The sequence below is a fragment of the Pelodiscus sinensis genome, chromosome 14, assembly GCF_052426305.1.
Source record: "Pelodiscus sinensis isolate ZL-2025 chromosome 14, ASM5242630v1, whole genome shotgun sequence".
In the NCBI taxonomy this organism is placed as follows: Eukaryota; Metazoa; Chordata; order Testudines; family Trionychidae; genus Pelodiscus; species Pelodiscus sinensis.
Genome location: NC_143065.1, coordinates 39,293,193 through 39,840,986, shown reverse-complemented (window position 1 = coordinate 39,840,986; position 547,794 = coordinate 39,293,193). Strand labels below are relative to the sequence as shown.

The following is a 547,794-nucleotide window of genomic DNA, read 5'->3' as shown; positions in this document are numbered from 1 at the left end:
AAAATGAAGCGGCGATTTAAATAATCGCCGCTTCATTTAAATTTACATGGCTGCCGCGCTGAGCCGACAAACAGCTGGTCAGCTGTTTGTCGGCTCAGTGCGATAGTCTGGACGCTCCCCTGCCGACATCAAAGGTATTTGTTGACCACCCAGGTAAACCTCCTGGGATGAGGTGTACGTGGGTGGTCGACAAATACCTTTGATGTCGACACCCGCGCGTCCTGACTATCGCGCTGAGCCGACAAACAGCTGATCAGCTGTTTGTCGGCTCAGCGCGGCAGCCATGTAAATTTAAATGAAGCGGCGATTATTTAAATCACCGCTTCATTTTACTATGTCGGGTAGCCTAATCTACATGCCTCTGTCGCCAGAGGCATGTAGTCTAAACGTACCCTCAGAGATGTGAAAAAAACAAACACTCCTCTGAGCAACAGAAGTTACGTCGACTTAAAGCGCTGTCTGCACCGCCATGAGTTGGCTACGGCGGGAGTTGTTCTGCTTCTCCCTCTCATCGAGGCGTGGACTAATCATTTTGTCTGGAAAGCGCTCTCCTGTTGGCAAAATGCATCTTCACCAAAGACAGCGGCGCTGATTTAGTGCGGCCATGAAGACAAGCAGCTTGTCTGTTTTGATGTGGTATGTCGGTGGTTCGGTGGCTTACGTCTCAGGGGTAGCTGTGTTAGTCTGCATCTGCAAAAACAATGAGGAGTCCTGTGACACCTTAAGGACTAACGGATTGATTTGGGCATAAGCTTTCGTGGGCAAAGAACACTTATGCCCAAATATATCTGTTAGTCTTTAAGGTGCCACAGGACTCCTCTTTGTTTTAAGTGTTACACATCTCAGTGATACTGTCAGGCAAAAGCTGACTCCTGACAGCGCCCTCATAATTTCCCACAACTGTGACAATGTAAATCACAAAAAGAGCTTAAAAATAAACACTGGGATTTTCTGTCAAAAAAATAAAGAGATAAAAATCAGATTAAGTCAGGCATACCCACACGCTTTCTCTTTGACATCTGAGTCTGCCCACAGAGCCCAGAATAGGTACTCCATTGAGCTAAATGGGCTACTAACCTGTGTACATCAGTGTTTGCAGGACCTGGGAATCCATCAGCACCTGCCTGAGTGCTGTGTTTCATGCCTAGCATCTAAAAAGATTCTTCTTGGAAGAACAAGGCTGTTATTAACCGGGTTGCCAACTGAACAAAACTGAACACAGTTTCCCCGCCCCTTCTCTGAGGCCCCGCCTCTTCTCTGAGGCCCCAGCACCCTCATTCCATCTCCCCTGCCTCTGCTCACTGTCCGCCTCCTTCTCTCTCTTGCTCATCTTCCCTGGGCTGGGGAGAGTCCCTTTTCGACTGGGTGTTCGGTGGAAAACCAGACACCTGGCAATAGTGGATCTCCTGGTAATTGCCCTGTTCTCAGGGGGAAGGGGAAGAGGCAACTGCCCCGGGGCCTGTCAATTCAGAGGGGCTTAGGGCACTCAGCCTCCAATCCTGGGCCCTTTAAATCACTGCCCGAGCATTGTGCCATGCGCTCTATGCAGCTCTGAGGGCTGGGAGGGGACTGTGCTCTGGGTAGCATGGAGGGCTGGCTGACTAGCCCCGCCCCCTCCACCTGAGGCTCCACCCCTGCCGGCAGCACAAAATTTGCCCCCCCCCTCCCAATCTTGCCCAGTGGCCCACGGAAGCTGTTGGCTTCCCTGCCTGTTCTGTACGCTCCTTCTGAAGCTCCGGTGTTGGCCACTGCCAGAGACAGGATGCTGGGGCAGGAGGACCCTGTTCTGACCCACTAGGGCCACACTTATGTTCTTACACTTCTCACCACGCCAGCCTGGATGTGCACAGCGAGGCCATTGCTGAGTCAGGTGCATTTCGTTAACACTCACTGACCAGACAGGCCCAGCTGCAGCAGGAGGGGGAAGGCTGAGTTTAAGGCTAGCCTGCTTCACGTGTGGGGGATGGTTTTGCGGTTGCTGAGGAAACTGAAGAAAGAACAGGGCGAGCGGTGCACTGTGTGGGGGTGAGGCGGGAGGGGGAAGTTGTGTGAGGACACTGTGGATTTATACCGCTGTAGATAAGAATTTGGCCTGGTGAATGTCCTTATAGCTCGGAAATGCTACACTTGTTTTCCCAAAGGCTGAGTGATAGCAGGAGGGGCTGGCTAAGCGGTGAAGTCAAAGTCCTTCTCAGCTAGGGTTGCCAGATGCTTGAAACAAAAATAGCGACTCTCCCCCCCCCCCCAAATAAAACACAGGGAAAAAATTCTGTTGAAGGGGGAAAAAAGGGGGGAGACCAAAATTGTTGGGGGGGAAGGACTCCAAGGACTTATTAAACCCCCCCCCCAAAAAAAAATTAAAATAAAACAGCATGTCCCCTTTAAGAGTGAGTGCAGGGATAGGAACAGGGAAGTCGTTGAGCACTAAGACCCAGGGAAAAGCATTGCTTCCCCTAAGTCTTTTGGCCTGCAGCCATTTTGTGCCAGCAGCCTTGGGGAACCAGGTAAGCATGGGGGTTGGAGGCGTTGAGGGGCTTGAGGGGCCGGGCAAGGCTGGGCACTGAGTGTTTGTAGGGTTGCCGGGTGCCCGGCATTTTCATCTCCTGGCTGGGGAAAAATTCAGAAAATACCGGACATTGTAGGTGTCTGGTATTCTCTGAATTTTTTTACCAGACAGGAGGTGAAAATACTGGACTCTCTGGGTGAATACTGGACACCTGGCAACCCCACTCCCAGCTGCTGATGGCCCAGAGAATTCAGCCAGGAGCTGTCTGGGTGGGAGTATGGTAAGAAATGGGCTCCTCCCATAAGGTAATCTGCCCTTGCCCATCCAAGCTCAGCAGAGTAGAGGCATTCAGAGAACTGAGATGAAAGACAGAAGCCCCACTGAAATCAATAGAAGCTTGACGTGGACTTCGTGGCGGGCAGGTTTCTGTCCCTGCCCCAGAAGCCTTACAGTCCAACTCATATTGCTTATGTGGTGAGAAGTAAAAAATAAGCCGGAGATGGAAGGAATATGGGGAGGAAGGGAAGAGGAGACCAGAGGAAAGTGACCAGTGCTCAGGAGAGTTCACTGGTTACAAGCAGACAGGCTTCTTAGGGAATTTTGGCACCTAGCAGCCAGCGATTTCCCTGGGAGGTAGGTGCCAAGCCCAGAGGGTGTGGAAGTTAGTGCGACTCCCGGATCAGCAACACATGTTGTCTCCCTTCTCATTCCCTGCGCTAGGCTCAGCACGAGACCCATGGATTTCCCCCAGTATCCGTGTGGGGAACAGTCTGTCGTCCAAACCAGAACACCAGCCCAACCCAGAGTCCCCTCTGCTTATTCCTCCCGTTGTGTGTCCTGGCTCAGAGTGGCTTTGTCTTTTACTTTGCTTTTCCATTTTAACCCAAACAGGAGGGAGCCAGGCAGCACCAGGGCTAAGACCAGCGAAGAGAAAAGAGCCAGAAGTGGGGTAAGTGAGAAGAGAATCAGGTCCAATGGTCCTACTTGTATGAGCGAGACTAGTCACAAGGGCCAGGGGTTGCAGGATTGGGCCCTTACTGCTATGCCTTGTCCGCAGGATTGAGTGTAGGACAACGGCGGTTCCTGTTGCACCCTGAGAAGACTTTGGTAAATGTGGCGTGTGATACGCAGCCTTTGCTTGCCATCCAATTGGCAGTGTACCAGCCAGCGTATAGGAAATGCTGCTCCTGGTACTGGAGTCATGTATCAAGCTGATAAGGTGTCACTGTTGCTAAAGTAAAACCTAAAACCATTATTGGCGTGGGACATTCGCACGCGATGCTGAACCGTGAGATTGTATTGAAGCGAAACACATGGTAACAAGGCTACGCAGGGCAGCCACTCCTTGCGGCACTAATAAGCACCCCCAGAAACGGGTGAAACAATGCTGCCTGTAGATTGAAGCAGAATCTAGCTAAACACTCCCAATGCTTGTCCTAAAGATCGTAATGTGTTTTACAGCAAAGGAAACTCTCAGGATCGCTGATCAAACGGGGAGAAGTGGCAGAATAACTTGTTTTCGGGACAAAAACTAGCAGAATGACATGACGAGGCTGCGTACAACTTCCTCCTGTGTGAGGCTTTAGATTTAGTTTTCAGTGACGATCCAATGGCATCTATGATTGTGGCAGGAGTCACCAGATGGTGCTGTTGACGGGTTGTTTTATTTGGTCTGCAAGCAGTGAGTAGTCTCTGGAGAAGTGCTGCTGGGTGGGTTTGTGAGGCTTGTCTTTGTGGGAGCTCTGACAAGCACTAGGGGAGCTGACTTTCTGCCATCGTCTCTCTAGGGCAGTGGATCCCAACCTTTTCGAGGATATGGACCCCGTTTCAATCGATTCAAATTTTACAGACCCCCCCCACAAGATAGCTGAGCCTGCAGCCTGCATGTCCCTCAGCCTGCACTGCTTCTGGAGCCATGGGAAGCAACATGGGTTGAAAGACGTAAGCAGCTCTGCCTGGGACCCCCTACAGTGCTGCTGCAGGCCCTCAGGGGTCCGCGGACCACAGGGTGGGAGCCACTGTTCTAGAGTAACTTTTGGGGCAGAGTTGCTCCCTGGGAACAGAGCATTATTTGGCTGACACTTCTGACCAAGGCTCCCTCTAAGCTGCACGATAGCCCAGCCCTGCAGCTTCTTAATGAGCCTGGCTGAGGGCTGCTGTGCATGGAGCTGCCTAACTGGGGGAAGGGCACTTCTCCCTCAGCTACAGCAGCAGCTCCCTATTGAGCACAGAGCGTCCATGAGAGCCCAGTGGAGAGACTCACTGCTCTGTCTCATGGGCGGGGCTCATTAAGCAGCTGCGGGGCCGGGCTGCCGTGCAGCTCACAGGGAATCTTGCTTCTGACAGAGCTTTGCCCACATGCCATTTGTGATCACCTGCGTTCCAGGACTGGCCTCCATCATATAAATGCAGCATCTTGCATTAAGATGGTTCCCTGGCTTCATGGCACCATTTCCTTCTCCAGTAGGAAAGCAACCTGCAGGGCCCTGATGTGTGCTACCCCCCAGCTGTATTGATGGTTGCCCTTTGCATGGGAGCTGTGGTGTGCATGGGGCAATGGTAGCAACGAGGAGATTCTCTCTTGCGCTGTAATCGCGATGGACTGCGGGAGTAAAGTGGCTGCAAAGCAAATGGAAGGCTGGGTAGGTGCTGAGCTGACCAAGGCTGTTCTAAAACCCCTGGCCTCCAGACAGGCAGGAGGAATCACGACTGAAGGGCTTCTGTGTCAGGATCATTTCTCACTGTCTGCATGACCAGTAGGGGCTGTGGCAACCAGGGTGCAAATTAGGGCAACGCAAGGATCAGCGACACCTGTCTCCCTTCTCAGTCCCTGCATCAGCATGAGACACGTGGGTGTCCCCCAGCGTCCCTGTCGTGAACAGTCTGTCGTCCAAACCAGCAAGTCAGAATCCCAGGCAGTGAGGGGTTGGGGACTGGACTGACTAGAGATTGAACTATAGGGTGCTGCATATGAATCATCCATATGGGGGGAAGAGTCAGCCACTCTGCAGCTGCTTTCTTTCCTTCCCTGAGCGAGTGCAGACCTCTCCACAGGGTATGTGGGAGGGGAGCGGGACAGGGTGGGGGCACGATTCTCCTTCTCCATCTCTATGGAGCTTTCCCGCGTGCGTCCCAATGACTGACCTGCTCAGGCCCTGGTGAGCTATACACCCAGACGTGGGACAGCCTGCAGAGTTAGTGACCTTCCAACACTTTGCTTTGAAATTTGCCTGAGATCCCGACGCGCTTGCAATAACAGACCCTGTTGGGAGACAGCTGGGCCCCCACCTGTGTGTCGCCCCCTTTATTGTTCCTAGGTCTTCACTCTCGCTCCCCTGGATAGTGATAGAAATGTAGCCGTGTTAGTCTGGGGTAGTTGAAGCAAAATGCAGGACAATGTAGCACTTTAAAGACTAACAAGATGGTTTATTAGATGATGAGCTTTCGTGGGCCAGACCCACTTCCTCAGATCAAATAGTGGAAGAAAGTAGTCACAACCATATATACCAAAGGATACAATTAAAAAAATGAACAAATATGAAAAGGACAAATCACATTGCAGAACAGAAGGGGGATGGGGGGGGGGGGGCGTGGGAAGGGGGAGGAAGGAAGGTAAGTGTCTGTGAATTGCTGATATTAAAGGTAGGGAGAGTGGGATGTTTAACTCACAAACATCCCACTCTCCCTACCTTTAATATCAGCAATTCACAGACACTTACCTTCCTTCCTCCCCCTTCCCACGCCCCCCCCCCCCCCCCCGCATTCCCCTTCTGTTCTGCAATGTGATTTGTCCTTTTCATATTTGTTCATTTTTTTAATTGTATCCTTTGGTATATATGGTTGTGACTACTTTCTTCCCCTGGATAGAATGAGAAAAGGTAGGGCAGAATGAGCCCTTTCCTGTGGCCCTCTGGTGGATCTGCACCGTAACTGCAGTCCTCTCCAGTCTTGCTTGTCTGCCATGTGGAAGGCAAAGGTCTGGGGTAGACAGGATGAAAGCCTTGTGCTCCGAACGAAGTATTCACAGATCATTCCCTGAGCTCCAACCTGGGGCATGTGCTAGGTTTCCTGCAGCAGCACCATGAGAGCCAACAGAGGCTGGAGATCTTCTCCCATATTGATTACTGATGTCCTGTGCAAACAGTGGCCTCTTTCTTTTAACTGTGGAGTGGAGCCTCATGTTTGTACAGAGCTCCAGGGGAATACAAATGCTGTCCAGGCAGCTCTGGGATTACTGTAATGCACTGGTATAAACTCCTTCACTAGCCCCAGGGGAGTCTTCCCCAAGCCCTTTCCTGGCAATGCTCTAGCCTGCTGGAAGATATAAAACCAGCTTTGGCTTCTATTAGCTCAAGCTGTAGAGGCTCCTACACTAAGCTCCAGAGGTGCTAAGTTCAAATCCACCTACAGGCGCCATCTGGGACTTGCAGTGCAGTGCAACTTGTCTGACTGCTTGTTGGATTTCAACACAGGAGGCTGGACTTGATGACCTCCTGAGGTCTCGTCCAGTTCTAAGATAGAGCAGTGTTTCTCAACCTTTTTTTTATAAAGTCCCCCCAGTACCTACAGTTTTCAGACACACAATTTTTTTCTACCGTAGCAACACATTTGTTTAAACAACTTAATTGTAGCCAGGCGGGTGATTAAATATTTGGGTGTAAAAAGTACAAAAATAATAACACTCTGTAAAACTTAGAACAAAAATTCAGTTTTCTCCAAATTTCAGTTGTGCTGACGTACCGCCCCAGACTTCTCTCGAGTACCCCTAAGGGTTCTCGTACCACTGGTTGGGAATCACTGCTCTAGAGGGCTGGCTGTGCAATTGGGTCTCTGCCTTGTCCCACATTATTACTTATGGGCCTAATCCTGCAAGGAGTGAAGGGCCTCCTCTGGTCTGGCACTGAGCCCCCTCAGCTCTCACGGCATTTATTAAAACGGAAAGTGTTTAGAACTGAGTCCTGTGCTGCTGAACCTGGGAAATGGTAACAGACCTGACTGGGTGGATGACTTCTCCCTGCAAATTCCAGTGCCCACTGAAGTCAATGGGAAACTGCCCACGGACTTAACTGAGCCGTGGATCTTGTTAGAGAAGAAACAGGTGACCCAGGAGCGGATGGAGTAAAAGGGACAGTTTTATCGCCTATGCACGTTTACCTCGGACAGTCAACACAATGTCCGAGGGCAACAACCTGGCAGTCGTCAGAATCTTTGATCTATTTTAGTATGTTAATTCACATGACTATCACTACTTTTCCTAAAGCCTTATTTAGTAATGTTAACTCCCATTCAATGAATATTAATAAGCAAATAATTAATACAATTATACCTGCCCCTACTTACTATTTACAGAATTTCTAATTAAATCAACACTGTTATACTACAAACTAACAAATCACAGAGATTACAAGGAAGTTGACCCTAAAGATGTTATGCAGATCCAATGAGGATAAGTAAGAGTCACAACAAGGTAGAGAAGCCCCATACTTATCTGGTTTCCTAGGCTACAGAACGGAGAGAGAGAGAGCAAGGTTATATATATCAAAACATAATACTGGTCTCAACCAGACCTTATCGTCCCAAACTACAAAACAAAAGGAAAAAACATGTCCATGGGTAATGTGGCTGAATCAAGCTTGGTGGCTTAACCACCAAGGCAAAAAGGCCATTCCAAACCTATTGATTTTTACACCCCCCAAAAGATCTGGCATCTGTTTCCAAACAGAGCCCAAAAGTCTGGTGTTTGACTGTCAGATGTCTGCGTTCCTAAGCTCTGAGTGAAACTCTGACACAGAATGGCTCTGTTGTTTCCAGGGGCTGCTGCCACTTGTCAACATTTGACCTCCCTGACCCTGAAGAGAGAGCAAAAATGTTGGTCCTCTCAATAAACCCTCTGCTTCTAAAATACCAGCAAGGCTGGGATTCAGGATGCTCCTTGGGCGTGCACGGTTGGAAGTATAAAGAAGATAATGCATGTTCCCATTTCTCGTAACGTTATGATTTTCAGATGAGGCTGGTAACCAGAAGGCTGTTCTTTACCTGGTCTCTGTCCTGAGGAGGATTTAGGAGCTGGCACTGTGGATCAATATCAGTAGCTCCATGCAAATGGCCTCCTTTGGCTTTGGGGTACTGAATGACAGTGGAATGATTGCGCCCTGGGGCCACCCCAGAAGGGGCGGGGGCTCAGGCAGAAGGGGTGGAGCCAGGACACTTCCCGTGCTCCCCTGCCCACAGACACTAGAGTGACACGCCAGCTGTTAAAGACACTGTTAAAAACAGTTGGCGGTTCCCTCTGGTGCTGCACAGCCCTGGCAGGGGGAGGAGATGTCACGGGCTCCCCCATCCCTAGGTCTTGATTGGCCTGGGGGCGGAGGAGTAGCAGGATGGCCATGGTCTGGATCAACTGGTTTGGCTCGCTGGATGTGGCCCACAGAGGCTCTCTTGCCCACCCCTCTCTTAAAGGATCAAAGTGGCAGCAGGCCTGGGAGTAGCTTTCCCTATGAGCTGGGAGGGGACATTCCCCTGTATTGCAAATCCAGAAAAGAGACACTGGGATTTTGTTTTTATTAGTTGCTTTACAGGAGCTTCTAGAGGCATCCACCAAGATCGGGCTCCCATTGTGCTAAATGCTGGATTGACATAGTCAAACGGTCCCTGTTCCAAAGAGCTCACAGTCCTACTTAGACAAGGCTGGCCAAGGGTGGGAGAAAAACATTTCCCCATCATATAGATCAGTGATTCTCAACCAGGGATATATGCACTCGTGTGGATACACAAAGATCTTTCGGGGGTATATCAACATATCTAGATAGTGCCTAGTATTACAACAAGCTACATGAAAAGCACTACCAAAGTCATTACAAACTAAAATGTCTACTACACTGAGATGTAAGTACAATATTTATATTCCTGTTTATTTCTTTTATAATTATATAGTAAAAATGAGAACATCAGCAGTGTTTTAGTACTAGTGTGCTGTGACACTCTTTTTTGGGGGGGGGGAGTGTATTTTTATGACTGATTTTATAAGCAAGTGATTATTAATTGAGGTGAAACTTGGAGGTACATAAGACAAATCCAACTCCTTAAAGTGGAATAAGTAGACAAGAAGGATGGAGAGCCATTGATACAGATTAGGGATCTGAAAGTGTAAATGGTTAACGGATAAGCGGGAGTGACAGCCAGCTCCCCGGGAGCGGGGGATGCAGGTGGGAGCTGGTGCACACCAGGAGCCAACTTCAAAGTCGACTTCTGGCGAACACTGGCCCTCAGGGAGCCAGCTGCTGTCCCACGCTGCTGCCTCTGATACAGAGACAACAGCACAGGGCAGCAGCTATCTCCCTGGGTGCCAGGGCATGCCAGGAGCCAGCTTAAAAGCTAGCTCCGAGAGTGCACTGGCTGCTGCCCCACACTGCAGGTGCAGACAACCTTATGACCGCTGAGATTTTCAGGAGCTCCACATTTACCCAGCTACCCACTTTTTAACATCCTGAAAACAGATGATAAATAGAGGTTAGATTTCAAGACTGATCTATTGAAATTAACCAGGCTTTGCTTGTCTTATAAGAGACCTTTTTCTTTTTGCATACTCAATGCTAGAAGGGAGAACTAACCAAGTAAAACTTAGCTGTAAATCTCCTTAGTGCACTGCACGACAGCGAGTTTCTAGCACACTCTGTGTTCATTTCGCAATTCTGCAGTGCAGTGTTGAGGGGGAATACCATTTTACTGTAAAATAAGTTATAACTGTTCAGGAGTAGAGCGACTTTAAGGACCACTGTGACCAGAAAGGCAGCCGCTGGCAAGATCTAGTAGCTTCTGTGTAAGGCTTTTAGTGGTCTCCAACCTTTTGGGGCTGCCGGGTGCCCGGGGGCGGGGTTGCACATGAGCTGCGCACCCGGGATGGCACCGCGCATGCGCCGCGTGCCCAGGGTGGGGGCCGTACATGCGCCTGGGGCCCAGGGCACAAGAATGGCTCCGGCTGGCCCTGGTCACTAGGCGGGCGCACATAAATGACCTGGCGGGCGCCATGGTGCCCATGGGCACCGCGTTGGGGACCACTGGCTTATTCAGACAAAATATGCCTAACGAAGGGGCTGTGTGCGGATTCAAGGTTCTGGTGCCTAGCAAATAGGGTGTTAGACTGGGCTGTAGAGACCTGCCTGTTTTTCCCAGCTCTGCTGCTGGCCCGCTGGGTGATATTAAGCCAGGAACTGCCCCTCTGTAGAATGGACATCATGGCTCTGCCTTCCTTTGTACAGAGCTTGGAGAGCCACTGGTGAACCGCGCTTTACAAAAGTGAGGTGCTATTACGATTTATTATAAACTTCCAGCGTGAGAGAAAGTCAATGGGATTTCTCATATGCTTCAAGTTTGGGAAATGATTTTGTCGTCTCACCGCCTCAGTCTTGCTCTCCTTACCTCCGGTGAGTCCCATTGCTTTCGTTAGCCTGGCGTTCGGCGTGCGTTTCGGTATCTTGAACTGAGGCATGGGCCCTTTCTCCGATAAAACTTCAGTGGTACTTGTAAGGACGGGCAGATAGGTCCTTAGCCCTACAATAGAGTGCTGGATTTCACTCCGTTCATGATCAAATTGCATAATCACAGTTCCCCCTCCCCCATTTCCTAAGGGCGCACACACTCAGGGTTGTCTGTCTTCTAAAATATTGATGCGACCGATCTGAAACTGCGCTCAGTGTTTGGTAGCGAATTCCTGAGGGAATAAAAGGATTTTCCTACCACACCAGGCTGATGGCCTATGTAAATCCAGCATTCTGCCTCCAACAACAGCCGGATCCAGATGCTTCAGAAAAAGATGTAACAGGCACTGAACCAATTAAATCCACAGGAGGGGCTAACAGACTCTCTAGGCTCCTGGGCAAGATGGGGGGGGGGGAGCTCTGAGCCCCCAAAGGGACGTGGCCTACGATGGAAGTGGTGGGGCTAGGGTTAGTCTGCCCCACGCATCCCTCAGCATTGCTTGGAGCATGCTGCACAGGGCTCTGTCAGCAATTGAAGGGCAGTGGTAGAGGTCAGGAGCCCCACCCCTTTTTGAATTGCCAGGCCCTGGGGCTGTTGTCCTCTTGGCCCCCTGTTTCAGTGGGGCTGGTACATAGGGAAGGGTTTTCTGTTGAAGTCAAGTGTTATCTCCTAGAAACTCTTCATACTTTCTAACTTTTATCTCAGCTATTATAATGTTCTGTATGATGCAATGTGGATAGTCTTACTCGTAGAATTGTGTAATATTTTGTAGAATCCCACTAAGCTCCTTGCTTCAATATCTTGTTGCAGTGAGTTCCACAGGACACGTTTTGTTGACTTTTAATGTCCTCCCGCCTCATTGTATTATGAGAGGATGCTGTCACAAAGTGTGGGGGAGTCCCCAGGCCCTGCATCCCCATCCGCAGCCTGAGGTGACTCTCCTCCAGCAGGTAGAACAGAAGCAAAAAACAGGACTATGTAGCACTTTAAAGACTAACAAGATGGTTTATTAGATGATGAGCTTTCGTGGGCCAGACCCACTTCCTCAGATCAAATAGTGGAAGAAAATTGTCACAACCATATATACCAAAGCAGACAATCAAAAAAAATGAACACATATGAAAAGGACAAATCAAATTTCAGAACAGAAGGGGGATGAGGAGGGGAGGTAAATGTCTGTGAGCTAATGATATTAGAGGTGATAATTGGGGAAGCTAACTTTGTAATGGGTGAGATAAGTAATGTCTTTGTTTAGACCTAGGCGTAAAGTGTTGAATTTAAGCATGAATGACAGTTCAGAGGATTCTCTTTCAAGTCTGGTGTTAAAAGGTCTTTGAAGGAGGATGCAGGTAATCAAGTCGTTGAGACAATGCCCTTTCTGGTTGAAATGGCAAGAAACTGTTTTTTCTTTGTGATCCTGTCTAATAACTGTTTTGTGGGCATTGATTCTTTGGCGAAGTGTCAGAGACATTTGTCCAATGTACATAGCAGATGGACACTTTCGGCACATGACAGCATAAATTATATTTCTGGATGCGCAGGAATATGTGTTCTTGATCTTATAACTCACTTGGTTAGGTCCAATAATGGTATCAGCAGAGTGAGTATGTGGACAAAGCTGGCAACGGGTTTTGTTGCAAGGGAAGGTACCAGGGTTGGTATTAGTGTGGTATGTCCTATGGCTGTTGGTAAGAATCATCTTGAGGTTAGGTGGTTGTCTATAGGAGACTATGGGTCTGTCTCCCAGAGCCTCTTGGAGTTTAGTATCCTGTTCCAGTATAGGCTGTAGTTTATTGATAATGTGTTGGACAGGTTTAAGTTGGGGGCTGTAGGTGATGACAAGTGGTGTTCTATTGTTGATTTTCTTGGGTCTGTTTTGAAGTAGATGGTTTCTAGGTATTACAGGATACTAAACTCCGAGAGGCTCTGGGAGACAGACCTATAGTCTCTAAGACCCCTCTCTCATCTAAAACCAGCCTTAGTCCCCAGCCTGGGGTCAGCCCCGCCTGCCCTTTGTCTCCCTTCCTGGGCAGGAGTTATCATCTCCTATGTCCAGCCATCAGGTGTGAAAGGCCCCCCTCCTCCTCCAGACAGTGCTGCAGTGCCCAGAACAGCAGGAATCACACACAGCACAACAAAGCAATACAATCCTTGCTACGTCACAGAGGCAAACAAGAGCACCTGATTTGCCTTCTCTTTATGCCATGGCAGTATTTTAGATACCTCCATTAGGTTCCCTGTTTGGGGCTGTTTCTTGTTACTTTAAAGTGCTGCATAGTTCTTTCTTTTGTTTCAGCAAGATCAGACTAACACGGCTGCATCTCTATTACTATTCTCTCCCCTTAGATTTTCTAAGTGTCTAATCAATTTCTACATAAGAACATAAGAACGGACGTACTGGGTCAGACCAAAGGTCCATCTAGCCCAGTAGCCTGTCTGCCGACAGTGGCCAGCACCAGGTGCCCCAGAGAGGGTGGACTGAAGACAATGATCAAGCGATTTGTCTCCTGCCATCCCTCTCCAGCCTCTGACAAAGAGAGGCCAAGGACACCATTTTATCCCCTGGCTAATAGCCTTTTGTGGACCTAACAGTCTTTTTTGGACCTTCTCTGGGCAACTTCTGTTTCTGCTCTATCCCTTTTGATAGGGGCTAACTGGGTGTGTATAGAGCAGGGTTTCCCAACCTATGGATCACAACCCAAATAAGGGTTGCCATTACATTTCAAAAGGGTCATCCAGTATCTGCCCAGGTGGCCCTCTTAAGGAGCCATTCACACATTTGAAAAGGTCCCTGGCTGTTCTGTCCAGGTCCTCAGCTGGCTTAGTCTGAAGGAGCCATTTGCCTGAAGTGGTAGTCAGCTTAATTGGTTTAACATCCTCCAGGCAGTTTAACCAATCAGTCGAATTGAATGCCATGTCAGTGACTCAGAGCAGACAAGGGAAATATCCCTGGACTTTGGCGGAAATAAATTAGAACCCTGGGAATGCAGAGAAGCAGCAGCACCCAGCTCAGGTAGGTGGGGGCAGAGAGCCAGATTTCCAGCCACCGTGGTCCAGGTTCCCCAAGGCTGGCGTTGGCCAGCCAGGACCATTGCAACCACGGGGAAGGGGAGTCCCCCGCTGCCCCGAGCGAGGTTCCTGAGGCTAGGGTAAAGTCCTGGCTGGCTTGCAGCTGCAGGAGTGGGGGTGGCTGGGACTGTGTTCGGGAGCCTGGCGGAGAAAGGGTGGGACTGTACTGGGATGGGGGGACGGCGGCTCCCGGGGAGAGGCTGGGACTACGTTGAGGGTGGAGGGGAATTAGGTTGCAGTGAGAGGGCTGGAAGGTGCCTCTTTCTAATGCCTCCCCCAGCCCCAAAGTGTGCTTCCAGCCCCTGACTGTGACTCTCAGGCCCCTGAGCGAGTGTGCCCCCCAGTCCCGTGCCTGTGAAATTCCCAGCCCCTCCAGCCTCTGAGTGTGGGGTTTAAGCCAGGGGGTGGGGGAGCGTTTTGGGGATGAGTGTCTTTCCCCCACCACAACTCAAATAAATGTCGTGTTATTTTATTATTAATGTATTTTCAGTTTTTCTATGAAATAACTACTATGAATTTATAAACAGGAGGGGGCACAATTTTATATTCTTGCCTCAAGCGCAAAATTAGCTAGTTACGGCAATGCTTCCCCCCCCTTCCTCTCTCTGTTTTTGAATTGCCCTGGGTCACCAAGTCTTCCTGAATTGTCAAAATGGGTCCCCAGCTGGAAAAGGTTGGGAACCGCTGGTCTGGAGTGTCTAAAGTGACCACAGGGGGGTGCCAATGCTATTTTCTGAAGTTGTGCTATTTATCTGTCGCTCCTTTAATGAGCAGGAGCTGACTGGTGGCACTTTTCCCCATGGCTGCTGCTGAGTGCAGGGCAGGTGGGGCTGCACAGACCCCTGAAGAGCCAGCCAGCAGCCAGTGCAAGGGCTCCCCACACGCTCTGGCTCCTGCCTGTTCCCCCTCATGCTGCTGCCTCTGATACAGAGGCAGCAGCGCGGGGGGTGGGAGGAGAGGTGGCTTCACAGGAGCTGATATGCGTGGGTAGTCAGTTTCAAAGATACAATACAGAGGCAGCTGGCGGGGCGGTGGGGGGGGGGGGAGGGAGTTGTTGCATGTAACCGTTAGGATTAACGGATGAGCTGTGGGCTCATTGGTTAATTGTGTAAACAGCTACACGTGCACATCCCTAATGCAAATACTACACAATTCCAATTCAGTGTAACTAGCTTGGAGGTGGTACTGCTGAAAAGAATCTGGGATCACAAGCTGACCATGAGCCCACACATGTGAGGCAGCTGCTCTGAGGTGTAAGAACAGGAGCCTTATGTCAGACCCTGGAGGTAACCGCCCTACTCGGCGCTAGTGAGGCTTCCGTCGGAGTGGGGTGTCACATTCTGACCACTCCCAGAGTAAGCTGGGGCCCCCACGCTGGGTGAATCCTGAGCTCATCCGCGGGGCTGCCCTGTTGCTGAAACGCTTACCAGTGGTGTTCCCGGCAAGCTGTGCGACTGCTCAGGCACGATTCCAGTGCCACCCAGCTGATGAGCAGAGCCCGCGTGATCCTGTCCGAAGAGAGCTCCTGAGCTCGCAACCCTTTGTGCCTGTGATGTCCACATGGGGGAGTGACCGCGCAGCATTTTCCTATAATCTTCTTTTCACACCCTGGTACTTTGAACTGCAGGGCTGTGTAGACAAGCCCTTAGATCATGGGCTTCTAACCAAAGAGCCAAACTCAGAACAAGGGGGCAATAAAGAGCCACTATCAGAATGCCCATTTGCATGACTGAAAACATGTAACTGAATTTTATTGATAGTTGACGTGATGGTTAATAATGGCATCAGTGACACATGGTGCTCACAGGCTTTAGTTCATGGGATTTCTGCTGCTGCTGGGGTTGAGTTTGTGGATGTGGGGTGCAAGAGTCAGGGTTGGGGGGCATGAGGGGCTCAGGGCGGGTGTGTGGGGTGCAGGAATCAGAGCACGGTGCTGGAGGTAGGCAGCAGAGAGAGTGTGGGGCTCTGGGGCTGGATGACCTTACCTGGCCGGGGCTGGGCTGCTGCACCCGGGCAGCAGTGGCTAGACGATGGGCTGGGCCACGATCTCCGCATCTGGATCGTGGCCTCTCCTCCTACTTGTGCCGCAGCAGGAGGGGGCCACCAGCAGCCCTTCCTGCAGCCAGATGGAGGCCAGACCGCGGAGCCTGCCACAGGGTTGGGACCAGGGACAGGACACTGAGGCCAGATGGGGGCTGGGCCCTGATTGAGGCCTTGTTGGTCAGGCTGCCACGGCTGGAGCCCAAGCAGGGCCTCTGTGGCCAGGCTGTTGCAGCAGCTGTGGGGCTACCATGGCTGAGCCACAGGGTCCGCCCAGGAGCACAGCGGCTGGGGACAGACCTTGGCAGTCAGATGGGTGCTGGAGCCAGGCCACTGTGGCCAGAAGGAGCCATCTGCCCCCGCCAGCTCCTCTCACTATCCCACCTTGGAACGTGCATATGTCCCCTAGGGTACGTCTACACTGCATCCCTAGTTCGAACTAGGGATGCAAATGGAGACAACCGAAGTAGTTAATGAAGCGGGGATTTAAATATCCCGCACTCCATTAACATGATCTCGCCGGCGCGCTAGTTCGAATCACAGCTGATTCGAACCAGGAAGTGCGCTCCTCATTTTTTGAGGAGTAACATTAGTTCGGACTAAGGGCTTTAGTCCGAACTAACGCGTCCCGGCGCGCACTTCCTGGTTCGAATCAGCTGTGATTCGAACTAGCGCGCCGGCGAGATCATGTTAATGGAGCGCGGGATATTTAAATCCCCGCTTCATTAACTACTTCAGTTGTCTCCATTTGCATCCCTAGTTCGAACTAGGGATGCAGTGTAGACGTACCCCTACAGAGTGCCATCACCTGGCCCTTTAGACAAGCAGAGTGCCCCAGCCGGCTCTTGCCTCAGCACAGCTGGTTCTTACCAGGGTGCACCATCTTCCTGTCTCTGCTGGTATCGGGTGCAATAGACAAAACCAGCCCAGCTTGCCGGTTGCTGATCCCTGTCTTAGATTGTAAATTCTTCAGGGCAGAAACTGTCCCTTACTCTGCATACGTACGGTGTCTGGCACACTGATACCCCATCTCAGCTGGAGCTCTAGGCATATCCCATAATAAACATGAATAAGTGATTTGACATCATCCAATCAAAGTGGGGTTACCCCTTGTCCGGTGTTTGACCAGCCTTGCTGTGTTTTTTTTATGGCTATGCCAGTTGCCAGAAAAAGATCTGCCATTTTTATGGAGGTTTAAAGATTTGCATGACTATCACAATGCATGGGGACAGCTGACGTTAAAAGTTTGTGTCCAGCTAAAGATGCTGCAATGTTTATATTAAGTGATAAAGGATCAAACAGTGGAAAATACAGCAGCTGTCTGTCCCTACTACCCCATGCAAGCGCACCATGCATGTGAGAGAGAAGGCTTGAGTCATGGAAGAGTGAGGGAGGTGCAATGTTATCAATCTTATCTCTGTGTTCTCTCTCCTGATACTAGAAGTCACTGTTGAATGGGGGGTTGTGGAATTGACTTGTGGTTGGTTGTGGGGGTTGTCTGCCTGTGTGTGTCTTTTTTGCATTGCAAAGGTGGTAACCCTAGGTGGAAGGTTCTGCAGAAGTGCCAAGTTCATGTGTTGCTATAAATATCTATGCTGAAGTACTTGAATCTGCACTTGAAAGGGAATCCTCTGAACTGGCATTCATGCTAAAATTTGACACTCTCCGCAGGGCGCTGAACAAAGACCGCAACTACCTTACCCATTACAAAGATAGCTTCCCCAATTATCACCTCTAATACCATTAACTCACAGACATCTCCCCTTCCCCACCTCTAATATCATTAACTCACAGGCATGTACCTTCCTTTCCCCCCCCCCCTGCATCCCCCCTCTGTTCTGAAATGTGATTTGTCCTTTTCATATGTGTTCATTTTTTTAAATTGTATCCTTTGGTATATATGGTTGTGACTATTTTCTTCCACTATTTGATCTGAGGAAGTGGGTCTGGCCCACGAAAGCTCATCACCTAATAAACCATCTTGTTAGTCTTTAAAGTGCTACATAGTCCTGTATTTTGTTTCAGCTACACCAGACTAACACTATCACTATGCTGAAGTACTTCATTCTGGAATTTGAAATGTAAGTCAGTAAAGATGGCTCACCCCACACTTGTCTGCTGCTTACTCCTTACCTATGGATTGAAATAGACCACAGATGCTGTAAGAATTTGCAGCCATTCCAGGCTTCTGATGTTCCTGGATAGCAAGTGAAGTCAGCAAAAAATGATGCAGTTAATTTCTTTTGACCTCACTGAATAAGGTGAGGGAAACTCTAACAGTTCTCTACTGATACTAAAGTTTACTACTACAGGTTGAACCTCTCTAGTCCAGAACCCTTGAGACCTGACCAGTTCTGAACCAAAGAATTTTCTGGATGATAGGAGGTCAATATTGTCTAGCAGTATTACCGACACTTTCACTGCTTACTAGTCTGTTAGAGGACATTTAAGGGTAAATAGAGCTAAAGAACAGCACAGAACACTGAGAGCCAGGACTGGTGGCTGGAAACAAACTTTATGGGAAACTTGGCCACACCCATGAAAATCATTCCAGACTACGGATGTTTCCAGACTAGAGAGTTTCAACCTGTAGTAGTTACTACTTGCATAGCAATCAGTGTGCCCTTTAGTAAAAGGCTGGTTCTTACTGTGCTTGCTCCCTGTCCTGCTCTCACCATGGGATAATGGATTGGACAGTAATGCAGAATGTGAGCTGATAAACCAATCCCCTTTGCAGTAGACGTTTGACATTGACTTGGTGAGATGGATAGTCCTTTGGCTCATTGCATGCACCCTACTTACTTGAAGGGTAATTGTAGCCAATCCTATCAGGCGATATTTATTGTCTTGCATTTAAAAAAACTGGCTGCAAGTGACTTAAGAACATAACAGTAGAAAAGATCTCCTGGGTCATCAAGGCAAGTGTGTCACACAACCCCTTTAATCCACTTATTAAACTCCGTCCTAAAACTTGTTGAATTCTTTGTCCCCACTATTATTCCTGAGCCCCAATCCTCTGATAGCTAGAAACCTCATTCCCACCTAAACATATTCATTGACTGTTTGTTGTCATTTATTCTTGTGCCCATGCATCTTAGGGATGGCACCGGACACTTAACTTGCACACACAGTCAATGAGACTGCAGATGCCCATTTGCTATTAACAGAATTGCCAGCCACTCGTATTACAAGGTGATGAGTCAAGTCCCAAATATTGAGAGTGGCCTAAGAACCATGACTAGTTAACAACCAATAATAGTACGTTTGGGTTGGCTGATTACCTTCTGATATAATTGTATGTGCAAGTGACTTGAAAATAGCCAGTTACCAACATGCATGTGTAATAATGGACACAAGTTAGCTGTGCAGTTGCATTGTGCGTCTGCATTTGCTCACCTAAAAAATTTAGAAATTTTGTCTTAAATTGTACTCAGCCTGTGAATGAAAAATTAGAGTGAACAGCTGTTTTGCAACATTCAGGAAACTCTGGGAGGAAGGGGGGAGGGGAAGGGGCATACTTGGGGGAGGAGATGGGGAAGTGGGGGTTTGGGGAAATGGTTGGGATGGGATGGAACGGAACAGGGCTTGGGGGAAAAGGGTGGTGTGTAAGGGGCTGAGCCAAGGTGAGGTTGAACACTCCTCAGCTAGCAGGGAAGTCAGTGCCAATGGCTGAGAGATTATTGTGGGTGAACTATATGGGCACTGAGCTTTCAGGATTTAAGCCAGGTAAGATAAGGCTCATGGTCCGCCAAGCCGTTTCATCCAGCCCACGCCCCCCCCCACCTCCAGACCAATCGAGATCTGGGGTGGGGAGAGCACACAGTCTCCTCCCCCCTGCCTGCTGGGGGGCGTGGCACCGGAGGGATCCACCAGTTGTTCAAAACGGCTGGCGGTTCTCTCTAGGCATTGCGTGCTCCAGCAGGTTGGAGGTGGGAGACTTTGCATACTCCCCTGCCTCCAGGCCAATTGGGGCCTAGGGGTGGGGGAGCACATGAAGTTTCCACCCCCCACCAGGGGCACATGGCACCAGAGGGAACCGCTGGTTCTCTGAGCTCCACATGCCCCGGCAAGGCACAGGGGGGAGAGACCTTCCGTGCTCCTCTGCCCCACAGAGGAACACTCAGTCACCTCCCACTCCCTGCATGAGGCCTCGCCCCTTCTGGGACCAGCCCGTAACCACTATCAACGTTGGTGAAGTGGCCCCCCCTACAAAAATTATTGCTCGCCCCGATCTAAGCCCATCACTTTAGGTCACATCAGGCCAGAAGGGTACATTGCCTTCACCAGGTGTTTGTGCAGACAAGCCAAGGGCCGGATGTAACCCAGCTCACAGAATGGTTTCTGGAGAAGTTGATTGTGTGTCAGAATTGCAGGGTTAGGATGGGATACAAGTTTGGTTGGAATCTGGAAAACGGAAAACCCTGAAGGGCATTACAGCAATACACACAAACATCAGCTTTTAGCTGCTAACAGTCACTCATCTTGGGACTTCAGAAAGCTGGAAAGTTACAGGAATCTACAAACAGGCTCAGAGCTCATCCAGAAACCTCCTCAAAGAATTCATTCATCTGTTCACCTCCGTCTCTCCCAAAACAACAACTTGTGAAAGGGACACAGGTAGCTTGAAAGCTTTGCCAGTCGTAATTCCAGCCTAGTTTTGAAGTCAAATGTTTAGATAAGCGGAGACTGTCTGATGGCTGGATTAAACACACTCTTCAGTTCTTCATCAGAATCCATTTGCATAAGTAACTCAGTAACATGTTGTTTGTTTCCCCAGACTTTATTATGCCCATGTAGCTTTTCCAACAGCTTGGAGTGCTCTCATTCTTATTACAAGCAGAAATAAGTCTTCTGAGGCTTTTAGGGGCAACTCAGGTATAGATCAGCAACTTATTGTATCTTGGCAAGTTAAACCTATGTGTTCCATGTGTGCATCTGGCACATCAGCTGATCTGTGCATTCCATGTGTGCATCTGGCACATCAGCTGGACCTACCTACATACAGGACGACAACTGTCTCTACAAATGGATAAACTTAAAAAACAACAAATAGTCTGGTTGCACTTTAAAGACTAACAAAACATGTAGATGCTATCATGCGCTTTCATGGGCACAGCCAACTTCTTCAGATGACCAGAGTGTTGGATTTCCAGAACTAAAATAAATAGTGGGGGGGGGGGGGGGAGGAGAGAGGGGGAACAAGAAGAGGCAGTGGGTATAAAAATATCAAGGGGAAAGCTGAACTGGAATGTAACAGGAAAAACAAATAGTCTATAAGCACCTCAAGACTGGATAGTCAAAAGAGGCAGATAAAAACCATTAGTAGGCAATTGGAGAAGAAAAGTACCAACTATCGATCCTCTATAGTCAAGCCCTTAGATAAAACTACATCTGCTCCAATTCCATTGACAGAGACCAAAAATTTCAAGATCTCTACCAAGCATTCGTAAAACTCAGTTACCCACCGGGAGAAGTAAAAGAACTGATTGAAAGGGCCAGACGAATACCCAGAAACCAGCTACTTCTAGATAGGCCCAAGAAAATCAACAATAGAACACCACTTGTCATCACCTACAGACCCCAACTCAACCCCCTCCAATGCATTATCAATAACCTACAGCCTATACTGGAACATGATGTTACACTCCGAGAGGCTCTGGGTGACAGACATGTACTCTCCTATAGACAGCCACCTAACCTCAGGAAGATTCTCACTACCAACCACAGGGCATACCACATTAAAACTAACCCTGGAACTTTCCCTTGCAACAAACCCTGTTGCCAGCTTTGTCCACATATTTACTCTGGAGACACCATCACTGGATCTAACCATGTCACTTATACGATCAAGGGCACATACTCCTGTTTGTTCAGCAATGTGATATATGCCATCATGTGCCAGCAATGCCCCTCTGTGATGTATATTGGACAGACTGGTCAGTCACTTTGCCAAAGAATCAATGCTCACAGATCAGACATCAGAAATGTCCATACACACAAACCTGTCAGCCGGCATTTCAATCAAATTGGCCATTCCCTTAAAGGACTGACAACATGCTTCTTGCAACAAAGAGACTATAACACCAAATTACAGAGGGAGACCTCAGAACTTTTATTAATGCTAAAATTCGACACATTGCGAATAGGCCTTAATCAAGATGATTATATAATTATCTTATATATTACAAAGACAACCTCCCTACCATGTAGATGGTATCATGAGCTAGACTAACTCTGCTATCCCCACCTTTTGATATTCGTAGTGACCCCAGATTAGCCACTTAATTGACTCTTACAGTAAGCAATTTCCTCTTTCCTAGTCACCCTTGCTCCCACCTTCTGTTCTATGTAGCTGATTTGTCAGTTTGTAATTTTTTTTACTTTTTTCATTGTATCCCTCTGTTATATAATGGTCACACCAATTCGCTTTCAGAATATGGTCTGAGGAAGTGGGTCTGGCCCACGAAAGCTCATCACCTAATAAACCATCTTGTTAGTCTTTAAAGTGCTACATAGTTCTGTCTTTTGTTTCAGCTAAACCAGACTAACACAGCTGCATCTCTATCTCTGTTACCAGATACTATACAGACAAAGAACCATTGGCACCTTCATTGCTTTGGGACGGGGGAGGGGGGTGAGGAAGAAGAAGAGCATCTAAGCTTGGTTTCTACTTTGGAGTCTGTGGCTGTATCTCTCAGCCTGGCAAGGCTCAGATGTGGCAGACAGTATGGGCTCGTCTACACTGGCCCCTTTTCCAGAAGGGGCATGTAAATTTCACCAGTCGTCGTAGGGAAATGCGCGGGGGATTTAAATATCCCCCGCGGCATTTAAATAAAAATGTCCGCCGCTTTTTTCCGGCTTTTAAAAAAGCCGGAAAAGAGCATCTACACTGGCCCCGATCCTCCGGAAAAAGTGCCCTATTCAAAGTAGGAATAAGAGCCTCCGGAAAAGGGCGCTTTTTCCGGAGGATCGGGGCCAGTGTAGACGCTCTTTTCCGGCTTTTTTAAAAGCCGGAAAAAAGCGGCGGACATTTTTATTTAAATGCCGCGGGGGATATTTAAATCCCCCGTGCATTTCCCTACGACGACTGGTGAAATTTACATGCCCCTTCCGGAAAAGGGGCCAGTGTAGACGTAGCCCCTGTGACAAAGATCCAAGCTGATGGGCACGCATTGCCCCAAAATGTCAAATCCCTGATCATTGTAAATGATTCTGAGAGTCCTGACTTTTCATGTAAATTGTCAACAACAAAATCAATGGGGACAGGAGATTATTATGGCGCATGGGTCAAGTTGGGACTTGATTCTAGAATGAAGATCATCTCAGAGGCAGGCTTATACCCCAGCATTTTAAAACATCACAGATGTAGCTGCTGTGTAATAGAAATGTAATGGGTAGTTTCTGTGTCATTGCCCTTTGCTTAGGTAGGATCAGAATGATTCAACTGTGTGTCATTGTCCCTATACTGCTGACAACGAAAGGGGACCCCATCTGCAAAGCACACGCCCCTTTCTCTCAAACAAGTCTCTGCTGGCCCTACATAATTCCAAGTGCCTGACCTGTGTAGCCTTGTCACTGTCCCGAAGTCTTCGGTGGCTATATATCTGTTTACTTTATTGTCCATGTTAGTAGATCGGATATACTGGGTGCTTTATGTCTGGCTATTTTGCATGGATTACATGAGTCCATGCGATATTGAGGCATGTGGTTAGCAGAGTAATATTGAAGGGACAGGCACTTCCCAGCACGGCTTTTCATTTTGCTGGGGCTTCCTCTTTTTGCACATTTTCTGGCAGAGGCTGGTTGGTATGCCACAAAGTGCAGCCACATCTCACTAAAATGCTCAATGGCTTAGAAGGCCGAGTGGAGGAGATCTGCAGCATTAGCCTCACACGTGTGACTTTTGCCATCCAGCTCCTTAGAAAACCAATTGCTAATGCACATGCAGCTGGACCCAGAGGGAGTCCAGTAAGGAAGAGCAGCTGCTCTGTGGCATGCACCTTCCATTGTCCTCACCCAGTATTGGCGTAGGCCCTTGATTATGCTAGGAAATAGCACTGCTGCTGCAGTCAGGCTGGCTGACCTGGTGTTGGCTCCAGGGTGAGCAGCAAGGATGTACAAGGGCAAGCCACGTTCAGCACAGGTTCCACCGAACTGATGCTGAAACCTGAGCTGTCCCCTAGTGTAGACAGGACTACATGACATCTCATGGTCAGTGATTTAAGGCTGCGTGGGAACAGGGTTGCATGGAGGTCAGTAGAAACTCTCGGAGGGCTCTCCTGCTAACGGGTCACTTGGAAGCAAACAAAACTGGGTGTTTTGAATGCGGATTGCGTGTGTTCTGTATGAATAGCCCAATGTTCTTTCTTTCCTGGGAGATACCACAGGCCAGGGTCTGGTATCACATGTACCAGTGTAAATCCAGCATCATTCCAATGGCTGAAATGGCTCCACTCCAGATGTATCCAGTGTCTCTGAGATCAAAACCAGCTTCTCTTGTTATAAATAAATAAGGGATCATTTGGAGTCTGCATCTCACAGTCCTGGGGGAATTCTGCAATTTTACAATGGCTCCAAATGCAACCACTGCAGAATTCCCCCAGGACTAACCTCAAAACAGGGCTCTAGTCAACCTACTGTAGGATTCACATTTGGACAGGATGGTTTCTTCAATCAAAACCTACCTTCTCATTCCATGTGGTTTTCTACAAAAGATAGGGGCTCCTGAGAAGCCACAAAGTGCTTGAAGGTTCAGCATTAGGTAGGAAAGCTACAGCTGTCTAAAAGCTTGTCTCTTGAGTAAATACAGTTTTAAGCGGTTTAGCTAGTAGAGGTTGAGATACATGGCTCAAACCACCTCCTTGATTTTCAGTGCTCACATGGTGGGAGGGAAAATTTGCAACAAAAGGTTTAAAAATCCATGTGTTTCTGCTCTCTTAAGAGGCAGCTTTCTTCTTAGCGTGACTTCTTTGGAGAAGATCCAGAGAAGAGCACCAAAAATGATTAGACATCTAGAAAACATGACCTATATGGGAAGGCTGAAAGAGCTTGTTTAGTTTAGAAAAGAGAAGACTGAGAGGGGACATGATAGCAGCTTTCAAGTACCTAAAAGGGTATTACAAGGAGAAGGGAGAAAAATTGTTCTCTTTGGCCTCTGAGGATAGGCCAAGAAGCAATGGGCTTATATTGCAACAAGCGAGGTTTAGGTTGGACATTAGGAAAAACTTCCTAACTGTCAGGGTGGTTAAATACTGGACTAGATTGCCTAGGGAGGTTGTGGAATCTCCATCATTGGAGATTTTTAAGAGCAGGTTAAATAGACATATATCAGAGATGATCTAGCTGGTGCTTGGTCCTGCCATGAGGGCAGGGGACTGGATTTGATGACCTCTCAAGGTCTCTTCCAGTTCTAGTGTTCTATAATTCACCTTCCTTTTGCACAGAACATGTTCAAGTACCAAGCTGGGGAGAGGAATGACGTTAAAGGAAGAAGGCCAGGGACAAAATAGAGAAGGAAATGAAGGCCCGGAGGAAAAGCTGAAGCTTAACCCATTCAGGCTAATGCTCTAATAAAGCGAATGAACACTAATAGATGTTACCAATAGCAAATAGGGCTGAGCCTAGACTAAAACCTCTGGCACAACCTAGAACTTAGGAGACTTTCCATTGGGGGGTTCAAACTAAGAAACAGCCTGAGCCAGTGGATCTAAAATCATGGGTTCAGGACCTTTGGATGATCTTTGCTGTGATTCCCCTCTCACTTTTAGTCTGTTACCTTTGCACCAGTCATGCAATGAATACCAAACTCTGCGTCTCAGATCTGTTGCTGGTGGATAATCCTCGTGCCCCGAGCTTGGAGCCATCAGCTGATGCCCACAGAAATCAGGATAGAATCTTCTTGCCATGTGGACCACGACATAATCAGCTTTTGGTAACTCTCCTCTAGTGTTTCAAGCATCGCTCTCTGCTGCGGGCAAACTGCTCCAATGAGCCACCTTCTGTCATAATGGTAAATTCAATATATGAACTATGTTGTATTTTGGGGGGGGGCACGTAGGGATGCCAACGCTCATGATAGCAACAGGAGTCTTCTGGAATCAGGCTTAACCTCCCCAAGGCTACTGCAGCCAATCTGGGAGATTTTTCAGCCACAGTCCATCGGTGCTGGGGCGCTAAAGCAGGCTCTCTATAGCCCTTGGAGGAGGAGGAGATCTCTGTTTGGTGGTGTCACCCCTAATGCTGATTCCGCAGCTAACACTGGCTGGGAGCTGCAAGCGCAAAGACATCTGCCTCCACTCCTCTTCCCCTGCTAGGGGCTGCAGGGACATGCCAGCTGCTTCTGGGAGCAACACGGGGCCAGTGCAGGTAGGCAGCCTGCCTTAGCTCTGCTGCACTGTTGCCTGAGGTAAGTGCCACCTGGCCAGGGTCCACATCCCTCACCCTCTTCTGGACCTCAACTCTCTGCCCCTGTCCTGAACCACCTCCTCCCAGACCTCACACTCCTCCTGCCCCCCAACCTCCTGCCGTAGGCTCAGCCCGGATTTCCTCCCACACTTCAAACCCCATAGCCCCAGGCCAGAGCCCACACTCATGCGTTGCCCCATCCCAGTGAAAGTGAGGGGGGGGGCAGGAATGAGCAGGGGTGGGGCCTCAGAGAAGGGGCGTGGCCTTGGAAGGGAATGGAGGAGGGGGGCATGGGTGTTTAGATTCATGTGATAAGGCAGTGGGCAACCTTAGGAGCCTGTGGGGGCGGCATGCTCAGGTCCTGAGGATGGAGGAGGGGATTAAGTCAGCACGTGACAGCCACCAGTACAGGGCCACGGCTGGGGCGGGGCTAAAGGGTGAAGTTGCTGGTAATTTTAAAGGGTCCAGGGCTCCTGGCCACCACCGCTACCATGGCAACAGCAGCAGCCAGAGCCCCGGGCCCTTGAAATCACTGCCAGAGCCCAGCGAGGTGCTGTCTAGTGCTGCGGGCTGGCTGGGGAGGCTAGCCCCTCACCCCGCCCCTTCTGCCCAAGGCCCCGCCCCTTTGGGGGGAGTCCAAAGTTGAGCCTCCCACACACACATTGCCCCGGACCTAGAGAAGCCTGTCACCAGCCCTAGTCCATGTAGAGGAGCCTGGGCCCTACAGAAATGGGCGTACAGAATACAGCATTAAAGGCAGGTCACCATCCAGTGTGGCTTTTAGAGTGGCAGAGGGATTCGGGTTACAGGAGATCGCCCTGTTCAGTTAGCTGATTCATGATATACCTTGACTTGAGCAAAGCTTTGGCTTTGTTTCCCACAGAATTCTTGCCAGCAAGTTAAGGAAGTTTGGGTTGGATACATGGACTGTAAGGTGGATGGAAAGCTGGCTAGATCGTCAGGCTTGATGAGTAATGATCAACAGTTTGAAGTCTGGTTGGTGGTCGGTATCAAGCGGAGTTCCCCAGGGTTCGGTTTTAGGGATGATTCTGTTCAACATCTTTATTAATGACCTGGATGAGGATTAGATTATACCCACAGCAAGTTTGTGGATGACACTAAGCTAGGGGGAGAAGTAGATATGTCGGAGGGTAGGGATAGGGTCCAGAGTGACCTAGACAAATTGGAGGTTTGGGCCAAAAGAAATCTGATGAGGTTCAACAAGGACAAGTGCAGGGTCCTGCATTTGGGACAGAAGAATCCCAAGCATTGTTACAGGCTGGGAACCGACAGGCTATGCAGAAGTTTGGCAGAAAAAGACCTGGGGATTACAGTGGATGAGAAGCTGGAGATGAGTCAACAGTGTGCCCTTGTAGACAAGAGGGCTAATTTCATATTGGGATGCATTAGCAGGAGCATTGCCAGCAGGTCTAGGGAAGTGATCATTCCCCTTTATATGGTACTGGTGGGGCCATATCTGGAGTATTGCGTTCAGTTCTGGACCTCCCATTACAGAAAGGATGTGGAGAGAGTCCAACATATAGCAACAACAGTAATCAGAGGGCTGCTTTTACATGACTTACGAGGAGAGGCTGAGAGATTTGGTCTTATTGAGTCTACAGAACAGAAGAGTGAGGGGGGATTTGATAGCAGCCTTAACTACCTGAAGGGAGACTCCAAAGAGGATGGAGAGAGGTTGTTCTCAGTGGTGACAGATGGCAGAAAGAGTAGCAATGGTCTCAAGTTGCAATGGGGGAGATTTAAGTTGGATATTAGGAAAAACTATTTCACTACGCAGGTGGAGAAGCACTGGGCTGGGATCCCTAGGGCAGTGGTGGAATCTCCATCCCTAGAGGTTTTTAAGTCCCAGCTTGACAAAGCCCTGGCTGGGATGATTTAGTTGGGACTGGTCCTGCTTTGGGCAGGGGGCTGGACTCAATGACCTTCCAGTCCTAGGATTCTATGATTCTGTCTTTTACTTCCCCATATAGGGCCTGATCCTATTGGGGACCATATGAAAATTCATCTTGCCTATCTTCAGTTGGAGCAGGACTGGGCCCTTCATTTTATGGCCCCAGTTTCCCTCTCAAATGCACAAGAGGGTGGGTCTGATGCTGAGTTAGATCTCTGCTGACAAAGATTTCCTCTGTGTGTGCTAATTGCTCCTCGCTCCCCCCTCCTTCCCCTCCGCGCTCTGCAGCAAGGTTTCTCCACAGAACAGCATCTGTGGCTGCCCCATAAATAAAGTTGTCTAAACACGCATGCAATAGGAAAGTAGATGCCGTTCAGTCCTTCGCCACTATAATTGTCAATTCACACCCAATTAATCTTGTTCGGGGGGGGGGGGGGGGGGTTGTAATTTATGGCAGCTTGTAGCAGAAATCCCTACTGCAGATAAAGGCAAGGCCTTGCAGCTGGTGTGAAGTCTCCCCTGAAGCAAGGAAATCTTGGCTTGGCAGGAATCCAAAATACTAGCGCTGCAGATTATGAGATGTCCTTTCTGCTGAGTGGCCCAGCCTAGCCTGCTTACTTCGCTCCTGCTGTGCTACTCGCCTGACTGCCTCAGCTTGTAGCTAGTGTCAGTGGCTCTGAGCGAACGGGCTGGTTTAAAAACACAAGCGCTGCTCGCTTGTATGGGAGCATCTTATTCTGAAACCAGAACGGCCAGCAAAAATGGAACCATGCCCAGACCTAATCTGTCACGAGGGCATGGAGTTAAGCTCTGAAGCAGGCCCACATGGCAGTGAACCAAGCCGCTCGGAAGTGATCTCGAGGTCCTCGGGAGATGAATTTTTACACAGTCTCCAATAGGAACAAGGCTGTGGTTCTACAACAGCTCTGTAGGGCTGACGTTGCATGGACTGTGTTAATTCCATCATGTAAAAGTGATAAGGGTTTTCAAAAATAGCTGAAGCATTTGAGAGCCTAAATCTCACTGAAAATGAATGGAACGCAGGTGCCTAAGCTATTTCTGAAAACATGCCTCGAGCGACTAGGGTTAAGTGTGGTGACAAGGGTTAACCATGCCCCCGCTGGCACAGTAATCATGACAGTCCAAGTCTTCCATGTGTGTTTTACAGCAGGAGTCTCGAACTCCTGACCTGTGGGTCATCCCCAGAGAGAGTGATTGTGAAATCTCTCTGTTACCAGCCACCAAACCCAGACCCTTCCTGCCATTGCTCCGCCCTCTCCCCCCATCGCACCCTCATTCCCAAGAGCACGGCTTTGGACATCACCGAGGGGGGAGCCTCGCACCATGCAGTAGTATCAGTCGGGCCCCTCTGGCTTCTCGCAATAACAGGAGCTGTGGGAGAGGTGGAGGAAGTTTGACATCCCTGTTTCATGCTGTTGTCGACATGCATGAGTTAACATGTTTTCTAACACAATGTAATATTCTATTGTAGAAAGATAATCATGAGCCCAGCCCTCAGGAATGCATGAAAACAACAAATCAAAAATTGCCCAGTAAAATCCGTCCCAGAGGAACTCTAGTATACTAACTGGTGTGAGGGAAAACCAGTAGTCCTGTTACAACCTTCTGTGGCCAGCTATCTGCACAAGGTGATTGAAATCCATCAAATTGTTTGGTCTGTTGACCTCACGCATAAAGACCACCCAGCCCAGAGTCTCAGCTTCAGTGAGAACCAGCTAACCAAAGCAGCCCTAGTCCCATACTGAACCACATTCTTTAGTAGCCAGACAACTTGTGGAACTCCTTGCCAGAGGATGCTGTGAAGGCCAAGACTTCAACTGGGTTCAGAAAAGAACTAGATATATTCATGGAGGATAGGTCCATCAATGGCTATTAGCCAGGATGAGCAGGGATGATGTCCTTAACCTCTGTTTGCCAGAAGCTGGGAATGAGCGACAAGGGATGGATCACTTGATGATTCCCTGTTCTGTTCATGCCTTCTGGGGCACCTGGCATTGGCCATTATTGGAAGACAGGATACTGGGCTAGATGGACCTTTGATCTGACCCAGTATGTCCATTCCTATGTTCTTATGTTAGCTAAATCCGACACTTTTAAAAATGCTGACAACTCATAAGTTCAATGCACTTAAACCAATATCAGTAATTTTAAGGAAAGTGTCTCAAACCGTGTGAAAAAATATAGACCAAAGATCTCTCAGAGATATGGTGACAAAGTAAACTGCTAAGGCATGCCCTGGTGAGGCTCTGCTTCCTAAAGTCACTGGTTCAGTCACTTAGGGTGCGTCTCCACACCACTCTAAACTTGAAATAAGATACGCAAATTATGGTTGAATTTCGAAATGGGCTATTTCAATAATATTGCACATCTACACAGCGCCAAATTTCAAAATAACACGTTGTTTCAGCACATCCCTTACCCTCACGGAACAAGGGTTACTGGGATGCCGAAATATCACTCCCGTTATTTCAAAAAATATTTTGAAATATTGGGCGGCTTGTGAAGACGCTGGGTAGCTATTCCTCTGGTATCCTGAAATAGCCGTGCAGTGTAGACGTATCCTTAGTTCAGCTGAGTTTGTATCTGATTATCTGAGAGGGAGGAGTGTGGTTTAATGGTGTAATCATAATACCAAACTCAGGAGCTCCATAAATTCTTCATCCCGTCAGACATTCACTGCCTTGGCCGACACATGTACTTCATATAAAAAAGGGGTGATACTCTACACCTGCATGGTTGAGAGACTTGATTGGCTAATACAACTTGTAAAGACTTATCTTTTCAGGACAACATACAAATAAGATGCACATTTATGGCAATTTAAGCCTAATGTTAGTCATTGAAAAAAGACAGGATCCATCGAAGCTCTTGTTAATTTCTGTAATGGGCGAGAGTTGATGCTACATTTTGCAGAAAAAATAATTAAACTGTATCTTAGCATTTAATAGACTCTAAGTTAAATAAGATGAAAGAAGATGCATGGGTTCTAGCAAATCATTCTCTTTTAGCCCACGGATGGTTTAATGAGGAGCAATACCCTGTGTCAGAAGGAGGCTTAAGCGCAACACTGGAAGTGTTTCTTTTGACTCTGTTTTTCGGTCTGTCACATCTGTCTTTGTCTGTGGCCATGTTCACAGAAATGATTCTGTTCCAGGGCTAATGAGTAATTCCATGCTCTTGGGCTCAGAGAGGGGGGATGGAACACACAGCATCTGGAATTGTATGGTCTGCAAGGAACTTTACTGGTACAAAATTTCATGTTTTCATTGTGGCCCAGCAGGTTTTTAAGATTGCTGCTAAATTCTGTGGCCTTTGGGACAGAAATGACCCCTTTCAGAGAAGCAGAAATCCAGTGGGAATACTGGGTTTTGGCACAGCAAGTGCAGATGGAAAATAATTACGCCTCCACCGGTGGTTTGAATTTATTTGGGTGTGAATCTTGCTCAGTTCATGAAGGAAAAAGCACTTGAATCCAGAAAGTACTCAGAAGGTACTGACCTGATTTGTGCAAACTGAGATGATTTGAGTTTTAGTAAGTCTCAGCAGATTGGGGGTTTTTTTTAAGTCAACTTTTCTCCAAGCTGTGAGAGATTATTTCTGCCTGATAATTCTGTACAGAGCACCGGATACAGAAGACAGATGTCATATGTTTATCAAATGTTTCCACCACACAGACACGCTGGTTTCCCTGCCGTGGCTGGCTTGCAGATCTTGGGCCTCAAGGCAGGGTTTGCACTGCATACAGAGCAATGTATTTATAGTGTATGCAATCATTTATAGATCTCTCTCTTTCACACACACACACTTCTCCTACTGCTAGCATCCATGCATGAAGTCACATACATGCACACACTCTGCATGTACACACACACAGGTTTTCCTAGTGCTAGCATCCATATGTGAAGTCTCTCTCTCTCACACACACACATACACATACACATACACACTGGAGATCCATGCAGTTTGTCACTGCACTTTCCCTTTTTTTAACATGATCACAGTTTGCCTCCTTAGACACCTCTGTATCACTCTTTACTGCCATATTCCTTGTCCTTTCTGCTGTCTGCCTGGTACTTAGTCTGGTGGGATGGTATTTCTATTTATCAGAACTAACAGGATTTTCCTGTTTAAGGAGAAATTGGGAGTTTTCCCCCTCCCCTGTCTTGGAGAGACAGATTAGAAAGGAAATTCTTTTTATACCCAAGTGCGGAGGAAGTACACTAAATCTTTACAGCTGCCCTTGAAGCATGAACTTAATAGTTCTCTTTCAGTCACTTCACAATTGCTGCAATAAATTGCGGTTGAGTGGTGGGAGCACAGGCCAGGGAGCCAGGAGCTGCTGCGTACTCAGCCAGCACACTCACTCCTTCTGCCTTGGACAAGTCACTAACCACCTGAGGCATTGGGCACTGGGAGATTCACGGCAGTCACTGGTTTGCTAGAGTGCGGCAGTTCTGGAAATCTGGCTCCAATGTCTCTGGGCTTCAATTCTGTCCAATGAGAGAAATATTTTCTGCCTTTCCAGAGTGGCATGGGGTACACATCAGAGCAGAGAATGTATTTTATATGTTTGTACAGGGGCTGGCACAGCCTGGAGCGAGTGTAATACAACTTGATAAAGTCCTGCAAAGTATTCAAGGTTATAGTCATCCCCCCTCCTTCCCAGTCAGTAGCATGTGCACTGCAGTGTCACACAGCTCTGGAAGGGGGCAGACAGATGTCAAGGCCCAGGAAGGGGGAGGAGCCCAGGAGAACGAATCCTTGTGTTAATTTGTGCAATCTGTGCCTAAACCAGAGGATTCCTTAGGATAGGGAGGCTGAGTGAAAGCTGGACTCCCTTTGGCACTGAGTGTTTATCCTTAATGGTGCTGGGGCTTGGCTTCATGCCATCACTGCTTGAGTGGTCCCAAACACTGCCCCTCTCAGTTGGCAGGTAGGAAGGAGGATGGCACAGCTGGACTGCAGTGCAGGAGATCTGAAGTGTACCTCACACCACTATGGAAAAGCGGGCAGTGGAGCCCAGTGGCTGGGACTAAGGGCTAGGAGTTGACTTCCTCTGGTCCAGCAAACTCCCTGGTTTGGGACCACTCAGGTTCCAAGGGTGCTGGTACAGGGAAGTCCAGCATGTATTTCTGAACTAGCCTGAAGCAGGAAGAAGTAGACAGTTCCTGGGGCAGCTGAACCTTGTGGGGTGGCAGCCCCGGCGTCAGCAATTCAATGAAACCTCTGGACTGCAAACTGCCTCGTGGGCCTGTCTGTGCCTCCCTGCTCCCCCACGCCTCTCCCTGCTGAGCCATGCTGGTATCTTCTCATGAGTGAAGGGAAGGTTCCCTCGCTTGTGGCAGCAACCCCCCAAACAAGAACGCAAAGGCAGGCTTTGCAACAGAGGGGGCCGTGTGAGCATCAGTCAGATGTGAAAATATTTCGCACCCGAGCAGCCTGCAGAAAGCCTTGTTTTGATTCAGAAACCACAAAGCTCTGGGCTAAAACAGCCCACACCCCAGCTACCTGCTCGTTCTCTGGGGAAACTTGCCCATTGATCCAAGGTCTTGGTGACCAGTGCTTGGCAGAGTTTATTTTGATTTCCAGTCACCCGGGTGCAGTCCTTCTACGCTGCTCTACTTCCCCCTGCACAGGACGGTGATGGTTGGCCCAGCACTATGTGGCCTTTTGGAGGTTATGATGACACGCTGGAGCCAAATGTGTACAGTGCTGCTCTGCACTAGAAGAAGGAAGTGTGGTTGAAGCAGACCAGGGCTCCTCCAGCCTCTGAGCATCAAGCATCAGCTGACTTGCTCCTATCAGCTGTTAGCAGATACTACAACCAGGGCCCCTGAGAGGCCAGCATCCTAATAGGCAGCCGCCGCCAGTTGGTTTCATCACGACAATGTAGTTCTCCTTAAAAGGGAAAGCTCTGTGATCTTGTTTGCTTCACTGCCTGCTGGGTGGAGATGACTGCAGTACTAATCTGAAGCATGCAACTTAGTCTCAGGGTACTCTAGCTGTGCCAGGTTTATCAGGACCATGCAATTTCACACTGTCTCTGCAGCATAATAAATGGTTCAGTTCCACCTCCCCCACTTCTTGTTAGTCGTTGAAGCGAGCAGGAAAAAAAACCAAAGGTATTGTAGCATCCCGAGTGCCTCTGAGCAGTAACAATTTGAGGGGATATCTGGGTGACGAGCACTGCAGTGACATTTGTTGCAACTGTATTGCTGTAGAGCTGTTAATGACAGTGAAGGAAGGGGTTTTCCCAGCTCTGTTGTAAGCACACCCCCACTAGAGGCAGTACCTAGGCCAACAGAAGAATTCTGAGCTGATGTAAGAGTCACACTATAGGGTGTGAAATCTGTCACGGGCCTGAATGATGCAGCTAGTTAGGTCTTGTCTACACTGGCGCATTAAACAGTGAAAGTATTTACACTACAATGCAACTTTTGTTGGAAAAAGCACCCAGTTTTGGCAACAAAAAACTTCCACCCCTGCAAGAGACTTTTGTCTTTTCCACTCCCTTTATTGTTCACAAAGAGCCAGTGTGGACTCTGTTGTCTGTTTCATCGAGAGAACTGGCATCCACCAGTAGCCCACAATGCCTGCCCTGATGGCTGGGATCAGTGTTTTGTGATCTCTGCTGCTCTGCAGGCATGTGGCCCTCCCATTTCAAAGCTCCAAGAAGTATCTGACAGATGAGTGAGGTGCTCCGATTGGTGAACAAACAAAGAGCAAATCATTGGAATGCTCCTGTTCTGCCCTGCTAGGAACACAGCAGCAGGCAGACTGCAGCTACAGCGGGAGGGCTGGAGAGACGGCTGTGCTGTTTTGACATTCCTCATCACGAGCTCTGAGGGAAGCCCAAGAAGTGCAGGGATCCGCTCTGCCTTCCCACAACACTGCGCTGTGGGATGCTCACCCACAGTGCTTTGCTCTGTCGACAGGGTGCTACCAGTGTGGCCATGTAGTATTGACAATGGGAGGTAGAAAAACTGGTTTGACTAGTTTTCACTTTTGGAGACTTCTGCATGTCGACAGCACTTCTATCGCCAAACCTTCCCAGTGTAGACATAGCCTAAAGTTTTAGGTGTAGCCCAGGCTTGAGGCCCTGCCCTTGTGTTTTCAGCCCTCCAAGTCTGTGTGGAACTTGTAGGCATTAATGGGGCTCTGTGTGGGTACCGGGTCTCTCCATCTGGAGGTCACTGCAAGATTGGGGGCCCCAGTGGCAATACAAGATGTGAGAGCTGCTGGAAGAAGCTGCCTGGGTATCATGAGAGCTCCAGGGTAATGGTGGGGAATAGCTGCCTCTTGTGCTCCTGCTGCCCGCCAATTGGGAGATTTAAGGGCCTGTGGCGGGGAATGGGAGAATCCTGGCTGGAGGGCTGGGAATGCCTTCTCAAATCCGATGGAGCAGCCCAGCCAAAGGCCTCATCTCAGCTGGCTGAGCCGTCTCCGCAGTTCAGCAGAGTTGTTGTAATGTGACTGAGCAGGATCATACAACACTTCAGGAAACCCCTCTACTATTGTTGTGCTAAAAATGGTGATTTGGTGGTGAGATCAATGATTTTTGGGAACGGGGGGCACTACACTAGTACAATGAATAGTAAATGTCCAGAAAGTGCTTTGAGATCCTGATGTGGAAGATGCTATAGGAGCGCAGCATCGTTCTTATGATGAGAGTCATTGGTAGGGACTGAGTTTTAACTTTCTGTTTTCCAACCCTGGTCATTTTGATTCACTTGCTTTATTTTTAAGTAAACCATTTAAAAGTTATCTCCTTTCTTTGCAGCTTCCAAATTCTGGGGTGCATTCCAACATGTAAACCTCTGGGAGGTGAGGTCATAATTATTTGAATCCAGATGAGATGAACAGGAAAGAGGACAACTGGCAGCTGCAGAAGAAAAAAATGTATTTATATCAGCGGGTACTTTCTCTACACAAAGCTGAGGGTATGTCTACACTGCAGAGTTTTTCCGGGATATCAGAGGTATCTGGAAAAACTCTGCTGCATCCAGGGAATGCGTGTGCTCTTCTGAAATTTTTTTTCCAGAAGAGCAGACGTGCTTTTTTGGCATCCCTGTAAACCTCATTTTACGAGGAAAAAGGGATGTTCCAAAAAAGTTTTTTTTCCCCAAAATTTGGCCCAGTGTAGACAGGCCAAATGTTAGAAAAGCCTCTTCTGAAAAAAAGAAGCAAAAAAAGCTACGCAAATTGCGGTTTGCAATTTCCGTAGCTTTTTTCAGAAGAGCAGTGCATTGTAGACATAGCCTGAGTGTATATCTGTCTGTCCTTCTCTCTGTGTGTTGTTCCCTGAAAGAGGTTGTAGTGTATAGGCACACGAGATGGCATAGGACATTGATATGCTTCTTGGGAGTGGGTAGTTTGGGAGGGAGTCTGGTGGAGAGAATAGGAGGCAGTGGACATTAATATAGAGGCTTTTCCAAGCAGAAGAAAAGGGGTGATCTTGGGACTCCGAGAGGTGGGAAAGGAAAGACTCTGGTCTGAGCTGAGGAAGCGGGAGGTGCAGGAGATGGGGGCAGGAGGCAATGGTTAGGGAGGAATTTCTACAGTGTGGAGGTGCTCTGTGTTGTAACTGTCTCCCTGCAGCTCCAGATGCAATGCAGGCCTCTGAATTCCCCGTGCGAGAGAAAACAAGGTTAAATATTTTAAAACTGATGACTGTTGGGTGGGGTTGTGTAGCCAGGCTGCTGGGACCCAGCCAACATCTTATGGAACCATAGAAGATTCCCACTGTTGGCCTTGTAAACACTAGCAAGACAGGCAAGCATGACCAGAGAGAACCATAAAACGGACAGCAGGTGATTTCAGGGCTAATCCTGGGCTAGTTCCATTTTGCAGAATTGGGTCCTAAGGGCAGGAGGGTGGGTGGGAAACCAACTGCTTAAAAATACTTTAGATGCTCCTCGGAGAGCAAGAATGCTCTTGCCAAACACAAAACCATTAACGGTCAGCAGCTGTCACGAGAATAATGCAATTTGCATAGCCATGAGGTAAAGCACTGAGGGGAAATCGTGACTAAGTTTCCAGGAACAAATCAAAACTTGGCTTTCCAAAGTGTGTGGGCTTGCATAGCAGAATGAAACAGGGTTCTTCTGTCTCCAAATAGTGTGGACATGTTCTGTGCCTTTAGTTAATAACTTGGATCCTTCTGTTGCCGGCACACAGTGCCCGAGGGGGGCAACACTTCTTTGAACTGAAAGGAAAAATCTTGGAGCACTTTGTAGTTTATGGTTTAGTTTTACAGTAAAATGAGGGTAATTAACCGTTGGATCAGATCAGCCAGGGATGTAGCAAATTCTCCATCACTTGGAGCTTGGAAGTCTTCCTGAAAGATATGCTCTAGTTCCTCCACAAATTGTTGGACTTGGTAGGAATCATTGGGTGAAGCCCAGGGCCTGTTTATATGCAGGAAGTCAGATTAGGTGATCATAATGGTCCCTTCTGACTAGAGCTGTGCGAAAAACTGACTTTTTTTCCAGTTCACTGGCTGAATTGAAAAAAAAATAGTTTCAGGTTGACCCAGGCCAGCTGAAGGGGAGTGGAGGAGCAAAGGGGGCAGTTGCTCAGGGGTCTGGCTATTCTAAAGGCCCCAGGCCCTTTATAATGGCTGCTGGAGCCCCTCCAGCTGCCTCTGAGGGCTGGTGGGGGAAGGTCTACCGTGTGGTCCAGGTGGTGCTGAAGGCTGGCTGCTCTAGCCCTTCCCTTCCACCCCAGGCCCAGCCCCCCTCCCACACACTTTGCCTAGGGGCCTAGAAATCCCGTTGCCGCCCCTGGGTTGACCCCAAATGCACACTTTTCAAATTCGGCAGTGACCTCAAAAAAGTTGAGAAAATTGTTTCAGGTCTAACAATAGTTTGTTTAATCTGAAACACTATAATTTTTTTTTTTTTTTTTTTTTTTTTTTTTTTTTTTAGTTTAACTGGCTTAAGGCAAAATTTGACAGGCAATTCTGAATAAAAATCAAAACATTTCATTTTGAAATTGTCAGAACAAAACATTTTGTTATTCATCAAAAATAAATGTGTTATTGCAGGAAATATTTCTGCATTCAAATCTGTGTTTCTTTGGAGAGGGGAAAGGTTTTGTCTGAAACATTTTGTTCAGATCTACTTTGCACCGTAAATCTACACCATTGGAAGGAAGGAACAGCAATAGAGGAAATATTTCATATTTCAATTCTACATCTGGTCTAAATGTGTATTTAAAATAATTAAGACATGCTCCACGTACTTCATTCAATCTACATATTTAATTTTACCAACATCAATTTTATATATAAATCTGTGATGCAGTTAAAGGCCACTTATTAAAGAAGGAAGTGATTAAATCTTGTTTAAAGTAAGTTGTATATCAAAGGTTGATCGGCTTTATTTTATCAGTACTCCAAAAACAGTGCTTTTATAAGGTTGCGAGGTATTGACCCCGACAGCCCGGTATTTTCACCTCCTGTCTGGTAAAAACATTCAGAAAATACTGGACACCTAAAATGTACAGTATTTTCTGATTTTTTTTCCCTGCCAGGAGGTGAAAATACCAGACACCTGGCAATCCTACATACACTTGGTAACCGGGCCCAGCCCTCCCCCCCTCCCTCCACCCCATCCCACCCCCCGGGGACCCTGGACCCCCTCCCGCTTACCTGGTTCTGCAGGGAAGCTGCCTTCTGGTTCCAATCAAGAAAACAAGATGCCCACCAGCAAAAAGCATAAAGACTTTTCTTAAAGAAGGCGCCATGATGTTATAATGCTGTTTTATTTTTTTTGCTTAACTCTTGGGGTCCTTTTTTTTTTCCCCTCAACAACTTTGGTCTCCCCCCTTTTTTTCCTCAGCAGAATTTTTTCCCCAGTGTTTTTTTTTGGGGGCGGTGGGGGTGGGAGAAGCGGTGTTTGGTATTTTTGGTTAAACCATCTGGCAACCCTAGTGCTTAAGAAAACTGGTGTGTGGACAGCTGCCAATAAAAAGTGACCTGCAGGTGGGTGCCTCATAAATAATCCTTCATCCCTATCCTGAATCATAGAAGCTGTTATAGTCACTCTTATAACTGAATAAAATGCTTGGTGAATAAGTGACTTTCCCAAAGAAATCCAGATAATTGGTGGTAGTCTCGGGTATAGAAAAACAAAGCTCTGGTGTCTGCTGCTACTAAGGATGTTAAAAAGTGGTTAATTAGGTAACTGTGCAACCGTGAAAAATCTTAGCAGTAGTACCGTTATGCGCTGTGGGCTCTGCAGTATGAATACTGCCAGCAGCCAATGCATGCCAGAAGCCTGATTTTAAGCCACCAGCCCCACTCCCAGGGAGCCACCCTGTGCTGTGTGCTCTGATACAGATAGCAGCGCTAGGTGACAGCTGGCTCCCCGAGAGTGGAGTTGGAAGCTGACTTGTAACTGTTATGGTAAGCGATAAACTCATGCTTATCTATTAACCATTACTTTTACATCCCAAGCTGCAACCACTAGGAAGCACTGCCCTTAAATCAGACACTTGATGTGAACGACTATTTGATAAGCAAATGCATATTGGATAGTCAACACAGTAGTCAACTAGTCATTCCCCCTACCCCCGCTGTCTCTATCAGAAAGAGGCAGCAAGTGGGGGAAAGAGGAGAGGGTGCTTCAAAGTGGCAGCGCCGCGTGGAGGCTGAGGACAGACCCCAAGCTCCACGTGGTGCTGCTGCTTTGAAACACCGTGTGCAGCCTGGGGCCAGCTGGGGAGTCCCCAATCTGCACGCAGTGTTTCAAAGCGGCAGCGCTGCATGGAGCCCAGGATAAGCTAAGGATTCCCCCACTGACCCTAGGCTCCGTGTGGCACTGCCACTTTGAAGTGCCGCATGGAGCCTGATGCTGGGCTCCCCATGGCATTTCAAATAGGCAGTGCCGCACGGAGCCTAGGGTCAGCAGGGGAGTCCCCAGCTGATCCCAGGCTCTACCTGGTACTGCTGCTTTGAAACGCCATAGGGAGCACAGGGCCAGTAGGGGACTGTCCCCCTGGCCCTGGGCTCCCTGCTGTGCTTTCACCTTTGAAGTGTAGCAGCAGCCCTAGGGTTGTTGCTACACTTCAAAGGCGGAGGCGCCCTCATCGACTAATCAAATAGTCGATGCAAATTGCATCGACATTTGATTAGTCAATTAATCGTAATTTAACATCCCTATTTAGGACCTGCTCCTGCTCCCATAATTCAACACTGACAATCTCAGTGTCATGACATGACTGATGCACCGGTGCAGGAGAGGAAGAGGTGTGAGATCCCCCACAAGCTCCGTGTTTTGTGGTGAGGGAGGGAAAGCTGCTGCTACAGGGGTGCGACTGCCCCTCCAGCACAGCTGTTCTTTGGTTACTCCATGATCTAGACCAGAGACTAGGCTGGACAGAGTCTGCGCAACCATCTTTGGCTGTGACGGAACTTATCCGAGCAACGATTTAGTGCTTCCTCCCAATTCCAGCTCTTTGGTTCTTGTTCCCAACAAACTTCTGAAGCGGAGCGTGCTTAAAGGAGACTTTTATTGCCAAATCTCAAAGCTCTTTACAAGCAAAAGACAGCTTTGCCTTTCCACCTACCATGACAGCTGATTTTCAGATACATTCACTGCTGCTTGCAAGCACATTTACTTCCTTCCTGTCTGAAGCATGCCGCTCTGGCAGGCCTCGTACAAATCTGAAATTGAGTCATGCCCCATCTCGACATGCCCACAGAGTCTTCAGACATGAGAAAGCAAGCTTAGTGTAGCTGGGGAACTGGCTTTTACCTACCAATGGTGGTAGGTAAAAAGGCAGGAACTGTCCTGCAAGATCAACGTAATGCGCCTTCAACTCAGACCTGATTTTGAAAATGGCTAGTACTTGCTGTTTAAGAGGAAAGTGCAAGAAACACAGAAGATAGCTATGGAACAACCTGCCCTCCTTCATTAGGCAGATATTGGCTTTTGCCCTGAATAAGAACAACATGGGTGAAAACTTCAGAATTAAATGTTTGAAACAAGATAGATAGCTTTGTTTAGATTATAAAAGCCCAACTGAGAAATTCCAGGTGGAGTAATCACTTTCAAATGTTAACTGCTAAACCTATTGGGGAAAAAAATGCAAAGGGCTATTTTTTCTGAATTAACATAATATTTTCAGCCATAGAGACACTGGGGGTATGTCTAGACTGCATCCATCTGTCGGCAGAGAGATGCAGATTAGGCAGGTCGACATTGCAAATGAGGCAGAGATTTAAATATCCCGTGCCTAATTTGCATAAAAATGGCCACTGCGTTTTGCCAACTCAGCATTTTGTCGGCAAAAAGCAGCAGTCTAGAGGGGGATCTGTTGAGAAAGAAAGCCTTTTTCGACAGATCCCTTACGCCTCCTGCTGACAGAGGGATGCAGTCTAGACATACCCTGAGAGTTAAAAAGAGAGTTCTCTTAAGTTATACTTAATTACAAGACAGTACATAAAAGTAAGTGACATTAGTGCATACAATATTTAGCCTTGGCTTGTAAAAAGATTTTGCTCTCTCATCTCCTGATTCTGGTATCTGCAGCTAAGATTCCTACTGGGGTTTCAGTAAAATGTCAGACAGCTCATTAAAATATTCAGTATAATTAAAAAAATACAGTAAATATAAACACCCCCTATAGATTTTTGCTGTAATAGATATTGGGGATAGATATCAGCACTACAGTAGGCAGATAGTTAATCAGTGGCACACTGTGATGACAAAATACTTTTAAGATCAAAAGCATCCATGTATCTCAGATATGAGTCTGAGATGGAGTCAGACCTTCCCTGGTGTTCAAGGGTATTCAGATGCAGGGGTTTGGTTTGATCCTAATAGGACAGCTTCAGCACTGGACTCTGAATCTGCATCCAAACTCTTGTCCACAGAGTTCTGGTCTGGGCACATCCTATTACATATGCATCTTCGTTAGCCATCCCTTTATTCTTTGTTGTACAATTTTATTTCACAAGTGTCCCCTGCTCCTTGAAGGCTGATGTCTCAAGACATTCTGTACACACCAGGTTTGTACAGTGCATGTTCACATCGCACAGTGTTCAGTAAACAAAAGTGCACATGCAAAAAAATACATATTTGATAGTTGGTAGGCACTGAATAGACTAGGTCTGTATTGTTAGCCCTTGTCTTATAAGTACACATCATAGAAAAACAAGATACCTCAGTTCACATTGATCTACAGCAGTAAATTAGGCAGAACCAGAGTTCATCCCGACCTGCATCAAGGGGACTTGATAGACTTATCTATTTGGAAATCTGGTACCTAAAACCCAGGATGTTTTGGCACCTGAAAGTCAAGCAAATCCTACTATGCAGAAACTTCATGGCTGTGTCTAGACTGGCAAGTTTTTCTGCAAAATCATCTGCTTTTGCGGAAAAACTTGCCAGCTGTCTACGCTGGCCGTTTGAATTTCCGCAAGAACACTGACGATCTCATGTAAGATTGTCAGTGTTCTTGCAGAAATACTGTGCTGCTCCCGTTCGGGCAAAAGCCCTCTTGCACAAATCATTTGCACAAGAGGGCCAGTGTAGACAGCATAGTACTGTTTTCCGCAAAAAAGCCCCGATCGCGAAAATGGCGATCGGGGCTTTTTTGCGGAAAACCGCGTCTAGATTGGTCACAGACGCTTTTCCGCAAAAAGTGCTTTTGTGGAAAAGCATCCTGCCAATTTAGATGTGCTTTTCCAAAAATGCTTTTAATGGAAAACTTTTCCGTTAAAAGCATTTTCGGAAAATCATGCCAGTGTAGATGTAGCCCATGGGTGATGGAATAATGAGAGACTTCCAATATAACTCCAGATCTGCACTACAGGAACAGGTTGATCTAAACTATGCAATTTGTGTTACATTAGTAGTGTAACTCAGATCGATGGAGCTTAGATCTACTTACCGCAGAGTCTACTCCGAGCTGGTTAGACAGAAAAAAAACCTGCTGTCAACTCCGCTTACTCTTTTCATTCTGGTGGTGTACCAGAATCAATGGGAGAGCGATCGGTGGTCAATTTATCGTGTCTATACCAGACACGATAAATTGACCTCTATGGAATCAATCACTGCCCCATCATTCCGGCCCATAGTGAAGACATGCTGGGTTTGAAAAGGAGGCAGCTAAAGCAAGGTTTGGAAGCACGTGATTTGGAAGTGTCTGGCTGAGTGACTACCTGTCTCTTATTTGGGATATTTTCCCATTCTTCAGTTCCTGAAATGCCTTAGGTTAGGACTGGGCCATAGAAGGCAAGGAGCACTCATCAGCTGAACTAGGAAGGAGGGGAAAAAGACAATAGTTTGAGTTTTACTTTGCTGCTGTTATGGTAGATGTACGTCGCTTGGGATACCAGAGCCACAGTCATCTAAAGGAGAAGGAACCTGAGATAAAGATGGTGGAGACCATCCATTGTCCTGGCTTTGTATTTGTCAAGGATAGATGGCACATACTATTGGGCAGTATAGATATTTTAGCAATGGAAACTGCCAAGTCAAACTCTCCCTTCTGGCTCAGAAATTCACCCTATTCTGCTAGGTCTCAGCTATTCAGCTGCATCCCCTGGAGTTCAGCATACAAAGATCCAGTCCTTCCTTGGCTGCTGATGCCTAGATAAAGCCAAGAGATTGGGTGGCCCTTGGAATCCCTGGGCAGTTGATGTGGGGGCCACTGAGAATGAATGTGTTAGGGCAAAACTCTGAAAGGAGGAATCAAAGGTGGTACCTGCACCCTGTTATGGCCTGGTGTGGTAACAGAGCATCACTGAACTTGGACTGGCACGGAGGTGACCTAGTTACATCCACGTGTTGTCTGCGGGTACAAAGGGTGCTTAGGCTTTTTTTGTCACCAGGACTACTCCCATTTATCACATTTCTCTCTCACTGGATGCTTAGGCAGATGCAACTGCTTTTAACAGGTGGACCAAGAATCAGGGGAATTTTGCCATTGATTTCCATGGGAACCAGCGTGGGCCTTTATGTAGTAAAACCTTCTTCTTTCAGAGTGTTGAATTCAACCCACCTCCCCCCCCGGTGATTAAAATGCGAAATGCATTTCCTGCAACCCATTTAAATATTTGTTCACAGAGGGGCCATTCCTGCCAAGCAAACAGCTCTCAGAATAGACAGAGCATGGCAGGCAAAAACCTGTTAAAACGATATTAGATGACCCATCAAAATCAGCTGCAATAATGCATGTTGTTAGTCAACAGTCCAAGACAAGACGGCTTGGCTCACAGCAGGGGGAGACTCTACTTTCGAGCCAACCCCTCCTTTGACTCTCCAAGCAGCTGACTGTTTACTTCTACAGGAAACTCTAGTAACCAGGTCAATGTGTTGCTTAAAAATGAAGATTTTGGGCTGCTTCCACCAGGAGTAGGGATTTCACATGCAGCAGCCCTGTCTAGGAAAGTGAGCACAGGGTTAGGCGAAGGATCGTTAAATTCTATCCCTGGTTCTGAAATGGACTCTTTCTGTGGGCAAGCCACATCACTGCCTCAGTTTCCCCTCTGGTAAAATAACACCTGCTTGGCAGTGGTCGTTTAAGCCTTAATTAATACTCGAACAGTGCTTAGAACATGGAGGGATTGTTGTGTTTAAGTCTGGTCTAGAGCTGAAAACAATTACTTGCCATCACCAGGGAGCCAGTTTTGTGTGGATTTCGGTGTGTTTAAGAAGTTTCTTTCAAGACTGTTAACCAGGCCTGCCAACTGGGAGGAGGGGGAAATGGGGCAATTGCCCCACGGCTCAGTGAATCTAAAGGGCCCAGGGATCCCGGCCAGCGCTGCTGCTACTGCACCATTCAGGAGGAGCTGGGGAGCTGGCTGACCCAGCCCTCCCCTTCCTGGAGCAAGGAGCTGAGCTCCATCCTGGCAGCTCCCCTTCTGTTAACCATTTGTTTCAGAGTGTGACTGGGCCAAGACCGCAAAACTTGTCAGCAAGTGAATAGAGCAAAATCTATATACATTGTGGCCAAATTCCCCAGGGGAACGGTTTCATCAGCAAAACTCTCTGGGTGCCAGTGCAAACTGGGTAATTGCATGTCCTACATGCTAATTTATACATGCACACATTAAGGATGTAATAGTGTAGTCGATTAACTGATTAGCAAAAGGTTATCAGTTAATGCTATAGATTACTCGCATTTCTCCTCCCCCCAGCCTCATCAGTAAATTTTTTAGCAAGCTGGCCAACAGCCCGGCTCAGTCCCAGCTTGTGCCAGGTCCGGGATCTGGCCCTGCTGCGGCTCTGCATTTAAAGCGTATTAGGAGCCGGACGGGCAGGCAGCCCAGCTCAGTTCTGGCTTGCGCCGGTTCTGGAAGCTCAGACCCCTCTGGACAGGGGTTGCTGCCACCCTGTGCTGCTGCCGCTGGTCCATGAGGGGAGCTGGCTTTTAAACTGGCTATCGGTCCCACCCCCAGGGACTATAGAATAGTCAAGTAACCGATAAGAATTCATTAGATTAGATTAATCGACTATTGAATTAACTGATATTTAACATCCCTAGCACGCATGAATTTTTGCTGGAATATCCATTGCCCTCCTTTGAAAAACTGACCTTTTGTCTGATTACCAGTGTTGTGAGTTTTTTTTCCCTCTTTTAGGGCCAGATCCAGAGCCCATTGGTGTTTTTCCACTGACATCAATGTGCGCTCGATCAAGACCTTAAAGAATATTCACATTTTCGCAACTGATGTTCAATGCCCTCTAACTTCCTATTGTGATCAGGGATGGGAATATGGCATGAAGACACAACAAACAAAAAAACAAAACAAAACAAAAAATACACCCTACAGCTGAAATGCCCTGCTCTTCCTAGGTAGCATGTGCATTGCAAAACGTAACCTTACTTAACACTGGCCTAGCAATGGTGTAAATTGTAAATAGCAAATGTTTAGCTTGATTGTAAGAAATGTGTCTTCTAAAGTACATCTCAGGGAGCACTTCTCCTATAAAGAGTCACTAGATCCTTCTGCTTTCCTTTCTGTTTCTCTCTCGGTTCCTTATTCAGTTCTTTAATTTCCTGTAAGACTTGTGTTGCTTGCCGAAGCTGTTCTACTGCTTCATTGAGTATGGTCTTTGCATCTACTGGGGGACCATTCCCCTTCTGGGCTTGTTCTAACTCTCCACCTAAAACCTTTTGCAGAAGTTTCTCTGTCTTCTCCCTTTCGCAGGCCACTTTCGCCTCCATTTTAGCCAGGCAGGATTGGGGCGGCTTGTGGAAGCCTGGAACCTGAAGTGCTTTTTGTGCATTTTTCGATTCATCCAGCAGGTCTCCGAGAGAGGCACAGCGAGTTCTGAGAGGTAAGGAATTTACTATGGACGGTGATAAAAGTGTTTTCTCTTTACTAGGAACCTTTGTACTTTCTTGCTTCGCCTCTGTCTCTAAGGAAGTCTTTGTTTGTCCCTGTATTGTTTGTGGCTCCTTTTGCTTGTCAGCAGCTCTCTCACTTCCTTCTTCAACCTCTACATTTTGGGAAGCAGATTCTGTCGTTTCCCCATCTTCCATTCCAGCCCCAGGGAGGTCTGAATCACTGGGCTCCTCGCCTTCCGAACTCTTCGCCTCTGGACTGCCTGGGGTGGAATTCAAACCTGCTGTCAATTTTTCTGATAAAATCTTAGGTGGAATTGGAGGTTTCTCAGTAGCTATTGCGACCACATCCGTGAGGTTTTCTTTACTGTCATCCCTGGAAGGTTTCAATTCTTTTGTGCTTTCGGAGTGAGGGGTTGATTCCTCCCAGCTGACCCCTTTCAGCTTGTCTGATAAGATTTTAGGAGGTGGAATCGGAGCCTTTGCCGTGCTGCTATTGCTGACCTCCATGAGGTTCTCTTTATTGTCCTCAGCGGATGCTTTGTATTCTTCACCATCCTCACCCTGACTGACTGACCCCTTGTCCTCTGATGGCGTGTGCTCGTCCAGCTTCTTAGCTGGAGGCAACAAAGGCTTTTTAAGCTCTTGATCAGCAACGTTTTCCTCAGCATGCTGCTTCTCTGACAAGCCGCTAGGTTTTGTGGGCGGCATCGGTGGCTTTGGCGTTTCCTTCGGAGGCGGGATGTTCTCATTATCACTGACAGTCATGGTGAAGTCTGGAGGGCCATTATCCACTACGTCCAGATCCAGCCTCAAGATTCCATCGGAGGTAGATTTGGCAACCTAAGAAAAGTAATGTGAAAAAGACTGCTTCAGAATACGTCCCATTGTCAGTCCCCGGAACTGCCCCGGCCTGAAAACCAGTCTTGACAAATCGTTTAAATCGAGAAGTGGATAGAGGGGAGAAGCGGAGGGCTAGTCTACACTACTGTGCTACAGCGCTGCAGCTGTAGCGCCTCTGGTGGCGATGAGCTATGATGATGGGAGAGCACTCTCTCACTGGTATAATTACTCCACCTCAGTGAGAGGTGAAAGCTATGTCAGCAGCAGGGGAGCTGACAACCACGCCGGGCTGCTGGACAACAGGAGGGGGGCTGGCTCTGTGCTCCCCGAAGGGCAGGGCTATGGGTGGAAAGGGCGGGGCCAGAAGCAGCCAGCATGGAGTGTGTCATGTCACGTCATGTCAGCAAGGTGGCTTTTTCACACCCCTGAGCGATGTAATTACATCAATTTAAGGGGTAGCGTAGACAAGCCCTGAGTCCAGCATCTTGACTGCAAATCTTTCGTCCCACATGAAGGACAGTATGGACAAGTTCGTGCTCCTCAGGGCAGCTTTTACACATGAGACTGAACACGTCCGGTTTTTTCTCTCCTCTGCATCCCCACTTCTAACTCAGCTTAACACCTTGCAGGGCTTTATACTAGCCTACAATTCAGTACAAATGTACTTGTCACTGAGGGTATGTCTACACTTGCACCCTCTTTCGAGAAAGGGATGCAAAGGAAGACATTCAAAATTGCAAATGAAGCTGGGATTTAAATATCCTGTGCTTCATTTGCATACTCGCGTTATGGCGCTATTTGGAAATAGAGCTATTTCGAAATAAAAGACGCTGTTAAGACGCGGTTTTCGAGAGAAAACCCTTCTCTCAAAATAACCCTTATTCCTCAGACAATGAGGTTTACGAATTATTTTGAGAAGGGTTTTCTCTCAAAATAACCGTGTCTTAACAGGGTCTGTTATTTCGAAATAGCACAGGATATTTAAATCCCAGCTTCATTTGCAATTTTGAATGTCTTCATTTGCATCCCTCTCTCAAAAGAGGGTGCAAGTGTAGACATAGCCTGAGTTATTTTCTCTCCAGTAGTAGAGCGACAGTCAGGAAAGCATCAAAGACAATAACCACAAGAGTTCAAGAACTGGTCCAAAGCTGTCATGCGATCAATCTATCAAAAAGTCCTTCCTTTAGAAGTTATAATCACTGAGCTTTACAGTTCTGATGTGAATGGTTTTTGAACTGATAAATTCAAAGTTGAGACCAGATGGGTGAGTTCATATCTTTTACTGGACCAACTTCCGTTGGAGAGAAAGAGAGACAAGCTTTCGAGCTTGCTACACAGAGCTCCTCTATGTAAACAATCTTAGGGTTTGTCTCCACTATGCTGGGGAGCAATGCTGTAGCGATCGATTCACCAGCCGTCTATTCATCATGTCTGCTTAGACACAATAAATTGATCTCCAAGCATTCTCCCATCGACACAGGTACTTCATCAGGATGAGAAGAGTAGCCAGCATTGATGGGAGAGCAGCCTCCACTGACCTTACCACACACACGATGCCGCGGTAAGTATGTCACAGCATACGAGAAGTGATGTAGATTAGATCGATGGAAGGAGTTAGTATAGACAAGGCCTTACTATTAATGGGCCACTTCACCTGGAATGGTCCCTAAGAGCATGTGCTAACTACTTATGTGAAACAATCCACTCCACCTTGTATATAGCTGTGACACTCTGGCTACATCTACACTGGCATGATTTTCCGGAAATGCTTTTAACGGAAAAGTTTTCCGTTAAAAGCATTTTCGGAAAAGAGCATCTAGATTGGCACGGATGCTTTTCCGCAAAAGCACTTTTTGCGGAAAAGCGTCCATGCCAATCTAGATGCGCTTTTGCACAAAAAAGCCCCGATCGCCATTTTAGCCATCGGGGCTTTTTTGCACAAAACAGTACTGTGCTGTCTACACTGGCCCTCTTGCGCAAATGATTTGCGCAAGAGGGCTTTTGCCTGAATGGGAGCAGCACAGTATTTCCGCAAGAACACTGACAATCTTACATGAGCTCGTCAGTGTTCTTACGGAAATTCAAGCGGCCAATGTAGACAGCTGGCAAGTTTTTCCACAAAAGCAGCTGCTTTTGCGGAAAAACTTGCCAGTCTAGACACAGCCTCTAAGTATCTTTCCGAGACCCAAAGAAGATCTCTGTGTAGCACAAACACTTGTCTGTCTCACCATCAGAAGTTTGTCCAATAAAATTACCTCCCTCACTTTGTCTCTAACATCCCGGGAACTGACATGGCTAGAACACTGCATATAAACTAGAGCTATGGAGACGGATCATCTTGTTCTGTCATGTCCTAGGAACAGCTGTTGAGGTACCCCGGAATATTTTATTCCCTTCAAGTTGCAGCCCGTCCACACACACATATAAGGATAGGCATGCCTATTTCTGCCCTCCTTCCCTAACTTTTTGCATTTCCTTAGACTGATAAAACATACAGTCTGTTAGTTCATCTATTGTATCCTTCAGTCAAAGGTGCTAATGTAACGTCCCTTACTTTTGGCAGCTTCCTTCACCCTCCTCATGTCATTTGTCTTAGCTGGGTTGTGCCTCCGCTAGCAAGTCCTTCACACCACAAGCTCCAAACAAAACTGCTCAGCTGCAGTGGCTGGCTTAGAAGGAATGGCCACTCAAAACTGCATTATTTTTATACTGAAGCCCACACTTTCCTTGGGCATTGTCTACACTAAGCATCTTGTAATGGCTGAGTCGCGACAGCTGTGTTGCTAAAAGTTGGGCAGGGGAGCTGCTGTGCCTCAGCAAAGCACTTCCACCCCCCAATGAGCGGTGCTAGCTCTGACAGACTCGTGTCTCTCGTCATCAACACTTTTGTCTTTCAGGGAGGTGTCGTTTTAAATCCTCTGAACAGCAAAAGTTTTGTTGTTCAGCTGCCAGTGTAGACACAGTTTCTTTCCATCCCAGAAGGAGCAATGAGGAGAGAGTCTCTCTGTGAGGGAGCCCTTGGGACAGACAATGTCTGAATGCCTTCAGGCTCAGGTTAGGTCTAGACTGCAACGTTTTTGCGGAAAAAGCTCTGCAAAGTGCGCTCTGCATTTTGCATAACTTTTTCTGCTTTTTTTCCAGAAAAGCCTCCTCTTTCGGAGGAGCCCTTATGCCTCGTGAAAGGAGGTATACAGGGCTCCCTGAAAGAGCACATTTGCTCTTCCGTGGAAAAAAAGCGGAAGAGCAAACGCGTTCCTTGGACACGGTGGGGTTTTTGTGGGAAACCTCTGGTATCCCGCAAAAATCCCATAGTCTAGACGTAGCCTGACACTCCCTCCATGCAAGGAGGCTGGCCTCCCTCCCACTTGAGTTCTTTCAAAAGACCTCTCTACCCCGGGCAAATTTCACTCATGCCGCCAGACCCTCACTTCTCAGTATGTGCCCCAGGTCTCCTGTGTGAAACTAGCCCAAGAGATCTCCCTTCCTATTCCCTTCAGCGCTGTGTGGCCAGCCACTGTTCAGCAGTGCTGAAGCGCTCTGGCCTTCATTCAGCACCAACACCCGTTCCCATGACGTCTCAGACAAAATGGCTCTTTTCAGGCTTCTGGTTCAGCCTCATGACCTTACATTTCTGGGGAGTGAAATGTGTCAACACTTCCTTCGCCAGCTAATTCACCAGGAATGTGATTGCCCAGCATGACTGCATGTGATTTCTCTTTCACGCAGCACCTATACATCTGCCCCTAATACTGATCCGTGTGGCATGTACCCGGGGTCTCTGTCCAAAATTACATCCACTCAGGTGTACCCTCTGCCTCCGATGCCCCCAGCAGACCTTCATTACGCTCTAAATATTGTCCCCTTCAAGAGGAGGACACTAGCAAAAACAAGAGCTCCGATTTCAGGCACAGCTCACAAGGCATAAGGGGAATACTAGTGGATACAATTCCCAGAAATCTCCGGTGATCTTTGAGGGGGAGGGAGGGAATTTCTGGCTCTCCAGTGATTTCTGTGTATTTGACATAAAAACAGGCATAGTGGATCAGACCAAAGGTCCATCTACTCTAGTGTCTTGTCTTCCAAGAGTGGCCAATGCCAGATGCCCCCTGAGAGAAAGAACTGAACAGGGAATCATCAAGTGATCCCTCCCCTGTCACCTATTCCCAGTTTCTGGCAAACAGAGGCTAGGGACGCTATTCCTGCTAATAGCCATTGATGGACCTATCCTCCATGAATTTATCTAGCTCTTTCTTGAACCCTGTTGGCCTTCACCATATCCTCTGGCAAGGAGTTCCATAGGTTAACTGTGTGTTGCATGAAGAAGTACTTCCTTTTGTTTGTTTTAAACCTGCTACCTATTAATTTAATTTGGTGACACCTAGTTCTTATTTTATGGGAACAAGTAAATAACTTTTCCTTAATCACTTTCTCCATACCAGTCATGATTATATAGATCTCTATTATATCCCCTCCTTGGTCTCCTCTTTTCTCTTATTAAAGATTATCCAGTGGATGCTGCAGGATTTCTGTGCATGAAAGTAAAAAGCACTGAAGCATTTTGTCTGCACTAAGATCATTGAGAGCTGTGCAGAAGGTCAGAGTCAGCAAGTTATGATATTTGCAGAAAGAGGTTTAGCCTTAAACCCATTCATTAAAATATCAATACTTCTTCAGTGCAGAAGTTCCCTGAGAATTCATAGGATCCTAATATTTTATTAGCAGTTCTTATATGAGAGAACTTTGGGCACATATGTTTGTTTTACATGCTAGCTACAGAAAAGCCACTGAGAATTGAGAATAGGCAGGTTGTTCTATAAAACCATCATAGAAAAAAAAACAGTTATAACCAATGTTCCCTCTATCTTTTCCATCCATGGGCGGGTTTTTACCATCCTTGTGCAAAATAATTTTTTCTGTGTGCACTGAGGCATGTGCAAATGTGCACCACTGGTAAAAACAAAACCTAGCTGTGGCACTCTGCTAATCAGCTGGGTGGCATCGGAATCTCTCCCAAGCAGCTGCACAAGCACTCAGCTTACAGGGAACTCTGGGTATAACCCATGCTCAGCACTTCGTTATTTGCTTTGTTTTTAATTAAGCAGTAATGGCACTGGCAAAACAAGGAAGCAGCTCAAGAACTACCGAAAGGCTCAACAACTATATCACAATATGTTAGAACATAAGAATGGCCGTACTGGGTCAGACCAAAGGTCCATCTAGCCTAGTAGCCTGTCTGCTGACAGTGGCCAGCACCAGGTGCCCCAGAGGGGGTGGACCGAAGACAATGATCAAGCGATTTGTCTCCTGCCATCCTTCTCCAGCTTCTGACAAACAGAGGCCAGTGACACCATTTCTATACCCTGGCTAATAGCCTTTTATGGACCTAACCTTCATGAAATTATCTAGCTTCTCTTTAAACTCTGTTATAGTCCTAGCCTTCACAGCCTCCTCTGGCAAGGAGTTCCACAAGTTGACTATGTTGCAGCAACTACTGATCTATAGGAGGCTTAATCTCAAATAGCTACTGTCCACCTTCCCCCAGATTAATAACCTGCTTTCCCTTACTCCTGTTACGAGCTGGTTCTACCTGTGAGTGGTCACATAGCGGCTTGTGTTTCGCATGGAATCAGCATGACGTCACAGCTAGGAATTGCTCTCACTAATGCCTGCCGGGGACCCTGACCAGAGGGAGATTGCATACACCTATGTGTGATTTCAGCATGCAGCCCCAGGGGTGCACTCTTACCTCTTTCAGATGAATCCTCGTAGGCGGTCTGCGCCCATGACCCAATCTGACTCTGTCTCGAGTCACATGTTCCAGCGATAGGCTCTCATCTACCTTCACCTTTAAATGGAGGGATCATGGGGGGAGAAAAAGGAGAACATCACTGACTTATCAATACATGCCTAAAACCATCCCCTGGAAAGAGATGTGAGTCTTTCTCCGACATTTCTGCCAAGATGGCTTTTCAAGGTGTCACCCTTACAATCAGATCCTAGACTTGAAACCAAAGCTCTAATGCTTGTTTTCCGTGGGGCTTTGCTCACCAGCACCATTACATTGCCTTCAAATGTGCAATGCCTTTCAGAAGCACCAACAGTATAGCTCAATGCTGCAGCCTCATTGATAGCCGTGCGTATCTGACGCTTGAGCACCGAAAGAGTTGCTGAGTTGTCACATTTACTTACAGAATCCAAGTTAAAATCCGTTGCCTCGCTCATGGCAAATGAGAGCCAATGCTAAGCCCCTTTACTACTCTGGCTCTTCTATGTAAGCCGGAAGGTTACGCAGTGCTTTCTTAGGCGGACATTAGTGGAATAGGCTCCTTCACCCTCTTCGCGCATTTGCAATCTGCAGGATTTGCTCTTGGAAAATTAAAAGGTGGGGGAAGACTTAAAATGCCATCCTCCATTCCTTACTGCAGGCTGCCAGCCACGTGAACTTGCACAGTGACAAAACATCACTCTGCGTGGCTACATCATCTATAGAGTGTTTTCAAAGCAAATCCAGTTGTGATTTGGCCGAGCTGCACTCAGAACCATAGCCAGGGGCCCTGGGAATGCAGCGCTAGCTCTGTCTTTTCAGCTTGGTTTGCAGCCTGCACGTTCATGTTGGCTCTATATGAAGATGGAACTGACTTCAACTACTGGGCGCTGCGCTATTTCTGCAAGCCCACAAGTGAAATGGAGAGAGTCTGGCTTAGCCATGAAGCTTTCTGAAGTTTGCCAATCCCTAGGTACCTACAGGGCAGGAAAAGGAGGGCACAAGAGACTTTTTGTTGTTCTACACCCAGGCAGGGCTGGGAATGTGGCCAGATGCAGTGTAACAAATGTAAGAGGTGAAGGCACGTTAATAATCCTGACCTGACGGTGAACTGTATCAGCAGGGCTTGTTAACAGACCTTTCCTTGTACAGCTCGAATGCTCTCAGGAGCTGAACAGAAGGTGCGAGCGATGACCTGAATTAATTGCAACAGTGGCTGAATTGACACATTCACTTATGGAATCCGATTTAAAATCTGTTGCCTCGCACATGGCAAATGAGAGCCAATGCTAAGCCCCTTTACTACTCTGGCTCTATGCCTAGCACTCCTGACACCCCTTTCACCTACCGCGTGAAGGGGGCATGCTGAGGTGCTGCTGCAGCTTACCACGTTCTAGTGATCTCAGCTGGCCTAAACTGATATCGTTCGGTGTCCCTGGGGCTGCTGTAAACTACGTTGGAGCCAACGCGTCACAGAGCTGACCCCTCAGGGATGGGGCCATGAATGTCTCCTTTGCATCCCCCCTTGTACCAGCTGCACTCAGCGTGCATTGGTAGAGCCCTGCAAATCCACGGATATCCACTTTCTACCCACAGGGATCTGCATCTGTGGATGCGAATATCTGCGGCTCACTTTTGTGGATATGGATGTAGGTGCGGATACAAATTTTGTATTTAGAACCTTGCAAATCTGCAGATATCCACGTTATACCGGCTCACTTTTGTGGATATGGATGTAGGTGCGGATACAAATTTTGTATTTAGAACCTTGCAAATCTGCAGATATCCACGTTATACCGGCATCCACAGAGGTGGCTGCAGTTATCCGTGGTTCATTTTTGCAGATACAGATGTAGATACAAAATGTTGTATCCACAGAGGGCTCTATTAATTGGCCACAGTGAGGGATTAGTTCTCCAGGGTCTGAAGGCACATGGGGCAGCACCAAATAGGGGCTTTGGAAATGCCAATGAAGTGAATGCATCACTTTCCGTTCACCCGTCCCAGCTCCCCAGAGAAAACAGAGTGCTCTGGAGTAGAAAGACTGACCAGGCCCGTGGGTTCAATTTTCCTAAATGAATAAAGATTGGGGAGATTTGAAAAAGCAAAATCCTCACTTGATAAAGGCATTCTTATCCCTTGCCTTTCTTTCAAAGATTGTTACACAAGCGCTCTAGTTTCCACTTCCCTAATGGCTGGCCTGTCTTTCACTAATCAGATTGTGTGGGTTTCTTAGTTTCCAAGTCACTCCCACTCCTTTTTCTTCATGTCCCATGCCATTGGTGATGGCTTCTTCTCCTTAGCTTGGTGGAGTTTATGCACTTCCTTCCTACTACTGAAGTAACGCATAGCAGATACTGCCCTTTCTGGTGAGGGACTGAGGTTAGCTCCACGTCGAACCCGGTGCTGGGCGGTTTCAGTCCTTGCTTTGTCGAAAGTCTGGGTTTGGACGCCGTTTCAGAGCGCATGTGGAGTGTGTGGGAGGCGGCTCCCCTGAAGCCTCTTTGGTGCGGCATCAGGTCGTGCTCACAGGCCGTGTGTGAACTTTCCACTAGATGTCTCTCTGGGCAGCCTGAAAAGCTGGTGGACTGTGTCCCCTCACATGAGTGTCCGGATTGGAAGTCACATGACTGTGTGGTGCAGAGAGCCAGGGGGCGAAGGGGAGGAAAAGCCCTTCCATGGGGCAGAGTGGCCACTCAGCACACTCAGAGCCGCAGCAGCGCCAGAGCCCAAGTTCCTCCCACAGGGATGGATAGAAATACCAGTGGGTTAATTTAGGGCCTGACCCAAAGCCTTCTCAGGTCGCTAGAACATCCCCCATTGACTTCAATGGGCTCTGGATCAGGCTCTTAGTTGCTCTGTAGCTCAGGCCAATCCCAGGATGTCAGACAATTTCTTCTACTCCCCTCTTTTGTCCTTGAGAAGCCCAGCATTATAGGCAGGGGGAAAATGGCGTATATGGGAAATGCAGGACTTTGTGGGTGCTGGAGTCATCATCCTAGAGAGTATTCCATAAAATGCTGCTGAAACATACAAGTCCCACATTCTGAGCTACGCTAATGCCACTGGGTTTTGCCCACAAAAGCTCAAGATTATTTTTTGCTGGTCTCTGAAGGTATGTCTAGACTACATGGCTCTGTCGCCAGTGGGATGACCACGGGGAGGTCGACAAATGCCTTTGATGTCGACCGCGGAGCGTCCAGACGACAGCGCTGTGCCGCCAAACAGCTGATCGGCACAGCGCAGCAACCATTTTAATGTAAATGAAGCGGCGGTTATTTAAATCTTCGCTTCATTTGGGTCTGTCTAGTAAACTAATCTACATGGCTCTGGCGACAGAGCCATGTAGTCTAGACGTACCCTGAGGCGCCACAGGACTTCTCGTTTTTATTCAGAGGCACGTTAGTAGAGAGCAGCATTGCTATTCCCCCTCAAGAGGCAAACTCTGGTGGAGGCCAATGAGACTCTAACTTGGGAGTCACACACGCCACCTCTGGGCCCTTCTGCATGCACATGATACCAAATCACAGTCTTTCCCATTTCACAACATAACATACCCCTATCACTCTCCATACACAGCCCCAGAGGAGAAAAGCAACTGGCAGCAGGACCCGAGAAGGTGTGAACCAGCAGCTTCTTTAACTTCTTAGATGTTCTGGCTCCATAATGCAAGCTGCTGTGACTAAGGGTATGTCTACACTGCACGCTTATTTCAGAATAAGCTATTCCGGAAGATATATTCTACACTACAGGGAAGCCTCAAAATTAGTCCAAGGCAGGCTCCCTTAATGTGGACGTGCTACCTCGAGTTAGAGCCCCAGGAATCATTGGGGAGAAATTACTCAGAATGGCCATGGGATAGGAGCTATTTCGAAATAGCACCAGTGGAGCATCCACACTACAGCTATTTCAAAATAGCTATTTCGGAAGAGAAGTTATTCCTCATGGAATGAGGTTTACAGAAGTCGGAATAAGCCGTCCGTTATTTCGATGTGATTTCAAAATAACGGAATTGCTGTGTAGATGCTCACATTGTTATTTCGGAATAAAGCTAGTTATTCCGAAATAACAGTGCAGTGTAGACACACCCTTAGCCTTGCATCATAAGTGGTGTAACTGCTTTTCTGTAGCCATGTTGGAAAGCCTGTGCTAGGCCTGAACCAAAGCCGCCTTCTGCAGCCAGACTGAAGAGCAGCAGCCATTAGCTGTAAGGCCTGGAGAGACATACTCACATCCATCTAAACAGTATTAAAAAGTGTCACACCAGGCTGTGAGGAGGGGGCTTTGTCCTGATAGCTCCCCTACTGTCACCAGATAAAGAAACAGATCTCAAGATGGGTAAATAAAACTGAAGTCACACCATTCTGCCTGGCAAGAAACTGCATATCAATAGAGAATGTTATGGAATCCTCATCCTATGATCATTGTCATTACACTTTCCTATTGTTCGACTGTGTGATCTCTGTCTGGTTTGTAACTGTTTCTGTCTGCTTTATCATTAATTTTGCTAGGTGTAAATCAATTAAGGTGGTGGGGTAGGATTAGTTAGGTAATTCTGTTATGATTGGTTAGTAAAATTATACTAAAATAATTGGTTAAGGTATAACTAAGCAAGACTCAGGTTTCATTATATAAACTGGGGTCCAAGAAAGAGACAGGGAGGAAGAAGATCGGAAGTAACAGAAGCAGAAGGAAAGAAGCAAAAGGCTGGAAGACCAGGAACACCAAGACCTGGAAAGGAAGAACTTACTTCTGAGAGACAGCCTAAGACCAGAGAGACTGATATTGCCTGGCCAACAGGGGAAGTCTGCCTGTAGCAGGATTGGTGAGCATGACACTGTGTGCTTAGCATGTGTATTCTGCTTATTTGGGAATTGTCAGTAAATAGAGGATAAGGATATTACTGTGCCAGCTCTTTCAGTGGCTAAAGATCCTGCTAAACCCGCAGGAAGATGCACCCTGAGCCTTAGGAATTCGGTGAGGATGGGTGTTTAAATTAACAGGGTCGCACCTTGAGCCCTAGGAACTGGGTAAAGATGTGTATCCCTACACTGCGGAAGGGATAGAGAAATCTGTGCGGGTAACAGGTGTGTAACTCACTCCTCCTTACACCACCTCTGAATCTGGCCACAAGAGTTTTCTTTTTTTGCTTTGACCTTTGTGTAGTATTTACGTCGGTCGGTAGGTAGGTAGATGGGTAGGAGGGAAGGAAGGAAGGAAAACACATTACACACAGCCACCAGATCAAGAGTATTGCTATAATATGAACCTCCCAACAGCAGTACTGGACTCCAGGTGCACACCTTGGACCTGGACCTGGAATGCTCTCAAAGCCTGGGGGTGTGGGAAGCAGGGGATCTCAGTGTCACTCTAGGTGGTAGTAAACAAGGACTGACATACAAACGCATACAACTTGAAACCCACTTTTCTTACCTCATCAAGTATCTTATTTTTGCCTCTGCCGATCCCTTCATTCAGGGCTTTCATCCATGACTCTTTCTCTTCCAAACTCTGAGCCAGAAATTTGATATCATGGACCTGCAAGGGTAGAGAGATGCTTTCATCTTAGTGTTGCTTGCCAAGGACAGACAAGTAGCCTATACGTCATTAGCGTTCTAAACTTCATCTCTAGCTGAGCCCATGTTTAAACTAGACATTCCTTTGCCCTTTGGCTCTGCACTTCACTCCCCAGCTGCAATGAACCAAGCTTTGTTATGCGAGACAGTTTGTTGCTATAGTTTTTATTTTTGCAACCAGCAATTCAATTAATAAAGCAAGTGACAGTTTCTTCCTCTCACAATGAATGATGAAAAGTTTCTGGAGCAACAGATGCCTCTTTACTTTGGGAATGGATGGACTGCGCGTAAGGGACTTGCCCAAATGACCAACCCATGTGGTGGTGTTTTCAGGTGCAATAAGATGCTGTATCTCCAATTTCCCCCAGTGCTGCAGGCAGAAATCATTGTGAAATCTGTGAGGAACAAACTCTGCCTGCTCTTGTATGTTGCAGTTGCATAGGACTGGGGCAGGGTTGTGGGACTGTGCACAGGGATATGCATGCTTTGGCTTTCCAGTGGACAGACAGGCCTACAGGGCGGTGGGGAGTTCTCCAGAGGCACAGGATATGACGGTTCAAAAGGATAAAATGGTAGAGCCACATGGATCCACCTGCCATAATTTTCCCTCCTTCTCACTGTGACAGAGAAGGGGCTCAGAAGCCCTGAAACCGTAGTACCAGGTATAGATATGATGCACTGCTATGGCCAGAGAAAGGCTGTGCTGAAGCCTAGAGGAGTGGAGGAGAGCCACACACAGACTCTCTTTCGACTGTGCCTCTCTCCGACTGTGCATGAGGCCCAAGGACTCCCATGATGCAGCTGTTCTGCTTACCACAAGCTGAGGCTATGATGCCTCATGGGAGATGTAGTTGGAGCTGGGAGCCCAGTCTATAGAGAAGAATGAGTGCACAAGGCACATAAACTACAACTCCCATGTTGGACCATGGCCGCATTTGAATATTTCACTTTTTGATTTCCTCAGAAAATTTTAATTAAAACTTGTAATTGAAATTGCCTGCAGTGAGGGTGCCAGTTTCCCATCCAGCTCTGACTTTTCCTAGGAATTCCCGGTGTTCTGCCTTGACAAACCCCCGACAGCACTTCTTGAAGGAAATCATAGGCGGGATGTAATGTCTCTAGTGAACGGATAAGCAACGGTCTGAACTCTGTGCTTAACTGGATAGACTCCTGATAACGTCCATGCCAGAAAGATCAGTATTTTGTGATCTCTGCATGAGAAATATCTTTCCTCATTAAACATTATGATGAGTATGAACCCGATGGGGACAATTCTTGGCAACAGCTAAAAGTATATGGCATGGAAATTCTCCTAAGGCCTGCTCTAAAACAGTGCATTTGTTCAAAAATTGGCCTTTGCCATTGGCATATGAAACATCCTCTCATGCATCCAGATGTTGGAATGTAACTAAAATGATGACACAGTTGTCTGTTTGTGGAGGAATTACTCAGGTTTCCCAATTGGGCTACAATGAAATGACCTAATGGACATTCTCCACTGTGGGGTTTTTATTTCTGTTAGGAGCAATGGGGGGAAGATAAGCAAGGAAAAAATTAGGCTACGTATCTGAAAAAGCTTCCTGACAGAGATCCCGTTAGCTTATGAAATAAGTTTCCTCAAGCATACAGAGAGGGAAACTGAGGCAAAGAGAGCTTAAGTGACTTCATCTAACACAGCAGAGCTGGGAACAGACCCTAAGCGCCCTGACTTCATAGCTCCCTGTTGCAAAGCCTAGAGGTGCAAAGTTTCTCAAAGGACAGGTTACCAGAGTTTTAATCAGGGCAACCCCCGGTATTTTTCCCTAGCCTCGTTCTTGGCAATGGTTGAACTGTTTTGGCTGAAAAATGATAAAATCATAGGACAGGAAGGGACCTCGAGAACTGGGTTCCCTCTAAGCTGCACAGCAGAATAGTTTCACAGGTGATTAATCAGCACCGCCCAGTCAGCCTGCTCCCTGCAGAGCTTAGGAGGGAACACTGCTGGAGAAGCCATCAAGTCCAGTCCCCTGCCTTCATGGTAGGACCAAGCACCATCAAGATCATCCCTGACAGGTGTTTGCCTAACTCAATCCTTTAAAATTTCCAATGACGGAGATACCACAACTCCCTCTGGGCAATTTATTCCAGAGTTTAACCACCCTGACAGGTAGGAAGTTTTCCTAATGTTGAACCTAAACCTCCCTTGCTGCAATTTAAGCATGCCTAAAGCAAATTCAGCCTAAAGCTGATACTGGCCTGGAAAGCTTGAAGTGGTGTGTGTGACTCCAAGTTAGAGTCTCTAAATCCCCCCAGAGTTTGCCTTTTGGAGTGGGATAACAATGCTGCATCTTTCCCTCTCTAATAATGTGAAGAAGTGTTAGGCGTCCTTAATGCACAGGGTTACTGATTCCACCTATGCTTACAGAGGCACCTAAAAGGGGGTTGATGTTCTGACTACCCACCACCTGCACAGAGGTTAAAAGGAAAGATGGGTTCTTGGCATCCTCTGAAAATCAGATCCTTTTTATTTAGGTAACTATCAAACAGGCAAACTCTCTCCAGGCTAGGGGTAGACAATAAGCAGCCGATGAACCACAGTATGGTTCGCCAGGGTTAGCTCGTGGTGGGATGCCAGCATTTTATTTACCTGTGCATCTGCAGGAACAGGGTTAAAACAAACAAACAAACAAACAAACAAACAAAAGGAAGTTTTCTTCACATAACGCAAAGTCAACCTGTGGAACTCCTTGCCAGAGGATGTTGTGAAGACCAAGACTTTAAAAAGGGTTCAAAAAAGAACTAGATAAATTCATGCAGGATAGGTCCATCAATACTTATTAGCCAGGATGGGTAGGAATGGTGTTCTCAGCCTCTGTTTGTCAGAGGCTGGAAATGGATGACAGGAGAGGGATCACTTGTTGATGACCTGTTCTTTTTGCTCCGTCTAGGGCATCTGGCATTGGCCACTGTCGGAAGACAGGACACTGGGCTAAACGGACCTTTGGTCTGACTCAGTGTGGCTGTTCTTAGATCCTGTTAGATGTGGCTCACTGTTCATGGCCAATGAGAGCTGCGGAAAATGGTGTCACAGTCCATGCTGTTTCCTGAAGCCCCCTTTGGTTGTGAATGGCAATCCGTGGCCAATGGGAGCTGTACCTGCGGATGCACAGGTAAATAAAGGGGCGAACCCTGGTGAACCGTCACTGGCTTATTACCCAGCCTTGTTCTAGGCAGATCACCAGGGCTGAAATATTCATTGTCATAAAAAAGGCTGAGAGGCCGTCAAGCGAGTCCTCCTCCTTCCCTCTCCTGAGCTTTAGCTACTTGGCCATCACCCCTTCCTCTCTGTAGCAGCCCTTCATTATGAGGGATGGGATGTCACCAGCCTTGGTTTCTAATTCGCCCCCCCCCCCTTTAAAAGTTTGTACATCATTAACCAAAGCCACGAAGATGAACGTAACCAGCCCAAGCCCCGTAACTTCCACCTAGCAAACAGGGAATTACTCCTTCCCAGAATGCCCTGCGTCCCACCTGCAAACCATTGCAAAAGATGCGGTGATGAGGTTGAGCTGCTCCCGCATAGCTCGACTGAGAGGTAAAGGCCCGAGCTTTTTACAAACAGCTCTCTGTCCGGGAGGCCCAGAGGTCAGGCTAACCAGGGAACCTCACGGAGCACAAGTCTCCAAAACGCAGTGCCAGGCAGGTTTTGTTTCAGCCCAAAAGGGCCTATTTTTGTGCATGCTTAAAAGCCTCTTTGTTTGGAAACAGTTTTGCTCTTAAGCTCCGCGATTAGAAAAGCCTGAGAGAAAGATTTCCTTGTGCACAGCTCAGCTGTTGGGCTGCCTGGCGAAGGCCTGGCAGCTTACCCCGGGAGCACAGAGAACTCTGGACACGCTCTTCAGGGAAAGGATCCCCTGCTTTCAAGCTTCCCTCTCTACTGCCGCTTGATGGGCCTCGTTTCTGGGTCTCTGACAAAGCCCCATGGCTCCGAGAGTGAGCGTGACGAAGTGTTGGTGTCAGTCTGTGATTGTGTGGCAGGGCTGAGAGAAGGATCAGTGGACTGTGCATTGCTAAGGAGAAGTGGAGGTGGCTCTCTGGTATGTAACTGTGGGTTGCACCATTTAATGCTGACTCAAAGTCACAGGTACCTACAGCAATTCTAGTCCCCTCCCCTCCACCCTGTCGCAGGTGGGTTGGGCGATTACGAAAGGATGCCCATGAGGCTCCAGTAAGAGACTGGGAGGGAGGAGACCTGTGTTTTCTCCCTAGGTCTGCCAGAGACTTGCTGTGTAATATGGGACAAGTCGTGCTTTGTGCTAGGGGTCCTTAATTTGTAAAATGGGGGTCGTACTGTCAGAGCCAGCTTTGTACTCCTGTGGGTAGCACACTGGACTGGGTCAGACAGGGTCCTGCCGCAGTCTTGTTCAGAGGAGGGCAGATTAGATAACTACAACAGACCCTTTTGGCCTTAAAACCCATGTGGTCACAGGGGGTATGTCTAGACTACAGGCTTTTGTCGACAGAAATTTGTCGACAGATACCGCCGACAAAGCTTCTGTCGACAAAGAGTGTCTAGACTGCATCCAGTTCTGTCGAGAAAGCAGGCCGCTTTGTCGACATGACAGTGTAGACGCAAAGGACAGTGTAGCTGCAATAACACCTTCTGTCAACAGAACTCTGTCGACAAAAGGCATTATTCCTCATAGAATGAGGTTTACAGCCGTTGACAAAACTGCTGAGTTCTGTCAATGTTGTCAACAGAACTCAGCAGCAGTGTAGACGCAAGTATAGTTTTGTCGACAAAAGTCTGTAGTCTAGACACACCCAGGGGGATTAAGGCTAAATTCATGAACTGGTGACCAGAGACCCACATAAAAAGTCTTGGCCCCATCTGAACCCTATTCTGGGAAGTTGAGTGATGTACAGGCCTTGGACTGGCCCTCTACATGCAGTAAATTTCACCCTAATATCTGTAAAGCATTTTGAGATCCTTGCATAAAAGTAGCAAGTATTTTAAAGAATTTGCAATAATTCTGCTCATCCCAAAATACCATGAATCCTCACTACTAACACAGATGATACTTCTTATGGCCCTTGGTCTCTTCGTCAGGTCATAGGCCTTCTTGTAGAAGCACATGGATTTGGAAGGCAGAGTTTCAGCCATTTATACTAGCCTTCCATCCACTCATAAGTCGATGCCTGGACCAACCTTCCTTACTTAACACAAACAGCCATGTGCGGGGAACTGACTCTTTTCTCACCAGATAACACAGGTACCTTATGCCCCGAGTAGCTGAAGGTTATCTATTGGCTTTAACAGGCACAATGCTGCGTAGGTGTTACGTATTTTCACAGGCACTGTGGACTTAATGGTCCCCGCACAAGTAAAGTCTCCCTGGTAACTCTTTATGATGAGTGCATCAGAAGCTGTTCAACAACCAGCAGGGCCAATGGACAATCAAGAGTGCTTAAGGATGGTAAGACCATTATGGAGAAACTAAATGACCATTCTCTGCATTGGTCTTCATGGCTGAGGACATGCAGGAGATTCCCAAACCTAAGCCATTCTTTTTAGGCGACAAATCTGAGGAACTTTCCCAGATTGAAGTGTCAATAGAGAAGGTTTTGGAACAAACTGAAACCAAACAGGAATAAATATCACCTGGGCCGTGAGCAGGGTTCTGTGAAATTACAGAACGGCTAGCTGTAGCCTATAATCATGTAAATCAGCTTCGGTATCAAATGACGGGAGGTAGCTAATGTGATGCCAATTTTTTAAAAAGGGCTCCACAGGTGATCCTGGCAATTACAGGCCTGTAAACCTGACGTTAGTACCGGGAAAACTGATAGAAATTATAGTAAAGAACATAACTGTCAGACACAAAAATGAACATAATTTGTGGGGGAAGAGTGGACATTGTTTTTGTAAAGGGAAATCTTGCCTCACTAATCTACTAGAATTCTTAGAGGGGGCGGTCAACACGCCTGAGGACAAAGGGGATCCAGTGGCTCTCGTGTACTTAGATTTTCAGAAAGCCTTTGATTAGGTCCCTCACCAAAGGCTCTAAATCGGGGTGGACAATAATTATTGAGGGGTGGGGGAGTTATTTGAAGAATTTGGTAAGTGGTCACGGGCCACACTCTTCTACGATAATGAAGGTGGTTCAGGGTCTGTGATGGAGGTAGGCTGCAGAAGAGAGTTTGGAGCAGAGAAGTGGGGTACAGGAGGGAGCACTGGCGAAGGAAATGATTCTGGCCTGGGGAGGTGTGTAGGAAGAGATGCAGGGTCAGGGAGGGAGCTATGACCAGGGGCAGGAGTGCATGATGGAGGGTTTGGGTTGTGATCAAGGGCACTGACATTGGGAGAGGGAGAGGGTGGGCTGCCAGGTGCAGGCTCTGGCTGGGAGATGCTTACATGAGCAGCTCCCGGCCAGCAGCTCAGCAGGACCCTCAGGCAGGCTCCCTGCCTGCTGTGCCCCCCCACCACTCGAAGCAGCCAGCTGCTGTGTCCATGTGCATCTCTGTGCCACATGACCCTGGGAAGGGGGGGTGGGAGACGTCACACACTTCCTTTCTGGCCAATGGGAGCTGCGAGATTGTGCTGGGGGTGGGAGCAGTGCAACTAAACGAAACGACTAAGAATGGGGGATGAGGTCTATAAAATCATGACAGGTGTGGAGAAAAAAAATAACGAAGTGCTATTTACCTCTCCTCATAACACAAGAATTAGGGGTCATCAAAGGAAATGAATAGGCAGCAGGTTTAAAACCAACAAAAGGAAGTATTTTTTTCTCTCCGCACAACACACAGTTAACCCATGGAACTCCTTGCCAGAGGATGCTGTGAAGGTCAAGACTTTAACAGGGTTCAAAAAAGAACTAGATAAATTCATGGAGGTTAGGTTCATCAATGACTATTAGCCAGAATGGGAAGGACTGGTTTCCCTAGCCTCTGTTTGTCAGAAGCTGGGAATGGGTGACAGGGGAGGGAATCACTTGATGATTCCCTATTTGGTTCATTCTCTCTGGTGCACCTGGCATTGGCCACTGCTGGAACACTAGACACTTGGCTAGATGGACCTTTAGTTTGACCCACTGTGGCTGTTCTTATGAAGATGGTTATCACCTTCTGGCTCTGTACCTAAGCATTCTTAGCACAGGGAAGCGGAGTTCCTGACACCTCTGTTTTAAATCAAAGTTAAAGGCTGACTACCTCCGGCAGAAGGAAGAGGATGGGCTGCCTGGGATATGTTTTCTTGATGAAAATCCACACACCCTGTGGCTCTGCAGAGATCAGAGGCTGGAGTGTTAAGCTGCGTTGCATTTGTCAAAGACATGCCCTTTGAGAGAGACATAAAGACCAGCCATTTTTGATGAGAAAAGCACTTTGCAATGCCTGCATTTTGAAAATAGGGTAAGAGGAGAAACAAGAGTCATCCTGGGAGATTTAGAGCCTAAGTCTGACCCCAAAAATGGGTCTATAATCTAGTCTTGCTCCTGGCACCAGACTTTAAAGTGGAACCTAGGAACAGCAAACAGAGTTGCTTCTCTGCGTGTTTGCAGGTCAAGGGATAGTTGTTCCCAGTCTGAATATGAAAGACGTGCAGAGAATGACACTGAGCAGGCACAGGCCACCTGGGAAGAGGTTTATCATGGAGAGGTGCAGCTCCTAGCCTGGCTGCCTGCTCAAAACAAGGGATGTTAGATATCGGGTAACTGAATCGTCGAGTAACCGCATGAATTCTAATTGGTTACTCAACTATTTCTATAGCCCCCAGGGGCGGGGCCGGCAGCCAGTGCACGCCGGCCCCATTCCCAGGGAGCCCCCTGGCACCCGACACGTCTGCCTCTGTATCGGAGACAGCAGCGTGGGGTGCCAGGAAGGAGCTGGTTCACAAAGGGAGCCAGTTTAAAAACCAGCTCCCTGTGCAGACTGGCTGCCTGCCGCCCCATGCTGCTGCCTCTGATACAGAGGCAGCAGCACGGGTGGCAACAGCCCCTGTCCGTGGGAGGGTCTGAACTCCCCGCGGACAGAGGCTGCTCTGCATCCCACGGAGCTGTCTCTGTCCGCAGTGAGCCTGGTTCCTCCGTGGACAGAGGCTGCTCTGGCAGCAGCCCTAAATGGATGGAGCCTGGGCTGTATTGGAGCCTGGTAGTGTTGGAAATAGAGAGACATAACCTGAAACAGTAGCTGCATCTTTGTAGTTGCCTTTCTTTCTGCATTTGTCGCTCCTCCCCCGAGGGGTAGGCTTTAACAACCACTGAACGTTAAACGGATGCAAGTTACTGTACTCTGCCTTGCAGAGTCCCTTTCTGAGTGACCTACACCAGACAAATTTTACACCAGAACATTTGGCCCAGAGACTTCCAAGGTTACTGTCCTCAACTACAGGCTCAGCTCTGTTTGACTTTCCTAATTTAACTGATGAGGCTGGGTTGACTCATTTGGCGATGTCTAAACAGAACAAATTCTTCACATGCTTCCAACTTTCTCTCTCCTGGACACAAGTCTTCAGCAAACTGCTGGACTCACTTCTCTTTAATTGTACTTTGTTTCAGTTCCATATAAGTAAGTAAACCAACAACAGAGCAAGACGAGAGTAAAGGCTGCATGAAAATGTGTATGCTCAAACATTCTCCCAGAATAACACAGCCTCAGTCCTGGAGACCAGGATAAATAAAAGTTATTTTTGTAAGAGGCCTATCTCTAGCAAGGCAATGGGCAGGAACTGTAAGTGTGTGTCTAAAATCAGGACAAATTGGATAGTTGTTGGGTTTTTTTTCCAATTGACAGATACTCAATAGATCCATGATAAATGTTTACAGCATGCACTGTACTTTAACATGCTATGGATGGTCTGTAAAGCGAATTGAGCATCTCGGGTAGTATTCCGGTATTTGCTATTTGCAGATACCATGGCAAGGATGTTCAATTATGGGTCTCTTATCATTCAACACAAAAATCCATATTTATAACTCTAAATAAAAGGGTCCTGTTATTTCTTTTCAGTAGGGCCAAGAGCCCACAGATCCCATAAACTGAGCACCCTGTCAAACTTTTTACACTCATTTAGACTACAATCAGAGAACGTGGCAAAGAAAAATGAGCTAGACCTGAAGAGTGCCGAGATCTAGATTGTGTGTGTGTGTGTGTGTGTGTGTGTGTTTGTTTTTCATGTGCTGCACATACGGGGGATGGCAGCAAGGTTTCCAAATGGAAAATATTTCATCGATAAATATCGCCCCCATCTGCAATTTCAAAACAGAAAGCCAACAGTTGTGTACGTTGGCCTGCTCGAAGAAGCCCATTCTGACATCTGTGAAAGTATATTGTGTGTCAACACCCTCCCTATGTTCCCAGCCAAAGAAGGGGAAACTGCTGCCAACAGTGAACTTTTCATTTATCAAAACAGCATTATTAACAAGTGGTCTCTCTCTGCGTCTCCATTTAACGAGGGGCCTGGGATTACACAGGGCAGAGAAATGGGGCGGGGATGTGTGTAAGTAACCTTCAGTGGTGGAAATCATGACCCTTATGGTAAGGTATGAAATATCTGGGGTTACATCTTGCACCCATATGCATGCACATAGTGCCACTGAAATGTACACAGCTCCTGGAATGAGTAAATTGAGCAGGATTTGACCCTTTACTGTCTAAATAATGTGCACTAGCTTCCTACTCGGACTTTCATTTCTAGGCAGACTTATCTCCATTCCCTGCCGTTGGGATTTTTGGCTTAAAAATGAATGGCCCAAAATACCTAATGGGACCAGGCAACTGGAGTTGTGGTGCTTGGTGCTTAGCAGATGGTGCACAGCCCCTCATGGAGGCAGGGTCTTAGGACCTTAAATATTAGATTAAGCTGCTATTCATTTTATTCATTGCAAGAAACCCCACAACTAAGAGAGGAAGGCAGCTCTGGTGTGGCTCTCAGGAGCTCAGCTCTGTCATGGAGTTCCTGTGTCACGGGTGAATCGCTATCTCCACTTCCCATCTGCAAAATGAATACAGCGATACTTCCTTTTGTCTGGTCTGGAGGCAGGCTCTTAGCCGGAAGGCCTGTCTCTAGTCTATGTTTGTAGAGGATTTAGCGCTGCTAGGCCTTGAACTCAGCTGAGATTTCTCAGCACTGCTGCATTAAGAAATACTGAGCGTGTGCAGAAAACCTTACAATCGGTTCCAGGAGCTAACCCCGCTGCGGCTCTGCCTTTTAAATATATAAGTGCAAATATATAAGTGCAAAGTACTTCTCTGAGGTAGTGATAGAAATGTTGCCGTGTTAGTCTGGGGTAGTTGAAGCAAAATGCAGGACAATGTAGCACTTTAAAGACTAACAAGATGGTTTATTAGATGATGAGCTTTCGTGGGCCAGACCCACTTCCTCAGATCAAATAGTGGAAGAAAGTAGTCACAACCATATATACCAAAGGATACAATTAAAAAAAATTAACAAATATGAAAAGGACAAATCACATTGCAGAACAGAAGGGGGATGCGGGGGGGGTGGGAAGGGGAGGAAGGAAGGTAAGTGTCTGTGAATTGCTGATATTAAAGGTAGGGAGAGTGGGATGTTTGTGAGTTAATGGTATTACAGGTGATAATTAGTCTCTGAGGTAGACACTAATGCAAATGCACAACTACACAAAGGGGAATAAGTGGTCAGCGGGTAGTATTGGTGAAAAGATTATAGTGGATCCCAAACTGAATATGTGTTGTTAATGCAATGAACTTGCAAAAAAGGCTAAGATCTTTCTGGGGCATATTAACAGGAGTGTCGTACATCAGACATAGGAGGTAATCCCCCACTCAGCAGTGAATAAACTGGAGGGAGTCCAGATGAGCACAACAAAGGTTTAAAACCACCTGGGATATAAGGAAAGATGAAGACTGAGGGGGCAATCTGATAACATTCAACTATGTTAATGGCTGTTATAAAGAGGACCATGGTCAATTGTTCTCCAAATCCACTGACGGCAGGACAAAAAGTAACAGGCTTAATCTACAGCCAGAGAGATTTAGATTAGCTATTAGGAAAAACTATAAGGACAGCTAACCTGGAAGAGCCTTGTAAGGAAGGCTGTGGAATTCCCATCACTGGAGGTGTCTAAGAACCATGTCAGAGATGGTGTAGGTGTATTGGTCCTACCTCAGTGCAGGGGTGGGCACTGAAAGCCTCTGAAAGCCCCTTCAACTCTACATTTCTATGATAGCAAAGTTCTGTCCCATAAAGATATCTCACTGTGCCGCCTGTGGCTAGGGAAGAATGGTAAACCCCTAAGCAGAACTGTAAAACAATCCCTATTCATACATCCAACTGTGACGTGCCAAGAATTTTGCTGAATGAAACCCTGGGGACAAAATGGCTAGCTGTGATGTTTATGACAGGAGAACATCAAAATGGGAGGCACAATCCTGCTCTCCCTATGCACAACAGTCTTACGTGGGAAGCAGTGAGGCTTGGGTGGGCGAGCGAGGCAAGCAGGGAGACCGCACATTAATAAAGGCATTTTGACTCCTACTCTGATATTAGGGCTTGGGTAGAACCAGATCATGACACAGGAACTCCAGCTTGTGGAGTGTGGGGGATTTGCCAAAATCACACTAGCTTCAAAGGAGATCAGTATCATTGCTCCCATTTTACACAGGGGGAAACAGAGGCACGAAGAGCTGAAATTTCTTGCCCCACATCAAACAGAGGTCAATGGCAGAGCCAGAAATAGAATCTAGATAACTGGAGTCCCTGTCCAATCTCTGGCCACTCAGCCATTTTGTTTCCTGTGTATATAAAACTAGACTGGAAGATTTACCCGACGTGGCTCAGGTCCTTAACTCAATTTATTTTTGTTTTTCGGAAAATAAAATGGGGGGGCTAGGCCGGAGGGGTTCAGGATGCAAGCAGCCTAGGGGAGAGAGGACCACCTCAGCCCTCTCTCAGTGCAGCAGCTTGAGGCCAGGTGAGAAGCACCTCAATGGCTGCTGCAGGTACAGCTGGGGGAGGGGTGCATGTCCTCCGGATGAGGCAGGTCCAGGTTCATCTGCCCCCAGCACGCCCCAGCCAGAGTGAGGAATGCAACAGCCTGTGCTGTCCCCTGGGGAAACAGCCAGAAATGTTCCTGTAAGAATCGGAGTGGGGAGCAGCTTCAGCCCCCTCTTCCCTCCCTATAGGGCGCCGGGGGGGGGGGGGGTGGGAAGGGAGGCTCAGGGCTGGGGCAGTCCTGGATGGAGGAGGCACCCCTTCCCAGCCAGTCCCTTTCACTTGCACGGTGAATCCATCTATTTTCTGTATAGTTTTATGAGAAGCAATCTCATTCCAGGTACATCCCGTTTTCCTGGCACAACCAAACCCAGCCCTTGGTTTACGTTATAATAAGAGGAAGCTGCATACTGAATTTGGTGGTCCTACCTCTTACTGTTTAGGAGTTCTCGAACAGACAGACACCCAGACAAACTCTCTCAAATATGTGAATTATTTTAAGGACACTCTTTTGAGTCCTGGTTCTTGGCACTGTTATTTCAGTGAAGGAAAAAAATTGCTCCAACCCAGAGCCCCAATTCAGGAAAACACATAAGCACATGCCTAACTCTCACTGACTTCAATGGGATTCAAGCGCAGGTTTAGATTAAGTGCTGTCCTAAATCAGGGCTCCAGGGAGAACAGATGGATGCAGAAGGAAGCGGGTTTTTTCATTCTCCACTGATGAAACAGTAGCTGCGACAGAAGAACAGAAGTCTCTACAGCTGAAAAATTCATGAGGAAACACTTCTCCAGCGGGAAAGTAGCAGTGAAGACAGAATTCCCCCACCTTGCCTCACTTCCACCTTGCCTCACTTCCCTTGCCTCACTTCCCTGTAATTAGGGCATTCCCTCCTCCGCACCTCTTGTAAAGAACTCACAGGCACGTTATACTTGATTGTTCCTTTGCTGCTCAGAACGTTCCTGCTCTTTGGGGGATAAACCTTAGAGCCTACCACTCCAAAAGCATAGGTTGGTATTTCATTCGAGGGAAAATCTCCCTTGTTTGTTAGCAATCTAGGATCTATGAGACACAGGAGAGCCCAGGTGGAGGGGCAAAACAGGGCAGGGATTGTAGATACACATTAGCAAGTTCATTACTGTAAATCACTGTAACACCAGAATGAGGATTTTGGTGTCCTTAGGTGTGCGCATACACATCGATACTTTCATAGGCAGTGGCGTTTAAGGGAAAGAGGATAATCCTACCTTCTTACCCGGCGATCGAATTAAAATGAAACGGTTTTTCCTTTTCAAGAGTGCACGCAGATCCTGGCACCTGTCATAGCTCTCCAGTTCCACTGTTTCTAAACACTTCTGTTCTTCCTGCAGATCACGGGGGGAGAGAGGGGGCGAGGGAGAGAAGAGGGGAAGGAAACATTTATCTGTAACGTTATACCTCTAAATCAAATGCATACCAATAATGTCTGCATTTTCATCCCACCTTTAAGTGATCCCAGTGTTGGTTCTCCTTTAAAACAATCCATGTGCAATTATAGTTACATGGGGAGCCAGCCTCCAGAGATCAGACAACACCTCATGGAAGAAAATCCGCTGCCCTGTAGGCTACAGGTCAATCAGTAAAGGCGCTAACTCAGGGGAGTCTTGCTGCTCTGAGCAGACATGACAAAACTTTGCATTTCACTAATGCTTTCTATTGGGATCTCAAAGCACTTCATAAGCCTTAACTTAACCTCACAGTCCTCTAGTGAGTTAGGGAAATGTTATCCCTGTTCTACCCATGGGGAAACTGAGGCACAGACCATGACTACTCATGATCACACAGAGACGGAGTTTGGCAGAACAGGGACAAGAACCTAGATCTCCAGGATCTCTTGTGCTACGAGCTCATTTCACTCTTCCTCTCGATAAGACCAAAGTCAGTGGTGGCCGTAGCCTATTTTTAACTTCCACGTTTAAGCACATTTTTTCCTGTCTGCACGTTTGGTCTGTCAAAAACGGAATCATTTTCTTACAAACAAAGCAGCACTATCGATGCCAGTGCCTCGTTAGGGGCCTATCTATCCCCAGGGTAATGCAACTGAAGTCAGTGATTATTTCAAGCAGATGAACTTGACCCATTCTTCCTAATGGCATAGCTAAAATTTCATGCACACAGTGCCACAGTTCAACCTAGTCACATAGAAACAGCATCGTTTTCAACTGGTCCATTTGGTAGGGAATGCAGCATCACATAGAGGGGATATTATTATTGCTTATACCACAGTGTCATACAGGGACCCAAATGCCTGTTTGGAGGAAGGGATCCCTTCTCTGAAGAGTTCACAGTTAGCTCAGGGTTCATATATATTGATCTTTTCTCACATTACTGTTGCAAATCCTGATGGTACAGAAGTGGAAAACAGGGTAGCAAACCAGGACAGCCACAGGAGGGAGAGAAGCAACACAGAGGTCTCTTGGCCCTGGTCTACACTAGGAAGTTATTTCGAAATAACTCTCCTTATTTTGAAATAACAAACGGAACAGCTACACTACGAAGCCCGTTATTTTGAAAGGGGGCTGGTTATTTCGAAATAACAACTCCTGCTTTCCTTGGGGAATAAGCTTATTTCAAAATAGTTATTTCAGGAGCTATTATTTCAAAATAATTTCCTAGTGTAGACATGCCCTCAGATGCGAACCAAGCGGTCTTCTACTTGGACATGGGCTTTGGCCATCAACTTCCATGAACTTTACAGAAGGTGGGGATCCGGATCTCGACATTGTGGCTCAGGCCTGTCTCTCACTGGTAGGATTGCCAGGTGTCCGGTATTGAACCAGACAGTTCTGTACTTTCACCTCCTGTCTGGTAAAAAAATTCAGAAAATACCAGACACCTAAAATGTCCGGTACTTTCTCATTTCTTCCCAGCCAGGAGGTGAAAATCCCAGGCTGTCTGACTCAATACGGAGGCAGGATGGCAACCCTAGTGCTTACTGGGTTCCGCAGGGGAGCTGTCTAGCTCAGCGCAGGGAGGCAAGATGGCAGGTGGCCGCTGGCAGCCTGTTAAAAAGCCTCACACGTAGTTTTTAAAGGAGCCATGGTGCTTTTTTTGGCTCAACAAACTTTTTTTCTTGGCACGGTTTATTTTGGTTGTTGTGCTTTTTATTTTGGTTGAAGTGCTTTCTATTGGGATCTCAAAGCCTTACTCCACAAGCCTTAACTTAGCCTCACAGCCCTCCAGTGAGTTAGGGAAATGTTATCCCTGTTCTACCCAGGGAGAAACTGAGGCACAGACCACAACTATTCACGATCACAAAGAGACGGAGTTTGGCAGAACAGGGACAAGAACCTAGACCTTGGTATTTTTTCTGAAACCATCTGGCAACCCTAGTCACTGGCCCAAACTAAAACTCCACTAAAACTCACAAATTGCGAGGTTCAGTCTCAGCTCTGCGCTTTATGGCTCAGACCTGCCTCTTCCTCTGGATAGCTAACGCCAGGGGAAAAGTGCAGAGGAGGAGAGGTGGGTGTGGGCTACATGCCCTAGCCAGGAAGCTGCTGAACTCTTAGAAGCAGGGAATAGTCACAAGGAAGTGGGCTGAAGGGAATTTCCTTGGTTTACCATCTGACATTTAAGTCTCTAGGTCAGCTCCGGCAGTGTTGCAATTTCTTTCATTGCTTTGGATTTGCCAGCGAGGCCCTAGCTGAGCTGCAGTGCTGGGGACGAGCAACGCGAAGGGGCCAGGACCTAGTTCAGGTTTGGATTTTTAAAATTCAAGTAACATTTTTCCCTTTTTTGAACAGAGGAGAAGAGTGCAAGGGGAGAACGGGGAGCGCATGCCTCTGGGTCTGGTGTGCAGCGCGACCCTGCTCCCGCTCACACTGAAACCAACTCACTCCAAATGTGCAGGGTCAAGTCAGTGCTTAATTTGTTATGAAAGAGGTGCTGAGGATCCAGCAATTTTTTGTACATTCACAACTAGTGCAGCAAGCCCAGTGGTGGCAGGGCCCTGAACGGCCAGGCCCAGAGGTACCAGGGCCCTGAACGGCCAGGCCCAGAGGTGCCGGGGCCCTGAACGGCCAGGCCCAGAGGTGCCGGGGCCCTGAATGGCCAGGCCCAGAGGTGCCAGGGCTCAGCCCTGGCACTCAGTAGAAGCACTCGTGCAAGCCCTGCTGTCTGTGTGGCAGGCGGCATGCACTCTGACGGGGCTCGTGCTGCCTTTCCTTGCCGTATAATTACAAATGTGTACGGGATGGAAATAGAATGTTTCAGAAACCCTATAAGCCAGGAAATGCCCGAGGAGAATGAGGTCACACACATGTGCCTTTATGCTGGGTGATCCCAGCTCGGTTGTTAGGGGACAGCTGCCCACATCATAAAATTGCCACCCAGTCAGTCGCCTCTGTGGTGGGTGAAGACCGGGGTGGATTGGCAGAGCTTTGCAGGGAGGTTTGCTCAAAGAGCCTGTTGGCAATAGGTCTGGGTCTACTGCATGCCAGCCGCTGTGTTCCTGGCATGTCTCTCAGGCCCACGTAAAACTCCTCAAAACTTCCATCCTTCTTTCCTGACTCAAGCGTTTGACAGGCACCCTTCCCCAGACCCCAGAGAAGCCCTTCTCCTTTTTAAAAATGGTTTGTGATGATGAGGATCTGGGGGAGGTGAAGGGAGGGAGTGGAAGGACATGGTAGGTGAGGGACCAGATGCTCACTCTCCTTAAAGCTCTGGAAATATGCTGCTCACTGCAGCATTTAACCCTCACTATTTCCAGCCAGGGAATATGTGGCAATACATCTGCCTCCAGTGCAGTACTGTTGAGATTCACAGAGGACTGCAGGAGGGTTGACTCCCTGTGTACAAGCCCTGTCCTACGACACAGTCCTGATTTCTAGGCCACGCCCTCATGGCGGAGAGGGGATTTCAGAAACTGGCGTTTCCCCAGTAAATTATTATAACGAAAGTTGTATCTTCAGCAATAACTTTAGCTCTGAGTTCTGCAGGCCTGCTCTTATACACAGGACTCGCCAGTCAGTCCCCGCACCTGCTTGGGTTCTGGTCTTCTCTTGTGTCACAGGGAGTTACAATAATCATTTAGATTGTGCTAAGATACAAAGGTTTAATTCAGCAGCTGCCTAAGTGGGCCATCAAGGGTTTCACTTTATATTGTAGCACAGCTGTTTCGGGGGGAGGAGGGGTGAAGAGTCCCATGACATTTCAAATACTCTTCAGTTATCGGTCCAGGAGCATTACACAGAACTGTGGAGAGGTGACAGCAAGATTGTGACTTTTATTCGGTCCTCTTTCTATGTTTTTCTTGACATCTCGTTAAATCACTTTTCTCTGGCTAGGGTTGGGGTATTAATAAAACACCTCAGGCCTGGTTTACACTACAGTGGAAGGTTGAAATAAGATATGTAACTCCAGCTTTGTTAATTACATTTCCGCACCATCCACACACTGGGAGGCTGACGGGAGCAAAACACTTCCATCGGCTTCCCTTACTCCCCACAAAAGGAAGAGTACCGGATACTGGCTGGAGCTGCCCTTAGCGTCTGATGTCCAGGTCCATACTTGATCCACTAAAATCGAATGCCAGAAGATCGATCTTTGGAGTGTTGATCTTCCACATGGAGTAGACATGCCCTTAAAGCCCTGATGCACGAAAGCTAGTATGCATGTGTGTATCTTAAAGCATGAAAACAGACTCATTGATCAGTCAGGTACAGCCTCTTCCCAACTTACAAACCGGTTACGGACCAAACAATTGGTCATAACTCGGTTCGTTCATAAGTTGGACCCCATTGAGTTACACGCGATTGTGCTGTTCGTAAGAGCGGATAATCGGGTACTGCCATTTACGACAGCTTTGGTCGCAGCTGCGAACGGTCATAAGTCGACCGTTCGCAACTCGGGGACCGGCTGTACTAGACTACTGACTGTTTAAGCATGCATGTATCTTTAAGTGCTTTGCTAGATTGGGGCCTTAAATAGAAAACTAGGACCCTTTTGTACATATTAATCTACGTATTCAAAGCACTGTACATGAAAAAATAATGTGGGTACAGCTGGTTGGAAAACTGATGGCTCCTCCCAAAAAAAACCTTTTGAATGTTTGTTGAAAAAACAAAAACTGAAATTGTGTTTAGTTTGGCTGTTGAGAAACCATAACAGTTTGGTTTTATGATATTCCAACATAATAATCAAAACGTTTCTACAAAAGTTGTCCCTTTGCATAACAATTTTCATGAAGCTGACAATGCCATTTCTCCGTTTAAAAATAAATAAATAAAAATAAAGGTGTAGATTGTAAAATCTTGACCAGCGCCAGGTGTGGCTATGCACTAAGTATATGGATATATTGGCTGTAATAATAATTTCCATTTCTGAGGATCTCCAATTAATTTAATTAACTAAGCCTTGAATAGGGAATGCATTACCTCCACTTTACAAGAGGAGAAAATTCAGGCAGAGAAGGTAAGCATTTTACTAAGGTCACACAGAGAGTCTACTGCAGAACCAGAGAGAGAATCCAGGTGACCTGAACTCCAATCCTATTCCTTCCACCCTGGATTACGTTCCATGATACCTTAAATTATATGCATTTAATAACATAACTAACCAACTTTTAAAATGAGTTCCCTTACTTTGGACCAAAAAGGATCAGAGGTAATTTCAAGAGTGAATGATTCTGTCTAATTAGTACTGGGACTGTACCAATGTTGATGTTTAACCTCCTTCTGGGCAGGAGTCCTTGCTCTTCAGATATTCTGCGTAATTCTCTGAGTTTTCATTTTCATTCAGGGGAGGATAAACAGTTCTCTTGAAGCCAGGCAGAACCATTATCTCATAACAACTCTATTCTATTCTCTATAGGCTTTTATACCGTGTTTATCACTGTAGCATGTGAGTGCTATATATGTGTATATATTAGTAGGGCTCGCCAAGTGGCAGCGAACCCCGTTCGCCAGCCGTGCGGTTCTGCGCTGGCTCTTCCGGGTTGTAATCTACTCGCCACGTGTGAGTAGATTACATTATCTGTCAAGCCCTGTATATTAGTATAAGTATGTGTGCAGCCAAAGTTACAGTTGTTGGGTGTGCACCCTACATACTATAAATGCATTTCAGGTACTGCAGGGTAGCATCTCCATCCCTAGAGATTTTTAAGTCCCAGCTTGATAAAGCCCTGGCTGGGATGATTTAGTTGGGGTTGGTCCAGCTTTGGGTAGGGGGCTGGACTTGATGACCTCCTGAGGTCTCTTCCAACCCTATGGGTACGTCTAGACGATGGAGCCATGTAGATTTGTTTGTTCGGCAAAAGGAAATGAAGCCGCGATTTAAATAATCATGGCTTTATTTAAATTTAAATGGCTGCCCCGCTCTGCCGATCAGCTGTTTGTCGGCAGATTGGGGCAGTCTGGACGCTCCCCTGTCGACATGAAAGCCCTTTATCGACCTCCCTGGTAAACCTCATCCTACGAGGCATAACAGGGAGGTCAATAAAGGGCTTTCAGGTCGGTGTGGGAACGTCCAGACTAGCACGCTGAGCCGACAAACAGCTGATCAGCTGTTTGTCGGCTCAGCGCGGCAGCCATTTAAATTTAAATGAAGCCACGATTATTTAAATCGCAGCTTCATTTCCCTCTGCCAATCAGCCTAATCTACATGGCTCCATCAATGGAGCCATGTAGTTTAGACACACCCTATGAGTCTATGATTCTATGATTCTTTAGTTCCTGTAAGGATTAGGCTCTGTGGTAAAGTAGGTGAAGCCAAAATGGAGTATAGGAAATACACCAAACTTCTTACCACATCAACTGAAGGGAATTTGAAGCGTATTAAAAGTTCCAAAGATTTTCACCAACCATCTGCTCAGTGTAATACGATAGCCAATTACAGTTTGCTTTGGATAGACCACTGCCCTTTAAAACAACCCTAAAGCCTGGCTAAGAGATAATGAACATGTGGACTGGCAAGTCCTGACTGCCAAAAATCTTGATCTAAGACGATTTATAGACGATAACCACAAATTATGCTAACACAGTATTTGTGCCAGTCTTATGCTATATTTTGCCAATGATACAATCTGATGTGGCTAGATTTTAAGCTGCTCTTAGCCTTGCCTCCAACTGTGTATGCACTAACTTTGTACACAAGAATGTTTCCATGTTCAGCTTGCAAACTTTGGCACTTGGAAAAACGAGTGTGACATTCAGACCTACAGAGGTAGCAAGAGTTAGGGCCCAGCATTAGAAAACCTAGCCCGCTGCTGACATCTCTTCCTGCAGGGCAAGAGAGGGGTGGGAGGCTGGTAGTAGGATATGGTGCTTTTTGTCTCGTGGACACTAGTTCAAGTCCAGTGAACTGGTGGGACCTAGTCCACTGCTTTATAGATAGCCATGCCCATCCTAAAACCGTGTCCTTGTCAGCAGTCTGAGCAGAGAGGCCTTGGAAGCTGACCTCCCTTCGGGTCAGGCTGGGGACACATCAGGAAGGAATTGTGTGCTTTTGTTGCACAGGCCTGTGAGGAGAAGCCCTCAACTCCGAAGGCCATTAACGCCACCTTTCAAAAGCACAAACAATTCCATTTAGAACAGAGCCAGGGACGCTGCATTCCTCTCTAAGCCTGCAGAGAGGGCTATTGGAAAGGGATGTAGGTCGTCACTGTGGTTCAGGTTGGGCACTAGGAAGCAGAAGAGGCATGTTTAGTTCCCCCAGTGCTGCAGCATTCTTGTGTGACCCTGAGCAAATCATTTCATTTCTCTGGGACTCGGTTCCCTCTCTCAAAAACGGAGAAAATACCACTTCCCTATTTCACAGGGTCACTGTGGAGACCACACATAGGGAGGGCTTCAGAGATAGGGACCATTTTATAAGTGCCTCGCTAAAAATATCCATTTCCTTCAGTACCCCAGCAGTAAATCTGCACAAGCATATGCAGTCTTATTACCCTACCAGAACTTCGCAGCGATTTCCACTATATGTCATTTTAATAGCCTATACCATGACCCAGTATTTACAATAGTGGGACAAGCCAGCTAACCAGCTTACACATGCAATTTATTACAGGATGTTAACACAACCGGCACACTACCAGAAAATAGTGTGCCTGGTTGTTATAAATGTCATTTTCCCTGTGGAGAAAATAAAATACCTCTTTAAATGACTGGGGTTTTTCCTTCCCCTGCATGTCTGTGGAGATTAATCTTACTTCAAAATGCCTCATTCCCTACCGTGAAGATAACCTCAATATATCTAGTTTCTAAAGGTAGCCCCCTTTAAAAGCCTCTGTTTTCCTTATAGCCCTGAATTGGCACGGTTCTGAGCATCTAAAACTTCATCTGGGGTCAACAGGAGTCCGGGGTACTTTGCAACTCTCAGAAGAGGCTCAGCAATTTGTAGAATTGGTCCCATGTCTTGCCACGTGGCTGTAGGCCTAGGGGCTCCCCTCTATACTCAAGCTAATAAACGTATGCCTAACTTCCTAGCTGTCGTCAAGCATTTTATTTTGACTCCTAATTTAAATGCTCAGAAAAGGACATCATGGTGCTGGCAGTTTCAGAGCTACCTGGTAGTTTCCCATCCAGTTGGATTTCCAATGGAAAATGCCCTTTTTGCAAAATCAAAATTCCCCATGAGAAAATTTCGATGTTGCAGAATAATTTTTCTGTTTTCCATCAGGCTCCCCAGCCAAAATGGTGGCTCCCACTCCTCAGCTGCCCTCCTGGAAGGCTCCTGGCAATTTCCCTTTTGGCCCATAAAGAGAGGGCGGGAAGTTGCCAAGAGTCTTCCGGGAGGATGCAGCTAAGCTTGAGAAGAGGCAGAGAATGGAGGTCCTCCGCCTCCAGCCAGCCAAAAAATTCAGATTTGGTTCTCTCAAAAAGGATGTTTTTCAATAAATCCCTTCCTGTAAATATTTTCACATTTTGGAATGTGTCTCCCACCCACCCCGTTTGGGATGAACAGTCTTTTAAAGACATGTCATTTTTTACAGGAGGGGATTTGCATTTCTTGGCCAGGTCTACCCAGGACAAATGGCCTCTAAGGGACAGTGGCGACTAGAGATGTAAAAGACTAGTCGACTATCTGACAAGCAGAAGTGATGTGACTAGTTGCTCCCCCCACCTCCTGCTCAGAGAGAGGCAGCAAGGGGTGGAGAGCAGGAGTCGGTGCTGGGGGGAGCTGGTGGTTCCCCCCAGCACCATCTCTGTGGGGGGCAGGGGAGGTAGAGGCCCAGTGGACGTGGCGGGAGCGGGACTGACGCGGTCCCCGCTTGCGCTGCTTCTGCTGCGATTCTACCTGTGAAATATACAATACCCCCAAATGGGCTCCCTGCCGCACCTCAGCCTTTGAAATGTACAAGAGCCCTACTGGGGTTCTTGTACATTTCAAAAGGAAGCCCCATGCTGACTGCTCTTGCTACATTTCAAAGGCAGAGGCACCCTTATAGACTAATCGAATAGTCGATGGAAATCCCATCAACTATTTGATTAGTCAATTAATCTAAATGTAACATCCCTAGTGATGGCTACTGAAGGCCGCGCCCAGTGGCATTTGACTTGACTGTTTTGTGTTAACCCTTTTCCATCAGGTAACACTGAGGGGGAGGGAAGAGAGAGAACCAAAAGTATGTGTCAGGGTTGCTCTTCCTCAAATCAGCACAATAATGCAACTAGTGAAGTATTTCCCCATTCTGGGGCCCTTGACACAACACATGCAGACTTTGTAGATTCTGTGTTATTATTTTCTTATACTTCTGGACTATCATGGATACAGTCTTGTTGAAGCCCTGCGGGAAAAGACCCTATATTTTCATACATTTATAATCCTCTCTGAATGCAGAGGCAAGGCAGGTTTCATTTGGCTCTTAACTTCTCAGTTGATTGAAAACAATAATAAAATTGAGCCTCGACTGATCACTTTTCACATGCCAGTAATCCCAGGGAAGGGCACAGAAGGGCTCCCAGAAGTAAGGCTGAAGGATCAGTCCTACTCCAGTGCAATTCATTCCTGCTTTGGATCAAATAGAAGGGAAAAGCCAAGTAAAATCTGCCTTGTGCCCGCATTTAAGGATCACTGCAAACACTCACAAAAACACTCCACACCCATGAATGGGTAAGTGAAACCCTGAGGAGCTGGAAACATTGCAGGCCAGATATCAGAAGGCTGCCAAACAGCTGCAAGGCTGTGTCATTCACTTAAGTAGCAGGTGGCAAGTCAGACGGCTGCAATCCAGTTTTATAATTTAAACAGAAAAAAAAAAATCGCTGTCCCACCATCCTGTCCCCTTGCTCCTAAATTGATAAGCTGCTCCGTTTCTTAAAGAACCTATTTTTTTTCCAAATTTGGCAACAGCTTTAGCCGTTTCCTGTCACGGGTGCAAATATTTATAGTATACTCTTAAACTCACCAGCTGTCTCCTCTCTATTACTTTTAACCTTTCAGGGTTTTTCTTGAGAAACTAAATGGAACTGAATGAATTGGAGGAAAGAGACAAACTTCCTGTGTCACCTACAGGCCTGATCCCATGCCACACCATGCAGGGTAGGGCCCTGGTTCAGGAAAGCCTCAGGAGACCATACCTCATCTTCAAACACCAGCAGCTGCGTTTTACATATCAGGATGTACCGATCTTTCCATAATCCCAAGAGCCCTCCGCTGCTTTTCTTTACCCAGCCGGCTTTGTCTGCGGTCGGAGCGCGTTTTGGTTTCTCCGTGACCTCCTCTTTCACACCCTGCAGAGACACCACGGAAAGCAAAGGGAAGGAAGATTAGTGTCGGTTGCACTTCCCACACCCCGTCAGAAGCGACGGATTCCCAAGGGCCTGCGGAGGAGAAGTGCGGGGCTGCCCGCCTCTCGCCCTGAGGCCACTGGCAGGACGTAGGGCCCAGGCCCACGTGAGCTCTTACAATCCCTTTGTTTGAGTTTGGCCAGTCACATGTGTCTCTTACTGGGATTCCCAATCTGGCCAGACACATCGTCTCCTCACCCTTTGCCAATTCTGAAGAAAAAAACTGGGGTCACTCTTCCCCCTCGCAGGGAAAGCCTCTGCACGGGAAAGGACAACTCAGCCAGGGTCCTCTCATGCAGCACCCCGCCAGGGAGGGGCTCGGCAGAATGCACTTCAGAACCAGGCCTGAGGAGTGCTTGCCGTGTTTTGGCCTAGTGGTGTAGCCGCGCCGCTGGGGTTTCCTTACTGCTGCACTCCTGGGCCCCCTTTTAGAGCCCCACGATCGCTGGGGCATCCTGCACCACAGCGTTTGAAAAACATCACCCCCGTCTCGAGTGCGACGGGCGTGCGACTCAGCTCTGCTCCTAAGCCGCTCTGGGAAACCTGGAAAACCTCCTGGGCGTACGCCTGCTCCCACTGACGTCAGCGCCACAACTCCCAGGATCCAGGTCACCGCTACCCCGAGGAAGAGTCTGCCAGGCCCAGTGTTATTCCCACTTGGGCCATTTCTTCGACACACGTGATGCTGTCACCTCTGGGCTGTAAGCCACAGACTCCTGCGCCCCTCTGTAATGCTGGGCAGAGTGTTCTGTGTTATCCACGCTAGGCTGAATTGCACCGAATGACGGGAGGGTAGCAGGGCCTACGGGTTCAGTTCTCTGCACTCTCTTGTCCCTCACACCGACTCAGTCCCTGCATTCACACCAACTTCTGCAGGGTGCTGGTTTTAACTTGAGTGGAAAGGGCTAGCAGGCAAAGGAGGAAGTTTAAAGCAACAGTTCCTTTTCTTTGGGACGTTTATAGCTGTTGCAAGCCAAGTCTTCTGTCTCCCTCCCCCACCCCGTCTTCATCTAACTGTCAACCCTGGCCTCTCCTACAGCCTCTTCTCCCCTTCGCCACCGCTTCCAGACCTCCAGTGCATTGCTGGAGCGGCTTCAAGGACCTGGATCATCCTGAGGGCACCCTCTGCACATGAATCTCCCCCGCCCACAGGGAAAAGGAGGAAGGCCAGTTATCTCCATGGCATCATGGAAGTCCTCCGTGGGGCTGCCCGTTGTCTCTGTGACAGTCCCCAGCAGAATATGCTGCAAAGACAACACAGCATCATAGGGAAGCTGGTGTCAGGCAAATCTCCTTGTCAGTCAGAGTCCTGGCATTGAAACTGTGGAAAGCAGGGGGGGCGGGGTTAAGTCCATGCAAAGGAGCTCAGAGGCGTAGCCATGTTAGTCTGTAACTGAAACAAAATTAAAAACAAGGAATGGTCCTGCCACACCTAAGAAACTAACCAAAAATGCCGATGATATTATGAGCTTTCGTGGGCACAACCCACTTCCTCAGAGGAACGGAGCAAGGGGTCCAGAGGTACAAATAAATAGCAGAAAAACAGGGGAGATGGGGAGGGAAAGGGGAAAAAAACAACAAAACCTTGTCAATTAAAGTGTCCGTGCTAAACGAGACCAATAGGGTGGTCTGTGAGTGCTCGATACTTAGCTTTTGATGTCATTTGGGAGTTGACTATAAGGGCCCGTCCAGTTAACAGCCCATCCTCAGCAAAGGAGCTGAGACTATAGCAGAGGAAAATCAGTGACCAATGTTGGCTGTGCAGCCCTGCTTTGTTTCAGTAACGTGGCACAAACTGGGTGAACCAATCAGTTTCCGTTCTCTAGTCCCTGCTGCTACATTCATCTTCTGGTTTTTGCTCCTTCCCCAGGTTGGTTTTGGTTTCCATCCTCATGATCCACTGGCTAGACAGGCAGATGCTACGGTAGGCGAGTGCAGGCGGCTCCCAGACAGCTGCTGGCTGCAGGGGTTTATCAGACATAGAACTGCTCTGCTCCAGGGCCTGCCTCTGATCTCCCACGCACAAGAGTGGCTTTCCACTGGTCACAGGGAAGTTACTCCTGATTCCCATTGCAGGGCTTGAGAGCAGAATCAGGACCGTGGCTTTGAACCCAGCCTCTTGCCCAAGAGTTCATACACAGGTTGCAGCACAATAGCCCACCCAGAACTACCCCTGCTTTGTCTCAAGTGGAGTTTTTGAGGGTCATAGGCAGTGTTCCCTCTAAGGTGCCAGGCAGCACAGCTTCACAGTCAGCCCCGCCCCATCAGAGGCTCAGGGCTCCATGCAAGGAGTTGGCTGACTGGGCAGGGCTGATTAATCATCTGTGAAGCTGCGCAGTTTAGAGGGAACTAGAGGGAACACTGGTTTTAGGATCGTCTCAAAAAAATCTCGGGCTGGGGGGGACAGGTCCCACAGCCATCGGCTCGCTGCAGGCACATTGAGGAGAATCCCAATAGGGGAGCTACAAGGAACACACATTTTGTATTATCGATCCCCATCGTTTTCCAGCTTCACTCACAGTGGCAGGACAGACGACGCTCATGATTTAAAAAATAAGGTGAAACGTATCCGATGCCAATCATCTTTTCAGATGGAAGAAAGAAACAAAGAAGCTGTGGTCAGCAAATTCCCCTTAAATACAAAACACATCCAGCACAAGCTCTTTTCAAACATCAGGACATGCACTTCAAGAATGAGTGCAACAGAAGATGAGGCTTCCACACAAACAGAATCCATCCTTCCCCAATGCTCTTCACTGTTTCTTAGAATCACAGAACACTAGAACTGGAAGGGACCTCAAGAGGTCATCAAGTCCAGCCCCCTGCCCTCATGGCAGGACCAAGCACCAGCTAGACATCTACCAGGGATGATCTAACCAACCTGTTCTTAAATATCTCCAGTGCTGGAGATTCCACAACTTATGCAGGCAATTTATTTCAGTGTTTAACCACCCCGACAGTTAGGAAGTTTTTCCTAATGTCCAACCTAAACCTCCGTTGCTGCAATTTAAGCCCATTGCTTCTTGGCCTATCATCAGAGGTCAAGGAGAACAATTTTTCTCCCTTCTCCTTGTAACACCCTTTTAGGTATTTGAAAACTGATCATGTCCCCTCACAGTCTTTTCTTTTCCAAAGTAAACAAAGCCCAATTCTTTCAGTCTTGCCTCATAGGTCATTTTTTTTCTAGACCTTTAATCATTTTTGTTGTTCTTCTCTGGACCCTCTCCAATTTCTCCACATCTTTCTTGAAATGTGGTGCCCGGACACAATATTCCAATGAAGGCCTAATCCGTGCAGAGTAGAGCGGAAGAACGACTTCTCGTGTTTTGCTCACAACCCTCCCGTTAATGCCTCCCAGAATCATGTTTGCTTTTTTTTGCAACAATGTCTATGTCAATCATCTATGCCGCTTTTGGAGTGCTGATGCTTTTATAACGCTCTTCTTCAGGAATAGGCAGAGAGACTCCCTCACTCTACCTCCAGCTGAGCCAACTCCCCTGTAAACGGTGCTTCACCAAACTCGTGACAGCTCCAGCAGGCTGACCCCGAACTCTCCAGGTCTATTTCAAAGAATGACACTTTAAACACAGGCTCAGTTACATCCAAACTCTATTGAGACATGAGGCTTGTTCTGGCTTAGGTAAATCATGAGAAGCTTTGTGCTGTACGTAGTATGTAATATGAAGGCAGAATCCCAAACCTTCCCAAGATGGTCCTGATTAGTTACTGATTGCAACTCTGCTTGTAGGAAAGAAGTTCATCAAAGAAACTGTCACTTGGCCACCAGTTGTTGTTTTTTTTTCCAAACGAGGACATTCAATGGGCAGTGACAGGCATCAAAAGCAGGCATCCCTATGGCCAGAACGGATTAAAGATAGAGCTAGCGCAGGAGGAGTTCCAAAAACTGAGTATGAAGCTCACTGTCAGATAGGGTGAGCCTGGATAACAACGCTGTTTCCATGCATCCAACTCACAACAAACACACCCTTGGATTGTACTGCCATTTGTTTGAATTGGATCTGCAGGGAAGGCAGCCAGGCCAATAAAGAGAGGCAGAGAAAGTGACTGAGTTCTGTATATACAGCCTTATATAATGCCCAGTGAAGTGACTGGAAAGGCTCCTATTCATGTTAATGAGCTTTTGGAGCAGACCAAGATTAAAAAATTATGTATCTCGGCATACATTTATAGAGCGATTTACCTGTGATGGTTGGGTCACTAGGTAGGTGCCATCTCGATCACACTAAATAGCGACAGAAAATGCTGCAGTGCAGGGTAGCACCTCATGCAAAGCTTTTCATGGAAATGAGGCAGTATAGTAGCTCTTGTTTGTTTTACCTAACTTTTTCATTGCCAGGAAGTTGTGATCTGCCACTTCAGCAAACACCAGCTAGTGCACAAATATAGACATGCTGGTTTCCTGAATGAGCTGCCTTTTGATGTCATTCATAGCTCCTTGGGGCCTATTTCCAATCCCACTGACAGCAGTTGTACACGGGGGTAATTCTGCTGGGTTCACTGGAGCGGCTCTGGATTTATATGGGGGAGGAGGGAATCTGTCAGGCCCAAGAGCTTAAATTTACAAAAATCTGAATAGTTCTAAAAGCTTTTTGCATGAGAATATTACAGCAGGCACCATCTCCACTTAACCCATCAGATGGCAGAAATAATGTCAGGAAATACTGATCAGGATGTACATGCCAGACCTCTGATTTAGCTCTGCAGAGTGAAAACTCCCTCTTTCCTGTTGTTTCTGTGGTTTTAAATAAAAGTAGTCAATGTAAAAACATACACTATTAGCTTATACGCCTAGAAACCAGCCAGCCCTGTTACCCCTTATGTTTTAGTTCATTTTCATGATCAAGAGATCTCTTATATCAGTGGTTCTCCAAGGCTACGGCTACACCGTAGCCTTCTTCTGGAAAAGCTTATGCAAATGAAGCACGGTGTGCAATATCGCCACATTCCATTTGCATAATTAATTAGCAGCCGCTTTTGCACAAGAGGCTTTTGTGCACAAAGGAGCTGTGTAGACGGCTCCTTTTTGCGCAAAAAAACCCCTCCTGCGCAAGAGCCGGTCTTCCTCATTTTTTCAGGAAGACCGGCTCTTGCGCACGAGGGGTTTTTTTGTACAAAAAGGAGCCGTCTGCACAGCTCCTTTTTGTGCAAAAGCGTCTTGCGCAAGAGCGGCTGCTAATTAATGATGCAAATGAAGCGCGGTGATATTCCCCGCCGTGCTTCATTTGCATAAGCTTTTCTGGAAGAAGACTACAGTGTAGCTGTAGCCAAAGTGTGGTCTATGGCTGCCTCTTAGGTGGTCCGCAGCTCGAGCTCAACCTCCTTCCCCATCTCCCCACCTCCCTGCTGTGTGGGGGAGGAGACAGAGCCGAGCTCCCCCCACCTCGCTGAGGTAACAGCAGCGATGACGAGCTAGCTGGAGGCTCAGCGGTGCCCAGCAGGGAAGCAGCAGCAGCTTGCACGCCGCACCGCTGCCACGAGCTCTCTAGCGCCACCACAGCCTGGCATCCACCCCCACCCGCAGGGAGCTGGCTCCTCTTGACGGGAGATCGGCCTCCGTCTCCCTGTGCCGTGCCTTGGCATTGCCTGCGGGCTCTGCTGCCTCCAGGTATTGTAATTCCTCATTTAACACGATAGATGCGTTTCTGAAAATGACCGTGCTAAGCGAAAACGTGCTATGCAGGGTCAATTTTCCCATTAAAAATAATGGAAAAGGTGGGGGTTGAGTTTCAGGTGGTGGTGGCAAAGTCAATTTTTTGTTGGTGCTGGGTGGTCAACGTCAACATTAGATCTCTAACAAGACACGTTGCCGTGGTTTGTTAAAGCACAAAGACAAACACGTGAGCGAGCGGAGGAGCGCTGTGACCATGTGTGTTCATCCGCTCACGCGTATGACCACTGTTTTCGCCAACTTATACTGCCGCGTGAAGTAGTCCGCCGCTTGATTATTTTCGTGTTATTTCGGGGACAGTCGCATTATTCGAAAAACGTTCCCCCCCCCAAAATCATGCTATTGCGAAAACGTGTTAAGCAGGCACGTGTTAAACGAGTAATTACTGTACTGCGGGGGGAGGGGCTGTGCCAGCCACTGGAGAAGCCCTGAAGTGGCAGGGCTGGCACTGTTGCACTGCAGGGCTGGAGAAGCATCCAGAGGTCCCAAGGGGGAAAGGCCTTGGGGCTCCTGCTCATCCTGCCTTCCACTCGGCAGTGCAGGCCACTGCATTTCCGAGGCGGGGAGGGCTGCTCTGTAGGGAGGGGGCTGCTTGTCTCCGGTGTAGGTCGGGGCGGGAGGGTGGGGGGGAGTACAGCCAGAGGGAGCAGGACTATGAGGGGACTCTGTCCCCCATCTTCACCCCTCACCGAAGAGCTGGTATGAACCGAGAAACACTTCTGCATTGCACTGTGCCCAGTGCACCCCATGCCCTGGCTTGCTCTGTACCACCGTGAAAAACTTTATCTGGAATCTCAGGATTTCCTGTGCTGACAAGGTACCATGTAGGTGGCCATAAAAACAAAGCCAGCACAGAGGACAACAGAGGAGCCCCCCCCCCAGCACTGAAAAGGGTAGAAATTTTACCCTTTATGTAGAAAACCATAATTTTGGTTTTCCGTTTAGAAACAACTGCCTGTAGGATTGTGCTGCTTCTGGTAGCAATATATTATAGGAGCAGTTCCTGCTACTGGTAGCACAGTCTTAAAGGAAGCAACTCTCTGCAAACCACCGGCCAATGGGGACAGGGGCACAAAGCCAGATAAGCATCCTCCCCTTGTGCTCAGACCCCCTCACTGCAATTCCCCTCACTCTCCCTGCTCCTCCTGCCAAGACTCCACATCCCCAGCTTGCTCCTACACCCTCCCTTCTGGCCACACTCTGCACCCTCCCTCCTGAAAATCTCAGCGGTTACATCGTTAAATACGCTTTATACTGCAGAGCCTGCAGCGAAACCGCCCCTGACGGTTAATCGGTTAAACTCTAACATCCCTAGTGCAAAGCTATCTTGGCGCTGAGACGACACTGTAAGAGCCATAGCGTTGCAGACCGTACTCTTTCTTGGTTTATATTTAGGACCAGTCCTGATCCTACGTGCTCCCTGTGGATCCTCGGTGATATTCACTGTACAGCTTTACTATTTCAGGACAGGGAGGTAATATGAGAGAAGACGACTCCTATAAGGACCCCTCTGTGGAGCTTCCCCTCCAGTCGCGCAGGGGATAGAATAAGACAATTATGGTTCTGCCTCTACATTGCAGAGCGTCCAGGATCTACATATTGCCCAGGGGATCTGCAGGAGTCATCCTGGCGTCTGGCTGTTGGCACCACAACCTCCCGCTGCTTGGCCACATGGAACAGTGGAACCAGGACACTAGACCTACCCCCTTAAAGAAGGATTCCCCAGTGCTAGCAGCATCTGGGGCAGATGCAATAAGGCTTGGGGCTGTGAGACTGTTTCTGTCTAATCCCCAGCGAATGACGGGAGGGGATGATGTGGTGCCCACCAACCCTGGGCCAGCTTTGCACCCTGCCAGCCAGATCCTGACCCTACAGAGCAGGCTCCCAGAAAAAGGTGGTGGAACGGGGCTGTGCAGCCTGCCATCCCCAGGTCTCCTTCCAAGCAGGCAGGGAGACCCATCCTTCCTTGCTAATATGGAGGGACATTATCTAGGCCTGAACTTGCCACCAAGCCCCTTGGCCTCTCCTAAAACTTAAACACAGGGGCTGCGTCTAGACTGGCAAGTTTTTCCGCAAAAGCAGCTGCTTTTGTAGAAAAACTTGCCAGCTGTCTACACTGGCCGCTTGAATTTCCGCAAGAACACTGACTTCCTACTGTCTGAAATCAGTGCTTCTTGCGGAAATGCTACGCTGCTCCCATTTGGGCAAAAGTTCTTTTGCGCAAAAGGGCCGGGGTAGACAGCTCAGATTTGTTTTGAGCAAAAAAAAAGCCCCGATTGCGAAAATGGCGATTGGGGCTTTTTTGCGCAAAAGCGCATCTAGATTGGCATGGACGCTTTTCCGCAAAAAGTGCTTTTGCAGAAAAGCATCCATGCCAATCTAGATGCTCTTTTCCGCAAATGCTTTTAACGGAAAACTTTTCCATTAAAAGCATTTGTGGAAAATCATTCCAGTCTAGACGCAGTGGTGCACAGGGAAGTCAAGCTGGCTAAATAAGGCCTTTCATTAGCCTCATCCTAGCCCCCCAAGTGTCAATGGCAAGTCTCAGTGAGGGAGCAGGGCCGGTGTCCTCTGGAAATCCCCAGCCCACCAATGGATCCTTTGGAGCCATCACAAACTGGCAGAATTTAGATCAGCCTTAGAGCAGGGTTTGATCGTCTTTGTGTCACTTCTTAGTCTCCCATCCTTCAGGACGGCATTGAGAGAACCTTGACCAGACCCAAGGAACGGCTCCTCAAGTGACAGATGGCAGAACAAGGAACAATGGTCTCAAGTTGTGGTGGGTGAGGTCCAGGCTGGATATTAGGAAAAACTATTTCACTAGGAGGGTGGTGAAGCACTGGAATGCATTACCTAGGGAAGTAGTGGAGTCTCCATCCCTAGAGGTGTTTAAGTCTCGGCTTGACAAAGCCCTGGCCGGGTTGATTTAGTTGGGATTGGTCCTGCCTAGAGCAGGGGGCTGGACTTGATGATCTTCTGAGGGCTCTTCCAGCTCTTTGGTTCTATGGTCTAAGAGTTCTGTCTGCACCAGAAATATAGACTCACACCCATTGGGCGTGATCCTTTGCTAGCGTAAACCAGGTTATTCAAGCCCAGGATCTGGCTTCTAGTCTTACCCTGTCTGAAGAGAGAGGTGAAAATGAGTAAAGGAAACACGCTATAGTACAGGTATGAAAGTCAATATAACTAAACGTTCCTGTTTGTTGCAGTGAAATAGGGGAAGGGTCTGTTCAGAAACAGTGGCTGACATTTTTGTGGCAATGAAGTTGGTCCTTGCCAGAAGAGATAACATTAGAATATAACGTTCATGGGATCTTCGTCAAAGCAAGGGACTGCAGGATAGGACCCTCAGGCCTGGTACGCAGCTCTCAGGCCTGGTACGCAGCTCTCGGATAGGAGCATAAGAAACATAGACAGTAAAATACAAGTTATAAAAATACCAGAGCAAGATAAATCTTGCTCTCACTGGGCTCAACTGACTCCTGTTTTACTCCAGGGTTATGTTGGTATTTATCTGCTGAAGGAAAGATACGTTGCGTCCTTTCCAAGAGATTTCTGTGCTAGGTACTCCTCTCGCAAATCCGGAGAAACGCCATTGTAGGGATGTCAGTGGTTAACCAGTTAACTGGTAAGCATCACTTTTACCAGGTGATGCTTACCTGTGACCAGTTAACCAGTGGCCTATCTGGCTGAAGCGGCCACCCTCATGTAAGCAATTCACTGGTTAAATGTAACATTTAACTGGTTAATTGATTAAACAGGATTTTGCATCCCTACTCCGTTGACATCTGTCAAGATTTGATAGTGTAAGACGGGGTGGGGAACCTCAGGCCTGAGGTCCAGATGTGGCCCCCGGCTTGCCTGGATCCGGCACTCGAGGCTCAGGAGACCCCAACATTGGAGAGCCTGTGCTGGCACTCCAATCCCCCACTGTCCCACCTCAGGGCTGGATCACACAAAATCTACTAGGCTGGGCCCCCTGGGCTCTGATGTGGGAGGGGAATGTGGGCAGTGTGTCTCCTTCTCAGACAGGGGCCACAACAGTGAGTTTTTTTTGGGGGGGTTACTTCTCACTTGTGTGCGCCCCCTGCCCCTGACTGATATTTCTGTGGATCAGTGGCCTCCGGCCCAAAAAAGGCTCCACGCCCAGTGTAAGACAAGAATCTGGCAATTCTGTCACTAATTTAAATCAAGAGAATCAACCCTAGGAGCTGGACATATGCTCAGCATTACACTACTACAATTTACATTATAGCCACTTTACCAGCGAAACACGAGTTTCATGTATGCAGCTTGGTCACACTTAGCAAGGATGTAAACTTCAGATGCTTTTTATTTTTTTTAGACATTAAGCAACCAGCCCTCCCCTCCCCCGAGCCTCCTCTCCCAGTATTTTTGGGCTCACAAAACCGCAAGTTTCATTACTTCTGAGAAAGAAGTGTTTAAGTCGCTATGGTGGTTTATGAACTAACTATACATACAGTAATTGAAGTTCCCTGATCAGTTTCACAAACCTCATTTGAAGCACATAGATAGCAACTGTAACTAAATATGACTAATCAAAAGTATTCCTGTAACATAACAAGAACTAGTCCCTTCTCCTTCTGATGAATACCCAAGTGCAGAAACTCTCAACCTTTCCAGATTGCCGTACCCCTTTCAAGACTCTGATCTGTCTTGCGTACCCCCACCGGCACTCACTGAAAACCTGCTTGCTGACAAAAATCAAACACTGCAGACCGAACTGTTCTAATTTAGTGCTTTGTCAAAGCTATAGTGTCAAAACAGGTAACTAGACAATTGACTCTAATCTTTGCCACCTACAGTCGATCGTGCTCATGAAACTAGTTTGACAATTACCAGTGGGTGTCTTTGAAAAAGTGGTCTGTGATCATTTACCATTAATAAAAAGGGAAGAGCGAGTAGAATGGCAAATGTAAGTCACGAGGATACAGAAGGGACAGCCTGGGCAGCAGGAGTGAAAGCCGTCCTCCCAGCACCTTACCAATATGCCTCACTCCCGAAACAGGGTGACCCATTCCCAGTCCGATTCAGTACCCCAGCCCATTCAGGCCTCCCACAGCTAAGTAGGTTGCCAGCTGGAAGGAAGCTTTTGTAAGGTGGAATCATTTCATGTAGGCCAGTGGACAACAACTTGCCGTCACTACCCACTTGGGCTGTCTTATTGCCAGTTTTCAGACACCCTGGGCTTTGCCAGTTTTGTAGCTTGAAATTAACGGGCAGAGGGAGGCACAACTTGAATGTTTAACATCAAAGGCCCAATTCCAAAGTCCTCAAGCAGAGTGAACCCCCAATCCAGGTAGCAACAGAAACTTTGCTGGACCAAGGGCAGCAGCCTCCCATTTGGGAAAAGAGGAAGTAATGCTGTGGCCAGTTGATTTAACAGAAGCCATGCTTTTTCTTTAAGTTGCTTGCAAGTCGGCAGTGTTAGAATAGCTCTGGCAGAGATGGATTACCACGCAATAGGCCAAAGGTGCATGAACACATTTAATGTTGATAAATGTAAAGTAATGCACATTGGAAAAAATATCCCAACTATACATACAACATGATGGGGCCTAATTTGGCTACAGCTACTCAAGAGAGAGATCTTGCAGTCATTGTGGAAAACATCCACTCAGTGTGCAGCAGCAGTCAAAAAAGCAAATAGAATGTTAGGAATCATTAAAAAAGGGATAGAGAACAAGACAGAGAATATCTCATTGCCTCTATATAAAACCATGCCTCTATATAAAACCATGGTGTGCCCACATCTTGAATATTGCGTACAGATGTGGCCACCTCATTTCAAAAAAGATATATTGGCATTGGAAAAGGTTCAGAAAAGGGCAACAATAATGATTAGGGGTTTGGAACGGGTCCCATATGAAGAGAGATTAAAAAACCTTGGACTTTTCAGGATATCTAGAAAACAGGAGACTAGGGGAGGATATGATAGAGGTCTAAAAATCATGACTGGTATGGAAAAAGTGAATAAGGAAAAGTTATTTACTTATTCCCACAATATGAGAACTAGGGATCACCAAATGAAATTAATAGGCAGCAGGTTTAAAACAAACAAAAGGAATTTTTTCTTCACTCAGTGCTCAGTCAACTTGTGGAACTCCTTGCCAGAGGATGTGGTGAAGATTATGACTTTAACAGGGTTCAAAAAAGAGCTAGCTAGATTAATGGAGGTTAGGTCCATCAATGGCTATTAGCCAGGATGGGTAGGAACTGGGTCTCTAGCCTCTGTTTGTCTGGAAATGGATGATAGGAAAGGGATCATGTGATGATTACCTGTTGTGTTCCCTCTCTCTGGGGCATCTGGTATTGACCACTGCTGGCAGACAGTATACTGGGTTAGATGGACCTTTGGTCTGACCAAGTATGGCCGTTCTTATGTTCTAATGTTCTTAACACCGACAGTGCATAGAAAGAGAAACAACTGTCACACCCATTTCCCCCAATCCAATCCCTTCCCAAGCAGAACCTCCCAGAGCCTGAGATGGAAGAAGATAAGAAGCCCCCATGAAGTCTGCAAGACACTTTGTCCCTGGCAGGGGCTCAGGCGTTATGACGATGGGCACCAGTACAAAATCCTTAAACAATAAGAATTGGGCAGCAAGATGGCATAAATAAGGGTTCATTTTAAGCAGCTGGGTTTCTCCATACCCCTACTTAGACTATGGGTAGAAAATGGGTATAGACCGGTGTCATCTAAACACTGTGGACAATTTCAGTAGCTGACCGCAAAGAGTTACAAAGGGGTCTCCCTAAACTGGGTGACTGTCAAGAAAATAGCAGATGAAATTCAACGTTGGTAAGTGAAACGTGACACAAGTTGGAAAACATAATTCCAACGATCTGTGCAAAATGATGGCGGCTCACATAGCTGTTATCGCTCAAGGAAAAGATCTTGGAGTCATCATGGAAAGGTCTTTGAAAACATCTGTTCAATGTGCAGCAGCAGTCCCCAAAAGCTAGCCAAATATTAGGAATCATAAGGGGCACATAATAGGATAGAAAATATCAGTGCTGCTGAATAAATCCATGGTATGCCCACACTTTGAATACTGCATGCAGTTCTGGTCTTCTACATACATCCATATATTATATTAGGAATGTTAAAAAGCAGTTAAGTAGGTAACTGTGTAACCATTAAACATCGTAGAGGTTACATGGCTACGTGATGTGGGCTCTGCAGTACTGTAATTCCTCATTTAACACGTGCCTGCTTAACACTTTTTCGCAATAGCACGATTTTTTTTTTTAGGGAACGTTTTTTGAATTACACGACTGTCCCTGGAATAACACGATTTCCCCAGCCGACCTGTTGCCGGCGGCTGCGCGGGGCTTCCCCCGCCTCCCTGGAAAGTAAGTGGCAGAGGGTTCACCATTCGCTGTGCCATTCCCCGGCGACCCCCCTCGCCGGACGCAGTGCGGGTCTGCAGACCCGTCACAGGGGCATACTCCCAACCCAATCCCCCTCCCCTCTCCTCCCTTCCCTTCCCCAGAGACAAACATCACCCCTCCCTGCTGTAACCCAGTCCACTTTCTCCCCCAACTTTATGTCCCGGTCTCAACAGACACCACCACTTGAAATGCAACCCCCACCTTTTCCATTATTTTCAATGGGAAAATAGACCCGGCATAACACGTTTTCACTTAACACGATCATTTTCTGAAACATATCGATAGTGTTAAATGAGGAATTACTGTATAAAGCTTATATGTAGAGCCTGCAGCGTAGCCAGCTCCCCAGACACAGGTCCAGCAGCCAGCTCCCAGCCCTACTCCCAGGGAGCTGGCTGCAATGCTGTGCAGGGTGGTAGTTGGCTTCTTGGGAGCCAGCTTTTAAGCCAGGAGCTGCCCTGCACTGCAGGCTCTGATACAGAGCCAGCAGCACAGGGTGGGAGCCGGCTCCCTGGGAGCTGGTGTGTAGCCGTTACGGTAACCGATAAACTCGTGCTTATTGTTTAACTGTTTAAATGCTGTTTAAATGGTTACAATGATACACCCCCCCCCCTCACACACACACATATATAAAATAAAAAAAGTGCAGACAAGGGCAACAAAAATGATTAGGGGCATGGAACAGCTTCCACACAAGGACACATTAAAAAGACTGGAAGGATGCAGCTTAGAAAAAAAGATGATGAAGAGAGGATTCAACAGAAGTCTATACAATCATGACTGGTCTGGAGAAAGCGAATAAGGAAGTGTTATTTACCCTTTCAAATAACACAAGAACCAGAGGCACCCAATGAAATTAATAGGCAGCAGTTTTAAACAAACAAAAGGAAGCATTTCTTCACCCAACACACCGTCAAGCCGTCAAACTTGTGGCCAGGGCACGGAGTGAAGGCCAAAAGTATAACTGGGTTCAGAAAAAGAAATTAGATAAGTTCCTGAAACAAAGCTCCATCAGTGGCTAGTAGCCAAGATGGTCAGGGATGCAACCCCAGGCTGTACATGTCCCTAAGCCACTGGCTGCTAGAGGCTGGAACTGCTCCACAGAGGATGGATCACTCCATAAATTGCCTTGGTCTGTTCATTCCCTCTGGTACATCTGGCATTGGCCACCGACAGGATACTAGGCTAGATGGACACTGATCTGACCCAGCATGGCTGCTCTTCATTTAAAAGCCAGAAGGAAAACTGTGTGCACTGAATTACTGCTCTTCTGTAACTTGTTGGCGGAGAAACCCAAAGTCAGCAAGACTCTTACTTAAAAAACAGAGACTTTTATACTGTCTATTCAGGTAGCCATTTGTGCTGCCCTCCTCACAGCAGTGCGAACCTCTTGCACCTGCTACCCTACGGATACAGCCGAAGCAGCAACATACCCTAAGTGTTGGGCTTGTCTGGGTGGGGCGGCCATTCTCAGGTCTGTTACATGTGATAACAGGCGCTGTTGGGCGGCTGCCATGCCTGGCGCCCTGTGGGGTTTCCTCTTTAGCGTTCACCCTGGCCTTGGCAGGGAGCTCTGGGGGTACACGCAGAGGGGGCCAGCATCTTCCAGCGCCAGCCAGGAGGCACCGTGCCCGGCAAGGTGCCTTTTTGGACCAGGGTCTGGGGACGGGCACAGTCCAAGCAGAGAGAGCAGCTGTCGCTGAAGCCAGTTCTCCCTGACCCCTTATTCCCAAGCCCACCCCCCAATCCGCTCGCCCTCCACTTTCCGGGCCCACTGCCACAGCCCTGCCAGAAAAACAAGACAGGGAAAGAAAAAGCCTCCAGGCCAGGCCTGGCCCTTCTCCGAGCTGCCTCTGTTCGGCCCCGCGGGTTCCAGCCGCCCGCCGGGGAGAGGCCAAGGGGCAGGGACTAGCCTCCCCCTCCATCCATCGCGCTCCTCGACGCGCCCGGGCCAACTTCCCGGGGCGGCACAAGGGGGCTCAACAGTTGGTGCCGCCCCAGCGAGGGAGGGGACCGGGCGCATCTCCCCCTCTTCCCGGGGGGGTCTCTGCCCCGCTCCCCCGGGCTGCGGCTCTGCAGGGCTCCCCCCAGCCCGACCTGCCCTCTGCAAAGTGGGGCTCTGCGGGCGGATCCCGCCCCTAGTGCCTCACCTCTTCCATGGTCGGAGCCCGCTGGCGTCCCCGGCTCACGGGCTCGCCCCCGGCAGGCGCCCCGCGGCTGCTGCAGACTCCGGCTCCGGGCGCGCCAGCATGCCGGGCCGGGGGGGCGGCGAGGGTCCGGATCCGCCTGGCCGGGGAGCGGGACGCGCCGCCAGCCCGGCTCCAGCGCCTGCCCCCTGCGTGCTCCGCCGAGCGCCGCTTCGCAGCAACTTGGCCGCGCGGGTTTCCGGTGGCTCCGGCTGCTGCGACCCGGGCACCCTCCTCCCGGGGGCTCCGCCGCCTCCAGCCCGCCCCACCCAGCTGCTTCCCCTGCCTGCGCGGGGCGGGCCTCCCCGGGGGCAGGGCGGGGCCCCTGCGCGCCTCTCTGCCTAGGGGTCAAGGCTAGCCGCCCCCCAGCCCTGGGAATCAGAGGCTCCTACCACGGGCGGGGACCTCGGGGTCATGGAAGGACCGCGCACCAGCTCGATCCCTGTCCGACCTGCTCTGAAATATCCCCAGCGATGGAGATTCCATAACCCCCCAGGCAACTTATTCCAGTGCTTAACCCCTTCCCCGACAGGCAGGAAGTTTTTCCTAATGTCCAACCTAAACCTCCCTTGCTGCAGTTTAAGCCTGTTGCTTCTTGTTCTATCCTCACAGGTCAAGGAGAACAATTTCTCTTCCTCCTCCTTGTAACTGGTGCTTGGGCTAAGATCCCAAAGCCCCCCTTTCCCCCCCCCCTCCCTGTGGCAACTCTTTGGGGGCAGAGACCCGTGTGCCCTGTAAGCTGAGCCCTTAGGCAGCACTCCCCCACAGCCCACAGAGTGGGCAGCAGGTGGTGGTGCACATCCACACATGCTTTGGTGCACATAACAATGTTTATTCTGCACGTGGATGGAAAAAATTAGAGGGAACCCAGGCTGCGACTGGCTGTATGTGAGAGTGTGTGTGTGTGTGCACATGTTGCACCTAACCTTGAAGGGAGCTGGTTCCTGATTGCCTCTCCTAAGAGTTGCCCCAGTGCACCCAATAATTGTCATTGTCACTCTCTTTTCTCCAGCCCCACCCTATGGGCCTCCCAGAGCCAGCCAGTAGAACTGGGAAAAGGATCCGAGCCATCTTTGCAAAATGAGGTCAGACCGGGCGTGGGCATTCCTTACCCCAGAGGAAACGGTTTGAGTAGGAGACACCCCTCTCTCCTAAAGAATTGGCTAACAAAATGTTTTGTGCTAAAGGGTGCCAAGTGAGGATCCGATCTGGGTTAATGCTACTAGGAGATACTGTAATACGACAAATAATAAATACAAGATCTGGCATCCCACTGCAAGGCCAGGGCATCCACAATCAAATGGATCAGCAAAAGGTAGGGTTGAAATAGTTGCCTATTCTCAGGGAAGTTCTAGATAACGGGGAAGAGGCGGATCTTGCTTTGTGACGCTTCAGAGCTGCATCATTGGGGCTGGTATAGTTTCAGGGAAGGAGAAAAGCAGATCCTGCTATTTTGAAGGCAAAGAGCAAAGCAAAAGTGGATGCAGGCCTTTGTTTCCAGCAAGGAGAACAAAAGGATCGGCCGTATTGCAGGGTAACTCCATGACTCATATCAGAGAAGATAACAAATGTGGGGAGGAAAGTACACAAGGGAATGACATCAGTTGGTCCATTCCATTGCTGGAAACAATGAGAGAAAACAGGGCACAGGTTCTACTAACCAGAGATGATTTCAGCCTCCATCCTTATGCAGAGGTATGAGTTAATGGAGCACCAGTCACTAGAGGAAACAGACTGGGGAGAAGGTGAGATGGAAAGGCCTAATGCCATCAAGCAATGTGAGCCATGAAACAGCCAGCAGCTCAGGAGAAATTCTGTTGCATGTCCACAGAGACATGCAGGCAGTTGTTAACTGATTGGTTACAAATAATTTTATTTTTATTTTCACCAGAGAAATGGTGCTGAGCACCTTTCAGGTCCAGACACAGCACTTGGAAAGAGCAGATGTCACCAAACACAGGAGCTGAGGCACCCTTATTGGGCTGAGCCCTTGGAGTTGAGCTGGGCAGACAGTACAGCTCCTGGGCTTTCTGACTGCTTCGATAAAACAACCCACTGAACCGATGCAGGAGTGACTTTATCGTATAATGGGGTGACTTGCTGGAGTTTGGGATGTAGGTCATCCCCTGGAAAAGTTGGCCCCTCTTTCCAGCAACCCCCAAGATACAAAGACAGTAACCCCTAAATAACAGTTTGGCTCATTGTTGTGTGAATGGAGTGATGGTGAAAAATGCTGGGCTGACGGACGTGGAAAATAAAACCCTTTTTAACCCATAGCATGAGCAATGCCAATATGAGCTCCTTTGTAAACCCCAGCTGAGGGCCTGGTGGTATTCCTGATGGTCCAGCACTTCAGTCACCAGCCCGCAACCCATCCATGGCTTCTGTGATGAGACCAGGCGCCAGTTTCCAGGGGAGCTTTTGTGGTGTGAACATGTTTGCTGGGATCGGTGCTGAAATGATCATTGATTTCCTGGTACGTTGCTCACCACATGCCCTCTTAGGTGTTTCACCCTGTTTGCAGATGGACTTCTTCTTTCGGCCGGCTGGTATAGAGCAGCAACTACAATTTCACCTGACGTTGATCGAGTCCAATGGCTCCCCCTGAAGTGGCAGAATTCATTGCAGTGATGCCTCCTTCAAACTTATAAATTGGGCAGCGGCTGGTGTGATTTATTTGATGGCCCGTCGGGGGAGTCACACTTGTACCCCAGGGAGTGCTTCATATTCCGTTGGTGCATTCGATGTCTGCATCTACCATGGTTGGTTCGGATTCAGTTCAGAGTTGACCAAGATGTCCAGGGAAAATCGAACCCCCTGCATGGGATCTGGCACAAGGTACTAATTTTTTAACTCTTGTTTAGCCCAGACTTGATTGCACAAGGCTAAACAAATGTTCCCAGAAAGCCTCGCAGGATTTAAGATGTTGGGGGTAGTGTTGTCCAAGTCTTGGTGGACAGGAAGATGGAATGTCACAGCAGATCAGTGGATTGGTAGGGGAACAATGGTAGAAGCGGTTGCCATGGTGCTTAAGTCAATTTAAGGGCTCCAATGAGTCTTTGCAGCAATGGGGAGTCCCACTCCAAAGCCTGAGAAGCCCACAAATGAAACAGGAGGCTATAGGCTGTTTGCTCTACTAAGCGCAACCTATACGTTTCTTGACCATATCATCCTCCAAAGAATACGCCCTGTTACTGTACTGAGCCAGTTTTCCCTGTCAGACAGGCAGACTTCTGGCCAAAACATACTTGTTGCAGCCGAGTTCTGGCACTCACAATTTACACTGAGGGTGGCAATCAGAAAAAACTAAAACCCCACACAATATTTATCACCTTGTTATCGGTGTATGGATAAAGGGCACGATGCTGAAACTTGCAAAATTATATTCTGCTACCAGACACTTTGCCTGCTGTGGACCATGACCAGTAACAGATGCCTACAGGTAACCTAGTTAATAAGACCCAACCTACCTTGTACCATATACCATAGGCCACCACAAGGCTCTGTACTTGCACCAACTCCTTTCAGTCTCCTATGTCTATAGTTTAGAAATGTGCGTCTGTTTGTTTGTCCATCTGCGAGTCCGTTTGTTCTAGAACTCCTCCTAAGTGATAAGAGCTAGGACCCCCACATATGTATGCAGCTTCATCTTATCATCACTTAAAGCAAGGTCAGGGGTTGGGATGGACCTGGAGTTCGGTTGTTTCTCATACAATGGAAAGGGTGGGGTCTGGGAGCAGGAAGAGTTATACTGTGGCATGACCACAGTGGGGCAGCAGGTGCCCCAGTGGAAGCCACTGGCTGGCAGCACTGAAAACCGTAGCCTGCCCCTGGGAGCAGTTGCTGGCCCCTGCATGTCCCGGCCTCCTGTCTGGTCCCGGGGAGCACTGGTGGGAGGCCTGCATGGCCCCCCACCACCCTTGGGTGCCCCAGGGAGCTGCTGCCATCAGCCCAGCGTGCTGCCACTGCCGCAGCAGCATGGCCCTGGGGCCCCTGGGCAGTCGCCGTCACCCTTGCCACTGCAAGTGGTCCCAGTGAGCCCCCCCACGACCTCCCAGCCCTGAGCCCCTCACTTCTTGTCCTGAATCCTATACTGCTATCCCTTGCCCAGAGCTCCCCATATCTCACACCCTGCCCTGAGCTCCCACACCTTCTAGCCCTCTTCCCTAGTCCCCCAACCCCTGCCCTGATTCCTGCACCCACACTCCCAGCCCAGAATCCCCAACTCCTGCCCTGACTCCTTCTCCCCCTCCCCTTGCCCTCCATCCCCTCACACCTCCAAGCCCCCGTCCTGACTCCTACACCTTCCACACCATGCCCTGACACCTGCATCCTCCCCCAAAAAGCGTTAAGGGGCCAGGTACAGCTGCTGGTATTTACATAAGTGACATGCTTCTAACTAAATCACTTACATTGAGATATGTGTTAATCTTGCCATGACAATCCAAGCACCTAACTTTCACGACATTGAACAAGCATTAGCTGAGGACCGTCAGATTATGGAACACTACTTCTGGAAATGGAAGCCCAAACCAAACCCTGGAAAAACAAAGGGATGCACCATTTCCTCTTGCTATTAGGAGACCCAAAAATACCCTGAATGTAGTTTTCTGGGATTAAAAGGTGCAACATGATAATGCCCCACCATGCAGCAGAGTGAAAGTTGACTGGACCTTCACCTTCCATGATCATCTTGAGAAGGTGGCTGCAAAGAAAATGGACTCTGTGAGGTATGGTTTGCAGGGACTTGGTCAGGGCTCCAGAGGGAGTTACTGTCAGAGACAGGTGAGAAATGAGGAAATCCTGCATCCTATTTATACTCAGACCACAAAGCCACATTTTTCTCCCTGTACAGGGGGTCCCCACTATAAGTCACTCCGGTATTCATCCATTCCACACTAAAGTCGTTGACATTTGTAGGAGCTGATGCGTTGTAAGTCCTCTCATTCCCCACTATAAGTCGTGCAAAACGCTCCCCCCAATTTACTTAAATGGGAGTTATCTGCGGGGAAAAAATTCCCCACTTTAAGCTGTTTTGCTATAAGTCCACGTTTTTTGGAATGTATCTTGGACTTATAGTGAGGACCCCCTGGAGTAGGGAAACCCCTGTTAATACTCCATTAACACATCTTAGCTCCAGTGCCAAGCACAGAGGAACTGGTATATGAAAATTGGGACTGATCATTTCAAGACAAGCCCAGCTAGATCCTTTAAACAATTGATCTTTCTCCCTTTCCTATTTTTGCACCAATTTTTTATGGTCCAGTGACACTAGGGTCCAAAATTCTATGTTTAATTCAGGAGAGTTCGTTTTGCTTCACTCCTGTGTATGCTTTTCCCTACGCGTAACTGCAGAAGGTGCAGGAAGGACGTTTACTCTGTGGATTTCAAATCTGTGGAATAAAAGAAAAATACTCAGAAAAATGACATTGAAGTTGGACAGATTGACAAGATTTCCTCAAGACTGGGGAAATCCCTTTTGCTTTTTGGAGACCATCCTGACTTCCGTGTGACACGAGGGCTGATTTTAATATAAGCTCTTGGCGGTTTTAGTTTCTTGAAGTATTTCAGATAAAAACCTTCTCACGCAGCTTGTCATCTTTCATCAGCTCGGTCCCTCATTCTTGTCCCAAGCAACTTCTTGCTCCCAGAGGCACTGGCCCTGCTGGTGGTCTGTAGGCCATTCTTCCCTGTCCTTGGAATTCTTGCTCCAGCTGATCCAGTGCTGGTTGGGGCACTAGGTATAGTCATGATATGAGCTTCCTCAGCAAGCTACTGTATTGTCCACCTTCAAATTCAGGGGTGGTGGGTGAACCCCTCTTTGGGGAGGCCAGCCACTGGCCCCGCCCTCACCCAAAGCACCCCTCTCCCCCTGGCTGAGCCCTGCGCATCCCACCCCTGCTACATGGCCAGAGGCGCTCTGGCCAGCCCAAGCCAGCTGACTCAGCAATCCCAGTCCTCTGGCTGGCCCGAGTACCAGCCCAAAGCTCTTGCTGGAGCTGACCCCCTGCCAACTTCAGGAGAGGGGGAGCGTGGGCGGGGCCTCAGAGCAGAGCATGGGCAGGACAGACTAGGTGAGGGGAGACTTAACCTCCCTAGCCTTCAATACTCACCACCCTGTTCAAATTGCTTCTTAAAACTCTCCTTTTCCATGATGTCTACATAACTCTTGACAGTGGTTAGGCAGCTAGTGTGCTCAGACCTCTGCCTCGCCTGCTAACCAAGATTGTCTCCTTGTTGCCTTACATTTCCCCATCTGCCTACCTGGATCTACTTGTCTCTTGTCTGACCCTTAGACTGGAAGCTCCTTGGGCAGGGGCCATCTTTTTATTATGTGTGTGCAGCACCTAGCACAGTGGAGTTCTGGTCCATGACTGGACCTGCTGTGCTACAATACAAATACAGGTTGACACTCTGTAATCCAGACTTCCCTAGTCCAGCAACACCCCTGGTCTGGCATCATTGGGGTGACCCCATTGAGCCAGGAGCACTGCCAGACTAGGGCAGGTGCAGTGTGGAGTCCCCAGCTGCAGCAGGGCTGCTAGGGAGAGTATAGGGACATCCCCCCCCTCAGGGGGCCGCAGAGCCGTGGAATTCTGGATGGCAGCAAAGCCATGGAGGAACTTGGTGGGGGAAGCAGAGTCCATCCCCCCACAGGGAGACCAGAGCCCTAAGTGGTAGCGGGGTGGCTGGAAGGAAATGTGGAGACCCCGTTGCATTGACCTCCCCTTGTCCAGCAAACTCCTTGGTCCAGGACCAGTCAGATTCCGAGGATGCCGAACCAGGAAGGTTCAACCTGTAATGAGTAAGCAGTGTTGTAATGGAAGGTGGCTTCCAATTTTTACAACTTAGCAGATGGGCGAGTTTCTGGCCACTCAGTTTCTCTGTCATATAAACTATTTTATGGACTATTTCTTATGCTTTCCTTTCAATGCTCTCAGTGAAACAGTGCAAAGACAACGTTGTGTTGCCACTGCAGACACTACTACAATGAAATCCTTGGAAGATGCATTCGCTTGGTGTGACCATTCCAGAGCTTAAGATTTTTCAGACGCCCTTCACAACATGCACGCCTCAAAGATGGGGCCAGGAAACTATGGATGGCCATTGTAACTCCTCATTCCTCTAACCACATACAGGTTAATTCAGCGTTGCGTAATCTCAGATTGGAGCTGGCTCAGGACCTGTGGACTGTTCTGTTTGTTGAATCTTCTTAACCATGACAATAAAGTTAGAACAATCCCAACTCACCTCCAGTTTTCTTTCTTTTGGGGATGATGAAAGGCCAATAAGCGGTGAATGCACAAAATGCTGAGCAGCCAGTTTGCTCAGATAAAGCAAGAAGGCATCTATCATACAATTAATTATTTTAAAATAATCTCTATTTACCCACCCTGCTATTGTGCCAATCAAACAATCAATCAATCCCACCAAATACCATATCATGAAGAGTGGAGTCTTTTACACTGCTGCTTAACTGATAAGGTATAAAGGCTCACTGACCTTAAAGATAGAGGGTTGGCGATAACAATGGCTTTCCTGGGAAATGATTATCAGTGAAAAAGTGCAGCGTACTTTTAGCACGCTGTCAGTGGATGCGTGCAACTGCTGAGACTTGCACATGAGCTATTTCAGTGCGTGGGTTCCCCCGTTGCATATATTCCCGTATGCGAGACATACTCTATGTTGCAAAGGCTACGTTATTATTTATGGAGCACCACCCCTGCTGCAAACATCTGAAGTCACAGCCCCCAGAAGTTTGTAGACAGGCACAGACTAAGCCAAGGAGACAGCACTTTGGATGTCCATACGAGTGGGGGGGGGGGATGGTAGACGTTTAGCAGTGGCTATTTTTTTATAGACTTTTTGGAAGAACGATAGTTTGAAGGCATATTTGATGTGGTCACATGAAGATGGAGACTGTCCCAAGCGTAAGATATGGCATTGCTTGCACTGCAAACCTGTGGGAGGAAAGATCTATGTATATTTGGTCATAATTGTGCATAGGCCCCAGTGTTTAATAGTTTGCAAGAAAATTGAGAGGGGGTGTGACAATAATAATACATATGTCTTTAAAGGCCGTTATAAATATTAATTACTCCCTGCAACATCCTGAGACAGCCAGGAGCTCCTAGGCCAGACTTTTAGACAGGCAGGGAAGTGCTCTCTGCCCTTTATATTTCCAGACTCTTGTCCTATTCATTGATATACATGATGGAAATGTTTCTTCAATAAACTGAAATGCAGTTACAAGGGAGGCTAATGTGTCTGTGCTGGGTGGGAGGGGGAGGAAGGTGAGTCACAAAACCAAGGAAGTTACTTTGCAAGGGAAATGGCCCTGTGCTGATTTAACCCCTTCTGTGCCAAAGCACTGCCGGTGTATTTGGTGCCTAGCAAAGTCCAGTCTGGTGCAGTGCTGAGCACTCTCCACTGTCATTACCTGCTGCTGTGCATCCTGCAGGTGACAGCACCTTTCAGAATTGGGCCACGTGTGAGTGGCCCCAAGACAACGAATGAATGAAGATGGATCCTGGTGAGAATTAATGAACAACACTTGTTCCAGGGGATGCCTCGGACATCTCCCACATGGGTTTAACCAGAGCATGTTAATTAATGACACGGCTCTCTAAGGGTGCATCTCCGCTGCACTCGGAGCTCGAAATAGGCTACGCAATTTGAGCTATGCAGACTGCGTAGATTATTTCGAAATTTGGGACTGTCTACACAGCACTTATTTCAAAATAAAGTGCTATTCCGAAACGTCCCTTGCTCCTCGTGGAATGAGATTGACAGGGACGGCAGAATAGTGAACCCCTTTTATTTCAAAATTACGGGCGCACTCAAAAGAGGCGGAATAGGTATTTTGGGATACCGCCAGGAACATGAGTGTGGAACTGGGAGCACAGATGCACAGAGAAGTGGTTTCTGGTCAGTTTATCATTCCAACTATATTACTTCACATGTACAAGATAACCCACACTATGTGAATGGCCAAATACTGCTCCGCAAGACAGTGGTGACCGTCTGCATCATCCGCAGAGCTGCAGACAGGAACTTTCTCGGGACGGACGGGGCCCTCGGCTTTACTATGAAACTGGTGCCCCTGTGTGCCATGGCAACCCAAGGAGGGGGATGTGACAGTTTTTTAGAGATGTGATTTCATCATCTTCAGCAGCACACTAATGCAATATATCAACGCACATTTTTAAACTCGGCTCCTGTAAACTAACACAGTAAATTGAGAACCGGACAGTATCTACTTAGAGTTGGCAAATGCCTGTTAAGTGGCTTCATTACCACTGGAACGGCTCTTTCCCAGGTCCGGTGTGCTGCTAATCGCTCTGTCAGGCTTTGTCACTTGCAAGTTAACAAGATCCTCTCCGGAGGAAGAAGACCCGCATACAAGGGATAGGAAGAGGCAGATGGGTGGACATTAAGACCCAGCGGTGCCCCACATTTTCAGATGCCCTACGCAGCCGCATAGTCTTGCATAGGAGTAAGGATGGCCCTGGCTGCAGATATGGCAGGCTTGATTGTAGAACGTTACATCTTCATCTGAGCTGCCTAGATGCCATAATCCATTCAGGTTGCCCTGTACCCCCTATGAAAGCAGGTGGAGGTACAAGCTGATCCATTCTACACAAATTAGAGGCATCGTTTGACCTGCTGGCAAGGTAAGAGGAAGGTTATAGTTCAGGCAGTTGGCTGCTGGCTGTTCCTTAGGCTAAGTCAGGGGTGGGGAACCTAAGGCTCAGTGGCCAGATGAAGTCCCCAGCTTGCCTGGATCTGGCCCCTGAGGTTTGGGGCTCCCCCCTAGTATTGGGGAGCCCATTCCAGTGAATGGGGTTGGGTTTTTTTGTGTGTCTTTCCCACTCGTGTGCAGCCCCTGACTGATTTTTCTGCGGGTCAGTGACTTCTGAACCCAAAAAAGGTTCCCCGCTCTTGGGCTAAGTGTTTGACCTTGGACAAGTAACCCAGAGGTTTATATTTGTATCGTCTGCAAAGCAGTGTCTCTCCTTTGCATACATTCCTAACTTTGATGCCAGAAGATCCTGGTCTGACCTGCTGCATAACACTGGTCACTCGCAAAACTTCCCGGTAGCTCTCCTCTGAGCTTCTTGGCCAGGCCCGCTCTCTAGAGAAAAACAATTGTCTTTATTCTTGGCATTGCCACAGCAGCTGGGCACTGAGCATATGGGAGAGTCTGGGCCCCATCCCCGGGAAATGACAGCCCAAAATGACAGAGAAAAGGGGAGGAGAGTTGGGCATATGGTCTGAGATGCCAGGTTGGATGGAGAAGGGGAAGCCAGGCAGTGCTGAGAGAGGCAGAGAACCAGGAGAGGACAATATCACAAAAGGCTCATAGGAAGCTGAGAAGAGAATGTGCCGGTTGGCAGCGTCAAAACCTAGCAGGGAGGGAGCGAAGGATGAGGACTGGGTAGGAGGCGCAGCATGTACACAGCATATACGGAATGTGTCTGAAGAGCGGGTATATGCGGTTTCCTTCTTATTGTGCAATTGCAGGTTCTCCAAGCCGTAGCAAAAGGAGGGAGCTGTTTTGCAATGTTCCCAGTCATAATGCCATTGGAAGGCAGTTCTGGCTGGCACTGCAAGAAGAAAATCCTCACTTAAAGTGCAATTTGGCATAAGCGACACTGCCCAGCTCGGATAGTATGACTCTGCCACTGAGATACTATTACAGCAGGTACGTATGTTTCTGTTCACTGTGAAGCCTCCTTCCCTTTGTCTTCACACCAGCCTGTCCACCCTCCAGCTCTCTATGCCCGGGGCAAATTCCACTCTCAGTTACACCAGTGCAGCTTCAGTGAAGTCAATAGTGTTGCACCTGTGTAAACTGGAGGAGGGTTTGGCCCACAGCATACAATGCTTAACAAATGGAAACTTTCTTGCTTTTCTACAGGCAGGAATCTCACTGATTTCAGTGGGCATGGGAGGGATGTGGAGGCTGAATAATCTGTGTCAGTGGTCCTCTGCCTTTCCAGATTACTACACCCCTTGCCCAATTTGTCTTGCTTGCCCCAAGATTCATGTTGCCTTAAAACTACTTGCTTATCAAATCAGACACAAAATTACCAAAGTATCACAGCCACACTTACTGAAAAAGTGCTGATGATCTATCTATCTATCTATCTATCTATCTATCTATCTATCTATCTATCTATCTATCTATCTATCTATCTATCTATCTATCTATCTATCTTAGGGTGTGTCTACACTGCACCCTTGGCTTGAAATAAGCTACGCAATTTGAGCAATGCAAATTGAGTAGCTTATTTCAATTCAATTTCAAAATAGCTTATCTCGCAATTTGGCGCTGTCTACACAGTGCCAAATTTCAAACTAAACCACTATTCCAAAAGGTCCCTTAATCCTTGTGGAATGAGGTTTACAAGGACATCAAATTAGCGAGTCTGTTCTATTTCGAAATAACGAGCTTGCTTAAAAGATCTGGAATAGCTATTTCAGGATACTGGAAGTATCCTGAAATAGCGCCGCCGTGTAGACGTACCCTTAGAGAGTTTGTACATGTCTATCTGCCATTAGTCAGTCTGTCTGTCTGTCCATGAGTCTGTTTGAGCAAGAATTCCTTCAAAACGTAAGAGCTAAGGCCACTAAGTTTGGTATACAGCTTCCTCTTATCCTAACTTAAAGCAAGGTCAGGGTTTGGTTGTGCCAGGAAAATAGGATGTGCCTGGAATGGAACTGTTTTCCCTAACACAGAAAGAGAGGGGTCTGAGAGTAGGGACACAATGACCATAGGTGGCAGCGAGCACAAGGGACAGTCATACTGCAGAGTGACCACAGGGGGTGGCTGCACCAGTAAGAGAGTGGCCAGCTACTAGCAGGTAAGTGGCCCCTCTCCCCAAAACCTCATGCCAAACCCCCCCCTCCCCCGGTCATAGTGCCAGATGGAGGAGGGGTGGGGGAATACCACTGCCCAGTGACCCTGCCATTGCGGCTCCCCTGGGAAGGAGGGCTGCACTACCCTCACAGCCATCGGCAGCTCCAGTAAGCACCCCCACTTCCCAGCCCCCTCCCTGAGCCCCCCTTCCTGCCCTGATTACTTCCTGTGCCTCCACCCCCTGCTCTGAGCTCCCACCCCTGCCCTGGCTCCTCCACCTCACCCCGTCCTGAGTCCTCCCATGACCAAACCCCTACCCCAGCTCCTGCACCCCCACTCCCTGCCCTAAGCCTCCCCACACCTCCGAGCCCCTTGCCCTGACCCTTACATCCCCAGCCCCTGCCTCCACCTTCTACCCCTGCCCTGAGCCATGCACAAATCCAACCCCTTCCCTGACTCCTCACACCCCACCGCTTGCCCTGAGTTCCCTACCCCTCCCTGACTCCTGCTCCCCACACCCTGCCCTCAGCCCCCCAACTCCTGCCCCAACTCCTTCACCCATCACCCTCTTCCCTGAGCCCTCCAATTCTCCTAGTCCTCTGCCCTGACTCCTGCACCCCACCCCTTGCCCTAAGCTCCCCACTCCACCCCCTCCCTCCTCTATACAATCGTTTAAATACAGCAGGTATATTTTCCTTTTGATTTCCCCCCAAAACCCACATTTACTACAGTTAAGGACCCGAGGAACGCTGGGTACATCTGCTAGTATAATTATAAAATCAATCAAATGGGATGCAAATATTGTTCTTATATTTCAGTATATAGGATATTGAGCGGTATAAATAAGTCATGGTCCATATGAAATGTTAGATTGTACTGACTTTGCTAGTGCTTTTTATGTAGCCTTTTGTAAAATAGGCAAATATCCAGAAGAGTTGATGGTTCCTGTGGAATATCTCTGCGTACCCCCACCTGGTCCATATGGTAATTGGGCTGGAAGTGTTGATCATAAATATTTTGGCTAAACTGACCATTTAAATTGTCCCAACCCATATTTTATACTGCCATTTAGCCTAATACACTGGGAACCGTGTAAGTAATAAACGGAATAAACTGATACTGGAGTGTAAATCAATACACTTGAGTTTTTCTCTTTTCTAATTTTCTAATACTCTCTTGCAATTCCGTTTTCATTTATTCTGTCACTCAGTGTCTGAGGTGCAAATTCAAGTCGTCGTTCATTGGAATTCAAGTCGTCAAAGGGAATTTTCCTGCTTCAGCCTCGTTTCTAATCTAAAATAAAGCTCCAGCCTCAATGTAGCCATGAAAACAACACGTCTGTCACTCAGAGGGACCTGCACAAATCCCTAAAATGTCAGATCAGCGAAATACTTGTTTAAAGTATGAAGATCATGGAACCCTTAACATGGTGATGGTGTTGTCCAGTGGTGAGGGTATAGAACTGGATGATTACTGTTGTTTCTGACCTGCTTCAGGGTCCCCATATATACACCCTTGTAGTCAAGGCTGGTAACAGATTTTGCTGGGCCCCGAGCAAGTTGGGGGATCTTAGATCCAAGCCCCCTTCTCCGTGAAAGGGGCAGGGCCTGAGGTGGGAGAGGCGGGGCTGAGATTAGCCTCCCCAGCCCAGCCGCCTAGACCATCCTGCACAGGGCTCCGGCTGCTGCTGTTGCCGTGGTAGCGGCAGTGGTGGCCTGGAGCCCTTGGCCCTTCTACATCACGAGGCCCTGGGGCAACTACTCCTTTTACCTTGTAGGTCAGTGGCCCTGCTTGTAGTAGAAGGTCCTGGCTATTACATCATAGAATCATAGAGGTGGAAGAGACCTCAGGAGGTCATCAAGTCCAGCCCCCTGCCCAAGGCAGGACCTATCCCAAATACACATGCTACTGTCCGCGTCAGATTTCCTTTGAAATCTGATTCAGAGCGCCCATTCTTGCTGTTTTCACAAGCGAGGACATCAGTGTGATAGGCCCATCCGCAAGCACCATCTGATCCTGTGTGTGCTGCAGTATACAGCCACCTCTTGGTTTTTTACAAATGTGTTGAGTAGGTGATCTAAAAAGCCTAGTCCTCGCAGGTTTACTGGAAATACATGAGGCATCAGGCAGGCAAGAGATGCAGGAAAGAGATCTTTACCCGAGCACGAATAGAGGTTGGTTTCATATGCTGAGAAGGCTGCCTCTGTCCAATCTCTGATGCAAAAAGACACCCTTCTAGGGGAGAGGGGCCCAGTCCTGCTCCCAGAGAAGTTAATCGCCAACTCCCATTGTCACCAAGAGGAACAGGAAAGGACCTACTGGGGCAAACTCAATTCCGAGTTAATGAATTTCCTATGTCTCCGACGCTGTTTCAAATGTACAATGTTATTTTAACTGAGTTTTTCTATCTTTGAAAGTCAGTACGTCCTCTCTCCATATCCTTCCTCGGCACGGCGGTTTATTTTTCCTTGATCCATGACTCCTAGGTTTCCTCCCTCTGCTGTATTTCTCCCTCCCCTAAAACCTTTATCACGCCAGCCCTGTGCCAGAGCAGCCAGCCCTGTGCGTGCCTTAGCCCCACCTATGCTAAGCACTGTAGAGCCCTTGTTTCTGAGCAGCGCGCCTGGGAGCACAGGCCGGGTCCCATCGTAAATACAAACCCTCAAAGTCCTTGTCTTTGTAACACTTTCGCCCCATTACAGGGTAGCTTCTCCAAACAGGAGCACCAGCCATTGGCCTTTGAACCACCATGCCCCATCCTTGGAGAAGGTCTAGAAAACACCCTGCCTAAAACACTGGCCGCATCTCCATCTGTCCCCAGAGCATCTGCAGTGGGGAAAGTCAGGGAAAGACCCCTATTCAAATGGGGGGGAGTGCACTTTGGACTCCACAGATGCCGGATGAATCCCTTTGGTATCTGTACCACTTGCTTGTCCTAAACCCCAACATTAGGCCAGTCGGTCAGGGAGCAACCACCCAAAGGTGTAATTTCACACCCAATTAGATCCCTGGATGGATGAGCATGGGCGGTGACCACCCTGTGCTTACAGGTGCGAAGCATGTTTTCTTTTCACAGGGTCCTAATTCCCTGGGGAACTGGGAGCTGAAATTATCGCTGCACGGGGGATAGCTTGGCCAACACACCAGGGATCTCCAGAGCTGAAAGCAGGAATGCCTGTAGATGGAGTAAAAGAGCCAACACACTGCAGGCGGGGCTGTAACAGCGCCTCCCCTCTGCAGGTCCGCACAGAAGGGGCTTCGAAACTCACTCAGCCGTTGGGGCTCTCTCTAAAAGCAAAAACGCTCCTCTCTGTTTAGGCAGCTAACCAACAGCTTTATTAATGAATAAAGCACACAGCCTGAGCCAGATGTGGTCCCAGCAAAGCCAGGCCCAGTAAGGCTGCTTAATACAATCAATCCCAGTATCTTTATACCCTTAACCAAACAGTCCAACGTCAGGGCATCCAATTACAGAAATCCTCAATTAAACTTGGAATAACAAAGCTTTATCAGCAAGATGGCGGACAGGTACGAGGGAGTACATCTCCTGTCCCAGCCAGCCCAATTAACACATTCCAATAGCCCATCCTGCAGGCCTCTTCTCACAGGGTGACAGAAAGTTCACTCTGGTCTCCGTGCTTGAGAGAAAAGCTGAAATGGTTTCTGTTATACAAGATGGTTTCTAGCTAAATATGAAATGGTTTCTACAGTTTCGAGCAAAGACCCTGCGGTTGCCTTGGCGATGGGCAGGGCTACCTTCCCGTGGTGGTACACGCTGTTCTATCCAGGCTTCCCTGGCCGGAGCTGGAGCAAACCCTCTGGAAATCTGAAACTCGGCACCAGTTCTTAACTGAGTGTGAGATTAAAGCTAACGCCGGGCGGAACAGGCTCTGCGGGTGTCTTGGGCGTTCCAAGCCAAGGTGGGATTGCCAAAGGCGCCTACGGGAGCTGTCCAGCTGCTTGGCAAAGTCCAGGCCTGGGACCTGATCCGGTGACCTCAGCCGGAAACTTTCTCTTGACCACAGCTAGCACCAGAATAGGCCGCAGAGAGCCCAGCGCAGCCTCTCTGACCGGCCCCAGGGCTGCGTAGGGACAGCTGGCGTGAGGCTCCCAGCAGCCTCCCCCTTGAAACCAGCCCAGCTAAGCTGCAGCCCTAGCTCCGCAGCATGGCCCCTAGGGAGTCATTTCTATTTTCTGTTCCTGTGTTTTCTGTCTGAAGGCGCGGCTGCCCGTCGAGCACTGGACAGCAGAAATCACACAGGATGTGGAGTGTGACAGAGACGCGTGCTGCTGCTGGGCTGGTCATTTTTATAGCGCCGGGCTTTGTGTGGGTTTCAGCTGCACCCTTAACAATGCTGTCTGATCCAAATGCAACACTTCCCTCTCCAGCTGTGCCTCTCCCCCTGCGCAGCACGTAGACTTTGTTCATATTTATTACAAACCACCACCTGCAACTTTCCCTGGTGGGGAGGGGCGTGGAGAAAAGGCCTTTACTGGTGCAATGCTGATCACTTTGCCTTTTTGCAGCTATGGGAGCCTCTCCTACCTTAGTTTAGGTCACGGTATACTAGTCTCAGTGGGGGGTGGGGAACATTTTTCACAGGGGGGGCACTTCCCAAATTTTGGTATGTGGTCATAGGCCGGCTCTGGGCCCCCCAGAAAGGGCGTGGCCTCAGGCAGAAGAGGTGGCGCTGGGGGCTCCAGAGAGAAAGTGTGTGAGTGTGAAAGAGAGGCACTCTGTGTATGAGAGCTGGACTTTGTGACACAGATTGAGTATGTGCGGCACAGAGAGTGGGCGAGTGTGTGTGGCAGTGTGTATGTGTAGCCCACACACTTATTTTGCTGTCCCATACAGTGGCACTTAGACCACAACAGATAAGAACAAGAGACCTCTACAATAGAGGCTAAGTACCCACTGACTATTAGCTCTAGCAGTAGAGGTTCCTACAGTAAGCTCCAGAGGGCCTAGGTTCAAATCTGTCTGGTAGCAGTTATCTGTGTGACAGTGACACAGAGCATGTGTGCTTGGTACATTTCTGACAGAAGCCATGCTCTGCCCCTTTAAGGGAAATCTGTCCTGGTCTGTTGTGTCCCCCTACCCCTGCTCTGCACTTCACTGAGTCACTTAACATCTATGCTTTAGATTGGGGCAGCTCTGCTGCGTGTCTCCCTTTCCCCCACCTCTGCTCTGCAGAGATGGGGCAGAGAGACATCCTGACGTTAGCCCTTGTGTTGCCTCTGCACGGCTGGCAGGAGAATCCTGGGATGAGCAAGGTGGGCGGAGGGGAAACACAGGCTGCCGGCTGTACGTTTGCTTGCTCTGCTAATCAGCTGGGGAGGCCAGAGAGAAATGCTTGGCGAGCTAGATCTATCCCTGGCATAGGTTGTTATCTTTGCTGATTATGTGACTAAGAAAGCCTCCAGTCAAGACCCCATTGTAGAAGACAGTGTTTCAACACATGGAAATGCAGCCCCAGCTAAGAATGTAAGATGCCAGCGGACAGAGGAGAGAATTAGCACAGGGCTGTTTTTCAATTTCATTTAAAATCATTTACCAAGGTCTGTGATGCTGCTCCCACACCTCAGAGGGAATTAGTGTTGCTAGCAGTTAAAACAGAAGAGGAGTATGCTGGATTCCCTGGCTCTATTGCCAACTCAACTATTGGCAAACACGCATGCAGTTCATCCTGATTGAGCCTCCACTTTTAAAGCCAATGGTCCCAGTTGTTGGGAGTGAACCTGCAACCTTTAGGGCTAAAGTCGTGAGCCTTTTTCACATGAGCGAAAAGCCAACTTCCTCATTGCAAAGGTTGTAGAGCAAACTTCATCTCCTTTCTCAGCCGTCTCAGTGCCTCATACACTTCACAGCTCCCAAGCCCTCTGCACTTCTTCATCTAAACCTGTCAAATTTGTACATTCCTTCATTGTATATTCCTAATTTCATATTTCTTCATTAGTAGGCCTTCAGAGTCTGACTTTAGTTTCTGCAATTGGGCTTTTCTCGGCATTTTTTACTAGCTTGTATTTCTCAGAACTTTCCACTCTTGTGACTTTCTTCCATCACTTAAACCTTTCCTTCTCCTTCTTTGCTGGACCACCACCACCTCTCCTGGCCAAGACATTTCTCTCCTTTCGTTTGGCCACTTTGTGCTCTTTCTGTACTACGTTTGGCTGAAAAGCCTCTGCACGAGGGAAGCTATCCCATGGTAAAATCACGCCTTATTCCAAAGTGAAGCCAAAGCCCCACAGGTTCTGAGAATCAAAGGGTCTTGTCTGTGCAAGAGCTCCCGGGAAAGGGACACAAACAGGTGCAGTTGTATACAAACACCCTTCTCTCCAGCACAGCTAGTTGTGTGGCAGGATCACGGGGGATCTTGCTCCTGTTTCTAGCAGGACTAGAGGGCAGGTGAACAGTGTTATGGAGAGAAGGAGATCTGTGCTCATTTGGGGCCACCATGGACATCGGTGGCAGGAAGCCTGGGACCTAGGATGGTTGAGAAAATGTACAAATGTGCCAAGGTTTATCCACTCCCTTGTCACGGTGAAAGGAGGCATCGTTCCCCTTCCAGCCATGTACCCCGAGAGGAAATTTGTCTGGGTGACTGTGCTGTGGGTATGCCTATATTTGTGCCTGAACTTTAAAGTATATTCTCTAACATGTTTGGAAAATGTCTATGAAGGGTTTAGATCCAGCAGGGCAGGATGATGGGGGAGGAGGTCTGGGCACCTGAGCTCTGCAGTCAACAATTTCCCTGACATGCTGTGTGGGCTTGGACAAGTCACTTCATCTCTCTGCATCTGAGTTTCCCCATCGGCAACATGGGAGAATGATATTTATTTGCTCATTGCAAAGTGCTGTGTGAGCATTACTGTAGGGATGCACATTTCCATGTGCAGTGTAGCACTTGATTTTTTGCCAAAAAAAGTCACCTATTGACTCGCTTTCTTTCTCTTACCCCTCCCCCATTTTCGTATAGAGTGGATCTTGTGATCGCTTCCTCAGAATCCCACGCAATCTGGATACTACCAAAATGGCAGGTGAGTTGAGCAAGAGCATGTCCCAAAGCCAGGAATCCACGGTTCAGGTTTCATTTACAGGGTTGGTAAATGAATTATAGAATTGTAGGACTGGAAGGGACTTCAAGAGGTCATCTAGTCCAGCCCCTGGCACTCAAGGCAGGACTAAGTATTATAACCCATCCCTGACAAGCAGGACCGGCCTTAGGCCGATTTGTCCAATTCCCCCGCGCCTAAAGGAAGTGTGCCGGGCGTGCTGCGGGAGGGGGCGTCAGCCCTGGAGGAGGAGTGTGGTGGCTGCCTGCGCCACAGGAGGTGTGAGTTGTGTGTGGGGTTTTTTTTCTGGGCCCCCCTATTGAAACTATTGTGTGAATTTTTTTTTTTTTTTTTGCTCCACCAAAATTGCTGTGGGGTCCCGTTGAAATTGTTTGAATTGGGCCCCACATTTCCTAAAGCCGGCCCTGCTGACAGGTGTTGGTCTGACCCACTGTCGAATACCCTCCAACAAGGGAGATTGCACAACATCCCTAGGCAATTTGTTCCAGAGCTTTTCTACCCTGATAGTTGTGCAGTTGCTCCTAATGCCCAACCTAAACCACCCTTGCTGCAACTTAAGCCCATTGCTTCTTGTCCTATTATCAGACGTTACGGAGAACATGTTGTCTCCTACCTCCTAGTCACAATTCTTTATATCCTTGAAAACTGGTTAGCGTGTCTCCCCCTCAGTCTTCTCTTTTTCAGACCAAACAAACCCAGTTTTTTCAATGTTCCCTCATGGGCCATATTTTCTAGACCTTTAATCATTTTTGTTGCTCTTCTCTGGACTTTCTCTAATTTGCCCACATTTTTCCTGAAGTGTGGTGCTCAGAACTAGACCTAAAACTCCAGCTTAGGCCTCATCAGCATGGAGTAGAATAGAAGCATTGCTTCTTGTGTCTGGCTTACAACACTCCTGCTGAGACGTCCCAGAATGATGGTTACTTTTTTTTGCAAGTGTTACACTATTGACTCATATTTACCTTGTGATTCACTCTGACCCCCGGAACCCTTTCCACAATGCTCCTTCTTAGGCACTCATTTCCCATTTTGTATGTGTGCAAGTTACTGGTCCTTCCTTAAATGGAGTACCTTGCATTTGTCCGTATTGGATTTCATCCTGTTTACTTCAGACCACGTCTCCAGTTTGTCCAGTTTATTAATAATAAATAAATAATCCCACAATGTCTGCAGGGGGAGGGGTTTCCTAGTACTCAGAGCAATGAAGGCTTTACCCAAATTTCATGGGGGAGAGACTAACAAAGAGAAAAGTTAAGGTGACTTTGGCTAACCACAGCTACGAGTGTCAGGTTTGAACGCCGCTCCTGTCTCTGTACAATCCAGTGCCTGCCAAATTTACAGGAGATCATAGAAAAGCACTCACACGAAAGCTCTTTCTGTATCAAAACCACTTTCACATGAGCTGCTCAAAGCGTGTCCATGGCGGTGAACATTATTACAAGCGTTTAATTTAGGAAATGCAGCCTCCAAAAAAAAAAAAAATTAGCAAAGGAAGTGAGTGTCTTGCAATTTGACAATGCATAGAGTTTGTGGTTATTTTTTCTCAATCTGCAGTGTGTGCAATCCAAGCGTCGAGGTCCCAGCTCTCCGTCTCAGATATTTAATTTTAGCCTGAAAGTATGGGTAGGTTCTTGAAAGATATTTGTGAAGAAACTTCTTAACAGGGTGTTGGCGAGCTGAAATCTAGTAAAATGAAGCAGAGGATGTGCCCTGTGACTTTTTAAACACGACCGACACGGAGGAGCTTGGTCTCCAAGCTACCAGGATGCTCCGTTGAGGTTATAGAATGTCAGGAGGTTACATGACGTAAGGGGAATGAGGGTGCTTTTCCGCTGGGCAGGTCAGTGGCTGTGGTTTGATTTGCACGGAATGTCCATCGTGAGCTGGCAAGGCCAATGAGCCTCAATGTGTTTTGCAGGAGTGAATTTCCCGGAAAGGTTGCATAACATTGTTTTGCCCTGGTGTTTTAAATTGAAGCTAGCTTGCCTGATGGCACGTGCCCACATGCAGTACTTCACTGGACACGTGCCTACAGCTCAGAGAACTGGGTTTTATTTCCAGTTCTGGTACTTACTCACTTCCCACCTAAGGGCTACTTCTCACTCTTCATCCATCTTGTCTAAACTCTTTGGGATAGAGCCTTGAGCTTGGCTGGGGCCTCTAGGTGCTCCTCATAGGTGCCAGGTTTGCATAATTTTGGTGGTGTCCAGAATGGGTCTAAGCAGCGTCAGCTCATCCATAGGATGGATGGGGCAGCTGTCCTGGGCCCTGTGTTTTGGAGGGCCCCATGCTCCAGGGGAACATGGGGTGCAGGTTGGCTTGAGGGGCTTGCAGGGGTTCCTGGTCCCTGCCTCCCCTGCTTTGCTCTGGTCCACTCCACCCCACTAGCTCGCAGCATCACAAGGGGAAGTGGCAGAAGTCAGAAAGAGGAGGGCAGGGGCTTGGGAGAAGGGGAGGAATGGAGGGTGGGAAGGGGATGGAGGAGGGGCAGGAAGAGTCAGGGTTGGGGTGGGGCAAAGCCAGAGTGGGGGCAGGGTGGAGTGGGCGGGCTAGGACTAGGTTGCTCGGTGCTGGTGGTGTCATGTCCCCTGCTAACCCCGCAGGCTGCCGTAGACCCTGCATCCCCTGAAGCACGGGTTCTCCAAAGTGCAAGGCCTAGGGTGGTTGCCCAGGTCCATTCTACAGATGGGACAGCACTGGAAATACGGGCCCAAGCACTGGGTGAGCTGGGCCACATTCCTGAATAATGGAGCGCACAGTTTCCTGCATTCCTCACTGTGGCTGGGGAGCGCAGGGGGCAGACGAACCTGGACCTGCCCCAGCTGGGGGACATGCACCCCTCCCCCAGGTGTGCCCGCTGAAGCTGCAGTAGCCATGGAGAGGCGCTTCTCACCTGGCCCAAGTTGCTGCGGTGAGAGAGGTCTGGGGCTGTCCTCTCTCCCCAGGGCAGCCTGCATCCCGAACTGCTCCTCTTCCCCCCTCGCCCCCCAGAGCAACAATTTACATGACACCTGGACATTTTCATTTCATTTTCCAAAAAGCAAAAATTAATTGCGCTAGGGACCCGAGCAACCCGGCGAGAACCTCCTAGCACCTCATAACAGAACGGCAGCCTGGCTGGATTTACTAACTGTGGCAGCTTGAGAGCTTTGTACAAGCTGCTCATTAATGGCTTATCAATACTCGTGTCTGGTTTCCCTTACTGTGCCGAAAACCTTCCTGCGCTTGGATCGGAATGCATCCTGGATGCAATGAACCTGCTGCCGGTGGCTTGCCATAGTGCACAAGCACTAAATGGAACCCCAGCCAGGCACACGCTGCTCTTGACAGTCTTACCGACTGCACTGTGAAAGTACAGGCACAGGAGGGAAAGTATTTTTGCATAACGTTTTAATGCCCGTCCTTGGTGAAGGTGATCAGTCAAGAGAGCCAAAGCCTGAAATCCCACAAGGGTTTGCACAGCAGGAATGAGTAACCCGAGGAAGCCAGAATGCCAGACAGGGGAGTGTGTGGGAGACACCCACATTGCGGGTTTGATTCTGACCTCCCTCCAGAGTCACTGCCTAGATCAATAGGCCAGAGCCTTGCTTTCGTCTAAATCAGCCCGAAAGCTGGCTTACCCTGTAGGTGAAAGGCATCCCCTTCTTAGAGGATGCGCCTCCTGGCACAGAGCTGCTGTAGTGACTCCTACAACACCCACCTGGTCCCCAGCCCGGCAGCATGGCTGTGGGAAAAGTGGATCCAGGCACCCCAAAGATCACTGGCTGCCAGAGCAGCCCTTAGGCGCGTTAGTCGGCTGGACAAAGGGCCTGGCTCAACCCTCTCCCAGGCATAAGATCAGAGCAGCACAAAGGTGCAATTGTTGCTCTTCCTGAGCGGTGCTGATCAGAGCCTGGATGCAGCCCCAAGGCCAGGGCCAGTGGAACTGAGACAATCGTGGGGTGTGATTTCTGACCCTTCGGATCACATTAACACCCCTTTAACTCGGACGTGACACCTTCCACTGCAGAGGATAACTCCTGAGCAGTTTACCACACCCCCTCCCCACACACCTCCTCACCTCCAACCCCGCACAGTATCGGCTTGCTGGAAACAGTGACTGGAGGAAAACAAATGCATCTGACTTTCAACTTGAGCAGACTTAATGATAGACACCCTGGCCCTGCACAGGTCAAAGGGCTCCCTTGTGTGTCCGTGACCCTCAGGTCCACAAGTGAGGTTACCTCAGCTGTTACAATGTAACCAGAGCGCTGGCTGAACCAAGGCACCCCGCCCCTTGTTGGTGCTACCCTTACAGGAGGAACAAACTAATTCTGGCCACAGTGTGAATGCAGCTTCACACATCAGCTTCCTCCGCAGCTTGGTGAGAGGGGATGGCAGTCCCCTTTGTGACGATCGATCGATCGTTGATACACAATTCACTTCTGCCAGCCCACTGCACAAATGGAGCACCCTCAGACTCTTTGGAGTAGCATCCGCTCGTCTTTCCATATCGTTGTTATAGGGGGCCCGTCACTGTGGCATCTGAGCACATCCCAAGCCATTCCTGAGTATGTCACCACGGTCGCATCATGCATGCGACACGTCTTGCCATGGCTTCTTCCGTGTGCTCAGCCGCAGCTCTCAGCCCTGTCCAGTGACACTGTGGACACAGCCAGTTCACCGGGAGGAGGTGTCACTCTGGTTTGTGGATCTGAAGCTTTAGAAGGAGAGGACCCCTCCTGCTTCCTTCAGGGCCAGCTACTTGATTGCATTTCCATTCAGATGCAGAACACCACCAAGGAAATCACCCTTTCTAAGTGCATTGGCTCTTTGTTAATCTGATATAGCAATGCTCACTGCACGTTATACAGTCACGTGACTGCGTAAGAACATAGAACAGCCATCCTTGGTCAGACCAAAAGTCCATTTAGCCCAGTATTCTGTCTACTAATAGTGGCCAATGCAAGATGCCCCAGAGGGAGTGAACGCAACAGGTACTCATCAAGTGATCCCTCTCCTATCATCCATTTCCAGACAAACAGAGGCTAAGGGACATCATTCCTACCCATCCTGGCAAATAAGCATTGATGGACCTAACCTCCATGAATTAATCTAGCTCTTTTTTGAACTCTGCTAAAATCCTAATCTTCACAACATCCTCTGGCAAGGAGTTCCACAGGTTGACTGCACTGCATGAAGACAAACTTCCTTATGTTTGTTTTAAACCTGCTATCTATTCATTTCATTTGGTGACCCCTAGTTCTTATGTGACCCCCAAGGAGATTACGTAGATTCCTGGGGCTCTGTTTGCTGGCACTCAGGGAGAGGCACACTATCCCTGGTAGGGAACGGGAGCCAAGGCAAACTCAGAGTCTTCCCAGCAACAAATAGGGAATGAGATGCCCCTCCCAGGGAGTTCAGGAAAGGGGAGAAGCCGTTGTTTTTTGTGAGTCAGTCTGGAGCCAGCCAGGGCAAGGGCAGGACTGGCTGTGTGGGGAACTGGTAAGCCCCAAGGGTATGTCTAGACTACATGCCTCTGTCGCCAGAGGCATGTAAATTAGACTACCCGACATAGTCAATGAAGCCGGGATTTAAATATCCCCCGCCTCATTCAAATAAAAATGGCCACCGCACTGTGCCGGCTCAGCTGATCGTCGGCACAGCACGGCAGTCAAGACGCAAATGGGTCGACAGGGAACGCCTTTGTCGACCACTCCATTATGCCTCATGAAACAAGGTTGACAGGAGCGGTCGACAAAGACGTTCCCTGTCGACCGATCCGCATCTTGACTGGCGCGCTGTGCTGACGATCAGCTGAGCTGGCACAGCACGGCGGCCATTTTTATTTGAATGAGGCGGGGGATATTTAAATCCCTGCTTCATTGACTATGTCGGGTAGTCTAATTTACATCCCTCTGGCGACAGAGGCATGTAGTCTAGACATACCCCAGGTCTGCATGTAGGGTCCCCCCTGAGAACTGGCCTCTAGGGAGCTGAAAGCAAGATCCCTCAGCTGCGTTTTCCTTCTCCACTGATGATTCCCAGTTTGTAGAGTTTGCTGGGAGACTTCCCCAGCCAGGCTGAGTTAGCCCTCCAGGTCCCTAGGTGAGACCAGTCACCGCATGGTCAGCTCTGTTCTGCCTGCTAGGTATGGGCTGCTGCCGGCTGTGTGTGTCTGGATGCTGGGCTAGGAGACTACAGTTTGGATTTTAGGTCAGTTGTGTAATCTGCACCTTGAGCCCTGCACCCCTTTGTGGTGAGGGGAAATCCTGGGACCGAAGCAGCCTGATTCCTGCCTGAATAGGATCCTTACTAGCAGAGACCAGCCCCTCTGCAGTAACTGAGGAGTCCAGAGTCATCTCTGAACCAGAGGATCATTCATGGAGTTTGTGAGTGCACCATCTCTTAGTCAGTCAGTCAGGGAATTTGTTTTGGGGACCCCCTACTCCCTGAACTGTGTCCTCAAGCCAGGGAGAAAGGGTTTGGGGATTTTATAATCTGCTGCATATTAAACCTGCGGAGGGATTTACCACCTTCTCCCGCTCGTGAGTCCTTTGGGCTGTACTGAACCCAGCCAGCCACACTGCTAAACCACTGCAGAGAAGAATTTTGTGGTCATAGGTCATCAAGGGCCCCAAGAAAGTACGTGTACCAAAGGGACACTCATTTTACATTTGCCACATCAAGTCATGTGACTGGGAAAAGTCACAGGTATTAGCAGTGTGGGCACTGGTGAACTTAAAAATAGTGTTTTACTCTATGTTATAATTGTTTCCTGTTTAATATAATTATTGTGTTAAACATATTGTATGTCTGTATTATCTTTTTGAAGTCTCCAACTATGTGGCAAGTAAGAGGGGATTACCCTGTGGTTAGAATTTTCCTCCCACACTGCCCTGGTGACCCTGCCAGGAAGGTGTGAAGGGGGTGGAGGCAGGGCCGGATTAAGGGGGGGGGGGGCGAGCCGGACAGCTGCCCAGGGCGCCAACTGATGGAGGGCACCTGATGGCAGCTGTAAGGGACGTGTGGCATCCCTTATAGCTGCCATCAGGCGCCGTGTGCCCGGCTCCTGCAGTGCCGGCCTCCCCCATCTCTGTGGTGCCGGCCAGCAGCACCCTTCCCCCCATGACTGCAGGGCCCTGCATGGCCAGGCGCGGCCTGCCCTGGCCTGCGCGCCAGCAGCGGTGACCAGGCTGGGCAGCGCATGCGCCGTGCGCCCCGGGAGCGAGCCCATGCACCCTAGGGGGGTGGGCCCGTGCCCCAGGGGTGGGCCTGTGCATGCACTGTGCGCCCAGGGGCAGTGCCTGGGCCTGGGGCACCAAAATGGCTCAGGCCGGCCCTAGGTGGAGGCACCACCAAATAAATTCATAGGAAAAAATAAAGAAGATACACCGTGCTGAGTGGGTGGCGGGATCCAGAAGAACCCAGACCTATCAACCGAAACAGTAGGCAGATTGGCATTAAAGAAGGTAATCTGGTGGAGAGGGGCGCTCCCCTTATATTGTGGGAACAAGTAAATAACTTTTCCTTATTCACTTTTTCCCCACTAGTCGTCATTTTATAGACCTCTATCATATCCTCCTTTAGCTCCCCTTTTCTAAGCTGAAAAGTCCCAGTCTTTCTCATCTCTCTTCAATCAAAGGAGTTCACATTACAAAAGGAGTTAAAATGTAGCTGATGGGGGAATTTTTGGTGGAGAGCTCTAGGGATCTAGAGATCCAGATGGGCCAGTGGGGGAGATGGTGGACAGCTCACACAAACTCTCACTATCTTTGGAAATTCGATGTCTGCTTTGTGCTTTCTTTTCCCTGAGCGTAGCAATGATTGTACCTCCGCTTGGCAAACCTGACCAGACTCTAAACATTTTAGCTTTTTTTTTAATGCTCCTAAATTTGATCCCTTCTGTACTCAGCCTGTTGCTGTTTCTGTTCTAGTCGGAGACCTAAGGGCTGGCTGTTAGATACAGAAATGCTCCGAAATTGTGTCCTCTAGCTAGGTAATAGTTCCCTAATGATTCTGTGTCCGCTACCAAGTGCAAATAAAACTCTCCATCCCCGAGTGCCATATAAAAGCCTACAGATGAGATGTACTTTCCTGGTCTTATTAACCTAATTGAATAATGGAAATTCACAGTCCCCTGGAATAGATTGAGTTATCTATCCAATTGTCTGTATATCTGTTCTCCATTTACTCTCTGTCTGGACATCATCCTGGGTGTGCCTTTGGAACAGTCTCATTAGTCTGTCTAGGCGAGGCCCTAGCTGAAAACATTGAGCTAAATCCAATGCAGTGGATCTGATCCTTACTTTCCTTTTCCTTTTCCTTTTCTTCTCTCCCCGCCTCCCGGCAACAGCCGTGGGCGCTGGGACGTGGCTGCTTTCAGTCCAGTTCTCTGGAAGCTAAGGGAGTGTGGGGAAAGTGCTTGCATGCTGTGCATGCCTCTCAGGCCTGGCTGGTGTGTGAGGCATACACGGGATTCAAGCACTTACCCTTCACTCCCTTAAGGTATGTCTACACTACCCCGCTAGTTCGAACTAGCGGGGTAATGTAGGCATACCGCAATTGCAAATGAAGCCCGGGATTTGAATTTCCCGGGCTTCATTTGCATAAGCGGGGCACCGCCATTTTTAAATCCCCGCTCGTTCGAACCCCGTGCCGCACGGCTACACGCGGCACGAACTAGGTAGTTCGAACTAGGCTTCCTAGTTCGAACTACCGTTACTCCTCATTCCACGAGGCATCCCGCTTATGCAAATGAAGCCCGGGAAATTCAAATCCCGGGCTTCATTTGCAAGTGCGGTATGCCTACATTACCCCGCTAGTTCGAACTAGCGGGGTAGTGTAGACATACCCTTAGAGTATGTCTAAATTACATGGCTCCGTCGATGGAGCCATGTAGATTAGTTTACATGAAAAAGGGAAATGAAGCCACGATTTAAATAATCACGGCTTCATTTAAATCAAAATGGCCGCCGCCTTGTGCCGATCAGCTGCTTGTCGGCTCAGTGTGGTAGTCTAGACAGGGATCTGCTGACCCCAGAATCCTTCGTCGGCAGATCCTGAGGCGTTAAGGATCTGCCGATGAAGGGTTCTGGGGTCAGCAGATCCCCGTCTAGACTACCATGCTGAGCTGACAGTCAGCTGATCGGCACAGCTCGGTGGCCATTTTGATTTAAATGAAGCCGTGATTATTTAAATTGCGGCTTCATTTCGCTTTTCCATGTAAACGAATCTACATGGCTCCGTCAACGGAGCCATGTAGTTTAGACGTACCCTTAGAGTCTGGGGAATGGGATCAAAAGCAAGCCATGACCCAGCGTGCACGGCTGTTGCCCCTGCCCCCTGCGCTCCCGAAGTTCCATCCTTGCCCCCTACCCTCCCAAAATTCCACCCTTGAGAAGCTGGCAGCTCCAGAGCTCCCTTTGGTCACGAGAGCCCCCTTGCTCAGTGGACAGACAGGTGACGGAGGGGACAGGAGCTAAGGAAGCAGTGCGGGCAAACAGCAGCCAATGGGACCTGAGAAGCTCCGTGCTCTGAAGTCTGCATATCCCTCAGCCCATCCTGAAGTTGACAAGCTGTGACTGTCCCCTGGAGCCAGCTTATATACAGGTCAGTCACTTTTTTTTTTATTACCATTTTTTTCTCTTTTTTTGAATATGTCACCCCACTCTAACCATTCAAAAGCTATTAGACTGGTGGGAAAGTTTTAGTTGGGCTGCTAACAAAAATGGATTGTTGGATCCAAAAAAATGTTATGAAATAAAAATATATAGCACCTCAAAGTTATTACATTTCAATGTGGACATGCTGTATTATCTCTCAATGTTACTATATTTGCTTAGATAACATGAGCTATTCTATATTTCAAATGATTGTCAAGCAATAGAATGTTTGAAAACAGCTACCTTGTTTGGAGGTTTGTAAAAATGTAATAGATTGAAAAGCGGTCCGTATGCTTGAAAAGGTTGGGAACCACTGCATTATATCTACTGGATTCCCTTGTCCACATGCTTCTTGATCCCCACTAAGTATTCTAGTAGACTGGTGAGGCATGATTTCCCTTTACAAAAACCTTGTTCACTCCTCCCTAACAAATTATGTTCATCTTTGTTTGTGGAAATTCTGTTATTTACTACTATTTCCACTACTTTTCCTGGTCTTCAAGTCAGGCTTATGGGTGTGTAATTGCTGGGATATTATTTGATGCTCTTTTAAAAATTAGTTGCCACATTTGCTGTCCTTTAGTCATTTGGTACCTAAGCTGATATCAGATATAGGTTACAAACTACAGCTACTGGTTCTGTAATTTCACTTTTGAGTTTCTTTAGAATCCTGCTCACCAGCTGGTCTTCATGACTTATTCCTGTTTAGTTTATCAGTTTGTTCCAAAACCTCTAATGACACCTCAGACTGGGACAGTTCCTCAGATTTGTCACCAAAAAAGAGTGGCTCAGGTTTGGGGATTTCCCAGACATCCTCAGCCATGAAGACAAATGCAAAGGATTCATTTAGTTTCCTCACAATGCCCTCATTGTTCCTGAGAGCTCCTTTAGCATCTCAATTGTCCAGTGGGCCCACTTCCTTCTTAAGATGTACTTAATTTTTTTTTTTTTGCTATTACTTTTTGAGTCTTTGGCTAGCTGTTCTTCAAATTTTTTTTGGCCTTCCTAATTATACTTTTAGATTTCATTTGCCAGAGTGTAGGCTCCTTTCTATTTACCTCACTTGGGCTATGTCTAGACTGCAAGCCTCTTTCGAAAGAGAGCATCTAGACTGCACGTTGAACTTTCGAAAAAGCGGCTTGCTTTTTCGAAAGAAAGCATCCAGTGAATCTGGATGCTCTCTTTCGAAGAAGCCCTATTTATATTGAAGAACATCTTCTTTCGAAAGAGGAACTTTTGAAAGAAGGCGTTCTTCCTCGTGAAATGAGGTTTACCACCATCGAAAGAAAAGCTGCGTTCTTTCGATTTAATTTCGAAAGAACGTGGCTTGAGTCTGGACGCAGAGGAAGTTTTTTCGGAAAAAGGCTACTTTTCCCGAAAAAACCCCTGAGTCTGGACACAGCCTTGGGTTTAATGTCCACTTTTTAAAGGATACCTTTTTGCTTTTCAGTGCTTCTCTTTGTTGTTTAGCCACCATGGTGCTTTTTTGGTTTTCTTACTATGTTTTTTAATTTGATGTGCCCATTTAAGTGAAGCTTCTATTATGGTGTCTTTAAAAAGTTTCCCTGTAGCTTGTAGGAATTTCATTTTTGGCACTTGTACCTTTTAATTTCTGTTTAGCTAATATCCTCATTTTTGTGTAGTTCTCTTTTCTGAAATTAAATGCTACAGTGTTGGGCTGCTGTGGTGTTTTTTCTGCCACAAGGCTGTTATATTTAATTATATTACAGTCACTATTAGGAAGCAGTCAAGCTATGTTCACCTCTTGGATCAGACCCTGTACTCCACCTCTGACTTTATCGAAAATTGCCTTTCCTTTTCTGGGTTTCAGAACCAGCTGCTCCAAGAAGCAGTCATTTAAGGTGTTAAGAATTTTTATCTCTGCATCCTATCCTGAGGTGAATAGTTGAAATCCTCTATTGTTACTGAGTTTGTTGTTGTTGTTTGGTTGGTTTTTTTAATTTATAGCCTTTCGAATCTCCCTGAACATTTCATAGTCACTATGACTATCCAGGTCAGGTGGTTGGTAATATATTCCTACCATTATAACCTTACTATTAGAGCATGGTATTATTATCTGTAGAGATTCTGTGGTACAGTTTGGTTCATTTAAGATTTTTACCTCATTTGATTCTGTGCTTTCTTTCACATGTAGTGTCACTGCCCCACCTACACAACATGTTCTGTCCTTTTGATGTATTTTGTACCCACTATATTTTATACTGTGTGTGACGGGGTGGCAGGGGCTCGTGCACAGAGTCCCGCCTCCCGCACTATCACGGCACTCTGTGTTGGCGCCGGGGTGCGTGCACGGCTGTGCAGGGAATGCTCGGCGTCCGCGTCTCACGCCTGCGCAGTGGCACTCGGCGCCTCTGAGCCAGCTGGCAGTACCACACATGTGCTGGCGTCCCTTAGCAAGGGCGCTGGCTTTGAAAAGGGAAGAAGCCCTTCAAGAGGGTGGCACGCTGTCAGCCGACGGTCAGGGCAGTGTGTAGTGTGTGTGTGTATACTATACACCCGAGACTTCAACTGCTGAGACCGGGGTCCCTTGCAGTGGGCAACCTGGAAGAGGTTGATGGGCGCCCCAATAAGTGTACAGGAAGAGCTTATTACACTTCAGATTTTAGCTGCTAGAATCTGTGATTCCTTCACAGCGGGCAGCCTCGGAGAGGCTGAGAAGTGCCCCAACGGATTTTGCCACCTGGGTGTGACACAAATCCAAACGCCCAAGCTCTTCCTATACTGTCCCCAATGACCGGCTGAAGTTCTTTTTAAATTGTGCCTGGTTCTGTTACAGCAACTGAAGGAGTCAGGTTAAAACTTAAACAGTTACAGGTTTATTGAGGAAGCTTATAAATCATATGGTTACAATGGCTATTGCTCTATTTCTTAACTACTAGCAAAATATAGATCTTAAAAATGGTTACAAAGAAGATAAAGATAGAAAAATAGAAATAATGGTACCAAGTAACAGCTTACTCTTTCTATGTGTACAATTAAGACACATCCAGGTACAATTGTACACATCCAGGTACAATTTTTACCCCCTTCTGTGCCTCTCGACTCCAGCATGTCAGGCCAGGGCCGGTCCCTCAATTCCTAGGAAAGATGAAAATACGAGGTGGGCGTCCCCATAGAACCTCGGGAGGTCAAACACCTAACCCAGTGGTCCCCAACCTTTTCAGGTTGGCGGGCGCCGGCCATGCGCCCGGGGCTGGCACCTGCCAGCCCAGATTGCTCCGCGGGCGCATGTAAAGAGCCCGGCGGGCGCCACGGCGCCCGTGGGCACCGGGTTGGGGACCACGGACCTAACCCGACCAGCAGGTAGCAGGTAGAATGACACTCAAAAGAGAGTGTGCTGCTGTACCACCTTTATACTCATGGGGTCACGTATTTCTCTTTCTTATCTGTCATGCCAAATGGGGCTGGTCTGTCTTTTGTGAGACCAGTTCTTACAAGGGAGTTGTGAACTTAATTTACACTTGTAAGAGAGATAACTAAATTGGAATTACTGGGGATTCTTTTCTCAGTGGGAAATTCCTCTCCCAGGGACTGTGTGTGTGTTTGAATCAACATGGGTGCCAGCCGGGGCAGTTCTCGCAGCCTCGAGGCCAGCTTATTGACTTAATCGCTCTCTCTCCACATATCTGTTTTCAGCTCCTCAGGATCAGATGAGCCAGCATAGACTATGCTGATATTATTGCTCCTTCTCTGTCCTGTATGCTTCAGGAACCTCAGAGAGGCAAATAAGATGGATGAGATGGGGGAGGCGGTCTGTCTGGCTACACGCGCTGGGAAGGGTGACTGCACCCAATGGGAGGGCATGGAGCAAGCCTGCCAGCGGGCGAGATGTTGCCAACGGAGGCTAAGTGGAACCATGAGGGTGAGTGGCTCTTGGGAGCACCGCAGGAGGGGAGGAAGCAGCCTGGGACAGGGCGGAGCCGGAGCCCGTGGGCCGGTGAGTTGTGACTGGACAGGTAGTTGGCATTCCTGTTCTTAGGGTCCTGGGCTTAGACCTGAAGAGAGGGTGGGCTCAGGTCTCCCTACCCTCCCTGCGTGCAAAAGTCAGGAGACAGTTGAGAACCTCGTGGGAAACTTGTGAGAAACTGCGTAGGACAGGTTTTCTGTCGGGGGCGGGCCAGGTGGTGACCGTTTCTTCCCACCCCGGCGAGAATCCATAACACTTTTTCGTTGCTTATCCTCATTCCATCAAGCTTCTGTGAAGCCTGTTATGTCAAATATCCTCATTTAATATGAGGCACTTTAATTCACCATTTCATTCCATTTCATTATTTTGACTTCTAGCACTGGTATAGAAGCACTTTTAAAACTTGTCACTTTTTAGCTGTCTGTCATTACATGATGCAGTTGAATTGGACTCTTTTTCATTTGACTGTTTCTGATCAGATCCTGCATATATTTTATCATTTTCTATCTTCTCCTCCTCACTAGGACATGGAAAATCTCCATTAATTAATCCCCCCCCCCAAAGGATGTCTCTGTCTGAACCACATACTCTTCCACCCCAGTTGGGTTTCCCCCAGCTCTTCATTTAAAAAGTCAATTAAAGGGGCACATTTAAATGTATAAAAAATTGTTAAAATAGCTATGTAACAAATAGAGATTTTTCCCCCCCACAGATTAAAATAATAATAATGTTGCAATGTAAAAAATCCTCAAAAAAGCAATTCCCCTGACATTACTGAAATCCAGCTATTGGAGAAACTGAAAGTGAAAACTGGTTATAAACAAAAGTAAAAACAGTATTGTTTGCTTTTCATTCTCCTAGTTGAGTAAAATGCTGTGAAAGTAAAGCATAAACATAAATTGTGGCACTCAAACTGGATTTTTAAAATTACTTGACTTTCGATAATCCTAGGGTGTGTCTAGACTACATGCCTCCTTCGACGGAGGCATGTAGATTAGCCAGATCGGAAGAGGGAAATGAAGCCGCGATTATAATCGCGGCTTCATTTAAATTTAAATGGCTGCCCCGATCTGCCGATCAGCTGTTTGTCGGCAGATCGGGGGAGTCTGGACGCGATGCCCCGACAAAGAAGCCTTTCTTCATCGACACAGGTAAACCTGGTTTCACGAGGCTTACCTGTGTCGATGAAGAAAGGCTTCTTTGTCGGGGCATCGCGTCCAGACTCCCCCGATCTGCCGACAAACAGCTGATCGGCAGATCGGGGCAGCCATTTAAATTTAAATGAAGCCGCGATTATTTTAATCGCGGCTTCATTTCCCTCTTCCGATCTGGCTAATCTACATGCCTCCGTCGAAGGAGGCATGTAGTCTAGACACACCCCTAGAGTGCTCTTCATAACAAGTTGTAAGCACACAACTTTCTTTACTTATACGATTTATGCTGTCAGTGTGCTTTAAATAAATTTCAAGTCACTCTTTCAAATTTGGCTAAAATATATGACATCTTTATGTTGCTTATAGACCCAGATAGGAAGGGAATTTTCAAATAGGAGACTCTAAATATTTACACTTATGGCAGTTGGTCTGATTTCAGTAACGATTCATGAAGTGGGTTAGGATAAAGTGGATTAAAGATGGATTTATAGTAAGTGCTGAAAAATAAACTCTTTCACATGAAGGATTTATCTTGTTTGCCCACTCTTATCTGCAAATAATTTTTTAAAAGTATTGCATGTGGTTTGTAACAATTAAAAGAAAGTTTTGTGAGTAAAAATGGCTCTACCTTCTGTATGGATGTGACACAAAAGTATTTTAAAACTTAAAATAAATCTTCTCTAGGCTTATGCATGTGATTGGGTGTTTCCCCTTCACTCACAGAAGCAAAATTCCATCACAAAATCTTGCGTCAGGACCCAGAAAATAATGAAATTGGCTTAAATATTATTAAATTTAAATAAACTGGTAAGTTCTTTTTATTTGCCATCTTGTTTCTGCACTCAAGGCCACATTTTCAAGCTTTTCTCAGCAACCATCAGGGCTAAAAACTTTGGGGGAGGAGGAGGAAGGAGAGCAAGCAAGGAGCCTCAAATTATCACAGGACTCCTGGAGTTGGGACTTTAAGAAAAAACACCAAATGTCATTAGACTCATAATTAAATTGCAAACATGGGCAACACTGCTCGGGGCCTGATCCCGCAGAGAGTTGCACATTTGGAGAGGGCTGCTATCGACATCTATTTCACATTCAGCACCCTTCTGAAAATGCTCTGGTGACCAGTCTCAGCTGGGGGGTGAGCAAACGAAGGCCTTGAAGCAATCTGCATGATACACAACGTCCTGCTTTCCTGACTCTGAGCAAGTCACAGCGAAAGGCCCTGCAACAGCTAGTGCCCCGTGGCGGAAGGCATCTGGATATTAACCCTTTGCATGCTGCAGGAGTATTTACCACACCCTTTAAATCATCTGATGCTGTAGTGTAGGTGACTCTTTCAGTGTTCATTTCCTGTTTCCTCTGCTGCATGCTGGCTGCCTTATAAAAAAAGGTTAACAGATGCTATAATTATAAACCTCGGGTCACATTCTGTGTTGACTTTTTTGCAGCCCCCGCTGAAGTCTATAGGGCTCACAAGGAGAGAAAGAGAATCAGAACACGACTGGACCCTTCATCTCATTTTCAGAGTTGTATCCTCTCACAGTGTGTTCCTGAGAAATCACACCCTGTGGACTGAGCTGAAACAGGACAGGTCATTTAAAAAAAACCCATCCAGCTTGTCTTTGCTATGCTGAAAGATCAGCTGGGGGGAACCCTCTTATCTTCAGTGTTGCTGGAAGCTGCAGGTCTGCCTACTAGGCAAACAGCCCCAGAATATCAGAGGGTAGGTGTGTGGCCCAAAGACTTTTTCCTTCAGGGGATGGTTGGCATAAAGAACCTGCTGTGATGGATTTTTAGAGTATTGGTAATGTGATAGGGACAATGTTCCCCATTTTTTAAATCTGGGGTGGAATAAATTTTGTTGTGTGCACTGAGGATGTGCACCACTAGTAGAAACACACTCTGCCGGCCATGGGCACTCTGCTCATCCACTGGGCAGCACATGGGCAGCTGCTCATGTACTCTGCTTACAGGGAACACTGGATAGGGGCTTTTCATGTCTCTAGGCCATAGCTCACTTTCTGCACTGCTTGGCAAAGACCAAGCGACACCGCTATTTCATGTTAGATGGGTGGGTGATCTCAGTCTGTGTCCTGCTGGTCATGTGCCCATTCCAGTTGGCAGTAGAGTAGCAGTCCCTGCAGAGATGCTCAAGCTTGACTGGACAATGGGAACCGCCTTCTCATCCTTAGTCCACCTGCTGTTTCCAGGTCAGAGATTGCAGCCAACTGGCAGGGCAGCGTTAGGGAGCGAACCGGCAGCTGCTCTGCAGAGGAACATCCGTCTCCAGGGCCATATGCCTTTCACCAGCCCTAACTGAGGCAAAGCAAATGGACCCGCTGGGTGTATATGAGGTACACAGGCCAGCATACAAGCAGCCCAATATCCCGAAGAGCTGAGCACCCACAACTACCACCGAGGCCAGCGGGAGCTGCAGGTGCTCAGTGCAATCAGGTTGCTGTTCGTGGGCATTTTATTCTCTTTAGGTGAGCCAGGGCAGAGGGCTGGAGCAAGATGAGGAGGCTCTGAAAGCCTTGGGTCTGGCAGGGGAGGGTTTCCCCAGTGTGGGCACTGAGAAGGAGGGGTGTCAGGCTGCCTTTTGAGGAGTCCCTTGGAAACTTCCAGGGGCAGGAGGGCTCCAGAGAGGTTGCTAGGGGCCTAGAGGCCTGTCTACATTAGCCAGCCCCCGTTGTAGGCTGGCACTGGCTAGTAAGAAGGAGCAGAAGTTACTGCACCTGGGATTAATTATTGCCCCTCCTGCTGCCACAATTGGGTTTAAAAGAGGGCACATGGAGGCCAGGGTAGGGTGAGGCTTGACAAATTAGAACTGGCTGACAGCAGACTAGAGGAGTGAGGCCAGGCGAGGGCTGCATGGGTGAGCCAGGCTTGTGATGGGATGTGGGTGGGTCTCATGGGTGGGGAAGAAATGAGCAAAGAGAGCTGTGGCCTACTGGAAAGGGTGGGTGGTTAGACTGGGTTTGGGTTGGAGAGTCCTGAGGTGAGGGACTCTACAGCTAGGGCAGAAAGGAGTGTGTGTGTATGGGTGGGGTGGGGTGACTTAGAAGTGATGCCCCTGGAGAGGGGAATAGAAAATTACAGTAACTTGAAATGTCTGACTTGAGGGATGCAAAGCTGGCTTTCCCTGTCAGTGTTTTGTGCACAGTTGTCCATGCATATGTATATGTTATATCCAGATATGGAACTTCCATGTGGGCAGTGGGAAAGGTGGGGATCTTCTTGGAACTGGACTCAGGGGAAACTGAGGCAGGTGTACCTCTCCTGCTGTAGCAGGAAGCCTTTGGTGGGGTTGCCTTATGATGCCCTCTAACAGGCTGGGCTGTAAACTCTATGCTGCACCTGGGAGTGAGCCTCCTGCTAGCCTGGAGAGATGAACTTGAGCTCATGGGGCCATCCTGGTTCCTGGGGAGGTTTGGACCAGGGGGCTGGGTGGGCTTGAGAGCCCACAGGAGATGTTTATTCTGCACACACAGCTTCGTGCAGGTTAACTAGAGTTAAAGTAGCAATGACATCAGGGTGACTTGACTTTTAACCTGAGTCAGGAGCTTGACTTCAGACACAGCCTCCCCTACAAGCTTTCACTGAGCTGCTAATCCACGCGACCAGCTGAGTTGCAGTGTCTTCCCTGCCACTGAGCTTGGTTAGCTGACCTGAGTTAATAACCACTTTTTTTTTTTAGTTTAGACTAAGAAATGCAACCGAGTAAGAACCGGCAGGTGTCTCCATGAGACTGCAAAGTGCAGTATGCTCTTGGTCAAAGCCATCCAGAAATGGCCCCCCTCCTGACAGTGCCAGAGAGAAAATGTAGCCACAGTGCCTAGGGATGCAAAGCTCTGGTTTTCCTTTGTCTGCATTGCAACTGGAGTTGGCATCTGGGTCCATTGGCTTTATGACTCTTGCAAAGCCACCAAGTCCTGGACCTCAACGGGTGGAATTGAACCTGGGACCTTAGGGGCTAAAGCCAGAAGCTTTTACTGCATGAGCTAAAAGCCCACAGCCTCTCATCCAAGACTGCAGAACAGAATTCACTCTCTCTTCCCAGTGCCTCTGAGTTATACCTGGAACCCTGAGTGAGTAATCCATGTTGTAGTGTAACCCACGCACCTATTGGGTGTGGCTCACTCTCCCGTGGAGTAGCCACCAGCGAGAGAGATCCTGATCCTGTTCTCTGGATGGATTTGTGGTTCATCAGTATTTCTCAAATCTGCTGTCTGTAGATTGTTCACAAACTGTCAGCTGCTCTGTTCCTTATTTGGTGTGTTTAGCCATGTGATGGTATTTTCTCCTTGATTGGATGACTGAAAATGTCTTAAACAGGAGAGAAACAAAAAGCAAATACAAGACAAATGCATTTGTCAATTTTCTGATGGAAAAAACATTCTGATGCCCTATGACTCTCCTACCCATACCCAATGTTAAACTGTTTGGATTTATATTTCTTCTTAGAAATCCACTGTGGGTTTCTCAATATTCCCTTATAAATAATGACCCACGCAACACAGCAAACAAGTGGGGTGCTTTAATTCATTAAAAGCTGATCCAGGCTTGTCAGGGGTTTTGCCCACTCAACTAATAGCCAGAAATGTACAGCAAATACTATCTTCCAAGCTTCCCTCTGAATCCCCTCCCATTGGCCGCTGTCAAAGACAAGATATTGAACTAGTTGAACCATCAGTCTGACTCAGTAGGGCCCTTCTTAGTTCTGCTCTTCTCAGCTTGGTGTCTTGTTTTTTTTTTTTTTTTTTTTTTTTTTTTTTTCTGTAGTGTCAGCAATCCTGTCTGCAAGAATTTCTCTTCCTTCCTTTACCGCCTCCCCCAGGCTGGAGCTGTGACATAACATTTAAATCATAAAAGTGTCCTGCATTGGTGTTCTGAAAGTCCTTTTCAATCTCAACCCAGTGACTCTCTGTACAGCAATTTGAACAGGCAGCACACAAGTTCTACTGCATGTAGCATGCATGCCATGTGCAGCACCTATATTTATGTGAGGGTAATGTTGAGAGTACTGTGCCCAACCTTATAACTCCAGGGCTGTTGATAAAAGAGAAGCTGCAACTAAAGCTGAACTGACATCAGTTTCTTAGATCTGGATCACCCACCCATGAAGTTTACATGTACAATCACTCAGTGAGTTTGCATTTGACTTTTGTGCCATCACGTTCCTTGAACAGCATGCCTACATGCTGGCGATGAGCCTCCCCAGTGTTACTTTGTTGGACACGGTTTCGCTACATTGCAGGAGCTGAGGAAAAACGGAAGGAAATGAATTATATCGATAGAATTTTAGAACTGGAAGGAATGTTGAGAAGCCATCACTTCCAGTCCTATCTAGATCATCCCTGATAGATGTTTGGAGATTAAGAGCAGGTTAGACAATGATGAAGAGTCCACAACTGCCTTATCCTCCAAAGCACTTGAAACCCCATGCAGTTTGGTATAATCTGCAAACTTAGAAATGTACCCTCTATGCCAGGGGTGTCCAAACTTTTTTCAAAGAGGGCCAGATTTGATGAAGTGAACATGCGTGAGGGCTGACCATTTTGCCTGACATACTTTGAACCATTAAAATTAAATGCAAATTAACTATTTTATGCAAAGTTTATTGCAAACGGCATACTTTTCATTTCGTCACATGGATGACAAATCTAAACAGGTGTTAAATCACTCTGCCTTTCATATCTGAAGGCCAGATGGAAAAAAAAATCCAAGAAGCTGAAATATGTCAGGAACATTGTAAAGTACATTACATATTATTGGCAATAAAGGTTGTCTGTCAACTTTTAAGTTCAAAAAATATGAACAGGAACAAAACACCAAGTATACATGTTGTGTCCAAATATATTTATAACTGATTTAGACCAACTGACATTAACTGAGATTTTACAATGTATTCATCTCAATACATATGGATTCGTTGGGGGCCATAAAAGATAGATATTGCCAAATTACCTGTGGGGCCGTATTAAACCAGAACACGGGCCGCAATTGGCCCACAGGCCGGACTTTGGACATGCCTGCTCTATGCCATTATCTAAATTCCTAATGAAACTGAACAGACCTAGAACTGATCTCTGTGGAAACCTACTCGTTATGTCTATTCTTTGGGAACAGTTATCCAACCAGTTATATACCGACCTTATAGTAGCTCCATCTAGATTGTATTTCCCTAGTTTGTTAATGAGAAAGTCATGCAAGACTGCATCAAAAGATGTACTAAAGACTGGATATAACATATCTACCGTTTTCCCCTTAAACGCAAGGCTTATCTATGCTGACTGTTACTTATCACCTTATCTTCTAGATGTTTCCAAAATGAATTGCTTAATTATTTGCTCCATTTTCTTTCCTGGTACAGCAGTTAATCGGATTGGTCTGTAATTCCCTGGCTTGTCCTTATTTCCTTTTTATCGATGGGCACTGTATTTGCCCTTTTCTAGTCTTCTGGAATCTCTCCTGTCTTCCATGATCTTTCAAAGATACTAGCTAATGGCTCAGATATCTCCTCACTCAGCTCCTTGATTATTTTAGGATGCATTTCATCAGACCCTGGCGACTTAAAGACATCTAATATGCCTAAGTAACTCTTAGTTTCCTCCCCCCCCCCAATTTTAGCTTCTGAGCCTACCCCTGTTTTGCCCACATTCACTGTTAGGAATCCAATCACCACCAAACTCCTGGTGAAAACTGAAACAAAGACGTCCTTAAGCTCTTCTCCCCTGCTGAAGCTCCGAGCACATAAAAAGGTCAGGAGAGGCACTGATGCAATCTCCAGGAAAGAGTTTCTTTGCTTTTTAATGCTGGATGGGACCATGCTGCATTTCAGTCATGCGCAGACGTGATCCTGGAAGGTGCTGAGAATCCCAGACTCAGTGGCTGTTACGTGCTCACCATCTCCCAGGAGACATTCAGCCCCTGGCAGAATAGGGCCTGTAGTGAGCTGTAGCCAGGCAACAAACTGTGCCTGCGGAGGCTGTGTTGGTGTCAGTACCAAAGGAGGGGCTGGCCAGGGCTGCAACCACTCTTAGTCCATGTCTCCTCTCTTCCTAGTGCACTCAGCCTGGCGCTCGGTGGAGCCATGCTGCTCAAGCAGCAAGGCTTGTGGGCCTGCTGGAAATCAGGCGCAGCAAGGGTGCTAATCAACCTGGCAGTGTAGCCAGGCAGCCTGGGATCCCGAGAAGGAAAATCACTTGTTTATGGGGAGTGGGTTTGTCTGAGACCTGGAACCAGAGCTTTGTGGAGTGCATGAGAGTTTGGTAATATGGATAAAAGCCCTCACAGCCTAAAAAGAGAATGAAATCCAACTCTTGCTTGTGACTCAGGTCGTATCTGAATGCCTCAAAATGCAGAGTCGGAAGTTAGCTCAGTACGCTCCTCACATGGCTCTCTTTCCAAATGTAACTACATATGGATTATAGCGACACGGGACACTTAAATTAACACTGCAGTGGCTCCGAATAGTCCACTGAAATAATCTTTCATTGACATTTTACATGTCTGCGGTGCTGTCTGTAGAAAGGTTATAACTCCTACGGCGAGACACTTCCATTAACATTGTCATGGCTCAGCAGGCTTAGGTTTATCCCCGGTGTAATTCTTAATTTAATCTTCCGCTCACATTGCATGTGGGCCTGATAAGATGCTCGTTAGACCACAGTCATTCAGGCATTGTCTAAGATTTCAATTGGCATTGTACTGGACCCATGGGCATTGTGTTAAACCAGACGTGAGGTCCGTGAAGTAGGTGTAGGTCTGAAATCTCCCTCAGCTGAAATCTCCCTCAGCTGAACAAAAATGCCTGAGCTCCTAAATTTCTCCAGAGGGAAAACAAGCCTTCTGACTGCTCATTGTCTACGCAATAAATCAAGAACACGATAAGTCGGATCAGCCTAGCCTGGCCAAACTGACAGCTTAATGGAAACTGATGTTTGGGAGCATTTTAAATAACAGAACTGAGTCATAGTTGATAAACACACGACTGGAACTTGAGCTGCAACTATAGATTCATAGGTTTTGATTTGTTGTTTAATGCTAGAGGGGCCTGTTTTGCTCATCTGTCCTCCTGCATAACACAAGCCAGAGATGTGCGCTGAGTACTTCCTACACCTGGAACCTTAACTTTGGTTTAAGCTGCACCAATCACTTGGGGCACGTCTACACAGCAGGGCTAACCTCGAAATAAGCGACACAACTTGAGCTACGCTAATTGCATAGCTCAAGTGGACATAGCTTATTTCGACTCTTGGCACTGTCTACACAGCAGTGATTTTTTTTTAAATAGAGCACTCTTCCCCCACACTTTGTACAGTGAGGTTTACAGGAGTAAGAAGCCTGTTATCTTGAATTTATTGCAAAATAAGGGGCTTGTTGTGTAGAGGTGCACGACGTTATTTTGGAATAACACTGCTGTGTAGATATGTCTAAGGCTATTCAGGGTTGACTTGAAGACTCCAAGTGGCAGCCAACCCAGCACATCCACAGTTAAATTGTTCTAATGTTTCATCACTCTCAGGCTGTGTCTAGACTGGCAAGTTTTTCTGCAAAATCATCTGATTTTGCGGAAAAACTTGCCAGCTGTCTACACTGGCCGTTTGAATTTCCGCAAGAACACTGACGATCTCATGTAAGATCGTCAGTGTTCTTGCGGAAATACTGTGCTGCTCCTGTTCAGGCAAAAGCCCTCTTGAGCAAATCATTTGCACAAGAGGGCCAGTGTAAACAGCACAGTACTGTTTTCCGCAAAAAAGCCCTGATCGCGAAAATGGCAATCGGGGCTTTTTTTGCGGAAAACCGCGTCTAGATTGGCCACGGATGCTTTTCCGCAAAAAGTGCTTTTTGCAAAAAAGCATCCTGCCAATCTAGACGTGCTTTTCTGAAAATGCTTTTAACGGGAAAGTTTTCCGTTAAAAGCATTTTTGGAAAATCATGCCAGTGTAGACGTAGCCTCACTGTTCAGCATTTGTTTCTTATTTCTAACAGGAATTTGTCTTGCTTCAGCTTCCAATCTAAGCAGTCATGCCCCGGATTATGGCTCCATTTGGGTCAGGTCGGGCAAGCTACTTTCTCCTTCTGCATCTCTCCATCAGACACACAGGGCAAGCAATACTCTGAGACCAGGGCTTCAACACTGCCCGCCTATGCTATACTGAATCTGATTTGTCCTCCTCTGCCCTGATCAGTCAGACCTCCTTTGTGTAGTGCCATTAAAATGTAGATGGGAGGAGTCAAGCTAAACACAATAGACCTATGCAAATGAACCAACTACTCCGTGTTGCTGAAGCATTAGACACCAGACCATATTACAAGTTATGTGCTATATGCGTAATGGGGTGGACAAGACCTTTGTCTTGTGTGAGGTGGGGAAACCCCATCATTGTGATTTCCTCCGTGATCCCCTGATGGGAAGCCCAGTTGAGGTAACTTTTGGCACAAAGAAATGGGAATTAAATCTGAAGTGGTATTGGCCCAAGTTTTCTCAATGGCCCCTTGAGGCGGGGAAAGAACCAGGATTCCTATGTGCATACAAGGTTTTTCCAGTGTACCTGAGCCTTAGACCCATGAGGCATGCACTGGGGATGGTAGCTGGCTGGGAACCATGCCAGGGACACCTGTGAGGCTGTATGTAGGGCGTCTGTTTTTATTTTGGTTATGTCTGGGAGGGGAAAAAATAGCTGTAAAACCAGAAACCCTGGAGAGGTTATTTTCTGCAGCACTTGGTTTCTGCTGAGTTTCTGCCCAGCTGCATGAATCATGGCTGTGCTACAGTGTTTTTCCTTGTGTTTTAATTAACGCGGTAGGTGTTAGTGCTGTTATTGCTATGTGGCATTTGATTGTAGTCATTCAGCCAGAGGAACACATTGGGCGGCGGATCGACGTTCGCATCGGGGCTCTCTTGGCATTCAGAGAACCTGTGGCTTGGGGAGGGAGTTTTGAGGAAACAACTATTGTTATGAGGAAGGCTGGCGTGGGAAAAGCTGATTTCCTGTATTCTTTATTTGGAGCAATTATTATCGCTGTATGCGAGAGATCTGGCTGGGTGACAAGAGCTCATGTTTCTGGCTGTCGCTGAGAGCCATCGATGCAGAAGAGGTTGGACTCAATTGGGGCTTCCTAATTATCTTCCAAAATTCCCAAAACGGCTCAGAAATAGCAATGCTTTTCCTCAGCATGTTCTGTGTCTGCCTCCTGCACTTCAGCTGAGAGAAGCGGGCCCAGCACTTGAGGGTAAAGGCCAGACGAAGCAACCTTCAGCATTAGACGTTCTCCTTCCCATTTGAGGTTAATTCACCCGCAGAGTTGAATGCAGCGCAACCCCAGGGGAGCGAGAGAGGAACAGGTATGTTCTTAGGAGGGGAAGCAGTAAGCGTGAGCAAGGGACCGGAGATTCAGACAGAGCCATCTGTCACTACTGCAATGTGCAAAACAGCCCCCAAAACTGAGAGGCCGTAGCCACCAAGTGCAGACCTGAGCCTCCCCCAAGCTTGACACTGACTGGAACTGGGAGCTTTGCCTTAGTGGGGTGAGGGGCAAAGGAGGCATCTGCCCCATGGCCAATGACTCAAAGCAGGCGTAGGCTGCTACTGCCTCAGCCCCGCCCCTTCTGGGAGCTGCCCTTCCCTGCACCTTGCCCAGGGCCCCAGCAAGTCTGTCGGCTTTCTTGCCCTCTGGCCTTCAGTTTCTGGGCATGTGGATACACAGCTGAGGTTAATCATTGGAGCCCACCACTTGAGGGCCTATGCATCGTGATCAGTGGAACGGAACGGGGGGGGGGGGGGGCATGGGCATGTACCTACTACTTGTAAAGAGGGAAGATGCATCAGGCCCAGTGGAACCAGAGTCGGAGGGGCCATGGTTCCTGGTGGGTGGGGGAGGCTATTTATTGAGAAGTACAACAGGGACTGTTGGGTGGGGAGGGCAGGTCCGCCTCCTTGGCCACAGTGCCCACTTGTCCCACTTCACCTGCATTTAGCGTCTCTCTGCTAATAAGCCAGTCTCGGCATAGCCTCTAACGAATCCTGGGCCGGATCCCCATGCCTACACTATCCCCTCTGCCCCACTCCGGCGTTATCCAGCGCCTGTTCGTGGAGGATCAAGCTGGCTGTTCTCAGGAGTAGTGCTCTTTGGCACGATGTGCTTGTGGCTTTGGCGACTTGTTGCCTGGATAGAAAAAATGCTGATGAAAACTGGACCCGAAGTGGTGAACAAGGATACAGAGGCATCTGGACTTGTCACACCCAGCTGTGTCTGGGCTCAGCTGCCTTGAAGATCCTGACTCTGCCCTCACACTGTCCTCCGTGCCCATGACGGCATCAGGGGGAAACATCTGAGATGTTTTCCTCTCTCAAAGTCCCTTCCTACGCCGTTCCCTGAAGCCCTACTTTGGACACATCTGGGGGCCTTCAACTCTTGCTGCACCAGTTCTGATAGCCAAGCCTTGGTCACCAGCCCTGTATCCAATGGGCAGGGTGGCTTTGAAATTAGAGGCGCTTCTGTGGCAACAGACTGCATTTTCTTTTTTGAAGTTGACTGCCTTAGAAAGCAGAGAACTGAGCCGGACTGCTGCTCGGGCGTATCATCAATATACTGAGAATCCAGGCTCCTGGAAACAATGGAGTCATGGAAACCGAGACACTGTGATCTTTCCATCACAGCATCCTACCTCTTCAACACTTGTGTTGTGCACATTCCTCCCCCACCACCCTGGGTACTGCTTGTCAGAGTTACAGGCCCACCACTAAGCTGAGAAGTTCTCACTTGCACACCTTGTAAAACGTCCCTGTGGCTTACAGATGGGAGGTACAGCACTAAAGGCAAACAGAACTGGACATGGCCACAAAACCACCAGCAATAGTCCCCAAGGTGAAGGCCTGATTCTCAGCCACTTACCTTGGTAGAACGCCATTGATTACCAGGGAGTTGCTCCTGACTTCCATCCTGAGATCAGAAGCAGCCCCTGTTATAGGGGGCAGAGAATGTGCCACCACTACAGGGTTGCTGCATTCACAGGGCATGTCTACACTAGGAAACTATTTCGAAATAACTAAAATCAATTTTATTTTAAAACTCCCAGAATAACACAATCGAACTAGCGTGTCCTTAGTACAGGGAAGCCTCGAAATTAGGCAGAGGCAGTCTTCCTTAATGTGGACACACTCCCTCAACTTAGAGCCCCATGAAGCACTGGGGAATAATTAGTTCAAACAACTATTTTGGAATTAGCGTTACTCCTCGCGGAAAGCAGGAGTACAGATTTTGAAATAAGCGGCCCAGTATTTTGAAATAGTGTGGTCGCTCTACTTGTTAATGCGACCTAAGAGGGGGTATTTTAAATAAAGCCCCTATGTAGACCAGGGCATAGACTTGAAGGCCAGACTGGACCGTTGTGACCATCTAATCTGACCTCCTGTTCTAGGCTGGAGAACACCCCCTGAATACCTGTATCAGCATTTCTCAAATTGGGGTCCACAAACCCTGGGGTCTGTGAGGGTACTACAAGGATTCAGTAGCCCCACTGACCACCGTCTCCCTCCCCCCTGCACACCGGACCCACTGTTCTGTGACATGCATGAAGTGCTATGGGGGGAAGAGCAGAGATGGGGTGTGTGTGAGGGTGGGGCAGAAAGAGGTTTGGGGCAGAGGTGGGGTTTTGGGGGGAGGGTGAAGTGAGGACTGGAGCTGAACAGTGGGTGGGTCTTGGCACTATGAACATTTTTAAATCCAAATGGGGGTCATTGGGTTGCTACAAGCTGAGACCCACTGAATTATATAATGATTCTAACGCTCCCTGCTTGCCCAAACAGCAGCGCCCTGTGAAGGTTATTGCTGGGACCTAATACAAAGGGCCCTGAGTAAGGCTAGGAGATAAACCACTCCCAAGGCATCCCTCAAAAGCTGCTTTTGTCTCCTCCTTTTCCGCACGGGGCCCCTCAGGTTGGCTTTGTTGTTTATACACAAAGGCTGTGTCTAGACTGGCCAGTTTTTCCGGAAAATCAACTGCTTTTCCGGAAAAACTTGCCAACAGTCTACACTGGCCGCTTGAATTTCCACAAAAGCACTGACTTCCTACTGTCTGAAATCAGTGCTTCTTGCGGAAATACTATGCTGCTCCCGTTCAGGCAAAAGCCCCTTTTGCGCAAAGCTTTTGAGCAAAAGGGCCAGTGTAGACAGCTCAGATTTGTTTTCCGCAAAAAAGCCCCGATCGTGAAACTGGCGATCGCGGCTTTTTTGCGGAAAAGCGCATCTAGATTGGCACGGACACTTTTCCGCAAAAAGTGCTTTTGCAGAAAAGCGTCCATGCCAATCTAGACGCTCTTTTCCGAAAATGCTTTTAACAGAAAACTTTTCCGTTAAAAGCATTTCCGGAAAATCATGCCAGTCTAGACGTAGCCTAAGTGCTGAGGGACCACACTGTGGAGAGAGACAGCTGCTGCCCCTTGCGTTCATTAGTCACTAGAGTCTCAAACACTCTTCAGGCTCCCCCACTGGAAGGGTCGGGCTGTTTGCTCCGGGGTGGCAGGCATGCGAAGTGGATAGCAATCAGCTCAGCTGTTTCTCTTGGCGCTCTGCACTGAGCATGTGGGCCGGGAATATCCAGGAAGGGCTAATCTGCTCTTTTAATCTACCAGCTGAATTCCTGGCCCACTGGGAAGTGGGCAAAACTGTTGTCTTTGCTGGCTTTTATGGCAATGCTGGAGGTGTTATCCTGGCACAGCTGAATTCATTAACCCTGGCTCTGTTGCCCTCGGGATGGGCTCTTCTTTGATGTACCAGGCATTGCTCTGTGCCACAAAGGTATTTCCAATCGTCTGGGATTTGCAACCATAATGCTCAGATTTTACCCCCGGTGGTTCTCTCAGCTGGTTTGTGTCCAGATTTTTTTGTGCTCCAACGTTGTTGGCTCTCACGTGTCTCGCTTCGAGTACGGGTGGCCTAGGGGCAAGAAGAGGTGCAGCGGGAGTGACAGAGTGTGACGGGATAAGACTAAAGTGTGGCACCTACTCTGGAGCTGTGAGTCGGGCCAGCCTGGCACCACATCACCCAAGGAGCTCTGAACAGATTATGCACCCAGCGCTAGGCTGGCTCAAAGTGCGGCTCCCAGGTGCACTGCCCTTCCTGGCTCCTGCTAGCACAGCTGGGTGGGGGAAGAGGGGAGTCAATACAGTCCCTGTGCTCCTCACACTCCAGGGGCTGCTACTGCACATGGCCCCTGAGCGGCCACAGAAGGGCAGCCCAAAGACTCTGTCAGGACTGGCCTTACCATGAGGCAAACTGAGGCGGCCGCCTCAGGTGCCAGACTGGGGGGAGGGGGGGGGGGGAGCAGGCACCACTAGGACCCAGAGTGTAGAAAATTGTCTGCTGCTGGTGCCTATGTAGGTAGCAGAGCAGTACCATGAGAGGAGTAGAACAGGAAGGAGGCAGAATTGAGACTTTTCAAAGTTTTGGCCCAAGCGAGGGCGTGTCATTTGAGCTCCCCGCCTCAGATGCCAAAATGTTGTGGGCTGGCCATGGACTCTGTCAAGGGCAGGTACCATCAACAAAGGGACTGGGTCTACTGAAGTATAACCGCTGCCCTGTGGAGCTCTCCAGAACGGCCCCCGGAGCCTGCTGGCTCTGGCCAGAGCTGGTCAGCAACAAGCCAGTTCTGTCTGGACGATGGAGAAGCAAGGGCCACGTCCCAGCTCTTAGCACTCATTCTAATAAGGACCATGGGTGTAAGTTTCCGTGGGGATGACATGTTCCTGGCTGCTGGCCCCTGTGGTCCTCTCACCCTCGTTGGCAAAACTTGCAGCTTTCAGGCTGATTTCCCCCTCTCCCCCCCTTCGGAGGCGATCAAGTGGGGAGGGAAGATGGGTTGATGGATTGGCATGAAATCTGCAGTGAAGACTGGCAAGCCATGAAATCCAAACTTCCAGTACTGGGTCTGGCTCTCAGTGACTCTCTTGGTTGATTCTGGAGCGAAGTTTGCAGGACAAACACACGGCCAAATCCTGCCCCCATTGGGGCAGGTGTAAATCTAGACAATCCCCAGCAGCCTCCCAAGGGTTACTCAACAGCATGTCATTGTAAACAGGCACAGGGGGAGTTGGTGCCTTGCTGCAGCGGACAGCAGGTGGGACATGAAATATATAAAAACTTCAGCTGCATTGCACACTAGAACCACGTGGTGGCGCTCTGTCTTCAAACTTAGCTCAAACTGCTCAGGAACTAAAAAGGCTTGGAGGGGGGGGGGGTTGCTTTTGTTTTTAATTCCTCAGCCCAGTAGCAGATTAAACTGCTCAGGATTAAAGCAAGCAGTGTAGGTGTTCTCTTGTGCTTATTCTTTTACATAAAGGTTAGACTGTGCTGCTCAGGTCTCTCTCTTTTTGCACCCTAGGTGTTGAAAAACTGGTCAGTCCCAAAGCACAGAGAAAAGTTTTTTGTCCTTTTAAAACATGTTTTGCAAAAGAGAATGTTTTCTGGAAGGGTGGGAGGAGAAAGGGTTGGATGGAGTCTTATGTGTAACGAGTTTTTAATCGAAGTCTCGCTTGCAAAGTGCATTCAGTGATGGTTTCGTCACTGAAAGAATCCCGTTTTCCAGTCTCTTTATTTTATTCGGTATCGCAGTGGGGCCTGCCGGTCAGGACTCCGCCTTGCAGAGTGCCACACCAGCGCAGAGCAGAAAACAGCTTGACAGAATATACCCCGTGCTGTGCCAGGAGTGTCTGTGCAGCAATAGGACCGGGCAGGGGGCAGCTGTGTTTGGATTTGTCGAACTGCAGGGCCGATAACGGGCCTCTTTTGGGGCTGTGGGTTGGATTCTTGCAAGTGCCGTTCAAGTGAGCAGGGCGATGGTGCCTTTATGGCACCTCCCATTGCTGTATGGCCGGGGGGGGGGGGGGGGGCAGGAACATGGTGGGGGTAAATGTTGGTTCCCAGTATAAGGCTTCTGTAACAGTCTGCTCTGCTGGGCCAATCAGAGCACTCCTGCCACGCCCACTCCTGTCCTCAGGCCACCTGCCACCATCTCCACGGTGGGGGAGGTGCTTGGTGCCAATATATCAGGGCTCGGGAACCTTTTGGGGGGATGCTGACCCACAGACAATCAGTCAGGGGCTGCACAAGAGTGGGGGGAGGAACTCCAAACCCTCACTGATGTGGTTTCCGACAGAGACACTCCCCACATTCCCCTCCCACACCAGAGCCTCAGGGGCCCAGGCTAGTAGATTGTGTGCTCCAGCATTGCAGGGCGGGGGCGGGAGGGAGGCTGAAGTACCAGCAAGGGCTCCCCAGTGCTGGGAGGAGGGACTGGGCCCCAGGGCTGGATCCCCTGGGCCTAAAGTTCCCCCCTCTTGCACTACATGATGGTTACGTCTAGACTGGCATGATTTTCCGCAAATGCTTTTAACGGAAAAACTTGCCAGTCTAAACGCAGCCGATCTGTACGCTGCTGGAAGAGTGCTCCTGCATCAGAGAGGAATGGGGAAGGTCTAGCTGCTTGTGGAGCAGCATCGAAAAGACAGAACACTGCTGAGAACTGGCCTCTGGCTGCGTCCTGTGATAAATGTCTGCCACCGGGTTTGTTCTGGACAGTAAACTTGGCATGTTATCGTTTCCAGGCCTGAGCGTGTCTATTTAATTCTCTCCTGCCGAGATGTGGGGGCTGGCAGCAATACGTTAAGTGGAGAGACATTTTGGAAAACCTGTGCTTGTAACCTGGGGATTGTCTGCATGGGCACGAGGCCTGCCCCAGCAAAACCGGTAGTGGCTGCCCTTCCGTTCCTGGGGCCGGTGGGAGGCTGATGCTGGATCTGTTAGTCCATGGAGACCCACCCCACTGCCCTACCTTCAGCTGATCCCTTATCCTCCCTACCTTCAGCCGTTGCCTGCTCCAGCCCTCCAGGCTACTCCTGGGATGGTGGGGCTTGCTCTGGGGTTGCAGTGCAAAGGGTGGCTCCATTAAACTACCTCCCCCACCCCACTTCAACCTGCTCTTGCACCCCATGGGGCCAACTGCATCAGTTAAATCATGGCCTTCAAGGGAGCTTTCAGTATTGCCCCCAACCCAGCCTGTTGCTCGCTCTTAAAAACACCGCTCGGGTTTTAGCCAAGCAGCACCAGAGATGAACAAGCTTTTCCTCCCCACCTGCTGCCTAGCCGGTGCAGCTGTCGGGGACACTGCCCCTGCTCCAAGGCAGGGCCACGCAGCTCAGCCAGGGAACTCAGACATTTTTACTGCCATTTTATTGGACGTTCTTCCCCCCGCGGATCAGCGGGCGCTGGGGCTGCTCCGGGCGGGAGCTCTCCAGTGACTGCAGCAGGGTGCCAGCCGGCTCCTGAGGCGACACTGAGGAACAGGAGCCGGGTGAGGTTCACAGCCCCAGTGCACAGGCCCAACGCACGTGGGGGCAGGGCCAGGCTCAGCCTGCGGGCCGGGAAGAGGCTCTGGGCAAACGGGGACCCAGCGCCAGGGGCTCCGACTCAGCGTCACTTCGTCTGCGTCAGAAGTTCTCTCACTCGTAATGAGAATTATCAGGGCAGCCGGTGGTGGCAGGTCAGGCTCCCCCTACCCATGGTGGCTGCCTCCCACCCTGGCAGGACACCTCAGGCCCACCCGATTTCCCCCCTCACTGCCAGAGCGACAGCCCACCCCCCACTTCTGATGGGAGCCAAGGGGCTGACCCACCCCCTGCTCCTGAAGTGGACTGGGGCCTCTGCCACGCTCCCCTCCCGCTCTGAGCCAGTGAGCAAAGCGGAATAGGGGCTGTGGCCACCAGTATTTATAGTGCGGGAGCTGCAACGGGCGCCGCCCCTCCTCACGGCTGGGGGGAAGCAGTCCTTAGTGCTGCCTGGGCCACGGCGCTGCTCCCCCCCCAGCCACGTGCAGCCTGGCTGCCACCACCAGCTTCCCCAGGGTTGAAGCTGCGGCCAGGGCAGGAGCAGCTGGACGCCCATCGCACGGCCGGCCTTGGGGAAGCTGGTAGTGGATCTGGCATCAGCTGAAGGTATGTGGTGGGGCAGGTCCCTGAGGCCTAATGGCTAAGGCATCTGCCTCTGGAGTTGAGATGGTGGGGTCTCTCCTCCCCCTGGCTCCAGCTCCGGCACAGCCCTTCTCCCTGACAGCTGTGTGCAGCTGGGCAGACACCACCAGCTTCCCCAGGGCCGGAACCGGCATCAGCTGAAGCAGAGGTGGGTCCCTGTGGCCTCCCTAATGGATAAGGCATCAGCCTAGGGATCCAGGGATTGTGGGTTTGAGTCCCACCCACATCTTACCCCCCACAGAGGCTGGCGGTGGCTGTTCAGCTGCTCTTGGGGCAGGCAGCTTGCTGTGGGGCTGCACTGTGGCCCGGCTCCAGCTCTGGCGCTTGGCTGGCTGGCTGCTCCCAGGGCGGGCTGCATGGCAGGCAGCTTGCTCTGTGTGCCAGAGCCTGGGGCCAGCAAGGCCACAGTCAGGCAGTCTCCTGTCCTTGGCCTTGATCCTGGGGCAGGCCCTGTGGTTTGGCCTCTGTCTGAGTGTAGGAAGGGCTGACAGCTCCCCCCGCACCCTCTTGTTGCTGCATGGATAGGAGGGGAGGCCACGATCCAGCTGTGGTGATCCTGTCTCAGCCCCTGATGCCTGGATGCAGCAGCCTAGTGGCAAGGTAATCTGTACCCATCCTGCCCAATACTCTACTTTCCGCACCCTGCCCTACCTCCCACGCGCCCCAACCCCGAGCCCTGTGTAAACCCCAGTCCCTTGTCATAAAACTCCTGACACCCCCCACACCTCAACCCTGTGCCCTGAGCCCACCATACACCCAAACTCCCTGCCCTGAGCCCCCCACCTGCCTGCCATAACACTCCCACAATCCAAGCCCCTCATACAGCCCAATCCTGATTCCTGCACCCCCGCATCCTCAGCCCCTTGCCATAAGATTGACAAGACAGCCTGAACGTGCTTCAAGCTAGATTTGTCTAGTTATGATGTAAACTTGAAAGAAATGTTCGAAAAGATACGGCAGAAGTCCCATGAAATAAAATCTGTGAGTTCAGTGTTGCATTGCTGCTATTATTAGTCATCATGTCAACTATCAATAATAGTAAGTCGTACGTTTTCAGTCAGGCAAATGGGCTTTCTGATACGGCTCTTTGTTGACCACTTGTTCTGAATTTTGATAGAGTTTGGCTCTGAGGTTCGATAAAGCTGCCACCCCCTGCTCTCGACAGACTGTGACACCCAGGGGCCAAACATTGTCCAGATTGGGAGTCCAAAGATGGAGGTTCTAGCCCTGTCCTGTGTGACACTGGGTTAGTCACTTCAGCTGTCGGCATCTCTTCCCCTCAGGCTCTCCTTGCATGCCTAGTTTTGAGCTGTTTGGGGCAGAAGCAGTCGCTATGTGCCTGAGCAGCGCTTTGCAAAAGGGACCTCCCATCCGCTCCGGCGTTAGCAATAACAAAAAGGAAGCAATCGCATCAGACCCCGTGCTAGGCACTTCATTCCAGTCCACCCGCTCTGTGCCACGCAGCAGCAGCAGAGTCCGTTGTGCAAGCTGCCCTCGGGTTCCTTTCCCTGCTGGAGAGCGAAATCTTGCAAGCGCTATTGTCCGGCGAGCTCCGTGGGCCTGACCCCAATTGCATTGCCAAGCACAGAAGCTCCTGCTGATTGACCAAAGGTGAATCCTGTGTCTGCTCCCCCCATGATCCTAGAGGCACCCGTTCCACTGTACATATGAAAGTAGGTGTAAAAGAAAAGGGGTCAGGACAGGGCACGACTGTACACAGTAGGACCAGCTCCAGGGGGGTCCCAGCCACCAGCCTCACTGCCCTGGGACTGGGTCCCAGCCACCAGCCTCACTGCCCTGGGACTGGGTCCCAGCCACCAGCCCCATGGGCTCTGCTGTTGGCTTGGGGGTCCTGGCCGCCAGGGGCTCTGCTGCAACCTGAGGTCCTGGCTGATGGTCCTGGGGGCTCTGCTGCAGGCCCCGAGGCCCCAGCTGTCAGCCTAGTGCCTGGGACTCCTCAAGCTGCCCCCAGTTGTGGCAGCCTGGGGCGGTGAGGGGCACAGATGGGGGGTGAGGTGAGAGGGGAATGCAGCTCCTCACTCCTGTTCTAAACATCATTCCAGCACCGCTGGGCAGTGGGGCTGGGAGGGCGCAGTGGGATCCAGCAGTGGATGGGATGGGAGTGGGTGGTCCTGGGGAGTAGAGAACATGGCGTGGGGCAGGGGGAAGAGAGGCTGGTGGGGGGGTATGGCAGTGGGGCCAGGGGCCTGTGACAGGATCAGGCAGGGGATGGGATGGGAGTGGGTGGTCCTGGGGAGTAGAGAACATGGTGTGGGGCAGGGGGGAGAGAGGCTGGTGGGGGGGTATGGCAGTGGGGCCAGGGGCCTGTGACAGGATCAGGCAGGGGATGGGATGGGATGGGAGTGGGTGGTCCTGGGGAGTAGAGAACATGGCGTGGGGCAGGGGGGAGAGAGGCTGGTGGGGGGTATGGCAGTGGGGCCAGGGGCCTGTGACAGGATCAGGCAGGGGATGGGATGGGAGTGAGTGGTACGCTGGGGAGAGCATGGCAGTGGGTGGCAGAAAGCCTCCTAGTTTGGGAAGAGGCCCTAGCCAAAGTGAGCGGGTGAGTGTGGAGCTGCAGGAAGGCTGGCAGGTGAGGGTGTAGGGTCTGCACCAGGTTACTGACATGGACAGAGCGGCTGAGGAGCATCCGTGAAATCAAGCCTGTTGGTTTTTCCCCTGCTGTTGTTTGTCCTCCAATCCGGTGCCATTGCAGAAGCCTCCCAGCTGTTCCCACCATGCCTGCTCCATGCCCAGCAGCTCGCCCCCACCCCCAAAGCCCTAACGAGGGGAATTACCAGCTTCAGTCCCCCTGGGCGGGAGTAAATACAGCCTGACACCCAGAGCCCGTACTCAGACATCCTGCTGCTGCCTGGAGACTCCTGTTCCTCCCCATTGGGGGCCCTTTCCCCCTCTGGATGCCCAGTTTGCTAATGCAGCCCTGGGACATGTCAGGGGGAATCCCCATGCTCTGACTGTGTTGTGTTTCATGGCTGTGTAGGTTTCTTGGGCCCTCCTGCTATGCACATCCCATCAGTAGCAGAGGGGCCTCCGCTGGAGCCGGGTGCCGTACTTCAGGAGAGAAGTTGAGGCGCAGGAGAGAGGCCAGAGCAGGGCCACAAAAGTGATGGGAAGGTTTAGAGAACCGGACCTGGGAGGAAATGGGTGTGCCTGGTCTGGAGAAAAGATCAGTCTTCAGATATGTTAGCAGCTGTCTATAGTGAACAGTAGTGGGCCTGTCATCAGTGGACATGGAGAACAAGAAATAATGGGCTTAATCGGCAGGAAGGTTGGTTTTTAGGTTAGATCTGAGGGAGAAGACGGTCAGGAATTGGCTCCCATGGGCAGTTGTGGAATCCCTGTTACCGGAGGGTTTTCTAGAACCGGTCGGACAAACGCCTGTCGAGATGGCTTGGATTTACTTGGTCCTGTGTCAGCACTTGGACTAGAGGATCTCTCGAGGTCCTTTACAGAAATGTAGGACTGGAAGAACGGCCATGCTGGGTCACACCAAGGATCCATCTAGCCCAGTATCCTGCCTGCCCACAGAGGCCACGGCCAGCCAGTCTGATGTCAATGGGAAGGATGACGGGCTTCAGTGGAGGTTGGGTTGGGAGTCTGCGCTATAATAAACCTCGTCCTTTCTGATCCAGAATGGGGGTGGGGGTTGCGCGTGTGTGTGTATTTCACTTCTACAGTCAGAAAGGTGAAACTTGCAAAGTGTTATCAGACAGCCCTTGCTCTACTTCTTGAGAACAGAGTCCAGTGTCTGTTCTGTGTCTGTACAGCACCAAGTCCTATGGCATCCTAGTCCATGGCTAGGACTCCTGGACTCTGCCAATATAAAAATGGTATATTATTTGTTTGTTATTAAGGACTAATAAGGTACAGGACACCAGTGTTTCCTCTAATTTTTCCATCCATATGTGCAATAAATTTTGTGATGTGCACCAAGGCATGCACGGATGTGCACCACCCATAGAAACACATGCTGCCATCTGTGGGTGCTCTGCTATTCAGCTGGATGGCATTTGACTCTCTTCTGTGTGTCCGCCCAAGCGCTCTGCTTATGGGGAACGCTAAAGGACTCTCGGTCAAGGTGGGCCCTTAACTAGCTTACTGCCTCATACACAACAGACAGAAGATGGGCTCTTCAGGGGATGAGGTAACTGGGAGGACTTTTTGTAATGTAACTGTTCATACATCAATGATTGCATGGTCATGTAATCCACACGATCAGCTGCTGGTGTACTCCTCCAGATATATGTTTGCATTGGCCGGCACGAGGTGGGGAGGGAGGATGCATTTGTGTTCTTTTTAAAAAAAAATTTTATCACGTTATATTCAAGGCCTGAAATGTTTTGTTTTGTTTTTGTTTTTTGTTTTATTTTAATTCTGCTGATTTTCTATGTTAGAAATTCAGGTCCTGTCTAGGCATGGAAAACTATATGGCATCAAAATAATGAGACAATGACATCACAAAAGCAAACCGAAAGGGAAGGAATTTTTAGGTGTCGATTAAAGCTTTATCTTGCAGCTGTTCAATCCCAATGTCTAATGAGCAAGTTGGAGAAAGGTATACTTTGTTGAAATTCAAAAGCTGCAACCTTTCATTTAAGGTAAAAAAGCTAACAATATAGATCCTCAGCAAATGTTGGGAGGACCAGACTTGCCATTTCTGATATTTCTAAGGTAAGAGAGAAAGCAGGAAAAAGTACAATCAGGCCTTCTTTAGACTTCAGAAGGAAGCATAAAAAAGCACAAGCCCAATTAAACAGAAAAAGACTTTGCAATTCCCCTATAAACGTTTAATGTAATAGAGCATCCTGGCTTCTGATCCCTACCCAAAAGCCTGGATGGTGATGTTGGAGCAGAAATGTGTAGAGCCAAAGCAGATTATGTATCTAGTGAAGAGACCCATGTCTCTAAAAGCTGAAAGAAAATGCTAGAATAATATTTTGAAAAGAATTTCAGTTCTGCACAGTGTGACTTGTGCGGTACAGCAGCAACCTGCTTAAAAGTGGAGAAGAGAGACAGCCTGGAACAAAACATTTGCTGTATGAAGTAGGTTTCCCTTGATTTCCTTTCCTTGCTCACTCAAGGGATGTCTACACTTCAGGGTGAAAGTTGAATTAAGCGATGCAACTTTAGCTATGTCATTAGCGTTGCTGAAGTCGAAATAGCTTGTTTGGCTTTCGCTGCTGTCTACACAGCAGGAAGTCTGAGAGAGCTCTCTTCCTCCGGCTTCCCTTACTCCTCATGAAATGAGGGTTACAGGAGTCGCAGTAAGAAGTCCCCCAGCTTGATATTATTTCAAAATAACGGCTTGCTGTGTAGACACACACTTTGTTATTCCAAAATAACGCTGCTGTGTAGACGTACTCTCACTCGCTTGCTACTAAAGGTTCAGGAGTTATAATTCACTTGGATAGTAAACACAGAGTGGGTGCAATTTTTTAAAATAAAATGGGCACCCACTGAATCCTTGTATTTACCTGCACTGTGGTAGTTTAAAGACTAACAAGATGGTTTATTAGGTGATGAGCTTCCATGGGCCAGACCCAAAGTGGGTCTGGCCCACGGAAGCTCATCACCTAATAAACCATCTTGTTAGTCTTTAAAGTGCTACATAGTCCTGTTTTTTGTTTCAGCTACACCAGACTAACACGGCTACATTTCTATTAGAGTATGTCTACACTTGCAGCCTATTTTGGAATAGGGCTGCAAATGTAGGCATTCTGTATTGCAAATCAAGCCTGGGATTTAAATATCCTGCGCTTGATTTGCATCTTCCCGGCCGGGCACCATTTTTTTAAAATTTACAAGCCCGGAATAACTGCCCGTGTCTACACGCGGCAGTGAAACGGGCGTTTGAAATAAAGCCCTATTTCGAACTATCTGTTATTCCTCCTTCAATGAGGTTTAACAGGTAGTTTAAATTGGGCTTTATTTGGAACGCCCGTTTCACTGCCGCGTGTAGACACGGGCGGTTATTCTGGGCTTGTAAATTTCCAAAAATGGCGCCAGCCTGGAAGATGCAAATCAAGCGCGGGCTATTTAAATCCCGGGCTTAATTTGCAATTCCAAATGCCTACATTTGCAGCCCTATTCCAAAATAGGCTGCAAGTGTAGACATACCCTTTCTGTGGTGGTTTTGGTATTCCTCAACACTCGAAATGGGAGCTGGTCTAAATAGCATGGGTGGGTAGTATATTGTGGCATGACCGCAAGCAGTACAGTAACCTTTCAGTTGCTAGTGGCACTCATTGGATCTATGCTTTTCTAATGGTGTTTGTGAGACCTGTCAAATATCCTTCATTTAGCGTTAGACGCCTTCCTTTTGGGCTCATTTCCATCTGGAGTATTTCACTGTTCAATGGATTTTTCAGTATTTTATGTAGGGTGGTAAATCCTCCCTCATTCAGATAGACACAGCTCAATGGCCCAGTAATTATGGAAGTATTATTGTTAAAGTATTTCTTTCAGACAGTTAATGAATGAGTCCTACAGGGCCCAAATAATCAATTGTTTTAAAACGCGTTAATTTCTTTATAATTGATCTTTAATAGTAATTTAACTGGAAGAACCTTATAACAACCATCAAAACCATGTTTGGACTTAGTAACATTCATTTTAACACTCACATCTTGTTTAAAAAATACTTTTTCTAGTTTTTAAGCATATTCACTTGCTATTAAATGTTAACATTTCTGTTGCACAGCTCATTCTGATTTGGAGTGTAATTTATGTCTGAGAGAGAGTAATAATTGGCTTTCAAAATAAGAACACGTTAACCTCTTTTCACTCTTACAGGAAAGTTGACGTTTAATTTACTGAAGTGAATGTACAGGAGATACCTGATCCAGATATGTTGGTGAATTCTGAAGACATCTGAGTACGTCTTTGACTAGCAATCAGTGCCATGTTTCATTAAGTTGTCTCAGGACAGACTACATCCTCCCCGCTGCACCCAACTGCTCTTTGCACTAGTCTACACTAGGCAGGTATTTCAGAATAACTCCCCTTATTATTTCAAAATAAGCAGTGTCCACACTATCTGTTATTTTCAAATAACAGTCTGGTTATTTCCAAATCTGTACTCCTGCTTTCCTGGGGGAATAAGCTTATTTCAAAATGGGTATTTTGGGAGTTATTATTTTGAAATAATTTCCTACATACCTAGTCTTCTTCCTTTTACACCACAGAGTTTGGTTGATATAAGGCAGTGTCTATATTTACGTTTCACTCCTGCCGACATAACTTCCCCTCTGCATTGACCTAACTCCATCCCCACAAGCAGCGTAGAGCAGTGGTCCCCAACGCGGTGCCCGTGGGCGCCATGGCGCCCGCCGGGCCATTTCTGTGTGCCCCCCAAGTGATCAGGGCTGGCTCTGCCCCAGAGCGCGCGGTGCAAGGGTTACACCGGCCCCTGGGCGCACGGCATGTGGGCGGCACCGGCCCTGGGCACACAGCACATGGGCGGCCCCTCCCCCAGGTGCACGGCGCATGGGCTGTGCCGGCCCCGGGCGCATGGCTCAGGAGTGGTGCCAGCCATGGGCACACGGTGCATGGGTGCTGCTGGTTCCTGGGCGCGTGGCTCAGGAGTGGCCCCGCCCTCGGGCACACGGCACATGGGCTATTCCGGCCCTGGGCGCGCGGTGTATGAGTGGCGCCAGCCCTGGGTGTGCGACGTATGGGCAGCCCCGCCCCTAGGCGCGTGTGCGGCCCCACCCCCTAGTGCATGTGTGGCCCCAGCCCGGGTGCCCAGCGCGTGAGCAGCCCTGCCCCCGGGCACCCAGCAGCCCCAAAAGGTTGGGGACCACTGGTGTGGAGTCAAAGTCGATGTCATTAGCTTAATGGGGTGTCAGTTGACACTGTGTTGCTTATGTCAACTGTTACTGACTTTCAGGAGCCATCTCACAATGTTCCACACTGTCGGTACAATCATAGAATCATAGAACACTAGAAGTGAAAGGGACCTCGAGAGGTCATCGAGTCCAGTCTCCTGCCCTCGTGGCAGGACCAAGCACCATCTAGATTATCCCTGATAGATGTCTGTCCAACCTGCTCCTAAATATCTCCAGTGATGGAGATTCCACAACCTCCTCAGGCAATTTATTCCAGCGTTTAACCACACTGTTAGGAAGTTTTTCCTAATGTCCAAACCATCCCTTGCTGCAATTTAAGTACAATCAATACAAGTGCTCCTGAGGAGGCCGTGCAGCGCTGACACAAGGAGCCAAGTAAAGACACACATGAGAGATATAATTACTGGGATGGCCATAAGTCTATTTCATTTTGTAGTGTAGACCTGGTCTGAAGCTGCATCTGTGTTGTGCCACTGTGCACACTACAGGGGCATGAACTGGGGAGTGCATCACATTGTTGCACTCTAACTACCCTGCACAACAACTTTTAAAAATGAGTAGTCCTGTGGCACCTTCGGGCATGTCTACACTAGGAAATCATTTCGAAATAACTAAAATCCATTTAATAACTCCCAAAATAACAAAATCAAAATAGCACGTCCTCACTGTGGGGAAGTCTGAGACAGGCTCCATTGTGGGCACTAGGGATATAAGCAACTAGTCAACTATCCAATAAACATAATCATATCGGATAGTTGACTAGGGATTTGACTAGTTGCTTTCTCCCCACCCTTGCTGCCTCTATCAGAGAGAGGCAGTAAGAAGGGCAGCAGGAGCCGCTGCTGGGGAGAGCTGGCTTACAAGCCAAGTCCCCCTGGAACTGTCTCCATGCAGGGGAGATGGGGCTCAGCAGGGAACTGGTGGCTCTTCTGCCTTTGAAATGTAGCAAAGGCAGAAGGTCCACGGGTGCACTGGTGGGGATGGACTCCTGATTTTGGAATGCTCGCCCAATGCTCCCACAGTGCTTCTGCTTTTGAAATGTAGCAAGAATTGCCTTGAAACTGATTTAAAAAAAACCCAAAACCCTCATGATTTTTAAGTTCCTTTTCTCTTCTTTCTGGTTTCTGAGACTTTGGGATGGGCAGCCACATTTTTAAGCATTTAATCCTGCGTGCTGGAAACTGTTTCTCTTTTTTTAGTGAATGCTGAGGGGCTGCTATAGTCACCTGTAGCCACAAGTGGGAGCTTTGTTTGGTTTAAACCAGCAAGACCCACAATCAAATTCTGAGAGATGGCAACGCTGCTGCTGTTTTATTTTAAAACGGTCTCTGAAGGATGCTATAGACAATGTGACTTCAGTTTAAGAACCGTGTGCATTTGAGCCACGTTAGCGTCTACATTTTCCGAGGTGGAACGTATTAATGTTAATGAGTCATGTCTGTAACATTTAAAGTTGGTGACAAATGTTTTTGGTGTTTGATGCCTTCCATGCAATAGGAAGCTATGTAGCGGAGTCAGAGTACATCTACACAGTAGCATGTAACTCAAAATAAACTATGAAATTGGGTAGCTTATTTCGAGAGAGTGCCAAATTTCAAAATAGGCTGTTTAAACAGCACTAATTTCGAAATAGAGCCCTATTCTGATGAGTCCCTTTATCCTCATTCAGCAAGGTTTATGGGACATAGGAATAACAAGCCAGTTATTTCCAATGTATTTTGAAATAATGGGTTTGCAGTTAAGACGCGCAGAACGCTATCTCAGGATAACGGATGTTATCCCAAAATAGCGCCACTAGGAAGAAGTACCCTTACAGACCTTTTTATTTTTTTTCCAAAGGTTCTTCCATAAGAGCCCATGTGAAAAGGTAACATCTTTTGAAAAATTAATTGTGACTTTATGGCATGAAAATATAGTGATACTCATCCGTAGGGCATGTCTACATTAGAAAATTATTTTGAAATAACTACATTTGAATAAACTTAAAAAACCAACAAATAGTCTTGTAGCACTTTAAAGACTAACAAAACATGTAGATGGTATCATGAGCTTTTGTGGGTACAGCTCACTTCTTCAGATGACCAGAGTGTTGGATGTCCAGGACCAAAATAAATAGGGAAGACAGGGGTGCGTGGGAAAAAGAAGAGGCAGTGGATAATATCAAGGGGAAAGCCAAGCAGGAATGTAATAGAAACTATTTGTTTTTCCTAAGTGCCTAAAGGCTGAATAGTGAAAAGAACCATTAATTAGCAAACAACAAATGGTCAGGTAGCACTTAAAGACTGACAAAAGATGTAGATGGTATCATGAGATTCTACATAGACAAAGAACCAATAACTCCCAAAATAACTATTTTGAAATAAGCTTATTCCCCAAGGAAAGCAGGAGTTTTTAATTAGAAATAACCAGCTCCCTCTTTCAAAAATAACAGGCTTGGGAGTGTGGATGCTCTGCTTGTTATTTTGAAATAACTAGTGTAGACTCTGGCTTGGTGAGTTCTTTAGGAGCCAGACACCACACTGTCTGACAGCACCATGATCCTAATGCACATCTGGTGTTGTAACTCCATTCCCGTCCAATGATTCCCCGTCAGGAATGAATTTGGCTCGTTGCTTTGTAGCAGTAGAGCACAGTTTGCTACAGCTTTGATCTTCATGCCTTGGGGATGCTGGGTAAGTGTGGGCAATGTCATTAAGAGGCATGAGGGTACATGGTCTCATGTCAAATAGGCTGAACATCCACGGTTCCCAGCAGAGTCTTTGGGTGTTTAGCAGCCTCCAGGATCAGATCTGTACTGGGGTGCAAATGCTGCCATTCAGAATGGGACTTTTCAAAGCTACCTAGTGGGTTTAAATCCCCATCTCCCATTAACATGAACAGCAGTTACTAATGGTTGGACATCTAGCCACCTTGCCTACAGCCCAGACAGGGAGGACTTGCAATCCACAGGCTCCAAACCCAGGGCTACAGCAGATACAGGAGCAGCCATGCTGTACCTGTGCACCTAGCAGCCTGCTCACAAGAGCTGGCCCTGGACCCATGAAGCCCAGCCTAAGTTTGAGGCTCTGCCCCTAACATCCCCTTGGCAGAGCCCCAGAGCAGCCGATTGGCCCACAGGAACAGGAAGCTCAGAACAAGAGCTCCTGCTCCCCCAGCCTGACTTTCTGAGCTGGCTTGGCTCCAGACCACTCTCCTGTGGTTTTGATCTCTCCTTTGTCATCTGCCTCTGACCTTGTACTATCCTGATGCCTGACTGTGGACTCTGGCTCCGACCACTAGGTATAGCTGCCCACAACCCACTATGGCCAACTTGTTTACACAGGGAAATTTCCAACACAATTATTCTGGAATAGCTCCCCACGTGGCCACCGAATTCCAAAATAAATGTGATTTTTATTTCAGAATAATTACTTGGGTTGGAAATGCACTATTTAGTCTGAAATCAGGTGATATTTTTCCAGAACAGAGTGTCTACAGGGGGGCGCTAGTCTGCAATAATTAGTCCGTTTCACCATGCAGACAAGGCCTTAGATATTGCATGCACAGTCCAAGGTGGGAGCAAAACTGTCAGGTGTGACAAGTCCTCTCTTAATAACAGAAAACTGGGCTTGAAATTCAAGATGTTGTCTTGGACTTGCTGTGACCTAAAGGAGACATCGCCTTGGTCCCATCAGCTCTACCCTAGGCAGTGCTGTTTGATGACTGATTTCACTGGTGAATTCTGAAGATGCTGTATTCCAAGATTTAATTAGTTTATTTCTCACCTCAGATGGGGCAAAAACATCCTTCACTTAAGAGGAAAAATAGAAACATCCTTCTGTTCTACTCTGTCCTGTAGCTCCCTTATATTCACTCACACATGCACTACAGCTCCCTTCCAAAAGCAACAAACAGGACTATGTAGCACTTTAAAGACTAACAAGATGGTTTATTAGATGATGAGCTTTCGTGGGCCAGACCCACTTCCTCAGATCAAATAGTGGAAGAAAATAGTCACAACCATATATACCAAAGGATACAATTAAAAAAAAGAACACATATGAAAAGGACAAATCAAATTTCAGAACAGAATGGGGATGCGGGGGGGAGGGGGGGAGGTAATTGTCTGTGAGCTAATGGTATTAGAGGTGATAATTGGGGAAGCTATCTTTGTAATGGGTAAGATAACTGGGATCTTTGTTGAGACCCACACGTAGAGTGTTGAATTTTAGCATGAATAACAGTTCAGAGGATTCCCTTTCAAGTGCAGATTTAAAAGGCTTCTGAAGCAGGATGCAGGTAGAGATCCTGACGTTTCTGGTCTCTGTCAGTGGGATTAGAGCAGATGCGGTTGTATCGAAGGGCTTGGCTATAGATGATGGATCGTATGGTGTGTGCTGGATGGCCCCACAGTATCCTAATATCTTTACGGCTGACCTAGAACAACGTTTCCTCAACTCCCGTGCCCTTTTACCCCTTCTCTACTTACGCTACATCGATGACATCTATATGATCTGGACGCATGGCCAAGAGACACTGGAGACATTCCACAGAGATTTCAACAACCTACCCCCCACCATCAACCTCAGCCTGGACCATTCTACACGAGAGATCCATTTCTTGGACACCACAGTACAAATCAACAATGGAATATTAGACACCACCCTCTTCAGAAAACCCACTGACTCATACAGTTACCTACATGCTTCCAGCTCCCATCCAGCACACACCATACGATCCATCATCTATAGCCAAGCCCTTCGATACAACCGCATCTGCTCTAATCCCACTGACAGAGACCAGAAACTTCAGGATCTCTACCAAGCATTTATAAACCTCAACTACCCACCCGGAGAAATAAAAAAGCAAATTGAAAGAGCCAGACGAATACCTAGAAACCATCTACTTCAAGACAGACCCAAGAAAACCAACAATAGAACACCACTTGTCATCACCTACAGCCCCCAACTTAAACCTGTCCAACACATTATCAATAAACTACAGCCTATACTGGAACAGGATACTAAACTCCAAGAGGCTCTGGGAGACAGACCCATAGTCTCCTAGGCTATGTCTAGACTGCAAGCCTCTTTCGAAAGAGAGCGTCTAGACTGCACGTTGAACTTTTGAAAAAGCGGCTTGCTTTTTCGAAAGAAAGCATCCAGTGAGTCTGGATGCTCTCTTTCGAAGAAGCCCTATTTACATTGAAGAACGCCTTCTTTCGAAAGAGGAACTTTCGAAAGAAGGCGTTCTTCCTCGTGAAATGAGGTTTACCGCCATCGAAAGAAAAGCCGCATTCTTTCGATTTAATTTCGAAAGAACGCGGCTTGAGTCTGGACGCAGGTGAGGTTTTTTCGAAAAAAGGCTACTTTTTTCGAAAAAAACCCTGAGTCTGGACACAGCCCTATAGACAACCACCTAGCCTCAAGATGATTCTTACCAACAACCACAGGACATACCACACTAATACCAACCCTGGTACCTTCCCTTGCAACAAAACCCGTTGCCAGCTTTGTCCACATATTCACTCTACTGATACCATTATTGGACCTAACCAAGTGAGTTATAAGATCAAGAATACATATTCCTGTGCATCCAGAAATATAAATGATGCTATTATGTGCTGAAAGTGTCTGTCTGCTTTGTACATTGGACAAACGTCTCCCACACTTCGCCAAAGGATCAATGCCCACAAAACAGATATTAGACAGGATCACAAAGAAAAAACAGTTTCTTGCCATTTCAACCAGAAAGGACACTGTCTCAATGACTTAATTACCTGCATCCTGCTTCAGAAGCCTTTTAAATCTGCACTTGAAAGGGAATCCTCTGAACTGTCATTCATGCTAAAATTCGACACTCTACGTGTGGGTCGCAACAAAGATCCCAGTTATCTTACCCATTATAAAGATAGCTTTCCCAATTATCACCTCTAATACCATTAGCTCACAGACATTTACCTCCCTTCCCCCCCTCCCCCCGCATCCTCATTCTGTTCTGAAATTTGTGTTCTTTTCATATGTGTTCTTTTTTTTAATTGTATCCTTTGGTATATATGGTTGTGACTATTTTCTTCCACTATTTGATCTGAGGAAGTGGGTCTAGCCCACGAAAGCTCATCATCTAATAAACCATCTTGTTAGTCTTTAAAGTGCTACATAGTCCTGTATTTGGTTTATTAGGTGATGAGCTTTCGTGGGCCAGACCCACTTCCTCAGATCAAATAGTGGAAGAAAATTGTCTCAACCATATTCCAAAAGCAAGATACTCTTAAAACAAGGAATTCAAAAGTAGTATAATTAGCCAGCTATCCCCCTCCCAAATATTAAATTCTTCTACAATTCTGCATCTAACTGGAAGCTGCTGATGTAAGAAGGTGATTTGTGTAGACAAAATATTAGACTATGTCTCTGTCTGGTTCTTAAATGGGCTTTTATGGCCGGACTTATAGATACAGTACTTTTTTCCCAAGGCTTCTTTACAGCAATTAAAGACGTGCAAGCAAATACACAAACCTCAGATCCCGGAAAGCTTGCCAATTGCTTTGCTTTTAGTGCTGATTCTAACAGTAACATTTGTTCTCCTGAAGTTGCCCTAAACAAGGAGTGATTTACATCCATAAATAGTTGCTGTTGGAGATAGGTGGGCCGCAGCAAACTTTATTTTTTCTGGAAACAGCAAATGCATTATGCAGGGAGAGCTTTCCAAGGATGCCTCCACACCTTTTGCAGGAAACACTGAGCAGCTCTTTATGGCACTGCCAGTTTTTAATTTGCGTGAGCGACTGTCGCACCAAGGATGTGTAATTGCACTTTCCATTGGCTGTCAGTATTTTATGTTCAAATAGGTGATAGTTTGATCTGCGTCCATTCCTCCCCCATCTCGTCTTCCTTTGTATGTTCGTGTTGCCTTGAACTTGTTTGGCGCTAGCTGAAGTGTAGCATTCTGACAATACAGCATTCTTTATAGACGTACCTGGCCAATGTAGAATGGAAAATCATCACAAAGTAGAATTACAGCCTTTGACAAGAGAAAGGAAGCTGGTTTTGTCCTTTCTTTGCCAGTTCCAACAATGTCCCTTGAGATTTCAGCTTATCAAGTCACCGAAACAAAGAGTGTGTCTAGACTACAGGGTTTTTTTGAAAAAAGTGGCTTTTTTCAAAAAAACTTCTCCTGTGTCTAGACTGTTGCTGCGTTTTTTCGCAAGTAAATCGAAAGACCGTAGCAATTTTTTCAACCGTGGAAAACCTCGTTTTACGAGGAATAACTCCTTTTTTTGAATGTGCTCTTTCAAAAAAAGGCGCTATGTAATGCAAAGTGTGCTTTTTTGAAAGAGAGCATCCAGACTGCCTGGGTGGTCTCTTTCAAAAAAGCGGCTTGCTTTTTCGAAAGTACTGGTTGTAGTCTAGACGCTCTTTCGAAAGAGGCTTGTAGTCTAGACGTAGCCCAAGTATTGAAACAAAAAAAGCAAAAATAATTTTCCAAAGCGCACCAGTTCAGTGATAAGGTTCAACAGCTGCCCTTGATATGCTGTGTTATGTCTGTACAGTCACTGGTGCAATAGGAAAGATCAGTGCTAAAACAGCATCCGTTACTTTTTATACATCAGGCGAGGAGGGTTTCAAACCTGAAGGCAGGCATAATTAAAGGCTCTTGGAGTCAATGGGAATTGTATGAGGTGAAGGCTAGAACTTTAACAGGGTTCAAAAAAGAGCTAGATAGATTCGTGGCGGTTAGGTCCATCAATGGCTGTTAGCCAGGATGGGTAGGAATGGTGTCCCTAGCCTCTGTTTATCTGGAAGTGGGTGACAGGGGAGGGATCACTTGGGGATTACCTGTTGTGATCCCTCCCTCTAGGGCAGTTGGCATTGGCCACTGTCGGCAGACAGGATACTGGGCTAGATGGACCATTAGTCTGACCCAGTATGGCCGTTCTTATGTATGTGTAACCCTCACACCTAGGCTACATTTACGCTGCAGAGTTTTTGCACAAAAACTTGTGGAGCATCCACACTACACGCGCATTCTTGTGCAAGAAAAAGTACTGTAGCTCGTAAGATCACACGGCTTTTTGTGCAAGAGATAGTCTTCTTTCTATGAGGAATACACCTGTTTGTGCAAGAGCTCTTGTGCAAAAAGGCATGTGTGGATGGGCAACAGTGGTTTCTTGAGCAAGAAATCCCTATGGCTAAAATGGCCATCAGAGCTTTCTTGTGCAAGAGAGCGTCTACACTGCCATGGATGCTCTTGCAAAAAAGCACATGGCAGTGTGGATGTGCTCTTGAGCAAGAACTTTTTGCACAAGAACTCCTGTGCAAAAAGTTCTTGTGCACAAACTCTGCAGTGTTGACCTAGCTTAAGTGTGGTTCACTGTCCCATGTAGAGGCACTTAGACCACTTACAGCCAGAGATAAGAAGGGAGCTCTACAGCCTAGGCTGACAGCCAGTTAGCTTTTAGCTCAAGGTAGAGGCTCTTACGTTAAGCTTCAGAGGTCATAGGTTTGAATCCGCCCAGTGGCAGGTTACATATGCATGTGTTCTTCAGACATTTGAGATGTCTTTGATTACCAGGGCTGGCAAAGTGGTATAACGTTTTTAATTTGTAATTATATAATTCACCTGTTATGAGACCAACTGTCCTGAGGAATGGGGTTACATCTTACCCTAAATTAAATTTCACACCCTCTCTTGGTGTGGTTGCCTTTCCTGATCTGAATATGTAATATATTTAATCACATGGTTTATGCTCACTGGGTCTGCCCAGAGACTCCCTGGCTGTGTCTAGACTGGCAAGTTTTTCCGGAAAATCAGCAGCTTTTCTGGAAAAACTTGCCAGCTGTCTACACTGGCCACTTGAATTTCTGGAAAAGCACTGACGATCTCATGTAAAATCATCAGTGCTTTTCCGGAAAAACTATGCTGCTCCCGTTCGGGCAAAAGTCTTTTTCCGAAAGACTTTTGCCCAAAAGGGCCAGTGTAGACAGCTCAGGTTTGTTTTCCGCAAAAAAGCCCGGATCGCGAAAATGTCGATCGGGGCTTTTTTGTGGAAAACCACGTCTAGATTGGTCACGGACGCTTTTCTGCAAAAAGTGCTTTTGCGGAAAAGCATCCTGCCAATCTAGACGTGCTTTTCTGAAAATGCTTTTAACGGAAAAGTTTTCCGTTAAAAGCATTTTCGGAAATTCATGCCAGTGTAGACGTAGCCCCTGGGTATTACTGCTGTTTTGGCTTGGTCTAGATACCAATTTTTGTATCAGTATTACAACCTCAATTGGAGGTGACTTTTACCAATGACGTTGTACCTCTACAAACCCCCAGGTGTGGACACAGCTGTACTGGTTTAAAGGTTCCTTATCCAGATATAGTTTATTTCCCTTTGCATATGGGAACAAGCTGTCCTGGTGTAACTGCATCCACCCCTGAGGGTCTATTACTGTAAATGTACTGGGATAGTTAGAGCAGTGGAAATTTGGGGTATAGATAACGCACAGTACAAGAAGCTGTGCATGTAGGTGCAATTACCGAGGCTGGAATGGGTGGTACAGAGAGGTGACCTTATCTACTGTATTTTAACCTGCCTGGTCACTCTGTCATGGATTTAAAAGAAGCCATTCTTCTACAAAAGGAGTTTTGCCATCAGTTACAAAGAGCCTGCACAACGGGAATTTTTATTCAGCTGTGACACGTTAGCCTGGGCCTAAACAAAGACCTTAACTGGCTGGCACATTACAAAGCCAATTTCTCCTGCCTTTAACATCTGCATTATCACATCAAAAGCTATGTGCAGGACACATCCAGCTCACTTATTTAGCCTTATTAAAACAGGTCCTACAATTGACAGGTACTTTTTCTGCTGTTCTGCACATCTCTTGGTTTCTACTGTTTTCATTCCAATTCATCTGAGGAAGTGGGTTTTGCCCATGAAAGCTCATGAGTTTATATATTTTGGTGAGTCTCTACAGTGCCACAGGACTACTCGTTCTGATCTACTGCAGTTGTTTTCTATCTGTTTTCATTTGTGGGCCCTTTTAAATGTTTCCTTCCTCCTCCGGAAGTCTTAGACAAAACTGCCGCAGACACCCAGGGATCCACAGACCATGGGCTGAAAGCCACTGGCCTGCTGTTTTCCGAAGAGGGGAGAAAAGATTTTTCTACGTCTCTTGTGTAGAGCTGTTCTCTTAGCTCTGGGGACCGAGTGGTGCGTTGAGGAGCGGAAGTGCCAGGATTCTAGTGTGTGCGCATTCATATAGTAATGGCCGCTGATGCCTACAGCATATTAATTTATTGCACACAGGCCCACCAACAGGGGGCAAAGGGGACAGTTGCCCCGAGACCTGGTGATTCAAAGGGGGCTGGGCCTCCTAGACACCACCACTGCCAGGCCCTTTAAATTGCCACTGGAGCACTGAGCCGCATACTCCACACAGCTCTGAGAGCTGGGGTGGGTAGCAGCGCCATGGTCTGGGTGGCGTTGAGGGCTGTCTGTCTCCGGCCCTGCCTCTTCTGCTTAAGGCCTCATCCTGTCCAGGGCACGGAGCCGGGGCCCCCACCTTAGCCAGGGGCCCACAGAAGCTGTTGTCCCCCCTGCACCACGCTTCTTCTGAGCCCCAAGTCCTGCTCCAGAACACCCCTCTGAGGTGGAGGCCAGAACATGTCTGTCTTGTACTCCCTCCTGGCTGCGGCCTGTCTGACAGTGCCAGACCTTGGCCCATAGTGGTGAAGGCTTTAGCTGCTGGAGAGTGGATGTTGTACTTGCACTGGAGCACTGACCTGTACAACGTGATGTCTGAGCATCTGCCAGGAAACACTTGGTCCTGGTCTACACTGGGGAGTTATTTCAAAGTAACCCCTCTTATTATGAAATAATAAACGGAGCGTCCACGCTACCAAGCTTGCTATTTCAAAATAACGGGCCGGCCATTTTGAAATCTGTAGTCCTGCTTTTCTCGGGGAATAATGCTTATTTCAAAATAGTGATAGAAATGTTGCCGTGTTAGTCTGGGGTAGCTGAAGCAAAATGCAGGACAATGTAGCACTTTAAAGACTAACAAGATGGTTTATTAGATGATGAGCTTTCGTGGGCCAGACCCACTTCCGGGTCTGGCCCACGAAAGCTCATCATCTAATAAACCATCTTGTTAGTCTTTAAAGTGCTACATTGTCCTGCATTTTGCTATTTCAAAATAGTTATTTCGAGAGTTATTTCAGATTTACTTATTTTGAAATAGTTTCCTAGTGCAGACATGCCCTTGGGCTAACCTGAAAGGATTAGCCTTGAAATGGGAATTAGAACAGCATCTGCCATGACCAGGGGCGGCCCGTGAGCTTAGGTGAGCTAGGCAGCTGCCTAGGGCACTGCTGGCCCAGGCACCCGATGATGACGTGACGGCCGTGCAGGCAGGGGCACCGATTGCACCGCCCCGCCTAGGGTGCCAGCTGCTGCAGCCGGCCTTGGGCCGCTCCTGGCCATAACATCATGGGATGAAACACAAGGACCTTCCATCCTCACACTGCAGGGCAAGACTTGCTCTCCAGCTGGACCCCAAAGAACTTCACCCTTCTCTGGAGCAGCCACCTCCAGCCAGAAGATAGCAGACTGGACTGCTGCACTAATTGAAACGGCAGCTAGTTCCCTATGTTCCTAGGTCACTTCATGCTCTGGATGGTTTAATGTTTTTAAAATCCCAAATAGCACAGTCCGTGTTTTACTTTTTAATGTAATGATTTTAAAGTCATGTGAGAGCCAAACACTATTTGAGGCCGACGGAAGATCTTGCTTTGTTCCATGGTCAAGACCAGATACATTTTCTTTCACTTGATCAGGTTCTAAGAGTGTCTAGGTTGGACAGTGACCTATCACCCTGGGGTGACCTATAACACAGGAGCTTCAAAGCCTTGAAAATTGTTTCAGAAGGTGCAATTCCATTCTTTGGCTATTTTTACAGGCCTGAATCCATAGTGGTTTTTTAAAATTATTGTTCTTATTCCTAGTGTCTTTACTGGGATATTGTTTCAATTAAGTTTGCGGTTTTGTTTGGGCTGCTGTGTAGAATACCAGTTTTACTCACCTCATAACGTTGCGCTCAGTGGCGATAGCACAACCAGGGGTGTGAGGGTCTCATGACATTCAACTCCCTCCTTAGGCAGCGGAGAGAGAAGATGAGGCGGGGCCTCCCACACCTCAGGAACATGCTCCCGCCACTGAGCTGGGGGATAATCTGGTGTGGGCTCCCAGCTTCTGTCGACAGAGAGTGTCTAGACTACATCCAGTTCTGTCGACAAAGCAAGCCGCTTTGTCCACATGACAGTGTAGATGCAAAGGATGGTGTAGATGCAATAATGCCTTCTGTCGATGGAACTCTGTTGACAAAAGGCGTTATTCCTCGTAGAATGAGGCTTACCACCGTTGACAAAACCGCTGAGTTCTGTCGACATTATGTTGTTCAAGCCAGAACTTAGCTTCCCTGTGGAACCAGGTAAGCATGGGGTCCAAGGGTGGGAGGCTGGGGGTGTCGGAGCCCAGGGGGGAAGGCCAGGGGCTGGGCCTGGGTGCTAGGGTTGCCAGGTGACTGTAGGGTTGCCAGATGGTTTCAACAAAAATACCGAATATCCCCCCCACACACACACACAAAACGGGGGGCAAATTCTCTTGGGGGGAGAAACAGAGGGCGGAGACACCAAAAAGTTGAGGGGGAAAAAAAAGGACCCCGAGTTATTAAGCAAATAAATAAATAAAATAAAACAGCATTAAAACAGTATGGCCCCTTTAAATGCGTGCAGAGTCAGAATAGGCCAGGGATAGGAAGAGGGGAGGTTGAGCACTAAGGCTGTGTCCAGACTCAGGGTTTTTTTCCAAAAAAGTAGCCTTTTTCCGAAAAAACTTCACCTGTGTTCTTTCGAACACAGCTTGCAGCCGCGTTCTTTCGAAATTAAATTGAAAGAACGCGGCTTTTCTTTCGACGGTGGTAAACCTCATTTTACGAGGAAGAACGCCTTTTTTCGAAAGTGCTCTTTCGAAAAAAGGCGTTCTTGAATGCAAACAGGGGTTTTTCAAAAGAGAGCATCCAGACTGCCTTTCGAAAAAGCGGCTTGCTTTTTCGAAAGTTCCGCTTGCAGTCTAGATGCTCTTTTTCGAAAGAGGCTTGCAGTCTAGACATAGCCTAAGACTCAGGGAAGGAATTGCTTCCCCTTGCTCTGGTCTTTTGCTGGCAGCCATCTTAGTTGTTTGGTCGAGCAAGAATAGAGTTCCCCTGTGAAAGCGGGGGGGGGGGGGGGGAGGCCGGGGGCTGGGCCCAGTTGCTGAGTGTGTAGGGTTGCCAGGTATCTGGTATTTTCGCCTCCTGGCTGGGAAAAAAAAACACAAAATACCAGACATTTCAGGTGTCCGGTATTTTCTGATTATTTTTTTTTTTACTGGACAGGAGGCAAAAATACGTGACTGTCCGGTTCAATACCAGACACCTGGCAACCCTAGGTGTTTGGTATTTAGGGTTGCCAGATGGTTTCAACAAAAATACCAGACACACTTGACATTACATCACTATCTACATTCCATCTTATTTAGAACATACCAGACATTTATATTTTCTCATTTATAATTTCTCAATTTGTTTCCCGAACAGAAAGCTCAAATACTGGACTGTCCGGTTCAAAACTGGACACCTGGCAACCCTACTGGTATTTTTGCCTCCTGGCTGGGAAATAATCAGAAAATATCAGACATTTCAGGTATCCTTTATTTTCTGAAGTGCTTTTGCGGAAAAGCGTCCTGCCAATCTAGATGCGCTTTTCCGAAAATGCTTTTAATGGAAAGCTTTTCCGTTAAAAGCATTTCCGGAAAATCATGCCAGTGTAGATGTAGCCACAGGGTTTATCTTTACTCTTCCCAACCTGTTAACATTGCTGCGTTGAAACTGGCAAACTCTGCAATTTCCTTACCCCCTCCAAGCCCAGCCTGGCAGCATCTCTACATATTTATCCCAAGTCTCGTTTAGTTGGAGCAAAGTGGTTATCAAACCACTTCTGAGAAGGAATCCTGGGGTCAGGAGTGTGCATCAGATGTGGGCAGACACAGCTCATGGGCGTTGTTTTCATTCTTCAGTGCGTAGACCTAACAGTGGCCCTACCATCTCTTGATAGTAACCCCCTCTGTAAGAACTTTTGTAAATCTTAGAAAACCTAAGGGGATGGGGCTTGAAAACATAGTTCTGCTTGATCCTTGCTGAAGCAGGAAATAGGGGTGGTGAAAATAAGCAAAGCCTCTGACAAATTGCAGCAGCTTAATAGACAGCATCACGTAGCGGACAGGTCACTCAGCAAGGAGACAGAGGACCTGGTTTCCTGTCCTACCTTTTTCTATTTGGTTTGTCAAAGCCTTGGGGTGTGGGACAGTCTCATATTATATTTTTCGTACCATACCTAGTCTAATGGGGTCCTGATCTCTGTGGAAGCCCTTAGAAACAGTCATGATGCAAAAAGTAAGGAATAATATAGTAATTCCACAAATGAACATAAGTGTTGCATGCGTTAGGAGAGTGTAAAATTGGTTCTCTTACCACTGTTTCTCAGCCTGTCTATGCCACTTTGAAAATGCCAGTGCTAACTCCTCTCTGCCTTCATTTCCCCATCTGTCCGATAGAGAGTTGGAATGCTCATAAAGCAGTTAGAGATCCATGGATGCCATATGCATATCAGATATTTTTGATTACTAAATTTAATGCTGACCAAAAATTAAAGGTGCATGTGTGAATGGTAAGTATTTAATGAAATACACAAATAAATAAAAGCTAAAATAAAAACTTGTTTGAGGGCGTGAATAATAATATAAAACTATTGATTTTTCTTTCACATTTCCAGCTCAACTGCATGGAAGCAATCAAAATGGGATCAAGACAGCATCCTTTTTCATTGCCTTGGTCTGCTGTACACCAGCTGAGAGTGGGACGAATCAAAAGATTATCGGCTTTGGTTCTGTGAGACTTTTGGACCAGTCATGCATATTTTTCAGGGCTGTGGACATTGCTCTCTGCTTTCTGAGTAGGTAGATTCACTTCTCTCTGAATCTCCCTGTTCACTGCGCATGCAGGACCCGATCCTGAGAGCTGCATTGAATTCTTTAAGATCCTTGATATATAGTCTCACGTGCCCCGTATGGGATGGGAAAACCAGTTCCCACCCACCTCTAAAGACCAATGGCAAGAAAAAGCCAGTGGGCAGGGACCCCTAGGAATTATGTCGTCATGCTACCAGTGGAACTCTCCATTCTACGGCGCACAGGCTCTACTGGTGTTCCTTGTCTGGGGTGTTTGTCCCGCACGGCAGAATGAAACAAGGGCCTGGCGGTTAATGAGAGCACTTGGCATTTGCAAGACCTGACTTTCCACTTGGGCACGTTGTAGCAGCAAAAGGGGCAGCAGCAGCCGCCAGACAATGGGAGTTTCCTCCACTGGATAGCAAGCTAGGTACATCACCGTTGCACTTCCGAGCAATCCTTTATGTAAACGTCCAGCTGGAAGGGAGCTTTGGCCCTGAATGGTCCTGATTCTTGAATTAAATCTGCCCTGAACTGCTGGGAGTGTCTAGGCACAGGGGCCTGTGCATGACCCTGGGGACTCTGGAGCTCACACTGGGCCCTGACTCCCTTTGTGGCCTTGGGTTTTTCCAAGCACCTGAAAGTAGAAGTCGACACCATTGTGGATTTTCCAAAATGCCTCACCTGGTTAGGCCCCTCCCGCCCTCCAGGCATACAGCTGACAGAGCTGAAGATGGTTGTAGAGGTGGCAAGAGTTGCAGAGAGCTGGAGTACTGCCATGACCGGTGCATTGTGGGAATAGCGTACCTGCTACTTCTGGGCCTCCTTAAAGAGACCCCAGGGCCAAACAGTGAGCTGACCTCACCCTGGCATTCTGGGCTGCGTGTGGCTGAGCAGAGGCCGCCTGAGGGCAGGCGAGGAGAGGGTGTGGCTGGAAGCGAGCCCGCTGAATGACGTTCTTTACAGCTGCCCCTTTGTGACGGTGGGGACCGGTGAACACCACATGCAACCCAGGCCCCACTCAGCGCTGTGGAAGGGCTGGCCTCAGCATTCTGCCTCACTCCAGCGGAGGGAGGGATGGGGGAGGAGAGGAGGGACGAGGGGTGGGAAGAAAGACAAAGGTCCCCGAAAGAGGAATGTAAAAAGACAGGGCCAAGTGGGGATAATCGATAATTTAAAATCCATACCAAGCTGCTTTGGCCTTTGGGTGGTGTCAGTTTCTTTTTCCTAACCACAGCCTGGATTCCCTGCCCTACGCAAGTGACCCCGAGCAAATGTACTTTTGCTAGCTTGAGTGCAGCAAGTTAAACAAATACCACTGGATGGCTGAATGAACTCTCCTCTCCCTCCCGCCCGCCACACCCACCCACCCCAAACTTCTTTCCAAGCACCGCCCACTGCACTAGTTCCACAGAGCTGAGTTAATCACTTCTCCGAGAGCTTGGGCTTTGACCCTTTTTCCAGTTCCATGTGGAGGGGCTATGCCAGACCTGGATAGGACGAGTGATTTCCCCACTGCCGTATGCAGTTCCATATTCTGAGTGTAAAATGCTTCCACTCTGGCGGGGTGGCCTTTGCATCTACCTGGCACGAGTGTGAATAACAACACGAGACTCCAGGCAATGGGGAACCTCAGGCCTCCATGCCGTTGCATTAGTGACTTCCACTCTACGTGTTTCGGATCTTCTCTTAAGAGGCAGAATGTAGTATCCTTATCCCAAAAGCTGCAACACCATTGACCCCTGGAGCACTTCCGCATGGGAGGCAGGACTGCAAAGTGAACCTAAGCCTGTTTTCATGCCAGTGCTGGGAGCAACAAAGAACAAATGGAGCAGACGACGTCAGTCGTGGTGAAAAGCCTGCCCGGCCGACCTGAAGTCTGCACGTGGTGAAGTTCGAGTATGTTTACACTGGAGTGACCAAGACCAGGATCCAGCCCAGAATGGCATTCAGGAGCCTCCCGTGCGGCGTCAGTGCTTTAAGACGTCTGATTGGGCGCCAGAGCCTCGCACAGCATTGCATATTTGTATGAAAAAACAAGACGCTCCCTTTTACCTTCTGGACCTATTTGTATTTGCCTACCTGGAAGCCATCGCAAGGCCGTGTATTTACAAGTCAGCTCGTATTTGTTTAACTTATTGAACTCAAGCTAGCAAAGGTACATTTCCACAGTTTCACTTTCCCCTACGTAGGGCAGGGAATCCAGACTGCGGCTGGGGACTCACGCAGGGTAAAGAAACTGACACCCAGACACCAAAGCGGCTTTGTATGGGTTTTAAATGATTTATTATCCCAACTTGGCCCTGTCTTCTTTTACATTCCTCTTTCGGGGGGGCCTTTTTCTTGCCGTGTGCTTTCATACGGTCACCTCACGGCTGACGTCTGCACTGTACAAGCTAAACGAAACCCCCCCCACCTTGCTCCATGAAAAGCTGCCGCTCGCATATGCTAAGGATTAAGATGGAGTGAGTGATGGCATCCCTGGAGAAGAGACAGAGCGTTGATGTGCAGTGGTTGGCGTCATGGGACCTACTGCTCCTCATCTACGGCAGTATGATCTCATTGACATTCATAAGGCAAAATGTCATCTGCTCCTGCACTATTACTTTCAGAATTGGAAATTATATCCATATTAAGTACCTAAACAAGAAGCCTGATTTTCAGTTCATTGACCATTATGCGCACTCCTGTGTGATTAGCATTTCCAAAAATTGGACTACGTTAGGGCCTAAATAAGGACTGAGGAGCATAAGAACAAAAGAAGGATCATACTGGGTCAGACCAAAGGCCCATCTAGCCCACTATCCAGACAGTGGCCAGTGCCAGGTGCCCCAGAGGGAGTGAACAGAACAGGCAATCATCAAGTGATCCCTCCCCTTCACCTATTCCCAGTTTCTGACAAACAGAGGCTAGGGACACTATTCCTACCCGTCCTGGCTAATACCAATTGATGGACCTAACTTCCATGAATGTATCTAGTTCTTTTTTGTATTCTGTTCAAACCCTGGCCTTCACAACATCCTCTGGCAAGGAGTTCCACAGGTTGACTGTGCATTGTGTGAAAAAGGACTACCTTTGGCTTGTTTTAAACCTGCTGTCCATTAATTTCATTTGATGACCACAGTTCTTGTGTTATGAAAAGTAAATAACACTTCCTTATTTACTTTATTCACACCTGTTATGATATTATAGACCTCTATTATATGCTCCCTGTTAGTCGTCTCTTTTCTAAGATAAAAAAATCCCAGTCTCAGATGGCAGCTATTCCATACCTGTAATCATTTTTGTAGCCCTTTTCCAATTCATATTGGAATTTATATCATCTGCAAAATTTGCCACCTTTTTCCTAATCATTTATGAATATGCTGAATAGGAATAATCCCAGTACAGATCTCTTTCCATTCTGAAAACTGACCATTTATTTCTACCCTTTATTTCCTGTCTTTTAACCAGTTACCAATCCATGAGAGGACTCTTCCTTTTATCCTATGGCAGCTTAATTTTTTAAGAGCCTTTAGTGGGGGGACCTTGTCAAAGGCTTTCTGAAAATCTAAGTACACTCTAGCCAGTGGATTCCCCTTGCATGCCTGTTGATGCCTTAAAAGAATTCTAGTAGATTGGTGAGGCATCATTTCCCTTTACAAAAGCCATACTGACTCTTCTCCAGCAAATTATGTTCATTCATGTGTCTAACAATTTTGTTCATTACTGTTGTTTCAACCAATTTGCCCAGGCTTATGGGCCTGTAATTGCCAGGATCACCTCTGGAGCCCTTTCTAGAAATTAGCATCACATTAGCTATCCTCCAGTTATTTGGTATAGAAGCTGATTTAAATGATATGTTATAAACTACAATTAGTAGTTCTGTAATTTCACATTTTAGTTCCTTTAGAACTCTTGGATGGTGCCATTTGGTTCTGGTCACATTTTCCTGTTTAGTTTATCAGTTTGTTCCAAAACCTCCTCTAATGACACCTCAGTCAAGGACAGTTTCTCAGATTTGTTTCTAAGAGTGGCTTTTCTCGCCGCGGAGGACACAGGTGGTGGGTTCCACGAGGAGTAACGGTAGTTCGGAATAGGAAGCCTAATCCGAACTACCTAGTTCGTGCCGCGTGTAGCCGTGGGCATGGAGTCCGAACTAGCGGACATTTAAAAATGGCGGCGCCCGGCAACATACAAATGAAGCCCGGGAAATTCAAATCCCGGGCTTCATTTGCAACTCCGGTTGCCTACATTAACCTCCTTAGTTCGAACTAGGGTGGTAGTGTAGACATACCCTCCGTCATTATCTAAATTGCTGATGAAGATATTGAATAGAATGAATTTCAAAACAGACCCCTGTGGATCTCCACTTGTTATGCCCTTCCAGCATGATTGTGAACCATTAATAAATACTCTCTAAGAATGGTTATCTAGCCAGTTATGCACCCATCTTACAGTAGCCCCATCTAAGTTGTATTTCCCTGGTTTATTGATAAGAAGGTCATAAAAGACCATGTCAAATGCCTTACTAAAGTCTAGGTATGCCACGTCCACTGCTTCTCCCTTATCCACAAGACTTGTTATTCTATCAAAGAAAGGTATCAGATTGGTCTGACATTTTTATAAATCCATGCTGGTGGTTACTTATCACCTTATTATCTTCCAGATGTTTGGAGATGAATTAATTACTTGTTCCATTATCTTCCTTGGCACAGACATTTAACTGACTGGTCTGTAATTTCCTGGGTTGTTCTTAGTCCTCTTTTTATAATTAACTTTATATTTGCCCTTTTCCAGACTTTTTGTATCTCTCCCAGCTTTCATGATGTTTTCAAAGACGATAGCTAAAGGCTCAGATACCTCCTCTATCAGCTTCTTGAGTATTCTAGGATGCATTTCATCAGGCCGTGGTGACTTGTAGACATCTAACTCTAAGTAATTTTAACGTGTTCTTTTTTTTAAAGTTTAACTTCTATATTTTCTCTGAGTTTACTAAAATTTGCCTTCCTGAAATCCATTGTCTCTAATTTGCTGTTCCCTCTTCTACCATTCCTTAGAATCATGAACTCTATGATTTCATGGTCACTTTCATCCACGCTGCCTTCCACTTTCAAATTTTCAACCAGTTCCTCCCTATTTGTTAAAATCAAATCAAGAACAGCTTCCCGCCAGTAGTCTTCTCAACTTTCTGAAATAAAAAATCGTCTCCAATGCAGTCCAAGAACTTGTTGGATAATCTGTGCCCTGCTGTGTTAGTTTCCCAAGAGATATCTGGATAGTTGAAGTCCCCAATCACCACCAAATCCTGCACTTTGGACAATTTTGTTAGTTGTTTAAAAAAAAGCTTCATCTATCTCCTCTGTTTGTAGTAGACCCCTAGCATGACATCACCTTTGTTTTTTTTACCCCTTTTAACCTAACCCAGAGATTCTCAACAAGTCTGTCTCCTATGTCCATCTCCACCTCAGTCCACTTGTAAACATTTTTAATATATAAGGCAACACCACCTCCCTTTTTTCCCCAGCCTATCCTTTCCAAGTAAGCTGTACCCTTGTATACCCATATCCTAATCATGTTATCACAGAGACATGGTGGGATAATACACAACTGTCACACTTGTGTTTATTATTAGCACTTCAAGTTCTTCCTGCTTATTCCCCATACTTCTTGCATGTGTATAGAGGCGTTGATTTTGCTCCCTACTTCTGCCTTGTCCTCCTCAGTCTCTGCTATTCTAACCCACGCTCCCTCCCATTTCTGAGCCATCTCCCAGGTCTCCAGGCTTTTCACTTACCCACGGGCTTTGGTCACCTGTCCCCGTTGAACCTAGTTTAAAGCCCCTCTCTCATTATATTAGCCAGTCTGTGTCCAAATACTCTCTTCCCGGTCCTCGAAAGGTGAACCCCATCCCGGCTTAGCTGTCCTTCTTGGAACAGCATCGCGTGAGCAAGGAAGCCAAAGCCCTCCTGGCGACACCATCTTCGCAGCATGGTGCCGCTCCCCGACCAGCAGAATGCTGCAGTACAACTTCAGTGCATCTGTGGTGATGTGAGGTCCTACCCAACCACATGGGTGACACTAGAAGCCAGATTCATGAGTTTGCCCCCACCATATACTGACTCCAGCTGTTAGACTGCATTGCCCTAGTAAGAGTGGTGTTTATTAGTGACTCCGGCTACTAGGCAGCACTGCCCCAGTGAAAGGGGTGTTTATTAGTGACTCTAGCTGTTAGGCCGCACTGCCCCAGCGAGGGTGGTATTGAGCACTGACTTCTGTAGGTAAGCCCTATGGCCACAATGAGAAGGACAGGGGTTTAGGCCTGGAGAGAAATTGCTGGACGTGCGGGATTGGGGCGTAATTTCAAGAGCCCTAGGGTCTAGGGACTCGTCTATTCCCCCATGGGTGTGGGGTGAGTGTACGACTCCATGACAGCATCTTTAAAAAGTTTCCCTGTAGCTTGTAGGGATTTCACTTTAGAAACATATACCTTTTAATTTCTGTTTATCTAACATCCTCATTTTTGTGTAGTTCCCTTTTCTGAAATTAAATGCTACAGTGTTGGACCGTTGTAGTATTTCCCCCACCACGGGGATGTTAAACATAATTGTATTATGGTCACTAGTAGCAAGTGGTCCAGCTATAGTTACATCTTGGATTAGATCCTGTGCTCCATTAAGTACTAAATCAAGAATTGCCTCTCCCCTTATGGGTTCTAACACTAGCTGCTCCAAGAAGCAGTCATTAAAAATGTCAAGAAACTTTATCTCTGCATCCCATTCTGAGTTGATATGTGCCCAGCAATATGGGGATAGTTGGAATCCCCCTTTAGTACTCAGTTTATTATTTTGTAGTCTAATTTCCCTCAGCATTTCACTGTCACTATCTCCCTCCTGGTCCTGTGGTTGGTAATATATCCCTGCTGCTATATCCTTATTATTAGAGCATGGAATTACTACCCATAGACCCCTCGGTGGCACAGTTTGGTTCATTTAAGGTTTTTTACTTCATTCGATTCTCTGCTTTCTTTCACATATAGTGCCACTCCCCCACCAGCACAACCTGCTCTGACCTGCCAATATATTTTGTAGCTGGCATTATTGTGTCCCATTGATTACCCTCTTTTCACCAAGTTTCTGTGATGCCCTTTACATCAATACCCTCATTCAACGCGAGGCACTGAAGATCATTCATCTTATTATTTAGACTTCTAGTATTGGTCTGTAACGGGTGGATAAGATCTGGCCCCAGATCCGGCCTGCCAAGTCTTTTAATCTCCCCCACGGTCCTCCCCTGCCGCATGGAGCAGTACCCGCTGTGGCTGCCCCCTGTGGCTCTCTGCATTGTGGGAGCTGAGGGGAGGCTCTGTGTGCTGCCGCCTCCCCCATAAAAATCTCTCAGGGCACCTCAAGAATATGGGGGATTATGAGTTTAAACAAAAGCAGAGATGGAAAGGGGGCATCGTTTGTCATGGACTTAACGTGAGAAGCACCGTCTGCTACTGATTTCAAGGCCCGTTCAGCGCCTCTCTGCATCTGCCACCAGCTTCTATCAAGTTTCCAGTCCTGCAGACCTTAGTTCGGGCACGACTCCCTGGGACGGGGTATGCATACCCTGCGCTGGGCCAGGAGAGCTTAATGGCCTGTGGACAAAGGAAGTCCCACCCCCCAACCACACTGGGCATGCTCCAAGGTAGTATAAAAGGGAGCAGCTCAGGTGGACACTGTAGAGAGGAAGGACCTACTAGAGGAGCTCCTGAGGTGGACCAGCCAGCCGTTCAGACAATGGGAACCGGAGACCCAGGAGACTATATCAGACCCAGTGGAACTGCAGAAGGAGGTGGCACTGCGGAGTCTGATGACCCTAGAACTACGGGGATCACCCCAACACCCGAACTGGTAGACAGTGACCCAGGCAGAGTGCGCAAGTGGTATCTCCCACCCGAGTGAGCTCAGCGTGTTGTGTTGGGATTACCTGTGGAGCATGTGGTAGATCAGTCTCCCACATAGGCCCTGGGTCAGGGTCCGGTGGAGGAGGGTGGGTCTGGACCCCCTACCAGGCTGCTGTCCCAAACCCCTGAGATTCTAGCCATTAGGCTGTACTGCCCTGAACTCCAGGGCTGTGTTATAGATTCTGGCCATCGGGCCATGCTGTCCTGCAACTCACAGGCTGCCTTGTGGACTCTGGCCATTAGGCCATATTACTCTGTGACTCTAGGATAATGTACAGATGGTGGCCATTGGGTTGCACTGCCTCGGGATGGGACACACTTACGAGGTGATGCTCCCCTTGACTTCAGTGAGGGTTCTGACCAGCGGAGCCTTTATAGCCGTCCCTTAGATGCAGTGTTCAAAGCCAGTAATTATTACACGCCACTGCTGGGGCCAAGCAACTGCCTCTTGCTCCACACCGCCTCTGAGGGTCTTGCTCAGCCACAAAGGCACCACAAAGGAACAGCTCCCTGGTGCTGTGTTGGTGTAACCCAGAAGTTCCCAACCTTTTCCGGATGGGGACCCGTTTTGACAATTCAGGAAGACTTGGTGACCCAAGGCAAGTCAAAAACGGTGGGAAGGAAGGGGGCCAGAGCCACCTGGGGAGACACTTTTGAAATGTAATGGCGACCCATATTTGGATTGCGACCCATAGGTGGGAAACCCCGGTGTAACAGATCAGGGGCGCACCGGGCTGATGTATTACTGCTGTCCATCATCACACCGACCCCTTCTGAGGCCGTGTCATTCACAAGGCAGCGCCTCCCAAGATCTAAGCGCCAACTCATTTTAATCACGAGGGGAGAGATGTGTCCCCTCTTGTTGCTCGTGCCTGGCATGATGCAAAACCCAATGGTCTGTAGTATTGCTGGGGTGCGGGTATCCTCGTGGACAGTATCCTCTCCCCAAAACACCCAATAGCGATTGTACATGTCCAGTGCAGAGGACAGTATGGGTAAGTCTAAACTACATGGCTCCGTTGACGGAGCCATGTAGATTTGTTTGATCGGCAAAGGGAAATGAAGCTGCGACTTAAATAATCGCAGCTTCATTTAAATTTAAATGGCTGCTGCGCTGAGCCGGCAAACAGCTGATCAGCTGTTTGTCGGCTCAGCGTGCTAGTCTGGACGCTCCCACGCCGACCTGAAAGCCCTTTATCGACCTCTCTGGTAAACCTTGTCCTATGAGGCATAACAGGAAGGTCGATAAAGGGCTTTTAGGTCAGCGCGGGAGTGTCCAGACTAGCGCGCTGAGCCGACAAACAGCTGATCAGCTGTTTGTCGGCTCAGCACGGCAGCCATTTAAATTTAAATGAAGCCACGATTATTTATATCGCGGCTTCATTTCCCTCTGCCGATCAGCCTAATCTACATGGCTCCATCGATGGAGCCATGTAGTTTAGACACACGCTATCTGTTCAGGTGAATCTCTGTGCCTGAGGAGTAACATCAACTCCCCTTTATAAAAGAAACGTTCCCTTAGAGCAGGGGTGGGGAACCTAAGGGCAGGGGGACAAAAGTGGCCCTCAGCTTGCCTAGTCTGGGTCCCCAGGCTCAGGGAGTCCACACTGATGCTCCATGCCCCCTCCCCCCACCATCCATGGGGCTGGAGCAGACAAAATCTACTAGGCTGGGCCCCCCTAGGCTCTGGTGTGTGAGGGGGAGGTGGGGAGCGTCTGTCTCCTTCTCAGTTGGGGGCCACCTCCGTGAGGGTTTGGTTTTTCTTTTTTGCGTCTCACTTGTGTGCAGCCTCTGGCTGATTTTTCTGTGGGTCAGTGTAGGGATGTAAACGACTAGTCGAGAGTTGAGTCCCCAAAAAGTCTAAGTTTATTGGGTAGTCGAGTCGATCACACGCATCCACCCCCCCCCCTTGCTGCCTCCACATCAGCAGCAAGGGGAGGAGGGAGCAGGAGCGCGTGCTGGGGGGAGCCAGCTCAAAAGCCAGTTTCCCCAGCAGCACCATTTCCACGGGGAGGCAAAAGGGCAGTGGTGCAGCCTTTGAAATGTGGCAAGGGCGACCTGGCTCTTACTATATTTAAAAGGCAGAGCCGCAGCCGTCTGGACCCAGCACGAGTCCCGCGCTGTGTCTGCCTTTTAAATGTCATAAAAGCCAGGTGGATCTTAGTACGTTTCAAAGGCAGAGCCACAGCGGGGGTAGCAAACGCCCTCCCCCTTTATTGAGAAGTCGATGGAAATTCCATTGACTACTCGATTAGCTGATTATCTGCAATTTAACATCCCTAGGGCCATGGCCCCTGACCCAAAAAAGGCCCCCCACCCCTGTTCTAGGGCCATGCGATCCTTGGATGAATAAACCGGAATATAGAATGGCCATACTGATTCCGACCGAAGGGCCATCTAGCCCAGTGTCCTGTCTTCCAACAGCAGCCAATGCCAGAAGAAGTGAACAGAACAGGGAATCATCCCGTGATCTCTCCCCTGTCGCCTATTCCCAGTTTCTGGAAAACAGAGGCTGTTGACACCATCCCTCAAGTAGGGAAAGTGAGGTTCTATTACCTCTGTGTTTGGCTCTGATGTGACTGCTGGTGGAACCCTTAGTCCAGTTCCTGGGGTCCACAATTCAAGAAGGGTGTTGAAAAATTCAAGAAGGTCCAGAGAAGAAACACAAGGTCTGGCCCATGAAAGCTCATCATCTAATAAACCATCTTGTTAGTCTTTTAAAGTGCTACATTGTCCTGCATTTTGCTTCAACTACCCCAGACTAACACGGCTACATTTCTATCACTAAGATATATCGGAGGATTGGAAAACTCGCCTTCTAGCTAATGCGTTGAGGAGCTCAATCTATTTAGTTTATCGGAGAGAAGTTAAGGGTGACTTGATCAGTCTGTAAGAACGTACCATTGGTGGGGAAATGGACAATTGAAATTACCCTATTTAGCTGACAAAAACAAGGGCTAGAAGCTGAAGTGAGATAAATTTAGACTAGAAATGAGAGACGCACTTTTAATCATGAAGGCAATTAACCATTGGAACAGGTCGCCAAGGGTTGGACTGAATTCTCCATCACTAGCCATTTTTAGATGAAGATGGGTTGGTTTTTATAACAGAGGTACTCTGGTTTAAGCAGGAATTAATTCAGTGAAGTCCTATGGCCTGAGTCATACAAGAGATCAGGCTAGATGAACATCTTGGTCCCTTCTAGCTTTGTCAGCTATGAATCTTTAGGGAGTTAGCCTGGGATAATGGACTAAGCAAAAAATTGGGAACCTGCAACTCCTGACTCTGAATTACACTGAGCATCATTCTCCCTTTCTCCGTCAGTGTAACAGTGATGAATTTGCCCTGCTGGCTCCCACATACCTTACAGGGAGAGCCCTGTGAGGATATAAAATTGGTATCCACATCCACATCTGCAAAAAGAACCCACAGCTATCTGCATTCACATCCACAGATGCTGATACACGCAGATAAAAGCGGATATCTGCAAATTTGCAGGGTTTTAGATATAGAATTTGCATCTGCATCCATTTCCACAAAAATTAGCCATGGATATCTGCATCCATATCCATAGCTGTAGATGCCTACAGAAATAAAGCAGATATCCATGGTTTTGCAGTGCTCTAATCTCTGGTGTGTTATAAGGATACCTTATTTAGCAGCAACATATTATTTCCGATTGGGTCATGGGAAGAGATGAAATATACAGATAGCGAACATCTCATTCTTACCTCCTGCAGAGCGATGTGAGGCTTAATTCATGAACACTTCTACGAAGCTCTGAGATCCTTTGGAAGCTGCGGTAGAAGTGGGGAGCGTTATTATTCATATTTGTCCAACCTTTGCTTGCCCAGTGCTCCATATGGAAGAAACGCACCATGATTGACAGGCGTACTTATTTCTACCAGGGAGAGAGTGGCTGATAATTTACAGCTGGCAGACTGAGTCATTAAACTTGCTCCTTCACATGGGTTAGTAAATTGTCTTATCACCTGTGCCAGCATAACCTCTTCCATTTGAAATGCCTCGTGAATTTTGTTATATTTAAAAAACACATTCTTGAGTAATGGCTGAGCCGGGGGGCCCAGAATGCATGCCTGGAAGAGAGGGATTTCATGTAATCCCTGCAGGTCTGTTTTATTTCCCATGGGAGGGAGCCATCAAAGTGTCACTTGACTTCCCTACAAGGGACATAAACAATTAACTGAAAGTTATTTATTTTGGGTTATTTATTTATTTTGGGTCTGCACATCCTAAACTCAAAACTCCGGTCATCTGAAGAAGTGGGCTGTGCCCAGGAAAGCTCACAATACCATCTATGTGTTTTAAAGACTAACAAGATGGTTTATTAGGTGATGAGCTTTCGTGGGCCAGACCCACGTCCTCAGATCAATTTGTGGAAGAAAATTGGCACAACCATATATAGCCAAAGTGATACAATCCAAACAATGAATGCATGTGAAATTGACAAATCAAATTTTAGAACAGAGTGGAGGTGAGGGGGGAAGGTTCTGTTCTAAAATTTGATTTGTCAATTTCACATGCATTCATTGTTTGGATTGTATCACTTTGGTTATATATGGTTGTGCCAATTTTCTTCCACAAATTGATCTGAGGATGTGGGTCTGGCCCACAAAAGCTCATCACCTAATAAACCATCTTGTTAGTCTTTAAAGTGCTACATAGTTCTGTCTTTTGTTTCAGCTAGATCATACTCACACAGCTGCATCTCTATCACTAATCTATGTGTTTTGTTAGTCTATAAATTGCTACCAGACCATTTGTTGTTTAATTAACTGAAAGCCAGCCTTCCCTGCATTTAACACCTCATTTTTACATCAAAAGCTAAGACTGGGACACTTCCAGCCCACTTAATTAGCCTCATTAGCCCTAGTCCTACAATTGACAGGTATCTTCCCACCCCCCCCTTTTTCTGTTATAAATGTCTGGGTTTCCCTTCAGCTCATCTGAGGAGGTAAGTTTTGTCCACAAAAGCTCATGCTACTGTGTATGTTTTTGTTAGCTCCTAAGGTGCCACAGGACTACTCCTTTTTAAAGTTACAGATGAACACAGCTACCCCTCTGAGACTGTCAGCTTAGTGGAGAGGGGCTGGACAGGCTCCATTCAGCAAATGCAGCTGTCAATGGGCTGTTTTATGAGTTGCCAACCGCACTAGGTACCTCTCAGCCAAGGCGCTCCAGGTGCATTTTGCGCATTCTGCTAGGGGACAAACTGTGGCCCGGGGAGGTTAAAAACTTGCCCAGGTTTTTGAGTTGGTGGCCTGGCTAGGAATGGAGCCCACAAACCCTGCCTCCCAAGCCTGGCTCCAACCCCTAAAAGCCCAACGTACCATGTTCCCTGCTCACCATAATGAATGAGCACTTTTCTCTGGGCAAACTCTCCCCCTGCACTCTCTCCTTCCTCCCCGGCAAGTCAGTCCCAGTCCCAGGCATGGCTGTTCCTATGTCTTCAGACCCTGCCCATCCAAGAGGGAGCCAGCACTGAGGTATACTTGCACGAGGTACAGAAATGGCTCTTCTTACAGCATTCCAGCAGGGCGTGATTCTGCTATACCGAACGCCACGCTTAACAAGCCCCCTTGAGTCACTGTTTCTCAGAGGCTTCTAACTGGATCAGCCCGGCTTGCTGTTAGTGTTTCTGCTTTTGTCAGTCTGGCACCGTTGATTGGATTTGCTTCCTGCTAACCAGCCAGATTCATCCCAGCTAACCCTTCTGTGGGGTTACCCAGGGAGTACATTTGGCTCAGTGTTTCTAAGCGTTTCCTAGAACTGGCTCTACGCTGTGATTGAATCTTACCCCAGAGCGCATACAGCTTTCTGATGATCTCTCTTTGTGCCTGGATTGGCCCACCATGGATGGGCTGTAACTTACTTTGTGATGAGATTAGCATTACGGCCTTTGTCAGGGCCACCCCGGGGAGGGGGCCGGCCGGGGGTACTGGAGGGGGCGGGTATGTGTGTGTGTGTGTGTGTGTGGGGCGGGGGCTTACACTAGCACCAGATGAGCTACCCGCCCTGGGCATTGCCTCTCGCCCGGCTGTAATGTAGACATGTCCACAGAGGCATCCTCCTCTCAATGCGCCAGCTCCAATGACTGCAGAAGCCAATGCCCTGTGTCCATGATGGACCAACTCTGCTTTCATTCAAGTCAACAGCAAAACTCCCCTTGACTTCACTGGGAGAAGCATCTCTCTGCCTGGCCTGCATTCACTGTGTACTAGCTGAGGATTGGGCCCTCTAGGCTCTATCTCTTAGGGTTTTATCTGCCCTCCGCTTCCTCCCGTCACCACAGCACTGCCCATGTCAACCTGCTTACTGATGGCTGAGGCCCTTGCAGGCTCCATGGGGTATCTGAGGGGCCCACCTAACACCTGCCTCACTTCACACTGATGGATCTTATTTCTTTTATTTCCATCTGTCACTCTTGCATCAGCGAACGGAGCTGGGTAAGGTGAGAGCATCACACAGTCTCTGCGTGGGAGCCGGTTCTTTCATAGCCGGCCTTCATCTCCCTGGCACAGAAAAATCTGAGTAGTTAAAGAAATGGTAACTGATCTCCCAGGGCAGGAATTAAAACGGGGGAGAGGGGATGAAGGGAATGCCTAAACTCTCCCCCCTCCTTTCCGCATGCTGCAACCCCTCCATCTCGCCCCTCTTCAGTCCCAAACCCCTTCCAATCCTTAATCTCTGCCCTAGGGCTCCCTGGCCCTGTGTTACCTTCCAGACAACACACAGACAATTAAAAATCCCTCATGAAACAGAGAATAAATCATCCCAAATCCTCGTCACTAATGCTCTCCCAAGGGCAGTTTTGTTTTTCCCTGCACCGGCTGCCGTTTCTTACCCTTTATCCACCGAGGGCCAAAGCTTTCCAGTCCTCCCTTGATTTATTACTATTTTGATGAGAGTAGCAGCTGAGAGCGCCATTGGGCATCAGGGCACCATTGTGTTTGTCCAGGATGGGCAGTAAAGTGGCAGTTCCTCAGGGTTAGCTCCTGGCAGGGAAGACTGCCATATTTACCTGCCCCTCCACAGGTGCAGCTATTGCAGCTCCTGTCGGCTGCCGATCGATCGCCTTTCCTGGCTAATGGGAGCTGCTGGAAGTGGCGCAGATTGGGACACCGCTTCCGACAGCTGCTATTAGCCAGGAATGGCGATTCACAGCCAATGGGAGCTCCAATCACCCATGCCTGGGAGGCGCAGGTAAACATAGCAATGGGGACCTCCAGGGGCTAACTCTGGAGGACCAGATCCGGCCCCTGGGCTGGGATTTGCCCACCCGTGTGCTAGGCTGCTAGGCACTATCCACAACACTGAACCAGACAGCTCTGCCTTTCCTGTTTACAGCCTTTTACATATGGCTGGAAGTTGATGCTAGACAAATTCAGACAGGAAATACGGCCTATATAGTTAACAGTGAATGTAATTAGCCCTTGGACCCAGTGGATTTTCCATCCCCTACAACATTTACTTCAAGACTGGCTGGTTTTCTAAAGGATCTGCTCCAGCAGTTGTTTTGGGGAAGTTCTCTGGCTGGGGTGATACAGGAGCTCAGGCTAAATCCATGGAATTCAACCTATGGCCCATTGACCTCTGGGTGTGTGTGGAGGAGGGGAGAGGGTGGTCCACAGACTGTCTAAGAATCCCCTAGGGGTCTGCACCTCCATGTGAAATTCTGTGGAGTCCAGCAATGAGAAAAGGGTGAAAACTTGCAGATGAGGGTCCCTTCTGCCTGGGAGTTAGGTCTTGGCTGGGGTGATCCTATTAATTCCATGTAGAGGCCGGGTGCCCGGCGGGCTCTGGTTCTGGGGCCCTGCACCCAAGGGCTACTCAGGGCAGAGTGTGGGGAGGTGGGTGGTTCCAAAGCCGCCCCCCCCCCCCCGTGCAGAGAATGGAGTTGAGGGGAGGCTGCTTCCTGGCAGGCAGGTAACTCATCCCTAGGTGTGTGGTGGGAGGGGCGCTGGGAAGTGGGGGAGGCAGGTGCCGGGTCCCAGGCTAGGGGGCTCCGTGCGGGCAGCGGAATCTCTGGCTCCCCGCGGGACGCCCCGGCCGGAGCCCTTCCCAAAGCAGGCAGGGCAGCCCCCCCGCTCCTCCCCGCAGCAGCCACGGAGGCCGCTTTAAAAGGCAAAGCTCCCCCCACCGCCCAGCCGCGGTACGGCTCTGCCAGCCGGAGCCTCTCCCCGCAGCGCGCCAGCCGGAGCCGCTGCCCGCCGCCCGATCATGCGCCCCGCCGCGGCTTGGCTGCTGCTCCTCGCCCTGCCCGCCTGCCTGCCTGCGCCCTCCCGGCCGGTCTACACCAACCACTGGGCAGTGCAGGTGCTGGGCGGGCCGGGCGAGGCGGCCAGGCTGGCCTCCGCCTACGGCTACTTGAACCTGGGGCAGGTAAGCGCTGCGCCCCCTCGGCTGCCCACTTTGGCTGGGAGAGGGGGGGCGGGCGGGCGGCTCGGCCCCGTTGCCCTGGCCGCGGGTAGCGGCACATGGCTGTGCCCGAGAGCGCACCGCTTCCAACTTTCTGTGTGGCTCCGGAGCGCAGCATCTGCCTGCGCCTTGGGAACCCGACTAGCCGGGGTCCGGTGCGCGCAGCAGCATCTGCCTGCGCCTTGGGAACGGGGTTAGCCGGGGTCTGGTGAGCGCAGCGCAGCATCTTCCTCGCCTTGGGAACGGGGTTAGCCGGGGTCTGGTGCGCGCAGCGCAGCATGTGCCTGCGCCTTGGGAACGGGGTTAGCCGGGGTCTGGTGAGCGCAGCGCAGCATCTTCCTTCGCCTTGGGAACGGGGCTAGCCGGGGTCCGGTGCGCGCAGCGCAGCATCTTCCTTCGCCTTGGGAACGGGGCTAGCCGGGGTCTGGTGAGCGCAGCGCAGCATCTTCCTTCGCCTTGGGAACGGGGTTAGCCGGGGTCTGGTGAGCGCAGCGCAGCATCTTCCTTCGCCTTGGGAACGGGGTTAGCCGGGGTCCGGTGCGCGCAGCGCAGCATCCGCCCGCGCCTTGGGAACTGGGCGAGCCGGGCTCCGGTGCGCGCAGCGCAGGGGCTGAGTGCTCCCGGGCAGGGCAGGCTGCTGGGGCTTTGGCTGGAGAGTGGGGAGCGGCCCCTTCCCTACCTGCGGGCGAAGCTTCGCTCCGAGTGGGCATCTGTCAGTTTCCAAGCCCCGCTAGAGCTAAGGGAGAGTAAGTGCCTGAGGCAATGTGTGGAGGGGACTGAATCCCCGGCGGAACTGGACCTGAGAAGAGTTTTGCCATTGACTTTAGGGGGGCAGGATCAGGCCCCGTTGACCTCTGGCTTCTCTCAGGTGTTGCTGGCACCATCTCTGCGGAGCCTTTCTCGTGAGTGTTCCCGAGTTCGAGACTGCCCCGGGCCCCTTCTCTTGGCGGCTGGCGGCCCAGCGCTTTCCTCTGACGAATGCCCATCAACGCCTGGCTGTAGTTAGAGCGAGCGGCTGAGACCGGGCGCTAGTTGAGACCTGAACACAGATGTACAAAATGAGCCATTAATTAGCGAAATCCTGACAGAAGGCGACCGAGGCGGAAGCCTGGGGAAGCAGCAAAGTGGAAAGGAATCGATATTTAATTTTTGCAGCGCCGCACGTGCCCTTATCAATTTAAACAGGTTTATGAAGCCGCGGGTATTTTTCATGCCCGCTTAGTCTGGGCTGGGCTGGGTGGTTTGGTTTGGTTTGAGAACAGGGAAGGAAGTCTGGGCTACACAGGGCGAGCTGACGCTGTAGGGGAGACCTTGAGGTCGGAGTCATCTGTTCTGTAAGGGCTGGAGCTCACTTCTAGTACTTTTAGTAGCAACTCTGAAATGGGGTTGAGTAGACGTTTTTATCACGGAGATTCCTTGGTGGAATAGTGATAGAAATGTAGCCCTGTTAGTCTGGGGTAGCTGAAGCAAAATGCAGGACAATGTAGCACTTTAAAGACTAACAAGATGGTTTATTAGATGATGAGCTTTCGTGGGCCAGACCCACTTCCTCAGATCAAATACCTTGGTGGAGGTAGCAGTAGGACTGAATTAAGAGTTCCGCATACAGAGCAAATCTATGGAAAACACCCAGCCCTTTCCCAGACAGGACTTTGTGAGAACAAAAGCTTGTAAATAATCAAGGAGGCCAGAAAAAAATGCCACCCCTGTTAAATGGTTTGCGGGTAAACCCTACAGAGCTTTAGGGTTTGTGGGATGGCTACATCCAAAAAGAATGTAGTTAGGAAATGGAGGGAGTGGAGAAGGGAGATTGAAAGAAACGTTAATGTTGCACACAGTGAGTGACTCTCAGATTGTAATGGATAGTCTCCTGGTGAGATGAGAGACATTGTAAAAGACTGTATGCAAACTAGAGCCAGCAAGGATCACATCAAGACACAGATAAGCTCTTTTTGTAATTCAAGCCCTAGAGTCATGCAGTGTTGGAATGTCGGGTTAGTATTATCAAGGCAGAAACCAGTGAAGTGTGATGCTACTTAGCCTACATGGTGTTTTCTTTGAATCCTAAGTCCTGTCTTGGTACTGGTCCTGTTTGCTGTTCCCTGCAAGTAATTTTGGTCACTTGAACTTTTGTCTGTGGATTTAGAAAACTTCTGCCTTGGCTGGCTGTAGTTTATCTAATATCTATCAGAACCTAACCAACTTCTGGCAACAGTCCCACAAAGCATCTTCTGTGGCTTACATTTTACTTTCCTCACAGAATGAGAGAAAACAAAACTTCCAAAATTGTATTTTTCGAATGGGTCAGCATGTGAAAAATGTTCCTCGTGGTATTTGTGCTTTCCTGGATTGCTTATCTTACAATCCCCTGTTTAGTGTGTTCACAGTTCAGTGCTTCTCTGGGTGGCCCTGTACTGTGTTTTGGTCCTGAAAGTATCGCTTGTATGGCACTATACATTATAACCCACTTTAACATGTCCCATTTTTAGTAAAATTAAATAAAGAATAGTGTAATATAAACCCAAACCTGCCAAACAATGTTCCCACTTAACTTTTTCCATCTATGCGCAGAATAAATTTTGTTGTGTGCACCAAGGCATACGAGGATGTGCACCACCAGTAGAAACACATGCTGCTGCCTGTGGGTGCTTTGCTTATCACCTGGGCAGCATTCGAATCTCTGCTGGGTGGCTGCCCCCATGCTAGGCTTACTGCCTCTGCTGCTATCATATCACGATTCCTGCAGTTGTTCACACCTGAGATCTATGGTGCTTTTGTGTTGCCACTAAAGCTCCACCTTGTGTGTGTGTCCCACCCTGTAACCTACATTGATAGGCTGTACTAGCATAGACGGTACTCAATGCCTACGTGATCCAGATGCATAGGTTATAAAGCCAGAAGGGATAATTGTGAGCATCTAGTTTGACCTCCTATAAAACAAACCATCCGGCTTCCCTGAATTAATGCCTGTTTGGACTAGAGCTTGATTTAATTGTCAGTGAGGAAGAATCCACTGTGATCCTGGTAAAATGTTCCATTGCTTTATTACCATCACTGTTCAAAAATTGCATTATTTCTACTCCTAATTTGTCTTGTTTCAACTCCCAGATATTGGCTCTTACCGCGTTTTAGGCCAGATTGAGGAACCTCCTGCTGTCAGATTTCTGTCCCCCATGTAGGTACTCAACGGTGACCAAGTCACTGCTTAACCCATAGGGGCCGTCTCCTTAGGTGCTGTGGGGCTGGAGCACCCCTGGAGAGAAGTTAACAGCTTCTCCCCCCCCCTTGTCCCAGTGCCTCTTCCCCACCCGTGGCCCCACTGAGCAATTCCTCCCCTTCCTGCCAAGCATGCCTCTCACCGTGTTCGAGACCCTCCGTGAGGGATGGGAGGAACTTGGATGGGGTGTGCTCTGGGGACGGGGTGTGGGCAGAGGCTTGGGGGCAGGGATGGAATGGGGGCAGGACCTAGGGCGGAAGGAAGGGTGGAGCCCTTTTCCCCATCCCCGAGGGTAAGTTGGTGCCTGAGCTGTAACCTTCTCTTTGATGAATGGAACAGATTGAGCTCCATGAGTCTTTCACTGTGAGCAGGCCTGCTGATGGGAGAGACGGGGCAACTGCCCCACACCCCAGCAATTCATTCAGAAGATCTCAGGGCTCCACGCTGCTGCTGCTGCGACTGCCACAGTGACTCAAGCTCCAGGCCCTTTAAATCATGGCTGGAGCCGGCGCGATGCGCTCCAGGCCGTGCTGAGGGCTGCGTGGGGAAGGCACCACATAAGAACATAAGAACATAAGAACGGCCGTACTGGGTCAGACCAAAGGTCCATCTAGCCCAGTATCCTGTCTACCGACAGTGGCCAGCACCAGGTGCCCCAGAGAGGGTGGACCGAAGACAATGATCAAGCGATTTGTCTCCTGCCATCCCTCTCCAGCCTCTGACAAACAGAGGCCAAGGACACCATTTTATCCCCTGGCTAATAGCCTTTTATGGACCTAACCTCCATGAAATTATCCAGCTTCTCTTTAAACTCTGTTATAGTCCTAGCCTTCACAGCCTCCTCTGGCAAGGAGTTCCACAGGTTGACAACACGCTGTGTGAAGAAGAACTTTCTTTTATTAGTTTTAAACCGCATGCTTCAGGAGGCGTTGAGGGCTGCCTAGGGAAGGCTGGCTCTGACCCTACCCCTTCCGCTTGAGACTCGGCCCCTTCCAGGGCATGGAGCAGCTCCCTGCATTGCCTAGGGGCCTGGCAATCAGTCTGTTTGCCCCACCGACTGTAAGGCAGGTCCTTGTAACCCTTCAGTCATCCTTGTGGCTCTTCTCCGAGCCCTCGCCCATATTTTTCAACACTTCTTGAATTGTGGCCCACGAAACTGGCCGCAGGATTCCAGCAGCGGTTGCACCAGTGCCAAATACAAAGGAATATCGCTCCCTACTGGGGTCCCCTCTTCGTACCTTCCAGACTCGTGTTAGCCCTTTTGGCCATCGCATCGCATTCGGCGCCCACGCTCAGCCAATTCTTCAGCATGTGCCCAGCCCTTTTCAAAGTCGCTCATCCCACACAAGGCAGCCGTGCGCTTCTTGTCTTTGGCAAGGGCTCGCCCCTAGACGTTCAGAATGTCAGATGACTTTAATCCGGGATGCTAAAACCCAGTGTTCAGATGTTCTTCACTCTTGCTGAGCAGCAGGAGCCCACATGCAGGACAAACTTACCCTGTGAATCATCCTGCGCATAAAAGAGATGACAGAGTTAAGAGCGGACAGCGTGGGACGCAGCAATACCCAGTGTGCCTGGTTGGCAGTGGGACCTTACTTGGAAATAATAATAATAATATGGAGATATACCATCTCATAGAATTGGAAGGGACGTTGAGAGGTCATCGAGTCCAGTCCCCTGCCCCTCCAGCAGGACCAAGTACCTCCCTGCAAAAGCAACAAGGAGTCCTGGGGGCACCTAAAAGACTAACAAAGTTATTTGGGCATAAGCTTTCATGGGCCATAATCCACTGGAGTGCATCTGAAGTCGGTTCCAGGGCATGAAAGTTCATGCCAAATAAATTTGTTACTCTTTTAGGTGCCACAGGACTCTGCCTTGCTTTTGCTCAAATAGATTCATATGACTTCCCCTTTGAACTAACCTTATTTGGAGTTGTGATATATGGCTGAAGTGTTTTATTTTATGCCGTTTATCCCCTGAATCAGGCAGAACTTATAGTTTATACCATCATTCCATCGACACCAAAAATGAGCAAATCCAACCTTCCTAGGGCTAATTCTGTGAGGTTGAGACATCAGTGCCCATCAGCTCATGGGAGTGTCCCCCGTGGCAGCAATGGAGGTGTAATTAGACCACAGGTACTATTTTTGCCTGTCTAAATCAGGGATGGGCTAGAACACGGCAGCTGTGCACCAGGGTTAGCTCCGGGCGGGCTGCCACCACTATATTTACCTGCACATCTGCAGGTACCGGGGATCGCAGCTCCCATTGGCTGTGGACCACCGTTCCTGGCCAATGGGAGCAGCAGGAGGTGGCGCAGAATGGGACACTGCTACCCGCAGCTCCCATTGGCTGTGGACCACTGTTCCTGGCCAATGGGAGCAGCAGGAGGTGGCGCAGAATGGGATACTGCTACCCGCAGCTCCCATTGGCTGTGGACCACCGTTCCTGGCCAATGGGAGCAGCAGGAGGTGGCGCAGAATGGGACACTGCTACCCGCAGCTCCCATTGGCTGTGGACCACTGTTCCTGGCCAATGGGAGCAGCAGGAGGTGGCGCAGAATGGGACACTGCTACCTGCAGCTCTCATTGGCTGGGAATGGCGATCCACGGCCAATGGGCGCTGTGATCACCCCTACCTGCAGCCGTGCAGATAAATATGGTGGTAGGGGCCTTTCAGGAGCCAACCTGATGGACTGGATCTGGTCCACAGACGGGTATTTGCCCACCCCTGGTCTAAGGCATTGATGAATCTTTCTAGATGGGGAATATTCTGCTAGGAGTATTGTCATCACTGCCTGTGAATGGCTAAAAATGACCAACCCTTAGAAGTGGTGTTATAATTGCTTTTGGGCTTTGAATGCCATTCTCGTAACTATCTCTTTCCCCAAGAGAACGGGACCGGTATGTCTCAACAGTTGGTGTTTGGCAGTCTAGGGGGAAATTCTCTCAGGTCGTAACAGTGTAACATTTTGAACAGAACATTGTGCTCATAGATGGCGGTGGAACCCTCATTTGACTTGGTTGTAAATGAAACAAATCATCTCAAGGAAAGAAAACAACCAAACCCCCAGCTCCTATGAAACACTCCGATGCCTGACAGACACCCGCAGGGTTCCTCTGGGCACTGGGAGCAGAGCTTCCCAGCCAGTGGCGGCTACCTTGAGGCAACGCAGCATATGAAAGAGAAGCTAGTTTGCCATCTCTTGGAGGGAATAAATATATCGGCATTCGCTGCAGAAATACTTTGAATGCTTTCTTCATCCAGTGCACGTTATAGACAGCACAAACAGCATTGTCTAGAGACAGGATTCTTGTTTTGGCTGCAGAGCTCAGCTCGGAGCTGTGAATTTACTTTGGGATGGTCTTAGGTCCTAGATTTTTGTGATGTTCTCTGTTTTGCCAGGTGTGCTGACCATCTTGGTTTGATCTCCAAAAGAGGAGCCTGGCACAATGCCAACTCTATGGAAATGTCTTAAGGCTAGAAGTCCTTTTGAATCTGTTTTTTTTTTTTTTTTTTTTTTTTATGACTGCGATCACAATAATAGCATGAGCGATGGTGAATGCACCTAGGTTTGGGGGAAGCAAGCCCTGTGCCCCTGACACCTAGGGCCCCATGGGAGCTAAGCATCCCCCACACTGTAGGGGCATCCCACTCCTTCCCCAGCTACATCAGGCCCGGCTGGAGCACAGGGGAAAGGGAGGGAAGCAGTAAGTGGCCCTGGCCTTACTTGGCCCTAGATGGTGCACAAGGAAGAGGGAGGGCCCATGGCCTCAGCCTTCCCCAGAGCATGGGGAGGATGGCCCCTGGCCTGGGAGGTGCTGTGGTGGGCAGCCCCCCTGGCCCTGAACTGCGGGCAGCACCCATCCCCGGCCTCCCCAGCCCTGGAGTGTGGGCATCATGGCCCCAGCTTCGGTGGGGCTGAAGACCAGACAGCCCTGAGAGACTGGAGCAGTTGCCCTGAAAGGGGAGGGGCGAGGCTGGGCGGACAGTTTGAGAAGGCGTTGTCCTCCCCTGTCTCTTATACTCACTGCCCATGGCTGCCAACAGATGTACAACTAGAATTAAGTTTTGGGTGGCCATCATCTGACCTTCGTTTTGTAATAAAGCAGAGGGGTTAAAATGCCACTGAGAACACACTTTCCCTCTGGGTTTTTTTTCCTTTATGCAATCTTGTGGATTTGCAAAGTGACTTTCTTCAGACCATCTCTGGCCCAAAGAGTCCCCAGTCGGGAGGAGGGGGCGTCCAGTCATGGAACACTGCTAGCAATAATGCTCACTCCTAGGAGTAGCCCCATTGATTTCAGGCTCGTGCCTTATGTAGCAAGCAGCATGCCCAGAGCTAAGCCTTTTGACAGAAGACAGGCAAATGGAGAGAAATGGCACTGGAGAGTGAAATATGACACACATCCTGCAGCTTGGCTTGTCCAGGATATACACAGTCTGGGAGGAAGGGGAAATAAACTAGAACCAACCAATGTATATCATACATATGAATTCAGATAACACAATGCGATGCAAGGTATGCAAAAGGAGAGCCCTGTTCTGTCACCTTCATCATGCTGTGCGAGTGTAATGCCAACAGGCGGAACTGAACCTGGGACCTCTGTGTGTGAGCCTCAACCGCATGAAAAGACAGCTGGCTCTCAGCTAAGGCCATAGAGTAAACTCGGTCTGTCTGTTCTCTCTCTACGTCTCATGTAAATGCATCACATCCAGCAGGTGTGTAGGTTTAACTAGTACCTCGCTCTGCAAATTGTCTCCTGCAGTCACTGGGACTACCCAGGGAATGTTGCTCGCTGGGAGCCAGGCCTTGAAGTGAGGTGGTAAAAGCAGGGCAGCAAGGGTGGGGAAAAACGACAGTGCAGGGCAGTGTCCGATGACCGAGGTGTGACATGTGATGAACAGCTTGCTGATCTAGGGGCATGGGGAAATGCTAAGATGTGCAAGCCATATGCCAGCAGGTAATAAGGATGGGCAGAAAAGAGCTTACTTATTGTTACCCCAAAAATATTCTCACTGGAGACCACCCAGGGTTACACTAATATGGGTTTATTTCCACTAGGTAAAACTAAAGAGGAGAAAGAAGCCACCAAACATTTAAGCTAAAGAAGACAGATCTCTCTCTCTCTCTCTCTCTCACACACACGCACGCAAGCACACACCCCTCCATTCATTCACACCCATTCATTCCTGCCCTCAGGCAATCACACACTTACACAAACATATAGGTTGCAGAAGGAGCCAAGGCATGTGGATCCTGGAGGGTCTGTCTGTTCTTCATGGCTGGGGAAGTGGGTCAGGAGAGAGAGACACTGGAGAGGAGCTTCTCAGGAGCAAGGGAAGGAAAAAGAGAGCATCTCACATGTGCTCCTTCTCTTTATATAGTGTCTGAATGGCTCCTGTGACTCATTCACCTTGTCATCAGGGAGCATGCCCAGACTTCCCTTTATCCAGCAGGGAGCATGCCCATACTGTGATGACTCATTGCCATGTGGTCCATTGTTCCAAGCCTTCTTCAAACACACTCACACTCACACTCTCTTTCCATTCTCTCATGGGAGAATGCAGTTTAGGGAAAGTTACAAGCAAGGTGGCTGCATGTTACAAAGATTACAAAGTTGCAGTTTAAAGTAAATTTGAGAGTTACACAGATTACAAAGCTTGACAAGGATCACAATAAGTTGCAGTTTAAAACCTTAGACCGTACAGTTTGGTGTCGCTTTAGAAAATCCATGTATATAAATCTAGTGAGCTCAGGAGGAGGCTTTTTTATGCAACACTTATGATGCACAGAAATATGACCAAAGGAAGAAAGATAAACCAAGCAACTAATTTATGCCAGTATAATAATGGTAATTACGTCAAATTCTCTCCCAGGTGCAGTCAGAATCAGTTCTTAAATTTTGGCTAGAAGGAGAACTTACCAAAAAACCCCTCCAACAACAACAATGAAAATGCTTTCAAGAAGAGTATGACCTATGCAGCCAAGACTCTAAAGACTGCTGTACTTAGCTTGCACTTCTAAGGGATTAAAAGTCTTGGAGAGGTAGCTGTGTTAGTCTCTAACCAAACAAACTTAAAAAACAACAATGGTCCTGTGGCACCTTAGAGATTAACCAAATATATAAATAGTATCATGAGCTTTCGTGGGCACAACCCACTTCTTCATGTATTTGTCATCTGAAGAAGTGGGTTGTGCCCACAAAAGCTTGTGATACTACTTCTAAGGGATGTTTGTTCATCGTAACTTCAAAAATTGTAATTCGTGGTATGTTTATCTCGTGAAGGGCTTTTTATAACAATTCTAATTTCTAACAGCATCCATGCCTACCGGAGTGTTTTGCAGACCAGGCAGGATATATAAGGTCCTTAATCCAGTTTCATTAAAATGGTGATGAATATAACTCCTTCAGCTTCTAGCTGTTCACACTTCTTAGAATGGAATTGGCAGACACATGTTTCCATGGAAACATAGCCATCAATATCCTTACTGTAATGACAATGGCATGGCAAGGAAAGAAACACTTCCACATTGTTTGTAACTTACTCTCTGCAGACATAACCAGGCTGAATTCCCTAGCACAGACCTGAGACTTCGTTTGCCACCATTGGCATAAAACTCTGCTTCACACTTTTCAAGTAACAATCCAGGTTGGCTCAGAATAAACAAACTCCACTCAAACTTCTGCCACGGTCTCCAATTGCTAACCAAGTCAGAAAATTAAAATCGACCCCCTGCTTAAACGAACACTTCCCATGCTGATGGAGCCGTGTCCGTGGCAGAAGTATGATGACAGAGGAATCAAGATGGATGGCTGTGAAAAGTAGTAAAGTTGCTTGGGGGAGAAAAGAACACTTAAGTATGCTCCCGTGAGATCCTAGTGATCTATATGGCTAGACAAAGCATTCTCAGGTTTTGGGAACCAAGCTCCTGAGGCCCATATGTTATCCTGGAATAACCTCATACCCTGACTAGTGCGGCTGTCGCTGGGATGAGCAACTTTTTTTTAACTGAGCAAGTAAAATCTCATCCTGTTAAGAGCGGACACGTCCATTTTTGCAGTGGGGCAGATACATTCCGTGACAATTTGGCAACCTGTGTATGACAACTTTGAGCGACACAGTATTTTCTCTTGGGTATCACTTGGACGGGTTTGATAGCCCCCTGCGTTGTGGCAACTATGATCCTGTCATATGATGCTAAGGAGGTGTCAGAATTTTTAGTGTTGTCAGTCTCCTCTTCAGTTTTCTGTATACTATAATTATGTGAACTGTCTCTTTCTGAGCTTGTTTTATGTTTTTGTGATCTAGACATTTTTAAGATACTGCATTTATGAGATCTTTGGGATGCTCTTTTGAACTGAATAGTCAAATTCCTCAATTCCTGACTGATGAGTTTCTCAACCCACAGCTGCTTTTTTATGGTATAAGATAAGCAGTTCAATTACTGGGATTTATTTTCCTGCTCCATCTAACTTGTAGTTACATATATGCCTGTATGGATTATACAATTATAGTAAATGACATTAATTTAAGTCATTTGATCATCTAATCTGAACTTTCTGCATAACATGAAGCCATATAATTTTGTCTAGTTCACCCTGTACTGAACAAGATCTTGTTTGAGTGAAGCATATCTTCCAGAAAAGCACACTCTTGCCATCTGAAGATCTCAGGAGATGGAGACTCCACTACTTCCCTTGGGAGAGTAGTAAACATTTGTGCCTTCTTTCTAATTTAAACTTGTCTGCATTAAAACTTCAGCTCTTACTCTGCTTTTTTCACTGAACTGAAGAGTCCTTTAGTATCTGATAGTCTCTCCCCAGGCAGGTCGTTGTGCTTGCTGATCAAGTCACCTCTCTTCTTTGGTAAGCTAAACAGATTGGGACCTTTAAGTCTCTCACTGCAAGACACGTTCTCCCACCCTCAGACCATCGTTGTGGGTCTGTTCTAGACCCTCTCCAATTTTCTTTTGAAAATGTGGACACTAGAACTGGCAGCGGATTCTAGTATCACTCTCACCAAGATGATATACAGAGGGAAAAATCACCCCCCTCTTCAAGGGATGGAATAGTGTAGTCGATTAACCGATGAGCAAAAACGTATAGGTTAATGCTATAGATTAACCCACCATCACTACATTTTTTTAGCAGGCTGGCCAGCCGCTCGTCTCAGTCCTGGCTCGCACTGGGTCTGGGACCTACCCCTACTGCAGCTCTGCATTTAAAGTGTATTAGGAGCCAAACGGGCAGGCAGCCCAGCTCAGTTCTGTCTTGTGTTGGGTCCAGGAGCTCAGACCCACCTCTGGACAGGGGCTGCTGCCATCCGGTGCTGCTGCCTCTGTATCAGAGGCAATCGCTCAGGACCACAGGCAGCCGGTCCATGAGGGAATCTGGTTTTTAATCTGACTCCCCTCATGGACTGTCTCCCGCCTGGCAGCAGCACGGAGTGACGGGGGCTCCTTGGGAGTGAGGCGCACTGGCTGCTGGCCCCGCCCCCAGGGACTATAGACTAGTCAAGTAACTGATAAAAATTCATCAGGTTAATCGACTATTTAATTAACCGATATTTAACATCCCTGCTCTGTTCCAACACACTACCTCGCTCTCACCACACACACCCCCCCATTCACACATCCCAACAGTGACGTGGTCCCTTCGGCAGCATTGCACTAGGAGTAAAAGGGAGACTGAGTTTGTCTTTTATGACCGTGCAATACAGCTGGCTGAAAATTATCCAGCAAAACTGTTTTTGATGGAAAAATAGGACATTTGACAAACACTTTTAATGAAAAGTGCCTGCTTTCTGTGGAAAAGTGTTTGGGTTTTCATTTAAATATTTCATCTTAAATCGCCTGGCATTTCACCCAGAACTTGAAAAATTCCATGTCAAAAAGTTTCAAATTTCTACAAGGGGCGGGGAGGGGTGGAAATTTCATACCAGATCTACCCCTACATCCAGTTCAGAGTCCCTGCCTCCCAGGGTAGAAGTCCTCCATTCTGTAGGCATGGCCTGCATTCCTTGATGTATGACCTTGCTACAGGTGGCGGGTGAAGCCCCAGCTGGGGAAGGCAAGCCCAAGCTCCGCCCCTTCCACCTGAAGCCACACCTCTTCCCCCGAGATCATGGACCTCCAACTCCTCTGGACCTTCAAACACGATCATTCCTGGCCACCCAGAGGGCCGGGGCTGTCCCGCGGTGGCCCTAGCCCTCCTGGACGGCTGGGCCGCATAGGCAGTTTTGGGAAAGCAATGACTTCCTTTGTTTACATTACCCGCTGCCCATGGACCTTGCATTCAGTTATATGAAAACACATTTTGTTTGAGTGGACCCAGCTTGCCAAGAGAGCCAAGATGGCGCTGTGTGACTGTCTTGCCCTGCTCATCATCACAGATTTTAGTCAGCAGAGACTCTGTATTTACTTCCAGACTTGCTCCCCTACTTTCCTCCCCCTGTTGCTTGCCGAGTCCTCTCCAGGAGCCTGCATGCAGGTCATAGGTGGTCCTGGCTAAGCAGCGGCTGGTGCAGGTTAAGGGCCTGGTGTCTCTTCCCCACCTGGCGGTAACGGGACTTTTGGTTCAGGCACCATTTAGCGTTGCCAGGCCCCCTTTTCAATCAGACTTGCTGGTTAAAAACCAGCAGCTGGACACCCAAGTAGCACCTGGGTACACAAGCCAAAACCTACCCTGTCTGGGTAAAGCACAGACCAGTGGCAACCTTACTGGGGAATGGACCCTAGCCCCCGTACAGCAGGGAAGCTGTAAGGTTCCCTGGCCAGGAAAACCATGTTAGGATTAGGGTCATGAGGACCAGTGGACTAGCAAACTCCTCAGGATTTTGAGACTACAATATTCTGTCACTTGAATTGGGAATAAACCCTGTGAGAGAAGGGAACCAAAGGGCGAACCTGTGAAGGGTTTTCTGATGCAGCCTTGCTGTGTAAGAGGAACAAGAGTGGCAACACTGAGATACTGCAGTATCTCTGCCGCTCCTCCATCCATTGCCTTCTTGGGCCCTGACCAGGTGGGGTGCTGCTCCAGCTGTTGGCTGAAGAAAGATCTGCAGTGAGGGGTGCATGGGGCGCGCGGGGCTGGCCAGCACTGGCAGCGGGCATGCAGGGGCAGCCACATGGCTCCACTTTCTCGCTGCCCCTTCTTGAGCATGGGGCACCCCCTGGAAAAAGTGGCGGAGAAGCCTGCAGGGGTTGCAAATCGGAATGGGACTGACATTGTCCTGTTGGGGGAGGAGGGGAGAGGAGGGAGGCATCTCATGCTGTCTCCACCTTACAGACCATGCCCCATAAGGGCCACGCAGGCTGTAACCCAGAGTCTTTTATCCTTTCCAGGCTCTTAGCGCTAAATGTCTAAATATTTGGCTGCCTTGGCTTTTGTGGCTCCAGCTTTAGATCCTCAGGGCCTGATTTTTACCGCCCCCCCCCCCCCACTACTCAATGGGGTGTTCAGCCCCTCTCAAAGCTAAGCCCTAAAGTGGGCACCCAAAATCAGAGGCTGAATTTGGAAAGCGAGGTCCTAAATGTCCTCCAACAGCACCGTGACTCAGGTAGCATTCGGAGAGAGGCAGAAATACAAATGAAGCAACCTTTCCAAAGCTGTGTGCAGTGTCAGCTGGAATTGGAGCCCAGGAATTCCTGGCTCCCTGCTCTGTGTTCATGCCACTAGACTGTGTAGCTTCTCTACAAACCATGAGTTCTGTAGGCCAACTGGAACAATCTTCCACCAAAACTTGTGGTGACATTGCTCAGGGCACAGGCTGGGCTGTTGAATAGCCGTGTCCCCTCCAGTCTCTAAGCTAGGGAGTCTTTAACAGTGCTTTGCTGTGAGAACACCTGCTCCCTGACTATTCGCATGCAGCCCCTAACCTGGACATAACTCCCAGCTATCCAGTCTGAGTGCTGTTAACCAGCCTCTCCTGAAATACAGTGCAGGGAGTGCAGCAAACTCTCCAGTCCCAGACTTTCTCTGGCAATGCCTGCCTTGTACTGCTCAGCACACTACTGGGCAATAAGAATGGCTATACTGGGTCAGACCAAAGGTTCATCTAGCACCGTGTTCTGTCTTCTGACAGTGGCCAATGCCAGGTGTCAGAGGAAAGGAACAGAACAGAAAATTGTCAAGTAATCCACCCCCAGATTCGGACAGAGAGGCTAGGGACCCCATTCCTACCCACCCTAGCTAATAGCCATTGATGGACCTAACCTCCATGAATTTATCTTGTTCTTTTTTTAACCATGTCAGGGCACGTCTACACAGCAGGGCTAAACTTGAAATAAGCTACACAACGTGAGCTGCGTTAATTGCATAGACTTAAATTGAAATAGCTTATTTTGACGTTTGGCACTGTCTACACAGCAGAATTTATTTCAAAATAACAGGCTTGCTGTGTAGAAGCAAAAAGCTGCTGTGTAGACATGCCATTAAAGTCCTGGTCTTCATAACATCTTCTGTCAATGAGTTCCACAGGGTGACTGCATTATGTGAAGAAATACTTCCTTTTGTTTGTTTTAAACCTACTACCTATTAATTTTATTTGGTGACCCTTAGTTCTTGTTTTATGGGAACAAGCAAATAACTTTTCCTTATTTACTTTCTCTTCACCAGTCCTGATTTTATAGAACACCTCCCCACCTTAGTCTCCTCTTTTCTAAGATGAAAAGTCCCAGTCCTATTAATCTTGCCTCATATGGCAGCTGTTCCAAACCTCTAATCATTTTTGTTGGCCTTTTCTGAACCTTTTCCAACACCAATATATCTTTTTTGAGATGAGGCGACCATATCTGCACACAATATTCAAGATGTGAGCATACCATGGTTTTATATAGAAGCAATGAGATATTCGCTGTTTATTCTCTATGGCTGTGTCTAGACTACATCCCTTTTCCGTAAAAGGGATGCAAATTAGACACGTCGCAATTGCAAATAAAGCGGGGATTTAAATCCCCCCTGCTTCATTTGCATAAACATGGCTGCCGCTTTTTTCCGGCTCGGAGCTTTGCCGGAAAAAAGCGCCAGTCTAGACGGGGATCTTTCGGAAAATAAAGCCTTTTCCGAAAGATCCCTTATTCCTCTTGTTTATGTAAATGAAGCGGGCGAGGGGGGAAATAAATCCCTGCTTCATTTGCAATTGCGATGTGTCTAATTTGCATCCCTTTTACGGAAAAGGGATGCAGTCTAGACACAGCCTATCACTTTTAATGATCCCACACGTTGTTTACTTTTTTTTTTTTTTTTTTTAAACCACTGCTGCACATTGAGGGTATGTTTTCAGAGAACTATCCACAATGACTCCAAGATCATTCTCTTTAGTGGCAGTAGCTAATTCAGTCCCCATCATTTTATATGTATGGTTGGGATTGTGTTTTCCAATGTGTGCTACTTTACATTTATCAATATTCAAATTCACCTGCCATTTTGTTGCCCCGCCACCTAAGTTTTGTGCAATTCTTTTGAAACTCTTTAGTCTGCTTTGGACTTAACTATCTTGAGCCATTTTGTATCATCTGCAAATTTTGCCACCTCACTGTTTACCCCTTTCTCTCCAGATCATTTATGAATTTGCTGAATAGGATTGGTCCCAGAACGTACCTCTGCAGGACACCATTGGTTACCTCTCTCCAGTCTGAAAACTGGCCATTTAGTCCTACCCTCTGTTTCCTATCTATTAACCCCCATGAGAGGATTTTCCTTCTGATTCCATGACTGCTTTCTTTGGCTATGTCTAGACAACGTAGAATTTTCAAAAGAGGATATGCAAATTCTGCGGAAATCTCACTTTCAAAAGAGGATCTTTCAAAAATGAAAGTAGTCTGGGAAACCCCCCCCCCCCCTTTTTAAAAAAAAAAAAAACCCTTCTCTCTTCCTTTAAAAATTAGGTTTACGTGGGGTTTTTTTCCTGAAAAAAATGCATCCAGACTACTTTCACTTTTGAAAGCTACTCTTTCTAAAGTGAGATCGGAAGAAGATATGCAAATTCCCATGGAATTGGCATAACCTTTTTTGAAAAAAGTAGTTTAGATGTGCCCTTTGCTTGAGAGCCTTTGGAGAGGGACCTTGTCAAAAGCTTTCTGGAAATCCAAATACAGTAATTCCTCATTTAACACGTGCCTGCTTAACACGTTTTCGTGATAGCACGATTTTTTTTTTTAGGGAACGTTTTTTGAAGTACACGACCGTCCCCAGAATAACACGATTTCCCTAGCCGGCCTGTTGCTGGCAGCTGCATGGGGCTTCCCCCACCTCCCTGCAAAGCAGTGAAGGGTTCGCCACTCGCCATGCCATTCCCCGGTGACTCTCCTTCACCAGACGCAGTGCGGGTCCCAGCAGACCCATCACAGGGGCATATTCCCAACCCAATCTGCCTCCCCTCTCCTCCCTTTCCCTTCTCCAGAGCCAAACACCTCCCCTCCCTGCTGTAACCCAGTCCCCTTTCTCCCCCAACCTTATGTCCCGGTCCCAACAGACACCACCGCTTGAAACTCAACCCCCACCTTTTCCATTATTATCAATGGGAAAATTGACCCCGCATAACATGTTTTCACTTAAGACGATCATTTTCTGAAACATATCTATAGTGTTAAATGAGGAATTACTGTACACTATATCCCTTTGGATACCTCTTGTCCATGTGCTTGTTGACCCAATTCAAGGTCTCTGAGGGTGTGTCTACACACCACCTTTACTGCAAAAAAACTACACAATTTGTGCTACACAAATTTGTGCTACACAAATTGCGTAGATAATTCGATCTTATTTCGTAATAAAGTGCTGTTCCAAAACGTGCATTATCCCTCGTGCAATGAACTTTGCAGGGACGTCAGAATAGCAAGCCTGTTATATTTCAATATAACAGGCTTGCTCTTAAGACGTGGAAAGCTCTTTCGGGATACTTCTGGTATCCTGAAATAGCTCCACAGTGTAGACACAGCCTGAGAGCCTGTCATCTCGTTAATAGAAAACAATAAGCACAAACTCTGTTATCACAAGTGTTGGGGGGAGGGTTCTCAAACACTTCAACCCAAACATTGGTTTAGATAAAACAAGTTTATTAATTACAGAAAGAAAGATTTGAAGGAGTATAATGAATGAGGCATAAGAGTCAGAACTGGTTCCAGAGAAATAAAAAGGAAAATGCCTAACTTGATAAGTTACTGGCACTTAGGGCATGTCTAGACTACATTCCTCTTTCAAATGAGGGATGGAAATTAGACAGATGAAAATTGCAAATGAAGCCGGGATTGAATTTCCCATGCTTCATTTGCATAATTGCATCATGACATTCTTTTGAAAAAAAAAAAACACTATTTTGAAAGTGAAACCACAGTCTAGACATGGTTCTTCCAAAAAGAAAAGCCTTTTTCAAAGGAGTACAGGATCTTTCGAAAAAGGCTTTTCTTTTTGAAAGAACCACGTCTAGACTGCGGGTTCACTTTCGAAATAGCGTTTTTCGAAAGAATGCCGTGATGTGATTATGCAAATGAAGCGTGAGAAATTCAAATCCTGGCTTCATTTGCAAGTTTGATCTGTCTAATTTACATCCCTCTTTCGAAAGAGGGCTGTAGTCTAGACATAGCCTTAGAGTAAAAAATGCTTTTCTCTCTGCATGCTTGCAGCAGTCTGGCTGGATCCTTCAGCCAGAACCCCTCCCCAGTTCAATGATGCTTCCTTGGTCTTTCAAAAGTTGTTGCCGTACTGTGAATATAGATGACAGGAGAGAGGTGAATTGTTGGGTTTATTCTCTATTTTTCCCCTCCTTGAGGATCATCCCCTGCTGGGGTACAAGTGACAGGAAATATATGGGATGGGACTCTCCCAGCTGTGTTTTTGCCATTGTGTAAATTAATTTCTCACTTATACTGTTCTCCCTGCCAAAGAACAGCTGCTTACCCAGGTGATAGCCTGCTTGATTATGTTGAAGCATGGCTGAGGAACTTGTCTGTGCCTGCCTTTTTAAAAAAACTGACTCATGTCATAGAGTAGACTCTTGCAGCTTCACATACTGCATTACCTCACATTTGACCAGGACACTAATGCTCAGCAGATTGCCATTTCAAGACCTACTTTGTGCAAAATTTATCCGATTCTTGTAAAAGGGTGAACAAAAGAGTATTGCTGGGCCCCTGGGAAAGATGGAGGGGGTGGGATCTCAAGTGGAAGGGGTAGCATTGGGGACAGCCAGCCCTCAGTGCCACCTAGGGTTGCCAGATGGTTGAAACAAAAATACCGAACATCCCCTCCCCCCCCAAAAAAAAACCCACCAGGAAAAAATTCTGTTGAAGGGCGGAAAAAGCGGGGAGTGGGGGGGGGGGGAGGGAGAAACCAAACTTGTTGAGCAAAAAAAAAAAGGACTCCAAGAACTTATTAAACCAAAAAATAAAAAATTAAAATAAAACAGCATGTCCCCTTTAAGAGTGAGTGCAGGGATAGGATCAAGGAAGCAGTTGAGCACTAAGACCCAGGGAAAGTACTGCTTCCCCTAGGTTTTTTTTGGCAGCAGCCCATTTTGTGCCAGCAGTCTTGGGGAACCAGGTAAGCATGGGAGCTGGAGCTGTTGGGGGCCGGAGGGGGAGGAGGCCAGGCACTGAGTGTTTGCAGGGTTGCCGAGTGCCTGGCATTTTCGCCTCCTGGCTGGGGAAAAATTCAGAAAATACCAGACATCTCAGGTGTCCAGTATTCTTTGAATATTTTTACCAGGCAGGAGGAGACAATACCGGACTGTCCGGGTGAATACCAGACACCTAGCAACCCTACTGCCACTTGGAGTACATCAGCCCTCAAAGCTGCCTGGAACATGCTGCCCTGGGCTCCTAGTGCTACTGCTGCTGGAGCTGAAAGCCTCTTGCCCCTTTTGAATCACTGGGCCCTGTGGCAACTGCCCCTTTTGCCCCACCCTGTTAGTGGGTACAGTTTGTCAACTCTTGTACAAATTTCAGGAAGAAGCAGAAAAGACTGAGCCCAAATGTTGGAGAGGGCCCTGAGGAGATGGCTTGAGGTGGAGGAGGAGAACTAAGCTAGGAGCAGGAAAGCAACGTTTTGGACGGCTCAAAATGTTTAATTGACCTGGCAAATATCCTGCGTTAAATCTAGAGCAGCCCAGTTATAGGCAGCAGAAGAGCTGAGGCCAATGTTGAATTGGCCAACAAACAAACAAACCCCACAGAAGTCCTGGCTGACGAAATTTCGGAGGAAGAAGTTTCTAGTAAGGAAAAACAGATGCCATAAGAAGGGTGGTCAACTCTGCCGCACAGTAATGTGGGCCCAGAGAGCTGAATCCTCATTCAGATAGCTTTGTCTTCTGACTTACTTCCCTGCCCTTGCAATATTCATTCAGAGTTTAAATTGTAACACATTTCAGGCCTCTTTTTTGGACTTTTAAAAAACATTTCTGTAGTCCGTGACTGCTGGCTAAACATAGCCTTGGTTTCTCTGCGTATTTATATCCTGTGCTTCCCCAGACTGCAGTCGCCAGGTTTAGCTAGAATGAAGTTCACCTCTCATTATAGTGACTGTTTTAGCAAACTTTACAGCTGCCAGTCCTGAGAACACAATGTGACTCCCACATTGTGGGACTGCAGGACAGAAGCTCCTCACAGACCGAAAAAATCCTGCTGGGGCCTCGATGAAGCAAAGCTCCCCCCGACATGAACACTCTGCAGCTGCTGAACTAATTTTTAACCCCGTAATTTCTGCTTTGCAGCGCTGGGGGTGGCATTTTAAAAAGATGATGCTAATTGCTAGTTGCAACGCCATAAAAATAATTTGGCGTGATACATTGAGTTGACCCACTCCAGTTTCACTCTGGTGTCGTTCCACTGACATAACAGAAGATGCTCTTGATTTTTAAAGAGGGGAGTGTAATCCAAATCCAGCCTAGTGTCTGCATTTAACCAAAGACCCTCTCCTGAGCGACTGGAAACAACACTCACCAGTTAGTGGATATTCTTGTTGCAGCATTGAGAACAGTCAAGTACCTCGACTTATTGGGGAGAAAGTAGCCTATGAGGGTGCATCTGGCACTAATTTTAAATTCTCCTGTGAAAAGACCTCCAATATATTGGAAATGCTAACCATCTCTTGGGACAGTCTCTTGGGACTTCTCTGTCCAAGGGCCTGAGCAGGAATAAATATTTTACATCTTTTGGGAGGGAACTTTCTGTCCTCTCTCTCCCCTCATGGGCCCCACTGGAGACCCTCTTTATCCACCTGCACTGCCTGTGCTCCCCTTTGACTGATCCCTTCCTTGCTTGTCCCATGCCCAGAGGCTCTACTCGTTATCCCACTAATATTGGGCAGTGTTCCCAGTTAGCTGAGCACTTGGGTGGTCATCCAGGAGAGATTAAAATGCCACTCTGTTGATTAGCAGAGCGCTCACAGCTGGCAGCATGTGTTTGTATTTGGTGGTGCACATCTACACATGCCTTAGTGCACATAACAAAATGTATTCTGCACATGGAGGGAAAATATTAGAGGGAACATTGGTTAGGAGGACAGTCACTCCCTATCATTTCAGCTGCTAACCAGGGAAGGCAAAGAAGGGGATGGAGCACTGGCAAAAGCAGCTCTACATCCGTTGTACCACATCTTCGCTAGGGCTTTTGCTGTCTTAGAAAAGTTGCCACAAATATCCTCCTCCTAAGGGATAAGTCTGCATTGGCAGAAGTTTCTAGTGTAGACCTGCTGTAGTGTAATGTTTGTGGTCCAAATGCATGCTACAAATCAGTGATGCAGCAGTAAAGGGCTTAATTCTGTCGCTAACGGTAAGCATGTGTAAACTTAAAAAACAACGGATAGTCTTGCAGCACCTTAAAGACTAATAAAACACGTAGATGGTATCACAAGCTTTTGTGGGCACAACCATGTAAGTTAGTGCTTCTGACTTAAAGGGTACTAACCCACTTTGATGTCAGTGGGATTAATAGGTTAAAGTCGTATTTAATTGCTTTTCTGGATAAGGCCCAGAGTTGGGATTATAATCTGGGATCGGTGTTTAGTCCTCCTATCATGGTGTGGCACTCACCTCTCGCGAGCATCCCTTGTGGTCAGGTGTGTCTGCAGTCTTTAAACCAGGGCAACCTAGGCTAGTGAGCAGGCTGCTTGAGTGCCTCTAGCTCTGCGGCTTCTTTTTGTATGGCCTGCCGGGGCCCTGATTGGCTGCTTCCCCCTACAGCCTCTCTGGCTGCTTGGAGGACTCCTTTACTGCTCCTTTTCTGGGGTGCATGCGGCAAGGCACTGAGGTCTCCAGCAAAGGCCTAGTGCACCCCTTCTTACAGCCACACTAGTGCCGGGCAAGCACTTTCCACGGCAGCTTTCCCTGGCAGCTCCACCAAAATATATGGCTGCTGTTAGTTTTTAAAAGGGGATGGTAATTCATTTTAATGAGCTCCAGGCTAAATTTTTTTTTAACAAGGTGCGGTTGGATGCCTCTCTGTCTTTCTCCCACCCCCGCAGTCACTCTGGCATGCGTTAACAGGCGTACCAGACCTCTGTTTGCTCTTCTTGGCATGTGGGAGGTTTCAACTGTAGTGCTGTGCCCAGTTCTGGGGGCCATGCTTGAAGGAAGATGGGGACAAACTGGAGAGGGTCCAGAGAAGAGCAACCAAAATAAGAGTGTCAGGAAACAAATGAGGAAAGGCTAAAAAAATACTGGACACGTGAGGCTCGAAAATAAAAGGAAAAGGGTCGAGTAAGAACCTAATGAGTGCAAACCCATCTGTAAGCCCCACCCCTTCCTGCCACTGCTCCATCCTCTTCCCCCTATGGCACCTCGTCCGTTGAGGGACCTGGCTTTGGGGATTGGTAGGGGGCTGGTGCTGGACAGCAGCAGTGGTCAGCAGACCCCCGTCCTGGTAATCCCTGCCGTTGGGTCCTTGGGAGAATGGGTGCCATGGTGTGGGGGAGAGGGCAGGGTGGTGTAGGAAAGGGCAGGGCTTGGGGTGGTCCAAAACTGTTCTCCATGCGCCCTGGACCACCAGGTCTCCTGGGCCAGATTCTAAATATGCTCCAGCTTGTAGATGGCTGGGAATTTGAGACCCCCTGCATTAAAGGAAGTTGTACAGAGAGCAGCAAAAGTATTCTCCATGTCATGTCAAAATAGGACAAAGGTAGTAGGGCTCTTAAATCATTAAAAAAAATAATTGCAACTAATTGCAGTATTAATCACATTATTGAACAATAACAGAGTATACCAATTTAAAATATTTTCGATGTTTTTCTACATTTTCAAATATATTGATTTCTGTTACAATGGAGAATACAAAGTGCACAGTGCTCACTGTATACTTTTTTTGCAATGCAAATTCTTAATAAAAAGAGTGCAATCTACAAGTCAAACCATGAAGGAGCATACAAATGTTTAGCATCTGACAGGAAATATCTCCCAGCATGGGCTACAACCATGCCATTTGTATGACTGTTCTCACTTTCATGTAATAGAGATTGCACTACAATACTTGTATGAGGTTTCTTTTGTTTATCTTTTTTACAGTCATATAATTTTTGACTATGTATATTTGCAAAGTAGGCACTGTGTGCATTGTGTTCTGTGCTACAACTGAAACGAGTGCATTTGAAAATGGAGAAAATTATCCAAAATACTTAAAATTGATATGATTTAGCTGAACAGTGCAGTTAAAACTGATTAATTGCCGTTATTTTTTTAATCTGTTTAATTTATTTTGAGTTAATCACTTGAGTTAACTGTGGATAATTAGCAGCTTGAATAAGAAGTAATAGGGTTAATTTCCAGCAAAGAAGATTTAGGTTAGATATTGGGGGAAAAAAATTATAAAAATAGTTAGGCTCTGGAATAGGGTTCCAACAGAGGCCACAGAACCCCTGTCACTGTAGGTTGGATTCACACCTCTCAGGGATAGTATAGGTTTACTTGGTCCTGCCTCAGCAAAGGAGGTTGGATGAGATGAACTTCCAGCATTTCTATGGTTCTGTGTTGCTGTGCGGGAGAAATCCACAAAAGTGAAACCTGCTTAGCATTTCTATTCTTGCTTTGAGTTGTTCTGAACTTTCATCTTTGGTACTGAGAAGTTCCAAGGTTGGTCTCCATCCATGGAATTTTTGCTGAAAATTTGAGCACCATCATTGTGGCCATTATTGAATGTAATAAGAGCTGAGGGAGGGGAGAGACATTCCCTGTTGAAATAAAATTATGGTGACTTTTAAACAGCTCCATAGCAGGAGTGTGGAGGCAAAAAATTGATATTTGACTCTGAAATGCCTCTGAGCATTCTGGTAAAAACTGGCTTCCAGTGGACTGAATTATGGGCCTCTGAAAATCCCCCTGGGTGAAGTTCACCTCTTTGCCAAGAACCAGTGCCAGGCCTGTGCAATACTTGTCTCTAAATGCTACATTCCTCCAATCCCCCGATGTACCAGTATTGAGTTGGAATGAATCACACGGCCAGGCTCACCTGGTAAGCCAGGGGTCCGGTGGAAGCTAAGCGTCACTGCGCTGTCAGATTCTCCGGTGCCCTCTGGGCAGCTGGCCAGGGGGCTCAGTCACATCACACACAAACAGCTAGTGCTGCGGAGTGCCCTTGTGGCAATCCCTGGAGAGAGGCCCAGAAAGCCCCTTGAGGCTGTCCCTTCAGAACAGAGCTGTTGGCTGATTGTACCTATTTTTTGTGTGAAAAATGGACTGTGGTCCCCATGGCTGTTCTCTGCTGCGTGACGCCCTTCCCGCCCCCCTCCCCCCCCCCCAGTCTGGGTGTCTTGTTTTCACTCTGACTTACAACCCGTCCTCCCTGTTTTTCTCTCTGGGCCTCTGTGACGGGACACCGAGACCCTGCACTGGACCCCAGTGCTACCGGGGAGCGTTTACCGGCCACGCGCCGGATGATCCTGTGCTGCAGCGCAGCTGGGGAAGTGCCAGCGCGGCTGCCGGGAGGGGGAGTGTGACGGGGCACCGAGACCCCGCACTGGACCCCCAGGGGTGCGCACCCTGTTGGCGCTGATGGGGAGCGCTTACCGGCCGTGTGCCGAGTGCTCCCATGCTGCGGCGCGGCTGGGGAACGTCGGCGCGGCTGCCGGGAGGGGGAGGAGTCGACCGCATGTCACGATGGCATGGGGTCAGGGCTACCCCGGTGACGTCAAGGTGACGTCCGTCCGGGCGTCCGGGGCAGTGGGGGATTCAAAAGCTGCCCGGGCAGCAAGGAGGGGAGCACAGGGGAAGCCGTCCCGAGCAGAGGGGGGAGGCACCCGGAGAGGCTCCGCAGGAGGTAATTGACGAGCCGGTAGGGCTCAGAGGGGTGGCGAGCACGGGAAGAGAGACGGGAAGGAGAGAGGAAGTAGCCCAGGGCAGAGCGGCGAACCAAGCCCGTGGGCTGATGCGTTTAGGGTAACCACCCCATCAGCCAGACTGGGACTGCAGTGTAGACCCAGACTGGGACCCAGGTGCATGGTCACAGCCTCCCTCCTCCCCCAAGCATTTCAGTTCTGGATTCTCTGAAGGGATGGGCCTGTTGTTCCGGAAGGCTCTCCCCACCACGCCAGGAAGCCCCCTATTCCTTCACACTTAGCCCGCTTAAAGCAACCCCAAAGATGCAGTCTGTTGTCTCGCATTTGCAGTCACTGCAATGTGCTCCTGAGGGAGCGTTTCCCTGCGCGCCAACAGCGTGCGCTGTGGCTTTGTGGCGCGTTTCACAAGTTTCTCTGGCTCGGGCGTAGCAGCTCCTGCCTGACGTGACAGCCGGCCCCTTATTGCTTTACTGGAACTCCTGTCGCATAACACAGCTGGCTCCCTTGCTGGCTGCGGGTAGCTCGCTATAGTAAAGCCACTGTATTTTGCTAGGTGGGTAAGACGGCTGCTGCAGTGTTAACGGCTTTAGTGCCATGCTCCCACCTATTTGCTTTGCTTTGTTGTGGTGTCCTCTGCCATTCTTTTCTGGGGAGAGTCTGGGTTTTGCCTTTTAATTTAAAGGCACGCTGGAGTCACTGCCGTTTCTGAGCTCCTGGGATCCTTAATTACAGGCCCGACGCAGCTGCCACAGAAACCAATGGCAAAGTGACAGCATGGCTTCCTCAGGAGCCCGAGACTGCAGTGGGAGCAGGCTCAGTTGCTTCATAGATCATGACAGACGCTCAGCCAGGTGACATGGTGTGCTCTGCGGCTGGGTGGGGGGGAGCCTGAAAATCAGGGATTGTTGGGCGGGGGAGGTCCGAAGCAAAGCTGAGCATTTCGAGCTGCGTGGGGGAGGGAGATTTCTCCTTCCCTGACTCACTGTGCGTGTTGCTCTTTTGGCACAGATCGGGAACTTGGAGAACTATTACCACTTTCACCACAGCAGGACGATCAAGCGCTCGACGCTCAGCAGCCGTGGCCGGCACAACTTCCTCCGGATGGATCCCAAGGTATGGCCCCGGTTGGCAACACTGTCTCCTCAAGAGCCAGGCTGCCATGGACCATGACTCCATCATCTTCCTTCCCCACACCTCACTCCATAGGTGGGGGAGTGATGTACAAGTCCCCATGCACCAAAACAAGCAGCAGCACAGCCTGCTGTCATTGTCGTAGGAAGTTCCTTGGGTTTGATGGGCAATGTTGCTACAGAGAAATAATGATGCCTCATTGGTCCTTTCCCTCCCCCCTGAAAATATCCCACGTCCAGGCCCTTGACTTTGTACTGTTTGCATATAGAGTCCTCTCATTAGTTCTGCTTTCCCTGTGCTTATTCTGCAGGCTTGGGGTAAGGAGCATGGTGGAGATGGTATAGCTCCAAGTCTATCAGTGCATAGATGTAGCCTCTTTTCTGAGCCCCCCTCCTCCACCCTGGAATGTATGACACATGCCTATTGCTTTGGTCAGTTGGGTGTGTTTCCATACTCTGCATTGTGTACTTCTAAGGGTATGTCTAGACTACATGCCTCTGCAGGCAGAGGCATGTAAATTAGACTATCCGACATAGTCAATGAAGTGGGGATTTAAATATCCCCCGCTTCATTGAAATAAAAATGGCTGTCGCGCTGTGCCAGCTCAGCTGATCGTCGGCACAACACGGCAGTCAAGACGGGGATCGGCCGGCAAGGAAAGGCTTTGCCGACCGATCCTGTAAACCTCATTTCAGGAGGCATAAGGGATCGGTCGGCAAAGGTTTTCCTTGCCGAACGATCCCTGTCTTGACTGCCGTGTTGTGCCAATGATCAGCTGAGCTGGCACAGCGCGGCGGCCATTTTTATTTTAATGAAGCGGGGGATATTTAAATCCCCGCTTCATTGACTATGTCGGGTAGTCTATGTAGTCTAGATATACCCTAAGGTTTTAGATTAAGGAAGAACTTCAGATGCTCTTCTGAAAGAACCTCTAGACCAGTGGTCCCCAACCATTGGAGGTTGCCGGGTGCCAGGGGGCATGGCCGTTTGCCCGCTGGGCGCCAGAGGACGGGTACACTTGTGTGCCCGGGGCCGGCGCCCCCCTCCAAGCGCCTCGCGCCCAGGGCCGGTGCCCCCCTCCAAGCGCCGCGCACCCGGGGCCGGCGCCCCCCAGCCCCCAGCGCCGTGCGCCCGGAGCATGGGCGGCCAATCCGCGGTGCTCCCGGAGCCGGCGCTCACCATGCGCCCGGGACAGGCTCCGGCACCATGAATGTGCTACGTGCCCAGGGCCGGGCCAGGCCAGTCTCGAGCACTTGGCAGGCGCACACAAATGCCCCCGCGGGTGCCATGACACCCACGGGCACCGTGTTGGGGACCACTGCTCTAGACTGCAGACCACTTGCCAGAATATGGTGTGACTCTGTTCTCTGAATCAGACAGCCTTCAATGGCACATGTCTTCAAGGACGTACTGTACAGATTGGGTATTTACTGCCGGAGGACACTTGTGGAAGCAACTTGAACTTTTGCCAAGTGATCCTTGTGCTCTGTCTTTGCTCCATGCTAAATACATCACAAACGCTCTCCACGATCTCCGCCTTTGTTTCCAGTTCTTTCAGGTTTTTCTCCTCAGTCCCTCCACTGTACACGCAAACAAAAGCAACATTCCATAAAAGCCCGAGTCCACTAAGGACGCGGGGGCGTTCGCCACCAAACCCAAGCACTGTGTCGTGTATTTCTCGTTCTCTGTAAATATTAACAGTATGATGGTGTATATACGGCATAATGAGTGGCCTTGTGACCATTTGGTGCTTGATGATCAAGATCTTTGGTGCTTATGTGAAGCTTGCATTTTAATTGCTTGTCTTAAAGAGCATGTTTTCTTTCTTTCAGCCTACAATTGAGCATAATTACCGACATATTGTAAATCCGGCTTGTTATCCTTGACACCACATGCTCTGTAACTGGTGACTCATTTGACATGCAGGGCGTGTTTATCAGCGATTGGAAAATATTCACAAGAGGCTAAATATTAGCATGTGCCTTAAGAGAAAAAATTGAAAGACAGCTAAGGAAAGTTTCCAATACAGAAATTGCATTGCATGCTGTGGGTGTGGACTTGGTTGCCTTAACATTTGCTGTCTTAATGGTTGCTCTGTATGAAATCTTTGGCTACAACCACGTATTACTCACAGTTGAATTACCAGAAGTTGTGGTTCAAGAAGATAAAAATTCAGAGCAGTGAAAACGCTTTGTGAACATTTCTAAAATTAAAGCACAGAGTGGCCACAGCAAGAAGAGTATTGGGAGAGAGCTCTCTCAGCACTTCATGTAAACCACTTTCATGAGGAGAGTAGCTAACAGTGCTGGGAGCCTGTTTACACTGGCACATTACAGCACTGGAACTTGCTCTGTGTGTGTGTGTGTGTGAATGTGTTTTCACACCACTGAGCCAGAACATTGCAGTGCACTAAATTGACAGTGTAGACTTAGGCCATCTCTTCATTAGAGGGAAGATCGATGCTGCTGCGATCAATCTTTTGGAGTTTGATTTAGCAGGTCTAGTAAAGAGCTGCTGAATGGAACTCAGAGGTCACTCTGCGGCTGGTACTTTTGCTCCTGGGAGGAATCAGGGAAGACAACAGGAGCATTTGTTCCTGTCAGCCTACTGTGGTGGGCATTGGTGGGGAAACTCAAATCAAGGTATGTCGACTCCAGCTATGTAATTAATGTAGCTGGAGTTGCATATCTTAATTCAACCATCCCCTTTAGTGAAGACCTGACCTTAGTCTTAGCCTAAGGGAGTGTGTGGGTGTTGTTGGAATGTTACATTTTTTACTTCCTGATGCTTTTTTTCCCTCTTACCAACTTTTATCAGCTTTGCATTAGTCTGTGCATAAATTTGAAAAGAAGTCATGGGCAGCATTCGCTCTAAGATTTTCCATTCATGAGCAGAGTGAGTTTTTTTGTCTCATGCACCAATATTAAGGTTGTGTATGCTTGTTTGGATGTGTGCCACCGTGGCACCCAAATTATTAACAAATATATATACAAAATGTTATGGAAGAAGGAATATTAAGATTCATGAAAATGGAGATCCAGTATTTTATATTAAAGAACTACCCAGAAATATTTGAGTATATGCCAGACTAGACAGAACTTTTTCTCCTTGTAAAACCAAGCCTGAAATCAACTGTCAGATGACTTCTGAATCCCCCTTTCCACTGACCTGTGTCAATCAAGCCCTTCGTATTGATAATATGAAAAAAATAAGGGTGAGGACATGCAGCTTTTTTTTGCCTTATTTAAGATGAAGAGATTCTGTCAGAATTTAGTAACATTTCAGATGCAGAGGCTGTTACAGAAACAAAATGCATATCAAATGTGTCTGCAGAAAGACCTCTTTATCACAATAAAATCTTGATGAAAAATGCCACTTATTCATTCTTTTCTAGCAGGCAGGTCTAAAAGAACCCAAATCAAGAATGTAAATCTGTATTTAATGATGGCATTTAAAGTAAAGCATTTAGCCTTGTAGGTCTAGTCTCATACTTTGCAAAGCTTCTAGCACAGTAGGATCCATCTCATCCCCCAGTTCCATCTCTTCCCTTCTTTCTCCCCCACCCCGCAAAAAAAAAAATTGGAAAGTGTCATTCTAAATATATAGTCTACTTATAGGGATGTAAGCAATTAGTTGACTATCAGAGAGAGGCAGCGGGGGGGGGGGGGGGGGAGGGGCAGCAGGAGCCAGTGCTGGGGAAGTCGGCTTAAAAGCTGGTTTCCCCCCAGCACCATCTCTGCGGGGGGCAGGGGTAGAGGCATAGTGGAAATGGTGCGAACGTGGACTGAAGCAGTCTCTGCTCGCGCCGCTTCTGCTGCGATTCTGCTTTTGAAATGTGCAAGAGCCCTAGTAGGGCTCTTGTACATTTCAAAGGCTCAGGCGCTTCAGGGAGGTGGGGCTAGTGGTGGAGTCCTGCTGACCCCATGCTCCCAGTGGGGGGCGTCTGCTTTTGAAATGTACAAAAGCCTGGTAGGGCTCTTGCTACCCTGAAGGCACCCTTGTAGACTGATCGAATAGTTGATGGAAATCCCATCCACTATTCAGTTAGCTAAGTAATGTAAATGTAACATCCCTAGACTACTTAACATTTATCCCTTGTCCAAAGTTCAGGGAAACATTTAGTTTTTCCTCAAACTTATCAACATAACATTTTGGCATAGATTGGAGCACTTGCCATGAATTGATTGTAGACTCTTAAAAAAACTGAATTGACTGAGGTTAGAAAGGCCAAATACATTTCTGAGAGAATTGTTTTAGAACTAGGAGACCCTTGTTATCAGTTTCATGTTGTTTTTTTGTGCCTTGGAATAGAATAACATGCTTAATTCTCAACTGAAGGTAAATGATCTAGAAAGCTGTAGGCCAAGAATGGGAATGGGTACCATATGTAAGCGGGGGAATGGTCCCGCTCTTGTGGGGAACTTTCCTGGCTTCTATACACCCCGGTGAAATGAACCAGCGAAAGGATCTGAGTCCCCGCTCCCACTTCCTTTACCCCTCGGCTCCCTGATCCTGAGGGCTCCCCCTCCACTCTCCTGAGTAGCAGAGCCCTTGAAACCCCAACAAGGCTGGGCCCAGGTTTCCTGGGGCTTAATCCCTGACCTTGTAGTCACTAGGGGCAGGAGTTAGGGTGTCCCCACTCAGAGGTGCTCTCTTTACACTGCAGGCCTTCTTGGCCCAGTGATCACTTCATAAGGTTCAAAGCAAATACAATTTATTAAACATCAACTGATTAAAGAGAATAGAATAAGAAACAATGAGAATGGTTAAATGAGAACACACAGCCCTGCTCTGTAGCACAGGGACATCAACACAGCAGTCTGCAGAGTGTAAGGACAGTTCACAGTCTCTTCCTTAGAAGCCCTGGATGTGCTGCAAGGGGCTGCAGGCTGGACACGCTTGCACTGGCAGTGACCACACAGTCTCAGTCTCTAAGTGGCCAGACCCCTCTCCCAGTCCAGAGCCTTTCCCCACACTTTGCAGGTCCCAGTAGCTCACCACATCCAGCTGCAGGCTGTGCTGCTTGGCCAGTTCTAGCTCCTTGTGTTGCTTCTCTGTTCCTTTTGGCTTTCTGAGCACTGCCAGTCGGCTGCTCAACACAGGGTCTGCACTGCTTGGCCTGTCTGTGTCTGGTTCTGTCGCTGCAGGACGACTTCTTGTACTCCTCTCTCAGCTCTCTGTCTTTGCAGGACCTCTTCTGCACACAGCTTGTTTGTTCAGAGACAGAGCCAGAACAATCCCCACTTACAACTTGTCAGTCAGGCTGAGCTGGAGTGTTGACTGCTTTCCATTGTCTCTGGGGTCTGTCAGTCTCATGAACCCTTCCCCTTCTGAAGCTGGTAAACCAAAAAACTCCCACAGAGTTTTAGTAAGGGGTAACAGTCCCCTTACACATAGAACATTTGTAACAAAATAGGGGATGATGTTGGTTTGAAGGAGCTAGTAGTTTGAACATAGGAGGAAGCACTCCCCTTTTGGTCTGTTCAGGTGTGTGACGGTGATTAAGAATTGTTAGTGGAACCAAAAAATCATCATTGAATGCTTAAGTATTCTTACCCAGGGTTACCAAGATATAAAATTACCAGAATAAACAAACATAAGAATTGAGATTAGTCTTCAAATGTTTATAGTCTTCTTCTCAAACCGTTGTACTCCGAGTGGAGCATAGGTCATCTACAAGTCTCCTCCACTTCACTCTGTCTTGAGACAAAACTTCTAGCTGACTCCAGGAGTACCTCAGTTGTTGTCCTTCAATCTCAGTAGATCTTCTCCACATTGTCCGAGGTCTTCCTCTTTTGTGTTTTACTTGCAGGTTCCATGTGAGAGCTTGGCGGGCTCTGCTGGATGATGGTTTTCTGAGAGTGTGGACTAGCCATCCCCAGTTTTTCTTTTGATTTGAACATCAAGTGGCTTTTGTCCTGCTTGTTTATAGTACTGAATGTTTTACTGTTCTGCCTCTTTCATTTTGTACTAGATTTGATTTTCCATAAAGTACTGTCTTTCACTTGTTAGCAAACTAATTTAGTATGGTGAAATAGTGGGTAATATTTTACAAAGCATAGTAGAGTGTGATATTTTTTTTTAACTCTGTGTTTTTAGATTTTAGGGATTCCACTGTCACATCATAGGGCAAACCAAGCAGTGGCTTCGAGGTGTCCATTCCAGTGGGCACTAAATAATTACTTTATTTCCCCAAAATGCAAACAATTGTATCCAGGAAACGAGGACTATCGCTCCCAGCACTGAACCCATTATGTGGAGAGATGATTTGAGGTTTTTTTAGTGCTATCAGTTCAGTTTTCACAAGCATACAAATGGTTGATAGGTTCTTATTTGTATAAACTTGATACAGCAATTTCATAGGTCTGTAGTATGGATAAAGCAAATGCTGTATTTTTACGCAATATAAAAAAATACTGGCAAGCCTCAAAGCCAAATACGATTTTTGCCCTCTTAAAAGAGGTATGGCACCCAGAACAGCCCTGCTCGGCCACGCAGCCTGGCTGCCCCCCGGAGGAGCCCCAGCCCCCAGAATCTCACTCTGCCATGCAGCCAGGCTGGCCCCAGAGCAGCCCCGGCCCCTAGAACAGTCACGTGCCACGTGGCCCCACCGACTGGGCCACATGGCTCCTGCCAGAGTTGGAACTGGGCCCGTGTAGAGGCTGCCTCAGTAGGGGGAACCTCAGCGCAGACCGACTCCAGCCGCGGCACATGGGGCAGCCACCTGCCATGCACCCCCGCCAGCTGGGCTACGAGGCTGCCACTGAGCAGGAACTCCCCGCCACACCACTCACCTTCCAGAAGGAAGTGACTGTTGCTGCACAGCTCTGTGAACGAGGTGGGCGGGTGTAGAACTTTTAGTGCCTGGCAGAATTTGTAGTGCGTGGCTGTGCAACGCGCACCTTAAAGGGAACTATGGTCATGGGATTTTTGGCAGGTTTTTTTTATTATTATTAAAAGCTGAAATAAATCTGCTTACCATGGTAGACCTTGAATACGATTTTTTTTTAAAATCTAATACTCCAGCAAAGATTCCCACAAACTTTTGCTACAGGAATTTTCTCTCACTGGTCTCCAGGACTGAGCCCAGAATAAGAAGACTGCTCCTAGCAGTCTGTATTCTATTTCAGGCAGGGCTGGATTACCCAATAGGCAGACTAAGCACATGCTTAGGGCACCAGCAAAGCAGGGGCACCAAAAAAAAAAAAAAAAAAAAAGAGAGAGATTTTACGGTATAGTATTGTTTTTATTTTGAATTACATATGGTGGGGAGCACCATAATCTTTTCAGTGCTTAGGGCCTTTAAAGGTCTTAATCCGGCCCTGAATCAAGAAAGCTAAAAGGACCAATGCCAGGTCCCGGTTGGTGCTTAATAGTGTGGGGTTTGTTTGTTCTTTTTTAACCAGACAGTGGGCACAACCTAGCGTGAAAAGCAAAAGTGTACATCAAAAGGTCTTGGTCCACAGTGCATTAACATCTGTGGGTGTTTCTCTACTGACTTCTCCAAAATCCAGTACAGGCCATCTGGTACGGAAGCTAGGCTGACTTGTATGTTAGAAGGCTAGATTCCCAGTCAATGTAAATGCGGGAATGGAGCTATGCCAATATAACTGGCTGGACATCTGGCCTAGGGTAGGGCAGATTGGTGTAAATGACCCATTTTTACTCTTGCGTTTAGAGGGGGAAACCTGTTCAATGTGTACAACTGACGTCTCTTATTTACTTTGTTCATTTGTATGCGCACACTGAGCCGCATCTTTGGCTCTTTCCAGTATTAAAATGAGAAGCAGTTATCAAGGTATTGATCTTTCCAGAAGGACAGGTATCCAAGGTGTACCATAACCATTCCTTCTTGTGAAAGCTCTGTATTGTAAGCAAAGCCTGGTCCAGGTGAAATGTTACTGAAGCAATATGCCCCAACTCTTAGACCTGTAGGCGAGGTGTCAGAGGGAACACTGTTTTGTGTCACCTACAGGAAAGAAAATTGGGACTCATGAGCACTTTTCCCTGTTGTGCCACTGATCTTATTTATTCTACAATCTTGGGCAGGTCACTTAATCTCTTTGTACCTTGGTTTATCAATATAGAAAATAGATGCAAAGCTTACAAACTACTTCATTAGCCCATTGAAAGGCTTCATTAAGTTACATACAATTGAGACTCACAGATGAAAGATATTAATAGACAAAATATTACATTATTATTAAGACTTTCCTATTGATTCAGGCAACAGATTACATTGTTGGCTCTTATGTCCTTTTAAGACTTCCTTTTAAGGACCCAGTATTATTAGTTAACCCACAGTTAAAAGGGGTTTACAGTTAAACATATAAACATAATCTCAACACAGAGTTGGTAATATTTGAACATAGCCATGTCACAAACAGCGTTGCCAACAGAAAGGAAAATATACAAACTGAACATTCCAGCTAGTGCTGGGGGGAAAAAGACAATTGGCTGATTTATTTCCAAGTGCTCTGATTACATTTTGTAGCCCTGGGGACATATACAGCATCTGAACAAATTATGAATTCAGATCTGCAATTAAAATACTTCTGTTCTAAATTAGCCAGCTTTCATATAAACGGTATCAATTAGTTTTTAGTTTATTGATATTTATTTTACCTTGTTCTCTTGATTAATACTTAGTTCAATTAGTGTAGGTTCTTAGGCATTTGTTATTACCTTGAATTCAAGATCCACCAATATGAGGGTTGTTTTTTCCTCCCATCCATTTACAAATCATCTGGAAGTGCTTTGGCAGTTTGAATGGTTCATAATTAGCAATCATAAAATGGTCAATATTATGAAGTTGTATTACTGCAAGGCATAAGAAAATTGCGGCGACTTGGATGGAATAGCAAAGCTAGAAGCAAACACAGAAAGTCCTAAAGAGCTCAGGCATCTGCAGATGCTGTATCTGTTTTATGTCTTCCACTCAGCGAGTTTGCTGATGCCATTATTTGCATGATGGCAGCATGTTGAGGTTGCTGGGGAGTGCCCATTGTGTTAGGTACTTTGCTATGGCATAGTAGAAAACAGTTTCTGCCCTAAAGACCTGACACTCTTAAAACAAAAAGGGTACGTCTACACAACTGTGTTATTTTGGAATAACTGATATTATTCCAAAATAACATAGTTTGCGTCTACACTACAGCCTTTCTTCCAACATAATATCGAAATATGGAGGGCTTCTTCGACTCCTGTAACCCTCATTTTACGAGGAGTAAGGGAAGTCGGAGGAAGAGTGCTCTAACTCGGACTTCCTGCTGCGTAGACAGTGCCAAAAAGCCGAAATAAGCTCTTTTGACTTAAGCTACGTAATTGACGTAGCTCAAGTTACATGGCTTATTTCGGCTTTAGCCCTGCTGTGTAGACGTGCCCACAGCACATGGCTAAGCATAAATGGGGATCACTTGCATGCCTGAGGCCCTGTTGTTCTGTCAGAAAAAGGTGAGTTCTTAACTCACCTGAGGTAATTCAAGGCAAAGGCTTTAATTCATGTGGGAGCTACAAGCTGCCTTCTCAGAGCTAGGATTTTACCGAGTTACTGAAGTTGAATCGCTTTTCTGGTTCACAGTGGAGACCTGGACTTAAGCAGCCAAGCTAAGGGGCTGGTCAGAGTTGTTCCCAGACTCTGCTGCAGTAGGAAATCGGCCCCTTATTGCAATATGTTGACTGACACGAATGAACACAGCCTTTGTCCCAACCATACAGCAGTTGCCAATCCATCAATGGGTCTGTTTCCTGCCGTAGATGGGACTCTCCTTCAGTAAACGCATCCCGGTTGAGATGTGAGTCAAAATGGAGCTGGAATGCGGGTGGTGCCAATACTCAAACGCCGCTTTACAAAGTGGTGATAATGCTGCCTCTGCTCCCACCACAGCAGCGGACTTGGACCTGCCTGCACTCCCAACTACTAATGAGGCTTGTAATCAGGTGAGGGCCGTAGATGCTCTTGGGCCAACACAGAACGGAGTTGAAATATGCAAAGGAGCAGAGAGCCGTGCTGGGCCCCTGGGAAAGGGATGTGTGTTGGGAGCGGGGGGGCTGGCTCTGTGCTCTCTGTGCTCCCAGAAAGGAGAGCTCAGACAGATGGGGCCCTCAGCATTGCCTGGAGTGTGGACCCCCACCCAGCCTTTAGAGCAGTGTTGAGCAAAAGGGCCTCCACAGGCCAGATCTGGCCCACAGAGGCCCTGCTGCTCTCCCGCCTCCAGGCCAATCAGGGCCCAGGGGCAGGGAAGTATGTGGCCCTAGGGTTGCCAGATGGTTTAACCAAAAATACTGACCCTCCCCCCCAAAAAAACCACCTTTGAGGGGGGAAAAAAGGGGGGAGACCAAAGTTATTGGGGGGGGGGGGGGGAGGAAGGATCCCAACAGTTATTAAGCAACAAAACAAAACAAAACAAACAAAAAAAAAAACCCAGCATGGTCCCTTTAAGGCCTCTGAGGGTTTTTTTTTGCTGGCAGCGACCTTGTTTTCTTACTCTGTGTGGGAAGAGAGCTCCCCTGAGGAACCAGGTAAATGGGGAGGAGGGGCGGCTTGGTGGGGATGAAGGGGGGGTCCAGGAGAGGTCCGGGGGCTGGGATGGCAGCATGGGTGAGGGGTTGGATTGCCAGATGGTTTAACCAAAAATACCGAACATGCCCCCCCCCCCAAAAAACAACACCAGGGAAAAAATTGTGTGTGGGGGGTAGGGGAAACGGGGAGACCAAAGCTGTCAATAAAAAAAAAAGACTCCAAGTTATTAAGCAAGAATGAATAAATAAATAAATAATAAAATAGCATGGCCCCTTTCAGAGTTCATGCAACATCAGAATAAGGATAGGAACAGGGGAGCGGTCGAGCACTAAGACCCAGGGAAAGCATTGCTTCCCCTTGGTCTTTAGGCTTTTTGCTGGCAGCCGTTTTGATTTCTTGATCAAGCCAGAATGCAGCTTCCCTGCCAAACCAGGTAAGCAGGGAGTCTGGGGGGGGGAGGGGGGCTGGCGATGCCTAGGGTCTGGGGGTTGGGAGGCCAGGGGCTGGGCCCAGTTGCCGAGTGTGTCGTAGGGTTGCCAGGTGTCCGGTATTTTCGCCTCCTGTCCGGGGAAAAAAATCAGAAAATACTGGACATTTTAGGTGTCTGGTATTTTCTGAATTTTTTTTACCAGACAGGAGGCAAAAATACTGAACACCTGCAACCCTACTGAGGGGGGGTCCAGAACGGATCAGGGGCTGGGTCGGGGGGGGGAGGCAGGGCTGGGCCCGGTTGCTGAGTGTGGTAGGGTTGCTAGGTGTCTGCTATTTTCACCTCCTGGCATGGAAAATGTTTTTTCAGAAAATATCTGACATTTTAGGTGTCTGGTATTTTCTGATTTTTTTTAACCGGACAGGAGATGAAAATACCAGACTGTCCAGGTCAATACCAGACACCTGGCAACCCTAGTCAACCCTTGCAGTTGACTCTAATCCCCGCGCACCCGAGGGCAGGGAGCGAGAGACTTCTCTCTCCTCCCCGTCCCCAGGCCAATCAGGGCTTGAGGGCAGGGGGAGCATACAAAGTCTCCTCCCGCCCAGCAAAGGGCACAGTGCTTCTAGCACTTCATGCTCCTTGCAGGATGGGGGCAGGCAGGGCGGGAGGAGACTTCGCATGCTCCCCCCCAAGCCCTGATTGGATGGAAGGGAGCGTGTGAAGTCTCCTCCCACCATCACGGGCACTGGCACCTAGAGGGAACCACCAGCTGTTCTGAACAGCTGCTGGTTCTCTCTTGGAGGTGGGGGGGGGGGCAAAGTCTTCACATACTCCCCCACCCCCAGACCACTCAGTCCTGGCCCCGCCCCTTCTGCTTGAGGCCCCGCCCCTTCCAGGATGTCTGAAGTGGCCCCCAGTCAGAAATTATTGGTGCCCCTTCTCTAGAGCCACCTGGAGTGTGCTACCTGGGGCTGCAGCCACGATTTAAAGGGCCCACGGCTTTTTAGAATCACCAGGCCCTGGGCCAATTGCCCCCTATGTCCTCTTCTTTCTCCCCCCCCCATACCCTCGTTGGCGGGCTGGAGATATGGTTAGGAAGCGAGCCAGCTGTGCTTGGGTCTCCCTTCCTGTTGGCCTAGACTGGCAGATGGTGCTTTCTGCTAATCAGGTGGTAGCACAGTTTTGCCGTGTGGTCAGTAGGCACAGTCACAGAGCTGGCCAGTGTTTGTTTCTTTCTCCTCTCGGCTGTGTGTCTGGTACAGCGTTTGAGTGCATTCTTCTACGTGGAGCTGCTCTGTATCCATGTCCTCTGGGCACTCTATCACTGGCTGAGGCATTATGGGGTAGCTGCTCAGATTTTTCCCAGAATGCACTGCTACAAACCCATGTAGGGTAAGGGCTGTGGGAGAGGGTGTGCCAGCCTGGTAGACACACATGATTTTAAGGTGAGTGGTGAGGTTGGAGTGGGAGAAACTATGTGCATTTCAGTATTTGAGTGACAGGGTCTGAGTCTCGGACTCACTTAATATATGTATGTGTAGCGTAAATTGTGGTGAAATCAAGTTAAAACTCTTTCAGATCCAGCTATACAACTGTGCCTGTGATGGTTATGATATAGCCGGCCTTGACATGCTTACAGCCCTGCTCCATTTTGTAATGTGTGGGGTTATTTTATAACAATAGCATAGAATCCTCGAATAGAATCCTAGAACACTAGAGCTGGAAGGAACCTCAAGAGGTCAAGTCCAGTCCCCTGCCCTCCTGGTGGAACCAAGCACCATTTAGATCATCTCTAGTAGATGTCTATCCAACCTGCTCTTAAATATCTCCAGTGATGGAGATTCCATCCATCCAACCTCCCTAGGCAATTTATTCCAGTGTTTAACCACCCCAGCAGGAAGTTTTTCCTAATGTACAGCCTAAACCTCCCTTGCTGCAATTTAAGCCCATTGCTTCTTGTTCTATCCCCAGAGGTCAAGGAAAACAATTTCTCCCTCCTCCTTGTAATACCCTTAACACCTTTTTAGGTATTTGAAAGCTGCTATCATGTCCCCTTCTCAGTCTTCTCCTTCCCAAACTTAAAAAACCAAACAATTCTTTCAGTCTTCCCTCATAGATAATGTTTTCTAGACCTTTTAATCATTTTTCTTGCTCTTCACTGACCTTCTCCAATTTCTCCACATCTTTCCTGAAACATGGTGCCCAGAACTGGACACAATACTCAGTTGAGGCCTAATCAGTGCAGAGTAGAGGGGAAGAATTACTACTTGTATCTTGCTCACAACACTCCTATTAATGCATCCCAGAATGATGTTTGCTTTTTTTGCAAGTGTGTCACACTGTTGGCTCATATTTAGCTTGTGGTCCACTGTGGCCCCTAAATCCCTTTCAGCAGTACTCCTTCCTAGACAGTCACTTCCCATTGTGTATGCATCTACTGGCCCTAGCCAAGACTGGGGCCATATGGTACGAGGCACTGTACAGACACCTAAGTCAGTCCCTGCCCCAAGAGCTTCCAGCCTAAATAAACAAGATAAATATAAACAGGCAGAGAACATACAGCTTTCGTTCATTTAAAATAAATCCTCCTCTATTTGCCCTTCCAGCCCATCCCTTAGACTAGCTCAGGGGTCTCAAACTCCACCTGGAGCAATTATGCAATCTGGCCCACAAAGCATGGAGCACCCCCCACCCTGTGAAAATCAGGCCCTTTCAGAGTATCTTGTGTTGGGCACCCCAAATCACTTGTCACTTTTTTTTGGGTGTGAATCTGGTGTTTAAAACTGCTTCAGGGAACTGTTTAATGCGGGGGGGGGGGGGGGGGGAACAGAACACAGCTGTGAGCTCTCCTTGCCATCTGTGTTGAAGGCTGATATGACAGCTTTCTTCTTGCCGTGTTACCCTACTCACATTTCCTCTTGAGTTTTGGCTGCATTCCCCTACCTATTTTTTTTTTTTTTACACTGCAGGGAAATTCTCACCCAAACTAACCTTCCCTGAGTGGTGAGTTAAAGCTATCCCATTCCATGTGTGCTGGCTATTGCACACACAGCTCCAAAGGTGCCCAGTCTTCCCTTTTAACTGCCAGGATTTCGAAAGATGAGATTAACTCCTGAAAAGCATTAGGTGTATAATTTTAGGGGACTGGAACTTCTAAACTTTGATTTAAGTCCTTCTTCTCATTCCTAGTACTGGCCATGTCCAAGCACAGTTGTCTGACTGCATTTGAATTTTAATTTGGGATTTGTATAGGCTACAGCTACTGGATGTAAACATCAAAATGTGGAACTGCAACGTCACTTTGTTAAACAACTGGCTCATATTCACTTGGCGAGGACTTCCGCCGCCAAGGGAATCTAAAGAATCTGCTTTCAGCAAGTGAAGCTCTTTGCGGTGGTCAGTCTGACCATTAACCCTTAATAAATCAATGCTTGCCTGCTCCGAGTGTTGGCAGATTAAAAGCACAGAACAACTTGAGCTGATGGAATAAGAAACATGCAGTGCTGGTGGCTGCTTCTAAAACACTTCTGAGGGATCTTTTTTAATTGAGGAAAATGTTCTGAGGCATTCAGCTTTGACTGGGCCAAATTTATGGTTTGACTGAATATCACTGAGTGCAATTCTAAAACCGTCTCAAAAGCTGGAGAGTAGTGACTTGGCACTCAGCCGTATGGGAGTTACATAGGTGGTGCCAATAGCACATTTGGGGGTTGTTTAAACTTTGTGATGAGGGAGGGATAGATAGCTCAGTGGTTTGAGCATTGGCCGGTTAAATCTAGGGTTGTGAGTTCAATCCTTGAGGGGAGCTTTAATCATTTAGGGATCTGGGGCAAATCTGTCAGGGATGGTACTTGGTCCTGCTGTGAGGGTAGGTGACTGGACTCAATGATCTCTCAAGGTCCCTTCCAGTTCTATCTATGAGGTTCCCTAGGAGATAATTTGGAGGAAATAGGTTTGAAAGAGGTAGCCTTGGCTTGTGCACGGAAGCACTGGACTTGGTCTGTCAGCATGGACACTAAAATAGATGGGGAAGAGCATCACTTTTAATGCAAGGGAGGCTATCTCTTGCATACACCAACAGATTAGTGCCCACGGAGGACAGCAAAGACCATGGGTGATGGTCAGAGATTGAAACTTCAATGAGAAGGCAACCTATTGGAAATGGAAATACAGCAGCTGAGGAGGACAGCCGGCTACATCTAGGTGCCTGCAGGCTTACACCATGTAAAAAGCAATAACGCTTTAGTATTCTCCCCCTCTGGTTTATGATGAAAACAGGGGCTGGCCATCTGCTTTGTGCTGGAACTGTGTGTTAAACACAGAATAGCCATTCAAATACAGCCAGGCTGGCTTTTGTTTTGTTTTTGCAGTGCAGGGAATTTGCATCCTACATTCAGATTTTGTGAAATACTTGAAAGGGATTATATGAATGTGTATTTTCAATAAATATTAATGACTGGAATGTATTTTTAAAAGCATGTAGGAAAGCCTGTTCCTCCTTTTTTCAGCTGCTCCCTGACAGAATGGTTTGGGTCTCTGGCATCTGCCACTTGTTGCCTTTGTCACCCCCCCATATTAAGTGGCAGGACTAGATCAGCAGTGAGGATATTACTAGCTGATTCCATCTATCAGCTCTCGTTTGGGTTTTGTGGCTTTTATCGGTACAAACATTATTAGGATGAAAGACCAAACCATTTGGAAGTCTCTTTCTTGAGGAATGCTGTTACATGGTTAGTGACCCCCCTGGTCACTGAAAGCTGTTGTGGCAAAGAACAATCACCAGCGATAGACCGAGAACAAACATCCACCTAGAGCAGGGGTGGGCAATAATTTTTGGTGGGGGACCACTCCAAGGTTTTGGTAAATGGTCAAGGGCTGCACTTTTCTGTGGAGGGGGTGCAGGGTCTAGGTTGGAGGTTGGGTGCAGAAGGGTGCACAGGGTAAGGGACTGGGGTTCAGGAGATGGTGTGGGGTCTGATAGGCTGTTTTCAAAAAGCAGCCAATAGGACAGGGACTGTGAGACATGGCTAATTAGTGCCCAGCATGTCCATATAAAAAGAGCCTCAAGGCAGAGCAGAGTCAGTAGCTGCTTAGAGTTTGAGGAGGGAGGACTGATTAGGCTGCAGCACCTTGGACAGCAGTGTGGGCCAGAATCCAGGGAACAGAAAAGGTGCTCTGGACAGGCTGCTGTGAATTAGGGGCTGTTGCTGCTGGGAAGTGCCTAGAGAAATGCATCCATAATAGAGTTGCACCCTCCTGCTGTGATCCACAGGGTCCCTGGGCTGTGACCCACAGTAGTGGGTGGGCCTGGATCTCCCCATTTACTGCTGGGGAAGTGGCAGGACCAGGAGCTCAACTCCATTGGAAAGGAGGGAACATGGATAGTGACATGGCTGGAAGGCCAAACCATGAAGAGGACACAGCAGGTTCTGATGCTGCAGGAATTGTAGGTGGACTGTGGAGGAGTGATGAGGTGCAGACTGTGGACGGGGGTGATTGAGCTAATCTCCAGAACAACCAGAAGGAGGCGACACTCTGGCGGTGACTGATGTGCTCTGTGACGATACCACTGTACTGACATTTGGCAAACTAGTGTGAATCAGTGACACTCAGAAAGGCGGGAAATAAGCTATTGTCCCAGGCACCTGGGAATGCTGAAATAAGTTTTATGTATCTGTGAAGTCACATTCATAATGTGACCCAACTAGCATAGCACCCTGACAAGCATGATCCGGAAAGGCTGTTTTTACATAAAATGGTTCAAATTTAGGAGACTTGTCTCCCCACTGTCTTCTTTTAGCACTGGTCATGTCCAACAAGACAGTTACTCAGCATGTAGATTTTCACTTGGAACAGATATAAAAAGCACAATAATGTTTCAACCCTGTGTTAATGACCAGTATAGTGACTTTTACAGAGCTGGTATTTGTTGTTCCTGTGGAAAAAATTCACTTAAAATGAAAACTGTTTTCATTTTGTCAATTTTTGTTATTAAACGTTTTAAAATTTTTATTTTAAAAATGAATTGAACCCAAACTCTAGTTACTGTCCTGGACAACTGGAAATTTACAAAAAAAAAAAGTTTGCTTCTTGGCAATCAAAGTTGCAAAAATTGCAGATGGACAGGCAAAAAATTTTTATTTTTAATTGAAAATTTTTCCCAACTAGCCAAAAATTCTCAGTTTTCAAGTGCAAATAATAACCAAGATCCATTTTTAGATTTTGAGTTTTTCAATGAAAAAGTAAAACAAACAAACAAACCCTAAAAAATCCCAGATTCCTACACAAATTTTGATGAAAAAGCTATCAGAAAATATTTTGAACTAAAACCTTCTTTCAGCTGCAGTCATTTAACTTTAACTCACAACACATGTTGAAATAGTGGCACAGCTACTTGTGTTAAAGCAAGAAATGAAGTGTGCATATTTCTAAACATTCTGTATGATCTGTCACTACTGAATGCTTTCAGTGAAGAAAAATGGGGGAATTCTTTGGACGGGGGAGTATACAGCACTGTGTTTGCATGAGAGAGCAGGAAAAGATTAAAAGAAGAAATAAAGAGCAGGACTGCGGGACACTTTTAAAACAGCCACCTTTTATGTGGTAGTGTGAGGAAGCAGAGAAAAGAGGACCTAGCAATGCAGCTTCCCTGCCCCATGAGTCCACTCCAGCCTCGGCCCTGCCAGTATTTGAATGTGGAGACAGAGGAGCCTGAGGGGGTGTGTCCAGGCCATTCAGGACAGGAGGTGGCACCAGCACCCTGTGAATGGACTCCCTGACCAATGAATGCCCCCTGCTCCAGGTAAGCCGATTGGCCTCTGCCCCTCGGAGCAACGGGAGGCCAATTCCCCGTGTTCCATCCCTCCCCCCTCAGCAGCACCCTTAGGGGGAAGACCCCCAGTTCCCTCTGCCCCATCTCTTCTGCCAGTAACTTCCCTGGGAGAGGCCCTCTGCCCCATCCATCTTCACCAGCACCCATGGGATGGACTGTACCTCTCCCAGTCTTCCCTTCCTCCTCCCTCACCATCACCACTGCCCCTGGTCTGGAGAGGGATGTGGGTCAGGTCCAGTTTGGAGGGTTGGCCTCATCCTTGGGGGCACAGCAGGTCCTGACCCTTTCTGTGCCTTTCTGCCTGGGCGGAAGGGCTGGCAAGAACAGGACGAATAAAGACGCTGTCAGTAAAAAATGTAAAACCATTTTTCATATTTTTATGTTTAAAATGTTTTAAACAGTTTTTACATTTGCCCTAGTTTCATACAAATGTTTCATTCAAGCCCGGGTAGTTCCGATGAGCAATGGGAAGGAAGCATGAGTCTGTACACAGTAGTCACGATGTGGGCGTATCATGGATTTAGAGAGGCAATAAGATAGTCCCTGTCTTATTCTCTATCCCTTTTTAAATGATTCCTAACCTTCTGTTTGCTGCTTTGACTGCTGCTACACACTGAGTGGATGTTTTCAGAGAACTATCCACAAAGACTCCAAGATCGCGCTCCTGAATAGTTATTGCTAAAAAGGATAAATAGTGACTTTTTTGAGCCTAGAAGCAGAGAACTGCTTACTTTAGGCAGATGGCAGAATTCTCAGGGGAAAAAAATAAATAACCTGGCACTTTTGAGCCTGCTGAAGCAATGACCTCCTTCATGCTTGACTTATTAATTGCAGTTTATGGAAGATGAATAGCAGCTTCCATCAGGGCATTCAGTCTGGAGAAAATGTGGTTTCGATCCAGAGCAGTGCGCAAACAAGCCCTCCCTTTTCCATTCAGCAGCAAAGACTCAGGAACTCAAGGTTGTGGGATACAGATGTGTGGCTTTGGGGCCAGCTTGCATTGTTGACATGGGAACCCATGCTCACGTGAGCATGAAAAAGCACACTCCATCAACACTAAGGGCCTGTGTGATAGGGCTTTCAGGGGCTTGATTATTAACGTGAACGGTCTGAATGCGGACCTTGGATCAGGCTGCATTTTAACGAAGTAGTAAAGCGCATTCTGGTGTGCTTAGATGATGCCGCCTTGGTTTCAGTGCTAGCGAATGAAAGACGAGCAGCAGAGGCAATGACCCTGCAGTTGCGATAATTGGACCTACAATTGTACCTCACCTGTGGGCTTCACTGTGAAAGACAAGTGAAAGTTCATAAAATGCCACAACAGCCCAGTCCAACAAGTGCTGATGGGGAAAAGGTGCAGAAGGGAGGCTGAATTAGTACAAAAGGCTGATTGATATACAGTAATTCCTCATTTAACACGATAGATGCGTTTCTGAAAATGTTCATGCTAAACGAAAACGTGCTACGTGGCGTCAATTTTCCCATAAGAAATTATGGAAAAGGTGGGGGTTGCGTTTCAGGTGGTGGTGGCGGCGGCAAAGTCAATTTTTTGTTGGTGCTGGGTCGTCAATGTCAACACAAGATATTTAGCGCCACAACTCACTGTGGTTTGTTAAAACACAAAGATAAACATGTAAGTGAGCGGAGGAGCACTGTGACCACGTGTGTTCATCCGCTCATGTGTATTACAGTAAAACTCCATTGGTCCGGCATCCAATGTTCCAGCACTCCTGATGGTCCGGCACCATCAACCTGGAAGTGCTCTGGCTGCCAGACAATTGGAGCTGCTCTGCGCCCGACTTCCCTGATTCAGCAGCTGCTGAAACTGACCAGCAGCTGAATCGGGAAAGCTGGAGGCAGAGCAGTTGGGGTGCTGCCGGGTTGGTCCCGTAGTGCTGTCCCTCGGTGCTGCGGGACCAACCCGGCTGCACCCCAACTGCTCTGTCCCAGGCGTCCCCAAGAGCAGCTGAGGTGCTGCCGGGTTGGTCTCACAGCGCTGAAGAGCAGCACTACCGGACCAACCCGGCAGCACCCCAGCTGCTCTGCCCCAGGCATCCTGGATTCAGCTGCTGCTGAAACTGACCAGCAGCGGCTGAATCGGGGACGCCTGAGGCAGAGCCAGACTATCGGAAGGGGGGCTATGAGGGGTCTGGGGTAGCATCCCCCCCACCCCACCCCACCCCAGACCCCTCATAGCCCTCCCTTTTGATAGTCTAGCATAGCTGATAATCTGGCACCCCCTGGAACCTAAAGGTGCTGGATAATCGGAAGTTTACTGTATCACTATTTTCACCAACTTATACCGCCGTGCGAAGTAGTCCTCCACTTGATTATTTTCATGTTATTTCGGGGACGGTCGTGTTATTCAAAAAACATTCCCTAAAAAAAATGTGCTATTGTGAAAACGTGTTAAGTGGGCACGTGTTAAACGAGTAATTACTGTATCTCAAGGACTGCATTCAGATTGTGCCTGGCGTAAAGAAAAGTGGGGGACTGGAAATCAGTGAACCGAATGTAGTGTGTTGGTAATAAGGCCTCACAGAATAGTGAGGGATGGACTAGTCCACCCATGGCTCCCTTTTGGCGTCCTTAAAAGATTGTTTGAGGAAAATTTGAGGAAATGAATGGAAAAGGGCAATGATTGCTAATTGAAAGAAGGGAAGGAGTGAGCTCTACCAATACGGTTGCCACCTGCGCTGTCTCCAGGATACCAGGGATCTGCCATAATACCACTAGATATCTCAAAAGATGTCCAAACTAGATTGGGCCAAAAACCAGAACCTAGATGACATCACTGCCTCCATTGGCTCTGACTAGCTCCCAATCGCTCCATGGGCTGTAAGGCTTTGCCATTTATCCTCACCCCCATGCATCCTTTTTGCCTGTGCTGTTCTCCTCTCCTCCTCCCAGCATTTTCTTTCTTCCCATGTCTGTCCTCCTTTGCTTTCTGTCTGACCAGTCTGGATTAGCTGGCCAAGACTGGACATTGTGAGCCTGTGACCAAAGATGCAACTAAAAGTGGTGGCCTACACAGCCTGATTCTGGTACAAGTTTGCCAGGCGTTGGACTCGTTTTTGTTCTGAGCCTGTATTCCCAGTAGTGAGGCAACAACTGACGGTCTACATGAATTGGAAGCTGCATTTTCTATCTTTGCTGTTCTTCCTCTTCCTCTCTTATGTATGTGTTGTGTTTGGCCTTCTAAGAAATAGGACCAGACTTTAACAACAGCTGTATCTCATCTTAGCTAGCATCTGTTTTTCCTCCAATAGAACAGGCATTAATATTTTTGATACCACCTAAAAGACGGTCAAACAAGGGATTTTTTTCCCTACTAACAATCAACCCTCTCAATCTAAAGGGGAAAAGGGATGTGGCTCAGAGGAAAGCCTTACTTAATATTTCAACTGTCTTTCCTTCTTTTTAAAAGATGAAAAGGATTCATAATGATGTGGGTTTTTTGCAATGGTACCAAGCAAGCTGAAATTTCTGTATACCCAGCCTTGAACCTTGTTTAAAACTGACTAATGCTGGACCGTGTTAGCTCTTTGAGACTGGCTATTCCTGTTTTGTAACCCTTAATAAACCTGACAGCAAGGAGACTGAAGGTTATGGACCAGCTCTCAGGTTTCCTCATTTTAAAGAACAGAGGATGGCATTCCAGTCCCAATGACGTCAATTAGGGTATGTCTACACAGCAGCATTATTTCGGACAGGGCCGGCTTTAGGAAATGCGGGGCCCGATTCGAACAGTTTCGACGGGACCCCGGCAGCCAGGATTTTTTGTTGAGCAAGCAAAAAAAAAAAAAAACCAAACAAAAAACTCACCACACACAAAAATGAGTAACAGCCCCTTTAAACACCCAGCTCCCTACACCCTCACCAGACACTGCAGGGGAAGAATGTCCCAAGCGGCCTCCAGCAAAGCCAGGAAGTACACGACACTGATGGTAGTTGTGGGAGTCCCCATCGCCACTGTAGCTGTGCTTTGGCACTGTGTGGCTGTGTCTAGACCGGCAAGTTTTTCCGGAAAATCATCTGCTTTTCTGGAAAAACTTGCCAGCTGTCTACACTGGCCACTTGAATTTCCGGAAAAGCGCTGACGATCTCATGTAAAATCATCAGTGCTTTTCCGGAAAAACTATGCTGCTCCCGTTTGGGCAAAAGTCCTTTTCCGGAAAACTGTTCCAGAAAAGGGCCAGTGGAGACAGCAGAGATTTCTTTTCCACAAAAAAGCCGCGATCGCGAAAATGACGGTCGGGGCTTTTTTGCGGGAAAGCGCGTCTACATTGGCACGGACGCTTTTCTGGAAGAAGTGCTTTTCTGGAAAAGCATCCTGCCAATGTAGACACACTTTTTCTGGAAATACTTATAACGGAAAAGGATGCCAGTGTAGACGTAGCCTGTATGTTCTGTTGTCAGATGCAAGTGTTAGTGCTTTGTGACAATGCTCCTCCACATCTGTCATGGCTTGTAGGCTTGGGCCCTGCTTGCATCCAGAACATCTCATTAGACGATCGCCTTACCTATTCCAGCTGTAGCACTGTTAAACTTACAAATGTAATAAAGTAGCCTGCAAAGAAGACAAGCGGTAGCCTTGACCTCTTGCATCTGTGAGTTAGTTCATTTTCTTTCACGGATAGAACATAGCCCTATGCAAAATCTAAATTTGTTCTAGCTTTTCCATGGGGAGGAAAATCATCCCCTGACCGGTTAAAGATGAGTTTGGAATATAATGTTAAAGGCCTTTCTATTTCAAAAGTTGTTCTGTTTGCTTGAGATTCTTTATTTTTACTCTACTAGAAGATTTACCCAGTGTTGCTCGGGTCCTTAACTTAATGTTTTTCTTCATTTAAATCATTGCTCTGGGGTGGGGCTGGGGAGGAGGGGTTCAGGATGCAGGCTGTCCTGGGGAGAGAGGACAACCCTAGCCCTCTCTCACTGCAGCAGCTTTGGTCCAGGTGAGAAGCACTTCTCCATGGTTGCTGCAGCTCCAGCGGGAATAGCCAGGGGAGGGGTGCAGGTCCCCTGGTGGAGGGCAGATCCAGGTATGTTTGCTCCCTGAGCTCCCCAGCCAGAGTGAGGAATGCAGCAGACTGTGCACTTTCCCCTCGCTCCCTGATGAAAAGGAACAGCCTGAAATGTTCCTGTATGAATTGGGGACAGGATCCCCCTGCCCTGCCTAAAGGGTGTCTGAGGGGGTTTGGAAGCTTGGGGCTGGGGCAGCCCCCAATGTGGAGACATCTCCAGCCAGCCCCTTCCATCTGCCTGATGATTCTCTCTCTCTTTTTTTTCTTTACAATTTTATGAGAAGCAATCCCATTCCAGGCACATCCCATTTTCCTGGCACCACCAACCCCTTATTTTGCTTTGTGTTATGATAAGAAGCAGCTGTATACCAAATTTGGTGAACATAAGAATGGCCATACTTGGTCAGACCAAAGGTCCAGCCAGCCCAGTACCCTGTCTGCCGACAGTGGCCAATGCCAAATGTCCCAGAGGGAGTGAATTGAACAGGTAATGATCAAGTGATCTCTCTCCTGTCATCCATCTCCACCCTCTGACAAACAGAGGTTAGGGACACCATTCCTTACCCAGACTGGCTAATAGCCATTTATGGACTTAACCTCCATGAATTTATCTAGTTCTCTTTTAAACCCTGTTATAGTCCTAGCCAACCTCCTCAGGCAAGGAGTTCCACAGACTGACTATGCGCTGTGTGAAGAACTTCCTTTTATTTGTTTTAAACCTGCTGCCCATTAGTTTCATTTGGTGGCCTCGCTTTTACTGTTTTAAGAGGAGTTCTTGAACAAATGGACTCCCAGGTGGACAGATGCAGAGAGGCACACATACTCTCTCAAATATATGTAGATATTAAGTTTGAGTGGCCAGATTTTTGTGTTATCTTTATTTGCTTATTCAATATAATAATAATAATAATAATAATTTAAAATCTGTGTAGGTGAAGTGGCTACAGCAGCAGGAAGTGAAACGAAGAGTTAAGAGACATGTCCGAGGTGACTCTCATTTGATTCACTTCAATGACCCGATGTGGTCTAAAATGTGGTATGTGGTGAGTATTTTTGGTTGTCTTCCTTTTGCTAGCCAGGAATTTTGCTATGGCAGAGTTAGTTTACAGAGCACTTACCACAGAGCGTGCGCAACACAGAGAGAGAGAGAGAGAGAGAGCGAGAGAGAAATTGCTTAATTTCACTGAGGTTGCATCTACACAGCAGGGCTTAACTTGAAATAAGTTGCGCAAATGGATGTTGTCAATTGTGTAGCTTATTTCGAAACTGGGAGCACATATTTCAGAATAGCTCACTCTTCCTCTGACTTCTCTTACTCCTCGTACAATGAGGGTTACAGGGGTCAGAGTAAGTCCTCCAGCGTGACAGTTTTTCAACATTATTTCGAAATAACTGCCGGCAGTGTACATGCGGACTAAGTTATTTTGAAATAATGTTGCTGTGTATTCGTATCCTGACAGTGTAACTCACTGACAGCCGTGTTTGTTTCCATGATAGTGCTTTGTTGCTGTATTACTATATCCCAAGTTGCAGAAGAATGTAGTTTTAGAGGCAGCGTGGCCTAATGATTCTGCATCGACCTGGGACTCAGGTGTCCTGGGGTCTCTTACTGGTTCTGCCACTCGCCTGCTGAGTGACAGTGGGCAAGTCATGGCCTTTCCTGTGCCTCAGTTTCCACGTCTGTAAAATTGGGATGATGCTACTGACCTCCCGCATAAAGTGCTTTCAGATCTGCCTGACAAAAAGTGCTATGGAAAAGCTGTGTGTTATTATTCTGCTGTAATTAGCTTTCATAGTGACCATTTTATCATTGGCACACAATTTTAAGCTTAAAAGGGTTGAAAATACCTCTATGCAGTAACTTAATTTTATTTTGGTTCATTAATTGGTGTTTGGCGGGGGAAAGTAATTTCAAATAAAGAAGTTTAATAGAAATGCTACTTTATATTCAGACAAAGTTGAAGATCCCTACCTGAAGTGGATGAACCTAATGATATTAAGATTTCAGTTCCCCTCATTGATTTGTTTGGGGATTTCTTGATCTAGTCTGAATATTTAAAACAGCTTTACAAATAGCTTGATAAATCGTCCAATGTAAATGTATTGCCAGATTATTTGATTTGCTTGCACAGTGCCACTTTTCAGCTGAATTGGGTAATGTTTTCAATTTGCCCTTTGCTATTTCTGCCCTCAGCACTGTGGAGATAAAAACAATCCCTGCCGGTCAGACATGAATATTCTAGCCGCCTGGCAGAGAGGATACACTGGCAAAAATGTGGTGGTGACCATTCTTGATGATGGCATAGAGACCAGTCATCCTGATCTTGTAGAGAACTATGTAAGTAGTGTGTGTGTGTGTGTGTGTGTGTGCGTGTGTGTGTGTATTTGCATTTTAATCTTTTAGACCGGAATCTCAACTGGAAAATATCCTGGGGAAAATGATAGTGCTTCAAGGAAAATGGGAGCAGAGACTTCCCCCACAGACACTGAATTTGTTTCTGAAGAACTTTACAATTAAAAACATAACCTAAGATAAGTCCTGTATAGAAGAAGGGTGAAGAAAAACACCAAAACTTCAGATTTGAAATAAACATGATTAGGAAGTGGTGGTAGAATGTTATTAAACCTTCATCAGTTTCTTGTAGAGTAAAATCTAGGGATGTTAGTGTATAGTCGAGGAAACGATTAACCGATAAGCCTGGGTTTATCGGTTATTCCTGTAAACTACACAGACTTCCCCCCTTACTGCCTCTGTATCAGAGGCAGCAAGGGTGGGGAGGTGGGAGCCAGTGCCCATGTGCTCGCTTTTAAGGTGGGAGCCAGTGCTCGCTTTTAAGCGAGCTCCCCATGAGCATCCGATTTTGTGGCACAGCCTGCCTCCCCACTCCACCCCACCCCAGCCCTGCTGCCTCTGATGGTGAGGGAGACAGGCGGGAACTGGTACACATGGGGAGTCAGCTTTGAAGCCAGCTTTCTGTGCATGCTGGCTATATGGAGCCACCTGCCTCTCCCCCTTGCTACCTCCCACAGAGGCTGGGGGGGGGGGCAGGTGGGAGACAGCCCTCGGGGGAAGCTGGCTTTAAAGCCAACTCCCCATGAGCACCGGCTTCATGGAGCTGCCTCCCATCCTCCCCTGCGTTACTGCCTCTCTATCAGAGGCGGCGGGGGAGGGAAGGAGAGGGATGCTTGCGCAGCCTGTTCATGGGGGAATTGGGCCCCCTGCGGATAGGGGGTGCTGCTGTGGAGCAGCCTCTGTCCACAACGGGCCCAGGCTTACCTTGGACAGAGGCTGCTCTGTGGGATGCTGGAGCAGCTCCTGTCGATGGGGAGCTCGGACCCCCCACGGACAGGGGCTGCTGCCGCCCCACACTGCTGCCTCTAATAGAGAGGCAGCAACACAGGGCAACAGGTGGGACCCAGTCTGATTGTTAAACCCGCTCCCCTCGCAGACCGGCTCCTGCCTGCCACCCCACGCTGCTGCCTCTGATACAGAGGCAGCAGCAAGGGGTGTCAGGGAGCTTCCTGGGAGTGGGGCCGGGAGTGCACTGGCTGCTGAATCCAGCCCCGGGGACTATCGAATAATCGTGTAGCTGCTAAGATTTTGTGTGGTTACATGATTAATGAATGAATAGCTATCTAAGGGTATGTCTACACTACTCCCCTAGTTCGAACTAGGAGGGGTAATGTAGTCATACGGAGTTGCAAATGAAGCCCGGGATTTGAATTTCCCGGGCTTCATTTGCATGAAGCCAGCCGGTGCCATTTTTAAATGCCGGCTAGTTCGGACTCTGTGCCGCGCGGCTACACGCGGCACGGACTAGCTAGTTTGGATTAGGAAGCCTCCTGTGGTCAAAGACAAAGATGATGTCAATGGCTTTGCTGAGCCAGAGTTGGAAAACAGAACAAGCAAGACCTAAGACTTTCCACAGCTAATCTCTTTCCTGGCCCAGGGAAATCTAATACCTGAGTCAGGCTGACTTTTTAACTGAAAGATCCTAATTGCCAATCACCCAACCCCCAAATCCTCATGAGGAACCTGAGGGCTTTGGATTACATTCTATCTTGGCAACACGGACTGTGCACTAGTTAGGCCTCAGCTGGAGTACTGTGTCCAGTTCTGGGTGCCACATTTCAAGAAAGATGTGGAGAAATTGGAAAGGGTACAGAGAAGAGCGACAAGAATGATTAAAGGTCTAGAGAACATGACCTATGACGCCAGGCTTCATGAACTGGGCTTGTTTAGTTTGGAAAAAAGAAGATTAAGGGGGGACATGATAGCGGTTTTCAAATATCTAAAAGGGTGTCACAAGGAGGAAGGAGAAAATTTGTTCCTCTTGGTTTCTGAGGACAGGACAAGGAGTAATGGGCTTAAAGTGCAGCAGGGGAGGTTTAGATTGGACATTAGGAAAAAATTCCTAACTGTCAGGGTGGTCAAATATTGGAATAAATTGCCAAGGGAGGTGGTGGAATCTCCCTCTCTGGAGATATTTAAGAACAGGTTAGATAGACATCTGTCAGGGATGGTGTAGATGGAGCTTGGTCCTGCCTTGAGGGCGGGGGGCTGGACTCGATGACCTCTTGAGGTCCCTTCCAGTCCTATTATTCTATGATTCTATGATATGATTTACCCCTCTAGCCTGACCATGACACATACTGTATGGAGTCGATACATTTACCACAATTTCCTGGTTCTCACTCTTTTCCTGTGAAGACCCTCTGCTAGCTCAGTATTCGGATGAAGCAGGTGTGTGCATGGAATGCCTTGCTGGGTTATAAACAGGAACTGAAACACTTTTAACCTGTCAAGCCAAGTGTTTCACTGGTTAAGAACATAAGATCAGCCATGCTGGGTCAGACCAAAGGTCCATCTAGCCCAGTGTCCTGTCTTCCGACAGTGGCCAATATCAGATGCCCCAGAGGGAGGGAACACAACAGGCAATCCTCACGTGATCCCTCCCCTGTCATCCATTTCCAGACAAACAAAGGCTAGAGACCTCCTACCCATCCTGGTTATTATCCATTGATGGACCTAATCTCCATGAATCTATCTAGGCTGATGTGTCTCCCACAACAGTTGACAATGTTCTAATACATAAACAGCACAGGCCTGTAAGATATTGACAGGAAACGTTTCTGACCACCTTCTGTGCCCAGAATCCTCTTCTTTTTACTGCTTTGGTAGGTTTGAAATGCCTTTGTTATAGACATGCCCCAAGAGCTAATGATTTTAATCTCAGATCCTGGGGTTCTTGCTGTGTTTTCCCTCATTCCCTATGAGGCAAACTCCCGTGGGTGAGAAATGATGGACCACAGGATTCTGCTCACTGTGCAAAGTGAATCACTCTGAATAGATTCATCCTTTGTTGTCAGTAGCTGTAAAAGAGCTGGGTGAGGTGCTTTCTAAACCCTTTTAAAGAAGCGCTCACATCCCGCAAATGCACAGGAATGCTCCACTGGCTCACGAGCAATTAGACACTCAGGAAAAAGAAATGCCTTGGAAATTTCAGAGATCCCTGTTAAGCTGTTTCTCCTCTAGGCTTGCAAGCTCTGGTTCCCAGCCTGAGGAGCATGCTGGATTGAATAACGAATGCTGATAGCCTTTGTTCGTCTTAAGCAAATACTTGAGAATTAAATTAGAAGGGCCAGGTTATTGTCTAGGCCAGTTCCCCAGCCCCAGCACTCGGAGTGCGAGTGTAGTATCTCCCCTAGCTCACAGGCTTTTCATTTAAGCATTTTGCTTTATTTGTAGAGCAAATACTTCGCAGCTGCCCGGAAGGGCGTAATTGGGAAAGTAGAAGATATTGAACTGCTTTCTTGTCAGGGGTGAGACAAAGATTAGGGAAAGGGCGCTCTGCAATAAATGAACCTGGCATCTTGGTTGTGCCTGAACTATTGCTAACCCAGGAGAGGCCTCTGTCTGTCAGATCCCAGCAGTGGGCACGGCTTCATTTACATCGCTGCTTTGAAGGAGGAAAGTCGTCCCACGCTAATGTTATGATCGTTTGTTAAATGTAGCGCCCAAGGGGAGGCACGCTTTCTTGGGGCGTGCTTAGAAGATCGCGCCCAGTTACATTTGCTGGGTGAATTCAGCGTTTCTCTAAGTCAGATTGACTAGTTGTGCTCACTGGTTAGACGATGCAGGGCGCTCATGACACTGTAGCTGTATATTTTTGTTAGTGCCACAGGACTACGCGTTGTTTTTAAAGTCACAGATTAACACGCCGACCCTTCTGGGACTTACTAATGAAGGTGCAATGTTTTTAGGATCCTCAGGCGAGCTATGATGTCAATGACAATGACTGTGACCCAAATCCACGCTACGATGCCAGCAACGAGAATAAGTATGTTGCCTTCCTTATAATGCCCCTCGCCCTTAAATTGTGTGGTACTTTCCAAGCATGTCACAGACATGAACCTCAGTAGCTTCCTCCCAGACGGGTGGGTTAATAGCACAGGAAGCCTTAGCTCTCTTGGGATTTCATAGATGGGGTAAGTGAGGCAGAGAGACAGTGACTCCTGCAAGGGTACTTGTCCGAGTTATGCTTAGAGCTTAGGAGTTCCTGGCCTCTAGTCGTGTGCCTTGACCATTAAGCCATTACATGCCATACAACATGTGCATGATGAGTACTGCAGAATGGTGACAGTTAGTAAGTCATTCTAGTAGGCTGCAAATAGTTAAAGGTAGAATCCTCGAGTGGGATCTGGCTTATTCCATTTTGCACATGGTCTCCAGTGGCCCGCTAGGCCCAAACCCTTCCTTCTTGACTAAGGGACCCCCACAGCCCTCCTTCTGGGGCTTGTACTGTTCTTCTTGGTCTCCGTGATCGACCCTTCAGCAGCTCGACTCCAACAGGCAACAGAGACGGTCACAAACAGAATCCAATGGTGTCTCTCCACTGGTAGTTTACCTCAGTTTTAAATTGGGCCTGACCCAGCCCCTCCTTCCTACGGGGTCTGTCTTACCTCTTCTGATTCAGCCATCACTCCCAGGCGTTACCAGCCTGGAGCTCAGCTTTCTGGCCCTGGCTTCTAAACTCCCTTGGCATCAGGGCCTTCCCTGCAGGAACCTTACCCACTCTCTATAGGCTCATGATCTTCCCCTCTCTGCTTCTCATTCCTCTCTGGCTCTTCATAAGAACCCCCTGTCTTCTACCAGGCCCCAGCAAGGCGGTGAGCAAGGTGGGCTGCAACAGTTCACTCTTCAAGGGGGGGAAGGTGTGTGACATGTAGGCATCTATTTAATGTCACCCACTGTTTTCAGATCACCATACACTGTCCTTCCTTGCCCACGCCTTAAAAATGGATCAGGCCCATAGGCCATCTTGTCCAGTGTCTTGTCTCTGACCGTGACCAGTGCATGATGCTACCAAGAAGGGCGATGGAACTCTCTAATAAGGAGACTTGGAAATCTGACCCCTGCTTCACACTGATCTCTAATCAAGATTCACTTAAACTCTGCAGCACGAGATTTAATATCCCAACCAGCATTCTTATTGCTAGTTAGGATGAGTCTGGAAAGTCTTGATACCCATCTCAGTATCCAACCCCTTTCGGAATCCTGCAGAGACTTGGCCTCTGCAATTTCCTGTAGCAATGAGTTCCACAGTCTAATTATGAGTTGGGCGGGAAAGCATTTCTTTTTCAAATTTTAATTTACCATCTTTGTATTGGAAAAACTTAAACAACAAATAGTCTTGCAGCACCTTAGAGACTAACAAAACATGTGGATGGTATCATGAGCTTTCGTGGGTACAACCCTCTTCCTCAGTCTATTTGTTGTTTTTAAAGTTTTTCCAGTTACAGACTAACTCGGCTACACCTCAGAAGGCATCTTTGTATTGGTTGTCTCCTTGTTGTGTTTTGAGGACAGAAGCTTACCTTTTCTAAACCATTCATTATTGTATATACTTTTTGTCAAGTCCCTACTTATCTGCCTCCTTTCTAAGAGAAACCATCCCAGTCTTTCTAATCTCTCTTTATCTGAATGTTTTTACAGCCCTTTCCTCATTCTCTCACCCTTTTCTAAATCCCTCCCAGTCCTGTAGGAGACAGGCGAGAAGTATTTTGGGCCGGGTCTACACTAGACCCGACAACTCAGTTTAAGGTTTGCAACTCCAGCTATGTAGAATACGTAGTTGGAGTCAGCTTACCTTAAGCTGAGCCTGGTGGAGTCTCCACAGCAGGAGGCTGATGGGGGTAAATGCTCCTATCAACTTCCCTTACTCCTCACAAAAGGAGGAGTACCGTACACCAGTGGGGGTTGCCCTCTGAGTATGATTTAGCGAGTCTTAATTAGACTCACTAAATCGAACTCCAGAAGATCAATCAAAATAGCGACGATCTTCCATTTATAGTGTAGACAAGGCCTTGGTAAGGCCGGAACACCGATTAAAATACCACACTTGTAGCAAGTGTCTGCACGCTATCAGCTCAACTCTCTTTCCCCCTTCTCCTCCGGACCGGAACCTGTTATTTTAATTCAATTCTGTCCTCCTAACTGTGGCATATATATGTCTGTGATCATACAGCAAAGCTCCCCTCATGCGGTGAACACCAGTTGCCAAGTAACTTGCTATCGATCCAGCAAACGCAATGCCAATAGACTTTTCATGCCCTACGTCCCAAATGACCCACCGAAGACTAATAATGAGCCTGTTCTCCTCCCTGTGTGCAACGGGCCTCGTGCAGGGGAATCTTCCAAAGGCCAATTTGTGAAGAGAGAGGGGGTGAACGTTCGACTTGATGTTCAGGGGTTTGTTGTTCATGTGACACCTGCTGCTGCTAAGAGGAGCCGGGTGGTAGAACTCTTGCCCAGGTGACTGGAAATGTGTCCTCTCGTCTAGAGGGACTAACTAGAAACTGTTTTAAGAGTTCACCTTCTGTGAATTCCCTTTGTGAAACCAACCCTCTGAGCATTTTCCTGAGCGGATTAGAGGCCAAAACGTTGTTGCACGTTTTGAATTTAAATTACAGTGGGACTTCCACGTGGCAGCACATTTGAAAAGGGAATATTAATACAAAAAAGCCATTTACCTGGCCACTAATTTCCCCTCTTCCCCGGGCCCTTATTGTGCTTCTGCCCTCTCACATCGGTTTCTTCTGCTGCCAAAGCTGTACACCTGTCTGTGAGCTTGCCCGTGGGATGGAGCACTCTGGCATCACTGTAGAATGAGGGAGGTAGGAAGGCTGGGCTATGACATTGCAAGTAGCTTAAGCGGCAATGGGACTGTCAGCAGTGGTGTCATGATGCTGGGTGTCACCGTCCATGCACAGCCGGAACAGTGGCCCTTTAAATCACCACCAGAGCCCCGCATGAGGTGGTCGGGTACACACTGAGGGGCTGGCTGGGGAGACGCGGCATAGTCTGGGCAGTGCAGAGGGCTCCTATCCTTGCCCCTCCTGCCTGGGGCTTCATTCTCCTGTCCCCCCCCTCCCCCCCGACACACAAATACACGCTGCCCAGGGCCTGGCAGCATCTGTTGCCACCTCTGATCCTGACTGTAAATTCTCTTTTCAGACATGGCACCCGCTGTGCTGGACAAGTGGCAGCGAAGGCAAACAACTCCAATTGTGTAGTGGGCATCGCGTACAATGCAAGAGTCGGAGGTAAGGCTGGAGCTAGACGGTGGCTTTCTCGCTGCATATGGTTTGCTACTTGTACGCCTTTATTTCCTGGACCTGTAGTTCTGGCAGCAGGGGAGTCAACACCCTTGCCAGGTAGGGTTGCCAGGTGTCCAGTATTCACCCGGATAGTCTGGTATTTTCGGCTCCTGTCCAGTAAAAAAATTCAGAGAATACCGGACACCTGAGATGTCCCGTATTTTCTGAATTTTTCCCCGGCCAGGAGGCGAAAATGCCAGGCACCTGGCAACCCTACAAACACTCAGCACCCGACTTCCTCCCCCTCCCCCGAATTCTCCCCAACCCCCAATACCCCCAACCCCCCGACCCCAACCCTCATACTTACCCAGTTCCCCAAGACTGCTGGCACAAAATGGTTGCCAACCAAAAGACCTAAGGGAAGCAATGCTTCCCCTGGGTCTTAGTGCTCAATCGCTCCCCTGTTCCTATCCCTGCACTCACTCTTAAAGGGGACAGGCTGTTTTATTTATTTATTTATTTATTTATTTATTTGGCTTACTAAGCCCTTGGAGTCCTTTTGGGTTTTTTTGCTCAACAACTTTGATCTCCCCCCCCCCCCCTTTTTTTTTTCCCTTAACAGAATTTTTTCTAGGTGTTTTTTTTTTTTTTGCAGGGGGAGGGGGAGGTGTTCGGTATTTTTGTTTCAACCATCTGGCAACCTTATCACTGGGCCCTTGGGTAAGGTGGAGGAGAGGCCTCCTCTGCACTCCCAGAAGGGGCAGGGCCTCAGGTGGAAGGGGCGGGGCTGGGGCAGCCAATCCTGAACGCCGCTTAGACTATGGCATCTCCCCCACCCCCTCAGCCCTTAGTACTGTGTGGAGCATGCTACATGGGGCTCCCACTGTAATTTAAAGGACCTGAGGCTTCAGCCACCTCAGGCCCTTTTGAATCACCAGACCCGGGGGCAGATGCCCCTTTTGTCCCCCTCCCCACCTCCTTCTTGTTACCGGGCCTGTCTGCCAGTCTGGACTGGTGGGTTGTGATTTCTTGAACTGAGACTGACAAGGGACCAGTGGGGTCTGGAGCATGACCTGGTCTTGATCTGCTTTGAGTCACTATAGTTAAGGACGCCCTTATGTCCTTAATTGAGATTAACCCTGAAGAGGCACCTCTCCTCTTTCCCCTCCCCCAACAGCAGAGTCCGGTTTTTTTTGAAGAGTTAGGGATCCACTGAAATCAGCTTGCGAGGACGTTGCTGACCGTGTGGCCCTCTGCATCCTGTGGATCCTCAGTTAGTACAGATCACCGGTGGCTACAGCTGCTTGGAGTCTCTTCCCCACATGTGTGGGTTTCACTGAGAAGAGTTTCTTTGGGTTTTTGAGTGAGAGATTTCTGGTGTTTTGGGCACTAGCCTGGCATGTGAGAGACCCAGTTCAAGTGCTCGCCCTGCCTGAGCTAGATGGAAGATCTCTGGTCCGAATCAGGCAGAGCTGGAATTTGAAGCTGGGTTGGCTCCGTTCTAGGCGGTGCTGTAGTCCACAGGATGAATGGGAGCTCACATCCTGATCCCAAAGTGGTCATTAGGACATGACTCTCTAACCCCAGAAACTTCCAGAAGGTTTTGGGGTTGTTCCAGTGTGGAATGAAACCAAATTTCAACACTTCAAAAGGTCCTGCTGGGGTGGCCCCTTCTCCTTGGCAGTCAGCTGCATCTGCTCCAATGGCGGAACAAGAACATCCCAGTTCAGCTCTATATTCTCCTCAGAGACTAATGGTCCACTTGTGATCAGGCTAACCTGGGAACCGTGGCAGCTTGGATCTTGGCCTTCTCGCGGCAATCAACAGGGAAAGTCAAAAGGAAAAGGTTAGCTCCGCATTTGATAAAGGGCCTGGTTTGGAGTTGGCAGTCCTGCTGCGAGTACGCCACACCCTGCCTCCCCAGGCAGCCCTCACAGCTGCCTGGAGCACACCACACGGCACTCCAGCGGCGATTTAAAGGTCTCAGGGCTCCAGTCACCACTGCTGCCACAGCCGCAGCAGCCAGGAACCTGGGCCCTCTTTTGAATCCCTGGGCTTGGCTCCCTTTGCCCCTCCCCCTTCAGTTGGCCTGATCCTTGTGGACTTTTCCCCCATATTTTGAATTGAGCCAACATGATTTCTATAGAATTGCGTCTTTGACAGAACCTGTCCTGCTTGACACACAGAGAGCTTGCCTGGGCTTTTGGGAGTGTTTCCAATCAAGTCAGACCCTTGACTATCTGACTGAAAATTCCTGGCACTGTTTTCATTTCCTCTTGCATCTAAATCCGGGAAATCCCGGGCCCAGCGCAGCAAAGTCTCTCTGCATGGTTCAGTCTCCGCGCTCTTTGTATTTTGCCTTAGTAGCAATAGATTTTACTGGCAAAGCTTTTCTAAAGGACAGTTCGCGGGGTTGCTGTGGGCAGGCCACTCGCCGCTTTATGCAAGTGTAACTTGTGGAGCAGAGAACTGGACGTGGTTTTCTCACGGTGCTCTTCCCCCTTCACTGCCCTCCCCTTGGCTGCTGGCTTTGCCCTGCCTGGATGCAGCTTGGCAGCGGGGTGCCTCTCCCACATCGCTCTGTCTTGTGGCTATTTAGGAATTGGCAATGCCGCTAGCAGCACTTCGTCTCGGACTGAGTGGAAATGTTCCCTCTGAGAGAGATGGCTGAGCTTGCTGGGAACATGGGAATGGGGCTGTGGGAAGATTTTGGGGTGTTCCCAAAGGAAATGCAGAGTAGGATGTGAGTTGAAGGGGAACAGCCCCTTTATTGCTCTTCCATTTCATTGCTGTCCTGACTTTCCTACCCCCTTTCCTCCCTGTTTATCGCTGTGTTCCCCTTTTTTTTTGTATTTACCACACCCGCATTCTGGGCCCTTTCTTTTTCCCTCTAGTGCCAGCCTTGCCTAGTTCTCAAGGCAGAAGCCACACAAGAAGTTACCTTTGGCCCCATGTGCAATGGGGCCGACATGGTGTGGGGACATCCATGGCTCCCTGATTATAGAGAAGCCTAAGCCAGCAGGTGTAGCACTTTCTGAAGCTATCGCCATCACAGTCGGTGGTTTCGTGGCTAGGATTCCACGCTCTCACTGTTGTGGGCTGGGTTCACTACCCAGTCAGGAAAGTTTGATAGAGGTCTGGTCCCCCCTGTGTCAACCACATTTCCCCTTTCCAATGCATCCTTCTCAAATCTCCCTAAAGGAAACTGCTCTCCCTTCGGCGTCCCCCCATTTCTCCTTCTTTGCCTCCATCCCCCCACTGCCATATGGACACCAGCATATTGCTCTTTCGAAAGTGGGGGTGCAGGAGCACAGGGATGAAACCATTTCTAACGTGGAGGCTGGTTGTTAGGGAGGCTGCTCATGTTCCGAGCTGCGTCTCCGGCAGCAGGTGGGTCCGAGCGCCCAGAAACCAGGCCCTTTCTGTCCCGCCCTTGTGGACAAAGAACACATACCAGGAGGGGGCCGCCCGTTCTGATGGAGAGTTGACCTATTAACATGGTTTGCAGTAGGATCCCACTGCCCTATCTTTATCCGCGTGGCTCTCACATTCTTTGTGCACACGACCTGAGCTGGGAAAAGGGTGCTCTGACTGCAGAGAGAGGGAACCGCCTTCCCAGGTGGAGAAGGGAATCTGCCAGGTGCCACGTTCTACTCTCCGGAATTTTTGACGTGCCACGTTCTCTCCGGAATGCTTGGCTCGTCGGACAAGCCTGTCTGTTTGCGCTGGGGGTAAAATGGCTAGTCCCGTGAGAGAACAGCCCGGTCCAGCTACCTGTGTCGCTTCAGCATATTCTCCTTCTCAGATCCACCTGCCGAGCAACAGCAAACGTCACACGTTAATGACATTTATTTAGGGGCCCCTGCCCTGCCCTCCCCCTAGGAATTTGGTATTTCTATCTAATGAAATAGATCCGGTAAATAACTGAAAAGTACACATTTGTACAAACCCAGGCACAATGGCCCTCTTGCCCCCTGACCTCGATGCTACTGGAACACACATAATAAACAGTAATGACGTCAATGAATCTTTATCAGTAAATTGTTTGTTTGTGTTAGCATGTCTGTGAGCCAGCTCAGATTTAGAGCATTTTAAAGGATCTGCTTGCCCCCAGAGACTGATCTAATCAGCTCGGAATTGTGTAGCTGTCAGTGACATGGAGTGTCGGGGAATCTGGCTTTGCAAACGGGATAGAAGGAAGTCTGGAATTGTCATGTGCTACAAGCTCCTTTGGGTGCAGCCGCCTACCAAACCTACAGGAAACTTCCTGTATAAACCAGTTGCCAAAAGGTCCCCTTCGTCCTCCCGGTCTGATTCGTGTCACGTCATTGGCACAAGCAGGGGGATGTAGCTGCTCCATCAGCTACATTGTAGGAGCCTTATTTGATACTTTGCCATGGGTAGGTGTGGCCCTTGCTCTATTACCCTTTGAACACTAGCGTGAGCTCACTACTTGTATTAATAGTAGGAAGGCTTAGACCTGGGCTTAGACATGGTCCTGACACAGCATCTCCTCTGCTTCAGTTCAGTTGCAGAGAAAGGAATTAAACCTCTTTGTACATCTACCTGCTTCTGTACCTCCTCCTTGGACTTTTACTGTCTTCTGCCAGCACCTCTGCCCGGCTAGCTCTCTCAGGTGTCTGGCATAAAACCCTACGAGGCAGAAGTCACGACAGCTCAGCAGGACTCCATCCGAGAGAATATTTCCCACAATGCCTCAGGAGGGCAGAGGCTCCTCGCATCCATGTAAGAAATTCTTGCTTCCTGTATGGTGAAAGTGAATCTTGAAAATTACCCACAAGCCAGTGTGCCAGCAGCAAGAGCTGAGGCAGTACGGGATAGCAGTCAGTGCTTTTCCAGAATATCTTGATACCAAATGGTTATGAAACTTGACAAGGGAGGATGTGTCCATATGGGTGACTTAGGCCAGGTCAACACTCTAAAACAGGGGTGGGCAATAATTTTTGGTGGGGGGCCACTCCAAGATTTTGGAAAGTGGTGAAGGGCCACACTTTTCTGTAGAGGAGATGCGGAGTTTAGGATGGAGATTGGGTGCAGAAGGGTGCACGGGGTAAGGGACTGGGGTGCAGGAGAGGGTGTGGGGTCTAAGAGAGAGTTTGGGTGAAGGAGGGGGTTGTGATCTGGGTCAGAGGATTGGGAGGTAGGGTCAGGGAGTATGAGTGCAAGAGAGGATTCTGGCTTGGGGGAGGGGCTCTAGGAGGGAGTACAGGGCCTGACAGAGAGTTGTGACCTGGGGCAAGAGGGTACAGAGGGTTTGGATGGTGACCTGAGAAAGGGAATTGGGGTGCAGGAGGGGCAGGGGTGCCAGAGGCAGGCTCTGGCTCAGAGGCACTTACCTAAGTGTCTCCTGGCCAGCAGCCCTGCAACACTCCTAAGGCAGCCCCAGATCACTTTAAACTGCAGGCTGCTCCCTCCACATGGCTTTCAGCTCCAGGAGGGGGAAGAGGCTTGTGTTGCCCCCATCCCACAGACCAATCTCTCAGCTCCTATTGGCTAGTTGTTTTCATCCAATGGGAGCTGAGAGATTGTCTGGGATCAGTTCCTGTTGGCTGGTTGTTTCTAGCCAATAGGAGCTGAGGATTGGGCTTGGGGCAGAGAGCCGCAAGGACTGAGCTTTAAACCATAGCAGCTGCATGCCTGAGGGTGGCGTGGTGGGTCGAATCTGGCCCTGCTCTAAAAGGTTTTCTGACATAGCGCCGTCCAAGCATAACTAACAGCAAACTCCTGGTGCAGACACAGCTCAGTCAGGGGTTATACCAGTGCCCCTTGCAAAATAAGGGACACCAGCAGCAGCACAGTCATTCCAGTATAACTGGGTCGACGCCAGGGCTCCTGATAGTACACAGATGTGATACAAATTACACTCCAAGCCAACGTTACTCGCCTGGCAAAGGTTTCTGCTGCAGCCCTGGCCTCTGACATTGGCTGGGGGAGCGGGAGGAGAAGCTGCAGATTGGGAGCAGCATAGCTATGATTGCAATGGCTGGGTGAGATTGGGGGGGGGGGAGCGTGTCTCTCTGGCATGATGGTCACTTAGCTTCTTCCTCAGTAGCACAGGCATTCAGGGAAATGCTGCTAAAATGCTGCATGGGAGTCAGTAACGAGCTTGCCCCAACCAGGGTTCTGGGCCTGTGCTGGGATTTTTAATTTCCTCAATGTAGGATTTGTCTACACTGACAATTGAGTGACAAAGCTTCTGTGGCTCAGTGCTTAAGCCCTTACCCCACCCTCCAAATGACAGAAGCGTTGCCCCAGCGAGGACTAGTACAAATAGTGCTTTTTAGTGCAACAAACCGTGTTTACACGGCTTGACTTGTAGCATCACGGCCATGTGGGCACAGCCATGTCGTTAAAAGCTGGATAGTGGTAGACATTCTTTACACACCACTCCAGATCTAGTACACAGATCCCATGTCTTTCTGTTGTTTGAGACCTACCATGGGGGTCCTGGGGATGTACATTTAAATAACCCACTTCGCCCTGCACTAAAGATTACTCTCTTGCTACTGGAGTTTGTAGAGGATTGGTTTGTCCGTGAGTGGTGTTTGGCTTGTGTTGGTGAGTGTGTCCAAAAAATCAACTGCTTCCCCCGCACTTTAAACTTGAGTGTCCACCTACCTATCATCATGGGTGTGTATACACACATGTGGCCATGTGGAGGGCTGTAACAGGCCGGGCCGTGTCTGGGCACAGCTGAGGGCGTCCGCTCAAGGTGAATTGCTCAAATTCGGGGCTCCTTACAGCCCCCCGACTGGTGACCTCTCCAAACAGGCCACAAACCAGTCCCACAGAGCACTTCAGCTGCCTGCCTGAAGCCTCACGAGCAAAACCCCTCCGACACCCCAGCAATATCTGTGCCCCAGATGGCCCCGGGCCTCATACACAGGTGTGGGGTCCTAGCACCCACTCCCACCTACCCCAAACAAGTTCTGTCTGGTTCCAAGAAACCAGCCACAGATCCCTGGTCAATTTACCCTTTGGACCTTACCCACAAATCACGCTGGGCCAATCCTTTAGCATCTAACAACTAAAGGTTTATTACCACAAGAAAGAAAAGCATGAGAATAAGATTAAAGAATCATACATTACATGCACCGAATCTCTCAGTTCTCGATGCAGGCTCTAGCAGAGATGTTACAGCTGCTGGTTAAAAGTCCTTGTTGCGCATCCTAGAATCAGGATGGGTCCTCAGTTCTTCCTGGCTCTTCAATCCCTGCACTGCTGCCTCTGGGATGAAGTGCTGAGCTCAAGACCAAAATGGAGTCCCTCACATGGCCTCTTTATACCTTCTTCCTGGCCTCTTCTTGGCCGCAGCCGGTCACCTGGCCCTCAGCCTCTCTCTCTGGCAGCTCTTAGGTCTCCGCCCTCATGCTTTAGGTGTGTCCTTGGCCCATCAAGTGCCATTGTCCCACATGGCCTTGCTAATTAGCATGTCCATAGGCTGGGCTCTGCCCAATGCTCAACCACATTCAGAGAAATATTCAGCTTCCTCACACATTATAGATTCCTACCTACACACACAGACATTATACACTCACATAAATAGCGTACACAGGAGCTCAGACAGTAAGCTCCCATTCAACACCCCACATGACCCCCTTTTATACCATTTTTGGGGCCAGCACCCCCACCTATGGGTGCAGCCATGATCCGGCTGCTTCCCTCAAATTCGGTGACAAGGGCACATCTGATTTCTCTGTGGTCCCGATGCCGGGGAAGGAATGCGAATGCAGCCAGAACTATTTTGCAATGTTTGGTCTCACAAGAATGGCCATACTGGGTCAGACCAAAGGTCCATCTAGCCCAGTGGCCAATGCCAGATGCCTGAGAGGGAATGAACAGAATAGGTAATCATCAAGTGATCCCTCCATCAATGGCTGTTAGCCAGGATAGGCAAGAATGGTGTCCCTAGACTCAGTTTGCCAGAAGTTGGGAAGTCCTGGTCTTCACAACATCCATGCAAGCATGGCACCTCCACCGGCACTTTGTAGAGGTAAAGGGCGCTTGTGACACAGTCCTTGTTTTGTGACTCAAGCAGCACTGAAAGTAACTAATGCCAACAACTTCAATGGGCTGTAGTAAACTGAGGATGTGGATTGCCTGGGGGGGAAGCAGGGCCTTCCACATCCATCCACTGCCGCTGGAGTTAAAGGTACTTTGCCTCCTGCATGATCAAGCTTGTTATATTTCAAACACATGCTTCTTAATTGCTGCGGAGGCCAGAATGTACTTGTCAGTTTTATAAAAACGCATTGCTCCCTTCTGAATTTGATTTCTTTTATGAGCGCCGCACTGCGTGCACATGCTGGGCAGACCAGGAACACGTTGTTGACCAAGACACTAAACCTGACAGACAGCTCGAGGTTGTAGGTTTTCAGCAAATTTTAGAAGCTGAACCATACAGAGTCCCTGATGAGAGAACAGAACGTGCTGTAGCTTTGGCAAAGTGATTCTAGATGGATTACTAAAATAAACTCACGATTAATGAGCAAAACTTGTCGGGGAGACCTATTTATCACACTCAAAAAGCTACAATCCAATTTTACTTGCTGCTCTTCATTGCTCTTGCATTGCTGTTTATTTGCCATAGGCAAAATACATTACTGCTCAATAAACAAACCGGGGTCCTGGAATGCCTTTTTCTTTTTTCTTTTTCTTCTTTTTCTTTACAGCCTGCATTCTGAAACTTTTATTGCTTTCTCAGTGGGAAATAGCTGATTTATTTCCTCCTCCCAACTGTCTCTTATTTAACTTTGGTTTCCTTCTTCCAGACTCTCTAACCTATCGGATCTGCTGCCGTGTTAAATATATTTGGGTTTGATTGCTGGCTATCCTGGATCTGCTAAGCAATGAGACTTGAGGGAATATTTTCCCCTCTATATAAATCCACAACTGGCAGCATCTTTAATGAGAGCAAAGGAAAGGGAGAATTTATCCAGCTTATTTTTTCATGGAGCTCTGAGTTGTACTGTTGCCGTTGTGCATCACAAATGTCTCAATACTCCTGAGAGGCATGCAAGTATTGTTAGCCCCATTTTAGCTGGGGAATTGGAGCACAGAGAGCTCACACAGGACCTGAGACAGGAATTAATTTCAGATCTCTTTTAGTCCCAGTCCTCCTCCACATGCCCTTCTTTTTGCTGCAGACTCACGAAAGGCAAATCCTTCACTGCTTCATAGAAACTTCAGAGGGGCAGTGTTCCCTCCCCCACCCCATCAGGCCTGGGATGTAGCTTTCCCTTCTCCCCATTATAGGACTCGCTCAGTATTAAATGCCAAGATTTTAGCCAAAAGGGAAGGTAGAAGTGATGCGGATGTGAGCAGCATTTCTTCCTCACTTTCTGCCTTGTACCTAATGTACGTAGGCCAAGCAAATGACTTAACCCTAACCCTAATTTAAATATCCCGGGCTTCATTTGCACGTTCCCGGGCACCGCCATTTTTAAATGCCCAGTTGTTCGAACTACCTGCCCGCGGCTGCCCACGGCATGGGCTAGGTAGTTCGAACTAAAGCTCCTAATTCGAACTACCATTACTCTTCCTGCAATGAATTAGGAGCTTTAGTTTGAACTACCTAGCCCGTGCCGTGGGCAGCCGCGGGCAGCCGCGGGCAGGTAGTTCGAACTGCCGGGCATTTAAAAATGGCAGCGTCCAGGAACATGCAAATGAAGCCCGGTATATTTAAATCCCAGGCTTCATTTTCAAGTTCGAATGACTATATTAGCCACCCTAGTCCGAACTAGGGTGGCTCATATAGACATACCCTGACTGTGAGAGCTGTGTGCTCCCTCTGCATCCAAAGTGCTGCTACGGTTCACACGGTACCGCCCACAAATTCTAGGTATGCCAGCGCAGTGAGCAAAACTACCCTGTCCCGGGAGCCTGCCTTGGTTACAACAATCTTGTGGCCCGCTAAAATGAAGGAGGGTCACTCATGTGGCCCACTCACTAGCCTAGATTGCCCATCGCTGGCTTAAATTGTCCCAAAGCTACTGCTTCCTTCTCTTCCTACATGGAGAGCTGACACCTCACTCTGAAGAAGAGTCAACCATTCACAAGCTGAGATGGGCCCCAATTCTGCAAGATGCCAGGCACCCCTATCTCCAGCTGACTTCACTGGAGTTGATGGCACTTGGCTCCTTGCAAGATCAGTCCCGGAGTTGGAGGGCTACCTTTTCCTCCCACCACGGAGAGGGTTTAGTGCTCTAAATATACAAAGAAAGGAAGATTCTGTGAATGTCTTTACTCCTTCACTTTTTTGGGGGGGGGAGATTGTTCTCCGCGGGCGGCACACGACATTGGAAAAAATATATTTGAAGTGCTGCAGTCCAGAGCACAGCTGCAACTGTAATTACATCTGGCTGCATTTGTTTAGTTTCAGAAAAGTAAATGTGTCAAAGCAAGTGCATTTTTATAGACAGGCATTTGGTTGGCTGGCTCCGGTAGGCACTGAAACGATCTAGTGCTACCTTTCAGACACAAGGCCACTTAGCAGAATTACTAAACTGGATTGACTGAGCATCAGGGAAACAGGTGGCCTGGAGCTGTTTTTGTCCACTCCATTGACTTGCACCAGGGCAGCTGCTTTCTGAGTACCCCCATTCCGCATGGCAGAGCTCTGCAGCCCCTGGCCCCATTCCCCTCCTCTCAGGTACCCCAAAGTCTGCATGCCAGGCTCTCTTCTCTCAATCATGTCCCTCCTTGGATCTGGTTTGTTGTCCAAAGCTCGTGTAAGGGGATCAAAACCACAAGTCTTGACACAAAATGAGGTCAGACTAGATGAGGGACCCTTCTGGCCCTGGAATCTATGAATCTATGAAAATCCATGTGTTGCCCCAGTGCAACTCGCCATTAGAATCCCCTGTGAGACAAGATGCGGGAGGAAATATCTCACACCAATTTTTGCGGGTGAGAGAGACCAGCTTCCGAGCCATGCGCCGCTCTTCGGTACCTTTCCCGGAGCTGAAGAAGAGCTCTTGCATCTTGAAAATAAGAACCTGTAGAAAGCACGCTGGGGTTCCCTGGGCGTGTCCCAGGTCCGACTACGGCATCTCTCCCCCACAGCCTGCCGGGCCGCAGGAGCTGAGCACAATCCCTTTGAACCTGCACCAGGAGAAAGGCAGGAAAAAGGGGGTAGGAGAGGACAACCAGCTGCCCCTAAGGTCTTCTTAGTAGAGAGCAGGGAAGGGACAGAGACTCCTCTCTGAAGACTCTTGAGCCCTTGTCCCCATAGGACAGTTTCACTCTGGGCCAGGCTCTTCCCAGCTGGTTAGCCTCTGTGATCAGACGCAGACTCTTCCATCTCATGGGGATGCGTCTAGCTAAAGGCAGCCTGTATATACTTCCCTATGTGGTGTTCCAGTAACAGGCGATGTGTATGAACATTGTCTCCTGCCCAGGGGAAGGCTCGACTTGAGCTCACTCACATTGATCTAAGTGGGACCTGGTGGTAAAAAATAGTTTGGAGAACCAGGGGAGCCAACATCTGGGTAAGGTGGTGAGGGGCCTGGCTCCGTGCTCTTGGAAAGGGTGGAGCATCAGGCAGAAGGGGCGGGGCCAAGGTAGTCATCCTTCAGAGCTGCTCCGAGCATGGCGTATCCCCCCCAGTCCTCAGAGCTGCATGGTATGCACCTCTCAGGGCTCCAGCGGTGATTTAAAGGGCCCGGGACTCCAGCCACCGCTGCTGCTACTGTAACTGTGGCAGCGACTGGGAGCTCCTTGCTGCTTTGAATTACCAGGCCCCAGGGCAACTGCCCTCTCTGCCCCTCCTCCCACCCCCAGTCAATGCTGCCGTCTTAATCTAGCAATAGACTCTTCTGCCACATTTTCCACATGCGGAACTGGCACATTCCCGTGGGGTGAGTTACAAACACCCCCTGCCACTGAAGGAGGCTTCTCAGTTCAGTTCCTGCCCTATGGGAGTAGGGTTGTCAGGTGTCCGGTATCCTACCAGACAGTCCGGTATTTGAGCCCTCTGCCTGGTAAAAAAAAAAAAATCAGACAATACTGGACACGTGCAGTGTCCGGAAGCCTGACGTGGGCGGCCCCGCCGCTGCCAGGCTTGTGCGCAATCACAGGCTCCCAGCGGCATTTGCAGCCCCGCCTCCCAGCTGGGAGTTCCAGCTGGGAGGCAGGGCCACAATTGCCACTGGGAGCCTCTGGTCACATCAGAAGCCTGGCAGGGGCAGAGGGAGTGGCTGGGAGTTCCAGTCACTCCCCTCTGCCCTCGCCAGGCTTCTGTGTAATTACAGGCTCCCAGTGCCAATCGTGGCCCCGTTTTCCGTTCCTTTTTTTTTTTTTTTTTGCTTGACCAAAAAATACAGGGTGTCTGGTATTTTTTGGGAGACCATCTGACAAACCTATGTGGGAGCACATACCCAATCAGATGGGGGAAGAGATCCCAGTTCCCACTGCAGCCCACAGGAGATGGGTGTGTCCTCCAAGAGCATTTTCAGCTTCTGCAGTTTGATTGAGAGTCTTCCTCACATTTGGAGTGTCTCCTAAATACCCAGCTCCTGGTATCAAGTGACACCGCGAGAATCTCCGCTCCTGACACTTAAAAGTAAGCGTTGAGCCCAGCGGGTCGTGGAGAAGAAATGGAAGCTGTGCTGTGAGTGCATCCTAAAGGCTTTAAAACAGATAACAAAACCTCAGTCTATTGTTTGTTTTTCGGAAAGCTCATGCTTATAAGGCCAAGCTCATGGTTTTTGGTTTGTCTGGTGGCGTGCCTACAATGCTGAACTGACATCAGGGCTGAATTTCTTTCATGGAAACTCTTTAGTTTCCCAATAAACTGAATTCTTGATCTGCTGCCACGTCTGGGTTTAGACATTCCCAGGGAAATGAGGCCTGGTCTCATGAATTTTTAGCGTCTTTGATTCAGTAACAATGTTATATGTGCAGAACCCTTGTGCAAGCCAGGGATGGCTTTTGCCACTTCATCTTAAATTGGCTCCATTCCCTTTTTTGTTCTGTCTTCCCATTGGGCATTTGCCATCAAGTTGCCTTGTGCTGTAGTGAGAAGAGCCAGACAAGAATCCTCTCTTGAGAATGATAGGAATGCTTCACCTGGCTGGGAAAAAGGCTTCTCCCAGTAAGCCCCTCCTTCATCTTTTACTTCCCTAATTGAATTAGTCTTCATAGACACAGTGATTCATTGTTCCAGAACTTAGGTTCTTATGTACCAGTGTGAGGAAATCTTCATGACTAATGATGATAAAGGAGCTGAAGTGAAATGTGCTATTCCACCTACCGCTTTCCCTCCTCTTTAGCGCGGCCTGTGAAGCACCCTGATTTCAAGCTTTAGAAGGCCTCTTTTCCAAGGTTCAGATTTTGCCCTCCTTATATCTCTTGGACAACTATGCTGGCACACCTCTAGAGGGACAAGCGAGGTTCGATTTGCAAATGGTCTGCATGTTCTGTTGTGCTTTGGATTTTTCTCCCCCTCTGATTTTCAGCTTGATGTCAAGGTACTGAGAAATCTTTATTCGGTTGCAAATAAAATTCTTGCCATTTTTCCCAGCGGATATGAACATCGACTGGCATTTTCAATGCCACCAGAGGATTTTAGGGAGAGAGTTCCCAGGTGTGTATAAGGTTGGCTGGAATTCTCGGTTGCGATAGATATTGAGGTGTCAGGAATTTGTTTTGATGCCACATCGGTATGAAACTGAGACTTTTTGAAATTTTTCATGACAGAGAGAGGCCCCCAGGAGCCACCCAAGAACAGCCGATATCCCAGAGCAAGGGCTTGTATCTGGGCCACCCATGTCCTGTCATTGGGCTATTGGCTACTCAGATGTCTCCCTCCTTCTTCTGACCGGAAATTTCATCCTGGACCTAAGAAGCCATCCTGACAAAAGTGCCATTCAAACTGACATGTTCTGGCAAAATATCAGTGTCAACTATATTTTCCAAGCAAAATATTTTAGCTAAAAATTCCCAGCCCTAATTGTGTGTTGAAATCCCCCTTTGGCTTTGAAATCTCATCTTTGGGCTTCTAAAGTTGCCAAGGATGCTCATCCTCTTATTCCTGTACTTAAGTTTACTGTGAAGCTCTACATTCTTCCACACACTCATCCATATCACACTACTCACAGAGCAGTCGGCCCACAGGAGCAATTTCTCTGCCATAGAAACTGTTTTATTTATTTTGTAGCAAACACTTTCAGCCCCTTTTCTTTGGGAAGCAGTTAGCTTGTTCCTGATCAAAAGCTGCCTCACTGCATCATTCTGGGGTCTGGGGTAGCTATTGCTAGATAAAAGTGCATGAACTAATGTCACCATGGGTGGCCGGTGATGTAGACAAAGGAAGGCACAGCCTTCTCAAAACTACCCATATGCCAGGCTGCTGGGGACAGCTGGGGCCGCTTCCCCTGCCACCTCAGTCCTCCAGGTGGCCAGGAAGGACCAGGCTGTGGGTGGGTGGGGCTTGGCTCTAAGGGTGGAGCCTCGGGTGGAAGGGGCGAGGTTGAATGTTCACCTGCCGCCCATGAACGTCCTGCACATTCCTGTTGCATTCTCAGATAAGGCTTTTGGGTGAGTATTCAGAAAACAGGCTAGCTACTGTCTTCCAGGCGTCAGGATGTATGATTTGATAAACTGTAATGATAAAGGGGGAAAGTTCATTAACAAGAGACATTTTTGAGTCTACACTGAACAATTTAAAGCACTGTCGCGACAACGCTTTAAACAGAACACGTTGCCACAGCGCAAGCGCTGGGAGCAGGGGAGCCGACAGCCTGCGCAGGCCCCTGGGCAAGGTGGGCCTGGCTTCATGCTCCCAAAAGGGGCACGGCCTCATGCAGAAGGGGCAAGGCTGGGACACCCCCCCCCCCCTTGCAGCTCTCAGAGCTGCACGAAGCGTGTGCTATGGCGCTCTGACAGTTAAGGGTCCAGGACTCCAGTCACCACTGCAATAGCATCAGCAGCCAGGACCCATAAGCCCCGTAGAACTACGGGGCCCTGGGGTAACGGCCCCTTTACTCCCCTCCCCACCCTGTTGAAGGGCCTGGCTGCGAGAGAGCTCTCCCAGCCCTCTATGTAATCCACTTCTGTGAGGGGAGTAGCTCCAGCGCAGTAGCCTAGTCCACACTGGCGCTTTACAGCGCGGTAACTTGCTGCACTTCGGCGGGGCTGGGAAGGGGGGAGGGGAAGGTGGGTTTCACACCCCCAAGCCAGAAAGTTACAGCGCTGTGAAGTGCCAGTGTAGACTTGGCCTGAGTAACTACTAGTGTGACTTTGTGATAAGGATGTTAAGTATCAGGTAATTGACTAATCAAATAGTCAATGCATTTTTGCATCGACTATTCGATTAGTCAGTAGGGCACCTCCCCTTTTGAAGTGTAGCAACAGCTCTAGGTGAAAGCACCAAAGCCCGGGGTTAGTGGGGGGGGGCTCCTCTGCTGACCCCAGGCTCCATGTGGCGCTGCCGCTTTGAAGTACCCCGCTCTTCTTCCTCCCCCCCTTGCTGCCTCTATTTGATAGAAGCTGCAAGGGGGGGCAGAAGCGACGAGTCGACTATCCTGTCGACTATCCAAGAAGCATTTGCTTATCGGATAGTCGACTAGTCGTTCAAATCCCTTCTTTGTGAGCGCTGCCATTTCTGGAGAGAGGCTGCCGCTGAAATGTTTAGATTCCATCTGGAGTAGGCTGCTTTCTGCATCCTGCTTGTGCAGTGGAATGTCCAGAGAGCTTCAGATTGAAGTATCGTTTTAATTCCTTTCTACTGTTAGCCATTATATCAGCAACACAGAGCGAGAGAGAAAAGTGAGGAGGGGGGGGGGGGAAGGTTTCCAAAACCGCATCGGAACTTTGGCAAAGCTCACAAGGATACCCACAGTGGCATCGTGTTAGGCTGTTCGAGACAGTCCAAGTCTTTCCGGTCTCGGCGGCCTCCAACAAAGGCCTTTGGTTGCAACCCTTGCACTTCTATAAAAGCCGTTAAGCCCTAACGTCTAACGTTTTTGTGCTTCTAGGCGTTCGGATGTTAGATGGCGATGTGACCGATGTTGTTGAAGCAAAGTCGCTTGGCATCAGACCCGATTACATTGATATTTACAGCGCAAGCTGGGGGCCAGATGATGATGGGAGGACGGTGGATGGACCCGGTGAATTGGCCAAACAGGCTTTTGAGTACGGCATTAAAAAGGTGCGGATGATAGAGTACTTTGGAGATGCTGATTATTTTTTCCCTTTTGCTTCATATGAAATTTGTGTGTGTGTGTGTGTGTGTGTGTGTGTGTGCGCGCGCGCGCGGTGGCCAAGGGCAGAGGTAAGAAAGTCAAGGTCAAGAGAATCGTCTTAAGAGAATGACCTTGCCTTGTCTATGCCTGACTACCACACAGAGAACTGCACTGGGGTTGAATTATGTCCAATTTTTCCTGGTGTACACAAGGCCAAGGTGACTTCGGAACACTGTCTCCACATCTGGCATCCCTAGAAACTAGAAATGGTCTTTAGTTGCAAGGCTCAGATGCTGCCTTGCATCAAAATTTGAGCCCTCTTTATCCTTCCCCATCCTGACCTGCAAATTATGGGGGCATTCTAGGTCTTGACTTGGGCCCAATTGGCTTGGTGACAAATAAACAGGAATGATTCTAACCACACTCAGCTCAACAATGCATGGCAAGCTCTTTGGGAGGCTTTATAAAATACACTCAGCACAGATGTTCTAGACACACACAAGGCATTACAAATAAAATAAAAGGCTCCCCTCGGTGCACTGTTCAACACCAACCTGAACAAACACTTACTTCTCTGTGCTAGGGAAATCCCTGAGAGAACAGATGGGGCCAGAGCTCAGAGCAGACTCGAGTCTAATTTGAAATCCTAGACTGGAAGCTACATCCAGTCCATAAATCAAAAAGTATTTGAAGGGAGCTCATTTTTTATTATGAATTAGTTTTATTCTCCTGGGGGCTGCGGGGAGGGGAAATCTCTTGCTGTTGTGCTGAGACGGGGATGGGGAATCTCTTTGCTGTTGTGCTGAGACGGGGATGGGGAATCTCTTTGCTGCTGTGCTGAGACGGGGATGGGGGAATCTCTTTGCTGTAGCGCTGAGACAGGGATGGGGGAATCTCTTTGTTGTTGCGCTGAGACGGAGATGGGGAATCTCTTTGCTGTAGCGCTGAGACGGGGAAGGGGAATCTCTTTGCTGCTGTGCTGAGACGGGGATGGGGGAATCTCTTTGCTGTAGCGCTGAGACAGGGATGGGGGAATCTCTTTGTTGTTGCGCTGAGACGGAGATGGGGAATCTCTTTGCTGTTGCACTGAGGCGGGGAGGGGGAATCTCTCACTGGCCCTAAACCGCTCCAGCTGGCCTCTTCCTGTCTAGCCCCGGCTCTGGGCCTGAGTCCTGGTCTTAAAGGGCCAGTGCAGGGCAGGCGCCCTGTCACAGAGATGTTTAAATAAGGAATGTCAATGTGTAGACGACTATACGATTAACCAATAAGCCTGAGCTTATCGGTTAATCTTGTCTGCACACATTTCCTCCGCTGCTGTCTCTGTATCAGAGGCAGCCAGCAGGAGAGGGAGGGGGAGCCTGTGTCCGTGAGGAGTTGACTTAAAAGCCAGCTTCTCATGAGCACCATATCTGCTTGGCCTCCCACCCCTGCACTGCTGCCTCTGATGGAGAGGCAGCAGCATGGAGGGTGAGGGGTGCAGGCGGGAGTCAATACACGTGGGGAGTTGGCTTTCAAGCAGGCTCCGCTGCATGCTGGTTTCGCAGACCCACCTGCTCCCCACCCCCTTGCTGCCTCTTACAGAGGCAGGGGAGAAAAGGCAGGCACTGATGCTGGGGAGAGCAGTGCCACCTGTTCCCATCCCCCACACTGCGGTGCCTCTGGGTCCAGCTTGTGTCCTGTCCATGCACTATGGAAGATAGTGCCAGGGCTAGAGACCAGATCATATCACGTGTCCAAAACTGGAAAAAACTTAGACCAGGTCCACACTACAGAGGAAGATCGGCATAAGGTGTGCAGTTCCAGATATATAAAGATGTAGCTGGAGTTGACGTACCTTAAGCTGAGCTTCTGCACTCTCCTCATAGAGGGAGGTTGTTGGGACAAACACTCCTGTCAATTTCCCTTACTCCTCATGAGGAGTAGGAGTACCAGTGCCGATGAGGGCGCCTCGGTGATCGATTTAGCGAGTCTTTGCTAGACCTGCTAAATCGAATGCTGGAAGATTGACCACCACAGCGTCTATCTTCCCACAAGTGGAAACGTGGCCTAAGATGGCGGTGAAAGGACATGAGAAGTAGAAGAAAGCAATGCCATTGTATTTCCTTATTCTCTCTGCTGTTGCTAATACAGCCTGACATCTTAGAGCCTTTTGAACGGGCCATGGGGCTGGTTTTTCTCTTCTGGGCTGTCACCACTGGTCAGGATCCATTAATACGGAGCAGTAGTTTGAAGGAGTGATGGATCGTGGCCTTTGGTTTAGGCGCAGGCCCCTCCCCAGATTTTGGAAATGTTGAGAGCATTGTGATCTATCCTGTAGGAGTACAAACCCACAGACAGACCCAGATGCTGCTCTGAGGAGTTCCTGATTGGCTGAGGGTTGTGCACAAAGACCAAGAGTGAGGCATGAGGGAATCAAAAGAGTTGAAGGCAGATCCTTCAACAGAGGGGCCGACAGGCTCACTGGGCCCCTAGGTGGGGTAGAGAGGGGAGCCAGCTCTGCCCCTTAAAGGGGCAGGGCTTTAGGCAGAAGGAGCGGAGCTGGGGCTCGTCTCCCCAGGCAGCCCTCAACACTGCCCTGAGCAGGCCATATGGGGCTCTGGCAGTGATATAAAGGTTTCAGGGAGGCGGCCAGGAGAGCTGGGCCCTTTTGAATCACTGGGCCCCAGGACAATTGCTCCTTTTGCCCTTCCTACTCTTGGTGGGCCTGGCCTTGAAATGTGAGGTTTGCAGATTAAAGCATATTTTGACAGATGAACCCCCATCTCCTGGGAGGATGCTGTATGAAAAACCAGCTCCTTCCGGGCTGAGTTTCTAGAGGAGGCCCTATTGCAGCCTTTTTATGACAACTACACAGGGCAAAAGACCTTTCTTAGCACCCTTCAGAAATCTATCCCTCTGCACCATCTCCGTGGCAGGGGTAAATAATTCTGTACCCAAGACTTTCACAAACATGTGCCGTTTCTGTCCCCGGAAGGAGCAGAGATGAGGGAGCGGGGTAGGATGTTTTGGTTGGGATTAGTTGCAGCTTCTTGAAATACTCAAGCTGGTTGTTTGGTTCCTTTAGTCCCCTGAGGAGGAAAAGAGGCTCCCTGGGGAATCTTACACTGCAGATGTCCAAATCTGGTCTTGAGAAATCTCCTGGGTCTTTGTGAGGACAAATCCTTACGTTGGCATTTTGCCTCCTTTTTCTTTTTGCAACTTTAGATGGGGGGGGGGCTGTTTTGGCATAAACCCTCTCCAATGGGCTCTCATGATAATGTAGTTCAGACCACTGGAAAATTCAGCACCGTTGCGAGGGATCAGACACTGCTGCAGTAAAACAGACAGACAGCCTCTCCTAGAGCGTGGAATAATAGAGTTAGCATCCTACTGTTTATTTTATCCTTAGTAACATGCACTCAGTATGACCCCTAGCCCAAGGAATATGCATTTTAAAGCCTAAATTGGTTGTGGGACACAAAGCCAAAAGACATAAGCCCATCAAAATAGAGACACGCAAAGCTGAAGGTCCGAAGTCGATGCTCTATGTATCAGAGGAAGCTGCGGCTCTACACCAGTGGTTTTCAAACTAGGACGGGGTCGAGGAATGTCAGGCACTGGGTCTCATTGCTGCAGGGGGTTCAGGTGTGACCACGGGGAGTGCTTATGCAGGATTGTGCTGCACCCCAGAAGCAGCTGGCAGCAGGCCTGGCTCCTAAGTGGGGGATGGGAGGAAGAGTGCACAGGGCTCCACACGCTGCCCCTGCACCGAGCACTTGCTCCACACTCCCATTGGCTGGGAACCTGTTGCTGGATGCTTCTGGGTCACAGATGCTCTGCGGTGCCAGGAGAGGCAGGAAGCTGCCTTAGCCCCCTTGCTGCTCCTCCTGCCTCAGACCTGATCCTCCCCCCCGAAAGCCAGAGCCCCCTCCTACATCCCAAAGCTCTCCTTCTCGGCCCCACCTTGGAGCCCACACTCGAGTCAAATTATGTTGGGTTGCAGGCGTCAACAATTTTCGTCAACTGGGTCATATGAAGAAAAAAGTTTGAAACCCGCTGCCCTAGTGTTTAGAGTATTGGTCTCTGTGTTGGGACACATGGTGTCCTGTTGCCAGTTTTGTTAGCTGAGTCACTCTGTGACACAAAGCACATTTCGCCATCTTGATGTGCCCTGGCTCCCCATCTGTACCATCAGGAGAACAGCTCCCAAGTTTCATAACACTTGTGCAATTTTGCGGTCCAAGCGATCCATAGTTGCCAGATGTCATGACCAAAACAAGGACTTTTGCAAGAGGCACTTTGCATGCATTCCCTACAATGTTAATGGCACCCAAAAATAGGGTGGGGTGTTTATTCCCTCTTTAATTTCCTGTTTAGGGAAGTTAGTTTGCAGAGAAGAGTTCCTACATTGTAAGTGCACAGATACGAGGACAGAGGGCTGACTCTGAGTTTCCCCCACCCCCAGGGTTCACTGCCGTTTGTCCCTTTGGGGCGACGGGAGACAAATTGGGGTGGAAAAAACAGGGAGGGGAATTCACCACTAGAGGAACTTACCAAGGGGTGGCCTTCATTGCGAACTCAAGTCAGTGTGTCTTTTTAGAGGAGACGCTGCAGCTCAGCCCAAAGATATGGGCTTGGTGCCAAAACAGCGGGGTGGGAGGCTCTGGCCTGTTGTTCAGGAGGTCAGGCTGGGTAATTGCCTGAAAATCTAGAATCGATGATTCAGGAGGCTGGGGGAGTAAGGGTGTATTCATGAAGGCTGCCTCCGTTTGCTTTCCCCTGCATCGCCATTCCTGCAAAAGCTGTGCTGCCATTGACTGGGTTATCCCTGTCACTATAGTAATGCCCCCCCAAATTTCTACTGGGAGATCCAGTGAGTACACAGGGGCAGGGAGCCTGGGAGCACGGCTAATCTCTGTCTCCCCCTGCCAGCAGCCCTGGCTTTCAAAGCTGGAGGGAGGCCAGCTGGAGAAAGGCATTTCCGAGGGATGTGGGGAACAATCTCTACCCCTTTCTTGATTCTAGTGCAGCAGGATGAAAAGTCTCCTGTGACCCCTTTGGGGACAATCCAGCCCTTTACTGTGTATTTGCAACCAGTCTGGAGTGCCACAAAGCACCTTGGAGCAGGAAACTTTTTTCCCTACTTGCATACATTTTAATGGCTAAGTACATCTTTTTAAATGAGTGAAGAAAGCCCTTAATTGGTTGGTCCGCGGTAACCTTTAGCCCGTGCAAACGGCTGCAGCTGAGTTATAAATCTTTACAATCGAATCTTAATAGACATATTAATACAGCCATTATCTCTTTGGGGGACTGTGCCAGCATAATTCTGCCGCTTGTGGCCACGCCTTATTAATTTCTGAGCGAATGGGGAAATATTTATCCGGTGCTCTACATGGTCTCATTAAAAGACAGGCCCGCTGGTGTCAAACCCACATCAAAACAGGCCACGAAAACAAGAAGAATGTAGCCCAATCAGTTCAAACGGATAATCTGTTGCGAGCGTGCCTGCACAGCACATTAGCTCACACTGGAGAGGTGTAAATTCTAGTCTGCATTAGTGTGTCGTGCACTAATAGCCCGTGTCGGCTTAGATGGCATCCACTTAAAGTTCCCTAATGCACATTTACACAGGCCCATTTGAAACCGCAAAGCAGCATAGCCTAGGTCTTGACCAAAACGCATTGCAGTCAATGGAAAGACTCTCATTGATTTCAGTGGGGTTTGGATCGGATTCTTCTTGTACTACAGAGCCCTTGTGATAGTTGCCAGCATGCCATGGGTTTAGCAGTGGCTTCATACGGAGATTGTGGGTCTTTTAAGGCTGCTTGCAGATAGTTAAATGTTTCTGTGTTAAGGGGAGGAGCATTTCTTGGCTTCCCATTTGGCAGGTTTACAGGCTTTGACTTTATCTTAATCATGGCTAGAAAAGACAGCAGAAATAGTCACTGTTTTCTTCTCTCCTGCCTCCCAATTAACCTTAGGCAGTAGGGGTGAGTCTCCCAATTAACCTTAGGCAGTTGGGATTGGTCCTGCCTAGGGCAGGGGTCTGGACTTGATGACCTTCTGAGGTCTCTTCCAGCTCTATGGTTCTATGATTCCATAATGATACCTCAGGCAGAAGGAAAATTAATTGTATGCCTGTTGTTGGCTTACTATAACTCCAGTTGAGCTCCAAGGGCTAGTTTACACCCAGTGTGGCCCAGAGTCATTATTTCATGTGGTTTAAGTCAGGACAGAATTTGGTCCTATCTACAGAAGACCAAGGATCTGACTGTCATTCATGCTTAAATTTAACACTTTACATCTAGGTCTTAACAAGGACCCTAATTACCTTACCCATTACAAAGATAGCTTCCCCAATTATCACCTGTAATATCATTAGCTCACAGACATTTACCTCCCCTCTCATCCCCCTTCTGTTCTGAAATTTCATTTGTCCTTTTCATATGTGTTCATTTTTTTGATTGTATCCTTTGGTATATATGGTTGTGCCAATTTTCTTCCACTATTTGATCTGAAGAAGTGGGTCTGGCCCACGAAAGCTCATCACCTAATAATTCATCTTGTTAGTCTTTAAAGTACTACATAGTCCTGTTTTTTGTTTCAGCTAGACCAGACTAACACGGCTACATATCTATTACTATCTGTTCTGAGCATATTCTGATGTGCAGCGTGAATCAGATATGAGGTGTGACTACTGAATGTTTTAGTTTGCTGATAATTCTGAAAAATTGGGGGGAAATTATTTAGAATTGAACCAAAATTGAAATATTTTGTAAACTGAAAAATAATTTAAAAAAAAATTAGGGTCTATGAGAGTGAAATGTTTTGCTTCAGTTTGAGAGGTATTTTTTTGTGTGCATTTTAAAATAAAATTGGAGAATGTTTCTAAACAGAAAAGCAATTTGAATCAAAATATCAAAATGTTTCATTTTAAACACGTGGAAACAAAATGTTTGACTTGCTTTGATTCCCCTCCTTCCCCCCCCACCCCCCGAACAAACCATTCAGTGAAACCAACGCAAATTCACAAAACGTTTTGGGGTTGCTGACTGCATTTTTTCATTCAAAAAGTTTTAGTAAAAAAATATCACCCAGCTCTAGTTCGGATGTTCGGAAATCATGTTCATCATGATTAACACTTGAACTTTCACAGTTCTAGCTCTTTGTGATTCACAAAGGACACAAGGGAAAACGTTAGCTCCTTGCATCCTTATCCACCACAGAATTAATTGTAAATCTCCCCTTTGTATACCTTTCACAACTGGTGGCTGATTTCTTGGTCATCTGAACAGTGGTTAAGAAAATGTTAGACTGTACCTTGAGTTGTCCAACTTTTTTCTTAGTAGTTTGGAAGATTTTAACTTTTAATAGACAATCACCTAATAGCACCTTTTTGCTACATCCAGCTCTGAAGTGTGCCAGGTTACAAAATGTTGCACAACCAGACTGACAAAGCGTGGCTACAACGTTTCTCTACGGGAGACTTGCCAGGGCCTGTGGAGACAGAGCTAGCACATTTGAGCTGATTGCGCTGTGCACTTAGACCAAAGCCTGTCTTAGGATATCAAGATTTAATAGATCCAGAAAACCCTAGAGAGACTTTACAGCCATGCTGAAACGTGATGCATTGAGGTACCAGTAGCAGTCTGCCAAAGAGTCAATACACTTCGTATCAAAGTAGAATTCTCTGTGGGTAGAGGATGGCAGAACAATTTGGCTATCAAGCTGTATTTTCCCCTGCTGACCTGCAGACAACTCTGTTAATTTTTCTTATGGAATTCACCTCCTTTTGTGGCTGTGAGGCAGGCCAGATAATGAAAACCTAAACACAGTGAGGAAAGCAACCCAATTTACCCTTTGTATCCAGAGGCAGGGTCAACACAGAAATTACCAGCCCAACAGCAGAGCAAGGCAGGTCATAAACATCCCTCTGCCTTGAACGCTCGGAACAAAACCTACTCTTGGAGCTGATTCTGCTAGAGGAAGCCTGTTGTGGATTCCTCTGCAATTTGTAGGCAGAGATTAGCTTGAAAACATCTCCCTGGCAGATGCCAGCTCTAAGGGGAGGACCCCAAATGGCTGGGTACTGCCCCAGCGACTCTTCCTCTAGCCTAGTGATCACCAACTAGATGATTGGGATCTACTGGTAGATCTTGGAACCTTTGATAGGTGATCCTGACAGGTTTGGCCGGGAGGCTGGCAAGTGCCGGCACTTCATCTGCCCCTCTTCGCACAGCTGTGCTGCTCCTGCCCTCTGCCTTCAAGGTGCCCCTCACCCCTTGGAGCCTCCTGCTTGCTGTGTAGGGCACGGGAAGAAGAGGAAGGGGGGGTGCTGATGTCAGTGTGCTCCTCCCTGTACCCCATCTACACAGAGCGGAGGGGAGCAGGGATGCAGAGAGTTTGTTGGCTGCTTTTGGGAGTGGTGCAGGGCCTGGGTAGGGGTGAGCCTGCCTTAGCCCCCTGCACCACCATCTGGAAGCCACCCATGGTCAGTGGTGCCCAGCTGGAGCCAGCATTCCAAACCCCGGCCCCAATCCTGAATCCCTCCTGCATTCCAAGCCCCTACCCCCAGTCTGATAAAAGTGAGTGAGGATGGGGGAGGGAGGATGGAGTGAACAGAGATGGGACCTTGGAGAAGGGGCAGGAAGGAGGTGGAGCAAGGGTGTTTGGGTTCGAGGTAGACCCTGGTTACATTTGAATTCAAAAAGTGATCTTGTGCTTAAAAAGGTTGGAGACCCCGCTCTAGCCCTTTCATTGCTCTTTGTGGACGACTGTCAAGCTAAATGGGCTTAATCCAGTTGCCCCTCAGAGTCTGAGTTGTGGAAAGTGGGACAGAGAAGCAAAGTACCCATTTCAGAGGAAGGCACCGCTGATTTTAAAAGGTACTGAAGTCTATGCCATTGTGTAAGTCAGCGTAAGCCAATGGAACAACATTCTGGGTTTGCAACAGTTGTGTTAGGAACTGCTCTAGCTTTTCGGCTGTAGCTTCACTGCTATTTTTTAATTTATCCTCCAGTAGACAGCCCTTAACTACTGGCCACCCTGTAGTGAAAGGATGCCCTGCCCAGCTGCTATTGCCAAAAACGCACATGGGTCATTGATTAGCATGACCTACCTGATGTGCCTACAAGGACAAGTGAAGGGCTTACATGCCCCAGCCTAGGGTCCCTGCAATCCCTCTGTGATGGACCAGACCGGGTCTGGGCACAGCTGAGGACGTCCGCTTAGGGCGAATTGCTCAAATTTGGGCGCTCTCTAGCCCCCAGACTGGAGACCTTCCCAAATAGGCCACAAACCAGTCCCACAGCGCTTCAGCTGCCTGCCTGAAGCCTCATGAGCAAAACCACTCTGACACCTCAGCAATATCCATGCCCCAGATAGCCCCGGGCCTCATACCCCCCAATCCCACCTACCCCAAACAAGTTCTGTCTGGTTCCAAGAAACCAGCCACAGATCTCAGGCCAATTTATTCTCTGGATCTTACCCACAAACCACGCTGAGCCAGTCCTTTAGAATCTACAATATAAAGGTTTATTACCACAAGAAAGAAAAGCATGAGAGTAAGGTTGTTAAAGAATCATACATTACATGCATCGAATCTCCCAGTTCTCAATGCAGGCTCTAGCAGAGATGTTATAACTGCTGGCTTAATAGTCCTTGTTGCACATCCTATGTCTGGATGGGTCCACAGTTCTTCCTGGCTCGTGATTCCCTGCCAGGCCGCATCTGGGGTCAGAAGCAGATCTGAAGACCAACATGGAGTCGGCCACATGGCATATTTATACTTCCTTTCTGGTCTCTTCTTGGCTGCAGCAGGTCACCTGGCCAGTGGCCTATCCCTGTGTTCCCTGCTGGTAGCCCCTAGGTATGAGGTGTGTCCTTGGCTTATAGAGGGCTATTGTTCCAGAGCTTTGCTCATTAGCATTTCCATAGTTCAACCACATATAGAGAAACATTTGGTATCCACACAAAGTACATGCTTATAACTTCACACACAGACATTATACAATTACATTAATAGCATATATGGAATCAGAAGAAAGTAAGCTTCTATTTGACCCCTCACATGACCCCCTTTGTACTAACTTTTGGGGTGAACACCCCCCCATGGGTGCAGCAGTGACCCGGTTGCTCCCTTCAAAATCCAATAATGTGACACCCTCCCCGCTGATGGAGCTGGGAACATGAAAGACGTCTGTATCAGCCACCATTTAACAAGCTTCGCAGCCGATGTTAATGTCTTAGCTGGGATGTGCTCAGCTATTCCTAGAGCTTGGTCACCATTGTGATTTCACCTCGCCCTCTCGCAGATCCTTAGAAATTGTTCCCCACCTGTTGAGCGGTGGTAGTGGGGAGGGAGAGAGATTTGCTTTTTAATGTCAAAACCCAACTCTCACTGTCTTGTTGACGAGTCTCAGTCCATTGATGTCAGACAGCAGAGTCCTCCCTGATTAGCACTGGGGCAAATGAGAGCCAAATATGAGCTCCAGCCCATGCCACTATGTCTAAACATGTCCCAAGGCCATGTCCTCTGTCCCGTCACGCCTCTTGTTCTTAAGCAAGAGCCTAGTGGATTTTCACCAGGGGCTGAGGCCGGAGGCTCCTCCTGTTAGAGTTCGGAGTGGTCCTATGTAGCCCTGACTACTCAATTTCTTCCTTTCCTCTCATCACAGTTTCCTTTGGCTCAGGAGAGGCTTTGGACCCAGAGAACACGTCACCTCTTTGAGCACTTCGATCCCACTTTCTCACTAGGGATGTAAAATCCCCTTCAGTTGGTTAACCCATTACAGAGGGGTCGGATGCTCCAGCCTGGTTGCACTGGAGTGGCCCCCTGGCACCCAGGCCCACCACAGACCCCCAGAGCTTCACGGGTGATGCTTACCGATTAACCAGTTAACCTTTCACTTCCCTATTTCTTCCCCAGCAGAATTAAAATCAGGACTGAATTCAGACTCAGGCTCTGTGCCTGCAGCAGCTAAGCGAGCTAGCTGCAACTGCCCTGCCCAATGTAGGCTGTAAGCTACGGTTAGAGGAAAGGGCGGGTGTTTTCCACTAGAGGGAAAGGGAACGGAGCCGCTCTGATCCTTTACAAGTTCTCTTTTTGGAGCTGTACGTGTGCCAGGCAAAAGAGTCAAAGAAGTTCTCTCCTCTGTCCTGAGAAGGTGTGAAGGAAGTAGCTGCAGCTGGCTTCCAGTCTTATTGCTGATGCCAGGTGCCCAAAAGCACCCTGTCGTGGACACCTGCTACGTCCTCGTTTTTCTGCCTTGCTGAGGGAGGAGATCCCGGATCTCCAGTATATCTGCCCTTTGACCATGTTGCAGAAGTCCCGAGAGCCCCTGCATCCATGCTTTGCCGTCCTTTGGGGTAGTTCCTGCCTTTAAGAATGCCAGTCACTTTAAAAAACCTGTGTAAATGTTCACTGAGTACGGTATGGTTCTTTTTCAGAGTGGGTCATGTTATAAAGGAGAGTTTGACCGTGGGGAGAAGGAATGGGGTGTGTGGGGAATGCAGGATGGCTGTGGGTTAAGCCCAGAGAAGGTGTCCTCGGTTTATTCTTGGTGACTGTGTGTTTCCCTATCGATGGTTTTGTTTGATTGTTTAGGGTCGTAAGGGTTTGGGCTCCATTTTTGTCTGGGCCTCAGGAAATGGCGGCAGAGAAGGCGATTACTGCTCTTGTGATGGCTACACCAACAGCATCTACACCATCTCCATCAGCAGCAGCACGGACAGTGGGCTCAAGCCATGGTATCTAGAGGAATGCACGTCCACTCTCGCGACCACCTACAGCAGCGGGGCATTTTACGAACAAAAAATTGTGAGTTCTGTACCTGCCTCCTGCTTCCTCTGTGGTTTAGATTTGACTAAATTGCAAAAGGGCAAAATGATTAAGTTATTCACATTTCTCCTAAAAACTGCTGGGCACCGTTATGTGGCGCTGTTGCTGTGTTTCACCCCAGAGGCAACTGGGTTGAAGTAGTGGATGAAATGATCCTAGTTGAAAATCACTGTGGGATGAAAGGTAACACAGTGAAGTAAATCCCTGTTTGAAGTAAGTTCTGTAGAAGTCCTTACTTCAATAGACTTTCTTTTTGGGATTTACATTCAGTTCTGGTTTAGATTTTTTACACTTCATTCTGGATCCTTCAAACATTCAGGGCCTATACTTCTCTCTAGAGTCACTGGGGTTTCCTGTGCCCTAACAGTTAAATGTATGCATGTTTCTAGGGTGAGGCCTTAACGTTGTAATTATAGGGCCAGGTTCTGCTCTCACTTTCTCTGGATTTATACCAGTGAACTCTATGGATTGTTAATAGAATAACATCAAGGTATGGCCGCCATATCTCAGAGCGGTATTATGAGGATAAATACATTAAGGATTGTGATGTGCACAGGTACTACAGCAACAAGAGCCAGATATGTATCTCAATAGAGCTCTAGAAGTAAATGCATGTGCACACATCTGGCAGCAGGTATACACACCTAAGAGCTGTTACATTTCCTTCCTCCTTGATCCCCTCCCCCACGAAATCCCTTACTCCATAGGAAAAAAATGGAAAGAACTCCTTCCCTTTAGCGATTATGTGTAATTATTACAAGGAATCCAGCTGCATCTGTGAATCTGTGGTTCCATTCAATTAGCAGGAATTTAATGCTGACTTAAAAACAAAAAGTATTCATGTATCTGGAGTGAAGAGAAGATTGTTTTAATCTTAAAAGTGATTTTTAAAGCCGTACTAAAATACATGCTTTAAATGCTGTGAAATTAAAAGGGCTGGGTATTTTAGGCATACTGTTTACATAGGACGCTCGTTATTATTTTGATGAAGGAGAAAAGCCTAGTTTTGTAGTCACAAATCTACATCTCTTGATTTGCATTATTTTCTGCAAGAAGATGAGTGTCTAAAAATCATGCATGAATTTATTTGTTCATTTCTCTGTTTAAGCAGAATTTATGCTCTGAACACTGCAAAACCAACAGGGAAAGTCAGGGTCAGTAGCGTAGCTTTGTCATCAACATTTAGTTGATTATGCAGGTGGTCATTTAATATACTTGTCCCTCTTTTGTTAGACCATGCTCTGCTAGGCCATGCTCTTGAGTTCTCAGATTGTGTCCTGTGAGAAGCAGGATAGCAACACTGGCATATTAACGCATTGGAATTCAAAAGAGCATGTGCTTGAACCGGTGCATGTTGGGACATCGTATACAGTGCACTGTACAACACTTGAGTGAAGTTACTTAGTCCCTAGAATTGTTAACTTCTATTTTTTTCACACTCACGTGTGGAAAAAAACCTCTTAACTGATGAATACTAGGGATGTGAATGACTAGTCAACTATCTGATAAGAAAATGCTTATCAGATAGTAAACGAGTCAACTAGTTGCTTCCCCCGCGGGGGGATCTTTCGGAAAAGGCTTTATTTTCCGAAAGATCCGCGTCTAGACTGGCGCTTTTTTCCGGCAAAGCTCCGTGCCGGAAAAAAGCGGCAGCCATTTTTATGCTAATGAAGCAGGGGGGATTTAAATCCCCGCTTCATTTGCAATTGCGATATGTCTAATTTGCATCCCTTTTACGAAAAAGGGATGCAGTCTAGATACAGCCACCATGTCCCCCCTGTTCAATTTCTTCCCTTGATAACATCATAATAAAGAATGTTTCCTTGGAGAAATAGTGAAAAACCATCACTGAGTGTCATTGAATCTTTCTGTGAACAGCATGGGTATTTTTTCAGAGTTTCTAGTTTTCCCTATAAAAAAAATGTATCCATAGTTAGATACTTGACTATAATACTCTCTGTGCACAACTCAAAACTCAGGCGATGCCAATATTTACCACCATGGCCTCTTATCAATAGAGCTAGTTGGGAATCGTCTATCAAAATTATTTTTCGATGGACATTACCGTTTTTACAAAATACAAATTTTGTGATAGGCAAATTTCAGTTTGGTTCATTCTCTTTTTTATTTTTTCATTAAGAAAATACAAAACAAACTATTGGCTTATCAGTTTCACATTAAACTGCATATCCTCCTTATGGGAGTTATAACTGGGGTGCCTGTCTGGACTACATTCCCCATGCAATGCAATCTCCCTTCTGACCAAGCAAGCTGCCTGATGCATCGTGGGTGATGTAGTCTGACCAGGGAGTTCAGGCCATAGGACAGGAGAGGGCAATAAGTGGCCTATGGGATGGACACAGTTCACCAGGTTTAGTCCCTGGTGGGCTGTTGGACAATTTATTTACCTGCGCGTCCACAGGTCTGGCTGCTCGCAGCTCCGATTGACCATGGTTTGCCATTCCTGGCCAATGGGAGTTGCAGGAAGCAGTAGTCCAGCCCACACTGCTTCCTGCAGCTCCCATTGGCCAGGAATGGCAAACCATGGCCAACGGGGGCTGCAAGGGGCTGTATCTGTGGATGTGCAGGTAAATAAAGTGTCTGGCAGCCTGCCAGAGGCTAACCCTGATGAACTGCATCTGGCCTGTGGGTCGTTTATTGCCCACCCCTGGCAAAGGAGAAAAGGTATCAGGTTCCTGTACTAAAATGACCGTGAGGAAATGTAGCATCACAAGGAGATGCAGTTTAATGCTGAACTAACCTGAAGTGTTTCCTTTCAAGTCCGTCCAACCAACTGAAATGAAACTTTTTGGTTTGGAAGTATTGAAGTATTTCATGTTGATGGGAAAATGTTAAAATAAAATGTTTTGCTGCTTCCAAATAGACATTTTTCAGAACTTTCTATTTCTTGAAAAAAATTGGGATTTCAATTTTTTTCCAGATTTGGGATTAAAAAAAACTCTACAGGTTAAACCTCTCTAATCTGGCATTCTCTGGACTGGCAACATCCATGGTCCAGCATGACTTTAGTTAGCGGATGTCCTCTTATCAAGGGTGTTACCAAGTTTCTCACAGTTCCAGTAAAATTTGTTTACAGCCACCAGTCTTGGCTCTCAGTGTTCTGTTCTGTTATTTAGCTCTAATTTACCCCTAAATGTCTTCTAAGAGCCCAGTAAGCAGTGGAAGTGCTGATAATGCTGCTAAACAATATTGAACTCTCGAGATTTGGCAAATTCTCTGGTTCAGCACTGGTCAGGTCCCAAGGGACTAGAGAGGTTCAATTTGTAGATGTATCAGGATCTACTCATCACCTGCCAAACTAAAGAGCTAGTGAATTGGGTTGAGTGTTTAAACACCAGTTCTACAGAGAGTTCAGAAGATATGGTTCCACTGAAAGACACATTAGACACAGAACATCAAAAAGTGTTACACAAAGTTCTAACAACACCCTTTCCACTAATCTTAATGATATTCATGCAGATAATACCACTCCAACAGTTTGCAAAACTGATCACCCAGGAGAGCAATTCCTCTGGAAATGTGATGCATATTTCTTTTAACGAACAGTTTGATATTAAGGTTTGCCACCTTTTGTACTTTGGTATCTCAGCCTGCTTTACAACACAGAGAGTTAGTTAATACTGGGCAGTGCAGTAATTGGTACTTTTTACTGGCAAACAGCCTAAGATACTAGGACAGCTTTGTGGTAAGTGGGAATGTTGCCCAGGAGACACCAAAGGTATTTTTTTTTTTTGCTTTAACTTTCACCTGAGCAGTCATATCATCAGTCAAGAGGTCAAAAATGGTGTGACAGGTTCCAACATTATAGGTTTAAAATAATCAGTCTTTAACAAATTGTGTTGAATTCTTTTTATTTGACTTGTGGTTTCTGAGCCTTTAGAAACACTTTATTGAATGTTTATCTGTAATGATGAGGGCTAGAAAGGATTTTTTTCTTTTTTATTGAAAGTTGAGTTCATATGTAATCACATCACGCCAGGAACTGGGGCTCTAGGAAAACACTAGGGCCGGGTATATACTACAGGGGAAGGTGGCTTAACGCACACAATTCCACCTATGTAAATTATGTAGCTGGAGTTGATGTACCTTCATCTGAACTTTGCCACTGTCACCTAGTCCCATCCCCTGCAGGACTAAATAAGTTACCAGTTGTCTCCCAACTTCTTCGATCGTTAGTTCTTCAGGGCAGTGTCCATCTTTTTATGATTAATTTGTACAGCGCCCTGCACAACAGCAGCCCAATTCCACCAAAGGCGTACTTTCTCTTTGTGACTCCTCAGGGGTGACACTTTTCCAGCAGGGTCTGCCTAGATGCATTTTAAACAAACTCTGATCATGGAGTATTAGTCGGTGCCTGCAGCTCTCTGTAATAAGGAGCAGGGGCTGATTTGTGATCATAGTGTATAGAAATCTGCTCCTACCACAATGATTAGCTGCAATAACATTGTCATTAGGTTACTACAGATTTAAGACATGGCTGCACAGAAGGTCACACTGGAACCTCCGTGTCTGCACCCATTGTGACGGGCATCATCGCTTTGGCTTTAGAAGCAAAGTAAGTTGGCTCTTGCCTTCCCAGTTGGCCACTTTCTACCTTGCATATGTGTGGAATCAGAGCTGGAGAGACGTTTCAATCTTTCTAATGGAGCTGGCTGAAATGGGGAGTTGATTTCATGATCAATTGCAAACTTGATTCTGTCCTGCTAAGTTTTATGCGGGTCCATGTTCTATTTCTCGCAAAATTTTAATTGTGGCTAAAAATGTCACAGGAAGTTTCATGTGACACGGAACATGGCTGTAATGTTGTCAGTTTTTCACAAAACATTTCATGGGTGGGGGGGGAGAGGGCACTTTTCAACCCCAAAAAAGTCTTTTTAATGCAAAATATTTTGACTGGCTCCATTTTTAAATGGGTTATGTTTGGAGAATTGAAATCCCTTCCCAACCTCAACCCCTCCTTTCCATTTGAATCCCTTTCTCCATCCACCCCCATCTCTCTCCTGCCATGGAGAAGATAAACTCCAGGATGTAACCAGAAGATCTTTCAGCCTATGTTTTAACAGACCAAGAGGATAGCATACCCCAGAGCTGAGCCCTCCCACCCCGCTGAGTGCTCAGAGCTGACCCACCACCATTGATTGTACCCTGCTACCAACCTCCATTTTCAGACCAGAGGGGTGTCGAATCTGACAGACTTGCCAGGCCCCTGAATAAGTGGGGGGAGGACAGCATCCCTGTGCTCCTGGAAGAGGCGGGGCCTCAGACTGAAGGGGCGGAGCCCTCGACACCTCCCCAAACCACACCCACCTCAGCCCCATCCAGAGCATGTTGCCAGGGCTCTGCAGCTCACCACATGGGGCGTCAGCAGCCATTTAAAGGGCTTGACACAGAAGCAGAGGCAGCTGGGATCCCGGGGCCCTGGGGATGTTGCCCCCTTTGCTCCCCCCATGTCGTCAGGTCTCCCATAGTTTCTACTGTATCACAAGCGCAGAGAGGAGAGTGTGTGAAAGAAGCAGAACTCCGACCGTCAGGCGTGTGGAGATGTAAACAAAGACCTTCGAGTTGAGCGGTATCCGGTGCAGATCCAGGAGTAATGGGCTCCCCAGAGGACGGACTCAGCCAGCAATGGGGTCACCTCGCTTGACACTACTGCTGCTTTAAGGATGGAGGGAAAGTGCATGCCTGGGAAAGGGGCTTTTCCATCTTACTGCAGCTGCTACACACCGAGGCGTGATCAGACAGGTTCTCTCGTGGAGATTCGAAGATGGTGCCGTTAAAGGGCCTGCTCCGGCTCCCATGGGTGCCTATGGCAAAGCCCCTATCGCATTCAGAGTTTCAGGGTCAAGCCCAAACAGAGCACACTCAAAACTTAGCATCTTAAAAGGTGTCCGTCTCTCTGGAAATGCAGCCTTGGCGTCTCTACGTTTCTCTGTTGATTGTTTCTTCTCTCACATAACGAGCGTAGCTGATGCCTTTGCTACCACATAATGATTTTAGAGAAAAACGAACCCAGGCTGCTGACATCCACGCTGTGACTCGGGCGCCTGCAGCCACTTAATGTATTGTAGGCAACTGCGAGTCCACAGTCAGAGACAAATAATTCGTTACGTTTATGCGCTGGAGTTCACAGAGGGCTCGAAGCAGTGCTGGCCGAGCTGACGACGTTTGTCCTCATTTTGCTTCCCCTAGTTTTAAATATTTGGATCCATTTTAAATAGAGGGACCCCATGTCAGAGAAACACATTTGAGGCGGTGCCATTTTCATTACAAATACACAAAGAGAGTTCAATGTAATTTTTGGATGGTTTTGCTGATGCATAAAATGCAACATTAAATGGCACGTTGGAGATGCAAGCACTCAGATGGTCCATTATTACCAGAAGAAATAAATTGAATTTCTTTGGTTAAATGCTGTGGATAGAATTATAAATCAAAGCTCAAGAGGCTTAAGGTAGCAGCTGTAGGAGGAAAGCGAGAACAATGCTTGAAAAATACCTCTGAGCGGTGATTCTTATAAAGAGTTAGACCGTAAGCACAGTAAGTGAAATTCACCTCAATTCACAGGGTCAACACAATGCCTGAATGCTATCTACATCTCACTTATGGCCTGCTTTGATTGTTATGCCAAATGAGAAGCCTGGTTTGTTTCCCATAGGACATGTTATTTACGGGAATGTGGAGTTGGCCATACCTGCTCCCATCAGGTCAAGTACTCTGCTTTGAGCAGCGACCAAAGCCTGTTCTTTTGGGGGAAGATGGCCAAACTACACCCAAATGTATTCTGTTCCCTACCGCCGAGTTCCTTCCTGACCCCCATGTGGCAATCTGTTCTGAAGCATGAGCTTTCAATACATTTAGCCTGCAATGAATCACTGCACATGTTGTCGGCCATCCGATTACATATTCATGGGTGGGGGGTGAAGATAGGGCTGGGGGAGGCAAACCCCCAGCCCTGCCCCCCCATCGCCATGGGGAAGTGGGGGGATGCATGACCCCCGCTCCCCGAGCACCATGAGGAGGGTACATGACCCAAGCGCCCCCAGCCCTGGAACACCAGAGAGGACGGGCACTGGAGGCAGCCACTTTCCACCCCCAGTACGCCAGTCGGGGCAGAGCGTGGGCAGGGCCATACTGGCCGTTTGGGAAGATAGTGCCTCCCCCTGTCTGATACCCACGGCCCCGTACACATTCCCTCCAGTGCCAGTATTTCGGTGTGCTTCTCCTGATCCCATTGCTGCTTTGCTAGAACTCAGGTAACTCAATAACTATTCCAGAATAGGGGAAAAAACCCAAAAGCTTCTTTAAATTTCCACACATAATGTTCACATTTAAATAGCTACTTTGCCCTGTATTTTAATATGAATGGGAGGAAAGCCCTCTTCTATCTAGCACTGAATGATGCTGTCTTTTCCTTTACCCGGGAAGGGAAGATGTAGCTGCAGCAGTCTCCTCCGTGCAGCCATGTATGTGTTTACACTACAGAACAGTCAAATCTGAATGCAGCTAACCAGGCCCACCGACAAGGGGAGAAAAAGGGGGTAGTTGCTCCTTGGTTTGGCGATTCAAAAGATCCAGGGCCTGGCAACTACCACAGCCTATTAAATCACCACTGGAGCTCTGAGCAGCACACACTGGGCAGCTTTGAGGGCTGGCTTTCCCAGCCACACCCCTTCCACTTGAGGCTCCACCCCATCTAGGGGCACAGAGTTGTGTCCCTTTCATCTTGCTCTGGGACTCAGAAAGTTTGTTACCCCCTCCCTCCCCTCGTAGCTGACAGTGTTGAAAGTTGTTTCTTCGGCTATGCTATCATGTGCCGAAAGTGTCCGTCTGCTATGTACATTGGACAAACATCTCAGACACTTCGCCAAAGAATCAATGCCTACAAAACAGACATTAGACAGGATCACAAAGAAAAAACAGTTGCTTGTCATTTCAACCAGAAAGGACACTGTCTCAATGACCTGCTCACCTGCATCCTACTTCAGAAGACTTTCAAATCTGCACTTGAAAGGGAATCCTCTGAACTGTCATTCATGTTAAAATTCGACACTCTCCAAAAAGGAATGAACAAACACTTGAACTATCTTACCCATTATCAAGATAGCTTCCCCAATTATCACCTCTAATACCATTAACTCACAAACATCCCACTCTCCCCACCTCTAATATCATCAATTCACAGACACTTACCTTCCTTCCTTCCCCCCCCCCCGCAGCCCCCTCCTGTTCTGAAATGTGATTTGTCCTTTTCATATGTGTTCATTTTTTTTAAGTGTATCCTTTGGTATATATGGTTGTGACTATTTTCTTCCACTATTTGATCTGAGGAAGTGGGTCTGGCCCATGAAAGCTCATCATCTAATAAACCATCTGGTTAGTCTTTAAAGTGCTACATAGTCCTGTATTTTGTTTCAGCTATACAGACTAACATGGCTACATTTCTATCACTATTCTGAAGGCTTCCTGTCATTTTTGTTTCTTCACTCCGTTGTTACTTTAGCCCTTCGCTGACCTGGAGAGATGTTCAGCATCTGATTGTGAAAACCTCCAGGCCACTGCATCTGAAAGCAAACGACTGGAAAACAAATGGAGCAGGGCGCAAAGGTGAGGCAGACTGTGTGTGTGGACTGGGCTGAGCATCCTTCGGTGCAAATGGTGCTCCCGGGGGACTTCCAGCACCATTGCGCAAAGCAGAATTTGAGCAGAATTAACATTCTGTGCAGAATTTCCTTTTTCCTCCCAGAAGTGGTGCTGCAGAGCCACTTGCGCCCACTGGACCCAGCTGAGCCCAGCTCTCCAGCTTGCAAATAGAAGACACTGCTGGGCGAGGGAGGAGAAGGAACAGAAATGGAGGGTCCCCAACAGCTTCCATTCCTGGCACACCATGAAGGAAGCTGGGAAATCACACAGCTGGTTTGGGGGGAGGAAGGGTGCTGGAGTCTAGGCTGTGGGGTGCTCTATGGCTGGGCCCTGAGGTGATAGGGTGTGGGTGTCTGGCACCATGGAAGCTTGGAGAGAGATGAGGCAGAGAAAGAGAAACCAAACTGTCATGGGGGTTTCTTTTAGGGGTGTTAACTATTGGTTATTTTACTAGTCGCGTAGTCGATGACTACTCGACTAGTCGATAGGCACTTAGAATCATAGAATCATAGAATAATAGGACTGGAAGGGACCTCGAGAGGTCATCGAGTCCAGCCTCCATCCCTCAAGGCAGGACCAAGCTCTGTCTGCACCATCCCTGACAGATGTCTATCTAACCTGTTCTTAAATATCTCCAGAGAGGGAGATTCCACCACCTCCCTTGGCAATTTATTCCAATATTTGACCACCCTGACAGTTTGGAATTTTTTCCTAATGTCCAATCTAAACCTCCCCTGCTGCACTTTAAGCCCATTACTCCTTGTCCTGTCCTCAGAAACCAAGAGGAACAAATTTTCTCCTTCCTCTTTGTGACACCCTTTTAGATATTTGAAAACCGCTATCATGTCCCCCCTTAATCTTCTTTTTTCCAAACTAAACAAGCCCAGTTCATGAAGCCTGGCTTCATAGGTCATGTTCTCTAAACCTTTAATCATTCTTGTCGCTCTTCTCTGTACCCTTTCCAATTTCTCCACCTCTTTCTTGAAATGTGGTGCCCAGCACTGGACACAGTACTCCAGCTGAGGCCTAACTAGTGCAGAGTAGAGTGGCAGAATGACTTCACGAGTTTTGCTTACAACACACCTGTTGATACAACCTAGAATCATATTTGCTTTTTTTGCAACAGCATCACACTGTTGACTCATATTCAACTTGTGGTCCACTATGACCCCTAGATCCCTTTCCGCCATGCTCCTTCCTAGACAGTCGCTTCCCATCTTGTATGTATGGAACTGATTGTTCCTTCCTAAGTGGAGCACTTTGCATTTCTCTTTATTAAACCTCATCCTGTTTACCTCTGACCATTTCTCTAACTTGCTACGGTCATTTTGAATAATGTCCCTATCCTCCAAAGAAGTTGCAACCCCACCCAGTTTGGTATCATCTGCAAACTTAATAAGCGTACTCTCTATCCCAATATCTACTTCATTGATGAAGATATTGAACAGTACGGGTCCCAAAACAGACCCTTGCGGAACTCCACTTGTTATGCCTTTCCAGCAGGATTTAGCACCATTAACAACAACTCTCTGACTACGGTTATCCAGCCAATTATGCACCCACCTTACCGGGGCCCTATCTAAGTTATATTTGCCTAGTTTATCAATAAGAATATCATGCGAGACCGTATCAAATGCCTTACTAAAGTCTAGGTATATGACATCCACCGCCTCTCCCTTATCCACAAGGCTCATTATCCTACCAAAGAAAGCTATCAGATTAGTTTGGCATGACTTGTTCTTCACAAACCCATGCTGGCTATTCCCTATCACTTTATTACCTTCCAAGTGTTTGCATATGATTTCCTTAATTACCTGCTCCATTATCTTCCCTGGGACAGACATTAAACTGACCGGTCTGTAGTTTTCTGGGTTGTTCTTATTCCCCTTTTTATAGATGGGCACAATATTTGCCCTTTTCCAGTCTTCTCGAATCTCCCCTGTCTGCCATGCTTTTTCAAAAATCATAGCTAAAGGCTCAGATACCTCCTCTATCAGCTCCTTGAGTATCCTGGGATGCATTTCATCAGGACCTGGTGACTTGCTGACATCTAACTTTCCTAAGTGATTTTTAACTTGTTCTTTGTGTATCCTATCTTCTAAACTTCCGCATTCCTCCTTTGAAACATACAAGAGCCCCCACCGGGACTCTTGTACATTTCAAAGAAGGAATGCAGAACTCTGCCTGCAGCCTGGGGCCAGAGGAAGGTCCCGCTGCTTCCGGGCTGCACGCCGCATGCCAGCTTTGAAATGTACAAGAGTCCTCAGAGTCCCCTGCTGATCCCAGGCTCCATGCTGCACTGCCAATTTGAAATGCCATGCAGAACCTGGGGACTCCTCAGCCAATCCCGGGTTCCATGGAAATGCTGAATTCCGTGTGGCATTTCTCCAGAACCTGCGGACAGCTGGGGATGGGCTCCATGTGTGGCAGCGCCTCACAGCTGATCCCGGGCTCAGTTGTGCGGCGCTGTCCCTCTCAAAAGCTGAGGTGGCATTTCAAAGGGGCAGCGCCGCACAGCTGAGCCAGGGATCAGCTGTGTGGTGCTGCCCCTTTGAACGCTGCTGCACGTGGGCTCAGCGGTGTAGCACTGCCCCTTTGAAGTACCCCTTCTTCCTCCCCCCTTGCTGCCTCTATCTCAGTGGTTCCCAAACTTTTTAGCATCATGCCCCCCCTCCCAAAAAATAGCAGCAAAACTTGGGGTGGGATTGACGGGGGTGTGTGGCTGGGTCGCCTCGCCCCCCCCCCCCGGAATTTCTTCACGCCCCCAGGGGGGCATGCCTCCTAGTTTGGGAACCCATGCTCTATCTGATAAAGGCAGCAGAGGGGCGGAGGAATCAACTAGTCAACTGACTATCTGATAAGCATCCCTAGTTTCTTTAGCTCTTTGCTCCTATGGGAATCTTCTTGTTGTTGTTAGTGTTGTCTCTATTGTTACATAGTTGCTGGCAGATATTTTGAAATAAATTACCAAAATAATTAAAAATGGTGAGATTCTATAGTGTTATTTTGATTAATAACATAAGGCAGAATTTTAAAATATTGTGTGCAGAATTTTATTTTATTTTTCCAAATTCCCCCAGGAGTAAAGTGGCTATAGAGAAAGTAATAGAGAATATAGAGACTAACATGTATAGCAGTGTCATTTATGGCATGGTCAATGCTCTCACAGTAGAAACCTTTTGGGAGACGCTAAACCCTAGGGTGTGTCTAAACTACATGGCTCCGTCGATGGAGCCATGTAGATTAGGCTGATCGGCAGAGGGCAATGAAGCCGCAATTTAAATAATTAAATAAACAGCTGATCAGCTGTTTGTCGGCGCAGCGCGCTAGTCTGGACGCTCCTGCGCCAACCTGAAAGCCCTTTATCGACCTCCCTGTTATGCCTAGTAGGATGAGGTTTACCGGGGAGGTCGATAAAGGGCTTTCATGTCGACAGGGGAGCGTCCAGAGTAGCACGCTGAGCCGACAAACAGCTGATCAGCTGTTTGTCAGCTCAGCGTGGCAGCCTTTTAAATTTAAATGAAGCCGCGATTATTTAAATCACGGCTTCATTTCCCTTTGCCAAACAAACAAATCTACATGGCTCCGTCGAGGGAGCCATGTAGTCTAGACGTACCCCTAGTGTTGGCAGTTTGCCCTTTGGGGCTTTGTGGGACATGGCTTTATCAAATGGAAAATCAGTTTGGGTATGTGTGTGACACACACTCGCAAGGCCCTAGTAACCTCATTAATAATACCCACAGAGAGGAGCTGCCGTTCTCCTCTTCTCGCAGAACACGTGTGTAATTCCAGTTAATGCCCATGGGAGTCTAAAGTATGTGAGGAAAGGATTTGGGGCTGTTTCTGAAATCGTCAGGTCCAGTAATGATTGAAAACGTGTCTAGCCTGTGTACACGCCTCCCAGGTTCATTACTGACTGCAGCATAAATAATAGCTTCATAACACGGGTGCAGCGTGATGAACTGTAGTCACCTCTGAGAGGGAGGATTAGAGTGAATCCGATCTATATTCTGTCGAACTTCAACCACAGCTATTTTTTTTAAGCTCTGCAGTGTAAGAGGTGAGCGGAGCTGTTATTGAACCTGGCCCAGAGAAATAGTGTGGGAAGCCTGCTTATTAACCTCTCAGGAGTGTGGCTGGAAGACGCAGTACATATGGAGCGATAGTTCTTTGTGCAGCTAATGCTTGTGTGCTCACTTCGGGCTGAAATTCTTTACATATGAAAAGGGTTCCAGGCACATTCTTAGGTTCTAGTGTCCTGGTCGTTTGTTCAACACCTTTCCACAGAGGAGTTGATTCTGATTGGCACCCCCGTGACCTTCCACAGTATAAGAAGATGATAGGAGTTAGAACCCACTGAAGTGCACTGATCATCTCATAATTCATGCGAGGCAGAAGCAGAGAGAGATTCTTGCAACTAAAACCTGCGGCTTCCCCGTGCTGGCCTTCCCGTTACCTCCTGTTCATTCCTTTGCAAAAGGTTGAATACAGACGTTTTTATCTGCAAGACTGTTCCCATCCACATGGATCTCCGGAGGGCGATCAATATTCACAAGAGGGTTCATGAGACCAGGGCAGCAGATTGCCTCTGTGGGCCCCCAGGCAAGGTGTGAAGGGGCAGCTCTGTGCCCCCAAAAAGGGCAGGTCCTGGGGCGGAAAGGATGGGACTGGGGAAGCCAGCCGTCCATGCCACCTGGATCGCAATGCGCCTTTCTCCTCTCTCTGCCCCTCTCCCCCACCTCAGAGCTGTCCGGAGCATGTGTCAATCACCTCTCCATGCAGCCCTAAGAGCCATGATGTAAAAGGCTCGGGGCCCTGGACCCTTTTGAATCACCAAGTCCGGGGCAATTGCCCCCTTTGCGCCCCTTTCCCCCATTGGCGGGCCAGTCTGAGACCACCACCACAGTGACGGGGACTTTAAAATTGCCTAGATAGATTGTGTTGCAACCTCCATCACTAGATACATCTCTTGCCACTTGTGGAACAAGTTCATGGGAAAGCCTGGAGTATGAGTCCCCCAGTGGCAACACTGAAAGACAACAGACTCCTTCCTCTTGTGTCGTTTGAACGGGGTGGTCAGTGAGGAAGTTACCACAGCAAGTTTAACAGACGTCTCCCAGGGTGTGTCTAGACTGCAGGCGTTTTTTGAAAAAACTTGATCTATTTATTTATTTAAATATTTTTACCCCGCCTTTCTGTTTAAAATATTCAAGGCGGCTTACAAGAACAAACAAACAAAAATACAAATATATATAAAAATTTAAAACAGGAGAATTTAAAATATGAGACCTCAGACGGACATAACCAGCTAAAAACATATAGAGAGGAGGAACGTGCACACATACAGACTCAAACATTAATAAAAGCACAAGTACAAAGGGTGGCTTTAACCTGACACCGAAACAACACTAGCGTTGGCGCCATGTGAATATCCCGAGGAAGAGAATTCCACAGCCTGGGAGCAAAAGCTGAGAATGCCCTGTTCCGCGTAGAACAGGGCATTATTTTACCTGCATCTAGACTGCTGCCGCATTCTTTCGAAAGTAAATCGAAAGAATGTGGCAGTTTTTTCGACCACGGTAAACCTTGTTTTATGAGGAATAACGCCTTTTTTCGAAAGTGCTCTTTCAAAAAAAGGCGCTATGTGATGCAAGCTGTGCTTTTTCGAAAGAGAGCATCCAGACTGCCTGGATGATCTCTTTCAAAGAAGCGGCTTGCTTTTTCGAAAGTACGGGTTGTAGTCTAGACGCTTTTTCGAAAGAGGCTTTTTCGAAAATATCTTTCGAAAAAGCCTCTTTGGAAAGAGGCTTGCAGTCTAGACGTAGCCCTAAGGATTTTGATGGGAAGAGTTTCCCTAAGGCAGTAGAGCCTGTGCCATGGGAAATGGTGACGTTTGGATCAAGTTTTTGGCATGGTTAGTATTTATTCCTCTCTGAGAAATCAAGAGCCAGAGCTGAACCATTTTTCCACCCCATAAGTGACTTTTTAATATCTTTTAAGCAAGTAAATTTCTGAGTCATCGTTCTTTTCAGTTAGCCACCTATATGGATATGGTCTGGTGAACGCCGAAGCTCTTGTAATGGAAGCCAAGAAATGGAAGAAAGCACCTATGCAGCATGTCTGCACGGAAAGCTCAGATAGGACAAGCAGGTGAGTGTTAATTTGAATTCGTCCCCCAGCACTGGGAGTAGGTGATGGTATAAATATTCTCGCTTGGGCAGACAATGTGCAACCTCTGTCTTACTCATTTTCAGTTACTGTTACTGACACTTACTGACCCGTTCATGTGCTCTGTTTTATCAAGTGCCAGGCATGGAGGTAAAAGAGATTCTGTTGCAGGCCCCGCCCTGCTGGCTGGATCTCACACGCGTAATGTGACAGTCATGCTGAACAGGGGAAGCCATTTTGAAGAGTATGCTGCTCCATTCCACCTCCTCCCCAGATGCTATCCAATACCAGACCACCCCATGTCTGATTTTAACCCAGTGCTGGATAGGGGACATACCATGGGTGTCTAGGTGTTTGGAGGGGTTGAATAGCTATGGCCCTGAGAGCTGGGTTTGAATTCTGTTTTGATGTGGAGGAGAGTCACCTGCTCTCTGTGTGATGTTTGAAGTATTCATGGAGGCCAGTTCTCACAGGTTTATCCTGCGTCTTGCAATAGTTGGTGTTTTCTTGAAAACCCCAACGCCTGGAGTCATGTGAAGGCATGAGACCCCCAGAGAGTGGGGTGGGGTATTCGTTTTAAATATGTTTCTAGCTCTCGTGGTTGCAGAGGGAGGCCTGGAATGTCGAGCAAGTGCACCATCAAGGTCCAGAAACCAGAAGGCAACTAATAAAAACCCACAATTTGTTTTTTAATCTCATGATTTTTAAGCCAGTCTCATGATTTTGGCTTCTTATTGTCCAGGAGATCTCTGTCAGCTCCGGCATTAAAGCTGCAGTGTGAATGGAAACAGGCATGTCAATGTGTTTCCCATTGTGGGAATTGATGACGACTATTAGCAGAATAATCTGTCCAACCAGATTAGTCGATCTGGCTCTTAAAGAATCAAAATTCCGGGTGAGACACACCCTCCTTTTCATCACAAGTCACTTGTTAATCAAAAGAGCATTATTTTATTGGAGAAAATAGAGGATGCAAAGCAGTTATGAATTTGTAGCCAAAGACATTTATCTGATACAGATGCTCATTTCAATCCAAGAAGAAATGTGGCCCCAATAATAATAATCTCTGTCTGTCTCTCTCTCTCTGGGTACGTCTAGACTACAGGCTTTTGTCGACAGATACTGTCGACAAAGCTTCTGTCGACAAAGAGTGTCTAGACTACATCCAGTTCTGTCAACATGAGAGTGTAGACACAAAGGACAGTGTAGATGCAATAACGTCTTCTGTCGACAGAAGGCGTTATTCTTCGTAGAATGAGGTTTACCGCCATTGACAAAACTGCCGAGTTCTGTCGATGTTATGTCGACCGAACTCGACGGCAGTGTAGATGCAGGTATATAGTTTTGTCAATAAAAGGCCACTTTTGTCAACACAGCCCTGTAGTCTAGACACACCCTCTCTGTGTACACACGTGCATGCACACGCACACGCACACGCACACACACACACACACACACACACACACACATATCAAAATTTTTCCTGTGGGATGACAGAGTGACGTAATCATGTCAACGTCAGCAGGCTGGGAACGGGGGTAGGCGGAGCCGAAGCGGAAGGAGCCCTGCAGGCAGCATGGTCCACAGAGGTGGGATGCAGCAAGCTCCCAGCTGGTCCTGCCGGTGGCTTCCTCAATCCCGCTCCTCCACCCAGCCCCCACACTCTTCAGCTCAGCCCCTCTTTCCCCCCACTTACTTGTTTTCACGCCGTGCGCCACTCCCAGGCACCAGAGGTTTTCCTCACTGCTCCAATAGGAGCAGCAGGGAAAGTCTCCAGGAAGTGCATCTGCACACTGCTGTTCCCCTGGGAGGGAGAGGGGAGCAGCAGCACACGCAGCTGTTTCTGCACAAGCTGGATCCAGCGGGCAGGTTCAGGGCTTTTCCTCCCTCCCCCGCCCACAGGAGGGAGCTCCCATTGGTGCATCAATCTCGTGGGGTAGGGGGAAGAGGCTAGAACGCCAGCTCCGGCTTCCTGCAGAGGGAGGGGGAGGAAGCCCCAAGCTTCCCCGCCAGATCCGGCTTGTGGGGAAACAGCTACATGAACGGCTGCCCCCTCCCACAGGAGCAGGCTTGGGGAACAGCAATGTGCGGACGCACTTCCTAGAGGCTTCCCCTGTTGCTCTATTGGCAGTGCCTGGGAGCGGCACATGGTGTGAAAACAAATGGGTGCCCCCCAGCCCCTGCACCCCCAGCACCTCATGCACCCCTGCCAAGACCCTGCACCCCCAGCCTGCTCCTACACCCTCCCAGCCAAACACCCTGCCCTCAGCCTGCTCCTGCACCCCTCTGGCCAGACACCCTCCCCTCAGCCTGCTCCTGACCCTCCTCTCCTCTTGTCCCCTCCCCCGTCCAGACACCTACCCCCACCCTGCTCCTGCCCCCTTTGCCCTGACCAGACGCCTTGTCCTCAGCCTGCTCCTGCACCCCTATGGCCAGACACCCTCTCCCCTAGCCTACTCCTGACCCTCCACTTCTCTTGTCCCCTCCCCCATCCAGACACCTCCCCCCACCCTGCACCTGCCCCCTTTGCCCTGACCAGACACCCTCCCCCCAGCCTGCTCCTGCACCCTCTCCCTGAACAAACTCTTCACCTTCCCTCATCCCTATCCCAGGGTATGTCTACACTACCCCGCTAGTTCGAACTAGCGGGGTAATGTATGCATACCGCACTTGCTAATGAAGCCCGGGATTTGAATTTCCCGGGCTTCATTAGCATAAGCGGGGAGCCGCCATTTTTAAATCCCCGCTGCTTCGAACCCCGTGTAGCGTGAAACGAGGTGTACCGGTAGTTCGGAATAGGCACCCTAGTCCGAACTACCTAGTTCGAGCCCCGTGTAGCCGCGCTACACGGGGTTCGAAGCAGCGGGGATTTAAAAATGGCGGCTCCCCGCTTATGCTAATGAAGCCCGGGAAATTCAAATCCCGGGCTTCATTAGCAAGTGCGGTATGCATACATTACCCCGCTAGTTCGAACTAGCGGGGTAGTGTAGACATACCCCCACTCACTGGCAGAGATGGGAGGAGGAGGCATGCACGGGAGTGGGGAGGGAGGAGGCTGCATGGCTCCGGCTTTTCCCAAGCACCGGGTAGGGAGGAAGGCGAAGGCCGCATGGCTCCCATCTCCACGGCCCCCAGAGCACAGGGAGAGCGAGCCCGGGGGTAGCAAGGCGTTCTGGGGCGGAGTGTGGGCGGGCCCATGTCACTTCCCCTTCTCACCCTGCGGAGGCTGATGACGTGGCGACGTCATTCTGTCCTCCAGCAGGAAAATCTTTTTTATAGGCTGAGAGAAATGAATCGTGTCCATTCCCAATACTATGACGTTGTGTATTTTCAGTCATGCAAGCGGGCATTCTTACACGGCTCCTTGGGGACCGCTTGTTCTGAATGTTGATGTAGTTTGGCTCTTTGGTGTGAAAAGGTTGCCGACCCCTGCTCCAGTGAGTGGGGGGGCTGGTGAGTGTAGCGCGCAGGGGGTGCAGCCCCCCGTAGTCATTAATAATACAATGCAAGTGTGAGACGGGTGGCTCCAGTCAGCACCATTGACTGGGCTGTTAAAAGTCCTGTTGACGGCACATAGGGCTTAGACAAGCTCCCTGCCTAATGTCGCTCTGTGTGGGTTCTGGAAGCAGTGGCATGCCCCCCCCCCCCCCTTGCAGCTCCTATGCATGGGGCAGCCGGGAGCTCCACATGCTGCCCCCACCCCATGTGCCGACTCTGCAGCTTCCATTGCCTGGGAACCACAGCCAATGAGAGCTGTAGGGGCATTGCTTATGGATGGAGTAGCATGCAGAGCTGCCTGGTTGCACCTCCACATAGGAGCAGGAAGAGGGACAAGCCACAGCTTCTGGGAGCTGCTTGGGGTAAGTGCCACCTACAGCCTGAACCTTGAGCCCCAATCCCAGGCCCAGCCCTGATCCCCCTTCTGCCTTCCAAAACCCTTGGCTCCAGCCCAGAGCACCCTCTGGCTTGGACTTTTCAGCTTAGAAAAGAGGAAATAAAGGGGGATATGATAGAGCTCTATAAAATCATGACTGGTATGAAAAAAGCGAATAAGGAAAAGTTATTTACTTATTCCCACAATATAAGAACTAGGGGTCACCAACCGAAATTAATAGGCAGCAGGGTTAAAACAAACAAAAGGAATTTTTTCTTCACGCAGTGCACAGTCAACCCGTGGAACTCCTTGCCAGAGGAAGTTGTGATGACTAGGACTTTAACACGGTTCAAAAAAGAGCTAGATACATTCATGGAGGTTAGGTCCATCAATGGCTATTAGCCAGGATGGGTAGGAAAGCTGACAATCAGCTCCCATGGTTTCTGGGTGCACATCTGGATGGCTAGGGTGAGAAGGCAGATGACAATGGTTCAGAAGGAGCTGAATGTGGTGAGGAAGGAGGCTTAGAGGGAGCAGAAACTTGTTTCAATCTCAGGTGAGGGTTCTGGGGTTTTATGTCTTCGCAGGCATGGGTGGTGGGTGAAGGAAGGGCTGGGGAAGGCAAGCCCCCAGCCCTGCCTCCAGCCCCATCCCTTCTGACAAGGCCCCACAGCCCATGGGAACCAACCCCCCCCCCCAGCATCACAGGGAGGGTGGGCAGCACGCAGCCCCAACTTCCCCACCCTGGAACACGGGGGAGGCGAGCACTCAAATGCAGCAACACTCTGCTCCCAGGACGCCTACAGCGGGTGTTCTGGGGACGGAGTCTGGGGGGGACCAGGCTGGTGGTTAGGAAAGGCAGTGCCTTCCCCTGCCTATGACACCTGCCGCCCCAGCCCGCAGGACGTAGGGGAAGCCAGAAACTTGCTGAACTGCCTCCGCAGTCTCTTCCTGCCTCGCCCATCAGAATGCTCCAACACACAGTGTGGAGTCTGGGCCCTGATCCCTGCTGCATTGCTGCGTGCCACTCCAGTGAGTTCAGGGAAGTGTCACAGGTATAAATACAGCAGTGGCCTGGTGATGAACCAGGCCTGAATAGCTGATGGGAGTGTCATACATATTAGCTACCCGAAGTCAGGTGTAACTGAATTCAGATTCTGTAGCCCAGTCCCTGAGGTGTAAACAGCCTTCCTCTTGTGGGAGACGGCCCCAAAAGACATGGCTTGCTAGATCTTCAGGCTGTTTTCATGCTGCATTAAGTAATTTTTGAAGTCTGCCCGGAGGGAGGGAGATGTTTAGGCCTGGTGGTGCCGTCCAGTGTTTCTGATCACTCACCCAGGAAAACTTTTTCTGAGCCCTGAACGTGACTGGAAGTGACTCCGGCTAGAAGCTTTTCTTTCCGATTTGCACAGAAACCGTTTACAGCTAATCAGGTACAACGTCATGTGGAACTGCTGTGAGCCGGGCATCGCTCTAAAACTTTCCCCCCGGATGCTGCTGTGCAAGTTCTGTTTCATGTGGGGGTGGTAGAACTTGAACTAACAGGTGTCAGATGCCTACACAGCACTGTGTTTCATGTATCATCTGTCTGCCCTCACATTCAGTTTCGAGCTGGATGCAAAGCCACCCAGAGGGCTGTGATGTGATGGCTGATGTAAGGAGTGACTGGAGAAAAGCTGGGGTATTCTGAATAGCCAGAGACCCAGGACCTGGTGTAACCTTGTTTTAACTCTTAAACTTCAACCGGAAGCTCTTTGGGATAGGGCCTGCCTTTTTGTTCTGTTTGTACATAGTGCTGATTCATGGCTAGGCGCTAGAGTAATGCAACTAATCTATAACAACCATGGCTCTAACATGTCACAATGTCCGTGTTACTGTCACTTTGGACCAGACGGACTAGCTGACAAGTACCACGGAACAAGCCAAAACAACAATTTTTGAAGCAAGTAATAAAGGGAGAGGAGCATCTTGAAGTCCATTCCTGGTGCATGCAAATAATGTTTTCAAAGCTTTACAAACCCTCCCAAGGAATTACATCATCATTTATAATGATTTCAGTTATTCTTTATGACTAAGCCAAAATAAAAGCAAGCTATGTAACCCTTCTGAAAGTTTGAAGCATATTCCCGGCAGTATCCCAAAGGGGATACTTGGTCTAATAAATTACCCATTAACAACACAGCTGAGAAGTTCACTGGGACTTAATCCTTTGCTGGGTGTTGATGGTTTGTGGAATTAAGAATGTGGTCCCTAAAAAAATTGACTTCCATAAGGGGTCCAGCAACTGCTGTGGGCAAACATGGAGCCAGTGAGGCGAGGTGTTTTAAGAGCAGTTGTGGGATTGCTGTTCTTGTGCGATACATACCCACCGCCATGGCCTGGAGGTATCATAGAGAGGAGAAGGCACAGCCTTCCCAAATCGCCAGCCTAGTCCCACCCAGACTCTGCTCCCAGAATGCCTACTGTAGGCGTACTGGGGGTGGAGTGTTGCCCCTGTGTATCCACCCTCCCCATGCTCCAGGGCCGGGGAGACTGGGACCATGTGCCACCCACCCTTCCCATGCTCCGGGGTCTGGAAGGCTGTGGGTGCGTGGCACCCGCCCTCCCCGTGTTCCAGGGCCAGGGAGGCTGGAGCCACGCACTACCCCACTTCCCTGTGGTGCTGGGGGGAGGGGGACTTGGTTCCTGTGGGGGTGGTGGCTGGTGAAAGGGGGTGGGTCTGTGGGCGGGGCTGGGGTTTGCCTCCCCCACCCCTACCTTTTCCTGCAGCCCATGCCTCCTGGGCATGCATTATGGAATCTTCAGAATGGAAAGGTGTCCTTGGAACACATGCGTTGAGCTTTCCCTTCACTGGACACATGGACAAGAGCTGCAGAGAGCTCATGCTCTAGATTCCACTCCCGTTGCCAGAAAAGTTCCATCCAAGGAGGGAACTCGGTAGAGCTCTTTAAAGATTGCTCCATAATCTCCCAGCACTTGTGTCTGAGTCACATTCTGCTCCCTTGGTGTCCGGCGACAGCCAGAGACCCTGCTGCAGAGTGACGTGTTCACTTCCGCTATCTGGGAGGCAGGATCTGGGGAGCTACCGTAGGAGCCGTGAACTCTTTTTGCACTGCAGAGCCCATTTCTTTGTGGGTCTCTCTCCGTTGCTGGGTGGTGCAGTTGGTGGTTCCATCCATCTGCTATTTGCTCCTGGAGGTGACCCTCGGAGACTTCCCCAACACAGACACGGGAGCAATGGCTGTGAGGCTGTGAATTACCTTCATGCCCAGAAACCTCCCCAGAGCCCAGCCTATGGGGTTACCTCTTGGAGAACTGAACTCAAGAAGCATCAGTGGCCTCATTTGGCAGCAAGACCAAATCAGTGACAGCCAGCAGATTCCATCCATTTTGTCCTCTTCTTTGTGTAACCCAGCCCCCAGTGATAGCGTGTTGTTGTCCTTTCCATTGCCAACTGTCCTTCCTTCTTCTCTAGAGACATCCCTGCTGGCCAGACTGTGAGTACAACCATCGTGACCGACGCCTGTGCCAACCACTACGACCAGCGCGTGGTGCACCTGGAGCACGTCGTTGTGCGAGTTAGCATTGAGCACCCTCGGCGCGGGGACCTGCAGATTAACTTAACTTCCCCTTCGGGGACGGAGTCTCAGCTCTTGGCAAGAAGGTTAGAATGCCTGGATCTATGTAGCCATTAGGGGTGTGAACCACAGGCTGAGGGATGCTCCGGCCCCACCGGACCCTCAGGCAGGACTGCCAGCCAACGGCCTGCCCCGCCCAGCTGGCTGCTGGGAACGGGAGCCGGGAGCCAGCAGCCAATCCCACAGGGCTGAGGTAGAGGCCGGGAGTCAGCCGCTAGCACGGCACACAGCTGGAAACTGGAGCCTTGTGAGTTGGAGCCTGCTCCAACCAGGCTGAAATGGTCCCCCACTCGGGATCCAATGTTTAACTGGTTAACTGATTAATCGGGATTTGACTAGTAGCCATGCTAGTACAGCCACAGGAGCAGTTCCACATTAGCCTAGGCCTGGCTACCATGATGTTGTGAACTGGCATTTTAAAAGGGGGAGGGGGGGTGACTTTTCCCTCTTTCTTTCCTCTCTGCCCCCCTCCCCTCCCAAATGTACTTGTGTGGCTGGGACATGGTGCATCTGCACTGCACTCTCCTGAAAAATGTCAAGGGGAATCTGGTGGAAGGCTTAACAAAATGTGCCTTTGCAACGAAGTGCTGAAACAGCTCATTTTGAAAATGTCAGAATGGAACATAGTGCCTGTCTTCAGAACAGGGAGCAGAGAAGAGCTGGGGAATTATAGACCTGTCAGCCTAACTTTATTATCTGGAAAGATACTGGAACTAATTATCATGCAATCATTTGGTGAGCACCCAGAGGATAATAAGGTAATAAGCAACATGGATTTGTTGGAAACAAATCATGCCAAATCAACCTAATTTCCTTCTGTGACAGGGTTACTGTGGATTTGGAGTTTAGTCGTCATGTACTCAATTCAGTAAGACTTTTGGCACAGTCCCGCTTGTCAGCCTCATACATCAAACTGGCAAATGTGGCCTACATGAAATGACTATCCGGTGGTACATACCTGTTTGAAAGGGGGTCGGTAAGGAGCAGCTGTCAATGGTTCACTGTCAAACCGGGCGGATATATCACATGGGGTCCCGCAGGGGTTTGTTCTGGGTCCAGTATCATTCAGCATTTTCTTTCAGGAAATGGAGAAGGGTGAGTGACCTGTGGGCCGCAGGTGGCCTACTGGGGTTCTGTGTGTGGTCTGTGAGGCATTTTGTTGCCCGTCGCCCCACACGCAGGGTTGCCAAATTCTGCTGTTTCCCATTTGCATAGGCTTTTACCCACCGGTGTTACTAAAGTGACACGCCCATAAAGCAAGGGCCCGTGAAGTGAGGGGCGTGTGGGTTACGCACAACATTGACTGAGAGCTGCACGCTGCCTCTGCATCCAATCACAGCGCTGCCACGGTTCAGTCAGCACCGCCCTCAAATTCTAGGCATGCAAGCGCAGTTGGCAAAACTGCCCCATCCTGGGAGATCATCTTGGTTGCAGTGATCTTGTGGCCCCTTGAGATGAAGGAGGGCCACTCATGAGGCCCACTCACTAGCCTTGATTGCCTGTTGCTAGGCTACACAGTAGTACTGCTAGGGTTGTCAGGTGTCTGGTATTGACCCAGACAGTCCAGTATTTTTGCCTCCTGTCCAGTAAAAAAATTCAGAAAATACCGGACACCTAAAATGTCCGGTATTTTCTGATTTTTTTCCTGGCCAGGAGGCAAAAATACCAGACACCTGGCAACCCTAGCGCCTGGCCAGCCCCTGGCCTCCCCTTCCCCCCGGGCCCCAACACCCCCTGCCCCCAGACCCCATGCTTACCTGGTTCCGCAGGGAAGCTATGTTCTGGCTTGAACAAGTACACAAAATGGCCGCCGGCAAAAAGCCTAAAGACCAAGGGTAAGCAATGCCTTCCCTGGGTCTTAGTGCTCAACCACTCCCCTGTTCCTATCTCTATTCTGACTCTGCTCTGTTAAAAGCATTTGCAGAAAATCATCCCAGTCTATATGCAGCCGACATGTTTCGTTTTGAGAAAAAAAGACAAGGGAAGTGTGTGTGGGGAGGGACTCTTCACACACTGTTCTAAAAGGTTTGGCGATCAATTGATGTTTATGGCTGCTGAAGGCAGGACAAGAAATAATGGATTTATCTACAGTTGGGGATATTAGGATAGTTAAGCGTTGGAATAGGCTTCCAAAGGAGTTTGTGGAATCCTAATCTTCAGAGGTTTTTAAGGATAGGGATGGTCTAACTTTACTGGGTCCTGTCTCAGTGCACAGGGATGGACTTGAGGACTTCTTTGAGGTCCCTTCCAACCTGACATTTCTCTGATTCTGTTTAATGTTTCAGCATTCCCCCTTGCACACCCCCAAAAAAACATTTTCCAAATTTGACCCAAATTCACAAAACTGAAAAAAGAGTTGTTGTTTTTTGGCAAACTTACTATTTGCCGAAAGTAATGTACAGGCAGTCCCCGGGTTACATGGATCCGACTTACATCGGATCTCTACTTACAAACGGGGTGAGGCAACCCCGCACTAGCTGCTTCCCCCCAGCAGACCAGGGAGACGCGAAGCTAGCGCCCTCTTCCCAGCAGACCAGGGAGACGCGGAGCTAGCGCCCTCTTCCCAGCAGACCAGGGAGACGCGGAGCTAGCGCCCTCTTCCCAGCAGACCAGGGAGACGCGGAGCTAGCGCCCTCTTCCCAGCAGACCAGGGAGACGCGGAGCTAGCGCCCCCCCCCCAGCAGACCAGGGAGACGCGGAGCTAGCGCCCTCTTCCCAGCAGACCAGGGAGACGCGGAGCTAGCGCCCCCCCCCCAGCAGACCAGGGAGACGCGGAGCGGCTTTTCTCAGCAGTCACCTCAGCTTGAGAATAAAGGACTGAGGGAAGTGAGGTGTGGGAGAATAAAACTGAGCTCTGGAGAAATGTTTGGCTAGAGTTTCCCCTACAATATGTACCAGTTCCGACTTACATACAAATTCAACTTAAGAACAAACCTACAGTCCCTATCTTGTACGTAACCCGGGGACTGCCTGTATTGGCTCTAGTATGAACCTCTTTAATTCATGTGGCAGGAGGAGGAGGGAACCAACCCAAGCTAAACCCCATAGCTGTGATTCCTCACAGCTCTTCTTTGCAAGCTATAAACTGCTTCCCAGAACTTTAATGTACAAGCGAGTGGCCATGCCAGGAATCTCCCAGGGGGGATGAAGGTGCAGTGCAGAAATTGGCGTTAGTTCTATTCCTAAAGTGACTAACAGTTTTGGCTTTCCAAACTCTGCTCTTCCTGTTGCGAATGTGGATGAGCCTCATGGTTTTGAGAACCATGTCGGAGTATTTGTAGACGTTCGAAGAGTCCCAGACAGCCACATGGCTACTGACCCCTCCATCGGAAAAGCTGCTTTCCTAACCCACTGCAGTGTTCCTTAGCTCCTCTTCCCTGTGGTTTACTGATAGTTGCGATGTTACTGGAGGATTTGTCACTGGGATGTGCAGTGACTTTAATTGGACGAGGTGGCTGCACAGAATCGGCAGTGCCTTGCCACTTACCAGCCAGGATTAAACAGCAGAATACGATAGTTACTGGGGATTTATTGTATGTCCACCTCGTGGCGCAGTCTCCTACATAAGTACTTGTGCAGCGAGCAAGGTACATTTTGTTACACAGCTGGAGTTGCGTACCTCATCCCGACCTTCCAGGTCTAGTGTAGACCTGGCCTGAGCCACAATGTGGACTTCAGAGGTGTGAACTGCAAAATGCACCAAACTTGCACTCTGCCTGCCCTGTGTGGAGGCTTCTGTAACACATTAACGGTACCTAGATCGCGTTAACGTCGTCCTCGTTCAACCCGCACCACGTTACGGCCAGCCAGGCAGCATTTGGTTTGCATCCGCACTGCACAGCGCTGTCAGGGTGTAGCCCCCACAACTGCAGGGTGGGGGGCACTGTCCCGTCTTGTGGCAGAGACCAATCAGAGAGAAAAGAATGAGTCTGCTCAACTGCCTTAGCTGGGAGCCAGCTGGCTTTTAGCTCAAGCTATAGTGGCACCTCATGCACTAAGCTCCAGAGGTCCCAAGTTTGATTCCGCTTGTCTACTTTACAAGGAGTGGGGAGCTCATCGAGGATTTCAAGTGGGGTGTCTCTGAAGTTCGGGACACACTTCCTCAGCAAGGAAAAATATGTAACCCATGTGCCTTCTGAGTGTGGTTCACTGTCCCATCTAGTGGCACCGAGACCATTGCAGAGAGAATGAGTCTGTTCTACCGCCTTAGGTACTAGGCCAGCTGGCTTTTAGTTCCTGCACTAAGCTCTAGAGCAGGGCTACTCAACTTTGGAAGCCCTGGGGGACCACATGATACTCTCAACACATGCCGAGGGCTGCAACTTGAGTCTGGTTGCATTTACATGAAAATATAGACGCAAATATACTCAAATAGTTTCTTTCACACTGATGGGCGTGAATACAAAGATTAAGGCAAGACTACGCAACATGCAGGCCCCATTTAAGCCAGTTCTGCTGCTATTAATAAAATGCAAATTTACTCGATTTCCACCCACATGACAGCACTTTTAATGAGCGATGACAGTCCAGGAATTTAACCACTAAAACACATTTCAACAGAAGACCATTATATTGACTCGCTGCTCTGGAGCGTGTTCCCAATGGAGGCCATGTTCAAAGGATCCCCCCCATAGTCCGCGTGTTGAGCCCCGCATAAACCCAAAGCGCACCATGGGCTGTGTGTTGAGTAGCCCTACTCTAGAGGTCCCAGGTTTGAGTCCGCTCGCCAACATTACAAGTGCACTCTGCAGTTTGCTCCCTCGTAGTTTGCACGGCAGTGCAGTGGAGACCTATCCATAGGATGCATGTCTCTGGGCACCTTGCCATGCTCCCTGTTTAACTGTCTGGAGTAACGCCCTGCCATTACTTTCCAAATGCAGAGTGTTCGATCTCTCTAATGAAGGATTTAAAAACTGGGAATTCATGACCGTGCACTGCTGGGGGGAGACAGCAGAAGGGGAATGGACTCTGAAGATCCATGACACGCCATCCCAGATGCGCAACCCAGAGAGGCAAGGTGAGCACCCACCATTGTCATTCTGAATTGATGCTCCTGAGTGCAGCTGTCATGCCCGTTCACTGACCGTGTCGTACTTGATGCAAATGCATGCCCCTCCCTGGAACACCCAGACTTATGCTTTCAGCTGGCTTTCACGTTGCCTGGAGTCTTATGGGAAATGTTGCAATACAAAGGATGCTACTGAGGACAGTTTCAAATGTAGATGCATAAAATTAGGTACCTGCATCTATACCTAAATCAGGTGTCAGCTGTTCCCCTCCTCAGAAGGTAGAACAAGAAGTAATCGCCTTAGTCTAGAGCTGGAGACAATGAAGTGAGATACGAGGAAACGTTTTCTAACCGTCAGGATAAACACGGGAACAGGTTACTTCCGTATTCAGTGGAATCCTTGTCCCTGATGGTTTTTAAGAGCAAGTCAGACAAATACCCGTCAGGGGATTTTTCCGTGCTTTCGCATACGGCCTAAAGGACCTTGTGAAACAAACCGCCAAGGTATTTGGATGTCAGCACTTGTAAACCCTTCCTGGAAATGAAGGGATTAGTGGGCCTGTTTAAAACCAAATGTGACAGCGGCTTGAACTGATTTGCCTTCCAGTGAGCTGAATGGGGATTTGAAAAATTTCTCATTCACACTTGCCGTGCTAAAATGGGGCAGCAGCAGCATTTTTGGGGCCAGCCATCGGAACATGCCAGACGCTACTTGTCAGGCAGACCCTGGAAGGCCACTGGGGATTGGTGTTGGTTGGGAAGAGCCAAGACAACCCCCATCTGACCAGGCCCCACCTCTCTGCATGCCTGCTCTGCCTTCTCTGCCCTTGTGCCGCACTTTCCTCGCCACAGATTTTCCCTCTCCCTGTCCTTGCTCCCTCTCCCCCCAACCGAGGCAGCCTGGGCGAATAGCGAGGCTGGCGCTGGCAGCAGCAGTCTGGTGTCCCCACCCTCCACATTCACCACTGCTGCTTTTCTCCCTTAGCTGCCACATCCCTCCACTCCCTCTCCTTTGTGCAGACTCGCTGCAGGTGCCCTGCCTCTCTGCATGTCAGGCCAGGTGCCCAAATATAGATCTGGGGCCAGATGTCAGGCACCCATGTTTTGAAAATGCTGCCCCTTCACCCCTGTTGGGCCTGGCCTCCCACTCTGTAGACAGCGCTAATCCTCACGTACCATTTGCAACAAGCTTGGAAGTGCAGGACCAAGGGGTTGTCCCCGTTATTCCTGCTGCTGTTTAGCTCCGCTTGGACTCTGAGCCCTCTGGCTGCTCGAGCTGTAAGAAGTTCATTGTGGAGAATGGGGCAAAGGAGTCTGGAACACAAACCCACTTTCTGCGCTGGCTGCTGAGTGACTGCAGTATGGGGTTGTATTTCTTCTTTCTGCCTCAACAGTTTCCCTGCCAAGTACAATCCCTGTGTCCTCTTGCCATGATTTCTCAGTCCTTGCCTGTACAGGGGATGTTGCACTGGTTTAACATCAATCTGTTTTTAAACTGATTTCGATAAACTGGTGTAAACCTCTGTGTGGACACTCCTTTCAACTTAGTTTAGTTTAGTTTCAAACTAGTTCCTCAGTGTGACTTAGGCCTGGTCTACACACAGTTTTTGAACCAATGTAACTATAAACTGTAGTAGTATAAAGAGCATTAAGGGTACTGTAATGCTTTATTTATATCTGTATAGGTAAAGTGGTGCAATGTGTTATGTGCACAAGTCCTTTAAGCTAAACTGAAATAAGGCACTCTTAAACCAAAATGATTGTGACAGCACAGCCTTCTGCACTCGTTTAAACTTGCACCTTAAAAGAGCTGTACAAATAACAATGTTTTTCCATTCACTGGCACCTATGAAAAAAAATGTTTCAGGTTGAACCAAAATGACATTTTTCAAACATTATGATGAGCCAAAAAGTTACAGCTTCATTGTGGGTCAAGCAAAACATTTCACTGTGAGAAAATCAAAATGTTTCATTTCAGTTTGGGCTATATGAAAACATTTTTGATTGCTTTCTAAATAAAATTGAATGAAATCTTACCAAAAAAATTGTCCTCGACCAAAAAACAAAAAAACAAAAAAAAATGCTTCATTTAGAACATATTGATATTAAACATTTCAGTTTTTACAGATTTTTTCCCCCCGTTTGAAACAATTAGGTGAAACTGCCACAAATTCATGAAAAGTTTTTGGTATCACCAAGCCTGCATTTTTCAAAAAAAGTTTTGGCTGAAAAATTTCTCTCAACTCTAATCCTAAATTGAACCGTTGTATTTTCCTCATGTATACAAGACATCTAGATTGTTTTTCTACTGCTGCTGGAAATGCCCTTTTGAGGCCCTATAGCCTATCATTCACTCCTGAATCCATTCATTATTCCATTTGGTGCAAATCACCACTCTCCTGAGCAAACCCAGAATGATCTACTTATACTAGCCAATTAGCCCGTCATAAGACGGGATTTTCAGGTCTCTCCTCCACATCAGTCTTCTCTCCTGAGCCTCTGGTCTCTCGCTCTGTCTCTCTCTCTCTCTCTCCTCCTACTGCCTCCCCGCCTCCCTCTCAGCTCTCCTCCACCTCCTGCCTCTCTCGCCTTCTGCCTCTCTCTCCCTCTCTTTCTTTCTCTTCTCCCCCTCCTGCCTCTCCCTCCCCTCTGTCTCTCCCCGCCCCCCTTCCTTTTCCCCTTCCCCTTCCCCTCCCGCAGGGGCACTCGGCTGAGTGCTGCCTGCTCAGCCGGGCCGCCGCAAGGGACGGGGGCAGGGCGGTGATGTACACAGCCAGGAGGTGGGGCCATGTACGTCACCGCCCCGCCCCCCTTTCCCTTCCCGCCACAGGGGAGCTCAAATGGCCCCTCGCACTGCTGGCTTCCCCCACGGCAACCCAGATTGGGGGGTGCAGCACTCAGCTGAGCGCCACAGTGGGAGGGGAAGGGGGGCAGTGACGTACACGGCCCCGGCCCCTGGCCATGTACATCACCACCCTGCCCCCTTCCCTTCCTTTCCCTCCATGGCGGCTCAGCTGAGTGTTGCACGCTCAGCTGGGCCGCCGTGGGGGAGGAGGGGCGGGTAGGGGAACGGCTGGGAGTCCCAGCTGGGAGGTGGGGCCGCGATTGCTGCCGGGAGCCCTCAGTCGGTTGAGTGTGAGGAGGCCAACCTCGCGGACCCCCTTCCCCCTTCCCCAGCTCTGCTTCCCGCTGGCCCCTTCCTCTTCCTGAACTCCCTGGCCTGCGCCGCTGCACCCCCCGCCTGCCAGCTCTGCTTCCCACCCCCCCTTCCTCCCGGCCACCCTCCCGGCCCCTGATTCCCCCCAGCTGTGCTTCCCACCCCCCCTTACTCCCAGCCAGGCCCGCCACCTCCCAGCCGGTGGTCCCCCCGCCCCGATATCCTGCAGCCAGCCCCATTCCGCCTGACCCCCCCCCCACGACCAGCCCTGCTTCCCGTTGGCCCCCCCATCTCTCCCGGCCAGCCCCATTGCCCCTCCCCGTTAGCTGTTTCCAGGCCTCCCCCTTCCCGGCCAGCACCGCTCCCTTCCTGGCCTCCCCGCCCATGAAGCGGGCTGCCACAGGGGAGGAGAAGAGGGCAGGGTGCTGATGTACACGGCCAGGGGGCGGGGCCGTATACGTCACCGCCCTGCTCCCCCTTCCCCTCCCGCCGTGGCACTCAGCTGAGCGCTGCGTGCTCAGCTGGGCCGCCGCAGGGGAACCCAAACGCTCCGCCACGGAGGACTGGTGGAGCGCACAGCACTCAGCTGAGTGCCACAGCGGGAGAGGAAGGAGGGGTGGGGCAGTGACGTACACGGCCATGTACGTCAGCGGCCCCCCCCCCCCCGCCCTCCATGGCAGCTCGGATGAGCACTGCGCCACTCAGCTGGGAATGCGGACCCCAAATGGCCGCTTGCCACCACTTACTCCCCCGCCGCGGCCCAGCTGAGTGGCGAAGCGCTCGTCCAAGCCACCACGGAGGGAGGGGAAGGAGGGCGAGGCGTTGACGTACATTGCCAGGGGGCGTGGCCGTTTACGGCAGCGTTACAGACTCACAGACGTTGGGCTACTATATCTATGATTCCTTCAAACCATCTTGTTTACAAGACAACAGTGCTGTTTGCTTAGTCTTGTTTTTAAAAATCAGTCATATTAGGGAATCATAGAATCATAGAATCATAGAATAATAGGACTGGAAGGGACCTCGAGAGGTCATCGAGTCCAGCCCCCCGCCCTCAAGGCAGGATCAAGCTCCGTCTACACCATCCCTGACAGATGTCTATCTAACCTGTTCTTAAATATCTCCAGAGAGGGAGATTCCACCACCTCCCTTGGCAATTTATTCCAATATTTGACCACCCTGACAGTTAGGAATTTTTTCCTAATGTCCAATCTAAACCTCCCCTGCTGCACTTTAAGCCCATTACTCCTTGTCCTGTCCTCAGAAACCAAGAGGAACAAATTTTCGCCTTCCTCCTTGTGACACCCTTTTAGATATTTGAAAACCGCTATCATGTCCCCCCTTAATCTTCTTTTTTCCAAACTAAACAAGCCCAGTTCATGAAGCCTGGCTTCATAGGTCATGTTCTCTAAACCTTTAATCATTCTTGTCGCTCTTCTCTGTACCCTTTCCAATTTCTCCACATCTTTCTTGAAATGTGGCGCCCAGAACTGGACACAGTACTCCAGCTGAGGCCTAACTAGCGCAGAATAGAGCGGCAGAATGACTTCACGAGTTTTGCTTACAACACACCTGTTGATACAACCTAGAATCATATTTGCTTTTTTTGCAACAGCATCACACTGTTGACTCATATTCAACTTGTGGTCCACTATGACCCCTAGATCCCTTTCCGCCATGCTCCTTCCTAGACTGTCGCTTCCCATCTTGTATGTATGGAACTGATTGTTCCTTCCTAAGTGGAGCACTCTGCATTTCTCCTTATTAAACCTCATCCTGTTTACCTCTGACCATTTCTCTAACTTGCTAAGGTCATTTTGAATTATGTCCCTATCCTCCAAAGAAGTTGCAACCCCACCCAGTTTGGTATCATCTGCAAACTTAATAAGAGTACTCTCTATCCCAATATCTACATCATTGATGAAGATATTGAATAGTACGGGTCCCAAAACAGACCCTTGAGGAACTCCACTTGTTATCCCTTTCCAGCAGGATTTAGAACCGTTAACAACAACTCTCTGACTACGGTTATCCAGCCAATTATGCACCCACCTTATCGTGGCCCTATCTAAGTTATATTTGCCTAGTTTATCAATAAGAATATCATGCGAGACCGTATCAAATGCCTCACTAAAGTCTAGGTATATGACATCCACCGCTTCTCCCTTATCCACAAGGCTCGTTATCTTTTCAAAGAAAGCTATCAGATTAGTTTGGCATGACTTGTTCTTCACAAACCCATGCTGGCTAATCCCTATCACTTTATTACTTTCCAAGTGTTTGCATACGATTTCCTTAATTACCTGCTCCATTATCTTCCCTGGGACAGACGTTAAACTGACCGGTCTATAATTTCCTGGGTTGTTCTTATTCCCCTTTTTATAGATGGGCACAATATTTGCCCTTTTCCAGTCTTCTGGAATCTCCCCTGTCTGCCATGATTTTTCAAAGATCATAGCTAAAGGCTCAGATACCTCCTCTATCAGCTCCTTGAGTATCCTGGGATGCATTTCATCAGGACCTGGTGACTTGCTGACATCTAACTTTCCTAAGTGATTTTTAACTTGTTCTTTGTGTATCCTATCTTCTAAACTTACCCTCTCTCTGCTTGTATTCACTACGTTAGGCACACCTCCAGACTTCTCGGTGAAGACCGAAACAAAGAAGTCATTGAGCATCTCCGCCATTTCCAAGTTCCCTGTTACTGCTTCTCCCTCCTCGCTAAGCAGTGGGCCTACCCTGTCCTTGGTCTTCCTCTTGCTTTTAATGTATTTATAAAAGGTCTTCTTGTTTCCCTTTATGCCTGTAGCTAGTTTGATCTCATTTTGTGCCTTTGCCTTTCTAATCTTGCCCCTGCATTCCCGTGTTGCTTGCCTATATTCATCCTTTGTTAGTTGTCCTAGTTTCCATTTTTTATATGACTCCTTTTTTATTTTGAGATCATGCAAGATCTCCTTGTTAAGCCAAGCTGGTCTTTTGCCATATTTTCTATCTTTCCTACACAGCGGAATTGTTTGCTTTTGGGCCCTTAACAACGTCCCTTTGAAATACTTCCAACTCTCCTCAGTTGTTTTTCCCTTCAGTCTTGCTTCCCATGGGACCTTACCTACAAGTTCTCTGAGCTTATCAAAATCTGCCTTCCTGAAATCCATAACCTCAATTGTGGTGGTCTCCCTTCTACCTTTCCTTAAGATCATGAACTCTATTATTTCGTGATCACTGTCCCCTATACTGTCTTCCACTTTCAAGTTCTCAACTAGTTCCTCCCTATTTGTTAAAACCAAATCCAGAACAGCTTCTCCTCTGGTAGCTTTTTCAACCTTCTGAAACAGAAAGTTGTCTCCAATGCAGTCCAGAAACTTATTGGATAGCCTGTGCCTCGCTGTGTTAGTTTCCCAACATATGTCTGGATAGTTGAAGTCCCCCATCACCACCAAATCTTGGGCTTTGGATAGTTTTGTTAATTGTTTAAAAAAGGCCTCATCCACCTCTTCCACCTGGCTAGGTGGCCTGTAGTAGACTCCTAGCATGATATCACCCTCGTTTTTTACCCCTTTTAGCTTAACCCAGAGACTCTCTACACAGCTATCTCCTACGTTCATCTCCACTTCAGTCCAAGTGTGTACATTTTTAATATACAAGGCAACCCCTCCTCCCTTTTTTCCCTGTCTGTCCTTCCTGAGCAAGCCGTACCCTTCCATACCAATATTCCAATCATGCGTCCCATCCCACCAGGTTTCTGTAATACCAATGATATCATAGTTGTATTTATTGGTTAGCAATTCCAGTTCTTCCTGCTTATTACCCATACTTCTCGCATTTGTATATAGGCATCTAAGATACTGATTTGATCTTGCCTCCCTGTTGTGCCCTGACCCTCCTTTCTCCTTGCCATTATAGGCCGTAGTCCCCCCCATTTCCAACCCATCTCCCAGTCCCGCACATTCAGCACTTACCTGTGGGCTTTGCTCACCTGCCCCCGACAAACCTAGTTTAAAGCCCTCCTCACAAGGTTAGCCAGTCTGTGTCCAAACAAGGCCTTCCCGCTCCTGGAAAGGTGAACTCCATCTCCGCCAAGCAGTCCTTCCTGGAAGAGCACCCCGTGATCAAGGAAGCCGAATCCCTCCTGGCGACACCATCGTCGCAGCCAGGCATTCACCTCCAGGATGCACCTCTCTCTGCCCGGGCCCCTACCTTTGACAGGAAGGATAGAAGAGAATACCACCTGCGCTCCAAACTCCCTCACCCGTACTCCCAAAGCCCTGTAGTCACACTTGATCCGCTCAGTGTCACACCTGGAAATGGAAAGGAAAAAAATGTCTTCCTTTAGAAAACTTTGTTTGGAAGACAGCCCTAAAAATAATCTCAACATGTCTTTGGAGAGAAGACCAAAATAAGTCTCCTTATCTCAAATTATAGCTTGTAGAGTTAATGGTTTTCTCCAGAGCTCAGTTATTAAGAAGCTAGTGAAACTGCAGTTAGTTCACACAGGAGTTAAAAGCATTACAAATTCCATGGCTGTCTTAAACCATGGCTACCTTAGTATAGTCCAAAAAGCAATGTGGTCTAGTAAAGATTCATGAGTGGCCGGTATAATAGGCTTTTCCTTCCCAAACTGCCAGTGTGGCCCTGCCCACGCTCTGCCCCCAGAGTGCCTAATGTAGGTGTTCGGGGGGAGGGGGGAGTGTTGCTGCCCCCAGTGCTCGCCCTCCTGTACTCCAGGATCAGGGAGGCTGGGGCCTCACGGTCTCCTCCCTCTCTGTGCTCTGGGGCCATGGAGGTTGGGGCATACATGCGCCCACTTGCCCTCCTCTCTTCCCCATGGTGGGGGGCAGGGAGGCAGCTTGACTCCCATGGGGGGCGGGGCCTCAGTGGAAGGGGCAGAGTTGGGGGTGGGGCTGGGCTCTTGCTTTACTGACCATCCATGTAAAGATTTGTATTGTAGGATCTTGCTTGTGCTTTCCTGGCTACCTTTACACGTTCCAGAAGCGCGTCATTTCCTGGCAGCTCTGCTGGGAGTCAGACCTTCTGAGTTCTGGTCCTCGTTCCCACTACCATCTTCCCATGTGTCCCTAGACTAGCTTTACTTCTGTGTGCCTCAGTTTCACCATCTGTGAAATGGGTGGACTTATGCCCCCCTCACTGCAGATGTCTGAAGACTTACTGCTCCTTGCTTGTCAAGTCCTTTGAGAAACGAAAGATGCTCTGGAACGGGGCAGTGTTAGTTTATTGCAACTCTTGGCTCTATTGCAGGGAAGTTAAAGAAATGGAGTCTCATTTTATATGGAACAGCTGAACACCCTTACCACGCAACCAGTCCCCACCACGCCCGATCAAGGATGCTAGAGGTTTCAACGACTAAAATGGAGCCCTCCAAAGCAGCAGTTTTCCAGAGTCAGACGGAGATGGTGGAAGAGGAGGAAGAATACACAGGTGAAACCTCTGTAGCCCCTCACTCTGTTTCGCTTGCCACTGAATATTGCTTCCCTACAGAAATCAGTACCTGCCTGTGTAGACGTAAAGTCTCATGGGGTAGTCGTGTTAGTCTGTTTCTGCCAAAACAATGAGGAGTCCATCTGAGGAAGTGAGTTTTACTCATGAAAGCTTAGGCCCTAATGCGTCTGTTCATCTCTAAGGTGCCGCAGGACTCCCGGTAGTGTTAGCGCAAATTTAGATAGTTTGAGCTGTGCTTGGGGTTTGTTTCCCTTGGGAGAGGAGGAGAGAATGGAAATCCTAATCCTGCCTGGCCTCTGCATCCTGCCCTCTGCCACCCATAGGCCAGATTCAGCCCTAGGGCACACGGGAACATAGGAAGCATCAGACAGGAGGTCCAGCTAGCCGAGTATTCTGTCCCTGGCCGTGGCTAGCACCAGCTGGTTCGGAGGAAGGTGTTAAGGGGGGGGGGGTAGCCATGAGTGGGCCTCGCCCACCCTCTTAGAATACAGGCCCACCCGCCCCCAGCCCTGCCTCTGCTCCTGCCAGAGTGTGGGGACTTGCCCCTGCCTAGTGCTTGAGCTGCGCCAGGGGAGTAGGGTCAGGGGCTCGCCCGGCTCCTCCTGCCCAGTGGTCCTGACAGAGCCACTAGGCCCTGGCTCCGCTTTCCTGATGGGAGCACCAGGCAGTGGAGCAGGGCAAGTCCCTTCCCCAACCCCCATTTCCAGCAGGAGGAGAGGGGGCGCGCCGGACACTCCTTTTCATGGGGGCCCCTGGCCAGAGCATCTCTCCCTCCCCCTCTTCCAAGGCTTGTTAGAAGAATGGGAGAGGCGGCCTCGTTACTGCTGCCCTGCCCCCACTCGTTGCCCACCCACGCAAAGTTGGGGCGCACTCACCTGTCCCATTCCGGCTACACCCCTGGAGTAAGGCCCCTGCAGTAGCAGGTGTGGGATAATCTGCCCCTCCCATTGTCTCAGTCGCTCTCTAACTGCATCCACAGTGCAACCCCCACCTCCACCCATCCCTGTGACAGTGAGCCCTTGAGCGCCGGTCGGCTGGCTTGCACTCACGGGGCTTGCGCTGTGCGCTCTGACATCTTCCCCTGCCCTGAGTTTCAGAGCCCAGGCTCCAGCCTGAGCAGGGATGTCTGCACTGCTACTTTCAGCCCAGTGGGGTGAGCCCCACGAGCCTGGGGAAGCTGGCTGGATCCGGAGGCTGGCGGCTGCATTTTTGGTTTCATTTGGGGTTTTGGTTTTGTGGGGTTTTTTTAAATATTTTTGGCCTAGACCCTCAAGTATCAGGTATATTGTCTCTTTCCTCCAAAATGTTTGTTGTCCCTTCTCTGCTCCCCCTCAGGGTGTGTCTAGACTACATGCCTCCTTCGACGGAGGCATGTAGATTAGCCAGATCGGAAGAGGGAAATGAAGCCGCGATTAAAATAATCGCGGCTTCATTTAAATTTAAATGGCTGTCCCGATCTGCCGATCAGCTGTTTGTCGGCAGATCGGGAGAGTCTGGACGCGATGCCCCGACAAAGAAGCCTTTCTTCATCGACACAGGTAAACCTGGTTTCACGAGGCTTACCTGTGTCGATGAAGAAAGGCTTCTTTGTCGGGGCATCGCGTCCAGACTCTCCCGATCTGCCGACAAACAGCTGATCGGCAGATCGGGGCAGCCATTTAAATTTAAATGAAGCCGCGATTATTTTAATCGCGGCTTCATTTCCCTCTTCCGATCTGGCTAATCTACATGCCTCCGTCGAAGGAGGCATGTAGTCTAGACACACCCTCAGTGTTTGCTTTGTGATTAATTTGTCTCGATGTTCATAAAGAAACAGACAGTGAAAAGGACAAAATGTTAACTGACGGGCAGCTTGCACGTGCTTCCAAACACCGCATGCTTCATGGGATCGCCAGTGGCATGACACGATTTTACAAAGCTGCACGGTCAGATAGCACACAGCCAGGAAATACGACGCAGGCGTAATGAGTTAGGGAAGGGGGAGAGTAGTAAAGTAGCAGAAGAAATGCATGAATTGGGAGAGGAAGGAAGGAGGGTACTGGGGTGGAGGGAGTCAAGGAATGGGTCTAACACTGGAATGGGGCTGGCAGTCTTTGAACCATTACAACAGTGTTATCCAAACATCCCTAGAAATTTCTTCAGATTCATATACATTCTTTCTGTGGCTTTCAACTACTCTTACTTTGACTGTGAACTGAACAACTTTTACCGCTGTTCTATTCTGGGCATAAGCCTACTCCTCCCAATTTTATTAGTATTTAATTGTGACAACTCTGGATCATCTTATTAAATATCCAGTCCTGGTTTGAATCTTGCTCAATTTTTGGCCTCAGCGGGCACGTCTACACTACAATGTGAGCCGGATTCAAACTTAGGCTCCGGTTCCCCGTCTGTCTACCCCAAATCGCACCGGGTCACAGTACTCTGTGGAGATAAAGGGCTCCATCTTAACTCAAGACTGGACCAGTATTCAAGTCCTGTTGCTTTGCAGCAGAGATGTAGCTCCATGGGACTCATGACCTGGGAGTCCTCCAGAAGTATCCTACAGTCTCTCACACTGTCTTTCTTCATCTTCTGGACAGTGACCTCTGGTGGACAGTCAAGTTTTCCCACATTGCATCATGAACACAGGGCTAAATTGGCCTCATTTTGGGAGAGCACTAGCAAACCCTGGGATATCAGTGGTGGGACTTTCATGTGGTGTAGATGCTGAGGAACCAGGTTGGGACCCGGGGTTCAACAATTCCTAACCTGCAGGAACAAATGAGAGTAGATGCTCAAGCCCTCGGGGGCTGCTAACTCGAGTTCTGCTAACCCTGGACTTGCCTTGCAGTGTAGACCGCGCCAGTGAGTTCCTGTAGCAATGAGCTCTTCCGGCTACTTAGATGTTGCGTGAGGGTTTCAGTGTGCTGCCTTGCTCATTTCGTTGGAAGTGGGCAGCTATAGAGGAGGCAGCTCTGGTGACTGCCCGGGAGAAATTACACCGAGAATCCCAGGCCTGAATTTGGTCTCTGATATTTGATCAGTGGAAACTGACCCCCAGTGCCCAGATGCTGGCTTTAAGAATGGGATTGTTCAGAGGCTCTTGAGAGAGTTAGACCTCATCGCCCATCGGATTTCTTCAGGGTCTGGGCCCTTTCCTTCGTCCCCTGTGCCGGTGGAGAACAGGGATATGGACGAGGCACTGACCTTGCTTCTGTCAGCGTGGTAGCAGATCGCAGGACTTACAGCATCTGCCAGTGCGTGGCCATCACCACAGGGCAGCTGAGCCTCCTCCCGCACTGGTCTGCATATGAATTGCAGTGATGACACACCGACGTGAGCTTCAGTGCAGGCCACGTACGCATGCCAGGGACCCTGGCGTGTTCACACACACACACACACACACACACGCCCTGCCCTGCCCTGCCCTGCCCTGCCCTGCCCTGCCAGTACGGGTTGGACCTCCCTGGTCTGGCACCCTGACCAGCCCTGAAGGAGGGAGTTTGCTGGACCGGAGGAGGTCGGCCCCTGTGCTGACGGACTGCAGGCTCTCCCAGGATCTGTCAGCAGATTGTCGGGCTCTGGGGCTGCTGTGACTCCACAGCCCGGAGCCGGGGCTCTCTGGTCTGGCAACCGATAAGCGCCCGTGCGCCCAGTGCTGCTGCAGCGCTTTACGTGTACACGTGCCCCAAGGCTCCACTGGGGGCTCAAAGTACACTTGCAGGACTTTATGGACCTTTTCCATTTTCCCGATCAGCCTACAAGGGTCTAGTATAAATGAGAATCAGCCCAGCCTATCTCCGCCCACTGACTTCTGTGTCCTCCTCCTCCTCCTCCTTCTTCTTTATGTTATGAAGTTGTCTAGAGATCGATCACCCCTGCGCCCGGGAGCTTCCAGCCAAAGTGATGGTTGCATTCTTGCCTTGTATTTACTGATTCAGTGCCATGATTGGCTGGAGGGGATGAGAGAGAAAGGCAGCGGAAAAGAAAATTCTGCGACATAAATGTGCATAAATCACATGTGACACCGTTAGCAACAAGCGTGACATAGTGAATTCACAAGGTGCACGCAGAGGAAAAGCTATAACGGGATTTGAGTGAATAGTAATCGGTTCTTTGGGCCTTTTAACATTTGCACCTGAATGATTAGCAAGAAAAGTCGCATAGCTTAGGTTTGGCAAATGTTCTTTGTGTAAATATTATGGCTGCTAGATAAATGTTGAGACGCATTTTGAATATACACATTTCTTAATTAGGCCGTACCTCTCTGCAGGCCAACAAAACTGACAATTCAGGAGCCAATGAATGATTTATTTAAAGAATTTTGGATGGGTCTTATCCCCTCGCCCACTAACACTACCACCAATGCAGCCTTAGCGGTCTTTTCCAAAAAAAATTTAAATTATTTGCGCACTAGTCTGCGAGGTTGTTTTTCTTGTGGTCTTATAAACCATGGCGAGATGCAATGTGCAAACAGATCGTTTTTGAAAATCTGTGTGGATGATTAAGCTTGACTAGAAGCTGTGAGCTGAGCAGTTTAATTCTTAATACACATCACTCCTGTCTTGGGCTATCTAAGTCAGTGGTCTCCAAAGTGGGGTGTGTGCTGAGGGGGTGCGCGAGACGATTTGAGGGGGTGCGTGAAACAATCCGAGGGAGCGCATGCCGCCACGCAACAGCTGAGGAGATGCCCGGGCGTGCCGTGACATCATGGCCTGGGACTTTAAAACCGCGCGACCCAGTTCCAGGCCCAGCATGTGGTCTGGGGCTACGGAAGTAGCTGGGGCTGGGCCCAATCACAGACTGAAACTGGAAGGCAGGGAGTGGGGGTGTGGGAAAAATAGGGGAAGGGGTGGGAGAGGAAGGGGCTTGTGCTGAGGGAAGGGGAGGGGAGCAGGTCAGGAGAAGAAAGGGGAAGGCACCAAGGGACAGCGTGGGGAAGAGAAATGCCAGGGGGCCAAGTGGAGACAATGAGGAAAAGGGCAGGAGGGGAGGTGTCAGCGGGAGGGGCGACAGAGTGATTGCTGAGAGATGAAAGGGTAAGGGCATTGAGGTTTAGAAGGGGGGAGGGGAGGTGCTGGGATAAGGCTTGAAAGAAGGGGTGGGCATGAGGAAGGTGGGGATGGAGCAAGGCATGTGTGAGGGCACAGGGGCATGAGGGAAACAGGGGCAGAGAGTGGTGAGGGGGTGGGCATCAGGGAAAAAGAGGGCAAAGGGGGCAGGGGCAGTGAGGGAAGAGGGAGGTACCAGGAGGGTGCGGGGGTAAGGGAAGGTGCAGGTGCCAGGAGGTGAAGCAGAAGGGCAGACACCTGCAGGGGAGGGACCAGCACCAGAGAAGAGAGGCAGGGCAGGTGTGTAGAGGGAGGTGTTAGAAGAGGGATGAGGAGGGGTAGCTCACATGATCAGAGTGGGGCTACTGGAGGAGTGGGCACAGGGGGGAGAGAAGGGCTGGTGGAGGGGGACAGGTTGCAGGAGGGCTGAGGTCAGTGAGAAGAGCAGGAGTCAGGACAGCAGAGGAGGGTGAGGAGTTGGGGAGCATCAGGCATCAGGGAAGCTGATGGAGCAAGGGAAGGAGACATGGCAACAGAGGGAAAAGGTAGAGGTTTATACGATATTTATTAATAACTTGGGTGCCACAGTGGCACATCCAAACAAGCCACATGAACTCAGTACTGGTGCACAACACAAAATTCTGCTCATGGGAGGAAACTCTGAGGGAACACTTCCCCCAGCCTCTCTGCCCCCTCTACCCCGAGTTAATGTCACACACATTGGGTTAATGCAATTTCAGGAAAGTTGCATGAGGGGGTTTGGTGGGGGCCAAACTAATCCCTATTGGTAGGAGGATGGTAAATTTTTAAAAAAATTATAAATATACATATATTGGGGGTGCGTGCTCAAAAATTTTTTACTGGTAGGGGTGCGAGATCAAAAAAGATTGGAGACCACCGATCTAAGTAATCTACATCTGTAATGAAATTGGACTGTCTGGAGAGCTGTGTGTTCACCAGCTGTTTTTTGTAGCAAATCATTCTCACATCCTTTCCCTTTTATTTCACAGTCCCTCCTCCACCTCCACACCCATCCCTGTGATCTCTGGTTACTAGTTGCCCAAGTCCCTCAGAAGTAAACTTTTTCAACGTTTGATGATTGTGAATTGTAAAGTATTGACTTAGGCCCATATCTAGGTACTTGAATACCAGGATACCTGGTTAAGGAACTAGAAAATGTTAAGTCCTCTTCTCTAGAGCTGAAGGAAAAATTCACACACAACTCTCCCCCCCCCCCCCCCCCCCCCGAAAAATGTAGATACGGGGATACTAAAACATTTTGCAAATTTGTGTCAGTTTTGTCAAATCATTCTGTTTGGAAAACAAAACCAAATTCAGAAAAAAAAATCAAAATGTAATTTTTCTGTTCAAAATAACTTTTGTTTAAAAACCTTCCTTTAAATGTATGTTTTAAAATATAAAAAATGTGGCCAAATGATCGAGATTAAAACAAAACATTTTAGTCAACTGATTTTTTTTAAAAGTTTTTGTTTCAATGGAAATTTTGAAAAATTGCATTTTTGATTTGACTCAAAACAATTTGAACAGATTTTTTTGTTTTGAATTGCCAGCGAGTCAAAGAATTGTTATTCACCCACCCTTACTCAGTATCCACTTCTCTGGTGTCCAGTAGATCAAGTGAAGGTGCTAGTTCCAGCGTGTCTCAAGAGAAAGATGTTGGGGATGTCTCTATAATTAAATTTGGGTTAGTTCAAGTCTTTCCATCCCAGCTCTAGAGAACAGCCAGTACCATTGTCACCATGTATCCTTATAGACTCTCAGCTGTATCAGGGTAGTGCAGTCCAGCATTGCCAGTATTTGAGCTGCAGGGATTTTAGGAGAATATAACTTTCTAGTTGAACTAGCAAAGGATAAAATAAAATGTACGTTCAAGGACTAGATAATGGGAGATAGAACCTCTGATCTCTAGGTTGCCAGTTCAAACCCAGAAACTGAAAGCTCTTTCGATCTGCAAGATCATTGTCCTAGAGAGTTTCAGTCCTGCTGCTGGTGTCTCCATGGGCACACCACGGTGTGCTCTCTGGCTGGTGTGTGTAGAAGGCAGAATTGAATGGGCAATAGGAAAACAGAACTGCCCTCTGCCTTGCTGAGGAGGGTGCTTCTGGAGCAGCCTGAGTCAATAAGTGTTGTTGCCGTCCATGCTGGGCTTGCAGTTCCCTGGGTAAATACAAGTCTTCAGTCTCCCTGGCGGCCAATCCCACGCCGCTCTCAGGGTTCACCCATGATGAGAAATAAAACATTAAGAACAGAGCAGCATGTGAGCCTGGTGGCTTTGAACCAGGGGGATGGCATCAGAGAAAGCAGCGAGGAGTCCTGTGGCACCTTATCGACTAACTGAAGTGTTGGAGCAATAAGCTTTCGTGGGCAAAGACCCACTTCGTCTGACGCATGTCATCTGACGAAGTGGGTCTTTGCCCACGAAAGCTTATGCTCCAACACTTCGGTTAGTCTATAAGGTGCCACGGGACTCCTCGCCGCTTTTGCAGATTCAGACTAACACGGCTACCCCTCTGATACTTGGCATCAGAGAAGTACACATTGGCCCATCCACAGCAGGGGCAACTGCCCCAGGGCTCCCAGCGGCTGGAGCCTGGGCCCATTAAATCACCACCAGAGCCCTAAGCAGTGTGCTCTGGGCAGTGCTGAAGGGCTGGTGGGTGGAGACTAGCTCCCAGCCCCGCCCCTTTCACTAGAGGCCCCGCCCCTTCCAGGAGCGTGGAGCTGAGCCCTTCCCCATTTTGCCCTGGGACCTGGCAATTCTGTCAGCTCCCCTGAGAGTGCGGCTGTCTGTTCCCGGGGCTGTGCTTGCAGCCTTTTGTGTTGAAGACTGTGTGTATTAACCAGGTGGTTGGTGAGAAAGGGGGAGGGGGGGCTTGAGTCATGCTCTCAGAGCATCTACAACAAGGCTGTTTCTGGGGCGATGGCGCTGGTGCTGGGCTGGAGAGAGAGCCGCTGAATTCCCCTGCAGCGGTCGGTGCTGCGGGTACAGTGGTGTGAGGGAGGAAGTAGAATGGACTGCGCTGGACTATAGAGAGCTGAGCAGCCTGGACATATCCTCTGCCCCCAGCCCACACACCAACTGTAAAGAAACGGATGCTACAAGGGGGACTGTGTCACGGCACAACATTAAAAGTTGAAAAATGACCCGTTTCATCACCCCTACCACACGTTGGTCATGCAGCTGTCAGGGGATTAAAAAAAAAAAATCTGCTATTTCCTTGCACACAGAGACAAGGTTAGTTCCAAACCCATCAGAAAAACATTCCACAGGAAGCCAAACAGGACACGACCACACAAAACACAGCTGGGACTGGAAAGGAAGGGGAAATACAAAAAGGGAGGCTAGCGTTGGTGTAGATTTGGGATTTGTGCAAGACTCTTGTAGATGGGGCGCTTACCAGAAGCTGAGATTTTGTCACGACAGGGAAAGGCTAGGAGCAAATGTTAAATTATCATGGAGAAAGGCATGTTGTTTGGGAAGATCAAGACATGCGAAGCTAGAACCCAGGTCCAGCTCTATGACAGAATTGTCCCCACGCAATGCGATGACCTGTCATCTCCCATGCTGGCTGGTCCACAACATTAGTAAACCTGTTGCCGCTGTGGCCAAAGGAAGCCGATCTTTTAGCTCAGGCAGCAGCGCTTCATGCTTTTAGATCCAGAGGCCCCAGGTTCTATCCCCACTGCTGACAACCTACCCAGGGACATTGCATTAGGTATATGTATTACACCTGCTCTGAGCAGGGTTTGATGACATGAGATGAAATCCCAGCCCCGTGAGAGTCTATGGCAATTCCAACAGGGCCAGCGTTTCACTCACAGTGCGTAAAACGCTGGCCTGGTTACGCCAGGACCTCCAGTGTTGGTACCGTGGGTGGAGTTAAGCTGGAGATAGCAACGGTGGAAAGTCACTCTAGAATTTCCCATGTTGGCAAGACAACTGTCAGACGCCCAGTCTTTGGTAACCAGTGCCTCTTGACTCTCCTCTCCGCTCTTATCTCCATGTTAAAAAATCTCAGAGGAGTTGGTGTGTTAGTCTGTAACTTTAAAAATGACGAGTGGTTCTGTGGCACCTGAGAGACTGTCCAAAATATAGAGTCATGAGCTTTCGTGGGCAAAACCCGCTTCCTCAGACGTACTGGGTTTTCCCCATAGAATTCTATATATTTTGGTTAGTCTCCAATTGCCTCAGGACCACGTGTTGTTTTCTTGTCTCTGTGGATACCTTCCCCAATATGCTTTTCCGTTCCTTTTGTTGTGCCCTACGAAGCTGTTTCCCCAGATGTCCTTCTCCTCTGATGGCAAGAGAAGAATTGCACAAGAGACGGCCATTGTAGGTTTTCAAAGGGCATTCAGGCTCATGGTCACTGCTTTGGAGAGATCTCAGTTCCTGTATTTCCTGTATCACTTTTTCTTCTTTCCCTTTTGGGGGCATAACTACAGCCAGAGTTTTCTTCCAATCCCCACAGTCACATATAAGAGGATGATGCTACTGCAAAAGAATTATCCGAGCAGGAAGTGTCAGTGTGAATACAGCATGTTTTCTGCCTTTAAAGAGATAAGGCACTTTCTAGCATTCCCTCTTACCCTTATTTCTCTCTCAACCAAATATGAATTAGTAGCCTATTTAATATGGATCTGTTTTTGTTGTGCTAGCCAATACCATTATGCTAGCCAGATAATATAAATAAGCTAGGTCATTGCTTAGAAGAGGAGCACCATACATATATATACATACACACACACATGCCCCAAAAGCATATAATAACATAAATACCTGTGTATGTCTAGACCCGTGTAGGTCACCACCCTGTCGATCGCGATCAACTGGTCGATTGCGAGAGCTCAACCAGTCAATCGCGAGTCATTTGCCCCCCCCCCATTTCCCTCCACACCCAAGAGGGGAGTCCCTAGATGAGGGGTGTGCCGGTAGGGGGGAGTTGTCCCCGGAGGAGGTGTGCACTGGAGCTGTTTTGCTCTGTGGGGGAGAGGGGGAGTTGTCCCCGAGGAGGCGGGTGCGGGGGATTCCCTGCCCCCAGCAATACCCTGTCCCCTGCCCCCACTGGCACCCTGTCCCCTGCTGCAGAACTCTGTCCCCTGCCCCCCTGGCACCCTGTCCCCTCTCCCCTGTCCCCCACTGGCACCCTGCCCTCTGTCCCCTGTCCCCACTGGCACCCTGCCCCCAACCCAGAACTCTGTCCCCTGCCCCCACTGACACCCTGCCCCAGCACCCACTAGCACCCTTCCCCAGTACCATATCCCCTGCTCCCACCAGCACAGTTGGGGCCATATTAGTGAGGCTTGGGGAGGGGGGTTACTTTTTTTTTTGCATCTCACTTGTGTGGCCCCCAATTGACTTTTCTGTGGGTCAGTGACCCCTGACTCGAAACAGATTCCCTGCCCTTCTCAGAAATAAAGACAATGCAGAAACATTTTGAGTTTGACATAGTATTTTGTTTAAAAATGAAGCCTGGACAACAAACCCCGAGTTGGGGCCAAGCCTCCAGCTGGCCACAGCATTATAACACTTCTGCACGACCCTCCCTCCCGCCCAGACCCTAGATCTGAGCCTATCATACACTGGTCCCCCCCTGCCCTGAGCCCCTCACATACCCCAACCCAAATTCCTGCACCTTCACATCCACAAGCCTGTGGCTTGCTTAGTACCTCAACCCACCATCTGACCCCAACACTCCCCAGCCTGGAGCCCCCTCCCTGAGCCAACGTCCCCTTCTACACCTCCTCCTGCATCCAAATTTCCTCCCAGAGCTTGCACCTCTCACCCCTTCCCACACCCAAATCCCTCATTCCCACCCCAGAGCCCACACATCCTGTCTCAACCCAGTGAGAGTACGACTAGACTGCAGGAGTTTTTCCGGGATTCCGGAGATATCCCAGAAAAACTCTTCTGCATCCAGGGACACATTTGTTCTTCCGCTTTTTTTAGTGGAAGAGCAAACATGTTCTTTTGGTATCCCCTGTATTCCTCATTCCACGAGGAATAAGGGGGCTTCCGAAAGAAGGGGTTTTTCTGACATTTGGTCCAGTCTAGACAGGCCAAATGTTGGAAAAACCTCTTCTTACAGAAGAATCGGGGGAAAAAACCCAGCAGTGTAGGGTGTGTAAGGGCTGGGGATAGCAAGTGATGGAGAGGAGAATAGAGAGGGCAGGGCGTCAAGGAAGGGGTGGGGTTTTGGGGGAAGGATGGGGCAGTAGATCTTGGCTTGTTCTGACATTTAAAAAGTGATCTTGGGTGTAAAAAGGTTGGGGACTGCTGGAGTGTAGACACAGAACAAAGACAGGAAATCTTATTTCATGCTGCAACTCATCCTGTGGCTGTTAGATGCTGTGTAGTGCCATGACAGTAACCCTCTCCATCCCTCTCCTATACATACACACAAAGGGGACAGTGGACAAACCGATTGAAATGGCCCGTCTGTGCCAAGAGTCCATGTTGATTTTAAAATTCTCCAAGTAGCAGGGCCAAATCCATCCCATTTTATCTTTCTGCAGAGCCCAATCCATCAGTAGAGTTTCTCAGCAGCACGTACATTTACCCACATGGGACTGGGACATAAACACAGGTAGGACAGGCATGTAGCTATTTATTTCCGCAGAAATCTCTCTCTTTTTCAGGTCCATGTCATCCTGAATGTGGCAACAAAGGCTGCGATGGTCCTAATGCAGATCAGTGCTGGAACTGCGTCCATTATAGTCTTGGAAATGGTAAAACTGGCAGGTACTGTTGTTGTTCATGTGCATGACAAGCAGTGGCCCCTTTGTGCTGAGAGCTGAGCGTGCTCATGATGAGAGACCGTCCCTGCCCAAATAGTCTGCCATCTAAACAGATAAAGAATGTTAGTGCGGGAGCATGACCGAGACACAGAGACAGTCAATTGCCTGAGGTCTCACGTGGAGTTTGTAACAAAGCTGGAACTTGAACCTTGTCCCCCTGCATCCTAGCTGAGTGCAACAACCACCTGGGCATTGTTTCATTCTGAAGTTAATGCTCTAGTTCACTCAAATATCAGCCGAAACAGAAGCCCGCTACTGATCTGTTAATAGAATGACAAGCCAGCTGCCTGGAGTGGGGGTGTGGGGGAAGGATGGTCTTGTGATGGAGGCAGAGCAGCAGGGCTTAGGAGATCTGGCATTTCTTTCTGCTTCTGCCACCGGTGACCTTGGGCAAGTCATTTAATCCTTCCCAGCGCCACCTGTCAAAGGAGAATGATGGTACTTCCCAGCCTTCTGGGGGGTTGCTAACGTTTTGATGCTGCTCTGATCTTGCGATGGAACTGGAAAACAAAATGCAGCGCAGATTGCTGGTTACTGAAATGTCTTTCCATCTGACTAGTGTTTGAGGGCTTACGTAGCATGTTACATCTAATTATTATAACATCCTTTGGGTGCATGCTTGGCTGAATGAACTGTCTCACATAGACTAGATTCTACAGTGAATTTGGCACGAATTGGCAACCAATCTGCTAGGGACAGAATGGGCACAGAAAGAGCTACTATTTCACCCTTCATGGGCCCCTCCAGAGCAGGAAAGAGGTACCCCAGGCAGGGCCAACTAGAGAAGCACACTCTGGCACTTCTTTCCTGTGCTCTGCCTGTCTTATGGATAAATGGAGGACTTCCTCCCACCAGGCTGTTGATTGTTGATCTGGCTCTCAGATTCCTGTGACAGTGTACTTTAAGTGACAGAGAAAGGGAGAGTGATGAGATTCCGGCTCTAAACTGGGACATGGGCAGCATAAGGAAGATACGAGGTATGATTTGCAAAAGTCCTTAGGGGTATGTCTACACTACCCCGCTAGTTCGAACTAGCGGGGTAATGTAGGCATACCGCACTTGCAAATGAAGCCCGGGATTTGAATTTCCCGGGCTTCATTTGCATAAGCCGAACTAGTTACTCCGTGCCGCGTGTAGCCGCACGGCACGGGGTTCGAACTAGCCGGGATTTAAAAATGGCGGCGCCCGGCTTATGCAAATGAAGCCCGGGAAATTCAAATCCCGGGCTTCATTTGCAAGTGCGGTATCCCTACATTACCCTCCTAGTTCGAATTAGGAGGGTAGTGTAGACATACCCCAGGTGACTTAGAAGTCTTGGTCCCATTTTCAAAAGGCACTGAGGGCTAATTCCCCTTGACTTCCCAGGAGACTTTGGCCCGCCTAAATGAGTTGAAAATGGGGTGTTGGCTCCTAAATCACTTTGGCTCCTTTGAAAGTTTTGTCCATAGAAATAATTATCACGTCAGTGTGTGTTCACCTTAGGGAAACCGTCGAACCTTTGAATCCCATGCTATTGATGGGAGAGGTTTTACAGCCCATTCCTAACAACTGAAATTCAGTTTAAATCTTGATAAGGAAGAATACAGGTGAGTAGATTGTTTTAAAGGATGAAATGATCTAGTAATTCTGCAAGTGAAAGTACTGATGAGGGCAGCCATTGGGTAGGATGACTGGCGTGCAGACACCACTCCACTGATACAATCAAGAGGGTGCTGGAGTTAATTACATAAGCAGCATTTCTTTACAGTAAATACCAAATGAGAACCAAGCACTTGCATTGGTAAACACCAGACGTAATGAGCTGAGAATACTGTACCTTTTGCGAACTGGGATGCATGCTCTCTTGCTTTTCAAATGTATAAATGTGCATCTGTTTAATTTATACTTGGTAGTATAATCCTTGGAAGGCAGAATACATCATATTGCCATAACGCCTTGAAGTCCTGACACCTAAATCTTCTCTCGAATTGATTGTCTGGAAGTGCTAACACCTAAATTGCCTCTTAGATTGATTTAGATCTCACATAAAATGATTGCATTCTATGAGTGGGTTATGGCAACTTGTATTTTACAAAGCAATCCCACCTGAATATCTAATTCCACAAAGATGATGCTAAGACAGTATCAAATATCCATTTTTTCCCCAAACACCTGTAATTTGGTGGAATCACAGAATGATAGGACTGGAAGGGACCTCAAGCAGCCATCAAGTCCAGTCCCCTGCCCTCATGGCAGGACCAAGGAATGACTCGGCAGAAACAAACACATAGGTGTGATTAGCAAGGGATTTCCTAAACATCAAAGAAAGGAGCAACAAAAATCTCTTTTAACTTGAGATTCAGTCTAGTCCTAATATAATTTATATTGCCTTAATGACTAGCAGCCTCAGTCACAGAGCAGGAGCTAGGGTCTGTACAAAGAACCAAAAGATGATCCATGGCAAAGACATGACTCAGTATTAAATAAGGATCATAGAGGGATACAGAGAAGTAGACAGAAGAAAATAAGGAAACAATGCCTGATGCTTTTCCAAAGGCTTTCTTCCATCTCCATCTCCTACAGAGTTTATTTCTAGGCCTTCCCCTGAGCCCCAGGGCAGGAGAAAAGAAAAGCTGAGTTGAGAGTGATGAAATATAGGTGACAGATATCAGACACATACACTCCTGAAAGACACTTAGGGTACGTCTACACTTTTTCCCTAGTTCGATCTAGGGATGCAAATGTAGGCGACCGAAATTGCTAATGAAGCGGGGATTTAAATATCCTGCGCTTCATTAGCATGATCTAACCGGTGCGTTACTCTGCTCAACAGCTGATTCGAACCAGGAAGTGCGCACCGGAATGCGTTAGTTCGAACCAAACCCCTTGGTTCCAATTAATATTTACTCCTCATTTTTTGAGGAGTAACATTAGTTCGAACCAAGGGGTTTGGTTCAAATTAATGCATCCCGGCACACACTTTCTGGCTCGAATCAGCTGTTGAGCAGAGTAACGCGCCAGCGAGATCATGCTAATAATGCAGTAATGTGGGACAGAGCAAGAAACAATGCACAGTGCCTCTTCCAAAACTGGACTGATAAATCCCCGCTTCATTAGCAATTTCGGTAGCCTACATTTGCATCCCTAGTTCGAACTAGGGAGTAAGTGTAGATGTACCCTTAGATACCATGATGATGAAGGCACCTTAAGCTATGTAGAATAGAAAGTTTAGCCCCTTGCTTGCTGTCTACTTCTTGGATTTATCACTCTACTTTTTTTTGCCTTACAATGAAATCTCTTTATCGTATGCAGTTGTTGGGCCAATTGGTGTCCTCCGCTCTTGTTGACTTCACAGGATGCATTTGGCAGACGTGAGCCCTAAGACATTCGTTATATGTCTGCTTTGTTTAAATTCTTCTCCAGGCTGTGTGTGAGCTCATGCCCTCCTGGGTATTTTGGGGACAACTCAAGTGGGAAATGCCGAAGATGCCAGAAGGGGTGCGAAACCTGTACAGGCAAGGGCCGGAATCAATGTACATCTTGCCGCCGTGGTTTCTATCACCACCAGGAAACACACATGTGTGTGGCGTTGTGTCCAGCTGGGTTTTACTCAGATGAAAGTAAGGATGTGACCCATTTACAGATTGGCGCATGAGAATGTGGGGGGTATTTTATTTCCCCAAGTGAACGTGAATGGAAGAATTTAAGAAATAGAAATGTCAGGGTGGAGGCCATATGATGAGCCCTGGAATCGGCATCTTGCTAGGCAGATCTCCACTGCAGTAAAGTTGTCATTGCTACTAGTAATGAGAACCAGAATGCTGCAGTAATATGGGACAGAGCAAGAAACAATGCACAGTGCCTCTTCCAAAACTGGACTGATCCTCATTAATAGGCACTTGGTGATAAACCGCCCCAATGCTTCACAAGCATGACATCCTCACACTGTATCACTGTCTTATAATCCCTGTTTTACAAGCACAGGAACTACAAGGCCATGGTCAGAGTCGTTAACTGTCAAATGTGCCCAGTAAGGTTTTCATTTTGGGGTGCCCAACACCAGACACTTAAAACCTGACTCCAGCAGACTTCAGCCAGAGCAGTGGATACTGAAAAACATCTCCAAAAGTTCCAGCCACACAGCCAATCTGAGGCTGAGCCTGGATGAAATTCTCCCAGCTCCATGCTTAGGGGAGAAGGTTAGAAGATGCCTACAATATGTTAAGAACCAAATTTCCATTGAAAGCCAATGAGAGTTAGGACACTGCAAAATGAGTTGATCTACTGTATGTCGGCATACAGCTGCGGCAGTAAGTACATCATTTGTGTGTGTCTACACTTTGCTCCTGGTGTTGGTGGGCTCCCAGCAGGAGCACTTCTATCGATTGTACTGTGGGGCGTTGTGGGAAGGCCCTGAAAGCCAGGAACAGTCGACATAAGCAACACAGTCTCTACATTGACGCTGACACTGCGTCGAGCTAACTACATCAACCTTGGCTCTGCTGCTTGTGGAGATGGAGTTATTAAGCTAGTGTAGTTGGCCTGATATGTTGGCAGGAGCAAAATTTAAATGTAGACCAAGAGTGGGCAATAAGCTGGCTGCTTTCCACGGCTTCCATTGGCCAGGAATGGTGATCTATGGCCAACGGGAGCTGAAGTCGCCCAGACCTGTGGAAGCGCAGGTAAATACAGCAGCAGCCCACCAGGGGTTATCCCTAGTGAACCGGATCCAGCCTATGGGCCAGTTATTGCTCCCCATTGATGTAGACACTTCCTCAATTACATTGACAAAAACAGCCTTGTGTCGACCTAACTCTCGCGCAGACCACATTGAATCACTTAACGTACTTAGATACCTTCGGAAAATGCCACCTTTACTCATTTCAAATGTGGCTGCTGTTCAATATGTATTTTTCTCATTATCCCACCTGTCTTGGTAAGGTGTTTTGCTTTGGATCATTTGTAAGGGAGGGGGCAGAGAAAGAAAAGAAGCAACTGATGCTAGCCACTGGATAGAGAGAAGAGGGGAATTTAAACCAAAGGGATATTTCCTGCAATTCCATTGTAAATGCTCAGAGGGCCTGACAGCCACCACAGTCGGGGCCCAGCTCCGCACCCCTGGAAGGGGTGAGGCCAAGGGCAGAAGGAGTGGGGTGGAAGCCAGTCAGTCCTGAGCACCACTTGGGCGATGGAGCTGCCCTCTCCCTGTCCAGCCCTTAAAGCCATGCAAAGCAATGCTACGGAGTCGAAGTAGCAGCAGCGGTAGCCAGGAGCTCTGGACCCCTTTGAAATGCCAAGCCCCGAAGCAATTGCCCCTTTTGCTCCTCGCCCCCTGTCAGTGGGCCTGTAAATGCCACTTCCTCCATCATATTAAAGGTCACCTTTTTATTCTAATGGCTGGAAGTGTCATTCCTCGCCCAGCCCTTCCTGCCAGAACTCGCTTTAGTGCCATTGTTTCTGCAATGACGTAGCCAGAGGCTACATTTTAGTGACCATTTTAGTCTGTGGGTCAGAATAGGAATGCTGGATCCAGCATGGATTGATATCTGTCTGTACTTCATGTATCCACGAGGCCCCATCAGCACAAAACACCCCACTGAAGCCAATGGGAGCTTTGCCAGAGAGAGGACAGGAGAGCTCAATCCAAGAAAGGCTCCCATTGACTTGAATGAGAGTTGGACTGGGCTCATTGCATGTGTAGGAACCCGCCCCAATATGTGCCGCTGCTGGCCTGTCAAAATGTATGGGGAGATTTTGATATCCACGAGCACATTTTGAACCAGACACATCACAAAACTCCAAGCTCCATTGGCCTACTCAAGTAAGTATTTACTGTGCCCCTGTGGGTTATCCAGACTCTGAACATCACCCATCTCTATGTCCATTTGTAATAGAAAGGGCCCATGTCTGTGAGGAAAATGCTGTTCTACCTCTGTAAGCTGATGCCTGCAAATAGCTGCTGAAATACAGGCAGAGCTGGCCACAGTCTTCACCGGGCAATGGCAAGGGGGGAGGCTCAGCTGTGGGCCTTATGGTGAGGAAGGGGCCTCAGGTGGAAGGGGTGAGTTAAGAGCAGCTGCCCTCAGCACCACCTGGACCACACTGTGTTTCCCCCAGCCAGCCCTCAGTGCCACCCAACCATGCTGAGTGGGGCTCCGGTGACAATTTAAAGGGCCAGGAGTTCCGGCCACTGCTACTGCCACCCTTGTCAGTGGTCCTGGCTGCAGAATTTTTCAACTTGTAAGATCTTTTTTGTGGCTTATGGCTAGCCTGCTGCCTGCATCTCACTGGGCAGATTTCACTGACATGGACTCTTTTTGTTTCCAAAAGGTCAAAAACTCTGTCTTGAATGTCGTGAAAGCTGTAAAAAATGTGCTGATGATCCAGTTAAACGTGTTCTCTGCAAGGATGGCTTCAGGTAAAATCCTTTCAAAACGTTTCTCTCCCTGTTGAACACAGGACAGGGATGTGAAATCTGCACTCTGAAAACTCAAAAAGTGGGATTTAAAAAATAGAATCTCTGTGTTTCAATAACACGGGGAGTGTGACCCAAATTGCAGGCAGCCAGGGAATCCAGAGGTGGGAGCAGTCATTATGTAACAAAGCTCATCATGGAATTGAAAAGCACTAGGTAAATGCCATCCATTTATGTACAGCATTCATCAATGTAGTGTACCAGTGGCAGATTGCATGTATAGATACCAGCAAGAGAGCCTGCTAAGTAGTAATTGTATTGTTGTTATTTTCATTGGTAAAGAAAAAGTCTCATTTTCCCCTCATTTATCCCATAGAAGTCAATACAAAGCCTCCTACTAATGAAATGAGCTTTGGATCAATGAATGACCTTTAGACGCGTGTAAATCTGGAGCAAATCCGTATCAGCCAGTGGTCTCAGTCTAAGTGAGGCTGCCCCATCCTCCCTGGACACCTGAGCCATCTCTCTGGTTTCCCTGAGGAGAATGAAAGAGATCAGGGATGGAGACAGACAGGCAAGAGTGCCCATGTATGTTAGCTGACCACTGAGAAGGGACTGTTTGGGTTATGTCTTTACATTTTCTGCACACTGAGGGCACATCTATACAGCAGGGCTTACCTCGACATCAGCTACGCAAATTGAGCTACGAAATTGCATCACTTACGTCAAAATAGCTTATTTTGAGTTTTGGTGCTGTCTGCGCAGCACTTATTTCAAAACAGAGCATTCGTCCTCCGACTTCCCTTACTTCTTGTACAATGAGGGTTACAGGAGTCAGAGTAAAAAGTCCTCCAGCTTGACAGTATTTCGACATTATGTCAAAATAACTGCCGGCTGTGTAGACACGGACTATGTTGTTTTGAAATAATGTTGCTGTGTAGATGTAGCCTGAGAATGCTTTGCAATAGAGCTATACCGGCAGAGCTTCCTAGTGTTAGATGTGGCTCATGCCAACAAAGGAGGTTTTCTGTTGGTGGAGTAAACACCATCTTCCGTAGGGTTGCCAACCTTCCATAACTGGCCTGAAATCTCCCAGAATCAGCAGCAATTTCTCAATGGCTACTGGAAGCAATCCTGGAGATTTTAACAGGATGTTTTAAGAAAATGACATTAGGTCATGCTGGAGGAAAAACATTTCCTGGGACCACTTGGATCAGAGTGGGCAATGCTAGCTTTCCATGCTGACATTCGTTATGTGGACAGAAGCATTCCGCCGTAGGGTTTTTGCTGGCCTAGCTGTATTGGCTAGTGGTATGGTTTCCCTCCCCTGACCAACACAACTGTGCCATGAACACTTTGTAGTGGAGGTCTGGCCTCAGTCTGCTAACAGGCGTGATGTGATCTGTCATGCTCACGTCACAACTGGTCCAGCCTGTTAAGGCCCATGGGAGTAAGAACTAGGCCTGCTGTCTATGGATGGGCCTATCCCTGCCAGCTGCCAAGCACTCTGTCCCAGATGAAGCTCACCGGGAGCTCAGCTCCTTGCAGCTCAGGGCCCCTGTATCGACAATCTGTTTTCTGGTTTTTACTGGCTCTTTCATCCCCTTACTGCTGGCTGATGTTATCCCCTGGCTGGGTTTGTTGGTAAGCTGGGGTGGGAGGACATATAAAAAGAAAAAAAAAGGGCAAAGAAAAATATTTACACTGAATATTATACAACATACGGTTTCCACAGGAGCCTCAGCCAGAACCATTGGAACCTTCCCCAGGTCAGCACGTACCACGCAGCTGCTTTTTCAAAACAAGGGATGTTTACCCAGTGACAGCAGTAATTGGGTTGACCCTATAAATATCTACTTTGAGTGTATTTAAAATTCATATTGTAAATACAAAGGTCCCTTATTTAGGCCTAATTTAAACAGGAAATTTTCACCGTTGATACCAATATAGCTATACCAGGCTAGCTGTACAGCTCTAGTTATACCGGTACCAAAACACACAGGTGCACTCTTCTTCCCATATGAGTGGCTTTATTTCTTCAGGTAGGTAGGTTACATTTACCCTTCCCAAGTGACATAATCTAACCTGCAAAATGTCAGGCTTAGGCTAAGTCTACACTGCACCTTTATTGGCTGCAACTTTCCGGCTCTGGGGTGTGAGAGAACACCCCTCCCACACACACACCCAAGCGCAGCAAGTTACAGTGCTGTAAAGCGCCAGTGTAAACAGACTCCTAGCATTGAGAACGTGGTCCCCTTGTGGAGGTGGTTTACCTAGTGTTCGTGCCGTAGGCCATACTTTCACTTTAAAGTGCTGTAGACAAAGTCTTAGACTGGAATCGGTATTCCCATGGAGGTGAGGGGGTGTTATGCTGACATAACTATCAGAGGGATAGCTGTATTAGTCTGAATCTGCAAGAACAACAGTATAAGGTACTTACGGAGGGAAAGCCAGAGTTTCAGCCCATGGGAAACCAGACTCCACTCCCCCAGTCCGCAATTACATCAAGATGGGTTCTCTGCGTGCTCCTATCGCTTCATCCTTCCATGATGGCCTCTCCGAAGCAGCCTCGGGGGGAACCACTGCACCGCACTGGGCAGCGTCCCAGGCAGGCTTTGTGGCTAGAGCCAGAAGGGGAAAGACTCTGGCTCCACCTCTTCTCCTCTAGCTCAGCTGTTGGGCCCTTACCTCTCCCCCCTCGGCATTTTAGTGAGGGACATGTGATCATGTGTGTCCCTCCCATACATCGACTTCGGAGATGACATACATTAAAGCAACCCTGCGGTGGCTCTAAGTTGCACTAGGCCCATCCCTACAAGGAGGGGAGGTAGAAAGGCAGCTTAGAGTCACCTCTGTCTCCTCTTACCCCCACCGCACTGGGGCGGAGTTGAGTCCTCCTGAGGACTGAGAGGGAGGGTTCATTTTCAGAAGTGTCTGAGGAAGGCCAAGTGCCACAGTGAAAAAAATCTCCTCCCAAAAAGCAAATGTTGCTGCCCGTGGAACGAGGAGTACAGATAGTTCGGAATGGCTACGTAGTTCGAACTATCTAGCCCGTGCCGCGTGTAGCCGCGCGGCACGGGGTTCGCACTAGCCGGCTTTTAAAAATGGCGGCGCCGGCTTTATGCTAATGAAGCCCGGGAAATTCAAATCCCGGGCTTCATTAGCAAGTTCGGTATGCATACAATACCCCCCTAGTTCGAACGAGCGGGGTAGTGTAGACATACCCCCATTGAGTAACCCCGCCCTGCACATGGCTCCCTATTGATTCCAGTCGGCATAAGCACAGTGTCAGAGCTGGTCTTCTCCACATGGTGAGCATGGCTGGCAGGATCTGAACTCGGAGCATTGGCACCTGGGCTGTTTCAAACCACAGTTGCGTTAGGGTCCGTATAATGGCCCCCAAACATGCGAGTGATACAGTTTAGATTGAATCCACTCTACTTAGTGCAGCGTCCACAGCTGCTACATCGCCCAACCCGTCTTTCCTGGAGGCAGGGCCCTGCTCTGCTCGGCAGAGAGTGAAGCCATGGTACAACTGCACGTCTTCAGTAGGGTTGCCAGATGGTCCCCCAAAGAATACTGGACACGCAGTATTTTGGTCAAGCAAAAAAAAACCAAAACAAAACCCCAACACAGGCTAAAAATGTTTGTCAAGCAAAAAAAAGGGGGGGGGAGGGGAGTGCAGGATAATAAGTACTGCCTCTCCCAGCCCCTCGCCCCGCCCCTTCTGATGGGTCCAGACCGCCGATCGTGGCCCCACCTTCCAGCTTGGACTCCCTGGCTCCCAGCGCCAATTGCGGCCCAACCTGGAAGTCCTCTGCGGCCCAACTCTGGGCGCATCAGAAGCGGGGGGACGGGGCAGTGGGGGGAGTGGCTGGGAGTCCCAGCCACTCCCCCTGCCCCCACTAGGCTTCTGATGTGCCAAGAGCAGGATCGCAGCTCTGCCTTCCATCCACTCCCCCCGCCCATGCCAGGCTTCCGTCCAGTGCGCAGCCAGAAAAGTCAGAGAATACCGGACATATTGTCTGATTTTTTTTTTACCAAACAAAGAGCACAAATACTGGACTGCCCAGTAGAATACCGGACACCTCACAACTCTAGTCAGCCCTCTATCCTTGGAAGATGCAGTGCAGGGGTTGAGGCCACAAGGTGATCCCCGTACTCGTACGAGAGAGCAGCCGGCACCCTGGGACTGCTGGGATGTGTAACTGCTGAGTCCTACTGCAGCCCTCAGGAATTAGGGTGCACAAATCCAAAGGAATTCCGGCCACTCTTCATAATCAAACTGTACTGAGGGCATAGTTCTTAACAGGCCCTCCTGTGGCAGCCTTCAGGTCACTTATGCCAAAGGACTGGCTCGTGGTAGCGTGGCCAGGATCAGAGGAGCATCACTGGGGCTTGTCACTGAAAGCCCCTGGTGTACACCCCGACTTGCATTCCAAGCCCGCAGCCAGGGACTTGGGCCCACGAAGCTTTTCTGAGCTGGCCGAGATCGGCTCAGCCCAGCAGAGAAAAGGGGCTGGTGTTCTGGATTTATGCCAGGCCCCAGAGGCTGCTCTAAGCAACGTCAGCTGGCCAGGCAAGTCTGGCTCTCCCTGAGCCCGAGCTTCTTGGAAGCGGCTGCCACAGGGATCTCCTGGCTGGATCGGAGTGTTAATCCACGTCTGGCCCTTTCCCAGAACATCGTCCCAAACACACAAGAAGAAAGTGTCAGTTTGTAAATTCTGCACTCTCCTGTCCCCGACTCCCCTGCATGGGGTCCTGGCAGCCTATTGCAGATGGGGGTGCAGGAAAACCCAGGTCATGTTCCCTGCATCAGAGCAGGGAGGGGCTGGTGCAAAAGCAACTGATGGTGCCACGTAAGGATTCTGTGGAGATTGGCTCGGCTGGGTTTACTTTGCATGGAGAGGGAGGTCCAAAGCCGTCCCGGTGCAGGAGAGGTTTGGGCCCCAGGCTGCCCGGGCCTTACATAGAGGCTACAATTAACCCGCTCTACGGCAAAATCGCTGGGGGTTGTGAGTATTTGCATGTTTTCGTAACACTTTCTCCCCTGCTTTTCCAGCAGCCCGTTGGGGGCAGACTGTACCCCTGCATGCCAGCCAGGCCTGTACTTCAGCAAAGAGAGCCGGAAATGCGAGAGGTGCCACGCGAGCTGCCAGACGTGTGTCGGTACGTTCTTCACCTGCAAGCGGTCCCCAGCAGCGGGGGTCTCAGACCCAGCCCTCTGCGCCTACGCCTTGCGCTCGCTGCTCTGTTGCGCCACAGGGAGTGGGCTTGAGGCCTTGTTGCCGTGGTGGGCAACCTGCGGCCCATTGGGGCTCCGTGTGTGGCCCGCGACATTGCTGCCCATGCGCAGGGGTTGCCAGATTCTGCTGGTTTTGGTTTGCCGTTTTTTCCCTGTCGGTATTATTAATGTGACACGCACATACAGCAAGTGCAGGTGAGGTGAGGTGCCTGCTGGTTGCACACATGGACCGTGAGAGCCGTGTGCTCCCGCTGTAACCAATCAGCGCTGCTACGGTTCAGTCGGCGCCCCCCGCAAATTCTAGGGATGCAAGCGCAGTGAGCAAAACTGCCCTATCCCAGGAGACAACCTTGCGGCCCACTGAGATGGAGGAGGGCCACTCATGCCGTCCCCTCACTAGCCTACGTTGCCCACCGCTGCCTTATTGCCCTTTCAAGGTGCACTTTGAGCCAGCTTTGCTGGATGGATCAATGCAAAAATTAACCAAGCTGCTTGTGGAAGGAAAAGAAACGCGGCATGGACTCAGGGAGTGTCACTCCCCATGCAAAACCCGGCCCAGAAAAGGGAAAGCTTCCCAACATGCTGCTTTTCCATGGGGCTCGCAGCTGCCAGACTGTAACAGATCTGGTCCTTTTCAGTCGGGTTGTTAGAGTTTCGCAACTGGGGAATTCTCTCTAGGTTTGCTACAGAAAGTCAGTCTTGTTTTTTTTCTGCCCTCACCATCTGCATCTCTTCAGATCCCTGCAGCAACTTGGAAGAGCACGCCCTCTCCCAGCCCTGCACCCCTTGCCCCAGCCGTGCTCCTATTCTGGGAGCAGTGAGGCGGCTACAGAGGGCCTTTTCGCTGGTCTTACCCTCCCAAGCACAGCCTTCTTAAGACACTACAATTCCCAAGTCGCCGCTTCCTCTGGCTTTGCTGAGCAGAACTGTTGTGTAGGGGCTACAACTCAGGCCTGAGGTTGCATCCGGAGGGATGCTGGAGTAACCATCCCTTATTCTGGTTACTCTGGGAAGGAGTAGGGCAGGCCCATTGATTTCCCACACGCTGCAGGTAACCAGCCTAGCAGGAATGAAGCCTTGGATCGGTTGGCCTCGATTTCTCACAGATGGAGCCTTTCCTGCAAACGCTGGCTGACCAATGACAGCCCAGCAAAGCAGGAAGCTGGCTAATTTTGATTTTGTACCTACCCGGCTGGCACCCAGTGCTATCCCTAACTAATCTTTTCTGGGGTATTCTGGAAAAGGTTCAGGAAAGGGCACCAAACTGATTAGGGCTGCTATATGAAATGAAACAGCTACCATATGAAGAGAGATTAAAAAGACTGGGACTTTTCAGCTTAGAAAAGAGAAGACGAAGGGGATATCTGACAGAGGTCTATAAAATCATGACAGGTATGGAGAAAGTAAAAAGGAAAAGTGATTTACTTGTTCCCACAACATACGAAGTAGGGGTCCCCAAATGAAATTAATAGGTAGCAGATTTAAAACAAACAAAAGGGAAGTTTTTCTTCGTGAAGTACACAGCCAACCTGTGGAACTCCTTGCCAGAGGATGTTGAGAAGATCAGGACTTTAGCAGGGGTCAAGAAAGAACTAGATACATTTATGGAGGTTAGGTTCATCAGTGGCCATTAACCAGGATGGGTAGGGATGGTTTCCCTAGCCTCTGATTGTAAGAGGCTGGAAATGGATGACAGGAGAGGGATCACTTGATGGTTGCCTGTTCCGTTCACTCCCTCTGGGGCATCTGGTATTGGCCACTGTCAGAAGACAGGGCACTGAGCTAGATGGACCTTTGGTCTGACCCAGTGTGGCCCTTCTTGTGTTCTTATGTAACTTAACTTTGTGACTCCTATCACATGCTGCAAATCAAGGAGTGTCCCAGAACACTGAGAGAGCTCATGTGGCACCAATGTATTCCCAGCAGCTCCCAGGGCAGCTTTGGCTTATTCTTAGGAGCATTATGTTCTGCAATCATTCCAAATTAAACAAATACCCATCTCCCTTCTTTCACGCTCTGTCATCACCCACATTTTCATAATAGATTTTCTGGACAGCTCTGATTTCCATCAATTTTTTTGAAGCTATTCTGCCTTCTCTTTTAAATTCTTGCCTTTGCGGTTTGTGACGGTCCAACCACTTTGCATTGTTAACTTTTCCATTTATCCTCTGAAGAGTCCCAACTCTGAGGATAATGTGATCCCTAGACAATTCATATTCACTGGCTTGAATCTCATTTATCATACATGGTTAATTTCCTAAAATTGAGTCCAAAATATTCATTTATCTTGCTGGGTAAGTGTGATGGGGAACCGACTTTTACTCTCTTAAGAAAATTACACCCTTTCTCATTCTTATTCCTGTCAGCGAAAATACAGTTCACCACGTCCATTCGTCTAGCCTTTTCTTGTTTCCCTTGTTTGCATGATCATTTCTGAATCTGCTTTTGCAACGTGCATCGAAGGCCTTTAATAATGGTGTTTTAACCATTGCAGTGTCCTGCACTAGATCGAGCATATCTGTGCTGTGGAGAAGCAAAGTCTGTCTCTTTTCATTGCTCTCCCTAGCATCCCTTCTATTCACATAGGCCACCTCAGCTGTACACGGTCATTAGAAAAGGGAGAGGGTGGAGTGCCTACGCGGGAAGGGAAGGTAGCACGAGACAGAGAGACCCTCCGTGGGGAAGGGAGGAGCTGTAGCAGAGATATGAAGGGAGAGGCATTGTGGGGAAGGTGTTTTCTCAGCACTGTGAGCGGCAGCGTGAGATAGGGCTTGGGATCAGAAAAGGAGCCGGCAGAACAACGCTACGAACCTCAGAGCTCGAGTGTTCACCGAGCACCCGTGGAAAGTAGCCCTAAATCACCGAATGTCGGTCCGCTTCACAATGTCCATGTTTTCACCGTGTCGGAAGAAATGGCCGAGGTCAGCGACCCTGTGCAGCAGACACCAGTCACGCTTGTTGGCTGCCTCTCTTGCCCAGCTGGGTGCATCCTCCAGTGGGTAAGAATGGCTGGGGCTCTGTTCCCAAAGGTCCATGCGCCATGCAGCATCTGCTGCCTGAGGGATGCCAATAGGGCCAAGCGGCCTTTGTGCGTGGCGTCTGCTTGGTCAAACGCCACCAGGTGGCAGCAAAGAGAAAGGACTGGGGAGTGGGCCTCAGCAGTGGCCTGCCCTCTCCGTGGGCTGCACCTGGGGCTCCACCTGTGGCCCGCTGACCCCGCCTGTCAGCCCACGTGCCTCATGCGCACGAGGACACCGGAGCCCCGCACTTCCTCCTCCCCGTCTCTCCCAGCACTCTCAGAGCACACAAATCTCCCCAAAGGCATGTTGGGGAGGGAGACAGACAATGGGTCCGTGGGCCACAGTGGAGCCCCAGTGGGCCGTGGGCAGCCCATGGGCCACCGGTTGCCCACCACGCAGCTGGGTTCTCGGTAAAATTGCCCAAGGTGCAGATTTTCCTGTTGGATTTTCCTGTCGTTTTCTCACGGCTCGGGATCTCCCCATGCGCACAAAGCGCTGGCCATGTAGGGGGCCGAGCTGGCCTGGTGCTGCGTCTTGGTCTCTCCACCTGGGGCATCCAGTGGGGACAAACACTGTCTGACCGTCAGCACAGATGAGCGGTTGTGGGTGCTCGAGGACTGATCAGGGCATGTGCTCCTAAAAATGTCAGGCTCACCTCCGAACACTGCCAATCACCTGGGCCTGTCGGCATCTCTCCTTTCTAACCAAGCCGTTGGGTGAGCTGGGCCCTCGCTGGGCTTAGTCCCGCTGGCAGGCAGCTTGTTTGTTCTACCACAGTCCTCTGGAACAGAGCAGACTGCTGTATATGTACCCTCCCGGGTGTCACTGGCTCCCATCCGACACAGGCATCTTACCACAATGCCCTATTGGTCTTTGGAGCAGTCTATAATATTTCACTTCCCCTTGTTCTCCCCAGGGCCAGGCAAAGAGGCCTGTATACAATGTGCCAAACATTTCCACCTGCACGAGTGGCGATGTGTCCCTGCTTGCAGCCAGGGGTTTTACCCTGAGGAGGTGCCAGGTCTGCCTTCTAAAGTCTGCACCAGGTACGGGAACCTCTTGAGCCCTTTCCCTTTGAAGTTAGCATGAGGAATTGCACAGGGATCCGTTCTTAATAGCTGGCGGAGCCATCGGCAGTCAGAGAGGGGCTGCTGAGAGCGTGTGTCATGGGGAACAAAGATAAAAATCCTGAAAAACGGCAGGCAGAGGGTGTTGCTTACTAGACCGACTAAAGTGGTCAAACAAGCCCTGAGCTTCTGGGAATCACCTTTCCCACGCCAGAGCGGATTTTTCACTAGTGAAAAGTGTCAGCGTGGGGCATCCTTAGAGAGCAAACGCCTTGGGGGGCATCATATTGTTCTGCTTGTGCAGCACCTGGCCGGTGGAACCCCAGTCAATGACTAGGCCTGAGAGGGGCTACAATGGTACAGAGAACAAATGAACATAAGAAGTCTTGCCTCAGGGCCAGGGGGGGCTGGGTTCTAAACCCACCCCAAGACTTGGGCTCATAGGCACCACCGTGGTTTGCTGACAGGGCTGGATTGTGAAAGGGGCTTCTGGGGCTACACCCCATGAATAAAGCCCCTGGCTGGAGGTGGGGAGGCAGATCCATGCGCTGCTGTTCCCCGTCCTCCTTCAGGCTGGAGCTGTGGCCAGTGAAGTGGTGGGGGGTGGTGCCTACAAGCACAGGGAAGCGCAGTATCACCTGTTCCCCTACCACCAAATGAGAGCTGTGTTGGGTAAGTACCCCAATCCCCTGCCCCCTCCTTTACCTTCCCTCTGGGACCCCATAGCCCCACCCCCCAGTCTACTCCTGCACCCTGCCTCCTTCCCAGACCCCGCACCTCCACCCCCAGCCTGCACCCTGCCTCCTTCCCAGACCCTGCACCTCCACCCCCAGCCTGCACCCTACCTCCTTCCCAAACCCTGCACCTCCACCCCCAGCCTGCACCCTACCTCCTTCCCAAACCCCGCACCTCCACCCCCAGCCTGCACCCTGCCTCCTTCCCAGACCCCGCACCTCCACCCCCAGCCTGCACCCTGCCTCCTTCCCAGACCCTGCACCTCCACCCCCAGCCTGCACCCTACCTCCTTCCCAAACCCCGCACCTCCACCCCCAGCCTGCACCCTGCCTCCTTCCCAGACCCCGCACCTCCACCCCCAGCCTGCACCCTGCCTCCTTCCCAAACCCTGCACCTCCACCCCCAGCCTGCACCCCCTCCTTCCCAGACCCCGCACCTCCACCCCCAGCCTGCACCCTACCTCCTTCCCAAACCCCGCACCTCCACCCCCAGCCTGCACCCTGCCTCCTTCCCAGACCCCGCACCTCCACCCCCAGCCTGCACCCTGCCTCCTTCCCAAACCCTGCACCTCCACCCCCAGCCTGCACCCTGCCTCCTTCCCAAACCCCGCACCTCCACCCCCAGCCTGTACCCTGCCTCCTTCCCAAACCCCGCACCTCCACCCCCAGCCTGCACCCTGCCTCCTTCCCAGACCCCGCACCTCCACCCCCAGCCTGCACCCTGCCTCCTTCCCAGACCCTGCACCTCCACCCCCAGCCTGCACCCTGCCTCCTTCCCAGACCCCGCACCTCCACCCCCAGCCTGCACCCCCTCCTTCCCAGACCCTGCACCTCCACCCCCAGCCTGTACCCTGTCTCCTTCCTAAACCCGCACCTCCACCCCCAGCCTGTACCCTGCCTCCTTCCCAAACCCCGCACCTCCACCCCCAGCCTGCACCCTGCCTCCTTCCCAGACCCCGCACCTCCACCCCCAGCCTGCACCCTGCCTCCTTCCCAGACCCTGCACCTCCACCCCCAGCCTGCACCCTGCCTCCTTCCCAGACCCCGCACCTCCACCCCCAGCCTGCACCCTGCCTCCTTCCCAGACCCTGCACCTCCACCCCCAGACTGCACCCTGCCTCCTTCCCAGACCCCGCACCTCCACCCCCAGCCTGCACCCCCTCCTTCCCAGACCCTGCACCTCCACCCCCAGCCTGTACCCTGTCTCCTTCCTAAACCCGCACCTCCACCCCCAGCCTGCACCCCCTCCTTCCCAGACCCTGCACCTCCACCCCCAGCCTGTACCCTGTCTCCTTCCTAAACCCGCACCTCCACCCCCAGCCTGTACCCTGCCTCCTTCCCAAACCCCGCACCTCCACCCCCAGCCTGCACCCTGCCTCCTTCCCAGACCCCGCACCTCCACCCCCAGCCTGCACCCTGCCTCCTTCCCAGACCCCGCACCTCCACCCCCAGCCTGCACCCTGCCTCCTTCCCAAACCCTGCACCTCCACCCCCAGCCTGCACCCCCTCCTTCCCAGACCCCACACCTCTACCCCCAGCCTGCACCCTACCTCCTTCCCAAACCCCGCACCTCCACCCCCAGCCTGCACCCTGCCTCCTTCCCAGACCCCGCACCTCCACCCCCAGCCTGCACCCTGCCTCCTTCCCAAACCCTGCACCTCCACCCCCAGCCTGCACCCTGCCTCCTTCCCAGACCCCGCACCTCCACCCCCAGCCTGCACCCCCTCCTTCCCAGACCCCGCACCTCCACCCCCAGCCTGCACCCTGCCTCCTTCCCAGACCCCGCACCTCCACCCCCAGCCTGCACCCTGCCTCCTTCCCAAACCCTGCACCTCCACCCCCAGCCTGCACCCTGCCTCCTTCCCAGACCCCGCACCTCCACCCCCAGCCTGCACCCCCTCCTTCCCAGACCCTGCACCTCCACCCCCAGCCTGTACCCTGTCTCCTTCCTAAACCCGCACCTCCACCCCCAGCCTGTACCCTGTCTCCTTCCTAAACCCGCACCTCCACCCCCAGCCTGCACCCTGCCTCCTTCCCAGACCCCGCACCTCCACCCCCAGCCTGCACCCTGCCTCCTTCCCAGACCCTGCACCTCCACCCCCAGCCTGCACCCTGCCTCCTTCCCAAACCCTGCACCTCCACCCCCAGCCTGCACCCCCTCCTTCCCAGACCCCGCACCTCCACCCCCAGCCTGCACCCTACCTCCTTCCCAAACCCCGCACCTCCACCCCCAGCCTGCACCCTGCCTCCTTCCCAGACCCCGCACCTCCACCCCCAGCCTGCACCCTGCCTCCTTCCCAAACCCCGCACCTCCACCCCCAGCCTGCACCCTGCCTCCTTCCCAAACCCCGCACCTCCACCCCCAGCCTGCACCCTGCCTCCTTCCCAGACCCCGCACCTCCACCCCCAGCCTGCACCCTGCCTCCTTCCCAGACCCTGCACCTCCACCCCCAGCCTGCACCCTGCCTCCTTCCCAGACCCCGCACCTCCACCCCCAGCCTGCACCCCCTCCTTCCCAGACCCTGCACCTCCACCCCCAGCCTGTACCCTGTCTCCTTCCCAAACCCGCACCTCCACCCCCAGCCTGCACCCCCTCCTTCCCAGACCCTGCACCTCCACCCCCAGCCTGTACCCTGTCTCCTTCCTAAACCCGCACCTCCACCCCCAGCCTGTACCCTGCCTCCTTCCCAAACCCCGCACCTCCACCCCCAGCCTGCACCCTGCCTCCTTCCCAGACCCCGCACCTCCACCCCCAGCCTGCACCCTGCCTCCTTCCCAGACCCTGCACCTCCACCCCCAGCCTGCACCCTGCCTCCTTCCCAGACCCCGCACCTCCACCCCCAGCCTGCACCCTGCCTCCTTCCCAGACCCTGCACCTCCACCCCCAGCCTGTACCCTGTCTCCTTCCTAAACCCGCACCTCCACCCCCAGCCTGCACCCTGTCTCCTTCCCAGACCCTGCACCTCCACCCCCAGCCTGTACCCTGTCTCCTTCCTAAACCCGCACCTCCACCCCCAGCCTGTACCCTGCCTCCTTCCCAAACCCCGCACCTCCACCCCCAGCCTGCACCCTGCCTCCTTCCCAGACCCCGCACCTCCACCCCCAGCCTGCACCCTGCCTCCTTCCCAGACCCCGCACCTCCACCCCCAGCCTGCACCCTGCCTCCTTCCCAAACCCTGCACCTCCACCCCCAGCCTGCACCCCCTCCTTCCCAGACCCCGCACCTCTACCCCCAGCCTGCACCCTACCTCCTTCCCAAACCCCGCACCTCCACCCCCAGCCTGCACCCTGCCTCCTTCCCAGACCCCGCACCTCCACCCCCAGCCTGCACCCTGCCTCCTTCCCAAACCCTGCACCTCCACCCCCAGCCTGCACCCTGCCTCCTTCCCAGACCCCGCACCTCCACCCCCAGCCTGCACCCCCTCCTTCCCAGACCCTGCACCTCCACCCCCAGCCTGCACCCTACCTCCTTCCCAAACCCCGCACCTCCACCCCCAGCCTGCACCCTGCCTCCTTCCCAGACCCCGCACCTCCACCCCCAGCCTGCACCCTGCCTCCTTCCCAAACCCTGCACCTCCACCCCCAGCCTGCACCCTGCCTCCTTCCCAGACCCCGCACCTCCACCCCCAGCCTGCACCCCCTCCTTCCCAGACCCTGCACCTCCACCCCCAGCCTGTACCCTGTCTCCTTCCTAAACCCGCACCTCCACCCCCAGCCTGCACCCTGCCTCCTTCCCAGACCCCGCACCTCCACCTCCAGCCTGCACCCTGCCTCCTTCCCAGACCCCGCACCTCCACCCCCAGCCTGCACCCTGCCTCCTTCCCAAACCCTGCACCTCCACCCCCAGCCTGCACCCCCTCCTTCCCAGACCCCGCACCTCTACCCCCAGCCTGCACCCTACCTCCTTCCCAAACCCCGCACCTCCACCCCCAGCCTGCACCCTGCCTCCTTCCCAGACCCCGCACCTCCACCCCCAGCCTGCACCCTGCCTCCTTCCCAAACCCTGCACCTCCACCCCCAGCCTGCACCCTGCCTCCTTCCCAGACCCCGCACCTCCACCCCCAGCCTGCACCCCCTCCTTCCCAGACCCTGCACCTCCACCCCCAGCCTGCACCCTACCTCCTTCCCAAACCCCGCACCTCCACCCCCAGCCTGCACCCTGCCTCCTTCCCAGACCCCGCACCTCCACCCCCAGCCTGCACCCTGCCTCCTTCCCAAACCCTGCACCTCCACCCCCAGCCTGCACCCTGCCTCCTTCCCAGACCCCGCACCTCCACCCCCAGCCTGCACCCCCTCCTTCCCAGACCCTGCACCTCCACCCCCAGCCTGTACCCTGTCTCCTTCCTAAACCCGCACCTCCACCCCCAGCCTGCACCCTGCCTCCTTCCCAGACCCCGCACCTCCACCTCCAGCCTGCACCCTGCCTCCTTCCCAGACCCCGCACCTCCACCCCCAGCCTGCTCCCTGGCAACCCCCTCCCTCACACAAACCCCTAACTTTTAGCCCTATCCCAAAGTGTGCGGGGGGGAGGGGGAGGGCCCACAAAATCTACCAGTCCTGGGTCCCAAGAAGAGTTAATCCAGCCCTGCTTGCTGCACTGTCCTTCAAGGCAGATGCTAAACCCTTATGGCTGGGATGAACATTAATACTTCTCCAGTGCCCTTTAAAAAGGGTAACTCCAGTATTCAGAAAACAGGGGCTGGCGCCTGGAGGTATATTGAGCATCAACTGACTGCTCCATTTGCCTTCATAGGCAGTTCTCTGGCAGTGTGTCGCTCATTCCTTTCCAAAGCAGTGAGGTGATTTGGGCAGGAGAGGCTCTGTAAGAAACAACATTCCAGTCCTTTCTCAAACATAAGTGTTTTTAACAAAAGAGGAGACTCGCAGGAATTTCCCCTAATTATATTAAAGAAATAAATGTTGTTATTTAATAGAACACAATGTTCTAATTTCTCCAGGCAGTAACCCAGTCAGATTCCTTCCTTTCTGGAGGTTTCATCAGCACATCTACATACTGTCTCCTTTAGATAGGAGGAATGCTTGATGTAACTTCTTTATTTTCTGCCTCATCACCTTCAGCTTGAACTCTCTGTAGTTTACCGCTACCTGCCTTTCTTAAAAAAAAAACAACCCACAGAATAAAAACATGATGCACTGAAAACATGTTGCATTTACTTATTCCTGGACAGAAATCTGTGTTAAACTGGAGATCACGCATTGTTAATTTAGAAATCCTGGAGATGTGGGAATTGTCTCCCGAAACAAGCATTACTGGTCCTGGCATCTCTACAGGGCAGAGTAAAGCTTGTTTAGGAGACTTAACTGCATTCTGCAATTTCAACATGACTGGATTTCTTTTACGTTTAACCTCTGAATTTCCTGGGTCTGGAGTAATTACAACATTCCTGTGAGGTTTTTAACCCTAAAATTCCTGATATAAGTTCTCCAAGGTAATGGTTTTGTCTGTGAGTATTAAAAATAGCTTCATTTCTAATCTTTTTGTTCAGAAGATGAAGAAGGCGGGAAATGGCTGGGACCCACCAAGCCCAGTTTCCATAGGCCATCAGAGTATGGCAACTTTTTAATCACTACTGACTGGAAATAAATGTGAAATGGAGGTGAAAGTCTCCTGAACACTGTCACCAGTTCAGTAAGGACTTCAGCTCTTCATCGTTCAAGTTTTCCAAAGAGAAAGGGCCTAGTTCAGTCTAGTCGTAAGTGGGTTCCAATCCATTCTCCTCAGTGCCCTACGGCTGAATTTGCCCTCAGTTCTGAGAGGTGTCTTGTAGGGATGTGAATGGTTAACCGGTTAACCAGTAAGCATCACCCTTACCGATTACGGTCAACTGGTTAGCTAGAGCAGCCCTACACATCCACCCAGGACCGGCTCCAGCCCTGCAGGGCCCACTGTGGGTGTGGGGCACTCCCACCCAGCCCCCATCCGAAGTGGGCCCGGCCTAGCGCATCATGGGGAGGGACGCCCTAGCCTGGCTGGAGCAGCCCCCTCTCCATGGTGGGCCAGGACTGGTTGGAGCATCCCCTAGCTGTGATGGGGCGGGGGGCGGGGGAATGCTCCAGCCTGCCTGCCCACCCCCGTTTAATCGGTTAATCCACTAAACATAAGATTTAAGTGGCTGACAGATTAACTGGGATTTTCCATCCCTCGTCTCTAGACAAATGGTTGCGGAGCTGAGAGAAAATATTTGTGCTCTTGTCTCTTTGTCAGATGTGATGACAACTGTTCAGCCTGTGAAGGCTCCAGGGACAACTGCATCAAGTGTAAGGAAGGTTTCACTCTTCACGTCGGCTCGTGCGTGACAAACGTGTCCTGCCTGGAAGGTATGTAACAAGAGGGTAAATATCTGTAATACCGACCCCAGGCTGGTACCCCAGTAGCACAAACAGGCCCTAAAGTCACCCTCAAAGAGCAGCTCGGGGTGCTCGAATGGCATAAAGTCACGAGAATCAACTCCACATCATCTGCTCCCCATCTGCCCATCTCTGGAAATGTGGCCTGTCAGAGCACACTCTGGTTATTGAGAGCCATTGAAGGGCTGGTGGGGACTAGTCCAGCTAGCGTATGTTAAAGCATCATGGGGAGGAGCATCTAAGCTACAGTGCTGGCCCCAGGATGCAGGAAGGCTGAAAGGCAGCTTAGAGATGCATTTGCTTCTCCTGATCTCCATGCACCAGGTGCCGCTGAAGATGGAGTCTGCCTATTGCATACTCTCTTTGCAGGCTCTTGTACTCAACCCCTAGCTGCCTTTAGACACCACTGATTTCATTGGAAGTTAGGCATCTAAATTACTTAGACGATGCAGTCCTGCCTCTTTCTGTGAAGTGTCTAGCATGCTATCAGATAATAATAAAAAACCTTCTGAATTTCACATGGGACTGGTCTTGGAATCAAACCAGAGAATAGATGGGAGAAACATATAAGAGCATATAGGGCTGCCAATTGGGGTGGGATTAAAGGGGGCAGCTGCCCTGGCACCTGGCAATTAAAAAGGGCCCAGGGCTCTGGGCAACAGCTGGAACCCCGAGCCTTTTAAATTGCCACCTGCTGATGGTGTCCACCCATTGGTGCTGAAGAGCTGCCTGGGGGAATCTAGCCCACAATCCTGCCCCCTTTTCTGGAGGCCTTATCCTTTCTGGGGGCCTAAAGCTGGCCCCCAGCGTGCCCTAAGAAGTCTGTCTTTAACCCTGACAGCATAGGAAAAATCCTTCAACTGCACCTTTCCCAGTTATCTGCATTCCCAAGAATCCCCAGGCTGTGGTCAACAAAATGCTCCTGATTCTTCATTGTCTCCTCATAGGGAGAAACAAGGAGAATGTCTGGTGCTCTGTTTTCATATGTATGGAATGCATAATTGACCTATTCAAATTAAATCAAGTTACAGAATTCCTGACCTGAAACAGCGCTATGATTTCTCCCATCACGGTATCTATACCAGGATTGCAATAGAAACACTGGTTACCAGGCAAGGTTCACAAGTGTTTGCTTATTGCTCACACGAGGGTTTGCTTCAGAGGGATAGTCGAGTTAGTCTGTAACTAGAAAAACTTAAAAAAACAACGAATAGTCTTGTAGCACCTTAAAGACTAACAAAATATGTAGATGGTATCATGAGCTTTCGTGGGTACAACCCACTTCTTCAGATGAAGGACTAATCCTTGGACTAATTCTCCCACTCATCCCAAAGGGTATGTCTACACTACCACCCTAGTTCGAACTAGGGTGGTTAATGTAGGCAACCAAAGTTGCAAATGAAGCCCGGGATTTGAATTTCCCGGGCTTCGTTTGCATCTTGCCGGGCGCCGCCATTTTTAAATCCCCGATAGTTCAGACTCCGTGCTCGCGGCTACACGTGGCACGGAGTAGGTAGTTCGGATTAGGCTTCCTATTCCGAACTACCGGTACACCTCATTCCACGAGGAGTAACGGTAGTTCGGAATAGGAAGCCTAATCTGAACTACCTAGTCCGTGCTGCGTGTAGCCACGAGCACGGAGTCCAAACTAGCGGGGATTTAAAAATGGCGGCGCCCGGCAAGATGAAAATGAAGCCCGGGAAATTCAAATCCCGGGCTTTATTTGCAACTTCGGTTGCCTACATTAACCACCCTAGTTCGAACTAGGGTGATAGTGTAAACATACCCCAAGTGTCCCCATTTCTTCAGGTGACTTCTTTTCAATTCTCTCTCCTCACACACTGGAGCAAATTGCATTGCCTGTTCCCTATGAGTGTTTGTTTATTTAAAATGTTAATCTGCTTTCTCAGAGTCTCCTGTTCCTGACCGAGGCCCTTCAACTTTCAAGACTCTCTGTGAGATTGTGAAATCCAAAAAGCTCTGTGAAATGAAGCTGTTTGTTCAGTTATGCTGTCAGACATGTCTCGTGGCTGGATAAATTTCAGTATCTTGCATCCAGGAATTCCACCACCCTGCAAGCCCAGTTTGCTGAACCTTTGGGATAAAAGTTTTTTGTTCTTTTTTTCAACTTTGGAAGACTTTACACAATGCAGCCTAACATCGGTTTGTCAGTTTGGTAATGTTAATATCTCGGTCAATTTGTTTCTACAGCAATATCATGAATGACATTAAAGCTAGGTAGGATCTTGGTAATTAAGGCCCCAAAAATATAAAACAAATGGCAATATTAATACTCTCAAATACTTCTCTTGACTGGGAACTGATGTGGGATCCAGACACCTCACCTTGTTTCTTAGTCAAAATCCTTTCCATTCAACCATTTCAAGGGCATAGCAGGAGATCAGACTTGGAAGCACCCAGCACTTCTGTGCCTCGGAGACGCTATTGATGGTTAAATACTTTCTGTTCTTTTATGCTGGTAGTTCATGGCTGATAAAAATCCATGTTACAAAAAAAACCAAGTACTGTAGTAAAGTATTTTTCTGTTCTTTACATGTGTAAAATAATGAACTGAGTAACCTGAACTGAATAATCTGCTGAATAAAAGATGTAAAGCCAAGTGTTCAGGTTACCCATTGGCGTCTGTTGTTAACTGTTTCTGTCCGGCCATAAACATGGCAATAAGCAAAGATTTGAGGACCATCTTTAGTTAGTGTAAGGGGGACAATCCAATGCACCTGCTAGTGTCAGATCTTAACTTAGCCCATAGCATCCTTCAGGGTCCTCATCCAGCCTGTTGTTGCATGCAAGCTTGTCCCCACACAGATCCCTACTGATTCAGTGGGACTGTGGCCAGACATAAGGGTCAAGCCACATGGATCAGGAGTCTTATTTATTCATCCATTTCTCTTCTGAAATAACCATTAAGTTGTTGATGAACTCAGGTCTGATCATTGAAACAGGCTAAGTTCTTCCTCTCCTAGCTACATGACATGGGTTTCCCATATTTTTTACTTTTCAGTGCTTTGCATCAAAGCCTTGTCTAGATGACAACTTGTTGATGGGCTTAACACCTTACTCTGGCAAAATCCTCCTATTGATGGCAGCAGACTGACTTTCTTAGGCATCTGCTTCCAAAAGAGACATGTTGATGATCTGGTCAAGAAGCATCCTCCCTATCCAGTACAGAAAACCAATCAGAATCTTTTCTCTCTGTCTCCAAACAGGATGTCATGTGGTAGTTGTATAATTGTTTAAAGTGTATTTGGTTATCGTGTTGTCTTAAGATTGTTTATAATAACTTATATGTTTTTCTCCACCAATTATTATTATTATGGGATGTGGGAAATATTTTATGTGTCTTATTCATGTGTTTCTCCTTCTCTGGAACCTCCCTAGTGAGACTTTTTACAAATATGTTATTTTCATTGGACATATGTATGTTGCATGTTCTGATTTTCATTGTTAATAGGTTTAACAAGTTAAACCTTCTGCCAGTGGGTTTAACTTTAAATTCACAGTTAAAGCTTTATCAGTTCTTTATGAAGCAGGAAGAAGCCATTTTTTAATTCAAATTATTTGCACCCTGTCTGGGCCTGGACCTGGGCCTGAAACCTCAGCCAGTTGAACACGGGACAGCCAAATGCCATTGTTCATAAAACCAAATGGATCAACAACCACGTAAAGGTGAAGCTTCTATGAACTGACCATTAACTGAATAAATTGTTTACATCCACTGATGAGTGAGTCTGTACTCCTTCCAGGATGCCCGAGTCAATGGATTTATCTTGTCATCCACACCAGAGTTTGATCAAGTGTTTGATGTCTCTGTGAAGCCTTTTTCATTGGACATAAGAAGCTTGACAGACCAAGGTCAAAAGTCAGTTGTCCAAGATTTTCTGCTGGGAAGTTAACAGAATCCTTACTGCTAGAGATGCATTTCATCTGTAGAAGGGCACACACCCCTCCTCATTAACTAATACTGATGGTTTATTTATTATTATTTATTTAAAATATTTTTACTCCACCTCTCTAAAATATTCGAGGTGGCTTACAATTTTTTTTAAAACACAATATAAATATATATAAAAATTAAAATATGGTTTATACCTTCACACAAATATCCAAGGTACTTAATAAAGATCATTTTAATCAAGCACTTTTCATCCTGAAGGCTCCCAAACTACTTTGCAACCTGGCATGCAAATCACACATAGCATGGCAGCTAGCAACACACAGTGACTGGACAGGATTGTCAAGGCAGAGAGTGAAGAACATGGTATCACATTGGAGGAATTCAGGTAGGTGGAACATAGTTACCCAAGTTGGACTTAGAGGTGACGATGGGAGCCTAGAGCGGTGCTTTATAAACTGAAGAAATTAATGACATTTGCCTTCACAAATGGGGGAAATGTACTCACATTTACTGTATAATTCACTATTGCTATACAGCATCCTTGTTGTGACTAATAGTGGCCACATGACACGAGCGGGTCTTCTGCCCATGAATATTGCATTACAAAAATGTATTCTTGTGTCACACAGTAGACAAAGGGAGGAGCTGTCAAGGGACTCAAGGGCAGTAAGCTTTAAATTCTCCGGCTTTTGTTGGCTCTAATCATCATATTGCTTGTATTAGATTACCAAAATGCTAAGAAATGCTTAAGAACACAAGCATGGCCATGCTGGGTCAGACTGATGATCCAGCTTGTCCAGTATCCTGTCTCTGAGGGTTTGTCTACACTACAGCACTAATTCGAACTAACTTAATTTGAATTAGTTAATACGAACTAAGCTAATTCGAACTAGTGCATCTAAACCTAAAAACTAGTTCAAATTAGCATTTTGCTAATTCGAACTAGCATGTCCACATTGAGTGGACCCTGAACCGAGGTTAAGGATGGCCGGAAGCAGTGCCGGCAAGGCATCGGATTAGGACTTAGAGCGTGGAGCTGCTGTCTCAGGCTACCCGAGGGCTGTGCTTAAAGGGACCCGACCCCCACCCCGGACAGACAGTTCTCAGGGGTTCCCGCTCACTTGTCTAATTCGATGAGGGACAGCAAAGCAGTCCTGACTTGGAGTGCCCTGAGTGCCCACACTCGGCACATCACAGCACTCGGCCATCAGCCCGGCAGCACTTGCCGCAGGCTGCCATCCGAGGGGGGGGGTCAATCTAGGGGCTTCAGGAGATCTTCCACCCCGAGGAGCCCGCAGAGCCAGCCCAGTCCTCCCATCGGGGGCTCGTACCCCATTCCTCCCTCACCTCTTTCCACTTACCCCTCCCTAGCCCCCTTTTCCTCATGTACAAAATAAAGGACACTTGTGGTCAAAAATAGAAACTCTCTTTATTGAACAAAACTCGGGGAGACTGGGAAAAGGAGGTGGAAGAGGGAAAGGGAGAGGGTTGGAGAGGGGAGGGCAACTAAAATGATCAGGGGTTTGGAACAGGTCCCATATGAAGAGAGGCTAAAGAGACTGGGACTTTTCAGCTTAGAAAAGAGGAGACTGAAGGGGGATATGATAGAGGTCTGTAAAAGCATGAGTGGGGTGGAGAGGGTGCATAAAGAAAAGTTCATTAGTTCCCCTAATAGAAGGACTAGCGGATACCAAATGAAATGAATAGGTAGCAGGCTTCAAACTAACAACAGAAAGTTGTTCTTCACAAAGCAAACAGTCAACCTGTGGAACTCCTTGCTGCAGGAGGTTGTGAAGGCTAGAACTAGAACAGAGTTTAAAGAGACTTGAGATAAAGTCATGGAGGTTGGGTCCATGGAGTGGTATTAGCCAGGGGATAGAAATGGTGTTCCTGGCCTCTGTTTGTGGAAGGCTGGAGATGGATGGCACGAGACAAATGGCTTGGTCACTGTCTTTGGTCCATCCCCTCCAGGGTACCTAGTGTAGGCCGCTGTCAGCAGACAGGCTACTGGGCTAGATGAACCTTTGGTCTGACCCAGTACGGCCATTCTAAGCTCAGGGCTCAGGGTTGGGGGTCTCACTGGACCACCTTGAATTTCATGCAAACCTGCTCCTGGGTGGCCAGGCTGGCAGCTATCCTGCCCTAGACGGCCACTTTCCTGTGCCTAGTGAGGAGGTTGTGGATGAGGTCCACGATGTCCGCACTAGACCAGGCGGGCGCCTGCCTCTTGCGGACCAGGGCAGGCTCCCGGGAGCCGCCAGCCTGGTCCCGGTCTCGAGCCGTGCCAGGTGCAGGGTCTGCTGGCTAGTTGCTGGCAGGCTTGCACCTGGCATGGGCACCGTATCCAGCCCGTGCCCCTTTAAGGACTCCAGGGCCAGGAGGGGGGCAGAAGAGTTTCCCTGGTGGTGCCCAGAGTGGCCACCAGGGAAAGCTGGGGAGGGCTAGCCTCCCACTAGTTCGAATTAAGTGGCTACACAGCCCTTAATTCAAACTACTTAATTGAACTAGGCGTTAGTCCTCGTAGAATGAGGTTTACCTAGTTCGAATTAAGTTCGAACTAGCGGTTCGCGTGTGTAGCGCCTATCAAAGTTAATTCGAACTAACGTCTGTTAGTTCGAATTAACTTTGTAGTGTAGACATACCCTGAGAGAGGCCAGCACCACAGCGTCAGTGAGAATGTACTGAACAGGGCAGCTGGAGAGCCTGAGGGATTCTGGCTTATTTAGTCTGCAGAAGAGAAGAGTGAGGGGGGATTTGATAGCAGCCTTCAACTCCCTGAAGGGGGGTTCTAAAGAGGATGTGGAGAGGCTGTTCTCAGTGGAGGCAGATGACAGAACGAAGAGCAATGGTCTCAAGTCACGGTGGGGGAGGTCTAAGTTGCATATTAGGAACAACTATTTCACGAGGAGGGTGAAGCACTGGGATGGGTTCTCTACAGAGGTGGTGAAATCTCCATCCCTAAAGGTTTTTAAGTCCCAGCTTGACATCCTCCCAGCCAGAATTTTTAGCATGGGGTTGGACTTAATGACCTCCTGAGGTCTCTTCCAAATCGAGGATTCTGTGATCTATCCCTGCTTCCCTTTGCTGTTTCTCCCTAACTCTCAGGTGACCTTGACGTAAGGTGGGATGTCTTTTTAAATGGATGCAGCACAATTTAGGACAGCCCAGCACCAGAACTTGGAGCATCTTAACAACTCTTATCTCTGCTTCTAGTTGAACAGTGACCTGCCTTGACAAATTCCATTCCAAATTACTCTCAGGCTTGTACAGCACAACCAGTATCAGGCAAGTTATAGGGGATGTAAGTGAGGAAACCGTCTGGTATAGGGGGAAGGGTGTGCAGCTCTTTTTTCCCCTCCCCTAGGAATCATCCTTGTAAAGTCAAACTTCTGCTTATTTATCCGAGCAGTGGCAATAGCTTACTTGGTGCTATTAAGGCCTCTCAGCCACTGGTATGCTTGAAGGATCAGAGTGGCTCTGCCTTTAAGAGAAATGCATATTTAGGAAATTTCATAAAGTACATTTCCCTCTGGTCTCTTGCCATCAGCCACACATCCATAACAGCTCATTTCTGGACATCTTTAAAGCAGCCCTGTTCTAAGTCAGGTTGTGTTCACAGCCACCTGTACATTCAAAAAATAATTCCATACCAATGTTTTGGCTGCACAAAGCAGCAACTGTGAAAGTTTAAGACCACAGCTACAGTTCAAAAGCACTGTGTGTCCCACCTTTCAATGGATCTATGGTCAATAACGGCTCTAAAATAACAATGTGTAGTCCTGGGTAATGCATATAACTCTATCCCATTACAGGAAAATATGGATACATTGTATTCACCTTCAAAGGAAGGCACTGGCCCCTGTGGTACTCGAACACAATCTCTTTTGCAAGGACTGCTTAGAGATTGCCCCAACATGACTTCAGGACAGCACTGGCTGTATCACAACATGATTCCTTTGAGCAGCTGTAATCGGGCGATTCAGTCTCTCTTCCTGCTTGTGAGTATCCCTCTGGCTCCTAGGCTCTTTGAATGAAACAAGGACGCCCTTATGTGCCTCTCCTTGCTGAAATACTGCATGTGATATGTGGCGCTGATTATAAAGATGAAGGTCTTGTATAATGCAATCCAGGGACCACACATTTCCCAGCAGTGGCCCATTTCCCCCAGTGTGAGAGTGACTGAGACAAACCGGAAACACTGTAGTGCAGAGAAATGCCGGCCACAGTCTGACTTTCCCTGATGCTTTGCTGTTGCGCAGACATCTCAACGGAACCATGGCAATGTGCTGTGCATTAAGCTACTTGCCCTGAGCATCTGAAGAGATACATTCTTTTGGGTTACACTCTTCCAGTCACTGACTAAGAAATCCTCATCTCTGCGGTTATTGCTCTAGAGTTTGGCACATCCAGAAATCAACGTCTTCCTACCCATCTTACTCAGGAAGTCCACATTGTGGTTGTATTACTTTTACTGAGCCACAGGAACTGTCAAGCCCAGATATTTGGCCATCTCACCATTTTATCTCCGTTCAAGTGGATTAGGTGGAGCAGCTGTCCCGGTATTATTGCGCCAGTCCCAATCGGATGGGCTTTGTTTCCTATAGGCACCTATTCCTCTCTCCTCCCCACGCTACCCTATTTTTCACACTTGCTGTCTGCTCTTGCTCTTACAAAAACTGAGGCAAAGTCAAATCTGGCAGTTCCGCCATCAGTTTGACTCCCGCTGAAGTCGGTGAGAGCTGAGTCTGTGCAACCGAGATCCTCTGCTACAAACACCTTCCAATCTAGTCTGCGACACAGCCGTACCTTCTGATCCAGGCGAGCTGACTGATGGCATGACCGCATGTGGCGCTCTCAATGAAAAGCGCCCGCTTGTACGATGGCACAGTAACAAAGTGGTCAGTCCCACCTGAACACTCCTGCCCCCTCGGATGTGTGTTGATGTTCATTAGCAATAAGAATAAAGGGACACGTTTTCTAGCTACACTTTGTGGACACTCTCCAAGTGGCCGAAAGAGAGTGGAGAATGCTCACAAACGCCGAGTGCACAGAACTGGCAAAGCCAGCTCCTTTGCCTCCTGACTGTGCATCCGTTGAAGCAAGGGGCATAACAAAAAGGTGCTAGGAAGGAACAGCAGCTAGAGTGTGATGCTCCCTGCAGTTCCCAGTTGGCAGATTGTTCCTTGGGAGCCACCAGTTTGTTAGATTCTACTCTGAGCGCAGGCAGCAAATGGGGGAAGCTGCTGCAGCTCCCAGCCTGGACCCACGTCCCTGCTATGCTTAGCAGAGAACTTGTCCCATCAAGTCTGGTGACACACAAGCTGTGTGGCCCCATTGAGTGGCTTAGCTAAAAGTTTCCAGAACCTTGAAACCTGACGAACAGCCGAAGAGCTCATCATGCGTCAACTTTCATTTTAAAAAGCAAATGCTGGTGAGTTCCCCACGTCGAAGTGGAAGGAAATGCGTAAACGGGCCTTTAACAAAGGGGGGACTGTTAAAAAGTGCATTGCAGCTTGGACACCAAGGGAGAATGTCACAGGGCTGCCGGTAGCCCCATTCCTGCTCAGCTCTCAAGGCCTGGAAATAGGAGCTGGTGGTAGAAAGACCACCATAACCTTAGCAAATACCAGAGCAGGAAGGTGTGTATGGGGACTGATGGTGTATTGTTCCACAGCAACTCCTGTTGCTGTGCTTGAACTATGCAAGAGCAAGCATCAGCACTTGTAACTGGAGGTGGCAGGGGCAGCTGCTGAATGGATGATTGGATCAAAGAAAAGCAGCCTTTCCCAGGATACCACCAGACTTTTATGCAGAGGAAGTTCTCTCTCCCTCCTTTCCTTTCCAAAGCAGGGTAGAGCAAGGTGTTACGTAGCACAGCACTCTATGGGTTCACATACACAGCTTTGCCAATGCACCTAATCCCAACTATCCCACTCCTAGGTCACCTCTCTAATCTGGCCACACTCCTCCCCGATCTCTAATGCTAGTGCTCCACCATGTGGGGCTCTGTGGAAAGTCAATTTGATGAGAGAAAAATATTTTTCAACAAAAACCTCCAGGCTTTCACCTTTCATCTCCTCCTTTCACCTGTAATACAGCGCCACTCAACTTCATTTGATCGTAGGCAAGACCGTGTGTCAAAGAAGAGACTTCTCAAATACTTTATTGCTGCTCAAAAGCACTTTGCCTACAAGAAACACAACGCAGTTTGAAAAATGAATGCATTACCTTGTCTCATAAATCCACAGGTTTGTACGGCCAAGAGGCACCTTGATGATCAGAGAATTTCACCTAATGATTCCTGCGTCAAGCCCATAAGTTAAAATTGTTTTAGGCAGACCTCTCATCTTGATTTAGAGAATTCAAGTGATAGAGCATTGACCCCATCCGTAGGTAAATAGTTCCAGAGATTAATTATCTTCTCTGTAAAAACGTGTGCCTTACTTCTAACCTGAATTACCGGAGCTTCAGCTTCTAACATTCAATCTTGTTGAGCCTTTGTCTTGTAGACTGTGGCACCTTGTACTATTGGAAGGCGTTTCCCTGTGTAGGTATTTATTATAATCTCATATTTTAGTTTGTTAGTCTAACTAGATTGAATTTGCTTGGGTTCTCACTACAAGGCATGTTTCTAGACCTTAGATCATTCTTGTGGCTATGGCCCTGTGGCTCTGATTGTTGTCTGTTTCGTGTGCATTGATTCTTTGGCGAACCTTCCCCCCTCGCTCCTCCTCTGTTCTTAAATCTGAAGCGTCAGTTTTATATGTGTTCACTTTTTTTTTAATTGTATCCTTTGGTATATAGGGTCGTGCCAATTTTCTTCCACAATTTGATCTGAGGAAGTGGGTCTGGCCCACGAAAGCTCATCCCCTAATAAACCATCTTGTGAGTCTTTAAAGTGCTGCACAGTCCTGTCTTGTGTTTCCCCAGCTCTCACATTTCACTGGTGTGACTTGAAATTACAGTCAGAGAGCAGAGCTCCCGTCTCCTTCCGCCTACTGTTAATCACAGCAGCACCTTGCACTGACCAGGGCCCCCACAGAGCCCCATGTCCCTGCCTTACGAGGGGCACCTCATAGACTTTAAGGTCAGAAGGGACCATTATGATCATCTAGTCTGAGTGCTTTTGCGGAAAAGCATCCTGCCAATCTAGCCGCGATTTTTCCAAAAATGCTTTTAACGGAAAACTTTTCCATTAAAAGCATTTTCGGAAAATCATGCCCGTGTAGACGTAGCCGATATCTAGTTTAATCTTGAAGCCAGATCGATCTTTTGCCCCCCACTACTGCCCTTCTATGCACCTGCCCCACAGAGTGCAGGGGGAGCTGGCTGTATGGGCAGTGGAAGGGGGGAGCTGACCCTGTGGCTGGGGGAAGGGCAGGTGTGTCTAGGGGGGGGGGGGGGAACTCCTCGCTGAAGGGCGGGGGAAGCCGCCTCCGTCGCTATGGCGCCGGGAGGCGGGGCCGGGAGGCGGCGCTCCGAGGCTCGGCGCTCGGCCGCTCGGCCTGTGCCGCTCGGGGTCTCGGCGCTCGGCTCGCTCGGCGCTGTAGGCCCGGCGGGACGCGTGCGGGGCGCGCGGCAGGATGGTGAAGCTCACGGCGGAGCTGATCGAGCAGGCGGCGCAGTACACCAACGCCGTGCGCGACCGCGAGCTGGATCTGCGCGGTGAGGCCCGCCCGGGAGCCGCGCGCCGGGGAGGGGCCTCGGGTCGCGGCCGAGCGTGGGGGGGGCGGGAGCGTGGGTCAGGTGGGGGGGTGGGTCAGGTGTGGGGCGAGGGCACGGGGGGTGGGTCAGGCGGGGGGCGGGAGTATGTGGGGGGGTGGGTCAGGTGGGGCGCGGGGGGCGGGGGCATGGGGGGGGGGTCAGGTGTGGGGTGGGAGTATGTGGGGGGGTGGGTCAGGTGTGGGGCGGGAGTATGTGGGGGGGGTGGGACAGGTGGGGCGCGGGGGGCGGGGGCATGGGGGGTGGGTCAGGTGTGGGGCGGGAGTATGTGGGGGGGTGGGTCAGGTGTGGGGTGGGAGTATGTGGGGGGGTGGGTCAGGTGGGGGGCAGGGGCGCGGGGGGCGGGGGCAGGGGGGTGGGTCAGGTGTGGGGCGGGAGTATGTGGGGGGGTGGGTCAGGTGTGGGGTGGGAGTATGTGGGGGGGTGGGTCAGGTGGGGGGCAGGGGCGCGGGGGGCGGGGGCATGGGGGGTGGGTCAGGTGTGGGGCGGGAGTATGTGGGGGGGTGGGTCAGGTGTGGGGCGGGAGTATGTGGGGGTGGGTCAGGTGTGGGGTGGGAGTATGTGGGGGGGTGGGTCAGGTGGGGGGCAGGGGCGCGGGGGGCGGGGGCAGGGGGGTGGGTCAGGTGTGGGGCGGGAGTATGTGGGGGGGTGGGTCAGGTGTGGGGTGGGAGTATGTGGGGGGGTGGGTCAGGTGGGGGGCAGGGGCGCGGGGGGCGGGGGCATGGGGGGTGGGTCAGGTGTGGGGCGGGAGTATGTGGGGGGGTGGGTCAGGTGTGGGGCGGGAGTATGTGGGGGTGGGTCAGGTGTGGGGCGGGGGCACGGGGGGGTGGGTCAGGTGTGGGGCGGGAGTATGTGGGGGGGTGGGTCAGGTGTGGGGCGGGGGCGGGAGTATGTCGGGGGGATGGGTCAGGTGTGGGGCGGGAGTATGTGGGGGGAGTTGTAGCGGGGCGGGTTTTGTGCTGAGGATTTTACATCGTGGGTACCTGGCTAATGGCCTAGTCCATGGGTTCCCAAACTGGGGGTGTGTGCAGAAATTCCAGGGGGGCGTGCAAAGTGACCCAGCCGCCCCCGCCAGTCAAGTTTTGCTGCCCTGTTCAGTTTTTTCCCCCCCTCAACAAGTTTTACTGCTATTTGGAGGGGGTGCGTGAGGGTTTTTCAAAAATCAAAAAGGGGGGCGTGATGCCAAAAAGTTTGGGAACCACTGGCCTAGTCGATACAATTAGTCGATAGGGCGGCTGTGCAGAGCCGCAGCGGGGATCACACCGGGAGCCAGCTGCAGCTGAGACAGAGTAGTCCTGGCTCATGCCAGCTCCAGGAGCCACCTGTGCTGCAACTCTGCGTGTTAAATGTGGCAAGAGCTGCTGGGCTGTTGCTCCATTTAAAATGCAGAGGCGCAGTATCAGACCAGCACAAGTTGGGACTGCTCGGGCCTGCCTGGTGCTGAATCCAGCAGCCTCTGTTGGAGGTGAACGGCCCTGGTTCTCATAGAGGCTGTGGGGTGGGGTGGAGGGAGGCGGGGCACAACACAGCAGGGTGCACTGGGTGCGTAGGGACTCAGGCAGTCCCCACTCGCCCTGTGTTCCCACTGCGGCGCTATGGGGCTCTTGCTACATTTCACAGGCTGAAGTGCCGCAGTGGGAGCCAGGGTGAGTGCGACTGCTTCAGTCCCTACTCGTGCTGTTTCCCCACCGTGTTTCTGCCCCCCAGAGATGGTGCTGTGGGGAACCAGCTTTTAAGCCAGCTCCCCCCAACACCAGCTCCTACTTTCTGCTCCCCCCCCCCACTGCCTCTCCTAGAGGCAGCAAGTGGGGGGGAATTGAAGCCAGTTCGCCTCAGCACCATTCTCTGCAGGGGGTGGGGGGCAGGTGAGGTAGAGGCACAGCGGGAAACGGTAGAGTCTCCGCTCACACCACTTCTGCTGCAATTCTGTTTTTGAAATGGCTCAGATGCTGCAGTGTGTGCGGGGCCAGCGGGTGAGTGCTCTGGTCCAGCGCTCCCTGGTGGGCTTCCGCTTTTGAACTGGACTCTTGCTTCAGTTCAAAGGCAAAGGCACCCTTATAAACTAATCAAATAGTAGATGGAAATCCCATAAACTATTCAATTAATTAATTAATCTAAATTTAACATCCCTAATCACTACTTGACTACCTGATAAGCTTTTTGCTTATTGGATACTCAGCTAGTTGCTGACATCCCTAGCTTGTGCTGGGGTGGAAGAGTGGGGGAAGTAGGGAGGCTTCACTCTGGATTCATGAGGGAGACAGTGATGTCACATGCTGCTTCTAACCTGGGAATCCGGCATCCCTTGTTGACTGGCCCAACTCCACCCCAATGCCCCCTTTCCTCCCCCCCGACTCTATTTAACCTTGGTCTGACGCTTTCCCCGCAGGGTACAAAATCCCCGTCATTGAGAACCTGGGTGCCACCTTGGACCAATTCGATGCCATTGATTTCTCCGACAATGAGATCCGCAAGTTGGATGGGTTCCCTCTGCTGAAGAGGCTGAAAACGTTACTGATGAATAACAACAGGATATGGTAGGTGGCACGTGGAAGCTTTCAGCATTGGCAGTTTGCTTGTATCATTGCAGTTCTGCAACTTACATACGATCAGGGCTTGACAAGTGGCAGCGAGCCCCTGTTTGGCGCACTGTGCATGCGCAGACCGTGCTACACATGCGCTGATTGTGCTGCAGTGCCGTGCCAGGCTAAAATCTACTCGCCATGGGCGAGTAGATTGCCGTAATTGTCGAGCTCTGCATATGATCATTGATTTGTTATAATGGAAGAATGCAGCATGTTACAGTTATGGAGAACCATTGTAGTTTGCTTCATTTTCAGTGTGCTTTATGAGCACCAATCCTTTTAAATCCTGGATAACGTCAATAAATATTATCCTCATTTTATGGACAGGAAAACCAAGGCTTGGGCTTTGTGATTTGGTCAAGTCTGCCGAGATTCAGTAGTTTTTTGTTTATCATTCCTACATTCAGATCAGTGAAAAATGTAAACATGATCAGGAAGTTTGGGACAGTGGTAAGTGAGGGTACAAGTCAGAGGTAATTACAGCAACAAAATAAAGATTTAAACTGTTTTACTTGATGCAGGGTGAATGATTCCCAAACCAAGTGACCCCTTGTACATGTATTGCATTTGAGGGTTAATATGTGTCTGCAGGTTTTTATTAACATTTATTACCAACATAAATCAGACTTTGATTATTTTTAAATATTAATTTTAGTCGGATTGGTGAGGGACTCGAACAGGCTTTACCCAACCTTCAGGAGATCATTCTTACCAACAATAGCATTGTGGAGCTGGTAAGTTACTACTAAAAAATAGATCAACCAGTTTGAATGATGTGTATACAATTTTTATAAAGAGGATATTTTTGACACATAATGAACCGTAAGATATTACTGATAGATGTTTCAAGGAAAGATATAACACAGTAATGTGTAAACAGAAGTGTTTGAATGCATAAAAGTTAAGTGTGTACAGGATTGTTTATGGGACTGTGATCTTGATTGGAAAGTACCTTTTTGAAGCTGGTTATTATGCTATTCTATTATAAAAAGGTCAGATTTTTCTTTAATTTTCCACTTTGATTAGGCTCATGCACATCTTACACTCTTAAAATGTGAAATGGGTGTGGAACTTTAAGTAAGTACTGTATAAGATGTTTTCACAAAAGTCACATCTCTGTTTTGAAATAAAACTGCTCTGGGTCTAAACACATAGTGAAAGAAACAGTTTTGTGAATTAAAAACCTTGAAATGCTCAGTGTAAAACTTTTTTTATGGCTTATTTCTAGTTATTTAGAAATCATTTGCTATATTTTTCCTTGGTTTCTATGTTTGCATTATACATTAGTGAATGCTTATAGTTGTATTTATGCTCTCTTAAAACTAAATTTTGTCCTCTACTATTACACCTGTGTAGCTCTATTGCCATCACACAGGTAAAATTAAGGATGTATTTTAGTCCGTGGTATGGGACTTGAGGCAGTTTTGAATTCCTGGATGGCAGGGTTAATATCTGCATATTCTTCTCCATGTGCTATTTACGGCCTAAGGCTAAAACTTGTTTGACATCTCTTCCACCTCCTTCCCATTCCCATTATTTTGAAAGTATTTTATCCTAATGATATTCAGAACATTTAAGAGTGATTTTCTCTTATATGAATGTTTATGCACCATGAGCATTTGAGATTAAGTACTTTGTTTACATTTCTAGAAAAAATGTTTACAGGTCATTCTAATAAGTTAGTCTTTCATTTGGCCAACTATAAAAAATAGTTTGAAAATAACATGATCTTTATATATTATTTTTCTAGTCAGATATCCTTTATAGTAACCTCATACTACCAACCATTTTTATTTAATCACTACTTATGAGTGCTTGGAGACTCTACAGCAGGAGTGGAGAACCTAAGGCCTGGGGCGGAATGTGACTCCCGGCTTGCTTGGATCTGGCCCCCAAGGCTCAGGGCCTCCCTCAGCATTGGGGAACCCACACTGGTGCTCTAGTCCCACCACTGCCCCACCCTGGGGCTGGACACACAAAATCTACTAGACTGGGCCCTCCTATGGTCTGGTGTGTGAGGGGTATGTGGGGGGATGTCTTTCTCCTTCTCAGCCGGGAGCCATGTCAGTGAGGGTTGTTTTGTTCGTTTGCTTCTCATTTGTGTGCAACCCCCAGCTGATTTTTCTGTGGGTCAATGACCCTCCCCACCCCAAAAAGGTTCTTCGCCCCTTCTCTAGAGGCTAATGACCTTCCAATAACAAGTTTTGAACTCCCGTTAAGTTAGAACATAAGAACAGCTATACTGGGTCAGACCAGACGTCCATCCAGAAAAGCCAGTACAGGCAGTCCCCGGGTTACATACAAGATAGGGACTATAGGTTTGTTCTTAAGTTGAATTTATACGTAAGTCGGAACTGGCTCCAGATTCAGCCGCTGCTGCTGAAACTGACCAGAGGCTGACTACAGGAAGCCCGAGGCAGAGTTGCTATGCCCCCAGCTTCCTGGAATCAGCCGCTGATCAGTTTCAACAGCAGCTGAATCTGGAGCCTGGGACAGAACAGCTGGGGCGCTGCCGGGTAGGTTCCCCCAGGACCAACCCGGCAGCACCCCAGCTGCTCTACACCAGGCGTCCACAACAAAAGCCTGGTCTGCTGGGGGGGGGGGGGCGCACTAGCTGCGCCCCCCCCCCCCAGCAGACCAGGGACACCCCGAGCAAAGCCGCAGAGGCGGCGGGGTCCCGTGCCTCCAAGGCTTTGCTCCGGAGCAAAGCCGCAGAGGCGCGGGACCCCGCCGCCTCCAAGGCTTTGCTCGGGGTGTCCCTGGTCTGCTGGGGACCTCCCCAGCAGACCAGGGACACCTGGAGCAGCTTTTCTCGCCCTGGAGGACGCGGTGGCGGGACCGCTGTGTGGTCCCGCCGCCCGCGAGTTCCGGGGCGAGAAAAGCCCAGTTCGTAAGTGCGGATCCAACATAAGTCGGATCCGCGTAACTCAGGGACTGCCTGTATCCTGTATTTTGATAATGGCCAATGCCATATGCTTCAGAGAATGAACATAATAGGTGATCATCCAGTGATCCATCCCACGTTGCTCATTCCTAGTGTCTGGCAAACAGAGGCTAGGGACATCTCCTTGCCTACCCTGGCTAGTAGCTATTGATGTGCCTATCCTCCATGAATCGATCTAGTTCCTGTTTGAACCCTGTTATAGTCTGTTTTATTTACCCTGTTTCTGTTATTCAGGGTGAACTGGATCCTTTGGCAACGATTAAATCATTGACTTATCTAAGGTATGGAATCTTAATATGTATTAACAGATCTTTTTAATTTGTATAACTATTCTTCCTATTATGCTTACTAAGGATGTAAAATCCCATTTAATTGGTTAACCAGTTAAACATAATGTTTATCCAGTTAACGAATTAAAGGAGGGGCAGGCAGGGGCAGTCACTATGTTTACAAAGTACTGTGTAAGCATTCATATGCATCTCTTGTATATTTTACCTTCTCAGAATTAAAGGTTGAGCTCTATTGTTGCAAAATACTCTAGATTAAATGTAAATCTCATGTTGTTCAGAAGAGGGAATTACATCAAGCCAGAAGATCAAATAAAGGTCACGAGCCAGAATTAAAAAATAAAGTTTAGATTTTTGTTTATTGTAGAAATATGACGACTAAATATTTCTCTCTTCGTTTTGAGAAGTGTGTAAGTTCTGTGCTAAAATCTTCTATAGTAAAATACACTGAGTTGGTAAACTAGATTCTACGAAAAAACTCACTCTTCGATAGAAATCGAGAGCAGTGTTACTGCATTTAGTTAGTGTGGTGTTGTAAAGAAGTTCTTGCATATTAAACTTTTAAAGAAGCAGTGTCTTGTATTGAGAGATCTTTAAAACCTTTCTTTACTTCATAGTGTTTTAAGGAACCCTGTAACAAATAAGAAGCATTACAGATTATATGTAATCCACAAAGTCCCACAAATAAGAGTCTTGGATTTCCAGAAAGTGAAACTAAAAGTAAGTGGTCTTTTTTCTAGTCTCTGTACAATTAGGATCTTTGAGTTAGACATTTGCTCTTGTTTTATTTGATTGAAATGTAATGGTGGTGCAATCTATTCCATCCCCCTAATCTTCCAATGTTTGTAAGATGCATTTACATCAAAACTAGTGTCTAATGAAATACATATTTTGGGATACCTTTCACTTCATCAGTTTACTGCTTTCTTTTGATTTTCTAAGTACAGTTTCTCTCTTCTCTGCCCCCTTTTTCGGTGTCTTGAGTAAAACAGCAGATCTTTAGTGTAAGAAATAGGAAATCTTAATACAAACCTGCTCGCCATTTGACAACGAAAAGGTGGGGAAGATCTTCCTCTGGGAAGTATCTTAGAGTTTAAGCTTATTGTCGAAGTGCTTCTAATTCTAGTGTTCAGACACCAGTTTCTGCTGACCCAAGGAGACTTCCACCTGTTTATTTTCAAGGAAAAAAGCTAATGCAAAATGCACATGATGTTCCTATTGAAATTAACTTTATGTGTGTGGTATCGCTGTAGGAGCGTCAGGAGGCAGAGAAAATGTTCAAGGGCAAACGGGGTGCACAGCTTGCAAAGGATATTGCCAAGAGAACAAAAACGTAAGATAAAGATAACCCATTTAAACTGGCATTTGCCTTCAGAAACACCACCTGGGTTTCCCTGTGCAGCAGCAGAGCATAAATTGAAATGCTGCTTGTTGCCAGGGTGTTTTTAATATCTCCGGTGGCGCATCACCAGATATGGTGGCTCAAAACATCCTAATCTTGGATGGTGGTGAATACTGTTGCTCAGAAACGTTTTTTTTTTTTTTTTTAAAGGGGACTTGTTTACAGTCCATGCAGCAGCATTCAGCTGTTCAGCAACATCCAAGTTAATAGCTTAAATCAAATGCAGAAGGTCTGCTTCTCTTCATGAGATAAAACAGTGGGAGGTGGGGAAGCTGACCTGCTGGTGTTTCTGAAGGAGGCAGTTCTTCATTGTATCAGTTTGTTAACAAAGATAAGATACTACACTTGATTGAATGCAATACTTCCAAAGTTTTAACTTTGGAAGTTAGAGAAGCAGATGTCATTCTTAGGGATGTTAATATTATTGCCTTTATTTTTCTTTGAAGTTTCAATCCAGGTGCAGGTTTGCCAACTGACAAAAAGAAAGCTGGACCCTCCACAGGAGATGTTGAAGCAATTAAGGTAACCTTTTTAGGACACTATGTAAAGGGAAAACAGAAGCAGGGAAGCTGCCTGGGATCAGAAATTCAGGCTATGTCTAGACAGAGGTATCCCGGAAAAGCTATGCTGCGTCCAAAGAATGCATCTGCTTTTCCGGAAAAAAATTCAGAAAAGCGGACGTGTTCTTTTGCCATCCCTGTAAACCTTGTTCTACAAGGCATAAAGGATGTGCTGAAAGAGGAGGTTTTTGCAAAATTTGGCCCCGTGTAGACAGAAAAATTCGGAAAAGCCTCTTCTGAAAGAAAAGCGGAAAAAGATACGCAAATTGCACTTCGCAATTTGCGTATTTTTTCCTGACTTTTCTTTGCAGTCTAGACATAGCTTCAGTAACATTAGGTACTCTTCCTACTGGTAACTGCTTACTAATAGCTTTCCAAAGACATAGAGGAAAAATTATGTTGTGATCACTTACATGCTGTATTTTTTACGTTTTGGGTTTCTGAAATCTTTTGATTTTTATTGACTGCGTGTCTTTCTAGTTTTTTTAGTGACATTTTGTTCTGAGTTTAGATTTGGCCACAAAGCAAGTCAACATAGTATTACTGTCAACAGTACAATTTTAATTGATGGTTCATGAAAATGTTCTTTATATATTAATCACAGCAGCTTATTAACATTGACTATTGATCAATTTGTTCTTCCCTTTCTAGAATGCCATTGCAAATGCTACGACCCTGGCTGAAGTGGAGAGACTCAAGGGTTTGTTGCAGTCTGGTCAGATACCTGGCAGAGAACGAAAAACAGGTAATCATATGCTTTTGTTACTTTTCTGTTTGTCACAGAGTGACTCAGTCATTAAAACAATATTAATCAAAAGCCTAATTTTTTAGAACTTTGCATGAATCTCAGTCAGTGGTTTGTGGTGGATGGGTTATGTAGCTGGAGAGGGTTAATCAAAATTATTCTATTTCCAGAAAGTTAAAGTATGTAAAAAGGGGTAGATATTTCATGGTGCACAAATCAGAAAGAGGCACTCGTAGACTCAGTGAAAGATGCAGGAATCTTAATCCAAATTAAACCCTTTTAGATGTAATACTTGTGAAGTGTAGTTGAATTTGACTAACATTGCTTGGATAAAATTTGATAACCTCAAACTCAGAAGCTTCATTTTTTGGGTCAGTTTGCTGATCATAAAGATATCGGGTAATCTGATATTTTTCAGACACTGGAAAATATAGTCTATGGGAAGTTTCTCAGTGGGAATAAAGCAAGATGCATATCAGACTAGGTAGTGACAAGATCAATTATATGGTGGGTATAAATTACAACTGTTCAGTAAAATAATTGAACCAATAATATAGGTAAATGAGGATCTTCAAATCATTATCCCTACTTTTTAGGTAGGATATAAGATTATTTTCCTTATTTGAGTGGTGTGAAGATTAGTGTCTGTAAAGTCTTGACAGGTATTAAATAGCTCTAATGAATCCATTTTGTAGGACCTGCAGAGGAAGTTGAGGAAGAGATGGAAGAAGACACAGTTCCCAATGGATCGTAAATGGTATCTTCAGATGATCTGAAGAATGTTTAGTATTGTATTATTGTCTATGAATACATTTCTATGTTGACATAGTGTTATGTTAACAGCATTACTCCTTTTAAAAAATGGGTTTTTGTTAGCTTGGGGCTTTCTGGACACTCTATTGGTGTGTTTGAAATTTCCAGTGCAAATTTTATACTGTAAATGAAGTCCAATAAAACACCAATTCCTTTCTCTACTGGCTTTATTGTGACAATTTATGCTCTGTGGACCTAAAATTGATTAAATATCCTCTTCTGTGTGTTTATTCAAAATACATTCTCTTTTCTCAGTTGCCTTTTCTTTAACTCACCCTTGAAATTTAAAAGACTCAGAGGTGTAGCAGTGTTAGTTTTTAAAGTGCTACAGGACTACTTGGGTTTTTCTTAAGTTATAGACTAATATAGTAAAAGCTTTAATGGGCAAAACTCACTTGCTCATCTGAGGAAGTGGGTTTTGACCAGGGGTGGGCAATAATTTTGGGCCAGAAGGGGCAGGGCCTAACCTGGAAGGGGGCAGGGCCAGGAGGCTTCACACTCTCGCCACCTCCAGGCCAATCAGGACCTGGGGGCAGAGGAGCTCCGTGAAGCTTCCTTCGCCCTGCCCTCACCCTGCACGAGCATACAGCACTTTGAAGTGCTGTGCGCTCCTTGCAGGGCGGAGGAAACTTTGCGCAGCTCCCCCACCCACAGGCCAATCAGGGCTTGGGGGCATGGAAGCGCATGATGTCTCTGCAAGAAGTGTGTAGCACTTCGAAGTGCAGCATGCTCTTTGCAGGGCGGGAGGAAGTTTCATGCGCTCCCGAGGCCCTAATTGGCCTGGGGGCAGGGGAGCGGCAGGGCCTCCATGGGCAGGATCAACCCACTTGGTGGGCCAGATCCAACCCACAGAGGCCCTTTTGCCCACCCCTGGTTTTGACCATGATACACGATATCTATAGACATATAATTTGTTAGTGTCTGAGGCGCTATAGGACTTCTCATTGTTTCCTTGTATCAGAGGGGTGGCCGTGTTAGTCTGAATTTGCAAGAATAATGAGAAGTCCTGTGCCACCTTAGAGACTAACAGATATATTGGAGCATAAATTTTTGTGGGCAAAGACCCACTTCGTCAGATGCATGTAGTGGAAATTCCAGAGGCAGGTCTAAATATACAGGCATAAGAAAAGAGTACCAGTCAAGAGTAAGGCTAGAGCTAATGAGGTCAGTTCAGTCAGGGAGGATAAGGCCCACTTCTAGTGGAACTCTTTTCTTATGCCTGTATATTTTTGCCTCTGGAATTTCCACTGCATGCATCTGACGAAGTGGGTCTTTGCCCACGAAAGCTTATGCTCCAATAAATCTGTTAGTCTATAAGGTGCCACAGGACTTCTCGTTGTTCATTGTTTCCTTAAAATTTAGCTATTGCTGAAGTCTTCACGTGATTTAAAGTCAGTTATTAAATATGAATATAAATATTGACAGTGCTATACACACAATTGATGGGAAAGCAAAATTGACACACGAATAAATTTACCTATGGTCTATAAATGGTTAGCTAAAATGTAATTACCGAAGTTTGAATTTAGTCAGGTTGCTAACCCTTATTCCACTTTTAAAAAATAAAGTTATTTAGGGCCAGGACTCAAAAGATGGCAGTATCAGTAGAAATTAGGTCATTGGTCCATTAATTCAGCAGTCATCTTTCTCATCAGAACTCATGTAACCTGCTACTGTGAAGCTGTCTCCCATCTATGAACTGACCCGAGGAGATATTCTAGTAGCATAACTGCACTACATATGCAATCGCCCATTGAAGAGAGACTGTAATGGAAGATTACCTAGACATCTTGCACCACACTACCTTTTCAGTCACCAAGGGCTTGAAGCATGCTTTTAAAAGGTGTGAGTCAGCTAGTCAGTTGGATTTCTAAAGAGTAGTATGCTGAGCCATGTGGCGTGCTAATACAACAACACTTATGATTGCAGGCTCTTACCATTGTAAACCAATGAAGCACAGACTGTAATGAACTAATGCTATAAAAAAGAAAAACAAAACAAGCCTCCTTAGGATTGGGGTTCTAGATGTGAGAACATGGAACACTGATCACGGGGAACCCTAAAATGACATGAAGCCATACAGGCGAACTAGGAAGCCAGGACAGGTGAATGAATGTAGGCAAAGTGTCTTGATTAGCTATGAGGAACCCAATGCCAAAAGTAACAGCAGCCAGCCATCTGACAAGATCTATATGCTGCAGCCTGCATTAAAATAGGGTTGCCAGATGCTATTAACAAAAACGCCAGACACACCTGATATTACATCACAAGCTACATTACATCTTATTTAGAAAATACTGGACATTTATTTTTTTTCAATTTATTTACTGAACAAAAAGCTCAAATACTGGACCATCCAGTTCAAACCCGGACCCACAGCAACTCTGCCAGCAAAGGAAGGCAGAGAGGCGCAGGGGGACTTGTTAAAAAGCTGATGCTAGTGTGAAGGAGGCTTGAGGTGAAGGGGTAGGTGTTACAAGCGCCAAATCATGGCTGCCTCAGGCAACAGACGGGGTGTAAACGAGCCAGGTGCCAAGGGCTGGCGCTGGTCCAGTGCAGGATGCATTGCAAATGCAAAGAGGAATAAATGCTCGGTTGCTCAGACCAGGACAAGCTGCTGCCAGGCCCTGTTCCTGCAAGTCAGGCTGCAACGTCCAGGTCTGCGGAGAGACACCGAGGGCCACCAGCCCCGGGGGCTGAGTGATGGAGGCAGCTGGAACCCGGGGAGTGGGGCGCGCGCTTGGCGCGCTCCGGGAAACCTCAACATTGATAGAGCCTGGCGCAGGGTGGTTCTTCCCTGCGATTGGCGGAGGGGCAGCCTCCTTCCTTGTGGCTTGTCATTGGGCTGAACGTCCGGCACCCCCTTCTGATTGGCTTACGTGTCGGCGCCTCTCCTGTCCCTTGATTGGCCGCAGCTTTTATTCCTCTTCTTTGGATTGGTCCCTGCCTTGCTCAGCTCCACCCCCTTCTGTATGGCCATTGGCCGTCAGCAGCAGCGCTGTCTGCCGATTGGTGGAGGCCTTGACTACGTGTCCTCCTAGCTTGGGGGTGGGCGGGGACTGCTGCCGGATGCGGTGATCCCGGCGGCTGGATCCGGCTCGGGCTGAGGGGTCCGCGCCGCAGTCGCTATGGTTGCGGGCGAGGGGCCCGGCGAGCCCGTGCTGGAGCAGGGGGCGGTCCAGGCCCTGCCGCAGTTGGGTGAGAGGCCGGGGAGCGATCCTGAGGGAGGTGGGGGATGGGGTCGAGCCTGAGGGGGGTCCAGCCTGAGGGGGGCGGGGTCGAGCCTGAGGGGGGTCCAGCCTGAGGGGGGCGGGGTCGAGCCTGAGGGGGGTGGGCTCAGGGGGCCCTGAGGGGGGTCCAGCCTGAGGGGGGCGGGGTCCAGCCTGAGGGGGGATGGGCTGTGGCCCTGAGGCGCCCCCCCCCACGGGGAGCAGCCCGCCATGGCCCGTGGGTCAGCCCCCCCCCCCATAGCAGCGTGGGGGGAGCAGCCCCCTGGCCCCGAATCCTCTTCTGCGGTGGCAAGTGGGACTCCAGGCCCAGCCTTGACTTCCTCCCCTCTCCCCAGTGTGCTCGCTGCTGGCCAGCTACGGCTGGTTCCTGCTCTTCGGCTGCGTCGCCCTCTACCTGCTCCTTCAGAAGATGGGAGCCCCCAGGAGGATCCGGCCCAGCGGAACGGCGCCGCCGCTTGGTTTGTAAATCTTCCTCCGCTCTGGGGGGGCGGTGCGCTCGCGTACCCTGGGAGCAGGGGCTAGCTGGGCAGCTGGCGGGGCGCCAGCCTATGGGGGGGTGTCTGATGGCAGCTGTAAGGGGCACGCAGCGCCCCTTATAGATGCCGTCAGGTGCCACGTGCCCGGCTCCTGGATCGCAGGCTGCAGCAGCTTGCAGTGGCCGCCCAGGGCGGGGGCCGCGTTAACCCCTGCAGTGCTGGCCAGCAGTGCCCTTCCCCCCACGGTTGTGGGGCCTTGCACGGCCAGGCTTGGCATGTGCCGGGCTGCGTGCCAGCGGCGGTAGCCAGGCTGGGTTGGGCCGGGCACATGCATCCTGCTGCCGCCAGCTCCGTGCGCTTTCCCCTATGTACCAGGCGGGGCCGGGGCCACGCATGCGCCCTCCCCCAACCCAGGGTGCCGGAATGGCTCCGTCCGGCCCTGCCTGGGAGCCCCCCACTCGTTACATTCATTATGGCGGCCTTGCGTATATCACAAGAGCCCTATGCGGATACAGAATGCGTATCTGCGACTCTAGCTGTGAAAATGAGTAGCAGATACCTGTGGATATAAGGCGTATATCTGCAGATGTGCAGGCCTCCAAATAGCTCGCAAGGCTTCCCAAAGTCACCGCTGTATGCAGAATGTGCAGATCTTTCCTAAATACCATGATGTGATAATGTTCCTGCTCTAACGATCTTACGAACTAACACTGACATGATGCCCAAGGCAACTTTTCAGGCACCAAAGGTGCAGAGCCCTCATTGGCAAGGAGGTCAGTGGAGGAACACTTAGTGAAAGATCTGCCTTTCAAGACTTGGAAGGCTTTGCCAAAGGTGAAGGGTGGCCTGAAAAGAGAAAGAGAAGAAATGAAGCAGTGAATAGAGTTGCTGCAGGGTAGCATGGACCGTGCTTGGTCCTGTGGTGAGGGCAGGGGACTGGACTTGATGATCTCTCGAGGGCCCTTCCAGTTCTAGTATTCTGTGATTCTTTGGAGTTTTGGGACTATTATCTTGAAAGCAACATATCCTGTGTAGTGACTTCTATCGTACTGTAGTGCCCGAATATCTCCGGGTTTGTCACCACAGAAGTTGAGGACCTTACAGCATTGCCAGAGAAACTGAAAGATGTTTGATAGGCTTTACAAATTCTCCTGATTAGTATTTGCCATCTACTTCCTTCTATTATCCTTCAACACCGCCCACATCATGAGTAACATTTGTGCGTAACTGCACACTGTGTTTGTTGTTCTATCTCTCGAGCTGTGGCTCTAGGCTGTAAATCCTATGTAGTCTAGAGTTTGCTTCAATTGGATTCATGCTGCTGTAAAGTGTGAGGTACATTTATGGTGCTCTGTAAAGAATAATTGTCTGGCACTGACTCAGATTAGTACACTGGCAGCATGGAGTGTAATAAGCCCCTATTACTTTCATGGGTATAATTAGATTTTAGTGTGCAATGAAATTACACCGGAATCTCTTCTAGAAATTTTTATTCTGTTATTGCAGGCTTCAGTGGAAATACTAAGTTAAGTATTTTACACAACTACTGCTGACAATTCTCTATCCTAAAATTGTTTATTTATGACTTAATATACTCATGCATATACATTGTTAATATGGGGAAGTTACAGCAGTAGAAAATGCTGAGTAAAATATCTGAGGTGTTTTTTTTATGTTGGTCTTTTCCCCTGTGACAATTACAAAAGGCAGCAGGGACAAACAATAGGTAGTGTTTCTTAGGTTGTCTGCTTTTCTCATTGGAGAAAAGAATGTATAATATCTTCGTAAGTTATGTCTCTCTTGATAGAGTATGTTGGATCTTCCACTTTATTGTTTTGATGAGACAAGTAGGAACAATTGGAGAAGTGTGAGGGAGTTAGTGCTGGTTTGTTAATGATTCCTAATAGAAAAAGTTCTGTTGATGAAAATGGATTTTCTGTAGAGTATGGACAAGTCATTCTGAAATAATTCTTACCAACCAGTTTCAAAACTAGAATGGTAACCAATCCATCAACAATTTAAAGTTTAATTTAATGGGCTAGTGATCATTCCAAAAATTCTGATTTGAAGTTGGATCATTACGTAAGTTATTGGAAAAGATTAGTTACTAAGTAAGCTTCAGCTACAGTTTCTTCAAGAGCAGCTATAGGGCTATATAGCTTACCAGATTCTTTGAAGATGGTAGCTTTGCCAACTTTTTTCCATGATCTCATAGAACCTGATGTGGTGGTGAGACAGCAGGAAGCTCTGGCAGCAGCTCGCATCAGGATGCAAGAGGAGTTGAATGCACAAGCTGAAAAATACAAAGAAAAGCAAAGACAGGTACTGTAAGGACTAGAGTGACATTTATACTTCTTAATTTGTTGTCCAGGTTTGTTTGGGTGTTTTTTCAGTACAGAAGTAGATGTATACCTGATCAATTATAGAAGATCTGTGAACTCTTGTATTTCTTCCATATTAAGTTTGGAACTAAAGTCTTGGAAGATTATCCAAGGCTTAAGGGTCAAATTATGAAGATTGATGTGTTCCATCTCTATTACTTTAAAGACTTTTGGTATAAGGAGTTCAGTGATCTTAAGCACAAATGCCGAAGTGCTTAGTTGAGTTAAGGTTTTGATTATCTTGATCGGGCAAAATAAGTCTTGCTAATATGCAGGAAATTCATTCATGCAGGTCTGTTTCTACTCTTTTGTTCTGTTCCTTCTTAAAGTAATTGACCTACACAACACTTTTTTTTTCTCCTAAAATATACAGTAAGAGAAAACACTATAGTCCTGATTCTTTAAAAAATCAGGCTTGGAGGCAGTGACTGCGATTGTGTGTGCAAACCCAGTTGTTGTGTATGCAAAAGGATGTTAACTCTGACACTGTCAACATGGTAATTACTGACACAATTACACATGGAATTTATATGCTCTAAAGCAAGCTTAATTCTTCAGGAAATATATAGTTCCAGTGCACTAGGTCTTAAGTGTCAAGAGTCCCCTGTCGGCTTAGTTGATATTTGAAGAAATCCCGGAAGTTTAAAATTTAATGGAAAACTGAGTTCAGGAGATGAATAGCAATCTTTGAGGAAATCAAGTCCAATGCATTTATAAAGAGAAAGCCTTGCTCTCTTTGACTCTTGGCAAACTATATCTTCCTTCCTTTCATTAAGACGAAGGATATGTTAACCATTAGTCTGTGTTGATAAATTTCTTCGGGAAATATTCCGATTTTCATATGCTAATATGTATGACTGTTCCTTGCAAAAATGTTTTGTTGTGCTTTTCGACACTTCATTTTAACAATACATTGCTTTCTACCAAAAACCTCTAATGTTTTAAATGACTTCATATTCATGATTTGTAAAGATTTGGTCTAGAGAAGATTTCTTTTTGTGTGTGGTGGGGGGGGGGAGTAACTCTGAAATAGCTCTTTATGTAGCATTTTATTCTTTCACGTTGTCTTAGCACATGATGATGAGAGAATGATGATGACAATGATTTGAAGGCATTTCCCCCATCCCTATGCACTGTGGTTGGAAAGATTTGGTTATCACTACTTTAGCTAAGGAAAGAAACATTAGGAATTTATCAGTTTTGTTTGTGTTTGGCTTATGAATTTTTTTCTTTGTTAAAATGGCAGCAGTTTAACCCGCTTTGTGGATTATTCCAGCTGTATCAGTTGTTAATTTTATACAGTCTTACAGTGTTTCAAATTCATTTCCCCCTCCCACCCTCCAGCTTGAAGAAGAGAAGAGAAGGCAAAAGATAGCCATGTGGGAGAGCATGCAAGAAGGAAAAAGCTACAAAGAGAAACGGAACCAGGTAATTTTACTCTCCTTAAACATTACATATTGCAGCACTATCTTTAATTAGCTAGCTGAAAACTACAAGTTGACTGGTTCTGAATAATTTTCATTTTGTCTGAACAGCAAGAAGTAGAATCTGATGCTTCTGTCTCATCAACAATCCCTAAGTCTAAACCTAACAAAAGGCCTTTGCGAGGAGCTGGTAAGTGCAAAACATGGGTGTCTGTTAGTTATGAGAAATGGAGTATTTATTCGGCTATCCAGAGACAGTTGATTTGTGTTTTTATTGTTGTTCAGAGAGAAGATAAGCTTTGCTTCTCGATACAGAACATGTCTTGTTGGAGGAGTCCTTTATCTTTGAGCATTGTAGTCAGTGCAACTTTCATACCCATAGTCTGCTAAATGTTATGGAGAACAAAATTCTGGGCCTTTTGTAAGTTTCTGCTGTGCAAAAACCTGACATTATTATAGCTACTTGAGAGAACTTTCTTGGCACAACTCAGAGATGCTATCTTTTGATCTCAGAACAATTTTGCTAACTTTTCTGGGGGTAACTACTTTTGGTCAGGGTAAAAAAAGGGAGCCGTACCATGGTGTATCTCCTAGCACTGCTTTTTTAGATACTTCTCCTCCTGCATTTTGTTTTATATTACACAGCCACAAGTGTGATTTTTAGTTTAATACAGCATTTCATTTGGCTGCTCAGATGCTACAGTGTTGAGCCATGATATCACTGCTATAGATAAAAGCCATTCAGATAGGAGGTGGGGGGGGGGAAAGAGACTATGTATACAGCATCTGCTTTCCATATAAAGCCAAATTTGGGGTCAATATTCTAATTGGTATTGCTGTTAGTGGTTGTACAGATGGCTTTCCTAATGAATGTACCAAAGCGGAAGGAATACACCTTGAGAGTATAATAGTTGAATAGGTTACAGTAGCTGGACAAAGAACCTTGTCACAGCTTTTAATATGTTTAATCAATAGTTCATTTTACCATTGAGTTGAAAATCTTACTTGAGTGTAATGTTGATAGCCAACGTGCCAAACGCATTGTATGTTGTTTATCATCAGCATACTTTAGTAGTCTGTTACCATGGAATGCCTAGAATTAAAACTTTTCTGGACAGGAAATGAGAGAATAACAAAGCCACAGCTACGCTAAAACATTTCATAATAACAGTTGGCTCCTTCAGTCTATTCCCTCTATGGCCACCTGTTTGTCCCAGGTAAAATGCATGCCTCAGATACAGACTATCAAATTAGATGGCTCAATTCTCATGAGATAAACCAGGGTTAATTGAAGAATCCTGCAGGCTGTTTTAGTTGCTGAATACAGTTCTGAAAACTGAACTTTTAGTTATCTTGTTCCTCCTTTTAATGGACAAGTTTCATAACTATGGGGGAAGTAATGGTGGTTTTAACAGAATGGGTTGATATTGAAAACTGCTCAGTTAGTATAGCGGAGAGAAGGAATCTGTCAGCTGATGGTGCATGGACAAAATAATTAAATGATAAACTTGCAAGCCTATATCTTCCCCAAGTGTACAGTGTAAAAGGCAACTAGTAGGCGATCCAACTAAAAATCAGTTTGTCTGGTTTATTTTATGAAATTGGAAAAATAAACATAACAAAATTGCCAATCTGATGGAGATTAGAGGAGTGCACATTTCTAACACCAGTAGCAATGCTACTTCTCTGCTTCTATTAAGCTTACTTTTAAAGAGATTACAGAGTTTATTCTTGTGGTGAAAAAGTAAAGCTTAATACTCTGTAATAATGAATGAGCAGTGCTAGGTCTGTGATGTTGATTTTAGAGTGTTATGACTGCAAGCTACACATCTCACTTGTGTGTTTTGGAAGCCCCATGGGCTAACCTTTTGACATACGAATACTGTACTGTGATATGTAAACTCTTAAAATCTCCAATTCTCAGTTGTTGATGACATGGACTGTTACAACATAAATCCCTCTATGCTGGGTTTTACCTCTAACTCTCTATTGTCCATGTTTTTACTATCCTTAGAATGCTGCCTCTGTAACTTCCATGTCCTTCCTGCTACAAGTGATTGTGAAATGGTGTTCTTTTGTGTCCTTGGTGTGTCTGGCAACTAGTGTGCCTCATATGCTTCTCCTCTGTCATTGCAGGTTATAATCCTTTGTCTGGAGAAGGTGGTGGTACCTGTTCTTGGAGACCAGGTCGCAGAGGAGGCCCATCCTCAGGTGGATGAGGCTAACTTTACTGGTGTCTAACAACACTAGCAGGCCTGATCTGACCCACTACTGAACTTCCTGCAGCTTGCATGTCACAGTGACTCTTCTGGGGCTTTGTTTAGTACAGGTGTAGACTTAAAAAGAAACATACGTGACTTGCAGGTTTTAATGTGACAACTAGAAGCCCTGACAGACAGTCACACACAGGAAAGTGGTTAATGGCCTTTTTTAAGAGAGTAAAGATTATCTAGGAAACAAAATGTGTTTTGCTTTAGCTAGAGAAGAAGCAAGGTCTATGGCCAAAGCATGTGATTCGGTCATGAAACTGTCTGTGCATTGGTTTACTCATCTGTAAAGTGGGCTGCTGTGAGACTTAATTCATTAATGTTCACAAAGTGCTTTGAGATCTTTGGCCAAAGATGCTGTAGGAGAGCAAAGAACCATCACGAGCACAGGCAAATCTTAATTTTACAAAAGTCTCGGTGGGCACCTACAACTTCATCCAGGTTTTTTGAAATCCCAGGTCAACTGAACTACAATAACCTACTATTGTAGAGGGGAGTACAAAAGCATGCCAGAGACTTGTAAGAATAGGGCTTGTCTGAATGACATTTCCGTTCCTGGAGGCTCTTGAAAAGTCTAACAATGTTCCTGCCTATTAATAAATGCTAAATCTTTCAGCGGGTGACTTAGGCCATGTCTACACTTACTGATAGATGGGCCCTGCTGCAGTCAATGCGGCGATGTTTATTTAGTGGGTCTGGTGAAGACCTACTAAATTAATGGGAGAGCATTCTATCAATTTGTGTACTCTACCTCCCTGAGAAGCATAAGGGAAATTGGCAAAGCGCGGTGTCTACACAGCAGTAAATAATCTAGATATGTCATCTGCAGCTACGTTATTCCCACGGCTGAATTTGTGTAGTTTAGATCAATTTATTGCGGAAGTATACACCAGCTGTTACAGTTTGGCTCTGAGGGCTCAAAAGTCATGGATTTAGTACACAAGGCGAATGATTATAGATAAGTCTCTGTGACAAGTTGCATTGAATGATGTTATCCTCATAAATGGTGAACAAACCAGTGAGGATCACTGATACTAGACAGTAGATGGGGGTTTCTTGTATCTTTTTTTAATTTCAGCTTTGTAAAACAAAACACTGTAAATATTGGATACCATTGCAAACAAATTGTAAACTTAGCATTTGCAATATTGTGGTTTTTACAGCATCTTTTTACATAGGAGGTACGTATTCTAGTTCAATAAATATGTCTAAAGCAAGATACTTCCTGAATTGTGCAGTTACATTTTTTTACTAATTCAGCATTAAGACTTTGCCTGGCATTTTGATGGCATCCCTCACTTTTTTAAAAAAACATTTAATTTTCATTGGGGGCTCTTTCAATTAATCACCTTCAGGTTGAGACCAAGTTGGGGGAAATGTCAGACTAAAAACTTTGAAGTGTCATAAATGATGGAAATGGGGTAAAACAGATAATCGGCAATTGATTTGTATCTAGAAACTATACAACTGGAAAGCTTATATTGAAAAATAAGGCAAGTGCCTTGTGTTTTCCAATGTGTGGGGGAAGAGCCTTGTGCTTTTCTATGTCTGGAGGAGCTAGGTTAGCTCTTTTCAGGCTATAGTCAATGATCTCTGGCTCGTTGGCATGGTGGGCACATCTTGGACTGGTTAACTTGAAAACTAAAAGACCTTCAAACAGAAGAATAATTTATTACTTCTCTAGGCCTGATCCTGCAGTGAGATCTATTCACAGTGGCCCTCTGAGAGAGCCTGCATGAATGCAGTGGGTCCCCATGCAGGATTGGGGCCTTCATCTGGAGGCCACTAGAACAATTTACTATGTGCCCTCTTGCATCTGTCTGCCAGAGGCACTGCAAAAATCTTCCAATGGCTGATCGCCTGGCTGTCTTTCATGCTGAATAACTCTGCTGGATACAGAAGACTGTTCTGTACCCTGCTATCAGTCTCTGCTGTGTGAAGGTTACACAACATTTGTACCAACAAGTCTGCAGTTTGCAAATGAATTTTACTTTAGCCTGTGTGCATTTGGCATGCATGTGACTCTAAATACTAAGTGAATAAAGAGTGTCAGCTCTTCATCCTTTTTTTGGCATGTAGTCAACTGTGTGGGTGAAGATTCCTTTTGATCTAAAGGAAGCTGATTTAGAAGTATTCTATCCTCTTCAAAACTTTATCAGAAAACTGGGTAGTTTTGGTCAGTTCTGTGTGGGTCTTGCAAGATAAAGCATGAAAAGTTCCCCTCAAAGACACATGGCAAATATTGACACTGATGTATTTATTTTGAGTTAGTACATACAGGGTATGTCTAGACTACATGGCTCCGTCGACGGAGCCATGTAGATGAGTTTACTAGACATAGGAAAATGAAGTGACAATTTAAATAATCACTGCTTCATTTACATCAAAATGGCCGCTGCGCTGTGCCAATCAGCTGTTTGGCAGAACAGCGGGGCAGTCTGGACACTCCGCGATCAACAACAGAAGCCTTTGTCAACCGCTCTGGTAAACCTCATTCCACGAGCATAATGGAGCGGTTGACAAAGGCTTTCGTTGTCGACCGCGGAGCATCCAGGCTGTGTCGCCAAACAGCTGATCGGCACAGCGCAGCGGCCATTTTGATGTAAATGAAGCGGTGATTATTTAAATCGCTGCTTCATTTTCCTATGTCTAGTAAACTCATCTACATGGCTCCGTCGATGGAGCCATGTAGTCTAGACATACCCACAGTGTCCTGTTTCACTAAAGTAGCTAAAGATGCTAAAGAGGCAGAACTAAAGGTGGGGGGACGGAGCAGAGAGGCTTTGTTACAGACTCTTGATTTTGTTAAGATAGCTTTTTTTTTCTTTTTTTTTCCTTAAAAGGTTTTTACAGAGAAATGGTTCTGTATTGGCCTCACACTGTAAGATATCTGCATCAAGACCTTGTTGGCCAGGCAGTAGGAATATGGGTTTCAGTGAACTCTCCGATCATTAGAGCTGTGCTGATGATTGTGTTGAGAAGATTTGCCTTCCTGTATCCTGTCTTCCAGCCAAGTGCCTTAGACGCCAAGCTAAATGGGAGCTCACTCCAGCACAGTGAATTTTTCTGTATTCATAGAAATAGGAGTGATGGAAAGCAGTGCACGCCAGAATACCCCTTAGCCCAAAGGCTAGGGTGCTCCCAGAAGAGCTGAGTACATGTCCCCTCTTCGGAGTGGGAATTCAACCCTGGTTTTCTTATATAACAACAAATGCTTTCACCGTTAGAAGGGAGAAAGTACCCTCTTGCTCTCTTTTCTGAAGCTAGTCTTGAAAAGCTTTTGTCCAGTCAAAACTAAGTTTGTGTCCAATTCACAAACAGTTTTCAGGGTGTCCAGAACTATTCTTTTTTGACCAACTATAAACATTTTGATCACCTCTATTAGCAATGTCAATGTTCCTCCTTCAGCAACTTAAGAGATGCCCGCTGAGCATGGAATGAGTTTATTTAATTGCTGGTAACTAAAGGAAACCCCAACAAAAACAATCCTTAGGTCTGTGAAATGAGCCAAACTTGAGTCCTCTTGAATAAGCCATTTTTGAATTAATACTAAGTGAAAAATCCTACTTATGGGGCTGGGGGGAAGATGCATTTGTTTGTTTTTTGGCTTGCAAATACTCAACAGCTGGAAGCCTTTTCTTTCAGACATCTAAAGATTACTTCTGGACTGAAAGCAAATATGGATAGTTTTAGCCCCACGGGAGAATGATCCAGAACTACAAGTAAGTTGTAACTCTGTGAGGTGCCAAGCTGCTATTGAAGACAATGTCAAAATTCCGGCACACCTCAGTGATACAGGATCATTCCCCAAATTCATTGGTTTGTTTGCTGAAGCTATTGTTTGCTGTTTTAAAACCTTATTGCAATTGTAACGGTCATTAAGCATTGATGTGCATTTATAGGAGAGACTTCTCTAGAAGAGAGAGTCTCTCTCTCTCTCTCTCTCTCTCTGTGTGTGTGTGTGTGTGTGTGTGTGTGTGTACACACACACACACACACACACACACACACACACACACACACACATTTTTCCTGTGGGACGATAAAGTGACATCATCAAGTCACAGCATCCACAGGCTGAGGGGTAGGCATAGGCGAGTAAAACTCCATTCTCAGCCCCACCCCTTCTACCTCAGGCCCTGTTCCTGGAGCCAAGCCCCACCACATAGAGAGCTGGGTTGTGGTGCTGTGGCCCAGTCTTCCGTGGCCACCAGGGGCATAGCCAGGCCTGGCCTGGTGCGCTGTGGCCTGGCCTTCCCTAGCCGCTAGGTGGGTCTGGTGCAGCCTCACCCAGGATGGGGCATTAGGGATAGGCCATGGGGGTGGAGGGAAGGGAGAAAGGGCCGGGCCTGGCCTGGCGTAGCCGGGGGTGTGTGGTGGGGAAGGAGAAGAGTCCTCGGCTGGCACAGCCACAGCCCAGCCCTCCCCTGTGGCCAGGAGGAGAGCTGGGGTTGCCTACTTCCCATGAGAGGGGGTTGGTGAGCGTAGGGAGCAGGGGGCACAGCCCCTTAGTGTTGTAAAACATTAAAACTGACACTTATTTTGCTAGAACGATACACAGTTTCTAGTTCTCACAAATGCTGTTTAAACCTCCAAATGTAAGACCCCCTTTGGAGTCAGTAGAATTTCATTTGTGCCTTTGAAAATTTCTTTCTAAGGTGGTAAGCGCCTTAGAAATATAGCTGGACTTGTCATCTTGATTGTCTTTGAGATACCAATTAGTGAAAGCGAAGGAAGTATATGAATCTTTCCAAGTACATAGTTTAAGCTGCTACTCTATCAAGTTCCACTGAAAGCTAAACTTTATGCTCTCATAATCTCAAAATACTGCTCATGGGGATTGTGCAGAGCTGTACAATGGATGGACTCTTCCCCTGTGCAGAGGAGTTGCACAAGGCCTCAGCATGGTTTAAGCATGGATCTTAGTAAGGTACAAGCTTTGTTATCCAGCGTGCATGGGGAATGGGTGTTGCCAGTTAAGTAAATGTGCTGTTTAATTGAGATTTTTTTTAAAGCAAAAATATTTACGAAATAAAATGACCACATTAAACACTATAACTTTTAACACTAGTGTATTACTATATACCTTACAATTTTTAACACTATTACTGCATACGGAACAAGACTGAGTTTTTTTTTAACTGAGTGCAAAAATGAATTAAATGAAATAACCATACTTAACAACTTTATTACTCCAGTATATACGCTACGGCTACATCTAGACTGGCATGATTTTCCGCAAATCCTTTTAATGGAAAAGTTTTCCGTTAAAAGCATTTGTGGAAAAGAGCGTCTAGATTGGCACGGATGCTTTTCTGCAAAAGCACTTTTTGCGGAAAAGTGTCCGTGCCAATCTAGATGCGGTTTTGCACAAGAAAGCCCCGATTGACATTTTCGCGATCGGGGCTTTTTTGCGCAAACAATACCGCGTTGTCTACACTGGCCCTCTTGCACAAAAGCATTTGCGCAAGAGGGCTTTTGCCCGAACTGGAGCAGCATAGCCTTTCCGCAAGAAGCACTGATTTCAGACAGTAGGAAGTCTGTGTTCTTGCGGAAATTCAAGTGGCCAGTGTAGACAGCTGGCAAGTTTATCCGCAAAAGCAGCTGCTTTTGTGGAAAAACTTGCCAGTATAGACGCAGCCTACAACTTTTAACACTACAGTATTACTGTATCCAATACTGTAATTTACTGCTCCTCGTCTACCTCAGGTTCATCAGTATCAACAACTTCTGCTATTGATGCTGATGGTGCGAGACTGGTGGCACAAACTGCAGAAGCTTTTTGAAGTATCTTGCAAGTGTCTGCCTACCTGCAAGTCAGGTGCCTTTTCTTCAGGAAATTGTTCTGGATAATGTCCAGCTGCATGACTTCTTGAGCAGAATAAGAAGACTGCTGCTCAGCAAACTCACCAAAGATCCAGACACTGTGCAGCAGTAGCCCAAGAGACTTTGGTTTCTTCAGTATGGTCTTCTTCCTCTGAATCTGTCATTTGAAGTATAGGTACTTCACCAGATGGACAACCATTTCTGTAATTTCAGAGTCTGTCAGAGCATGTCTAAACAGCAGGGCTCACTTCAAAATAAGCTATGCAACTTGAACTACACTAATTGCGTGGCTTAAGTCGGCTTTTGGCGCTGTCTACACAGCAGTTTTTTCGAACTCAAGCACTCTTCCCCCGACTTGTCTTACTCCTCATATAATGAGGTTTACAGGAGTCAGAGAAAGAAGCCCGTTATTTTGAATTTATTTCAAAATAACAGGCTTGCTGTGTAGACATGCACTACGTTATTCCGGAATAACACTGCTGTGTAGACATGCCCTCAGGGGTTTTGTAACATCTTGATTGACATTTACCCACTCTTCAACCTCGTTATCCTTCAGATTGGGTTTGTGAGGTCACCCTTTTGAAGTACTTCAAGTATCTCCTGTAGCACTTTCCTTTTTGGTCTTATGTTCAAACCTTGTAATTCTTCATCAGAGGACCCCTTCACAATTTTCTCCATTGCTCTCTTTAAAGTTGTAGGGTTGACAGCAGAGCAGGAACATACCACATTGAAGATTGCATCCCTGATGCTATACCATGACTGAAAGTCTTGAATTGTCCCTTCAAAGTTGAGCAGCTTCCTCATAGAATCCCTTCTGTAGATGACTTTTAGATCTTGATAATTCCCTGATCCATTGGCTGAAGAAGCGAGGTGACATTTGCAGGCAGCAAGACTGAAAATATTGCCAGACAAGCTCTGTTTCAGCAGGATGAGCTTGACAGCTATCTAAAACCAGAAGAACCTTTGTTTCTTCTGGCACGCCAAGTCCTTTCAAGTGGGGTCTTGCACAACAGGAACAAAGATATGGTGGAAGCAATACAAAAACATGTCCTTGTTTATCCATGCATTAGACCGGGACTTGTACTCCATTAGCAGATGAACAATAGTCTTGAATGCTCTTGGCTGCTTGAATTTTGAAACCACTAGCAGCACTTTCACACATGGGCAGAGTGATGCTGCCCTTGTTCCTCTTGAATGCAGGCGCACCAATCTCATCTGCACCAGCAAAGGTTTGAAGACCAGCAGGCAACACCAAAAGTGTCCCGTTTCATCAGCATTTTAAAGGTTCTCGGAGGTTACGCCATGCTCCAGAATCAGCTTCTTAAAAAAACACACACAAGATTTCTCTGCAGCCTCATGATCAGCAGACTGCTTCTCTCCAGAGACATCAAGCCTTCTGATACAATGTCACATCTTAAAGCATGGCAACCAACCATCAGAAAAAACGCAGATCTTGGTCATTTCCAGCTGCTGAAAAAAGTTCTTGGCCATTTTGATTAACATTGGGCCAGAAATTGGAGCTCCCTCAGAGCACTTCAAGGAAAACCATTTGTAGAGCATGTTGTGTAATAGCTCCAATTTTGGTTTGTGCAAAGCATGGTGTTTCTCAATTGCTTTGCTCATCTTGGCACGTGACATGAATTTCATCAGTTCTGCCTTCTACACCTTAATAGTGTAGGTTGTCAACGAGTCAACACCAAACTCTTGCCTCAATTGGCTCCTGTTTTCGCCTCTTTCAAAGTGCCGAATTGGGTCCAATTACTGGGTTATGGTCAGCACAGCCTGTTTTCTTTTCTGTCCTTTGCCTGTGGCTGGTGTAGTGCTAGCCATAGCACTCAGAGGCAGGACAAGATGCAGGACTGTACTCACTGGCAGGACAAATACCGCCTTTACTTCCACAGGATTGCAAACATGACTTCAGCAAACACTGAAAAATGATGCCGGATGGCTACTGGCATTTTTCTGGTTAACTGAATGGGGGAATTGTATTGCCATCCATGGGGAGATGCTGGTGAAGAGCGTTTTCTGGATATTCAGGTGCTGGATAATAAGGCTTGTACTGTAACACAAAAATCTGGTGCTGGGCTTCTGTGGGCATGTCTACATGGCAGCAGGAAGTGACCCTCCCAGCCTGGGTAGAAAGACTCATGCTATCTGGGCTCAAGCAAGATGCTTAAAATAGCAGTGTGGATAGTGTGGCTCAAACTGTAGCTCGGGCTTTTCAGCCCACCTAGTCCCTGGCTCTGAGCTCAGGTGCCTAACACAAGTCTGAGGCAGTTGCAATGTCCACACTAAGTTGAGCCTGTTAGCCTGCTAGCTCAAGCCCTGCTAAATGTGAGTCTGTCTACCCAGTCTGGGAAGCTTGCTCTCAGCTGAAATGTAGAGATGCCCAATACAGGAGGATATCATCTAATTCAATAATCCCTCTACTTCCCTGCATGTTTTATTAGCAATGAAATACTTAATACAGTTGACTTTTATGCAAGGTTTTTTTTAGACCATGGAGATCAATGAAACATTTCCACCTAGATTGTTTCAGGTTGGCAGCACATCATGGTGTCATTCGGCATCTCATTGAATGGTGAAGACATGGGTTGTCCATACTAGGAAGTAGCTCCTTTTCTGCAGTCAGTTTAGCTGAGGGTACGCTGGTGTTTGGTTTGTCCTTATCTGTACCTATCACCACTACTGAACAGAGCACTGAGAAGCACTCTCGGAAATATGCTATTTTCAAGGGCAGCAAAAGTTTGTTGGCAACCAGATGAGCTGGGGACTTGACTTTCTTTAGAATGAAACGAGCTTAGATTTGGGAGCATGATGTAGTATCTGTGACAGAAAAGGCCCCTAGAGCTGGCTTGTGGTGACCTGGCCTGCATCTACTTCTAACTTCCAACTAGAAAACTCTGCTGTTCCAACCTCGATCATCCAACCACACACCCCACTTGAGATTCCCATTCACAAACAGAACGCCTTTGTGACATGATCATGGCTCAGATTCTCCAAGGTTAGGAGGTGCCCAACTCCTACGGATTTCAATACCTTTGAAGTGCAGGGCCCAATTGTCTCGAATGAGGCCCTGCCCATTCCACATTCAGTGGGGACCTACATGTGGGTTTAAACCTCTGGTTCCTAACCTCTTCTGGCAGTCGCCTGCCATGATGGCTTGGCAGGTAGTTAGTCCCTGTTCCGCCCCCTTTCATCCTGATCTGCACTATCCATGCTCTCTTTCCCTGTGCATTTTTAGCTTTGGCCTGTTTTCCCTCCCTGTTTGTGGTCTTGTGGTGACCACGAACTGAAGAGCGTAGATTGAGGCCTCTCTTGGTAGCTTTTAAGGCTTCTGGAGCTGAGCTGAGCTCTACAAGAGCAAAAAAGTGCTTGGCAGCTGCCTGTGCATGTTGCCCATTGTGCAGGAGTTCCTTGTGTGGCAGGATGCTTTGTGGCTGCTGCTGGAACATAGATGGCCGGTGACTGGTTTTCAGGAGGCCACCAGCTGCTTCATGCATAGCCCCAGGAGCACACTTGGATTGAAGTGAACCCAGCCGAGGCTCAAAGCTGCTTGCTTCTATTCTCTACCCCACAGCAAAGCCTGACTAGAATGGGAGAGCCTACTCCCTTCACTGAGAAATACAGTTGTAAACCCAGATCCCCAAAGTGAAATGCTAATGGGTTTGATAAATTGTGTTATGGCAACAGCCCAAAGGGCTCTCTAAGGTTATGTTGACAGTGGAAATGTTTTATTTACTGTCTTGTGATGATGTGAAGCTTTGTTTCTATTGTGAAGCAGGAAATCCTTTGGAAACTGAGGGCGCATCTACACAGCAGGGCTTAACTCAAAATAAGCTTATTTATTTAGAAATATCTTATTTTGAAATAGGGAGTGTCTACACCAGTGGTCCCCAACCTTTTGGGGATGCTGGGCACCCAGGTGCAGGGCTGCGCATGTGCCGTGTGCCTGTGGCACAAGAATGGCTTAGGTCAACCCTGGTCACTAGGTGGGCGCATATAAATGCCCCGGTGGGTGCCATGGCGCCCACGGGCACCACATTGGGGACCACTGGTCTACACCGTCCTTATTTCGCAATACAGCACTCTTCCTCTGACTTCCCTTAATTCTCAAACAATGAGGGTTACACAGGAGCCAGAGTAAGAAGTCCTCCAGCTTAACCGTTTTTTGACGCTATTTCAAAAAAACTGCCTGCTGTGTAGACACAGACTAAGTTATTTCCAAATAGTGCTAGTTATTTTGAAATAATGTGGCAGTGTAGATACACCCTAAAACTGATGCCTGCACAGGAGGCAAGTTGAAAGGAAAGAATTGAATGATGCAGTTTACTCTCAGCCGCCTCACGCAGCACTAACCAAACTCAGTCTGCTTTACCTCTGTCGCTTCCCCTTCTTCAATCCAGGCTCCTCTTTTTAGTGATCTCTCTCATCAACCTTCCACTGTAGGACACAGGCCATAGCTTTAGACTAGCCGCTGACATTTTATGACTGAAATGAAAAGGTTAGTTTTGTGGAGTGTGAAATGTTTTGAAGGCTAATTATAAGAATTTTCTGTTTTCCTTTTTGAAGGGGAATGGAGGAAAAACCAGGAACTTGATCTTTGAGAGGTCACATGGTAAATGTGCTTGATGTTGGTAGTGATCTCTGCTGCATGTTTTAAAACTAGAGGATGTTGTCAATGGGAAACACTAATACTAATTAACAAAAACCCAAATAATAAAAATAACAAAACCTTGATTAAAAGCTGTGGCCTGACAATCTTCCTGCTATCAATATCATGTCTTGTAAACCCAGCACAGCTCCAGTGGCTTTTGTATTTAAATACAAATGCTGTCTGACCTACTGCTTAAGTAGAAGACACCTTACACCTGTGTCCCAGCTGTTATTTTCCAGGCACTTCCAAAAGTTAAATGAGGCTGTTCTGAAAGAAGGTTAGTAAAGTGCATGAAACTGTTTCCTTTTGTGAAGCAAAGAGGTCTGAACTGTTGTTTGCAGCAGCAAGCAGTCTTTTCCTGCTGGAAGCCCATGGAGCCTATTGCTGTGTTAGGCCATAAGAGGGTAGCATTGTTCCATATTTCTGAAGCGTAGCAGTGCAGTTGCTAACGAAAGGGGTTGATAGACCTGGTGCATATTTGCCAGTCCAACATGTATCATCCCTGTGCTTCAGATGGGTTTGGTCAGTGTCAGGACTGGAGAAAGGGGAGGCAAGGCAATCCTATTTGAAATCAAGAAAGGCGTGTGCTAGGCAAGAAACAAGGGTGATAATTAGGTTAAATGATGCATGCAGGGATTTTCTTGAACTACCAAGGATCAAACTGAGCATAATTCCACAGTGATGATGCTGAGTAATGTGTAATATGCTTTAGGGTGTCTCCAACATACTATTTCCAAGAGCATTAATGTATCCAGTATCCCATAATCTCTCTATATAGAGAAGCAGTTATTTTTTTACTTTTAAACAATCTCTCTCTCAAGGCTGCCAAATCATTCCATGAAGGACAAACATACTTCACTGCTGAAAGTCAGCTACCTTTGGTGTGGCATTCAGTAGTGTAGGGCATTGCTCAATGACAAAAGGGAGCCAAAACTCTGGCAAGAATAGTATCAGGGCAAACTTATTGATCCAAGCGTGCTTGGGACCGATAGTATTTGCAGAGAACAGAAAAGAGGACACTCGTTTTCACCTGAGAGGCCTCTGAACAGTAAATGTCAGCGTATCTGTCCTGAAGGATGGAAAGCCATGGTCAGCCCAGTTTGGATTGGAAGCTTAGTTTTATCTACAGCTAAAAGGAAGCATGTTTTGCCTAGCAGTGTGTATTCTTATATCAGCTTCTACTTCTACTCATGAGAGTAACATGGAATAAATATGAATCCTTCCTGTTTAGTTAGAGGCTGTTCCTGCCTATCTTGGGGCACTCAGCTCTACTGTGAATTATAGGCTTCCAAACTCCATTAAGTCTGGGGGCCTTTGGAGATGTCATAATCCATGAGAGTAAAAATTAACCTCTGCAGAGCCTGGCATTGGAATTACTTCCTTCTAATTTTAAAAAGTGTTTGCTTTATTTTCTTGTGTATAGGACAGGGAGCCCCCACAATAAGATCCAGTAGAAAATAAAAACCTGTAATGGTAAAACCAGCCACTCAAATGTTTCCCATCTGACATAAGCAAGGGTGGGATAAATGTAAATCAATGTCTACTCGTTTTAATCCCTGTGTTCCTGTTCTCCTGACGTCTTATAAACTTCATCTGCTCTATATCCGTTGTAAAGTCAAACAGGTTTGACATATTTATGAAGGTTTTTTTTTCCCTCTTTGAGAAGAAGCCAGTTGACAACTCGTCAGTCCCAGCCCTTTATTTCATTGCCTTTTAACCACACTAACTCTGCCTTTTCCTGTCATCAGATTCTTGTGACTCGAGGGCCTGATGGCTTTTCCTTGAAGCAAGAGATTTTTAATGCTGATTTGGAGTCGAAGTGGAATGTTCCTATTCCTGCCATTGCCCGTGGATGAGACCTGCCGCACATCACTTGTTTGAAAGGAATCTTTCCTCCCTTATTTTAGGCCAGTGTTTTGCAGTGTTTCAAAGGATTTTGTCATATGTTTTAGGGTGTGATGATACAGTTCTTAACACAGGCAAAAAGCAACAATTCCCCAATCAAACTACCTGACTTCAATGGAGTTCTCTGAAGATACAGTAAAACTCCATTGGTCCGGCATCCAATGGTCCAGCACCATCAGGAACCCGGAAGTGCTGGGGCAGCCGGACAATTGGAGCTGCTCTGCACCCGGCTTCCCTGATTCAGCCACTGATTGAAACTGACAGAATAAGTGAAATTTCTGAGCATTTTTTAAGTACAGTAAACTTCCAATAATCCGGCACCTTTAGGACCCAGGGGGTGCTGGATTATCAGATATGCCGGACTATCACAAGGGGGGGGGCTATAAGAGGGTCTGGGGTGGGGTGAGGGGATGCCACCCCAGACCCCTCATAGCCCCCCCTTCCGATAGTCTGGCTCTGCCCCAGGCGTCCCCAATTCAGCCACTGCTGGTCAGTTTCAGCAGCGGCTGAATTGGGGACGCCTGCGGCAGAGCAGCTGGGGTGCTGCCAGGTTGGTCCGGTAGCGCCGCCCCTCGGAAATTTCACTTATTCCATCAGTTTCGCTGTTAGCCTTTTTATAATGTCAAACAAATCCAGGTTTTTTGTCTCCCCATCCACCCCTCCCCTTTCAGGCCAAAATGGGTAACCATGTGTCCTCACCTCTTGTGAACTGAAAATAAAGAATTAATGTCAAATACTCCAAACTATCACAAAAAGGAACTTATTTTTTTTTAACCATTTGGGAAGTGAAACCAAGCAGATTAAAGGATCTGCATGAACAGTGTGTTCACATTATTTCACTAGAGATGAATGTCAATTCATGCTGGGTCACATTCCAACGTGCGTCTCAAGGACGATACTTCATATAGAAGCTCTTAGGCACTGACACTGTAATAGAAATAGTACGCAATGCTTTCACCCTCTCCAGAAGGGAGTCAGTGTATTAAGATGGAGGGGTTTCTCTTCTGCAAGCAAAGGTCTACTGTAAGAGGGGTCTTCCACAGCATTCTGAAGGCAATATAGTTAAAACAAGGAAAAGTTCAGACTCTTTCTAATGGGCAACTGTCAACCCACTCTATGCTCCAAACCTGTAAAACTGCTGGGAAATTGTCTCCTTGCATTATATGGGCCTGAGCCAGTGCCCATTGGAGTCAATGGAAGAATTCCTATAGACTTCACTGGGTGCTGGATCAGGCCCTAAATAAACCTTCCTTCCTCTGGTTCCTGGGCCAGTCTTGTAACCCATGCAATATTTACACTGCCTTTTTGTTGGCCTGCATACCACCTAGGAGACATGTCAGACTTTTTTCCTCCCCCACACTCCTGCGGGGCATTCCTCTCTGGATGCTTTTCACTTTTTTTCAACTACTTTTTCTTTTAATGCCAGCCTGGAGTTTTCTCTTTCCTCTCATTGCTGTTTTGCTCTCTCTTTTCCCCATCTTTTACTACTGCTCTTGCTTATATGTCTGTGGGTAATCCAGAAGGTCAGAATCATTTATTTTCCTCCCCTTTCTTATGTTTCCACATTGGATTCCCACCTACCCGTCAATTCAAGTTTGCTTCAAAATTTGTTGTAACTGTAATGGCCTGGTAGCCTGTAGTATTTTGTTTGCTTGGATATTACCTATAGCTAGTTGTGACAGATATAGTGATTTCCTGCAATAACCTGCACAAGTTTAAGACTCATTGCAGGCTAGGGATTGCATACAACTTCATGGAGAAGGGGGATCACAGCCTTCCAGAAACTAAATAAAAACAGCAGGGAGTATTTGAGAGATGCATTCAGATTTGTATCTCCTTCTGAGAGAGACCACCACCTGCAGAGCCTCACATATACTGGCTCAGACAGGATTCCTTAGAGAACCAACAAAGGACTTTTGGATAAAACAGCCTTCTTTGTGATCCAGCAAATGGATAGGAGCTTTTGTCCAAAGGGAGCATCCCAATCCTTAGGGAAGCCTTTGTGAAGGTGGGCAGGAGATAGTGTATGCTTATTTATGTGTGGATTCTTATATTGTTTTTCTCTGTAATGCTTTTATTTTACGTGTAATGTGCTTTCTTATCAGGGACTATGGGGTAACATATACCTATGGGCAATTATGCTGTTTATAGCCTCTGAAGAGAAAGTGAAGCAGGACAGCTTAGATTGTGAATTTCCTAGTAAATCAGACTGTGTAGGCAAGGAACTGTGCAGTCTGGAAAAAACCCAGTAAGGAGGGAAAAAGAGGTGTGCTTCTGTCCAAGTGTTGATGGCTGTGGAGCCAGAAGACCGCTCATGCATAACGGCCACTCCTCAGTGTGTACTGGCTACGTGCAGTACAAGGAGGATGGTGGGACCAGCTCCACCCATTACTCTGTGTTCCAGCTCAGGGACCCTCTGGTGGCATCTTTGCCTGCCCTCCTTCTTTTCCCCCTCTACTATCTGTTCCTTAGGCCATGTCCCCTCTGACATCTGCACTGCCCTGAACCTTACAACAAGGCCTGCAGCCTGGCAGGTATCAGACTGGAGCCTCATTCTCTCTCTAGCTCCCCTGAGCCTGCCTAGCACTGCTTTAAGGAGCTTCCCTGGTTAGACCCCAACTTCCCACTGCTCTGCTAAGCAGCTCCTTATAACCAGAGTTGCCCTAGCAAGCTGCTATCTCAGCCCTTCCCTGATTGGTCAAGGCTTTGTGCAAGCTCCCTCCAGCCTGCTTTAATCCTTTCTGGTTGTCATATATAAGATTTTCTATCTGCTCTCTCCTTTCTTGAGTTATATATATTTTTCTTCTATGTTGTTTAGGAGGAAATCTTACTAGTTGCCCCTCAGACTAACAACTTTTGGTCTTAATAAGGACTAGCAAAAGGACCAGATGGGAGTAATTATTTTTAAATGAATAAATACATTTTTATGTATATTTTAATTCCTGTTCCTGATTGGCTCCCCTTTCATCTGGTTCTTGTATGGATTGTGCTCTTTGGCACAGGCACTAATCAATGTTCCTCTAATCTTTTCCATACATGTGTGGATTTTTTCCAACTGTGTGTGGAATAATTGCAAGGCCTGAGTGTATGTACACCACCACTAGAAACAAAAAACCTAGCAGTGGGCGCTCTCCTAATCAGCGGGGTGGCATTTCAATCCCTCCTTAGCAGCATAAGCACATGGCTTAGAAGGAGCACTGGCACTAAGTTCACTGTGTTAAGAAAACACCTAGCACATTGTGGTTAGCACTGTAACATACATTTAAAAACAATCATGGGACAGCCTGGCATTGAAAGATGCAAAATTATACTGGAAATAACAGAACTACACAGTGATAAGGACAGGATGGGATTCACTAGATGTATTGCCTTTTGCAAGCTTGTATTAAGGCTGTGTCAGGTCTTTACAATTACAGGGTATCTTGGGGGCCACAGAAAACTAACCAAGGCTAAAGGATTTCTATGAGTGAAATGGATACAAAGTTTGAGGAAAGCCTGGCCAAGACTGTGTCTACATACTAAGGAATTTTACCAAACAATTTTCCTGGGTTCATCTGTCCCAGTGTAAGCACCCAGTGTAGCTCTAATAAAGAAATGTGCCCAGTAGATTTAAATATGATGGAAACACATAAATGACACTTGTCTACACTAGGTCCTCCTGACCCATTAGTGGGTTGCAGGGAGATTCTAGATGAGTTGCCACATTCAGGGACTGATTAACCCTGGATGCATGTGGGGCCGGCTTGCTTCCCAACCCTACCCACGCTGGGGCTTCCCCTGTGAACTGAGTTGGGATTGGGGTTGTGGCACTTGTGTGCAGGATGCATGAAGGTAGTGGTGCATTGCAAAAAACAAAACACCCCCCCCCCCCCCAAATGTAGTTGTTTCTCATTAGTAAAATGGTTAGGGACCACTCCACTAGGCATACCCACTGATATTAAGGAAAATTCCAGTTCAGCCTAGCCTTGTGAGTGTAATGCACTGTTACTGTTGATGTGTTTGGGCCTTTGCTTATGGAGTGGTAATCAATGTCTGTTGGATAAACTAGTCTATGATACCAATTCAAATTAAAAAAGCATTGGAAGTTCTAGGGATCCAGCTTGGCGCTATATTTGCAGTCCTTAAACATAAAGCTAGGGAGGAATACTGAATCCAAGCATTTCTCAGCATTGTAAGATCCTAGGAATCCACAAAACTTGCATTGCCCCAGGACACAGACAATCCAATGAGCTAGAGGAATGATTTACCCATATCCCTTGGCAGAACAACATCAAAGGGCTTAAAAGTCTGGGACCAATAGACCCACCTTATTTTATGACCCTTCTCTCTTCCAACTCACTTCTTCTTCTGCTCAGACTGGAATTTTTTTTCTTTCTCATTCCCACATCAAAGTCACTCTTTCCCATCCCCTCCCCGTCTTTTCTTCTGCTGCATGACCTTTCCCATTTCTGTCCATATGCTTCCTAAAGATATTAAGAAGGGCCTAATTTGAGTAATCATGTACTTGATACAATTTGTATTGAGCGGCGAGGAGTCCTGTGGCACCTTATAGACTAACTGAAGTGTTGCAGCATAAGCTTTCGTGGGCAAAGACCCCCCATCAGCCTAAGCTTATCAGGTAGTCGAGTAGTCGCTTACATCCCTAATGCTTCCCCCTTCTTCTCTCCCCTGTCCTGCTTCACCCCCTTCCCTCTCTACTCCCCAGTCTCTTTTCCTGTCTCCCTCTCAGTAACACTTCCTTGGTCATCCCTTCCATTACTGCCCCTTCCCCTCCCCCATCACCTTCCCATCTACTCCTCCCTGCAACCGCTCCCCTGCCCATCACCCCTCCCTGCCCTTCCCCCTCCACTGCCCCTTCCCCTCCCCCATCACTCCCTTCTTGCTCTTCCCCATGGCCCCTCCCCCTCCCAAATCACCTCTTACCGGTCTCTCCCCCCCCCCAGTTACTTCCTCTGCCCCCCCCATCAGCCTCTTCTTGGTCTCCCCCTCCTGCCCCCTTCCCCTCCCCCATCACCCCTCTCCGGTCTCCCTGTCGCCCCCCGCCCCATCAGCCCCTTTCTGGTCCCCCTCTCCCCACCCCGGCTCCCCCATCGCCCCCCCCCCCCCCTTCCCCCAGCCTTCTCGGACCCCCCCCAGCCGCTCTCCCCTTCTCCGTCACCCCCTCGCGCGTCCCCTTCCCCGCCGCTTTCCCGTCTCCGGCGCGCGCAGAGCGCAGCCCCGCGCGCGAGCCAATGGGGACGGGGCGACGGCAGGCGAGCGGGGCCAAAGGCTGCGGCCCGAGCCGGGGCGCGCGCTGTGCGTGTGGCGGGCTGGGCAGGGGCTGCTGCGCGCGCGCCTCGCCCCCTCCTCCCCCCCCCCACGGGCCCCTCCCCCCGCGCCATGGCGAGCTGAGCCGGGGGACGCGCGGCGGCGGCGGCGGCACCACGGGCAGGGCCGAGGCGGCCGGGCAGCGCTAGGGGAGCGCGTCTGCGCTAGGGAAGGGGAGCAGGGTCCCATGGCTGCCGCCCTCAGGCGGGGGCTGCGCTTCCCCGCCCCGGCGGGGCCCCGGCTGGCCGGCTAGCGCAGCAGCCGCGGGGAGGGCGCCGCGGAGTCCGGGCTCCCCGGGAGCAGGGGGGAGGCCCCGGTGTCCCCTGGCGCGCAGGACGGGGGGGGGGGCTCCGGTAGGCAGGGCTGGGAGCCGGGCCGGGCTTGGGGACGGGCTGCGCCCCGGGGGAGGGGCGGGGGGGGTGCCGGGGAGCTGCTTGGGGGGGGCGGGGCAGCCTAGGGGGCGGGGCAGGCGGGGCAGTGGGGAGCAGGGCTTAGGGGCCGGGCGGGGCAGCCCAGGCACAGGGGGGTGCGGGGCTTAGGGGCGATCCGGGGGCGCCTGGCGGAAGGGGGCGCACGAGGCACCGAGGGGCGCGCTGTATTTTGGGGGGGCAGCGTGTGTCGGGCAGCGAGTGGGGAATGGCTGGTAGAAGCCGCCGCTCCTGGCTCAGCGTGTTGCTAGGACTCGTCCTGGGCTTCATCCTGGCGTCAAGGCTCATCCTGCCCCGCGCCTCGGAGCTGAAGAAAGCGGGGCACCGGCGCAAGGCGAGCCCGGAGGGCTGCCGGCTGCAGCAGGGCGGGGGGCTGCTGCGCAGGGACTCCCGGGGGACGCTACTCCAGCGCCAGGTCGACGACCCGCCGGCCAGCAGCTTCCTCTTCGTGGGGGTCATGACAGCCCAGAAATACCTGCAGAACCGGGCGGTGGCTGCCTACAGGTGAGGGCTGCTCCTTCCTTGGGCTCCCCCAGCAGCCCCCCACATCCCTTCTCTGTCCTGCAGCACAGCGTCTCCCTCCGGACACCCCTTTTTATGCCTCCCCTCTAGTAGTGCAGGGAGTAAGCGCGTCCCTTGTGCACCCCCTCATTGCCCTCCCCCCCCAAGCAGTGCCTACGGTAGGATCTTTTCTTCTGCCTCAGGAGCCCGTCTGTGTTCTCATATCCTGCCACACATGCTTAGAGCAGGCTATCCTTGTTCTGCCTTCCCCTGTTCTGCTGCTGCTCTAGGTATGGGGCACCCCTCCCCATCTTCTTGGCATATGTAGCTTCTCATCAGTGAAGAAGATAGTCACTGGAGTAATGGTGGGAAAGGGAATATATAGGGGGACTTGCTTTATGCACCCATTTTCTTTCCCTGTTAGCCTACATCTGTTAAATGGATAAGGTCCCAGTAGGGGGTATGCAGAGAGGAGAACGGCTGTCTGTGTGGGGGAATGTGCTTTATATTTCTCTTGCTTATCAGGGTTCCTTTGTATGTGCAGCTTCCCATCTGTTAAATGGATAAAGTCACTGTAGCCTTGAAGGAGGGGCAGATCTTGCTTTATTCTTCCCCTCTGGACATCTCTAACCTATTGCACAAATCCCGGGGGTCTTGCTGCTAACCTGCTGCTTTGTACTTTGGCAGATGGTATCTGTGAGTCTCTTTAGCAATCTTGACTTGCTGTATGTTTGAAGGATATTTTTTTTGTAATGGTTTTACATGCCTGTGGGTGACTGCATATTATCCTCATCGAAAAAGTTTATTCCATATAGATCAATCTGGAGGAAATGTTAAAATATGCATTCCTAGCTGCTGCTGGGTTTCTCAAGTAGGAAGAAGTCTGCTCCGTTCAGACACCACTGACTGACTTTCACACTGCTCTGATTTGATACCTAATAATCCTCAAAATGCCAGTTAAAAGTAGCTTCAAGTACTACACCTCCATCCCCTCAGTCTCCATGCTAGTCTTTTGTGGTTCTTAGTCACATTTCCCTGTTGTTAAAATAGCTTTCCTCTTCTCTGGTGCTGTCTGGCAGACCCATAAACAGCAGACGAAATTGACAAAGGCCCAGCAGCATGTTTCTTTCTAAGCAGTTTCACTTGTTCCCAAAGTAGTGTTAAATGGACCAAAGGAAACTGGAAAAAAATAGAAATCTTTCCGTTGTAGCTATTTTTGTTGCTGCTTATACGTTAGTAGGCAAATTCAAATAGTGAGATCTTTTCCCCTTAAGTTGGGTCACTTTCAGATTTAGCGTTCACTAACTACTTGAGAGAATCCCTGAACAAAATTGAGGGCTACTTTGCAAATGTACGTTTGAGTTTATATTCTAGAACTTTCATCTTAAGACTTTTCTTGGTTCTGGTTTGTTTGGCCAATTGCACCAAGTTGACAGTTTAAAAGAAGGAAATGCTCTTGCATCAGTATTAAGCCACCTATTCTGACAAGGATCAGTCTGGTAACTGATCTCCACAGATATGCCAAGACTCAGATCTACCCATTTGCACTTTTCTGTGACATCCCTTATACTTCATTAGAATATGCTCAGCTAGCACTTTTACACTGAAATCTTAACAGTTGTTAAGATCTCTGGCACAGATGTTTATAGCAAAAACTTGTTTGAGATTGGAAACTCTTCTTAAAACATAGCTCATTTGAAAATAGTTTGGCTCCCAACGTGAAGGGAAAATCAGTAACACAGAGGAGATCTGTGGGGAGATCTGAATATCAATGGGTGGGTGGGTACAAGTGAACTTAAATCTCTGTATTCATCAAAATTGCCATGGTCCTTCTGACAGTACTTTTGTTTCATGTATACACTTGATGAATGCTCACACTAGATCAGCGGTTCCCAACGTTTTCTAGATGGGGACCCATTTTGGCAATTCAGGAAGACTTGGTGACCCAAGGCAATTCAAAAACGGGGGGAGGAGGGAGGGCAGAGCCACTTGGTGACCCTTTTGAAAAGTAATGGCGACCCATATTTGGGTCCTGACCCATAGGTTGGGAAACCCTGCACTAGATGAATTCTTTGTGCCTTGTTCTAAGGGATGATATCTGATAACTGCACCCCCAACTTTTAAAATGGGGCCTAACATACTGTAGTGTCCAATATTTTAATATTAGCAGAAATGTTTTTATTTAACTTGAACTTTTGAAAAATATATTTTCAACGGATGGGTTTTAAACCTTATTTGTTGCAGTTTTAAGTGCAGTTGTCTGACTCTTTTCCATACGAGACCCTGTATTACAATAGAAAAAGGGTTTGGGGACCACCTCCACTATCGTCTAGCTATGAAGCAAGTGCTCTCCAGGCTGAGAGTGTGAGAACAGAGACACAGTAAGCAGAAAGCATAACTGGAGAAACACACATTGTTTCATGTTCTTCAGCTTTTATATGATTTGGTGATGGTAACCCAGGGAAATCGATCTTTTAAACATTTTAATTCTTATTAGATTCAGCTCTTCACGGCAGGGTTCCTCTTTGTGCTACCCATATTCCATAAATGGGACTCCTGTATGCTACTGGAATACAAATAATAGTTGGAACATAATAATAGATTTCATCACCAATTTCTGTCTGTTAGCAGTCATCCCTTTGGCAAGAATAATATCTGCGGTTCTAGAGAGTGTTTCTACTGTGCTGATGTGTCCTGCACAAGATGTGTTTACTGCTTTAAGCTAAAGGCAGCTCTGGGATTTTATGCCCCATGGTATGCTTCTGCAACAGATCTGAAGCTTCTGAAGATCTATCTGCGTAAATTCGATCTATTGTAGATTTTAATAATCTTACATGCTATAGGAAACTGTCAGATGAACTATTAGTAACTTTTATGCAGATGTATCTTCAACAAATTCCTGTGTTTTATATGTTTTAACATATGGCTTGTTTGATCAGTAGGGTAGTAAAACTGAGCAAATAGAAGTGTTTTTCATTGTTAGCAGAAATGGAAACATCAGATTGTAATACCATGAAATGTATTAAAGTTAAGGGGATATTTAACAAAAGGAATTGCCTTGGGGGGGCGGGGAAGGGAGAGGAGATTATTACGTTTAAGATGTATACTTCAAAGCATTTTCCCTACATTTGTTTAAAGTGGAAAATGTGCGAAGTTCATGCAGCAGGGACTTACACAGAAAAGCCTGAACTGGGCTCTTCAACACAATGGTCCTGCACTCTCAAACTTAGTTGGGTTGGGAATTTTAGAGAGGGAAGTGGTCATGAGACCAATAGAAAATGTTCAGACTACTTATGTAGTTGCTAATATAGGACCTGAATCTGCATCCTTCACACTTGGTAGTAGCCATTCATGTAATCCCATTGACTTCAGTGGTGCTGCTGCCGATGTGTGTGAGGCTTGCAGAACTAGATCCATTTGGTATGGCAGAGATTCACACTGACAGAATTTGCATAAAGATGGAGAGAAGGAAAAACAGCAAGGAAGGTAATGCACAGCCTGGAAGATGAAATGGATAGATCCCTCCTTCCCCTCCCAAAAAATTGATGGCTTTTTTTTATATGAGAGATTCAGTAGTCACTGAAGGGACAAGATCTGAGCGTTTTTACCATTGTGAAGAACCTAAAAATAATTTCACCCTACTTTTTTTTTGTATCCCATTGATGCAAATACTTTCGGCTAAAAGAAATCTTACCTGGTTTGATTGCCATGGGATACTCAGTGAGGTGATTAAGATTATTAAATTGACACAGCATTGCAAACAACACGATGAATTAATGTTTGTCGCAAGGAAAGTGGGGAAGCCCTTGGCAAGGAGTTCTGGTATTGACCAACTTAAGAATTGTGGAGGCAAACTAATGTAACTTCAATAGTGTGAAAGGAGCCAAAGATGCAGAGAGCTGAAAATCTTCCAACTATTTTAGCTCTAAGGTTTCAGTTAGGGTTGGGGGCGGGGAGTGGTTTCAAATACATATTGGGGACCAAAGAACAAAATGTACACTGTCCCTTGCTGCTATTAATCCACTTATGGTTAGGAAGAACTTGAACAGTGCATTTCCTGAAAAATTTCAGTCATTTCAGCGAGTTGCTAGTGGGCTAAGTGGATCTATTGAATTTTATAGAAGCTCTAAAATATGGATGTCAACGTGTAGTCCATGACCCAATTAAATAAGCCCACAGGGACAGGGGCTGCTGCCAGACAAGCCTCTGTCCCTGGCTGGCCCATGCTCCCCAAGGACAGGGGCTGCTGCCACCCCACGATGCTGCCTCTGTATCAGGGGCAGCAGTGTGGGGCAGCTGGTCTGTGTGGAGAGCTGGTTTTTAAACTTGGTCCCCTCGTGGGCCAGCTTCTACCTGCCACCCTGCACTGCTCCCTCTGAAACAAAGGCAGCAGTGTAAGGTGGCGGGGGCTCCCTGGGAGTAGGCCTCTAAATAGTGCTCCAGTAGTGGAACAGGCTGAGTGTAGTAGACATTGGTTTCACACCACTGTTTCATCTGAAGATAAGCAGAAACTATCTTAGAAGACCACTAAAATACAACATAGCCACAGTAAAGGTAATCTAATATATTTGCTATCTTGGGAGAAGTTTGGAGAGTATAGGTATAAGGACTGACTAACAAAGGCATGATGCCAATGGAGGCATAAGGCCAGTGATTGAGTGGCAAGAAGTTATCCTGGAGGGACCACAGAAGAGAGAAACCTGTCAGTAGACTAAGGACCAGAGGATTCCAAAGTCTGCTGTTGGAGAAATCCTGGACAAAGATGTCTTCTAAATGGAATAGAAGCAATAGTCAGAGCTCCCAATGCTAGACTTGCTCGCTTATTTTTGCACTATACTTATATTGACTGGGAAATTTTGAGAGTAGTTAGTTTCATTTTAACATATAGGTGTTAAAGGCATATGAGGCATTGTGTATATGAGCCATCAAACTTCAAGTGAAGCTAAATGTTACCAGCAGTTCAATGTAGAGAAGTAATTGAAGAACAAAAAACACACTGGTCTTTAAAAGACCATGGAAGAGAGATGCCATTCTGCCTATATATAGTGTTGTGCAGTACCTACCATGCCCTAATTTTCCTCTTTCATACATTGCATGGAAGGTTTTAAGGTAGTGACTCATTTAAGAGACTGCGTTTTGAAAATGTCATGCTGCTGTTATATCTTACAGGAAATAGAATGCTGAGTGTGCCAAATACTGCTTTGTAAAAGGCAGCCAAAAGTATTTGGGATCTAAGAGTGCAGTGTGTATTCTTTGCCCAAGCGCAGAGCTGGCCATTGCAAGAGTATAACAAGGATATGTTTTGGTCCATGCTCTCTATCTGCAGGCCCTGGGATCTAGACTACTGGTTGATATTTCTCTTGTTTGATCCTTGTTGTGTAACTAGTTAAATACTGCGTTGGGCACTGGAGTGTGCATGCTTTTTGTATTTGAGAAAGGTCACTTCCAATCCATATTACGCTAAGTGACCCTAGATATGTTTCAATCAAAATCATTTGAATGTGGAAGTAAATAATCAATGCTAACAATCTTTTTAATGATCTGGTCATGTGTAAGGATATTAAGGACTAGTCAACTATCGGATAGTCAGTCAACTAGTAGATTCCCCTCCCCCCTTGCCACCTCTATCAGATAGAGCAGTGTTTCCCAAATGGTGTTCTGTGGAACACCGGGGTTCAGCAAAGTGAAAATAGGGGTTCCGTGAGAAAATTCCATTTCAACCTAAATTATTGTAATGGAATGGAATTTTCATTCATTTATGAATTTTATTGAAAACAATTTTCATTTGTTTGCCACGATAAGTGTCCCTACTCAGCGCTGCATGCACAGTCAGTCAGGGGTTCTGCAAAATACTTTCAAGTTCAAAAGGGTTCCGTGGCCAAATAAAATTGGGCAACACTGAGTTTGAGGCAGCAAAGGGGTGGGGAGAAGAAGGGGTACTTCAAAGCAGCAGCACTACACAGCTGAGCCGGTTATCAGCTGTGCGGCACTGCCCCTTTAAAATGCCACCTCGGCATTCAAGTGGGCAGCGTCATGGAGTCCGAGGGAAGCTGGGGAGTCCCCCAATGACCCTGGGCTCCATGAGGGCGTTGTGGCTTTGGATCATAATTCCCGATGGGGACTCTTGTACATTTCAAATCAGGCATGCCTGCATGCAGCCTGGAATCAGCAAGACTTCTGCAGGAAGAATTCCGCATTCCTCCTTTGAAATGTACAAGATCCCAGGGGCTCTTGTACATTTCAAAGGAGGAATGCGGAAGTGCCTATTGCAGTGTTTCTTAAACGGGTGTTCCGCAGCACACTGATGTGCCATGGAGAACTGAATTCAAAATGGCCACCTTAAAGGGGAAGGTGATCTCTTTTTACCCTTTTTTCCCCCTCAACTTTCCCCCTGACCCTTTTTTTTTCCCCCAACCTTTTTTTTTTTCAACACAAAATCCTTGGTGTTCCGCCATTTAAAATAAAAATTGGTGTTTCTTGGTCTTAAAAAGTTTAAGAAACACTGCCCTATTGACTACTCGATGGAAATTCCATCGGCTACTCGGCTAGTCAATTAACCACAATTTAACATCCTTAGTCACGTGTCATGATGAGGTATGAGACTTCTGGGAGGAGCTTAATGTTTATTACAATGATCCACATTCTGCAGTGTACTCAATAGAACAAATAATATATGTTGAGGGTAGCGATGTAAGCAACTAGTTGACTACCCAATAAGCATATGCTTATAGGGTAGTTGAGTAGTGATTTGACTAGTCATTTCATCCCTCTTCCCCCCGCCCCCACTTGCTCTCTCTATCAGAGAGGCAGCAGGGGAGGGGGAGCAGGAACCGGTGCTGGGAGGAGCTGGCTTAAAAGCCTGTTTCCCTCAACAACCTCTCTGGGGGGCAAAAGAGGAAAAGGCGTAGCAGGGGACTGGCTCAAGCAGGGACTCAGCTGTCCCAGCTTCTACCTGGTCCTCCCCACTACATGTCTGCTTTTTAAATGTATTAAGAGCCTGGTGGCTCCCGGGCCAGGAGCTAACCCTACTGCGGCTCTGCAGTTTCCCCCCCCCCTTATTGACTAATCGAGTAGTTGGAAATTCCATCAAGTACTCAATTAGCTGATTACCCATAATTTAACATCTCTAGTTGAGAGCAACCACCTATTATATTTCTGAGGTAAAGGGGAGACTTATTTCTTAGGCTTGGAAGGGGAGACTTTCAGGAGTATGACAGGTCATTCATGCTCTCTGGCAACTTTCTTCAGAATGGCATGTCTGGTAGCTTTAAAAATAATGTTCCTTTTATAGCGAAGATATAGACTCCTAGAGATCTTTTTCTGGTATGAGCGGAGACTGAATTGTATATAGTGTTCAAGCTAATGCTTTGCCTTTTGTTAATGGAAGTAACCCTATCAAGACTAGTGGATGTAAAATTCTTCAGTGCTAAAGTGGATCAGCATACAAATATCTTTACATTTTAAAAAATAGCCTTTTTTAACCTCTTCTGCTAGTGGCACCACTGGTACTTGATAACAGATGTGGTTCTAGTACTAGAATGCTGCTTTCTCAGCAGGACATAGCCAAGTCAAACTGACTGCCTTGCTTCTCAGTAAGAACTCACTGGAGAGAACTAGCCCACCATTTAGAAAGAGAATTGTTCCAAACTTTCAAGGCTGCACCATGTAGTCAAGAAATCATCTTTCTGGTTCCATTATCTTGCTGACAAACTGACAAATTGTTTTCTCTGCATAATTATACAGTGCAAGTATTTCTCAAAACTATAAATGGTTTACTTGGTCTCCTGCAAAGGAGGTTCCCAGCACCCTGGAAAATTGGAATACTTTTTTTTCTTCAATCCTCTTTGATTTGAGACTTACGAAAGAATTGTTTTATATAATGAATATTCTAGATTATTGTGCTTTTGCCAAGTCTTCACTGGAGATAATGAAGAATGAATTTGTTTGGAAATAGGGTTGCCAGATGGTTGAACCAAAAATACCGAACCCTCTCTCCCAAAAAAAAAATGGGGGAAAAAATTCTGGTGCGGGGAAAAAAAGGGGGGAGACCAAAGTTGTTGAGCAAAAAAAAAAATTAAATATTAAAACAGCATGGCTCCTCTCTGAGTGAGTGCAGAGTTAGAATAGAGATAGGAACAGGGGAGCTGTTGAGCACTAAGACCCAGGGATGGCATTGCCCAGGGTCTGGGCCTGGGCACTAGGGTTTCTAAGTGTCCTGTATTTTCATCTCCTGGCTGGGGGAAAAAAATCAGAAAATACCAGACACCTAAAATGTCTGGTATTTTCAGAATTTTTTTACCGGCCAGCAGGTAAAAATACTGGACTGTCTGGGTCAATACTGGACACCTGGCAACCTTATTTGGAAACTGAAGATGAGGAAAAATTCCAGATGGAGGGCATGTCAAGTCGCTACTGAGAAGAGCACACATTACTAAACACACCAACTGTATTAATGGTAGCTTTTTAGGAAGTACTTAATTCATGGTACTAGTGGTTAGTTTTGTAGTCCTAGCTTGTCCGTGTAAACACCTTATATTGTGCCCTTGTATACACTTGATTTACATTGATTTGATTTAACAGCTATCTATGGAGAATCCTTGTACCTGACCAGCTGCACTGATCACATGGCTTACACACAACTGGCTATAGAGGCATGTGAAAAAGAAATGATCTGACTCCTAAGTAATGATGTTATGACAATTAGCCTTTGTACACTGTACACTGTTGTAAAGGAAGATTGCTCAACTCTTTTGTTTAAATTATGATCCTGAGTGATTCATGCTTCTAGATTTTTTTTTTCAGAATTGTGTGTATCTTACATGCTATGTGAACTAGTATTTCTCAATATCATGCACATCTTCAACACTTCTCCCCCCAAAAAACAAGAACCATCTGGCCCTTTAAATCTTGACTCCTGCAGTATTCCTGTTCACATGTGTGAAAAGATCCAACCAATAAGAAAGCATGCTTTTTTAATACTGATATTCAGTAGCCGCTAAAGTTTTCAGTACCTGATATATCTTTGTACAGTGTAGTATATACCTGTCTTAGACCTATAGGGATGATAGTACAAATGATTGATAATCTTGTTAATACCAACTTTGGCTACCAAGCTGTAGAAGTGTCATGACCACGTTTCTTTAACCAAAGGGGTCTCACTGGGGGAATTGGAGAGGTAAGGGAAGGGCATGGGCCTTTTCTGAAAAGATCCATCTGTTAGTCTTTATTATCAAACTTCAGGCTTAGTTTTGCAAATATTTTAATAAATAGTCCTTGCTTTTGTGAATAGTATAAGCAAAGCAAATGGGACTGCTCATGTAAATACTGTTCAGGCCATGGGAGGGAAAAGCGAATAAAAGCCCTGTAACCTGAAGTCTTGCGAGTTAGAACACTACCTGCAGCTGAAGATCAAGCAAAAGAAATTAATTCTAGGTTGAACTGAATAGTAGCAATAAACTTGTCAAACCTGGTTTTGCACTTATGACTTTGCAAGCTGACTCTTCAGTGACTTAAAGTTAAGAGGCTTGGAGTAGGTTTGAACAAAATTCCATGTGTATAAACTTGTCTTTGGGATCTTTCAAATGTCAGGAATGGATGATCATATAAACTTAAGGTTTGATTCTTTTATTAGATGTAATAAACATCCTGTACTTATTTTTTTTCTGTTCTTTCTGAATAAGTGGATGCATGAGACAATACATTATGCCTATCAGGTATCATTTGCCACTAATTCAAAAGAAAGAAGTAGCAGGCATTGATGTTTTGGCCTCTGTTAACTGTTTCTTGCATTCAAAAGACCTTTTCCGCAAGTCGCCTGCACCAAGTTTCTAGTGACCTTGAGTTAAAATGACTCACTCTTCTTAGAAATCAAATTACTTTAGAAGATGGATAATGTATATTCCACCAAAAATATTATCTAGGGCATCTGGTTTTGGACCAATGGATATTCTGCAATTTGAACACTAAAACCCCAGAATTTTACTGATTTGCACAGCTGTTCCATCTCCAGTGACTAGGAGCTATTCCCTACCAGTACTTAAGTGTTGATCTGAAAGAACTTGACCTAGAAGGGTTGAGAACACATATGAACATGGCAAATAAGACACAGCATTGCTTTATATAGCTGAGTACTCTTCTAAAACATCTGGGCTACGTCTACACTGGCCCCTTCTTCGGAATAGGCATGCTAATTTTGAACTTTGGAATAGGGAAATGCGTGGGGGATTTAAATAAGCATGGCCGCCGCTTTTTTCCCGGCTTGGGGAAATGCCGGAAGAGCACGTCCAGACTGGCACGATCCTCCGGAATAAAGTCCTATTCTGGAGGATCTCTTATTCCTACTTCAATAAGAGATCCTCCAGAATAGGGCTTTATTCCGGAGGATCGCGCCAGTCTGGACGCTCTTTTCTGGCTTTTCCCCAAGCCGGAAAAAAAGCAGCGGCCATGTTTATTTAAATCCCGCGGGGGATATTTAAATCCCCCGCGTATTTCCCTATTCCAAAGTTCGAAATTAGCATGCCTATTCCGAAGAAGGGGCCAGTGTAGACACAGTCCTGCACTGTGGAGGATCAGTGGCTAAGCTATAAAGTACAGAGACCATTCTGTACAGTCCCTAGCAATTTTTAATGATGATGAACTGACTTTTTATGATGTAGGGAGTGAGTTGGGAGACTAATTGGCTTCCTTAAAGGAAAAAGTCAATAAACTGAAGGAATTATGAGGACATCATCTTGCCACTTATTAAATGAATCTGTCTGGGAAGTGGCTTGGTTCAGTATAAAAGCAGCATTGGGAACAGATAACAGACACTTTTGGAAACTGATTCCCAACATCTTTTGTTCCACAATTTTAGTTCTATTTCAATTTGTCACACTGCAATTTTTGACTAAATTTGGTCTAAAAACTACTTCACTTGGTGAGTGAGGTTTTTAAATTTAGGTTGGGATATTTCACTCATAAACCACCAGATACTGGCAAAGAAAATTATGTATGGTCTGCTTTTTTTTATTTTATTTTTTTACTTAAAGTAGAAGATCAGTCTAAATGTGGTAACCAAAGAATTAACGAAGAAACTCACTTGTTCCTGAAAATATCAGATGTGGAGTTTGCTTAAAACTAGCTGGTTTTCCTCCCTTCAGTCAGATGCTGCATTGATGACAAAGGATGCTTCTACACAGCCAAGGAAAAGCCACGTTTGGCAAGCCAACTCTGGCCCAAGGGACTTGGGATGCAGGGCTGTTTCATTGCCGTGTAGACCTCTGTCTGTTCTAGGACTCTGTGAGGTGAGAGGCCAGGCTCCAGTTTAAGACCGAAAGGCAGCATTGCAATAACAGACCCCTACAACTGGAGCCCTCTGAGCCTGTGTCAGCCACTGATTTTTTTTTCCTCTTTACTGTGTAGACCTGCTTTGAAGATCTGATTCAATTCTAACTGAAGTTAGAGGGGTTCTTTTCAGTGGCTCCAACTGGATGTTAATTTTCTGGACATGAACTAGACAGCTGACTAGTACATCCAGATTTAAATAAGTGTACCCTTGTAAATGGTTGTGACTTTTGAAATTAAAATTTCTGTAATGACCAGATGTAACTGAACACCAACTGCCCAATTCTTTGAGCAGTTTAAAATATCTTTTAATTTTACCTGATTATTTTAAAATGAAGTTTCTTAGCAGCTATCGTTCTAAACACATCTTAATCTATTTTCAGTCCTAAAAAAATTGTGGTTGGAAACACTTGGTATAAATAGCAGCGATACATTAAAGGAACACTATTCTTTTTCACACCTCAAGAATGTTTTTGCATCAGACGCTGAATGCAGATTATTGTCTGAACAAAGCTGCCTAACATCACCAGAAAGTTTCTCATATAAAAGGCGAAAACTCTCCAGTTACTGATTAAAACTGTTTCCATGTCTTCCTACACAGAACACTTTTTTTTTTTTGGTCTTAGTGAGCACTAATTGCATTGTTTAAGAGCAAGGGTATAAAATGTTTAATAGCTATGTAACCTGATGTCTCTAGAGCAGTGATGGACAACCATCACAGTCCTATGTGTGCCCTATGAGACTTTTGATTACTGTAGCCCAGGCACAGGGTTCCCAGATTCCACTGGCTTCCACCTGTAGTTTTTTCCCTAATGGTGATAAAGTGACATGCATGTAAAGAAACGGCACATGAAGTGCAGTGTGCGCTGGCTGGACACACCGTTGACTGTGAGATCAGTGTGCTGCCTCTACCTCAAAGCATTGCTACAATTCAAACACCCCACAAATTCTAGATATGCAAGCATAGTAAGCAAAATTACCCTAGCCCAGGAACCTGTCTTGGTTACAACCGTCTTGCAGCTCACTGAGATGGAGAGCCATTCATGCTAGCCACTCATTAGCCGAGGTTGCCTATAGTTGCTCTAAAAAGTCTGCTTGAATGTGACTCAGAAGAGGTCCCAAATGAGCTAAAGAGGCCAGCTGCCCATGTATATATGCTCTAGGCAGGCTTTGTTAGAAGCTGCTGGTGAAAATGTTAGACAGATGGTATGTCTTTATATCCATCAACATAATTTAGCTGCCGTTCCTATAGGCAGGAGACCTAATCAATAGGGCCTGATCAAAATTGCTGATCAAAATTCCTTTCCCAGCTTCTCTGTCTCATAACACCTCTTACGCTTGGAACAGCCTGCCACTTCTTGTGTGCAACTACCTATCCCTATTGAAACCTCAGTGCTTTCCAAGCTCTTTAGGGGAATCATGGAACACTAGAACTGGAAGGGACCTTGAGAGGTCATCGAGTCCAGTCCCCTGCCCTCATGGCAGAACCCAGTAGTGTCTAGACCATCCCTGAGAGATGTCTATCTAACCTGCTCTTAAATATCTCCAGAGATGGAGCTTCCACAACCTCCCTGGGCAACATATTCTAGTGTTTATAACCACTCTGACAGTTAGGAAGTTTTTCCTAATGTCCAACCTAAACCTCCCCCACTGCAGTTTAAGCAAGGGTCTGTCTCTTTCTGAGAGCTGATCTGTAGCAGATTCATGAGCTTAAGTGACTAGAAGTGCTAGTTCCATTGAAAGCCATTTTAAGTCTCTCTGAGCCGTTTGAAAATCTCATCCCTAATTTTTTTAGCTGAGAAGGTAGTTTTTCTCTTGATTTTTAATTCTGTTTAATTCTAACTCTGCTGTCAACCCAAGTGGTGTCTGTTATATTTAACCCTCCATTTTAATTGTTCTTTCTCTTCCTTTGGTTTTGGTTTCTTATGCTGTGTTTCTGAATTAGATGCTAAATTTGTGAGATTATGAAACACTTAATATCAGAGTTTTGAGTAGTTTAAAAAAAATCAGCATTCCTATTCTCCAGAAACTGATGCAGAATGCGGCAGAGAGGGGTAATATGGTAAGAAGAGAAGCCCATGTGTTAGAATTCTACTGTGCTGCTGTCCATGACCCATTCTTTGGTGCTGCTTTTCCATAAATTTCTGGGTGGTAGGGGTTAGGCGAGTTTGAGCTTTCCTGTTTCTTTACCTGCACTGTGGGTTGCTGCATAGAAGACCAAGCTCTTTTCCTGTTCTACCTATTCTATCTATAGCTCCTGAAAAGCACTACTCTAGCCCTCTCTCCTATAGTCTCTTCTTCTGTGGAATACAGACTTTTCATGAATGGATGCAAAAACTGTTTTCTGTTCATTCTGTGCCTCTGCAATTATAGATTAAGAGTGGGAGGAATCAGGGACGGAAAGATGTGCAGAGAAGCTTTTCACAGTTTGAAGCTTATTTTGTGTCAATTCTGTCACCTCTGCACAAACTTACATTCTTAGGTTTTTTTTAATTACTGATTTTCATCCCCTCCTAAATTTTGCAAAAACCTTCTGTGTCAAGATCTAGAGGTCCCAAATCTTGTTCTTCCCTCTGCATCTGACCAGTCTTCCATACTTTACAGTAATATAGTCCAAAGGACTTAGATGGAATTTTCAAGGGCACTAGGCAGTAGCCTAAAATTGTTCCCTTCAATGGAGGTCTTACCCTTGACCTCAGTGGGAGCAGAGTTAGGCTAACACGCCTGAGAATTCTATATTTAGTTTTGGAGGAGGACTATTATTAGCCTGTCTTGTAATTAGAAAGTTAGGCTCAGAAGCATAGCCTGTTGAATGACTTGCATGTCGTATATCAAACTTCATTGCCTCGCGACCTCCTTCTCACAAACACAAGCCCACTCCCTCCTCTTCATTCATGCAGGGCTGAAGCCCAGAGGCTTCAGACCTAGGCAACAGGGCAGTAGTCTAAGCCTCACTGCCTCAGGCTGGAGCTGCAACCTGAGTTCCACCACACTGCAGGGGCTGAAGTCCACGCTTGAGCCCCATGCTGAAGCACATGGACTTCAGCTTCAGTCCCTGGCAATAGGGCTTGGGCTTCAGCCCTGGACCACACTGCATCTACCGATGGCCCTCATGACCCCATTAAAACAGGGTCGGAAGTTGCAACCAATGTTTCCTCTGATTTTTTCCCTTCCATATATGAAATTTTGCGGTGTGCACGGAGGCATGCGTGGATGTGCACCACCAGTAGAAACACATGCTGTGAGCACTCTGCTAATCGGCTGGGCTGCACCTGAATCTCTCCTGGGTGGTTGCCCAAGCGCACAGCTTACAGGGGACAATGACTGCAATCCACTTTGGAGCTGTGACCCACAGTTTGAGAATCGCTGTCGTATATGTCGTATACGGTTCTTAGTACCACTGTCACTTGTGTGGAAGGAAGATAGCACTTCTAAAGAATTTAAAAAGCAGGAAATTCTTAAAACAAAAGGAGTAATGGTCCTCCTGAGTCACTTTTTCCTGCATGTTTGATTCAGATTGTGATGTGTTCTGTCTGTAAACTTAACTTTTGTATTGTCATTCTAGAACCTGGTCCAAAACCATTCCTGGCAAGGTCGAATTCTTCTCCAGTGAGGGCTCGGACACCTCTATTCCAATCCCAATAGTCCCACTACCAGGTGTGGATGACTCCTACCCACCCCAGAAGAAATCCTTTATGATGCTCAAGTACATGCATGACAACTACTTGGACAAATATGAATGGTTTATGAGAGCAGACGATGATGTTTACATTAAAGGGGATAGACTGGAGAGCTTCCTTAGGAGTTTGAACAGCAGTGAACCCCTCTTCCTCGGACAAACTGGGCTTGGCACCACTGAAGAGATGGGGAAACTGGCCTTGGAACCTGGTGAGAACTTCTGCATGGGAGGGCCTGGAGTGATCATGAGCCGGGAGGTGCTGCGCAGAATGGTGCCTCACATTGGGCAGTGCTTGCGGGAGATGTACACCACCCATGAGGATGTGGAAGTGGGAAGATGTGTGCGGAGGTTTGCAGGAGTGCAATGTGTCTGGTCTTACGAGGTAAGAACACAAACACAAGAAATGAGGCACGTGGGCATGAAAGGTGTGATATTTTGTAAAGGATAATAGTAGGTTCCAAACACAAGCAAATGGGATATATGGCCTACCTGACATCTAATATTTTTATAATATACATTTACAATTGGTTAAAGTAGTTCTTGATATTTTACCTGTCCCAACACACTCCTGCCTTTCTATCTAGCTTTGTTTTAAAAAAAATTCTTTCTTTAAAATAATTTTTCTCCTTCCTGTCATCACGTGAAACCCCCACAGGAATGGATATGTGACTACATAGAAAATTTTCATATCAAATGGGAAAACTTGCTAATTTCTCTAATCTCTGAGTAACACTACTCTCGAATGTTAATTTGTTACAATACATTTTTTTAAGTCTTCACATAGAGGTGTGACATGTAATCTGAGTGTCTCATAGTTTCACTATCCCTGTGCAGTGAGGTAAGAGTATTCATCAGCCTCAATTCTCAAATAGAAATTTGAGGGGGAAACTGAATCAAAGCATCTTCATATTTTTGTTTAATGGGGCTCAGCATTCACAAACCTGCATGAAGTTAATAGGAAGCTACAGGTACTCTGCACCTCTGAAATTAAGTCCTGGGGTGATTTGCTGACTTGGTGCCATGAGTGGGTGTTCTTGGCTTCTAGTTTGTGCTTAGCCAACTTATTTGAGGGACAAGGTATTGAAAAATAATGGTTTAATCACCAGACTTCTAATCAGCTTTGGAGCATGCAAGGCCTATAGACTTGTGTAATGAAGTAGTTACATGCATCTGTCTTAGTCTTTCACCCAATGTGTATCTAATTTCCAAACAATATTTAATCTGTCCGGCATTTTACATTGTCACACTGCATACAGTACTAAGTCTGCAGATAATTAAACATGGAGATTGCCTAAAAGAAGTATCTGTTGCTAAGGTATGATTTGGATATTTGCTGATTCCTGCTGTTGGACTATATGGCTACGTCTAGACTGCATCCCTCTGCTGACAGAGGGATGGAAATCAAGCACTTTGGAAGTGCAAATGAGCCTGGGATTTAAATATCCCGGGCTACATTGGCATACTCACGTTCCAATGCTGTGCAGATCAGGCTCAGTGTCGAAAGTGAAGGTAAAGTCTAGCCATGGTTCTGCCAACAGCAGGGAGCTTTTTCGGCAGATCCTGTACTCCTCATTTTTTGATGAGTACAGGATCTGCCGAAAAAGCTCCCTGCTGTTGGCAGAGCTGTGACTAGACTTTACTTTCACTTTCGAAAGGGCGCATAATCGGCGCAGCGCCCAAACGTGAGTATGCAAACCTGGGATATTAAATCCCGGGCTCATTTGCACTTTTGAAGTGCCTAATCTACATCCCTCTGTCGGCGGAGAGGTGTAGTCGAGACACAACCTGTGGGTGTAGACTGGCCTTCAGAGGGGCCTATTTGCCCCCCGACACAGCTGTACTGACTATCCCCAGAATCTGCCCATAGAGATCTGATTGCAGCTTTAGAATCTCAAAAAATCCACAGCCTGCTGTTAGCTAAGCTGCTTTTATTAGTTACTCTTTGTTATTCTCATGGACAATTCAGATTCATGCAGTTCTATAGGCTTAAATGTTTGGTCATAAATATAGCTGAAAAATAATTCTGCTCAACTGTTTACATTGGAGTTAAAAACAAAACAAAACAAAAAAGAGTGGAATCGTTTCCATCAATCTGGAGTTCTGTAAAAGCCTGCCTCTACAGAATCTAAATATATGGCCAGGTGTGAGTTTGGTTCTCTTTAAGTGGGAGAACGCAACTAGCACTTTTAATCATACTTGTGCTAGTATTAGGAAAAACACTGAAGACGACTATATATAAAAGCTCAGAGGAGATTGCTTTACACTTACATTTTTGTCCCAAAGGCTCCCTTTGTCTGTGTAGCAGCTCTGTGTATAGTTTTCCCCTAGTTGTGAGTTCTCACATAGCGATGGGAGGAAATTTTTAAAAAGGAAATTGTAAAACCACAGAACCTGACCGAGGGATTTGAGTTAGAAGTATTACCTGAATCTGTTGTTAACTTGTTTTCATTTTAACAGCATCCTGGTTTAAACTTTTTGAAATAGCTACTCATGGCTTCTCCTGAGAAGTTACCCATTTAGTTCTTTGTGGGTTCAATTGGAGCTCAGTGGAGTAAATGGGCATTAGATCAAGTCCTTGAGATGAAGAGTTTTTCAGCTGCAGATCCGCTCTAGACCTGCAGTAGTGCTGTCACTTCTGTATTTCTAGACCCACAATTATTTACCAGTTTAAGTGCTTTACAGAGAAAAGGATCAAACCAAGTTTTTTCTTAATTCTCCTTTTTTAAATAGTTGTTATAACAAAAGTCTGCTTTTCACCCACCCACTTGAAACTATTAAATGCTCAATTCCTGGCTGCATTGAAATGAATAGCAAAACAGCCATTGATTCCAATAGGATCAAGATTTGGACTGAAATCATTTGTAGCACTGTCACACTTTAAGGAGATAAGAAAAACAACAAACAAATAAACCTTTGTGAGTGACATTTGGAAGAACAAAACTGCTGCTAATAAGCAATCCAGAATGTTGCCTTCTCTCAAATGTGGTAGATTATCTAAAAGTAGTATGTGGAGAAGGTGGGTGGGAGGGGAATAGCAAAAAGTCTTAACATTAGTCCTGCAGTGTGAGAATGTAAGGTTCAGTGTTCCCTGTCAGGGAAGAATGTCTGGGTAGCTGTTTCTGTGATGAAAGCACATTGCTGCTTTAGGGAGTAGCTACACTTTCATTGAAGGCTTTTTAATTTAAAAACGGTCATAATTTGGTCTTTGATCTGATTCCCTCGGTGCCCAGATAAGTGGATTAAATGTGCTGAGTGGCTCTTATGTAAGGCAAAACAATGGTTTGGTGAAGCAGCGCAGCTGTTTTAGGAAAGGTTAGTGTATAAGCAACATTTTCCATGTCTGAAGTGTATTCTTGACTGTCAAGCAAGAGAACACAATGACTAAAGTGCAGTGCATTGTGTTGCAACAGACTTTGGGTAGATGGAACAGTTATTCCATCGTCTGTCTTCTTGGAGTATTAGTATTGCATTCTTTAGGATACCTTTAATTAGTTCCCTCTTTACCGTTCTTGCAGGGATTAACAAATTAGTTCCTAACTGCTTAAAAATACAAAAGTTCTTTGTTCATAATTCCATGTAGAAGAGTTCCGAAGTGTGTTAATGACCCAAATCTTCAAGCCCTTATTAATGTGAATAATTTCACTGATGTCAACGGGGTGGTCTTGCATGAGCAAGTGTTTACCGGTACATTGCCATCCACTTGTGGCACATTGTTGGGGACAACTCTGCTAGGCCCCCTCTTCTTCATTGCTATTACTCATTTACATCCTTGAGATCCTACATATTTTAATAACTGCAACCACCTCTTCTCTAGTCTACTTTACACCTCCCTCTGCTTTTAAACTCCAGACACACAGCATGGCCACCAGAACTGTGATCTTCTGTCCCGACCATTAGACACCTCTTACAGCTGCATCAAAGCTCCGTCCTGTCTTACACGTATGGTCCTGGATCCTCTTGTTCCTTCTGTACCTCTTCCTTGATCAACAATATCAGCCTTGAAACCTGTCTTGTTTGTTTCTTGCATTTGATGCTGTCTTCTATGCTGCTTCTTACTTATGAATTACATCAGCGTTTCCCAAACTATGGGTCGCAGCCTGCTACTGAGCCGCGTGGAAAAAAATACCGGGCCTCAGCGTGGATGCCAGGAGGGGAGTGGGGCTGGCGGGGAAGAGGGGTGTGTGTGGGGAGGGGAAACCGGCCACCAGGAAGTAGGGCTTGAGGGAGATGGGGGGTTAGGGCAGCAGGGCTGTCTAGGGGAGATCGGCGGGCGGGGGCCGGAAGCAGGGCTGGAGTGGGGGCTGGCTGGGGGAGATTGGGAGGAAGAGGAGGACAGGAGAACCAGCCTCTGGAAGCAGGGCTGGATGGGGGCAGCGGGGCTGGCCAGGGAAGATCGGGAGAAGAAGTGGAGGAGAACCGGTGGGCTGGGAGGGGGTCGGGGGAGCGGGACTGGCCAGGGGAGATTGGTGTGGGGCAGAGGGGGGAGGGAACCGGCTGCAGGAAGCATGGCTGGACAGGGGAGATTGGGAGGAGAAGGGGGGGGGGAGCAGGGAGCGAATCGGCCGGTGGGAAGCGGGACTGACCTGGGCATGTGCAGACCCGGGCACACGAGTGGGTCCGGCCCCGGGGATTCCATTTTGCCTCCCCTCCCCCCCATACCCTTCCTCAAGTAGTTGCGAACTAACTGGCTGGGAGACACACTCGGGCTGAGCACATCTACCAGCCAGGCAGTTTGCAGCTACGGACTGATACACTTAATAATAAAACTTAGAAAATATTGGACATTTTATATGTCTGGTATTCTCTCAATTTGTTTCCTGGACAGAACCCTCAAATACTGGACTGTCTGGTACAAAACCGAACACCTGGCAATCCTATCCCTCCTTGCACCCTCCCTCCTAGCCAGATACCCTACCCCCAATCTGCGCCCGCCTCCTGGAGTGCCCATGCGGCGCCAGATCCCCCAAGCCCTGGCCTGGGCTGGGTGGAGGATGTAGCTGGGTGAAACAGTGAAAATTTATTCATTTTTCATTCTTTTTTTAATATGCGTTTATATTTTTGGGCTGCAAAAAACAGTACTGAAAAAAACCACAGATTTCAATTAAAGTAAAAAGTTTGGGAAACCCTGGGCTAGCCAATTTTCTATCCATCTTACAGTCCATGTATCCAATCCATATTCCCTTACCTTGCTGGCAAGAATATTGTGGGTGACTGTATCAAGCTTTGCTAAAGCAGGCACTTGGGGACTTTGGGAGGGCCAGAAACACCTTGTTTGAATATTCATCATTTTCTTAATGAATATGCAAATATGCAAATGAATGTTACTGGTCCTCCAAAAGCTCATGAATGGATTTACTAGTCCCTGTGTCAAAAAGTTTGGGAACCCCTGGCCCAAAGGATTAGTAATGGTAGGGGCAGGAGTCTTTCACTGCTAGGTCAGTTGTTAAAAGGCTGAGGTTATTAATGTACAATGGCAGCTCTTTTTGATCTCTGTGAATTGAGTTGGAGGTCTCAGTTCAGTTCCCACTGTTTGATTCATGAGTAGCAGGATGGTTTGGTCACTCAGTAGGCTTTGTGGTCTTGTCTCAAAACTGCAGTTTTTCTGTCAGTTCAAGGTATCTCAGCAATGTGGATAAGGTCCCAGCTGGACTGCTGTCTGCTGGTAACCCCTGGCTAGTCCCTCCTTGGGTTTAGGTTTGGATAGGGAGATCTGGGCCCTCCTTCTGCTCCACTAGGTCTCAGCCCAGGACCCTGAATGTGTAGTAGCATAATGTTGCCTAGATTCAGCCAGCCCCTTGCACGCTTCCCCTAGATCACTTCTTACTTCAGCCTGTCTCTCAGTTCAAGGAGTAATTGCAGTTAACTTAAAGATTTTATTTGAATCCCCAGTCTAGGACTGCTGCCCCCTTCCACTCTACCTTATCCCACTTTTCCACAGCAGTGGGAAAAAGGTGCCCTGGGGCTGGTGCACTGTGCTTCCTGCCACTGCTAAGAAACCATGGGCAGTAGGCCAGGAGTGGCGATGTGGCAGAGCAGATTGAAGTGGAGCAGGTTGCCAGGCATCTCCGGCTCCTACCACTTGCGTAGTGGGGAGGCAGTCCCATAATCTTCCAGGTTCCTCCCATCCATAGGAGAGTGGGGCGGCTGTCACAGGGCCCCCAAAAGCTCTGCCTGCAGCTCTCTTGTGCCCTTGTCCACTGTTCTCTGTTCCTTTTGAGGAATGTCTAAGAGGTGTGGGGAAAGCCTCACACCAGGTCCCAATGGGAAAATCGTCTCCTGCTGCTGCAGAGCAGAGTTTCTTCAGGAAATGGCCTCTTTTTTCTCCTCTCACCCCTTCCCCTGTGTGCTGAAGCTCCCTTTATATTGATCTAGTCACATGCTTGGCAATGACTATAGGGCAGGGCCCTCCAGGCCTAATACTGCTCTTTCCTTTCTCCTCTTTCACTTAGAGTCTTGTATTTTCTTTAGCAACATCTTACCCGTGGGATCATCTTTCGGTAGCAGATGATACGTTTTTAGTTGCCATGAAATCACTATGTAAAGAGTTCCATTCCTGTTCTTAGTAATCCTAATAACTTTTATCCTAATTATTCATAACCACAGAATATGCATCCAACTTCCCCCATTTGTGATACAAACTGCTTACACAGTTTTGTCCACTCTTAAGGTGTGTCTACATAGCAAAGTAATTTCAGAATAACGGCTGTTATTCTGAAATAACTATGTGAGCATCTACACAGCAATTCCATTATTTCAAAATAAATTTGAAATAGTGGATGGCATATTCCGACATCTGTAAACCTCATTCTATGAAGAGTAATGCCTATTCCAAAATAACTATTTCGAAATAAGGCATGTGTAGTTGCTCCACTTCTGCTATTTTGAAATAGCCCCTCAGCAGGGCCATTCTAAGTTATTCCTCCTGGAGCTCTAAATTGAGAGAGCACGTCTACACTGCAGGGAAGCCTCAAAATTAGTCCAAGGCAGGCTTCCCTAATGTAGACGTGCTATTTCAAAATAAACTATTTTGGAATAACTATTCCGGAATAACTGTGCACTGTAGACATAGCCTAAGTGTCAAACCCTTTTCTCTCCTTGTACCACAGTGATTGGTGCAGAATAAGAATGTAGGCATTGTTGTACCTAGTGAAACTGAAAACTTCCGTTTTCAAAAGAATAATTATGTAATACTTCTCTATTTTAACTAGACCTGAAAAGTTATTTTAAAAAATATATTTGTTCATGTGACTTAATAGAAGCTACTTGGTAAAGTAGGAGGTGAAGTATCTGGGAGAGAAAAGGGCTTTCCACCAAAGCCATGAAATAGAAAACACATTTTCAAAACATTTTAATGGGTGGGAGGTAATTTAAAGGAAGCCAGGGAGAGTCAAGGATTTTATATTATTGTATTTTATTGTGTGTTTGGGAGGGAAAAAGCTGTTTGTCCCCTAGCCAGATCAACATAGGTTCAATTATGAATCTTTAGTGGAAAGGCAATTTTGTGAAGAAAAGGGAGACTTGCATTAGAATTTTCATCTGGTCTTTTTCACCCAGATTTAAACCAGGATCATAGGGTCTCTGAAATGCAGCTGACTAGAACAGGGTTTCCTTCTGAAACAGTCACACATTGCACTAGGTAGGCAACTCCCCAAATGTTCCATTTCTGTAGGTGAGGCTCTCAATTGGAGGGTGGGGGGCAGAACGTGTTCACTGATCCTGAAGTGGCTAGTAGTGGGAGAATTCCTGTGATGGTTAGAGAGTGAAACAGAAAATACTGGCTTTAGGGCACAAATCTACAACTGCTCGCGTGTGACTAGTCTCCAGCACTGTGGGTTTCTCTCTTGAGAAGAAAACTTCTCCTTCGTTGTGTGAAAAAGGTATTGGAGTCAGGCCGTGCTGACTAGCTTTGTATTGTCCATTTTAGAGCTTAATCCTTTGCTGCACTAACTTCAAGTGTGGAGCTCCTGCTGGCTGTCATGATGCAGAATCAGGCTCTGATCAGAGATAATTTTACTGGAATACTCTTGTAGTTGCATGCTTAGTCTAATATATATTAAAGTAGTTGTGAGGGCCAGGAAACCCCTGCGCTGAGGCTGATGCTATGAGCCAGTTTAAAAATCAGCTCCCCGCGCAGACTTGCTGCCTCTGACAGGGTGGCAGCAACCCCTGTCCACTGGGTGGGTCTGAGCTCCCCATGGATAGAGGCAGGTCCATGGCAGCAGATCCTGCCCATTGAGATCTCAGACCCCCTGTGGACAGTGTCTTCTGCCAGGGTCCAGCCTCTGTCTGCGGCAAGCCTAGGCATTGCCAGGAAGTAAGCATGGCAAAATCATATATAATATACTTGTCTCTCTCGACATATCACCAAAACAGCTGCTTTCTAAGCAGCTCTGTTCACTGGTCATGGTATGCTAGTATATAAGTTCTATTTTGACTGATACAATTGGATCAGTCCCTGGTATACTGCATTAGTAACGTTGCAGTTAGAATTCCTGACTTGTTCTCATTCTTACCTGTACAATCTCAAGTTGGGAGAAGGGGAAAGAACACAGAATAGAATCAATCAATCAGTCTCAGTCATCAACAGCTTTATATTCCAGACAGTCACCATAGAAAAGAGACATGCACTAGTAGAGTCCTGTCTGGGTACAAAATTTGTATCCGTATCCACATCAGTATCCACAAAAATGAGCCGTGCAGATACCTGCAGATATCAAGTAGATCTCTGAGGATTTGCAGGGCTCTGTCTGCTGGTGCTGTATTCTTCTCTTTGCTGATGAACGAAACTTCAGTGTGCTGTGATGTTTAGCTGTACAGCTGCAATTAATAATGGGAGCTGACTGTCCTCCCATGCATCCTGCACTAAAATGTTTCTGTATGTGGAGTTAGTTTGGCTTTGGGCTGCAGTGGAGCTTCCAGCCTTCTAGTCGATAAGTGCTACCGATAAAAGTGGCTGTAAAACAGTCATCTGTTCCTTGCCACAAAAGGGAATGCATCTAAATGCTGCTACGTGCGACCCTGTACAAGATAGCTACATAATCTGCTGACTACAATTTGTACAGGCACATAAGGTGCAGGATTAGTAGTTCAGGATGTTCATAGCCTTATTTCACTAATAAATTCCCTGATGAAGAGTTGTGAGATAATTGTGCCCCAAAGCCCTCTGATTTGGAAAATGGAACTTGGTTCTAGTCGACTGAGCTGCCACATACCCTTAATTGAGTCTTAAGAAGCTTTAAACACTTAGCAGTAATTTCCTGTGTTAAAGCTTATCTGGACTCCTGATGGTTAAACTTTCATGGTTATCAGCTGGAGTCCTCTTAAAATCTTGCCAGAAATCCTGATTGTCTAAAAGCTAGGCATTTTGTTTTCACATCATGACCTTTAGTTATCCCCCAACCTCTGTAGAAGCACTACTGGGAACTCTTGGAAACCTTGCTGTTACATTTTCAGACGGAAAAAGATTCACTGGCTTGTTTCACTTACAATTTAGTAATTCTAATTTATTACTTGTTTTAAGTGGGATTTCTGTTTTTATTACCACTTGAAGCAGAACTGTCAAGAATTACCTTAAGAGATGTTTCCACAACTTCTGCAACTTTGCCTTTCATAATAATGACACACAAACTTGACTCCAGTTTTTGTTTTGAGAATGTGGTTAACTGGCAAATCCTGTTACAGATCATTGTTGTCATCTTTTTAATTTCTTAAAAAAAAAAATAGCCAAAGGTAGCTGAAATTCAAATATGCTGATTATGCAAAGTGGTTGGTCTCCAAATGACTTATTTTTTAAATACCGTAGGGCATCACAGGAGAGCTGTAGGCCTTCAATGTGTTTAATTACTTGGCAGTAACTCCTTTATTTTAATTAAAACTACATGTTTTGGCAGGTTATGTCACCACTGTATCAGCGGAGGAGAGAGTGTTAGTTTGCCTTTCCTGAGCTGCCTTAAGCCTCCTCCTGCATTGTTGAGACCAGATAGTGCACTTTAGACTGCTCAGATACTGCATCAGGATTGACTTTGTAGTATAATACAGGAGTTCTCAACCTTTCCATAATACTGTAACCTAAGGGTGGGGAAACGGATGGAGCTCTCAGCTTACTTGTATCTGGCTCTCCTGCGAGGTCGGAGCACACAAAATCTACTAGCTTCTAAGGCTGGTGTGTGAGTAGAATTGTGGGGAGTGAAGTGTTTTTTGGATTGTGTGGGTTTTTTTTTTTTTTTTTTGCTTCCCTATTGTGTGGGGCTGATTTTTATGTGGGTCAACAGCCTCCAATTCAAAAAAAATTCCCCAACCCTGCTGATCCCCTTTCAGGAGTTTGATTTGTCTTGTGTAACTTCAAGTTTTACCCCACATAAAGTAATGCTTTTAAAATCAGATATAAAAATGCAAGTGTCATAGCTCACCATCACTAATATATTACTGATGTTCTAATTTTAACATGTGCTTATAAAATCTATTTGAATATTTATATTTACATTTATAATTACTTATAAAATCAATTTGAATATTTATATTCTGTGCTTACATTCTTTGCAAGATATAGAACAGTATAAACAAGTCATTATATGAAATTTTAGTTTGTATTGGCTTTTTCTCTAGTAGATGGTTGTAATATGAGGCAAATATCTAGAGAAATAATGCCTTCTGAATACCCCCAGGGGTACATGTAGTCTTGGGTGAGAATCACTGGTATAACGGGTATTCATTACTTATATGGTGACATTTGCTTCATAGGCACTTTAAAGATATGTGGGAAAACCAATGCCTGTCCCAGTGAGCTTACAACCCAGGCTCCTGATCCTGGCGTGGAGTCCAGAATGTAACACAGCAAGGTGCTGTAAAAGTGAATCTCTTTGAACTAGACGTTACATTAAACAGGAAGTAGCAACAGAGTTTTTGTGCAGAAAAAAGCAGAAGAAATTCCAGAGTTAAAGTTGTATATAAATACGTGTTTATCACAGTAAACTCTCACGGTCTCAGAAAATGCCTTGTTCCTCTTCTGTTGGCACAAGGGATTTTTTTGTACCCACTCAGTCATATATCTGCTTTGATACCTCACTCTCTTATTAGCACCGGGTGCCTTTTGAGATACGTAAACTAGGGATGTGATCGAGACACAGCGGCGGGAGTAGGGGAGCAGATGTGAGCTGGTGCTCATGGGGAGCCTTCTTAAAAGCTAGCTCCCCACACACACCAGCTCCCGGAGAGCTGCCTCCCCTCCACATAAGGAATCACTGACAATTTCAGCAGTTACATTTACTTTAATATATAAACACATTTTAACACCCCGAGATGGTAATATCCTGTAATACATTGGTACAATTGGGGTGGGACATGAGAGAGGAAGAGGTATTCTCTTCCCTATAAGCACACCCCTCCCCTTGCTAAATCCACCTTTTAAAAGTTGATCTCTATATTTAGATCCATCAGAATGGATACAGGTCTCTAAACAAAAGCTGAGGGCAATAAGAGGCATAATAAAAAGTGATGCTATTGGGGGCAAGTAGAGATTGGACCTCTCTAATCTGTGATTCCCTGGGCTGGACCACTGATGTTCCAGGGCTAAAGAGCAACAGGTGTCGGGCAGCAGTAGGGCCATCATTGACCTCTCCTGGTCTGGCATACTTCATGGTTTTGGGATTGGTTGGGCATCTCTGGTCCAGCACCCTGGGGATGAGCTTGTGGAGGGAGAGGGTGGCAGAGAGAAACATGGAGGAGAGCAGTATTTGGGGTTGGGGCAACAGGAGTTCTTTAAAATACGTCTACCTGTACACCAGGTAGAAAAACAACCTTAGCTGATAGAATTCTTCATCAGGTTCCAAAGTGTTATCTTCTTCGGAAGTATGATTACGGTGTTTGGGTTCTTGGAAACCAGAGTTTTATTTGCTTCTGTTAGCTGTGCACCGGGCAGATTTTCATATGGTGCAAGAGACTTTGTGTTCAGTGGTTCATAAAGTGAACATTATAGACAGAAAAAACACTGTTTACTTGATACCTGCTGCTGCATTTTATTTTTTTGGTAAATGCTAGGTACATTCCATTACAATTGCTGTTTTTGTATTCCTGGGCGATACTGTACTACATCTGTCATGTGCACAGTGCATTACAGAACTGGCTAGGGACTGTGCAGGGTTCTGTCTTGAGATATTGGGTGACTCTCTTGCTATTTTCGCCTGTAAAAATGTTCTTCCAGTACAGGGAGACTGAGGCTTAGTAAAATGTTCTAACTCACTGAAAATCCTTCGGAAGTGTCTAGAGATCAGACCTCAGGCATATAGTGGGCCTCTTTCACAAGCAGGTGAGGAAATACTTTTCAGCTTTACTTTCAGGTGGTATCATGCTGCCTATTTTCAAATAAGCTTGAAGGAGTCTAGTTTTAACCCTGACCCCCTCATTTGTACTTTGAGAGGAGTTGTCATCCTATGCCTGGAATTTTATGAATAGTGTTTTCATCATCAAAGCATTTTGCAAACGCCTTTTTCTCACTCCACCCCAGTGATAATTACTATGATCTTACTTTTGCAAAAGGATTTAAGAGACTAGCCCAAGGGCACAAAGAGAGGCTCTGCCAGGGCAAAAATTAGAGCACATGACGCCTCCTCATACACTCAAAATTCCACAGTCACAGCAGCCATGAAGAGAAGCATGAACAGACGTGCTCTTCCTATGGCGCCAGGAAACCATATGTTCCGACAGAATTTACCTGTGGCCAGAAAACTGAAATCACGACCACCAACAGGATGTACTGGCCTGACTTTGCTCCCATTGAGGTCAATGTAGACAGAAGAAATGAAAAAAAGAAAAATGGGTGTGTATCTATGCAGACGCAGACTTGATCTGTTAGCATCTCTATGATTTAGGGTACAGAGAGCTAATCGCAAGTAGGTTCCTTCACACCATTAGTGGAGTCCAATGCTGGGCCTGCTTGATAGACTCCCTAAAACCTGCTTTCAGTGCCTAAGAGTGTCCCAGACCCCTGCTTGAGAACCACTGATGTAATAGAAAGGGCCACTTCTGCATGTGCTGGTTGTGAGAAGTAACATAACTGATCACTATGTTTTTAGCTGTTTTTAGGTATATTCTGGTCATGTATTAGATCCCACCTTATAAGCAAAACAGTGGGAAGAGAGTGTGATTCTTCAAGAGGTGGTCCATATATATTTTCCCAGCATAGGTGCACATGCTTTGTAGCAGTGTCCCCTAATCCACATATGCATCATCTCATCAATCAGGCAAGTTTACAGCAGCAGTGTGGGTTGATGCTTTTTCATTTCCCTTTTACTGCCACGTGCTCACTGCCAAGAGTAGGAGGACTGGACTAGGGATTTTAAATATCAGCTAATTGAATAGTTTTATTGGTTAGTCGACTGTTTTGTAGTCTCCTGGCAGCCCCTGTCTGGGGGGGGGAAAGAGTCTGAACTCCCAGAACTGAGCCGGGCTGCCTGCCCGCCTGGATAACCAGAATATCAAGAATTGTAACTAATGCTTAAGTGTGGGGTTTTTTTTAATGGTATATAGAACATTGTGCCTGATTATCTTCTTATTAAGGGTTAATATTAGATCTTTGTAGGGGGCAAATTATCCCACATCTGCCTAGTACGAGGTTTCTAGCATCACAGACTGGATACTGGGCTAGACTGACCATGGGTCTGGTTCAATCTGGTAACCTCTGTGTGACTTAAAACTATTTTGATTTCCTTGAGTTTGTACCTGGTTGCGTGGTCTGTGTAAGTAGGTAGATAGTTCTGTCCACCCTATTCTGGCCTGCTGTGCATCATGATCCAACTCTGTCTGGAGTCTGTGAAGCCTCAGCTCACTTCAGTGAGAGTTGGTTGATCAGAGGGTGTCAGGAATAAACTTTTGTTTCTGCAATGAACACCCCAAATTGCTGAAGGTTTCTATGGAGAATCCAACTGAAGACCTTTAGCAACAGTTCCTGTACTGTACATACTAGCTCTTTGCTTCTAATCTGCTTTACGATTCAGTGTCACTCACTACTTCCTTCTGACAGAAAATCTATGCTTCTCCAGCATAATTGCCTACACATCACCAGCCATAGACTGTTTCCCAGTAACTCCTGATTGAAGCTTGTGACTTCTAGAGAGAGAACTGGTCTTTATTTTGGTTTAAAAAAACAAACCAAAAACATCACCACTGGTAGAATTGCTTCTCTGGCACTTAACAAACCCGAGCAGCTCTAGCTTAGTCCACAATTCTGCAGGTAGAGAAATGGCAAGTGAAGTGGAGAATAGCTGAGCTTCTCAATATGCCCTGAAGCTCAACAGTGTTCTTTTCTGTCAACCAACGAAAGAGTTCCAGAATAGAAGCTGCTTTGTGGAACATGCCTTGCTAGTAGTCCTTTTACCTTTGCAGCTCGAGAGCGGTTACAAAGTGCAGCAGTGTTGCCTGACGAGTGATGAAAAGGGAAAAATAACTCGTGACACTGACCCCTGTAGCAAGAGGTGTTAGACAGTTAGAGCTACTCTGAACTTTATTTCTGTCTGTGCAATAAGCCTGACTTCAGAGATCTACGGGTGATTCATATTACATTGCCCTGCACACACCGGAGTCTAAACCCTTGGAGGAAGCAGTTTGGCAATACATCAAGTTAACTAATAAACGAGGTTATAACACAGACCTACTCAAATTGAATACACAACTGATGGCCACGTATATTGTGTTGTATCAAAGGGCTGGCAGACAGCTAAGTGCCACACAGGCAAACTGTTAATCCAGCTAAAACAGTGGATGGTTTAGACTGCCCAGTAGATGTAAACAGATGCAGCTTGGGATGTAATTTTTTAGCTAGCAGATTTCTAGGAAATATGAGACAAAGCCATCTTTGTCTAAGCCTGCTGCAGAATCCCTTACTGACAAAAACTTTATCATGTCAGTGTGTGGTGGATGATATATTACAGTCATAGATTTCTTACTATACAGAACTGCTGCTGTCTTCAGCTGGAGGAAACTGACCTTTGAGCATTCCTTGAGAGGATTTTAATGCTACGCTTGCAAATAAAGCCCTTCTCCGGGAGAACCCTGCACACTCAACTGAGTGATACATTGCCTGCAGGAGAGAGTGTACTGTGTTTCCCCGGTAGCTTACAAGGAGCAACATGTGACAGGGTGCGGTCACAGAAGATCCCTTGGGTGCTTTCTGGAGTGCTGACATGGCCACTGGCACTCACCACCTTGCTCTCTGGGACTTCTCACCACCCTGTCCTAGTGGTCTCCTCCAGCCAAAGCGCAGAGCTGAGATCACCGCCCCTCCATCACCGCAAGGAGCAATGCAGACACTGAACCTCGTCAGGTCAGAGGAAAATGCAATTTTGGGCCCAGCTTCCAGGGAAACCGCTCCCCAAATAAATCATTCAAGTAAGCCCTCTTTAACAGCGAAAGGAGGATATAAACGCTGATTGCTTCCCCATGTAACAATTGTTTCCATTGGGCTTGATAGTAAATAAAAGTGATTTTTATTAAGTATAAGCAGTATGATTTATAAGGAAAGAATGAAAAATGATACTTTTTAGGAGGTGAATGAATGAAAGACCTACCACTGATCAGTATGGCCAGGGAACGTTGGTACAGCTGGAGGCATAATGTGGGCAATGGTCTGAGGGAAAGTACCGTGGGAGTCTTGTTTGGTTGTTCTACCTGCAGTTTGCACCTCACCATGCTGTACCTAAAGAGAAGAGAGTTCTGCACCAGGGATTTGTCACGGAAAAAGATTAGCTGAAGTGCCAGATTTCATGGGGTTAGAAAAGAAAACAGCACAGCTTAGAACTTGAGATTAGATGTGGTTCTTTCCCTCATAAGTTTTCTGTAAGTATTATTAAGGCCAGATAGCAGGCCTGGGTTCTGCTTGTGTGCATGCAGCTAAGCACTTTTGCACACCTTGATGTACATTTTACTCTGTCATCTGAACTCTAAAAAGTGGAGGCTAGAGTCCGAAGAAGAAATTCTGCAGTTTTAGGACTTACTCTGTTTATTTACTAGAAGCAGAAAGGGTTTTCTTCTCTTTTAAAAACCAGCGACTGAAAAATGGGACTCACGTATTACATGAAAAATACTAGGAGCAGGGTTGATAGCACAAATGTACATTTTATAGCACCATTCTGAGATCTTTAGTTGCAAGCCCACTATGTTAAATGGGAGGGATTAATTCATTTTGTTTTGCCAATCAGTCTCTACCTAGAAGTCAAATTAGCAATTAAATTAATCGCTGAGCGTTTCCTACCAGTGAGAATAAAAAGGAAATTTCACTTTGTCTGGCAAAATGTAGTTCCCAAGGCATTTGAGAAGTTAGCGAGCAAAACAGTTCCAAAAATTTGGCAGATCAGACATTCAGCCACCAAAAAAGGAAAGAGAAAGGAAGTGAGACACATTTTAAAAAAATATGTCTGAGAGGAGGAAATGACTCGTCCTTTGAGAAGAAATCTATATAAGGCACATAAAGCAGGCTATTCTTTGTGGCTTTGACTAATGGAAAAGAAAACAAAAGAAAAAGCAAAGAGCACTCTGTATATCTTGTGGAGCAGCACCATGTTAATTTTTTAGCCCTTTCTATCTGAGATGGAAACCTAAACAGAATTTGGTGACTGCTGTTAGGGCTTCTAATTTTTTAAAAAGCTATTAATCTCACAGTGAACTGTAAGATTAAAAAAAATCAATATGCAGTGTTGTAGCCATGTTAGACCCAAGGTATTTAGAGACACAATATGCAGTGTTGTAGCCATGTTAGACCCAAGGTATTTAGAGAGACAATATGCAGTGTTGTAGCCATGTTAAGCCCAAAGTATTTAGAGACAAGGTGGGTGATGTCTCTTATTGGATCAGCTTGTGTTGGTCAAAGAGATAAGCTTACAGAGCTCAAGAAGAGCTTGTCTCTTTCATGAAGGCAAGTGCATCCAGTAAAAGATATTACCTCATCCGCCTTGTCTCCCCTCTTAATGGAAAGTATCATTTACTGTGTGACTCAGAAGGCAGATAATGAGGTGTGGAGTCTTTACACCCAGCTGCCTGTCTGAACCCAGGTCACTCTGGTAACAAGTAAAAATGGTTACTAATCAACAGCTATTTGATGTCCAGTCAATAAAATGGTCTGTTCAATGCAGAGTGAACAGTTCTTTGCACCATCCCTGGCACCTTCTGAGAAAGGGATTGAATTGGCAAAAAGAATGGCCCCAGGGCTGAGACTGGGTGACCTGAGGACAGCTGTTCTGAACCAAGTCAGTGTATTCATGGAGGGATTCAGGTTTTGGTGCTGTCATTTGAAAGGCGTGCTCTGCGGGATGGGATGGCATAGAGGCACTCTGGCTAGCCTAGTGCTTCTATCTACAGAGAAGAGCTGATGAATTTTCTGCCAGTGTCATGAAGCTCAGCTGCCCTCATGCAGGAAGGATATGAGGCATCTATATAAAGAACAGATAACTGCATGAAATCAAATCACCATTGTATAGGATTTTCAAAGACAGTCACTATAATAGTGAATTTGTTATAAAAAGGCAAGATTGACCTAAACACTTCCTATAGACACCTTACATAAAAAATTGAACTACAGTGGTTGAGCATTTACCCACACATTGTCCACGTTTCATCCAGGAGTAGGGATTTTTAAAAGTTGCAAATTGCATTCACTAAGATATTTTTGCAGTAGAAAAAAAAAAGAGTATTTTAACTAAGTAGTGTAGTCCATTTAAACATAACTGTGATCTGATTATTTTAGAACTATAAATGACCTATTTCACCCAGGTAGAAAAATTAGACATACTGGTTAACTCCAAATCCTTCAGTTTTTATATATGTAAAATCTGTTACTGGTAGCAAATTGTTGTTTGTTACTCTGTGCTTTGGACAGGGGGAGCTTTGGGGAGGAAATGCCACATTTGGGGCAAATGGAAGAAATGCTTTTGTTTGGTGTGGGTGGTGGTGGTGTTCATTTTGTTTAGCTTTTTTGGTGGGGTTTTTTTTTGTACACCCTCTTCACCAGGAGTAGGAGATTCAAATAGCTGTTTGGTATGTTAGTATGTTTATTTTAATAGTTAGGTGGTAAAGGAGGTGGACAAAGGGTAATGATAAATTGCAGATGTGGTAAGTTAAGCACCAGGATAATACTATCCTATGGACAAGGTGTAGAAACATACTAATACAAATACAGTAAAATTTCAAGTCTGCTAGTTAGTAGCATAAACTTATGAGATAGTCAACTAGTGGTGGGATTAGTTTCCCCCTCCCCCCCCCCCCCCCGCCACTGCCAACTGGGCTCTTGCTACAGTTCAAAGGCAGAGGTGCCCTAATAGAGTAATCTAATAATCAATGGAAATCCCATTGACTATTCAATTAGTTAATTAATATAAATTTTACATCCCTACTAGGTAGTAGTAACTTGAAAGAATACTTTCCACTGTAGAAACTGGATGCTTTTATCTCTGCTGATGACCATGAGCGAGTTCAGGGATGCAGAAATGTTACTCAAGAATATTGTTTTCCCCAGTAGGCTAATAGGTACAGCAAACATGCCAGCACTGGGTCTCTTTTTGAACATGCGCCTGTAATTTTGAAAAGGCTTGTTTGGTGTTTAAATAGGTACAGTTTGCAAATCTCTTAATTCCTGTGTGTTGTCTGCTTTGGCTATAGTGGTTGGGTAACTTCTAAAGATTGAATACTGTATCCACTGACATTACTTATGTAGCTCAATTCAGAAGGGGATGTGATTTTGTTTTTAATGACAGAAAAGTGTAAAATTGCTTTGACCAAAATGTGATCTTCAGCTGGCATCTCACTTGAAATCCCAAAAGAGAATACAAGATTCTATTCTTCACTATTCCCTGAAGTTTTTTATCTAACCTATTTTTTTTCACTTCAGATGCCTCTTTGGGTGACTCATTCCATTACCCACATAGGAAATAATGTTCCCTAATGTCCTAAGCAAAATTTTTCCTTGTTTAGACTCCTTGGTACATCTATCAACCTTGCCTCTTTTGTAGACTGCTGTTTAAAATAGCTCTAAACAGTTACACTGTATCATCTTGTGTCTCTTTTCCAGATCTTATGTAGCTGATTGCCATTATCTTTCCTCCTTCCCTCTTTTTTGTCAACACTTTGGTAATTTTTGTTGCCTTCATAAGATTTTTTTCCTCCTAATTTTCTGGGTTTTAACAGATCTTTTATGTGAATATCAGTATTCTTTGCAGGGCTGCAGTAGTAAATGTGTGGTATTAATTCCTCATAGCTAAAAGTGATGCTGCTATAAACATATATAAATAGCAGATTTTTTTATTGAGGTGTTTTATGATGTATTGACATTTAAATTGCTTCAGTTTCCTGGATCATGCTTTCTGCCTTTGTACATCACTTCTCCTTCTGTTCTTTTGTACATTCCCTATGTTCATCAAATTGTCCAAAACATTTGAGAGTCGTCTTGTAAACTGTGGATGTATAGTGTCAGGTCCCATTGAGTTACAGGGATGAACTCAGTTGACATCATCTTAGCATTATCTTCAGGTATCAGCCTTTCTGAAGAGCTTTCCATCTCCAGATGGATGTATAAAAACCCTATTCCTTTGAGCTGAGGTTTCATGTTGCAATTGTTTGCCTCCCCAGTCTTGTTCTTGAAAACTTTCACTCCTGTCCTGTAGCCTTGCCTTGCTAATTTTCCTCACCCACTATCCCTTCGCACTCAGGGTTTTATGTCTAGGATTTTTAATCATCCATCTATCTTCCATACTGCAGTCTATGTCTAAAGTTAGTGGAACACAGATTAGCAGACCCTGGGGTTGTTATCCTAGAGCATCTACACTAGTTACTTCAGGTTAGGAATTGTTGAATCCTGGGTCCAAACCAAGGATTCCAACATCTACACTGCATTATGGAGGCCCAAGTCCAGCTGCCCATATCCCAGACTTCCTTGCACCCTACTAAAATGTGGCTACTCTCACCCTTTGTTCACGATGCCATATGGTAAAATTTTGTTGTCCAGAGGACAAAGAAATTCAGCCTGTGGGATTGGAAGTTACTTCTGGTGGACTCTGAGCATGAATCCAGTGGAATTGTGTCTACTGCAAAGCAGTAGGACTTGAACCCTGGATCCCAGGTTGACTCAAGCTTAGATCCTGGGTTAACATGTATGTGATGTCTGTGGATATAGACAGAAAGGGGATTAGGGTTGATCTGACACAGCAGTCTGGACATACTCTAAATGTACTGTGCCTTTTTCCAGGTCTAGTCAAATTGCTTTGTTTCTCTTTTGTGCTTCATAGTCTCACTTCTTACTGTCACCCATGAGATTCTTTCTATTAATTTAATTTCCCACTGCCTGTGTATTCTTGTTTACTATATTAAAATTAGACCTGGGTCATTGCTTCCTGCAGGTCAGTGTTTAATCTTAAGTAGAACTAATGTGACAATCAAACTTTTTTCAGTAACATTCTAAATTGTTTCGAGTGAGGGTTATTGATGAAGGGTTTGTTTAAATTAAAAGTATTTCACTCTATGTAGCAAGGCTTCTTGAAAAGTGTAGCTTATTATTGCCTTTTCTATTAGCATAAGACAATGGTGCTCAAAAGTTTAGCTCTTCAAAACTGAAGGTGAATGAATACAGGAACACTTTGCAACTCAGAACTATTGTTACATAAATCTTAAATTTTGGCACTTCATTAACGTCTACGATATAACAGGTTTTGTTTGTTTGGGGGGCACGAGGAGTCATACAACCTCCTTTCTGGAGAAATGCTGAGGTCACTGCAAAATCATTGGATCCTGAGATTTTGGCCGTTTGCTTGCTGGGCTCTGGCAAACATTGCTGGTAATGTTCTACTTGACTGCACAAGCCTACGGCAGCCTTTTGTGAGTGTGCTGTCCAATAGCCGTCATTAATATTTGGTTTCACACTTTCCTCTTTTTAGGATATGCCCTGGGAACCTTAATTCTCTTTGAGGAGACTTCCCTATTCAGGCTGAGATGTTAAATCTTGTGTGAAGTTCAACTGGCAGAGCAGAGCTGCTTTTAATTAAAACTGTTACAGCATTTTTGGCATTTTTTTCCCTTTCTTTAAGTCTCTGCTTTATACTCGTCTCCAAAAGGCAGTGCTGCAGTAAGGTGGTATCTGAATACCATGATGAGCCAAAAGCTTTTTGTAGTCTAATGTCTTAATATTGTTTCTTAAAGAGGTTGGCTTGGGGCTAAGTAAAATGAAGGCGGATGGGAAGGGGAAGTAGAGAGAGAGCTGCTTTTTCTAGTTTTGCTAGAAATATTTAGGAAAATATGTAGAGGGCTGTCTTGGATTTGTTGGGGCATGCTTTGCCTTTGACTTTTAGATAGCCTCTTGAGGCGGGTACCCCTTTTAGTGCTACATCCTGTGCCTCCATTACTTGGGATTAGGACACTGATTTCAAGCCCCTCTGTTTCTTGCTGTGTCTACTCCGAGTTTCAAAGAGCTCCAGTTCTTGCTAGATTTCACCCTTTTAGGAAGCAACCCAAGAGCCATTGTTTGATAGCAACCATGGACAAAAACAACACAAGCCAGCACTTTATTAGTTACCTCAAACACAATATTTGAGTCCATATTGACTGTATTGCCAGCTCCCCAGATACAGAACCCCCAGATTTCATCTCTCTTTCTCCTTTGCTTAGTCAGCCGAATTCTTAGGTCTATGCGTTCACACCTTGCTCTTTTGTTTCCAGTGAAGTCAGACTACTTCTGCATGTCCTCCTTCCCTTGACTCCTCTCATTTATGTTGACATTTCTTGATAGATGTTCATTTTAGCCTAAGCTTGCCTCCAGGACTCTTACCCGTTTCCCTATATGGTACAAAAAACACCCAATAGGGAGTGAGTGAGGAAAAGCGAGTCAAATATTTTTTTTCATAAAAATATTACAGGAATCTTTGCATGTTCATCACAGAACTGATAGCTGGACTTCTCATTGCTAAGGCTTTGTTCATCTGTCATCAGTCAGACTATTGGAAGCCTCTATTTTATTCTGAATTGATTTTTTTTAATATATATACCCCAGGCTGTGCTGTGTAGATGAGAGGTTCAGCTTTTATGAAAGCTGTGGCCCATCAAGAGATCTCTACAGTGGCTAAACAGTGTTAGGAAATGATGAAGGAAAGAGTGACTAGAATTGAAAAAAGCTGGTGGTTTATGTATAAATGATGAGCAGACTGAAGGATCTCTTGAACATCCAGACCAGCTTTTGTTTGTTCGAGATGCGTGGAAAGAAAAGGTAATTTTAGACATAGTGGTTTGAGAAGAGTTTCTCAAATGACAGCAAAACTGAGAGCGGGAAAAATGACTACAGTCCTAGGAAGAATTCTTAATCTACAAGAATTCTTAATCTACAAGGTATGTGGGTGATTTGAGTACCTGGGAAAAGAGAGAAACCCCTCTGTTTCCTTGCATAGCCTTTACCCTGGTGGAAATATGAAGGCTGCTTTTCCTGACTAGTATAGTGTGTATATTTATGTCCACAGTAGGAATGTGAATGTATTCTTGTGTACACTTGTGCCTGGGCTCATGGGTTAACCCTCACGGTTACACACAGCCCTCTCCCCATGCTGCTGACTCTTTATAAGAAACATGAACATTTTTATTTCCTGATTTTCAAAAAGTTGGGCCCACTAGGGCTTGTGGGTCTTGTGGCTGGGTTGGGAGGGGTATTTTGGTTTTAAGATCCTGTTGGGCTCTTGTCTGGTTTCTGGGACAATTTACTGCAGTGGCCTTTCCTTGTCTCAGTGGGTTGTTGGGGTGCCAGATGGTTTAACCAAAAATACCGAATCCCCTCCCTCAAAAAAAACCTCATGGGGGAGGGGGGGGGGGAATTCTGTTGGGGGGGGCAAAGTTGTTGGGAGAAGGGGGGGAAGGGCTCCAAGTTATTAAGAAAAAAACCCCCAAAAAAACAGCATGGCCTCTTTCAGAGTGCGAGCAGAGTCAGAATAGGGATAGGAACAGGGGAGCGGTTGAGCACTAAGACCCAGGGAAGGCATTGCTTCCCCTTGGTCTTTAGGCTTTTTTGCCGGTAGCCATTTTGTTTCCTTGATCAAGCCAGAATGCAGCTTCCCTGTGGAACCAGGTAAGCAGGGGAGCTGGGAGTGTCGGGGGGTTCTGGAGGAGGGAGGCTGGGGGCTGGACCCAGTTGCCGAGTGTGTTGTAGGGTTGCCAGGTGTCTGGGGAAAAAATCAGAAAATACCGGACATTTTAGGTATCCGGTATTTTCTGAAATTTTTTTTACTGGACAGGAGGCGAAAATACTGGACTGTCTGGGTCAATACCAGACACCTAACAACCCTAGATCACATGATTGAAATCCAGTGGTGGGCAACCTGCGACCCACGTATCTCCTCTCTGCCCCCTTTCCCCTCACCCCTTGTGTACTGAGTCACTGGAGCCCCAAATTTACCTACTCCTCCCTCCCTCCTCCCAGCTCCAGGAATCACCTGATTTGTGCTCCTCCCCTCTCTCTCAGAGCTTGAACAGCCACAAATCAGGATTCATGGTGTTCGAGCTCTGGGAAGAAGAGAGAGTCGGGACGGAGCACGAATCAGGAGATTCCTGATGCTCTGGATGTGCTGGGAGGGGAGAATAGGTAAGTGCGGGGCCCCAATGCCTGAAAGGTGTGGGACAAGGGAGCAAAGAGAAGGTCTGTGGGCCACAGGTGGCACCTCAGTGAGCAAAATATGCTCCGTGGGCTGCAGATTGCCCACCACGGGTATGGATTGTTGTGACAGTGAAGACTAAGGAAGTTGTCTCATGGACTTGTGAGGTACTTCCAGATCACTCCTTAGATGCAAGTCTAGCAGGGCTGCATTTACGTTGCAAAGCAATAGGGCTGTGACCTTGGATCCTGGCTTAACTCGAACTTGGCTCCTCTAACCCTACAAGTCCTAGGATCATGGGTCTGAGCCCAGGGTTAGTACTATCACAGTGTAAATGCCAGGGCAGGGGTGAGTTGGGCCCTGGCAAAAGCACAGGCTTATGCTGCAGTGTACACATACTGAGTCCTTTCCCTCTGCCTCCCTAGATTTTAGTGATAGAGATGCAGTTGTGTTAATCTGGTCTAGCTGAAACAAAAGTCAGTACTATGCAGCACTTTAAAGACTAACAAGATGGTTTATTAGGTGATGAGCTTTCGTGGGCCAGACCTACTTCCAGGGTCTGTCCCACGAAAGCTCATCACCTAATAAACCATCTTGTTAGTCTTTAAAGTGCTGCATACTCCTGTCTTTTGTTCCCTGTATTTTAGGTTTTGCTGTAGAAAGTGAGGTGTTTTTTTTTGTTTTGTTTTTTTTTGGTACAAATCCATTTTTGTTAATTGGCTACCCTGTATTTTGACATGACCTTTCAGCTTCTTGAGGAGCAGCCTCCATCAGTTGCTCCCATTTACTGAGCCTTCAACAAAAGTGAGAATGTCTTTCCTACTGTTTGGGGGGTGTAATATTTCTGTAGTAGTAATGATATGTCCTCCCTCACACACTCCGTACAGAATGATCTGGTGTTTGATATCATACTACAGAAAGTGTGGTGCTTTTCTGAGCTCTGATCTTTCTCAAACATCTTACAACCTGTAAACAACTCTGTCTGATAGAGCTGATATCTGTCTATCTTAGAGTCACATTATTAATCTGTTAGAGCATTTTTGTAAAAGTATTTATCTGGTTAAGCTCTTTCTGAAGGAAATCTTAAAATAACATCTTCCATGGGAGGCGGTATTGGGGAGGGTTTGCTGTTTGTTTTTTGGTTTGTTCGGTTTTTTAAGTGAGGGGAATGCAGGGTAAGGATTGTAATTGTTAATACTTGCTTGGTATCAAATGGAATGTTTAAAAATGAAACTTTTCCATTTGAAAAGGTGACTAGTTTAGGATCTGTTTTCTTAAAGTAATTGTTGCCAGTACATTTGTAGCTGGCATGAGGTTTATTTTTTTTGGGGGGGAGAAGGGGGAGGTTGTGTTCTTTTCGGCCTGTAAATTTACCTTTTAATTAAGTAAACTGTGTCTCTTATTTTTGTTATCTTCTGAAAATATGCTCCAATTTAATTAGTGACTTGTCTCCCCAGAGGGTTTTTAAATGCTTGAGTTTTAAAAATAAATTAAGAAATCCCTCTTTGTTACCTATGTTCTAGCTAGAGCTGTTGCTCCTTAGTAGTATTTACAGTAACTGATGCTGTTCAGCAAGTCGTCTTCTCCTTTTCTGCATCTCCAGAGCACAGAGGTAAACGTGTTTGTACTTGAATGTGACAACACTGGAAAATAATTGTTGTTCTGATTATCTTAACTGAGATGGAATTTGACTTCCATACTTTATGGGTGATCGGCTGACCCAGGCTGCTAGGACTTTGATGGAAAGACTGAGTTCTTCCATTCTGCAACCAGTAAATGGATTAAAACAAGTCTGGACAGCAGACAGTAGGACATACACCATTTTATGTGTCAGACTTTTGAGATATGCATAGATTTTCAAATATTTCTAAGATTACCTGTTTCTGTTTCTAGATTTTATTTATTGATCTTTTTGGTTGCTTGTTTAAACAGTGTTAGTCTAAGAAGTGCTTTTTCATGGAAAAATGGGCTTTTATACTAAGAATTAGTACCATAGAATACTTTCTGAATTTTAAAAACCTGAAGGGAAATCGGCTTTTACCAGTCACTGGTTAGAACGGTGCAGTGGACAACCCTCTTAAAAAGAAACCATTCCGTTAAATCAGTACATCCCTCTATGAAAGGTTAGGATGGAAAGGTTAGGATGAAATATTCGTATGCAATATTGTGCCATGAAATAAATGTCAGTAGCACTAAGGAGCACTTTGTTAAGACCTGCAACTGTTCAGCATGGAAATGTGCTAACATGCTGCTCATTCCATAAATACTTTCTTGTTCAGAAAAAAAAATGCATTCTTGACAACCGTGGTGGAAGTGTAGGGGGTTGCTGTAGTTAGACTGTTATTTAACTTGATGTGTACAAAATAACTTGAGGTGTAAGTGCAACTTTGGAATGTTTTTTTTTTTTTTTTTTTTTTTTTTTGGTTCTTTGGGCGATATCTCAATGCTGTCAGTGAATGGGAAAACCATGGAAATGGACCCAGATAACCAGTGCAGAAACGTTGGTTTCCAACACTTCACACCAGAACTCCTAAAATTACTAAGCAGGTGTCAAAGCTTAGTTTCTGCAAAAAAGCAAGGAAAATCTGATAATGGATTAAGTGCAAGGTGGGGCAGTGGGAGATGAATCACTAGTTTATATAGTAAAATGAATAGTATGGTTTTGATTCTGTCCTTGGGGCCTAATTCTACAAATGCTTGTATGAGTAGTTCCGTCAGGCTCAATGGGGGACTGCATACATGTGTGAGGTTTTGCAAGTTTGGGCACTGATGTGGCATCTGACCCCTATTTTACGGGCTATAGGTTGGTTTCTCTGCAATTTAGATTTCTAAGTTTGGGCTGCAGTCTGAGCTCTGGGATCCTCCCACTTCACAGGGTCCTAGAGCCTGTTCCAACCTGAGCCTGGAAGTCTTCTCTGCAATTAAACAGCCCTTCCGGCTGAGCCCCACAAGCCCAAATCATCTGGCCCGGACCAGCCATGGGTATCTAATTACACTGTGGACTTACCCTGTGTGGTCATCCCCTGCATCAGCTTCTTCTACTGGCTGAGTCTAGGCCTGAGATGGTAAACTTCTGGGGGCAGGCACTATGCCTTTGTATGGGCTTTTGTGCACATGAATGTGTTTTATCAGGTACTGTATGTACTTTACCAGTTATTTTCCATATATATCAGCCTCATAATATAGAGATTGGGAAACAGTCAGTTAACACTATTGCCTTTAACTGCAGATTCTTATGCACATGTGCTGAATTAGGTTCTGAATATAATCAGTGTTGATATACCTGACAAAATGTGAAAATCTCACCAACATTGGGCTGGTTTACCTGCCTTATACAAACCTTTTAGTTACACAGTTGGGTAAGAATCCATGGTAACGAGGTATCTTCTGTTTTCCTCTTTTCTGATTCTAGAAGCATAATCTCAGGTCCTAAAGGCATTGTTTGACAGCTCCCCACAGGCACGCCTTTCTCCACACATGGCATAGGAACTTGCAACTTTCATTGGCAGGGCATGCTTGTTACAATGGGCATTGAACTCTGGCTGGTCCTGTTTACATCAACAGGACAAAAGATGTGAGTCCTGCTTTGGATGCAGAGAGAAGCAGTTTCTCTGACACCTGTCAAAATGTATGGTACTGTAGACTAGTGATGGGCAACCAAGCTAGTGACTGGGCAACATGAGTGGCCCTCCTTCATCCCAGTGGGCTGCAAACTTGTTGTCACCAAGACGGTCTCTTGGGAGTGAGTAGATTTACTGTCTGCACATGGGTACCTAGAATTTTGTGGGATTTGTCAATTTGGAACCGTAGCTGTACTTTGTTTGGATGCAGAGGGAGTGCACGACTGTCACCATCAATGTTGGGTGCAGAGAGCACACACCTCGCTTCATGTGCCTTTGCTTTAGGTACGTGCCGTTTGAATAACACCGGTAAGAAAAAGCTACACTGATGGAGACCAGTGGAATCTGGCAACCCTACACATGGACGACAGTAAACAAAATAACATACAGGCCACACAAAGAATCCCGATGGGCCGCATGAGGCCTGCAGGCTGCAGGTTACCCACCACTGCTGTTGACTGTTCATTACACCTCATGTTAACAGCTGTCAGAAATTGTAACAAAGTCCATGTCTACACTAGAGACCTTACAGCAGCACATCTGTACTGATGCAGCTGTACTGCTGTAAGATCTCCCATGTAGCTGCCACTCTATGCCAATGGAAGACAGTTCTGCCATCAATATAATTAAAACAGCAGCTGGAGAGCATCTTCTGACAACATAATGGTGTCCACAACGGTGCTCCTGTCAGTATAACTCATAGCACTTGGCGGGGAGTCACATCCAGGAGCAACATTTTTTAATCACAATAGTGCGAGTCTTGACACATCTTTTTAGTCTACTTATGAAGTATCTTTCTGGCTACTTGAAGTGTGATTGGTATCTGTGTAGCCTTTGAATAGCTACAACTAAATTGGGGTGAGACCTGTTTTTAAAGTGTTACCTTGGCATTTGACTTCTTGTGTAACCTCAGCTTGCAGAGTGTACCTACATCAAGTTTGTGTTCTTGTAATTCTCCACTGGTGTCGCCGTAGGGGCTGTAATGTAAGTGGGATTACAGATGCTCTTAATACCCTGCTCTCTAACTGTAGTTAAACCACATGGTAGTTATAGGTTTAAAAAAAAAAAAAGCCCAAGCTTGTTCTGAACTTTAGCTTCCCTCTGTGGAACTTTGCTTTTGGTGAATTACAAACTGTTAATTTTTGTAGCATAGGCCATGTCAAAAATAATCTGGGGTTCAGTAAGAAAAAGGTAGCTTGGTTTTGAAAACTTAGTGGTTAGGAATGTAGCAGCATGTCATTATTGACATTGACTCATGTTTCCATCTAATGCCATAGTTTGGAAACTGGTGCATGCATTTCTTGTGGCTTCCATCCAAAGAACTCCAAGCGCCTTAAACTGCACTTTTTAGGGGTAGATGGAGGCACAGGACTTAAGGAATCAAAAAGAAAGTCTCTGGCTCTGTCAGAGGCAGAAGTAAAGCCTGAATTGCCTTTCTAGCCTTGTGTTTTTAACTTTCTTCTCCATGTAGCACTGCTAATGACTATGCAATAGATGCTAATATAAATTCACACTTGGGATTATTTTTAATATAAATTCCTTTTTAAAAAAGTTATTCCATTCACTTATCAAAGGAAGGACTTTCTAAATAAGTATGCACATGTCTGGCTGGTGGATCAGACTTCTCTTCAGAGTGTATGTTCCTAAGAACTCTCATTTGTTACACCCCAAAGAAAGTTGAGACATCTGTTTTAAACACATTTGTGTTAACCTATTCTCCATGTAAGAGGTTAAGATTTCAATTAAATTCTAAACTGGAGTCCTTCTCTATAGTCTAACAGATTCAAGGCTGCAGGTTAACAAATAACAAATTCTCTCTTCCTAGGCTTTGGATTTATATTTTGTTTTATATTTATTTATGTATACATTTTATGTATTTATTTATATATTTTTTAAAAATGCCATTTAAAATATAGTTCTGTTTTTAGTTTTGGGAGCTTTCTTTCAGGATTACCCCACTTTTCTGAGTCTCTTAAAATGCCTGACAAGTAAAGAGCCCCAGTAAAGATTGTCTTTTGTATCCGTTTTCAGTATCCTTAGCTGTAATGAGAATATTACACCTTTCAGAGGGGTATGAATAACATCAATGTACAACATGCCATCCGGAGCCAGCAGGATTCTAGTGAGGTCAAAACTATCTAAATTTTGTTTACCTTTGGTCAGATAGCATTCACCTTCAGAGATGTTAATTCCTTGAGTTGGTTGGTTATTAAACTCTTGCTTTATGGGTAGAATAATAATCATATAAGATGCCTCAATTATGATGGGGCACTCAGCAAGCAGCGCTACATAACCAGTATCCTTTTTTAATGCATAAAGAGGATTTAATGTTTTCAAGCAAGTCTTTAAATAACTCCAGTTGCCACCCGTGGGAATACATTTTCTTGGCTGTCCGGTTGGAAGCTGATGTATGTGCCCAACAAGGAGTGCCATCCCTCTTCTGAAAAGTGCATGGGAGGGGAGCGAGAAAGATGGGTGGAATCTTAAGGTTTTTTCCACGCTGTTACACCTGGTACAAACCAGAGCCTTCTACATGAGCTGATCAGCTCTCTGACTAGTGACTAGTTCTGCTTATGTGCTTTCCCATTATCTTGATGCTTGGTCCACCTGTCTCCACACTCTCCTCTGAGACCAGTCCTGTTGAAACAGATCTTAAATGGCCCACAGCTGGGCAGACAATTACTGGTACCAGTGAAAATTTGGGAATAGTATGTCTAACACCTCTACAAGGAAAGCCTCTGACTCTCAAGGGAACTCATATGGCCCCCAGCACCTTAGCTGTCAAATGTGCCTGAAGGAAGGAAGGAACTAGGGATGTGAATGGTTAACCCGTAAGCCTCACCCTTAACTGATGAGGCTTACTGGGCATGGGTAGGCAGCTGCTCTGACTTTAACTGGTTAACCAATTAAACAGGATTTTACATCCCTAGAAGGAATGCTTGTACTCTTCCAGAGTTTCCCCATCAAGAGAAGAGATGTCCTCAGACAGGGGACGTGCAGGAAGTAAGATTCTCTCTTTCCTCTTAACCCCTGGGCTGCGCCCCCCCCCAATGTTTTTCCAGGCCCAACATTAGGTGGTATTAAGAAAGGCTGTAACCACCGTTACCAAGTGGCAGCATTCTGACACTTCTCTGTGCTGTTTCTTCAGTAGACCCAGGCTTTGACGCTATTTTATATCAGGCCCACTGAGACCAGCCTGCCTCCAAGTATCCTCTCCTGGTGCCCTCCCAAATGAAATGTCAGGAAAAGATAATCACAGCTATGTAAACCCTGTTGAGAACGTTTTATGTAGGTTGATTGTGTATTGGCATTTGTTAGGGTTGCATCACCAGTCTTATGTCATTCATGTATCTTTCTGCATAAATATATGCTTGCTAGCTCTTGCCCTGAACCATTCTGCTAGTAATTGATGATATGTTTGTGCCTGGTAATATGCTTGCCACAGCACAGTGGCATCTAGCTGTTCTTGGTTCTTTTTCGTTCCTGTCCTTTTAAAATACAGTAAATGTATCCAAAATGACTTATTGAGGAAAAAGTAAATGAAAAGCCAGCTGAGGATTCCACGTTGCCTTGAACACACCCTGTGGTTCTAAGGTATTTCATTACATGCAGTCTATGCAACGTAGCAAACTGAGCTCATACCCTGCAATTCCTGGATGCAGAACGAAAGGGAAGCACAGAAGCAAAGAAATTCCAAGTTAAAACGTATACTATATTGAAGTCAGATGCTTCACAACATTTAATTCCAAAGTAACTTTTGGTGCATTCATTCTTCCAATTTTCATAAGTGAGAGTGAGTGTGTATTTGTATTTGTGTGCTCCTACATGTCATATAAAACTTGACAACCTTTCAGTTGCTTTCACTTTCCCTCTAAAATAACTACAAGTAAGAAGTGAAGTTTTTTCTTTCTGAAGGTTTCAAAGAATAAAACTGATGCTGTCTGCATTTATTCTTACACTTCTGCCATTGGCATGAATGCTGTTGTCTTGAGTGGTGGCTGCCATTCCCTCACATTAATAGCCTCTGATGTGGGGGACACATTAACTCAAACACATGTTTGATAATGACTGGTACTGCACACAATTTGGGGAAGAGAGAGTGGATGAAAGAGGTTGACACTGCATATTTATTTTGCATCTGCCTTTGTTTAAGTGATTTATGTGGATTTATATTTATTTATGTATATTGAAATGTCTTGCAGAGCTTTTTTACTGCACTTCTCTCTGAGTGTGTAATTGTTCAAAGGCATGTTAACATTTAAAAGTTGGTTGAGGTTTTTTTGGAGCCATTTAGTCTCTTAACAGAAAGTCTTTAGGGAGGTGTCAGTTTAAGAAGGCTTTTTGGCCTCAGCAGGCGCCAGTTGGTGGCTGTGGCCACCATATTGCATCCGCCATTTTGATTCAGCAAAATGAATCATAGGGGAGCATAGGGGAGCCAGAAGATGTGGGCTGCATTCAGGGAGCATGAGGGCAGCTTTGTGAGCCTTGGGGGCGGCTTCGCATGCAGCACCGGTGGGGGCTGGGGGGAAGAGTCTCATGAGGCTCACAAGCCACGGGTTGGCCACGCCTGACTCAGAAAATCTCATCAACAACATTTGAAAACTGGGTGATAACAATAGTACAGAGTATTGCAGCAGCCTTTTGGTTTATAGAAAACATGGTTTATATTTGGTTTATAGAAAACATGTTTCATTCTGAAGCAGAGGTACAACTCATCTTCTTAAAGATGACTTCACCCAGATGTTTGCTTTGCCTTTCTCTGTTTGATCAAAACTGCTTCCATTACATGTGCTTCATCATAATGAAAAACCCCAGCTCTTATTCATGTGAAACCTTTTGGTAGAAAGCTTTTCACACCATATACAGCTAGCCATTGAAGACGCCCAGTAATTTATTTACTGTTAGGAACACGTTCCTGTTTTTGGAAACAGTGAATTATGACTTTGCTAGTAATTCCTCATGTAATGCTGTAATTGTTTCATTTTCATACTTCATGAAGCATCCTCCTGTAATACAGTGGTTTTTAAACTTTTTTTTTCTCATGACCCAGTTGAAGAAAATTGTTGATGTCCATCTTGCAGCATAATTTGACTAGAGTCTGGGCTCCAGAGTGGGGTTGACGATGAGATTCTTGATTTAGTCGGAAGTGGAGCACAGGATCTTGTCCAAGGGATAAGTGTAACTGGACTGTTTAAAAATATTGACCATAATGTAATAAAATTTAACATCCCTGTGGTGGGAAAGACACCTTAGCAGCCCAACACTGGCATTTAATTTCAGAAAGGGGAACTACACAAAAATGAGGAGGTTAGTTTAACAGAAATTAAAAGATACAGACACAAAAGTCCATCTTCATGGAAACTTTTCAAATACATCATAATCGAGGCCCAACTTAAATGTATACCCTAAATTTAAAAAAGTAAGAAAACCAAAAAAGTGCCACTGTGGCTTGGCTTAACCAAGTAAAAGAAGCAGTGAGAGATAAAAAGGCATCGTTTAAAAAGTGGAAATTAAATCCTAATGAGGAAAACAGAAAGGAATATAAAGTTAATCAAATTAGGTGTAAAAAATATAATAAGAAAAGCTAGTAAAAACTCAAATGTAATAGCAAAATGTTTAAGTACATCAGAAGCAGGAAGCCTATTATAAATAACCAGTGGTGCCCCTGGACGATCAAGATGCCGAAGGAGCACTGAAGACAATAAGGTCATTGCAGAGAAACTGAGTTCTTTGCTTCAGTTTTCACAGCCGAGGATGTCAGGGAGATTCCCAAACCTGAGCCATTCTTTTTAGGTGACAAATTTTGAGGAATTATCCCAGATTCAGGTGTCATTAGAGAAAGTTTTGGAACAAACTGATAAACTTAACAGTAACAAGTCACCAGGACCAGATGGCGTTCACCCAAGTGTTCTGAAAGAACTCAAATGTGAAATTACAGAACTATTTACTGTAGTTTGTAACCTGTCCTTTAAATCAGTTTGTATACCTAATGACTAGAAGATCGCTAACGTGACACCATTGTTTAAAAAGGGCTCTAGTGTTGATTCGGGCAATTATAGACCAGTAAATCTATCAGTACCAGGCAAATTAGTTGAAACTATAATAAACAATAAAATTAGACACATAGATGAACATAATTTGTTGGGGAATAGTCAACATGGTTTCTGTAAAGAGAAATAATCCCTTGCTAATCTATCTACTAGTAGGGCTGCCAGGTGTCCGGTATTTGCAGGCTCTGTCCAGTGTAAAAAACAGGAAATACGGGACATGTGAAATGTCTGGTATTTCCTGTTTCCCTCGGCTGGAAGCCCGGTGGGGAAAATTTTCCCCTGCCACATCTGGCGGGCGTGGGGGAGTAAGGAGCACAGCAGAGTCATAGTGAAGGATGTCAGGAGGGGGCTGAGTGCACGCTGCTCTGGCCCATGTGACCAGCAGAGACCTGGGAGCTGGCCCCACATGATGCCTCCCTCAACACCAGTCATGGCCAACCCGCGGCTCTTGCCCCCCAGAAGTGCAGCTTGCGAAGCTGCTCCTGTGTGCGCACACACACCACCCCCCAACGACCCCTGCCCTGTGCTTACTGGGTGGAACTGTGAGATTTTAAAAATGGCGCCTAAGATGACAGCCATCTTAAAGGGACAGCCTCCTTTTTTTAAATATGTATTTATTTATTTTTTGCTCCCACAATTCTGTTCTGGGAGTGTTTTGTTTAACAACTTTGGTCTTGCCCCCCCCCCCCCCTTTTTTTTTCCTCGACAGAATTTTTTCCCGGTGTTTTTTTGGGGGGGAGGAGGGTTCGGTATTTTTTTGTTAAACCATCTGGCAACCTTATCTACTAGAGTTCTTTGAGGGAGTCAACAAATGTGGACAAGGGGCATCCAGCAGCTATAGTGCACTTAGATTTCCAGAAAGCCTTTGACAAGGTTCCTCACCAAAGGCTTTTAAGTAAAATTAGTTGTCATGTGATAAGAGGGAAGGTCCTCTCATGGATTGATAACTTGTTAAGACAGGAAAAAAAAGGGTAGGAATAAATGGTAAGTTTTGAGAGTGGAGAATGGTAACTAGTGGTGTTTCCCCAGGGTTCATACTGGGACCAATCCTATTCAACGTATTTATAAGTGATCTGGAGAAAGGTAAACTGAGGTGGCAAAATTTGCAGATGATACTAAACTGCTCAAGATAGTTAAGACCAAAGCAGCCTATGAAGAGCTTCAAAAAGATCTTACAAAACTAAGTGATTGGGTAACAAAATGGCAAGTGAAATGTAATGTTGATAAATGTAAACTAATGAACCCTGGAAAAAATAATCCCAACTATACATACGATATGATGGGGATTCATTTAGTTATAACTACTCAGAGAGAGATCTTGGAGTCATTGTGTATAGTTCTCTGAAAACATCCACTCAATGTGTAGCCGCAGTCAGAAAAGCAAACAATATTAAGAATCATTAAAAAAGGGATAGAGAATAAGACATAGAACATGTTATTGCTTCCATATAAAACCATGGTACACCCTCATCTTGAATATTGTGTACAGATGTGGATGCCTCATCTCAAAAAAGAGATACTGGCATTGGAAAAGGTTCAGAAAAGGGTAACAAAAATGATTAGGGGTTTGGAATGGGTCCCATATGGAGAGAGTTTAAAAAGACTGGGACTTTTCAGCTTAGAAAAGAGGGGAGACTAAGGGATGGGGGGATATGATGGAGGTATAAAATCATGATTGGTGTGGAAAAATTATTTCCTTGTTCCTATAACATAAGAACTAAGGGTCACCAAATGAAATTAATAGGTAGCTGGTTTAACACAAACAAAAGGAAGTTTTTCTTCACACAGTGCATAGCAGGCCTGTGGAACTCCTTACCGGAGTATGTTCTGAAGACCAGGACTTTAATAGGGTTCAAGAAAGAATTAGATAAATTCATGGAGGTTAGGTCCTTCAATGGCTATTAGCCAGGATGGGTAGGAATGGTGTCCCTAGCCTCTGTCAGAGGCTGGGAATGGGTGATTGGAGAGGGATTGCTTGAAGATTCCCTGTTCTGTTCACTTCCTCTGGGGTATCTAGTAGTGGCCTCTGTTGGCAGACAGGATACTGAGCTAGATGAATCTTTGGTCTGACCCAGTGTGACTGTTTTTGTGGGAACTTTGGGGCCTAGGAGGGGCCTCCAGCTGGAGGCGGAGGGGCTTACCTTGAGTGGCTCCCAGTCAGCAATACAGTGGGGTGTTAAGGCAGCTTCCTGTGTCTCCTGACACTCCAGATCATGCTGTGCCCCAGAAGCAACCAGCAACAGGTTCCCAGCCAATGGGAGTGTGAAGCTAGTGCTCAGTGCCCCTTCCATCCTTCTAGGAATTGGGTCTGCTGCCATCTGCTTCTGGGGCACAGCGCAGTCTGTGGTGCCAGGACAGGCAGGTAGCTGCCTTAGCACCCCCACTGGTCACCCGATCACCCTGTAGCAGTGAGGCCCAGTGCCTGACATTCCACGACTCAGTCCTGGGGTGTGACCTGTAGTTTGAAAATTGCTGCTCTAATAAATATCTGCTGCTAACAAATCTAATAATCCATCTAGAGCAGATGTATTTAATAAAACCTCTCCCTAAGTACTGGGGATGCGAGGGGGAGAAAGAGAAGGCTCTAGCAGCATGTCTAAAAGCCAGCAAATTAGGGCTACTGTAGAGCTGAGAGTCTTCACAGAGAACTTCTTGCTGACAACCTTCTCTTCTCCAGCTGTTGTATCTGTGCCGATCCCATGCCTAGCCTAGGAGAATGTGATCAGTGCTAACAGTCTCTACTCCAAACTGGACTAACAAGATTCTTTCTGTGAATTCTAACCATGGTGCATTTGTGGTTGCATGGGGAGTTTTGAACAGTCCCAGCCAAAATTACAGTGTGTCTTGGCCTGTCAGTCATGAGAAATGCTGTGCTGATGTGTCACTCTGTGTGTGGCTTCCCCTTCCCCTCCCCACCACAGCCCCAAATAAGCAGCTGATGTGAAACCTCCATGCTCCTACTCGCCAGCTTTTTGCTATTACCTGACAAACCACATTCTTAATCACAACTTTGGGGAGTAGGGAACTATACAGAAAAACCCAAGCCTCTATTTTTTTTGATTGTTAGGCTATTAGTGTTTTTTCTCACATTCTGATTTTTTAGAACTAAATTTTGTCCGTCGTAGTTACAAAACACTGCCATAAAAATAACTCTTCCAACACAGCTTTTAATTTGTTCCCTTCCATAAGCCAACCAGAATGAGCATGTGACAACCCAAGGAGACTCATTTCTTGCTGTTGCAGTATGTTGTGACTCTTACTGGTTTTCTGTTTGTGGCCATGCTGTATTAATAAGCAGTTTTTGCCAAACTGAATGCCCTTCTGAATCTAATGAAACTTATTGAAGCAGTTCACATAGACTGGTCTGTCTCTGAGCTACAATGCAAATAGCACTGTGAAATTTTCAGAAGTGCTTTGTGCTCTGAGAATCAATGGGACTGAGTCTTGAAAGTCACCTGTGTTTTCTTGAAATTTTTTTTTTATTCAAGATCTTCAAAAATGTGTCCCTGAAGTTAGGTGAGTGAAGGAAGAAATGCCGGGTACTTTGTTAATTGAATTAGAGCAGCTTCCATTTAGATGAACAAATTCAAGACATGGTTATGGCTCTGCAGTGTGCTTCTGAATTTTTTCAAGTTTTTTTATTTCCCCTTCTATGGGCATTATATTTAATTCAGTAATTCTAAGCTTTAAAATGGTCTCTCTTTTTTGAATGCATCATCATGGGAGAATCCTATCTACATACCTTGAACCCAATTGAGGCACAACTGCTCTTTGCCAGCTGTTGGTTATCCTAGAGCAGGGGTGGGGAACCTCAGGCCCGGGGACCAGATGTGGCCCCAGGTTTGCATATATTCGGCTCCTGAGTTTCAGGGATCCCCTTCCCCAGCACTGGGGAGCATGCACTGGTGCTCAAGCCCACCCGCTACTCCACCATGGGGCTGGAGCACACAATCTACTAGCCTGCCCGCCCGCCCCAGGCTCTGGTGTGAGGGGAATGTGAGGAGTGTCTGTCTCCTCAGTCGGGGGTCATGTCAGTGAGGGTGGGTTTTTTTCCTTCTCACTTGTGTGCAGCCCCCATCTGACTTTTCTGGGGTCAGTGACCCCTGACCCAGAAAAGGTTCCCCACCTCTGTCCCAGAGACATGTTTTCAGAAATGCACAGCCACTCCTGTTTGAAGCTGTTTCCTTTCCCAAAAGAAGTCCACTCCCACTTAGGCATTTAATCAAAATAGGTTTTTCGAGGGCGTTGTGCACATTTCAGTCTTCTAGCGCCGCTGTGTTCTGAGCTCATTTCCAGCACTGTTCTGGATATTGTTGCAAACAGGACCAAAGGAATTAGTAATGTGGTTCAGAAGTTGTAGACTGGCCTAGAGAGCCTTGGTATCCCCCACTTGTTGTCGTGCGCACCCTCACAGATGTTGGAGACTTTCAGAACTTGCTAATCTCTGGTGCTGCTGTCATGTGAATGCAGAGTTGCGTAGGTGCCTTTCTCCAGTTGTGATGGGTTGTTGTTGCAGTACATGCTTTTCACTTTCAGGGGGATTATTGTATTTGAGAGGCTGGATTTCAAAATTGTATTTTTTTTTTGGTCATAAGAGAAATGAATACAGATGTTCTGAGGAAATGGCAAAGCTAATGGTTTCTAAAATGGGCAGACATCTTTTTCATATCAAATCTTGCAGAGTGTGATTCCTATTAGTGCTTTAGTGACACTTATCTGATGTTGCTGAGAAGGAAATATGCTATGAAGAGGTTTTTTTCTGTCACTAACTATATTCTGTGTCTAGCATACTTAGCGGAACAAAGGGATTTAAATACTAGCAGTAGGTTTCTCCCCCGACCCTACTGCCTCCCACATGCCAAAAGCATTCCATAGCATTTTTTATACATATTCACCATGGGCAGTAAATTAAATGCCTTATATCCAGATGAGTTAAAAATTTCATTTTTCTGTTAAGCATCTTCTAGTTATCAAGCTCCAAACAGCAGGACCAGAGCTAGGATTTTTAAGGGTTTTGTCTACCCAGGGAAGCTAGTGTGCAGTAAGCTGAGCTGTAAATTTAAAGCTTCAAGGGTAGCCGAGTTAGTCTGTACAGGATAAACCTAAAAAAACCCAAATGGTCTGGTAGTATTTTATAGACTAACAAAACGCGTAGATGGTATTCATGAGCTTTTGTGGGCACAGCCCATTTCAGATGACCGGAGTTTTGTTTTAAGTGTACTAGGTATTCCATGTTATCGCCCCATGTGGACACTTTCTGAGCACTAAGAATACCCTCAGGTTTTTCCAAAGTGTATTAATGCCTTTGTGTGCATTGCCTTCTCATGCATTTAAGAGTATCAACATGAGATGTTTGCACATAATAATTAGTGGGGGCTTTTCCCCATGCAGACCAGCCCAAAGTTGTCTTAAGTGGAGTAAGCACCTCCACGTCCATTGAAAGTCAGAGAATTTAGATGCCTATGAGTATCCTGCCCAGGTTGCTATTAACGGTTTCCTGACTTTCAGGCCCCTTTTGTAAGGAGAGCTGAAGCTGCATCATTTCCCAATGTATGGGTGTTTGTCTCAGAACACTTTCAATAAGCTGTGTGATGTCAGATGCAGAAGAGGCATTGTAGCAAGCTGTGTAGTTAGAAATCGGTTTGTAATGTTTGGAAATATGAATTGGACAATTTATTTGTTAATGCAGACTGGTCCCTACGAGAAGAGTTGAAGCTACTGGATTCTTGTACAGAATATGTCTGAAGTCTGAAATTTTTTTTTTGGAGAACAGATTGTAGAGTGAGCTAAAATCTTGCAAAAAATATGAACTCTAATGCCAGTATAGCTTGTATTTTTTTAATAAATGGGCGAATTACCACTTCCCATTGCTAGAATTTCATGTAGCAGGAAAATAGTTCAGGTTAACCTAAAAATTGTCTGAGCAAAACCATTTATGTATTGGTTTAAAATGGGAATAATGACGCGGAATAACTAATTTACTAAATATGTATGCTCAGAAATGACTCGCCTCAAAATAGCCATACCGATCTCATTCTACACTAACGTTCAGCCGTGTTTCATCAACCTGGCTACAGAAAGAACAGTCTCTCTTTAAACACTAGTTTCTGTAGCTATTTGAGGTTTAACCAACTTCTGTTTAGGAGGCATTTAGACTTGTCATGAAGCAATGGCTCTTTAAGAATATCAGGCATCCTCATTTTTTTAAGCAGTTTTAAATTATGGCCTAATGCTTTCCCATTTTCAGACATGTAAATACAATGTAAAGCTTCTCATTTAGAAAAACTTTTTAGACTCTGGAAACCATCTTTCTGTTCTTACCATCTCAGTGTCACCTGGTCACTTGTATGGCTTGCTTATATTGCTCTTATATTGCTTGCTTATATTGCTCTTATATTGCTTGCTTATATTGCTCTTATATTGGCCCTGCTTGTGTCTTTGCAAGGTGATATGTAGGAGGCATAAAATACTGGAGATATGTAGACAATTAAATACACTTTTTTCCAGACCCTTTGCTTAAAATGGGTTACAAAGCAAGTCAATCAAATCTGGGACCCACTGTACCAACCTGATAAGATGTCTTCAACAGGGCTCACAAATGATACCCTGGGAAATGACTGTTGAGTGAAATTGGGGTCTTCAGTCCTTTACACTGGCTTTATTAGAAACCGCTCTTTACTAGTCATAGTGGCAAAGTTGTTTTTCAGAATTCTGCCTAAACATTCTATTTAATATGAAGATTAATTCCTATGGAAACAGCATGAAGGTCTTTCTTGGCAGTTATGTTTAATAACACCTTTACTTTTTTCTCTTGTGACCTTTGAACTTCCCTCTAATTGTTTTTGACTAAAGGTGAAGGCTCATGCTAAGAAAACCTTCCTGAGCCGGGGAGGAAAAAGCTGTGCAAATTGCGAGACTCCTCTGTAAAATCAGTGCTTTCCAGTGTTGTCGTAGGGATTTGAGCTGAAGATAAAAGGAAGAATGATCTGTTGTATGGTGTGGGTAGAGCAGAACAAAAATCTGTGGTTAAGTGGCTACGTGGTGTTGCTGGCTTAAGCACACAAAATGCTGCAAAAGAGATGTTTAGGCTTTGACAGAGAGAGCTTTTATTGGAAGGAGAGTGAGGGTTGAGTTCATTTGGTTTTCCCTTTCCTGTTACATTTTTGGTACAAGTTACCCAGGGGGGTTGTGTGGCTTTCCCCCCTAATTTTGGTAAATTTAGAGCTGTACATTAAATGCAAATTCAAATTTTCTGGATTTTCTGGACCAGCCATCACTATACATCCTATGCTGTTTATCGCTGTTATGTACTTTTTTTTTTACAAGAGAACAGAAGTAGTTAGCATTGCACTCACCAAAAGGACCAATTCAAGAAACGTGGAGACAAACATTAATACAGCTTCATCCCTCTTTACTCTCTTCAACCTTCCAATAATGCTATTTCTCAGCCTTCAAACACGGAGAACTCAATACATTCTATTATAACTTTCCCCAAGTCAGTGGTTAAACTTACCTTTTGTAATGTATGAACTTGGACTACATCTTTGATGTCAGGTTTCTGCTTACAGCATAGGTTTTACAAATTACTTTAATAAGTGGTTTAATTAGCGGAACACAAGTAGCATAAATGCTTGTACCTGGAAACGTTACTAACATTAGACATTTGCCTTTATTAAATCATAAAGCAAAACACAATATATTGATTGATAAATCCACATACTTTTTGTTGCTATAGGTAGGCAAGATAGCCAATCCTGATCTTTTGATTAGCCACTTTAATTACCAGATTTCCAGAGTAACAACACATGCAGGCTTATAACTTCCATTGAAAGATTGTACACGCCCACATGCTCTCACAACTTTTAAGAAAAGCCGTTCACCTTCTGGGAAAGTAAAGAGCTTCTCTTAATTGCCAGTGGGAGCCCATTCCACGCCTGATTGGCCTGTGGGCAGAAGGGGGAACGTGCAAAGTCTCCTCCCACCCCAGGGGTATGGGTGCCTAGGGGGAACTTCATGGGGAGGGGTAAAGACTTCACATGCTCCCTCCCCCCAGGCTATGATTGGTCTGTGGGTGGGGAAGCAGGGAAGTATTCTGGCCCCGCCTCTTCTTCTTGAGGCCCCACCTCTTCCGGTGTGGCCCAGGACTACTTAAAACATTTCTGAAGTGGCCCCTGGCAAAAAAAATTATTGCCCATCCCTGTGCTAGACCCATCTGAGCTGAGGAGGGATGGGACTTTCTTCTCCTGGCTTCTCCACAGCCGCTCTTGGAGGGAGATCAGACCTACATCAGGGTACCTCCTCTGGCTGCAGGATGCTCAGAGGTTGGTTTGACCTCCTGAGGCCTCTTCCAGCCCTAGGATTCTAAGATTCTATCATAAGCCCAGGTTTATTGGTTAATCGTGTATTTGACTACACATTGACATCCCTAGCTGAGAGTGCCCCAGCCAGAGGCACCTCGCTGATAGTCCTGGCCTGAGTGGGTAGGGACAGAGCTGACTCTTCCTTTGCACAGCTTCACTTGGGGGAAGATCAGATCCACTTCTGGGTACCTATTCTGGCTGTAGAAAGCTATGCAGGCCTCACATAAGAGAGAATGGCAATCCCATGTCACACCTCCACCCTCCCACCCCCCGGTTTGGGTCTGGACCTTCACAGTTATACCACCATGAAATTTCAGGTGTAAAAATCTGAATGCGTGAAATTGACTAATTTTCAAATTGTATGTCTATGAAATTGACAAGAATAGACGGTAAATTTGGTAGGGCTGGAAGAATAAAAGAAGGGTGGACCACTGGTTAGGGAACTAGTCTGGGACTTGGGAGACCTGTGTTTGAATTCCTGGACTTGCTGCCACTGACATCCTGTATGAGCTTGATTTCAGTGTATCTGTAAGATGGGAAAGTATCAGAGCTCAGCCTGAGCCTTAACATCTACTCAGTAAATGTTGAGGCTTGGTGTGAGCCCTGTGAGTGTTGTATTGTGCTGTAATTTTTTCACTCCCACCCCTACCCTGTTCCCTCTCCCCCGCCCCCCCCCCCCCATTCCCCAGCTGCTTCCCTTGTGGTTTACCTACAACGCTGGGAGAGCTCTTTTCCAAAACTGGTGCCGTGACCACACTACTGTGTTAAAGCACTGTCGCAGCTGCGATTTAAACGGAGTGCAACCCAGGGGTCAGCAACCTTTCAGAAGTGGCGTGCCGACATTTAACTTATTCACTTCTATTTATGGATCTGCGTGCCATTGCTACTTTTTAAAGTCAATCGTAGTCCTACTTGCATTTCAGCAGCTTCATTAATAAATAAATTAAGATGCAGATCTTAGCGTTTAGCCTTGTCTTCCTTTGCTGAGTTCTCTGATCTCTGGCCCTTAGCCAGTAACGCCCACATTTAGGATTAAAATCCTACTGTGTGTACAACTCAGGCTGTGTAATGCTGTATTAATCAACCGCCTCTGTCTGTCGAAGGGGCACTCAGAGGAACGAAGCTCCCTGCACTTTGTCAAGGATGGTGCAGCAGCTGGCCTCGCAAGCGGCAGCCGAGGAGAAAGATGATAAGAGGTGGGGGCCATGGAGAGATGCAGGCTTTCCCACCCCCACCCATCCCCCAGCTGAGGAGAACTTTTACATCTTCCTGCCAGTGCCCAGGAGCCAATGTGGCTTTGGGGCAGGGGGATCCCCCCAACGTTTTTCCCTCTCTCCTCAGATGCCACCACCGAGCCCCAGAACTGCAGCCCGAGCAGCACTCACCCTTTAATGGGGGCCCGGCAGCAGCGGTGCTGGCGGCTGGGCATAACTTCAGGGCTGTCTTTAGCCCGCCTGCCGGGGCACCACGAGACAGAAAGGGAGGTGAGCGGAGTGAGGAGCACCGAGGCTGCAGAGCTGGGACTGCACAACTTGGTGGAGAGTGGCAGGCTGGAGGAGGCAGGGACTGGACTCTCAGGCGAAGGCGGCAGAAGGGCTGGAAGGTGGCTCCTCACTCCCTGACTTTCTCCAAAGCAGGAAAACAGTGCCCCAGAGCGAGCCTCTCCCCACGACCTCTCCACCCAAGCCTGCCCCCGGCAGCTGGCTCGGGGACGCCTCTGAGTGCCCAGCCACCGTGTGCGCAGCCTAACCTGCTGCGGGGGAAGAGGAATAGCTCTCCACAAGAGCCCTGCGCAGCCCAATCTGCAGCCTCCCCACCTGACCTCTGGGACTGGTGCGGAAGCCTCAAGGTGGGAGGTGACTGGGGCTGAGCTCCTGCCGTGGGCCATGCGCATGCCACTCAAAATTGGCTTGTTTAAGTGGCACACGTGCCGTACGTTGCCAATCCCTGGTGTAACCCATACACCTACTGGGTGTGGTTTGCTGTCCGATGTAGTGGTGCTTAGATCACTTACAGAGAGAATGTGCACTACATCCTTAGCTGAGAGCCAGCTGGCTTCTATCTAAAGGCGTAGCAACTCATGTACTTAGCTCCAGAGGTCCCAGGTTTGGTTCTTCCTATTCGTGTTACATTAGCAGTGTAGACAAAGCCTGAATTCAAAGCCATCTGTGTCCCTCTATCTGAAGTTAATATTAATCTTAGTCTAAGTAGGTCTTTTGTGTGGTGTTTTAGTTTTTTTGTTGTGTGTGAGAGAGATTACTGTGTAGCTAGTTCCTCTGTCCTATGTTAAAGAAGTAAATGTACTTTCCATTAAACGGCGCTAAGAAGAAAATGGCAGTTTTGCAAGGCCAGACAGGCTTTCGTTCTGTAAAAGTATATCTTGCCTTACTGCATTTGCAAAACTAATTGGAGAGCTTATAGACTTCAGAAAGCACAATTGATTTAATTTTGTACTACTGGCACTTGCAAGACTTATTGGTTAGGTCTGTTAATGGTGGGGCAATGGATTAACTTTCTTATATCACCATGATCTTTCAGGTTCGTATTCAAGATTACGAGCATTGAACGATTTTTCTCTTGCTTAGTTCTACAGATTGTCCAAAAACACTGTAGCTGACAAATGGCCACTATCTTACTCCTTTATGTCTGAAGGATGGGCGCCAGACTGAAAAAAGTATGCATCATGCCACTGACTCACACTGAGGGAAATCCAGGAGCTGTCAGCTGGAACAACTGCTTGCTTTCCTTTTGAAGGAGGCAAGGGAAAAAAATGACTAATTTTGAGCAATAATGTGAGATTAGAGACGGCATAGAACTGTTGTCACTTCGTTTTTAATGAAACACTTGCAAATTTAGAATAACAGCACTTAAGAATTTCTGCTATATAGGAGTCATCCCAATTTGTAAGGATTTTCGTAACCTAGATAAGCATATTATTCATGGTAGAATTTTTCACTGACATTTCAATATTTGAAGGTCAGGAAAGGAGATTACTGAAAGCTGAATGTCTTTCTTCTTTTTTTTAAAAAAGCATCTGTGTTTTTTTATTGTACTTGACGCATTTATGTGTTTTCCTTCAGACAGTGTCTGCCAAAGAGATTGTACAAAAAGTGCAAAATCCTGCTTACCCCCCAGTGTAAATTCATTATGCTAGAGATGTTGTCTAGCTTGGAAGGACTAAAATTAGCCTTGCCCACTGTGGTTTGGTTAGAGCAGGGATGGGCACTCATTTTTGATGGGAGGCCACGCCAAGATTTTGGAAAATGGTCAAGGGCCACACTCTTCCATGATATTAATGGAGGAGATGTGGGGTCTGGAATGGAGGTTGGGTGCAGGAGCTTGGAGTAAAGGACTGGGGTGCAGAAGGGAGACTGGAATCTGGGAGGCAGTTGGAATGAGACAGGTGGTTGTGACTTAGGGCAGGGGACTGGAGTGCAGAGTTTTGGGATTTGACCTAGGGTAGGAGGGGATTGTGATCTGGGGCAGGAGATTGGGGTGCCAGATTTGAAAGGGAGTATAGGTGTAAGAGAGGGGCAGAGGGTTTGAGTATGTTGAGTGGGGGGCAGAGAGTTGGGGCGGGAAGTGCTGGGGTGCCAGAATCAGGCTGTGGCTAAGAGACTTACTTGCCAGCTGCCAGCCAGCCTGCCTGCCTACCTGGCCATGTGCTTCATGAATAACTGTGCCCAGGAGAGGAGGCGTGATTCTTCTTAGCTGCTTGTTATTCTAACAAGCAACTCCCATTGGCTGGTTTCTGGCAGAAACCGGCCAATGGGAATGTGTCAGGTGCAGGGAGGCTTCTAAAACTTCTCCCCTACCCTCCAGTTTTAAAACCGAAACGGAGCCCTGCCTGGGGCTCCCCGCTGCCTCTGTGGGCCAGATCCGGTGGCTTGGTGGGCTGGATGAGGCCCGTGGGCCGTATTTTGCCCAGGCCTGGGTTAGAGAGTATTCATTTGACATGGATACAGGCATGTTGAGCTGTCTTTACTCAATCTTACTGTTCTACTCTGTTCAAATATAAGAAACCTGTTTGTTGGACACTCTTTGCTCAGAAGTCTGTACCAGTGGCACAGAGGAGTGTGTGTGCATGTGTGGCGTGTGTGCTTAAATATCATGATCCTAGCATCCTAGTATACCGGGCATTGGCAAGGATCAGTCCACAGAAGTTGGGGTCCTATGTATATTGCAGCCTTTGTTTAGTGATTTACTTACTCTTTTCCAGGCCAGGAGGCCAGATTTTAAACTTGTGGTATATTTGGATATCACCTCTTTTGGTTTCTTTAATCAATTTTGATAGTTTTAAAATTGGGATAGTGTAATAAAGGAATATGGTTTGTTGATCAGGTTCATATTTAAAATCCTTCTCCCCTTCCCCAGGAGGGCAGGGCCCTAAGAATGAAAAAGCAGCCTGCTGAGAGTAGTTCCTTTGCTATAGAGAAATGAATTATTGATGAGGGAAAGTGACTGTTAAATGGGTAATGAGAGATGTCTGTCAGCCTTTGTGCCTTGTACCAGGACAGTATGCTAATTTTCAAGCTGCCCAAGGTCATGAGTACCAGTCTCTGGCAGATTAAGGAACAAGGCACAAACCCCACAATGGTTGTGAGTTCTAGATTTAGAATCCACCAGTCAAAATATCAGGTTTGAACTCCTCAGACACTATAACAGCATCAAGATGGAGTGACATATGGTCGCCTTGGGTTCTCCAGTCTACCTTGCCATGCTTGCCTTTGTGATAGATGGTCCCTGAGCATAAGCAAGGGAGTCCCAAACTGCCTGGTTTGGGTTAACCATAAAAGACATAGAACGTGCATAGACCGCTATCACCGCTTTCTGGAATCTTAACGACTGTGTGTATGTTAGTGATGTGTGTATGTTTACCTGCTTAACCTTGTAGGTAATAATTCCAGCTTGATGAGTTACACAACTACAGAAGTTTACAGTGCAAACATTCAATATAACTTTATACCAACAGCTACAGATGTTACATGAGATCTGTACATGCAGCATCCTACAAGTATTTCGTAAAGTCTAAACTCATTCTTATCGACTTAACTTCTATTTGCAGTGCATTTATGTATTTGTCAGGCTTCACGGAGACCTTTGGGCCTTAAAAGGTCTGCCAGCATCACAGTAATATTGGCCATTTATAAGAAAAGGTGCAATGTCCACAATGTCTTTGAATTGGCACAAGTGATCTTGTTACAGCAGGGTCTCCATGTGTAGGACTATAATATCACAAGCTAACCTAGTCAAATGGGAATTGTTGACACTGAGACCAGGTCTATGCTATAAACTTTACATCGGTATAAATCTGTCTTACGGGGTGTAAAAAAAATCCACACTCCTAAGCAACACAGTTATACTGACTGAACTCTCAGTGTAGACAACACTATGTCAGTAGGAAGGCTTCTCCTGTTAATACAGCTACCACCTCTTGTAGAGGTGGACTAACTGCACCAATAAGAGAAGCTCTCTCATTGGCATAATAGCATCTTTTCTGAAGCAGTGCAGTGGTGCAGCTGCACCAGCGCCAAATTTTAAATGTAGACCTTCCCTCAGCAGCATCTTTTTGGATTAAACCCTGTCCAGAAAGTGTGAGCCACAAAGCCCTCTGTAAAAGGTTTTCCCCTCCCCAATTCCAGTTCCTCATGATCAAAAGAGCATATGGAAGTAATATAATGTAAATTGGTGGACAGCTGAAGTAGGATAGGAGAGAATTTCTGCAGCCTTGATGATATGGAGACTTGGGACAAAAGAAAACACAAAACCTGTATGTCAAAGTCATTAGGTATTTCAACACATGTTGCTTTTATAGATTTGTGCTCCAGGAAGTTAAATCTTGGCTTTTTAACAGAGTAAATAAATCTTACACATCCACTTTCCTCCACCGCACCCCACCCCTCCCAAAAATCAGGTGAACAGTCTAGACAAAGGTGATGAAAGATTTCCCTCTTGACAGACACCCAACAAAAGCTAGAAATAGGGATGATTTCAATGGGAGAGGTCAGTATTTTTTTTATTTTTAGTACTGTAGTTAGTTGGCAACCCATCCAAAGCAGTCAGCTATATTAATTCTTCCTAAGTGAAAACGTTACATGGGTGTAACTGTTTTTGTTCCATTATGGATTCTAAAATGTTCAATTTACCCGAAACTTAATGTTTAAATTGAACAATAGTTTTTTAAATATACAAGCTATCATTCTAAAGGGGTAATAAATGTTCCTGGGGCAAACTTGCACAACTTTTGTCTCCAATAAACTTAAGGAAAACCAACCGAGGTGCTTTACTTCTCTCAGCACTGTCAATGCAATAGTTATCTTCAGGGCATCCTTCTTTTGTAAAATCGACCATCGTGCAGATATACCCTGCCATTGGTGCACCTTCCCTTTCTTACTATGGCTAAACTACCAGGAAAGAGGATTCTACTCTCCTCCCTCCCCCCAAAAGAAACATTTATGAAGCAACAAAGAGGCGTTATATGTTCAGGGTTTTTTTTAAGGATAGCAAAAGCCATTAAAAACCAATTATGGGTTAAAAATAGGAAGCCTTTAAGAGAGTTAATGGGTTTAATAGTCTACCAGGAATTAATAGAATTCCAAGTTTCCCACAGTGCTGGAGATTAAAATAATTAGGATTATTTAATTTGAAGAGGTGATGAATTATGGATGACCTCGGTAGAAGGCTATGAAATAATACTCAGTATGGAAAGTTTCCTATTTAGCCTTTCTAATCATACAAGAACAAAGAGGTACCTTTATAAATTTAAAAAAAAAATTAAAACTGCTAAGGGGAAATGCTCTTTTGCTGAATATTTATTAGCTTCATGGACCTTGCTTCAGTAAGATACTATTAAACCAACATGCTTAACATTATGTTTAATGCTTTTTAATATTAATAAGAACGTTGATGGTTACGCTCACTAGGAAAAATGTACGTACACTGTGTATTGGGCCCCTCAAGCTTAAGGAAAGAAGCCAATACCAAAAAGATTTAAGATGTTTCCTCCTACGCATGATTCTGTAAAATCATCCTTTATGGGCAGCATGTCCATTTGAAGTCTCTGGTACTGGCTACTGAAAAAGGCAAGATACAAAATTATTGGTCTGGTATGGTAACTTCCAATCATCCTTCTTTCAGTGTCTTATTGCAGAGCTGCTAATCTTCCTGTATACCAAGAGCCATAAACCAAGTGCCTGTGAAAGAATATAGAGAGCACTAGAGATTCCCAGTTACAGGCAACTGTGGGTGAAAGTAGGTGTACAGTAGATATGCTTGAATCCTACAGTTTACCTTAAATATTTCAGTTAATGCTCCACTTCCCTAACCAAAACCAGGCTGTCTGTGACCGTGCTATCCATGTTACCTTGTGAGGGCCATGTGCATGCTTACAGAGCAGTAGGAATATCTGGTAGGTAAGGTGGGTGCTCTTTCTTCATCTACACAGAGATAGGCATTGCAGCGACACAGTCCATACAGACTGCACCAGGCTATTTTACATTCAACCTGAGTCTTCCATACAGCTGGGTAGGAGAGACTTTGATTTATTGTTTTGTCAACTGGCGTTCTTAAATCCTACCAATAACTACTTGTGAACCTGTGGTCAGTCATGCTCTCGAGACTGTCTATGCAAAAATCGCATTTTCCTAATATGTTGTACTTGATGGTGTTTTTCACGATTTATGATGCAGTAATGCAGTGTCCAAAAAAATCCTCGGTTTTTCAAGAAGTAATGGGCAGACAAATTCTGCTTCGTTTTGCAAAGAACCTTAACTTCCAACTGTACCTTGCTTTTCTGATCTGTTTTCCAGATGCTAGACTTCCTTTTGGTTCAGTGGCCCAGCACTGAAATTACTATTACTACAGTAGAATCTGAGTTATGAACATCATGGGAATGGAGGTTGTTCATAATTCTGAAAGGTTCATGACTCTGAACAAAACAAAAAATGCTTGTGCTTTCAAAAATTTAAAATTGAACATTGACTTAATACAACTTTGAAACTTTATTATACAGAAGATAAATGCTACTTTTAACCATCTTAATTTAAAAGGAACAATCACAGAAACAGTTCTACTTGCCTTGTCAAATCTTTTTAAAATTTTCAGTAAGACCTATTAGATGCCAGCCCAAAAAAGGAGAGTCCTCCAAATCCTTTCTCCAAGCGCACAGTCCTATTTGAGTTCAGGGGGCAACTCCTGGGAGATTAGAACAGATTGCTTGAGTAAGGCTTTGCAGGATGAGGGGGGTGGAGCAGAAGGCTCATTATTTCAGGTACTCTAGTTGAAATCCTAAAAATACCTGCAGATTATTTTTAAAATCCCTTTTGCTCTCTTACCCTTTGGATATTTCTGGGATATGCTGTGTACTCCTTGTGTAATGGTCTGTCCTGTTTCTTTGTAGCACTTGCGTGAATGTTTCACTGCTCTTTAAGTATAGAATATTGTGTGTGTTCGCATTGTCTCCAGAACTGATCACAGGAGAGAGAATCCACCAATCCATCAGCAGATCAAGCTAAATACAGGACAGATTGTCACATCATTAATAGAAACTAGCACTTAAACGGAAGGAAGTCTGAGCTGATGGATGTTTTAAATTATTCCCTTGTGTTGCAAGTTCTAGAGAGCCAACTTGGAGTGGCTGTCCAAATTAGAAATCTTTCTTAATTTGTTTGAACTTTCCACTGATGAAGGAAAGGCACAAAAGACATAAATTGAGCCATCTCTGTTAATTTCAGTGTTCTTCCATGGACACAGATTAACTTGCTCTCTTGCATATACAGGCATTCCCCGAGTTACGCGGCTCCGACTTATGTCGGATCCGCAGTTACGAACGGGGCTTTTCTCGCCACAAAGAAAAACGGGGAGCAAAGCCTCGGAGGACGCCGGCAGCAGGACAGCTGCGGCGCGTCTGGGCTGTCCCACTGCCCGCGTCCTCCGCGGCTTTGCTCCGCGTCTCCCTTGTCTGCTGGGGTTAGGGTTAGCGCACTAACTGCGCCCCCCCCCCCCCCCCCAGCAGACCAGGGAGACGCGGAGCAAAGCCGCGGAGGATGTGGGCAGGACCGCGGCGCGTCTTGGCGGTCCCGCCACCCGTGTCTCCCTGGTCTGCTGGGGGGGGAGGGGGCGCAGCTAGTGCGCCCTCCCTCCCCCAGCAGACCAGGCTTTTCTCACCGACGACGCCTGGGGTAGAGCAGCTGGGGCGCTGCCGGGTTGGTCCCCGCAGCGCTGAGGTGCGGCGCTGCGGGGACCTACCCAGCAGCGCCCCAGCTGCTCTGTCCCAGGTGTCCAAATTCAGCCGCTGTTGAAACTGATCAGCGGCTGATTCAAGGAAGCCCAGGGCAGAGCAACTCTGCCTCGGGCTTTCTGTAGTCAGCCGCTGGTCAGTTTCAGCAGCGGCTGAATCTGGATGCCAGTTCCGACTTACATACAAATTCAACTTAAGAACAAACCTACAGTTCCTATCTTGTACGTAACCTGGGGACTGCCTGTATTGGCTGGAGTAGCTCTGGGCATGGTTTAGTGTTAGAAATTACTTCTCAAATTCACTGTCAAAAATAAAGTAAGTTGAGTCTTTTCTTAGGAAAGATTAATCTTCCAGACAGAATGCTGGAAATCAGTGATGTCGTGATTTTCAAACTCTTCTTACTCTAAACTAAGTTCAAAGTCAAGTAATCTTAGAGATTTTGGTTAGCATTATTAATAAATGTGGATTCCAGAAAAAAATTATACAAGCCTAAATCTGTCAGCTTCTAGGACATGCAGCTATTTCAGTGAACTGTATATAAACCTACTCAAGAGGGAGAGTGGGAACTCATGTGCAAGATGTTACATATATAATCCTGAGTGATTTCAAACACTAAAAAACCTTAAAGCGAATTGACTTGTAGTTTTAAAAAAAGCTCTAAACTGAAATGTGTTATACCGCCATAGTGAAATGTGTTTTTTCTAGCATATGGAAGCAACTCTTCTATCAAGTAAAGTACAGTTCAACTGGCATATTATATCACCAACAAGTTTCTTGATACTTCAGTCTCCCGGGTTTTGGTTGTAATATGTTCTTCCAACTAGCCAGTCTAGAAAGCCATGTTGGAAAAGTGTTTCCCAGCAGTCTGTCAAGCAGTTTTTACAGAATCCAGACAGCTTGCTTTCATGTTGTAATAAAGGAAAAATATAATTGCCAGACATCTACTTGAATAAATGATTATTCTGGTACAAGTATATATGTATGTTTCTTGGTCTGTGACTCACCAGTAGATAGAACAGTAATTTTTGGTGACTAGAAGGCAGAGTAAATTACTGGTTGTGGTCTCATGTCTTATCCACAGCACAGCAAGCAAAAGGGATGGGAATAGCACATTGTATTTTGGGGGGGACACAGGAAACCTCAAAGGATATGTTATACTATTGCCATTCTGATTACTTTAAAAAAATTGAATATAAGGATAAAATAAGAAAACCTCAATCCTAATGGCTTTGCCAGTAATAGAAAAACATCACAGAACAAAAGACTACAGAGCTTTTTATATCTTGTGTACAGTAAATTAAGTTGAAAAGAAATAGACAAGTGTGTTTTTTTTTTAAGGTCCACACCTTAAGTCTGGGCCCTTATTTTTGCATGGGTGGAGTATCTTTGTGGCATTAATCTTACCAAAGGGGGAAATTTTTTAAAATGCCTTTTATGCTGTATTAACATGCTTGGTGTGCTTTTGGTCACACCCATTGCAGTCCTGGAAGCCCTGAGGATCCTGGATATGGATTCCCTTACACAACTTCTTTTCATCTTCAGTGAATATAGAGCCATTAAATTGTATCGAGAGCTTATTTGAACTAATCTAAGACAGTGATGCTTTTTAAAAGTCATGTCAATATGTATGCCTGATTCTGGTGCACTAACTGTGATGTAAGGCTTTATAGATGTGTTGTGTATATACTTTTTTTTTAAAAGTTTAAACAAGCCCATAACAAGCCTTCCTCAATCCAGAACCTGCTGCTTTTTATTTATTTAGGTGTCTTTTACTCTGGGATGAGCCTTCTATAGATCTCATTACAACTGATACATTGCATACATAAACCGTTGGTAAATCTTCTTGCCAAAAAAAAAGTGTTGTCTAGAGTGGTGTGTGTGTCTCTCTCTCTCTCCCTCTCCCAGCTCCCCCACCCCCGAATGTTAACCAGGACGAACGTCAGTTCTGTGGTGAGAACCAGTATTTGTGTGTCTCCCACTATTAGCTGGAGAAGCCTATAACTTTTTGTTGTTTCCACTTCCCACTTGCGGTTACTTGCTGGGTTTCCAACAAAAACAAACTTTGGAAAAAATTAAAAACCTAAACCAACTCCCTTATTGTCGACAAAGAGCCAGTGTGAACTCTGTTTGTTTTGTAGAGAGAACTGGCTTCTGCCAGTATCCCACAATGCCTGCCCTGATGGCTGTGCTCAGTGTTTTGTGATCTCTGCTTCTCTGCAGGCATGCGCCCTTCCCATTTCAATGTTTCATAAAGTATCTGACAGCTGAGCTACTCTGAGAAACAAGCAAAGAGAAAATCATTGGAATGCTCCTGTTCTGCCCTGCTAGGAACACAGCAGCAGGTAGACTGCTGCTGCAGGAGGAGGGCTGGAGAGACTGCTAATGCTGCTCTGGTATTCCTTAGCACAGAGAGCTCACAGAGCTAGGAGGGAATCCCAAGAAGAACAGGGATCAGCCCTGCCTTCTTGCAATACTGTGCTGTGGGATGCTCACCCACATTGCTTTGCTCTATCTGTCAACAGGGTGCTAGCAATGTGCCCATGAAATTTCAATAATGGGAGATGGTAACAGTTCATCCGGTTTTCCCTTTTGGTGACTTTTTGTATGTCTACAGCACTTTTATCGCCAAACCTTCCCAGTGTAGACTTTGCCTTTAGCGTCCGTCCTTTTTGACTCAGGATTGGAACGTTGCATCTAAATGGACTGAATGCTTCCCTGTGCCTTGGGGATATTTCTAACCAGTTCCTACAGATTGATAGAAGTTGAATCTCTAAATTGTCAGGTTGCATCCCCAATTTTAGTTGAACTGACTTCACTAGCTTTTCCTTGAAGCAAAAGAGGCAACATGAGGAGGCGGCTTCTGGTATCTGACCTCGTTAGACTGCAGATGTCTTTGTGGCAGGGACTATCATAGAATACACAGCAATCCTTTTGCACCCAAGGCACTAAAGTAATGTTAGTCTATCTAAATATGCCTTGTGAATTTATCATGATCTATGGAAGTCTGTGTCATATGGGGCAAATCGCAAACTTGGTGGCTCCTGCTTTTTTAGGCAGATTGCTTGCCTCACAGGCTCACTGCAGCCCCTTAATTTAGGCACCACACCTAGGGCCTCAGCTTGCTGTTTGTTTAGCTACTCCCATCGTTGGCCAGCATAAGTTATAGACGGAAAGCCCAACTCCACAGTCTTGGTGGACCCCCTCGAATGATACAGGGATGGGTAGACTCCTTGTTTTTCTCCAGCCAGTCTTTTCTCTGAATGGAAATGGAGAAGTCAACATGGGCGGGAGGGGACTGGGCCCACCCTTTACTCTGAGTTCTTGCATAGGGCCCTGTAATAGCAGCTGCCTATACAGGTCTCCAACACCAGCTGCAAGACAACTACAAAACCCCTGGGCTACTTCCCCACATCTTCCCCAGCACCATCCTTCTCTCAGGCTATTCTTCCTCATGTCTACTGGTGCTTGCTCCTTCTATATCCTCTGCAGCACTCCCTCCATCCTCTCAGCTCCCCACAAGCTAACTAACTGCAGAGAAGCTCTTTTCAACCAATCTCAACTGGGTCCTTAATTGGTCCTAGGTGTTCTAACTAGGCTTGGCTTGCTTGATTCTGTAACTCCATTTAATTAGCTCCAGGTGCAGGGCCCCCTCCAAGGGCCGCGCGCCTGGGGCCGGCGCTCCCCGCCCCCCCCCCTCCCTCCCGCCGAGTGCTGAGCGCCCGGAGCCGGCGCTCCTCCCCTCCCGCCGAGTGCCGTGCGCCTGGGGCCGGCGCCCCCTCCCCCGCGCCGGGGCCGGCGCTCCCGGGGCCGGTGCTCCCCCCCCCCCGCCGAGTGCCGCGCGCCTGGGGCCGGCGCTCCCCCCCCCCCGCCGCGCTCCCCCCCCGCGCCCGGGGCCGGCGCTCCCCCCCGCCGCCTCCCGCCGAGTGCCGCGCGTCCGGCGCTCCCCCCGCAAGCGCCCTTGCGCCATGTGCCCGGGGCCAGGCCAGCCCCGAGCACCTGGCGGGCGCCATGTTGGGGACCACGGTCTTAAGGCCTGTTTTGAGGTGTGAAAAATGGCAAGTTTATAATGCTGATCCAAAGGAACAGCTCTATACAGCAGTGCTGCTCTAACTTGTGGTTCTGATAGTATGTGAAATAGAATAAAATAGGGTTTTGTGTTAGAGCTCCACCTGCATGCTCATTAAATAGAATAAATGCTGGGAGTTTTGACTGCCTAAGCAGAGCAGCCAATGTGTTGTCATCAATAGCTTGAATAACCTTGGCACTATACCCTGCTCTAGTATTTAAAGAGAGGGGAATGTTGGCCAACATTTTGGAGAAGAAAGGAGCTGATAATCAGCTCTCAACTTCTGGAGTCCTGTTGACATTTATTAGCCTCATCCCAATCTGAACCACTTTCCAAAGGACATTCACATATTTCATTAAGAGGTTTCCTATATCTTTATGGTCTGTACGTATATTATTTTACTATAAATTTGTATGTGTAGCTAAGAAAGCAACTTGCGTGATTCTCTTCCTTCTTGCTGTTACATATCGTAGTGCGAGTGCACTGAAATATGCATTTTTGGCATTCTAGGTATTTCATTTTTAAATGTTTCAACTTCTCAGAGCCTGAAGAAAAACTAGCTGTAGTCAAAAGAAGCATGGTATGGGAGTGCTGTCAAACACAGAACATGTGCAGTTGTCAAAATGAGGGTCCATAATTTTGTTGGGCAATATAAATGCTTAATTCATAGTGTACATATCTCAGAAGAAATATTACTCTGCCCAGTAATAAGGCTACATCTTACAATCAACACCTCATATTCTGAGGTAGTTTTCTTGGCTAGTTTTTATACCTCTCTACATGCAGAGTTTCTTAAGAAAAATAAGACCGAGATAATGCAAGCAAACCACCTCTTTGAACATAGTTCATTGACGGCAAAACTTGCATTTAAAGTACTTCTTCAAGGCAATCTTCAGAGTTAGAAGTGTGGTTTATAGAATTTTATAGAGCAGTAAAGTGTAATTTCTCTTTAGACAACAACACTCGGTATGCCAGTTATAGGCTCTTAACTTAAAACCATGACATTTGTCCTTTATTTCCCCCTCTCTTGAGAGATTACTGCTTGTTTTCTGTGTCCTGCATTGTGCCATTTTACATGTATCTAAAATTTCCTAGAAGTCAAGTCTAGCTTTAAAAAGAAAAGACTCCTTTCTTAACTCTTGTTGAGGCTGTTTGCCCAAAGGAAACAGAAGTTTATTGAGGAAAGTGTTAATTACTAAGCAAACAGTAACTACTGAATGTTACTCTGACTGTCATAAACTTTCCTAAGGTTTCTGGTCCTTAGACATTTCCATTTCTTGGTTTCACTGGAGGGGCGAAGAGGTGGAGTTCTGAGCAACAAAATTACCACAAAAAAAAGTCGAGACTACATCTTGTCATACCAGTTGTCTAGGCAGAACAGAAGTAAAACAGAACTGCAGCCATAGTAAGTCAGTGTGGGTACATCTATCCTACAGAGCAGATTGATGCTGTCAGTATTCCAGGGTTTGAATTAGCGGGTCTAGTTAAGACAGCTAATTTGAACTGAGAGGACACTCGGGTTGATGCCGGTGGTCCTGCTTCCATAACAAATAAGGGAAGTCGAAGGAAGAGTGTTCTCCCTTTAACTTCCTGCAGCGTGGATGGTGCCAAAAGTTGAGTTAAGGTACTTTGACTTCAGCTATGCAATTACTGTAGATGAAATTGCATATCTTAATTTGACTTTGTCCCGTAGTATACACATACTCTGTCTTCTCATGTAACATGTATTTTTGCAGTGCAAATTTCTTCCATTGGACCCATGTGTAAGACATTGCTTTTGTTATAAGAAGTTGGTTTTGCAAGTCATGCTTTTAATTCATCAGTGAATTCAATATTTCTAACCGTGTTCAAAGTGGTTTTCCAATAGCATTTCATAACTCTGCTCTGCAACTATTTTTTTCCACATAATTAGTTGTATTAACAAATTCTTGCATTAATTTTTATGCACAACAACTCTGGAACAAATTAGTTGTCTTTTCCTTGCCCTTAATGCTTGCCATTCCTTAATGCTGAAATTGTCGTAAATTGTGACTCGGTACACCATTGACACAGTCGGATCAGAACAGTGCTGATTACCATCTTGTCCAAAACCAGTTGTTGCTACAAGGCTTTTGCCTGGCTTTCCTAACTAGTGTAACCAGGGATCACTTTCCCTGAGAATTATGCTGTAAACTGTATCCACAAATAGTCTCTAGAATGCTTCTGTAACTGTTTTCACATTGTTTGGGGACAAGAATCCTTGTCCCTTCTATAGAAGGAAACCATGATAGAACTTTACTCGCACCACCCATGTTTAAACATAGTCGTGTCTTTAGCAGTGTGCCTAAACATTGGGAAACCAGAATGTTTGCACTATGAGCTAATCTTAAAGACATTAGATAATGTAATAAAATAACTCAGTGGCACATTCTAATTAATTGCTGCGTTTCATCATGCTTCTAACATTTTTCTCTTGCAAAGTAGTACTGGACTGTACTAAAAATACGGTCTAAAATGTCTCGCCAAAAAACTGATATAGTACCTAAGAAAATGGACATATTTCTTTAAACATATTCCAGAGCTGTGGTTTTTCCTCAGGGTATTTAAATTCAGTTATGTAATGACTACTTACTTTGGTGCAGGTTATATATGACTTTGATTTAAAATTCATTTTACGGATAGTTGACTCTGATCTTTCTCTGCTTCTTTGAATAATGAAAACCAGAACTTAAAATTTCAATTTAGCATGATGTAAACTTTAATATATAGTGACCAAGGAAAGAGAAATTACATTCTTTCATTTGCCACTGAGGTTACCAGATATATTCTCCCTTCATGATTATGACCAAAGATTGATGCTGTTGTAACCCTGACCACTACATCAGTGCGATATTTTTATTTCTCTTACTTTACATCTCCCTTCCTCACTTGTAATACAGACCCGTCTTATCTCCCCAGTGCAGTGGATATCACATTATTTGATCCTTAGTGTAAGAACTTTGGCCCATTTCTTTGCTGGTGTAACTGGTGCCACTCTTCTGAAGCCAGGGCACCTGGTCCAGTTTACACAAGAGAAGAACTTTGCTCTTCATATACTACTTGACTGAATGTAAACTCCCAGGGACAGGAGTCCTATCTTATTTAAAATACTGAGCACTGTTGTTACGAAGTTACCACGTGGCCTTTTTTTCTTGCGAAGAAATGCATGGTCCACAATGCCGCCACCCAAGCCCCCACTCGTAAAATTGCAACCTTCTAGAATTATGCTATTGTCCCTTGCAGTTAATTAAGTTTTTGACTGCTTTATAAATCGTAATTTATCACAGATTTTTCACTGCATCAATTCAGTAGTCATGAACCAGCTTGTAAGAGTGGCCTCTGCTTGTCTAGTTACATTGCATACAACCATAAAATGAAATGACCAGAATGGACATGCTTGTTAAATAGTTAGGGTTATTGCCAAACTCTTTCAATAACTCTCAAGTGGAAGTTATATGGCGGTTAAAGATCACTTTGTTTCCCTTCCCAGTATTTTGAAACAGGCTTTGAAGATGGGGTCTATTGGAGTCAGTAAGATTGTCTTGTTCCAGTTCCCAGGGAACTCCAATGGTACCTTTTCTTAAGTCTCTCAACAGAGAACCCAACAAATGATGATTCAGGAAGGCTGGTCTTCCATTTCATATCCAGGATTTTATGGGCAGAATGCTGGTGCTGGCACAGTTTTGTGGCTCACTGTTCTGCAGAGAAATGGAAAATGAAATGAGTTCTCCTTAATTGTACATTCAACATGTGCACTAAATTTGTATTAAACAGTAAAATGAAATTCAAAAAAGACAAGTGCAAAGTAGCCAATTATCCCCCATTTTGTAGTTCTACTTTTGGACATTAGGAAAAACTTCCTAACTGTCAGGGTGGTGAAGCACTGGAATAAATTGCCTACAGGGGTTGTGGAATCCCCATCACTGGAGATATTTAAGAGCAGGTTAGACAGATGTCTATCAGGGATGATTCATTCTAGACAGCTGAGAGGGCAGGGGACTGGACTTGATGACCTCTTGAGGTCCCTTCCAGTTCTGTGATTCTTCTCTCATGTGTACTAAGTGCTTGTTCTGGTGACAAGAATCTGACGTTACTATAGGATCACAAATTAAATATGAAACCACAGTGTGGAGCAGTTGTGAAAAAGATTTATGTCATTGTGTGGTATGTTCACTGTATTGTTGTACTCAGCACGGATGAGGTATCGCCTGGAGTAATCTGTTCAGTTCTGGGCATTATACTATGTGAACAATTAGAGACACCAGAGGAGATCAACAAACATGATAAAAGGTTTTGAGAAGCTTGAACTATGGGGAAAGGTTAAAAAACTGGACATGTTTATACTTGATAAAAGAGACTGAGGGGGACCTGATAAGGCTTCAAATATGTTAAGGACTGTTGTAAAGCAGGGAGGGCAAGGTTCTCCATGTCCACCGAAGACAGGATAAGATGTAATGGATTTACTCTGTGGCAAGGGAGAATTGGTTTAGATAATAAGACCTTTTTTACTATAAGGGTAGTTAGTCTGGAATAGGCTTCAAGTGAAGGTTGTAGATCCCAAATCCTTCAACATTTTCAGAACAAGGCAAACAAACACCAGTCAGCAATGAGCTAGGTTGGGGTCTGCAACCTTGTCAGACCAAAGAGCCAAACTACATGAAAACTCAGAACAAGGGGTCCACAAACAGCCTTATAAGAATCCCCATTTGCATGACTGAACATGTATGTACTGCTTAATATTATTAATTTGACATGATTAATAGTCGTGTAAATGACACATTGTGCTCAGACTTTATTTAATAGACTTCTGCTGCTGCTGGGGATGCAGTTTGTGGATTTGGGGATGCCAGAGTCAGGGTTGTGTTGTATCAGGGGTTCGGGGCAGGGGGCCAAGGTGTGTGGGAGGTACAGAAGGCAGGGCAGGGCTTTGGGGGTGGGAAGTAGACTATGTTGGGGCTAGATTACCTTACCTGGCCGGAACTGGACTACTGCACCCGAGCAGCAGTGGCTGGACAATGAGCCAGGCCAGGATCACTACAGCTGGATCGTGGCCTCCCCTGCTACGGGTGCTGCAGTAGGAGGGGAGCTGCTGCTGCCTACATTACTTATGGGCAGATGGGGGCCAGACTGCAGAGCCTGCCCCAGGATCAGGGCCTGGGATAGGACGCTGTGGCCAGATGGGGGCTGGGCACTTTTACTTTCTCATGTTAGTTTACCAAACTTTTAATTAAAGTAAAATATTATGTCCAACACAAAAGGTTTCAACATTGTCTTTATTTATGGGACACGTCACTCCCCTGGCACTCCAGCCCCATGGGAAGGGGAGCAGCAGGGAGAACTGAGGTTCAGTGCCTCAGGCCAAATTAACTCTTCAGGAGTTCCAGGGTTAATGGATTATGTGCCCCTCCCCCCACCCCCACCCCCCGGCTCTGGGGTGGGGCCAGAAATGAGAGGTCCACTGTCTGGGACAGAGCTGCCAGTGAGTGGGATAGGGTGCAGGATCTGGGTAGGAGGTGGGGTATAGAAGCAGGCTGGGAATAGTATGGCCAGGAGGGAGGGGGCAGGAGCAAGTGTCTGGTGGGGGGGAAGGATGTAGGAGGGGCTGGGAGTGCAGGGGCACTTACTTGCTTTTGTGTCCCATGCTGCTCTCCGGCTCCCTGTCCCATTGGCCAATAGGAGCAGCAAGGAAAGCCTCCAGACAGCGGGTCCCTGCTAAGGGAAGAGGAAACGGCAGAGCATAGTGCTGCATGTGGCTCCACTTCTTCTCCCATTGCACAGCGAGACTTGGGGCTTTCTCTCACACACCCTTAGAAGCCAGCGCTGGCTCCAATCTTGTGGGGGCGTAAGGCTGGAATGCCAGCACATGCTCCCCACTGCGGATGGGAGGGGCGGCCTTAGCTTGCACCAGAGGTTGCTGACCCCTGGTCTAGGTGTTTAGGTAACCACTGGCAGGCAGATTCAAACCTGGGACCTTTGGAGCTTAGTGTGGGAGCCTCTACAGCAGGGCTACTCAACACACAGCCCACAGGTGGGAGTCAAAACCAAAAAGTAGTGAATATAACGGTCTTCTGTTGATATGCATTTTAGTAGTTAAATTCCTGGACTGTCACTGATCATTAAAAGTGCTGTCATATGGGTGGAAATCTGGTAAATATTGTATTTTATTAATATCAGTTGACCTGACTTAAATTAGGCCTGTGTGTTGTGCAGTCTTGCCTTAAACTTTGTATTCATGCCAGTCAGTGTGAAAGAAGCTATTTGCATATATATTTGCAAGTATATGCAACCACACTTAAGTTGCAGCCCTCAGCCTGTGCTGTGAGTAAGGTTGTGGCCCCGGGGCTTCCAAAGTTAAATAGCCCTGCTCTGCAGCTTGAGCTATAAAGCCAGCTGGCTCTCAGCTTAGGCTGTAGAGTTCCCTCATTCTTATCTAATTTTTTTAACCCACTTTATATAGTAATCTGATCTGTACTGTAGGTTAGCAGTTCTGCCTCTCAGAATCTTGTAAGAAATGGTCTCATGAGGGAGGCATCATGAAGAGAATGCTCTCACTTATATATAAACTTAACAGTACAAATACAGTAGTTCCATGATGTAGATCACATTCAGATATTCTTAATCACGCTTCCGTCTTCTAGTCTTGTAGGGCAGAGGGGCAGAACAATCAGGGAAACATTCCTCATCTGCTGAGATGATAAATGTCTTGTTTAATTCATCAAGATGATAGGATTTTTTAATGGGTGGGGAGGAAAAGAATTTGAGTTGGTCAATTTCTCAGCCTCCTGGCTTTGACTGTCACTTTAATTCCTGCTGACAAAATCCTGCTCTGCCATATTTAGGAATTCCTAGAATTTTAGAATCCTCTCCCTCCTATAGAAGCCACACTTGAAAACTACCAGAAGATGGTAAATTATGTGGCACATTATTCACATATCGCAGTGTATGTGCATTTGATTCCTCGCCCATTATAATCAAGGCAAAGAAGTATCCTTTTTGAGTTTGTGGATTTAGTGGAGTTTGTATATGATTCATTTAATGTGCTTCAGGTTATTTTTGATGCTTATTCCCTAGGATTCATTAAGCTTGTGGTCTGACCATATTGTGATGGTGCCTGCTAACAGTTTAGTGAAGACTAGTTTTAATATCCTGATAAATATTTCTTTAATATCCTGTAATGCACTTTTCCAGTTCTTTTTGGATAATGCTAATACTAAACAGGCTGTGATGCATAAGAGCCCCAAGCTCTTACATAATGGATCCCATCTTTCTTCTTTTAATGTTGTTTGTCTGGAGTTTTTTAGTATACACAGCACTTGGAAAAAGCAGCGTAAAAAGAGAACGTTCGTGCCCTAGTCTGGCTTTGGTATGTGTGTTGTGGGAAGGAGCAGTTAGTGCATTTTTATCCCCTTTTTCTTCCCTTGTACTTAAGACTTCTATGGACTAAGGTCATGTCTTCACCAGGAGCATGTGGCCAGTATAGCTATACTAGTATACTATACAGCAGTGTTTCTTAAACTTTTTGAGACCACAGAACACCAAAAAATAATATTTTTTATGCGGAACACCTAGGGTTTGATAAATAATTGTTAAGCAAAAAAACCAAACAAGCAAAAGCTGTGAAAAAATTTTCGGGGGGGGGGGGAGAGCCGGGGAGTAACCAGGGAGACCTCGGGAGATCGGGCAATTAAGGGGTTGCCACCCCTTAATTGCCACGTGTCCTGAATGGGCTTCCGTCAAGCCCGGAAAAGCGGAAAAACTTCCTTAATTAGAAAATACCCTTGGAACACCTATGACAATCTTCTTCTTCAAAAAAATTGTTGTCATACAAAAAAACCCAAAGAAGTAACAAAAACAAAAAAGAGGTCACGGAACAGCTGCGAGTTGTTCACGGAACACCAGTGTTCCGCGGAACATAGTTTAAGAAACACTGCTATATAGGCAATGTGCTGTTGTGGACTAAGTCTACAATAATGGTATCTGCTGGAAAAGCTGTATTGGTCAAGCATCACACCTCTTACCACCCTAATGTCCGTAGTCATGCTAGCATATTTATAGTCTAGATTTGACCCAGGTTAAAATGGTACTTATAGCTCATCTATGGGAAACATGGGGACAAGTTCAGTTTTATGGAGACCAAAATATGATTGTCCATTTTGTCAGAGGTAACTCATTTTGTCAGAGGTAAAATACAAATTTCTGGTGGATACAGATTTCATCAGTGTAAAGCTGCCATAGTTAGTATATTGCTTGTATGCATTCCTACTTAGCTTCTTGCATAAGTGCTTTGTGTTAGGGATGTAAGTGACTAGTTGACTACCTGATAAGCATATGATTATCAGATAGTCGAGTTGTCGCTTTCCCCGCCTCTTGCTACCTCTATGAGAGAGAGGCAGCAAGGGCAGGGGAGCCAGTGCTGGGTGGGGTGCCAGCTTTAAGCTGGTTTCTGCCAGCACCATCTCCACGGTGGGTCTGGGGAAATAGAGGCACAGCAGGGAAACTGCACGAGCAGGGACTGAAGCAGTCCCCGCTCACACTGGTCTGACTGCTGTGCCTCTCCCTTTGAAATGTGGCAAGAGCCACGGGCGATACTAAGTTCTGCTGCCCTGTATGAGAATGGGTAGTGGGCAATTTCAGTAGTGCTAAGTATTCTGTAGCACAGGGGTCAGCAACCTTTTCAAACTAAAAAGCCAAGCTACATGAAAATTCAGAACAAGGGGTCCACAAAGATCCATATAAGAATGCCCATTTGCATGATTGAAAATATACGACTTAATATCATTGAGAATAGATGATATTATTATTATTAACATAAATGCAGCATTGTACTCACAGATTTTATTTAATGGGACTTCATGCGCATTCAGGCTTTCTTCTGTCAATCTTATGGCAGGGGGCTGGGGATGTGGGGGTGCAGAAGTCTGGATTGGGATGCATGAGGGGCTCAGGGCAGGTGGTTCATGTGTGCGATGGGCTCAGGGCACAGTGTTGGGGTGTGAGGGCTGCAGGAGTGTTATGGCAGTGGGCTGTGGACGTGGGGGGTGCAGGAGTCTGAGCTGGGGTATATTGAGTGGCTATGGGCAGGGGGTTCGGCTGTATGATGGACTCAAGACATAGGGTTGGGGGTGGGTGAAGACAGGGATGTTAAGTGGCAATTAATTGGCTAATCGAGTAGTTGATGGAATTTCTATCAACTACTCGATTAGACGATAAGGAAGGGCAATGTCAGTGCTCACTCGTGGCTCATGCCAGGTCTCAGCACTTGCCTTGGCTTCCCTTTAAAAATGCAAAGGAGTGGGGAGATGTTTGTGTTGAGACCAGGGATTCAGCTGGCATCCTCTCCTGCCAGCTTCCCTTTAAAAAATGCAAGGGAGAGGGAGGTGAGTGAGTAGTTGATAGTGCTACCCTATAAGCTCCTGCTAGTTGACTAGATTGAGGTGGAGTCTCAATGGATGCTGGCTCCCCCGGTCATATGTCCCTCATGTTGATTGTTCACAGAAGGGATCTGTGCCTCAGCCTCCTTGGAGGTATATAAGATGTTCTGCTTGGTTCTGGTGGGGTTTCTGCCAGATATAGCATGCAGCTTGTTGTAAAAGCAGCAGCTCTCCAGCACAGCACCAGATCAACTGTTGGCCTTCTTTGCTTTGTGGTAAGCCTTCATTTGTATGCAGCACTGCTGCTAAGACTTGTTGTTCTCTTTTTCTTGCATTCCCCATGTCTTATGCTTGTATATGTTCGCATTTATGCCACTCCTCCATAGCACTGCACAGCCTGTTCTCCCCACAGACCAGATGATACAGTACCCCCTATCTTTGCCAAGCAGGTGAGTGTCTATAGCATGTAACTGTGACTGATTGGATCACAGAGGTCCCCTTGGGACTGTCCTCCAATGTGTTGATCATACCACTGAGCCTGGCCTACCTGCCCTCTGGGATGCCCCATCCCCCTGCTGGGCCAAAAGCTCTAGTCTGTCCCAGCCAAAGCACAGAATTGAGGTAACAGCCTCCCAGCAGAGTAACACAGGAGCTGAAACAGCTCAGCTTTGGAAGAGCTCAGCTATAGGGCTTTGACACACCCAGGAACATAGCCCCAAATAAATCCATCTTACTCTGTATAAACTTTTACACAGAGAAAGCTCATAAATTTGCCCTCTTTATCAATGAAAGAGAGAGATGCACGATGGTTGCTCCCCACAGAGTAACAATTATTTACATTGGGTTTGATAATTAAGGGAAGTGTTTTTTATTAAGCAGAAAAAGTAGGATTTAAGCAATTGAAAGTGAAAACTGACTCCTCAAAGAAAACACATCAATTAAGCCTAATACAAAAATATAAATGGTTTCAAAGTATATTCCTCACCCGTGTCCTTATTTCAGTTAAAATACTTCAAGACCAAGATGATTTTTTTTTCTTTGGCCTGAGTCTACAGCTCTTAGTGTCCTTAGAGTTCTTTGTTTAAAGGTTTCTTCATGTGTATCCTCTTGGGGTGAGGAAGTAATTTCAAAAGCCAGCTGAAGACAAAAATCTGATTGCTTTCCATTCCTTAAATGATCTTTCCCCAGAGTGGGAATCCTTTGTTTTGTCTTCCCATTCATATGGAAAAAAAGATTCAAGATGGATTCCAACACCAAGTGGCATCGTTACATGTCTTTCTAGCACCAGCCACAGTTTGGGAATATAAGAAAAACAAATTCATTTACAGATCATTGTCTTGAGCACCAGGCTATTAAGTTTACTTATGTATCACTGATGGCTTTCACTAGAAGACTTAAATTAATAAAACAAGTTTGCACTTCATATATCTGATTTCACATACAAGAATGATACATGCACAGAAATAGAATAAATACATTCAGCAGGTTGTAACTTTAAAAATGTCGCATGATGCTTTTTGCCCAAAGCATTTTAGAGTTGTGCATATTCATAAACCAATGTTCATAAAGTGTGTGGGGGTGTAGCTGTGACAGTTGCCAGCATGGTTACCCACAATAAAGGATTGCTGCTACTTGTGCGAGCCAAGTTGGGCAATCAAGAAAAGGCATTTCAAAAATATGTGGAGTTTTTAAAGAGGGTTTTGGCTTCTAGTGTCCATGACCCCCTGGGCAGGGCATTTCACAATTGTGACCAGAGTGGTCAGTGTCGGACCTTGTGAGCAGCTTCTGAAGGAAAGTTAAAGTCAATGTAGGTCACATGCTGTTGACAGTGCATCAGCCACTGTAGACTAACTATGGTCAATGCCATTTTGGGAAGCGGGGTTGCTGTGTTGCCAACACACGGCACTTGCATCAGCAGGAGGCAGACCTGTATATAAATGCAAGCACAACTAGGTCAGTGTAAGGTCGTTCACATCAACCTACTTTGTAGTGTAAATCAAGCCTAAACTGCTTGCTTTTTGGTAATAGAAGATATTCTAGCATTAAACTCTTTCCCTAGTAAAAGGTGACATTCCGGATGGATTGCTGTGTGACATTATGATGACTGTGTGCTATGATGCTAAAGAAGTACACAGAAGTGGGATGTCTGTTCCATAAATCAAAAGGTCAAACTTTCTTTAGAGAGGCACAGTAATTTATTCACCCACATGGATCAAAACTGTTCTGGGGCATGCGTAGATTTGTCTTCCCAAAACAAACATCTCTTGGATATGTTGTTTTCTAAGACAATGAGACATTCCTCCTGCTTTTAGCAACACACCAGACTGCAGAGGACATCTGAAGAGACACTGACATCTGTTTTGGAAGGCTGGGTTTTATTTTTATTTTGTTCCAGTTTACAAGGACTTGAAGCAAATTTGCTGCTGTTATTTTCAGCCATGCTATCGGGCTGGAACAATTTTGATAGTGGGGGTGCCGAGAGCTCTCGAACCTAACTAGAAACCTTGTATTCAATGGAAACCACTTCAAGCCAGGGGATGCTACAGCACTTCCCTCCCGCCGACACACCCTTTGTTCCTGCACCTATGCATGCCACGATAACAAATAATTATGGATGCTGAATAAGACCTGGGGTCTCACGAGAAGGACAGTATAAAACTTACAAAAATGTCTTCCTCTGTCCATTTGTGTGTACTTTTAAAAGATTCAATTGACCAAAATAGTGGCGTAATGAAAAGAATGAATGTTTCAGTAAACTGACCACAGAGGATTTAGCATTCCTGATGCTGCATTATCACCAGAGCTGCTTAATTGCTAAATGCCTCCCGAGAACAGTAAGGAGAGCTATACTCTGTTTCACTGATACCCATCTCTAAAGCCCTTCCAAGCAACATGTCAAATGCTACACATTCATAATAGTTCACAGGCAAGGCATTGCAGTCATGTATGTGACGCTATTAACCCCATTCCATATCTTTATCCTTCTAATCAAACTAGTCACAATGCCTCCACCCTAAAACACTCACACTGACATAAACTTGCTTCTGTTGACAAGAGCCTCATCCTACCTTTCACTTGCTGAATCCTCCCGTCTTCTTTCTTCTATGATTAAAAAAAAGAGCCAGATAGATTCATGGAGGTTAGGTCCATCAATTGCTATTAGCCAGGATGGGTAGGAATGGTGTCTGTAGCCTGTTTGTCTGGAAATGGGTGACAAGGAAGGGATCGCATGAGGATTACCTGTTGTGTTCCCTCCCTCTGGGCCATCTGGTATTGGCCTCTGTCGGCAGATGGACCAGTGGGCTGGATGGACCATTGGTCTGACCCAGTATGGCCATTCTTTTGTTTTTATGTTTCTCCCTTGAATTCAGCAGCAACACCCCTAAAGAGTTGTGACTTATGCTGAGCTTACGTGTGACGCCCAAGAAATAACTTGACTTGCCCTCCGCCAGTGTTCTGTAAGCTGTGCGCTTGTGTGGCCGTTCAGGAGAGAATCAAGTGCTGCCCTGCTGATTAGCAGAGCACCCACAGCTATGTTTTTTGTTTCAACTGGTGATGCACATTCACACACGCTTTGATGCGCATCAACTTTATTCTCCACACAGATGGAAAAATTAGAAGGAACATTGCCCTCCACCTCCCAAACTGGTAGAAAGGGGGCAGGGAAGGCTGGGAGTTTTCATATATCACTCTGCAAATCTGTAAGCTCCTTTCTGCAGTTCTAGAGAGGTGCTATCTCTACAAAAGAAGGGGAAAGCACTGTATTGGATGTCCATTCAGAGCTGCAGTATAAAGGCTATATGTGCTGCAGAATCTGGTGCAGGGTACTGTAGCTGCAAACGAATGCATTAAAAGCAGCAGATATAACCACAAGAGAGAATTGAAATATCAGAATTCTGAAATGGAGCCTGAGCTTTGAAGTCCTATCCGCAGAAGTGGATTGCAACAACCCAAACTATCCTGCAGTATAGAAGCAGAGTAGGAAAGAAACCATGAGGCGAAATCAGAACGCTATTCAGATGTAAGTAGCAGAAACGCTCAAGACAATTAAATGCATGCTTTGCTTGATTGACAAATTTTGTGAAGGACTTGATTGCCAATGTTGAGGAGGTGTATTTTACTCTTTTTTTGAGTTTTCATTCAGTGTAATGGGAGCTGTTGGTAACCACACTTCCTGCTTTTGCTTGAGCCATTATAAAGTTTGAAAAGCAGCATTGAAAACTTTAGTGCCAAAGCTAAATTATAGGCAGTGTACATCGGAGCCCCCCCTCCATCTGACACATTGCTTGTATTGCAACATGCTCTCTGTGATGTAGCGCTGCAGACTCACGCTATTTGTTACTTGTCCAAACTATGCCAGAGCACAAACCTCCAGGAAAAACCTCAGACCATATACAGTTAGTCAGCAACTCCATGAGAAATCTCTATCCATATTTGAACTAATGGGCTAACTTGGATATTGCAGGGAGGGGGATGACAATGCCAATCTGTCTGACAGCTTATTTCAGTAATAAAAAAGTTGTTCCATTGATTGGAAGACAATAAAATCATGGCTGTGTATCAAGACAGGCTCTCTTTTAAAGCTATACACATATGCACAATTGGGGAGGAACGGGGTGGGGTCTGACCACACACATACACACAGCTTCTCAATTCCCTTCATTTGGCTGGTGCCGACCTCCAGGACAGATAACACCTGTAAATCAATTAAAATGAATCTCCCTTTATTTTGCTTAGTAATCTTCATGCACTTCTACCTCTCCTGAAAATTGACCTAACAAGGGCATCTGAAAATTATTTTTTTTACACCTCAGAGACATCATTTACAAATATAGGTGAGGTTTTTTTTTTCATCTAGAGCTCTTCATACTAATCTTATGTAGTCTTTCTATAATAAATATCAAGAAAGTCAAATTACTTAAAGACTGTCCCTACTAAATAGGCATCATTCCTCTACTGATCTCATAAACAAAGTATCCATATCCTTTTGTGACCTACCTATTAAGTGCATCATCTGTGAGAGTTCAAGTTCTTCTGTACCATCATATGGTTCTGCACAGTTGCATATAACTTTTAATGCTATATATATTTAATCCGTGTGTTTCCCAATAATAAGGCATAGTGGTGGTTGATTCAGCTACTATCGATCAGTCTTAAGGTATGATAGAGGTTATTGGCCAGTGAGAAATCTGTCCTAGTTCTTCCTGAAGTCTTGTGTGGTACATGAGTGCAAAAAACATTTTTTTAAAAAATTCAATCATGGCATCTAACCATGGAAATTGAGATCTGCAGGTAGTGCATACCACACACGACTAACTATTTAGGCTTTTAGACATGTAGTATGCTAGAGCCAGTGCTATCCAGTACAATTCTGAAGAAGTAAGGAAGCATGTGGCTTCTCCACGGAGCAAAAAAATTTGTGGTTTCTTTTCTGCTGTTCTGAGCAATTATAAAACAATGCTTCTGGCCAGAGCCACATGTGCCTTTGAAACACACACTGAAACAGTTCTGTGTTGCTTCAGTAAATGCAGAAATCTCACACTGTTCTCCTTGTGAAATGGGCGGATTTTAGTTCAGGTCCTAGCGAGCACATCACACAAACCAGCTGCAGAATAGGCTTTATCTCCATGCTTGGCAGCATCTGGGGATGTAAGCAACTAGTCAACTACCCGATAAGCGGATAGTCCAGTAATGACTCAACTAGTTGCTCCCTTCCCTCCTCCCCCCCACCCCACCTCTATCAGAGAGAGAGAGCAAGGTGGGGGGACAGGAGCTGGTGCGGGGGAAGCTGGTTTAAAAGCTGGTTCTCCCCCAGCATCATCTCAGCAGGGGAGGCAAAGGCACAGCTGCCAGGTGTCCCAACTGTTGTACTTCTGCCTTAGAAATATAGCGAGAGCCCCTCAGGCTACATTTCAAAGGCAGAAGTGCAGCAGTCAGAGCCAGGGGCGAGCAGGGACTGGCTCTTCATACATTTAAAAGGCAGAGCCGCAGTGGGGTTAGCTCCTGGGGCCGAAAGCTGACCCCACTGCAGCTCCCCTGCTTATCGACTAGTCGATGGAAATTCCATTGACTACTTGATTAAACTAAATTTAACATCCCTAGTCCATGCCTCTCCCCCCTCCTCAACTCTCCAGGGTGGAGGGGGGCTGGCCTTTGGCTGCCTTGTCTGTTACACAGCTCCTGCTATGAAATTGTCAAGACAGCCAGCATTGAATGTGAGGAATGCAATGTCTACTAGACACTGTGGAGTTGGGCATCTACACTGGTGGGGAAAGGTTGCTGTGTGGACACTGATCTATTTGGTCAGTGTAAATTGCCTTAAACCAACCTAACTGCATAGCGTCAACCAGCTCTAAGAAGGACAAAAATCAGAAACAAAGTATTTGATGCAAAAGTAATTTGGTACCATTCCTGTGTCTGGCCTTAAATGATCAAATCAGAAGTGAGTTACTGCTGCTTCATTCTTATTTTGTCTGGATTAGTGAAGGCAGCCGCTGCTTGATTTGGAAAGAAAAGCTAAATCACTTTTCCCATCAGCCGATGTCTTAGCTCCAGTGAGACCCACATCAACACAAGGCATTTTTACCGGATTCCTAAACTGGAAATGCTCGAAATGAATTTTGAAAGCACTTTCTCAAGTGAATGTGGTATAAATTAGTCATCAAAACCTGTGATGCTGCACTTCTTTAGTAGCTATAGGGTAAAACATTTAACTGCATTTATTGGCATGCTCCTCGCTTTTGTTCCTATTAAGCCAGAAAAAATCCGTTTGGAAACAGGATTTTAAATTACAGCCAAACCTTGTGAGGTTTTGCATAACCAAATGTAAACTCTTCAAAAAGGCCATTTTAAAGGTGTTTTTTTAATTTGTTGTTGTTCTAGGATACAAAATACTTGCCTAAAAATACTTTATTGCTTTAAAAAGTAAAATAACTGCAAAGAAGTGGCCCTTGAGGCTTTATAAAACTGGAGTGGTGGCAGCTGTGTGGTTAGTATGTTAGATGTTCCAAATGAGAGAACATTGTTTAAACAAACTGAGCAATAATCTCCTTCTGAGAGATGTTTATGAAGGCGCCTGTCTCATCTTCTCTTTTCTCACTAATGCTCCCAGTCTGTTTCCCATTACTGAATTTGGGAGCAGGGGGGAGAGGACCCTTCAGTTTCCAACTGCAGTGAACTGATTAGTTCTTTTGTCTAGGTCACAGGAAAATGTCTTTGCAAAGCAAAGCAAAATAAAACAAAACGGGTTATTTCCTTCTCTCTGCTCCACTTCAGAATCAGGAGAACTTAAATCCCTTTTTAAACTTTTTGTGCTGTGGTCTGTTTGTGCTGTGGTCTGTTTGTCATGCTAATTCCATGATACTAGAGAGATCATCAGCAGACATATCTTTGCTGTCTCTAGTTAATATCTATTTTAACTTTGGAGGAAGGAGGAGGAACTGCTGTTCCGACAAGTGACTATGTTGGTTGGTAGAAAGGAGAAGAGAGACACATTCGGAGAGTATGAGCTATTAGAAATTAATTGGTTTGGAGAAACTGGAAACAGGCACATGCAAGACAGATTTTTAAGCTTCTGTACTTGTTGAGATGGAGCAAAGAGGATAGTTGCTTACAATGCAACTACTTCATTAAACTATTGTAAACTAAAGATTAAACTCAAATGCAGTCACTCTTGTAATTTACAGCTGGACTCGACATTCCTTGGGAATTCAGTGACCTTGGATTTGCTGTAATTTTAAAGTTGTCCAAGATGTTTGGCTTCCTCTTTGAAAACACTCTGGAGAGAGGGAAAGCAGTAGCTTCATAGAGGTCAGCAAAAAACAAGGCCCTGTTGTAAGGAAGATCCCGAGAGCGTCTTAGCAGACTTTGGTTGCTTAAATGAAACTACCAGCCCAATTTTTTGTAATGCCATAAAAAGAAGTTTATTTTACTACTCACTCTTACTAAAGAGCAGGCTTAGAATTATTTCATATATTGGTTCTTAGCCTAAAACTATTTTGTAGCACCCTCAATGTTCCTTTCCAAAACTGCATTAGATATGGTTTGAGATTTGTCCGGCCAATATTTTTCCCTTGTATTTAAAACAAACGTCATTAGCATCACTGATAGTTAAACATGGGCTTAAGTTCTGTGCTTTAAAAAAGATGGGCTGAGCATATGCTTAATTGCTTTGCTGAATTGGGGCCAGAATGTTGTATTGGTTAGTTCAAAAATTTCACGTGAACATTTAGTGCTGTGGATGACACTTTCTATGCCTCTTGTTGCAGTAGATCGAGAGATTGTGTTTATAGGGTGAGAATAAGGTGCCTAGTAAATCACTGTTCATCCTTCACCCGAATCGTCCATTTTACAGAGTGCCTTTGAGCACCCTAGCAGTAGCTGTGGTGGGTTTCACATGATGCAGTTAAATGTAAAATGCAAAACCTGTATGAAGAGTCATTAAGAAGAATCCTCACTCCATTCATGGCTGCAGATCTGTTACTTGAATCTCTCACACTCACATTCGCCAGCGCCGCCCTCCCCTCTCATGGCGAAACATTTTATCAGCAGTATTGTCAATAAGGAGAGGGGTGGGAGGGCTTACTGAAATAGTTGGTGGTAAAACCTCTAACATAGATGCAAATGTACTGGCATAAGGTGGGTCATACCAAGATAGCTTGCAACGTGAGCTATTAGCCTAGCTTTTAATTGGTTGGATTTTGTATTGAAAGTGCATCTCAGGTTTCTCAAATATGCCGTACAACATGAGATGGCCAGAGCTGCTTTTCATGACATTTGTGGAGGTGTATTTTCTGGGCTGTGACAATACAATCTGGACCTGAGAGAGCATGTCTCAGGGGGCTGTCCTGTGGCTTCAGGCCAGTTTCTGTATATATTGGCCTTACTTTTTGAGTCCATTTTCTCTAATATGCTGGTTTTTCCCCCGCAAAAGACTTCTTCATTTAAAATGATCAACATAACCCTCTTTCAGTGAGTCTTGGATCCTAGCCCATAGTGCCCACAACAGCTGTACCACAATTTAAACACTCAGTCTCTAAAGAATTGGGGAACATTAGGGTGTTCTAAAGCTTCAGCAGGTCTAGAGTAAATACTGGTCAATGAAGATTGGCTCTTCTTTGTATCCCAGTGTTTCTAGTACTCTGCATTAGTATAAAGCTTGCTTAGAATATAATCACCACAATTAATAATCGTGAAAGGTTCTTAAAAAAAAAAAGATCTTAGAGAAGTATGTTCCCAATTAGGAATGTAAGCAACTAATCGACTAGTCCTTTCCTCCCTCTCCCCCCCTCCCCCCGCTGCCTCTATCAGAAAGAGAGGGTGCTGGGGAGTGATGGCTTAAAGGCCAGTTCCCTCTAGCTCCATGGGAGGGGCTGGGGTGCAGCAGCACTGTTCCACCTTTGAAATGTACAAGAGTCCCCACTGGGGCTCTTGTATATTTCAAAGTGAAAGTGCCGCATGGAGCCTGGGGCCAGCAGGGGACTCAGAGTCTCCTACAGACCCCAGGCTCCATGCGGCGTTTCAATCTTCCAAGTGCACAAGAGCCCTTGCTGGGGCTTTTGTACATTTCAAAGGCAGAACACCACTGGGCGGGCTCTTGCTACTTTTCAAAGCAGAAGCGTCCTTATTGACTAATCGAGTAGTCAATGGAAATTCCAGCCACTAGAAAAAGCATTTGTATACTTCATTGTTTGAGGATTTGGAAAGCACTACACAGCTATGATCCAGAAATTCCATTGACTATTCATAGAATCATAGAATCATAGGACTGGAAGGGACCTCGAGAGGTCATCAAGTCCAGCCCCCCGCCCTCAAGTCAGGACCAAGCTCTGTCTACACCATCCCTGACAGATGTCTATCTAACCTGTTCTTAAATATCTCCAGAGAGGGAGATTCCACCACCTCCCTTGGCAATTTATTCCAATATTTGACCACCCTGACAGCTAGGAATTTTTTCCTAATGTCCAATCTAAACGTCCCTTACTGCACTTTAAGCCCATTACTCCTTGTCCTGTCCTCAGAAACCAAGAGGAACAAATTTTCTCCTTCCTCCTTGTGACACCCTTTTAGATATTTGACAACCGCTATCATGTCCCCCTTTAATCTTCTTTTTTCCAAACTAAACAAGCCCAGTTCATGAAGCCTGGCTTCATAGGTCATGTTCTCTAAACCTTTAATCATTCTTGTCGCTCTTCTCTGTACCCTTTCCAATTTCTCCACATCTTTCTTGAAATGTGGCGCCCAGAACTGGACACAGTACTCCAGCTGAGGCCTAACTAGTGCAGAGTAGAGCAGCAGAATGACTTCACGAGTTTTGCTTACAACACACCTGTTGATACAACCTAGAATCATATTTGCTTTTTTTGCAACAGCATCACACTGTTGACTCATATTCAACTTGTGGTCCACTATGACCCCTAGATCCCTTTCCGCCATGCTCCTTCCTAGACAGTCGCTTCCCATCTTGTATGTATGGAACTGATTGTTCCTTCCTAAGTGGAGCACTTTGCATTTCTCTTTATTATACTTCATCCTGTTTACCTCTGACCGTTTCTTTAACTTGCTAAGGTCATGTTGAATTATGTCCCTATCCTCCAAAGAAGTTGCAATCATCTGCAAACTTAATAAGCGTACTCTGTATCCCAATATCTACATCATTAATGAAGATATTGAACAGTACGGGTCCCAAAACAGACCCTTGCGGAACTCGACTTGTTATCCCTTTCCAGCAGGATTTAGCACCATTAACAACAATTCTCTGACTACGGTTATCCAGCCAATTATGCACCCACCTTATCGTGGCCCTATCTAAGTTATATTTGCCTAGTTTATCAATAAGAATATCATGCGAGACCGTATCAAATGCCTTACTAAAGTCTAGGTATATGACATCCACCGCTTCTCCCTTATCCACAAGGCTCGTTATCCTATCAAAGAAAGCTATCAGATTAGTTTGGCATGATTTGTTCTTCACAAACCCATGCTGGCTATTCCCTATCACTTTATTACCTTCCAAGTGTTTGCATATGATTTCCTTAATTACCTGCTCCATTATCTTCCCTGGAACAGACGTTAAACTGACCGGTCTGTAGTTTCCTGGGTTGTTCTTACTCCCCTTTTTATAGATGGGCACAATATTTGCCCTTTTCCAGTCTTCTGGAATCTCCCCTGTCTTCCATGATTTTTCAAAAATCATAGCTAAAGGCTCAGATACCTCTATCAGCTCCTTGAGTATCCTGGGATGCATTTCATCAGGACCTGGTGACTTCCTGACATCTATCTTTCCTAAGTGATTTTTAACTTGTTCTTTGTGTATCCTATCTTCTAAACTTACCCTCTCTCTGCTTGTATTCACTACGTTAGGCACACCTCCAGACTTCTCGGTGAAGACCGAAACAAAGAAGTCATTGAGCATCTCCGCCATTTCCAAGTTTCCTGTTACTGCTTCTCCCTCCTCTCAATTAGTTGATTAATCTAATTTTAACATCCCTATTCCAAATGAGGGGAATACGTACTAGTGAGGATCTAGTAACCAGTTTGTCATGCAAAAGCTGTAGAGAACTATACATTCTACATATTGACCACATTGCTGCTGTTTAATATCTTCTTCTGGACTTCTTTTTATACGTTTTGATAGTCAGCAGGCAAACAAAATAAAGATCATAGCTGTGTAGTGTTTTCCAAATCTTCAAACAGTGAAGTGTACAAATGCTTTTTCTAGTGGCCATAGTCCTTTTGGGGGCATGATCAAATGCTTTGAGATCAGGCCCCTTCCATAAGCTAACTTTTAAACAAATTTATAACTAGCTGGCGGGGCATAATTGGTTCCAAGCACGGATTGTGTCCTGCAACATAGAGCCACAGGCTCAGAAGGGACTGCAGGGGTCATTGAGTCTAACCCTCTGCCAAGATGCAGGATTTGTTGTGTCTAAATCATCCAAGACAGATGATTATCCAGCTTCCTTTTGGCAAGCTCCATTGAAGAAACTTCAGCTTCCACAACCTCCGAAGGCAGCCTGTTCCATTCTCCTCCTCTTCTCACAGTTAGGAAGTTTTTTTCCCCGAGAGTTTATCTAAATCTGCTATGTTGTAGTTTGAACACATTGCCTCTTGTCCTGCCCTCTGGGGCAAAAGAGAACAACTCTTTTCCATCTTTTATTTTATGGCAGCAGTTCAAGTATCTGAAGGCTACTCCCATATCGTCCTTTAATCTCTTTTCCAAACTAAGCATACCCAGTTCCTTTAGCCTTTGCTCATTTGACTTGTTTTCCATGCCTTTGATCATTTTTGTCGCTTGCCTCGGGATCCTTTCCAGTTTATCTATGTTCTTTTTCTACATTAGTGTCCACAGTACCCCAGCTGAGGCCTTACCAGCACTGAGCGGTAGTACAGCCTCCCATGACTTGCATGCTATTTTAATGCATTCTAAAACTGCATTTGCTGCTTTTGCAACAGCATTGTGCCGCTGTGCACTCTTACGTTGAGGGCTGTGAACCACCACATCTCAAGATCCTTCTTAGCAATGCTGCTGTCAAGCCAGTTTCTCTCCCTTACTTCCCCTCTCTCCCCTACCTCAAATTCTGTATGGATATGGAAACTACTATGATAGCAGAAATGCTGATTACCTTTGTTACCGGTCTAGGTTGACACATGGTCATTTTTCTTTAAGGGAGTCATCCTAAAAGGTGAATGGAGGTGGGGGGGGGGGAGTTAACTATATAACCGATTCATCCAGTTTTCTTTCTAGGTGCATTCAATAGGATATCCCAGAGTATCCTGCATTGTATGATGTTTGTGCCCTTTTCTGTGTTTGATTCTGGAGCACTCTGTTCTTTGTGGCGGCACTGTGAGTTATCTGCTCAGTTTTTCCAAGAATGCACAGGCAGTGTGGCAAGTGTAAATGTGCAAACAAAGATAATGGGGTTGAGTTGTGAAAAAATGAGTTGTTGAATAAACGATTCTGTGTCTCAGGTTTACAGATTTGTTTTAATAAACGGTTAATCAATTGTTAGTTCAGCTGATCAGTAAGCTGCTTATAGCCATTTAGAACATCTTCTGTTGATGCATACTGAAATACTCATGTTGTCTATAATATGCTTATAACATCTGTTAATGATTTATTAGCCTTTTATAAATAATTTTTAAATGGGATCTTAGTGTTTATCTACACTTACAATACTTTTAAATTGCTCTGCTATAGCAATAAGTGAAGCTACTACCTATGCCAACTAGGGATGTAATAGTGTATCTGGTTAAACAATTAACTGATATGATGATGCTTATCTGTTAATGCTACCAGGTACATGCAACCCCTCCTTTCCCCCCCTCCCCACCACGTGCAGTGGGCTGGCCATCAGGCTGGCTCAGTCCCAGTTCATGCTAGGTACCAGCTGTTACCCCCACTGCAGCGCTGCATGAAAATAATTTAGGAGCCAGCGGACAGGCAGAGCCACAGCTAGGGTGGCTGCCGGGACCTGGCAAGAGCTGGGACGGAGCCAGCTTACCTGCTTGCTGCCTCCCAAGCGACTTTCAATGCAGAGCCACAGCAGTTAACCATGTAACCAACAAAACATTTGTTGTCTACAGTTACCAGATTACACTCCATTTAACATCCCTAATGCCAACCAGAGATCCTCTCCGGTTGACATAAATGCACCACTTCTCCAAAAGGAGGAAGCGCTGTCAGATGTGCTGCCATCAGTGCAGTTCTCTGTACATCAAGTGTTAGCTCAGTGTAACTGCATTGCTCAGGGGTGTGGAAAATCCACATAAGTTGGTAGCATAGATCAAGCCTATGTGTCAAGTTACTCCTATTATTTTTAAACATCCTTTGCCATTGAAGTTAATAGGAGCTGTGCCGCCAGCTTCAATGAGTAGAGAATCAGGTTCGTAGCGTACAAGTGGCCTTAAGGGCATACTTTTCCTTCTGAAGTACATGAGGACTGACTTGTGTGATGGAGGAAATGTGATGTTTTATAAGAAAGGAAATTAAAATATCATTCTTGCAAGCTGCTATTCTGAAAAATGTGGTCACATACAAGCTTTCTGGAAGCCTTGCTGCCATCTGCTTAGTTGTGTATCTGCATTCCAGCTCTGACTAGCAGCTCCACTGCACTGAATGGTTTGTTCGAATTTCCACCTTGGGAGAGCTGGGTGGGAATTTAATGTTTTCTGTTTAAATTGCATTGAGTTGAAACTCTAAATACCAGTCAAGCCTGCAAATGACTTTTTTTTCTTTTCAGATCAGTTTTCTTGGAGGATATCCAATTAATTTGGAGAAAGAAAGCTTATTAAATTATCTGGGCTTTAACAAACATGGCTAGCATTTTGTTCCTACTTAGCAAGCATCTATGGTAGTCCTTAACTTATATTAATTACATTGGGTTTAGAAAGTTAGTTAACAGCCCCTATCTTAATTTGCATTCAAGTTTCATAATCTTTTTCCTACCCATCAGTGTTCTGTTAAAAATTTAAGTAACCTAAAAGTGCTTCTGCTTTTCATCATTTCCTACTGTGGGTGTTTGAGTCCCCTGAACTGGTATCTCACAGTAAATGTTCTATCTTTAGGGTCTTAATTTTTTTTAATCCAAAACAGATATTGAAAATAAATCCTATTATCAGTGCTGCTTAAACTCACACTAGCTACCAATTGAAATAGTTTAATGTATTTATAATCTTGCATTCAAAAATCCTATAGAAATCTGTTCTTTCACCTGTATTCGAATGATTGAAATACTGTTGAAATCCATTGGTAGGGCCTATATTTGGTATTGCTTCTAGTGTTATAACTTTTATTATAAGAGATATGCCTGGTGGAGACAGCTTAGAATTAAAATATATGTTTTAACTCTGTGCTTTTGCAATGTTTTTGTTCATGCTATATACATTCTCCATTGTAATAAATGTTTTACAGGATTAAATCTAAGTGGGTGCGACACGGGGTCATGAGCTCTTAACAAAAACTGTGCAAGACTTAAAATGTGCTACAATATCCCATTATTAGTAACAGAAAAAAATATGCACATAATTAAACAGGGAGGGGAGGCAGGATGGGGGAACCATGCTTCAGAGCTGGTTTCTTGAACAAGGCCTACATCCATTTTACTCTTTTAGATCCAACTGTGAGCATCAATTGGACTGAGTTCCACCCCAATAATACTCTGCTTTTGTACTTGGGAGAGTTTCTATTGTGCACTAGTCTGAAAGGGTATGTACTCGTTTTCAGACAGTTTGCCTGTTTTTACAGCCTAGGGACCCTGATCAGGGACGTTTCAGGTCCCCTTTATGCTGGGCAATATACACCCTAGTAAAAGACAAATTCTTTTCCAAATGAAAAGAATGAAATGACATACAGTTCACACTGACAAGAGGAAAGAATGACTTAATGTGGAGAAGGTAGAATAGGGAAGAATAAATGTCTTGAATGATAAATGGGCTGGAGAGGGAAAGAAATGGTGATATACTGCAACTTGACTGGGGGAAAGTGATAAGGGGGTAATGCAAGTAACATGCCCCACTGCAAGTATTATGCAGCTGTAGTTAATAAACATTGTTCTTAAATAGTGGGTCACACCAAGCAAATCAGGTAAAGTGTGGTGGACCACTTGCACTCCAAACACTCTGTCTCTGTGTGGCTACATACCACTGCAGCACTATTTCGGGATACCTATCCCACATCTTAACAGCGAGCCTGTTATTTCGAAATATAACAGACTCGCTAATCTAACAAAGAGCAAGGGACGTTTCGGAATAGCTAGTTATTTCAAAATTTTGCGCTGTGTAGACTTTGCCAAATTACAAAGTAAACTATTTTGAAGTAGATTGAAATAAGATGTGCAATTTGTTTAGGTCAAATTGCGTTTTCTATTTCAACCTATGGTGCAGGGTAGACACACCTTGTGTGTGCATCTCTTTATGTACCTTTTGTGTTCTACAGTTACACTACACCAGATTGCTGTATAAAATAATAGTGCTGTTCTGCTTTTCAAACTATTGGGTAGTGCAGATTTAAAATAAAGCAAATAAATAAAAATAGTGACTGCCCCTGTGGTATCCACAATAATATATTGCTCGTTAATTTACTTACTCTCTGTCCCCCCACATACACACACAGTGGTTTGTTTTTTTTTTACCATAGAAGCAGTGGAATCTAGGTGTGAGTTTCCCCTCTAGATACTCATCCACAATAATGGGCCAAATATGGGACAAACAGCAATTAGAGACCTATGCAATGGGATTTCTAGCTGCTGTACATTGATACAACAAGATCACATAAGAATGGCAGCCAGTTTAATTGCCCTCTTTAAGATGGAGAGACTTTATTTAATTTTTTCTTATTTTATAATTTGCATGTAACACTCTGCTTGAATCATCTTGCATTCCTAGGTTTTACGTTTAGGCTCATTCCATTTTAAAATATCTCTGCCTGTGGTTATGGTTGAACTGCTGTAGCCACAGAGCTGCACCACAGCACTTTTGTGGCACTTCAGTGTAAAACGCTGTAGTGACAGAAAAAGTTCTCCCATCTCTGTAGTTAGTCACTCCCCCAAGAGGTGGTAGTTAGAATTCTGCCATCGACCTAGCACTCTTTCCATTGGGGGTTAGGTCAGCTTAATGATGTCTCCCAGGAGTGTGGATTTTTCACTCCCTGAGACACCTAGCTGGGCACATGTAACATTTGGTGTACACCAATCTCAACCTTCCACCTCATTATTTTGATATAGAGCAATTCCCATTTTAAGAATTATGCTCTACTGTGTATGTACTTTTTTTTTTTTACTTGTACGAAATTGCTGTAGGTAATTTTTGAAGGGTCTTGTTATCAGCTAAAACTTATATTTGAGAACTTACATTTTTTTTAAATCTGGACCACATCACCGCCTACCACAGTGACTGAATCCTGATGGGTGTGATGTGGTGTCTTCATGTTTAGTGATGCAGGAATTAAACTCAGCCTCTTTGGTAATAATGTTTAGTTTAGTTTTCATGCTAGTATCCTACAAGTTCTTTAAAGAGTATGGCCATAAAGGAAAAGTTTTAAAGGACATGATAATGAAAACATACTTATTCTGAATATGGTTTCCATGCCTTTCTATATGCCATTGAAAAAAAAAGTCCAGAAAAATGCAATGAATTTTATAATGTAGAGAATAAAAACGCACTTTGACCTATTTTAGCTGATAATGCTGTCTTGAGTTTGTGATCTGCTTAGCACACAGTTGTTCAGATATTGGTGGTATTAGTATTTCTAGAGTAGGTTACAAGTCATTCAAAATCCATGGTAGATGTTTCTTTCACCAGTTGACAATGATTAACCCTCTGAATTCTTTGGAATTAAGAGCTGGTATCCATACAACCTGTGCCTAAAATGGAGAATAGCTTATTCAGAAAAACTTATGGTCACATAAGCAAGGAGGTATTTTTATACAATAGAGCTATGTGGGATAACTGTCATCAGTAAACTACCTCTAAAATATTAAATGTTGCAAAAATAATAACTTCCTATTTCTCTTTTTAGATGCAGCAGCTGTTTTATGAAAATTATGAGCAAAACAAAAAAGGCTACATCAAAGACCTTAGAAATAGCAAGATACACCGAGCTATAACATTACATCCCAACAAGAATCCCCCGTACCAATATAGACTTCATAGCTATATGCTGAGTCGCAAAATCGCAGAACTGCGTTACCGCACTATACAGCTGCACAGAGAAATTGTCCTGATGAGCAAATACAGCAATGCAGAAATACACAAAGATGATCTTCAGCTGGGGATACCACCTTCTTTTATGCGGTTCCAGCCACGCCAGCGTGAAGAGGTTCTGGAATGGGAGTTCCTTACAGGAAAGTATCTCTATTCTGCAGCTGATGGACAGCCCCCTCGGAGAGGGATGGACTCATCTCAGCGTCAAGCATTGGATGACATTGTTATGCAGGTCATGGAAATGATCAATGCCAATGCTAAGACTAGAGGGCGGATCATAGATTTCAAGGAGATACAATATGGCTATCGCAGAGTTAATCCTATGTATGGAGCAGAGTATGTTCTTGACTTGTTGCTTCTATACAAAAAGCACAAGGGAAAGAAGATGACCGTGCCTGTCAGAAGGCATGCCTACCTACAGCAGACATTCAGCAAGATCCAATTTATGGAGCATGAAGAGATAGATGCCAAAGAGCTGGCCAGCAAAATTAACCAAGACTCTGGATCCTTGTCTTTCTTGTCCAATTCATTGAAGATGTTTGTTCCATTCCAGCTCAGTGGATCAAAAGCAGAGCGGAAGGAGCCCAAAGACAGGAAGATCAACATCTTGATTCCTCTTTCTGGACGCTTTGATATGTTTGCAAGGTTCATGGGGAATTTTGAGAAAACTTGCCTCATTCCCAGTCAGAACGTCAAGTTGGTCGTCCTGCTTTTCAATTCTGACTCAAATCCTGACAAGGCGAAGCAAATTGAATTGATGAGAGATTACCGTGTTAAGTATCCTAAGGCTGACATGCAGATCCTGCCAGTGTCTGGGGAATTTTCAAGAGCTTTGGCTCTTGAAGTTGGATCTTCTCAGTTTAAAAATGAGTCTTTGCTCTTCTTCTGCGATGTTGACCTCGTGTTTACCTCAGAGTTTCTCCAACGGTGTAGATCAAATACAGTTTTGGGCCAACAAATATACTTTCCAGTTATCTTTAGTCAGTATGATCCAAAGATAGTTTATAATGGAAAAGTTCCTAGTGACAATCATTTTGCTTTCACCCAGAAAACAGGTTTCTGGAGGAACTATGGCTTTGGCATTACCTGTATTTACAAAGGTGATCTCCTTAGAGCAGGGGGCTTTGATGTCTCTATCCAAGGTTGGGGCCTAGAGGACGTGGACCTATTTAACAAAGTCATTCAAGCTGGCTTAAAGACTTTCCGAAGCCAAGAAATCGGAGTTGTTCATGTACATCATCCAGTCTTTTGTGATCCCAATCTTGATCCAAAACAATACAAAATGTGCTTGGGGTCCAAAGCTTCAACTTATGGGTCCACACAACAATTGGCTGAACTATGGTTTGAAAAAAATGACCCTAATTTTGGGAAGAGCAGCAATACTAATGGCTCAGTGAGGACAGCCTAATGGTCCAGCTATGCTGGAGAAGACTTTTTTTAATTATCTAATTTATTTTTGGAAAATGTTTTGATAGTTCATTTTTAAAGACCACACAAGGATATATTTTAGAAATCATGTTTTCTTACCACAAACTCTTTTTTGAGAATGAGCTTTTTTGAACAAAACTGTGATATTTGCCTTTGAACAAAAGTTTTGGCTGAGTATTATCTGGCAGATCTGCATAATTTGATGACTTGAAATAAGGTTTCCATATAAACAAAGGACCTTTCTTTAAAAAACAAAAAACAAACCAAAAAAAAATCCCTTTTTCCATTGCTGTCTTTTTTGCTAGGATTTTATAAATTGGAAAACCCTGTATCTAACCTATTGTGTTGTGACTGTTACATTACACAAAGTCTATCCTTTTTAAATAGCCATAATGTTCAGATTGTGATAGAACAAAGCAAAAGTGTGTGGCAATAGTTGGGTTATTGATTTCAAAAGTATTTCAGTTGGTTGATTTATTTCAACCAAGAGTGTACTTTTGCTTATTGTGGCTGAGCAAAACTTTTAGAAGGGGATGTAGAAAAGAAGCACAACCTCGTATCAGATTAGTCCATCTGTAAGTTTTTGTCTGACATTTGGCCCATATGTGGATTTAACATTAAAAATTCCATGGTGGATTCTGTGTATTTAAAATTATTCTCTTGTCTTGAGCAGAGCTTGCATGATGGTGAAATGCTAAGTTGTAATGAGTGTGGGAGGGAGAAATAAGAATTTCTCACCGCTAAAAAGGACACAATTAAAAATTTGAAATCCTTAATGAGAACATTGGAAACTTACATCTCATTGCATTCATTTTGTTCAGTCAGTTACCACAGTGTTTCTCAACCTTTTTTTATAAAACCTTAAAAAAAATAACTACCCCTAGTACCTACAGTTTTCAGACACACACACAATTTTTCTACCATTGTAACATATTTGTTTAAACAACTTAATTGTAATTAAGGCAGGCGATGAAATATTTAGGTGTAAAAAGTACAAAAATAATAAATTGCTGTAAAACTTTAAACAAAAATTGAGTTTTCTCCAATTTTCAGTTTTGTTGACGTACCCCCCAGACTTCTCGCGAGTACCCCTAAGGGTTCTCATACCACTGGTTGAGAAACACTGAGTTACAAGATGTTGATGGAAACAGTTGTTACAGTCTTTGGCTACTAGTTCCTTTTGTTTTCTGTATCTGATAGACCTTTAATTTATTTAATATCCATTGTTTTAGGTTCCTGCCCTTTTCTTGAATATGTTAGCCATTTATTTATATATATATATTAGAAATGTATTGCTTTTTCTCACTGTTAAGGTAGTGTACATCTTACTTGCAGTAAACTGTGATCTCCAAAGATTTCTTTTGAAAGTATTTTTTATTCCAAATTTCTTTTAAAATTTTACTTGTGTGACTCAAATAACCTTGGAAAGTGATTTGATGCTCTGAGGTGTTGAGTAGAAAAAAATGATTCATTTGAGTTATCACCTAGTAAAGGTTAAAGAAACATTCAATAAAGTGCCTTAAAGTAAACAAAAAGAAGGGGGGATCTTTTGCATTGAGACTTAGAACAGTGATGGAAATTGCCGTTGAAGCAGATCATACATTTGGATCTAATATCTTTTGCTCAGAAATTAAAAATAAAATCAGCAAACAAAATATTTTTCTATTGACTCTTCAACACCATTTTACCTCTATTCCCAGTTCCATTTCAGTAATATAAAGACCTACCCTTTGGGAGGTGAAAGGTTGTAAAAGAGATTGAAAATCCATATTTAGATTGGATTTACTAAGTTTTACGGGGTCTTTATGGAGTTATTGCTTGAATATTCCAATAGAAAAAATTAGTGGTTGTGCATTTATAAAGTATGAATTACATTTGCAACTAGTCTAGATGTCGTACAGATGTTGTCATTTTTTGGTGACAGCGCCAGGGATGTAGATACTTATGGATTCAATGCATGGAAAATATTGAAAGTCTTGGTCCTAAGATGCAATAAAGATTTGTATTTGCAATCCTATCTCATCATGTTGTCTGCCTCAGTCCTCATCTTACATAGCAGGCACAGTTTTAGGTACGTATTATAGCCAAAAATTGGGTGTGATATGAACCAAAGTACCATTTATACACAAGTTCTTGTCAGCTGTTCCAAATTTCAGATGCAATAGCCCTACTGCTCTTTACTGTTACGAGAAGTTTGTTTATGGAGCTCTTTGAAGTCTGCCTTGTGAGAAGATTTAAACTGCTTCAGCAGGTAATCAAGATGCCCGAAGCTACCTATAACCATAAACCGAAAGCATACTGTTTCCTAGCTGAATAACTCTGTATTTTTGTGTACTCTTAATTTTTATCATGCATAGGCCCCTTTTTCAGAGATACTGAGCACTTCCTCACTGTTATCTCTTCCATTTTTATCAGACCTCTCTAAATAGTTTGTTTTTTCTTAAGCCCCCAATCTTTGGAGTCATGTGATTATATAAAGAGTCAACTGATCTTTAGAAGTGCTGAGAACCAACTGTTTCTGTTAGTTTCAATAGGAGCCCTGAGTCTTGCATGCTTCTGGAAATTAAGCTAAAAGTGTGAGAGTAAGCAAATTAAATTAGTGATTGCTTCTGAAAATGATGGTCTTTAGTGTCTGAGATAGAAGGCATTATTTTGTATGTATATGTTTTGTATTATTATATTTTGTATTATAAATGCAAGGTATGAAGACCAACATTTCCAGAAGTGGCTAGTGACTTTGCATGTTTAATTTTTAGGGGAGGTGGTGGAGACACCATACAGGGACAGAGCCGCCTATACTGGGTAGTCAGGCAGTAGATGAGATGTCTTGATTTTTAGGTAAAGCTTTTGACATGCTCTCACTAACATACTAACATTCTTATGAACAAACTAGGGAAATGTGGTCTAGATGAAATTACTATAAGATGAGTACACAACTGGTTGAAAGTATATGCTTAGAGTAGGTACGTCAGACAGGGAGAATATCTAGTGAGGACCCGTAAGGTAGGACTTGGATCTGTTATGATTCAGTATTTTCATTTGCAACTTAGTGGTATGAACAGTGTCCCTGTGAAATTTGTGTATGACTCTAAGCTGGGACAGGGCTGCAGGCATTTTGGAGGAAAGCATTAGGGTTCAAAACGATCTTGAAATCGACAAGAAATTCAAGAGGGGAAAAAAGCCACCATTGCTAAACACAGTAAAAAGGTAGCCTTGAAAAATGGAAAGTCCTGTCTTACTCAGGAAAATACAAAGGAGCATAAACTCTAGCAAGCCAAGTGTAAAAGTATAATTAGGCAGGCCAAAAAAAGAATTTGAAGAGTGTTTAGCAAGAGACTCCGAAACTAGCAGCAAAAGTACATCAGAAGCAAGGAGCTTGCCAAACAAACAGTGGGACCGCTGGAAGATGGAGTGGTAATGGAGTACTCAAAGAGAAAGCCATTGCAGAGAAGCTAAATGAGTATGAGGGGGAGATTCCCACACCTGAGCTGTTCTTTTTAAGTGACAAATGTGAAGAACTGTCCTAGAATGAGATGTCAGCAAAGGTGATTTTGGAACAAATTGGTAAATTAAATACTAAAAAGTCACCATGGCTAGATGATATTCACCCAAGAGTTCTGAAAGAACTCCGTTATGAATTTGAAGAACTAACAACTGTTGTATGTAAACTCTCACTTCATCAGCCTCTGTACCAAGTGACCAGACATTAGCTAATGTAACACCAATTTTTTTAAGACTTCAGAGGCAATCCCATCAATTACAGGCCAGTAAACCTAACTTCAGTTCCAGACAAATCAGTTCAAATTAGTGTAAAGTACAGAATTATCAGACACGTAGATTAATATGATTTGTTGGGAAAACAGCCAATGTGGCTTTTGTAAAGAGAAATCACGCCTCATCAATCCATTAGAATTATTTGTGGGAATTTTTGAAAAGGTCCGTTAGAATTCTTTGTGAGAATTTGTGAGAAGGTCCTCTCATGGATCATAATCGGTTTAAAGACCGGAAACAGAGGGTAGAATAAATGATCAGTTTTCAGAGTGGGAGAGAAGTCAATAATGGGGTCCCCCCAGAGATCTGTAGGGGGCCAGTGCTGGTCAACATATTCATAAATGAACTGGAAAAAGGTAAACGTTGAGGTGGCAACATTTGAAGATGATACAAAGCTATTCAACAGTTAGGTTCAAAGCAGGCTTTGAAGCATTACAAATGAATCCCACAAAATTGGGTGACTGGGCAATAGAATGGCAAATGAAACTCACTGTTGATAAATGCACATTGGAAAGCATTCCCCTTTATGCAAACAAAATAATGGAGTCTAAATTAGCTATTACCATGCAAGAGATCTTGGAGACATTGTGGCTAGTACTTTGAGAGAATCTCCTCAATGCACAGTGGCAGTCAAAACAACTAGCAATGTTAGGAACGATTAAGAAAGCTAATAGATACTAATTCAGAAGATATCAGAATGCTTCTATATAAATCTATAGTATGACCGACCACATTTTGAATACGGTACACAACTCAAAAAGAGATGCATTAGAAATGGAAAAGGTGCAAAGGCCAACAAAAAACATTGAAGGTATGGAACAGCTTCCAACAGGAAAGATCTGGGACTGTTCAGCTTGGAAAAGAGACCACTATGAGGGAAAATGATAGACATCTATAAAAGAGAAAGTACATAAGGAAATGTTATTTGCCCCCCTTCAAATAACATAAAAACTGGGGGGGTCACATAATAAAATTAAGAGGCAATAAGTTTAAAACAAACAAAAGAAAGTACTTCTTCGCACAACACACAGTCAACATGTGGAACTCGTTGCCTGGGAGTGTTGAAGGCCAAAACTATAATAGGATTTTTAAAAATTAGATAAATCCATAGAGGATAAATCTGACAATAGCGAAGAGCCAAGATGGAAAGGGATGTTTCTCAACCTCTGACTGCCAGATGCTGGGATTAGACGGCAAAAGATGATCGCTTGATAACTCCCCTGTTCTCTTCATTCCCTCTGAAGTATCTCGCATTGGCCACTGTCAGAAGACAGGATTCTGGGCTAGATGGACCATTGATCTGACCCAGTGTGGCCACTCGAATGCTCTTATGAATCCTTCTAGTAAAAACTACTGTACTGAATTTGTCTGTACCTCTGGCGGGAGGGCTGGTGCTATAGATCTGGATGATGCAGTTTCTCTCCTTTAACAATCTCTGATCAGAACAGACATGAGTACAGATGAAGGACATATGGTGCAGCAATGCCAGTCAGGCAGTGAAAGTTAGGGAATGTATCTTTTCAATAAACAGTCCCTCTTTTTTTTTTCCTTCTTCTTTTTTTTTCCCTCTACCCTCTGAACCAGGACTACTCAACACAGCAGCCTGTGGGCCACATGCGGCCTATTTGTTTGCGGCCCACGGGTGGAAGCCAAAACAAAAAAGTAGTCCATGTAATGGTCTTCTGTTTATATGTGTTCTAGTAGTTAATTCCTGGATTGTCATTGCTCGTTAAAAGTGCTGTCATATGGGTGGAAATCAGGTAAATGTTGCATTTTATTAATAGCAGAACTAACATAAATGGGGCCCGTGTGTTGTGTAGTCTTGCCTTAATCTTTGTATTCATGCCTGTCAGTGTGAAAAGCTATTTGCATATATTTGCATATATATTTGCATGTATCTGCAACCACACTTAAGTTGCAGCCCTTGGCATGTGCTCTGAATATCATTGTGCCCCCCGGGGCTTCCAAAGTCGAGTAGCCATGCTCTAAACATTCTGTGATACTAAATATGTTGCTAATCATATGAGTATCTCATGGCAAAAGTAATACTTGCGGTCAAACCCAGATTTAGAAGCAGGTGACCCATCTGGGGTGTCAGGCATGGGATGCACCGGGCTCTCGGCATTGTTTTTTTATTTGTGACAAAAGGGGAAATAGAATATTTGAAATAAAATGTTTCAGGCATTCCATATGTGGATTCATTTTGCTCTAACCTCCTAGAATATTCTGGACTCTTGAATGGGTGGCAGCTATAAGAGGCCAGGGGAGTTAATGCCTCCCTTGGGTCTTAGTGCTCAACCTTTCCCCTCTTCCTATCCTTATTCTGACCATTCCTGAAGTTTCCCACAGCAGGCTGTTGCAACTTCACAGTCTGGTGACTCTTCCCTGAAGTGGATCTGTTAAATTAAAAGTGAAAAGCCTTTCAGCTTGCCAGACCTATTAGCATAACCTTGAATCTGTGAAAGATCCATAAAGTGACAATGAAACCATTTAACAGGCATGTGCCAACCCAATTGACTGACAAAAACAGTTGTGCATTACTATGTCTACAAGAGCCTCGTTTAAAATTTTGCTTTAAATATTAGATTAGTTTGTGGCTGAAGGTTATAAAATCACATCTGTAAAAAATCATTTATATATATTTTGATGTACAATCTGAGTATTCATCTTTAGCCTTGAATTCTTGGATTCTCATACATAGTTTTTCAAAATAAATTCTTCAAACGACACATTTTAGGGGAGGTGAGGGAGACACCGTACAGGGAAAGACATCTTCTCTAAAATACACATTTTAATTTTAATCACTATAGTACAAAAACTTGCTTCCAAAATCTTCCTGTCCTTTCTGTCCATCCCTACTCTCCTTTCACCCCCATGTTGAAGAGAGCCCTTAAAGGGACAACATTACTTTTCTTCCAGATAGCTGGATGAAGGAGTTTATTTCCCTTTTACTTCTGACTACAGTAAAACTCCAATAGTCCAGCATCCAATAGTCCGGCACTCCTGATAGTCCGGCATCAAAATGGCAAGAGCCTAGTGAGTGAGCTTCGGCAAAAAATGAGTCACAAGGTAACAGCGGCAGCAGCTGAACTGAGCAAAAAGGGTAAAAAAGGCTTTAAAAAACTAAAACATTACAGTATACTGTATAACGTATGTACAGTAAAAAGGGTTAAGAACACTTTATATACAGTATATAATGTATACAGTATATATATATATAACCAGTTTATAGCACCTCCTGTTAGTCCGGCATATCTGATAATCCGGCACCACCTAGGTCCCATAGGTTCCAGATTATCGGAAGTCTACTGTACTTGATGAACTAGTTTTAAGAGAACCCTCCACAAAATCAGTACTGTAGGAGTAGTGCCAATCAGTAAGTTCCAAGACCAAAGTGAAGTGAGCACTAATGTGAACTTTATTCTCTGGTTGGACACCAGCCAGGCCTGAAGGGTGCCAGACTAGAGAGGTTTAGCTTGCACTTCTCAAGTGTCCGTGGAAGGAAGATTTGGACAAACAAAGCACCATGAAAAACCTGGGGATTTTGTATGACCTTCGTAAGCTGCCAGTGGACTGGGAAACACTCTTGAACAATTGTACAGCTGTTCGTCGGATGCTGGCACATGAGGATGGGGGATGGGGAATGTTCAGGTGTCAACGATAAAGACGTTTGTTAAATTGGACAGCATAGGTCACATTTTGCCACCCAGGAAGCCCTCTTCACTCATGATGCAGACTGAAAGATACTTTCAAAGGATTCTGCTCACGCTGCCAGTCACAATCATTTGTGGTGAGAGTCCTGAGTGCAGCTTTTCAAGTCTCAGGATCATTAAACCTTATCTTCAGTCAACAATGCCTAACAAGGGGCTGGCATCAGTTTCTGTTTTGTTGCTCGATAATACCGTTGGCTAATATTTGGATCTGCCTGATACTGTGTCAGTTTACCAGGGCAAAAGTGCGAGAACTAACCTTTAGAACTAAAGGACTAGGATTAAATTTGAAAACGCTAACACCATTTCAGTAAGTAACGCTATTTAATACCGGCTCACCCAATGCTGGTGCACAGTTCAATCTCTTGATGCTAGAACATTTTAGTTATTCTTAAAATTTACAATTAATTGAATCTAGATTTTTTTTTATTTGCTTATATGTGGCATAAATAAAGACCTATGCATCCTAGTGTGAATATTTTGTTTTGTAACACAGATGAAAATCATACATGCAAATTGTGCATCTAGGCCATAAAATAGGTTACAAATGCAATTAAATAAAGATATTCAAAAGTTTAATGAAGAGAGGGGACGGTGCCAAAAATGGTCCTCAACTGGGGTACCGTACAAACCTGCTTCCTGTGTTACTCAAGACTTCAGACTGGAGGTGATAGCTGGTGTCTTAGAGATGGGTATTTAAAAATGTTGATGGGCAAATGACGCTCCAAAGTAGATGCTCCATCCCTGTGTGATCTCCGACAGGTTCACAGCCCATCTGTTTGTTTACTCTCCTGTCACAGCACATCAGTTTTATAGGGACATGCAGAATATTCGGGGCTTTGTCTTGTATAAGCACCAATTTACTCCCCACCCTCTGTCCTGGTTTTTCACACTTGCTATCTGGTCACAAGTGTTAACTTGTCAGCATGCAAGTGGTCCTTTGAACTCACTGCAACTGTTAAGAGTGAGCATAACTCTTTGCAGGTTCAAGGCCCAAACCGCGAGTCCAGAATTTGTATGCATAAAGAGAGTTTATTGACTGAGAATGTTAACCTGCTTTGTTCCCTAACTATTCTTTCTGGATCTGAATAGGGTTCCTTTCAGCAAGAAGAGCAAGAAAATGCCACTAAAACCAAATCTGCTTAGTCTGACCTTTTTGTTAAAGGCCTAAGTTTTCCTTTTTTTCATGAGTACTTGCTCAAAATATTCCACTTGCACAGCCAACGTCTCTGGAGCTGTTTTTGGAAAAAATCTTTCACAGATATTAAAAATTGACGACTTAATTTCAGGACCAGATTAGCAATTTTGCTCATGGCAAATGCCACTACTTAATGTTCTTACTTTGTGCTCCCTTTTTGCAGGAGCCATAATTGTGCCTTGCGGTGATTGCTCAGAATATTTTCCTCTGATTTGTTTTAAGCAAGCAGCTTTAGATCAGAAGCCATTGGATTGTAGCAGTGCCAAACAGTGGGAGAGAGGGTGACAGAATCTGGCCTCAGATTTTTCAAAAAAGGACCCTGTGGGTTCTGTGCTCCAAGTCTACCGCTGATCTTGGGTAAGTCACCCTATATGCCTCAGTTTCCCTTCCTCACCCTTTAGCTACACAAAGGTCTTTGTAGCAGCTCCCACCGGTTGTCTGTGGCCTCAGTTACCATGAGACCTTTATCTAAGTCGAGGTCTCTGAATCACACATACAATTACCATTTCTGGCTGGTGGGTGAGCCCCGAGGAGAGTGCTGTGTGGTCAAAGAGGAACAGGCCCACTCTTCATGGAATCTAGAGAGAGGTGCTACCTACAGGCCTGTACCAGTCGCAGTTAAGCTATTTCCATTTTGAGCATTGTGCTGATTTCCTGCATAGAGGCTTGAGCAGGTGGGGACAGTGTAATCAGTTATCTATGTCAATGTTAAGTAACCTCTGCACAAGAAGATCAAGTGATAGAAATGTAGCCGTGTTAGTTTGGTATATATGGTTGTGACTACTTTCTTCCACTATTTGATCTGAGGAAGTGGGTCTGGCCCACGAAAGCTCATCATCTAATAAACCATCTTGTTAGTCTTTAAAGTGCTACATTGTCCTGCATTTTGCTTCAAGAAGATCAAGACTGTGCTGTATTAGCCAAGTAGTAGAGAGCTCTCTGCGCTACGGAGAAAGAGGCAGAAGAAGAACCAGGGACTGGAAGTGAACGCCTGACAAATTCAAATTAGAAACTCCACATTAGAAATTAGGTTTTTTTAGAAGAGACAAGATGGGTGAGTGAATATCTTTTATTGGACCAACTTCTGTTGGCAAAAGACATGATTTTGCACTTCACAGAGCTCACTCAAAGGGACAAACTACCGAGGGAAGTGATAGATTCTCCTTCTCTTGTCTTTTGATCAAGCCTGGACACCTTTCTCAAAGGTACACTAGCCAAATGCAAGAGATTTTGCACTATACAAGGGAATGGAGGGAAATTCTATGGCCTGTGATGTCCAGGAGCTCAGACCAGATAATCTAATGGTCCCTGCTTGACTTAAATGCTTATAAAATCCACTAATCTAACTTCACACCAAGATCAGTACAAGGCATTAGTTCTATGAATTTTTCAGTAGCTTATTGCATTCTCTGGGACAAATTCAGTTTTGATTATTTTTTTCCATTCACTATGAGCATGAATTTCTCCATGAACCGCGGGGCTGTTTTGCAGTGTCTGCAGGAGTTTATTAGGCATCTGTGTGGCTCAGCTGTGGCTCTACCTGATTCAGGAGCCAAAAATATCAGCTCCCCCCCACTCCTGCCCTGTCCTTTGGCTTGCTTTTGGAGCTATGCCTTCATTTCTGCAGAGGTCTATGGCAAACCACCATTCTTCCACATCTCGAGAGGTAACCCAACCCACAAAGTGATATGCTACAAACAACTGATAACATTTGTAAACCCAATTTTGCAAATCTTACTCTCTCAGAAGAGAAACTTTTGCAGGCTTGGGCCTATAGCAAGGTCAGTGATCTCTGAAGAACTTTCTGGCATCTATCTTTTAAGGCACTTGAATGTATTTATGCCTCCCTCCCTGACCATCTCAGATGCTTTCCCACATGCCCAAAGCCCTAATCTCCCCTCCCTAGCTGTGACAATTACCTTCCTTCCCGCATCTTTGCCTCTGCAACTTCTACAGCAGAGCTGTGTTGCCAGTTCTAAAATCTGGGTCACATTTATGAGCGGAAAAAACTGAATTTACGTCAGAAAAATAACAATACTGGCTGTGTTTCCCATGCTTCAATCAAATAATCTCTCTTAATGGACCAGAATCTGCTCCAGAAGCTGCAATGTGCTGCTGTAAGGCTTCTCAGAACCCCCCGGTCCCTGCGACGGAATTTAGAATGCGTGATACGACTCTCTCGCACACCCCTTGCAGGTCGACCGAAGCCTTCCCTGGAAGTCATGGTCTAAAGGAGAAAAGGAAACTGTGAGGATGAGAGTTTGCAAGTTAGGATGAAATCCCACTGACTTCAGTGGGGCCAGGAGTTTTGCCACCGACTTCAAATTGAGATACATCACCATCCGTGACTTCCAAAGAATGAGGGGTTAAGATGGGACAGCCCAAGAAGAGACATTGTGGCAGAGGGGGCCAAGGCAAAGGAACAAATCCAGGAATAGCTTTCCCAGTCAGGGAAGGTCATTTTAACTGGGTTTTACAGAGTGCTGAGGAGGCAGGGGTAGTTTTAGACTAGGCGGTTGTGTTTGGTTGGAATCCCAGGGGCACTGAGTTCAGATAGAGGAAGGCTTGTGAAAGAGTGAAACAGATGGCAAAGGATGAAGGCATGACTCAGAATGTAAGTAGAGGAAGGGCTGAAGAAGGTTCAAGGAATGGATAAGTCATGGCTATGGTCCAGAGGTGATGAAAGGAAGACGTAGGAAGGAGAAAAGTAAGATCAAGGATGACGCCAAGATTTCTGGCTTTGGAAAGAAAATGGAGGGTGTGTAGTGAGAGCTCTTCCCACAAAGGAGACACGGGGGCCAGCTGTAATGCACCCACACGGGGGCATCTCTCTGCTTTTGTTTCTTTCAAAAGCCTTTTAATTGTGTCAACTGTTCCGTGAAAAGGCTCATACAACGAGCTCCGTATAAACAATATGAGTAATGCAATGGTAAAACAAACTTCCAAAGCAAACTCACTGAGATAGGGAATAAGATAAACCTTGTTTGCTTTACTCGGTTTGAATTCCTGCCCTGTGCTTAACGGGACAGGAGATGAGAGAATGGGACTGGAATTAAATCAGAAAAACTATAATGGCCTGTTTCTATTTCGGAGAAATGGAACCCCATATGAACTCCAGCGTAGCCTTATTCTTCATAACTTGAGTGGCCTTTGGGCAGTTATTCTGTTGGCATTAATAGACTAGCAGTCACTGCCTTCATAAATGCTGCTTGCTGTGCTTTCTTCCTCTCTTGACCCTTGCAGCACTATTGGGTCACACAACAGGTGGGATTTCAAATCATCTGTCAGTCAGCATCCCACTGTTTCAAAGACCATATAGTCCCCTAAATGACTATGAACGCTCAGTTGATAGCCTGGGCCAGGAGAGAAGAGGTTTCCTTTTATTTAGGGTAAAAAGTACCAATGCTGGTTATGGAGATTGGCTATCCAGCAAATGTATACTGTGAGATGGGCTCCTCTTTACAGTAGCCATTTTTCCCAGCTGTTTTTCAGCCCTGAGGGCTGACTCTCAATGGAGACACAATGCGCTACAAAGGCAATTTCCCCTGCCTTTGACATTTACATGTTCCCATCAAAAGCTATGAATGGGACACATCCAACCTACTACATTAACTTCATTAACATGGGACCTACAATTGACAGGTAACTGCTTTTGCTGTTATATATACACCTTGGATTCTATTATTTCCACTCCCAATTAATTCTTGAAACCTCATGATCCTCTATATTTGTTAGCCTCTAAGTTGACACAGGATTAGTAGTTGGTTTTAAAGTTACAGACTCACCCGGCTACTCCTCTGGGACAAAATAACGAGGCGTTCACGTGTAAACCTGCCCTCTGAGGGCCCCAGCATGAGCCCAGCTGCCACTCACCCACAAAGGGGGAGCAAAGGGAAGCAGCTGCCGCTAAGCAAACCATCGGGTGTCCACGGCCTTGGTTGTCGTCAGAACCCTGGCTCATCCCCAACACGCAAGCCTGGGCAGGTGGGCTGGTGCAGTGGGGGAAGGGCAGGCAGAGATTTTCCCTACCTGGGAACAATTACCCCCCTTTCTTCGCCACTGCAAATGATGTCCCTGCTGCCTTTGGGGGTGCAGTTTATCCTCACACCAGTGTGTTGCCTTGGTCAGAGGCTCCCAGCCCTGTAGGTAGGCGTCTGTGACCTCCACATCTCTGTACAGCACATTGCTTCCTGGGTAATTTCTGAAGTGCATTGTGGGACATTGGGAATTGAGAGCATTTCGGCTCCACTTTCCATCATTTCCTGATTCTTTTCTGTGCCCTTTTTTTTTTTAAATTCCCACCATGCCTTCCATTACATCCCATAATCTCTGTCTTCATGCCAAATTCCTGTCTCACCATCATCCCATGGGCAAAAGCATAGATGCGACACAGGGCAGGAGATCTGCCTTGTCTGCTTTGTGAATGGGCTGATGGGTTCATCTCTCTCTGGCAGACCCCTGCTATCACCGCTGTGGCCGGCTGGCAGCCGTGAACGGGAGGACCAAGGAGTGGATGCCGCAGGCATTCCCTGCCCAGACCTGTGCAGCGGAGTGGTGGTTCTGGCCTGGAAAATGACCATGGATCCTCGGGCAAAAACGGGAAGACTGGCCATGACTGTAGATCTTTGGCTGCAGAAGGCCGGGTTTCTGGAGCTCTGTGCCAAACCCACCCCAGTCATAGAACCCTAGGGCTGGAAGAGGCCTCAAGGGGTCATCAAGTCCAACCCCCTGCTCAAAGCAGGACCAACCCCAACTCAATCATCCCAGCCAGGGCTTTGTCAAGCTGGGATTTAAAAACCTCTAGGGATGGAGATTCCACCCCCTCCCTAGGGAACCCATCTCAGTGCTTCTCCACCCGCCCAGGGAAATAGTTTTTCCTAATATCCAACTTAAATCTCCCCCGCTGCAACTTGAGACCATTGCTGCTCCTTCTGCCATCCGTCACTAAGAACATAATGGCCATGCTGGGTCGGACCAAAGGTCCATCTAGCCTAGTAGCCTGTCTGCTGACAGCAGCCAATACCAGATGCCCCAGAAGGAGGGATCACAACAGGTAATCCTCACGTGATCCTTCCCCTGTCACCCACCTCCAGAGAAACAGGCAGGGGTTATCATTCCTTCCCATCCTGGGTAATAGCCATTGATACACCTAACCTCCATGAGTTTATCTAGCTCTTTTTTGACCCCTGTTAAAGTTCTAGCCTTCACCGCATCCTCTGGCAAGGAGTTCCACAGGTTGACTGTGAGCTGAGTGAAGAAAGACTTCCTTCTGTTTCTTTTAAACCTGCTGCTACTACCGAGAACAGCCTCTCCATCCTCTTTGGAACCCCCCTTCAGGCAGTTGAAGGCTGCTATCAAATTCCCTCTAACTCTTCTCTTCTACAGACTAAATAAGCCTAAATCCCTCAGACTCTCCTCATAGGTCATGTGCTCCAGCCCCCTAATCATTTTTGTTGCCCTCTGCTGGACCCTCTCCAATGCGTTCACCTCCTTTTTGTAATGGGAGGCCCAGAACAGGCTGCAACACTCCAGAGGTGGCGTCTGCAGTGGAGAAAAAGGTGATTGGGGTGGCAAGATTTCAGAGTGTGGGTTGCTAGCGGTTGGGGGGCAGTCACTCCCTAGCACTCTTCTGGAAAATGTTGAGGGCAGCCCTCATCTGGGGGGGCAGGGCCTTTACACATATCCTGCTGCACAGCAGCGTGACTATGGGAAATGGGCATGAGATAGCAGATGGAACCAGCCTTCCCTCACTGCGCTGGTGGGATAGTCGGGAAGCATATCCCAATTCTGACCCTGCCCTCTGAGGACATAAATAAACAGAACCAGGCAATTTTCCATGGCTGTGCAAGCATAGGAAGATCACCAGGGCCATTTCACTGGGTGGTCGGGGGAAGCACGATGAACAGAGCTGCTTTTCAAACCTAGCTGCCTGCAGAGGGTGGTCCAGCTAAGTGCAGGAATAGTAGCATAAACAATGCTAAACGTGTTACAAGCAGTAGTGAGCCTTGTGAATATGTCACTAATGGGGGTGCCAGAGACCTCGAGAAAGCAACTGCTTGAAGTGATTTGAGGTTGCTTGTGCTTTTGTCCTGCCACCCTCTTCACATTACCAGTGTCACAAGAGTGCTTAGCCATGATGTAATATCTGGCAGTAAATACCAAGCAAAGCTGATTCCAAAAGAGCCAAATGAACACCCATCCGCACTTGCTGGTGACATTGTAAATAAGAAGCAGGCAGAACAAGAAGTACAGGTTGAAACTCTCTAATCCAACCTTTGGCACCTGACCAATGCTGAACCAGAGAATTTACCAAACCACGGAAGGTCAATATTGTCTAGCAGCATCACCAACACTTCCACTGCTCGTTGGGCTCTAAAAAGACATTGAGGGGTAAATTAGAGCTACATAACAGCACAGAACACTAAAAACCAGGACCAGGCTATAAACAAACTTTATGGGACCGTGGGTATGACCTTTGCCCATACACATGATACGTGGCCAACTAAAAACATGCCCGACCACAGATGTTGCCAGATCAGAAAGTGCTGGACTAGAGAGGTTCAATCTGTAGGACTGAGTAGACTTGTGGACTCTAAAGTTTTACCATGTTTTATTTTTGAGTGCAGTTATGTAATAAAAAAAAAATCTACATTTGCTAGTTACACTTCCAAGTGAAGAGATTGAGCTTCAGTATTTATATGAAGTGAATTGAAAAATACTATTTTTTGTTTATCATTTATATAGCACATGTATTTGTTGTAATTGAAATCAGTATTGAAAATGTAGAAAAACATCCACAAATGTTTGATACATTTTAGTTAGTGTTCTATTGCTTAACAGTGGGATTAATTTTTTCGAGTTAATCGAGTGACTTAACTGCAGTTCAACCTCTTCCCTGAATCTAACCTGCTCCTAAATATCTCCAGTGATGGAGATTCCACAACCCCCCCTGATTTATCCCTGTGTTTAATCACCCTGACCGTTAGGAAGTTTTTCCTAATGTCCAACCTAAACCTCCCTTGTTGCAATTTAAGCCCGCTACTTTTTGTCCTATCCTTAGAGATCAAGGGGAACAATTTTTCTCCCTCCTACCCGTAACACTTGAAAAAGGCTATCATGTCCCCTCTTAGTCTTCTCTTTTCCAAACTAAACAAACCCAATTCTTTCAGTCTTCCCTCAGAGGTCATGTTTTCCAGACCTTTCAGAGAATCATAGGCTGGAAGAGACCTCAGGAAGTCATTAAGTCCAGCCCCATGCCCAAGGCAGGACCAATCCCACCCTTTGATCATTTTTGTTGCTCTTCTCTGGACCTTCTTCAATTTGTCTCCATCTTTCCTGAAATGCAGTGCCCAGAACTGGACACAATACAGGTGGCCCCCGACTTGCGATGCGATTGGTTCTTGGGGAAGTGTCGCAAGTCGGGGGCGTAGTAACTCGAACCCTCATTTACAATAGGCGCTGTGCGCTGTCGTAAATGCAGGCCGAGGAGGCAAGTCAGGGTTTTTTGGCCCCTTCTGCACTTACAAAAATGGTTATAAGTGCGGGGAGTTGGAACTCAGGCAGTTGTAAGTCGGGGGCCTCCTATACTCCAGTTGAGGCTGAATCAGCTCAGAGTAGAGCGGAAGAATGACATCTCATGTCTTGCTGACAGCACTCCCGTTAATGCATCCCAGAATCGTATCTGCTTTTTTTCAACAGTGTCACACTGTTGACTCATATTTAGCTTGTGATCCACAATGACCCCTAGATCCCTTTCTGCAGTACTCCTTCCTAGACAGTCTCTTCCCATTCTGTATGAGTATCCTCTGAGCCAGCCCCATGGCTGGTGTGTAAATGCACTTAGCATTGTACACATTGTGGCTGATGCTGGCTTTTCTCCAAATAGCAACACTTCTATTAATCTGATGGGATCTGCTTTCTCATGGCAGACTCCAAAGCCTGGCAGCACAGAAATAGAATCTGTCCATTGCTCTGGTTGGACCTGGACTTTCCGTGTAGCAAGAATCAGTATCTGATACTTCTAGTGAAGGTCTCAGGTACCACATCCAGTTTGTAATGCAACATGGTAAATGTGGGCACCAGGAGAGCAAATTTCCCAGTAGAGTTTTCATTCACCAGCCATGAGGTATGCACCCAAATTCCCAGCACAAAACACGCAAGCTACTACAATGGAAGATGCATCCACATTGCTCAGTACAAAAAGCGTTTATGATGAGCCTCCAGTTGTTTTGCAAAGGACCGTGGCTGGAGGACAGAAATTGAGTTAGCAAGCCCTCCATCATCCAAGATTATATCAAACCTACCTGACAAGAAGATGGACAGTTCATGACTCACTTTGGTGTCAGCCACAGTGTTCTCTTGCAGATGTTACTCAAGAGCTTGGTAAATTCTACTCTGGAAGCATCATAGAGTCAAACGCTTGCCTGGAGTCAGGCTGGAACAGCAGAGTGTGGAACACAGGGTGACTGGAACAGCCTTTCTCAGGAAGACACCCATAAATTATTCCAATGCATGGGCGAGGAAATGGTCCAACTCTGGGGCATGAATGTGAAGAGATGATTTGGAAAAAAAAATAACTAGGAAATGCTTTATTTGGAGCAATACTAACGGAAGCATCTGGAGGGAAAATGACATCTGTGTTCAATAAGCATTTAAGGGAACTGTGTGTGGTGGGGGAATCCAGGATTTCCAAAGTCCTGCAGCGGGATAGCACACTGCAACCAGTAACACACACATCAGAAGCACCAAAAAAGTTCCCGTGAGTCCCGCATACACCAGTGGTAGGGATGGCGCTGCAGTGTGGCCAAACCCGAACTGTCTGAAACGGTTCAGGCCACCAAACCATGAGGTGGGCCTAACAATCGTGCGTGTGAGGGATGGGTGAGTTTGTAATGGGAAGTTTTATTTGCATGCTGACTTTTGACATACCCATTGTTAGGCTTATCTCTGCACCCAGGAGGGGGAGAAGCTCTCAAACGTTTAGTTGACCTTTTTTTATGTGAAAGCAGAGCGTCTGGTGCCCAGGCTTTAAGAAGAGCACCAAAGAGAGTGAGTCTAGTGAGACCTGGCATGAGGTTGCAAGAACTGGCGCTGCTGCTTCTGTGTGTGGCAGCTAGGGTTGCCAGGTGTCTGGTATTCACCCAGACAGTCCGGTATTTTCGGCTCTTGTCTGGTAAAAAAAAATTCAGAGAATACCAGACACCTGAGATGGCCGGTATTCTCTGAATTTTTCCCCGGCCAAGTGGCGAAAATGCCGGGCACCTGGCAACCCTACAAGCACTCAATGCCCGGCTTCCCCCTCCTCCCCCTGAGCCCCTCTCTCCTCCTGGCCCCCAACCCTCTGACCCCAGCCCCCATGCTTACCTGGTTCCCCAAGGCTGCCGGCACAAAATGGCTGCCGGCCAAAAGACCTAGGGGAAGCAATGCATAGTGCTCAACTGCTCCCCTGTTCCTATCACTGTGCTTAAAGGAGACATGCTGTTTTAATGCTGTTTTATTGAAAAACATTTTTTTTTGGCTTAAGTCCTTGGAGTCTTTATTTATTTATTTATTTATCTGCTCGACAACTTCCCCCTCCCCCATTTTTCCCTTTAACAGAATTTTTTCCCAGTGTTTTTTTTGGGGGGTGGGGGGTGGGGAGGAAATGTCAGTATTTTTATTTCAACCATCTGGCAACCCTAGCGGCAGCTTCCTTCTAACATGCCCACCGCCCCGTCCCCCACCTAGGCCTGGCTTGGGACTCAGCCTATGGCCTACAGACGGTTTGCAGGCCTTAGTCCTGGCTCTGACAGGCCCTGTCCGCAGGTAATGCCAATGGGCTGTGTGGAAGCTGCTCATGTGCAAAGCCAGGCCTTCTGGGGCAGTGATTTGTGCTTGCCTGCCGGGCCCTGGAGCATGATTACATGGGCCTACCTTTGAGGGAGTGTTACGGGGACTCAGTCTCTTCTGGCAAATCCAGAGGTGGAGAAGGGGAGCAGGAGAGAGTTTTTACCAAACACGCAGGAAAGAAGGTGGCCTGGCAACTTCCATCATTTGGCTGGGGACTGAGGCACACCTCCTACCGGGGCTGCCGGCTGAGGGGCTGATGGGAGAGACTGGAAGAAAGGAGGGGAAGGGGATGGGGTTTCTTTATTCCCTAATGCAACAAGCAGACCTCAGGTTGCTGAGACAGAGCACAGACCCTGGGCTCTAGAGCTAGGAGTTTGTACAGTGTAACTGGCTCATGTTAGCTCTTTCTCAGACACAGCTCTCCAGTAGCATGGACAATGGCATCTAGCAGCCCAGACTCCTCTCTCCGCCCCCGGCCTCCATCTTTGTTTCCTGATTCCTGTGACACCTGAGTGTTCCCTTGGGAACAGTGTTGCTATGCTACGGGCTTGCATGCAATGGTCCCCTGAGGCGCGTATCCTTCAGGGACGTGCAGGCTCTCGTGTAGCCATGACTGGGAGCATTTGACCCCCAGCTGCCTCTTCCTTCCTGAAGAGTGAAACCCGTGTCTCCCGAGAAAAGCCTAAGAGAAGCTTGTTAGGTTGTGGGCATGTTTCGGATCCAGTCCCGGTCCCCGCCAACTGAAATCCGTTACCACCTAATTCTGGCGGAAGGCCGGAGCAACAGAAGCAGGGCGGGGCAGTTACGAGACGTGTTCCGTGGCCGTTTCTGAGGCTGAGAGAGACATTTTCACTTAGGGGAGACAGTCACTGTGTGAGACCTGCACCAATCGCAGCTCAGGGGGAAACGGTTATAAAGGTGGGCGTTAGCGGCCGTGCGGTGCAGGTGCATCTGCTATGCTGACTGGGGGCCGGTACCGCTGCACATACAGAGTCTTGTCAGCCTGGCCACCGAGGAAGGCCTGATCGTGCTCACCCACGGTGGGGAAAGCTGGGAGCTGTAAGGATCCTCGCTGACAGGGCTTGGGAAAGAATCGAGCCGCTGCCATTCTGGTCACGCTCTGAAGAGCCCGGGCGACTGCATGTGATGGCCACACATGAGCGAGGGAAGAATCCTCTCTGAACAAAGGTCGGAGGGGAATGTGTGTCCTAACTAGGAGCCATGGCATCTCCCTAAAAGAGAGGGTACCACCGATACTGGGGCCACTGATCCATGACCCCACCCTTCCACTGCTTCCCCCCCCCACCCTAATGATGGTCCCCTGACTCCCTTTCCCCCCCAGTTCTGGTGCCCTAATGTACAGAAATGTAAACGTTACTCTGCAGTGAAGTAAACGTAACAGAGACAACATAGGGACGTGTATATAAGAATCAGTAGACTGGCGACCTAATCACTTTGCTTTAAAAATTTCACAGAGGTTTTCCAAATATCATTGTCAGTGTTCTCTTTCACATGTACTTAGGGCAGAAGGTGCATGAGGGTCATCTACTCTCTGGCCTCCAGGATAACGCATGCCAGAGAAGTTGCCGGAATTAATGCCTTGTGAGCCCAGAAAACATCCTCTCTTGATTGTAAAAAGTTCCCCCCAGTCCTTGGTAAATTGTTCCAACAGTGAACTCCTCCCTCTTTTAAAAGCCGCATTCCATGTTGGGGTGCGTGTTCGCTGTTGCTTTGTTTACTAAGGAATAGTACCGTGGAGTCTCTTGGAAGCGGATTGGGAACGGTTATTCGTGGCTACGTTCTGGGTTTTATACACAGCAGCCCTGAGGTTTGACTCTTTGGGAAGCTTCCTGAAAAACCACATCTCTGGGGACCTTTTCTGCAGCAGAGTGTCCGGCTGAAATGCAGAAAGGCGTGAAACATGTTGCCTCCGGGTCCCTGCCCGTGTAACACCTGCCCATCTTCTCCTTCTCTGCAGTGCGGGTTTTACCCTCCTGAGGCCTCTCCTTGGGGCTGTCAGGCTATCCCGGGAGGGAGGGGGGTCTGGGCTGCTTGCAGAGGCTCTGCTGTTGGGTTGCAGCAGCTTTCCTCCTCAATGCTGAGTGACAAATGGGGGCCTGGCAGGCGCCTCGCTCCTTTTGCCAGTCAGAGGCTTGGCTCTGGATACCAAACATATGTCTGTCTTTTCTCCTGCGGCTGCTGCAACATTATTGGGTAAGGAGGGGGTGGAGTGCACCCGGCAGAGCAGGAGCTATGCTCTGGGACACAGGCAACTTTTACCTTCTCGGAGGGATCTTTGGCGCGCGCTGTTTACCTTCCGCCGCCCTTGCTTCTTAAGTAAATGTGGGGGCAATAAATTGTAAAGAGGCCGATGTGCATCTTATCACTCCCTGGGGCTCCCATTCATCTCCCATGAGCTGTGACCTCCTGACTGCATCAGCAGTTGGCAGTCGCAGAACCTCATAGATCATTAGTCCTTAACCAGTCCCAGGAGGCGGCTCTTTTCTGCAGGGCTTTGATTGTTGAGCGCCATGCAAGCCTGGCAAGTCTATGCTTCGTAAATCACTCCATCCATCTTCCCGCATTGCCTCTGTGCCCTCTTCTACAGGAGCTTCACGTTGGCTCCTTCTTCACGTTTAAAAGCCAAAGGCATTTTAAACGGAGTGCCAGGACCTACTCTAGCTGGCAAGACATATTTCTCGTCTAATACGGGCGTCTCCTTTCCCAGATGAAAATTGAAAAGCCCCCGGATCAGTCTTTTTCCTCTCCACAAACCGTTCGCTTGGAAAAGTATAATGCACAGAGACAATGGCTTTGTTTCATGGAATCATAGAATCATAGAATACTAGGACTGGAAGGGACCTCGAGAGGTCATTGAGTCCAGTCTCCTGCCCATGGCAGGACCAAATACTGTATAGACCATCCCTGATAGACATTTATCTAACCTGCTCTTAAATATCTCCAGTGATGGAGATTCCACAACCTCCCTAGGCAATTTATTCCCGTGTTTTGACCACCCTGACAGGAAGTTTTTCCTAATGTCCAACCTAAACCTCCCTTGCTGCAGTTTTAGCCCATTGCTTCTTGCTCTATCCTCAGAGCCATCCAGGGAACATTTGGGTGCAAGTGTTGCTCCAAAGGGGCAGAGGCTCCCACTCTAAATACCTGACCCCCACCTTGCCACATACAGCGGATAAAGATGATTAAAATGTTGGCAAAAATTTGAAATAAAAAACGTTTAAACAAAGATGTGTAGACATTTTCTTCCTCTCTCCATGTTTTTGACTAGTGACATGCCGGTTGTCAGCCTTCAAACATTTCAAAATGTAATTGTACAATTTTTGAACTTTCCAGTTATGGGGAGAAAGGAAGCTTTATTATTATTATTATTATTATGTTCTTATTCTTATAAGTCACTGATGTATTTCTCTTTTTCCCTAGCCAGCATTGCTACCCCATCATGAATCTTTTGTGGCGGATCCTCCCACATCTGGGAATTGGAGAGGAATACAACCCGTGATGTTGAAATGACATCTCAGATTTGTCCTGATACATGGTAAAGCTTTGTGTGGTTTTACTTTCCCATAGATGGCTGATTAAGTTTTAAGGTTTTCTACGGGCTGGGTAGGACACAAGCTGATGACCAAGAATGAGCCATCTAGATTGTATTTCATCACCAGTTGGGCATATTAGTGAACAGGTCAAAGGTCAGGGCTCACTGCGCAAAGGGTTAGTGTGATGGGGTGCGGCCCGTACACAGGCAACAAGAGAATTCATGTGAGTTTAATATGGCTGTCCTGGAGGGTGGACCAGGCTTAGTTAAGGATGCAGCCCAACTCGGGAAGAAACTGCCTGGTGACTTGAAAGAAATCACATCAGGAGCAGAAGGGGGCTGCAGGCAGACAGAGAAGAACTGGAGAGTAGAGAGACCGGAGGGAGGCCAGGGGAGAGGTGGCCTTCAATCAACCTGAATAGCGAAGGCTGGCCAGAGGCCGGGAGTGAGAGAGCAGCCCCAGGATCAACACTGCCACTTATCCACCTTTTACAGGACAGTCCTGTTTTTGATGTAGCAGCCCTGCATCCAGTAATAAGGGCTCAGGTTCATCCCGGACATCTGGGTTGCTTGTACCTCAGAGCTGGCAATTCCACACTGGGTTGGAGCATGTGTAACTCTCACACCTAGTGGGTGTGGGTCACTGTCCCATGGAGAGCCACTTAGACCACCGACAGCCAGAGCAAAGAACAAGGGAGCTCTACAGCCTAAGCTGAGAGCCAGCTGGCTGCATAACTCAAGCTGTAGTAGAGGCTCCAGAGGTCCCAGGTTAGAATCTGCCCGGTGATGGTTAGGTGGTGAGAAGCCTGGATAAAAAAGCTGGACGTCCTGCAGGGGAGTGAAGACGGGGGGTATTCAGAGAGAGGAAAGGTCAGGCCTGAGGCAGGCAGAAGTGAGTTTGCACTTTTACTTTGGGAATTCCAGGGGGATACTTGTGAACCCCTGCAGAAAGGGGAGAAGCGGTGCCTATTTGAAGACACGGGAGAGTGGGCGGGCAAAGCCCGCCCACTTTCTAAAAGCCCCTCCCCCAGCCTTGCGGGAGGGACGACTGAACCCGTGCTCAATTAATTACTGGGGACAAATAATGACAAAAGGGGCAAGGAGTGCGGGCTAAAGATTTATAACTAGGGAACCGGATGGGGACACCAAGCAGAGAACCCCGGACAGCGCCCACTGCTCCTCAAAGCTGTCGATGGAGCCAGAGGAACTCTGCCCGGATACGTGACATAAGGGAGGAAAGGAAATAGGCCCCACAGTCGCAGAGAACCCCCTCGTCCAGCATCCTCCTCCTGGTATTATAGACAGCAGCTTTTGCCAAGGCCAGGAGGAGGTTGACGAGGAGGTCTCACGACTTTGTGGGGCCACGGATTGGGTGTGCATAAATGAAAAGGTGAGGGGAAAAGTGCAGCCAGAACCTCAGTAAGAGGATCTGGAGGAGCCGGAATAGGGGCTACAACCTGGCGCATTCGAGGTAGGCGTGCGCCAGGTTTTCCCTCACGCCGCAAAAGGGGCAGGCTTCCGGTATGGGGGTGAACCGCACCGGGTACACGCCCGTGCTCACGGCCCCGTAAAGGAGCCGCCAACTGATGTCCCCGACGGGCCGCGGAATTAAGGTGGAATAAACGCTGGCCCATCGGGGTCCCCCACCCTCTATAGGTCTTAGACCCGCCACTTAGAATCGGGGTGGGACACGAGGGTGGGGAAATGCAGGGTGTGGAGCACAAGCGTGTACAGCTGTTCCCTAGGCGCGGTCCGGAAACAGACCGGCTGCAGATTTTGCAGCCGACTGGCGGTCCAAGGATGGGGAGGCCGGGGGGGCCCGCGGAACAGGGGCCCGATAATAAGGGACGGAGGGTTTGCAGGAGGGGAGGGACAGGGCGGGGCGTACCCTCTCGCAGGGACCGCTGCAGGAAGTCGAGAGCGGGCCGTGGCAAAGCCGCCTTCACCTCCTGGAGTAGGCGCAGGGAAGTTCGGGGGGTGGAGAGCCCCATGCGCTGAGCGAGCGCTCGGGGATCCATCCAGTCCCCCAGTCGTAGTCCAGGAGGTCCCCGACCATGGTGGTTTCTGCCAGGATCAGCCTCCGGCGCACCGAGGGAGACTCCGCCACCTGCACGCACAAGGCTGGATTGTGGAGCAGGGGCTCCGCGAGGAGGTCTGCTCCCTCGGAGGCCACAACAGACCTGGTCACCAAGAACAGCTTCCAGGTCTGGAGGAGGTCTTGGTAGAATTCCAGCAGCTCTGAGAGGTCTCGCGGAAGACCCCTCGGATGGATAAAAAAGAGCTGCCGGTCGTATCGGAGCCCTCGGAGGCGGCAGAGGAAGGCGCACGCCAAGGTGCCCCATGCCGGACTACCTGCACTAAAGAGGAGTCTCTGCAGGGCCTGGAGGTGGAAGGTCCGGACCTGGCTGCGCATGCAGACCAGGCCCTAGGCCCCCCTCCTCCAGGGGGAGAGACAGGACCCCTGCAGAGACCCAGTGCAGTCCTGGCCGAAGGAACTCCAAAGCTGCCCTCTGGAGCTTGGCCAGGACCTCAGGGGCCGGGCGCAGGGTGTTGAGCCGGTGCCAGAGCATGGACAGGACCAGCTGATTTAACACCAGTGCCCTCCCGCGAAGGGAGAGGCACCGGAGCAGTCCTGCCCATCTCCGCAACCGCTCACCCACCTGGCCTCCAAACCCTGCCAGTTTTCCGGTGGAGAAGGGTGCGTGGCGGATAAATAGACGCCCAGATAGAGCAGTGGACCCGCGCTCCACCTGATGGCCTGAAGTGCAGGTGGGAGGGAGCCGGCCCGCCACCCGTCCCCGACCACCAGGCCAGAGCTCTTGACCCAGTTGACCCGGGCGGAGGAGGCTGCCGAGTAGACGGCTTGGCAAGCCTCCACCCGCGCCAGGTCGCCCGGGTCCTGGACCATGAGGAGCACGTCATCGGCTCTCGAAGCACCAACCCCGTCAACCTCCTACGGAGGAGACAGAGGAAGGGCTCGATCGCCAGAGCGGGAGAAGCAGTGGGAGAGGCCTGCCACCAGGCCAGATAGGAAGAAGTCTACAGAGGTAGCCGCAAGGAATTGGGAGGAGTGAACCTTGACTGCCTGTCCTCGGCGCCTGGCCTGGAACAGTGTAGAGGGCAGGCCTAGGTGTCTCTCCCAGCATCTTGTGAGGTGCTGTGAAGCCCCTGAGGCAGTTATATGGACTATGGCAAGCCGGGCCCTGAATCCAGGGTGGCAGATGTGATGGAGGGTTTGTTCTCTTGGTTTATTTGGGTTTTCTACTCTAAGGCTGTGTCTACACTACATGCCTCTGTCGGCAGAGGCATGTAGATTAGGGTTGTAGGCAAAGGTAAATGAAGCGGCGATTTAAATGATTATTCCTCGTGGAATGAGGTTTACCGGGGCTGCCGACAAAGGGCTTTGATGTCGACAGGGGGAACGTCCAGACTAGCGGCGAGCCGACAAACAGCTGATCAGCTGTTTGTCGGCTCAGCGTGGCAGCCATGTAAATGTAAATGAAGCCGCGATCATTTAAATCGCGGCTTCATTTACCTTTGCTGAATAAACAAATCTACATGGCTCTGCCGACAGAGGCATGTAGTGTAGACGTACCCTAACAGTGGTGGGACTGAATGTGACCCGGCCACAGAGCTCAGTCATGAGAACAGAGGGGCCATCGTGGGATGGGGGCGCAGAGGAGTAGAGCCGGCTATGCCACGGCCGGTCGTGAGGGGGCAATGCCAGCGAGGAGTCCCCTTTTCCGCAGTTAGTTAATCAATGGATGGTCCGCTTTGGGATGCCCCGCTGCTGCAGGCCTTAGCCTCCAATTGGCCGGAAGAGCAGTCATGGTGGTATTGTTTATTAGGGAGGCCAGGTGGGCTCTGGACTGGGACTCACGAGACTTGGGTCTATTCCCAGCTCTGCCATTGGTCTGTCAGGTGACCGTGAGCAAGTCATTTCACAGCCCTGTGCCTCAGTTTCCTTCCCTGTATAAGAGAGAGATTAATGCTGAACTCTATCGATGACAAGCACTAGAGAAGAGCGTCACGCAACAATGGGCAAGCGAGGCTGGTGAGGGGGCTGCAGGAGTGACTCTCCTTCACCTCAGCAGGCCGCAAGATCGTTGTAACCAAGATGGTCTCCTGGGATAGGGTAGTTCTGCTCACGGCACTTACGTGCCTAGAATTTTCAGGGCATTGGATTGAACTGCTTTGATCGGATGCACAGGGAGCGCACGGCTCTCACAGTCAATGTTGTGTGTAATCAGCGCGCACCTCACTTCCCGTGCCCTCGCTTTACGTGAGGCTCACTTTAGTAACACGGGTAGGAAAAAACTATCTGGATCTGGCAGCCCTGTGTAACCCACACACCTAGGGTGGTTACTAAGCAATACAAGTGGTACCTAGACCACAGCAACAGTTAAGATCAAAAGACCTCTACAGCAGGGGCTGGGAGCCCGCTGGCTTTTAGCTCAGAGGGTAGAGGCTCCTATACTCTGCTTCAGAGGTCCCAGGTTCAAATCTGCCTGGTGGTGGTTACACCTGCGCACAAGCAACAGTACACAAAGGCTACGTCTACACTAGCACCCTTTTCCGGAAATGCTTAAAACGGAACAGTTTTCCGTTATAAGTATTTCCAGAAAAAGCATGTCTACATTGGCAGGATGCTTTTCCGGAAAAGCACTTTTTGTGGAAAAGCGTCAATGTAGATGTGCTTTTCCGCAAAAAGGCCCCGATCGTCATTTTCGTGATCGGGGCTTTTTTGTGGAAAACCCTACTGGGCTGTCTATACTGGCCCTTTTCTGGAACAGTTTTCCGGAAAAAGGACTTTTGCCCGAACGGGAGCAGCATAGTTTTTCCGGAAAAACACTGAAAATTTTACAGTAGATCGTCATTGCTTTTCCGGAAAATAAAGCGGCCAGTGTAGACAGCTGGCTTTTCCGGAATAAGTGGCCCAGTGTAGACACAGCCAAAATGTTTCCTGGGATGCACGTAGAACCCTGGTGAGCCGCAAGCAGCCCCCGACTGGCGTAGAACGGCAAGGGAGGGAATATCTTTTATTGGGCCAACTTTGGCTGGTGCGAGAGAAGCTTCTGAGCTTGAAGAAGAGCTCTGGGATATTTGAAAGCTTGTCTCTGTCACCAACAGAAGCTGGGCCAATAAAAGATATTGCTTCATCCACCCTGCTTCTCCAATAACGTGGCTAGACCTGCACTGCATAGATAAGGGCTTAGGTTGGCATTAGTATTATTCATTTACGGTCTGTATCGTGGCAGTCCCTGGGAAACTGAGGCCTGGGCCAGGCCCCTTGTGCTAAGCACTTCCCATGCTGATTATTCCATGCATTTGTAAGGCACATGCTCTGCTTGGCATTGCTAACGTGGTACATGTTTTATTCATTTCTCTGCTTCTTCCCTAGGAGAACAGAATGCCTTGAAAGGGAACGTTTCCGTGCATGACACATTCGATACAAATCAGACCTTAGCCCTGCTTGTGCTGCTTACTGCAGAAGGGGAGGTTTATTGAGCGGGTTGCAGAAGAGACCGTGCTCCGCTCTTTGCATCGGAACCGCTCCGACAACAGCAAAACCAAGGGCTGCTTTAGGCAAATCTTCAGCATTGCATTGGCACCTGATGGCAAAGTGCTTAGGCAGAGAGGCAAGTCCTGCCGATGCCAGCAGGATTTAAATAGCTTTGTAAGTGTTTGCTGAATCAAGGCTTCGTCAGGGTTTGTTGCTCTCTACCCTTTGCCTTCCTCTCACTGCGGAATTATCTTTTGGACACCGGGCTTGTGTTATGAGGCTGGTGCTGCCTCCACAAAGGGGCGACTTGTGGGAGTGAAGATTGTGATCAGTAAGAGGTTTGGAACTGGGCTAAAAGGCAGTCATCTCTGGGGGGGAGCACGCCAGGCGAGGCTGACGCAGACATCTGCTCTGCACTGAAAGCGCCGTGGACCTTGAACACATCCGTGGGAAGAGAGCCATGCCCTTTGCCCTAGGCAGGCCTGCTAACGGGGGCAACTGCCCTGAGGCCCAGCGATTCTAAAGGGCCTGATTCTCCTGTCGCTGCTACGGGGTGGTCAGAGCCCTGGGCCCTTTGAATTGTTGTCAGAGCGCTGCGTGGCGGCTTCGGGTGGCTCTATGGGCTGGGGAAGGGGGGATTGTAGTATGCTCTGGGTGATATTGAGGGCTGGCTGCTCTTGGCTCCGCTCTTTCTGCCCGGAGGCCCAACATGGCTGCCGGCTCCCCAAACCTGTCCCTGTGATCCCACGGTGGTTCATCTTTTCCCATGACTCAGCTCTCCAGCTAGGTCACATTCAGACCCACCCTTTTCAGCGTATCACTTACAGGCCTACTGAAATTCTTCTCGAGCCCATGGGCCTTGCTTCTCCGTGGAAGTGCTTTGCTTAAATCAAGGCCTCTGGCGACAATGCGATACTGAGGATTTTGCACTTATCTGAGCTGTTCCAATGCCAACAGCAGATCCAAAATAAAGAGAACATCAGAAATCGGATTGACAGCGTCCCTGGGGTTCTCCTGGCTGCGGCAGGAGTGTAATAAACTTTCTCCTGTGGGGATGGAAACATCCAGCGAGCTGGTGAAGGTCTGGAAGATGCAGATGGAAAAAAGAATGAATTGGGGAAACGTTCAGGGAGCTGAGGGAAAGAGAACTCAGATACTTGAACTTTTGGATCTGAATCAGCTTCTTCCTTTCAATCAATTAACCGTGGTTTCTTTTAGTCCTTCAACCACATCTGGTCCAGGAAGAAGGCTGGCTGTTTCCTTTCTTATCTGCAATGGAGATTCTTCTGAGGTGCCTCTGCAGAGACAAGTTGAGGGGCACGGGTTAGGACTTCCTGGTGACTGCTAAGGTAAAGGCTCTCCTGAGGTTTCTGCTCTGAGTGGTCACAGCCTCCTCTCCTTGGCTCCCTCACTGTTGGTTATTGAAAAGCTCAGGGAATTTCCCATCAGAAAATGCCCTGTGTGCATGTCATTCCTTGGGCCTGCCCTCTCAGGACGTGCGTGTGTATATGCCCTCACTTTTTTATTGCACTCAGAGAATTCCACTTCATTTGAAGTGATTGGAGTGTGGAGTTCAGGCTACTTGCTGTTGCTCCTTTCGGACACCGCGGTCACGTTTGGACACCAGGGTTGTGTTTCAACAAGGGGACTGCTTGTGTGAGTGAAGATTGCATTGCTAAAGAAGGGAGAGAGGTCCCAAGCCTGAGCAGAGGCCTACAGTTTGCATGCTGCATTGTGCGTTGGGGGTTAGAACATAAGAACGATCACACCGGGTCAGATCAAAGATCCATTTAGACCAGTATCTTGTCTTCCAACAGTGGCCAATATTAGGTGCCCCTAGAGAGTAGGAATAGAACAGGGAATCATCAAGTGATCCATTCCCTGCCACCCATTCCCAGTTTCTGACAGAGGCTAGGGACACCATTCCCACCCACCCTGGCTGATAGCTATAGATGGATCTATTCTCCATGAATTTATCTAGCTCTTTTTTGAGCTCCATTAAAGTCCTAGGCTTCACAACATCCTCTGGCAAGGAGTTCCACAGGTTGACTGTGTGTTGTGTGAAGTAGTACTTGTTTGTTTTCAACCTGCTGCCTATTAATTTCCTTTGGTGACTCCTAGTTCTTGTGTTATGGGTTGTTTAGTGTGGGAGACCTTGACCCACGATGGAAGAAGTTTTATCAAGCCAATTGAATGGGGCTTCTGTAGCTGCCAGGCAAAGTTCTGCAGGCCCTGGATGTGACGGATCATGTGGTGACAGGCTCCAGGCCACTGGCTGTGACCCAGTGGTGTGTTTGTGAACTAGGAGAAGGTACCACAGAGATCCACTAGCTCTGACACGCTCATCTCAGGGCAATGGGTATAGCAAAATGACACTCCCGTTCCTGCTCTGCCCACAGGCCCTATAATATGAGCGACATCACTAGTAGCCATTCGTACCCCACCGGCCCTATAGTATGTGCAACCAATAACGAGGCATTAGTGCAAAGGGTTTGGTATCCAAGCCCTGTGAGGCTTTCCAAACATAATGAACATTATCAATGGCCACAGACAAATCTCAGGAGGCAGAATTGTTTATAAATCTAAAAATTACTCCGCTTCCCTTGCGAAGATTATGGCTTGAGGCTCCAGATTTGCTTGCCGCTAACTGAGAAAACATTCGTTTGTTTAGATGTGGTGACTGCTCCCCCGCCCCAGTCCCAGCTGGGTTGTTCCAGACGTTCCCTGCTCTGGTTTGTTGATTGCCAAGGCTCTTAAATCATGGTCAACTGCCTTGTTCTCACTGCGAAGTAGTGGCCGTTGCTAAGTAGTTTGCACTCTTCCTCCTAAGCCAGCACTGAACCTGCGCCTCAGCACGGCCTACCACTGCCACTTCATAGAGGGAGGCAACTTTCAAGTTGCATAGAACAAAAATCTGGCCACTGAGGGGCATTGCAGAGTCTAGGACACTTTTCACATGAAAAAGGGAAACATTAGCCCGTTGTGTACTAGCTAAGTTCCCCCTCGACTACTGCTTAAAATACTCCCTCCGGGCTCTCTTAGACAGGAAGTTCTCACTTCTTGTCCTCCCTGGTCTGTTTGTTTCTGTGTGCTGTTAAACAGCGGCGTGTCTCGCCCCAGAGTAGGCTGCATTTCAAGAGCCGTGAGCAATGGTCGCTGTACACCACCTGTGTTTCTTTGCAGTGCCCCAGTGTTGTGATGCATGTGGGGTAGACGAAGACAAGAGCATGGAGAGTCGGGTAGAGGTACTGAGAAGCACCTGGATGGATAGGTTTACACAACTGGAATGTCCTTGGAACAAGCCGGCCTTGCTCATTGAGCAAACCTCAGAACTGTCTTGGTTGAGCTTTTTTTCAATAAGCCGCTGTTAACCCTTATTAAATTGCATGGGCCCAGCTGTGTGCTGGTTCTCTAAGCACAATCGTAACGGGTTGATACTGCAATGTGATTAACGTGCTCACAAAATGCTCGGCTTTTGCTCTGTAGGCCTCTGTGACCGGCCTTCCCCAGGGATTTTGTTAACAGTGTTCCCGTCACTGTCAAAGCCAAGGGACTTCATCCTAGGAGCCCCCATCCCTGCTTCTCGATAGCTGCCATCTCAGACTTGGGTTGATCTCTGGCCGTGACCAGCCATGGGAGCGCACACTGCTCAGGCCTGTATGCAGGAATTTTTGGGGAGGGGTGTGTGCGAGCTCTCAGGGGCTGGTGGCTGCCCTGCCCTCTTGGCCCAACCCTGCCCTGGCTTTGCTCCTGGGAGAGGGGGTTGGAAATCAGCCCCAGCCTTCCCCTAAGCGGTGCACGGGGGTGGGAGGTTAGCGCAATGCGCCGCTTCTGTCTTCCCCCGGCCAGCCAGGGCACAGGGGAGGGAGGCTGGGGCCGTTCCCACACTGCATGGGCCTGCTGCTGTAAATCGAACGGCCAACGGAAGCCTTTGTTCCCCACGGCCACTGGCAAATGGAAAGCAGAGTTCTGAGAGGCCTCTTATCTGAATCCAGAAGGGTGATGCTGTTTTGCTGGGTGTAGGGTTGCCAGGTGTCCGTTTTTGAACCGGACAGTCCAGTGTTTGAGCTTTCTGTTCGGGAAACACATTGAGAAAACATAAATGTCCGGTATTTTCTCAATCCGATGTAATGTAGATTGTGATGTCATGTCCAGCGTGGCCGGTATTTTTGTTGAAACCGTCTGGCAGCGCTAACTGGGTGTCATGCAGCTCTCCCGTTCCGAGTGCGGTGTTTGTCGAGAGGCACAGGCCCTCGCTCGGGGGCAGTAGACAAGTTTCCATTGAAAACAAAGAGGTTTTCCATTATGCGGCTTTTGACTCTGGCTGCTTTTGACTCCACCTGTGCGCACAAGACAAAATAGCCCTTGAGATCAAGCGGCGTTTCAGCTAAGGAAGGGCTGCAGGCCTGGGCCCGGAGGTGTCCCGAATGCTTTGTGGCTGTGGGGTAGGTGCCCAGAGAAGTCTGTTGAAATCTGAACACCGCCAACCCCCGACAGGGCCCTAGAGCCAACGTGGCCTCTTGTTGGGAGGTGATCACAGTGAGGGATTCCCGGCCATGGGCCTTTCTAGTCTGTTTCCTTCTAGCTTATTGCTAATCAGGGCAAGCTGATGGGTCCCGATTCCTGGCCGTGTCGTACCCCTTTCTGCTGCTGGCACCATGCAACAGGCCCGGAAAACTGGGATTCCTCCCAGTTCTCTGGGCAAGATAGGGCTGATTATACCCCCTCCCTCTTGCAGCCCCGGAGAGAGGGGGATGCTGGGAATGAGAGGCAGGCCTGTCAGGGACAAGGAGGTAGTGTCATCAGTCACTCTGAATGCCTGTTGTTCTGCGCTGCGGCGCCGGAGCTCAGAGGTGGCTGCCGGAAGCTGCCATAAATTAGAGTTGCCCCAGCGATGTGCTCTACTTGTTAGTGAGGGCCGTGATATAAAGACTCCACAGACCTCTCCCGTTGGGGCTGTGCTTCCCTGGAGATGCTCCTGGCCCTTTATCCAGAGATAATACAATCCACTTGGTGGAGTCCCGCTGCCTCCCCTGGGTGTCATCAGCACTTCGTGGAGTGGTAATAGGTCTCACCCTTGGGGAGAAAGGGGACCGGGGAAGACATGAGCCCTGTCACCTGTGGTTTTCCTTGGGCACAGTGTCCTGCAGACACGGCCAAGGAGCGCCTTTGAGCTTTATTCTGTTTGAAGCCTTTGTGTTTATTTCTGGAACCACGTTTATCTTCTTGGCTTTTCAGCTGCCTCACCGGGTGCACCTGCCTGATGACACAGAGCTGCCGCTTTCTCCTGAGGACCCGGAAGCCGTGTGTGGACGCAGAGCCGGAGAGGGTGGCCGTTTTCAGACGGATGCTGTAAATAGCGTGGGAGAAGGTCACCTTTTCACAAAAGTGATCCTGTTTGGTGGGGGTGATAACCACAGTTCCCTGTAAAGCGCGCGGTGGAGCGGCCAAGCTGGAAGCAATGAAGACCTGCCCACTTCGTTAGTGGAGCGGTGCAGAGTGCCTGCAGGAATGAGTTCCCCCGCCTGAGGTGTGAGCCTGTGGATGGAGGAAAAGGAGGGAAAAGGGAAGCTGTGGGTGGGGGGAGTCAGGTGGGTCGGGAGGCAGAGGAAGAGGCGTTTCTGAGAGTCCATCTCTCTCTGGCAGCTCCAGCTGCTGTCACTGTACCTGTAGACGCGGTACCTCCTCCTTTCCAGCCAGCCCCAGTAGCTGGCCTGCCCTCTATGAGTGGGCCTGCAAATAGAAGCAGCACCCCTCCTCCACTCCCCCTGTCCCTTCCATTCCCCCTCCGCCCCAGGCAGCCCTCCCAGGTGCTGGGCTGCTCTGAGTAAAAATGGCACCTACCTGTCCCCTCCACACCTGCCCCCCAGGTAACTCCGGCTGCCTGGCTGCTGTTCAGAGCACAAGGCAGGAAGCCCCCATAAACCAGAGAGAGCCGTTCAGAGCTGAGACTGAGACGGTGCTAAAACGCTGGAGCTTGCTGTCCACCCAAGTTCCTCAGACACTGCTTAGGTGCAGAACTAAAAATCCACGAAGAAAATATGCAGAAGGGTTTTGTTCCTCGGTCTTTCCCCAGAGCAGAGTCACGCCAGCTTGGAGGAACGGCAAAGCAAATCGTCTCGAGAGATGTAAACAGAACTGGAATGTTAAAAAAATCCAGCCTCCTAGGTAATAGGGAGCAATACGTGCACAGAGTGTTCACACGTGAGTCCATTCAAGAACATTTAGCCAGTGGTTGAAAACAGTTTAAAACATCTGTCCCAACAGCAAGGGGTGGCGGGTAGGAGAGGCACAGCCTTCCCAAAGTGCCCGTGTGGCCCCACCCAGACTCCGCCCCCAGAGCACCTACTGTAGGTGTACTGGGGGCGAAGCGTTGCTGCCCCTAAGCGCCCTCTCTCCCTGTGCCTCAGGGCCGGGCAGGCTGGGGCCACATGCTGCCCCGCCCTCTCTGGGGCTGGGAACATGCAACACCCTACCTCCCCATGGTGCTCCAGGCAGGGGGAGGGGTTTGGCTCCCATGGGGGGCATGGCCTGGGCTGAAGGGGTGGGGCTGGTGGGGAGCTTGGGGCTTGCTTCCCCCACCCTACCTTCACCCAAGGCCCGTGACACCAGCCTAGCCCAATCCTGGCCAGCTCAGGCCCCAATGACTTCAACACTACTTCCCTGGCAAAGACAACAGGAGGAGACCCCTTTTGCATCAGATGCCAACTGGCCACTGACAATTTTGCAGTATTAATTTTCTTTGTATTTGATTTCCGATTAAATCACATTTATAGTCACGCATCTTGTTAATTATCCCTTGTTTCAGTATTCTTTCTTCTCCCGTAACATTTTACACGGAGATGATTTTTGTTCGTAAGTGGCAGGCGCCAGACATCCGAACAAGCGCACGTGACCTCAACATTGGCGCAGGTGACAGAACTCGCGCCACGCATGGATGGAAAAACGGAGCGGGAACGCTGGTAATAACTTCCCCCGTATCTGTCCATAGTACACACCAGCCAATAGCTTTCCTGCGAGATGATGGATTTGAGATAGGAACAGGGTTTGCCCAAGACACCCTCGCCTTGTGCGCTGGGTTTGGGAATTGAGTGGATACGAGGAGGTTGGAGGAGGTAGGCTTCCTGGGTAGTTAGTGTGGGGGCTGCGCCATCCTGAGGGTGAAATGAAAAAGCGGGGTGGGAAGGCCTGCGCTGAACATCTTCATTTTGTTTTTCACAAAGCCCAACCCCTGGCGGTCAGGCGGGAGGTGAGCTTTGCGCCCTGTGTTTGCAGAGTATATGAGAAATAGCGCCTGCTACAGGGATGTCACAGGACACGGACAGTGGCCGGATCTGGAGTAAGCCAGCCCTTTGAGCCGCCAGTGGTGTCCTGCCGAGGTGCCTTTAACCATTAATGTCCTTCATGCCCTTCTAGGCCTAGCCCTTCCCTGCTCCAAAGCTTGCAGTCAGGGCGCATTTCTGATGATGTGGATTAACGAGCCCTAGGGATTAGGGTTCGATCCTCAGCATGGCTTATGGGAAACCTGGGTCGCTAGAGGCTGGAATAACGAGTCCTCTGAGAATATTTTATCAGGAACCAGAAGATAATTGGGAAGTGTTTAATAGTATTACAGCCTGGAAATAGCTCCATTAAACTTGGCCATTAGTAAAACTGAGAATAGCAAGAGCCTGGAGATTAACTGCGGGATAATTCATCTCACTGAACTTGAGGGGTAACTTCATTTGGCTGCGTGGTTGGACACCAGCGTGAGCAAAAGCACCATGGGGCCCTGAGCTCTTAAATCTTTCTGACCCAGGATCAATAGCTCTCTGGACATGCTCCAGCCTGCCTGTAATATCTGTGAATCACCATCGCTGCTCTGTCATGCAACTAATCAGTGCCTGTGAATGGCTTCCCAGCCCTGGTCGTTTTTCCAGTGCTGGAGGCAAAAGCTCTGACTCTAGAAGGAACCTATTGTGAAGAAGAACTAAAAACATCGAAGGGAGCCTTCGCCAGGTAACATTTTTCCTATGGGGCAATTCCCAGAGGAGGGAGAAGAGGGCTTTGAAGCTGTGCAGCAGAATGACACTCTGCAAGGCACATCAGACCTTAATGTGTCACTCGGAAAGTCCCCCTTTATGGCTCTCGTGAGCCCTGGGATGAATGAGGCCCTGTCTCCTCTCTGTGAGGTCTGGGGCCTGCAGGTAGTAATTTATTTTTGTTCTCTCACAGCTCGTGAGGGCAGTCGGGGGAAGGGCTTGCCAGAGGAGAACAATATCAATCATTAATCAAAGCTGGTTAAATAAAACTGCAAAGCCACTATAAAGAGATGGGTAGGATTCAGAGCCGCTTGCCTGTGGCATCTAGCTTGGAAAAGGGATGACTCCACGTAACACACTAGCAAAGGCCCTTGTTGGACTGGCCCAGCCCCTCCTCGTGGTGCAAATGACAAATATACAGTGTGGCCTGAGGGAAGGTTTTAAACTCATGAACTAGGCTTCCCCAAACAACCTCAAAGCCCCTTTTACCAAAGCGGAGGTAATGCCTGGCATCCCACCGTCAGGGAGCAGGCCTCAGGGTCGCTGTGCTGCCCTCGCTCTTTGCAAGGTTGGAAGGACAATCGCCCCTGAGATTTGGGGGGACACAGCTTTCGAACTTGCCCCATCCCTTATTACCACAAAATCGCAAAGCCAGGCAAATGTGTGCCTGCAAAGGCTCCGCTTATCAGCGTGTCGTCAATCAGAAGGCTTGGAGCTAGGAAATCTCCACTGAGCATCCAGGATCGGCTAGTTTTCCAAAGCGGCCCAGTTGTTTTTCTAGCCGGAGCATATTCCCGAGTTGCGCTTTCAGAGCCGAGAGATGATTTCAACGATGGAAGTGGAGGGTTCTGGTTATAGAGTCTTCCCAATGTGCGTTGTCACGCTGGGTGTGAAAATCCTCCAGTTCTGGGCCGAGGCGTTGCTATGACGACTTGGGATCAGACACTAATATCAGCTGTATGTTTTGTCCTTGGGGCCCAACCCTGAGAGGTGCTGAGTGCCTCCAGGTGGGTGCCAAGCACCTTCTGCTCCCGCTAACGCCGGGGTTCTCAAATGTCATTGCACCATGACCCCTCGGCTGACAACAAAAACTACTACACGAGCCCCAGATGGAGCACCAAAGCCTGATCCCACCCAAGTCCCAGCACCCTGGCCTTGGGGCTCAAAGCCCAAGCGACTCAGCCCCAGACGAGGGCAGTAATCTGAGCCACACCACCCAGGACAGAAGGCCTTGGGCTTGGCTTCGGCCCAGGCTGGTGGGAATCCGGCTTTGGCCTCGGGGCCCAGCAAGTCTAAGCTGGCGACCCCATTAGACCACGGTCACGGCCCGCAGTTTGAGAACCGCTGCACCAAAGCAAACAGGAGTGAGGGCATGCAGCTCATTGGGCCCTTGAGCAGGATTGGGCCCTTGGCCCTTCACTAACAGCACCTAATTACCTTCTTGTGACCCAGAGAACCAGGCCTCATGCCCAGAGAGAACCGGAAGCTGGAGGATGGAAAAAGGAATCCTGTCGCGGAGGCTCGCAGGAATGCCCCACGATAACGTCTGTCTGTCTACACTGTCCTTCCGTGGCCATATAAGCACGGGGCGGAGGGTCTTCCAGTTGTGCGAACTGCCCCAGCACCGCTCCAGCCAATTCACGCCAGTCCATCCATGGCCGTTATTGAGCTAGGGCAGTGGTTTACACACGATAGGTTGCAACCCAGCCTGGGGTCGCACCATGGCAGGCACTAGGTCACCTTGCTGTAGGGTGATCCGGTGAGGTGTGGGGGTGCTAAGGCAGGTCTCCTGCCTGTCCTGGCACTGTGGATTACCAAGCGGCCAGCAGCAGATCTGGCTCCTGGCGGGGTGGGAACCACCAGGATCCATGCGCTGCCCCAACCTGAGCACTGGCTCCACGCTCCCATTGGCTAATTCATGGCCAGTGGGAGCAGGGGGGAGAGGTCTGTGCCTGTGGGCAAGGGCAGTGTGCAGAGCTACTTGTGCGCCTCCACCTAGGAGCCAGACCAGCTGCTGGCTGCTTCCAGGACACAGCACGGTCTGTGGTGGAAGCTGCCTGAGTGCCCCACTGCACCACTGAGCGGGAGCAGCTGGAGGTAAGCCCCTGCCCAACCACAAGCATCAACCCTCTGCCCCCCTGAACCTGGAGTGCGCTCTCATACTCCAGACCTCTCATTCCTGCCCCTCCCCCCAGAGCCCGCACTTGAGTCAAAAGATATAATTATGTAGGAGCATCAACAATTTTCTTCAATGGGGTCACCAAAAGAGAAGTTTGAAAACCATTGCTCTGTGGCAGGTATAGAAAGCCCATCCCCACGGCGTCAGGGCACCAAAGTACAAACATTTACACCTGCCAAAGGCTGAATCCCTCACTGGTGCCTCACTGTCCTTTTGTGCACACCCGACTTCCACTGCTCAGCTTCATTCTCCTGTTACACCAGTGTCATTCCTCTGGCTTTTACACCCCTGCAGGGAGGCCAGACTTCCCTGAATGCACTGCTGCGGGGATGAGCATTTCTAGCCAAACCTCTGTCCTGAGAGGGGAAAAACAACACCGCACTTTAACCACCCCAAGTCAGCTCTCCCCCTCCCCCAGTGCAGCACCAGTGACGTCAATGCAGTGATCCTGAGACTGCCCCCAGCCCTGTGCTCCTAGCCAGAGTACAGCACTCAATGCCTGATTTATTACGTCTCCCCGGGCCTCATGAGCTTCAGCCTGATTCTTTCTTGATAACATTTCTAGATTGAACAAAGAGTCCCGTTTATAACTCGGACCAAGGGACTAATAATACCTCGCTCTTATCTAGCGGTTTGCAGATGTAGAGGGAAAAGGCCGTGTTCCTTTGCATCCATCTAAGAGCTTTAGGGTCTGTCTCTGAGTCATCAAGCTCTTTTCTGTTCATCTCTCACCAGGGCCAATCTGGGCTTTCGACAGTCTTAGTGGAGAAGAAGGAAGGGTTGTGAGCATCACTGGTTTCCTCTGTGGCCAGGCCCATATGGAAGCAGCAGCAGGTAGGTTGTGACTTCATTGCTACGTAAAATAACATGGATAACCCAAAAGCCTTTCATAAAATACAGATGCACTCGCGCAGGTGCAAGGCACTGAAATGCAGCTGCTTCTGGGGGTGGAAGCTCTGTGGCTAGCGCACACGGCATTGAGGGGCAGGGACGTTTTTGCTTTCCAGAGCTCTAGTTCAGCTTTTTCAAACAACGGGTCACGACCCAGGACTGGGTGGTGGAATGTCGGGCACTAGGTCTTGTTGCTGCAGGGGGAGGGATCAGGTAACCAGTGGGGGATGCTTGTCCTGGCACCGCAGCTTGTGCTGTGCCCCAGAAGTGGCTGGCAACCGGCCCAGCTCCTGTGTGTGCACAGGGCTCCCCATACTGCCCCTGCTCTGAGCACTAGCTCTGCACTCCCATTGGCTAGGAACCTGCTGCCGGCTGGTTCTGGGCACAGCATGGTCTGTGGTGCCAGACTGGCAGGAAGCTGCCTCAGCACCCCTGCTGCACCACTGACCGGGAGCCACGCAAGATAAGCCCCTTCTGCCCCATCCATTGACCCCTCCCCCAAAGCCGGAGCCCCTTCCTATAGACCAAGCTCCCCTCAGCCCCACCCTGGAGCCCACACTCCAGTCAAATTATGTTGGGTCACAGGTATCAATAATCGTCTTCCACTGGGTCATGAGAAAAAAAGTTTGAAAACTGCTGGTTTAGCACTAAAACCTATTCTAGGTTAAAAGTTTTGTTTGAAACACCTAAAACAATAAATGGGTTCCCTAGGGAAGTAGTGGAGTCTCCATCCCTAGAGGTGCTTAAGTCTCGGCTTGACAAAGCCCTGGCTGGTTGATTTAGTTGGGATTGGTCCTGCCTTGGGCAGGGGGCTGGACTTGATGATCTTCTGAGGTCTCTTCCAGCTCTATGGTTCTATGGTTCTATAAACTCTGCAATTTGCCCGAGAAGGGTCCTGGGCTCAGATGACCCTGGAAGGGTGGGAGTGTGCTGTTTCAGGGCTTGCTAGCTATTCCCTGGGGCTTCTCCTGCCGAGCCGTTCCCTGTGCCTAGACACATCAGCTGAAGCAGAGTTTGTGGGAATGGTTGTGTTATAAAACAGGAGTCAGCAACCTTCAGCGCCTGGCCCATCAGAATAATCCACTTCCCACAGCTCCCGTTGGCCGGGAACAGTGAACCCGGCCACTGGGAGTGCGGGGGGCCATGCCTGCAGACAGTCAATGTAAACAAAATGTCCCGCGGCCCTACACCGGCTCAACCAGATGGGCCACGTGCCAAAGGTCGCTAACCCGTTAGAGAGCAGCGAGCAGGGAGCTGTTGTCTAACTGTTCTGTCCCGGGGCTGTCTCTGTGATCAGCCGACTCGAGCCTCCAGCCGAAGGAGGAGAAGTCTTTTAATTTTTACCCTAAAAATAGCAAACAAGCTGAAGCATTGATGGGTCGGCCACGAGGCCTGAACTTGTGACTAGCTGCGTGGCAGATAATTGTGTCAGAGGATCTTATGACAGCAGAAAAAATCACAGTGCCATCTGTGCCTGTCTCGGCAATTTCCACAGTAATTTAGTGTCTCCTCCCTTCCCTGCATTAACCCCCTCGCCAGCTATGCTTCCAAGGGTCTTGCCATGACCTCTCTCCAGTTCTTACCTCCACCCCTGCTAGCCCTCAGACTCTAGTCTATGCTCATGGGTGGTGGGTGAAGGTAGGGCTGTGAGAGGCAGGTCCCTAGCCCCGCCCCTTCTTCCCAGACCCCGCCCCCAGCACCACAGGAGGTGGGGAGACACATGGCCCCAGCGCCCTCCCATCCAATACAACGGGGAGGATGGACGGTGCGTGGCCCCAGTCTCCCCATCCCCGGAGCACCAGGGAGGGAAAAGGGAGCATGACCCCAGCCTTCCTGGTTTCGGACCACCAGGGACAGAAGAGGTCACATGGCCTCAGCCCTGGAGCACTGGGGAGGGTGGCCGCTGGGGTCAGCCACACTCTGCCCCCAGTACGCCTCCAGTAGGCATTTGGGGGGCTGAGTGTGGGCAGGGCCAGACTGGCAGCTTGGGAAGGCAAAGCCTTCCCTTGCCTATGATACCCACCGTCCCTGTCTATGCGAGCAAAGGGCCTCTCATAAAGTCTACTGAAGTCAATGGAAAGGCCCATGTTGACTTCAGTGTAATTTGGGCATCCCCTAAGTGCCAAATATTAACTCATCTGTCTATCACTATTTCTAGAACTAGTCTAGCTACTTCCAGGCTACTCTTAGCTCTCTGGTTTCAGAGGGGTAGCCATGTTAGTCTGTCATTGAAAAAAACTTTCAAAACAACGAATGAGCTCATGAGCTTTCATGGGCACAGCCCACTTCATCTGAAGAAGTGGGTTGTGCCCACGGAAGCTCATACCATCTACATATTTTGTTAGTCTCTAAGGTGCTGCAGGACTATTCTTAGCTCTCTTTTACTTTACCCATAGTGATGGCCTTCCCCACAAGCCCCCGACTGGGAGCCTCGGGCATGTAAAGCTGAGCAGGGCAGTCGTTCAGGTGAGTAGTCACAAGGGGAACAAGAGGAGCTGCATACTCCCACATGAAGTCCCACAGAGTTTCATAGGCTGGTGCCCCAAATAGAATCTTAAGGTTGGAAGATCCCTCATGAGGCAGAACCGGGCACAATGCGATGGTCACTCTAATTGTGTGCCTGAGTGTACGAGGGGGCCCTTTTGCACACTCGAATGTCTAGTTTATGAAAATCTGGCCCTTACGATTCTCCCGGGAGTAGTCATGGAGACAATTAAATAGCTAAGGCCTTTCCTTGGCTGTTCTTAGAAGCTGATCTCTGGCAGTGTCGCTCAGCTCATAAAGAGGGAATTTAGGTCAGCGGTGGGCAATAATTTTTGCAGGGGGGCCACTTTACGAATTTTGGTATGTGGTCACGGGCCGGCTCTCCCAGAAGTTGCAGGGCCTTGGGAAGTAAGGGGTGGTTCCCTTTAGATGCCGTGCGCCCCTGGCAGTGGAAGGAGACTTTGTGTGCTCTCCATCCCCAAGCCAATTGGAGTCTGGGGGTAGGGGAGCTTGCGAAGTCGCTTGCCCCCTGCTACCGTCCTGCCAGAGATGAGTGGCACCTAGAGGGAACCGCAGGCCGTTTTGAATAGCTGGCAGTTCCCTCTAGGTGCCACCAACCCCTGACAGGGCAGGGGACTTCTTGCACTCCCCCACTCCCATGCCAATTGGGACCTGGGGGAGTGGGAACGTGCAAAGATATTCTCTGTTCAAAATGGCTGGTGGCCCCCTCTAGGCGCTGTGTGCCCCTGGCAACAGGAGGGAGCCGCCAGCTGCTTTGAACAGTGAATAACTTCACATACTCCCCCGCCCCCAGTCTTGATTGGCCTGAGGGCGGGGGAACAGCAGGGCGAGATCAAATGGCTTGGCGGGCAGACCTGGCCCACTCCCGATTTAGCTGCTTCATGATACCTCAGGTGAGAAAAGGGGGCTGTGAGAGCTGCCCTTTCCCGAGCCTCCTGCCTTTCTCTTTGATCTCAAAGAAAATCTGAAATCATTTTGGTCCTTTCCTGCCGGCTTCTGGGAACCCTTTCCTGGGTATACATTTTAGGAGCAGAAGGCTGCTCTACGAACACTTTACCTTAAACTCGCTCCGTGCCAGCGAAGCTAGCGTGCACAGATGTACATATCAAAACCCTCTCTACAATTCAGAATCCGTATTAGCACGCCTAGTAAATCCTCATCTGTAAAACATATGGTTTATATCTCGTCTAGCAGCTGAGCTCTGTCAAGTTGTTCTGTTAAACTTCCATGATCGGTTCTGGCTTTAAATGCGTGGTATTAGCAGAGAAATAACGAGTGGCCTTTTTTTATTTGTCGGATAGCCAAGCTTCTGAATCATCTGAGAAAGTTCATGAAAAGAATCGCTGTGTCCTTTCTAAAAACATTTGAATGTAATCCCTGCCATTTGATGATTCACTAGACATGCAGCAAGAGGCAGAAAGCTCAGGGAAATGTTGACCAAGTTATGTTGTTAGAGAGCATTACTGTTTTCTCAAGTTTGGAAACGTTTCCTGTATTCCAAGCCTCATGTTCCTGATAAGATATAGGACTTGTATAGTTAATAAACAACAGGATCTACACTGGTTTACGAAAGCTGAAAGAACAAGAGTTACTCCACTTGCAGTATCCGGACTCTGGATAGAAAAGAAATGCTCTGATGGAAGAAAGGCAGAACACAGTTATTTGCCTGTTGTTTTGGTAACTTTCGTTTCTCAGCTGGCTTGCCAGCCACTTCCTTCCTTCAAATTAAACCTGTTTGCAGCTCATCTGGTTTAAACAAAATGCAAATGACTGAACCACGTCAGCCAACAGCGCAGAAAAGAACGGTCAGAACTATGAGTTACAGCCAGCTCCCAATGCAGGGCTGGAGTCCTTCGGACTTCTTTGGCATCTCCCTAGCATTGCACCTGCGGCCCTGTGAGCAGAACCTCTCTCACAATACTGGGACAAGAAAAGATTTGCAACTCTGGAAATGAAGTGTTTCTGGTAACCCTCTGAGATTAGAGTGGCCAACTTCCTGTTAAAGAACTCCCCTGCTTTACGGCTTGCAGTTCCAGGAGCAGTATTGTAAAGCTGAGCTCGGCTGTGCTGTATATCAAGGTTTAATGATCTTCAGCTGTGTCTCTGGGGAGCAGGGTAAAAGCCTTCACTCACTTAACACAGGGAAACTGATGGTATTCATTGTGTTCGTGGGGGGGAAAGGAAATGGACGGGCTAACAAAGGCTGCGACTTTAAAAAGGAGGGAATTATATGGCATCATTCCAAAAATCGCTTGACCACGTTGATGTCGATAACCAGGATCTTTCCCGCACACAAACGGTTGTAAAATGCGGCTTACCAAACCATGTGGATTATTTTCTAAAAGACTCCTGGATGCCTCATGGTTTCAATTCTTCATAGAAATAATTTGCTGTAATATCCTTGAACCTAATCCTGCAAGCTGGTCTTTGCAGGCAAATCCCAGCATCCCAACAGAACAGGGCTATGGGCTGTCAAAGTCAGACAGGACTCACAGATTTGTCAGACTGCTCTGTTTATTAGCAAAGCCGCTCTGCTAATACACCCAGAGAATGTGAGCCCCATACAAGGGTCAAACCCCTTGATTTATACAGTCAAAAGAAAGCCAAATTAACAAGAATGTAAGGTGGCAAAACTTCACATGATTAGTATGAGGCTAGTCAAGTATCTTCATATCCATATCAAGCACACAGCAATCTCCTGTCCATATCTCCCTGGTTATCTCAATAACTTTCTGCCTAACACCTAATGTTTCCTTTTCCTGTTACCCCAGGCATACCTGGCTAGCACTCTGATCTGCATACCTACAGACAACATTAACATAATTTCCTCTTTCCTATTCAGAGACAGTGTTCCTTCAACTTATTCGACTATTACAGTATAATTCAACTTTCTCTTACAATATAATTCTTTCTACTTTCACAGGGCCTTAACTCTTTTCGCTGTGGAGGGATGTTTCGTCGGGCCCAGATTCTGATTTCCATTCTGACGGTGTACATCCAGGAAAGCTCTTTTGGAGACAGATGAATGATTCCAGATTTACTCTGACCTAGCTCAGCTCAGAACCTGCGTCAGAGGAAATGTCCCTCCACGTGTAGAACGGCTGAGGTTTACGGTCCTGATCCTGTGAGCTGATCCGTTTGAGAAAAATCCATCAACTCTCATCTGCCTCTGTGGCCGCTCACAGGGTTTCTCTCGGGCATTTCTCCTTAGGGATGTTCCAGCTAAGTGAAACTGGAGTAGAATCTCTGACATGCTTGTAAATCCTGCAGCCTTAGAATGTAGAGAGCTCACTATCGACACCTGCTGGTGCACAGAGAGAAGAGGCCAGACCTGCTTGGCAGCTTCAGATGGACCACAGGCTTGCGGGGGGGGGGGGGGAGGGGGGGGATCTGTTGGCCAGAGGGGTGAATGAGCAGAGAGCCATTGTGGCGGACATCACTGCAGTGATGTCCCTGTTTGAGTCCTATGGCTTAAAGCACCATCTAGTTTTCAGTTTGGGGATGCTCCACGGTGTTGTCCTTCTTGGGAAATGAAAGCACAAGAGAACTTCCCTCCAGGCACAGTTGGTGTGGGAGTTACCCAGGCCATGAGCAGGGGATAGCAGAGGAGCATAATGGTTCCTGGACAAAACACGAGCAAGGAGAGAGTGGAGAGAGTGTCAGTGGCCGTGTATTATTGCCTAATCTTTGCGCAAGGCTCATCCCAGAGGAACCAAGACAGACGTTGGTGTTGAGGAGTGGAGCTGAAGACGGTGTGGAGGTGCCGGCTGAGAGGAGGTGCAGATAGTACAAAGGTAGCACCAAGATGGCTTGGGGCTGTAGCCACAGAGAGCCTGTGGGACAGCAGTGGGAGCCCCCTACCCAGCAAACCAAGCTCAATCACTGGAGCAGCTCAGGAAGCGATGTCCTTAGGGGCTAGAGACTGACCTGATCAAAATTTTGGACTCCATCAACCCTGGACAACAGACTGTGGGAACGGGGATGGCTGGACAGGAGTTATGTGGCTAGAACACAGTAGCCACTTAGGAGTGTGAGCACAGAAGGGCAGGTGGAAATATTGGTAAGATGCCCTGGGGCAGAGGGATTCTTACCTAATAGAAATGAGCTTGTTAATTGCTGGCTTTCTTCAGTCTGTTCGCCCTTTTCCCCCTCCCCCAGGGGACGGTCTTTGTTTTAAAGCCCTGGACTCTCGTTATGGGTTGAGGGTGGTATTGCCTAGCACAGTGGCTGACGGGGATGCAGGGGAGATACAATTTTCCAGGTTTCTGGGTCGAGGCTGGAAGCATTTGCATTTTCAGAAGGAACAGCTGTAAGAAATTGGACCCGGTCCTTTTTGCTCCTGACAACATCCGGCCAAAAGATTACAAAGGACACATATGGGGTTTTTTGTAACCAAAGAGCCAGTATCCTAAAAACAGGGCCTGAACAGCCCTTCATCTGCACCTGCTTCAGACTCAAAGGCTATTCCTTGTTTGAGGTCACGAGGCAGTAGATTATGACTTTATATGAATGGTTAAAAATGGCAGAAACTGAGCAAAAAAAATCCGGATCAGATTATTATGTAAATGTCCTCAGCACTAATAAAATAAATAAACAAAATAAAGCGAAGGAAATATAAAATGTGAAAATGGTTCATCGTAGGCAGAAACTATGTGAAATTTTACAAGGGGAATGGTTTCTAAGTGCACTTGGCTATTTTCCAGAAGACATCAGCCTCTAGGCATGAGTGTTGGGAAGGAGAGGGGAGCAAATGGATTTAGAAAAGCCTGTCTGAAATTTACTTTAACACGTTGTAAATATCAGTTGTCTGCCAGTTTTCTTTATTTATTTACTTATTTTTAATTGTCAGGATGTTTTGTTAGAAATTAGGAGTGAAGCCATGCCCAGGACTAGAAATCCTCCTTGATTAGAAACAAGTCTTCTTACTTGGGTGCTGAAAATCAAAGAATTAAGTTGAATGCTCGACTTTAAACCATGAGAAATCAATGCAATTTCAGATGTGAGGTGAATACTCAGATTTAATCCCTCCTCCCCCGTTCCCCACAGCCTTCCCCCCTCCTCCTCTCCCTCCCTCCCCCTGCCTCTGCTTTTACCTAGGACACAGGGCTTCCATTGCAGTCTTCAAGACCATATTTGTTGAAATATCGATGTGTACTTACAGCAGGGTGAGCTGAGGACAGACTGGCAGCCTAAAATCGGAATTTCCTGTCCTTTAAAGTTAGTCTTTAAAAAATTAATTTCCTTTGTCTATTTGGTAGCAGAATATAAATCAGAAAATTGTCCTTTTTTTTTTTTTAATTTATTTATTTTTAGCAGGCCTGTTCCTGTGGAAGCCAGTAAGAGTTTTACCATTGACTTCAGTACAGTCAGTCCCGTCTCCCATAACTTTCAGGGCACCGATAATACAATGTCATCTTAACTGTGTGATGGTCTTACAGGCCCTGATCCTGTTCCCGGTAGTCAGTAGGAGGAAACTCCTGCTGATTTCAACGGTGCGGGATTGGTCAGAGTCCGCTTCTTCAATACACCAAGTTGCAGTTCAAGCTGAAAGGGTGAATTTTGAGGATTTGCAGAACAACCAATGGATGAAGAGGGGAGGAGCCAAGAGGGCCCTTGCTCCGAGGCCCAGCAATTCAAAGGGGCTTGGGGATCCCAGCTGCTGCTGCTGCTGCTACCATGGCAGCGGCAGTGGCTGGAGCCCAGGGCCCTTTAAATTGCCACCGGAGTGCTACTCGGTGCAGTTCTGATGGCTGTGGGGGTGGGGCCCGCAAACCAGGCAGTGCTGAGGGCTGGCTGCTCTTGCCCCGCCCCTTCCAGGAGTCTCCTCCCGCCTTGCCCATTGGCCTACACAGGCTGTTGGCTCCCCCGTGGCAGATTTGACATCCTTTGCCAAGCTGGAGAGAAGGTGCTAGTGACAGAATCCTGTTAGGAAACTCAGAAATGCCTACGCCAGAAGGAACGACTGTGGTTCTCTAATCTGGCCTCCAGTATTACTCAGGCCATAGATCCTCACCAAGGTCATTCCTCGAGCAGAGCTTTTAGCAAAAACATCCCATCTGGATTTTAAGATTGTCAGTGAAGGAGAATCCACCATGACCCTCAATAAACAATAAATTGTTCCGACCATCAATGACTTGCACTGTTAACAACGCGGCCCTTATTTTTGGTCCGAATTAGCCTTGCTTCAGCTGCCAGGTATTGGATCCTGTGAGACCTTTCTCAGCTAAACTGAAGAAACCCTTCTTAAATATTGGTTCCTTATAGCCCGTGAGCCATTCTCCCCTCGACTTTCTTGGTTTGACTCAAAGCGCTCAATCTGTTTTCCGTAGCCCCATAAGGCAGGTTTTCTAACCCTAGAACCATTCTCAGGGCTCTTCTCCGACTCCTCTCCAATCTAAAAACATCCTTCTTGAGCTGTGGACACCAGAGCAGGATGTAATATTACAACAGCAGTTGCATGGGTGCTCAATTGAAAGCTACCGTAACTCCTTCTGCCGCTTGGTTTTCTTTTGTGCGCGGGGTGAGGGTTTGTTACAACGCTGGTGACTGAGGGTGGTGCACCAGGTTCTTGCTGTAATGCCTCAAGGCTGCGCTGTTCTTTAACCAGTCGCATGCATTTGACACGGGATGACTTTTTAGAAGTCTTGTGTGTTCGTAATATGGTGACCCTATGTTGCGATAATGGCGAGGCTTCTACCTCTCAGCTGCGCGGTAGCACGGCCCTACAGCTGCTTTATCAGCCCTGCCCAGCCAGGGACACACTTCTCTCAGCTGCAGGAGCAGCTCCCTGCTGAGGGGGGAGCAGCTGGGAGTCCCCACCGGCTGGCAGAGACTCGCTGCTCTGACCTCAGCAGGGAGCTGGTGCTGTCGCTACGAGAGAAGTGCCCCTCCCCCAGCCAGGCAGCTCCATACGCGGAGCCCTGAGCCCCTGGGTGGGGCTGATTAAGCAGCTCTGAGGCCGTGCTGCCATGCACCTAAGAGGGAACGCTGCTCCTGCCCTCTGAGTTCCTGTGTGACATTAGACAAGTGACATCACCTTTCCGTACTTCATGTCTCCTCTGTACAATGAGGAAAATGCTATTTGCCATCCACCATGGAGGAGCCAAAGGATCGTTCTATTGGTGTAGGTCAGAAAGGGTACGTCTGCACTGCACAGTTATTTTGGAATAAACTATTCTGGAATCGTTATTCTGAAATATCTTTTTTCGAAATAGCACGTCTGCACTGCAGGGAAGTCTCAAAATTAGTCCAAGGCAGGCTTCCCTAATGTAGATGTGCTATCTCGATTTAGAGCCCCAGGAGGAATAACTTAGAATAGCAGAAGTGGAGAGTCTACACATGCCTTATTTCGAAATAGCTATTTTAGAATAGTAGTAGAGATGTAGCCGTGTTAGTCTGGTCTTGCTGAAACAAAAGACAGGACTATGCAGCACTTTAAAGACTAACAAGATGGTTTATTAGGTGATGAGCTTTTGTGGGCCAGACCCACTTCCTCAGATCAAATAGTGGAAGAAAATTGGCATGACCATATATACCAAAGGATACAATAAAAAAAAAGTGAACACATACAGGCAGTCCCCAGCACCATCTTGTTAGTCTTTAAAGTGCTGCTCAGTCCTGTCTTCTATTTTAGAATAGGCATTATTCCTCATAGAATGAGGTTTACCGAAGTCAGAATAAGCCGTCCATTATTTCAAAATTATTTCGAAATAACGGAATTGCTGTGTAGACACTCGCATAGTTATTTTGAAATAACAGCCATTGTTCCGAAATAACTTTGCTGTGTAGACACACCCAAAGTGTGTTTCAAAACACGTTGCCTGTTGGGAGAATATATCTAAAGCAGCGGGGACGTAAACTGTGATATGGAGTCTAAAGTGACTTCAGCTATTGCCTTCTGACTCCTCCATCTTGACAGGTCTCCAGTAGCTTTAGCAGTGAGGCCAAGGCATGGCTCAACACTGAGATAGCGCCCCTCCTCCCCCGCAGTGTCTCTTACTTGCATTTAGCTTGCAGTACAGTTGCTTTTCCTCATGGGATAAAGCCCAAGACAGGGTGGTCCACCGGCTGGCCTATTAGTTTTTGTTTCCATTGAGTCAGCAGCATTGATCTGTATTAAAATGTGCCATGTTCCAGCTGGGGAGCAGAAGGTTTGTCTTTCTGCAGGCTGTGCTGCCTTCTCCCCCTCCGGCATCTGCAGATTCCATCACGCTGCTCCCTGAATGCACCGCAGCGCATGGGGGAATATTTGGGTTTAAAATAAACTTTTGCCGGTCAGGAGCATTTGGCAGCTGGTTTGTCTGCTGGAGGATCTGCAGTCCGTCCTTTCTGAGCAGGCGCTCAGTGAATTTTAAGTCGCTATGAAATTATGTCTCTTCCTTTGTTCTCCTCTCCGTACTGGCTCAGTCGGCGGAGGGGGCTGCATTGCTTGGAGTCAGATACAGTAGCTGTTCTTTGTGTGCTCGTGTTTGCTGTGCATGACCCCTTGTGTTCCCAAAAGGTTTCTATCAAGCAGCTGAATAGGTTTTCTATGAATCGCATATGGGGAAGGGAAAATGTAAGTGCAGTTCTTGTCATACGGACCTGCACAGGCCAGACAAGCAGAACTTTGGTTCAAAGCCATCACTCCGAGAAGGCCTGAACAGAGAGATGCATGCAAGGGAAAGGAAAGCCAGGAAGACCGAGGGAGAAATTACATTAAACATCCCCTGTATGATCATGCCCAAATTGCCAGTATATGATGATGATGCATTACAGATGCGCCTGGGGGTCCAGCCAAACGAAAGCGTCCATTGTGCTGGACAGAGATGAGACACAAGCCCTGCTCTGAAGTGCTTGACTTCTAAGGAGATGGGAGGAGACAAGAAAAGTGATGTTCAATTTCACTCAGCAGAACAGGAATTAAATCCAGGTCTACACAGCGGCGCTATTTCGGGATACTTCCGGTATCCCGAAATAGCTATTCTGCGACTTGACAGTGTGCCCGTTATTTCAAAATATCTTTCAAAATATCGGGCGCGCTATTCCGACGTCCCTGTAAACCTCGTTCCACGAGGATTAAGGGACATTTTGGAATAGCGCTTTATTTTGAAAGTTGGTGCTGTGCAGACGGCGTCAAATGATGAAATAAGCTATTTAGAAATACACTCGAAATAAGCTACACATTTCGCTTATTTCGAGCTAAGTGTGCAGAGTAGATGTATCTTTAGTGCGCTACCCACTAGACTTTGCTCCCTTTCTGGCTGTAGCTCAACTGCTGACTTGGGAAAATGTGGAACCCATTTCTGTTCCAGTGATTATTCTGTCTACCTCTCTCCTGAGGCCTCTACCCCCTTTCCTCATTCGTTACTAGGAAACTGGCCCCTCTTCTCTTAACAATTCACTTGCAATTCCCCCTCCGAAGCGCCAATCCTGTCCTGGTGCTGCCCTAATCTTTTCCCAGCACGCCGGCTGGGACATCACAGAGAGGGATTGTTTCATCCGGGGGCAGAAGCAGGAAGAGCAGATGGCGGCCAAAGAAAGTGATTGCGAAAACCTGCTTTCCAAGTGCCCCTATTCATAAAGAAGTCAGGGAGAGCAATGCAGGAAATGAATGAGAGAGAATTGATTTCTCTCTCTAAATGAAAGTGGCTTGAGCATGTGAGCCAGGCCTGTTATAAACTCTCCCTGTTCAGCCTCAGGACGTGTTAGCCAGCCGAGGAGCCTCACACTAGCCTTTGTTTCACACCAGCAAGGTTTCTGGCACTGCACAGAACCTGAAGATAGAGAGATCAGCTGGCCAGACCGCCTGCGATCTAAGGCTCTGACTCTTGTGTACGGACAGGGACACTCACCAAGTCTGCCCACGTGGTGCCCCATTGCTTGGGTGGGGCAGTGTGGCCCCAGCTGCAACTCCCTGTTGGACACAAGAGCTGCCAGATGATAGGCTGCAGAAGAGACACAGGGAAGATGGTGTGCCCAGGGGATCCAGCGCGGGATGGGTTAACACATTCGTATGCAAAGGCTGGCACTGTTCCCGCCGCTCCACGCTCAAACGTGCTCTCCTCGGGCAAGCTGGTTTTGAAATGGAAACCAAACCAAACAAGTTTTGAATTTGATTTTTAAAAAGGAGCTTCAAGCAGGAAAGTCAAGAAATTCACTGCCAAGACTTGCTCTTTCGTTGAACCTTTTCTCCTGGGTATGACAGCTGAGAAGGCATGTCAAATTACCCCCTGGAAGGAAAGGGGTCAAGTGGAGATGGCATGGCTGACTTCCCTCATGTTGGAGTGACACAGTGGGTGAGGTAATATCTTTTATTGAGCCAAGTCTTGCTACTTTTGAGCTCCACGGAGCTCTGCGAAAGGTACTCAGTGTCCCAGCTGCAAACAAGGTCACAGGATAGTTTAGCATAAGTAGTTAACACATATTCTAAGGCAGCAGTGGGTAATAAAATGGCAGGGGTTTGCCCCGGAAGGCTGCCGCCCTATTTTTCCCTGCACCTCCACAAGTACAGGCGATTGCAGCTCCCATTGGCTGTGGATTGCCATTCGTGGTCAATGGGAGCTGCAGGAAGCATCACAGACTGGGTACCACTTCCCGCAGCTCCCATTGGTTGGAAATGGTGATCTTGGGGTCGTAGTGGACCACAAGCTAAATATGAGTCAACAGTGTGACACTGTTGCAAAAACAGCAACCATGATTCTAGATGCATTAACAGGAGTGCTATGAGCAAGACCCGAGAAGTCATTCTTCCGCTCTACACTGCACTGACTAGGCCTCAGTTGGAGTATTGTGTCCAGTTCTGGGCACCACATTTCAGGAAAGATGTGGAGAAATTGGAGAGGGTCCAAAGGGCAACAAAAATGATGAAAGGTCTAGAAGACAGGTCTTATGAGTGAAGATTGAAAGAATTGGGTATGTTTAGTTTGGAAAAGAGAAGACTGACGGGCCGGGGGGGAGGAGGGGACATGAGAGCAGCTTTCAAGTAGCTAAAGGGGTGTCACAAGGAGGAGGAGGGAGAAAAATTGTTCTCCTTGACCTCTGAGGATAGGACAAGAAGCAATGGGCTTAAATTGCAGCAAGGGAGGTTTAGTTTGGACATTAGGAAAAACTTCTTAACTGTCAGAGTGGTTAAATACTGGAATAAATGGTTTAGGGAGGTTGTGGAATCTTCATTCACTGGAGATATTTAAGAGCAGGTTGGATAGACATCTATCAGGGATGGTCTAGATGGTGCTTAGTCCTGCTGTGAGGGCAGGGGACTGGACTTGATGATTTCTCGAGGCCCCTTCCAGTTCTAGTGTTCTATGAGCCTGTGATCCGGGGCCAATGAGAGCTGCAATCGCCCATGCCTGCGGAGGTGCAAGTGGCCTGCCAGAGGCTAACCCTGAGGAATCGGATCCAGCCTGGTATCTGCTCACCCCTGTTTGAGGTGAAGGGGCCCATGGACACTCTTGTAGTCATAGGATAAAAGGCGCGTCACTGAGTTTCAGATTGTTGCAATCAGCTATGATGGGGTGGGCATACCCTGCACTAGAACGGGAGGGGTAGAAACCCGGTGGGCAAAGGAAATCCCATCCCTTCAACCAGACTGAGCATGCTCCAAGTGCTGGGGCAGTATAAAAGGCCAGAAAGCTGGGTTGGCCAGCGAAGAGGAAGGTTCTCTAGAGTCTAGACAGAGCTCCAGTGCTTCTACGGCCCACGTCCTAGACAGGGAGATGATGTGCCAGGAGGCTGCCACTACTCAGCCCCTATGGAGACTCGGGGAGATACCACTGCCGGGGAGCTGGGAGACCCAATTTCTACGTGGGATGACGCCCCAGCAGGACCCGTAGGAAGTAACCCAGGGAGGGTGCAGAAGCTGCTTTTCCCACCCAGGTATTCTCAGCGTGTTTCGGCTGGATTCCTCACCAACAAGGAGCGGTAGGCAGCCCCACCAGTCACAGGGGCCTGGGTCAGGATCTGGTGAAGCAGGGTGGGCCCGGGTCCCCCTACGAGGGGCTAGCCCCTGTCATATTGACTCTGGCTATTAGACCATACTGCCCAGGAGCCAGGAAGGCTTCCTGACTTCAGCCAGTAGGCCATTTTGTCCGGTGAGTAGGACTATTTGTGGACTTGCAGTTGTGTAGGGATCAAGAGACTTAGGGACTAGTGAGACGGCCGGCAGTCCGGAGACCGACCAGGCGGCGACCGCACCCTGCAATAACCCCATTCCTGTGAAGGGGTGGGCATATGCCGCCACATAAGCCATAAATCAAGACTTAAGACCAGGATTTTAGAGTCTAGCATAGCTACGAATTTAAGCTTCCGGGCTCAGCCACGGAAAATATGCAAATTTCCTTTGAGGAGGAGGATTAATAGGTGGGGATGTCTTGAGGGGTATTGACCATTGCCATGGCGGAAATATGTCTGCAGTTTTTGCATGTGACGGGGCTGGTGGTCCTCTGCGTTGGCGTGGGTCCTGTTATTGGTCAGTTTCACCCTGAGCTGGGATGTTCCCATTACCCAGTGGCTTAGGGCTGCATTCTCTTTCTTTGGCATTTATTCAGCGTGCAGTCTCTCTCTCACCCCCCCACACGTACACCCTAGTGGAGAAAGAGCAGAGCCTGCCTGGTAACTGATGTCATGCTCCTGCAGACAGCAATGGCTGAAGAATACAAATGACTCTAGCAAGGTAGACGTGAGTGTTTCTAATCGGGACTTCCCAGCAAGCTCACTTGCAAGGCAGGGCTCCGAGGAGAAGGCTTTCCTTGTGTGTACTATCAATCGGCACGGAAGCAATTTCCCCGCTCTGAGGGCAAGAGCATGAGAATGTACCATCCTTTCTAGGCATATCTGCGGATGATTTTGCACTCTGTCCTCCCAAACCTAGTAACCCTGATGGAAATGGTATCTGTAACGAGCATACAGTGCCCCTCCACATGGCACTGTGAGAAACTACAGAGAACTGAGAAGTCATTCGGTAACCTCAGACTGGAAGAAATTAATACACAGTAAAGGTGGCACAAGCTGAAAAGTCTGGATTAAAATCCCCCAACGTATTTGGATTTGGTTTGAAACTATAATAGAAATCCTGGCCAGTGGCAATTTCAAAGTTTGGATCAGAATTTCCTCTCGGTGTGGGGGTGTGGGACCCAAGTTTGGGCTCACGTGGAACTAGGAAGGAGCTCGATCTGGCCCAACGACTCTAAAAATATGCTGGACAAACAGATCTGCAGTGTGCCAGTAGGGGAAATGACTCCTTAGCAATGCAGATGTGAATAATTCAGTTT

The 547,794-nt window shown here is 47.3% G+C and overlaps 5 protein-coding genes and 2 long non-coding RNA genes across 10 annotated transcripts; 5 read left to right on the top strand and 2 right to left on the bottom strand.

Annotated features, from left to right (window-relative positions):
* Positions 1-40,926: 40,926 nt before the first annotated feature.
* On the bottom strand, positions 40,927-98,185 carry PLEKHO2 (pleckstrin homology domain containing O2). The gene is made up of 6 exons (XM_075896920.2): positions 97,891-98,185; positions 82,426-82,578; positions 72,115-72,231; positions 58,771-58,875; positions 53,320-53,418; positions 40,927-47,573 (listed from the first exon to the last, which is right to left on the bottom strand). Exons 1-6 carry the CDS (start codon positions 97,897-97,899, stop codon positions 46,353-46,355), a joined length of 1,704 nt encoding a protein of 567 aa, XP_075753035.1. The 5' UTR covers positions 97,900-98,185; the 3' UTR covers positions 40,927-46,352.
* Positions 98,186-188,404: 90,219 nt separating this feature from the next.
* PCSK6 (proprotein convertase subtilisin/kexin type 6) lies at positions 188,405-349,293 on the top strand. 2 transcript variants are annotated; one of them, XM_075896922.2, is made up of 21 exons: positions 188,405-188,829; positions 214,357-214,461; positions 238,226-238,336; positions 239,488-239,631; positions 243,558-243,634; positions 246,811-246,899; positions 262,892-263,064; positions 274,686-274,898; positions 279,395-279,495; positions 283,441-283,544; positions 289,613-289,730; positions 297,098-297,286; positions 302,141-302,277; positions 310,679-310,858; positions 322,570-322,672; positions 326,131-326,327; positions 329,038-329,125; positions 334,188-334,291; positions 338,304-338,433; positions 345,415-345,527; positions 347,468-349,293. In XM_075896922.2, exons 1-21 carry the CDS (start codon positions 188,668-188,670, stop codon positions 347,593-347,595), a joined length of 2,766 nt encoding a protein of 921 aa, XP_075753037.2. In that variant the 5' UTR covers positions 188,405-188,667; the 3' UTR covers positions 347,596-349,293. The 2 variants fall into 2 exon arrangements, with proteins under 2 accessions (XP_075753037.2, XP_075753036.2); XM_075896921.2 differs by having other exon boundaries at positions 188,406-188,829; positions 334,185-334,291.
* A 7,662-nt stretch (positions 349,294-356,955) lies between these two features.
* On the top strand, positions 356,956-366,692 carry SNRPA1 (small nuclear ribonucleoprotein polypeptide A'). Its single transcript, XM_075896923.2, has 9 exons — positions 356,956-357,138; positions 359,585-359,732; positions 360,436-360,514; positions 362,959-363,005; positions 363,629-363,731; positions 364,265-364,344; positions 364,860-364,935; positions 365,625-365,718; positions 366,414-366,692. The coding sequence occupies exons 1-9, from the start codon at positions 357,057-357,059 to the stop codon at positions 366,470-366,472; spliced, it is 768 nt and encodes a 255-aa protein (XP_075753038.1). The 5' UTR covers positions 356,956-357,056; the 3' UTR covers positions 366,473-366,692.
* Positions 366,693-369,568: 2,876 nt separating this feature from the next.
* On the top strand, positions 369,569-389,067 carry SELENOS (selenoprotein S). 2 transcript variants are annotated; one of them, XM_075896925.2, is made up of 6 exons: positions 369,569-369,729; positions 370,097-370,219; positions 372,453-372,559; positions 373,963-374,046; positions 374,154-374,232; positions 388,541-389,067. In XM_075896925.2, exons 1-6 carry the CDS (start codon positions 369,660-369,662, stop codon positions 388,561-388,563), a joined length of 486 nt encoding a protein of 161 aa, XP_075753040.2. In that variant the 5' UTR covers positions 369,569-369,659; the 3' UTR covers positions 388,564-389,067. The 2 variants fall into 2 exon arrangements, with proteins under 2 accessions (XP_075753040.2, XP_075753039.2); XM_075896924.2 differs by lacking the exon at positions 388,541-389,067 and adding an exon at positions 376,179-377,530.
* A 5,427-nt stretch (positions 389,068-394,494) lies between these two features.
* CHSY1 (chondroitin sulfate synthase 1) lies at positions 394,495-495,402 on the top strand. The gene is made up of 3 exons (XM_006129242.5): positions 394,495-394,936; positions 409,821-410,316; positions 491,773-495,402. The coding sequence occupies exons 1-3, from the start codon at positions 394,641-394,643 to the stop codon at positions 493,363-493,365; spliced, it is 2,385 nt and encodes a 794-aa protein (XP_006129304.2). The 5' UTR covers positions 394,495-394,640; the 3' UTR covers positions 493,366-495,402.
* Positions 431,603-449,896, bottom strand: LOC142818293 (uncharacterized). The gene is made up of 3 exons (XR_012895699.2): positions 449,773-449,896; positions 436,875-437,082; positions 431,603-431,738 (listed from the first exon to the last, which is right to left on the bottom strand). It is a non-coding gene; the product is annotated as an uncharacterized LOC142818293 (long non-coding RNA).
* Positions 495,403-510,797: 15,395 nt separating the features above from the next.
* On the top strand, positions 510,798-540,709 carry LOC106732434 (uncharacterized). 2 transcript variants are annotated; one of them, XR_016350677.1, is made up of 6 exons: positions 510,798-510,912; positions 515,334-515,448; positions 522,167-522,297; positions 526,187-531,982; positions 534,436-534,505; positions 537,468-540,709. It is a non-coding gene; the product is annotated as an uncharacterized LOC106732434 (long non-coding RNA). The 2 variants fall into 2 exon arrangements; XR_016350676.1 differs by lacking the exon at positions 510,798-510,912 and adding an exon at positions 512,197-512,810 and having other exon boundaries at positions 537,468-540,708.
* Positions 540,710-547,794: the final 7,085 nt, after the last annotated feature.

What these genes read in the sequence shown, in the direction of transcription:
- PLEKHO2 (XM_075896920.2), bottom strand. An exon ending in TGCTGGTGTTTGAAGATGAG is followed by an intron (nt 72,232 to 82,425) that starts GTATGGTCTCCT and finishes CGTGATCTGCAG; the next exon opens with GAAGAACAGAAGTGTTTAGA. An exon ending in TTCGATCGCCGGGTAAGAAG is followed by an intron (nt 58,876 to 72,114) that starts GTAGGATTATCC and finishes CTACCCTTGCAG; the next exon opens with GTCCATGATATCAAATTTCT.
- PCSK6 (XM_075896921.2), top strand. Translation starts at nt 188,668, where the DNA reads ATGCGCCCCGCCGCGGCTTGGCTGCTGCTCCTCGCCCTGCCCGCCTGC. An exon ending in GGTCTAAAATGTGGTATGTG is followed by an intron (nt 238,337 to 239,487) that starts GTGAGTATTTTT and finishes TTCTGCCCTCAG; the next exon opens with CACTGTGGAGATAAAAACAA. An exon ending in CCTTCTAAAGTCTGCACCAG is followed by an intron (nt 338,434 to 345,414) that starts GTACGGGAACCT and finishes TCTCTTTGTCAG; the next exon opens with ATGTGATGACAACTGTTCAG.
- SNRPA1 (XM_075896923.2), top strand. Translation starts at nt 357,057, where the DNA reads ATGGTGAAGCTCACGGCGGAGCTGATCGAGCAGGCGGCGCAGTACACC. An exon ending in ATGAATAACAACAGGATATG is followed by an intron (nt 359,733 to 360,435) that starts GTAGGTGGCACG and finishes TATTAATTTTAG; the next exon opens with TCGGATTGGTGAGGGACTCG. An exon ending in GAGATGTTGAAGCAATTAAG is followed by an intron (nt 364,936 to 365,624) that starts GTAACCTTTTTA and finishes TTCCCTTTCTAG; the next exon opens with AATGCCATTGCAAATGCTAC.
- SELENOS (XM_075896925.2), top strand. Translation starts at nt 369,660, where the DNA reads ATGGTTGCGGGCGAGGGGCCCGGCGAGCCCGTGCTGGAGCAGGGGGCG. An exon ending in CCAGGCCCTGCCGCAGTTGG is followed by an intron (nt 369,730 to 370,096) that starts GTGAGAGGCCGG and finishes CCCTCTCCCCAG; the next exon opens with TGTGCTCGCTGCTGGCCAGC. An exon ending in ACAAAGAAAAGCAAAGACAG is followed by an intron (nt 372,560 to 373,962) that starts GTACTGTAAGGA and finishes CCCACCCTCCAG; the next exon opens with CTTGAAGAAGAGAAGAGAAG.
- CHSY1 (XM_006129242.5), top strand. Translation starts at nt 394,641, where the DNA reads ATGGCTGGTAGAAGCCGCCGCTCCTGGCTCAGCGTGTTGCTAGGACTC. An exon ending in CGGGCGGTGGCTGCCTACAG is followed by an intron (nt 394,937 to 409,820) that starts GTGAGGGCTGCT and finishes TTGTCATTCTAG; the next exon opens with AACCTGGTCCAAAACCATTC. An exon ending in AATGTGTCTGGTCTTACGAG is followed by an intron (nt 410,317 to 491,772) that starts GTAAGAACACAA and finishes TTCTCTTTTTAG; the next exon opens with ATGCAGCAGCTGTTTTATGA.